This window comes from Vicugna pacos, chromosome 20 (genome assembly GCF_048564905.1).
Source record: "Vicugna pacos chromosome 20, VicPac4, whole genome shotgun sequence".
In the NCBI taxonomy this organism is placed as follows: Eukaryota; Metazoa; Chordata; class Mammalia; order Artiodactyla; family Camelidae; genus Vicugna; species Vicugna pacos.
The window spans coordinates 36383580-36872511 of NC_133006.1; the positions used below are offsets into that span (position 1 = coordinate 36383580).

Below are 488932 nucleotides of genomic sequence, written 5' to 3' on the forward strand. Positions count from 1 at the left end.
GAAATCTGCTCCTAGGAAAGTCACTTGTATTAATTGCTGGAAAATAGGTCAAAACCACCTTGCTCAAAATTTTAAAGTGATCGTTTAAAAATACATTTAGCTTGTATATTTAACAAATATGTCATTTACAAATACTAATTTATATAATTCTTACAACAACCCTGAGGGATGGGTACAGTTGTCACACAGGTGGCACACAAAAGTAACTTATGCTTAGTCATACAACTAGCAGGAAGCAGAGGCATGTTTGCAAACAGGCAGCCTGACTTAAGACCTAGGGACTTAACCACTGTACGATGCAGGAGATCATATCTTACTTGCTTTTGCTCACATTTTTACTGACTCTCCATCTGGTTCAGAGGGAACGTCAAGATCCTGACCATGATCTATAGAACCTCAGGAGATCTGCCTGCTTTGTGACCTTGTTTCCAGTCATCCACCTCAAACCTTCTGTGCCTGCTCAACTACTGCTCTTGAATACCCAGGCATTCTCTGACTCAGGACCTTTGCTGTTCCCTCCAGCTGTAATGCTTTTCCTCTTGGCTTCCACAGGACTCCCTGCAGTCTTTGCTCCAGAGGCATCCATCTCTCCACCCACCCCCTCTCTATGCACCTTATGCTGTTTCGTTCTCCTCCATGTTATTCGTTACCACCCGATGTGATTTATGTTTGCTGTTTGTACGTTGCTTCTCTCCACCAACCCCAGAGCTTCATGAGGATAGTCTTTGTTGTTTGTTCACTGCTGTCATTCCAGTGCTTAGGGCATAATAGGGGCTCAATAAATAGTTGTGAATGGGGAAACAAGTCAATGAAATTAGGTGACTACAGCTGGGCCTGATCATGCTGAATAAATCATCCTTGCCATTTAAAATGCAGAAACCAAAATTTATTGCAAGTGGTGCAGAGCTGGGCTGGGAGCAAACTGTTTTGGCCAGGGGATTTTCTTCCCTGAAGACTCAGGAGGATGCCTGGTGCTGAAATTCAGCCTTCATCAGGCTTTGCCAGTTGTTCTTGAGGGAGGTGCCCGGGATACAGGGAGAACATGAGGAGAGGGAGGGAGATTAAGGACAGCAAAGGAGGGAGAACCGGAAGGGAGGAAGTGTGAACACCTACCATGTGCTGAAAGGTGTGCCAAGGAGGTGGCACGAAAAATGGGAAACCAGGGGCTCCTGTGAGAAGGCTGACGTCTGGGAGCCTGGGAACATGTCCTTGTCCCCTACAGTACAAATGGGCAAGAACCTCCTACTTTTTGTCAGTCTGTCCGTGTGCTTGGATGAACTCTCTGAGTGCCTCTCTTCCTCATTCTCTTCTATGAGGAGAAAGGATTTTCTCTGAGCCCCTGACCTCCACTTCTTTCAGCCCAGCAGTAGCAAGACCATCAGTGAAACTTCTAGATACTTGGTTACCTTCAGAGACATTTTCTGTCCTTGGGACCCAGTTGCCTAGCCTCCTGTCAATTCATTTGCTCGTTGGCTTGCAAGCATCTAGATAAATTATTTTCTGAAGGGCTTTTCTGTGTCCTGCTGCTGCTCCCAGCAAAGGAAACAGTGGCTCACTAGTGACTCTGTGCCCGAATCACCTGGATAGTAACACATGACCACACCGGACGGCTGGCAGAGGCACACTTGCTCCACAGGAAATGCATGTTGGCTTGCAACTCTAAATGTTTCAAAAAAAAAAAAAGATAGTGTGGTCCGTGTCTGCAATGAATGAAAACTCTGCCAGGCTCTACTCTTCACTGGTCTGAAACAAGAGCCGCTGTTTAATGGGTGACCAGGCTACAGCCACCAAGCATTCTCCTGTGGGACGTCCTTATCAGCATTGAAAGTCACCACATTCCAGACCAATCATTCCAGCACAGTGTGTGGTAAGCGATGCTACTATATAAGGTCATTTCCAGCTGCCAGCGTGGTGCTTTCAGTGACACAGCTTCCTGTGTCAGACCACTCTTCCCACGAATCAGGGGCAAGAGGGAGAGACTTCTTCAATGAGATCTTTTGGGAATTGGACCACAAAATGCAGACATGTGCCACCATGATGTTTGACATCAGTGTACATTAGACACCCAAAAATGTATGTCCTTTTTTGGAATCTAGAAAGGCCCAGTCTTTGGCAGGGAGGGGTCACAGTGCACAAATGCACATCCTATACTTACATTCACTTTCTAGATTTGAAGGGGTATCCCTGTGATTACTTCATTTTCCAGAAAATTGAAGGAGGTGGGAGCTCTGATTTCGAAGTAATTTACTAAAGCTAACTTTTCTGACCTTAAACTCAAGGTTCACACTGTAGGGGATGGATCAATATGGAAATCTAGCACCCATTGTGTTTGGTGCAGGTGGAAGGGTTGAATGCACTTACCTTCCTTGGGATGCATTTTTAAACTTAATGTTACCAATGAATTTGCATATTCTGGATGTGTGTCAGCTCTTTCATATTCAGCCAGCATTTATCTGCAGCATATTCTGTTGACATAAAAGGTTGGGAAAGAAAGAAAATGTAGGAAGGGGAAAAGTGATCCAGAAATGTTCTAAATCAATTATAGGGGGGAAATTAAGAATGGACAATACCTAAAACCGTCAATAATTTTGCATTACTGGAAACATAGCAAGAAAATGAGAAATGCACTCCAAATTATGAAATAGAATAAATCAAAGTTGTAAAATATGGAAAAAAAGACTCTCCATGATAAAGGATAGTAGAAAATAGAGTGTCTCCTGGAGTATTTAAAGTTGTTTAAAATTTTTTTTAACCCCTAGGCAATACTAGAAAATATGTATTTAGATCAGTGTTTCTCCAAACTACTGAATTATAGAAAAATAACTTCTTCAGTGCAGGGGGAACCATTTTTGGTGGAACATATTCAGATTTCTTTCCATTTCCTTTTATCCTCCAAGTCAGCAAAAGCTTATCTTTGTGTCATTCTCATGAGACCCCCACCCCCATGCATAGCCATAAAAATCAACCTATAACAAGTTTACGAAAAACATCTTAGAAGCAATGAGTTAAAACTTAAAAAAAAAACAAATTTCTCATATTGAAGATATATAAGTTATTTTTACCTCCACAGACTAGGCTTTCTTCAAGTTATCATAAAGTGGGTGGGCCTCATCCAGTCAGTTGATGGCTTTATCAAAATGACCTTTGAAAAGGATATTCTACCAGCAGACAGCCTTCATACTTGAACTTCAGCCCATTTTGGGGTCTCCAGCCTGCTGGTCAACCTTATAGATTTTTGGATTTGCCAGTCTCCACAATTGTGAACTCCAGTTCATTAAAATCAGTTGGTCTCTTCATTCTCTTTTCCTCCATAGAAACACCGCCCCCCCCACACACACACCATACTGGCTCTGTTTCCCTGGAGAACTTTGACTAACACAGCCTCCAGTAGTCTGTCCTCAACTCAGCCTCAAGATGATTCTTTAAAAGCTGTCAGACCTTGTTCCTTTTCCACTCACAACCCTCCACTGGATTCCCTTCTCAATAATTTTGAGAACCCAGAGAAAAGGCCACACTCCTTACAAAGACCTACAAACTGCTCCGGGATCTGTCTTTGGTGCCCCTCCCTGGTCTGATCTGCTGCACTCCTCCGCATTCATTCTGCTGCGGCCACACTGGCCTCCTTGCTGTTCGGTGAGGCTCCAATTATTTGCACTGGCCGTTCCCTGGCCTAGAACATTAGAAGTCTGCACGGCTTTCTCCTTCATCTTCATGTTTTTGTCACCTTCCCAGGAAATTCTTCCCTGAGGACTGTTTACATCACACACACATGCTGTCCACCAGCACTCCCTGTCCTCGTAATGCGGCCTTATTATCCTCTGTAGCACTTGTCACCTTCTGACATACTCTATCAATATTACTGATTTTTTTCTGGCTCTCTTGTGTCACCATTTGAATGTAAGCTGCATGAGGGCAGGGATCTTTTGTTCCCAGCTTCACAGAGGAATTCAGTAAATATTTGTTGGATGAACAACTGAATGAATACCTTCTGCTCCCTCAGGGGAATCACTCTAGCACTGACCTGCTGTCTTTTGCATCTTTAGACTTTCCTTTGGCTCTTCCCTCTCAGAATTAAAAAAACAACAACGACAACAACAACAAAAAAACTTCATGAAGCTCCTTTTTTTTTTTTTTTAACAAAACAAGACAATAAAAATCCACCACAGACCTTTTCCATTCTTAGAGGTCCTCTGACCTTGTCACTGTCTACCTCCTCCCTGGGTAACTTTATCAAAACCCAGGGCTTCAGCCATGATACACACTGACTGAGGCAGGTGTCCATTTGTATCATGATCTCTAGCCCAGCCCACTCTTCAGAGGCTCCAGATCCGTTGAGAAAACTGCCCACTGTACTTCCCAGCTCTGCCCCCCATGCTTTACAAATGTCTCCAATTCGATATTTCCAACACTGAAGTCACTATCATTCCCCTAAACCTAGCTTCTTCTGTGTTCTGTCTATATCCTGTCCCTGCAACCTGCCTAAGCCGGAAGTACAGGCTCCCTTACACCTCCTCCTTCTTCTGCATCCGCATCTATAGTCTTTCGTGAAGTTCTTTCAGTCTTCCTGCATCACTCTCAAACCCATCTTTTCTTCAGCAGCCCAGTTCACCTGCACTTGCTACCTTCCATCCTCGTGCCTCTTCCCTGCTGTCTTACTCTTCCTTGGCTGCCAGGAGTCGTCCATTCCCTCTAATATGCAGATCACATCCTGTCACAGCCCAGCCTAAAACTCTGCCTTGGCTCCCCACATCACTGAGAAGTAGAATCTTAAATCTTTGCTGATGCAGAGCCAACCTACCTTTCCCACCAGCTTTACCACCACCACCACCTCCTCCTGCTCTACACCGTCTGTGCCAAACAGAATCCAGTTCCCGTAGCTTCACTCATCAGGCTTTCTTGCCTTTATTCGTGCTTGCACTTCTGCCTGGAACACCCATGCCCCTTTTATTTACTCTAGCTTGTACTTATTCTTAAACACTCACCTTGAGTAACTCCCTCATCTAGGTGATTTAGGTCCTCTTGCGCACAGCATCACATGTATACTTCTCGCATCTAGCATCTCTTACCCTGAACTGAAGTTGATTTGCTTACTGCCTCCATCTTCGTAAGCTTCACCATTTTTTGAAGGCAAGGAATATGTCTTTATGTATTTTTTATCCCTCTTCCCTCCATTCCTGGCATAGAATAAGTGCTCAATAAATCTTATTTAAATGAAATCACTGCTTTTCTTGTCAGTTCCTAGCACTGCATAAAGTTCCATCAATCTTAATTAGATGAAAGGGGTGGATTGTGACACTCAGAGCAGCTTGAGATTAAGAGTGAGGCTGCTTTCACGGGGAGCCAGGAAGAGAATTCTGCTGCTGTGGAGTGATGGCCCCTCCCCTGTCTCCGCCAGGGCAATGTGTCAGAAATGAGTGACTCGGAGCTGTGATGGGGTGGCCAGTGATGATGGAGGGGGAGGAAGGAATGATTTGGAGCCAGAGCTTGTGTCACTGTGACAGTAGCTAACTGCAAAGTCAGTCTGATGTCAGTTCCCATTAGCAGGGAGAGTAACAGCAGTGAAGATATTCCGAAGTGGTGGCTACAGAGTAGAACGTGAATGTTTATCACTGCTCCACACCCAAGAATCCTTTTTGGAGTAATCAGAATGAAAAGACCATGATTCTGTTGATTCTTTCTTGAGGTCTAAAGAGCCAAAAATTCCATTTAACATGTGCACAAAGGTACATAAATGTCTTAATGTAACATACCTCTCATAGGAATTCCATTGCTGTCACTTCTTCTACTAGAGAAGGAAGAAGTAGAAAAGAGGACGTGTAAATGGGAGTGTATCGCCCAACTGTCAAGGGGTAGGAATTGATATAATGTCTTGTGATCAGATAAAAGTGGCAATGTTTCTCCAAGTCATAGACCACATTTTTTTTTAATATGAAAATGTCAAGAACAGAAACCTTTCGCCACATGACTTCCTGTTAGTTTTACATCACCTCATTAATTCGCACTACTTGGGATCAGTGGGTCCACATACTGCTAATTGGTCTGATCATCATAATCCAGCCTTAGTTTTAAGACTATTACAACTGTCCTGCAGAGAATCTGTCCTATAGAAATTATCAGAGATATTGACCACGATATTCATGTGGAATGTTTACTTCAGAATTATTAATAAAAGCAAAAACTGGAAACAACTTCAGTGTCCAAAATGGGAGATGGGATAAGCAAGTTATACTACATTCATTAGATAGCATATTAAATATGTATTAAAATTATGATTATGAAAGCTTTCAGCAATAAAAATATAAGAATGAAATGTTAGCTGAAAAGCATAGAATGAAATTTTGTATACCTTTTAGATATATTTTTAAATATGTATTTTAATATGTAATAATATATAGTATATTATTCATATTAATATATTTATGCAAATCAAAGATACTAGAAAATATTATCCCAAAATGAAAACAATGGTTCTTTTTGGGTAGTAGGATATAGAGGAGGATATTTTTTATTACACATGCTCTATGTTTTAAGAAAAAAAACGATTCAGTTTATTTAAATTTATTTAAATTTGTACATTTAAAAAGTCATTTGTATAATGTTAAGGTGTTGCAGGAGCATATTCAGTCATTTTCCAGTTGGCCAAGAAAGGACCTGGGTCTTGATTCTAACAAGCTGTGAGACTAGGACACACCTTATAATGCTTCTTGGCCTGTTTTCTTACCTATAAAATGAGGAACAGAACTAAACGACATTGCAACTTTTCCAGGTTTAAGCTGTCTGATTTTACAAAAACAAGGGCCGGAATGATCTCTGTTGTTTTTATAACAAGGATCTAATGAGATAGTATTTATGATTTAAAATGTGAAAAGCCTGATGCCATTTTACGTTGGTACTGCTGCTAAAATTCAGCTCTGTAACTACACTGTGCATTGGACTTTGGCAAAAATAATCAAATGACATTGAGTGTCAACTTACATATATGTTTTATTGTTTTCCTTTATGAATTGGGCCAACAAATTGAGGTATATGAACTAACAGCCCCCCCGAACAAGTGTGGTTTCTCCATGTCTTACAGTAAACTAAGTAATAGGCTGATGTATGTTTTAAGAAAAATTAGTTGACAGTTACACTTGAGAATTACGCTTCTTGAGAATTAAGGAAAAAAAATGCTACTGGAGTTATTAGTCCATTTGGTAGTTGCTAAAATTACATTTTTCTGTGCTTTTTTTTTTCTGATTTGGTTGTCAAAGCACTGAGACTGTTAAGAAAAATGAGCAGCCAGCTGTGCATGAAAGTTTAGTGTATAAAGCAGAAGAAAACATTGGGCATCGTGAGCGTTTTAAATACTAAAAAGGGCCACATTTTTACACTTATGTACCATTCATGCAGTTACTCTAACTTGTTATAAAACTTTTGATTTTTTCATGAATGAATGAATCTATTCAAGAGATGCTTGCATTCTGACCAGGTTGCAGTGTCAGGCTGTATCAGAGGTGTTGACCAGAGAATAAAATAGAAATGGTACTGCAAGGAGTTTACAGTCTGGAGGAGGAGTGTAGAAAGATACTGAACAAGCCAGTATACAGATAAAGGAATAAACAACTACCATCTGTGGTAAGTGTGAATAGAAGGAATTAGGTGCCCCCCAACCCCACAAAAGACTACTGAAAAAGGAACCCACTTGAGAGCAGTTGCCTAAGGGTGGGGCCTCTCTGAGTAAGTGCCCACCAGAGCCAAGAGTGGGGTGGAGAGGGAGCCGCCATGTAGAGCCGGGGGAATAGAGCTGAGGCAGAAAGGAAGTGCAGATGTTCTGAAGGGGGAGAGCTGACTTTGTTCTGGGAACTGAAAGAAGGTCAGTACAGTCAGCTCTCCATATCTGTTGGTTCCACATCTGTGCATTCAACCAAACACAGATGAAAAATATTCCCCCCCCCAAAAAATTCTAGAAAGTTCCAAAAAGCAAAACTTGAATTTGCCACAGGCTGGCAACTATTTACACAGCATTTACATTGTATTTACTACTAGTTACATAATATTTACATTGTATTTGGTATTCTAAGTAATCTAGAGACGATTTAGAGTATACCGGGGGTTGCGCCTAGGTTATAGGCAAATACTATGTCATTGTGTATAAGGGACTTAAGCATCTGTGGATTTTGGAATCCGAGGTTGCTGGAACCAGTGCCCAGTGGATACCCAGGGATGACTGCATAGCTGGGAACCACAGAGTGTGAGGAGGACAAAAGAAGAAGGTGTGACTGAAGAAATGGGGAAAAGCCAGTTCAAAGAGGGCTTTGACTTTTATTCCAGGTGCAATGGAAAGTCACTGAAGTGTTTCTACCTCTATGCCTGCCTCCCCACCCCCCGCCACTTACTCACCTTTGAAATTTTTTATTTTTTATTTTTTAAGTAAGTAATATATACAAACAGTAAATAATTCAAGGGGGAACAAAAGGTTATCTGATGAAGAGCCAGCCTCTCCCATTTCTCCTTGCTTGCAGTCCTGAGTCCCCTCTCCAGTAGGGGTGTCAACACAAATGATGTCTACATGTATCTGTGTAAGAGGGACAAGGGGGTGGAGATGTGGGCTTACATCTTCATAGTTTTTCTCAAATGGTAGCATAACATACACTTTGTTCTGCACTTTGCTTTCTTGTTTACTTAATATATTTTAGTGAATGTTCCATATCAGTACACAAAGATCTGCTTCATTTTTTTCAGTGGCCAAATTGTATTCCATTTAAAGAATATCTCATAATTCAATTACTGTTTTTATTTGAACATTTAGCTTGTTTCCAACTTTTGCCAGTACACGTTGACACAATGAATATCATTGTTCGTTTTTTTTTTATGTGTGAATATATCAATAAGAACAAATTCTTAGAAATAGGATAAATTCCTAGAAATACTTATCTTTATGTTATAGTGCTGAATTGGCCTATCAAATTGGGGGAACAATTTTTTTATTCTAATCAACAGTGCATGAAACTAATGATTTCTCCATGTATTCCCTCAACCAGCATTCTTTTTTCTTTAATTTTATTTTATTGTGGTAAGAACATTTAACATGAGGTGTACACTCTTAAATTTTCAGGTGTCCAGTACATTATTGTTGACTATAGGTAAAATGTTGCACACAGATCTCTAGATGGATTCATCTTACTCACCTGGAATTTTGCACTCACTGATTTATAACTCTCATTTCCTTCCTCCTTTCAGCCCCTGAAAACTCCCATTCTGCTCTTTGATTCAATGAGTCTGACTACTTTAGATACCTTCAGTAGTGGGATCATGCAGTATTTGTCTTTCTTTGACTGGCTTATTTCACTTAGCATGATGTCCTCAGGTTTCATCCGTGTTGTCATGTATTGAAGAATCACCTTCTCTTTTTTTCAAGGCTGCCTGGTTTTCCATTGTATGTATAAACCACATTTTCTTGATCCTTTCATCTGTTGATGGACATTTAGGGTGTTTCCACGTCTTGCTATTGTGGATAGTGCTAGAATGAACATGAGAGTGCTGATTCCTTCCTCCAGAGCCTTAAATCATAGTGCACTACCAAACACTTTTGTTCTTACTGGTAATCATTTATGGGGCGTGGTATATAGTAGTTTTATTTATTTATTTTTATTATTTTTAAACTTAGAGTATAGTTGATTTACAGTATTACATTAGTTCCAGGTGTACAACAGAGTGATCCAGTATTTTTATAAATTACACTCCATTTACACTTATCAGATATTGGCTATATTCCCTGTGTTGTAAAATACATCCTGGTATCTTATTTATTTACTACATAGTAGTTTGTATCTTTTAATCCGTACCCCATATCTTGCCCCTTCCTCCTCCTGTCTCTGCACTGGTAACCACAAGTTTATTCTCTATATCTTTGAGTATATAGTGGTTTTAATTGACATTTCAGTTATAAGTGAGATAGAACATTTTTCATAAGGGAAAAAATTGTGTTTTTCTTCTGATTAACCATTTCTTCATTTTTTTGCCAGTTTTTCCATTGAGTTATTAGCTTTTTCTAAGCTGTTTTCTCCATTTATTGTTTATAACTTACTTTACGTGTTGCTTTTTTTTTTACCTGTGCAAAATTTTCTTTTAATTTTTATATCATCAAATTCACTGGTCTTTCCTTTTACAGTTGCTGTATTTGTATTATATTTAGAAAAGGCTGTTCTACTCTCATACCATTAACATAGTTACACATGTTATACTGCTTGGTATGTCTCATAGGTCACTTCATTTTAAAGAAATCTTTGTACTTAAATTAAAATTTTTGATTGCCCTTCATTAAATTTACTGTTACTTTCTGTATTTTCCAATTTGCTGTTCAACCTACCCAGTGAATTTTTCATTTCTGACTTTGTTTTTAGTTCCAGATTTGCCATGTATTTAATTTTTATAGTTTTTATCTTTGTGCTGAAATTCACTGTATCTTCACTCAAAATGTCTATTTTCCTTTTAATCCTCAAAACAGGTTTATAATAGTCTTTGAAAGTTTTTATTGCATAATTCCACCATCTTGAGTCATCTCAGGTCTATTTCTACTGACTTTTTCCTCCTTGTTATGGTCACATTTTATTGCCTCTTTCCATGTCTGGTAAGTGTTTACTGCATGTTGGACAGTGCAGCTGCTGTGTTGTGCAGTCTGGATTTAGCCTCCCTTTAAATAATGTTGAGTTTTATTCTGGAGGCAGTTAATTTGCTGGTTGATCAACTTTAGGCTTTATTTGGATGGCTCTAGAGTGGCACTTACTCTGTGGTAATATAGCCCTATTTTTTTTTTAAACAACTCAATGATTTTAGTAAATTTATAGAATTGTGTCACCATCACCACAATCCAATTTAAGAACATTTCCATCATCCCCTAGAGCTCCTTTGTGTCATTTACAGTTAATTCCAGCCTCTGTCTTCAGTCCTGGGCAGACACTGCCCTGCTTTACTACTATAAATTTATTTTTTGTGGACATTGCATATAAATTTGTCTTTTGTGTCTGGCTTCTTTCATTTAGCATGTTTTCAGCTTAATATATTTTGTAACATGCACCAGCAGTTCATTTCTTATAATTGCTGAATATACAGGATCATTATATGGATATACCCATTTTTATTTATCCAGTCACCAACTGAAGAACATTTAGATTGTTTCTCATTTGTTGGTTATTATAAATAATGCTTCTGTGAACATTTGTGTACATGTCTTTGCATAGAGCTATGTTTTTATTTCTCTTAGGTAGATTTCTAGAAGTGGATTTGCTAGGTAGAATGGTAATTTACATTTAACACTTTAAGAAACTGCCAAAATGTTATCCAAGATAGCTGTCCCATTTCCATTCCCACCAGAATATGTGAAGTTTCTTGTTTTTCCACATCCTTGGCAACACTTGGTGTTGTCTGATGCTTTATTGCAGCCATTTCAGTGGGTGTGTAGTGGTATACTATTCTTGTTTCGACACATATTTCCCTAATGACTAATAATGTTGAGCACTTATAGCCATTCAAATATCTTTTTAAAATGAAATGTATCATTTATATGTGGAGTCTAAGGGGGAAAAAAAAGGACACGAACTTATTTGCAAAACAGATACAGACTCACAGACAAAAAGACAAATTTATGGGGGCAGAGGGAAAACGGTGGGGAGGCTTAGATTGGCAGTTTGGGATTTGTAAATACTACTAAGTATAAAAATAAACAACAGGGTCCTACTGCAGAGCACAGGGAACTCTATTCAATACCTTGTAACGGCCTATAATGAAAAGGAATATATATATGAATAACATCACTGTGCTGTACACCAGAAATTAACACAACATTGTAAATCGACTGTACTTCAATTAAAAAAAGATCTTTTGCTTACTTTTTAATTCAGTTGTTAGCTCTACTTTTAAGGTGTGGCTTTTCTGTGATTTTGACAGAATGTCTGGAGCTGAGTGAAATGCTTCCACCCAGCCTGGTCAGGATGCCAGCGCCTCCTTAACCCCCACCCCCCACCATTTCAGCTCTCAGCCTCTCGGTAGCTCTTCTCTGATGGGAATCACTATGTGTCCCTCTGAGCATGGCCAGCTTAGTATCTGGGGAGAAACTGAGGAATCTCTATGCAGATTGCTAAGGCCACTTCTCTGTGCAGCTCTTTCCTCTCTGGGAGCCCTTCTCCATAAATTACAGATGACTCAACAGCCCTGAACGCTGGCATCTGTTTTGTCCACCCAGCAAGACCCTGCTCTCAGTCTGGGCTAACTTCCTCGCACTGTGCTTTGGAAAGTGCCCTGGGCGAAACGCTGAGGTGAACCTGGGACGTGGCTGCAGCACGTGATGTTCTCCTGAGTGGTACATCATCCAGGGTTCGCAAACACTTCATACACTCTGTCCAGGTTGATGGTCGTTTACTTTCGATAGTTAAATCCAATACCTGTTACATCAGCATGTCCATAGCCAGAAGTCCCTTCTTTTTTTAATACTAAAATGTTTATCCTAGAAATTTTACTTTAAAAGTATGTATCCATAGAGAATATATATATATCTCCATCTCCCCGTACATTAAATTTTAACCTTAAATTTTGTAAAAATATTTTGAAGCCTCCACTGCTTTTCATTTTTAAAGAAATAATGCTTTCTCCTAGGAAGATTGTTAATGTTGTAATAAACTAATAGTACATGCCACTTTTCAGCTGAACCCTTTATTGTACGGGACAATTAAATAATCACTTACAAAAGTTTTTATTTTATTGGTGGCATTTAATGAGTATGGAGAGTTTTTTTCCTATGTTAACTGCTTCATAGAAACAGAAAAATGCATGCTAAAATATTCCATCCGTGACAAAGTTTGGTGCACAAAAGGGCCACAGTTCAAATTGAAGAGGCTGTTCAAAGAGAAAATGGAAGCGTCAATAGCCTCATTATTCTGATCATAATGGAATTAAAATATAAATATAGTCCGCCAAAATGGGATTGTTAGTGAAGGCCGTATTAATAGGTGGCAGTGATACAGATCAAAATACACTTTGTGTGCACGTTTGGAAGAGTGGAATGAGGGGCAGTTTGTGATAAGTCTATTTAGTGTGATGATACTATAATTGTAAAGAAAACCTTTTTTTTTTTGTATTTGTGCCAAATGTTATTATAGGGATTAATGTCTCAACTTCCTGTATTTGTGCTGTGTGCTAGTACAGGGATTAATATCTTAACCTTTTGTAGCTAACATTCTAGAAGATTCCAGGTCAGCCCACAAATAGATCAGCTGCATTCTCAATACAGAGGTTTTGAGAGATCCCAAACTGGGATCCTTGCTGAAAACACTCTGCCTAGTCTCTTGAAAGCAAAAAAGAAAGGCAATCCCATATCATCTATAACTGTTTCCCAAGTGCAGGAACCTGACAGAAGGCTTGTTTCTAACCGTCCCTTGTAAATTCTGACAGATAGCTCACACGTCCCCGAAAGATTATCTGTGAATTCCTGTTAATAATGTGACTTAGTCTACAATCCCTGCCTTTAAAAATCTCTTAAAGTAATGCTGAGCTTAAGCATCTGAAATTCTTTATTTTTGTTAGCAATTTATGTTGCAAACCTTCTTCACTTCACATAGAAACATATAAGCATAGATTCTCCCCCTTGTGTATCTAGTTTCAGGGGATATAACAAAATTATTAAGCTTGTAATTCATCTTTATTCATATCCGTATGTGCTGTAATATAATTTTGAGTGGGTGGTGGCGAGACAGGATCCAAAAATGAGCTGAAATCATTGTCCAATAATTAAAAGATCGTATCTTGTAAATGTGAAAAATGATGAAAGTCGGCAAAAAGATTAGGAATCAGGAAATCTGAATTCTAGTCCAAGAAGAACAAGATTAAATTAAGTGATTAAAACAGTTATCTCAGTATCCTTCTCATCTAAAAAGAGGGCTTTTATCTGAGAGGTCGCTATAGTGCACATCTCCAAGAACTCCACAAAGCAGCTTTGCCACCCAGACGTTTGCACAGAAGATTTAATGAACGCCAGCAGGGTGCTGGAGCCAAAGATCGCTCCGTGCAGAGTCATGTCATCTTCTTTATTTATTTAATATATTTTTATTGAAATATAGTCAGCTTACAATGTTGTCAATTTCTGGTGTACAGCATAATGCTTCAGCTATACATGAACATACATATATTCATTTTCATATTCTTTTTCACCATAAGTTACTATAAGACATTGAATATAGTTTCCTGTGCTATACAGTACGTACTTGTTGTTTATTTTATATATAGTAGTTAGTATCTGCAAATCTCAAACTCCCAGTTTATCCCTTCCCACTCGCTTCTCCCCTTTGTTTTCTATGTCTGTGAGTCTGTTTCTGTTTTGTAAATAAGTTCATTTGTCAGTCATACCCTTTAAATGTGCCTTTCCTTCTCTGTCTCTGTCTGTCTCAGGTTGCCTTCTGAGTATTTACCTGTGTGACGAGTACTGCAGATGATGTTAAGACCAGTACCAAGGACAGCTTTGTTGTACCATGTTTATGAATTCGTCAGCTCTCAAGTGTTCTTGCTTTTCAAAATAATTAAAACTACAGTTGGTACACACCCAACCTTTCCTTTGTCTTAACACTTTCCAAAAACAAAAAACAAAACAAAACATTTCTCTTAGCTGTCCCACTTGAAAGTACATTGTCTTTTTACTACATACATTTTCTCTTTTTAAATGTCCTGTGACAGTCTCCCCCATAGATACTATTAGACTGCAGTTTGATCTCTGGCATTGTTCTTGCATCTTCACTTTAAAAAAATTAGGTCTCCTTCTGTGCTAAGATGCACATCCTTTTCTGAGTCACTTGGGAGAGTCACCACCTGAGCTGACACCACATGCTTGCAGTAAGGACTTGCACAGTGCCACACTCATTATTAATCACAAGGAAATTCTGATATTAATGAGGACACCTACTTGAACAGTTTATTTTCCTGGGTGATTCTAATACATCTCTTCTTTGGCTCTTCCTCGCAAGACTCTTTGGAGGCAGGGATGGCAGGCATGACTTTCAGAAGGAAGAAATGAAAGACCAAAGATAGTGAGTCACAAGACAAACATGGTAGAGTCCAGGGAGAACCCATGTGCTCCAGCCCCAGGTCCAGGACTCCATCCACTAAGCCATCTATCCTCCCCCGAAAAATAGGCATTTTCTTCAGCCCTGAGTTAAAGTGAAAACTTTGACATCTCTATGCAAATACCTGGTTTCATATTAATTCACACACAAGATCCGAACTTTTGCTGCTTGTTGGAAGAAGAACAGTAGATGATCAGTGTATAATAAGCTGTTGTCTTTCTGCTTCACATCCCTGAGGAACGGGATAAGGAAGTCATTTCTGAGTGTGATTCTTCATATACCTTTTTTTTTTCTTGGCTCTTATTTTTCCTTTTCTTTAAATAAAAGGGGCAATGTAAAGAACAAAAGAGAGAAAAGAGGTACTGATACTACGTGTGAATTGTTTTCTCTCAACATGACAGGTTCCTTCAACAGATTTCTAAATATCTGCTTTAAGCAGCATCTTACATCACTTTCCCCTTTTGAGTGATATTTTGTTCCCTCTTGTTAACACAGAGAGTTGCTTGAGCTTTGGCCTCTGTATATGGCTGTCTAATCTCCAGATCTTAGGAGCTGTGAATAAACTGTGGAATTACTGGATTTGGATGTCTAGGGAATCAAGTTTTGGGAGAAGAAACATAAAGTACTTCATAGTTTCTATATCTTAGCTCGTCATAATCTCAGTCTGTTTTGGCAGATAAAAAAGTAGCCTCTCTTGCCTGTACTGCAAAATACATTATCATTATCAAAAGGTGGGGGTGGATTTTAAGGTGCGTAATCAAGATGTTAGCTTTCTCGTTTTATGGCAGGAGAAAACCCAGATCTGCACTTGACAAATAGAAGCCACTTACATCAGCACAGTGGCATCCAGGATAATGCTCACATTTTCATATATTGACTTTAGCAAGGGAGTCAGTGCTTCGGCATTTGGGTGTATTGCTGTTGGCTCAAGAAGCTACTGGAAGTCCCCAAATACTTTTCCATAACTGATTACCTCAGTTCTCTGCAATAACATCTTGGATCAAGTTCACAGGCCAAGTTAAACATACATACAATCAAAGTTATAAAGTAGCCTGCACATTCGGAGTATCGGCTCTTACCTTGAATCTGACCCAGCTGCCCTCATGGCGATGTGGAGATGTATATTCTCGTGAGGTCATATGTTGTTTATACCTTATTTGATCTGTCATTTCAAGCCTGTTTAGCGTTAAGCAACATTTACAATTAAAAAAAACCTTTGCTGCAAATGAAAACAAGGATGTGTTCATGTATTTGAATACAAATCTCGTGTGAATGTCTGACTTTGCGGAGATGATCTGAGGTAATCCAGTAGGAAAGGAATCTGTGGACGCTTCCAGGATAGACTTGAGCCCATGGTCAGCCTGACACTATTTCACATCAGTCTGTACTTTATGTACATGTCCCTTTATGTATTTTTAATATAAATTTATAGTAATTTTGGAGACACTGGCAATTAAGCAGGAAAGGAATATGGTTCAGGCATTACCTCACTGAAGGACTTTTGGGTTGTTTATAGTTTTTCAGTATAACCCCCCTTAAAAAAAATCACACAGTTGGTTTTTTTAGTTCATGTCTCCTTGGGAAGTGTTTGTTATGGGGTTGTTTTGGAGAGGTGGTGTTTACTGGGACATAGACTGCATTTTCAGTTCTAGTAAATTCTGCTAAACTGTCCTTCCCAGTAGCTTCATTAGCTTAGACCTCTGCAAGCTCTGTCAAAACACTGCCTCCTCCACAGCCCTGCCCATACCAGATGTGATTGGGTTTGTAATGTTTGTCTATCTAGGTTAAAAAAAAATCTCATTTTAATTTTCATTTTCCTTCTTCATATTGAAGGTATACACTTTTAATGTATTTGTTGGCCATTTTTATTTTTTCTACTTCGAATTTCTTATTCTTACCTTGTGAACATTTTTCTGCTGGGTCATTTGACTTTTACTGATTTGTAAAATATTTAAAATACATGCTCGGGTGAGAATCCTTTGTTAGATATATAAGGCAGATCCCTTTTCTCAAAGTTGTCTTTTTAACATTGTAATGTTTTTGTGTAGATCCAAAGTTTTGCATTTTGATGAACTTGAATTTATAAGCCTTCATGATTTTGGGGGTTTTGTTACCTAAAAGCCCTTTACTATTCTCAGTGTCTTAAAAAGATAGTATCCTATATTTTTTGTTATAAATTTATAAATTTCCTGTTTATATTTCTTGAAATGTTACCGTAAGCATTTCAAGTTAAAGTCACAAAACCCACAAACCTACCAAATTAAAATCTTTCAAACATTGACTATAAATAATCAAATTCTTTTGAATGTTTAACATTACAAGCATAACTTTTATATATCCAGTTTTTTCAAGTACTTTGAATACTGATCTGGGAGATACACAAAAACAAAAACAAATAATCCTAAGCATAAAATTTTCCTCGCCGTGCAGCTAGCTCATTAGAGGTTTAGAGTAAAGTTTCAGAGCACGAAGGGATGTTTGATTGTCTGCTGTCTTCTGGTTTCTTCTGACTTTAGTTTCCCCAAAATAATACCAGTGAGTGTAATAATAACAATAATAAGAGGCAACTTTGATTGAATGCTTATTGCAGACTAGGTAGGCCTGTTCCAAACACACTACATGAGATCTCATGTAATCCTCACACTGACTTCGGAGGTTGGTGTTGTTATGCCCACTTTACAGATCAGGAAGTTGAAGTACAGCAATGTTCAGTGACCTCAGGTGTAGAAAGCTCATAGGCAGAGGAGGAATATAATCTCAGGCACTATCTCCAGAGCCTTGTGGGAGTCAGTGTGAATATGCCACTTTGTATTTTCCTAAAAGGATATAATTTCCCTCTTTAGACATTATTTTCCTCATCTATTAAATGAGGAGATTGAAGGAATTAGCTTAAGGTTTCTTTTTGCATCTAAAATTCTATGATTCTTAAAAACACACCGAAGACTTTAAAAAAAAAAATTTACCTGGAACTGACTACTGACTATAACTCTCGGACTAATGAACTGTTTCCAGTCCCTACTTAACAGTCAGATTTGAATATCCTTCTGTCCATTTGAGAGTGACCTTGAAGTTGCCAGGTAATAAAAAGCAGCCCCAATTCCAGAATAACGGGAGATGCTTAGAGCCCCTAGCCTGACTCTGCTGAAGGGCTTCTCACAGCTCTGGGAGGTGTAATCTTCATCCTTCTCTGGTCTCTGGGCAGGTCTGGGTGGGCCTGGGTCCTGCGGTGATCCTTTGCAAAGAAAACTCCTCTCTGTGCCCACTTCCTGCAAGAATAAGGCAACCACAGGACAGCTGGGAAATGCGTACCTTCCTTTTGAGATGGTGCTCCATCATCTGCAAATATCATGCACACTTTTTTTTGCCAGCTGACAGCCCATCTTCTGCTTGGGGATGAACAGGAGTCACTTTATTTTTTCAAACCTTTAGACAGAAAAGTTCATGTAAGCTGTTAGAGAGATCCCCTGTTTGGTTTATTCATTGTACTTCTGCTTTGTCTGGTTTTCCTGCAAAGCAGAATGTTAGAAAACATTTTAAACATAGCACAGCATTTAAAAAAGGGTGTCAGTGGTTCTCAACATAGTCACAGATAAAGATCTGACCATAGTCTTGCATGTGGTAGGTGCTTTATAAGTATTTGTTGCATGACTTAGTATCTGTCCTGTTGTAAAACTTAAAAATCATTGAAAAATTCAAAATAAGAGCTAACATTTATCCACGTATTTTTATGCACCAGGAATTTTTACTGCTTTATCTACTATCTGCTTTAATGGTCTCCCAAACCCTATGAGGTGAGTACTTTTGCCATAAATGGCAAATGAGAACCTTGAGGCATAGAAAATAATCTGACAATTACCTGATAAGTTGTTGACCTGTGATTTAAATTTGGGCAATCTGTTCTTAAGATTGTTTTAGTATGCACTGTTACTTGTTTCCATATGTAATATTTAAAATAAGAACAGAAAATTAAGCTTCTGTTTTGATTTGACAAACTATAGAACATCAGCACTATCTATAATAATTTGTTGCAGCGTGTAGATTATGAACCTGAGATTGTTTTCTTGTAAATCTGTTCTCTCTTGTCTATACCCCATGTGGTCATAGATTTGTGAGATGATTTACAGCAGTAGGGATACAATCTTACAGCCACTAAAATAAGCCTTGAGCAGAGACTGAACCAAAATTCAGTCACACTTCAGCCAACAAATAAGTGTTCCCTAACCTTGGACTGAATCAGTGAAATGTGCAGGTTTTACAAATCGTTTTATTTATAAATCAGTTACATTACTTTACAAATCATTTACAGATACATCCAGCATGTATTCTACCTGCTGCAAAGATAGTTATTTAAATAGTGACATGAAAACAACAGCAACAGAGCTTTAAGTTGCCACTAAGAGACAATAATGAAAGACTGTTAGGAAATATTTATTCTAGTTCAGCTGAAATTCTAAGGAATTTATGTCTCTCCCTATGGCAGAAACTTTAAATGTTGTGACTCCTGAACCTGTTTTGTCTTCCAAATCCCTCTTTTTTTTTTTTTAAAGAAGGATTTAGAAAAAATGACAACAAAGAGTTCACAGGAATTTGTTTAGCTACAAAACAAAACAAACAAAACATTTTCTGAAAGATAGGCCCCCAGGGGCCCTGTGTCAGTTCTGATCTTTATCTCCATTTAAAGGCCCTTCCGAGCATTGACCTGAAGGCATTCAGGGCTGCCTGAGCATCAAAGAGGATTGATGCACCAAGTACTGAACATTTCACAACTATTAGCAACAGAGGCTGAGACAGAGAAAAATATATTTTATCAGTCATTTAACTTCATGGCCATTAACAAAAAAGTCATTAATGATTTGGATCTGAAATTCATTTTTTAAAAAGTAACTTTTAAAAACTTATTTTTCTCCTCATAGATGAGTTTTTGAAATTCAGTTTCTTATCAAAATTAGGACTTAAAAAGATTGGAGCCCCATTTGCAGACAATGAAGTGATGCAAGTTATTTTACTAGAATAATTAACATACTCATAATGAAGACTTGGATCTTCCAGTCAGTAATTATGATTGTACATGGTTGGTTATAAATAAGCAGACACTCTGCATGAAATCCTAAACTACTTCTAGAGAACTACTTTTAGGGAATATGAGTATCAAAGTAAGAGAAAATGTCTTACTGTATGATGTACAAAGATGTTCCAAAATAACTAACTTCAAATGTATCAGAGGCTACAACTGCTGAATCAAACCCAGTCTTAACGTTTGACCTACGGGGCAAAAATAAGCCTTGCTATTAGCAAAGAAAACTAGGCATGCCTGGCTAATTGGCTGATCTCAAAGCTGGCTTTTCTTTCCATGACTGACCTTCAGGAATGTGAAGCCGCTTGTTGTCTTTCACCCGATGTCGTTTCCGTACATCCCATTCGGCAACATTCATAGGTAAACAACTACACACAGTCTTTCACAGAACTGAAAACGAATGAATGAAAGATGTCTTGTCTCAAGCAAAACCAACTGCATAACAAATGGCCTGTTGGTCTTTTTATCTTTTTAAAACCCACAAATATATGAACATCATAAAACATCTAATTATTCACTTCCATATTGTGACACCAAAACTAAGGACTAGAAGGAAAAAGTTACATTTTATATAGTTAGCTCTGTTGGTTTATTTTGAGATATAGAATCTCTTGCTAAAAAGTTCAATTATTTCTTTTTTCTCTTACTGCTTTTATAAAAAGAATTTATAAGTGTCTTAATTTCCTTCTAAGTTCTTATCTTTGCTTTCTTTACATTATTTTTAAATCTGCACACTGGAAAAAATAATATAACTTGATGTCTCTTGTAGGAGAAATATGTTTAAATAATTTTCTTTTCCATCAGAAGTAATGGAAAATTACTTTCTTTTTGGAAATCTTTCTGAAAGGATCCAATTCAGAGACTTGATAACATTTTGCTGTGCTGTGCTCAGCCCTTGTTTGTATCCAAAACGGTGTGAATCCACACTCAGTTCTCCTCCTTCCAGTCTAACTTTTATCCTTGTAAGACGTGTAACAAAGACATTTTTCTGAATAATGGTTAATAATTGGATCCTGATACACTTTGGAGATTTACATGTTTTATGCTTGATTAGAATTGTCACTTTACATTGCCATTTTATCTCCTGCTATTTAAATTAAATGTTTTCTCACCAAATATTTTTATGGCTCCTATTATATCAATTATGAGAAAGGGTGTAGGAAAAGGTTACAAAATCTATTACCTATACAAATATGCCTGGCACTGGACATACTCTTTTCAGTAAGAAATTTAAATGGGATGTTTTATGAATACTAAGTAGACTTTCACCTAGAAATGAATACAATACGACCTAATTACTGTAAATCATTACTGAAAGCAGCATGGTATAATAGAAAAGAAACAGACCGAGTTTTAAATCATAGCACCACTCCTTAACTAGCTTTGTAACCCTGAGACATTTTCTCAACCATAAATGCGGATAGCATCATATGGTATTTGGCATAATTGTTAAAATTAGAAACACTGCGTTATATATAATGTGACTCATTCATCAGATACTATCATGGTAGCAATGGAGCATGACTGTGTCTAATCTCAAAATTTAAATCTGTATGAATGAATACCTTTAGAGACAATTTACCTAATTTTGAAAACTACTTTATCATTTCCTTGTAAGCCAAGAGATTTTCACCTTTAATTTGAGGTTTCATAATTATCTGATTCTGAAAAGATGTAACTAATTCAGGTATATGGCCTGAGGTGGGGAAATAAAATTTAAGATGTTCTAGATCCTTAACCTTCCGTTCTTCCATCATTTCCCCATCGCTACCACAATTGAGTGCCTTAGAAGAATAGTTCTTCAGAGTCCTGAAATAAATTCTTTTTTTAAAAGCTTTTATTTTTTATTTTATCTTGCCCCCACCTCAGTAATGGAGGCACTGAGCATTGAACCCAGGACCTCATGCTCACCAGGCATGTGCTGTGCCACTGAGCTGTACCATCACTCCTAAACCCTTAATTTCTAATGTAACCCATTAGAATGCGAGAGCCCTAACTTCTCAGACAACCAAAGCAGGGCAATGAGAAATACTTTTGTTATTTGTCATGGGGACTTTTTAATTTAGAAAAGGCCCAAACTACAAAATAAGCCAAACTTGATTCATGACTTTAAGAAAAACAGCCCTTGGTCCTTCTCCCTGATACTAGAATGTGGGTGGGCCACTGCCTCAGTGTTTTGGTGGAGCAGATCAGGCCCCCAGCAGCCAAGCCCTGGGAAGCGGTGCTCTTTCAGAACTCGCTTCCGAATGCAGTGGAGGGAAGACCAGGTAAACGTTCCCTCCCCCGGCTGATCCCGACATGGTTTAAAGGATTGGTGTGAATACCAGCATTTTTAATCTTGCAGTCTCCCTTAAAGATAAATATGTTCCTAATATTGATGCCTGATCAGTATACCAATATGAGTTTTAGTTTGTGAGCCGTGAATGCCCACTGGCTGCTTGCTGTGAGGTTAATTCTGGTTTTACACAAAAATCAATAGAAACCTGAAATTTCTCTAATAGTCTGATTTCTCTTTTGATAATCCCCAAACTCTCTCCATTACTGGATGAAAAGACAACTATTATTATGTATTACAATTATTCTTTACATTTCTGCTGCTGTGACTCTCCTTAAGTGCCTTCTTAGCTATTATGATGAACCATCCAGGTTGTCCTGCCTCCGGAGCCAAGTGGCCTCGAAATAGACTCCTTTGTCTTGTTCACACTTCGAGTCCAGAAATCCCAGTTAGGAAGAATACTCCCATGATGCTCTGTTCATAAGGGTATAGAGTGTGGATATCTGTTATCTGGGTTTAAATACTGTATTGCTAAAATCTTTTGTGAAGGGATGAGGATGGCATGTTCTGAACTTCGTATACATGAAACTGCTACCTTTTAAAAGTTTTTTTCAATGCAAGTGCCAGAGCATCTGTTCATATCATCTCTCCAGTTAGTCCAGTCTTGGATGCTGATCCTCATTTGTTGAAAATCTCAGTGAAACCTCTCTCTTCCACTTACTGTTCCCTGCAGAATTTTAAATAACATGTTCACTTCCACCTTCATTACTCTATTTTTGTTCTACTGCTTAGCATCATCTCTGTTCTTAAGTCCCAATCCTGTATCTCCTTAAAAAATCTAGCAATCCCCAACATACATAAATCATTCTTTAATTATTAAGGCAATAACTTTCCTGCCTTTCAAAATGTTCATAGTCTGTGGTTTCTAAGATGTGTGCGGGCTCATTTGAGTCTCTGTGGCCTAACTCTTAAGCAGGCCTGCTCCTTCAGGATAGGAAGTGTGCCTTCTTACTCTGTCTGTATCTTGCATAGTATTGGAATTGGTTGCGTTTTGGGTGCCTGAGCATCTTTGCCAAGCCTACCCATGATTCAGAGGACAGGGAACACTTAAGGGCAGGTGTCTCTGCTTTAATTCTTATGCCTACAGTGCCTTGCACTGTACCTTGAGTGTGCAAGGTTCTAGATATTTCTAAGAGTCTCATGAAGTTTCAGATTTTACAATTTGTAGAGAAAAATATTGCACTATCCTTTAAATTTTTTTTTTTTTTGGTTATGACAGCAGGAAGTTACTGTCATTAAAATATTTGTTACAGATGTTACACAATAACCTTCATTCAATATTAAATAGAAAATTCTCCAAAGTCATGGGAAGTCAGTCTTAGGGAGATTTAATATCCTGTGTTTAGAATTTATAGATGGTTTTGAAACAAGATTACTCCAATGAAAGTTACCTTTTAGGTGGTGCTTGATCTCAGAATGATCTCGACTTCATCTCAAACTTCATCCCAAAATGTAACATTAAAAACAGAAAAGAGCATATATTTTGCCTTTAGCATGCGTCAGGAAAGAAATGTTACCTACCTTGACCATCTTCCAACAAAAAATAATCGTCCCTGATCCTTATTTAGCGCCACTATTTAAAATTCAGGTCAGAGATCATTAAGAAAAGTGTTGTTTATACTGTTTCTGTGAAAGGAAAATCATGGCTGTATTATTTTTAAAAAAGAAAGAAAATCTATATTAAATATTACCAGTTGATCAAATCTCTGAAATAATTATCATTGTAGCTTAAAGTTTAGGGAATGAAAATAAGTTACTTTAGTGCCATTGAATTATGTTAATTTATAACAAATATTCATAAAACAGATGTACTAGCTTTGAAAACTAGAAAAAAGACCTTTGGTTCTTCTGAAATTTCCCACACTTCAGATGGTGTCATTGCAGTGGATTCATACAAGAAGATACTAAAGTTGTTTCACATGTTTTTCACCTGTTTTGACAATAACTTAAAAGAGATTTGCTATGTCCTTGAATTCTAGTTCTGTACTGACCTGGGTCTTTCATGACAGTACTACAAAAGTCAAATGTAGTCTCCCAGCTCTCTGGCTTACTTGTAAGTAATTTGTTAAGTCATATTTGAGAATGACTTGCTCCTTGGGAAAAGTCAACTTTGGAGAAACAGTTGAAAATTACTCCCTTATATTTTGTTCATGTGACTACTTTAAAATATAATGGCACAAACTTTGATGTTTCTGATTTAGCTGCATATTTCAAATGCTAGCAAAATATTTGAAAGTCACATGAAAGCACTATAGTTAGTAATACTAAAGATATGTGTACTATGTAATGAATCTTAAAAAGTCAAGAGTATAAAATAAGCCTACGGTTATATTACAGCATTATGAAATTGTCAAGGGAGTAACCAAATACATCACATTTAGTATGTAGTAGGTTAAATGGAGGAATTCTTCAAATTAAGAAAATTCTGTCTATATAAACTAAAAAAACCCTCAGTGCCCAAAATCTTAGCATTACTTTTGAATTTAGGTACGTCATATCTACCTAAAATGTGATTAGGAAACAAGGATGTGTTTATTACACTGCTTTAAAATTTGGGGCCTTAAAATTATAAAAAGGTGTGATGCAACATTAAAACTTACTTTGAGAAATCTGACAGATAATGGACCTCATTTTCAATAATTACATTGTTAGAGCAATGCAATTCCTATGATAGAAGTTTCCAGAATTCTTTTTCTTTAAACTTTTTGTTGGGGGCGGGGTAAATTAGGTGTATTTATTTATTTATTTTTAGAGGAGGTACTGCGGATTGAACCCAGCACCCTGTGCATGCTAAATATGCATTCCACCACTTAAGCTATATCCTCCGTGCCCCAGAATTGTTTTAAAATACATCTTAGAATATAAAATGTAGTTTTATTGTTTTTGAGAATTTTGTTACTTAATCTGTGGGAAGGTGTACGTGCAGATTGCAGCATGCATCAAAGGCATCATTGACCATCAGAGCCTGTTAGGGCTGGGGCACGTTTTAGCCCCAGACTGGAGCACATGGGCTGAGGTGACAAGTACTTTTCCCAAAGTCCCAGATTTGAAGCAGGGGCTGGCTATCAGCAAGCCTCCAGATTCCTTAGGGTATCTTCCCCAGCCCACTGTTATCTCAGCAACTTCACACCGCTGAAATCTTCCTGAAGGAGGCCTTTAGGAACATGAACACGTTGCCTTAATAATGTGCTAAATATTCAAATTCCAACAGTAAAACATTTTTTCTACAAATCTAGCATCTATAATACTCAGATAATAATGCACATCACTGCAGTGGTAATTGCGGGTTCCCTCCCCGTTTTTCTGAGTGAGTAAATTTAAGCCTCTCAGGACAGTGTTTCTCAAGAGTCACCTTAAGTAATTGGAAGTCTGAACTTGGTTCTTCTGTGGATCGTGGACTGTCTATGGTTTGGACCTGGACAGGGCTCTCCGGGTGGGACAAGGGCAGAGGGAGCTTGTGACTCGTGCACAGACCCAGTTTGGAGCCTAAGGGCGGGTTTCATGGGCCTCACCTGAGCCAAGCTCAGGACCGTTGTTTCGTTAACATAGAGTCATGGTACCCACATTTAGGAACTTTGCCCGTTTCCAGCTGTATTCTGTGTGTACTTGCGGAGTGTTCTTAAGTACTGATTCTTACAATAATTTAACAGCTACAGAATTATTCCTCGCAAATGGAAAAATTGGTCTCCTGGCTAAATGGGGGAGGAGGGTGAGCATGAAAGGAATGTTAACCTAGGGCTATTTTATGAATGCAGGTTGCTGGTCACTACATGATGTAAAGAAGGCACGGCTAAAGCACTGGTAAAGTCAGTAAACAATGTTTTACTGAAACATTTCATAACATGGAAAATCTGTCTGAAGTGTAAAGTTACTGTCTTACACAAGAAGGACAGACCCATTTTCAAAGACTAATATGAATACAATAAATATGGAGTTTACATACTAATTTACACACAAACTGCCCCACAGCCATAAAAATTCATATTTAACAGTGCAACATATAATTTAATCATTTGATTTATTTGACAGGTTTCTCTTGCTAAACACAAATAACTACCTGGTTTTCATGTACATATATAATATATATTTTATGTATATAGATATTCAACAATCTGTACAGTTCCTAAACATAAAACTCCTAAAAGGCACAATTGTCTATACAACATGTACAAAAATGGCTGGAGCTGACACAAAACGACAATTATTGGTCAAAAGTTCATGATTGCACAAAGATGAGTCATGAGTTTGTCAGAAAAATGTGCTTTAAGGAAAGGAGGGTTTTCAAAGAAACCTTTTAAGTGTTATGTAAAAAAAAAACCAAAAAAACCCAGCATCCCAACCCCCCAGTACCTGGCCCCTAGGTGGCGATCACGAGCCTGTCCTCGTCGTCGTCACTGCTGAGGTCGCTGAGCTGCGGGGCCGCCTGCCTGCGGGTCGGGGGCGCGGGGGGCCGCGGCGCCCGTCTGTCCAGGGGGAGGGCCGGCGGGGGCGCCGAGGTCGGTTGGCCGGGCCGGGAGGGGGGTTCGTGCTGGGGCGTCACGTGGTTCACGGGGCCAGTCTTCCCCGTGCCCCTCTGACTGGAGCTCTCGAGCCTGGAGTGGTCTCCGGCGGGGGCCGGCAGATCGAGAACCTTCTTGGCATTTTCCCGGCGGACTCGCGGTGAGCCCTGCGGCGACGTGGTCCTGCCTCCCTGCTGCGCACCGGCCGCGGGCGGCTGCTGGGGCTGCGCCTCCCGCGCTCGGTTTTGGGTAGCGGGCGTTTCGGGGGTGTCCACGGGGACCCGGCCGACCGAGGGGATCAGCGCGGGCAAGGCTATGTTGAGGATCTGGAGGCCGGGGACGGGAGCCGGGGGGCCGGGGCTGCCCTGGCCGCAGGGGTCGGCGGTCAGCACCTGCAGCCCCACGGCCTTCAGGGCGATGCCGGGCGGCCGGGCGCCCACCAGGTTGACGGTTTCCATGCTCAGGGGCTGCAGGCCTGGAACGCGGATCTGGCCGATGGGAATACAGGGCAGGACGCTGCTTAATTCAGTCACTCCGGCGGGTTCTGTGGTGCCAGAAACTTCTGCGGCCAGGTCCCCAGGGGGGCCCACGGTTCTGTGAATGACGTTGACAGCAGGAATCGTCAGTTGCATGGGCCCCGCCTGGATGGGGACGAAGGTGGAGTATGTGAGGCCAGCAGGGACCACCTGGATTCCCCCAACGGGGACCAGGTTGTAAGGAGTCCTGGACTGCTGCTGGGAATGTAAAGGAAGGTGGCTGAACAGATGGGTCTGGGGAGAAGGCAGGCCTGGTGGCGGATGGAGCGTTCCTGGGAGCTTCTGCGCTGGAGGCGCGGGCTGCGGCGAGGAGGCTGGAGGAGGCCCCCCTCCCGTCTGGGGGCTGCGCTGGGCTGCAGGAGGCGGCGGCCTCGGAGATGATGGGCTCTAAAAGACAAGACGGAAGAATCCTTTTTTAGCTCCTGTGAAGTCTGCCTTCTGAGGTAAAAGTATGTACATTTATAAATTTTTATGGGAATTATAAGCTTGCTAAAAATTATCTTGATTAAAAAGTAAATTTCCAACTAAAACCCTATTACACCTTTCCACCTTTACTTTTCTAGTACAAATAACAGCAACAAATTTTGTACAGTAGTTTACATTTTTCAAACATATTTCCTGGATAGCGTATCATTTATACTAAAACGAACTGAGAGGTGGCCATAATTACATTCTTCCATCATTGTTATTGCGGGCACCACCATTCCACTCTTTTTTGGAAATCAGGAGTTACTGAGAAATTTTGAAATATTAGTTGGCTAGTGAGTGTTCACTTGGGGGAAAAATTAACTGGAAGCTTATTCATTTATGCAGTAAAGAGTTGTCATTAATGAAAAGGTCTGTCTGCAGTTTTCTTTGTTCCTTCATTCATTCGTAAGTGTATGAAATGTCTACTGAAAACCAGATTTATGACCCTGGCAGGTGTGAGAGATTTGGGGTTAAGAGATGCTTAGGGCACAGGTGACTAGTATGACGGTAATGAAATGGTATTAGAAGGGATAAATATTACCAATCTTCCCTTCCACCTAAGATTATCATTTAAATATTAGCTCTCTTCTGTGATAGTATCTATATTATAGGAGCTATATATGTATGTTAATTTAAATATGAATATAATTTAAATATGTATATAATTTGTTATATTAATGTAGGATAGTCTATAGGAATCCAGACTTTCACAGTCTTTTTCAGCAGTGGCACCCAGCAAACCCAGTTCTGTCACGTTTAGAAATAAATCCCATTGTGATCATCAGTCCACACAGGTGAGAGACCTATCAGTGAGAGGGAAGAATGAACCGAATGGATTCCTCACAGAATTCCCTGGATTCCACCACGGTTTGTAAAAGCAGGAAATCATTCTCAGCTCACAGGAGGGTGACTTTCCCGAGGCCTGAGTCTGGCCCTGAGCTAGTTCTTGGGCTGGAAGCTTTCTTAAGCTGCCACAGCGATTGGATCATTTAAGCAAAGTGAACTTCTCCATACGTTTTTGGGTTCACATTAACTTTGCCACGGAAACTGGTAGCTGCCTTGCCAACAGAGGCAAATGCAAAATGTTGGGACCATTTAGTACAAATCTATCACACCAGTGCCAGTGGGAGAACGCAGAGTAAGCCATGGAATACACAGGTCCCAAGACATGTTCTCCACTGGCACATACACATCTTTTATGGCAAGGCTTTTCCTTAAAAATGCAAGTAATGATAAATGAGTATGTTGAAAGATCCATTTGGTTCTTTCAGATTTAAAATGTGTGAACTCTTGACTAAAATACCTAACAAGAATCCAAAGGACAAATGTCCTTTAGCCTTAAATAGAACAAAAAAATCAGGTTAAAGAAATGGACTTAGCTATAAATGAGTAACTTAAGTACATTATTTTCTTAAGCCATTAGGTTCTCCATATTTCATAGGTTAAACAAAAGGAAAACCACAACCACCCACTGTATTACCTGTGTTAAAGCAATAACCTCTCCTGCCACAGAACTCCTTGGGATCTCTTCGGATTCAGGGTAGTCTACAGACATCTGGTGACATGGGGACCGGGGCGCAGCCTCAGGTGACCTGGCAGAGTCGGCGGGAGTGGCCGCCGCCTCCTCGTCTCCCGCAGCCTGCTGCCCGCTCCTCTCCGGGGACCCTGTCTTCCTGCCGTGGTCGGACCGCACGGCACTCAGCACGGTCATCTTGGTGGGCAGCGCCCTGGGCAGCACGTCCATCGGGTCCGTGTGTCCCCCCGGAAAGCACTCGGGAATCCTGCCGTCCTCGTCCACACCCCCAGGGTCCTGAGGGCTGCTTCTCGCTGGCAGGTGCTGCGGGCTGGCGGTGGCGGAGGGGGCGGCGGACAGGACCGACTCGGCCTGGCTGTCCTCATCCTCATCCTCATTCTCGTTATCCTCCTCGTCGGGGCCATCCGATTCTTCCAGATCATATCCTGACCGCTCGTAAGTGAAGCGCTGTTTTTCATCTGATAAAAACAACCGAGAGTATGTTATAGAATGTTTTGCAAGTGGACGAATACAATCGTTTCTTTTTCATAAGCTTGGCAACACAGGGAGGAACAGTCAAGGCAAGGGCTCCACCCACAGAGCCCACAGTTTAGTCGAGGAGAGGGACACGGGGAGGAGGGCGGTCCGGGCGGCAGGAACGCGGGAGCGAGGCCGATAGAGCGCGTGGCCAGGACAGGCTTCCCTAAGGATGCAGCACGTGAACTCCTGAGCGCCAGAGGGGGGCGATACATAAGGAAACCTAGAAATAAGGGCCTCAGGTAGACTTGTAAACCCCCCAAGTAAGAATGAACTACCCCCCCCAAATTTAATAGTTAAGTTCAACTCTTTTCCTGAGCTCTTGTCTCTCTGCTCGGTTGTATCTCCCAGTTATTGAAAAATTAAAACAAAAACAAACTGATGGCATTTCATATTTGTAAACAGACTAATTATCATTAATATCTGAATAGTATTTTAGATGTTTCTACTTCCTCTGGGTAGTAATAGTCTCTAATATTTAATCTCTACCTTTTTTTTTTTAACTAAGGTGCTAAATTTTCCCATTTTTTTTTCTATGATGATTCAACCCACTTCTCACAAGAAGGGGAACATTAATTAAACATTATTAATATCTTCAGCCTTACAATGTCATGTGAGGCTGTTTAACAAGAACTATTCAAGATAGTTCAGGGAATACTTTAAGAATTCTTGTAAGCTCATGTGAAACTAAACTGAAAACCTTATCTATTCAAAATCTTGCAAAATTACATGCATTTCCCTTAAAAAACTAATAAACTTTATAAAGTTAAATGTCTATCCCAACTCACTGTCACTGAACTATAATAAAGGCATTAGACCACATGCAGCTTAGCTGTGATACCTGCATTTACATATACTTTTTGAAGAGAAAAATATGTAAACAGAGAAGTAATTAATAGGTATATTTCCTCGGTTTTCCAAATAGTTTGCATATTAATTTACTTTCTATATTACAAAGATAAGTTCTTAGAGAAAAAAGCATCAATGCCCAAACATTTGAGGATGATAGAACAGACTAGAACTTGTATGTTGTTTTGACATGTTGATCACCCACTATGGATCGGGTGCCCCCGAGGACACAGCTGTCACCCAGATTTCGGTGACGTGGCAATCAATGTGTTAAAACATTCAAAGACAAAAGATATGCATTTAGGTTCCTTTAGTATGTGTGATTTCGTAAGTCTTTTTTGCTTTATGGGTTCCACTGTCTTGCTGTAAAATAATACATACAATAACACCAATCTGTTGAATCCTTTCAGAAGCCCACGCCGGACACGGAACGGGTGATTTCTGGGTAGATGCCCTGACTCCTGCCTCAGATACCTCTCCTTTACCTTGTCTGATGTTTGAAATTCTAAAATTTGTCATTCCCCATAAGTTCTGAATTTGCCACATTAGTGCCAAATCAGGTATATTTTTAGTGATTTTAATAAGAAAGAACTTTTCTTTCAAAGGATAAAGTAGAAAAAAATCCAAGAAATCAGAGGACTGACTGGCAGGAACAGTTAAATGGAAAGAAAGGCTGATTTCATCAGAGGCCAACCTTGCTGCTAAGTCAAGTATGACTAGGATGGTACTTGCTTTACCTTAAAAAAAAAAAAACTGTTGTTAGAACAGGCCTAACTTTAAACTTCCATCTTTTCCCTAACCCATCATAAGGCTGAAGTTCCAGACAATCAAATAACCCAAACTCTAGCAACATAGAGATAGTGTCTGTAGGAAGAGAGGAGACACAAGCTTGTGTCATCTGAGGTAGATGCAACAGGACACTGGTCAAAGGAGCTGAGCTAAATGGTTGACAGATTGTCTAGAGCCAAGTGTGGGCTGGCAGGACTCGGAATCCTCTGCTACAACTCTCCTGCAGGCTGTGTGTTATGCACACCACTCAAGCACTCCAGAAAAGAGCACTGAGTATCCAGTGTGGTCCCGATCTGGGGGAGAGGAGCAGCAGCCATTTAGGAGGAACAAGGAACTCCACCCGGGTCCATCTCCCCTCTCTCCACCAGGGAACAAACACTTTATCCTGTGAGAGAAGGGCACAGAGCATTCTTGCCCCCAGGACACAGGTGAAAACTTACTACATTCGGGAGGGGGGATAAGTAGAAAAAAATACTACTCTTTAAGGAGGGACAAGAGTGCCAGCTGAGTCTACCATAACAGCTGAGGGAGGCTAGAACAGTGAGAGGGCAATAGGCCCAGAGACCTGAGAACATGGTGCACGCAGAAGACAGGCTGGAGCAGAAGAGAGGTAGCATCTCACCTTCCTACCTCCTAATGCTGAGCTAAGGAGCTTCAAATGAGCGGTTAGAGCAAAAAAAACTGCTGGGAGGGGAACAGAAGAACAGAATGTGTAAGCCCTCTGAGGCACAGCACAAAGGAAAGACTGAAAACTGGAACCAAACAAGCATTTCTCTTGTAATCCAACCCCCATCCCAAGTAAAAAGTGTCTCTATAGGAATCAAGCTCCTGGTACTCTGATGGTAGCCTTAACAACAAATCTCTCCAGTCCAATCTAACTCCTCGCTAGAGAAGCTCCAACTCCCTCACAGAAGGCCTAGCAGGAGGGGCATGCTCCTTGTCAGGCATAAAACTGTTTACATTAGTCTCTACTGTCTTCCACAAGACGTCTAGCTTTCAACAAAAATTACAAGGCAAGAAAAGCCATAGAAAAAGCAATCAGAACCAGTCATATGATACAGATGTAAGAACTTTCAGAGAATTTGAAGTAATTGGTAAGTTAAAGGCTTTAGTGAGAAAGGTGAACAACATACAATAACAAGTGGGAGGTTCAGCTGCAAGATGGAAACTGAGGAAAAAAATGGAGTGCTACCAGTGAAACACGGTAACGGTGACAAAACAGCAACAAAAAATTCTATGCCCATTGAAAATAGTTTTCAAAGATGCAAGATAAATACAGAATTTCTTAGAAAACACAGACTGGGCGCTCCAGTGCCAGCAGACCTACTGGATGATACACGTGAAAGGAAGCTCTTTAGGCAGAGAGAATATGGTATTGGATGGGAATTCATATTTACTCAAAAAAAAAAACAACAGAAATAGAATAAATGAAGATAAAAAATTTTAAAACCTTTAAATTGCTCATTCTAAAAGATAATGTCTATGGTAGTAACTGTGCCGTGTGCTTGCAGCATGTATAAATGTAAAAGATAGGACAACAATAGCACAAAGGATGGAAAGAAGCAATTGTGAATATACTGTTACAAAGTCTTTATATGACATGTAATATTTGAAGGCAGACAACTAAATTTTCTTAAAAGACAAGTCAATAGGAGAAAATATATATAACCATAAAAATGTTTTAGGCATACAAAGAAGGAAAAAAACAAATAGAAAATAGCTGGCAAGAGTAGATTTTGTTCCAGCTACATGAAAAATAACATTAAAAGGATTGGTCTAACACATGAATTAAAAGAAAAATTGACAGACTGGATAAAAAAGCAAGTCCCAAGTTGTGTTGTGTATGAGAAATCCTCTTCATATAGAAAGACATAATAGATTGAAAGTAAAGTTTAGAGAAAGAAGTTCCTTAAAACATTAAGATACAACTGAAAAAACTATATACTAATATCGAAGTAGACACATATTATCAAGGATGAACAGGAATATTATGTAATGATAAAGGGTTTACCTCCCTGTGAACACATACCAATAGTAAATATGTAGCAGTTAAACCAATGCTTCAAAATTAATGAGGCTAAAACAAAAAGTAAGCAAATCCACAATTATAGTTGAAGACTTCAACACTCCACTCTCAGTGATTGATGAAATAAGTATACAGAAAATCAGTAAGAAAGAACAGAAGACTTGAAAAACACTATCAACCCCCTAGATCTAGTTAACAGTTACGTTCCATCCAACAGCAGCAGGATATGCTTTCCTTATAAGTGTACACGGAACATTCACTAATATATAGCATATTTTGAGCTACCAAGCCAATCTCAACAAATTTCAATGTATAAACATCATACAGAGTATGTTTTTGGATAAAAACAGAATTAAACTAGAAAGCAATAGCTGGAAAATGCCTGAACAAGCCCCAGACACTTCAGAATTACACACACAGCTGTAAACAGCCCCGGGGTAAAAAAAGGACATGTCAAAGGAACGCTAGAAATATGCTGAACTGGATAAAAATTAAAATATGAAATTCAAAACTTGTGGGATGCAGTTAAAGCTCTGGTTAGTGGGAAATTTACTATATCTAACATTTCTATTAGAAAAGAAAGTGCTCAAATAAGTTCTCATCTTTAGAAATTAGAAAAAGAATAAAACTAAACCCAAAGCAAAGAGCAGGAAGGAAATAATAGAGATGAAAAAAGAAAGAAAACTGACCAAAGAAAAACAGAAAAAGCCAATGGAACAAAAAGTTGGGTCTTTGGGGGAAAATTATTAAAATTGACAAATCTCTACTAACACTGGCAAAGAAAAAAAAAGATACAAATGACCAACATTAGGAAAGAAAGGGGGGCTATCACTGCACACCCTATACAAATTAAAAGTATAGTAAGGAAGTATATGAAAAATTCTCACACCCTACCAATGAACAACTGGAATTCAAAATTTAAAATACAACATTATTTATATTAGCACCAAAAGAATGAAAGACTTCGGTATAAATTTTTAAATGTGCAGGTTCTATATGTTGAAAACTACAAAACACATACAAAAAAGAAATTAAATGTGGGAAATAAATGAAGAAGTATACTCGATTCATAGGTTAGAAGTTTCAATACTGTTAAGATAGCATTTTGCCCCAATTTGATATATCGATGCAATACAGTTCTATTAAAAAGCATTTTGTAGATATTGACAACCTAATTCTAAAATTTCTATGGGAAAAAAGAGAAACTAGAAGAGCCAGAATAATTTTGGAAAAAGAAAAGTTGAAGAACTTACACTAAAGACAGTGCAGTACTGGCTGAAAGTCAGACGTAAGCAATCAATAGATTAGAAAAGAGTCCAGAGACAAAAACTACACAAATACAGTTAGCCAGGTTTTGACAAAGGCAAATCCATGGGGAAAATACAGCCTTTTCAATAAATGGTGCTAAAACTAATGGGCTTACGTGTACCAAAAAATGACATATTCCTTACACCTTATACAAATAGTGACTCAAAATAGGTTATATAAAGTATAAAACTATAAAACTTCTGAAGATATGGGAGATCTCACTCCTAGTATCAAACCCTGGAGAAATGGAAACCTCATTCACAGAAAAACCTGTACACAAATGTTTCATAACATTTACAATTGCCAAAAATAGAAAGGAATGCAGATATCTATCAACTGGTCAATGGATGAGAAGCAATGGCCCGACAATACAGTGGAATACTACTCAGCCGCAGAGGAACGAACTGTTGACTCACACAACAAGGATGAGTCTTACATGTATTCTGCTAAGCGAAAGAAGCCAGACCCCCAAAACTACTTACTCTGGTTCCTCTCACGACACTCTGGAAAAGAGAGAAATACAGGGAGGAAAAGAGATCAGTGGTTGCATGGGGTTACTTAGGTGGGTGGGCGGAGGGGAGGGTTGTCTGTAAAGAAGTGGCACAGGGGACTTTCGGGGTGATGGAACTGTCCTGTGTGGAACCGTAGGGGTGGACGTACAATCCTATGCATTGGCAAAGACCACAGGACTGTCTGTACACCATAAAGTGAATCTTACAGTGTGTAAATTATAACATAACCAAGATGTGGGGGGGGAACCTATGATGGAATGCAAGCTGAGCTAGGTGACTGAGTACAAATGAACCCCATAACCATGACCTAGGTAACCCTGGCAAAGAGGGTTCTGACCAGATAATGCAAAGGCTGAAGACAAAAGAGCTGTACACACACACTGCTGTGATTCTGAGTCTGCCTGTCACAGGTGCGTCAGCCTTTCCGGAGCCAGTCTACTGGTATACTAGAGTTGAACAAATCAGTAAACGTATTGTAGATGAGAATCAGGTTTCTCACTGTCGGTGAAAGAAAAAGGAATAAACTCCGTGGTGCTAGATTGGTGTTGGAGTTATCACTATAGACTCATATACTCACTCACATGTATGGTGCATGTGTGTATACACACATACACAAATACAGACACACATACACAAATACAGAACACACAGACGTGTGTGCAGGTATGAGTCTGCATACGTGCATGTAGCTCCCAGCTGTCTCCAGTGGGAGGGGCTAGAAGCAGTGACAGGTTAGCTGTGAACACCACCCAGCGGCTGTATCTTGGCTCCTAAATACCATTCTCCAGTAAAGGGAACCAGGGTCCCTGGAGAAATGGTCAGTTCCAGAGCTGGAGTATCTTGGGGTGTCAGAAAGTCAGGAACTGCTTAAAGAAAAAAAAAAGGCATTTTGAGAGGAACAGGAACAGACCTCAGAGAGCTCTCAATGGCCAATGAGAACTTGAGCATCACAATAAGTAACAATAGTACTGGGTTGTAACCCCAAATAAATACAGATCCTTGCATCCATACTGATGTAAGTGAACGAACAGATGAATGAACAAATGGAGAAATGGTAACTTTTCCTTGCAGAATATTCTCATTAATAAATTAAAACTCCATAAGAAACTTACCACAAGCAAGATCCATCTGCAGAGTGTCCAAGTATCTCTGCAAATATTTAAGTTTTAAAGATTTATAAGGGGAACAACAGTCAGTTTATAATAGGTAGTCCTGGCAGACATCACCTTAGCCAAGCAATGAAGGCAGCAATACTCACTGACATAACATTCCCCTGATACGACGCACTGAGAGGAGCACAGTCACCCTGTGGCACCTTCCCAGTGACGAACAACCTCAGTCCAGCCATGAACACATCAGAAAACCCAGATTGCGAACATTCTACAAAATAACTGATCAGTACTCTCTACAAATGTCAAGGTCAGGAAAGACTGAGGAATGCACTGTGGGAGCCATGACGACTACACCACGTGGGATCCTGGAGGGGAGCCGGGGACAGGCAAAGGACGCCAGTGGAAAGAGCAGGAAGTCCCAGACCTCAGTGAGTGACACTGAGCTGAGGTTAGCTTCTTAGTGTTGACAAATGTTCCGCGGTTATGGAAGAGGCTAGCATAAGGGGAGGCTGAGTACAGAGTATACAGGAACTGTCTTACTAGTTTTTCAACTTTTATATAAGACTAAAATAACTTTTTAAAAATGACATTTAAAAAAAAAAACTATCTGCCAATGCTCCAGGATCTTTATTTTACTCTATTGACACCAATATTCTGTCTCATTTAGGTAAGTTTGCAGTCTCCCATCTCCCTGCTTACTATACTCACCAAGACATCTCTTTCTGACAAGCAATTTTTTTGTTTCCTGTTTAATAGGAAACTATTAATTGAAACAAATGCCAACACTTCTCTTGTTTAATTTAAAAGCACAGGAAATTTCACCAAAAGATACCTTAACCCATATATATGCTTTAAACATCGAGCACTTAAAACTATTCCTGTCTTGTGTCTTGTGCCTCTTTTTTGCATCTTACTCAGTTATGCAGATGAGCCTAAATGGCTCTGCTCGGGTTCTAGCCATCCAGACTCTTTAAGAGAATCTGGCTTTGCGCTACACAGACCAGTGCTATCTGATCGTAACAAAAACAAGGACTAATTAAGGATCTGACTTTTTCTTAGTGATTTTTAAAAAATTTAAAAGGCAGCTAATTATGTTAAAGTGTAGTGCTCACCACAGCGCAAGTATCAGAGCCAAGATCCAAACCCAGGTCTGTCTGGTTCCTGAGTCTGTGCTGAACAGTCCACACTGGAATGTCATATTATAAAAACATAACAGAATGATCTAAAGAAGGTCAACAATTAATTGTAGTCAATAACCCAGCTTATAAATATACATGAGTTGAATATTTATAGGTACAAACATTAAAAGCTTCAAGTAATTGTATTATGAATAGTGGAATGTATAAAATACAATCCCCAAGAAGAATGTAAACTAATAAACTTAAATTTCACAAGAAATTCACTGCATTTTATGATAAGTATGGAAGTTTAAGAATAATTATAAATCTTATGTTTTATTTTACATATAGATATAAAATTCTAGTGTATGCAACTTATGTGAAGGATTTATAAAAAGTACCACATGCTTTTTTTTAATAGGGAAAGGGGAAAAACTATTTGGCTCCATTTTAATCTGTTTTTGCCTTGATGATACCAAATTTCAGACCAAGGTTTGCAGTATTATGGGGTGGGGGGTGGGGAGACACACAGGACCTTTTTTCCCTCCCTGGACAGAGCCATGTGTCTACAGCTCACAGAGGACTTAGGAAGAGCTGGTATTCCTTCCTAGAGTTTTCCTTCCCCAAGGTAAGGACCAAATAATGTTTCTCTTTCTGCATGCAGTGTCTCGAAAAACCTGAAGGGGACGACTACTCTCAATGTTTGGAAACCTGAAAATGAATTTGGGATCATTACAGATTTGTTAAACAGGGTGGCTATTCTGGAGTGACGGAGAGAAGATAAGATGGGTAACCTAAATGGACCTAAGACAGCGGCATCCTTTTAATTATCCACAGCACTGAAACAAAGCCCACACACCCCTGCTCTCTCTTTGGATTCAGGCTAATAAGGTCCTTTCATGTTACTGTGCTGCCCCCTTAACCCCTGCCCCCAGAGGAGGCTGTTACTGCCGAGTCAGACGTTGTGCAGATAGAGACCCAGAAAGGAAAGATGACTTGTCCACAATCACATGGCCAGGAATACAGACCAGTTAACTGCTCCAAAACCTGCCATCTTGGACTTTGTGGTACTGTTCATTTTGCTATAGTGAGTGACCCCCCCCCCCCGCTTAGTAACTACAGGGCACCCGACTCCACAGCTGCTGGCCCCGTGTGGCCCCAGCGTGTCCCTTTACATAAAGGTTTTCTAGAACACAGCCAGGGCCATCGTTTACACAGTTTCTGGCAGTTTTTGTGCCACAGCCACAGAGACTGTGGCCCATAAGCCTAAAGCATTTATTATCAGGCCCTTTACAGAAAAAGTTTGCCAACATCTTTACTGTCATGTTTAAACTTAGAAACAGCCACCTGTGACAGAGTGGATACTAAATATCATTTTACACACAGAAGTCGAGACTGAGACATGGTTAGAAAGCAAAGCCAGATTTTGGAAACCGCTCTTTATGTATTTAGAAGTCCTGTAGTTATTCTAATAAGATACATTTAGTCATACGACACTGTCCCTTCCTTGGTGTGTACAATACAGACTGTGCTGTTCCCGGAGGGTGCAGCCTGTGGCTCACCGCTGCACCCCCCAGGGACCCCAGAACAGATACAAGGAACCCATGCATACTGAAAAAATTCCTAAGTAAATGGCCTATAAAACTTCTATTTACGTGCTCCTAGACACATTCCCAACTCATTATAAATAAAACCTTCCAATACTCAGTGAAATTTTATTCTATGAATTTAAATTCATGAGGGGAAAAAAAGAAGGGATCCAGTGTAGCAGTATCATTTCTCCAAAGTTAAACCACTTCCCTAATGGGTTTCGGTTGGATGAACTGCAAGCTGCCTTCCCATCGCTGCCGGACAGCGACCCCTGCTGGCGGAGCGAGGACTACCTCCCCTCAGGCTCCCCAGGAAGCGAGCGACACCTCCCCCTTGAACATTCTTTTGTTGCTGTAATTTGTCTGTTTATGTTTTTCTCATATGTTTAGGAAAACTACTCTGAAATCCAGACAAACGACAGCAATCTGGGGAAAGTTTTTTAAAGCCTGCAACTACTGCAGCCATGGTTTTGTTTGGGGTTTTTATTAAACTATGTTTTCATCTTAACAATACAATGGGCCAGAGTTGAACGTTTGTTAACTTTAGGAAGTAAACCAAAAGGCGGTGGTATCTGTGCTGCTCACTATCAAGAATACTTCTTATTGTGCACGTAAGGTTTTCTTTTTTACAAGGAGTAATGTTTTCTATCAAAATCCCAGTGACAAAAACGTATTCTACAGGTTTCATTTCGAAAGAATTTCATTTGGGGGAAAAAAATCACCTAATTGATTTTAAGGATAAATGTGATATAGGTTTTAAATCCTGAACCATCTTCTTACACACATTATCCTCAGTACTTAGCCCCCAACAAGAATAGTTTCCAGCTGTACTCTGCACGGCTCCCCCCCGTTTGGAAGCTGAGGGCACGTATTAACATTCTTAGCATTGACGCCCAGCATTCTGTTGACAAAAACATTCTCTGGATCAAGGCATGAAAAGCAAACAGCTGACAGTATGATTTTTGACACAAAAGGTAAAAAGGAAAAAGTATTTACTAACACCCCAAGAACACAGGGACAAGATTCCTGAGACTGTGTAATTCTGTGTGACAGGAACACACGGCCACGTGCAGCCAGCTGGAGGGGTTAGACTTGGCATAAGCACATACTAGATACAGCTTGAGTTGCTAGTTTTAAACTAAATGGAAATTTCTGTGAGATGTCAAATGTCCAAATTTTAGTGGCTGCCTTAGATAAATGTGTAATTCCCTCTGCTTACTTCAAAATAAGTGTTTCCCAACATCTCTCCATTTACTCCATCTGAAAATCAGAACAGGTTTTCATCTGCTGAAGGATAAACAGGCAGCCCTACAGCCAACTATGCTAAGTGTAGTAAAGAGTCAAAAAGGCAGGGTCCTTGGTCCTTCGTCACAGCATCCTCACACTGACCCAGACTAAGCACTCTACCACGCAGGGCATGTGCACATTATGCTGGTGAATGACATTCTGGGTATCGAGTTGGGACAGAGCAGAGAAAGGGTTTAGGACACTTAGAAAAAGAGAAAGACTGACGATCATACCAGGAAAAGAAGTCTAATAGTTAAGCAGAAACAAATCTAGAATAAGCCTTTGATAAAAACAAAACAAGGCAGACATAAAGGCATAATTAAACACAACTAGGGAACAGACTTGGACTTTTCCCAGAAAACCATCAGCTGGCCAAGGTAGTACCAAATGGTAATGGTGTTAAAAAAACAAATATTATGGTGGGTACTGTGCATTAAAGCTAGCCTGTAGAGAGCGTTTAACAAATTTTGTTGTATGACTGAAAGCTCAGAGACAGTGTTTCTTGATGATTATGTGTGTGCTACAGAAAAGGTCAATTAAATGACCAAGCCCCCCAATTTTTCCTATAAACCTAAAAACACTATCCTTAGGTTTCTGGGTGCTATCTTGCAAAGTCTGGCATTTACAATCAGGTCTCCCAGATAACATCCTCGTGAGGTTTTTTTTTCCCCTTTAAAAAATTTACCCCATTTCCCAGTTGTCTGAGGTGATCAAGGTTTAGGTATCTGTACCAAGTTCTTGCACATTCTGTTAGCACTGACCTCTTAGGGATATGTGCCTTTCATACAAGTGTGCTGAATCTAACAGTCCTTCTTAAGGGGATGGCGGACTCCACTTCTGACACTGCTTCCCCACTACTGATGAGAAATGTGAAGGCGCCTATCAATTAGGAATTTTATTCAGTATCTAGAGAAGACAATGTCACAGATTTTCATATTGATCCCGACTTGACGCTTCAGAGTACTGGTTTCCTAAAAGACATGTAGCTCCTGAATTTGGCTACTTCCTTTTTTAAAAAATCACTGTGTGATTTAAAGGCATCTGTAATCTAGTAGCATAATTGAGAATTCTGACTGTTTAGGAAAACCTAGGTGACAAGAGTCAGTTGATAAGAGTTTACTGAGTCATTTCAAACTTCCACTCCTCATGCAGCAGACCAGACATCTCTGGATAACTGCAGCTGAGAGGGCAAAATGAGCGGCACCTGAAAAGCCTCTGGGATCACCTTTCGCAAAACAGGTGGGAAGGGTAACTGTGATGACTGCTGTGGCACCTGACTACAGGCCAAACCTTAGCGCTGCCCTGAATTTTCATTGCAGACACTGCAAATGGAATCCCATAGTGGTTTCCAGCATTGTACTGTGCACTGGGCTCAATATGAGTTACATCAGATTAAGAATACGAGAAATGGTATCACGGCCCCTGGATGACACAAACGCGTTTGATAAAACTGTTCACCGTGAAAGGGAAAAGACAGCCAGTTATGTGTGGAAAGACCCTACATTACACAATACGGTTGTGTCAATTATTGTCATCTACTGCGCCAGGAGAATGGGGAATACACTGCCAGGCAGGCATCTCGAGATGGGGTGAGGATCCTATGTGGCTGAAGTCTCAGGAGGGACTCGGCCCCGAGCTGATCCCTGAGAGGGGCGGTTTCCTCTGTGACCAGGGAGGGGGCAGGGGGAGCCCAGCCTTGCCAGGTCACTTGGCACTGACCAACCTCCAGACCCGAGCTTCATTCTCCCAGCGATGTACATTGCAAAGTTTAAACCTGTGCTACGTGAAAATACTTATTCTCCCTCCTGTTTAAGTCAGCCACTTCTAGTAATACATGGCTAATAATTTGTACTTTGCCTCGGAAAATCAAACTGATATAACTTGAAACACTTCATAACTTGAGCTGCTACTCCTTACAGCGTCCTTACGGAGCTCTTCAGGGCAACATATACGGGAACATTAAAGGAGGAACAGGTGGCGCCCGTATCTTTTATGGTAGTCTGTTCCATGGGGAACGTTCTACACCAGAGTGCTGCTGAGTCCGAGCGGAAGTTAGAAGTAATGCTCCCTAATTTAGTAAACGGAGAGTAAGGTTTCTAGATGAGTCATTATACATTTATACATATATATACAAAATTGGATGTCATAAGGAAAAAAATCTTAGCAGACTTTCCACCCAAACCTGTAAACTCCATCTCGTGGAGAATGAGGGATGCTGGAACACTGAGGTTCTCTGCTTATAAAAACACCCTTTCAGAAAAAGATTTCTGCTGTATGGTATTATGTCATCGTCATTGCTGAATGGAACTATCCACTTAATGAAATCATGCTGCTTTTAGTCATTATTGTCTAAATACCCACTATAAAATAAAACAGTGGCAGAACGTAGAAACAAACAGGAAAAGGCTCAGCAATGAAAATCCCAGGGACACAAATTAAAAGCCCTAAGATTTGTTGTTTCCTTTCTTCAAGAACATTTGAGAAAATAATCCAGATTACAAGTCAGATGTATATGGGACTCAAGAGACAACGGCTTTACATTACTTCAGATGATACAAAAGACAGACTTTCTTAAAGGAACGTGCTAACTCTCTGCATAGTATGCACGTCCCCCAGCCCATCTGGGCATGCGCCCTGTCCACTCTCTCCTGCCCCACCCACACTCTTAATGCCAGTTCTCCTCTCCCGGCCACTGGGCTTTTGCCCAAACAACTCTCTCTGTCCAAACCGCTTGCCTTCCCGTACCCCACCCCTCCTCATCAATACTTTTTCAAACAAAGTAATGTATGAACAAATACATCCCTCCCCAACCCCCAGGATACACTCTGTCATCCCAGCCTTAGGGAGTGAACCCCGTAGAGCTCACTCCAACCTCACAGCTGCGGGCGAGGAGCTCCTGGGGCAGGAACTGTGCATATACTGAACCACGGAGATGCTAAATAAATACATGAATCAATCTAAAAGAGAATAAACTCTTCTCTGGAACTACTGAAAAACAGAAAAGATCTTAATCTGGACAGATCATTACTGAGGATGAAAAACAGAATAGTCAGAATAACCTAAAATATCTTCTAGTCTTCTGACCTAATAATCAAAAAATAACAAATTAACTAACACATGCCCAGCATCACTTTGACAACACCTGTATCGACCACGGTCAAATCACGTAAACACTACAGATGAGGACATTAAATACTGTTATTATAGCTGCCACTTAATTTTAGTGAAGGAATTTAATGGAAAACTCATACATCAAATTCCAAAAATAACAATATTGAATTATTTCCTTTTAAGTTATAGGTCATCTTTTTTCAGTCATCCATTCAGTCAACAGCTGTTTACCATCTACTGCTTGAAGCTACGGTTTTAGCAAGAGCTGGAGACAGAGCTCCCTGTCTTTATGTTTTATTTTCTAGTTGAAAGGAACAGATAACAAACAACCATACACTTGCGCATCCACGCACACCTGGTGCTGGTAAGTGCTATATAGAAGAATAAAGCAGAAGGGTGTCAGTACAACCTGGCAGGAAGAGAATGGGGCGCTTTTTCCCAAGGGAGGGTCAGGAAGAGCTCAGTGATCAGGGACGATCGTCGTGAGTGGAGCCCTGCAGAGATGGTAGGGTGTCTTGCAGTATCTGTTGGGAGGCACTCCAGAGAGGAAAGGAGAAATGGCCCGAGACAGGGGCCAAGCAGGGAGCTCAGTGTGGTTGCAGCTGAGTGAGCAGGGGAGGAGAGGGACTGGGTTTCAGAGACGGTGGGGGGCAAAGGGGGTGGGCCGACAGCTCGCAGCAGACCACGGCTGTGAATGAGACAGGAAACCGGTGGAGGGTTCTGAACAAAGTGAAGACATAGGTTTTAAAATCCACTTTGGCTGCTGTGTTGAAAGCAGTCCATGAAGAGGCAGCAGTTGAACCATGGAGACTAGTCAGGGGCTACTGCAAGCAACTTGCAACTTAGAGGACACGACAGCACCCTGACCAGTGCTGGATGGCAGAGGTGGTTCAAAGCGGTTGCCTTCTGAATACACTTAGAAGGGAGAGCCAGAGCTTTTACTGGTGGATGAGAGGCAAAGGACATCAAGGAAGAGTTCAAGATTTTTGGTCTAGCAGCTGGAAGGATGGCAGACCGTAGGGGAAGTGTGCTTCTTAGAGGTAACGGGTAAACCAGGGGTTTGGGGCACATCGGACTCTAGGTGCCTATTAGACATCCGAGTGGAGATGGTGAGGAGGCAGACAGACGTGCAGGTGCAGAGTGAATACTGGAATCATCGTCACACAGATGGTGGTTAAAGTCGGAAGTCTGGATGAGATTACCTAGGGAAGGGGTATAGACAGAAAGGATGAGAAATTTAAGACCACAGCCCTGGGCACCATGCTTAGAGGCTGGGGAGATGAGGAGGAGCCAGTCAAGAGAGTGAAAAAGAACACCTCATGTACCCCAGGCTAGCGTTAGACGAAAAGACAGTACACCCTGCAAACACACAGCACCACACTGCAGGCTTCTCGGCTTTCCCTCCACATAGGTATGTGAAGAATTGCTGAGCAAGATCCCATCTCTAATGATCATCAATTTAATGGAGTGAAACTTCTTCCCAAAGAATAATAATTTCCAACCTTAGGACAGTCATCAAGAAAACATAAGACAGCAGACTATCATCCTTCAACTTGGCCCTAAACTACAATTCATAGAATATAGTTAAGGAGGTACAGAAATAGAAACTGTTCTGGAGAACAATTTAAAACGATAAAGCAAAATGAATTTTCTAGATACTCACATACCAGGTGGTACTATTTATGCAAATTCAGAATACAAACTTAAAACTCATGCTATGCACGGATGGAGACATGCACGTTTGCACTAAGCGCAGTTAGTGTTTGCCCCGGGAGGGGGAGTGACTGGACTGCACCTAACGTGAAATGCCTTACTTAGCTTTTTTTTTCCCCCCAAAATACAATGAATTTATGAAAAAGACTTGAAGCACATTCAAGAAAATGTAATCACCAAGTCTGGTGTGAATACATGAGTGCATGTAATAAAAGTCTTCATCATTTTCTGGTATTTAAAACCTCAGAATCTTTTAAAAGCAGAAAAGACAATAATAAAGGGAAAACAAGACCATTTGTTTAGAACGACAAACGTTTACCACATTTATGTCTACATTCCAAGCCTGTAATAGAGCAGCAATGGAGGAATATATTTTGTTGGCATATCATAAAGAATTATGCGGCCTCTGGTATGACACAGTACTTGGCAAAAGCCACCTCTATGCTACAAGTTGATAAAAACTGTGAAAAAACTTTGAGTGCATTAAGGCTAAATTCAGTAATTAAAAAAAATTAAACAGAGAAAAACGGTTGGAACTACCCAGTGTTACCAGAGGATCTCACGTGAACTGGGAATTAAGCTCCAGTCTGAATTATAACCTAAGATCTGCTCTGAGTGCTTCTGCAATGAGATGAGAAACAACCAAAGTGAGTGGACAGGTATGTAAGTCCGTCCGTCAGCCAGTCTGAACAGTGCACGATCCTTCATGGAAACAACCTTAGTTCTCCTGTGTAAACGTGGGGTGTAACACTACCTGGGCAACTGAGAAGATTCTACAGACATTTTACTTAATATTTTGTAAGATTCATTTTCTTAAGTTAAAACACCTAAGAGTATATATAATCGTAATACTTTTTACATTTATATGTTTTTCAGAAATGAGTCATTTCATATTATACCCTCTACTTGGGCTTTTTCTAGTCTGCAGGTAATAAATACTCTCACTGAAACCGCTACTCATTTTTCCTAACTTTTCAATTCTGAATTGCTCAACATAATAGCAATAAAGCAAATAAATAATAGAGGGCTTTTTTTCCACTTAAATAGTATGGTAGTTAATTTAGTGCATGATTACTAAGAGCAGAAAATAAACAGACTATTTACATTAGAATTATTAGGTAAATTAATTTTATTAAATGTGTAAGTGTCTTTACACAAAGACACCAACACAGAATTCAATTCCTAGCAATTCAAGAATCAGCTTTTAATAAATATGTTCCTAGGACAGAAAAGTTACCCGTATGTGAATTTGATGATGTACCTTTACATCCTGGTACTGCCATCCCCAATATGTATCAAAAGCATCAAAGTGTCTATAAAACATGAAAAGCCTCCTTACTGTCCTAAGTTTGTTATGATTATCTTTTCCTTGTGTTAAGAACACATCAAGTTTATTCCCCAAAATTAAAGGCAGTCTTTTCCTTGTGCTTAAAATACTAAATCGTATCAACTGTAACACTTAAGATGTGAGTCACTTCTCTTGAATATTTAGAAACAAATTCAGGCTGATTCGTTTAGTTTGCTACTGGTTGTCAGGTGGAATTAAAAGCACCTAATTTTTTTGCCTATATTTTCAATGATGTCCTCACCATTTTCTCTTTGGATTTTTTTCTCCATCAAACTAGGACATACTAACTAAAACACAGCAAGAAGGTAAATGTTTAATTTAGGATATTTTTCAAAAAAGCAGTAGGACAACTTTTTTTTTTAAATTTATCTCTTCCGTTGATAAATTCTTAGGTTGAAACAAAAAGTCTTACCAAAAGATAATTCTTTTTGTCTGATTAGTCAGAACAGAGGAACAGGTTTCCTTTCCCTCAAAATTGGTTAAGAGATAAATAATTTTATTTGTTGAGTTAAGAAAACAACCAGTTAACTTTTTCAAAATAATAAACATTTTGGGGACACAAACGAATGTTTTGTTCCGCAAATATTTCCGGAGCAGCCGCTCGGTGGAAGGTGCTGAACTAAGGGTTACACATGAAGCAAGTATTACTCAGTCATCACTTCTGCTCATAATATGCTTGAGAACCTCAGCAAGGAGGTAAGGTAAGCAGATAAATTACAAACAAAAACAAACAAAAAAAGAGGCAGAAAGGGATTCAATACTTTCAGAGAGTAAACTCTAAAATATTACAGGTGTTGAGAGAAGGGAAAAATTCTCCCCGCAACTGGTGCGGGAAGGAAAAATCAGAGAAGGCTTCATGACAGCAAGTGGATTTGAGCTAGATCTTGAAGGAAAGTAAGATTTTGACCAAAGCAGACGGGGAGCCACGCTTGTGTGGGGACTGAGGGCGGGGCTTCCCGGGAGGGTTGTAGATAGAACCAGATCAGGGTCAGGTGAGCAGGACATTCAAGCGTTAGGGCCGGTGGAAGAGAGAAATGAGGGATAAGGCGGAAGAAGTAGGTAGGCATCGGATTATAAAGGAATTTGAGGAAGTAAGGGCAAGAGCTCAAACTTTATTTGGTCGGCAAATGGAAACCAAGGGAAGACCCGGAGCAGGGAGCAGGATGATCAGACATGCTTCAGGAAGAGTAACTTAACATCAGTGGGGAAGAGATGGAAAGGAGGGAAGACAAAGTAAAGACAGGAAAACTGTTTAGGAGTCTATCACATAGTATAAATAAGAGGTAATGAAAACAGGAACTGAGAGCATTAGTGGGAATGGAAAGAAGAGTATGGATGCAAAAAAAAGTACATTGTAAATAGCATTTATGAAAAATATGGAATAAAGCCTTACCTGATTCTTCTGTATCTTGTTCATCTATTAAACCTACTGAGACGCCTAAATCCACACATTTCTTGCTATGTGTCTTGGACTTCATGTGTTTTGTCAGATTTCCTTAAGGGAAAAGAATGTTTACTAAGCTTACATAGTATAATTTTGCTATCGCATTTGTCAACACTGGCAAATTCCATTCCTATTTCAAGTGAAAGTACAGGTTGTGGTTATACAATTCCAATGACTAAAATTTGCCCAAAAGAAAGTACTGGTATCTGTGTGTCGTAATAACCTCGTTATTAGTAATCATTTCTCGTTTTCAAATCTGCCGCCTCTGCTTTCATAATGTCTACTTTGGCTTATGGTTTCTGTTCTCTAGCCCCTATTTATTTCTTAGAACATTTTATATGCACTTAAAGTCCCTTTTCGATTGTACTATGATCTGTGGTTTCTGAATTCTCTACCAGTTGTGTCTGCTGGCTTTCCCTCATAGCACTGTTTCCTTGCCCGCTTTTTAGTTTTTATCATCAACTTGTCTTCAGCAAGATTGTTTCCCATGGAGTCTTAAGTAGCCTGGGCTATACACACGTTTCTATATGTCAGTCGTCCAAAAGCTTCTGCGTAGGATCTTAAGTTTCATGCTGGTAATTCTGGATCACTTTGTGGGTTTGTTTTTTTTTTTAACTCTCTTCTGTTCTTATTATTGATGGTTTATTATTTTCAGTGAGTTTTTATATTCCATGTAACTGAAAGATCTTGCTGGGAGCCACAGCAACACTGGCTTGTTCTTTCCTTCCTTCCTTCCTTCCTCCCTCCCTTTACGGAGGTGCTGGGGATTTAACCCACAACCTCGTGCATGCTAAATATGCACTCTACCACTGAGCTATACCTTCCCCCTCAAGTTTCTGGGTATTTTTTACATGGCACAGGTAAAGGGTTTCACCTTTTAGTAGGTAGCTTTTCTGCCACATGGTCTAAAGTCACTGGATAGGAGAGGCAGGCTTACTTCAGAGACCTCAGACTCCATTCCAGGACTAGCATTAAAACCCCAGGCCTGTGGGTGTATATCTGGCCTGATGTCCTATGGGCCTTTTTTTTTTTTTTTAAATATCTGTTCACCATGCTAGTTTGGAGTTTTTTATTTCTGGATCCTAGGAATTTGCCTTTCTAAATTTCAAGCTTGGCTATCTATTAAAAACTGTTTTTGGTGGTGGTTGTATTATAAATAGTATTTCTGTATGTTTGGAACACAAGAAAGGATTTCCTGCATTAATTAAACTTCACTATCCTGACTAAAAGTCTCATAACAGTAACCCTAAGGGTGTGTTTCCTCTGGTAGCTGGAGTATGGGCCTCTGTAAGTATCAGCAGGTTAGCTGGGAACCCCTGGGGGCACTGGCCCCTGGTGATCGTGAATGTACCGGAGAGCTCAGGTTCTTCTGAGGATACAAGAAGCCTGAGTGGATAATGCCACACACCCAGAAAACTGCCAAGGGAAAATCATCTCTCTTGAAAATAAACAAAATCTAAATGCTGAATCTGGCAAGCAGGGGCAAATTAGTATTTCAGAATAAACCTCCAGGAGAGCTAAAAATGTCTGAACCATCGGTCCAGATTTTGAGCTTACAGTAGCTGAAGGACCTGCAAAACTGCCGTATTTATAGAGCCTCAATTCCACTAAATATGCAATAAGCCCCAGGAACTGGTCATACCTGTTCAAGCCAATTCTTGCACTAGACAGTGTGCACAGCATCCCAGAGCTTGGTGCTTTTAGAGGTTCACGTGTAAGAGGGGCCCAGACCAGATAACGTCTAAGATCCACCAAACCCTGACAGCTGTGATTCTAGAGATAACGCCCAGCTTAGGTGGCTTGGCCATGTCTGACATTTACTTTAAATACACTTAAAAAAATAAAATATAAAGCAAATATGGCAAAATGTTAACAATTATTAAAAGATGATGGGTATATTGGTGTTCATTATACAAATATCTACTTTTCTGTATGCTTCAAAAATTTCACACTAAAAAGTTATAAAAAAAAAAGTTTGCCCATCTTTTTATGGCTGAAAGTTCCACTTATAAGTCAAAACACTTTCTAGTATTAGGACAATATTATAAACCAAATTACAAGGTCCACTAATAGCTTGCTTTCAAAATGCTTTTGTTCCCTAAGTAGACAGCCGTAGAAAATCATTTGCTTTCTAAGAAGTTACTGTATAATTGTAGCTAGGAAAATTTGGGAATATAAGTTTTTAATAAGCATTATTTTCTCATAACTTGAGCTATTACTTATTATTAACCAATTTCTTAAATAATTTAAAATAAACAATTTGCATTTCACTATGCAAAATATGCATATTAAAATGCAAATATCCCCTAGCAATGCTTTAAACTCTGTGTATTAACAGATACATTTTTCAACAGATTTAGTAAGCATTAATCTAAATCCTCTGGAAAGTATGACAGATTTTGTTTCTGGGCTCCTGCAGCTATATATAGAGTCCCACCTTCTGTGATATAAATGGGACGAAATCCTGCAGAGATGCAAGGTCACTGTTCATTTTCTGCTGACTGACCTTTAAAGCAGAATTGTGAAAACAAATCAATTAAAATTATTTTGAAAAAGTATTCATAAAGTAAACTAAGAGGACAAATGATGAAGCATTAGCGCCAGAAGCATCGGTTTCTAGTAGGAGAGACCATCCCTCTGGTAGGATTACGCTGTCTCGGCATACTCGTATCTGCTGCAAGTTGCTATATCACTATTACTTTCTGTTAATAACCAGACACATTCAGTAAGGAGCAGAGGTGAACTGGCGGGGACAATGAAGTAAATCAGAGTAGGGCAAAACCTACAGCCTAATCTAAAAAGAAGTCTATTATTATTTAGCTTTAAAAGGTACTATGGACTCTGTCCTACATATATTCACAAAAGGCAGACTTCTACAAGGAAGCTGACCATAAAAAGGAGAACTGCCATGCCAAGAACAGGAAAACCATGAATTTCTAATATTTTCTTCACCAGTCTCCTTAGCTAGGGTAGCTTTCTTCAAATAAGTACTTATCACATAATTCCAGTGAATTATCTGACAAAACAAAACATTTAATGTAAATTCAGATATTCGAGAAATGAAAGACATGCAAACTGCTAACCTACAATGCTCGCCCTCAAGAGTCATTATGCCCTGTCCACCATTAACAAACATTCATCTAAAATTTTACATGATGCTGTTTTGAGATCTTTCATGAGTATCAATACTTATTGATTCACAATATTTTTCTCTGCCAAGATATCCCTGCAGTTTCCTTTGGTTCCCCACATCTAAGTTCTGCTTCCTTTCTTGCCCTTATTTTATAAATATGCTTTTAAAAATATCCTGATTCCTCTTCCTCCATCTATTGAGAAACACCCATTTCACACTATACCTTGATCTTCTTTTTTTTTGGTGACGTCACTCGGTACCTGGTAATCTTTTATTTGTAATATTGGCCTGTTACTCACACTGGAAATTATTTAACAGACATTTCTTAATCATAGAATCAAAACCAGCGTAAAAGCAATAAATTGGGTTAAAAGATCATGGCACTTAATCCTATCAAAGCCTTCACACAAGATCAGGAAAATCATCCTGAAATGCACCCTCTGTTTCCAGAAGGAAATGCGTTCTATGTCACAATCCAAGAATGACAGAATTAGGGTTCCTCCCAACTCACGATTTCTTAAAACTGTTTAGAAATAGTCAAGGCTGTCTGAAGAACAGTTTTGGTTTCTCCCCATCATTCTTGTTTCAGGTACTACTGGCTAATTTGAAGCTATCCAGTTGCTGCATACTATAACTCTCTTTAAATGACAATAAATACTAGCCAAAAAAAAAAAGTAATAGATTTTGCTAAAGAGTTGATCAATCTTTAACACAAAAACTACAAAGACAACCAATATAGTCAGAAAAAAGCAAATGTGAACCTAAAGGGGATAAAAATAAAGTAGTTCTTTAAAAAAAATTGATTAAATATTTTTCACAGATAGTTCTTTCATACAAATAGCTTTATGATTATACTGCTTTGTATTTGAGACATTCTTACTTTCTAAAGCATGGTATATGAAATTAAAGTCTCAAGCAGCAAATTTTTATATGATTCACGACAAGGAGGCTAGTGGAGAAAGCAGACGTTTTATAACAGTGTATTCATTACATGTAACAGGAAATCTGTAGACAGTAAAATTACCTTAACTATAATAAAGGCTTACAATTTAAATAAAAACATAAAGAATATAGAAAGAGTACTAAATATAATTTTAATTACTAGTTCTGAGTTCTATAAACATTAAATAGCACAAAAGTTAGAAAATTTTTGAAGCTGAAATTCAAGAGAATTTGGGTTAAAAAAGTTTCACAGAAAAGAAATGGCTATGCATGCCCAAGATTAGATAATAAAACATGAATGTCATCATTATAACTTTACTGTAGTTACTAATTTTTCCTTTCATCTTTTAGTACTGAAATGCATTTACTTATGATCATGAAAATTTCTTTTTCTTCTTCAGCCCCAAAGTAAGTAATTTTGAAAATGTATTAGTCATCATGTTATGCAATTATAATTTGGGGAGTAAAATAAAAAAGGGCAGTTGCCCCTTTTCAAATGTCATATTTATTACATATATTCTAAAAACATATAATTAAAAACTTTTCCCAAGAGGTCTAGAAATATACAAAGAAATAAGACTACGACATTGACAAGATGTAATTTACATCAGTCTATTTAAGCTACTGCATCCTTGCTCAAAGATTATGTAAAGCTGGGTCTTAGATCTACTAACTCAGTGCACATAATAAAGGACCATGAAGTGACGTCAACTCGTACCTTTAGTCTTAAAGGAGAAGTTACAGTAAGTGCAGTGGTAGGGGCGGACATCTGTATGGGTTCGTATGTGTTTCTTTAACATACTAGGTTTCTTACAACGGATTCCGCATTCTTCACAAATGTACTTTCCTCTTCCCCTGCCTCGGACATATACATACTCTTCATTTGATTTATATCTAATTTAAAGAAAGAAATGAATAGGGCAGTTGGATACTATGTCTTTGAGAAAATATTGATGATTAAAATTCAACCTAAAAAATAAAACAAGGCAAAATTTTTATACCCAATCAATATAAATTTTATGCACATATAAGTAACTTCAACACTTAATATTCTAATAGCTAATTTTAATAAAACAACATTATTCAATACCAGGTTTAATTTTAAAATGTTTCCTCTAAGTCACTGGTTTAAAAGTTTTCTTTATTGTTAAGTTTAATCACAACTCTATTGAAATATTCCTGAGCTTCATTTTAACTCCAGTTGGCTTTTACAATTTGTTTCTCTCATAACCAAATTCACAAAAGACATCGAACAGGCAATGAATTCATCTCTCTTAGAGCAGATTTTCCAGGTCATCCCTTACTGTAAATCAATGTGAAACCCAGTGTTCACTCTGAAAACTTTGTGCTTAGCTGCCTCCTAGAACCTGCAATGCTTCCTAAATAGTTATCATTTTCTTGAGCAAAATGGATTTAACATAATACCTAACATATATTTTGCCATGAAGATTCTGTTAATAAGCTGAGAAACCTTGCAACATTTATATAAAATCAGCTTCATTCACATGAAAGCAAATGTACATTTAAAAAGTAAGTTTAAATGTACATTTAAGAAGTAAAATTTGTACTTGCCCTCCATCAAATATTTTAATTCTTCTTGGTTCACTTTTGATTAAGGAATTTTCTTTATCTTGCTCACTGTTAATTTCAGAGGCATCTTTATTGCTGAATTCAACTACTGTGGACTTTTGATTACCTAATGCTCTCTGAAAGGGAAAAAAAAAGAGACACTAATTTAATAAAACTGAAAACACAAACATGCTAATGTTTCACTTGGAAATTAAAACATGGCAGAATACAGTGCATACAGTTAACTCAATGGAATGTGTTTCAAGGAAGTAACAGCTTTAAAGGTTATTGCTTTATTTCTTCCTCTATCTTTAATATATTTGCCTGAATCTCAGCAAACTGATCTCATGCTATTTTCAAATCCCACCACAGTCCACTGACACCCCCAAATAAAGACTTTACAACCCTCTACACCCTCATATTCCATGCATTTAATAGGAACTTTACAAAGTAGACTTAATATTTCTTTCTTATAGCTTACCAACCACTCATACTACTGTTTAAGTATACTTTTTAGAGTTTATTCTTTGGAGACAGAAAAGGGCTAGTGGCCCCTCATGGTACAACGTCTCACACTCCTGAGAAACATGCCTAACTCCCCCTCCACATCCGTGCGCTGTGATGTTAAAGCAGTTCCCCAGTGTTTTATTCTCCCCTTCTCCCGTTATATTAAACCATCATTATGTTTCCTCTCTGTATTTCCTCAAAAGTTCCTGAGTACTGATAACTGTGAACTACAGGTCAGGTCAGAAGTTAGGTCCTGGCCTGATAACAATCAATCTCTAGAAAAAGGTAATGAACGTCAAAATGATAAGCAACGTGTGCTCTTCCTATAGGAACACTGTGGTGACACCACCTCATGACTTTGTACAGCCACACTGCTCACGACCCCCCTTCTCACTCCTCCGCTAACTCTGCTCTCACATATCCTGGGGAGGCGGGCAGCCCAGCAGGATTACACCCTGGTGAGGAAGGACACACTCAGGGTCAAGTCACTTGGCAAGGTCAACTGTTAACAGCAAAGTCTCAAACTCCAGTCTCTGGCCAAACCCAACACAAAGCACAACTTTCCTGATCTGTTTGTTACAAACGTCTTTTAAAAACTGCATCACCAAGTAGACAGCTGTCATACTGGGATGACTTCATGACAGTAAGTGATGAGGGGGTGTCTGCATCACAGACAGAGGGCCTGTGTGGCCTCAGAAAGAATACCCTGACAAGGTCCTGTCTGTAAAAGCCAGGAGTAAAGAAAGGCTGCTGGCCTGTGTCTCAAAAAGCTGGTGTGAAGGGGTAATGACACTGACCCTGACAGGCACAAATGCTATGTCTCCTCTTGTTCTGGCAAACACATCTGGGTTCCTTGCAATTTGGAAAATACACACACACACACACCCCTTTCCTTGCCTTTATGCCTGTCACAGTAATTCTATTCTTACCTTCTTCTTAATACCAAATTCCCACTGATTTTTTGCTCACTTTCTTCTTGCTATCAAATCTGGCTTCTATTAACCAACGAGCTAAATGCCAAGATCTTTATTATTTCCTTAGTCTATACACTTGACCTGTTAACATCCATCTGTTCTTTTCCATTTTGAATTATAAACACAACATTTGGGTTGTGAGCTAACAGTCAACCCAGTGCCAGTCTTCCACAGCCACTTGCCCATGTGACGCAAGTCTCAGTGGTATGAGAACCATTCAGTCCAGACACCACGTTAGTCTTCATCTTTGTTTGACCCCTTGGATTGAACAACTCTCCCTAAAACACCTTCTTCCTTGATCTGTGTGACACCCTTTCTCCTGGTTCTCCTTCCTCCTCTGTGAACAGCCTCTTTCAGGTCCCCATGTGCTTCCTTCATCCATTCAGCCCTTTAAATAGCAGTGGCCTCAGGATCCATTCCAGGCCCTTCTCTCTCCTTCACACTCTCCCTGGACAACCTCGTTCGTTGCATCCGTGCGCTCAAGGACCCGACACCCTCCACCCAGACCTCTCTCCTCGCGCCACATCTAAATGTGCGTTGCCGGGGCGCTTCCACGAGGCACTTCAGGAATACACACACCTGAGTTCTGTTTAAATTCTCACGCTCATACTCTTACTCTGTTTAAATTCTCATAATCTCTGACTTAGTAGCTGTAGATTCTGAGCATTTAAAAATTAAATTCTGAATGGTTTGGATGCACCCTCCTCCCTCACCCAGGAAGTCCCAATAGCTCCCTCCTACCACTCATCCTCTCTGGTCTTTACCTACATTTCCAACTTCGGTGTCAGTGTTTCAAATGTCCAACACGTTCTGGTCACACTGGACTCCTCAAGGTTCTTTAAATGAACCAAGTTCTTTCTCACTTCCATATCATTTGGCAGACTTAAAATTTCTCATTCTTGTTTGACTGAAAAAATCCCTCCCCCTTTTTTATAAGACTCAGCTGAAGTATCACACTTCTGGAATACCAGCCTTGTATCCATACCTCTTCAAGCTACTGGCAGAAAGTCTTCCTTCTTGTAAAGTTGTATACACTTCTAGTCTAATACTGACACCAGGCCATTCTCTTGTAGATAAATAACTATGTATATATTTAGAATCTGTATTCTGTGCTTGTGAGCCTCAAGAGGTCAAGAACTTTGACTCTGAATGTCCAGAGTCCAAACTAATGCCCTTACCTATTCATTAATTCTTAATCATTTAAAGGATTTTTCCCATTTTATAAAGCCAGCAACTCGAATAAGACTGATGATTCCACAAATAACCCAAAGTTATAGTTTTATGAGCTTACTCTGTAAATCTTGACCAAATCAACTTAATTATCAAGTGTACAGCTGGTCATTTTGTGAATCTTCTCTCTGGTCTAAGATGACTCTTAAACTACATAGCAAGAGAGCTGGATCAGCATGGTGAGGGCAGAGTGGTCCGGTCTGCACAAGACAAGTCTGGATGGCTCTCTGCTTTTATTTTAAAATGAAATATAACAATCTTCAGTATTCACACCGTTTATTAGCAGGGACTGAGCAAAAACATAATCTTCTCTGACCTAATAGGAAAAATCCTTCACATAAAGATGAAAGTAAAACTATGATGATCTGCACCTTTAAGTAAAGATTTAAATATTCAGCCAATGGGAAAAAAGTGCTCAAAGCAAGTTATCATTTTCAAAATGCTTCAGGATGGAATCACTGACAGGACTCCAGGTAACCTTTACCGGTAGAACTCCCTGGTACCCTTATCATTCTTTCTTTCAAATTCAAAATTAAAATACAACTTCCAGTGGAATTACTGAAAAGCATTCAGACATGTTAAAACTAACTTGTATAAACTATTTTTGAAGATAAATGGTATTTCAAGTACCTTGCTTAAGCCGCTTTTCCACTTGCTTGAATAGACCAATAAATCTGATTTGAAGTGGGTAGTTATTGCTTGACAATATAGTGATTTTCCGGTCTTCTGTTTTGAGTTAAGGAGAGAAAGAGCAACTTTCGTAGGCAAACCGAGTGGGTTGGGGTTACCGGCGCTCACTGTCCAGTCAGTGTAGGCCGAGGTCTTCGGGTCGTTCTGAGGCAGGTGCAGCGCCTTCTGTCTTAAGAGGTAACACCACGTGAAGCTGGTGGCGGTCTTCAGGCTGGGGAAGGACAGCTGCTGAGGGTCTCCGGCCTCACCCACGGAAGGAGCAGTGGCTGCAGGCGGACTCTGTTCTTGGATGTCCACCGTGCCACCTGCATTTTTAACCCCTGGAGACTCCCCGTCCCAGCTGCGGTCTACCCGTTCCACAGGAGAGATGTGAGTGTTCTCTGCAGGGACAGGCGACCTCCTCGCTGTAAGCACCAGTGATGTGGCTGACTTAATGTTTTCAAATTCCTGCGGTTCTTTTATAGGTTCTGTCACCAGGGGCTTGGAGTGTCCTGATGACAGATTATCAGCTGGCGAAACATTAGTCAAGTGAACAGCCTCACTACTGACTTCCGGGTGAGAGAAGACATCCTGCTCCAACACGCCGGCGTCCAGGGGCTCGGCGGTGCAGACCTGCCTCACTAAGGCGGGCTTCCTCTGCTTACTGACCTCAGCGGCTCCGGAGCTTGGTGGGTCCCGTGGTCTGACATCTGCTGCACAAACGGCCCCATTCTCATCCTTGGCTCGCTTCTGGTGCTTTTCCATGGCAATGTCTAAACTATTTGCTGGGGAAAGCATCCTTTTACTTGAAGCAGAAGATTCTTGCTGGGGGGAAAGTCTACCAACAGAGATTCTCTGAGTTATGGGCAGGGATTCCAGGAGAGAAGAATTCTGGCCCACCTCTGAAAAGACTTTTGGGCAAATGAGTTCTGCCTCCAGGTCTGGCAAAGCATTCTGGTGATCTTTTTGCAGTTTTGGCACGGAATTTTGTTCCTCGCTGATTGGCACCATACTGCGATTAGCCTGGCAAATTGGCTGACTGGACAGATCTTGGGTCACTAGGATTTGTGGCAGAGGTGTGACTGTGGCAAAACAGTAGGCCGAGACCTGGCCCTGCAAGTGCACGGGCAGCGAAAATGACGTTGGCACTTTCGGCCCCTGACCACCAAGTGACCCAAGCTTCAGTGGCGGCAGAGGACACGAGTTAGATGCGGCTTCTGCTAACTTGGTGGGTATTGTTAACGAAGTCGCACGATGCTCGGCCCCTATTGGATCTGAAAGCACAGGCTTTGGCAGAGGATGTACAGGATTAGAAGCACAAGACTGGCTCGAAGGGACAACCTGACACTGAAGTTGGTACTTGGGAGCAAAGCAATCCTCATTTTTAGAAGATGCGCAGACAGTGAGGCTTGCCTCTGGCTTGCCACTCTGTGCAGACACCTGCAGAGACAGCGGTGTGTTCTGGTGGCTGAGGGGCGCATGCATTTGATTTAACAAACTGACACCAAAAAGCTGTTGAACAGGAAAGATGTTTGCAGAGTTGGAACTTGAAGTTTCTGTTCGCAGATCCTTAATTTGAGTCTGAGGGTGCAAAGTGTTTGCCGGAAACTCAGCTAAAGAGGTATTAGCAAGCTGAGGCCCCTGAAATGGCACTGTGTTCACACCAGGAAGAGCAACAGTTTTGAAGGACACTGGGTTCACAGGAGACAGATGACTCTCTGGAGCGAGGTTTAGAGAGATCTGCCGTATCAGGGGGCCTCTCCTCCTTTCTAAGAGAGGCACGTGCCCGGGGACTCCCGGGCCAGAGGGGGACGTTGAAGGCTGCAATTCACTGAGTGGAGCTATCTGAGGTGGAGTGATGCTTCCACAGTCGAATGATTTACTTCTGAAATCGGAGACCTCCATCGACGTGGGCACGCAGCTCATCTGCTCAGACGCAGCACGCCTCATTTCCCGGTGACTTCCAGGAACACTCAGTGTATTAGAGCCAGCTGGAATCACGAGAAACTCGGCCTTATTCAACAAGTCAATTTTGGGGGAACCCTCAGTCTTCGAAACGTCCTCTACATCTAAGGAGGCGGAGAAACTCGAAGTGTGAGATAAACTACTCTCCCTGCTTAGACTCCTGGACAGAGTGGAGTCCAAACTCGATTCGGTTGAGGAGTGCTCTATCTCGGCCAGACGGAGCCTCTTCTTTTTGGGCGGCAGTTTCTCCGTCGGCAGTTTGGACAAGGTTTCACTCCGCTGAGGCCAACTGAACTTCTCTGCTTTGTCCTGCTCGGGGCCTTGGCCTTCAAGGTCCCGATCTGGCTCTTCTGTGACCAGGATCTCTGGGACTTGGATGTGGTGCTGCCGAACAAGTCTTGAGGACTGTCCCAACATGTGTCGCTCCGCGGACATCCGTCTTGAGCCTTCCTGCAGTTCTGCTCTCGGGGCACCTGGCCGCGCAGGCTGGTGGGGGTGAGACGTGCTCCGGGGAGGGCAGCCTTCCTCTTGGCCGATTCCCATGACGTTCAGAGACCCGGGCTTCGCTGGCCTGCTAGGCTCCTGGAAAGAAATGGGAGAAGCGCCTTCACAAAACTCAAGCTTATCAAATGAACTGGGGCGGCTCAGCGAGTTGGTGTGCTGGATGACGGAGATGCCGGCCCCGTGCCTCTTCAGCTCTGCCTTGTCCTGGGCGGCCGGGTCCATCTGCTGCTCCACGGCAGCTGCCAGCTTTGGGTCCAGGGTCTGCTCGGGGCCTCTGGCCACAAGTGGCACCTGGGAGCTCTGCAGTTGGGTATTTCTTCGCTGTGGGTCACCCGGGACGGTGGCGTTCTGTTTAGACGCAGAGCCCAGAGTGCTCTGAACCTGAAGGCCTTCGGAGCTTCGTGGAGACGCTCCATTTTCATTTTGCTGCGATTCGTCATCATCTCCAACACTCTTCATTTTCCTCCTCTTTCTTATCTGGGGCGTCTGTTCCCAGACCCCTGTGGAGGCTGCCACCCTGCAGTGCAGAACCGGGGGCGGTGCTCCGCTGGGCACAGGGCTGTGCTCAGGGTCTCTCAGAGCTACCTTTGTTTTTGGTCCATGCAACTCTGAACAGTAAAATTTCTTATGGTTTTCAAAATTTTCCAGTTTTCTATACCTGTTTCTACAGGTCTCACACTCAAACATGGTCCCCCGTCCTTGATGAGACTTCTTCTTTTCCACGTGTGAGCCTGGCGCCAGGGGCTTGCTCCTTGCAGCTGCGGTCTCACCAGTGGTGGGACATCCTTGATGGCTCTCGTCCAAGGGCTGCCCGACAGCCAGAACGTGATTTTCGTTTGTTGAAGAGTCTTCGACTGCTCCTTGCCTGACGAGGGTGCGGGGATGTCCACTTTGGGGCACAGAAGTGTTAGGTCCAGATACAAAGACATCATCATAGAAAGCACCAATTTTGTCATCAAATGACTGACTTCCTCTCAGTGGATGAGGAGGAGGGATGATGCTCGCAGGTACCGCTGAGTAACCTGTGGTTGGCATCGAATTACTTCTTGTGATAGGCAGACAGTCGAGGGAAGGTACAGACAGAAGAAACACTTGCTTCGATTTCTCAGTGGGGGTGAAAGGGGACTTTGGTATATCAGAGCTTGAGCTTGTTCTCCGTCCCATTGGTTTTAAATCAAACTGGAAAGAATCCTTAAATATGTAAGATTTGGGGGAATCGATGCTCCCCCGTCGTGAGAGAGAGGTTCTCCGTGGCTTTACGCTATCCAGCTGCTTGTCGTCTACCAAGGCTTCATTGTCTGAGATGAGCTTTGATATCCGCTCCTCAAGGGTTTTTGTTGCCAAGGGCGGGCGCATCTGGCCTGGGAGGGGTGATGCCTTCTCACCCGCTGGTAGAGCAGAAGTTGCTGGTGCAGTGACACGAGGTGTGGAGGGCCCGTTAGTCTTACTAGAGTCCTGTTCTGCGGCGGGTAACGTTCTGGCAAAGGGAGCTGGTGGACTCACTGTTTGATCGGCACTTTCAGAACGTGAGAAGTAACCAGAATCAGTACTTCCTAAACTTCGAGGACTCAGAAGTTTTCCTTGCTGCTCTTGAGAGTAATCCGTAGCCTGCTGCCTTTGTAGCTGGGCGTGGGCTGTTCCCACGTGAGATTCCTGTTTTCCTCCTGGCTGACTCATGTCTCCCTTCTGACCAGACTTCTCATCAGTCTCCAGGGAGGGCGCCCAGGCTTGGGCCAATACACGGGTTATCTGAAAGTCTTTCTGTTTCTGTGCACTAGACAGTTCAGGCTTGGAGTCTGTAACCTTCGGGCTGTCAACTCTTAAAGGGGACACACCGATGGGGTGGACCACAACCTTTGGTAGGTCTGCCACAGTCTGTGAATCTGAAGATTTGTCCCGTAGTGAAAAGTCTCCTACCATGTGATCTGGGTTGCTTGGAATGGAGCTTGATTTTGGTAACGCTTCCAAGTTGGGTACCAAGTTGGGTACCATTTTCATTATCTGCACGGGCTGCAGGTCCATGGAGCCCCGGTGGTTCTGGTTCTGCCTTTCATCAGCAGCGCCCTCGTCATCGCTCTCCCCACTGTCGTCCACATCTGAATGGATACCAAGTGCTTTGGGGGACTCATTGGACAAGAACAAGCCCCCAGCATCTGGTTGCAAGACAAGACCCAGTTTGATAGTATGTGCATGGGATTTTTTGTGCTTGTACAGATTACTTTTAGTCTTAAATGAAAACCCGCAGGTCACGCAGGGATAGGGTCGCTCACCAGTGTGGGAGCGGATGTGCTTTAAAAGCACACTGGGCTTTGCACAAGCTCTATTGCAATACTCACAAATGTATTTTCCTTGCTTTTTTGGCTTCTGATCTTTCAAAAGAAGATTGCACATTTGTTCCACGCTGTGATTAATGGCTGGGGCAACAGGAGTCGAGTTGTAAATCGGCGCGGGGGGTGACTGTGTCGAAGGGGCGGGACTGATGGACGCGGGTGAAGCGGAATCCATTTGCTGGTTTGGAGGAGTAACCTGAGTTCTACTGGAGGGTGAAGTCAGACCCGCGGGCGACGTCACTGCTGTGTGATACACGTGTTCAAGTTTGGCGTTCTCTTGATTTTGCAGATTCGTCAGTGATCTCGCGAAACCCGAGCCCGCTGGAAGCTGCTGATTCTGTGGGTTGGGTTTGGGGGCAGGGGGTTCGTGCGGACTGTATGGAGGAAGAGGGGGCTGCACCGACGCTGGGTCGCTCTGGGCCGCGGACACGGGCCCCGTGGAGCAGGTCCGAGGACAAGGCTGCGGCGGCGGCGGCGGCGCGCCCGGTGCTCGCGGAGCCGGGTCCGGGGCGTCCCCCGAGCCGCTGATCGGTGGAGACGGTGGTCCAGCCTTATTCGGCCTGGGCTTCTCTACCTTCCCCGCACAAGACGAGCCCTTTTGCGACAGGGTGCTCAGCTCCGGCTCCATGGCTTTCAGCAGGACATCGAAGGCGGTGCTGGCGTACGCGGGGGCCGGGGGGCTGCGGCGGGACGGGGCACACTCGCGGCGCTCGGGCCCGGCCTTCCCCGACGGGCACGGCGCGCTGGGGTCGCGTCTGCCGCCCGGCACGGCCGACGCGGCGGCGGCGGCGGCGTCGCAGCCCCCCGGCCCCCAGCGGCGCGGCTCCGGCGGCTTCCTGGGGGGCCCGGGGTCCGCGGCCTCCCCGTTGTGTCGGCTCAGCTGCTTCCCGGCCTTGCCGGCCGCGCCGGGGCTCTGCTTCTTGTGCGGCCCCGACGCGCTCTGCACGACGGCGGGCGGCGGCTCCTCCGTATTCTGCTTATGTTTTGCCTGAAGAGGATTTCTCAGCGGGGATTTTGGTATTTTTTTCAGGTGATTCTCAGCTACAATCTTTTTACGTTTCACACCTTTAAGTGATTCTGAAGTTCCTTTAATACCAGCCTCTAAGATTTCTGTTCAAAAAAGAAAAAGAAGAAACCAATTGGTAAAACGGTAATATACACTATGATTTTTAAAAAAATTAACATTACTGTCATCGAGGTGTTATGACAATTGAAGAAGGCAGTTTAAGGAAAGCCTGTTTTGGATAAAACTGCATTCTAACATTCTGGCAATCAAGGTCTACTGAAACACCCATGCAGGGGCCTCAGTGTACATTTCTAGAATGCTGTGTTCCTCTCTGGACGCCTGTCTCACCTAGACCCTGGAACCTGATCTTTCAAAACTAAATTATCCTCCCCTTCACCGCTGCAGCTGAGGACTGCACAGCAGCTGAGAGAGCCAGCCCACAAAAGAAAGAAATTCAGGCTTTTAATGCTGGGTATTTGTCTTATCACATTTAGTATGTTTTACAGCAAAATTTTTACCAAGTTTCTAAATAACAGTATTGCTCTAAAATATGCAATACAGACATTCTTCTGAGAACAAAGGCTCAATACACTGATTTTTAGAACATACCTCAGATGATCATGTGATATTCACTGGTAGACCCATGAAGAACTGCTAATGTAGCCATTATATCAATAGACAGAAAAATAATAAAGTGAAATAAGACACATACTTGTGGTTCTTCACCAACAAAATGTAAAAGTCATAATGTAATGGCCCTTCGTTACAAAAACCCCACCGTTTTAACTGAACACGATATTCAATGGCTATTTCTTTGTCCTTAGTGATAGATGGGCAGGTGGGTGGGTAGGTTAGGTGGGTCAGATGGAGCTTACTGCAGGAGAGAAGAGCTGAAACCACCTCCATTTCTCGCTGTGTTGAAATAAATCATCATTTAAATGGCATCAACCACCCACAATCTCTGTCAACTATTATATTTTTGAGCAATAATTGCTTGCCATAATTTAGTTTATTTCCATTTGTTGGATCCTTGGGCACATAAACAAAAATTACTCAAGCTTTTATTACTTACTTGTATAGAAGCCAAAATGCTAATTCCTAATTATTTTCAAATAGTTGTTCAAACATAAATATATATATATTTGAGATTCCTATTAGACCAAAATATCTACAACAAAATAACCACTTTGCATTAACTGAAGAATTAACACAAAATAAATTCTAGTCATATTGTGACATCAGTTTATGTGCTTTCATGCACAAATTTAATGAAAAAAAATACATACTAAAGATACATTTACCCACCATAGTCAAAAGGGCAGATAAAAAGGTGGGGGTCTCATAATGAAAACATTTGTGCTAAAGTAGAATAGAAAAAAAATCAGTATTGTTGATACCTTTACAAAATGATGTTGAGCAAATCGTTTTTATTCTTCAATCCACTCACTTATAAATGTTTCCCTACCGGTTTTCCCTCTTCAAGATGAATGCAATAAAATCAGTGATGTACTTTATGCCTCTCACCGACTATACCAAGCAAGCGGGCGAAATAAAAAATGATAAGCATCATCTCGGGCGAGTAGGTTCCCTACTCACTTCCCAGGAGCTTGGAGGTGGGTTGTAATAAAAGTGAGAGCCACTCGGCTATTGGAATGAATACAGAAACAGAGAAAAGAAACCACCTGGATGAACAGCAGTTCCAAGAGCTTTTTTTTTTAAAGCTGCCTGTGCCAAACCCCATCCATAACCTACGCAACCAGAGCCTCGGCTGTGGCAGGTATGTTTGTTTTACTTACTTTTTGGAATAAGATTTTATTTTTAAAGTTATTTGCAAACAAGAAAATTAAACAATATCTTGTTTAAATAAAACTCCAAAGGAAAAAATGCAAAAATTCACCCCATAGGCAAAACACTCAGAAATACCACATTTAAGTTTTAAAGGGATCATTCTATGTATGTTTTAAACAAAAAGAATACAGTTTAACCCTGTACTTAAAGAAAACGAAGCCGAAGTGAAATAAAGGAAATCACTACACTTAAGATCCCTATTTCTTTACAGAGATAATTCCTGAAAAGTTAAGAATTTGAAAAAAATACATTTTAAACATATTTTTGAACTACATGTTTCAATTTTAGATGAAGATTGACTCATTTCACTTTGACAGAAGTTTATAACATTTACATTCTATTGACATAGTTGTTTACTCTTAGTTCTGTTTGAATTTTAACACTTACTTGGTGCTAATACACAAGTTCTTTCCTACAAAACCCTGTACGTGCCTTTGCTTTCGGCAATCGTAGAGATTCTGTTCCTGCTGCCAGCCTGACTGGTAGTTTCCCCTCCTTGAGGTTAATGTGCCTTTTTTCTGCCTGCATGTCTGCAAAACCCTTTTCTTCCCCAAAGTCTGATAATATAACTAGTAGTCACTCCAGAGTTGACCACTATCAGCTTTTAATTTTTTTTTCCTGGAACACAATGACCTCTAAAAGGAGACTCATTTAGTTTATTTCAGAAACATTTTCTTTTATTGTATCTTCAAATACATTTTCTGGCTAATTGCTTCATGGGGGTGAGTTCCCCTACTTTACTGATATGAGTTATCTTATCTTTATTCAGGACCACACTTGCAGTGATGTAAATTGCTTCCATCTTTTTGTTTTTCTCTTTTGTTTTCTCTAGAATCATCTAAAGCTTTTCCCCATAGTATCAATAATTTGATTTTCAGGCCATTAAGTTCCTTGCTGTTTCAGATTTGTTTATAAGTTTTGGACTGCTGTTGTTTTGTTCTCATTTTGTTCCCTTAGTTCTGTATTTCCCATTTCATCTCATTTTATTGTCTCATATTATGTTTGAGCTCTTGCTTTAATAAATTTATGATCTTATTAAGTTCAATGCTTAAAAAATACTCATTTCTGAGGTAGTATTTCCTTTACGGCTGAGTTTTTGGTCTGTCTTTTCACGCTCTCTCTGCTTTTCTGTTGCCTGAGATCATAGGCAGTCACTGCGGCAGGTGGGTTGGGGTAGGCATTCAATGGAGAATATGTTCCTGTTTTTCTGAACTGTGTTCACTCTTCTAAGATTTTGTTGGATCTCCTTTAGCAGGGTTCACTCTCCTTGTTCAAGGGATAAAGTCCATTCCATTGTGGGTGGTTGAAAGGGAATGACCCTGGGTGTTGGATCAGTCTCTAAATATAAGGACTTTGTTGTTATTGTTCTTGCTCTTAGGAGGGAAGACAATGGTGGAGGGGATGAGAAATGTAAAAAGAGGGAGGGTACCAGGCACATATGAGGGGAATCTCACACTATCATTCTAGAGGTGGAATTAAAGCAAGCTGCATGTGGTTGTCACTCTCTATCCTTTGGTTCTCAGGATTTGTGGCTGGAGTACACAGAGTGGGTGGCCAGGAATTAGAAACAGAAGCCTCCTCTTGAGAATCAATGCCCTGGAGTGTGAGGTAGCAGGCCCTTGGGTCTCTGAGAACCATGCACTCGGGACAGTTTTTTCAACTCACATTAATCTTGATCAATTTCAAATCTGATCTTGATCAATTTCAAATCTATCTATGAGAGAGTGACTAGTTATTTACTCCTGCCCCCTTATCTATAAGAAAGAGCACAGTCATCAAACATTGAGGCTGTATCTACAACATCTGGTATTCAGTTACCACAGGCCATGGAGCTAAGAAGGTATATAGACCAGAATGCCTCAAAACAGAAATACAGTTTGGGGTGGAGGGCAGGAGCGGAGCAGCTGTTCACCATCAGCACTGATGCTTTTCAGTATCTGAAAAGGCAATTTGTTATTATGCTAGACTCAACTGAAAATAAATTAGAGGAAGCAGAAAGACAGACCTTGAGACAGCGGTAGAAGGCGCGCAAGGATGGTGCCTCTATAACACACTCACTCCCCTATAGACCAGGGTCTGCCTCAGAGCACGGACGCCTATTAGCATCGTAGGATCCCAGAGCTGCTGGTTTTTACCAACACTAGGGCTGGACAGACTTGGGGCACATAACCCCTTTCCTTATGTAGTGAGAACACACACTCAGCTTGGGAACGGGGAGGGAAAGGTTCACAGTCAAGGTCAACCAACTCTGCTGAAAACTCTGTTCCGGTCAGCATGCTACTGGAAATGGCTGAAAATCAGGCAGAAACTCTGAGGCACTGACAGGCCAGAAACCCAAATGGGAACTCATTTAACAGACACAAATCACATGAAGAAGAGGGACCAAAATTGGCAGGGTGGCCACTGTCAGAATCTCTGACTTGTTGGGCTTTATAAAGAGCCAGCTCTCCATCAGGTAGGCAGTCGAGAACAGGTTGGAAAGATCACAGAGGCCACTTGACTAAAGAAAGGTGAATGGTGAGGGAACCAGGAGCTGAAGTATGACAAAGGACACTTTGTTGAGGGCAGCGATGGTGAACCACAACCTGACAGTGTGTTGACGATCCTGCCTTGACTGAAGGTGAATCTCTTTGTCAGACCGACTCAGAGACACATCAATGTGAAAAACTTCAGATCTCTCTCAGGTCTTGGGGACACAAGGACTATCTGTTTTCTGACAACTGAGAGCACAGTGTGCAGAGAATCAAGAGACCAGAGGCAGGAGGACCACTTAGAAGGCCTTTCAGTGGTTCATGCAAGAGCTGAAATGCTACCCTGAACTCAGGGAGTGCCAGGGGGGCCCCTTAGCTGATTTAAAGGAAGAAAGCCTGAGAAAGGCTTGCGAAAGATGCTGCTGAGGTTTCTTGTCTTTATCTGGGAGGACTGAGCTAGTTTGGGAGGGGAAGAAAAAAATCAATTCACTTTCCATTCCACCAGACCTCAGAGTCAATCCCCATGGGCAGAAGTAACTGTAGCTGCAGATCCAGGATGAGAAATTTTCAACAGGGAAAACAGTGAGGTTAATGATGGCAGAGCCACTTAACGCAACATTATACATCCATTTAGAATAATTACAAAGATTACGCAGCAATGTGAAAATTATGATATATTAAATATACATGCACATTCTTTCCTTCCCTAAAGAGAAGAATGGGCTGGAGGCATAGATCTGGGAGCACGCAGTGAGAGCTGTTTTTATAAAAGTACAGAAATGATAAGGCAGAGAGAACACACGGTAGAGAGAAATCTGCATCAGACGCTTGGGTAATCCCTGTATTTAAGGGTGAGCTAGAAACGACAAGAAACAAGAAGCCAGGATTTAGGGACTTATAAGGAAGAAGATGTGAGCAATAGTGTCAAATACCACGTTCAGATAAATAGGATGAGACACGAGGGTGCCTGGTTTGGGGGTCATTATCTCAGAGCAGTCGTCAGTTGGGTTCTGGGGGTAAAAACCACATCACGAAGGGCCAGGAGTGAGGGAGGGCTTGGGGAAGAGCAAGGACCAGCAAATACAGGCCACTTCCTGGGACTGGCTGGGAAGAAGAGAAAGACAGGAGGTCAGTTTCAGAGAAGAGGAGGCTGAGGCGAAGTTTCTTTAGGAGAAGAGGGGCTGAGTGTGCTTATAAACAGGAAGTGAAAGCAGAGAAAGAGACTGAAAATGCAAGATAAATAACAAATGAATTAACGTGCAATAAAGAACTAAACTAGAGGTATAATCAGGAAACAAGTACGGAGATGTGCGAACACCTAACTTCTTCACTTAGCATGCGCCAGAAGCCACATCCATCTCCAAGTTCTTCCCATCCCTCAGGGAATGGAATTCAGACATCCAATTTGGCTAAAAGACAATGCTGACCACCTTTCCGGCCTCCCTCCACACCACCCCCCTTACTCATGATGCTTCAGCTACAGGTGAACTTGATCCCCCAACAGCTGGCTCCTTCCTGCCCCGGGAGCTTGCCCTCACAGTCTCTGGAAAAGCCCTCCCTACTCCCAACTCTAAACGGCAGGATCACTTTCAAACTTTAAATCCTAACACCAGTGTCACCTCTGGCAGTTCCTGTCCACCTGCCTACAGTAGTTGCCCCATACTGCCCACACCTGTTCATTTTTCATAATTATGAGCACAATCTAAAATGCCCTATTCATCTGTTTATATGTTTTTGTCCACCTTCTGATTAGAATATAAGATGTAACAGATCTTGTATTTATTATTCATCTCTATACATCCAGCCCTTAATGGGTGTTGGAGAACTAATTGCTAATGAAAGAATTCTCCAAATAAGAGAAAATAAGGGATGAGTTTAGTGTCAGGCAGCCTACCGATACACTTTCCCACATCGGGAAGATAAATTAGAAATTCACATGACCTTTTGAATAAGACTGAATGATATTTAATAAAATTCAACACCCATTCCTTCTTTTGAAAAATAAAAACAGCTGAGTCTGCTTCAGGATGTAGAAACTTGAAAAGTGTTGCCCGACCCTAACAATAAGAAAAAGCCAGCCACATTACAAAAGTCAGTGGGCTCTCCTGAGCCCACCATAAAGCTGAAGTCACAGGGCAAGCAGACAGCCCAGGCTCACAGAGAGCCATGTAGACTAGCTCAGCCGGGGCCCAGCAGGGAGGAAGATGCTGAGGAAAATGTGCCAGCCACCCACCTGAGTGAGGAAACATCACCCCCAAACTGTAGCAAACTGGTGGAGGCCAAGCATGGGATGGATCGGCCGGGCCTCGGACCTGGGGGACTTCACCCTCACACCCGGGTGGTTTCTCGTGGGCCTCCACCAGGTGCTCAGTGGGTGGGCAGGGGACCAGAAAAACGGCCCTCCCCACGCAGGCAGGCAGGACTGGGTCAGCGGCCACTGCAGGTGAGAGGGCCCCAGGCCCCGCCTGGTCACCTTGTCGCTTCTCTCATGTGGAGCAGAAGCCTGAAGCTTTAAGCTGCTGGGAAAAGAGCAGCAGCCAGCCAGCCACCCACTGGGAATGTAAAACCCCTGAGGCTGGGGGAGGGTAGAAGAGGAACCCCCTATCCCAGGGGAGAGACGAAACTCGCTGATGTGGGACCAATGAAACAAGAGGAGCAAGAAACACGGGAACTGCCCACGAGCAAGGCTGCACGGGGATGAAGAGCGACCCTCACTTGCCCCCACCCAGCCTCGCACCAACACTCGCACCTCCACCCCGAAGGGAGGACTGAGGAGGTGGCGACTCCAGATCCCCAGCCCCACTATGAGCCTGGGGAAAGGGCAGGCCACCACTGGAAGAATTAGATGCCAGTGGTACACTGATGACAAACCGCAGTCCCCAAATCCAGCCCAGCTCCTGAGCAGGCTGCTTCAGCTCCCGTCTGATGACCTGACAAACAGGACCCATTTCCATTAAAAACTACTGACCTCAGTATCTACTGTTATGCACACAATTTCCAAAATTCACTAAAAAGTCAAGATATGTTCACTATCAACCCACTGTCAAGAGACAAAGCAACCTCAAGAACCAGACTCAGAGATGACCCAAGGGTCAGAACTCTCAGACAGGGAAGTTAACAACCATAACATGTTGAAAAGATCCAAGAAAAACACTGACAACACGCATTCACAAATGGGAATTTAAACAGAGAGGGTCAAATGAAAATGCTAGAAATAAGACAAAGTAACAGAGATAAAGAAAGCCTTTGACAGGCTCATTAATAGACTCAACAAAACTAAGGAATGAGTGAACTTACTGACAGGCCAGTAAAAATTAACCAAACAGAACACAAGGAAGACAAATAGCATGGGGGGGGGGCAAATCAAGAACAATGTACCCAGCAGCCACAGGACAGTATCAAATGGTCTCTTGCATCACTGGGATCACAGGAGGAGAAGAAAGAACAAACAGGGAAGAAGAAATACATGAGAAATAAAGACTAAGAATTTTCCAAAAATAAACAACAAACTCTAGATCCAAAAAGCTTAGTGAACCCCAGCGGAATGAATAAGAATAAGAAAGGCTAAGAATGAGGAAAGAAGGGGGAAAAAAACAAGTGGTTAAAAGAAAAAAAGGAGAAAAACCTTAGACAAATAATATTCAAACTGCTGAAAACCAAAGATGGAGAGAAAATCTAGGTAAAGGCACCCAGAGGATAGAAAAATATAGAGAGAGAATCAAAGATGAAAATTAGAGCCAACTAATCAACAGAAACTATGGAGTGACATTTTAACACTATTGAAAGAAAAAATAAACCACCAACCCAGAATTCTGCATCAAAAACAACAGCTTCCAAAAAAAGAAGGCAAAGCAGAATTTTCTGGAAAAACAAAAGCTGAGAGAGTATTCATTGCTAGCAGACCTGTACTGAAATGTTAAAACTTTAATTTGGAGCTATACATACAAATGAAAAGCTCTAAGAATGGTAAAAAAAAAAAAAAAGAAATTTAAAAAAAAACTTTAAATGCCATCATTTAAAAATAAAATGCCATGTAAAGCTGTGCTGCCCAGCATGGTAGTGTGGCAGGCAAAGTAACAGGTCTGCCAAACAGCCACACCCCAGTCCCTGGGACCCGCCAACAGGCTCCCTCACGTGGCAGAGGGGGCAGATGGGATACGGTTAAGGCGCCCCTGTCGGGAGACTAAGCTGGATCGTCGCAGGGCCCCTTCACATGCAGTCAGTCGACAGAAGAGACAAAAGAGAGATTTGAGGTTGAGATCTGACCTGCCATTTCTAGCTCTGAAGACGGAGGAAGGGAGCTAGGAGCCAGGAAACGCAGGTAGACTCGAGAGGCTGGGAATGACCTTTAGTTGACCGCCAGACAGGAGGGGCTCAGGCCCACAGACACAGGAATGTAATTCTGCCAGTAACCTGAATGAGCAGGGAAACGGATTCTCCTCTAGAGCCTCCAGAAAGAAACATGGCTCTGCTGACACCTTGATTTTATCCCAGTGAGACCATGTCAGGCTCTGATCTACAGAACTATAATAAGTGTTTTTTGAACTCCAAAGCTACGGTGATTTGTTACACAGCAATAGAAAACAAAGGTAGCCTCTGGGCACATGTGACAATTTAAATTTAAAAACAAAGTCTGTTGCTCAAAAAAGAACTTGGTATGTTCTCTGCCCACAACAAAGTTAAATGAGAAATAAGCAGCAGAAAGACATCTGGAAAATCCCCACATATTTGGAAACAGAACAACATATTTCTAAAAAGCTGAGGGGTCAAATAGGAAGTCATGAGGGAATTAGAAAAATCAAAACAAAACTTCAGAGCACTAGGAAAACATGATAAAGAGTATTTACCATGCCAGTGACAGCCAACACTCAAAATCAAACCCTAGAGAAATCTCTGAAGTCCAGGATAACAAAAGGATTCCTGTAATAATCACTATGATTTTTAACCACTTGTCCAGATGATATAGCTAATACAGTAACAGAGTAAGGAGAAAGGAGCTACAAATGATGGTAAGGAAGAAAACAGCATTATTTGCTGATAGCATAATGGTTTCCTAGAGTTACTTCCTAGGAGAAATAACTGAAACTCTATCACACCTAACAAGAGTTCAGTAAGTTAGCTGCCTACCCAAAACATACATGTATCTACCTTTTCACTTTTACCAAAAATAGTTTGTTAGACAACATAATGAAAAAATATTCTATTTATAACAGCAATAAAAATAGAAAAATGCCTAAAAATAAATTTAGCACAAAGTATTTAAAACCAACAGAAAATTGAAGTTTTCTGATCTGATTTTAAAGTGTACTTATAAACGTCCATGCTTCTGGAGAGAATTCATATTTTGATGATATCAATTATTTTCAAATTTCTAAACTTTATACAGTTTCAAACAATTTTTGAAAACTGCCTTCTTTTTCCCTGCACCCTATGATCCAACAATCCCACTCCTGGGCATCTACCTGGAGAAAACTCTTAATTTAAAAGGTACATGCACCCCAGTGTTTACATGCACCCCAGTGTTTATAACAGCACTATTTCCAATAGCCAAGACATGAAAGCAATGTAAGTATCCATCAACAGATGACTGGGTAAAGAAGATATGGTATATATACACAATGGAATACTACTCAGCCATAAAAAAGAATAAAATAATGCCATTTCAGCAACATGGATGGACCTGGTGATCATCATACTTTAGGGAAATAAGCCAGAAACAGAAAGAGAAATACCATATATTACTTACATGTGGAATCTAAAAAAAGTTTTTTTATTAATTTTAAAAAGGAGAAAAATAAACTTATTTACAAAACAGAAACAGACTCACAGACACACAAAAGAAACTTACGGTTACCAGGTGGGGGGGGATAAATTAGGAGTTCGGGATTTGTGGACACTAACTGCTATATATAAAACAGATAAACAACAAGGTCCTACTGTATAGGACAAGATATTCAATATCTTGTAATGACCTATAATGAAAAAGAATATGAAAAGGAATATATGTATATAAATATAAATATAAACATATATATATAAATGAATCACTATGTTGTACACCAGCAATTAACACAACAATGTAAACTGACTATACTTCAATAAAAAATGTGTCTTTTTAAAAATATGACATGACTTTATTAACAGTGGAAACAAGTCTTCTAGGAATAAAAACAGCAAGCAAAAGAAAAATCACTTGAATATATAAAAATTAAACTCTCTCAGTATATATAAGAAATACTTGAACGTAAAAAAGCAGATGACAGAGAAAGTATTGCAATAATATATAGGCTGACAATGGGTTAATGTTCTAACTGCATAAAGAACTTTCATAAGGGACTTCTAATAATGATGAATTAAGTAAGTCAAATGACCCTCCCTTAGCACAGCAGAATAGCTAAGCAAAATATAAATACTATCAGTGTGAAGGCACTGAAACTTTAAGAAGGCAGTGAAAAGTTACTCAGCCAAGATCCAGGGGAGTACACAAGTCTAAAAAGTGAAACTGGCATTGGGACTCCTTTTGTTCAGGAGGAGCTAAGAGGCCGAGCAGCTCTTTGGACAAGTTAAAGGAGTGAAGGGTGTAAATGACGGAGCCCAAGGCAGGCCATACGCGGTGTCCCTATGAAAACCTAAATGTTTCCAGTTGAGAGCCTGAAGGGCTTCATTCTAAGAATAAGAGAGAACCGAATGCAGACCAAGCTTCGCATGAACCGTTACTTACAGTTGTCCAGAAAATCACACACTTCAAACTCATTAAGCTGATACTGGAAGGACTAGTCCTGCTAGGAGGCTGACAGAAGCAAACTAAAATCTTCTCTGGAGGAAAGTATCATCAACTTAAGCTTCAAACGATTTCATTAATTTTTCAGATAGAATGTCTAACTCATATTCAAAGATAACCAGGCACCCAAGAAAAGAATTCAACATGAAAGAACCAGTATTATGAACAAATTGACAGGGGTTCAATATATCAGAACTAATATAGAGACTTAAAAATAAATGTGCTTATTTTGTTCAAGGACAAGCATACTGAAAATTCCAAAGAAGAATGAGAAAGTATGAAAAGGGAGGCAGTGTACTTGAAAAGCCAAATGTAAATTACAGAATTGAAAAACATACTATCAAATTTAGACTCACTAGAGGGATTTAAGTTCAGAACAGAACAGTTGAAAACAACAAAGAACTGGGAGATAAAAGAAACGACACAGAATAAAAGGACCAGGAGACAAAGGAACACAAAATCCAGGAGCTAAATCTAAAACAAAGAGGATAAACTGCAAAGGCTGGACCTGGAATCTCAGAAGGTGAGGAGATAAATTACTGGGCAGAAGCATTATTTGAGGAGATAAGGTCTAAAAATTTCCAAAAACTAATGAAACACATGAATCCACAGATTCAAGAGTGCTATAAACCACAAGCAGGGTAAATACAGAGAATTCACACCCATACACATCACGGTGAAACTGCACAAGTCAGAGACGAGGCCAAAAGTCTTACAAGTATCAGAAAATTTAATTATAAAGACAGATTCCCTTCAAACAAGGAATAATTAGACTCATTAGCGACATCTCAACAGCAACAATGTGCTTCAAGAAATAAATTGCCAAGCTAGAGTTCCATGCTTCTATACTCAGAAGAAGTATTTTTCAAGAATGAAAAAGAAATAGACATTTTCTAATAAATGATACTTGAGATAATTTGTCACAACAGACTTGCACTAATGGAAAATTAAAGATGATTCTTCACATAAAATTATCCCATATGGGGAACTAGAGACATAAGATGAAATGATCCCCAAAGTGATTAATATGTGGATGAATCAAAATGAGCAGTAACTTCATAAAAATAATAAAAGAATATATATGGAATCCAAATACATGATAAAAATGGCATGGAAGTCAAAAGCAGGGTAAATGGACAGGACCATAAGAGAGGAAGGAACAAATGCTACGATGCAGAGCTCTGAAAGCTTGGAGCCAGTGTCTGACCGGACAGCAGCCTCCGGGAGCATCACCACGCCTCCCTAAAGGCATACTGAGCAGATCAGAGTGGTTCTTGGAGCATTTAGTGAAATGCACAGTTTTACCAACCAAAATAGATTCAAAGGCTTTGAGTATATTCCTAATGGAGGAAATAATGCTGAAAAATAATCAGAACATAGCAGTAATTCTAAACAAGAAGCTCAGCCCTAAACAGAAAAGCAGGAATGGAATATAAGTGGAATTTAAGGTCAACTGCTTAAAAGTAAGACCAAGGATAATTTAGTCAAGAGTTTAAACAATGCAAGGTTCAACATTAAACTCTTACAACACAACAAGTAGCCAACAGAATACATTTTAAAAAACTGTTCAAAAGAAATAGAAAAATAATTATATGGTGGGGGAGGAAATCTGAATTCACTATTAATAGGCTATGATGCAGCAAAAAGTCAGGAAATAGAAAAAGAATACAGATTTTAACAGAAAAGGAAAATGTAGAAGAATAAAAACACACTAAATTGTATACCTTACAACATCTTTGTTACAATAAAAATTTCATAAAGTTTCAGAAAAAATGAAAACACTATGGATTTGGAGTATAGAGATGGCAAATCTCTACCTATCCCCTGAAGTTCTGTATTTTTAAATTCATTGTGCACAGGTACTATTCACACACAAATAAATGTGTAATGAAATACTCAACCTCAAAGCAGGTCGATTAGCAAATTAAGAACCCAACAAATAACTGCTTAGTTAACAATAATTTAAAATAATATAGATCGAAATCTAGCTGATACAGACAAAAAAGGGACTCAAATATTTGTGTAATTAAGCATTCAAAGGCAAATAAATACCACAGAACTTTTTTACATACAAAAGAAAACTTGCTAAGCAGTCAATAATAATTTCATAGAAATAATTTTGACTGTAGAAATATAGGAAAAATGAAGTCAAATAAATCAAACTGAAAAAATGTTTAAGTAGATAAGTAACAATTAAGTTTGAAATTTTTAATTAAAGAAAAAATCAAATAAATGTTCTCAGAACTGAAAAAGGGTAGGATATTAAAAACAGAAAGCTACTTAAAATTATGAGGTCATACTCTATCTTAATATATTTAGATACTTAAATAACATTTAGAATATAAGAAATTATAAATACATTTACTCAAGAAGGCACAAACTTGAACAGGACTCTAATTACAGAAGAAAATAAAAATACATTTGTTCAAGACCTATATATGCTTTTCTTCTCCGACAAACACTCAACTGTCAAGTAACTTATAGTAACATTTCATACGAAATATAAGGAAAACCACCCAACACAATCAATTAAGTTCCGACACATCAAAACATTACAGGCCAATCTCAGTGCACGGCACAGCCATTCATGCAGCTGTCACAGCCAGAAATCACCCTAGACCCCTCCTACTCTCGTCCCAGTTACCACTTCTGCTTGCTCTTTCTCCAGATCATCATTACTTAAATATGTTCTCTGGTGGCCTCCGGGCAGAGGAAAGCCTGGGTTTCAGACCTGGCTTGACCACCTAGGTCTGTTCCTGTTCTTCATTATTGGTAAAATGCACGTAACGGTAACTCACGGGGCTGTGAGGATTATTTGAGACAATGCGTGTAGAAAGCACGATGTGGTGTCCAAAACTTCAATTTTAGCTCATTAATATTGCTACTGTTGATGATGTTATAATTATTATCATTGTATCATCATCATCAGTGGAATTGTGACAGTAGAACAAAATAGGTAAGCCAGTATTTCAGCATTTCTTTCCTGTAACACCAAACTGAATACTGAATAACACAGATAAACACTTATATTTTAGCTTCAGTGAAACTAAATTTTTAACTCTTCTAATTAAAAAATCATAAATACACATTTTATTTGATGTCTTATAAGTTTATAAAAGAACATTATTCTAATATGTTCTATGTATTAAAAAGATTAGAAAACTGATTCAGACTTTGATCAAACAGTAAGTTTACAAAATAACAATCATATTTCCCTTATTTGAGGTCATTCAAATTTATGTCCTTTTGCTTCACTTTCATGAGAAAGATTCCAAAAATCTTGGTGATTTTCCTAAGAAAGATCTTCAATTCTTTAGAACATCACAACTTTTCCCACCAGGTAACTAAATGTTACTATATTACAGACTACCCCAAGAGTAGTCTTAGTGTTCGGATAAAACCGAAAGAAAGATTCATTTGTAGTAATGTGCATTAATGTAGTCATTCATTTGTAGTTTATCTATTAAAGGGTAAAGAATTAAGCTTTTATTTTTGTTATACATAAATTATTTGTATAAATCACTGCAGATATATTTACTTCAGAGATGCAATGTAGGTTACAGCAGGAAAATTAAAACATATCTATTTAAACACACATCAGAAACAGAAGAAAGTAACAGTATGTCGTTTAGAACTCATCTGCTGTGTAAAGGAATTCATCCTTACCACCTCTGCCCCATCCACCCACCCACCCATCCATCTTCATTTATTAATAAATATTTGCCAAATGCCTACTCATGCACCAGGAACCACAGGAGCTGCTGGGACATGACACTGGGCAGAAGTGAACTTGAGCGTTTATGAGGACACCTGTGTGGCAGGGGTGAGGGAAGAGGTGACTGAGATGGATCTCACAGGCCGGGAGCTTTTTTTGTCTTCATGCTAAGAGACACAGGAAGCCATTACAGGGTTCTGTTAGCAGTTACTAAATGGCTAACTGCATGTTAGGTGGTGGGCTTCCAAAAATTAACACGCGTAGAGATATCCCTATTCCTGGCTCCGGTGCAGAGCTACACTCCCAGTACAATGTCAAATCCACTTCTTCCCTAACAAAACATCCAACTGTGTGTAACATGCTACTATATACATTTGTTCTCATTTAAATTTTCTTCAGTCCTCTTCCTGCCTCTTCTCACTCATCCACAGAATCTCATTTGTTGCTTCTAAATCTTTTCTTGAATAAAATAGTTAATGTTATCCCCCGTGTTTGGTGGGTAGGGCAAAATTCTAGTTTATCACCCTTTAAAATTCGATACTCTTATACGCAGCAGAGCCCAACAAAACACACTCGGAACAGTGAAACAGTGGCAAAAGAATGTCCCATCTTCGTGAAATGGTACTTGGCTGTTCCAGTAACGGTTTTCTTTTTAACTTTTTAAACTTTATTTTCTAGAATTGCATGCAGTGGCTTACCTGTCTTCACTTGATTCTGCTTCCCCTCACTTCTGTTTTCTATTCTTCCCCAGATTTATATCCCTCACTTTGATGTGACGTGTGCACCGCCCTCTCTGGCCTGAGTAAACATGAGGAAAAGAACTAGTCTCTGGGCAGGCAGCAAATGTCTGAGCTGGCCTCCCTTTTCCTCCTTTCTCTTGCCTCACACATAGATCACGGCGGCCAAGCCGCGGGGAAGCCTAAGTAAGCACCGGCAGCACGCAACGCCCTTCTCAGTCACCCGCACCATCATTCACACGGAGAATAACACGGAGGCACAAGCATGCGGTCAATTATCTAAGAAGCGAAGATAGTAAATTAAACATAATCTGGGTTTTTTTTTTTCCCTTATCCTTCCTCCATGAATCCCCAAGTGAACCAACAGAATGAGAGCCACTCACTCCTTTGTTTTCCACAGTCCTCAGGGATGCTGATCTCAAAGAAGCTCAAATCCACATATTATCTGAACTACTTCTCTCTTGCCAAAAAATGAAGCAGTGGACAGAAATACAGACTTTACAGAATCTTAAACAAATGTATTTCCAACATTTTAATCTCCCTGAAATCCCACTGCATCTTCCAATCAAGTCTAAGAGGAGTGTGTCATAACTTAACTGGTGGTGACTTTTTCCTTTCGTAAATGGTGCGTGAAATCATTGTGCATCTTACAATCAACAGCATTCCGAACTCAGTGGAATAGGCTATAAAAGTGTAAAAGAATGCAAGCCTTTCTTTGAATCCTATAAGTAAACTCATGTTAGTTATTTTAGCCTCTAATTTAATAAATGATTACTCAATAGAAAGCAATCAGTAAAACTGTTAGGAAATAAATTGAGAGTTTTTGCCTCTCATATTTTGCAGGAAGCAAAGTTTTTGCATATACACACCGTGAACAGAATATTTAAAGACACTGTACTAAAAAATGCTTTGTTTATCATTACGCAAATCATCTTCTATAAAGCTGGTACAATCTAGCTGAAAGGCAGTGATCTCTTGGGATTTGGTATTTTTAAAGCTCAAAATATTGACAGGATTGACACATGATACCTTTAACTCACACACATGGCACAATTAAAATAATACCAATTTTCCTGTAATTTGAGCCATTAGCATTGTCTATTACAATACAAGAACATTTCAGGAGACCTGAATGTTTAAATTTGAAATTCCAAGCAACATAATATTAAGAGAGAAAACAGATGACTTTCTTTTCTGAAAAACAGAAAATCTGTTGCTGTTCTCCCAAGGGAAATTTATTAAGCACTGCTGCCAGTCTACAGAAAACCTCATGAATTTTGATTCTACCAATTCAGATTTTATGATAATTTGGTGAGAGCCGAGTTACAGCTTTCAGGTTCCTTTAGGGTACAGACTTTTCCCTTCCTATCTGTTTCCCAGGGCTAAAAAGAATGGCTGATGCACAATAAAAAATGATTGAATAAAAGAATGAACTAGTAACTTTACAAGAAAAGAAGTATGAATTTTTTATGCCTATAATATTAAGAAAGCAGAACTTATAAACATTTTTCTTTAAAATAAACACCCATTAATGCTTATTTATTTCCCAATAATTTATAAACCCAAGGACCACAACTTGTCAAAAATATGTACTTAACTGGTTAGCATTACTGTAATACTGAAATAATAAAGCTGTATGCCTTTAAAATATTCTACACTTCGGACATCTCACTAACATATTACCCTAGCCTTTCCATTGGCTGTATCACTGCGAGCTTTCATTTTATAATTGTTAATGCCTTTCTAAGTTTATAACATTTTAACTAAGCCAACCAAGTTCTGTTTTACTTCACATACTTTCTCCCAGACTGTTCTAAAACATTTTTATCTTATCTTCTATTATATTAACATTATTCATCTTAATTGAATAAAAATCAGTCCGACTTTTCCATTATGCCACCCAAATTTTAGTCTTCCTTAGGCAGTACTTCAACACCACTAATTAAAAGAACATGCTCTTGCATTTTCTTAGGTACACCTAGCAAAATTCGTAAGGAAGAGAATGTCACGGGCATTAAAGGATAACCTTACACACATAAAATACTATTCTAAAGCAGCCTTCATTTCTTTTTTCCAATACCACATGTGGTATTTAAAAAAGAAAAAAAAAGGGAGTATTTTTCACTGATTGCCAACTTAGTCATATTATAAGGAGCTTAAAAAAAAACATTTAGGAAAGTAGGTGAGCCAGTCCTAGCTTTCTTATTTACCCTCCAATTAGAATTCACAATCTAGTTTTCTGCTCATCAGTCTGTCACTCTCACTTCTGAATTACTCAGTCTAGTTTTACAAAGGAACCTAACTTCCCTGAAGCTTCCCCAGATAGTAAGACGGTAACCAGAACGTAAATCATGCCTGTGTTAACAAAAATCATAGCTGTCAGGTGACTCCTTGGAGCAAGTCTGAGTATCACTGAGTCATTCCAGCAGGACAGACTCCTTACTGTATTTCTTAAGCCATATAAACTACTTACATGCTTACAACCCATTACTCTTGTATATGTGGTAAAAGGGATGATTAACAAATTATCTTTTAAATAAAAACTTTGTGACTAGAATATGTAACATCAGAGCGATGGCTACCGACGGGGAAACTACAGGTATTATGGTGGTGATCTTGGGATTTTGCTGTTTGAGACAGAATAATATGAAAAATCCCAATGCAACATGACCTAAAATCTCCACCTTTTTGTATACCCATTGTCCCTCCTATTTTTTCCTAAATCACAATATTCTTCTCAAAGGTAATCTCTTCAAAGGGTTAATTTAGAACAGGACTAACCTTATTACAGGTTCAACTCGAGTACAGCTCTCAACCAGCTATGATGCAAAGTAATATTAGAATAACATGGCCTTGAAAATTCCACATGCCACTTTCTGGCTGCAGTCCCTGGGGTAAGGTTATTTAACATCTTTCAACTCCAGCTTCTTCATCTTTGTAAAATGGTGAATTTATCTGTAAAATGCTGAATTCTATATTCCTAACATAAAATCTAGGAGCATTTTTATAGAACATTCCCAGAAACTTTTGTTTATCCTGTATTCAGAAACAGAAAGCAAATTAGTTTAAAAATACAAACTGCTTTTAAAAACCAATTAATGTAACAATGCAATTAAGTTAGAAATTACTAACAAAAAGATAAACAAAATCCTCAGCCATCCCCATGGGGGGAAAAATTGTATCAAGAGCATCAGAGAAGAAACCAGCAGGAAATTAATAAAAGTAGCAAATATTAAATCATGTTTAATATAGCTAAAGCAATGTTTAGAAGGAAATTAATAGCTTTAAGTGATTCCAATAGAAAAGAATAGACTTAAAAATGAATAAGCCCAGTTTGCAACCTAGGAAATTTGGTAACAGAATAAACCCAAAGAAAGGAAGAGGAGAAGATAATAAAGAGCAAAATGTAATGAAACTGAAAAGTATGATACAAGAGGCTATCAAGAAAACCAGAAACTAGTACAATAAAAGGGGAGTGAAACAGAAAAACCTTTGGCAAGACTGATTTAATCAGGACAGAGAGAAGAGGTACAAATAAATGATATTAATGAGAAAATGGAGATACAATTATAGATCTAGCAGCAATGAGAGAGTAAGGGAACACCATGAATGATTTTCTGCCAATAAATGTGAATACTTAATAAAATGGATAAATAAGAAAAATACCTGATTGAAGAGAAAAAAGAAAGCTCGAGAAGTCTCATATTATTAAATATATCGACTTGGTACTTAAAAATCTACCCTTAACCCCTCTCCAAAATCAAAATATATTCTAAGACTTGCCCTTAAAGCTATCATTCCAATATCAGATAACTCCATGGGAAGCAGGAGGGCACAGTCTTCAGATCATTCTATGGAGCTATAAAACCTTAAAACAAACCAGGGAAGGAAAATAATAAGAAAGCAAAATCACAGACCAATATCTCTTGAACAGGAATACCTAATTCTTCATGAAATATTTAAACATTTTAATAGTGAAATATCAGAAGCATTCCCTCTAAAATTAAGAACAAACCAAGGATACTACACTATCATTCTGCTGATTTTTTACTGGAGCCAACTGTGTAAAACAAGAAAACAAAGACAAGGAACAATGATTTAAAAGGGAAGAAAGAAAACTTTCATTACTCCCAGCTGATAAGACTGTTTACAAGAAATTCTAAAGCATCTGCAGACATATTTTCAGAATGAATGAGTTCAGCCTGGTGGCTGGATATAAGATGAATATACAAAAATACATTGCATTTCTATTTGCCAACAAGAGCTAGAAAACAATTTCACAGAAAAAAAAATGAAATCAGTTAAATAAATAACGTAATAAACCCAAATAAAGTTCCAAGAGAGAAATCCAGTAAGTACAAGATTCATATGTAAAAAAAATTAAAGGACACTGAACAAAAAACACAAGTATCAAAAATATACTATCCTTATGGATAGGAAGCCTGAAAATTGTGACAGCTGTCAGTTTGCTTAAATTCAATGCAATCCCAAAGTTTCAACAAGTATTTTTTTTAAGTTGATTCTAAAATTTGAAAGGATGAGCAAAAAAATAGAATCAGAGATTATCATGCTATTCTTATGCTTTATAATAATATAAATTACATATATTAATATGCACATTATATATTAAATATAGGTTATAATATGTAATATTGCGTATGTATATAATAATATATATTAGTTATATTTACATACATAAATTTATGTGTCAAGTACTGTGATAAAAATGTAAAACAAAGCATTAAAAATTAAAGCTTATTCATGAGACAGCACATAAACGCTCTCCTAACCTATTTATTTTTCCCAGTTTACTTTATATACATTCCATCACTATATCTGTGACAGTCACTATTTATTTTATTCAAATCTCTTGCAATAATTTTAGAAATAGTGTCAAACATAATGGATGTTAAGAAGTAAGTAGCACTGTAAGGGAGAAAACAGGGACATAATAGAGAACTGTATGAATGATGCATGCTATATTTATCCCTAAATTGATAAAAACCAAAATAAATCAAATTCAACTCATCCGATTTTCATTTATAAGTAGAGAGAAAGGATAAAAGAAATACAACATAATTTGGTGCACTTCTTTATTCTGTTGGTGTATAATGAGCAAAGTCAGTTTCTCTGTCACCATATTACACTGAACAGATGAATCCTTCCTTAAAATGTCAGAAAACAGGAAAGATACCTTTTCTAAGCTACCAATAAGCAAGGTTTGTTTTTCTTATGAGCCCATCGTTAAGCTAAATGCTTCTGAAGATAAATTAGTTACTTGTCCTAATGGTTAAAAAAAGAAGAGGGGGAGAAAGAACCTCAAGTAGGTTAAGGACCACAGCATCTTCCATGGAGACAAAGCCTCATAACACTGAGCAATGTGGGGGAAAAAAGGCAGATGCAGAAAAAATTTAAACTTTCAAGGGGAAATAATCAAAAGCAAGTTGGAAAAATAGTGAAAAACTGATCTAACCTAGTTGACTCATCTTAATCAATAAAGAAGATAAATAACTCTAAATTTTTAAGTATATCCTTCAAAAGAAGAAATGAATCTCCTTTAATAAAACAGACAGCTCAGCAAGCAAAGATCTGAGAAATCTCAAGATCTTTATTACCCAAAGATTTTTATCTCACGTTGTTAAAGACAAACTGATATTATTCCTTAATTATACTTGGGAGGAAAACTATTTTATTTTTAATTCGCCCAGAATGCGTATGTAAAAATGAAAGCCAAGCAGTAATTCTAGGCAGTGAATTGCACAGAACAATGCTCACTTGGTATTCATACTAGGTCTTAAATAAGTGTAGCCTGCCAAATGTAGCCCACTGGATTATTCTCAGCCTCATTATCCAATTTCTTTTTTGAGAACCTTTGTTCCATTTCCTCCTTCCTATCAGGCATTTAGTTCATTGTTTTTAAAGCTCTTTGCCACAGGAGTAGGAAAGAGGGAAAAGGAAGACATATTTATTTTCCTAACTGAAGCAGCTCTAACTCATTACTAGGTGTGGAAAAGGCTGACTATGACAAAGAAGTTTAAATCATAAGGTTCTTATAGCCCGAGTGTCTCAAATACTTTATGATTCTGGCAACAAGGGGAAGCGATCTTGAGTCAACCTTTCTAAGGGACAGCGTGGCTGTGGTGACCTCTGCTCTTCTTAGACTTGTTTCTCTGCAAGAGTGTCATGAAAGGGTCATATCTGATAAGGGCCTTCCAGAGAGTCCAGGGCCAGGGGGAGTGAGGGGAGAGGAAAAAGAAGGAAGACACTCTAAGGTGGCCGCACATCACAGCATCACTAGTCAGACTAGCTGGAAACCACCCTGGAGGCTTCACAGGCTGCACCAAGGGATGGAGAACATGGACAGCGAGAAACTGTTTCCACTAAAGACTCCTAAATGGGAACCTGACTAGATTTAAAAAAAAAAAAAAAAAAAGACTTTCAATTGGAATCCTCTGTGGCTAAATTACTCTGCCAAAATATCCCATTGTTTAATTCAAAGATATAATGAGGACAAAGAAATAATAAATCATGAAATCTAAGCACCATAAAGAGAATCTTACATCTTTTTAATCAATTTCACCCACTAACAGAGAGTGCTGGAACTCTGTCCCCCTTCCTGTCTTCCTCCCTCCCAAAGTTCTACATATATTTTTTTCATATTATCTGGGAAAATAATTAGTATACTTTCCATGAAGAAAAATAATTTTTGCTTTTAAACTTTTTATTTTTTATACAAAATTTGCCCACTATAACTAATAAAAGAACACAAATCCAGATAAATAAAAGAATCTTCCTCTGCCCTTCCTCTCACCATTGTTAACATTTGTGTATAAGTCCATTCAAACTCTGTCCAATCCTATATAAACATGTGTGCCTGCACGTTTTTGATAGAAAAAAATGGTGTATTTTACATTCTACATTGCAATTTCATTTTCCTCATTTAGCAACAAATCATCATAGTCAATTGAAATAATTAACATTTTTAAAAAGCTGCTTAACATCCTGAGATGTGAATGTACTACAACTTATTCAACTGTCCCTGCACTGACTAGCATTTGGGTTATTTTAGTTGTCCTAGGTTTTTGTCATTTCAAGAAAAGTACTGCACTGCATGAACACACCTGTGCACACACATGTGTGAATACAGCCATCAGCATCCATTGCACTGGTTCCTTTATTGCTACCGGAAAGTCTCATGAACAGGACTTTCGGAAGAGCTGTAACAGTCTTTCACACTCCCACCAGCAACATATTAGCATTTCTAGAGCATGCTGTGTAGTTAAAACACTGCAAAAAGCCAAGTCCATATACTTGTAGGGATCCATCAGTTTAAGGTGATTTTTAATTCTGTGATATGCTTACACTGATTGATTTAGCAGGGCTGCAATTACAGGGTGTCTATATAGGAATCTCTGCAAGAATAAAATCTATACTGGGGTTGATTTTAATTTACCTTTTTTTGCCACTTCTGCCCCATTAAGTTCTTTTTGTGCTTCTTCAATTTTGTCTAAGAAAAACAAAAAAAATTATAAATCAATACTTTATATACAAATAAGAATACAGTAAAATAAACACCCTACTTATAAACAGTACCTAACACACAGTAATAAATATTTGTTGAATGAATTATTTATGGAACAAATATGTGTAAACTATTAAAGTAATGATATAATCCTTTTAAAAATTATATTTGTAATTTTAATTATTTCTTAGTCACAAGGCCTACAATTGTTTCCATAATGCAAATAACTAGTGCATTTAAAATACCGAACCATAGTTTAAAAATGTTTAGCTGCTTAATAAAAGTACCTGAAAATAATACTTTGTTTATGAAGACATAGGGATTTTATTAGAGAGATACAACAAATGCCTACTGGCTTAGGAACAAGTCTAATAAGCAAAGGTCATAGATGGCCTAAGACCTAAGACAAGCATGGAAGAAATAAAAAAAAGATGGAAAAATAAAGGAAAAGATGGGCTGAGGAGCAGGAGCCCGACACCCACCACTTGCACCAGCCCCGGATCCCAGAACGCCACGTGGAAGAGACCCTGTACAAACTGGCGGCTGCAGAGCGGCCACCTGTGCATACGGCTTTGAGAGAGCGACCCCCAAAGCTGGGAAGGCTGCCCATGGGGTGGATGGGAGACGGAGGCACCTGGGCCCAGAGCCTACAGTCCTCCCAGCTGAGCTCTGAGCACAACTGGATTTTGTAAATAAGCACATATTCTACTTTGGCAACAATTTAAATTTTATAAGGACATACATATTTCATGACTATGACAGCAACCAATTCCAAGTTTAATGCAGTGGTCTAAGTGCTTATTATAATGGTAAAAGTTACAAAATTCCTAGGACACTATTTTATACTGAAACGAATAGAGTAACCATAATTATATTAACATTTTAGATAGTCCATTGGAGTATAGCTTAAATGCTTTTGAAACATTGGTACTTCCAGCATACACCATTTATGCCTTCCAGCATACACCAGCAGCCCCCAGAATGGTCTCCAATGCTAAATACCGCTACTGGCCACGGAAGATGCAACCTCCAAAACAGCACCCTCCCCAAATAAATAAAAGGCACAGATCCCACCGTAGGCCCTTCAAACCCTGGTCTATCTGCCTCTTTCCCCGTCAGCCTTGCCAGAAAAGCCAGAAATCCAAAGAAACTTTGATTTACAGATCAAACTTCTTTCAACTGCATATTGAGCATATTGAGCCATCCAGCCTGCCCAGTCAAAACGAAGGGGGGGCATCTGAATAAAGTGGGAAAACCAGCTGAAAATATTAGATATTATGCACCAGCAACAGCAAACAGATCTAGATTTTCTTCCTGCCAAATGCATTCCCCTCAGCAGTTTCCTACTTGCTTCCTGCTAGTGATCAGATCCGGAATAAGATCTGAGAGGAAAAGAGACACCCTTTGGAAATAACACAATTTTTTCTCAAAAACTTAAGTTATTTCTTATGAAATGCCAAGTGAAACTGGAAACAGGACTGATAAAAACAATAACCCTTCTTAAATGCAGAAAGCGAACACTGCATTTAGCAGGACTTTTACCTCAAAGGGAAAATTTCAAATGTATGGATGAAATTTATATTAACATAAGTAACAAAACACAAGGCCCACTGTCTCAAAAAATAAAATACACGAAAGTACATTGTAGACATTCAAAATGTAAACAAGTATTAAATACATAGTCTTAGAAACATAAAAATGAAAAGCACTGTGATTTCTATGCCAGCAGTTTCTCCAAACTTAAGAACCACATTTAATACTACAGATATATTAGATATATATTCACAGCAGTAATGACTGTGTTTAAGGGTTTATGCACACACAATTTGGCATTATACAATAAAGTAACTTCTTATTAATAGAATCAACTGTGGCTCAAGGCAGCAAACGCTCGACTGTATTAATACGCACTTAAAGAACAGGTTCTGTCTAGTATATTGAGGTTTGGCCACCTTCTATTTGTACTTTAACAACAAATTCTCACAAAAACGACCTTGATTTACATTTGTGTTAAATCAGTAGATTTAGGACATCTGCTGTGTTAGGTACAAGCATTTACTTAAATGCTTCTACCTGCAGCTCCAGTTCAATAGGTAAATACAATCGTCAGTAAAAGCGTTGTAACAGCCATCATAAGCTTTCCCCTCAATTTTTATAAAAAGTCTTGTTTATATTTAACCTTTGTTCAATGTTTCTCCTGGCAAAATACGATGTTTTAAAGATACTCTCCACAACTACAGAGAAAGTACTCACTTAATACATGCTCTTAATTGGTTCAGACAAGGCAATTTATTAACATTTAAAGGCAAAATTTATCATTTTTTTCACTATGACTCAGAGTAAGAAACATATTTTTACATTCCAACCAATTACATGTGTGTGTATATATATTATGTGTATACATAATGCAGAAACCAAATTACCTACACTCTAATTTCTATCCTTTCCTATTAAACATGAAAAATGCTGCCTTGCCCAAATACACTGATTTCAAAACTCACTGCTGGACTGTAAATCGGCAGCCTGAAACTCACTGATAGAAGGGCAGTCCTCAACCCAGGGTATCACAACGTGTCTCACTGTAAGCCTTGACTGGCGGGGTTGGGGATGGGCGGGTACATGTGATTTAAAATGGGTAGAATGGGAATCTCAGATGCAGACACATCTTCCATCAGACCCTCCCCAACGTCACTGATAATTTCACAAAAACTACACATAAAAATAGATATACATGGAAAATGGACATTCACATCACGCTAGTAAATCTAAGGTGAGTAACATCTTACTGTAACTAGTTCTTACTGTATTTAAGATGTAAGCCTAATTAATTCAAATTTTACTAAATATACTTGGAGTTGTCACCTGGAAAAGATCCCAGCAACACATGAATGGATCCAAAATTGTCCCTAAGATCCAGAGGGGCCCATGGCCGAGACAGTGGCAGGAAAGAGAGGGTACCAACAATGTAGGTGATATTTTGGTTCTGCAACTATTAAAAATGTACCTTTTTACAGTTTGTCTTCTCTGATAAAAGTGCAGAAACTATTTGTTAATGGTTAAGGCTATTAATTATTTTGTTTAATGCCTTATATATTTTAAAATTTTGTTTATATAAGAAAACCATGCAAAAATATTTTACCTTCATCATAGGTAAATAATTATAAATAAAAAGAAAAATGTCACTTCGTAAAACATAATCTGAAACCACTGAACCAAAAAAAAAAGTCCTGGAGCCCTCAGGAAACCACCTTCCTTTTGGGGTTCTGGGAAGAAGAGTGGATAATTAAAAACAAATCACTTATAAAAATAAAGCAATCTTCAAATAAGGGCTCACAGTAAGCACCTGCTCTCTGACCATTTTACCCTCCCCATCTCAGATCCTCAACATCACACCTCAAGAGCCCTGGGATCCAAGACATCACAGTTTTGGAGACCAACACACTAAACTGTTATGATTTGGTTCAACAAAAGCTGTGTGTTTCTATTGTGCTGAATGTCAACTTTGTGTCAAGTACAAAAGGAACAACTAGAGATAGAAAAAAAATTTTTAAAAGCTCTCCTGGAGGGGCTTATGGATTATTATACCCCTTAAAAGATCATTTTAATATTAATTTGACAGTAAATATAAAGCCTGAATCCCCTGTGCAGCTTGATCGTGTTACCTCCTCTCCCCACCTGCCAGACCCCACTCCGTTCTCTTCAGCTCCAGCCCCCTGCCTGCAGGCTCTGTCAGATCCCTGAGCCTCTTCCCAGCTGCCCCTTCCAGCCCATCCCTTCAAGATGTCGTCTCTTGTAGGAAACCTGCTCTAAGACCCTCCTCAGAGCCGTCACTCCCTTCTCTGTGCAGCCGACCCCTTGCATGTGGAACCCATTTCTCTCCAGCTTCGTATCTCATGATCATCAGTAATAGCGACAGTAAGACGGACTGAGTGATCCACTGACAGTATAAACAATAACCTGCCAAGTGACACAGAGAAGCACGGACGCATTCTGAAACAGAGATAAAGGAATTTCTGCACACAAACCAAAAACTGGCATTAGGTGGTTTCACTTAAGAACCTGGCGCTTTATCTTCCCTAACATCATAAATAATTTCTACATTCGGGAAACGGCTTCAGTACACCGATGGCACTAGAATCAAGTATTTATGACTCCATTAGACCCACCAAAGACCTAAATGATCTCCGCCTTAATTCCGTTAGCCCCCCCTTCTCTCTTGCTGCTCTGACAGCACCAATAGCCTCTTCTCCGACACCTACAGGCTCTCACCCCTCACTGAGCCCTAAAAACACACAGCGAAAACACTAATAGTAAAATTTTATTTAGAAGATCCTAAGGAACTGTAAAAGGCACCTCTATTTACTGAAAGAGATACCATCTGATTGAAAAAAGATCACCATATGTGGCTGCACTATTTTTACTACTGAATAAGCCTAACTCCCACATCCCCTCATTACACGTCAGGACAAGCTCCTTATTCTCACTGTTAACTGCTAGAGCAATTTCAGTAAGACTAAGTATATGACAATGATGTAATGTTAACAATGCATTCAGTACCGGTAACCATGTACACACGCCCTTCTAAATGAAGACTAGCCCAGTGTTCACTATGCAGTCAGCTACGTAAAGCTACCTTTGTAAGTAACATGTTTTAACCTGTATGTTACACATCGTTTGTACCTCTAGACCTATGTCTTTCATGAAGTCAAGCTCTATGATAATGCCTAAAATGACAGTCTAGACTAATATAATATTTCAAATTGAAAAATATTGCTTGAATAAGTAAAAAAAGAGACTCAACTCTTCACCAATGAATTTAAAAACTGTGATTGGTAAAAATTCTTTTAAAAACCCCATAAAGTTACTCAACTTGATCCAGAAAGAGAAAAACTCAACTAGAATAACCATGGGTGATTGATAAAGTTACCAGATAATAATGCAGAATTACCTTTATTGTAAAGGTTAAAGGCCAAGATGGTTTTATTATCAAATTCTTAACCAATTTTGAAGAATAAATCATTTCCTAAACTGTTCCAAAGCACAAGCTAACACAAAAGGTTTTCTAAATCATTTTAAAAAGCCAGTATAACCCTGATATCAAAATCTGACCAAGGGGCAGAAAAGTCTCACACAGGAATATGGATGTAACAGCCTGTATTCAGAAGTATATTCCAAGATTAGAAAGCCATGTCCAAGCAGGGTGTAAAGTAAGTACACAGAGATAGTTCAGTATGAGGAAGCACGTTATCATAATCTGGAAAAGTAAACAGGACGAGGCAGAGGCAGGGGGAGAGGTAACTTAAATAATACCCAAAATGTACTTTTTGATTAAACACATCTATCTCTAGTGTAAACAGAAACAAAACAAAAAACCCTCAATGATGAATAAAAAGGATACGCTTCATTGTATTAACCTTGTGTTATTCTAATAAACATCCCAAAACAAAGAAATTAGCCAATACCCCTATAAACACCTCCTTTAGGAAGCCTTCCCTGACCCAGGCCCCCGGGCCCTGGTCTGTGCCCCGAGCAGTGTTCTCGGCCCCGGAGCAGCATTCATCACAAGACAGTCCGAGAGCCTGTGTGCTTGCTCGCTTTCTTCACTGAACTGTATCTTATTCAACAGAGAACACAGGTGCCTAGATCACTAGACCTTCAACACGTATTTGTTAAATAAATGAATCACTATTGCAGTATTTACTGCAGCATTTATGTTAACAATTACTTGGGGACAATTTTACATGTAAAACAGTAAGGAACTAGTTAAAGAACTATGGTAGCCCCATACAATAGAATTTTATTTAGCCATTAAAAATGTTTTAAACATACTTACCGGCAGAAAAAGTGCTCAAAGTATATTACATAATAATATTTTGTGCCACATAGATGTATATGTACACACACACACATCTACAACGAAATAGGCTAAAATGCAATATCTGAGGGTAGTACATTAACAGGCAGTTTTAATGTTATTTCTATTTTGTTCAATTACTAAATTACCCACAATAAGTATTTTAATATAAAAATAAATATTATTTAAATTTAGTAAAAATTCTAAACCCCCCAAATGTGCTTGAATTATCTTTAAAAAAAATGTTGGCTGGCTATAGGTTCTAAATTCCAAATTTAAAGATCATATAAAACACCCTGAGGGTAATTTCTAAAACTTAAAATCATTAATATACTGAATGGTTCATTTAGTTCAGAATTACTTATTAGCTGCTGTGAGCTGGCCCTGGTGATACACAAAGACGAAGAATCCTACGCGCAGGAGGTGACAGAAGTAAACAAGCAATCCCTGCACACGTGGCAGCTGTGTGACTATGTCCACTGGGCATCAAGGCAACACGGAAGGGTGTATATGTGGCTGTCTCGGAAAAAGGAAAAATGGTCCTGAAACACCATCATGGAAGAAATTATACATGGGCTGAATATGCACAGAAGAAAACGAGAGATCTCGTTGAGAGAAGGGGCGGGCATCTGGTGGGCAGGGAGCAGAAGGAGGCTGGAAAGCAAAGAAAACAAGGTAGAATGTCAGGAACTCAAAGCAGTTTGGAACATAAATCTGGAAACAACAGGTCTAAAGATACAGGATATGAGAGCCACCTTCTTATGTAACTGGTTGTTAAAACCATACCAGAGAGTAGGTCGAAACAAAAATATAACTATTCTATGAAGTAATTTGGCCATAGGCATCAAGATCATTGAAACCCACCTTTATCTATTAACATACTAAATCAACTTACAGGGAATCTAGACTGAGACTGTGAAAGGAGTGGAACAAAGGCTGTTCATTACAGTACTTTTCTTAACAGAAAAAACCTAAATAATCTATGGCACGTGGAATACAGTAGGTGCTCAATAAATACATGTTGAATGAATAATTGAGAAATGGTTAAGTAAATTACAATACCTCTGTACAATAGAATGTCATAGAACCACTATATTATAGGCTTCTAGAAAGACCCACTGGATCAGAAACTATACATATGGTACCCCAGACTGAGTAAGTTTTGAAAGCTTTGACAAGTGGGCCACCCACCCTCCAGTTAAGAATCATTGGTGGGATGAGAGGTAGAGGAAAACAAACCCAAGAGAAAGGCAAAAGAAAAAAAAAAAAGGAAGGGAGGAAGGAAAGAAAGAAAGAAATGAAAAAAGAAGGAACAGCTGAAAAAATTAGGAGAATAGAAATAATTTGTCCACATAAGTCAAGAGAACAGTGTTTCATTGTCAAATCATTAGATGATGCAACTGATAAAGACTGAAAAAGCTCCCACTGGATTGAGCAATTAAAAGGTCCTAGTGATGCTTCTCAAAGCTTGTAGTGGAATGTCAGGCCAGTGGGCAGAGGGCTGAAAAAGTGATGGGACAGGAGGTAAAGGAAAGAATAGAGCATAAGTGTCATTCAAAACATTCAGCAAAGAAGAACAGATGAACTTAAGGGCCAGAGAGAAACAAAGGGTCAAAGGAAGGCTGTTTGGTTTGATGTTTTTCAAAGACGTTTACAGACCCAAGGGAAGGAACCAAAACAAAAAACAAAAAAAACACCACCCCCCCCCCAAAAAACCTAGAGTAAAGATACAGGAGAGCGGGGGATGTGGAGGATAAGGTTCTGAAGACAGGAGAGGCCAGCAGCAGGTCCAGGAGAGGGGCTGGTTTTGAAGAGGGAAACGCCCAGAGCGACTCTCTGAGGTCAGAGGGAAGGGAAGGACGAGAGAAGGGTCTTCACTCGGGAAAAGTCTGCTGATGGGAAGGATGAGACAGAGGCAGTGCACAATCAACTGTCACAGTTTTATTGAGACCAGAGGCATGGCTGCCTACAAAGGAAAAGGAATTTGGTGTTTATGTTAAGGAGTCTGATAAAAATTAGACAAAGGTCTGATGAGAACAGAAGAACTGACCAACTTTAAGGACAAATAAAAGCATTGATAAATAGCAACTAGGGATCCGTGAATGTGGAAATCCATGCTTTTGGTTCAGTGTGTTCAACAGTATTCTTTATTCTAACAAAGTTTGGCAAGCTGGATGAAGAAACTGAGAAGGAATGCCAAATTTGAATTTTTCCAGGAGGAAGGACAAAGAATTCAGTGAGATGGAGGTGCTAGAGAGTTGTTCACGTGACCAAGCTAATATACAAGGTGAGTGGTGGCTAGGAAAGAACCGAGAAAAAAAGATGTAGGTACCAAGGACAGGGGAGGGGAGCTGAGCATCTCAGGGCCCAAAAAATCTGGCTAGAGGTTGTGATCAACTTCTGTTAAAGGATTCAAGGGTTTTAAAAAGATCCAGAGTGGCTGTGGAAAAAGTAGGGTAGAGATAAAGGTTAACTGGACATGAACAGTCTCTTAAACTAGTATGATAATGAGTCGTGAAACACCAAAGAAGATTCAGAACAGAATGTCGTAACAGTTTTAAAATGTGAAATGCCTAACCTTACTATGATTTTATGGCCTAGTCTCGGCAAAACTATTCATTTTTTTTAGAAAGCATGTTTCCATCATGGTACTAAGAACATCTTGAAACAGTTCAAAGGGAAAGGTAGATATGAGCTCCGTTATGCTTTAAAATTATGGATCAATTAAATGCAATGTTTCTTCTATAAGACAATCATCCTGATATCAAAACTGACCATGAAAATAACAAAATGTACAGACACAGTGAATGTGTTACACTGGACCAGCTTAGGCTTTTGAATTATTTTTTGTCCCTTAATAACCTACCAGCTGGTTTACTTTGTAGGCAGTTAGTAGCCTTGATGGGTAGAGCTGAGAACTGTTAGTCCACGGTGCTCAAACTCTTGAGCTTTTAATAGTGGGGTAATTATACCCTCTTACCCCTAGAAGGTGCTACAAAGACTGCTAGCTTTTATGGTTGAGGATGCATTTTCCAAGTAAAAAGCAAAGCAAACACCCAGTCTGCTTCCCAAAACCTCACACTGTTTGGGAGTCCGTGAGGCGTCCAGGAAGGGGTGAAGGTCGAAGTTGAAGAGCTCCTTTATTAAACAGCTACCTAAGCAAGTCGGCCTGAGGTCCCTTAGTGCCACTCTCCCAGCTCCTGATTTGCTGACTGATTATACATCACCTAGAAGAGTAAACCTCAAATTCTGCTACACACTCCAGTCACTAAATATTAGCCTCAGTGTTTAAAACTCTTGATACCGAGGCTGTACCCCATTAAATCAGCATTTTTAAAAGTTTTCCAGGTAATCCCAACATGCAGCCAAACTTCTCTAAATTACACATATTATCAGATCGAGATTCAAAAATCGAACGAAATGCAAGAAGTGAAGGGAAAAAGTCTTAAACGCCTGCTCTTCAAAGCAACTTTTTACCAAGCAAGTGGGGCAGCAGCAGCATCACCTGCCTGCCAATCAGAGGGGCTGCTGACATGCGTGGGCCCCAGGGAGGACTGGGCGGGGGGCGGGGGGCGCAGAATTCAAGTATGCTTCACAGCTAAGGATGTCCACGCCACTGTAAGTCTAGAATGCAAAGCCAAAGCGTATATTCTTAATAAGCATACCACCAAAAACAGATTTAAAGTTAATTACTAATATGAGCCCTAAACTAGAAAGTAAATTTCCAGCTAAAAATTCAATGTATGAAAATACAAAAACTAAACATAAAAAAGTATTGTGTAAAGATGCTGAAAACTGACATGGATGAACAGTTTTCTAATAATTACATTAAAGTACTTTGCCCACGGTGGTTTAGGTATCATTATGAGAGCATGACAACGCTGGTTTCCCCCTCCTCCCATGTGATGATTTCTGATGTAGAAAATGAAAGGTCGTCATGGTAACCACAGGGTGAGAAAGGAATATGAAGACAGAGGTTCTTACCCTGAGAGGCTAAATGCCAGGGTCCACTAAACTTGTGTTACTAACCCAGTAATGGCTTCACACGTGTACCCATATGCATGTATGTGCCCCCACGTGCGTGTGTGTGCACACACACATGCATACAGAATCCAGGGCTAAGGATGAAGATGTAGAGACAGATCACTGAGAGACACCCAGGAGGTGTGGATATCAGATTAAATAAGTCTACTGTCTTCAAGCTAGCATTCTGACCCACCCCCGGTCTGCAAATAACACATCCATTTTCCTTATAGTACATTTCTTAAAGGTCCTCTTATTAAAAAAAAAAAAAAGGAAAGAAAGAAAAGGAAGGACTTAAATACACGGTGTCGCGATCTTCTAGGCTAAAATATAGAAACTAAGCATAGTGAACTCTGGCGACCTGGCGGGCGTGGCACTGCCCACCTTCTCCGGGTCAGCTTCCTCCCCTCTTCCCAGAAAGCCCACCATCCATCACCAGGAAACGGGGAATGCTCACAGTATTCTAGCAACTGTGGGAACTGTACTTACTATGTGTTGAGGTAAATGATAATTTGATATTTCAGATTTCTGGTTCCACTGGTTCTGTTTTGTGATCTCAAATTACTACAGATACAAATAAATCTACATTCCCTAAGAAATGAAAAGGAAGAAAGAGGATGAAATTAGAAACATAGGGGAAGAAGCGAATAAATAGTGGAGATAACTGTTTGCAAACACCTTTTGGGTAAAAAAAAAAGTATTAAAGGCACAGAAGACTGGAAAGGGAAGGCTACAACTACATTTCTTCTAGAACTCTAACTGCATGAAATGTCAGTTTGGGGTAAACAATATTTGATATTTCAGTTTCCTGTGTCAGACCCAGCAAACAGCTATGACATAAGGATCTGCTCAGCCACCTGCCGGCGGACTGGTGACACTGTGTCGCTGCTTCTGCCCGTGGACATCCCGGCTCCACCCTCCCCTCTGGGTCAAGCCCTGCTCTCCTGGTGGATACACAGCATCCCCTCAGCAAGACGCACGGCTGCGGACAGACTTAAACTCCAAGACATCCATGCCACACTGCAGAGACTCTGAAAAGCCTTTCTCTGGATGACATGAAACAGTTGACTACATTCTAATTCAAAAAGAAATGAGAATTTTTCCTCCTTGAGCCCTACCACAAACTTAGCAGACACAATACATTCATTATCTAATGTGAGAAGTATAGACACCTCTCACAGTTGTCTTCAAAGTAATTTTATCTGATTCTGTCTTATTTTTCCTTATAAACTTTTATTTCAAAGAGTATTCTTTATTTCAAATCTACAAATACAGATTTGAAAGCCATAAATGAGGCCATAAATAGAATGATGTTGGCCAACAAATGCATGTTCAAATACGTGATGGTATCTAAAGAATATCTAGAAACTTAAAAGCCACCAGTTAAAACAATATCAAAAGAAATCTATTTATATATTTGACCATTAAAAACAAATCAACAATGAAAAATTCTACAGGACAAAAAAACCTAGCTTTTCTGACAAATAATTTGCGAAGAAAGGAAGAAAGAATAAGAAATGGTACTTGTAGATGAAAAAAACATAAAAAGCAGATAAAACTACAAAACATGTGGACTGTATTTGATTCTAACAAAATGTTTAAAAACTATGACACTGTAGGGAACTGGAAATTTAAACACTGATAGGATTTCATCGATCATAGTAAGAAGTTAACTTTTTTGGTCTCATACACGAATTGTGATTATGTGAAAAAACATTCCTTGTCCTTCAGATAAATGCTTATATAACAAAAGCATATCAATGAAATGCTGTATCGGAGGTCGTAAAACATTAGGGGAGCGGAAACGCCCAGGGCAGCAGAGGGAACCAGACTGCTCTCAGGTGTGAGCTATGAAAGCTGGATGCCGGGCAAGTAGAGGGTTATTACACCGTTCTAGTTGTAATTATTTTGAAACCTCCCTAACCAAAAGTATAAAAAAAAACAAAAGAAGATGCCCAATCTGAAGAAAAAAAAAAAAAAGGAACAAAACCTGAAAGGTTACCAAAGTATTATCCATGTGCTGTTAGTGCTATGTTCAAATAATAATCATAAGCAAGAAACGATACATAACCGTGGGCAATAAATGAGGCAAAGCATCCAAAGGCCCAGCACACAGCAGACATTCCACTGAGGTCACTGCCCCCAGAAACAATCAGAGCCAAGAGGAAATTAAATAACTTCTGAGCTACCACTAGGAGGCAGGTTTGTACACACCAAAACTGAAAAGGACAACAAAGAGAATAAACAATCTTTTCCAGAAATATGACATCCAGTGTTCTTAATTCATTTTGGTAAGGCTGGGGGAGGGTAAGAATTAAGACTGTAAAGCTTTCCAAGATACAAAGTTAAAAAAACAACAACAACAAACAAATCAAAAAACAAAATCCAAGGAGTAGAGCAATGTATATAGCATGCATCTGTCAAAACATAAAAATGAGTGTATGAGTGTGTGTGTGTGTGTGTGTGTGTACGTGTGAGAAAGGATACATAAGTCACTCACTACTGCTGGTGTTTACAGTCTCCCCTGGGGAAAGGGGACCAGGGAGAATGATACATATTTAATTGTACTTAATTTTTACGGCCATTTCTTTTTGAATGAGTTAAACAATGACATATGATACAAGAAGGAAAGAGAATTTCAAACAAATCAACCACTGTGAGCACCTTAGGTTCCAGGTCATTTTTCATGTTTGTGCGTGCACACAGACACACACAGACACACACACACACACACACCCTTTTTAAAATGACACAAGAACTATATGGACACGCTGTCTTCTTCTGGTTTAATATTAAAATATCTCCATCTTTTTCCAATAGTGATCTATCATTTCTTCAATTAAAAAAAAGCAAGTTTACAAGAAAAAGAAAATGAAACTTCAAAATGTCTCTATTAAAAAAGTCCATGTGTCCACTGTGCAGCATCTCCTAGTCAGTGAGTGACACACACACAAACACACATGCAGTTCTGCACAAGGGCTCAGGGACTGTCGTCTCTATGGAGACCTTAAACCCGGGTGAGGAACTTCTGATAGAGACCTAATCTACATTCTCACTGTTCTTTTGCATTCTGGATGAGGAGGCAAAGGTGCATTTCCATAGTAATACGGAACATGTTTTCATTTTTTTCAGTCGTTAAATTTCTTAATTTCTCCCCAAATAATGTAACAATGTAGCTCTTACTAGTACAAACTATTCTTACTTAGCCACATTAAAAAAAAAAAAGATGGGGACAAGTGAGTAATTAGAACAAATAATCTGTTCCTTTCCCCAATTTACCAGTCCAATTATATTTCACAAACCTTTACACAGTGGAGGAGAGTAGACAGGAAAGAAAAAAGTACTGGCACTAGTTCATCAGGCATTGTGCTCAGCACAGTACGTCTCATTCCACCCTCAGCACCTACGATGTGCAAAGCTTTGAGCTACATACAGTCTTCCCTTGAGAACCCAGACTCTAGTGGAGATGAAGATACATTAATCAAGTAATATTAATGTGTAGGTAACTATAATGTACAGTAAATAGTGATAATCTCACAACAGCAAAAGGAAGAAGGGACAATGAAGCAAAGCTCTCACAGTACAAGCCCCACTGATAATCAGTCCACTTTTGACACAACAGTGTGTAGCCGCGAGTACTGTGGTGGAGCCAGTCATCCCAGGATACCACACTCATGAACCAAAGGATCAGAGCACTAATTCCTCCCCGTGCCAGCTTGGGAGTCTTCCCAGAGTCTCTTAACTCTTCAGATAACCATCTGCCTAATTCTATAAAAACTTGCACTGATATCAAGAATGCATTATCTACTCATTCAGGACTTCTGGCTTCTGGTAATGGCAGAGTGGCTTATATGGGACTAACCTTCCTGTCAACACAATAAAACCATGGACAATATATTCAACAACAACAACAACAAATGATGAACAGGAAGGTACTGGAGAGTGACCAAAAGCAGGCAGAAACTGGATGGGATTTGACCCTAGAAGGATGAGAAGCAAACGAGGTAAGATCCACATTTCAATGACCTTTCCCAAAGGACAATCACCCATGAGGCTGAAAGCAGTAGGCGTACAGGGCTGCTGCAACAGGTGGAAATTGAGGAAGAAAATCCCAGAAAAGAGGGAGCCCCAGAGGAGGGAGTCCAGAATCTGAGAACAAACCCCTCAAATCCTTGGCTGAGTCCTGAACTGCTCGTGTGGAGGGTTAAGACTTCAAGGAACCCAAGGGGAAAGCAACCCACAGGCAGGTGGAAACAACTGAGCAACGTATCCACAGCAGCTCCCAGTACTGGACACAGGACTTGGGGTTCAAGTCCTTCCAAGACAGAGGAGCCTGGTAGAAGCCTTGCCTTTCCACTGAAATCTCAGAAGGCTATGCCTTACCATTAACATCACATCTTGGCATCAGGGCAAATAAAACAGACCTATTCTGAAAACCCTAAAATCAATCTTCTATGAGTTTCAGATGTGATAGTAATTCAACTGTCTGCTAAAACAAAACCCAGCAACCTTCAGAAGATAACAGAATCCAGAGCCTCTAAAATGTATCAGCCACACTGCCCTCTATACAATAAACAGGAATTCCAGAAGAAAGAAACTCTAAAAAGAATGGAAATAATAGAACAGAACATACAATATCTGAAATAAAACAACAAATGGAACTCTGCAAAAGAAAAGATTAGTGACCTTGAAGTCAACAGAAATGATCAAATGTGAAGCCTAGAAAGAAAACACTGGAAAGGGACTGAGTTTCAAAGGCCTGTGGAGCAGCATCAAGTAGTGTAACACACAAGTAAGTAACGTCCCAGAAGGAGAGGAGAGAGAAAACTGGAAAGAATGGCTGAAGAAATAATAGCTGAATTTTCCCACATTTGATTAAAAACATCAACCTACAGATTCAAGAAGCTCAGTGAGCACCAAGGAGGATGAATACAAAGGAAGCCACGCACAGACCGGTCATGTGCAACAGAATACTGAAGGGGCTGGGGGACATACTTCTAAACTGCTGAACAGAAAAAAAAAGTCAAACTAGAATTCTGTATCTAGCAAAATTATGATTGAAATGAATGAAAAAATGAAAAAAAATCTGTTATTAATGAGATGAAAATCTGTTATTAATACTATGAGCAATGCTACAAGTGGTGATTTAGGCTGAAGGGAGATGATAACAGATGAGAACACGTGGAGAAGCAGCCAGCAACCTCCGGTCTGGAGGCCAAATCCAGCCCACAGCCAGTTTATGTTAAGGCCTATGCATTATTTTAAATGTTAACAAAGGGGAAAAAGAAAAAAAGAACAAGAAGTACATATGATGGAGACTGTATGAGGCTGCAAAACCTGTAACAGTTACTGTCTGGCCTTTTCCAAAGAAAATTTGCAAACCCCAACTGATGAGAAGGAAGGAGGAGGTGGATCAAAGGAGGGAGGGGAGACAGACACAAGGCAAATTCAAACGGCTACGTTCTTCTTCAGTTTTTAAAGACAGCTGACTGTTTAAAGCAAACATAATACAGCATATTATAAAGTTAATCTGTGTAAGCAAAATATACAACAAAACATTTACTCATCTAAAAATGTCCCGAAGCCCAAGGTCATCCTGATATGATGAACTCACAACCCAATCTTAGTACCTTCAACTTATTTCATATTATTTCAAGTAAGTCTTAAAATACTAAATTGAAATGATTATTTTTTAAAGAGCACAAAACTGAAATAGATAGTTTGTTCCCAATCTACTCTCGGATACACTTGACAAATAGGAAGCAAATTATCAGCTCTGGAAATCTTTTGAGAAAACTGAAAGCACTCTCTCTTCTTAAAGTTCTTTTAAAATAAATCACTAATTAGTTTGCCCTATTAAATACTGGCAAAGTGTGAGAGTTGATGTAAATTCTGGGGGAAGTGAAAAGGCTTCTGTGAGGAAAGACCATGAAGAAAGACATAAAGAAGGAGTAAGCACTCGGTACATGGGGCACCATAAGCAGGTGTTTCATGGCAGAAAGTAAACGTACAGAGCAAGAGGAGAACATGGTTGAGAAGTCAGCATACTGCACGAGCAATCAGTCTAAAATGACATGGAAGTTTGGGTTCTGATGGCTGGACAAATGATGTGTCTCTGTGTCACAGACACAAATAAACTGCCTTCACCACCATCCACCCACACCTAGCACAATACACACGTATGACGGGGTAAGCACTCTACCAACATTTAGGAGTCACTCAATCACTTACAATATGAGCACACGAATGAAAAATCAAGGCTGGTCTACTAGAGGTGGGAAGTCCATTTTCAGACATGATGATGAATTCGCAACTCAAGGCCGAGGGGACCGGGATTACCCCAGGAAAGACGCTTAAAGGGACGCCGAGTAGAACACTACTGTCCGGTCAAGGCTGGATATCCAGATTTGAATTGAGAGTCTAGACTTCTTTTTTATTTTAATAGGTTCTGGAGTGTGTTCTATCATGTTTGGCCATTAGAGAAAACTGAAAGTACTTTGTTCTCATACTATTTCAACTGAATATTCTGTAAATAATACTATTATCAGTGAGAAAATTAAAAATCAACAATAAACTGAAAAAGACACTGATGGGTAGGAATAAATGGTAACCGAAAACCACGTAGCAGGTAAGAGGGAGCCAAACTTTATCAGTGGTCAGTTCACCGGCAGACGGTTTTCTACCAGATGGATTTACTTTCAATTTAGGTTTGTAACTGTGGGGATTTGGGCAATGACTTTTTGGAGTAAGAGAATCCTAAATTTTTTTTTTTAATTAGAAGCTCAGATCAGTATCTATTATGCAATTCAGTTTCTGTGGACGTGTGTATATATATATATATATATATATATATATATTTTAAATGATGTTGCCATGTCTGCATAAACATTTCTGGGAAAAGTGACAAGAAATTAATATGGGTGGATACCTGAGTAAGAGGATGAAGAGCTGGGCAGGAAGAGGGAAATGCTCACTTTTTAAATTGTATATGTTTCTGAACCAGTTAATTTTTTAAATTAAGTTTATGTATTACTCATATTGAAGATGTATCACTTACTCCTTTAAATGTATACGTATATATAAAAGTATACGTATGTATGTATGTATGTATGTATGAATATGGGTAGCCAAATCAAAAACAAAACATGAATGCCTCAATTCTCTAGAAGAATAAGTGCTTACTTATATGCTTAAAAAATAAACATTACTGTTCATACGTACACGAGTATATATACATTCTTTCAGATTCTAATATTCTTATTTAAACTCTACATTAATTACTTCATGCTTTCAAATTACTTGATGCCTATTTCTTCCTTCCAAATTGAGGCTATTTTAACATTTACCAATCAGTAATAATACCATTATAAGTAATACAATACACTGTTCTTTACATTTTACTTTCCTTTAATTAATCCAATTCAATGTTAGTCGAAATATTCAAAGGTCAGTTCAGAAGTCTGTCTTTTCAACTCAAAATAGTCCAATCTGCATTTCTCCCAAAGGGTAATTCCCTAGCCAGCAAGAATGAGAGGTAAAAGTCTGAAAAATTCTAAGTAGGTGGTGGAGGGGAGAGAAATAAAGTAAAAACAAAGTCTAACAGGTTTAGTCATCATCCACAGACATGACCTTTACGGTGGGAATTATAGTCAAAATAAACCAACCCCCCTAACATTGTGTAGTTCATCAAGGCGAAGTCAGGGGCCACTGGTAAGTACCAGTGTACGACCTTATAGCGTCCCTCCCACAGCAGTCACCTCACGTTACTGTGAGCAATTCTTGCCCAAAGGTCTGACTCCTCACTAGCCCAGCAACTTGTAAGGGCAGAAACCAGGCAGGTGTTTATCCCCACTGAGTCCCAACGCTGTGCCGAACACAGAGCAGGTAAGCTATCCAATAATCTTGACACAGGCATCGGATAAACGTCTTAAAACCTAACCATCCTATACCACACATAAGGCTACTCAGAAGCAAGGAAGAATTAAAATTCGATAACCATTAGAAAAATAGACCTTAAAAAATCCAAACTTGAAGTTTACGCTACCTACATCTTTTAAACAATCCTTGTTATCTTTTCCATGCCATAACTTAATAAATGGCCTAGAGTAACTTAGTTCCCAAACTTTTCATAGTTTCACGGAGATAAACAGAAACAAAAGAAAATCGGTAGCATATAATTATCTCCAATTACTAATATTCTACGCTATAATTTTAACTGTAAAAGATATTAACCACTGAGTGATTTATTACAAATACAGAATGTAAAGAAATGGAGAAACGTGTAGCTGGTCACCTGTGTGATCCACAATATTAATGGTCAACCATGAACGTAAAAGTTAGCTTTTTATTACTGGCCAACACATTCAGAGAGAAGGTCCTTAAAATGACTTTGAAAAACGAGTAACACTTAGGAACATTACTCAAACATTTCTGTTTGAGACTATCAGAAAATCAGAAAACAGTTCATACAACTTTGAATACATGTGCAACTGCCTGTGTATAATAGATGTGTGTTTGTATAATATACATATTGGGTGTACATATATGACCTTGTTTGAAATAACACCCACCACACCACTATGTATATGTATACACACACATGTCCTCTACTTATGTGTCTTCAATGTTACCTAGTAGTAACAGCTTATAGAAGATAATGATAGTATTGGGCCCTTAGTACACATAAGTGCTTATGAACAAATATTTATGATAAATGTTATAGTGCATAAAACTGCCAATCTACAGCTTTATACACCAATCAGTAAAAAAAAAAAAACCTCATATGCTTTAAGCAATCATCAGCACTGAAACAATGAACAAATGTCATTTTTTCCACAAAGGAAGTACTTGGTTACCTCCCACACTTGCAAGGACTCCGGCCAAAAACAACAGTAACTAGGCCTGTAACCTCGTATGTATGGATCTGACCGAGTCAAGCCCAAAACAGCTCTGGTCATTTATCAGCTGTTGTCACTTGTTTTAGAGGTTAACTGCATCATGCAAACCAAGCTGGGCAAATTATGGTGAAAACACACTAAAATATAATTGAAAGCTCTTTTCAGTAATATTGTAGCACATGAGAGATACCCAGGATACAATTATTTTGGATAGCTAACAAGGTTAACTATTTCTTAAACTCCCTAAAACATATGTTAAACAAACCAGCAAAACACAATTAATACACATACATATTTCTTAAAACTGGTGGAGACACCACCGGTTACCTGTTCTGACACGTGATCATTAGCCTCTCTCCTCTGGAAAACCTTCCTCTGGGAGCAGCAGCCCTGCCTCTTGGGGGCGCCCCTTGCAGCTGGCCTTCCCCCACCACTGCTTCTGACTCCCCGGCTCCTTCTGAGAACCTCCTCCCAGGGCTTCCCTTACACCTGCCCGGGAAGCCCGCATCCTCCTCCAGACGCTACTGGGGAAAAATCTATCAATAATGGCCTCAGTGTCAGGCCTGCTATGTGCTGGCACTGTTCTAAGGACCTCACGTGCACTCACTCAAAAACCGACCTGGGAGGGAGGAGCTGCCCCTGATCTCCATTTCACAGAGGAGGAGACAGTGGCCCGCTCAGCAGCAAACTGCGTGGAGCTGACAAGGAGACATTTCCTGACAGGTTTAAACCCAGGCGGATGGCTTCCAGAATGTGAACTTCTCAACCCGACGTGGTACGACTTGTCTGTATTATGTAAGTGCATCAAAAGGGTGCCCTGCCTGAGTTGCCAATCCTTCACCCTCCATTGTTGAGCCTGAACACCACGTGCTCTGGAAGCCTCTCCTGATCCCAGCTGGGCCCCCAGGGTGCACAACAGCACCCCAGTCCCTCCTGCATTAAGTACGTGTGTGAGGTCACTCCTTTCACACCTGTGTCCCCTGCTAAAATCATAAACTCCATGATAAACATCTCTCACGGTCACCCTCTATCCCGGCCCCCAGTATTTATCCATACCTCACCAATTTTTCATGACCAAGCTTAAATCCCAACTCTCTGAAACGTCTACTCATAAATTCAGAAGAGCAATTTCTGAATTTCATACCCTCCTACACATCCCACAGAACTTCCCCTATCCCATATTGTTGTATGGGATAAAGTATCCATTTAACGGTATTTAATGGGATCCCATTTGCCCAATATGACTTGTGGTCTCGTTTATTCCTTAAATTCTGTTACATTTAGATCTCTCTTCCATCTCTGAGATTTTCAAGCTACCGGATGGGAGGAAAACCCATCACCACAGCATGAGTGCAACCCTAGGCAGACAGCATGTGGTCACACGCGGGTGAAGTCACCCCTGTCAGAGCCAGAGAACCGACTGGAAACGTCTCAACTACTTCACTCGGGCCACTGGGAGGACGACTCAGGATGGAAAATCGAGTTGAAAGGAAAATGACGCAGCCAATAAGTTCCCTAATGATGGACAGACCGGAGCGGGGACGTGGGGCCGAGGAGGGGAGAGGGGCCGGGAAACCAGCCCCCGAGAGGCGGCCTCTCTCCTCTTTTCCTGTCTCCCCCTGTCTTCTTGAGCCCCAGAGACTTCACAACCAATGGGCCTCAGTTCTGGCTCAAAATGAATTTCCATTTTTCTGTGGTAGAAGTCACTGACAGACACACTCAGGTACACACAATTTCAACAACATGATTTTGTGGGGGGAAAACGGTTTTATTGTCACTGCTGAGGTAACTAGCATTACACTCCTGTAATTTAGCATTTAAGTTACAACTACACGTCTTAGTGATTTTACTATTAGCAAAAGATCATTAAATTATGCTTAGGATGATCTTACTTAAAATAGCCCCATTAAACAGCCTGTTGAAGTTATTTGCTGTGGAAGGAGAGAAATTCTATCAGTTTCCCTGAATGCCGTCCCACAGAAAAGGCCTGGAATGCTCTGTTCTTACCCTCGTTAACTTAGGGTACACACTGAAGCCATCACAGGGATGCACTGCTTTAAGAAATCTGTAAACTTCAAAATTGTGACTCAAAAGCAAGATAATTATTTGACGTCCAAAGGACTATTTACTTTACAAGTGGCTGCGTTGGAGGAGAAAGCTCGGGGGCCAAGGACAGAAACCTGGGGAGGGCAGGCAAGGGCAGAGGCCTGGCAAGAGCCTGCCACAGCCAAGAGGTGAGAACTCTCCTTTCTCAAGAGCACATCCGATCTGCACAGCAAGGCAATCATTCAGGATTTAAATATGCAGTCACTTGGCAGTCACGGATTAAGACTCACAGTTTCCAATATTCACAAAGGTCTAGGACATTCAGTAATTCCTAACTTTGCTGAAAAACATATGTGAGTCCTGTGCACGGCCAAGCAGGCACTCAGTGGGCTGGTGAGTTAGTCCTCAGACTGCCCAGCGGCCACTTCTCAAACCTTACTGTTCTCTATTCTTTGTTGGCAGGAGTGTAATATTCTAGTAAACCCTGAGTCCTCCGATTCTCCCTCTAAAAACCTTCCCAAACTATCCAACTCCACCACCTGGTCCAAGCCCTCACCCCTCACCAAGACCTCTGCCACAGACTCTGCACTGGCCTCCACATCTTTCACCCCCTTCCCTGCTGGACCCCACGAGTAGCCACACCTGCCACAAAAGCCAGTCTGCTCCCTCACCTTGTTCTCACTCTAGCATCTTGGCCTTTCCCATTAACATCCTCAACACACTCTGTAATTACATTATGTTTACTTATTTGATTAATGTCTCTATATATCTTGGAGCAGTTTTTGACCAGGAGTGATTCTACCCCCTAAAGGGTATCTGACAACAGCTGGGGACATTTTTGGTGTCACACCTGACAGGGAGGGCTTGGCATTTAGTGGGTAGAGGCCAGGGATGCTGCCAAACATCCTACAACACACAAGACGGCCCTCAACAAAGGACTATCCAGTCCAAAGCATCATTAGTGCCGAGGCTGAGAAACCCTGCTTTAAAATGTAACATTTGAATGGCTATCCGAAAAAAGCATTCAACATTACTTTAATCATATTCTCTACTCTTCTTTTAAACTGGCAATTATTTCCAAATGGAGCAATAAAACATAATTTGGATTACTATCTTATATTTTAACATAATGAATAATAATACATGTTAGCAGTAACTACTACCATGGGGGTGAGGGGAAGCAGCCTCCACACCGGCGCTAGAACTGATGCACTCACACATATTCTAGCGTAAAGTATCTGAAAACGAGTGAGGCATGAAGGGGTGTGACTTCTGCTATCACTTGGCTAAGACATGGAAAGCTGGGATTCCATCCCAGGATACCTGAATAGGAAGCTTTTCACACTGTGCCAGACAATAGTTTTTACATGCAAGAAATAGTGTGGTGGTTAAGAACTCCCACAAGTTCAAATCCTGGTCCACCCGTTTGTATCTCTATGTCATCAGACAAATTACCCTCCAAACCTCAGGGTCCTCATCTGTAAAATGGGTATATCTATATTTATATGTATATATACATATATATGTATATAAAAAGAACCCACCTCACAAAAGTGTGTGAGATTCAGAAAAGGCAACAAGAATAAATGCTTACAATAGTACTTAGCTTGTAGTTAACATTCATTTAAAATTACTTATTATTATCCAACAAATATAAAGTATTTTACACCTCATCGCTCTTTGACTTGCATGAGTAACTGAGAAAACTAATTTTGGTTTCCTGTTGAATAGGTGTACTTTGGAATTAATTTAAAAATTAAGAAAAATAATGAAAATGTCAACTCCATCAATATCCATACCTAATAACTTGTAAATTTTTAAGCCTCTGAATACGATATTTAAAAAGTAAGAAAATTTATTATTAATATACAATATTCTAAACACAAAAGAAGTACATTTTAATAAGCCAAATAAGGTTATCACTTAATAGTTTTATATATGTAATCTCTATATATATTTATTGTACAATTTCTGAAATACCCTACTGTGAAGTAATACCTTCCAAGTAAATTCAGCAGTAAGTCTGTACATTTTACACACCTTTACAGTAGTACTACATATCACTGTGTACGATACTACACCTAGGTTTTATGTAACACCATCTTTATTTTTTTAAAAAAAAGACTTGGTTTGGCATTTCTTTCATAGATTAAACTAGGCAATTAGTTATCATTCTTAAAGTAAGTTGCAATATACAATAAGCAGTCAGTGACTGTAACAGCCTTACAATGTATTCTTCACCTAAACCGTTTCTGGCTCACCTACTATAAAACAATCATGCAGATTTCATCAAAAACTAAGGCATCAAATAAGTTTCTTTATATTTTATAAATTTAACATATTACGTGTTTTCCTAAAGAGAAACATATTTTTACTTAGAAATATTCTACACAGTAGCTCAGAGTTTAAGCTAAAATTACCAGTTACATTTGTTTTTAAACAAAGGTGTTATTCACAGTGATAGCCAAGAGAAAACAAAAGACTGACATAATCATTATATTCAATTTACCACTGATGTCAAAAAATCCGAAAAAAGCCACAAAATGTTCATACTACAAACTCATTAACAAGAAGCTTCTGTTTGATATAAAACTATTCCCAATAAAATAGATAAACAGAACTGACAAAATTCCTAAAATTCATTTCTTAAGATACAAGCATATTTTATCTACAAAACATACACCTGATTTTCTTCTACCTGTTACGTAGAAAAATTCTTACAACTTTCATTGTCCCAGTTTTCTAGTATCATCTAGCTACAAGGCTCTATGACATCCATGTATCAATGATTCCAGGTTAGTAACACATCCGTTTCTGGTTACGGTGTAACCTACCATATTAGATGTTTCTGAGTGTATTACGCCCATCACCACGGATCTGACTCGCTGTCATGTCATTTATCTACACGCAAACATACCGAATGAAGTTGGCCAGTCTCTTATTATAACAAGGGCGCGCACGTTTGGCTTAATATGTTTAAACTCTCTTCGTTAAATCTCACGTGTAAGAAATCACGAAGGGTGGAAATACATACAACATTACAATCCTTTCACTTCACATAGAGGATCCACAGGCGCTTCCACAAACATGTCTGTCACACCCAGGGGTCTCTGCACAGTCACGTTACCAGCCAGGACAGGTCAGCCAGCCCCATGATCGTGCGCAGCCTGGCACACCTGAGCCCCCTGCCCCAGCGCTTCACAGTCTGGAGTGGCTCCGAGACGGAACTGATCGCACAGGCTGCGGCCCTGGGAGTCCTCCCCCACTACCTCTCCATGGCAACCGCAGCTACAGAGAAGCCAGTCCACCTCTTACGCAAATGAAAAGAGGCCACAAATGTCAGCAGTCACAACATCCCCCGTTTCCCTCCCTACTTAATTTCCTTCTTAAAGCAACAGTAGTGCATTCGTCTCACTTTGCTTTTTAGAACACCCTCCACGTTCAATGGATGGGAAAGCAATTTAGGAAAATCAGAGTTAAAAATCCATCTGTATGACCACTTATATAACGTAACTGAGAATCCAAAGATGACTATGATTTGCTGAGTTTCATTTACCGAGCTAGTGTCTCAGCAAGTCCTCTTTGTACCTAGGCATCCTAGTATTTGAGATAAGAATCCTTTAAGATACTAACGATGCTGTAATTTGGCTTTCTGTGAGAGAGACACAGGAAAAGAAAGAGAGGGAGAGAGACCATCCATTATGATTACCAAGAAACACTCAGTATTCAATATGCATTATTTCTTCTGCAAGTTCATATTTACTTAGAAAAATCAAGGTTTGTTTTTATTTTATGACCAAATAGTCGATTATCTATTAATAATGTACAGAAGGGAAAAGCTTAATAGATTATCCTTTAACTGTTATCCTGTTTAGCTCATATTCTAATTGAACAGTTTCCTTTCCTAAATATATTTTAAAGAAAAAATATATAATGGCTAATTTATACTTCATATGGCTACAGAGATTGGGGAACAGAAGTAATCCTTGTCCATAAAACCATCAAACAGCAATTGATAAAATTTAAAATGCTGTATTTTAAAACATATGCTTTAATCCATAGGATGTACCAAAATACCAAATTCTGTAAATTGTCATCTAACAAGTGACCATCTATTAATAAGAATTCCCACTGAAACTGCTTGGAGTAAGCACCCATTGGTGGCTGATGAACAATATAAATATAGTTGCTTTAGTATCTTCTAAAAGATGTATTTTCCAAGGAAAACTAAATTAGAATCCAAAACAGTTATACTTACATGAAAAACAATACAACAGAATAGTCAGTAAAAAATTTTAAATACACCCAGATGTGTGAACACATTTTTTTTTACTGCCCCATGAAAAAGGCAGTTTTAAAACTTTCATTATTTAATTATTTAGCAAACTTCTACAGAATGCCTATCAATGTGCAAGGCACCCTAAGGTTTCAGGACAGACACGAGCCATGTTCATGAGGGACAGTCTGGGGTGGTGGGTGCTGTCCCTCAACCAGCCCAGGCCAGGGTTCTGGAAGATTCCCCAGGGCGAAGCTCTTGGGAAGAGGTACGAGTTCACAGCAGAAGTGGAGTCGAGAGGTTCTGAGAAAGCACGAAGGCTAGAAATAGCCTGACAAGTAGGCATCCAGCCTTTCTGAAGTTCAAGTGTGAAACAGAGCACAGAAGGGATGTGGCTGCAGGAGTCAAGATGAGGAGGGACTTGGTACCAGAGAGAAGATCTGAGCGTTGATCCTGAGCTCTACGGCCAGAGTGTAGGATTTTAGAGAACACATGATACGATCAGATTAAAAACACTGAAATGATCACTCAAATTGCTTTTGGTTCTAAATGGTTAGTGGGAATTCATTCCCCAACCAAAAAAAAAAAAAAGTGTGGGATAAGAACATATGGATGCCTCTGCATCTCAACTGAATAGCTGTTAACTGCACAGGGCAAGTGACTTTAAAAATAGGTACTAGGTGAAACCTACTTTTTCAAAGCTTAATAGTCAACCCAGTGTGAACCAGGTCATCAGACTTGTGTCAAGAGGCCAGGAATCTAGTCTCAGCATTGCCACCACCATTATGGAGACGTACACACCTGGGCTGACTGCCCACCTGCAGGAGTCACACCCACAAGACGTGGGAAACCCACCTCCCGCCTAAAGGTTCCATTCCAGAACTTACTGTCCCCAGGTAAGCTCATTATTGAGGTTATCTGTCTCCCAGACTAGATTTCAAGTGCAAAAGCCATATTTTATTCATTTTTATAATAGCTAACAAAATATTTGCTCCATCAGAAATACCCCAAAATATTTTGAACAAATACTTTCCAGGTTTCTTTTGAATGTTAAGAGCAATTATTTTAGGATTTTATTTAAGAATCAACTTCAAAAGAGCCAGCCAGCCAACTTGAGAGTGGGACTAAAACGTTACTTACAACATCAGTTGCTTTCTTCTTTTATCTATTTGTATTTCATCAAACACAGGATTGGATGAACACTATTTTCAAAAAACTAAAATTTTCAGATTACTAGTAAGCACTTTACAAATGCAGTAAATATAAATTTTACACAACATTTTCCAAATGTCACTGGCAATACCGACAAATGGCAAATGCTCCCAGGTCAAAACCATTTACATTATAGCAGCATTTTGATTTTAAATGATCTTCTTTCTAGAATCCACACATTTAGCTTACAGATTCTGTAAGAAAAAGAAAAGAATATTCCCAGATGCTCCAAAGACACTGAGGCAATTTTTAAAAACAGATAAAATAGCTATGAGACTAAATCTGATCATCTAGATTCCTTCCTTCCGCATTAAAGAGACATGACAATCCAACATTTGGGTTCAGGGATTTATTAACTCTAAACGTGATATTCTTCACATTGTACAATTACTGTGTAATAATTACTGATTTTTAGGAGGGATTCTAAAGAAATACCAACTCCCCTCCCATTCTCCAAAGAATGAATTATATATCCACTGTTCTAATTTATTTAGAAAAGATAACCAAGATAAATTCTTAAAATTCCTTTTATTTCTGAGATTGTTGGACGTGCAGATTAACTTCAAGACAGTCTTCTAGACAACAGACTCATAAGTAAAAGTACCGGAATGAGGGCAAGGGTGAGCCTTGCTTTTAGGTTTCTAGATTACTGATTCCCAGCATTTCGAGTGCGAGGATCTCTTTTTAACAAAAAATTCTGTAGTCCTCCCAGTGACCGTAGTTACACTGTCACTATCTCTGTTGATTTAGGAATCTTATCAATAATAAAAATATATAAAAGCAACTTTTAAATGGATCTGTATTTCACGAGACACAACTGCATCTATATTCATTGATCTAATTAAAATAAAGTAGCACTAAAATATACTAAATGACTAAAAGATCATCACACCAAGTTGGATTTATCTCAGGAATGCAAGGATAACTTGACATCAGGAAAAAACTATTTCTACAATTCACTACATAGATATGGTGAGGAAAAATACCACTACGGAAGCCAACATAGAGTGATAAAAATTGCATACCAGTTCCTATCAAAATGCCCAGAAACTTAGAAGATAATTTCTGAAACTATGTAAATAATATTCACAAGAACCTAACTGCAACCTATCATACTGAGCTGCAGACTATCAGAAGCATTACCACCAAAGTCAGAATTCTGTCAGTGATATTATTTAATACTTTAACTAGCGGTCCTGACAATTCAATAAAAGAAGAAAAGAAATTTCAAAGAAGCATGAAAATTGTAAAGGAAGAAACAAAATCTTTTCTTAGCAGCTGATATGATAATCTAATGAGAAAAATCTAAGAAAATCAACTGAATTGCTAAGAACAAATAAGAATTCAGTCAAGTGGCCATATATACAAAGTCAACTTACAAAAACAGACAGTTTTCATGTACTTTCAAGTGTACTACAAGCAAAACCAAAACCAGTATATCTAGAGAGAAGGGAAATGTGGCAAGATGTAAACAGATGTGAATTTAAAGGAAGGAAACATGGGTATTAACTGTATCAATCTTATTACTTTTAAGACTATCATACTCTTTCAGTCTATGGCTCCGTACAACATGGGAAATAAATTCAAGACACTTCCTTCCTCCTCAAATCTTCTCATGTTGCCAGTTACCCTACTGGCACTTTATTTATCCTGTTTTACCTCCGAATAAATCCAAGGGCATTTCAACTTACTTTCTGCTGTTTTCTTCACTCTGGTTCTGCATTAACTAATCACTCTATATGCTGGCTCTTTTTCCAACTCTGCACCAGATCGAGGTTAAATGCAATTTGGACCCCACAACAACCGCCCAGGGCCTTTCTAATTCAATACATGGCTTCTGTTAACTAAACTGCTGAGCAATCACATGTCTAATAATAGAACCAAATGTTAAGTCATCTTTTCCACGAGTATTCCATGAAGCCCAGTTCCCCTAAATGATGTACTGCGACTTCCATATCTCACTGCATTAAATTTATAAACAGCACTGGCTGAATCGGACTCTTGTCTTAGACATATGTTTGTCTGCACCATTTTGCTTAATTTGTGCTTAACTTGCTTTGTGAGCAGGTCAGTGTTTTTTAATCATGATGATGGAACCTCATGCTTCACAACCACAATGCTGGCTGAAAGAGTCTGACTTATTCCCTGAAATTTGCTAGCGCAGAAAAAATTCCAGCTCAGAAGTCAAATACTCAACAGAAAGGATTAATGGCTTCTCCTCCAGCCTGGGGATTTGGCGAGAGGACAACACATAAATAAAGTGTCTACGTTGTATCCTCTGGTTTGTGGCAGCTCCTCAGATCAAGTACAGAGGTTTTCAATTTAAAACAGAACCCACAAAAAATAATAAAATTAATGAGAATAATTAAAACTGAAGAATTCTCTTTTCTTTCCAGTTTAGATTCCTCAAGTATACGTTCTAATAGCCCACTGTAACTTTTGGGTTGTAACATTTATTATACCTGTAATCCTATAATGATTAAGGTAATTATCTCGTACCATACTTTCCCAGTGAACAGTAAGCTCCACAAGAGCAGGAAACCCGTCCATCTCATTTTGCACTGCAGTCTGAGGACATGAAGACACTCAATCTACATTTCATGAAAGAGTGGATGAAAGGAGATCAAACTGAAACTAACAAAGATAACTTCTAAAACAGGTATTTAAAATACAAAGGTTTTTTCCTTAAAATTATTGTGGGATAAATACAAAAATGGAGTATTACAATCCTGAACTGGCTTCTCAAATGCTCATTTTAGTAAACAAGAAGCAAGACACTTTTGAACAATCATATGCTATACCACAAAATCATGTTAATCAGAAAAGTGAAAAAAGAGGTTCCACGATAATGATCAGATAAAATGGAAACTAACCAACCACACAACAGCAAGAGAATGTTAATTATGGCACAAAGTAATATGATGCAATATCACGTAGTCATTGGAAACACTGTCTATAAGGAATTCTAATGACACTGAGAAATACTAGTGACAGACACCATGAAAGGGAAGTACCACAAAACACAGACTATATGATCCACATATGCAACCATATGTTCACATGCATACGTGTGTAAATGTGCATGTATGGAGTCTAGATACATGGATGCCTATATACATATGAAATACATCAAATTGTCAGTAATTATCTCCGGATGATACAATTACGAGTGACTATAATTTTTGTGAGTATGTGGATCTTTCAAATTTTCTGCAACAGACGTATATTAACAAATAATATTTTTTTGTTAAGTCTACCTATGGAGGGAGAAAGATGAACTATACTCTTGTTCTTCCTACCTTAATTCCTACAGCATAAACATTGGTATCAATCCAATTATTAACACAGTCATCAAACATGTGAACCAAATACAATACTCCAAAGTACCTCAGATAGGCAGAAATACCGACCCATGCACCATTCTCCCCCACAACCTCCGTGCCCACAGGAAAAACAGCCAAAAACAAAGACGGTTACAGTCTGTGTGTTAACGTGCAGTGTAACTAGACTCGTTCCCTTTGGAAATACAAAGCATAGGTCAGCGTACACATGCATATACCCACACTTCTATATTTCATCTATATAAATTACCCATGTAAATTACATAGTACATGTATTTACACAAATACACACAAAGGAAAGACAAAAACGGAAGCACAAACCAAAATTTTCTGAATGGCTACTTATCGCAGGAGGAGGACACAGCGGGAGCTGGACTTCTTTTCACAAAAACTTGTTTTCTAGATTACACTTGGGAACCGCGTGAATATTTTATGTAATTACAAAACAAAAATGTAAAATCAAACCATCCCTAAGATTCAAAAACAAAATCAGTATGTGCTGAGTTGCGGCACAGCCATGCAAAGAGGAACAAGAGACATTAAAACACAACACTTCGACCACATATCCCTAGTGGTACGTACACTAAGGAAAAAGGAAAACGCAAAAAAATGTTGATGGTGGTGCTGGTGTTACTACTCTCAAACTACTCTGGGTATATCACGAGGTAAAGCAAGTAATTCCATCATTCCAGGAGCATTTGAGAATCAAGGTTTCTCACTGTGAGAGAAAGGAGATATAGATGTAAGATCAAAGAGGGTAAGTAAAAACCCTCTAGTCCTGATTTCTGTCTTAAAATACACGTGTGTATCTGTGTAAGCACACACACACACGCAGAGTCTACCGAATAAGCCTGGGAACCATGGCCAACTCAGCAGCAGTGAACACACCCAGCACCTGGACTGTAGCTCCCAGACACTCCGTCTCCCACCACGTCTGAGCATCATCAATATAGCATTTCAACTGGTGGAGCCCAAGAGCAAGAGCACAGCCAACTGAAGAGAAGGCTGAGCAAAGACTTGGCAAAACAAAAGAATGCAGTCTGTTTGGATGAAGCACAGGGGCAGGGCCAGGCCAGAGGGTACGGTGAGGACACCTTCGGTGAGGCTGGCTGGAGGGGGAGGAGCGTGGACTGTCTGACTGCCAGGACCAGCAGCTCATCCTGAAAGGAAAAGGAACATTTTCTAGTTTTTGAGGGGAGGCAGGGAGGAGACAATTCAGATTCAATGAATACCTTCCCAGTCGCTGTACCAGCTCCTTTGATGTATTACAGGACTGAATCTATCACACACATCTGTGGCGGGCAGGACCTCTCCCGTTTACAGGTGAGGATGTTAAGGCTTATCTATGACACAGGGAGTAAGTGGGGACACTGACAGTGGTCTCCTGAAGACAGGCTGCTCCCCCTGGGCTATCGTAACAGGTGCCGCTGCGTCCAGGGCAGATAACAGTGTCAGCGTTTGGACAGGTTAGAGGCCAGAGGCTCAGGCTGAGCTGATCAGACCGGAGGCTTCAGATTTCTCAGGAGCTACAGGACCAGAGACATGGAGCGCGCACTGACCTACACCCTGCACCAGGGAGCCCGCGACGCCCGCCAGCACATCGTCACAGGCACTCTCCTGGTGAACGTCTGCATTCACAGCCTCATTTTAATGTCACAAACCAGGTCACCAAATTCCAGCTCTTTCTCACCAGAACAGTTACATGTAAAAAGGAAGCAAAATTTCACAAAAGAAATGTTCCCTCATTACATAATAAAAATTGTTGAAATCCTAAACAGGGTATGCTAGAAGAAGGAAGTTTATTCAATAGAACTGTTCACACTTGCCAGGAAAAGTATACACTTACTAGTGAGAGAGACACAAATTCAATTTGTTTTTAAATGACCTTGAATCATCAGTAAAACATACTTCCATCCTTTTTCCCTACATCACAATGGTATTTCTTACCCGAGGGAGCAGACAAAATTATCTTCTTTGGCTACTTGTGTTATTTTTTAACAGAGAACTGGGTGGAGTTTATGTATCGAAAAGCACTTGTTAGGTTTTTAATAATCGATAGTTGGTGAAAGAGAAGCAACGGATCAGGCAGAGCAGCTGGCAGGATGGTCCCCAAACACGGCAACCACAGCTGCCTGGGAGCTCAGACATCCCTGGCTCCTCTTCCCCAGGGTGATGACCCGCCCACCTTCTGAGAGAGAGCCAGAGAAACAGAGCAAAGGGAGAGGGTGGGGGGGAGCGCAGAGAGCCCTTCCGATGGGGGGCTGCTCGTGGGGAGGGGCGTGTGCCCAAATCACCTTTCACCTTAAACACACGTGGATTCTGCCATAATATTATGAACCCCAAACTTCTATGCACCTCTTTCTTAGCACCTGTTTCAAGGGTCTATTATTTGCTAATCTAAACCCCATACTGAATGTTATGGTTAGAAATCTTTTGAGAGTCACCTCACCCGACCTCCCCACACACATCTCTTTTTGTATCTCTACTCAGCCATTCTCCTTTGGACAACCAAGAGTTGGCTAGACGCTGGAATCCATAATTCTATACCCAATGAATTTTAAGATCCTTTTCTGACATTGTTGTTAAAATGCAGTAAGAAGCCAGTAGGTATCACATAAACACTTCGAGACTTGATTCTGTTTGAACTGAACAGACTAGTGGTGAGAAAATATAACGATGTTCCCAAGCAGAAGGAACTGCTTTGCCATTTTGCTCAAAGGCAAGCCAGTACCTGGGAAGAAAGTGTCACAAAACAAGCCCATGTGCCAGTTTCTCAAAGATTAAGGACATTTTTATTGAAATACTATTAGAAAGGGTAGAAATCTGTTTTTAACTCCTGGAGTTCTTCAACTCAACTGGAGACCTATTTTGAAAAATAAGCATTTTATTTTGGACTTGTATATTGGGTTTTCAGATAGAATGTACCTAGGTGCCATTAACAACAGGTTCACATGCATGTTTTGAAATACTCTGTAAATCACAAGTAACATCTTGATGACTAACTAAAAAAAGGGTAAGCGTTTTGAGAGGGATGAGATTTTCGGTTGGAAGGCCAGGAGACGTAGGGAAACAAGAGTGTTGAAAATACAAGCCATCGCTTCCAAGTCCTAAATGGTCATTTAATGTCTGGGTGACAAAGTTTAGAAAAATACAATCACAATTCTTTATTCAAGCAAATTTGCATCGCCTTACGGAAAGAATTAGAAAAACTGGAACTCTTGGGCCTCAGTAATACGCTGTTTTCAGGAACAGTGCTGAGGTGCCTTCCCACGGCCAGCCACATGCTCTGCACAGCCCTCCCGCCCTCACCAGTGAACCCCAAGGTGCTCAGAATTCATGACTTTTTAAGAGGAACAAATAACTGTCCCTTCAAATGGGGGTGCCTGCTTAACAGAGAGCCTGGGAAAAGCTTACAACACCCACGGGCACACAGGCTGACAAGAAAAGGAGGTTCCAGGTGGATCATGACTGCTGGATGGAACACAAAAGGTAAGCAGAGTTCATGGATAAACTCGGAGGGTCTCCACCACACCCCCAACCCGCAAACTGCTCAAGTACTCAGATGCTAAAAAACAAGGAGGCTGCCATTCTCAACACAAGAGTGCAATGAATCCAAAATGGAGTCTGAAACTCCTCCCTCGCTGGCTCATCAAGAAAACTCAGTATTCCTTGGCAGCAGGTTAACACCTTAAGGCGAAGAGAGCAGCAAGTTAAAATGTCATCTCCTCGGTGCGTCAACAGCAGCGGCCTGCATGGAAGGACCCAACGCTCCAGGAATTTAGGGATGAAAGCAGAGGGAAACGCCACCCTCGGACAACGCCCCCCAAAGCTGAGTGAGGGAAGGGCAGCCAGTGCAGCAGCAATCAGCAACGGGGCCAGGTGGCGAAAGAGGTCCAGGGAGGCTGCGCGTCTCTAACAGTTCTGCTGGGGGGCTGAGTGCCCTGGGACAGGCGACCTCCACTTCCTGGGGCTGAGGACCCTGCCTCCCCAACACCGTGAGCGCGGAGACCGGCACAGTGCCCGCACAAAGTGAGCAGCAACACGACCCACCTCCTTCATCTTCCCAGGGATTCCTCCCCGAACACTGCTTCACCCGCTGGCCAGCTTCCTGATCCCTTTGACAATCACCTCAGCAAAGTGCCTCCAATCATTTAAAACTGAACGGTCTCTTAGCATCCTGATACATCACTAGACAAGGGTTACACTTTATGCTAGCACGTCTCCAAACCTGAATTTTAATAAGACTTACACATATCTCATAGGCATTCAGTTGTTACTATTATGTCACTTAAAAATTACTGCAAAAAGCATCTAAATAGCATTTTATGCACTTCCAAGTGTGGCAGCAGTAACGTGACAGGTAAAGGTTTCGTGAGACAGACCAGGACTCCACTTCTATTCTTGGCTCTGCCATTCAGTTCCCGTGGGACGTGTGGCTTCTGGCTCCTAGTCACCTTGGTTTTCCTCTTTCTCAAATGGGAACAAGCAAGTACCAACTTGCTAAAGGATATTTTTGGGGGATTAAATGAAGCAATGAGATTAGGACAGGTCCAGAAATGCAGTAAGAACTCAATAAATGTTGGCCACTATCCATAATAGCATATACAAAGTATTATTACCATATGGCTAATTTTTAAATTACTACTCAAGTTTAGAATGTCAAAGTGTTTGAAAACCCATTTTAAAAAACTGACACAATCTTAAGGTTTATAAAATCTACAAAGGTAATTCAGATACTCCGGACAACCAAGGTAAAATTTTTAGTTTCGATATTGCTAAAATTATTTTTAAAATTTTCTCCCAGTGTATTTTGGGTAATTGAAATTACCGCATGTATTTCATCTCTTTAGTCAATGTTTCACAAAAGATATTTAATACTCCTTTGAAAATCACATTCATTTATAAAAAGAAATTTCAAGTATTAAGAATACCAATGAACTGCTGGATTTCAAATGGGTAGAATTTAAAACACGATTGAAAAGCACGGCTTCCCAATATCTATAAATGTTATAACCAAATTTTTATAAGCCATGTCTGTGCCACTACAGGTGTTATAGAAAGCATTTAATAGGCATGCACTGTAAAAGTCATAATGCATGTTTAATTGTTAATAAATGAGGTTTGAGATCTGTTATAAAAAGCTGTTTACACACAGCACATACTCCCTCGGAGGCTCCGGTGGGTCAATCTCCACTGACAAGGGTCTCTCAGCAGAGAGGCTCACATCCGCAGCAAACATAACTCGACCCGAATTACTGAAGAAATTAACCAGCCAGCTCCGGGCTGTGCCCGTTGCACAACCCCAGGCAGTGCCATCCCCACTGCATTCTGGAGTAAGCGGTACAATATCCCTGAGCCACCTCTCCACTCTGCTCGCACTTTGAAAACTGTGCCCCACTCAGGACATATTAAAGGAAGTATACACACCGAGTAAATCTCCACCAGCATGTCAAAGGGATTCAAACAGGCTCCACCTTCCTTTCAGATTAATTGAACAGGTCAGGAGCCAGTGCTAACGTGGAGCAAATCTCCCGCTTCTCCATCTAATAAGCAATTCATAGGACCCTCCAAGGACCAGGGGCCCAGCTGCTGGTCCGAGACGGATGATGGATTACTTGGATCCACACCCACATCACACAGTCTAACTTCTGAATAACGGTATGTACAGAAGTGCCCAGTGGACGACCAGCATTAGGCACAGGGGTGCAGGTGCCGAGACCCACATGCTGTCTCATCACCCTGCTGGTCTCTCTGGTCTGGTTCCCGACAATTGGCTAAATAGCCATAGAAACCCATCACCAGAAATTAAAGCTCCACAGACACCTACAGGTGAGCAGCACAGTGGAGACTCCAGGAGTCCAGAGGAGGGATGTGGGGCCGTCGGCTTGGGAAGGTGGAGGCCAGTGCTGACACAGCAACTGCAAACTGCACTGGCTGGAGTCAGAGAGGGGTGGCTGGAGGGGCGCTAACGGGGCTGGGGTTAAGCTTCCGGAGGTACACTGTGCTGCCCCCAGTGAGTCCTAGTTAACATGCCACAGCTTTAAAGTTCAAGTGAAAACCTTCCACTTGAAATTAGAAATTTAAATTTATTTTCCCTCAGAAAAACATTATACGTGTTGGCTGGTGTATTGACTAGCTCATAAGAGAGTCCACAAATTTGGAGGCAATAATGAAAAAAAAATTTTGAGAAACAATGACCATGCCTAAAGAGTAGAGTTACAAGTAATATCAAAAAGGACCTTATTTAAATAAGTTCTCGTCTAAATTCTAGACACACAGCATGAACCTCGAGGCTATCTGGCTGGCTTGGACTATTTTAACCATTGTTAGGTATCAATTCGAACTGTTACTAGCGAGCCACTGGTATAAACATCCAAACTATTAAAATAGTCAAATTCAAATGTTAAACTACCTCTGAACTATTAAAAGGTAATCTGAATACACATTTTTAACTCTGCTAATGGTATGTAAGTATACTCAAATACTTTCCCCCAATATATTCAGAACTTGTCCAAACTGAAAATTTTCCAAGTTTCTAAGATAACTTTAAACATACTCAAACTGAAAATCCACTCTTGTCTTTATCCCGACAATGAAATATTTCCACTTTGAGCACAGCGACCCTACCCCACCTTCTTTCCTCCCCACACAGATGGAAAATTGAATCAAGGGGCCTATTCCATTCAGTAGCGTCCCTTCCTGCCCCAGTGACAATCCTAGTTGTCACCTGGGTCACATTACAAGACAGGTAAAGGGTGACGTGTCTGCTAAGATATCCCTTAATCTTCAAAAATTTAAATCACAGACGTTTTCTGTCGGGCAAAAAGTTATAGAAATTGAGTGTTTCTAGCTTCATAAAGAGCATAAAGCCATCAGCATATTGACTATATTACTACTTTTCCCCAGTTCTCATAGTTCTTTTTTTTTTCTAGAAAGAACAAAACAGTGTATTACAGTCTCAAAAATCTATGGTTAATTTAAACCAATGGCCAACATTTTAAGTTACATAAATCCACTTGTTTATTAAAGACAGAAAGAAGGCAAGAATCAGACTGACAATCCTTCATCACGTGGTTGAAATAAACTCTAAGGAAAATGACTTAATTTAAAATTTGTCTTGTCTTATAAGAGGATTTAACTTCTGTGAACATCATAAAAGATTTGCACCACCTGGTGGAAAAGCAAAGCTTCAAACACATTACATCTCTTTATTACAGAGTGTTTTTCGGCCGCTCCTGGATCAAAGGCCCTCTGAGGACTCTGATGAGAGCCGCGGGTGCCCCCCCCCCAAAAGCAGGCACGTGCACACACCCTCCCCGCAGGTGCACTCAAACTCACCAACGACAAGCACTTCCAACAACTCCTGCGCCCAGCAGCAGAAAACACTCATCTTTCCTTTTGTTTGTACTTCCCCTGAGCTGCCCAGCATCTGAATCCTCCACCACCAGGTGAGGCCCTCCATCCTCTCTCCAGGGCTACCGGGCCAGGTGCCCGCCCTGCCAGACTGGCTGCAGGGCGAGGTCAGGCAACCACCACGCGCCCTGTACGCTGCCCCCCGGGCGCTTATTCACAGGGTCTCCCCGCCACGCGCGGTCCAGGATCCCAGAGTGCCCCACGTGGCAACCTCACCATGCAGCTCTCTGCTGTCACCCTGCAGATTCGGCTGCACACACAGCTTCCTACCTGCCTTTTAAACACTGATAACCACCTGTGCTGGCGATTACGTGAGCTATCTGGTATCTTTCCAACGAATCCCTTCACTGAGTGAGAGTCTGTTTCTATTCTCTGCAAGCAAGACCCTTGACTGTCTACTTCTGTTTTATTATAAGCCTCTGCCAGCCCGCCCCACCCACCCCTCACCGACCAATTCTATGGCCTTCTTACCAACTTGGCACCGATGGGGGAAAAAAAAATTAAAGAACGACTGGAAGTGAAGATAAGCGAGAGAGGGTGACCAGTCACAAAATGCAAGAATGTTGCTGTCAAAATTGAAGCGGGATTCCTACTGCCCCACCCCACCCCAAAGACAGGCTTGTTTACCAGGATAGCTTCCATATCGCAGCATAGCTGGTACTGGAGACAACAGGCATGGTTTCAACCAAAGCTGGCAAACATTTAGTGAAAGAAAACTGGTAAAGAAAAGCTAGGTGGCATAGAAACAAAAAATAACGCCCACCAATATAATCCTGCCTTTAGTCAACAAAGGTTTGTGCCTTCTCCCTTTGGGGGTGTCACATGGAGACACGTCATTCCAATTTGAAAAAGGCAACCTCAATTTTCAAAATGATCTCAGAATTTTTTTAGCTGAAGTAGAAACAGATGAGTCTAAATCCATTTAGTTTAGATAAGTACGTAACAAAGACCAAGAAATGGTAAGTAATTTGCTCAAGGACACGTAACTAGTCTCTGGTAAGACGACCAAAGGTAACAACATTTATCCTACGTGCCAGTTACCCCACCAGGTATATTACACAAGGCATCTATTTGAATCCTCATCAACATTTTTGACAGGTATATCATTACTCATTTTGTAACGCAGAGAATAAAGCTCAAAAGTTAAATGTCTCATCCACAGAGCTACTAGAAGGCAGAGTAGAGAGATTCAAAACTATTTGTTAATTCCTAAAGTTCATCCTGGTCCCTTCACTTCCGGGCTTTAAGGTTTAGGGGATGGGGGAGTACAGTTCTTAACTTTTTTTGTGTGCAGTGTATAACTTTGCAGTCTAGTAAAATCTATAGACTTCTTCTCAGAATGCTTTTTAAATGCATAAAGCACAGAGGCTAATAAAAAAAGAAACCAACTACAACAAAAGGCAGCTCTTAAATATCAAAAAATACATTTGAGAAACTGTATCTATGCTTCTTTATGAAGACACTATATAAGATCTAGCGGAGCACTTAATAACTATTATTATTTGCCTTCAATAGAAATGACATCACAACCCAATCAAAAAATGGGCAGAAGATCTAAATAGACATTTCTTCAAAGAAGACACGGAGAAGGGGAGGGTATAGCTCAGTGGTAGAGTGCATGCTTAGCATGCACAAGGTCCTGGATTCAATCCCCAGTACCTCCACTGAAAAATAAAAATAAATAAGCCTAATTACCCACAGCCATAAATAAGTAAAAAGAAGCTGCCACTTAAATAAATATTTTTAAAAAGAGGACATACAGATGGCCAACAGGCAGATGAAAAGATGCTCAACATCACTAACTGTCAGAGAAATGCAAATCAAAACTATGATGAGGTATTACCGTGAGGTCAGAATGGCCATCATCAAACAAGTCTACAAATAACAAGTGTTGGAAAAGGTGTGGAAAAAAAGGAACCCTCCTACACTGTTGGTGGGCATGTAAACTGGTGCAGCCACTATGGAGAACAGTACGGAGGTTCCTTAAAACACTAAAAATAGTTACCATATGATCCAATGTTCCTACTCCTGGGCATACATCCAGCTGAAACTCTAATTCGAAAAGATACATGCACTTCAGTGTTCACAGCAGCACTATTTACAATAGCCAAGACACGGAAGCAACCTAAATGTCCATCGACAGATGAATGGATGAAGGAAATGAAGAAGTTATACACAATGGAGTAATACTTAGTGATAAAAATGAAATAATGCCATTTTCAGCAGCATGGATGGATCTCAAGATGATTATACTAAGTGAAGTAAGTCAGACAGAGAAAGATAAATATCACATGATATCACTTATATGTGGAATCTAAAAAGTGACACAAATGAACTTATTTACAAAACAGAAAGAGACTCACAGACATAGAAAACAAACTTACGGCTACAAGGGGGAAAGTGGGGAGGGAGGGATAAATTGGGAATTTGGGATTGGCAGATATAAACCATTATGTACCGAATAGATAAACAACAAGGTCCTTCTATATAGCACAGGGAACTATATTCAATGGCTTGTAGTAACTTGTAAAGAAAAAGAATATGAAAAAGGATATATATATGTATATAACTGAATCACTATGCTGCACACCGGAAGCTAATACAACAGTGTAAATCAACTATAATTTTTAAAAGTTAAAAAAATACAAAGGACATCAACAGCTCAAGTCACTAAAACATAATGAATTTGCATGACATTAATGTCTAAGAGATACATCATGTTCCTTAATTTTTTCAATATAGGATACTGTAAGAAAAACAATAAACGGCAGAATTTATCATTTAGATTTTATAATGTTGAAAAATATTTTTTAAAAACAGTAAAACACGGCTACTACCTATTGCATACACAAAATTCCTTACATCCAATAAAACTTATTTCCCAGCTACACAAAACCACATTATTCACAAATATGCTTTTATTTAGCCATAACCTATTACTCAGCAACAAACTGCTAAAGGGAATATAGTTTCGCGGATCAGGACTCAGATTTAATTTTTGCCACTGGTTCATGTAAATCTCAAGAAAATCATCAATGATCAATACACGAACGGCCACAACAGTAAACACAAAAACCTACACAGACGAGCACGTTTTGATTCTGTGCACTTCATGTTTAGCAAACAGCAAGACAACCAAAAGTTCAACAATTATGAGAATGGCGAACAACTAACAAGACACATTGCTCCTCCTGTACTCAGAAGCAGCAGCTGTAGGCTGAAAATGAGGCAGTCCTTTCCACCCTTCGAGACACACACACCTGACCCCTGCACGCTCCCCACTGTTAAATTCACCCTGGAGGTAAGACGGTTCTTGGAAATGTCCACATCGCCCACGTTTCACACATCACACTTTATCTGCACTGTCGCCTCTGCTCAGATCACCTCCTCCCAGATGATCTGACCAACTCTATCATTCACCAAGACAAGCTCTTGCACAGTCTTCTCTGTAACGTCACTCTTGTAAACTGTATTTTGAGCTGAGTGTCCACCTAAAAGATCATTTAAGATCACCCAGGGAGCTCCACATGCCTGGGGCTAGGGCAGTACCCAGAACACAGCCCCAGGAGCTACACTGCAGAGTCACTTCGCACAAGCTCAATCAACATCTGAAAGAATTGTAAATTCTCACAATGCTGCTATGCTAACAAAAGTATTTCCACAAAGACCAGGTAATTGTAGATTTTAACACAAATATTTTTATACATAACAAGCATTTTTCATCTTTCCAAAGGATCTCAAAAACTATGACTTTTAAAGTCTGGATCTCAAAAACTATGACTTTTAAAGTCTGCCAGTGCACAGGCTCACCTCATGACTCCACGTTAAAGGGCACACAAGTCACTTCCACCACTTCGCCATGAAAGATAACACCAAGGGACTATCTCTCAGAAGCAAGTATCTGTGCCTCTGACAAATTATTTCTTTGGGATAAATTTCAAGTGGTAGAAAACCTGGGGAAAGGGGTTTATTTAAAGGGGTTTACACTCAGGTTTATACCCCTTTAAAGCTGCACCACGTCATCAACAACAAACGATTACACCCGCTCCCCACAACCTCAGGAGACCTGGGTGTTGAGGGTTTTTTAATACCAAATTCATTGGTAAATAAAAATGATCTCTATCCCATTTTCACTTTTTATTACTGAGAGTAATTTTTCCAGTTATAACTTTATCATTTCTAGTTTCCTTTGTCCATTTAACTATCATATTTTCTTATATGTTGAAATAAGCTACCTTCAATATTAATTTTGTCTGTCAGCTCTGAGATAAATATTTCATACTTCTGTTTTTGCCGTGCCTTTTATTTCAATTCTAATTCTCCAAACCTGAGAATGTAATCTCCCCAGAGTCTGATATGTTTTACATTTCTTACTTTTTTTTTAATATTTTGATTTTCTATGTGTCCACTCTTTAAAATTCATGTCGACTTGCAGGGTGAAATTTCAGTACCTTCCTTCCCAAGCACCTACTTGGTTAATCCCAACATCATTTTTAAAAGAGCCTTCCCTGTTTGTGCAAATGCTTTCATGTGTGTATAATTCCAAAAGTGTAAATGTTAGAAAATAAGATTCACTTTGGAAACGGATTTTAACACCAACTTTGCTGATAAACACACAGGTCCACAGAGCAAGGGATACGTGAAACGTGAAATGTACTCTATGCAATTTTTCACTGAAATTATACGATTGCAATTCTTTCCTAAAACAGTAATGCACATACATTTGAAAAAGATAAGGCATTATTTAAATACTACATTGTCTCCACTTTCAGTAAATCCTATAGGCAGAATTCTGTAGAATTAATCTGGATACTTTTGGAAAGATTAAGCTGTTATTCCACTGAACAGAAACACTATGATTTATTTTATTTTTTCAAATAACTTGGGAATATACTGATCAGCTTTCACTGTCACCGATTAAACCCACAGATCAATCTAAGCCAAGGCCAGATACGGGTCACACCCAGACAGACTCTGCTAGATACTCACACATGCTGTATGTAACTAAAAATAATAATATCCACATCCATGAGGTGTCAGTAGTTCTTCATACATTTGGTACCAAAGGCTTGATTCACACAAACGGTATTTTCCCCAAATCTAACATGTGTCCAGCCCCCGTGCTCACTTGAGTTGTTTTTCCAGGATATTTTCGTCAAGATCCTGCACTTACAGGGCTTTTCCAGTGACAAGTCAGGTCAGATGCCACAAGCAGCCCGGCCCAACCGTCATGTGGAGAAACCACACCAAACACCAAGCCGCTCTCTTTAACCAAGTCTCTCACCACTGATTCCCTCTTTCCTCCCTTTCAGGCTCCCACAGTGAAAGGAAATCAGAAAAAAAAAAAAAAAACATAGGTTTTATGCACTACCATGGGGCTTGGTGAATTAGTTCAACACGGACACAGGAAGCAAAGAGAACCCCTGGGGTTCAGGGGTAGCTTCCCCACTGAACCGGAGAGCACCACCTCCCTTCCCAGTCTCCCCTGAAGCTCCAGGGGCCCCAGGGCACCGACCACTTCGCACTTGTCCCAGCTGGGGGCTCGTCTTGCCGCTCCTCCTGAGCCACAGGGCCGTAGGGGCTGGACTTCAGGCTGGGGTCCCTGTGGGTTCCTCCACAGCGCTCAGTGGGCACAGGGCCTTGCACACTTACTCATCAAATGTTTGCTGGGCATATGGAACAAAATATACAATCTACAAAGAACAGAAAGTCTAAAACTTTACTTCATTTAATAAAACTCTTCTAAAATTTTTTATTAGAGATACTGCTGCCAAAAATATGGTTTGTAAAGCCTGAAGCGAAAGAAGTAATCATATTTATGAACCCGTTATAGACCTGTTGCAAGAGACACATTTGTGTCAGTGTTTAATAGAAGCTACATGTATATATAGCTCTGTCCTTTACTCCTGCCACAAATGCAAGTGCTAAAGGACCACTTAATGTTAACAAAATCCATTATTTAACTAGAGAACTTGGCTGTATCACGTACGTCACAGGCATGTGTGAGTTGTTAAATCAGACCTCACTCCAGGCAGCATGGGCTGCATCTGTAAGGGCCAGGGGACGGCCTGTGAAGCGTCTGCCTGACCCTGTCTACTCCGGAACCAGCAACTTCCTGCTTTCGCCTCACAGTGAAGGAGTTCGGAATCCTGATTTCCTGCATTTCTAAATTCTGCAGTGTCAATATTGCAAAACTTACAGCTTTATTTTCAAGTAGTTTATTTTACTCTTGATAAACACATTATTCACAAGAAACACATTCTTCAGAAGAAAATTAAAGGCTTCTGAGAAGAAGCAGTGTCTAGAAATCTAATTTTTTTTAAATTAAGAAAAAGCATCACAAAACACTCTGGCATAAAGTACTCTGCCAGAGTTAAGTCAAATGCTAAGCAGGAGGAATTGTTAACTTCTCAGTTCTATGCATTATATGGAAGTACGGCTACTATTAAGAGGATCTGGATATACCATAGTCCAATCACATCCTTCCCAAAACCAAAGACAATACTAAAACCTGATGTCACGAAAGTCACCACTGTCTTCGTATTAACGAAAATATCATAGGAAAATAACATAGGACCAAAGTCACCACCACTTCCTCCATATTAGTGAAAATATCATAGGACAGAGCCTCTGAGGTTGAACAGAGTGAGCTCTGGTCCAGCAAGATCCAAGAAAATTTCTCTGCAAAAGTGATAATCTATACTAGAGACCGTTTTGCCCCTTCCAACCATGTTCTGAGAATGTCTAGATAATGATCTGCTTTCATTTTACAGACCTCCCTGCAAGACAATCTCACATACATATGCGCTCATTCACTACAAAGAGGCTGTAGAAAGTTTCATGGTCACTTACGAACACATAAAATTTAGATTTTAGAAAGGAAATCACTATGAAATACTGGGAACATTTGGATATCTGGAAAGAACATTCAACTAAAGGTACTCGAGAAAAATATATTGTATGCTTCAATTACCATATAAATACCAAAATCATTCAATAAAAGGAGTGGAAAACTTAAGATGCAAAGCCAAATAAAGCAAGCAGCAGATAATCTGATAAAAACTTACCAAAACTACTTTCCCAACCACAAACGTGTTGGGTGGGTACACTAACATTTACTGAATACCTACTATGTGCCAGATCTGTGTTATTATATTTAATCTTCACAATAACTCATCAGGTGGGTATTATTACCCACAACTTAAGGTTCAGAGGCTCAGAGGGGTCAAGTAACATTCTATAAATCACACACCTCGTAAGTTGTAGACTCAGGATTCAATCCTGATTCCACATCCCCAGACTCAAAAGCCCTTGCTTTTTTTTCTTTCCCCACTAAACCACACATTTACTGATAGAAGCAAAAGTTATCAGTGGGCTAATATTTATATGAGTCGCATAGATTTAAAATACTAATAACGGCTTCAATAGTATCCTAAAAACACAGTCATCTCATCTGTTCTATCTTTTAAAAAGCAACCAGATTTTCAGCCAACTTGTTGGGTCTCTATGAGCAGTCAGGTAGCAGCTTGTTAAAATACATGTGGGACATGATGTCCACAGGGTCCCAGGTGGAGCCTGCCACATGAGGACCCTCTGCACACCGTCAGAGGAAGTGCAGTGATGACAAAATGAGGTCAATAAATCCCCTCCCTAAAACACAACCTTTAAATCAAGACAAAACTCAAAACAATCAGGTCAGCACTCTGGATGTCAATGAAGCCATACACACACAGAAACGCTTCTTCGTGAAAAGCAGGGAGCTTCAGGGTAAGACCAGCACAGCACAAGCCCCGGCCCTTCTGCTCTGGGATGTTCCCGTCCTCTCACCCTCAGCTCCGTCAGCGCAAGGGTTCCACCCAGCTTCACTGCCATCGCCAGCTCACCTCGCTAGGTACAGGGCACGTTCAGCTAAGGAGGCGATCTCATTAGCAAGAGAACACAAAGGCCAAAGGCTCTGTGAACCTGAGGCTGAGGTCACGGTATGTCAAGCAAGAGACCAGCAGGTCTCAAAGGGGGGATCCAGGAGGCGACACCCCACAGCGCACGTGATAACACTCTCCACAGATGTCCCAGGCTGACCAGAGATTCTGCGCACACACTGCAGATGCCAGAGCGGACTCCTGCCACCCACACAGCCCGCACCTACACACACAAAGACGCTAGGAGGTCCGGCTGGTAAGTAAAAGCCGGGGCAGACACGACAACCACCTGGAACGTGAATGTGCTCCCAGCCCACACACGTTCCACCCACAGAGAGCGAAGGCTTTACTGATTCCACGTCAGCCTCTGTCAGTCTTTGAATGAACACAAGACTATGCTGCCACCAGGGTGACCCTGGGAAGCTAGGCTGAAAAGTCAAAACAAGAAAACAAGTAAACAAAAATCAAGCTGAACAGAGACATCAGCAACCACATGATATGGGAGAGACAGCCTTCACAGACTGATTCCAGGAAAGTCACTAAACAAAAAACCACAGAAATAATGAGCAGACAAGAATCAGAATCCAGAGCTGCTACAATCTATCATGTGAAATGTAAGATATTCAACAAAAAACTTGGAGATATGAAGAGAAACAAGAAAGCATGACCCATACTCAGGGGGAAAAAAAAAGGCAGTCAATAAACTGTCCCTAGTATTCCCAAATGTTGGATTTAACAGGCCAAGACTTCAGAATCGCTGTTATATGAATATATACAGTCAAAGAAATGAAGTAAACCATGTTTGAAGACTTAAAGTATGATAATAACAACGAATAGAGAATCTCAAAACAGACAAACTGTAAAAAAAAAAAAAAAGGAGAGAGAGAGAAAACCAAATGGAAATTGTAGAGTTGAAAAGTACAATAAATGAAATGAAAGTTTTACTAGAGGGGTTCAACAGTAAATTTGAGATGGCACAAGAAAAAAGTCAGTACAGTTGATGGCACAAAGGAAATTAACCAATCTGAGGAACAGAGAAAAAGATCAAGGAAAAATGAACAGAGCCTCAGAGACCTGTGAAGCAACACTGAGTTTCCCAACATATTTATAATGGGAGAAGAGAAAAGGATGGAAAATATTTGAAGAAATAATGGCCTAAAACTTCCCAAATTTGATTAAAAAAAAAAACCCCACTAATCTCCACATCTAAGAAGTCAAAAACTCCAAATAGGATAAACACAAAGAGATTCACCCCTAAACACACAGTATACAAGCTGCTGAAAGCCAAAAACAAAAGAGAAAAACTCAAAAACAGCAAGCAAAAATAATTCATCATGCAGAGAAAACCAACACGATAAACACCTGACTTCTCATCAGAAACAATGGAGGACAGAAGGCAGTGGGATGTCCACAGTGCTGGGGGAGGCAGGGGGAGCACCCAGCCAAAAACTCTATAACCATAAAACCACTCTTCAAAACTGAAAGAGAGAAGAGATACCCCATGATTTTTCAAAAAGATAAATTATTGCTAGAAGATCTGCCTACAGCAAAAATGCTATATGAAGTCCCTCGGGTCGAATGGAAGTGACACAAACAATAACTCAAATTTACAAGAAGAAATGAAGATTGCCAGCATGATAAATATAAGACTATTAATATTTTTTCCTCATTTCTCAAATTCTTTCTCATTTCTTCTTTTAAATTCTTTAAAAAGCATAAGATAATATAAAACCATAATTTAACACTATATAGCTGGGTTTATAACATATTGGGATCAAATATATATGACAATGATAGCATAAAGGGAAAGAAAGAGACAAACTGGAACAAAATTAGCAGAGTTGTTAGCATTATTCTCAAGTAGACAGTAATACATTAAGAAGCATATTATATTCTTTAAAACAACCACTAAGAAAATGACTCAAAAACATAGTAAAAATAAAAGCAACAGGGAAATCAAAATTGTACACTAAAAAATATTTAACACAAAAGAAGTTATTGAAATAGAGAAAAACAAAAGTATGAGGCAAATAGAAAAGTAACAAAATGGCAGACAAAAATCCAACAACAATAGTTACATTAATGTGAATGGAATAAACACCACATTCAGAAGATAAATCATCAGACTGTTTAAAAAAGCAATTCCAACAACATGCTGCCCACAGAGACATTATCTTAGGTACAAAAAAACCAAAGGTTTGAAGTAAAAGGACAGAGAAAGATACATTATGCAAACAGTAATGCTAAAAGAGCTAGAATCAGAGATTAATTTTATCAGGTAAAACAATGTTAACCACCAACTTGACCCAAGCGGCATTAACAGAAACACCAGCTAACTGCAGACTTGGACATGACTGCTTACAGCAACATTATTCATAATAGCCAGAAACTAAAAGCCATCCAAGTGTGTCCACCAACTGGTGAATGGATAAATCAAACGTGATATGGGTCATACAACAGAACATTACTTAGCAATAAAAGGCAACAAAAAAACAGACACATGCCACAATGCAGATGAATCTCAAACACAGGCAAACTGAAAGAAGCTAGACATCAAAGTCTACTAATTATACGATCCCATTGTATTAAATGTCCAGAAAAGGCAAACATAACACGCCAGAGAGCAGACCAGGAGCTGCCTGGGGCTAGGAATGGGAGTGAGGATTGACGACTAACAGCTCAGGGAAACTTCCGAGGTAGGGTGGACATGCTTTAAAACCGGATTGTTTTAAATTGTGTAAAGGTTACACAACTCTATACATTTACCAAATATCATTGAACTGTACACTTACAATGGGTGAGTTTTACTGCATGTAAATTAGATCTTAACAAAGCTGTAAAAAAAAAGATACATTGTACAGGGGTTTGACTGAGGAACTACACACTACTGTCTGAAGACTGACAAAGGCACTCCTGCCATGAAAGGCCACATCACCAAATACAAACTTAATGCGAACCCTCTCGTCCAAGATGTTCGTGTGAATGCTAGGCGTGTAACTCATCACTCGTGTGGCACTAATTCCATCAAAACATAACATGAACTTAAAAACTATCTACAGCTAAAAGGCCAAATAATGCATTGAGCCCCTCTGTCACACAGTCCCACATCTGCTTATGGATGTTAATTGAATATTACTTATACGCTCACTCATCAAATGTTTGCACAGCTGTCTGAACTTGCATGCGTAAGCCATTATGGTCTTTGTACGTCTTCCACTATAAATGTCCTGGGAAACAGGAGCAGAGCTGTTGAACTCCACAGTGTGTCCGACACATCACAGCAGGGCCTACAGAACTCCAGGCTGAGGCCTGAGTCACTGCGCCACCCTACAGCCCTCTTCCTTTCACTTAGAAAGGCAACGGGTTAAGAGCTCCTGATTCTCACTCCTTTTCTGAGCCATGTACTAACACCAGCATGTACCAAAGAGGCTAATGTTCCAATGTGTCTGCGGAGAATTAACAGTGCTTTCAAAAGCATTTCCCAAACTACTCAAATAGTTATTATGAACTCAGCCGAGCCTGTCGTTAACACAGAGTAGTTAAACTTGAGCAAAATAAAGCAAAATGAAACCAGAACACAAAAATTGTCATTTCCTCTACTCACTCTCATCCCACTTCCCCCAAACCACCAGAAATAAAGACCTGCTTGGAGATGAAAGAAGGTGTTGGAGATAATATTGAGAATTCGGACTTACCAGATATTTAATCACATTCAAGAGTGATGCCTAACGTGTCGGCGCAGTTAATCACTGGACGGATTACCTGTCCCGTTCCGGAGGCCCCGTTCCCGGCACACCGCCCCCATGTGGCAGGACTGCCTTTTACAGCCCCCCTTTTCAGAAGGCACTCCTGTTTCTCTGCAGAACAATCCTTTACAAGATGCACAGCACTGGAAATCACTGCTTACAGTAGTAGATATTTTTCCACTACCGTGAGTTAAATATAGAGGTGACTAATGGGGACAAGACAATCAGAAAAAGGACAGTGCTGTGACAGAACAGTTGGCTCCCTGACGACCCAGGCCGTTAGGGTGGAGCGCCACTATCCTAGCATCAGAACATCAAAAACAGCTGAATTTTTTCCGCAAGACCAACTCAACCTCGAAGGCCCCACCTTCACCTTAGAACTACAAGCAAAGGGACTTCTTCCCAAAGACCCTCATGTACCCAGGCAGCAGTCCTCTACAGAAAGAGTGTTCTGACTTATTCCTAAACATAAAGGGGCTTATAAATAAGTAATCTACTCCTCTATTTCCTCAACAGGGGTCAGCAGACTTTTTCTGTAAAGGCCTTGGGAGCCATTTGCAACCCCCGCCTCTGCTGCTGTGGCGTGAAGGCAGTCAGATTACGTGGAGATGAACAGGCATGGGTCTGCTCCAGTAAATCACTACGTTTACAAACACAGGTGGAAGTCTGGATTTGACCCCTGGACTGTAGCCTGTGGACCCCTGCCTGGAATAACAGCTATTTAAAGCTAAAAAGGAAATTATGGATCAACATCACCCTGCCCCTAACCCTGCCTGCTCCCGTGCTTTCTTCTCACTGAAGAAACTAAATTCAGGTTATTTGCTCAACGTCATGTATTACACTTTTGCTGTTCTGGTCATGTGTGAGAAGATAATTTTCTGAAATAAGACAGAAAGAGAGAGAGACTTATTCTTTTAACCTACCATCCTATTTCCTGGATATCAACAAATACTGGCCTAGGTGGAGATGTTTTTGTTTTTGTTTTTAAATACACTTTATTTTTTGGAGCAGTTTTAGGTTCACAGCAACACTGAGCAGAATGTACAGAGATCTCCATGTGTCCCCTGCCCCCGACACACACCAGGGCGGTACGTGGGCTACAGATGACGAACCCACCCACCACCCTCATCCACAGTCCAGAGCTGACATAAAGGTTCACTCTGGGTTTGGACAAATGTTGAACAGCACGTATCCACCATCACAGCGTCATACAGAATAGTTTCGCTGCACTAAAGATCTTCTGTGGGAAGGCTGTTTTTTAATTTCAAAGTATCATAAAATTAAGTTCCTAGCCTCTGACATATCTTCTGTAAATAGAACTCAACTTGGCAATTTTACAATTAACTACACATATCAAAACTAAAAAGTTTTCTCTCCTCTCCTCCCTTCAAGGTCATTGAGAAATCTGCTCTAATCAGGCAAACTAGACCAACAACCACTTCTGTGTGATCTTTCTTCTCTTTCCTTCTGCAAAAGTCTCAAAACAACTTATTTTCTCTGTCAATCTATCCTTTTCTTTAAAAACGCATTTCAAAATGCCGCCTCCTTCAGGTTTCCATGGAGAACAAAGTTAACTCCTCCAAGAAGTAGTTTTTGCATTGCTTTTACCCAGCTCAGATTTTAATTTTTTTGCTCTGTTTTCCTTCTGAGAACTGCATACTGCATGTACCATATTACTCGAAGTCATCAATGTGTTGTTTTATATTGCCTTTACATCTTTTTCATGTGTTTGAGGGCATATTATATTAAAAACTGTTAGAAAGAGGGTAACAACATTTATCGTTCACTATTAAAATGAAAGACTAATAAAATCTCCGAACTTTGATCTCCTACTCCTGAAAGTGGTTCTTCATTTGCCCTTTACCCACCTCTGATCTGGATACAGGTCCGCCTAAAATAGTACACTTTTATAATTTTAATGTTTTCATTAGTTTTCCCAGAAATAGTTTCTAAGCCTTTATGTCTGAAATTTCAACCTTCAGGCTGAGACCCCCGTTTAAATACTGCCACTCTCCACCTTAAGCAAGACATCTTTACTTTCAACTACATTTCACTAAGCAAATCATGTAAGCAAACATCTTTGATGGAGCAACTCTTCTTTTTCTCTTGAAGAACTTGGAAGTTCCCTTGACTGTTTGTGATGGAAAGTCCAGCCTGGACTATGGTATGCAGCCACAACTCTCAAATGGATTCCCAACAATTAAAGACTGCAGGGCAGGGGAAGGTGCTTCCGGCTCTGACCCCGAGTAACGCCGGCTCTCCAACGCTGGCTCTCCGTGCTATGCCTGACAAGCCTTAGTTTGTAGCTGTGGTGGAGAGCACTTCCCAGCTCTTACTTTGACCAGGGAAGCTCTTTCTACTCTCAACAAGTCTAAGCACAAGAGTCCAGAGCAGAGGCACTAGAACCGCCTGGCCGCGGGGCCCTGGGCAGCCAGCAGCGTCTCTGGGCCTCACTGCCACGTCCATACATCTCACATGGTTGTAAGAATTAAAGGAGCAGACATGTCAAAAGCACTTTGAATAGAGCCTGATACCCACACATGTGGACAGGCTAGCTCTTCTCATCACAAAAATGACCTATTGCAACCTCCCTCCTGCTGCCGGCCCACAATAAACCGTAACTATGAGACACAATAGGATAAAAAAAAACTTCTAAAGACTACTCCACAAATGCCGTCTCAAACAAGACACAAGTAAGCTGATCAAGATCAAGTCACTGACACTTCTCTGCCCAACTTTCTCACTTGTAAAATGAGGACCATGAACTAAATACCTCAAAGGTCCACCTTCCCAGCTGCAAAACTTGGATAATTCTCTTGAAGACGCATCTGAAAAACTAACAGTGGGAGAGAGAACGCCCTGGCATTACTGATTCACCTTCCAGGTCCATGTGCAGAAGCCCAGTTCATCTTACTTATCATTAAACTATCAAATTCTGCCCCAATTGTATGCTGAATCCATTTCTATGTGGATACTATAATATTAAGCAGCTAAATGCTGACTGTATCTTTCTTCACCGGAGAATCTGAAAGAGTTGGAAGATAAGCACATATAAATAAGCTTACTTCAAAATACAAAACAATACAAATGTCTCAGTAAATTCACTCTAATCATACAGGCACACAGAAATACTATATGCACATAAACACCTAAGTATCCTAACAATCAAGTTGTGTATCTATTAAATGGATGTAACTCCTAGACCACTGTGGTTCCATTTCACACGTCCTGACTGCTATTCTAGTTCATTACAAGTAGCCAACTATTCTGTGATCACTATATTTTTTGAATACTTTTTCACGGCAGCACAGCCTTACAATATTTTCTGGAACAAAACTCACCACAGAAAATTCCTAAGAATCTTCTAAAAATCCTTCATTTTAAAGTTATTTGTAAAAGGTCACAATTAATGCAATGTTGCACCAAGTATAAGCTTTAAGCCTAATGGTCAAAAAGAACTTCCTTCTGGAAGAATGATCTGAGTACTTGAGCAGGGAAGAAAGGACCTATTTGGTGGTAAGTTTTTGTGCAACAGTGAATAATAGCAAAACAGTATTAGAAACATCAAGTGCTTTATAGGAATACCTTAGCATCATTTGTAATTGGCAAATTATTAGTATGTAAAAAATACTGTTTTTCAAAGAATGTTTTATAAGAATTAAACATGTAAATGAAAAAATAAGGCACTTTATTTACAAAATATTTTTTCAGATAACACAGGAATCAACTTTAGCACAGACTTCTTCAAATTAAATTGCATTCTAAAATGTGGACCTTTAAAAATGTGTGTATGTGATAAGAAGTTTCATGCACATTATGTATTTTTCTGTTCTATAAAATTATACCTCATCAGAACACATCTTCTGCAAAGATGTTCTAAAATAAAATCATTACTCTAATTAATCGTATTATTACATTTTTTATTTACTTTTAAAAAGAAAAAAGCATTTGGTTATTGTCAATAAGCACTCAAAAAACATCAAGTTCTCAGTATGAGCTGAAAAATAACTATCTGGAAAAAAAAAAATGGAAGGCTTGCTATATTAAGTCTACTCTATTTTTACCCTAGTCAAACTAAATAATACCAGCTACTTACAGGGTAATTCCTAACAACTTCAACTGCTTTTTCACCTGTATCATAAAAACTATATTTTAAGTTATTATTCATTTCCTTTCTAGCTACAGTCATTTACAGAATTTATTTTTTGTAAGCCATGGGGTTGTTTTCCCTACACAGATTTTCTGACCTCTCAAATCTTAAGGCTGTCAGCACAGAACTGCTGACCTAACATTCAAATGTGAAAAACAATGCATAAGCAGCTGGAATTCCCTCTGAAAATCATCAAAATTAAACCTATTCTACAGATAAGCTCAACAAGATGATGCTCACATAACAAGAAAACATACGATTTTATAAAACCATCACTGGAGTGGGCTCATGCGCTGATGAAAACATTCACATTAATCAGACGAGTCCTGCAAACCCTGCCGGGTGTCCATGGTCTCACACAGGAGGGGCGCCGGGGATGGCGAGATGGTACCATCCGAGAATCCTAGATCTCTGAGGATGGCTCGTGCATTTCACTTCTATCCCACGAGACACTGCTGTCAGGAGTTTTGACAGCAGTTCACTTACAATAAAATAGAAGACCTTACCATCAGTTTCCTGAGAACTAGGTGCAGCCAGAACAAATGACGTATTTTACTTCATTCAATGCTGTCGAAAAATGAGGCAAGGTTAGAAAGCAAACCAAAGTAGCCGCGCACTGGGTAAGAATTTCCTTTCCACATAGTTGTCTGCACTGACCTCTTTTCCAAATCCCAAGCCTTGAGGAGTCAGGACAAGGAGGAGGCACATCAGTGGTCAATGCTGAACACAAGTGTATCTTCCTCTATGCAGTTTATCAAAGCGGAATTAAAGGGTTCATGTAGGTATTCCTTGGTTCCCTCTGTTTGCAAAGTATGTGCAACTCAAGAGTTTGACATAAACCAGTTCCTTACAGAAAGTGACAAACAGCTCTCTGGATTGGGTGTTTACCCAGCGTCAGGCACTGTGCCAAATGCTTACACTTGCCGTATCAGCTAATCTTCACACATCTCTAGCTCACAGAGGAGGAAACCAACGTTCACCGCTTGCCCAACGCCACACAAGCTAGCCCAGGACAGCCTAAAGCCAAACTCTTTACCTTACGTTAATTAAATGTACCAAAGGGTTAAACTCTAGGAATCCTATTGTGAAACCTCACATAAAAGTTAATAACTACTTGGGTTATCGTTCAAGGAGATTCAAATTTTATACTAGAATAGGCTTCTTTATCAGGGGCTACCAAATATCGTTAAGAATCATTTGCTACCTGAGGTTCCAAAAAAACATAAATTTCATGAGTGCAAATCATCTTTAACCCTCTAGTCTGCTAAAAAGCTAACACAAATGTTATTTTGTTGAGCACAGATAGAAGACTAAAACAGTCCCTTTGACATATAATTTATAACCAGCTAAGATGACAGACCTGCAGAATAATTATGATGCAGTGTCAAAAGCACAACAAGGCAGCTGCAGACACAAGCCATGGAAGGCCACTGTAGAGTGGGGGGGGCGCGGCGGGGGGAGAAGAGGAAAGGGGAAAACTCAAAGAAGTACTGAAATCTTCCTTAGTAGAGACACCTCCCACACAGAGTGGAAATGGGGAGGTGGGGAGGGCAAAGAGACACTTTCCAGAAAGAAGAGCAACAAAGAAACACTGGGTTTGCAGGCTGAGCTCCTGAAACAGAAATGACCAATCATGAGATACACAGGAGAATGAGAAGGCGGTGAGGACAGTGTCCTGGCTCAATTCCCGACTTTGGACCCCATCTTCTGAGGCCATGGGCAGCCACAGACCCCATGTGTGGATCTCGGCTATGCTCTGATCACCCTCCTGAGCGTTACTTCTCACGTCATAATAAAGCTGGCTCTCTGAGGGGAAAAAAGCTCTCCTCTCTTGCAATGCGTTCAGAGCCAAACACACTCAACCAATAAAAATGAAAAGCAGCCACACCAAATTCTCAAAATATGCTTTGCAAAAGGCTAATCCTTAGTATTTTCCACACTAATTTCCAATCTTAAAGTCAGTGAGTCTTTGAAACCCTAGGCCCAAATACAATGAAAACACCTATTTTCTTTTTTTTCCCCAAAGCTTTGAAATGCATTCACAATGATGACTGGAATAATACAAAAACAGCCCTTCACCTTAAAAGGTCAGACATGGAACCCCTGCAAGTCCCCAGTTCCTCCATTACACGCTACCCAAGCGTCCCAGCAAAGACCTGGGACGGCGGTGGTCGGGGGGAGCGACGGCTGGGGAGGATGGAGCTGTCTCGCTGTCACATTCGTCACGACCACGTGTGGGACTCCCACCCTGGAGTTTGCCACGGAGTGGCCGAGCCTTCTCCAGGGAACCTAGGACAACACATAAAGCCTTTCTTCTCAACACCAGGTGCTCTTCTCATGCTCTTCAGAAATTCGTACTCAGCCTCACAAAGGAAATGTCAGTGTTCTACTCTACCCACCCACACGGTGCCGACAGGCACCAAAGACAAAGGTTCGACCTGGCTTCTGTGGCCAAGGGTGAAGACACTCAGCAAACCCCACTCTCCCGAACTGCACAGAGCGCCCATCTGTCGGTCGCAATTATGCCCCCAAAATTCATGTCCCAGTTAACATACCAGTTCTTCTCACACCTCTCCACGGAAGATCCCCTGGCATCAGAGAGGTGGAAACCCACCTCCTTACGGGAGCACACCCTTTGATGCCTGATTTGAATCTAAGCCAGTGTCCTATGCACAACAGAGCCCTGTATTGTATTTTTTATACTTGATAATACTTTAACACAGGAATACACACACGTGTGTTTACTTACATTCCCCCAAGTGAAATTCATCTTCCAGAAAGTTACATATGTTTATCCTGTGGCTCTGCACGTCCACAGGAGCATACCAACGTCCGCGGAAAGCCCCACAAATAAAGTAAAGTAAAATGATATTTTAAAACTGCCATGGAAGCAAAATAAACACATAATTTCAGATTCTTCACATGTAAATCTTTCATTATTGACTTAATTACCAAGCACAAGACAAACATTTTACATTTTCTAAGGAAGACTAAAAAGTGGCAACATGCTTAGTGAAAAGTCCTAACATGATGGCATACGGAGCATGAGTGATGAGCCGGTCTGACTTCCTCTCTCCCCTTGTCAGAGCTAACTTTGTGAGCTAGGTCTGCCAGAAGGCAAAGCAGTGGGTCACAGGGAAAGTGAGACAAACATGATATTCCAGCTGTCACAGTGAGATTCTAAAACGTCATTCCTCAGTATCTATGGGGACTGGCCCCGGACCCCTGTGGACACCAACATCCTGGGATGCCCAAGTCCCTTAAATAAGATGGTCTAGTACAGTCAGCCCTCAGTATCCATGGGTTGTGCATCTGAGGATTCACCCAACCCACAGTTGAAAAAAACCCACATACACGGGGACCTTGCAGTTCAAACCCTGTTCAAGGGTCAATAGCAAATGCTAAAAAATTCATTTTAGTAGCTAACATTTACCTGCTTACTTTAACACCCAAATTGTACCCAGGGGTAGAGTCCTCATATACATTTTTAGAAGGCAAGTGGAAATTTTAAAGGTGTTCTTGCCTTTGTCCTTAGCTTACTTAGGTTTTCCCAACGGGAACAGCTCAGCTCTCATTCTTCTCAGCTGAGTGAGCCAACTGGCTCAGACACCACCTCTTCCACGAGGTCCCCCTCCTCTGAGCTGGGGAATCTGCCGTCCCGCCCACATGGCTGTAGTAATGTCTTGTGCTAATCTACTCTGATCTCTCCTTCAGTGGCTGAGTAACTCTCCTCCCTGAATAGAACTTCTTACGCTCTGGTCATGGACAGTAACTTACATATAGTAGCCTGGGTTCTCCAAGGTGCTTCCCCAGCTCCTACCCCTGGATGAAATGCACTCACCCTGTCTTGTCAGCCCCCTGGATAATCTCTCAACCTTAACAACCCAATTCTGATGTTGCCTTTCCTTCCCACCCCTGCCCCTTTCAAACTAGCCCCCAACAATCGGGATGTAGTATCATCCCTGACCGACCTCTGGGGAATCTCTGAAGCCCTGCTCTTCCCTCATTGCATCCTCCTGGCAGGGCCCGTGTCTGATGATCACTTTATCCCTGCCACCTGGAACAGCAGCATGTGAGGCTGTTCAAAAACAGCTGCTGAGTGGTACGTTGATTTGAGACAGAAAGGAAATGAGCCTATGGCCTAAAAATCTGCCTTTCTCTGGATACACACATTATCCAGAATATGATAAAGTATGTATTTTAAACATGAAAAACTTTTATGACCTAATGAATAATACTTCCAGATCAATCATGTATTCATTCTTTCAATGAGCATTTGGGCTCCTTAACATTAGCTGCCAGGAGCTGTGCTGGGCTAGGGCCCCACCAGCCCCCAGGCTGCCTCTGAGCACAGGGGTCAGAACAGGATGCCCTCTCTAGACAGATGAACTACAGAAGCTGGGCCCAGGACTCCACATGCCTGCCTCAGCTGGTCGTGAGCAAGAGGCTCTGCCTACAGTAGCAAATGAGAGGAAGTCCTGACTTTAGGGGCCTCAGATGCTAGTGAGGGAGACAGGCAAATACCCAGTCAGTTCTCAACATTTTCTATGTGACCCTGAAAAATCAGACTTCCGGATACAACACAACGTACTCCCTCTAAATCCTCACCTCACTAAGCAGTGGGACTATAATCATCAATTCGAACCGGGGCCAAGGCATCCCCCTAAGCCAGCAGAGAGTTCTAGTACTTTCAGGAAACAAGCACTGTTTCCAGATTCAAGCAGGCCTCGTAACTGACTACATTGTCAATTATAACCTCATAGTGACTGGCCAGATCACTTCACCAAGGAATACTTTCAATTCGTTTGTTTGATTTTTAAGTCATTTCTTACTTTGCATGTGCTGGAGACTATTTTTTCTGTAATTGTAAATATTTCATAAGATACTTTACTCACTTAGGAATTATTTGCTTTAACAGTTCTTTGGTTAACACTACTACTCTCTAATCTACTAAAGTTAAATACAAAAGATAATTGCTGTTCCCAGCTGCTAAAACACATCAGAATAAAACAAATCTTTTAAAAACAGTAAGCTAAAATAAACTGACTTTCTTAATGTTAAAATATCTCTTCACAGTTAAGAGAAAATGCCTTTTTGTTTTTATACGGAATGTATAAAAATTGCTTCCCTATGAAAAATGTATCAGTTTACCTATTTTCTGAGTTCTGCAAATAATGATCTGAGTTAATGTCAACTACAACTCTCTTCACTTCTTGTTAATCTAATGTACAGAGTAGTACAAACACAAATGTCAAAAGAAGTATGGGGGAGGGGGTGAAAAAAATTCATGGTGATCCAGTTGGCAAAGAATATGGATAACCATTCATTTAAGACTCCTCTACCCAAATAAGGTACCTGTTAAGAGATAGTAAATCTCAGACTTTAATACGCAACTAATGGTTGGGAAGCCGTTGTAATTTTGTCAAATTCGACTAATTCATTCAACAAATATTTATGAAGCATCTCCTGAGAGACAGGAATTGTGGGGGCAGGTGGAAACGAACCAGAGAAATGGAACCAGTGCTCCTGGGGCCAAGTAACCACAAAGCAGGGTCACCATCCAACAAGCTGCCATTCCTGCCACTACAGAGATACTTCATAATACAACTTATTATAAACCCTACTTTCATTTAATACAGAGCCCTACCTCTTAGATTTCTGGGATGAATCTGTTTAGTTCGAGGCATCTTCTTTGATTCAGGGGCCCCTTTTCCTTCTTAAAAACTGTAGGAAGAGCAGGTCACAGAAAGGTGGCTCCATACACCTACTGTCCATCAATTAATCCATGTGCTGAAAAAGAAAAACAGTCACGTTTCACTACCTGCAAAGGGAAAAAAGACAGTTCAAAAGTTATAGCTTACTATAGCACTAATCTAAACTTAACAAATGGTAGCCAAGCTGAAGACCACTGCAAACAATTACTTCCTAACTTTTAATTAAACACAGGACACGTCCTTTTGTCACCATCTGGGCTTTCCCATTAAGAAAACAGGAGAAAAAATATCACTGTCCCTTTACCAAAAAAGAGTGAAAAAGTGAATTGTTTTAAAGTCACATTACAAGGTACCATTAAAGTAGAGCATCATGCTTTGCTGCATATAGTACATGTCTAACCATTTATAAGTTCTTTGGGGACAGACAGGGACCATGTCTCATTCATTCTGTTTTACTGAGTTAACTCAGCTAATATGTGTGGTTGCTATGGGGGGCTGTTCCCCAGTTCTTCCAGTTCTCCCTTCAAGCGCCTGTTAGGACTGTACTTTCTGCCTCCCTGTGTTTAACTAGAATGTGTGACCAGTTCTGGCTAATAACCAGTGAGTGGGAGAGGCAGGCATCACATCCAGGCTGGAGTTATCAAGCAAGATCTCTCAGAGCTCTCTTCCCTGTCTGCCATGGGACAGGCACTGTTCTAGACAGTGAGTCTGACAACACCGAGCTGAGCTCTTGCCAAGTCAACATGACCATGTGGCATAAACACAAAAGAGATCATTATTATTTTAAGCACTGAGGTATGAGAGTTATTTGTTACTCCGGCATAACCCTGTCCTGACTTACACATTTTAAATACAGTGATTGGAAATACAGTAACAATCCAAAACTTAATCATATCTTGTCTCAAATCAGCTGCCTGTCTCCTCTTTCACAAGATCCTCAAGGATCCTGGGGCTAAAATTTTAGTTTTAGCTTCTTTTGATAAGGCTGATAAGCAAAACCCAAGATGATGTTAAACATTAAATTATGTTTCATCACTAAGCAAGGACACAAGAATGGAATACGAATGGTTTAAAACTTTCATAATATCCAGTACTGTAGAAAAAACAATACTTACTGAGCACCTATTGTGTGCCTATGTACTTCCTACACATCACCTAATTTAATCCTAATGATAACTGGTTAGGTAGCTATCATTTATCCATTTTATAGATAAGAAAATTGAGACAGGAACCTGCCCATGGTCAGCAAACAAGGAATGTGGCACCATGTGCCTCATGTACTTTCAGCATTTATTTCCTTGCTGGACATAATACTTGCCCTGGGGCTTTTATTCAAGACACCGTATAGCACAAGTCATGACTATTTTGGGTTCAAACCAGACTGAGTTCAAAGTTTGCTGTGTGGCCTCATTCAAGGTACCTAACCTCTCTGAAGATCAGATTTCCTGACTGTAAAACTAGGAAACAGTACGTACCTCACTGGGTTGTTGCAAGGACTAAACAAAACAATGTAAATGCTTTGATCACTGCCTAGTACACAAAAATATCAAATATTAATTCTCCTCAAGAAAGCCTCTATGGGCAAGGCTGTATCTAATATCTCACTATAAGATTTTAGAAATTTATGGTTTCAATACAGCAGAAAAGAAACAGAAGGGAAAAAGGCTATAATTAACTTCAGAATTTTATCCCTGATAAGGCGGGATGTGGGCACCGCACAAAAATATTTGCAATTTTTTAACTGCATGGGGGAAAATATGAAATAGGATGGTCCAATCTATGTACTTCATCGAACACTGTGCTAAATGATCTGTAAAAAACATGGTTCGTCAACTCCCTGCACCGAAGACATCCACCATTCAATTGACGAAGCCCCTGTTTCAAGAGTATTTAGAGACGTCAGGGCCAAATAAATTGTACGAATGCTTAACTCTCTTTCTTGTTAAAGCTGTTAAATGATCACGATATTTCAAAGTTTTTAAAGCATGAACTCCGACAGTAATTCAATCACGTGACCCCATAGGATCGGGAGCCTGCTCTTAAAATATGCAAATTTCCAATCAGTACCAGCTTTCCGCTACTCTGTTCAGTGCCAACCCACTGTCCCTAGCTGTCCATCCCAGGTTTAAATCCTTGTAGTCAGGGAGTCAGTATTTTCAAAGACAGCAGCATTGTAGAGACGAACACGAATGACAAACCGTTCCTTTACAAGAAAGATACACTACATGGAGCAAAAACATGACACGATCAAAAAGCGTAGACAGTTGCAAGGAGAAAAAACATGAATGAATGTGGAGGGCGGAGCCTGGGAAAACCCCTCTGCAACGCTGCACTGAACAAAGCGCTTCGCATGCCAGGAGGAGGGGGGAATGGAAGTGCCAGCTCAGGAAGGAGCCTGGAGTGGATGCGGAGAGCAGGAGGAGGAGGAGGACGAGATGAGGCGAGCGCGGCAGCCCTGAGACTCCTCCTCGCCGCCAGCTCCGCCGCCGCCCCCTCCCCTCTCCAGCTGCAACTCCTTCCCCAGCCCGACCCCAAGGCGAGCCTGAGCCGACCCGCGCCCAAACCCACAGCCCTCTTCCCAACTGCAGCAGGCGCGTTCTCCCAACCCGGAAAGAAACTACCCAGGTGTCGGGAGTAAACAGGCACTTAGAGCAAAGAACGAAAGGAAAAGAAAGCCACAAAGCCGGGAGGTTGGGAAGCCGAGGCCTGGTCTCCCTAACCACCCCCCCTCTTGCAAAATGCGTCTGCGGCTGGAACGCGGGTGGGGAGGCTGGGTCCCTCCGTACCTGCTCGTCTCGCAGGACCGCAGTTTGGGCCGCTCGCGCGCAGCGAGGGCACCCTGAAGTGACAAGAGTCTCCCGCACGCAGCCATCCCCTCTGCAAGGTCGGCGATTGCACACACACGCACACACACACGCGCGCCCGCACGCCCCCCGCCCGCGGAGAGGGATGTGGTCCTGCCACCCTCCTCCCGCCGCCGCTCCCTAGCCGCCCTCCCAGCTGCAGCGCCCCCACCACGGAGCCCGCGCCGAACCTGCTGCCAGGACGCCCGGCGGGGCCGCTGCCGCTGCAGCCGGCCCTGGAGCTGCGCTGCTGATGGCGGCGGCCGCAGCCCGGAATCTCCGCGACCCCCGCGCAGCAGCGGCGGCGGCGGCGCCTGGGATCCCTCCTTCACTTGACAATCCCAAACACAAACATAACCTCCTTCGGCTGCTGCTCCAGGTCCCCTGGCTCCGTCCCCCTCCCCGTAGCCGCCCCAGCAGCAGCCACACTAAAGGCCGGCGACTGGCACTCACACCACCCAGCGCTGAAATATTAAACAGGGGAGCCGACCGGGGGGCGGGAGGGGGAGCGCGGGGCGCGCGGGCGGGGGCCGCAGGCGCCGGGCGGGAGAGGCGGCCGCGCTCGCCGGCGCCCGGGGCCGCGGCATGACCGCTGCCGCCGCCGCCGCCGCCGCCGCCACCGGGGAGGGGGCATCCGGGGGGCCCAGCGGCGAGGCCGGGGGCGCGCACCGCGGCGAGGCGGGGCTGGGCGGGCGGACCCCGGGGCCCTGGGGCCCTGGGGACCGAGGCGAGGAGGGCGGGCGCGGGCTTTACCTCTCCCCGGGGCAGAGTAGGGCACGTTTAGCGTCTTTAGGGGCGACGGGAGGAGCGCGGGCCGGCCGGCGCGGGGGAGGGAGGGCGAAGGTCCGAGGCTTTCCCGTGGGTGGGCGGGGCGGCAGGGGATCCCCGGGGGCGGGAGGCGGGGAGGCCACGGGCAGCGACGCGCGGGCGGGGGAGGGGGCGTCCCCCCGGCGGCGACCGAAGCGGGGGCTTCGCTAGGGGAAGGGCGGGGGTCACCCCGGGCGCGGAGGCCCAGCTGGACTGGCACGGCCTCCTACCCCCTGGGGTAGGGGCGGGGTGGGTGACCCAGCTCGAGGTTCGTGCGGAGCGCGGAGTCCCGGGTCTCCCCAGCGGGGCGGGCCCAGGACTGCGCCTCCCCACCGCCGCCCGCCCGGCCGCGGCTCCGCCCCGCCCGGCCGCCGCAGGGACAGGAGGGGGGCGGAAGGAGGCGGCAGAGCGGCCCACGGGGGGAGGGGCGGGGTTAGGGACGCGAGGGGCGGGAGCCCGGGGTCGCGCTGGCTTGAGGACTGGCGCCTCGCGGGGGCGGAGGGGCGGGCCCGGTGGTCACGCGGCCCCGGGAAGGCCTTGCCGGGTCGCGCAGTTGGGGGCGGTTGGTCCGGGAAGAGGGGCGGGGACGAGCGGGGCGGTAGTTTCTCTTTACCGTCTCTTTACTTTCTAAAGCAGGATGTGGGCCGGCCTGGTGACGTCATGGGGTCTCCCAGCCCCGCCCCCCGCCCGGGCCGAAAGGGGGAGGGTAAGGGAGAAGGGCGGGCGGGAGGGTTGGGGGGGTACCCCAAGGGGGTTTCCTCAGCAACGCGTTGAGGGAAGGGAAAAGTCATTGTGAAACTTGAAACTCATTAACTTTGAAAAACAACTTTAAAAAAAAACGGGAGGGGGGCGGGCTGTTGGGTTGAAGGGTGGAAGGGGACGTATTAACCCTGAACTGAAATGAAACTACTTTTTGGTGGCGGATGTTCTATTAAAAGATTGAGGGAAGCCAAGGTTATTCCAGAGGCCGCTCCAATGCCCGCTGGTGGTTCCCAGAGCCCGAATTGCGAGCGCTGTTAACCCTTGCCTGTCTGCCTGACAGCTTGGGGCAAGGAGGAGAGGGGTCTTCGAGGTCAGGAAAGGGGGTTGTGGGTCTGGACCGCCGAGCTGGTCCCAGGGACTCAAGGGAGGAGAGAAAGGGGGAAGAGGGAGTAATTACCATAAACCAGAGTTTGACCCCGGCTGCTAGAAAGCAATAGAGGAAGCAAGAAGTGGAAATCTATGGAAAAGAAATCAGGAGGGGCTGCACAAGGGTAACGATAAAGGTTTTCGGGGTGAGACCTAAAGAACGTTAGAAGTTTGGGGCGCAGAAATTCCATATGTACACCTAAAGAAGCAGGCACAGTGACTGGTTTAAGGAGCCACGCTGAACTTGGGAGGAGTAAGGTGAAACAAAAATTTTGCGCAGAAGAAATTCTCAGATAAAACCAATCTGCTTTCCCCTTTTAAGGAATAAAAATGCTAAACGACCGTACACCCACTCTGCTGGCCATCTGTGCAAACTTGAATTGTGTTGTTCCCTGGGGCTTCCATAAAGACATCTAGGTTTTTCCTGCTGGGGTTGACCCCTAAAATTCCCCTGAGGAAATCCTACCTCTAGCACATTTGAGCTAAGTAAAGCTTAACGCACCAGAATGCGAATGATTAAAAATGGAATACTCAATAATGGCGAGCTTGTAATAAAAAATAATGTAATGTAAAGAGGGGAATATACCTGTGAAAAACTGGATTTGGTCATAAGAGCAAAGAGCAGCCAACAACTACCTAAATTTGAAATAATGTTTAGCATACTATGCTTCCAAACTTGCAATAAAATAATGCAGTTTTTTCATTTTCGATGTGATAAAACCATCTCTTTTATGAAATGAAATGACACCTAATGGATTGCAATCACCAAAAAATTATGTAAATACCAGTTTGCAACTTGAATTAAAAAAAATCAATTTAAATGTGAAAGTATCCCTAATTTGTCAGGAGATAAAGATTAAAGTAGCTTGATGATTACTGATTCTACTTTGTGTCACCTGCTAAGTCAAAAATGCTAACTGAATATATTTTTAACCCAATAGGTGTCGACCATCACAAATGCATAGTGTGAACACAATGTTTATATGGGATTTGGCATTGCTGTGAACTTTCTAACAAATTAAACATGAAATCTGGAGTTGTAATAGATTAATTCTGTCATTTCAATTTGTTAAAGAACTTTTTTCTTAAACAGACTATTCACAATTTAACTTTCTTGAGCACCAACTTAATATTTATCTTTTTTGTGATATATACAATACCGAACAGTTTCCCATTTTCTGTTTTCGAGTTTTCTAAATTCAGTTTCTTTTCCTAATTCTGCCTAAATTCTGTCTACAATTCTAACTTCCTAGTTATCAGAATGCAAGGAAATCCAACTAAATAAAGTGGCTAGTTTCGGCTTAATTATTTTGTGGCAAATTGAATACAACTTCTCAAATTTAATCTTATAAACAGAATGTGGTGGAAAATAATTTTTTTGAACCACAAGATAAATGTGAATGACAAAGAGCAGTTTGAACTGTCAAGAATTCTGTAACAATGGGGGAGGTGATCGTACTCTGAAAAAAAAGGGGGGGCTTCTAGGACCCCATTTCTCTTTGGCTGCACCCCTCCTGGCCGTGAGAGTGCTTCTGGAGCCCCCGTCGGGAGTGAGGTTCAAGTGAGGGCAGTGTCACTGGGAGGCTTCGCACACATTTTCCTTGCAGAGCCGTTTTGGGAGAACACAAGTCCCCCGTGGGCTTTCCGCGGGGCTCCGCCACCCCGCCGCGTCCACCGGGCTCCGCGCCACCCCGCCGCCCGCGCGCCCCCTGTCCCGGTTCCCACGCGGCCGCCTGGCCCGCCCGGCTCGGGCTCCCCCCTGGCGCGGCCCCGCGGCCCCGGCCCTCCGCCCTGCGCTCGGCCCGGCAGCGCCACCGCCACGCGGAGATCCCGGAGGTTCCTCCCCGCTGGCCGCCGGGTCACGCCGCCGCCCGTCCCTCCCCTCCGCCCTCAGCGCGCGCTGGGCTTTCCCGTCCACCGGCCGAATCCCCTCCTCCTCGGGGCGACCCGGCGACAAAACCTGCCCCGCACGCTCTGCCAACTCTGCCCCACACCCAGACTCTTCCCCAGCCAGACGCCAGACAAAAGAACCAGAAGAAAACTTACCCGAACTGCCACGCAAAAGTCTGATCCAAAGCTTCCTGGGTTTAACTTTTAATTTTAAAAACAACAAAAGCAGAAACCAAAAGCCTCCTAGGTTGGAAGTGGGCGTGAGAGGAAATGCGAGGGGGAGGCGCTTCTTTCCCTCGGCTGCTTTGGCCCCCCCTTTTCTGGCCCCTGCCTGGGGCTTTGATGTTATCTAGTGCACCGCCTACATTGGGTTTATACCGTGGGCTCCGCGCCGAGCATGATACACAGAAATTTGGCACTTTATATGCTGGTTTATAAGCAGGTGGTCACAGTAAAAGGATTCCCACTTCTTAACCCCGCGGGGAGAAAGGAGCATTTACCCCGCTGCCCTTTGTTACCTGGACTGAAATGAACAATCCACCCATCTAGTAATCTTGAGCGCTGCACCTTGTGGCATTTTCTGTTAGACACACAAAAAAAGAGGCCTTCAAAATTAGATTCATTTTCCCTCCACTCAGCACAAACTTAGAACAAGGTGATATTGTACGTTTTCTGAGGCTTTGTTTGGTTTTTAGATCTCAGTTTTGAAAGTAAATATTATTTCCCTTCTAAGATAGACCTACAGACTTGAAGAGACAAGATACCTCTGAAGAAAACTCCATAATAACACAGCTTTCATATACCATTCTTACAGATCAGACTCTCCCAGCACCCTCCCCCTCACGTTACAGAAAGCTTGTAACTGTTAATTTTATCTTAGTTAACTGGACACTAGCAGAAACTGCATATATTTTTACATTAGATTAGTAGTCTCAGGACCATCACATAAAAGCACTAACAAATGATGCTTTTTTTTTCCCTTAAAAAACAGGTTAGTAATCAAGAAATATTGCACATTCTGCCATTCAGGCTTAACCTTCATCCACTTTATGCCAACACCAACCTGTATTCAGGCCTTGCCCTCTGGGAGCTTACAAATTATGGAGACAAAATAAACACATGGAAAAATACCTAGAGGGAAAAAGATACAAGAAGCAGCTTATGAACAGAGCCAATTAAAGTTACACAGAGTTATTTACATGATTGCTGAGAGCTTTCTGGATTGGGTGGAGGGCAGGATATCAGAGAAAGTTCCATCCTCAGGGTGAGTTCTGAGCAGGATTTTGAAGGAGAGAACATTCAGGATTTGGCAATAGTATGAGAACAGCATTTCAGGGAAATAAGCTTGAAGGTGAGAGCAAGTGAACTGTGTGTGATGGTTTGGCTATAGCAAAAAGTCAAAGTAAATGTGAAGAAAGAAGGGTGGCCATATAAATACAACATCCAGATCAGGGCACTTTTGAGAGGGAAGGGGAGGCCGTGAATAACTATCCCCAGGTGAGAGGCATTCACCTGAACTGTCCTGGTCAAACAGAATGACTGGGTTCCCTAGTGATGAGCTATGAAAACAGAATGGGCAGGGAAAAGCATTCCTGCGCATCCTTAGGAAGGAATTAACACATAATAGATACTGTGAGCAGTTGGTAGTCATTTGGAGACATCTGGACTGAGAATGATCTTTTTAAGGAAAATTATTGTTACTGAGTGATTTAGAATCCATCATGATAGTATTTATATTGGCAGTAGTATTAATAGTAGTAGTATTTGGATCAGCAGAAATAGTCATAGTAGAGATCTTCCTTGATTTAACAGTAGTGTCACATCAATAAACCCATCATAAGTTGAAAACACTGTAAGTCAAAAATGCATTTAATACACCTAACCTGCTGAACATCATCGCTTAGCCTAGCCTACCTTAAGTGTGCTCAAAACACATTAGCCAACAGTTGGGCAAAATCATCTAACACAAAGCCTACTGTATAATAAAGGTTTGGATAGCTCATGTAATTTATTGAGTACTGAAAGTGAAAAACAAAATGGTTGTACGTGTTTGGTTGTCCACCCTCTTGATGGTGTGGCTGACTAGGCGCTGTGGCTTGGGGCCACTGCCCAGCATCACTGTAGTGAGAATTGCTAGCCCGGGAAAAGATCAAATTAAAAAGTTTGAAGTATGATTGCTACTGAATTTTGCTTTTGCACCATCGTATGGTTAAAAAAAAAATGTAAGTTGAACCATCCTAAGTCCAGGACTGTCTGTAGTATTTGTATCAGCAAAAATGTTAATAGCATTTGTACGGGCAGTGGTAGTAATCTACTATTTGTACTGGCAGTAGTAGTAATAGCATTTGTCTGGGCAGAAGCTTTTCCAGTAGGATCTGTATCAGCAGCAGTACAAATAGTAGCAGTAGTGGTGGTGGTAGTAATTGACAGTTACTGAGAATTTATGACTTGACTTGCCAGGCTTTCCTGTATAAATTCATTTACTCACCACTATAAACCTATACCACAGATGAAGAAAGAGGGGCTTAGAAATGCTAAATAATCTGCCTGCAGCCACAGAGCTGGTAGATGGTAAACCCATGACTGGGACCCAGAGAATACTGATATACTATAGCTTAAAGATTACACTTCATGAAAAAACATTACAATAACTATAATGTTCTACATCTGTGGAACAAAGGAGAAAAGGGAATGAAAAAAGTGTCCATTGTTTCAAGTTTTGAGACCTTGGTAGATTGTGTGATGAAAATGGGGAAGTTGGGATGGTGTGGTGCTTAAGGAGGAGAAAAGGACTTTAATTTTAACCATGTCAAGGTTTAATAAGGATGTGGTGCTTAAGGAGGAGAAAATGACTTTAATTTTAACCATGTCAAGGTTTAATAAGGATGATTTAAATCACATGCCACTATTTATACTATTTATGCCAATATTGATACTATTAACCTTACAGATTACACTAGCAGAAGGAACTGGCTCTCTAACTTCATTTAAAAACACCTAGTTCAAGGCCTGCTAGTAAAAAAAATTTAATGAGTATCATTTGGTGTATCATCTGTTAAGGAGGTAAAAGAATAATTGAAGTGATAGAAGAGATGCTTGTGGTTCATAAAAGAATTCCTCGTAAGCAGTGTCCGCAAGCTGCATCCTGGGGAACACTAGAAAGAGGCAACAGTGTTCAGCTAAAACAATCTAACCTTACCCATGATCTAAGATGTAGTGAGGAACAGAGGAACGGAGGGGAGAACACAGCTAGCTAGTAACACCCCTGCTGCGCTGGAGCGAATCATCAGTTCCAGGATCTACTACTAACAAGCAGCATGTGTTAAGCATTTATGGAGAAGGGTAGCCTGTGGTTAAAAGCATGAATTTGGAAGATAGCAAGCCTGAGTTGAAACCCAGCTCTGCCAGGTGCATTATCTTGGGCAACTGATTTGACCTTCCTGAGCCTCAGTTTACTCATCTGTAAAGTAAATGTAACTAGAGGCTTCATAGAATTATTAGGAGGATTGGATGAGTTGGTATTTCTAAAGCATTTAGAGTAGTGCCTGTCACATAGTCATAAACACACACACACACACCAATTCCTCATTGTATGTCTAGCAATCTACTAAGTGTGCTTTAACATTTATTACCTTTTAAATATTGAAAAGAGTCTGTGGAGCCTGGGGAGACCTGATAAGCAAATGGAACATGGTACCCTGGATGGAATCCTGGAATAGAGAGAAGACATTAATGGAAAAATTTGGTAATATCCAAATAAAGTCTGGAGTTTAGTTAATAGTAAGGTACAAATGGCACTTTCTTATTTTTGCTCAAATGTTCCATAGTAATGTAAGGTGTGAACAATGCAGGAAACTGGGTGAGGGTATGCAGGAGCTCTCTGTATAATCTTTATACATTTTCTGTAAATCTAAAATATTTTAAAATAAAGTTTATTTGGTGGGGAGGGTATAGCTCAGTGGTAGAATGCTTGCTTAGCGTGCACAAGATCCTGGGTTCAATCCCCAGTACCTCTGATAAAAAAAAAAAACCCACTAATTAGCTCCCCCACCAAAACGAACACACAAAATAATAACTTGCTGCTACAGGTACCATTGTTACCCACACATTCTGATAAAGGAACTCAGGCTTAGAGAGGTAAAGTAACATGTCCAGGATATAACCACATCTGGTCTTATAGGGACCCTCACTATCTGCAGGGGAGACCACCTCCTGGACCCCCAGACCTGCTGCCTAGAGTCTGACCTTTTCTTTATACTCGCACCTGTAGCCGTCAAGGGCCTGGGGGAGCAAGTGGGGCCGAAACACAGCTCTGAAGCAGTGTTTTCTCAAGTTCAAAATGTCAGGTTATTAAGTTATTCCTGGCATATTTTAATGGGGGTTATATCCATAATTATGGAATTTCAGCATCAGCACAGGGGTACACTAGGTGTGTGGACCAGGCTACAGGACAAGATTCAACACGTTAAAGTATTTCAAGTTTCCCTTCCATATCACTGGTTACAAGTAAACTTTCCTTCCTGTAAATAAACTACCAGCCCCACAGCTCCACCCCTACCAGCTTTAAAGCGCTCTCTTTCTCCAAACATGTCTTCACTCCCAATGTACACCCACCTTTTCCACTACCATCTCTGTCACCCCAAACCTTACCAGCTCCCAAACTCACCAGCTTCTGGCTGTCTACATATTTTGTTGGGCTCTAAAAAGTTTTCTCTAGATGCCCACTTATTGATGAAATTTTGCAACTGAACTGCTTCTGGTAAACAACTTTTAAACCCAACCTTTTTTTCTCTCCCTAAATTCAGTGCTGTACTACCGTATACTATTTCGTTTAAATTTAAATGGTTAAATTTACAATTTCAAGCTTACTGGTATCTTTTCATTGTGGTTCCTATTAGGCGAAAATGTCTATGGATATCAATACAATGAAACCCAGGAGTCAAAGTCCGAGCTGGGACAAGTTGGAGAAAGCAACAGGCAGAACTGACTGTATAAAAGCTAAGGAAAACAAAAGTAATATTAATACACAAGTAAGAGGTCAGCAAGGAAGTGAGATATAAGAGTAAGCCACAGGACAATAATAGCTCCTGGTAAACTTTAACATGCTTTGAGTGCTTTTTAAATTTCAGCTATTTTAATTCTGTAGGAGGAAGTGGAGCTTAATTTATAGTAGATGTTTGGAAATGGAACAAGGGTTATAATAAGTCATCTAAGTAAGCCTGTGTGTGTGTGTGTGCAGTGTAGAGTGAATATCAGGCAGCCAGATGGCCATGTAACCCAAAGAGGGTGTAGATATTATCTGCAAGATTTTTTGCAATTAATGGATTGTGCATACGAAGTTTAATAATTATAAAAAATACTGATGCAAGCAGGAAGTCTTGGCACAGTTGTGGTATGTAGTGCTCAGAGCAGGAGTAACAGGACACACATTTGTCTTCTGCTTGCTACTCATACAACTGTCATTCCCAACTGTTGTGGAACCTTCTGCTTGCAAAATTCCATCCCTCACATAGTAACAAGAGAGTCAAAACAGTCCCTCCCTCCTGAGCTCTGATCACACAACAGTTTCATAAGCCTGTGCTCTCAGAAAGTTCCATAGTCCACCTCTGTGGAATAAAATAAAGTGATTTCCAGAAAGGTAAATCAGACATTTCCCTCACAGCAGCTCTCTCCTGCTCGTCGTATTTTAAAAGCATAGTTTTCTATTACCAGAAAGTCTGGGGGAAGGAAGGTGGTAAGCTTCTGAATTTTCTTAAAAAATATTTTTTTTACTGTCTCAATAATCATTCCTTTTAAGTATCTGTTCTGAGCAACTGATGATCTTGTACCATTTTGGTACCATTAAAACAGAGTCACACATCTTCACTCAAATCTCTAATGAGATTTCTTATTAAGAAACTTATTATTTTCTTATTTAGGAAAAAAAAAGTCTTATCCCAAACCCATTATTATTCAAAAAAGTTTCCAAACATAATTTACTTTGTGGCAGTGGTCTATGATTCCCATTCCCAAAAGACCAAGCTGCTATTCTGCAACAAATCACAAGAAAATCTTTTATTTGTGTCTGTCCTCCCAAATTCAAAGAAAACCAGAATAAATTTGGACAGTACTTACAGAAGTAATTCTGGGATGCTGCAGAAATATTTGCAGATAAACATGACTATGGATTTCTTGTTACTAAGATATCCTTGAAGTTTGCTTGGTTTTTCTGCTAATCTGAAATATATGGTAGCACTGAGATGTCATCATGGCATATTGACTAGCTGTGTAGCAAATAAGTCAAAGTCTAATTTCTAGGCTAAACTAAATCCCAGAAAAAAGAAAAAAATTAACATTTCTTATCACGGCCAAATTACAACTCAGATGCGTTGTTAATTAGCAAGCTAAGATTAATGTGCTAAAGTTACTAAGGGGCATTTTACAGTGTTCTCGTCTCCAAAATGGAGTGATAATCATAACCTACTTCCTAGGGATCCTTAACAGAAGAGCAATGAGAGCTTATTAAGTAATTGGGATGTATCCATTTCTACAAAATATCTAGGTAAATAGCTCCTTCACTTTACCTTCACTATGTCTAATGTCTTTTGCATTATTCTCCCGTGTTTCTTCATTATATCCTCCCTTCTTTCTTCACGTACATAGTACGTAATTGGATTCCTTTTAAAGTAAGCATTTATTTCCATACTTGAAACTACTTGCCATTCTACTGCTCTATTTTCTTCCTCTTCTTTTCTTCTGAATTTGGAGTGAATGGCTTATTCTTAAACCCAGGACAATATTATTTTTAGGTTCTATGAAGTCTGTGAATTGGACACCTGCCTTCTTAAATTCAATTGCAATTACTTCTTCTATTAATAATTACAAGCACATTGAATTCTTTGGATGAAGACTACTGCACAGTTTTTTTCTTCTAGTTTGCATTGGCCTGACATCTGGCCTCTTGAATATAGATTCTCTGACTAATTAAAATCAGAATTATCTCTTTCCAACCACCCATAACCCACAATTTTGACATTATTTCCAACCACATTTTTCTAATTCCTTCAATTTTCTCCTAACCAACACCCTCCTGCCTGTTTCCTCAAAACTAATTCCCTGTTTTCCCCCCTATATTTAGAAGACTTGGGATTTCATTATCACCCTAAGATGCAGAGATCCACTGTGATACATTACAATTTTTTTCCTCACTATTTTCTTCAAAATATTGCTAAAGTTGAAAAGCAAGTACATCCCATTTTACATTTATTAAGAAGCTTCTCAATAGTAGGATTAATTCAGCAGTACTCCAGTGTCACCAATATTAACATTGGAGGGTGTCTGGAGAAAGAACACAGTTGTCAACCATGGAAACAACTTGCAAAAGATAGGGCTAGAGTCCAAACATTCCGAGCTTCCCTTAATCAGGCACTAATTATCTCCTAAAAATACTGCTTTGATCCTGTAACTCCCTTACTAAAGAAACCCAGTATTTCCCGTTGAACTACAGGGTAAAGTAAGTCCATATTCCCAAGCTGGCTTTCAAACTACAGTGTGATCCAAGTGTGAAAATCCTGCATTATCATCAGCTACTTCCCTAAATAAAGTCTTCACTTCAGCTACATGGTTCCACTCCTTGTTTCTGCAATAAGTTTGACGCTTCCTTTCCTTCATATTTCCAGTCACTGCAAGGTGCCTGCCTTCCTCTTCTTTGTTCATCCAAACCCTACCCACTCTTTAAGATCCAGCTGAGTTGTCCCCTTCCCATGACCACCACTACATGAGATGGTCCAATGGACTCATATATAATTTGCAGACTCTCAATTAGGTAATCATGCTTACAACTGTTGTTTTACTTTTTTTTAGGTTTCTACCTTCTGGTCTAAATTATTTAGAATAGACAACTGTTACTCCATATAACCCTTTTTTTGGTCTTTCTTATTAATTAATTAATAGCCAACTCTGGATGTTATCCATGAAGCATCCTTGCAGGAAAATGAGATCCACAGGCTATTACGTGTTGTGTCCAATACTGTGTGTGTGTGTGTGTGTGTGTGTGTGTGTGTGTGTGAAACATAGATAGGTAAGTGACACCTTTCATCGTTAACACTGATGCCTCATTGGGTCTTAGTTTCTACCTGTAAATTGACCACATTCAACAAGCTCACTAAAGTCTGTTCTAGGGTAAAGAATCTATGGTTTTGTTGGCTCTACTTCAAAGACTGGTGAATTTTCTAATCAGATAATTTGTCATAATAATCTTTAGTCATAAGCCTCACCTTTGTAGACTTTCTTTAATCAATTCTCTTACTGTGGGCTCCTTCATCCTTTTTCCTTTTTCATGTTGACCTTCTTGAGATGACATTGTTAAAATCATATATTAGTTCAATATAGGCAAACATTCAACAATCTTCAGTTATAATGTGTATACTGCATATTTTAGGCTCTTTTCAATCTGGGATAACATACTAGACATAATTTGCATTCACTGTAAAATACAGATTTTAAAACAAAATTCACCAGTGCATTTTGCCCCTTCCTTCTGTACTATATAATTTTGTTTCGCCTACAAGAATTGTGATAATTTCCCCAAATCTCACTGCATCTCAGTAAAAATTAAAATTAAAAAAATCTTCTTATATTACTTCTCTTAGAGACTATTGAGATATGATTAGAGACTACTGATTCAAAATGTTTCAAAAGGTGATACAAAAATACAAAAAATTGGTCTTTCTTATGATTGCCTTCAAATCCTAACTAGAAGTCACCAGGTTAGGCCCAGTACCACAAATCCAAAATGTAAATGTTTATTTAATCCTTTCAAAGTTTTCCTGCCTAAATACTACTAAAGCAAAACTATTTTCTAGGTCATACAATTAAAAATGGCAGATTAAAAAGCTATGGGTTCCACAGAACTGTACAAGGAGTGAATTGCTGTGTAAACTATGGACTTTAAGTAATAATAATATATCAATTGTAGCAAATGCAAACTGCAATGCAAAATGTTAATAACAGGAAAATGAGGTTGAGAGGAGGAGCACTCTGGTAAACCTGAAACTGTTGTTAAAAAAAAATTTTTAGTGTCTTATAAACTCTATAGGTTCTAATAAATGTTGTGAAAACTGCATAAAACTGAAGCCTTCTCAATGCAATCCATCCTCAATGTCTTTAAAGAGAGAGCACACTAGTTTTCTCTGTCTTGTTAATTTATCCAGTTTTTCACTTTTTTCACTCTCAGCTGAGATCCAGAAAGGCCTTGTTCTCCAAAAGAAAATCTTCTTCTTCTTCTTTTTCTTTGCAAATCTTTCTAAACTTAGGTGTAAATACACATTCCTTCACTCTGATTTAACTATGAATCAATTATGAGTAAGTTAAGATTAAACACTTGCTTTCAACGTCTCCTGTCCTCAGGATGTGATTAACCATGGAAGCACTGCAGAGTAGAAAAGATGACAGTAAGATTTCTGTGCAAACATGAAATGTTAAATACACTAGTTCCTAGGTGGTTTTAGTATGATCTCTTTCAAAAAACTTTTTTTCTATCCAATTGTTAGAAATTTGTGTTCATTCATTGCAAACATATACACTGTGTAATACTAACCCCAAATATTTGGAGCAATCTTGACTTCAGCTCAGCCCTATGAAGCTTCCAATTTTCTTGCTGACCATGGAACTATCCAAGTAAGGACACCTATTTCATAACTTAAATAGAATGATTTCTTCCCACTAACAACCAAAAATGATCTTTAAAAAATTATTACAATGTGAGATAAGAAACCTGCGGATGTCATCCTGGGCAAGTTATTCCTTTCTCAGCTTCAATTTCCTTATTTTATAATATAGTGATAGTATATGAAGACTCATGAGATAATGCATGTTTTAAAAACTGTTCAAAAAGCATTATATATGTTATATAAACTGTAACTACAGTGCAGCATACCTCAGCGTTATTGTGGGTTCTGTTCCAGACCGCTGCAATAAAACAAATATCACAATAAAGTGAGTCATATGAACTTTTGGTTCCCAGTGCATATAAAAATTATGTTTACTCTATACTGCAGTCTATTATGTGTGTAATAATAGTATTAAGTCTAACGAGAAGTATCTACCTTAATTTTAAAATATTTTATTGCTAAAATATGTCAAAATAATTACAATAGTAACATCAAAGATCACTGATCACAGATAACCATAACAAATAATAAAAATGAAAAAGTTTGAAATCTTGTGAGAATTATGAAGCCGTGACACAGAGACAAGAAGTGAAAGAATACTGTTGAGAAAGTGGCACCGATGGACTTAATCATTGCAAGTTTGCTACAAACCTTTAATTTGTAAAAAACAAAAACAAAAACAAAAAAACAAACACAGTATCTATGAAGCACCATAAAACGAAGTATGCCTGAATATTAATATGCTTCTTTGGTCTCAACGAACTTGGTTAAATTTAGCCTTGACAGACCTTCTCACAGCTGGCTCTGTACCCCTGCCTCCAGGACTGGAAACTTGCCTGCCCGCCTCCAGCTCCTAACTCCCCCCTTGTCTCACCCGCTTATCTTGCTTTTAGCAGAGGCCCCTGAGTAGCTTGGTGGAGAAAGTTAAGACTATTAAAGTAGGAAGCTCCTTAACCCCTGACACTCCCCAATTTCCTTGTTGCTCCACCTCCATCTACTTTGTTTGCTCTCCTTGTCTTGAGGAAGTGGAATCTGTTCTCCACTCAAGACCAGTGTGCTTCCCCACGGACTGTGCTTCGTTTGGTCTCTTCCAGGTCTTTGCCCATCAGTCGCTCCCTCTCTGTAGTCTACAGTTCTCCCACTCTATACACTTCACTGCTACACATCTGTTCAAACACCTCCTAGATTCAAAAAAGCTTTTCTTAGACTCAGTTTCTCAACCCAGTGACTATCCTGTCTCCACTCTTAAGTTTTTCTCTTCTTTTGTTCTCATCTCAATTTATACAATTTATATATCCTTGAAAGTTACCTGATACCCTTTAGACAAAAGGTAAAGATTTTTAAACATTTTCTGATTTACTAATAAGGAAACTGATATTCAGAGAAGAGTTTCTATGACTTGTCAGGATTTTCACACACATTAAATGATAGAGGTAAAATTTAAACTCAGATTTTCTGACCCCAAACTTAGTACATTTCCATGAAATCATGACTAGCTTCTTCAATAATTGATCTGTCTCTTCCTTTCTACTTTAATGGCTAATGGATATAATTCAGTCCTTTATTTTTCATTTCTTTCTAGCTAACCTGACATCTCTCATGTTTCTCATAAAACTGGTATCCGACCATCAAAATTAGGACCCTGACAATCCTCTCCTCAAATATTTTCTTATTCTTTACAGTCTAAATTTCTTAACATGGCATCAGGGCCTTCTGCTACCAACTCTTATCTTTCCAATCCTATCAAGCCATTCACTGGGCAAATGTATATTGAGTATCTATTATGTGCCCGGCAATATTCTAGGTGTTGAGTATACAGTGATGAATAAGGCCACAAGATTCCTGTGCTTTTGGAGTTAACATTGTCATTTCTTGTTCTGCTTATATTGAATGATTTGTAACCATACCAACTGGCTGAAACATTTCCTTTCTTAATGATTTTGCTCATGGTAGTACTGTTTGGTCTACCTCTTCCTTCAGTGTTCAATCCAAATTGCCATATCCAACAGGAAAATGTCTCAATCTGTTTCTTTTACATTGTCACATGTAGTTCCTTTACCTCCACAGCAGTCTTTTTGTTCATTTATTCATACAGACATGTAGAAACGTGTTTCACTTATCTTTCCTGTGGTTTTCAAGTAACAAAAGGAAGGAAATCATGTAGTATTCCTTCCTATTTATGTTTTCCATGGTATCTCACATGGCACTTTGCACAATGTTCATTCACACCATGACGATATATATCAGTGAATTAAGAAGTAGAATGGTATGATCTTTGTCAGATAAGTGATCCACCTTAGCCACATCTGCAGGAATAATTCGCTCAAAGATTTCTGAGTATATATACATATTTTTTAATGCACAATTTTTCATCAAAGTTTAAAGTCAGATATTATAATACAGTTATGGAAAAAAATGCTCCTACCAGCTCCATTCTCATCTTTTTTTAAAATTCTTTTAAAATTTTTTTTTAATTTTTTGGTGGTGGGTGGTTGTTTGAGTGGGGGAAGTAATTAGGTTTATTTATTTACTTATTTATTTAATGGAGGTCCCAGGGATTGAACCTAGGACCTCATATATACTAAGCATTCACTCTACCACTGGGCCATACCCTTCTCCTCCAATCTCATCTCTTCCCACTTATACACAAATAGTCTCAATCCTCTTGGCCAATTCTTTAATATTGACATCTGTAACTACAAATAACATAAGCATGTTGCTAATTTTTGACTTTTTAATTTAGATGTTATCTATTGACTTCCCTGAAATGTGAGTCTTTATCTCCCTCTATCATCACCACTCCCTCTGTCATGCAGCACAAACAGGTACAATGCCATCCCTCATGTGTCCCACATAGATTATAATTTTGCTTGGAGCATCAGTGTTTACAGATACATTATCACCATGACCACGTGTGTTATTATGAACACTATTCACAGCCAAACCATATAACATACTACAGTACTTTTCCTTTATTTCCCTGGTGGAAATAATTGCCCAGTTTATATATTTGCTATGAATTTATTCATTCAGTCTAAGATGGATAAAGGCCATCTTAATACATTCAAACTCACTCAAGATAGTATTAATTTGGTCTTAGTGACCAGCTCTGTCCTGGAGCTTCTTGACTTATATTCTGAAGAGTGATCCTCTAGGCCTGCCACACCACTGTTTTCAGGGGGACCCTCTTAACCATCATCCTCAGGGTTGTTTCCCAAGTGGGGCACCATTTCCTGGACCCCATGTCTTTTTCTTAGTTTATTCCCTTATTTGGGTGGTACCCATCCTCCAGGGGCTTCCTAAAAAGGGAGTCACAGAAAATTAAGCTTTTTGAGACTTGGGACATCTGAGAATGTCTTTATTCTACCTTTACATTTAATTTATTATTTGTCCAGATAAGAAGTCTAGGTTGGAAACAATTTTTCCTCAGAATTTTGAAGGCTTTAATTCATTGTCTTCTAGCTTCCAGCATCACTGTTGAGAAATGTCATACTGTTCTGCATCTTGATTCTTCTTATGAAATCTCCTCTTTCTAGAAGCCCTTGGTATATTTTTTTATCTCCAGAGTTCTGAAATTTCACAATGAGGTACCTTAGTGTAGGTTTGTTATTAGCTCTGGTGCTGGGTTTATTTTGATCGAAAAGCTCACAGCCTTGTGTTTGGGGAAGTACTGAGTTATTTCACTGGTGATTTTCTCTTCTCCATTTTCTCTCTGTTCTCTCTGAGCAACTCCTATCAGACAGGTGTTTGACTTCCCAGTCATATGCTCTGGCTTTCCTTCTTTTATCCTCTACTTTCCATTTTTGTACCACTTTTGGAAGACTTCCTCTAATTTATCCCCCAACTCATCTATTGTATTTTTTATTTCCATAATTCTATTTTTAATTTCTAAGGGTGCTTTACCCCCCAAATAATATTTTTTCTAAAATATCATCCTTTTCTTATCTTATACATACAGTAGCTTGTCTCTGAGTGTATTAACAATAGTTTTTAAGTTTTACTGTCTCCCAAAGCCTCTGTTTTCTCCCACTGCTTACTTGTTTCAGTCTCTCTCATGTTAGAATCAGATCCTGGTCATCCTTGTCTGGGTGCTCTCACTAGGAATGCAGACTAAAAGCTGATAGGTGAATGCATGTAGTTTTTATTCACCAAGGACTTCACTGTATGGTGACCTGGCCTTGCTCTTCCAGAAGGAACCCTCAGAGTATTTTCAGATCTTTCTCTTATGCTGGTCAAATTTCCTAGAGAAGACTTCAATCGTGTGTGTGTGTGTGTGTGTGTGTTTACCAGTGTTCCAGAAAAGGGCAAGAAATACTGGAAATCCTAGCACTCAGTATGTAAATTGAATCCACCTGTTTTTTGGAGTGTACACTCTGCATGTCTGTTTCCAGGAAATAATTCTCTCCAGTCATCTGCTGCGGGGGTAGCTGACCTGCTGCGTGGAGTAGGGGAAGGGATCTGGAGGTCCAGCTCCTTCTTAAGCAACCTTACCTGCAACAGAACTTCCAGAGGTACCTGATGATGCCCATTCCTGGATTTTTATTTGAAAAATTTCCCCACAAATCAGGCTCCCTCTCAACTTTTCTCACAGCTGGGTTAGAATTTAGCTTTCTCATATCTTCTCCCAGCTTCCAAAGTTTTGTTGCTGTTGTCTCCACTCTTCCTTATTTGTCTCTGTAAGTTTGTGCCCTTCAAAAATAGATGTTATGATTTGAGTGGAGGAAATGAGCTAAATGCTAATGGTTACTCTGGGGGAGGGGCAAGATAGGGGTATAGGATTAACTACTATGTTTAAAGTAAATAAACAATAAGGATATATTGTACAGCACAGGGAAATATAACCATTATTTTGTAATAACTTTAAATGAAGTATAATCTATAAAAATATTGAATCACTTATGTTGTACACCCAAAACTAATATAATATTGTAAATCAACCATATTTCAATAAAAAATATGTAAAATAAAAATAAAATGCCTCAGGGTATCTATTCACAGTGGAAAGAAGATCCAGATTATTTTTTAATAATGAATTATTTTTTAACATGAGTTTTCATAAAAACAGAATTTAAGGAAATGTATATTTTATAATTCATATTCCCTGGAGGGGGGAAAAATCTGCCATACAGTTACCATAAATGAATAAAAATAAAAAACATAAACAATTAAAAAAATTTTTAAACAAGGACAAATGTTTTAAATCCTAAATTTTAAATAGTAGTTTTAAAATACATCCTGATTCTTGTTTTAGTTAATTCGTTCCCTGTTAAACTGAGCCTTCAGAGTCTACGGCCTTTCAGCTGGCTGGCGCTGCTAATCTCGAATACACCTGTGCCCACGAGGTTCCTGCAGGTTAGGTTTTGCTGCTGAGGAAACTGCCATTGCTAGCACTGAATTTCAATGACTTCCTGCAGGCAAACACCTGGAGGCAATTACCTGTACTTGTCTGCCAGCAGACACAAATATGCTTTGGATAGAAAAACTATACATCTGATTTTTGGAAAAAAAAAAAAAAAAAGACCAGCTCCTTTGTGTAATGTTTTACTTGAGTCTGAATGAAATGTTAGAATTTTATCCTCTAACCTAGTACATGTTGATCAATCCATGTTTTCAGCACAGAATTTCCCAACATGAGGGATTTTTCTATTACCCTCACCCTCCGTCTGATGCCACAGCTCTTTTGCTCTCTTACAGAATATGGGTCAGTGAAAATGAATGAAGGAAGAAGAAAAATCAATAGCCTATTTTTTAATGTAAAATGGCAACGTTTTAACTTGAGATTTGTTACTAACAGATTTTCCAGTCTATTGAAAGAAGGTCGGGGTTCAGGAAGGAGTTAAAGAATATGTAAAATTATATCCCACTTTATTTTAATATCCATGTGGACTTAGTAATATTTTACACATGGGCTAGAGAGGGTCTCTAAAAACAATCAGTATGATGACCACTACTTTAGCTAAACCATAAAAGTTTTGCACTTTGAGGTAAATATAGATTTAAATTACACCTTTAGAAGTATCAGAAATACCATCAAAATATTTTTTCAAGATTTAAAATTATCTGTACTGAAAAGAATGTTTGAATATTTTTATGATTTTATAGACTGCTGCCTTGGGGTAGATTATTAATTGCATTATGCATGCAAGTGGGCCTCAGTACTTAATCAGTGTAACTTCAAAGTTTCACTTCTTTGTGCTTTTATTCTTATTCAGGCAAGACTAAAAATGATTAGCAAGCTCTGAAACTTCCTCTTATAGAATAATCAAATTTCAACAAAAATTTAATTTCTCTCTCACGCCTCTTTCTATAATCTGTCTCATTTTTACACTTAAGGTATCAGTTTATTTTTTTAATCCTTTTTTTCCTCTGCTAATTTATAATCACAGCTTTCCAGGGCCTTTAATTGTTATTTTATAGATATATCTAACAATTCAGTTCTCCCTAGCATATTTTCCAAATTTCTACTGTACACATTACTATTGCACAAAATTTTAGTTTTGTTTACATGTCCTACCTAGAGCTCCTATCAGAATATAATTGTAAGGCAAATCGTATTTCCCCATAGTTTTAGTATTATAATTAGCTATTGTATTCCCAAAGACTTGATATTACATAAATCAAGGATATGACCAAAAATAGGCTGTAAAAATAAAACTATGAACTACAACTCCCTTTAATGATTTATAAAATACTACAGTGTTTTGTACCAAGCCCTAAAGAACTTTAGAATTGGCAGGAAACTTAGGGGTCAACTTTAACACCTGGATTTCATAGGCAAGGAAATGGAAACCAAGACTTACTGACTTTCTTGGGCTGCATAGCTAGTTATCCACTTCCTGCTTGGTCTTCTGTCAACCTTCTTGTTGCCTCCTAAACACAAGATCTCTGACTTAGGTTCCTTCTTCAGTGTCTGGGCTGTTGTTCCTCCCAATGCTGAAATAGCCTTCAGCTTCTCCCAGCCCTCACTGGCATCACTTCTTATGCAACTCCTGCCTTTCCCTCATGATTGGATGATGCCTGTTTGATGGAGCATTGACAGATCTACTTTCCATTGAATTCCTATGGATTTCACACGTTGAGATAGTACCCATCACTTCTGAGGCTGCAGTTTTAGCTCTGTATCTTCCAGGGACTTCTTGCTATGGATGTTTACATGGAGGGGCATGGGCTTTCTCTGATCTTAGAGCTAAGGCACAATGCTCTGAAAACAGTCCTCTGGCCCACTGACTTTCTCCTGATTACCTCTTTATTACTACTAATTGAGGATAAGGGACGCCAAGGGTTATCGATCACCTTAGCACCATGCAGTCTTCGCAGGTCTGTGAAACTCCCTTTGCATACGACTGCCTCCCTACCTGACAGATTGCTAAGTCTCTAAAGTAAAACACGAGAAAATCTAAACCTATTTTCTACTTCTTTCTTCTGAGTCTAAAAGCTTTGAATAGGGGGCTGGTGTCAGTCAGCTTTTGTTATATAACAAATCACCCCAAAATTTAGTACCTTAAAATAGTTATTTAGCCCACAATTCTGCAGTTTGGCAGTCTGGCAGGCTTATCGAGGTGGTTATCCTGGTCTTGGCTGGGTTTGCTTATGAGTATGTATGATCAGATGCTGGGTTGGTTAAGGCCTGGTTGATTTAGGAAGGCCTCAGTTTGGATGCCTCATGTCCTCATGTAGGTCACTCAGCCTCTAGCAGGCTAGCTGGATCTTTATTTGGTGGTTCTAAAATTCAACAGAAAGAACCAAAATGCACAAAACCTCTTGAGGCCTTGTCTTTGGATTGGAATCGGTACGTGCCCCTGCCATATTTCACTTGTCAAAGCAAGTCAAAGGCCAGCCCAAACTGAGGCTAGGGAAATAGACTCCAAATCTTGATAGGAGAAGCTGAAAAGTCATACAGCAAAGGCGTGTGCATTCAGTGAGGGAAAAAGTTGCTTCCAGTTTTTATAAGACATATCAAAGCAAGCCACAGAGCTCGAACAAAACCCATCTGTACTACCAATACTGGACAAATGAAGACTTCCCTCCATAGGGAAGAGCTAAAAAGAAACAGCAACAAATCACCAGGCATATGAAAAGAACTGGAGGTTCAGAAAAGGGGACAAATTTGAGATAATAAAGTAAATTCTTCCTCACCAACTCTTCTTTATTCACTTCAAGAAATAAAAGACTCTGTGATCTGTATTCTCAATATGATCTGAAAGTACATCACAGCTATCAAAATTAGAGCAGGTAGTAATAAAAAGGGAAGAGTCTGAGAACAGAACAAACAGAATGAAAGTGTTGTAATGTTCGTGCATTTTCCCAAAAGAAAATAAAAGTTATAAATTAGTATTAGACTTTTGATAAGTCAAGAATGATAACTCTAATCTCTAGGCCTATCGTTACAAGAATAATTAATATGAGTGTATTGTTTCCAAACTAGTAGAGGAAAAACCAAAGAATAAAAATAATCAATCCAAAAAAGTTAAAAAAGAAAAAGGCAGGATAAAAAGGAACATAAATAGGTGGCACAACTAATAAAGCATTCAATAAGATGGTAGATTAAAAAAAGTTAGCAATTACATCAAATGGAGATGGACTAAATGATCCAATTAAAAGATAAAGATGTTAAACTGAATAAAAATGTAACACTCAGCTGCTTAGATGAAATGCATCTAAAGCATAAGGGTATATAATGGTTGAAGATAAGATGATTGAAAAAGATACACCACATAACTGTCAACCCAAAAGCTAGTGTCTCTAGATCAGTATCAGTCAAATGAGACTTAAGGCAAAATCTAATCTCTTTACCAGATATGAAGTGATGCACTTTAGTGATAAAATTCCAATTAACAGGGAAGATATAAAAAATTTAAACTGACATATACCCAATACTGCCCCAAAATATATAAAGCAAAATTGGCAGAACTGTAAGGAGAAACAGGCAAATCTTCCATCATACTCAGAGATTTTAGCATGTCTCTCAATATCTGATAGAACAAGCAGACTAAAAGGCAGCAATAATATAGAAGATTTGAACAAAACAATTGAAAAACTTGATCTGATGAACATATGAAACACTGGAATCAAACGACTGAGAACACACATTCGTTTTAATCACATGTGGGACATTTGCAAAATTTGACAGTCTAGTGGGCCACTAAATAAGACTTGGATTGAAATCACACAGTGAATTTTCTCTGATTCAGGGCAGTTAAATGGTAACACAACACAAAAAGATAAATAGAAAAAAACTTATGTGTTCAGAGACCAAGAAATTAAGAAATACAAATCTATGTAACACAAGGATCAAAGAAGACATCACAACGAAAATTAGAATATAAAAATAAAATATTCTATAACAAACTTGCGGGATGAAGTTAATGCTATATTTAGAAAGAATTTTATGGCTTCACAGAAATAAGAAAGACTGAAATCAATGAGCTAAACATCTACTTTAAAAAGTTAGAAAAACAGAACAGTAAGTTACACACAAAAATATATATAAAAGGGGATGGAGTTAAGCAGTAATTAAGACATAGACATCATGAAGAAAATATTTTGGTAACTGTGCAAACACAAAGCCCTTTCCTTTCTCCAGTGAGGAGGACACTTGGTTGACTGATTCAAAGGTTGGAAGGTCGGCCTTTTAAAGAACCTTACTTTAAAAAGCTTGTTTTTGTTTAACCTTTCATAGGACACAAATCTACTCTTGTGGAAGTAGATGAACTATGTCTAGGCTACTCCAAATTCTATCCATCTCTCCTGCTCTGCCCCAGCTATACCACACTGTCTAACTATGAGTGAATGATAAGAGAAGGTGAATCTTCTTTCCAAAGACACATTTGGGTCGGGTCTTGCCCCCAAATTAAATAAAAGCCCTTGGATCCCGTTATATCCAATGTAACACTGGACCAGTCGTCACTCTTCGTCTTTAGTATTTCATATGGCCCAGATCCCAAAAGTCACTGCAGAAATCCAAACAAAGTTTCAAATTGCTGGATGGAGTCCTGCCCTCCCCTGAACCTCTCCAAATAGAGATGCACTGCAAGGGATGAGCTCACACCGAACAGGCCTGATTTGCAGTGGGTTCGGGAAGAAAGAGGGAACGCATGGCAAGCAGCCCGTCCCAGGATCGCAGGGCTCCATGGGCTCCCTGGAACGTGTTCTTCTCCCTCCCTCTCCCTGCCTTCTCAATGCCACTCTTCCATTCCATCCCCAGGGCCTCTCCCTAAAATTTCCAGGATAATTGTGTTTTTAAAATGTACTATTTATTCTCTAATGTCACTGGGCCCTGATTTTCAAATGCTTTTTATATTGAACTTTAAACTTTTGCTAAAGAATTTTAAAAATATAAGTGATAATAATAAATATAATAAAATCATGAAATAATAAAATAGGAGATATTAATGATAGAAAGCAAACATACTGAAATAAAAAAAGAAAGCCGAAAGTTATTTCTTTGACCAAGAATAAGAGAAAAGGCAAAAATAACCGATGTCAAGAGTTTTAAAAAAGATTAAATTATGTAATCCTGAAAAATGACAATGATTATGAAAACATTAACAAAAAATTCTTCTAATACTTTTGAAAAATGTAGATGAAATGGACAAATTCCTAGAGAAAATATGAAATAGACAGAAGAAGAAATAGAACATCTTAGTAGTCTTTTTTGTTAAAGAAATTGAATCCATATTAAAAGCCTACCCTTAAAGAAAACTCCCAATCATTTAAAGAAAGAATGATTTTTTTTTAACTTTTAAAAATAATAGAAAAAGGACTGTTCCTCCTCTTATGAGGCCAAAACATCCTTGATCCAAAAAACCAAAGAAAGTATGAGCAAAAAATTACAGGCCAATTTCACTCACTTACATAGAGAAATACAAGTTTATCTTTAAGGAAATAGCTCACAGAATTAAAGTAGGTTATATACTTTCCATATATTTAGCGGGAAAAGAAATTTAAAAAGGAAAATTTCAATAGGAATATTCTGGAGAAAGAAAAATGGAAAATATCAGATATAAAGCAGAAAACATAAGGCAAGAATCAAGTGAAAATTCATTAGTATCAGAATAAAAGTAAATGAATTAAACCATTCTGTTAAAAAGGAAAAAAACAAAGATTCTAAAATTGGATAAAAGACAAGGAAAGATCTTAACTACCTCCTTCCTACGTACAAAATAGATTTAAAAAATAAAATAAAGATTACTTTTATAATCTCACAAAATTTTTGAGCAGCTATTTTTGGAGTGCTTGTATTTTTGTTTCCTCTAGCAAAGATGTTTTTGAAAATGTTCAGACCCTGTGTGGGGAGTCCCACCCTCCAGGCCAGGCTGGTCTGACTCTGGTCACAGCTGGGAAGGCACTATTCATAGGTGGGTGTGAGATGACTGACTAGGACAGTCAGTTCTGGGGTATTGGTCATCAATACTTTATCCCATTCCTCCACCCCGTATTGGCTCCGAGGTAAAACAAAACTGCCTGGCATTGCACAGGGCGGACTTCCACATTGCTGTTTTTCTTGGCTTCTCAACCAGTTGCCTGAGTGACAATTCCAAGGAAATCAGGGCCTATCCTGTCCTGTTCCAAGGAGCAGGGGAACCTGTTTTACCATTGCAGATAACGTTTTCTTTGGGGATAGTTCTCCTTCATGGTGATCTCAAATTACAGTGCAGCTAATTTGATATTGGTCATGAGAGTTTTTTGGTTAAGAATTATGCCCTCCTTAGACCTAGTGAGAAAGGACTAGAGATTAAATCCAAAATTCAGGACCCTTCCCACCAAAACCCACAATGTAACTGAGAACAAAATAAAATCCCCAAAGCAGAAGTGGTACAGATAGATTTTTGATCACTGTGCTATAAATGTAACCAAAGATTTAAAATTGAAAAAAAAAAAAAAAGCCAAAACCTTCCCTCTTCCTCTAAGTCCAACTAGTTGAATATATTAAAACACCTACCTAAATAACATTTTGAGTTAAAAAAAATGTAATTACAGATTTAAATATTATGAATATATTTAGACATTGGCCATAAGGAAAACATTTATTACTAATACAATGAAAGCTATATTCTGAGAGTAAAAATAATAATCTTAAATGCTTTTCCTCCACCTTTAGTGCAGTATAATTGACCAATAAAAATTGTATCTATTTAAGGATTTCAATGTGATGATTTGATACATGCATACACTCTGAAATGATTACCCACTTATGCTTATTAACACAGCCATCATCTCACATAGTTACCTTTGTGTGTGTGTGTGTGCGTGTGTGTGTGTGTGTGTGTGTGTGTGTGTGGTGAGAACAGCTAAGATCTACTCTCTTGGGAAATGTCAAGTGTAGAGCACAGTATTATTAACTATAGTTGCCATACTGCACATTAGAGCCTCAGAAATTATTCATCTTATAACTGAAGTCCTAAATACTTTTATCACTAAATCAGAAAAAAAACCTAAAAAATGTATTTAAGTCAAGAAGCTAATATCTCAACAAGATGAATGTAAGAAAAGGAATACAAAATAATTATTAAATGTAAATTATAATAATTAATCACAAAAAGAGAAAATTAATCAATACAAAAGATCATTTCCTAAACAGTCCAATAGAATTGATAAACATCTGACCAAGTCAGTTAAGATAAACAAGAACAAAACTACAAATGCCTAAAATTAGCAATGATAGGGAATACTTGACTACAGATTAAAAGGGATTTAATTTGAATTAAGGAGTGAATACTGTCTTAGTTTCCTCTAACATGATGTGGATGTGTCCTTAGGAATGACCCAGAGTGGTCTGCAAATAAAATACTGAGAAATCTAATTTTAGGTTTTTTATCTAAAAAATTGAAAATAAACTTTCTTAATACTGAATCTAGTACTTTACAGTGGATCTCCACTCCATCTGTACATCAGGCCTGTCTCCTTGGTAGGTGAGGGGAGGTGAGGATTTCAGCGTGCCAATGTGTTGACATTGCTGCCTTTGGTTTTCATTCACTTTCAGTGTACTGGGACAAAAATCTGGTTAACAAACAGGTAGTTAAGTGGGATTTAGACTAGGTTATTTAAAATAATAGTATCTTCAGAATTCTTTGAAATGAGATGAGGAAGTATCATGAATGTCTTTTGTTTTCCATAGATATTCCCCAGTTACCTTTTGGGAAAGTATTTAAAATATATATTTTTTAAACTGGTGGTCTTTTTTTTTTTTAAGGGCATACACTGTGGATAGTTTAAAGGATTCAGTATGCAGAGCAGAACTTTGATCTATCTTCTTCCCTAGTATAATGTGGATTCTTTTCTTTCTTCTCTCCCCTTTCAAAATAGCCTTGTCCTACTTTACAAAAGAAAGTTGAATTGGTCCGGATGCTCTCGTAAACAAGCCATCCCAGAATCTCAGTGACTTAAAACAAAGATGTTTATTTCTAATGTATGCTGCACATTCAACCAGGGAAATTTGGGGTCTCTGTATGATGTCCTTGTCAATCTATGACCCAGGTAGTCACTGGATGGAATGTTGATAATCATCATGGCAAAAGGAAAAGAGAACTCTGGAAGGTCTTGCAGTATACTTACTGCTCCAGCCTGAAAAGGACGCCCATCATTTCCCTGTACAATGCAGTAGGCAGAACTAGTCCTTTGGTCTCACTGAGTCTGCATGAGCCTAGGAGGTAAAGAGCCTGGGCAGGTTCAGTGAACAGCACTAACACTATCATGAATTTTAGCACGGTCATGTATTGCCCCATAATGAAAGGAACCTCCAGGGCATTAAACCAAGGGACTTCTGGAAATACTACTTTCTTGGAAGCGTCCTTTTAATGATTAATCCATAGATCAATGAAAGTCCACAGGGCTGCTAGTCTTTCCCTCTCCCACACATATTTCTTTCTCAAGCTACAGCAAATGTATTGGAAACAAGAGTTTTTGCCCTTGGTAGGTTGTCCTGAAATCCCACCTTTCAGGGACAGGGGAGTGACGGTAATTTTCTTTTACAACCTCCCCTCTTACCTCTCACAGGAAGTGCACTGCTCTCTGAGGGCGAGCTGAGTATGGACAAAGCAGAGAGGACACTGGTAAGACACATGGATGCTACAGTGACTGTCTTTTCTTTCATTTAATAAAACCTAAGCAATTTTTTTTTTTTAGCTATGCCCAACATTCATCCCTAGAATGTGTCACTGACTGGCAAGAAAAGCATATTCAAAGAACAACACACATTAGCGGTACTATTTGCTTTAAAGGTAATTGGGGTCTAAATTTTTCAAGTTATCCTACATTTTTTTTCTTTTTAGATTTGGTATGTATTATTCAATTATTGATTAAAACTTGTATAAAGTCATGCTAAAAATATTTTTTCATCTAAATTGCTTACTTTTTCTACCTCTTATTAAAATTCCAAATTAATAAGACAGTTGCTAGAATAATTAATTTTTTTTAGTATATAAAACTTCTTTCATTAAATGTAAAAAATATTTGCTCATGATGTGTACAAAATTAATAAAACTATTTTTGTATTTTGTATGCATTTTTAGTTAATTATTCCAAAAGCCAAACGTCAAAGTCCAATACATGCATGCATACTTTTAATAAATACCACATTTTTATTATATTTCTCCCTTTATAATAACATCATTTTAGCTATACGTTGGACTGCAGTATTAGATATACAGATATAAAAATAGTGTATAGATTTATTCTTGCTTTTTAACTTGTAAAGCAGATAAATTGATCATATTGAATCCAGACAATTTTAACCTTAATCACTTTCAGTAAACTATATTACAACATGTGTTCCAAAATTTATCTTGCAGTAATTTTTAAATAACATTCCTTGAAATAAGTATTAGCAAATTTATCTGAACTGAAAAATGCAATGTTTTTCTGATGCAAGACAAATCTGATTTAGTTGATAGATTTGAAAATGAGGAATTGCTTTGCTAATTACATTTCATAGCAGACATTATCCATAAGTTGAATGCCCTATATCTACAGTTCTAAAAACATTCATAAAATACATATTTAAAGAATGTGGTAAGTTAAAAGAAACTTATAAAAATTTTGCACTGGAAAAAGATTTCAAAATTAAAAATACTGTTTTTCTCAACCCCTTATTTAAAAAATAAGTTTTTATTTGAAATATAACATACTTACAGAAAAAGTGCACAGGTTATGAATGTACAGTTCAATGAATTATCACCATGCAAACTCACCGGTGTATCTACCACCTGGGTAAAAAAAATAGAACATTACCAGCATCTCAGAAGCTTTCCTCATGCTTTTCTTAATCTACCAACACTTTTTCATATACTGTTTTGAGCAAGTTACTACTAAGCAAAAACTAGACCCAAAATAAAAACAAACAACAGGAGGGAAAATAACTACAGGTGTGGTAGATTAGATTACTGGTTAGCAAACATTCTCTCCTCTACCTCACACATCCCTGGTAGGAACGTTCATCCCACCCCACTGGAGCTGGGCTTGGTCACCGATTTTCTTTGGCCAGCGGAATATGGGCAAAGGGGCAGTATGCCAACTCTGAGCCTAGGGTTTAAGATGCACCACATGCTTCTTCTGACTGCTGGCATGAGGAGATCATGCCCACTGTGCCTTTATTCTGGATTCCAGAAGGAGACATGTGGAATCCACAGCCTGAACCAGAGTTGCCCCTGCTGACCTACATCTTGCCAGGGAGAGAAAGAACTGCTTTTAGTTATATGCCACTGAGATTTTGTTGTTACCCAGCAAAAGCTGACTAATACAATAATCACTTGGTAAATCTCAATAAAGCTTAAGTGAATGAACTCTAATGACTGGGTAACATATCTATTCTTTGCTTTAAAAAAATTGAAGAATGAATTAGAATTGTCAAAAGACACATTATTAAAAGTAATTTCATCAGTAGGTGACCTTTTGGCATATGATCCAGAAGTGGTTAAATAAATTGAGCAGCACTGCTCTAACAAAACCTCCATCCCTATCTGTTTATATGAACAAGGTTTCTCAGGGCTCACATCTGGAAACATGAAATACATGAGTAGAATTGATGTAAGCCCTGTCTCATTCAAATCATAAGCAATATTTACCCATGGATACACGAAAATAACCCAACCTCATTCAAGTCACCTAGAGTTTTTCCCAATAATCAAAAATATTTATTTTAATGATTATTTATAGAGATCTGTAATATGGATAAGTTGTTTTGACCAATTATGTACTACTAACAATTGTAATGATAGCTGTATCCAAGAGGCAATTAACACTTAGAGCCTTATGTTCACAGGTAATTACAAAATTAAACACTCAATTTATATGCATATTTTTATTGTAGAAAATACTGGTGATTAACATAGAGCTTCAAAAATAAACATATATTAAAATAAATGTTCTATGGGAGGAAGGAGTGGAAGCAGAATAGAAATATAAGGAGACAGAGGATGAAGTACAATTTCCAATTGTTAAATAAGGTCCGATTCATATATATTTTTAATTGAAGTACAGTTAATTTGCAATACTATGTTAGTTTCAAGTGTACAGCAAAGTGATTCAGCCATATATATACATATATATACATATATATATTTCAGATTATTTTCCATTATAGGTATACAACATATTTTCCATTATAGGTATTCCATTATAGGTATGCAAGATATTGAATACAGTTCCCTATGCTATACAGTAGGATCTTGTTGCTTGCCTGTTTTATGTGTAGTTGATTTTATCTGTTAATCCCATATTCCTAATTTATCCCTCCCCTCTCCCTTTCCTCTTTGGTAGCCTTTGTTTTCCATGTCTGTGAGTCTGTTTCTGTTTTATATATAGAGTCATTTGTATTATTTTTTAGATTCCACATATAAATAATATATAATATTTGTCTTTCTCTATCTAACTTACTTCACTTAGTATGATATACCTAGGTCCATTCATGTTGCTGTAAATGGTAAAAGTTCATTGTTTTTTATGGCAGAGTAATATTCCATAGTATGTATACACCACATCTTCTTAAACCAATAGTCTGTTGATGGGCACTTGGATTGTTTTCATATCTCGGCTATTGTAAATAGTACTGCTATGAACACTGGGGTGCATATATCTTTTTTAATTAGTTTTCATCTTTTCTGAATATATGCCGAGGAGTGAGATTGCTGGATCATATGGTGGCTCTAGTTTTAGATTTTTAAGGAACCTCCATATTGTTTTCCATAGTGGCTGCACCAATTTATATTCCCACCAACAGTGTAGGAGAGGTCCCTTTTCTCCATACCCTCTCCAGCATTTATCATTTTCAGAGTTCTTGATTATAACCATCTGACTTGTGTGAGGTGATACTTCATTTTGGTTTTGATTTGCATTTCTCTAATAATTAGTGATGTTGAGTATCTTTTCATGTGCTTATTGGCCATGTGAATGTCTTTAGAGAAATGTCTATTTAGGTCTTCTGTCCATTTTTTGATTGAGTTGACTCAGATATTTTAAAAAATAGATGGTGATGGTTATCAAGTTATTATGCTATTGAGATGCCACTGGATATAATGTGATTTAAGTTTCATTTTTAAAATGTCAATAATTTTAATATGGTTTTAAAAGTCAAATTCCACAAATCATATCTTCGCAAATTTATAAACTTTTAATGGAAACTATAAGATGTTGACCTAAAAATTAGTAAAGTACATGGGATTTCATTTCCTCTTGGAAGACATCTGAGACTTAAATTTGAGAACATTGATTTAAACTATTGGTGAGTTATGTATGTTTCCTTTATTAAGACAAGTATTCCAAATTTGGTGACCATTTCTGCCAAGGTAAAAGGCCATGAGTTGTATCAACTCAGAAGCCACTGAAAAAAATATTAGCACAATCTACCACTTGAAAGTAAAGATGATATTTTAACAAGGAAATAGAAAGTAACTGCTTTTGAAAGAAACTTCTGCTATGGAGAGAGCATTTTAAAGAATCAATGTCTGGAAATGTTTCTACCATTACATAATTTTGTTGCTGAAAACTTGTCACATAAAATTTCTTGTATATGCATACTTTCAAAACCTAGATACAAAATGACTTAACCTACTTTAAAAATATTCAAAATATATAGTCCCAGTGGTTTTAAAATTCATTTGTTAAAAATATAAAAATTCAACTTCTGATTATATTAAAACTAATTGGCTTTAGGGAAAGTGAAAATTTCCTAATAGTTTATCAGTGTCTATATAATTGACTATAATGAATTAGACAAGATGAATATAATAATTTAGTAAGCTTGCCAATGATGCATCTATTTTTTCCAATTTGGACCTATGTGTTTCTGTGAGGTATCCTCACACCACACACAAAAATAAACTCAAAATGGCTTAAAGACTTAAATATAAGACAAGACACGATAAACTTCTTAGAAAAAAACATAGGCAAAACATTCTCTGACATAAATCTTAGCAGTGTTCTCCTAGGGCAGTCTACCCAGGCAATAGGAATGAAAACAAAAATAAACAAATGGGACCTAATTAAGCTTGTAAGATTTGCACAGCAAAGGAAACCATAAGCAAAACAAAACAACAACGTACGGAATGGGAGAAAATATTTGCAATTGATGCAACTGACAAAGGCTTAATCTCCAGAATATATAAACAGCTCATACAACGTAACAGAAAAAAACCCAATCCAAAAATGGGCAGAAGACCTAAGCAAGCAATTCTCCAATGAAGACACACAAATGGCCAATAGGCACATGAAAAAATGCTCAATATCACTAATTATCAGAGAAATGCAAATCAAAACTACAATGAAGTATCACCTCACACCAGTCAGAATGGCCATCATTCAAAAGTCCACAAAAGATAAATGCTGGAGAGGGAGTGGAGAAAAAGGAACCCTCATACACTGTTGGTGGGAATGTAGTTTGGTGCAGCCATGATAGAAGACAGTATGGAGATTCCTCAAAAAACTAAAAATAGACTTACCATATGATCCAACAATCCCACTCCTGGGCATATATCCAGAGAGAACTCTGATTCAAAAAGATATATGCACCCTAATGTTCATAGCAGCACTATATATAATAGCTGAGATATGGAAGCAATCTAAATGTCCATCGACAGATGACTAGATAAAGAAATTGTGGTACATTTATACAATGGAATACTACTCAGCCATAAAAAGAATAAAATAATGCCATTTGCAGCAACAAGGATGGACCTGGAGTTCGTCATTCTAAGTGAAGTAATCCAGAAAGAGAAAGAAAAATACCATATGATATCACTCATATGTGGAATCTAAAACAAAAAAAAAAAAAAGAAAAGAAAAGAAAGAAAAAAGAGGACACTAATGAACTCATCTACAAAACAGAAACAGACTCGCAGACATAGTAAACAATTTTATAGTTACCATGACGAAGGGGGTGAGAATGCATAAATTTGGGAGTTTGAGATTTGCAAAGGTTAGCCACTATATATAAAAATAGATAAAAAACCAAATGTCTGTATAGGATAGGAAACTATATTTAATATCTTGTAATAACCTTTAATGAAAAAGAATATGAAAATAAATATATATATGCATCACTGGGACATTATGCTGTACAATAGAAATTGACACATTATAACTGACTATACTTCAAATAAAAAAAAAGAATTAGAAACTATGGGTGGCACAACAAAATTAAACATTTGAAACTCTGACTTCCTGCTAGGACAAGAAAATTGTACCTGCATATGGATTATTATTTGTCTGTCTTTCTATTAAAAAAAACTCCCTGAAAAAAAATCAAAATAAATTGAATTTAGAATAAAGACCTGTGATAACTGTATCACAAAGTGTAAATCAAGATTTTTTTAAAAAAGCCTATTTAATCACACAACTTGTACTAAAATATTAAGCCTGTTTTTATGACAGTCTGGGTGGGAGGTGAGGGAAATGGGTTGCTGGTCCAAGAGTACAGACTGCCAGTCATAAGATGAATAAGCTGTAGGGATCTAATGGGCAGCATGGTGTTTACAGCAAATAATACTGCATCGTATCTTTGAAAGCTGCTAAGTGAGTAGATCTTAACTGTTTTCACCACAAAAAAAGAAATGTAATTATATGATGTGATGGAGATGCTCCCTAATCATTTTGCAGTATGTAAGTGTGCTAAATTAATTAATTGTACACCTTAAGCTTAAACGACATCAACTGTATTGGTATAGCTGGGAAAAAAGGAAACTATTTTAGAGGACCATAAAGGTTTTTTTTTAAAAATTCTATTATGAAGATAAAAATGTGAAAATTATTTTAAAATAGTTTTTTTCATTTTTATCTTATCCCTTAAATTTTTCTGCCACTGTTTGTTTTATAATGAAGGTAATCCATGAGTAAACTGGTAAATACATACAATTCTTAAATAAGTAAATTGTGATGCTCACTCAAACATTTTTAATTGATAGGATGCATGGATAAAACATTGGGAGACACTTTTCTATAAAACTTCATGCAAGTGAGTTAGATTATCATGATGAAATAGATTGTCAGCATGGAATATATAAATAACCAAAACTGGCTCAATATGCAGAAGATTCACCATGAATAAAATTGAAAAAGATGAAAATTATCCCCCAAATTTGCCAAAACCAGATGATTTTATAGATGTTATTTTAGACTCCAAAATTATAGAGTTCTTTTGCAATTTAAAATATCCCAGAGAATAAAGAAAGATGGAAATCTTCCCAGATTATTTTAACCTTATACCAAAACCTGATAAAATTATCACAATGAAAGAAAACTACGGCTAAATTTCACTTATGATTATAGAGGAGAAAAAATTCCAAATAAAATATCATCAATCCAGATGTATTAAAAGAACAACAAATTACTAGCACAGTAGGGTTTATTCTTGGAATTAAGGATGGCTTTGCAAAAAATCTGTTAATGTAGTAGATACAAATGATAAAAATAAAAGGATTATATCAAAAGATATCCTCCAAAAGTGCCCAAGTTAATTCAACATCCATTTTTTGATAAATTATTTAAGGAAACTAGAAAGAATATTCCTTCAACATTTCATATACATGCGTATATATTCACACATACATATATACAAACATACACACAGATACATAGATACTTTGATGGATCTCCTCTCTCTCTCTCAATATATCTGTTTCAGAAGCATTCCTATAGAAGTCATAAATACTTGATGTAAACAGTTAATTACTATTTTGTGATGCTGGAATCTTAGCCAATATGACAGAAAAGCTAAATGAATTGTAAAACTTTCAGATGTATGAGAGTATTAATGGTATCAATGTTTGCAGCAGGAAAATTCTTAAAATAAATTAAAAAATTCAGTAAAATGACCATTTACAAAACATACACACATATAAATTACAAAACAGTTTTTCTATAATAACCATTGATAACCATGCAGAGAGCCCGTCATAACCGCAACAGGAGTAAGTTATCTAGACATATACTTAATAAGAAATACACAGGATCCACAAGAAAACATTTACAACATTTTCCAAGGGACACGGACAACTACACAACAATAACGCTGCCAGATAAGAAGACTCAATATTAAGATGTCAGTTTTTGCTAAATTAGTTACAAGTTTATCAGAATTCTAATGAATGTCTTTTCATAACACATAATGGAGTTATTTCAAAGTTCAAATTAGAAAAATAAATAAACTTCAATAACCAAGAAATTTTGAAAACTAAGATTGAGATGAGATTTTCTCTTATATTTTTCAAAATAAATTATCAAAATATAATAATTAAAACAGTAGTACTGGAATAATAGAACAATGAACAGAACAAGAATCCTAGAATTCCAAGCATACTCAAGAATTTAATATATGTTAAAGTGACTTTTGTTAGCAATAGGAAAAAAATATGTATTATTTTAAAGTGATGTTGAAACAACTGGTTAACAATCTGAAAAAAAGGCAAATTTCCCACTCTATACCATAATCAAAAATAAATTCCTGATAGAGTAAAGATTTTGAATATAGAAAATCATGTTTATAGTTAAGAAGAATTCTCAAAGTATGATACAGATGTTGTATCCAAGTTTTGTGAGGCCTAAGCTTAATCAATTTTAGAGTTTTCATTAAACAAGACAATGTAAAGATATAAATGCAAAATTAGAAAACAAAAATGAGTATCTGTTATGAACAAGAAAACAAAGTTGATAAATTATCACAGACATTATAAAATCTGGAAGAAAATAAGATTCGTATTAATTAACTGCTTGACACTGTAACACTTTTCTCCTACATTTTTGGGCTGTATTGCTGCTTCATATGCCAATGATTTTTAAAATATCATTTTTGATAGATAAGAAAAGTTTCCTATGACTTTATGACTCATAATGGATAGTATCATGGAAGTTTTTAGTATTGTTGCCGAGTTTGGGAAAATCTCTAACAAGTTTCTTTCATATATAAATTGGAAGACATTAGTTCATTTCAAGTTTTCTTCTGTAGTGTATAATCTTTTTTCTGTAGGTTGGGGGAGGTAATTAAGTTTATTTATTTAAATATTTTTTTTAAAATGGAGGTATTGAGGATTGAACCCAGGACCTTGTGCATGCTAGGCACGCACTTTACCACTGAGCTACTCCCTCCCCCCTGTAGAGTATAATCTTAAAACACTTTTGAATTGGTTATGTTCATTTAACCACTTTACCTGATGGCACTGTGTTGTTGTATTATGTTATCGTCCTTGATGTTAGTATTTCCTGACAAAATAGCAAAAAACATAAATTTTTTTTCCAATTTGTTAATATTATTCACTTTTTCTCCTTAACTGGAAAATCAAACAATCCTAGGACTTATTCACTACTTCTTTCTTATAGTGAATTATCTTTTCAGAATTGAGTTTTTAAAATTACAATTTTCTTTTTAATGTCAGAATAATTTTTATTGATATTATATAGAAATAACACAATTTTATTATCAGACATTAAGAAATTACATATGCTGCATTATCAGTTTTTAATTATTCACACTCATTATCGAGAGAAGACTTCTGTCATGACCGGGCATTGCTGAGAACCAAGCCCTGTGGTTGTCGTTTTACATGCGAGGATCTTCCACAGACTTGTTCCTGGTTCTGTACATTTCAAACATATTGTGCCTCTTCCTGGAAGCCCTTCCTACAGAGACACAGTAGCAGGAACTAAAACTACACTCAGAAATGAGAGCAAACCATACAAACACCTCCCACTGAACTCAATGTATCCTGAACTTAACTTTCCTTGGTTAAATGCACATAGTCACTCTGACATAAAGTTCAGTGTATGTAATGGAGAGGAAGTGAGAGCGAAAAGAGACCGAATATGATTAAAATATTTGAGTTTTGAAAAGGCTTATTATGCCCATGTTAACACATTATCAGGCTCCCTTCCAGAACTCTGAAAAGGACTTTTAGGCAAGTAAGGAGCCTGGAGCTTAAAGCTTCATGGAAAAGCCTTCTCCATGACATAAAAGCAAGACCTTGTAGAGAACAATATTTATCAGTTAAATAACACAGGCATTTTAAATAACTATGTCCAGTGTGTCATTCACAGTTATAAGGCAAATTTCAAACGGGGGAAATATTTGCCTTATATAAGACAAATAATAATTCATATTATAATATATATTGACTATAGATAATAGAATTCAGAAGAAAACACACCAATTAAAAAATGGACAACTACTTCACATAAGTTTTCAAAGTATCACACTTCTTCTCCAGGTCAATCATTTGATCATATCTATACTCATCTATCTGTCTTTCTAACCTAATGACAAACATAAGAATTTTAAAAGATCTTCTGGTACTATAATGGGTTACAATTATTTCATTAAAAAATAAAGAAGCACTAAGGTATATTGCCTTTAAAATTTTAAGTTCCTTTAGAAATTAATTGACTAATTTGGATTATTTTCCCCTAGCTTTTTTGAGGTATAAGGGACAAAATTTGAAAGTGTGCAATGTGATGATTTGACATATGTCTACATTGTGAAAGGATTCCCCTACTGAGTTAATTAATACATCATCACCTCACATATTTACTTTTTTTTTGGTGCATTATTTCTTAAGCAACACATACAAAATAATTGGCAAACCCTGTAGAATGATGCTTTAACTCATTGTTCAAAAATGATGTGTAGAAAATGCTGAGTTTTCCATTAATCAGTTTGAAATAAGGAAAACCAGTTATCATATAGAAAACAACACACCAAATAGAACAGGAAGTTGACAAAGTCCCAGAGAATGAGTGACAGAAAATACTATTGAATGTGCAGAAAAAGAGTATCAGAGACCGAGAACTCAAGCAAGAAGAACAGGTGTACGCCAACCAAGTGGCGGCTGCGCCGTCCCGGCTCCGGCCAGGAGAGGTGTGTCTGACGGCAGAGGGAGGGCCTGACCTGACCAAGGGCTGTTCTGCGACAGGTATGAAAAAGGTCCTCATACAAAAAAGGGCTGATTTTGGAAAAAGACAAGGCCTGAGCTGGGATAAATGGCAACACTGATAATTATTTTCTTTTTCCTTTCATCCATGTTTATTTCTTTTCCTGTTACTGGCTTGGTGTAAATCACCGATTCCCTCTTTCTGTTTCCTCTTTTTACTGTATATCCTTTGGTAGGGAGCACAGCTGCTGAAATTTAGGGAGTTGGGATATGCTTCTTTGATATTTCATTGTCCACCATCACTGGTCTGATAATGCTGGTGATAATCATTTTATCTCACAGTGGGTAGACATGCCCAGTTATCCTTATTTAATTCAATGAGTTCTGTCCCATTCCACAAATGCTTATTGAGTCTATGAAGTGTCAGGGCCCTTACAGGTTTCCGGGGACACACAGAGCAGGTCTCCCTATCCACGTGAGGGCCACACACAATAACCTCAATCCTGCATGATGAGAACTACAATGGAGACGTCTTGTCAATGATACGACGACTCGGACGAGGGAAGTGAGACTACTTTCTGAACGGCCCTAGTTGAGCTGAGTGGTAAAAGAATAAGGCACCACACGTCCACTAGGAGGGAGAAAGGCACACAGGAAGTGGAAAATGGACGTGGATGATCATAGTGCACGCAGGGAATGTTCTGGTGTGGATGAAACAAAAAACAAACCATGTGAGCTGGTCTCACAGTCATCTGGAGTGATTATCCTCTTAACTCCTACAGGAACCAATGGCAAAGGGCACACTGAAGCCACTTTCAGAGAAACAGTGGGGTCCAGAGTACAGTGTTTCCTTCTCAGGGTAAAATTTCTTAAACCTGCTTTTTTAAAAATCTTGGTGGAAAAAAAAAATCTTGGTGGGAGAGGAACAAGGGAAAGAGGAAGAGTCTGTCATTTTCTATCCAAAACCTTCTGGGGCTTTTCTTTGCTTTCAGAACACAGCTTAGCCTCCTGAACACGGCTTACAAGTCCCTTCCAAATGTAAAACTAGGGTAGTTTCTATTTGCTATTTTTTTCCCCCGGATTTATTATGGCATAAGAATCATCATTTCAAGAACTTCTTGGCAGAAGCTAAGGTAGAAAAATAACTTTTATATCTGAACATGCTTGCCTTTAGTAAAAACATCAAATTCAGAAATAACATGCAATAAAAGTATGGTTTTCAGAAACCGAGACACTTGAAAACTTCAGACTTCTGAAGCAACTGAAATTGGGAAGGACCAGGACAAAACCTCCAGCCCACCTGAGGCTGAGCCCACACAACTCACAGCTTTCAGCTCACTCACTGAGTGGAGGCCAGAGCCCTGTTGCTATGACAGGTCCCCTGGAGCACTGCGGTTGATGGTGACATTGAGAAAACCTATTTGCACTGGCCTGTGTGTTTGCTTGGCGGCCAAGAAACGTCATTAAAAGTTTGGCCAGAAACAGGTCAAGAAAGAAATGACTCAGTAGAGAGCTGAAGAGATAAGTGGTTACTTAAGCCCTGGCAGCAACTTAAATGTGGTTGGAGGAGCAGTAAATAGACAGTACTCTGACCACAGAGGAGATGACAACCCTCGATGAAGACACAGAAGTCAGAACAGCTGCTTTGTACTCCAAGGGGACAAACAGCCTCCTGCACTGAACTACAGATACAGGGTCCTTTAGACATGAGTAATGTGTGAATGTGTGTGTGTGGCTGAAAGATTTCATTTCATTTTGTACAATAAGCCAAATGCCAAAAATGCACGGTAACATCAATGACTTTTTCGATTTTAGGACCACTCTTGGGGCCACGTATCCCACACTGTCTTCATTGTCATCAATAGCAACTCACAAATAAGTTCATTATCCTCCCCTAAATCCCTGTTCCTTGTGGGACATTCCCTTTCCCATCTCAGCAAATGGTTCCGCCATCCACACAGAAACGTGGACCAGAAGCCCAGGAGTCATTCTGGATCTCTCCCTCTTTTGTACCTCCTACCCTCCAGATTATTTTTAACTTGTTTTCTGAATACATGTTGTTATCTACTACCTTCCATAAAAAACGGACACTATGTCTTCTCCACTGGAGTGTAAAATCACTGAGAGCCTAATTCCTGTTTTTGCATGTGCAATGCATCACGCACTGCCCTAAACACACAAAAAAAATATTTTGTAAGCTGAAATAATATTTAAATACCTCCAAATGGGTTCATTATGTACCACACAACATATTTAAGCATTCGAACATTTTCACATTACGTTTTTTTTTATAAAGGTCAAGGATTTGAAATATTAATCCTCAAAGATCAATAAAACTGGTCTCTACGTCTGACTCGCTCCCTAATGGCTGTGCAGAGCACACACAGGTCTACAAGACTCTTTTCGGTGCTATAGTGAGCCCTCCTCTGCTACACTGCAGGGTGGACGTCCAAGTTCACTGGCGGATAACACCCCTCAATGTCATCCAAGCCTGCGGATGGTGCTCCTCAAGTTGGGATGCATTCAGACCATTCATGTTCTCAAACACATTCATTCCAATAATTACTCAGCACTACATGCAAGATGGCAAAAATTAATAACTCTTTAGATAAATGCAGAGAGAATTGCTTCTAGATTTATACACCAAATTTCACCATTGTTTACTACAAGTAAATAATATTCCTTATGCTCAAGAATCTTGTACTCCAAAAATAGATAAGATGGATACACTTAGAGATAGAAAAGAATGTAGACAAACAAAATGAATACTCTGACTTCATCTCAACGGAAACATCCCAAACTAAATTAAGAAACGCCTAGCTTTCTTCTTTCTCAAAGCTTTTTTTGGTTGTTGTTGTTCTGCTATTGCTTGTTTTCATGGAAGGAAAGAGAATCATTTGTTTTGACTTTACCTTTTCATAATCCCATTCTTCCTCCATCATTCTGTTTTTCCTATTGTTGTCATGGAAGAAAGAGATTAAGGGAAATTTTGTCAGTGCAGTGAGGCTGTGGTAATTTTCCATCTAATTTTGACTTTTCTTTCATTATCACTTGGAACCATCCCCTGTTTTAATTTTGTTTGTCTTTGTTACATTGCTTATATTTCTCCCTTGAAACTAACTTATTTTGAGAACACAAAAGCCCAAAATTTCATTCTGGAATCACTTTATTGTATTTGGTTTGAGTAGCTGAGTCACTTGTGAGTTTCTTGAGCCAAAGCATCTGCCCTCGCATCCGAAGTAAAGTTTTGGATGCCACGTTTCTGTGGGGTGAATTGCATGCGACTGCTTATTAAGTAAGTGTTCAAGGGGGCATTTGCTTGATTGTTTATGACTGATTAACTTCTAATCAATCATTTAGACTAGAACCAGCTATTTAGGACTGTGACAAAATAGTGTTTTCAGCATTTTCTGGTGCGTTCAATGTGGTTATTTCTCTTTTGACGAAGTGAAATGTTTCTTTAATAAAATCATTTTTTAACATGCATTTACTGTTTTATTTTCCCTTGAATGCTTGGTTTAGCTCAGTGGTAGTACACATAGGAAATACATGGAGACCCATTGTATAACCACTTATGGTGCTCTTTGTACCAATGAACAGAAACCCACAGGTGGCTTCCTCAGAAAGAGAGTAAATGAGTTGCCTTTTAGATTTGCTCAGCTTGCATTTCATTTATTCTGTAAAGAGCCAACAATGACACATACTCTTTAGTTCCAATGTAATTTGTGCCATTTGTGGTTTAAAATTTCACAGTGTCTGTTCTGTTTGCCAGGGCCTGTTGTACAAGGCTGGTGAGTTCCTTTTCCATTCCAGTACTTCCATACTCTGGTGGATTATCCGGAGTCATATTTGCCCAATGTTCCATTGTCAAGGCTGTTCATCCCTTGATGCTCCAACAAACTTCTGGTCTGAGGATACAATTTGGCTAAAAACAACCACAGCAACAACAGACTGGGCAGTAGCTGGCTTGCAATTCCACTTTCCTATTTGCTAAATGTCTTAGTTTGGGTTCTCTAGTCCAAGGAAGGAATGCAGTGGGAGGAGTAATTTATCCTCCTACTTCCATCCTTGGCCGATTGCATTTTCCCTCAGGGTGTTACATCTCCAGTATTCCCAGCTGCCCTGCATGCTGGCTACACAAGTTGGCATAGTTTGGGCAACCGAGAGAGTCTCAGGCAAAGCAGCTGAGAGATGCTGTCAGGAGCCAGGAACTGTCCACTGCAGATGTAGGTGAGCTCAGCTACACTGAGGATAACCTTCCTTGCAAAAATCGTGGTGTTACGATGAATACTTGGAAGACACTGCAAAATTGGGTGTTAGCTTAATAAGGGTACTCATTTAAGAAATGTGTATCCTGCCTGGAAGAAAAAAGATAGAGATTCGGCAGAGAAGACAGTTGCATCCCTGGCAAATTACAGACGCTGGTGAGAAGCAGTGAGGTCTAGTGATTAAGCTCAGGGTCTGATCGCTTGGCTGTGAATGCTGACCTGAACACTTGCTCCCTGTATGACGTTGGGCCCATTGCCAACCTCTCTAGTTCTGCGTCTTCATTTGTATCATGGAACTAATCCTAGTATTTACCTCTCAGAGCTGTTGTGAGGACCAACTGAGATCTCAAATATGAAGCTCTTAACACTGACCGGCATGCTAAAGTGTATGTTAATCATTATCATGAAGACAAAATAAAGTCCTTGCTGCTTCTCAGATGAAGGAATGTACAGTTAAGGAACTGGTGTTAGGAACTAGTGTTATTACTTAATGTACATTGTTAGATAATCACACAAAGACAAAGACCCTGTGACTCTACTTATATGAGGAATCCAAAGCAGTCAAATTCATGGAAGCAGAAAGTAGAATGGAAGTTGCCAGGGGCTGGGGGAGGAGAAATGGAGAACTGTTGTTCAATGAATACAGAGTTTCTGATTTGCAAGGTGAAAAAGTTCTGGAGGTTGGTTGCACACCAGTGTGAATATATTTAACACTACTGAGCTGTACACTTAAAAGTGAGTAAGATGATAAACTTTATATTATGCATTTTTAACCACAATAAAAAATAAAATATTTTTAAAAGCATAATGTTGATAAGCTCCATCATTCATCATTTAGATGTTATGTCAATCAAATGAACCCACAGCCTGCTGTAAGTGTTGTTCTTGTGTAGTGGTCACCCACTTCATCACTGAAATCTGGAAGACATTTCAGAGCATCCTTATATTTAGAATCCATGTCCCCCAAAATGCCACTTCATTTTCAGCACCCAAGGGAAGACCCTAGCCAGTAAGAGAGCTTTACTTCTTCCCAGAGAGATCGAAACCGTTGTTTTTAATATAAACACTGCCTTTAAACAGTAGGCTTCCGGTAGGGACAGGAAGATACAAGAAAAACAATTCAGAGGTTTCGCCAATCAACACAGATAACTGATTTTGGATCCATGGTGGGTAGATTCAATTTTCTGATTGTAAATTCAAGAACGAGGAAAGTCAATTCTCTAAGAAGAAAGACCACTGTGAAAAATAAGATGATACCACAAAACCAACCAGCACAAAGTCCAGACGTTGTATTCTCTGTAGTTTCAAGGTGAGAGGCCTCACGATAATCGGGAACGCTGATGTGCCTAAGAAAGCAGCACATTTCAGTCATGCCCTACTTACTAGTATGCTCACTCTCAAAGAATCTTCTATTAAGGCACTTTGCAATTGGCAAAGTCACAAAGATATTACGGAAAGTGGCCTGAATAATCTCTCAAAAGTGTCTCTGACATGGTAATACTGGGCATTGTCCCCTTTCCTCACGTTCTGGTCCTTAGATTCAAAATCTAACTTCTTAATCACTCCAGTTCTTTTGAATCTAAGCACCAGACTCCGGTCCTTATCATCTTGTAGGAGCTTCCTAAGCTGATCATTCAACTTCTCTGAAACTGACTTATGTTAATCAAATTTATAAATGACAGATACATAAATAAGACTTCCAATGTAATTAACTGTCTACAATCCAGACCCCAATTTCTGATACTAAGGGCAAAATATTAATCAAGGATTGCTGATGTAGGTGGAACTAGAAATATAAAAAGTGGGATAATTTTAAGAGAGACCTCATACAGACCAGGAGAAAAATCATCCTTGTCTCCCAGTGCTTTGCATATATCTAAACGACTTAAATTTCTGCTTTAGCTGGCTGTATTAGATAAATACTCACAAATTAATCTCTATTGTAATATCCAGCTAAGCTCTAGTCAGGCCATCTTCTCTTTCAACACCTTTGCCAAAACAGGCTATACTGATAAGTTCCCAGCTTTCATAGTTACAGTCATACTCCTTCTCTGATTTCTTTGTAAGACTCTATTTTTTGAGCTTGGATCTTGCCCAAACTCTCCAGTCATGTATTTACTGGAAATCTCTTGGCTTACTTTCACTGATCCTATGCAGGCCAATTGGTCTACTTTCACTTTTGGAGGGGAACAAGTCCTTAAGATACCTCCCTTAAAGATTTTGAGACCATTTAAGACCATTCTCAAGTTTGTAAAGGCTTTCCCCCAGAGCAAGACAGCAAGGAAACTAGCATAGTCATAAATCAAGAGGGCTGTTTTATTGCCTTTGACTTTTCTGGTATTTAGCACAGTGCCTGAAGTACAGGAGGCATTCCATATGCTGGATGTGCCTTTATTGCTGCTACCATATTCACAGAGCTCACAAAATCTCTGTTCACATTAGTCCTGCTCTAGAATGAGTTCTAGAGCAAAGAGAGCATGATATCTCTAGCACCATGTACAGTGCCTGGTATGTAGTAGGTACTAAAGACATTTTTACCTATTCAAATTAATATAACTGTCATGGATTCAACGGTGCCTCTGTTAAACAAAGGAGGAACCGTCAGGAGACAGCAAGACAGGGTTATGCCAACTGAAGTCACATGACTTCTAATCCTAACTCTGTCACTCTTCCAGAGATGTGAGCAAAGATAGGTCATTTATCTACACTGAGATGTCTCCATTTCTGCACTTGTAAAATTGAGATGATGGTACGTAATGCCATCAGGTAGTTGAGAAGAAAACACATATACAAAAGAACCTGTGATGATACTGGGTAAGATGTAGAAACTCAATAATTGTAAGTTCCTCACTCTAACTTCCTGTGGTTTTCCTCAACTGTCCCGTGGTCCCCATCTTTTCAGCCCTCCTGACCACTTGTCGTTGGGTTCTATAAGCCAACTCAGTAGCTCTCAGCACTGGATCCCAATTAGACAGGCTACCGCATTCTTGTTCCTCCTGTCTGGCCTTCATCCAGCTCCTCATCCTCCCTTACCTACTCTCAAAATATCAAATATGGAAGAGCTTTTGAAGTCAGAGAGTCTTGTCTCCCTGTGACTGTGGGTGCTTCCCAAGCCCTACCTGCCCCTTCTTCATACCTCGCTGATCCTGGTGGTAGCGAGTGTCTTGCTGTACCACTGCCACAGACCAGCACTCTCAGCTGCTACTACCTGTTGCCTAGAGGCTTCTCCTCTGGGCCCAATCCTAGCATAACCCAGTGGGAATGGAAAAGACTCTATAATTTCAGGATTTTATAAATACCTAAAGGTCTACTTCTAGATATGGAAAACTTGAAGATTTTCTATGTCATTTCAAAACATCTGATATCCAAGATAAAGAAAAAATGCAAATTTACGGCATCCAATGTCATCATTTTGGGCTCTCATATCAACGCTGTTGGTAATAATCCTCTTAAAGTAAGAAGGAGGTGAGCCTAATTCAAAAACTAAAGCAAAACTTCCAGACTTTACAAGGCTCCTGCATATGTATCTGCAGTGCTTTCCTTCCATAAAACTAAGCCTTAAACCCGTCCCACCCACCTCCCCCACCTCTCACAAACAGAACCTAGTGTGCTTGGTCCAGATTGGGATTCAGAGTTCTAAGAACACTGGGGGAAGGAGAGGGTGAATCACTGCAGGCATGGGACTAGTCTAGTTCTTGTGTTAAAAGTGCAGAATCAAGGGTGATTCAAAGAGTAGCAACCTCCACATGAGAAACCAAAGCCCAAACACATAAAACGTCCATCTTGGAGCTACAGTAGAGGGCGGGTGTGTTAAATAAGACCACAGGGACTGGAGGTTTGGAGTAGAGGGCAAAAGGTGGAATCTGCCTTTCCCAGAGGCTTCAGGAATATTCTGCAGCTACTTTCTACAGGCTACCTACCTTGTCTGGAGGGGGGGGGGTGGTATTCTATGGACTGATTGCCAAGTACCCACTGCTATCAGCCAATGGCATGTGTATATTTTCTACTGCTGTGTAACAAATTATCACAAACTTAGAGCCTTAACACAATACCCACTTATTAGCTCACAGTCAGTATAGCACAACTAGGTTCTCTGCTCAGGGTCTCAGAAGGTTGAAATCAAGGTCAGCCAGACTGAGTTCCCATCTGGAGGCTCTGGGTAAAAATCTGCTTCCAGGTTCATTCTTGGTGTTGACAGAAATAGTTTCTTGTGGTTATATAACTGAGGTCTCCATTTCCTTGCTGGCTGTCAGCTGGGGGTCACACACAGTGCCAAAAGCTGCCTGCAGTTCTGAGAGATGGAGCCCCTCCATTTTCAAGCCAGAAATAGCATGCCCATGGAGTCTTTCTTGTGTTTTGATTCTCGGACTCTTCTTCTGAGACCAGCTGGAGAAAACTGTCCAGAAAGCTGCTTTTAAAGGGCTTGTGTGACTGGGTCAGCACCACCTTGATAATCTCCCTTTGTGAAGTCAATTGTGCCTTTATCACATGACCTCATCATGGGCGTAAACTCCAACACCTTCACAGTTCCAGGGGTTACGTGGAGTACGCACACTGGGGAGGGAGGGAGAAATCTAGGGAACCATCTTGGAATTCTGCCTACCACAGCATCTCATGCGATTTGTTTCATCAGTAAGATGCTTTCAGCTGTTACTGACTAATGAGCCTGGGCTATATTATGCTAAACAATTATATATATTTATTTACTAGTGGTAATTCACTTTGCTATTTTGAGTATGTGTTTTACCACAAAATCCCAGCTGTCACTGAGTGTATCTACTTCCTCCTGAGGGGTGATGGGGGAGATCCAGGCCAGTGTATTAGTCAAGGAAACCAGAGTCAGGGGCTGGGTCTGAAAGAGCTGGAAATGGTGCAGGTCACACAACTCTAGGCAGCTTGTTGCTAAGGAGAGGAGTCCTACCAAAAGTTAGCAAGGAGTACCGAAATCCAACCAGGAAACCGTAATCCAAGTGCCAATTCTGAAAGGCCAAAAAAGGACCAAATTTGAAATGAAGACCAAGCGCAGGAGCCTGGTGGCATGGAAATAGAATAGAAGCAGGTTAGAAACCAAACCACAGAGAGGGTCCTAGATGATTGCTTCAAAAATCCACTGGGGTGTCTGCCTGGGAGAGTCAAGGTGAAAACATACGTGCCCTTTGCCTTCTCATGAAAGAAAAGGTCGCCTACAGAACAGATCTCTGAACACATCAACATAGGAGCATTTGAGGTTACCAAAGAACACATTCCACAACATTTACTTCTGCCTGCTCCGGCCCTGTAAAGGCAGCCAGCCCTTCTCCAGCCTCACAGCAGTTGCCAAAACTTAGAGACAGCACATCTCTGCATGATGTTACTACTCTTCACCTCCGCTGAACCAGCCGAACTCCTCTGTGAAGACAACCCCTCTTCTCCCGCACTAAATCCCATCTGCTCTGCTCTGCTCTACTTCAGCAAGCCTCTCTACTCTCTCCTGCATCATCACTTCCCCTCTTCCACGGGGCTGCTCTGTTGTAATTCCTCCTGCCTAACTAAAGCTCCCTCTTTACCTCCTTTCTTATCTATGGCATCATTCGTTTGTTCTCATTCACAGCAAAACTCTTTTGAGTTATTATTACTTGCTGTCTTCCATTCCTTTATTCCAGTTCCCTCTTTACCCATTCAATCAAGCTTTCATCCCACAACCCCACTGAAACTCCTCCTTTCAAGGTCACCGGGGACTCCGTTTTGCTAAATACAATGGTCAGTCTCTGGCCTCTTTCCATGATGTCTCAGCAGCATTTCACACTACAGGGCACTCCATCCTTAGCAGCTTTCCTCACTTCCTCTCCACAACTCCATACCCTCGTTTCTTCCTTCCACACTCCTGATTTCTCTGTCTTCTTCTCCTTTGCTGGTTCCTTCTCTTTCCCAGATCTCTTCCTGTTGGGGTATCCCAGGGCTCAGCCCTTGTCTCTGTCTTCTATTCACATTCACACTTCTGTTATCTCATCTGGTCTCATGGCTTCACTCTCTGGACTCCTTCCAGCATATTTCCAGAGATGTGTTATAACAAATGCCTACCTGACATAACTACTTCGATGTCTAATAAAGACATCAAAATTAGCATATCTAAACATGAGTATGCTACTCTTGATCTTTGCTACAAAACCTGCTCCCTCTCAGCCTTCCCATCAAAGCTGATAACAGACTCCATTTCTTCTTTCACTCCCTACATCTGATTGTTCAGAAAATATTTTTGGCTGTTTCTGAAAAAGATATTCCGATTCTGACCACTTCTCACCACTTTCACAGCTACCACCAAAGCTGAGGTATCATCACTTCTTGCCTGAGTTACTCAATAGCCTTCAAACTGATATCACTGTTTCTGCTTTTGCTCCCCTGTAGTCTTCTCCCAATCCAGCAGCTGGAGTGATCCTTTAAAAACTAGGCAGGCTCACATCTCCCCTATGTTCAAAACCCTGCAAAGACTTCATCAAATGCATTGAGAGAAGTGCTGAGATATGGAAATGAAAAACATAAAACAAAGTTCCTATCTTCATGAAGCTTACCTACTTCAATAGTCACCATCTATCTCAACCAAGAAATTATCTAGTTCAGAGTTTCTCCACCTCAGCACTATGAACATTTTGGACTGGATAATTCTTTGTTGTGGAGGGCTGTCCTATGAACTGTAGGACATTTAGTAGCACCTCTGGACTCTACTCACTAGGTGCCAGGAGTGGCCCCAAGTTGTGACAATCAAAAATGTCTTCAGATCTAGAGAAGGAAAAGACAAACCACATATATATGGAGAAAATATTTGCAAAAGACATTTCTGATAAAAGTTATTATCCAAAATATGCAAAGAACACTTAAAATTCAACAATAAGAAAACAAACAATCCAATTTAAAAAATGGGCAAAAGACCTGAACAGACACTTAACCAAAGAAGATATACAGATGGAAAATACATGTATGAAAAGATGCCAGCACCATATTTCATTAGGAAATTACAAAATAAAATGACAATGCGATACCACTACGCACCTATTAGAATGGCTAAAATTCAAAACACTGACAACACCAAATGCTGGTGAGGATGTGGAGAAACAGGAACTCTCATTCATGGCTGATGGGAATGCAACATGATGCAGTCACTTTGGAAGATAGTTTGACATTTAAAAAACCCAAAAAACTAAATATACTCTTACCATGTGAGCCAGAAAATCATGTTCCTTGGTATTTACTTACCAAAATGGATTGAAAACTTACGTACACACAAAAACCTACACATGGATGTTTATAGCAGCTTTATTCATAACTGAAAAAACTTGGAAGCAATTGAGATGGCCTTCATTAGGTAAATGGATAGATAAACTGTGATACATCCAGACCATGAAATATTATTCAATGTAAAAAAATTAGCTATCAGTCCATTAAAAGACATGGAAGAAACTTAAATGAATATTACCAAGTGAAAGGAGCCAATGTAAAAAGGCTATATACTGGAGAATTCCAACTATATGACATTCTGGAAAAGGTAAAACTGTGGAGACAGTAAAAAGTTCAGTCATTGCTAGAGATTATGGAGAAGAAGGGTTATTACAAGGTACTGAATATAGTTCCCTACGATATATATATAGTATACTGCTCTACAGTAGGACCTTGTTGTTTATCTATTTTACATAGAGTAGTTAGTATCAGGGCTATTGACCTAACATCTAACTTTTCATGTCAGGGGACAAAAGTCTCGAGAGCCTCACCTTCCAGCAAGACCAAGCTGCTCCCTTTGATCCGTGGGTGTCCTCTGTGAGGGTACCGAGCTCCGCGGTGCTGCCTTCTTTACAAACACTGAGGTCTGCAGTTAGTGGTTGACATGGAGCTCTGCAAGGAAGAGGGGAGATGGGAGGAAGAGAAATTGACAGTGGGGGATAATGGAAAGGTTAGCCTTTGGTACCACCGCACAATCTGATGTTTCCCTTAAACATTTTGTCAGAATAACTGGCAATTAGATAAACACCATATTACAGATACCGCAGTTGATGAAAGTTGGCAGATCTAAGGGAAACCAACTTCCAGCCCCAAACGTGGTCCACGAAAGAGATTGGCAAACTCGTAGCATCTAGCTTTTCAACAGGTGGCTAGGCACAAGAGTTTCTTGCACTGGGTCTGCGTTTACCTTAGGTGTGCAATCACTTTCACCTGCTTGGTCATTCAACATATTTCTTCAGTACCTGGTATTTTGGGAGATTTATTCTAGGTCCTCAAAGTTCAGAGGAAACTGGAAAGAGAGTCTCTATTTTCATAAAGCTTCATTCTGGTGGGGGTGATGGGTAGAAAAGAAGTAAACTGAAAAAACAAAATGATTGAAAATTGTAGAAGGTGCTGTAAGGGAATCAAAAGAGAGGCTGGGATAGGGGTATTTTAAAAGGGTGGTCAGGGAGGGTGTCTTCAATACACAAAATGAAATCTAGAAAACAGGAAAGGATTGTCCATGTGAGGGGTCGAGGAAGCATTCCAGGGAGAAGGAAGAGGATTAGAAAGGATCCAAGAGAGGAAGCAGCTGGTCACAGTGAAGGGTCTTGTGGAAATAAATAAAGACCAACCAAAAGACAACCAGCAAAGGCCATTTACCCAGAGCTCCCTATATAGCAAGGGCCTCAGCCATTGTCACTGATGTTTTGGCAGAGACACAAAGGCTCTCAGTTACTAACAAACCTTGGTTGTTTTGGTCTGACTATTGAGCGGTTATTGTTTGCTTTCCTGGATCAGCTGTGACACCGCGGTCTGACTTCCTAACAGTCTGACTTAGAGACAGCAGGCTGGCTTCCTGGGCTGCTTACTGCAGGCTGTGGGTCAGAGCTCTATTTTTATATATGGTCGGGCCACTGTCCATTTGTATACTCGGTCTCTCAATCTGAAAGCAGACTAGTGTACTGGGGGATCCAGAATGCTGGGGAAAGGGGCCTCTGATGAGATTGGAGAAGTTGCAGGGCCCAGATCACACAGAGCCTTGTATACCATGAGTAGGGGGCTGGATTTTTTTTTCCAGTGTAATGGAGAACCATTGAAAGGTTTTGTACAGAGAAGTGAGGTGACCGGATGTATGTTTTAAATGTAACACTTTTGCTGCTGTGTGCTTAATAGATTTGAGAGGGGGAAGTGCAGAGTACTGTTAGGAGGCTGTTGTAAGAATCCAGGCATAAGACAATGATGGCTTATTCTAAAGTAATGGTACCTCTGCAGCACAAGTAATCTGTGGCCAGGAATCTTTCTGGGCTGTAGTTACCATTTGGATATAATTTAGCAACCTCTCTCTCTCTCCTATAGAGAGTGATTGAGCTAAACAAGGATTGAGAATCAAGTTAACTCGACAGTTATACTTTTTATTGTAAATTAATGAGTTGGCTTTGTAACGTACACATAAATCCATCATGTGTTTATTCAGTATAAGTCAGCTGTTAATCATCATAAGTGTACTGACAAAATTGTTTCTGGGCCCAATAAGTGAAGAGCAGACATGGCAGCAACACTGAGTTCCTAACATACCATCTGGGTAGCCATGTGACCTCCCTGGAGGGCCTGTATCTATACCTGTATCATCATTTATATCTTTAAATCACATGAATAATAGTTATTCCTATTAATCTTCATCTTGTTTGGCATTTCCATCCCTTCAAAATACTTCTGGACTTGATTATGCTGGTTTATTTACTGATTCATTTATTGAACGCTTACTGCATGTCAAGTACTAGCCTAGACACGGGGAATACAGAAGTGAACAGACAGAGTTCCCACCCTCTTTGAATCTGGCGGAGATGCATGTATTTGAATGAGTTTATAATTACACATTTCTGTAAGCACTATGAAGAACAAGATTAGAGACCAAAATGGTAGAGGTGGGGGTTATTTTAGACTATGTGGTCAGGGAAACATCTATTGGTAAATATCTTTTTTTCTTCTTTATTCATCCTAACATTTATTTCCATTAAATACAAGAAATGCATTCAAATAAGTAAGCTTGTTTTGCTGTTACTGTTCTAATTCAGTGAACTCTTAAAAGTGAGGCTGTACTGGTCCCCAGAATACACTGTGTGAACAGCTAGGCTATTAACTATAGCTGGGGAAATCCTTGACCCCTCTGTCTCTATCTCATCCTCAAAAATAAGGATGCAAAAATACTCCTTCCAACAATTTACCTGACTCATAGCTCAATGAGTTATGTTTAGGAGGAAATTATTCACATTCCCAAGCTTTACCAAGAAAATCTATTGCTTAGTTTAATCTTAGGAATACATATTTTTGGTTGAATATTCTACTTTTAGCTCATTTTCTTCTTTTAAGTGTGACCTCAAAAGTTGGACAAAATAACTGTATTTACATAGAGCTGCTCTAAAACATATGGAAGCTTATTTTTTCACTTTATATTTTTAGCTACATATGTTATAAATGAATATATTCTTAATGTAAAACTTCAAACCAAAAACTATATGAAACAAATACAGGTAAAATATGTAAGTTCTCTTTCAAATATATGTATGTGTACATATGTACACTATCATACTCTATCAATTGATATGCAACCTAGCTTGGTACACATAAAATGTCTTAAAGATCCTTCCATGTTTATACATAAACATTACCTCATTCTTTTTAATAATTGGAAAGCATTTCAATGTCTGCATGTACTATAATTTTTTAACCATTTCCCTTTTTAAGGATATTAAGATGGTTTTCAATGTTTTGCTATTATAGATAACTCAAATGTTCTTTTCTATACATGCTTCTTATGTACACATGTGAATATTTTTGATAGATTCATAGAAGTTAAATTGTTGAGTCAAAAGATATGTGTATTTTATTAAAGGAATAGTCTATGTGAGCTCTTGACTTCACATCTAACTATCACCATTGGATATTAATAATCTGCAAACATTGTCAATTTTGTAAAAGTAAACCATTATTGTTTAAATTTTTATTTATTTCTTTATTAAGGGGTTGAACATATATATTTGTCATTATCCTCTTTTTTTCTGGTGAATTGCCAGTCGTAATCTTTCCCATTCTTCTATTGACTTGTCTCTTTATTTATTGGAACCTGATATATTTTATATTCTAGTTTATCTTTTATATACATGTAAATGTTTTTCAGTCCGTTCCAATCCTTAAGTTTGTTTATGGTACCTCTCATCATGCAAGATTTTTAATTTAAATCTTTCAGATTTTTCCTTTATGGCATATAGATTTTCTATCCTGTATAGAAAGGTCTTTTCTCGTATTTTATCTTAATATGTTTATAGATTAAAACATAGTTACATCCCGATTACACTGGAAATCTATTTTTTGTACATGAAGTTGGTTAGAGAACAAATTCCTATTTCTAAAATATGCATGCATTTAAATATTTGTTGAATGAATAAATGAACCTAATTTTTTCCCAAATGGATTCTAATTACCCTATGGCAATTATTGACTAGTTAACCTTCTCTTCACTAGTTTAAAATATCACCAGTATCCTACACTAAATTCTCAAGGATGGATACATCTGTTTCTGGTCTTTATCATGTTCATTGATCTCTTCTTGTCCCATCACTTCTTATTACACCACTTGAATTACTATTGATTTAAAGTTTGTTTTTAGATTTGTTAAATTATTAAAATTTCTTTAGAGATCCTTGCCTATTTTATCTTTCAGATAAACTTTAGAATTAGCTTATGAATCCCCATAAAATTCTGTTGGGATTTTTTTTATTGGAAATACATAGAATTTATAGATTAGCTTGAAATATGTTTATTCTTTATTACTCTTGTATACCATCATTATAATTAGAGATGTTTGGTCCTAATTTCTGGAAAAATAAGAATTCTTGTCTTAATATCAGTTATTAAGAATTACTTAAAATAACTGGAGAAGTATCTATGTATGTATATGTGCGTGTGTGTGTCTGTATGTATTGTGTATCATTAGATGTCTCTTAGCATGGTGCCTGGCACTGAGAAGTCATTCAATAAATATTGGTAAGAATGTCATTATCATTTAAAATCTGTAAACTATTACAGCTATATCATTTTTCTAGATTTTAAAATTAGAATAATTTCAGACTTACAAAAAATTTGCGAAGCATTCCTATACATCTTTGCCCAGCGTCTATAAACATCTTACACAGCCTTAGTATAATTACTGAAAGGAGGGAATCAACATTGACACAATATAATGAACCACTTCACAAACATTATTCAAATATCAACAATTTTTCCACCCATGTTAGTTTTTGCTCTAGGATTCAGTCCTGAAATCCACATGTCATTTAAATGTCTTGTCTCCTTAATTAATCTTCAATCTGTGACATGTGACAATTTCTCAATTTTTGTTTCTCATGACCTTGACATTTTGAAAGGTACTGGTCATTTTTTTAGAATACCTCTTAATTTATATTAGTGTGATATTTTCTCAGGATTAGATTGGGATATTTGCATATCTTTGGTGAGAACGCAGAAGTGATTTATGCCTCCTCAATGAATCACATAAGGGGTACATGATGTTCATGTATCTTATTACCAATGATGTTAACCTTCACCACATGATTATGGTGGTATTTGCTGCTTTCTCTGCTGCAAAATTGAGATTTTTCTCTTTTTAATAAATAATTATCTTGTTGGGAGATACTTTAAGGCTATGTGAATATTCATCTCGGTTTCTCATCATGATTTTGCTTGCTAATTTTAGCATTTTTCCATGGCTCTTGTGTTTGCCTAAGTGGTTGTTTTCTATCTATCTCATTTCCTTCATTTTATTAATTGAAATTCTTCCATAAGGAAGAGTAGTCTCTTCTCTATCAATCAACTGATTGGTTGATATATGTATGGACTTGAAGACTTCTTTTATTCTATGGGTTATAATTCAATATTATCATTATATATTTTGTCACTCAAATTATTCCAGCTTTGGACATTGGAAGCTCCTCCAGATTGGCTCTTAAGTTCTTTTGACATGGCCCCATAATTTTTTAAACATATCTTTGCTTTTGGGTATCACAAGATGTTCTGAGCGTGTTTCATATGTTCCCTGCCACAGTCCTGGAATCAACACATTCTCCAACGAGGTTTGGTTCCTTTTATTAGAAGATGATATTTAGAACCAGTATCTGGGCTGTAGGTGTGCAAATTGCTACTGGGTTGTCATTGCTTCTAGGCCCTCTCAGCAGATAGATCTGGGAAATATATGTCTGTATACTAACCCGTGCATAAGAACATATCTATGTTTCTTTGTCTGTCCATCTGCATATATATTAAAAATCATGAATTCATACTGACACCTTTAGTTTCACTCCAACAGCACAGAATTTATTATATTCTTTCCTTATTTGTAACTTTGTTTTTTCTCCAAAAGTGAAAAACCTGGCTCTCATTATCCACAATATATTTATGTATTTGTTCAATCCTAGTATAAACATAAGTAGTACTATGGACTTTCTCAGAAAAACTCTTGGATATTATTTGCTATAACTCCTTCATTTTACAAATGAGGAAATCCAGGCCCCTCATGATTAAGTTGCCAAAGGAAAGAAGCAAATTACTAAATGAAAAGAATTATAAATGTTAGGATTTAAAATTTTACTGTTGTGGATATTTCACAGGAGGATTTAGAAAGGACAGGAAATGTAACATCAGGTAACAGCTAAGAAAAAAGCATTAATTCACTTTTCTCCCCATATTGATATACAAGTAAAACTATTCTGGCTAAAACAGTGAGACATTTGGTCAGCACGGCTTATGTATATAATATGGCCAAAGGCCAGAAAAATTAGACACAATACCCATGTGGTGTTAAGACAGCCTCCGGAAAATGGAAGAACCAAGTGTTCCATTACCATGTCTAATTTCTACAATTATTGATAGTCACGTCCTCAGAGGTCATTAAAGTTTACAGACCTTATTAGATGAAGCAGATGTAAAGGAGGGATTTTATTTCTTTCTCTGTCACAAACATCAACATTTTGTATTTCGTGACTATACTTCAGTCACAGGGACTGAAATTTCTAAAGTTGAGATGAACAGAATAGTAAGCCTCCTGGAAAACCACTTATTTGTAAGCCTGAGAACTGACAACAATATGCCACATGTTGAAACCTGATTATTAAATCCAAACCCTTTCAGTGTTTTGTCTCCTCTCTGTTACGAAGATCTGTTTTAATGATGCCTCAGGATCTTGATTTTCCTTTGAGTGGCTCAGTGCTAGACCACAGAAGAGGAGGAGTTGTCCTCATTGTCAAGATGACAATAGGAAAGACGTACTTACTACCTTGAGAATTGAAACATGCGGCTTTTCCTATAAAACAATGTCACATGTGATGGTCAGGGTCTAAGTAATGTAATATACTAATGTATACTAAACTTAAATTTCATTATAATGTTAATTCTGCAGGAAAATATTTCCAAGCAATCAACTTGGAATTTAACTCATAGGCTGCTAACACTCTTTTGAGTTCTTGTGTCTACAGTAGGAGAAAACTGCTGAGAACTGTATTTGCTAATTTCTAAATCTTTATTCAGACTCTGAACAGATTTCATCCTTGTCTTGGCTAGAGCAAGCCCTGGGAAATGGCAAATTGAGTCACTGCCTTGGGCTTTGATGAGCTAAGCAAAGCTAGTGGGCAGGATTCTTCTTCTGTGGGAGGAAGAACAACAAAGGAACCCAAGTGAAGTTAAAAAAAACTTCATACATGTACGGTTATTTCACAACTTATCTTCAAAGCAACCTCTTCACTCCTGTTTCAAATCTCCATAGTTGCCCTTCTGAATTTTCTTCTCCTTCCATTTGTATCTGATAAATATTTTATCTTCATTTATAATCACATACTTAAATGGAGATGAGTGTATAGGATGATTGAAACCAAGATCACACTCTGGGGACATGAATTAGTCACAAATCTTCTACCTTGATTCAAGATATTTATGGATATTAAATTAAGAGATGTGGGAAGTATCTCTTGTATGATTTAAGGAACTAGAATTATTTCCGAATTGTTTGATTGAAAAAGAGATCTATGAACTTTCCATCTCACAAAACATTGAAGGGTTTATTTCTTAATTAATCAAGAAGCAAAAATTCTTACCACAAATGAAGCAGTAGCCTTCTTAAAGAGAATCTTCATATTGCTTCATACTGCAGAAGACATTATTATAAAACTTTTTCAGAAAATGGACTAATTCTTGTGTGTGGAATTTTACTGAACTCTTTTTCTTATTTATCAAAGGCAAAAATATTTCTCAGAAGACTTCTTTACTTTCTTTCAATCCAACAAAGTCAGAATATTTATAACAAAAGAAATAAGCTTGAGATAAAAAACAGGTACTTTTATTTTGAGGAATCAACCAAGAATTATGGGGTGGGGTGATGAAAAACTGATTCAAACATATGTATCTGCAAAAATAATGGAAAGAACTGAAAGTTGTCTTCCAAACAGATTATACTTTCTCTTTTTATATCTATCAAAATGAGAAAGTTTCTTTTTAAATTTACAGGGATTCAGACTGCTTAAATTATTTACATATCTAGCCCCAATGGGCCTCATGGTGAAAAAAAAAATCATTCCCAGAGTATGTCTAAATGACATTCTGAAATGGGTCCTGTACATTTTACTGCATTATACTCATCTTCTCACTTTTGATCCATTTCACATTTGAAATAAGAAATTCAGTTAGAATAAAAACATCTGTAAAAATAGTTTACCTGTTGATGGAGTAGACCCTTTAGAGCTCAAGCTGGCAGGCCACAATTTATTGAAAACATTCAAGAAGAGAATGTGGATAATATTCCAAGTTCTAAAAGAAAAAAAAATTGACCTAAGAATTAAAATCCTAGGGATGAGAAATCAAGTGAACATTCTACCTTTTATTTAATCATATGATCTTGTTTAGAATATTTCTTAGAAAAATTTTCTTCAGACCTGTGACTGGACACAATTTATATGAAAAAGGATTTGCCAAGATTCTAGCCTATTTAAAACAAAATCTAATTCACTATCATAGTTTTCCCATATTTTAAAGTGCTGCTCTCTGTAAATATGAATAAACATGCAGGGTTAAAATGATATATGAGAAATCACTTCGGAATCTGCATATATATGTGTGCATATATTTTCTCGGTGTTTCAAGAGTTTTTTTATGATTGCTACATTTTTGTGTTTATTTTAGTGATATTCTAAAAAGTCACTATTCAGTAACATTTGGATGACTTTTTTAAAACCAAACATTCTATGTTAACTTAGTATTTCTATTTATATTTAGGACCACAGTAGAGCCAAGAGTTCTGCTTCGATTGTTAAAAGCAACTGAACAGAGCAGTTGATGATGCATTCAGGGCAAGTGAAGTCCAAGTTGTACATAGAAAGGTTTCTTGAGAAGTTGTGGTAGAACAGAGTCATCAACAATCCATACTGTGAAATACAAAAGAATCTAACACCTTCTGGCTCAAGATGGTGAACAGAGCGCACCTAAGAGCCTATTAAAATGGCAGTAATGGATTCTGGATAAAGCACCGTTCTCCATCTTCAAAAATAAAGACAATAAAGGGGAAACACTGAAGTTAAGATATTTCAACAAATGGAAAATTGTACGAAGAGTGTTGACTGATGATGGCAAAAGAAGCTACAACCTAAAATACATGCAGATTTAGGTATGAGGAAGGATGGGAACAAGGTATAAGGCTGGAAGTAGGGTGATCAACTGTCCAGTTTGCTCAGGATGGTCCTGATTTTAGGGCTGAAAGCCCCACACCCTAGGAAACCTCTCAGCCCCATGCAAGCTGGGACGGTTGGTCACTCTAGCTGAAAGTATATGGTGTTATGTAAAATTCACATATAGACTGAACTGCTTTCTCATTTCCTCCCTCCAGAATCGTGCATTTAAGAAGAGAAAAAAGACATACACTAAACTGGGTTGGTCTCTAAGTATTAGATGTTTGGATAATGTTAACTGGTTTTATGTCCTGTGGTATTTTATAATTTAAAAAAATTAAATATAAGGCATAAATCTTATTACATAAATTGCATTTTAGTTTTTATAATAAAATATAAATGTTTAATTATATGTAGTTTTATTATCTGTGAAATGCATATATCATAAAATAAAATGATTTATAAATATGTAGTTATAAAATATAAAGCCATCAAAATCTTCATAATTTTGTGTCATAGCTGTTAGTCATACAACCACGCTAAAGCAGGGATTCGAGCTTATGTATATTACCTAAGTTTGATATACTTTTTTCCCTCCTTATTTAGATAGCCTGACAGTTTGACTCCACTAGAGTTTATTTCATTTGGTTTCCTAGCATTTTCGTCCCACGTTAAGCTGAGCTTCAACATCCAGCTGTGTGACAGAACAGCGCACTGGCTACTTGCAACTGGCTTGATCTGCAGGTCACATCACAATTCTTCACTAAACACATTACCTTTGGAGGTTCTTGTCTGAATTATGGGATACAAGGCCATCAATCACAAAATGTACCCAAGAGATAACAGACTGAGACAATCAAAACCTTCTTTTAACACCTAATGAGCACTGACATCTCATAGTTTATGGTGGTTCAAGAAAACATTTGACTCTGAACAAGAGGTCAGAAGTGTGTGCAATATGTGCACAAAACTTAAATATGAGTTTTCCTAGAGATTCTGAACAGACACTGAAGCCCAGGAAACCAAACACTCTGTATGCTATGTTTTGTCCCATGTATTGAGGGAAAAGTTGATGGGAGGAGAGTAAGAAAACAGCCTTCTCTGGATGTTGTTGTGCTGCAGTGAATATGTGACACTGTGGAGCAAGGACAGCCATGGTGTGACATTTTCAAATCCATCAATCATGGCACTGGAAACTTCATCAAAGAACACTTCTGAAATTAAAAGATCTATAAAACCTAATTGATACACTGCATATGAGCTTCAGAAAATGAGGCCTATTTTTAGGTTTGGGATTTCAGTGATTTCGGGTAAGTGGGTGGCTGCTCAGTAAAATTATCTGTGTGGCTGGGAGTTAACAATACTTAGTGTTATTTTGACTGCTAGGTACTATTTAAATAGTCATGCATTAGTTTTCCTGCAAACTTGAAGCTCTTTTAAGAAAACAAGAGTAATGTAGTAACAGAAACAAAATTACGGTAAGGAATTATACAACCTGCTATGGACTGAACAGTCTTCCCTTAAAATTCACATGCTGAAGATCAAACCCCCAGTGTCACTCGATTTGGAGAGGGCGCTTTAAGGAGGTATTTAATGTTAAAGAAGGGCATCAGGTGGGGTCCTAATTTGATGGAACTAGCGGCCTTTTAAGAAGTGGAAGGCCTCTCTCTCTCTCTCTGTCTTCCTTTCTCTCAGTCACGTGAGGACTCACCAAGCAGGTGGCCATCTGCAAGCCAGGAAGAGAGGCCTCACCAGAAATCAAACTGGCTGGAACTTTCAACTTGGACTCCTAGCTTCCAGAGCTGAGAAATGCATTTCTGTTAAGTGGCCTATTCTATGGGATTCTGTTATTGTAGGCTGAGCAGAGTAACACACTTTCTTCAACAATATTTTCAATAAGCGTCTGGAACTAGATTTAAGATACTTCAGGCCAAGCTTCATATGCTACTCACAGTTGACAGTGTAGGGCCTACACTGTGATGCAGGCAGAGTTGGCTTCTGGAACCATGAAGCCCCAAGTTCTTTGGCTTTTTGCTTCTGTTGTGTCTCATTCCCACATCCCATGAAAACAAGTAGGGTTCTGCTACTGACAGTTTCCACTTGGGTACAAGCGGCCTCCTAACGCTGTGTTTCCTTTAAGTCTTTTAGCTCCAAATCTGTAATGAAAGACTTGTCTAATACATAACAATATTGGGATAACAAAATGGTGAATGCAAAATAATTTTTTTTTCACAAGCAGGGTTGTTGCACTATTTGTTATTCTTGAAATACCACTGCTACTTACAGGGAGGACTTAAAGTTAATCCATGGGTTGTTTTAGAGTGATGAGGACACTAGGGTGTCCAAAGAAATGGTGCTTATTTCCATATATAGCTCTGCCCTTGCTGCCTTGGAGGAATAATCTTGGGTCTGGTCCTGCTGGATTTATTGAAAGTCTACACAGGAATGACTGGAGTGTGGAAGTGATGCTCAATGTTTCGTCTGTTTATTTTCCAGTTCTAGCCTCAGGATTCAGAGACTGCTTTACTGTGTGGAAGTCTTCCTGCACTACCAGATTTTTTTCACCCTTTTCCCCTCAAGCACAGGACCAGCCACCTCCTTTTACATTCTTTTCTTCCTTCTCTCCTAAGACTCAGATTCCATCAATAAAAAACCCATCAGTATAATTAATGTTCCCTCTTCTTACTGAAAGGAATTATTGCTATAGCTATTGGCAATTTTTCAAGGATCAGATCATCCATTGCCTCAAGCCTGGACACTAGAAAACAGCCCCCCTGAATGATACTAAATTATGACGTTTGTGAGAGAAAAGACTAAGCCTTACTGATTTCTCTAGGTCCAGTGTTATGGTGCATAGCTTGTGAGAAATACCTGCTGACTGACTGACTGAATGATGACTGAATAAAAGTACATGGGTAGGAAACAGATGCTGCCTAAAGACCCTCAGGAGTGAGGTGGCAGTTGGATAGGTAAGAAAACAAGATGAGCAAATATGAGGAAACACAAGAATCAGCCTCTTTGGATCATAGGGTATTGTGGTGAACAGAACGTTGATAGCTGTAGAATTCTGTAGGACCTCGGGTTTTCCCAGGAAGTGTGGATATGTATGGGTGTGTACAAACACTGACCTATGGATTATGCCGTACATGATATAAGAGAAATGAGTATACAAAAGCAACCCTAACAAAATGAGAAGAGATAGACTACAAAATGTGGTTTAGATGAGTTGAGTTATATTGATTGTAGCCACTTAAGCATCTAGTAACCTGGAAGCATAATATCATTTATGTAAATTAGCAATTTTATTGTAACTCATAGAATACTAAATTAAATTCAGGACTATGTGATTTTTATTATGTATTATGTAGGCAGCATGGTTCTGTGTCATAAGTGAAAAAATCTATATGGATGAAGCTATTGATAAATTTCACATACTACAGTGTCTGACACATAGTAGGTCTAATTACGCACTGTTAAGTGAAGTTGTAAGAAACTATGCATAAATCTTCAACTGTGGAATTTTACTCTCAATGAACTAATTATATGCTCCCTTATATCTCTAACAAAATGACTTTGAAAACATTTTATGCTAGAATAGGTACATTTTCCAATAAGATTTTCATTTTTGTGTTTTTCTTGTCTATAACTAATACATATGCATATTTGTATAAATACACTCTTTAAAGGACAAAGCCTGATGATAAGCCTAAAGCAGAAATTTATTTTGATTATCATGAACAGCGGTCCAAAGTGGGTGGAGATTTTAAAAATACTCAACTGCATATTTTTGCAATGTGTGTGATATTTGTTGTTCTTTTCAATTTAAGTCAGAGAACAAATATTATCAAAAGCCTATTAAACAAAAGGTGCATATGAGATAATTTCTGTGCTTGTCTGGGTAAAGAGACAATTATATAAAAAACAAATAATAAATAATTACTAAATGCAAAGGGCTGGAGGTTCAGACTGGAGAGCTGGACCTAGGTCACATCTGAATCAAAGCTGTGGAAGGTTCACACTAAGCTAGGAGAATAAGAGGAATGTAGCCAGCATGAATGGGTTGACAGATACAGGGCAGGAAGTATATTTTAACGGAAGAGCACTGAATCACAGAATTTAACACCTTCCTTCTTCCTCCCAGCAGATGACCCACCTTGTCCCATGTGCCACAGCAGCAGCTATTCCATGGGAGCACCTTCCATTTCTTGTCTATTAGGGTCACTTGTATTCCAAACTGAAAGACTGAAAAAGACCCATGCCTAAGTTTGTAGAGATAAAATTTCTTAAATTTCACAGATAAAGGAAACAAATGCTATAAGTATGGAACCAGAAGAAAAAAGTTCCAAGTAACATACTGCATTAATCAGTGTACTCCACAGAAACAGAACCAAATGGAATGTGTATTTGTATGAAGACATTTTATAAGGAAGTGGCTTACATGATTAGGGTGGTGACAGCTCCCCAGGAGAGCTGATTAAGGCTGTCAGGCAGAAGAATTCTCTCTTATTCAGGGGAAAATCAGCCTTTTGTTTTATTCAGAACTTCAACAGATTGGACGAGGCCCACCCACATTAGGAGGGCAATCTGCTTACTCAGTTCACCAATTCAAATGTTAATCTCATCCAAATACTCTCACAGAAACACCCAGAATAATGTCTGACCAAATGTCTGGGTGTTCCATTGCCCAGTCAAGTTGATATATGAAATTAACCATCACATATATGAAGGCCAACCTCATACTTTTTCTCCACCATACTGTGTATCAGAAGACAACAGCTAGAAATTTGTGAGGAAAAACATTGTGACTCAAGAATTCCAAATCCTGACAAGATGTCATTCACGTGTGATGGCAACAGAAAGGATATTTTAGCTATGCAAAGGCTCAGGAAGTATCCCTGTAAATCTCCTGATACACTTACTCAAAGATGCATTACAGCCAATGGAGACACAAATAAAATTCAAAAAACCAGCAATATGAAATATAGGATATAAATAAATATTGCAGATAAACAGTTAATATTCTTAAAGGGACAGAGAAAGACTTTGAACATTCATAAGAATGGCACCAAATCTTCAAAATAAGAAAAAAAATGCCCATAAAGACATAAAATGACATTTAATGTTATAAATAATCAAAGAAAGGCAAATTAAAAGAAAAAGCTATTGTTATATGTCAAGTAGGGACAATTAAAATGTTGATAATCCTCCCGGTTGTGAACTAAGACCTCATTCACTACTCACGGGCACATCTTTTTTGGAAAGAAACCTTGCCATTTGAGTTAAAAATCATTAAAAATGTTCTAGTCTTTTAACTCAACATTTCCATTTTTAGCAATGTGCCTTAAAAATTAATTAAAGGAATGCACAGAGATGTATGTATAAGGATACTCATGTGAAGATGAAAGATTAGAACTATCCTAACTTCCAATACAGGAATGGTGTCTAAAAGGGCTCATTCACATAAGGAAATGTGATGTAGCTCTTGCAAGCCATGTTTTGAAGCCTAATTAATGACCTGGTACACTACCTGCTCTACAGGTTTATATGAAAAAGACAAAATACAAGTTAGTCCAAATAAGTTTGATCTCAATTTTGTTAAATATATTTAGAGGGAGAGAGAGTTTAAGAACTGGAAGATTATCTATCAAGATGTTACCAGGCCTTAATTATAGGAAATAGAATTTAAATTATTTAAGTTTTCTTCTGTGCATTTTTCTATATTCCCCAACATTTCTCCAGTACTTTTTATTAAAAAATCAAATAAGAGTTATTTACCAAAGATCATTTATAAAAATGTCTATTAAAAATGTATTTTATGAGAAAATCTAGCAAAGATTATTTATAAAGGCAAATAATTTGTCCCACTGATAAACCTATAAAGAAACAGAGAGTATTTTACACTGCTACTGAATAAGGGATGAGAGTATAAATTAGCAATAATTTTATGGAAATTAATCTAGAAATACATTTTTTAAAAAGCTTCAAAAGAGTTTATTCTTTTTGATCTAGCAATTCAATGTATTGGATTTTATCTGAAAGGCATAAAAAGGCACTGAAAACTTTATATACTTGGATGTTACCTGCAAAGTATTTGAAACAACACAACTGTTAACAGTAAAGGGGGTTAAATAAAAAATAGTGGATTCATCTGTTGTAATATTGGTCACTCACTCATTAGACATCATGTTGTCAAAAATTATTCAATGACCATAGAAGATAATCACAGTATAATACTGAGTAAAAAGTGTAGGTTTTGAAATTGAAATAGGATAAAAATTTTATAAATATGTAAATAATAGAAGAAAACGCTCCATAATATATTTAGTAGTCTATTCTGGATAGTGAAATTATAGAAAACTTAAAAAAATCTTATAATACTGTCTATTTTTAAAAGCATATATGTAAACATAAGAGCAAGATCAAAATCTTTTAATAACTTTCAATGTCTTAAAAGTTATCTCCAAATTCCTTAACATGTCACACAGGTCTGAATAATCTCCAGGCACATTCCCCACCACCATCCAATGGTACTCAGTACTATAATCACACTGGTAAACTTGCAGTTCCTTGAGCAAGTGTGTTCTCCTGTTTCATGCCTTTGTGTTAAGTTGTTTTGCCTCCAAAAATAACTTCCACTCTTTTCAACCTTCTGGTTAATGGTTAAATAAACACAATATCAGATTAAGTATCACCTTTTAGGGAAGCTTTCTGGATCCTTTCAGATAGGTAAGATGCCCTTAGTCTCTGCTCTAAAATTACAGTCTTTCTTCTTCTCTTACGGCACTAATCACATTGTCTTAAGATAACTTTTTGGTTCTTTCACTAATATGTCAAAGACTTGAAAAAGTAGGATGAGGGTCTTCTATACATCCTACAGCAGCTTACAGATACTGTAGGTATTTCGTTCTAGGAACTCAATTAAATAGTTCTGAATTAACAGATTACTGATTACACACACATAATCCCCCATCAAACCAACCGCCAACAAAAACAATTCACCAGGATTCATTATCTGATTAGAACTTCTTAACAATATGAATGATATTTACCAACCCATGTGACAGAACTATTCATATGTACAGGCTTACTGAGCCAGGTGGACTAAAAAGGGTGCAAGTAAAATGAAACTTTACTTTTCCTCACTCCCTCTTCTGCGAACCTTGTTCCGTGGACCCATGCTTGTCTTCATGCTCCCGGGTAAAACACAGGCACGGCCGAGAGCTCCCACCATCTCTCTCACATAATAACAAGTCCTCTTGCAGATGGCAGGAAGTCCACCCAGTGTGATCGCAAAATGCCAAGTTCTCAATACATTTGAAACTTTCCCTCCTTCCCTAGTTCAGGTTTGATTACTCAACCAGTTTGAAACTTCTCTTTCTTCCCCAGCTTAGGTCTAATTTAGTCAGAGACCTGCAGTGTAAAGGTGTTGTCAGTTTCTTCTCATTTTCTTTTGGCCTCTCTCTCTCTCCTTCTGCTGTTTGAGGCCCCTCCAGGGTTGGCGCCAGGAGGGGACCGGGGCATGAAAGCTGTACTTACCTAGTACTGAAATCACCTGTTAGTGATGTCTGGGTTTAATAGATACCAAAGCTGACTCTTTGACTTAGGAGTTGTTCTTTGGGACTTATTGGAGACCTTCTCCTTTCCCCAAGCCCCTTCTATCTCCAAGGATCACTCACTGTTCCTAGCCTGCGTGGTGGCTTCTCTAACTGGTTGCTTGCACCCAGCCCCTTACCTCAGCTTCTGCATCTAATGATTTGTCTCCAGGCTCTTTCATGCTAAGAGTATCTCGTCCCTGGCAAGACATGCTCTTAGGCACAGTCTTTTTAGAGAAACTATGGCTTGACCTTCTGTAGGTCCCACATCTGTCTATGGAACACACACACACACACTGTCCTCTCTACAGGCGAACTCCTCCTGTGGCAGGCCTCTTTGCTCTGACAGCCCAGTGCTTCCCTCTTTAGCTACAGCCTCTTTCTTTTAGATATTTTAGATAGTTCAGAGAATGAGTCAAGTTAATCTCCATTAGCCTCTGACTCTGCCAAACTCCAGCGTAACCACGCTCTTCATGTGGTTCTCTTTTAGGCGCCCTTACCTGGCTTGAGGTAAAGGGAAGTAGCCTCCTCTCCTTCCCTATTGGGAAGAGCGAAACATCCAACGCACTGGCAACTTTCTCCAAAGAAATCCTCACTATCAGCCTCTTCAACCACAGAATGAATTCTTAGCCTCCTCAAATAGCCCGGAAGTGACTGATGGGCTAATGTTAGAAGAACAAGTTTCACAGTCCCTAAGGGTGCCTGCACATGTGATCCAGTACCTGGTTTTAGCACATGGATGTCTGGCAACTATTGCGTTATTCTCCGCCCTTGGGGTCTTTGGGGTCTTTATCAAAATTCTAGATAGGTAAGGCTACATTTAATATCTCACTACATATCCATACCCTTCCAGCTACATGCTGGTATTTTTAGTGACAACTACTCTTATGACTATACAACCAAGAGTGCTAGGGAAACAGAAGTGACAAATACACATTACAGCCAAAACCCATATAACCAATGTGGGCAGCAGGGAAAAACAATTAGCAGATTTTAACATTCTGCTTTTGTCTATATCTCTTGTTGTTCAGAATGATTGTGAAAAAAGCCCTTTGTCAGAGTTCCGGTTGAGAATACATGTGTGTTTCCTGGTGGTTAGTTAATGGAAATGCGTGGAAAGAAATAGATTCATTTTACTAAAGGCAAAAATCAGCACAGAAACTCACAGACAACAATGTATTTTTGAAATAGAATAGAAAATAATAATAACACAGTACTGATAGTAATATTGATCATATATTACCTGGGCTTCTCTGTCGTTTCCATCCTCTCTTGCAATTGCGCTGGGGCTGTGGGACTGGTTCTGGTAAAGGAATTGAAGGCAGCTGAATGGCAGAAGTTGTCCATGCTCTTTTTTTCCATCTTGCGGGTCCCTGTTGAGATGGAGGCATCACAAGGTGGTGAAATGCCCATTATTCTTCATCTGAATAAATCTGTGGAACAGAGTTCCTTTCCAGTAAGCACTGGATATGTAACATGAACAAGAAATAAATCTTTGTTGTGCTAAGCTATTTGAAATATGGGGGTTTATATGTAACCAGAGATATCTTATCCTATCCTAATTCAAGCAGAGCTAGTGAATTAATCTTCATTCTAAAAGTAATTAGCTAGAATTTGACCCGTTTTCCTTCCTTGTGCTTTTATCAGCTTCCTCCTATTTTTCCTCACTCTTGAGATTGTATTGGCTTCTTTTTCTCCTTCCTGGTTTTCTCCCAGAACTCCAATCATCAAGACCCATCAAAACTCTTATGAATCTTTCTTGATGATTCTGCCACAGTGTCTACCATCCCTTTTTCATAACGCCTAAACATTCCTAGATAATGCTGAGCTAATTCCTCATCGATTCATTGCCTTATTTATCTTGTGAGCTATACCACACAGCTTTGATTACTTGCTCAGAAACCTGCCACTCAGAGACTTACTATTCATGAATGTAATCTGAACTCTTCTTGGGCTGACATTCAAGGTCTGTTACACCGGTTTTGATCACTCTTTGCAGTTGTAACTATTGTCACTTCCCTACACGTCCCTGCTGCCTCAAATCAGGCTGACCCTCCCCGGTATCATTTTAAGCCTTTGCTCATATCAGCTGCTCCCCAGCCAGTCTATCCAAACCCTCATCCCTCAGAGGGTACCCCCTTATTAGACTTAAGGGTCCCTCCTTCTTCTGAACTCCTTGCGTGTACCATTTAAAGCATTTATTTGATTACTTAACTGTGTGCTGCTTTTCACATTTTAGGGATCCAAAACCTGCCAAGGAAAGTGGTTTTTGTCTTTAACAAATCCTTGTAGATGTCTGCATTCAGACTCTAAAGAATAATCATTTCATCAATCCTGTGCTTTAATAACAGTCTTAAGAAATAAAGTATGTAAATAAAATTTAATTTTCTCTTCTTAAGCATCAATCAATGATTTGGAAAAGGCAGGAGCCTGTAAAATAGTACTGAATTATAAACATTCATTACAACATTCTATTCATTATTTTAATTATGAGCATGGTTTTTCTTTTAATTGCTTTATTAGATACTTAAATTTTCAATCTTGTCAAAATAGCTCATGAATTGATCTCTCTGAATAAAGCTAAGGCCTACGAACTTACTTAAAACTCACTTGTATCACTGTCAATTTACTAAGTGAAACGTGTTCTTTAAGCAACTAAGTGTTATGGGTTGAATTGTCTACCCCAAAAATATCTGTTGAAATCCTAATCCCTAGTCCCTCAGAATGTGACTTTTTTGGAAACAGTCACTGAAGATGTAACTCATTGAGAGATGCAATTCGAGAAGGTGGACCCTCAGTCCAATATAATCGGTCTCCTTGTAAGAGAGACATAGGGAGAAGATGACAATGTGAAGACAGGGGTAGATACTGGAGTAATGCTATTCCTACAAGCCAAGGAAGGCTGAGGATTGTCAGCAACAATAAGAATCTAGGAGAGAGGCATGGAACAGATTGTCCCTCATAACTCTCATAAGGAACCACCTCTGCCAACACCTTGGTTTTGGCTTCTAGCTTCTAAAACGGTAAGAGCATAAATATCTGTTGTTTTAAGCCACCCAGTCTGTGGCACTTTGTTTAGGTAGCCGTAGGAACCTCACATTGTAACTATTCAACATAACTATATTTAACAGTAGATTCTACAACACAGGGGCCAGGAACTATTCACCAAATCCTGGCCACTCCCTGTTTTTATAAATAAAGTATTATTGGAACACAGCCATGCACATCATGCTTTGTCACGGCTGCTTTTATGCTTCAATGGCAGAGGTGGATAGTTGTGGAGAGACTTTACTGTTTGGTCTTTTATAGAAAAAGTTTGCCTATTCTTGCTATATCCTACTAAATCTTTAATTAAAAGACTAAATATGTGTAACAGTCTAACTCTAGATTTTTATTTAAACTTCAAGACTGGAATCCAGTCTTAGTCTCTGTATGAGTCAGGACAGGCTGTGCTGCAGAAACAAATACCTCCCAAATCTCAGCATTTTACATGACAAAGGTTTATTTTTCACTCATATGTCCATTTGAGTCTGGGAGACTGCTCAGTGTAGTGATTCACAATGTAGATACTTCAATGTCAAGTCCTCACTATCTCATATCCGTCTCTCAACCCTGCAGATTAAGAGAGTCCAAAGAATTGTTCAAGATCTTTTCTTGCCTCTGGCGAGAAGTGACACTTCATTTCCTCTCACATCCATTACATGGCCCTGTCTAACTGGGAAAAGTAGGAGAACAAACAGAATATTTATAATCACTACTTATCTCCATCATACTAACACTTTGATAGTGTATTAATCTCATAAGACTAGCACTTTAGTGACTCCCAGAACCAAAAATATATATTCTCCTCGTCAGTACTGTTGAAGAGTCACAGATGAGTTCCACCTATAATAAGGTAATTCCTTAGGAATCCCTAGAAGCCACTTATAAACTTGTGATTTTTATAAATGGTGGGACTGAGATTTTGTGAAACACCATAAATAATGTGGGATATTTTTTCTTTTGCTGTTGCCAAAGAAATACTTTGTGCAAGTTACAGTGCATTAAAATTAACAACTCCATGAAGAAACATAAAAATCTGAATATGGACACCATGCTGCACATGTGTTTAAGTACTATTATTAATCTTTGCCTTCTTCATTCATGTGAAAGGAACTGGCTCACATTTGGTCAAATATGCAGAAAGAGAAATTATATACGTAGTTTTTTCCATATGCGTGTGTAGGGTTTTTTCTAGACACAAGCAAGTAGATCAAAAATACCACAAAAAAGTCTTTGTCATCCCAGCTGTTACTCCCTCACTGGAAGAGCATCAAGGAGTGAAATGAGGGATCAGGAGGGTAATAATCCGTCTACCCTTTGCTTTGTTTTCATCAAGAAAAGAGGTCAGTGTGCACTTTGTGCTTGGGAGGCAGAGCCCTGAGTAGAGTTTATAGCCCTCGGTGTCCTGATACGTCGACTGCTGTGCTTGCTCCCGTGTGGCGGCAGGGCCTGCGCAGGGGTTCCGAGGACAAGGTGATACCTCATTCTCCTGCCTTCCTGCCATGGAGTACTCTCGAGTCCTTCATGCGCTGCGCTAGTCTCTGCCTCCACCACGTTGGAACTGCTCTCTTGCTCTTCCCGGGGGCCAGCGTGGCAAATCTGGAGGAAACTGTGGTTCCTCCTGCAGTATTTCTCCCGCTCTCATCAGCATTCTTTTGCTGTGTAGCCCAAGGGAATGGATGGTGGCTTTGTTGTCTCTGCCTTCACTTAAAAGGTTTGTTTTTGTTTTGTCCATTGAGGCATCAGTTTGTCTGCTGAATATTTTCTTCCAGTAACCCCGATGACACCTTAGCCTTGAGGTTTCTCTGAAATGTGATTGTTGCTGATTATTCAACACTTCTAGGCAAGCTGATGCAGCTATCTCAAAAGTTAGTGAGAGTCAGGGGTTTTGTTTTGTTTTGTTTTGAGGATGGTCATATCAATTCACTTAAAAACATAATTATATACTTGAGTTTTCCTCATAAAACTCCAAAAGAACAGTGTAATCACTTGAATTATTAAACTACGTAAACATGCTTTTCAAGGCAAAGTGTAAATAAAGCCAACAAAACAAAATGTTCTGGAAAAAGAAGAACTCATTCATCACTCATAGAACTGTCCTGTATGATGACAACACATAAATATGTATTAAATCTACAGATACCCACTGTGTATTCATGTTTCTCACAGAAAGAGAGCTTTTAAAACATAAAGCCAAATTCTGTAATAAGCATTGCAGTAGATTTATTTGAGCAACTGAACTTAACAGATTTTAAAAAATTGTACTCACTTATGGAGCAAAAAAAAATTCAGTGTTTTCAGCAGTAGGTGAAATGAATTTGACTAATCACACTTGCATCATTATAAGAAATCAACTACTTCCCAACTCACAAATTAACTGATGTCAATACTGGGATCTACAGGAGCAAAACTGCATCTTGAAAGTTTGTAGAGTTTGTTCTCACACATCATCTCATCTACTTGCACTGATTCCTATAATAGTCTCACGAGGTAGGTATTATGATCCTTGTTTTGCAGGTTTAGAAACAGGCTTTAGAGTAAGAGGCCCCCACGAGCATGGGACAGTGAGCAATCCTGGAGTCCAAGTCTCTGACTCTAAGCACATGTTCAAGAGGCTCAACGAGATAGGAAAAATAATATGACTGTCAGTTCTTCATCAGCAATAAAAGCTCTTAGTTCATCAAAATATTTAGATATTGTCCTCATTTGAGTATTCATAAATTGCTCTGTTTATTCAGGAATTACTCTACAGCACCACTTGCTGACAATTTCTCATACAACAATGCCCATGTTTACTCTACAGATCAGGCCACTTGACCGCTCCAGGTGTTTCCATCCCGTTCTTAGGTAGGTTTCATTGGTAGAGGATAGAGGGAGGCTTTCGATTTACTTTAGGCACATTTAATGGTAAAGTCGGTAATCTCAAAAACAATGAAATAAGTAATCTGATCATTTCTAATGAAAAAGGCTAAGGAAGATTCATTTTTGGAAAAGATTAACTTCTATTTTGTCATAAAATTATTTGATGTTTTCCTTTCTTTTTTTCAAGTACCTGGTGTATTAAGTTTTTCGATGGAATCAATATTAATTATCTCAAGAAAAATGTATAATTATAACTGGAAAATTCCAGAAATGCAATAGACTAATACTAAAATGTTTATTAGTATCTAAAATATATAAAAATCCAGGATGTAATATCTTTGAATCTATAATTCCTATTTCTGATATACCTTGGCAAATTTTTCTTTTACCTTGGCTATCAGGGAGCTCAGAGTCTAATTCATAGCCTAGTTTGCACTAGCTACATCTTAATGCCCTTCTCCATTTCTTCTGAAAGATTTTACTGATACTTTGAGTTTTATGTTGACGAGATATATGTTTTAATTGCAATTTGCCTCAATTCCATTATGGAAGTTGATGTGATTTGTTTAACATTTCAGTGTTTCTTGAGCACTTACTATCTACTAGATCTGGGGATACAAAGATAAGTAAAACAGCCTGTCTTTAAGCGAATTAATGAATTCACAAATAGACAAATAAGTAAATATGCAAACAAATAAACAGCACATGAGTAAATACAAACACAAGATCCAGAATCCTGCCTGAATCAAATGTATAGTAGTTGTAAAGAAATTAACAGATTTCCCATCTCAAAACAGGGTAGATACTCAACAGATGTTTGTTGAGTGAGTGAATAAGTTAATGCCTGGCTAATAATAAAATATAAGATATAAGGAAATAACTAAAAAGTAAAATTTCAGAAAAATAAATGTTAGATTTTAAAAAACTGGGAGAAGATAAAACTAATTCTAGAGTGATCTCAAGAGAGACAGAACATGGAGTTCTCACGTCTTCCTTGTCCCAGTGTGTCTATGGGGATGAGCCGTTGTGGAGTGCAGACCACTTCACGGTGCTCCAGGATCCCCCTCCTTACCTCCCCACAGGAGACATAGGTTGGGGTCCCTGTTATACTGTGGACTTCACTCACCTTGAGCATGTGATGTGCACTCTGTACAGAACTCTCTGAATAACCCAAAAGATTTCATCCTCAGGTCACAGTCAACTAGTTCACTATGCAGGGCATCGATGCACAAAATCCTTTATCTGCTATTCCATGAGGATCTACCACGCGAAAGATCCTTTGAGATGGGGAGCAAAAGGAAAGATGGTAATTCAGCCTAAAATGAGACATTGATGGTTCTGACCATCTGGATCACTGATGTTGCATACTTTTACAAAACTAGTGATGTCTTACAGATATATAAGGCATGCTAAGAATTGATTTGGAAAGAAAAAAGTGTTTATGGAAGATGTCTCAGAGTATCTACTGCTGAAAGCACAGGAAAGGTTACTTATTAAATAGAACGGATGTAATCAAAAGCATCTTCTACCTTCCAAATATGAGCAAGGTAGTTCTTTTTCAGCAGCAAGCCAGTGAAGAAGGAATTGCGCATTTCATTAAGCATTCTGTAATTCTGCAGTCCATCTTCTGAAAGACCCGTACAAGGTAAACAGTTTTTTTTCTTTTCTTTTCCTATCTTTTCTTAATGGGGAAGGCTGAGGCAAAGAAAGCAAAGAGCTCTGTAAAGCACTATATATTGGGTGAAATTGAGTTCCTCTTACTTCTGCTTGTTATCAAAACTGCCTATGTTACAAAACGTGTTCTTTGCCACACAGATTTCAACTTGTAAATGTGTTGCAAAATTTGGGTAAGGCTTACTAGAGCAAGCCAGCCTTGTTCCTGAAATAAAAATAAGTGAAGGCTGAAAAGTATTCAGGCAACCAAAAATCATCCCAATAAACCAGATTTTACCTTGTTCACTATCTCTCCCAAATTCATTAGGCCTTTGCTGAAATGCAACAGTTTATCTTAAAAACCAACAATAAGTGAATGGCCTAATGATCACAGGTACAGAAGGAGCCAAAGAAAGAGAGGCCAGGTCAAACCCGACTTTGTAAGAAACTTGAAATTGAGTACAACTGAAAAGATCAGAGAAGGTTAGGACTCAGCCTCTGGCTATACCTTAAACTATTTTACATTGAAGCTTCATTGACTCTAATTAAAGGCAGTAACTAACAGCCAAGAAAAGACTAATAAAGGCTACAAACACTCTTGGGTTATTTCTGGACGAGTTTTTTATAATGGGCCCAGCAATGGGTAATGGTAAATAACCAGGCCTAGTGTCTTCTTCCTCTGCCTCCTGCTTCCTGGACCCTGAGCTGGAAGAATATGCAGACAGAGGCTTTCCTCCTCCAAACACTGTATGTGAAAGGCTTCCATTTAGATCTGATTTTTTTTCCAAGCCCATTTTAGTGCCTATTTACATGATCTTTCTAGGTTTTATTTATGTGATCACTCTTTCTGGCTTTTAAAACTCTGTTTATATCTTCTGAGTCTAAATCAGAGCAAGACTTTTGGGGGCTTATCAAGTCTGCATTGGCTCTTGACTCCACCAAAGCTTAGGGCTGGCTCTAATCAAAACTGTGAGTGGAAAATGATAGTCAGCACTTTTGGATCCTAACTGCTGGAACCTTCCTCTTCTTGCCATGATACTTCCCCCTCTTCATCTCTCTTTCTTTCTCTTCTTCTCCATCAATCACCATTCTGAACCCATATACTCTCTGCCAAGGCCCTGTGGCACCTGGCTCTCCTCTCCTCGTCAGACCCTGAGTGCCTGTGCACCTGCACAGGCCTGACTTCACTGGTAGGTGTTGGGCGCTGCCCCAGCCAGGGGCTTCCCTGTGTCTCAAGGCACATGCTGCCTTGCTTTGTGCTCCTGTGTGAAGGTGATACCCTCAACAGGGACCCTCCTTTCTTTTCTGGGTGACCTGCACCTCAACAGTGGCCTCCTGGAGACTGCATGCCAAAGATCATGGGGAGAGTCTGTCAAAGAGAATGGACATGCTCCTCTCAGCCCTGTGCTTTTGATTCCTTAGGTCTGGATTGGGGCCTGGAGTCTTTATATTTAAAATGTGTCCCAGGTAATTCTGATACAGTCAGAAATCAGGTATATATTTCAGATGGCTGCTTTTACTCCCAAGAGAGCTCAAATAGGATGAGGTTTAGATAGGAGGCAAAAAATGCCTCCTTTGGAGGCACTTGCTTTAAGAGCTAAAGTTCTGAGGAGGCCCAGAACCCAGGGAAAGCCTTTTCCAAGAATAACTCCTGTGGGGCCTGCAGGCCCCCTCCAAGCCCCTTCTGCTTTGTTTGCCTAAAGAGAGCTACAGAGGATGTTAAAGATAAGGTGGGGTGGAAACTAGCCCAGGTGCAGCCAACTGATAGCCAACCAAGAGGCTTCTATATGGAAAACTCCCCTCTGAGTCATGGAACACATCTATTGAAACACTGTTTTGAAAAACGTTTTTTAGGGGGGAACATTTCCAAGGTGACATTAACGTACCCACCTATTTATATAGCTCAGCCCTTCTCAAACTTTTTGGTCTTCGGAAATCTCAAAGAGATTTTTAAAGTGCAGGTTGTATCTACCAATATTTATCTACTGTATCAGAAATTAAAAGTGAGAAAAATTTCAGTATTTTCTTATTAACTCATTTAAAATAACAATAATAAATCATTTCATCAACCTAAGTAATATTTTTAAAATAAAAAATAACTATTTTCCAAGACAAAAATAATGAGGGAGAAGAAGAGCAAAGTTTTGCATTTTGACAAATCTCCTTAATGTGTGGCCTGAGTAAAGAGCTGGATTCTCATATCTTCTCTTCATTCAGTCAAATACGTTGATCGTGATATCACAGGTCATGCAGCCTTTGGGAACTAGCACCATACACACATGGGACAATGAGACTTACAAAGGTGAATAACATCTTAGTATTACTATCTAAAGAGCTCTGACCTTGTGGGCCCCCCAAAAGGTGGTGGGGATGCCTAGCACACACTTTGAAAACCGCTGGATAGTTTGTCCATCCCTGTCCACCTTGATTCTTGGTTCTTAAATGGACAGAATTTTATGAGAGATAAATTGGAACATTTTTCTATGTGAACAAAACATACCAATAATAGTTCTTAATACTTAGCTTTTATGAATGATGAATGTTCAAAAAGAAACATGTTGTTGGAGCTTCATGTGAATAGTCTTCCTTTGCAAATGTCTGTGTGTTAAATAATCTACATAAATTGAGTTTAGTCTCATGCTTACTCTTTCAAGGCAAAAATTTTATTTCAAAAAGTCTGCACCTTCCAGGAATAATAAAAGGAATCTAGACATTGGTACAGGTGGTGGTAGAAGAATGTGTGACATACTGACTACCTGGGGACATGACTCACTTTGAGAAAAGGGTGGTTTTGATTAATCACTGGAGATGGTGTTAATCCAAGCAGTTAGATTTAGCTTGTAAAATAAGTGTTGGATATGGATGAACTTACACCTATGGAGTGTGAGAACTCACAATATGTGTATGTGTGTGTGTGTGTGTATGTTTGTGTGTGTTGGTGGGTGGTGATGCAATAGGATACAGTATCGTGACATATTCACAGATAAGACCTTCCAAAATGGGACATACAAGTTACATCACTGTGTAATTTGCCACTCACAGCTATGTCTGCCCCATTGTAGCCCAGAAATGGAAAGGATTAATTAACCTAAATTCCAGGTTCCTACACTGAGAGTGGGGGTGTGTATCTAATGACAGTCCTGAAGCAACATACAGGGAGTCAGTGGGGGAGGTTATTTTTTCAATTACAGCAAACATTTTGCAGAGTAAACATTATAAGCTAATAAACCTCCTTAAATTCAAACATGCCATAGATTTGCATAGTTACAAATTAGAAGTAAAAATAGGTGCAGCTCTAGAAAACTCAGCACAATACTCAGAGTATACTCACCGCGTTAACTGTGTGAAAAATCAGCTCAGGTACAAGAAAATAACTATTTCAGTCCAGAAGAATATAGAGGGGACTAAAAGAGGGAGAGGAGGGAAAAAAGGAAAATCCCAGAAGGTAATGGGGAGTTAAAATGACAAGAGAAAATCAGTTAGGACTTAGCTGGAGAATTAATTGTTCTTGGGTAAGGATTTTGCCAAGGGCATAGTGCAATATACTTAAAAAATTTTTTACTTATTATTATATTATTTAATTATTTTATTTTAGCAGAGGGGTGTGTGTGTGTGAGATAATTAGGTTTATTTATTTTTACAGGAGGTACTGGGGATTGAATCCAGGACCTGGTGCATACTAAGCATGCACTCTACCACTTGAGCTATACCCTCCCTGCCTTTTTAAAAAAATTTATTTATTATTGTATTATTTATTTATTTAGAACTATGTACTTTTTAATTTAGCAGTCTGTACTAAATGTGGGTTATCAGTCGTTACTCATTTCAGTTCAGTTTATCGGGTACACACTACTTGCTTCATGTAATGCATTAGACATGGGGGACAGAGGAGCATCAGATGTCACTCCTGTCCTCAGGGAGGGCAGGTTCAGTAGAAAGGAAAGACCACAATGTACACTATGATGCAGCAGAGGGAAGCTCACAAGCATCAAAAAGTAAAGAGCCACCTGGCTGAGCTTGGAGTTAGGCTGGCAGAGAAATGGGGAGAAGTGGAGGAGGTTGGCCAGACTGAGGAACAGTGTGGACAGCCTGGTGGGCTTTTCTGCAAGTAAATTAATGCTGCTGGTGCCTAAGGTGACACAGTAGAAGTGGAGGCTGCAGGGAGCAAAATCGATAGGATGACTGTCCTATGTGGTGGGGGCAGGTGGAAAGGGTGGGGCCTGGGGCCCAGGGTTTCTGGCTTGTGTGCCTGGGTGAATACTAACGATGAGACAGGATGAGGGAAGAAAAAGGAGAAACAGGGGAGTGTGATCATTATTTTGGTGTACTTATTAAGATTTTGTGACAAAATAATTCTTTTTATTCCTTACATGAAGGTTACCAAAAGTAGATCTGAAAATCAAATATGAAGAAATCAACAGAGGTTCCTCTGTTAATAAGGAAGCATTAGTCTCAGAAAACTAAATTTCTAAAAAATTAATACTACTACTTACCTTTGAGATATGATGCATGATAATGTATTTCCAGGATGTCACTGTTTTCTTTTTTTATTCTTTCACAACTGAATACAGTCTACCCAGGTTAAAATCTAGTGAATAGAGTATCAAATTTTTAGCAGGCTTAGCAATCTTCACCTTCATTTCTACTGTACTACGTATATGACGATTAATGTATGTACCATTATCAATAGTATCTATTTTCATCTGTATATATTTTAAATTTATTTATTATTCTTTCATTCATTTGCAGTAAGGAGATCACTTCATGTTCTTCCTGAACACTGCCTTGCTTAGGTATTATTTTTAAAAAAATAAATTATACATTATATATTTATATCTATATAGGTACAGGTAACATTCTCTATGTACCTAAACTCATTTCCCTCCTTTTTTCCCAGAGATAATCACTATCCTTAAGTTCATGTTTTTGTTTCCCTTGTACATTTTTATAGTTTAACTACAAGTCTTTGTGTGCACACTCAATTTTTATTTTTGCTTTACATAAATGCTAAGGCATTGAGCCTATCCTTCTGTAACTTGCTTTTCTTCTTCAAATATTATATTTGAGATCAGTCTATATTAATCCATCTAGTTTATTCATATTGACTGCTATATAGTATTACATTATATGAATATACTAAATGTTTTTATACATCTAATTTCAGTATTCATTCAGTACTCTATTTGAACATTACAAAATTAGCTTTAATGAGCCTTCTGGTACACATTTCTTTGTACATATAAGCTAGAGTTCCCTACGGCATATACCTAGGAGTAACATTGCTGAGCCTAGGATATGAGCATCCTCAACTTGATTCAGTATCATCACATTATCTCTAGCCTGGTTGATCTAGTTGTACTCCTACCAGAAATGTATGAGAGCCCTCTTATACTTAGAATGGTCAAATATCAACATTTTACCAGTCTGATGGCCATGAAAGCATTCAGATTCTTCACCTATTCTTCCCTACTCCACCAAGCATTTTTAATCCATTCAAAAGGGTTTTTTTTTTTTGCATCTGAAAAAAAAACCACAACAAACAAACCAGGCTAGTATGTTTTCAAGACTGACATACACTTTCTCTTACTGTGAAATGCAGTTTTCATTTTACTGTTCAAATGCTATACAATGCATTCTTTTTTTATGACTGATTACTGAAACAATGTGTCTTAGTGGGTGCAAATAGTTACCCTACAATGAGGTTTCTGCACACTTCCAAAAGATGGGAAAATGTATTCTGCAACCCCTGCCTTCAGCTAAACGTATGTATGAGCCTTTCCATGAAGCATCATTTACTGTAACTAATTTAAGGTAAGATACATTGTGTAAAGTTGGAGAATAATAGAATATTTAAAAAATCTGTTATATAGTGAGTTGAAATAACTGTAATTAAGAAGAGTTTTGAACATATAATGGCATCAAACCACAACAAATGGCTACTGAATAATAACCAAGCAAACCTGAGGCAGCTACATTCAGAGTAAACACAGGTAAATCAGCAGCATGGCAAGTAAAGGAATAATATTCCTAAAAGAAGAGGGGGCTATTTTTGGTAACTTCAGGCTGTAAAAAAACTTTAGGTCAGACAATAAGGAAAAGGACCTTCAGTGAGGAAGTATTTGATGTTCACTTGCCCCAAACTACAGTTGTATACACAGGTAGTAGTTAGTCAGCAGTTTCATACTCAATTTCAAGAAAAAAGATCACAAGCATTAAATATGCATGTGTGGAAGATACTCTGCACAGGAAAAAAGCTGATTTAAAGTAAAAAGAAAAAGTGAAAACCTTTAAATAGTAAAAATAACTACTGGGCATTTTAATTAATTGCCTTTTCAAAAAGAAAGGCAGAATTAAAAACTGTTAAACAGTAATACAATTCTGTTCCTTGTTAAATATTCCAGTAAAAGAAACCCTTAGTAATTCTTAACTATAATTAGAATTTATACAATAAATAGCAAGATGAATATCCTGAAGTAGTTACAGCAGTTACGTGGTATTCACCACCAGCCCTACAAATATGGTTACATAATTCACAATACACAAACATGTGCTCTAGTATACCAACACCATTACTACCCACATGCACCTGTGTGTGAGCGTGTGCACACACACACACACACACACCAATGTACCATCACTAATATTTTGGAGGGAAAAAGCAAGCAAACAGCCGCACAAATCCTGGCATTACAAGACTGATATAGCCGGAACAGTGAGCTAGTTTATTTAATTACCATTGTGTTTCCATTAATATGTTACACAACTTCCTTCAGACCATTTTTCAAAAATTGCTAATTACGTTTCATTTCTTGGTATTTCATCCGTGTTTCAATCTGCTTATCTTGTTCTCCATTCTTCTTGCTCCCCACTGCTTGTATCAGCCATCTTAAATTACTTTTTAAAAAATAGTCATTATACTTTTATAATATTATACTTTTAATTTTCTATCATACTACATTTAAGTCAGTATTTAGTGCTAATAGGAAGAGATTTAAAATTTTCCAGGTCAAAAACATTGGCTGGTATGCCAATATGAAATCTATGTAATAATCCTCAAAAATACCCTCTTTCAATAAAAAAAATTGAACCTAGTGGTGTAAATTCAAAATGAAAAAGAAACGTCTTTCATGAGCCCTTCACATATGATATTTAAATGTCCATATATTTTGTCCACAAAGAATTTTTGTATATGGTTATGACAGAACAATTTTGTCTAATAATGTCCTACTTGTCAATCAAATTAGCATACTTAGTTGTACTTTAGAATAATTATGTGTACCATTCAGAAATATATTAAATATACACATACACATATGCATTTATATATGTACTTATCTTTATAAATCTGCAGGCTATAGCCAAAATTAAATGTTTCCATAGCAGTCTCTTATGTGAAAGAAAATTATATTAGTCCTTGTCTCTCTTTTAGACTTCATGAAATGTACAAACATGAAAAGTTACCAAAGTTTCCCATATAGTTCAAATAATATTTCTAAAATAGTTTTTATTTGAAAAACTTACAGTTTACAAACATTAAGATCTGTTTTTACATGCAATTGAAGAGCTAAAAAACCTAACCCTCAGAAGAGAGAAAAGAGACTAAAAACTAAAAGATGAAGAGACAGAGTTACAAAATTACCCAATTGTGTAATTTGAGACTGCCATGAAAACCAAGTGAAACCAGGAAAATCAACAGAGAAAGCTTCAGAAAAGACGTAAACCTCCAGCAGATTTAAACGGACCACAGTGTTAATCAAGCTCAAGCTTGAGAGCCTCCGCTTGCAGGGATCTCTGAGTTCCAGAGCTGCAGGGTGTTCTAGTTGCCTAAGGGGGTCTCTGAAAATGGGACTCAAATCTCCAAGTTTCGGGTAATTCGCTGTGATTTCTTTTCTCATTCTAATAAATCTTCACATTTGTTCTTAACTCAGTATTCATAATGTTGAACTGTGCTTGCCAAATACGGTTGCTAGATGTTAGACTGCTAGGGATGTGTCAACTGGAAAAAAACTGCACAACCTAAAACTTGAGAGTTATGTTTCATTCAGGGACCTTACTGAGAACTATAGCTCAGGAGACAGCCTCTCTGATAGCGACGAGGAATTGTTCCCAAGAGGTAAGGGAGGAACCAGGATATACAGGAGTTGTTGCTGAAAAAAACTCCAAAACTCATGTAGTTGAACACCAGAAGATTACTGCTAATCACAAAAACCAGACCCCTCAAGTTAATGATTTTAGTGCTTTCCTATGTATGGGAAGATGCAAGAGTCTGCGCTTATTGAAATTATTCCTTTGATATGAATCTTAACCATCTAGGGCCACTGTCCTGTTTTTCTCCATCCCGATTTCCCCTCAGGGTGCACCGCTGGGGGTGTCTGTAGTGCTGATGGCTTGATGACGGGCAACATTCTTTGTCCACAGGTGCCACGGCAAATACCACAGACCAGGTGGCTTAAACAACAAAAAATTGTTTTCTTACAGTTCTGGAGGCTGGAAGTCAAGGTGTTGGCAGCTCTGGTTTCTTCTGAGGCCTCTCTTCCTCGGCTTGCAGATGGCCCCCTTCTCCCTGTCTGTGCATGGTCTTCCCTCTGTACCTGTCCAAATACCAGTCATTTGGATTAGGGCCCATCCCAACGACATTATTCTAACTTAATTACCTCTTCACAGAACTTATCTCCATCTAAGGTCACTTTCTGAGGTCCTGGGGGGTTAGAACTTCAACATATGAATTTTGGGAGGACACAATTCAGCCCATAACACCAGATTTAGCAAATAAAAATACAGAACTCCCAGTCAAATGGGAATTTCAGGTAAATAGTGAGTGGTTTTATAGCATTTGTATGTCCCAGGCAGTATTTGGGACGTATAAAATAAAATTATTCATTATTTTTCTGAAATTTGCATTTATTTAGCGGCCCTGTATTTTACTTGACAATTCTACCCCATATTACTTAAGCTTCAGGCAGGGAGAAATATTTAATGACGAAGAGATACTCAATGAGGAAAAACCTAAGGACTCATTAGAATGACTTCACTATAGAATAGACAGAGACTTTAAGGAACCTCCAGGGTAATCCTTCGTCAGAACTCAGAACCCCCGAGGCCCAGGGTTACACCACGGCTGGGAGTCCTAAGGCTTCACCCTAACCCCAGGCCAAGCCCTTCCTGAGCTGAGACAGTTACTGGAACCTCTATCTGCGTGCTCCCTTCAGGGCAGCTTCCAGAAGCAAGCCGTGAGTCAACAGGGGTGGGTCTGGCTCTCGCCCTGTCTGCTCTCACACTGACACAGCAGAGCGTCCCGGCCCTATCTGACTGTCCACTTGTCTCTTCCATCCCCAGCTGGAACACACTCTGGGATTTCTCCAGGCCCCACAAACCTGCTGCGCTTGACAGAGGCTGTGGACGGCTGGTTTGGCTGCTGTTTCCACTACAGGAGTTCTTTAGTTACAGAGCCTTTTGAGAATCCAATGAAAGCTATGGATCCTCCAGCCCCCAGAGCTCACAAATGCACCAAGACAACTGTGCATCTAACTTCAGGTGAATCATAGCCCCCCTGAAGCCCAGTTTTTGGACACACAGCATTGTGCCATGCTTACGCACTGATACATACAGGGAGGTTGCTGCCCCACCAAAACAGTGCAGCACGTGTGTCCTGAGGATCCCAGGGCACCCACCCCCAGGATGGGGCGTGTCTTGCACACAACACATTCATGGGAGTGGGGAAGCATTACAAGGCATTTCAGGATCTGCTAAGCTGCATTTTTAACAAAGGACATTTCTTAAGAAACCAGAGTTCTCTAATAAGGAACTTCAGGCATCAAGAAGGGCTGACTGGGAAAATCTCTGCGTGCGGAGACATATGCCAGTCCTCCTGAAAGCACATCATGTTAGGAATGGCCCACACTGCCTGTGCAGGCTGCCAGTGACAACTGAGAAGAGCTAGCATTCGATGTGTGCTCTTTTATCACAGGCACCGGGCAACGTATTCTGACAACACCTCTGCGAGGCAGGGACTACTATCATCCTCTTTATTCAGGTAGGAACACAGAGGCTGCGAGTTTAAAAACTCTGCTCCAAGTCCAGCAGGTTTGCTCCTGGGAGGGTGTGAAGCCACCTCATTATCCACCAGCTTCCATAAGCAATCCACCATTGTCCTTTGCAGGTTCGGTTACAGCTGTCTGGGTTTCGGACAACCAGCTGCCATGTCTGCTCGGCCCACTCACCACCTTCCTTTTCTGTCCTCTCGGCAAACATCTGGAAGGGGGAAAATTCCAGGGGCTGCTTTAGGGCTTAGTTCTCGGAGCATTTGGGAGGAGGTTTAGGGAGATGCTCCAAAGCCTGGTCAAAACAGAAGAATTTGAGTCTACTTTAAAAGTTATGTGGACCAGGGGAGGGTACAGCTCAGTGGTAGAGTATATGGCTAGCATGCACGAGGTCCTGGGTTCTCAATCCCCAGTACCTCCGTGAAAAATAAATAAATAAATAAACCTAATTACCTGCCCCGCTTAAAATAAAAGTTACGTGGAATTTACACATCTTCTTTCTCTCCATAATTTCTTTAAATTAAAGAAGGCATGTGGGTGATTGTCTCAGGAACAGAAGTAAATGAACAAGTTCTGACATTTCAGGGTCTCAAAAAAAAAAAATCACATATATCCCATTCTTTGGACCAGTGATCTGAACCAGAGGATTAGGTGACAGAAAATACAGAATAAACTGTGACTTGGCTTGATCATCTAGACAAAAATGTGATCCAGCAGTAGGGTATTTCCAATCCAGCCATACTGAGCTGAGCCATTTCTCATCTTTCTCTCTCCTCCCAGGCAACAACCTCACATAATTGGCTCCTCCCCTTACAAGGATCCTCTACAAGGAACCCTGCTCTGTGTAAGCAGTAGGAAAACTCAAGCTCTACTCAGAGTCCTCACATTTTAAAAACACAGGTTTTAAACCTCCTCTGTCCTTTGGGGAATTCTCTGCTTAAAACTCTCTGCTTATGATTATTCCAGTGTACACTTTGTGAATTTAAACCTATTGTGGATTTAATGTGGTCTAATGAGCTTTGCTTAGGAAAAACTGTTCTTGGGTCACAGAACCACATTCATTGCTGTCACCAGTGAGCTTTTAATTACATGCTTTTGATTACCAGGGCAACGAGGGGAGAGACTGGGTCCTTTGGGTGACCTCATGGCCACCAACAGAAAAACAAGGAAAATAACAGGCATTCCATCTTAGATGGAACATTACTTTTATCCAGTAGGACAGCACATTTGGAGAATGACTTTATCTTAATAATGTTGCTGGATGGCAACTGTTTGCTAATTGGTTTCTGTCTCTTTGTAGACTTCGAACTGCTTGAGAAGAGACTGTATTCTTTTCTTTAGAATTCTTCGCTCTACTAACATATACAACACACACACACACACACACACACACACACACACACACACTCTCACATTCTATATTACCGAAGACACTACTTTCTGCTTAATGAGGTTTTATTCTTCCTTAAACCTACAGACATAGAAATTTTAAATGTCTTAGGAAAGAAACAGGCATCTTAGAAGCTTCAACAGATCAGGTGTAGGGAAAAGGCAGATTTTAATCTCTAGGGAAGCAAGAATTTTCCTAGGAACACTCAGATCACAGGTGGCCAACAGGAAGGCCTACGTTTTGACAACAGAAGCAGTAGAGTGCTCTGGATTCAGAGGAAACGTAAAAGACCCAGTTTGTCAGAAGGTCTGTGATACCCAGTAAGCAACAGTGCTCAGGTGCAGCCAAGGCTATCGGTCCCCCGCTCACACCCCTGTGCCTCTGCCACCTCAGTGCACACTGGCCTGACATCCACAGGCCAAGAGAACCTGCCTTTCTTTTTCTGAAACGATCTTTCAGTAAGTGAAGCCTGCTTTGCCCATCTATGAAACAGGCCAGAAGTGCCAAGAAATTAACACTCCTGGGAGCAAGTCTCACCCAACAACTGACCAGAGCTGGTGTATGTGTATCAGACAGCCAAGCTTCCTAAAATAATAGCCAGCCACTGTTGTAAAACAAGTGTTTGTTACTATTTCTCATGACTCTGCAGGTGAGAAATCTGGGCAGAGCTCAGCTGGCCTTGGAGCACTGGCTCAGTTGCCTCAGCTGAGGGGCAGCAAGGCCCAAGAAGGCCTCCTTCACGTGACTGGCACCTGGATACTCCTCTAAGTGGCCTCTTTCTCTCCACACACATCTCATTATTTAGTACATGAACCTAGATTCTTTACAGGATGGCAGCTGGCTTCCTCAGAGAGTGTGAAAATGGAGGTTTCTGGGTCTCTTCCTGGCTCAGAACTTGCCCAGCCTCACTCCTACCACCTTTTATGGATAAAAGGAAGTCACCAGCCAGCCCCAGTCTCTCCCCGCGAGGAAAGGGGAGGCCTACAGGGCGCGGAGGCCATCTTACATGGCGTGTGAAGGTCTAGCTCCCTCACCTGTCAGAACGTCAGGTCGTCAGGCTGGGTCACTGGCAGGGAACGCTGCAGCAAGAGTGGGAACTCGCTGACTCCTCCCTTTCCTATCTCACTGCCTCAATCCCTTGATTCATTTCCTGGGATCACCTCCCAAATAAACCACTAAGACTCAATGTCTTTTCTCAGGGTCTGCTTCTACCTAGACACCAGGGATGGCGGATATTGAAAGCATAAATACAAAGGGCTCCTGTTTCCTGTTGAAAGCTGTGAGTGGGAATGGGGGCAGATGCGGGAAACTTAGAATAATTTTTCCTTTTCTCCAATTTTACAGCCCTTGGGATAAACTCAGCGACTCAGCGCTAAGGGTGAGGAATTTAAAAGGAGGAATGTTACCTGTGTCTTCTTGTCTCCCACTGACAACATCCTGGGCACTGGAATGTTGGCAGCATCCTCTTCACAACTGGCTTTGGAAACAGGGCACCGTGAATCACTTTCCACTAAGAGGGTGTGCAGATTCAATACAAATCCTGCTACTAGCCATCTCTGGGTTAGTAAATGTGCCTCCCGTCCAGAGCATGATGACTGATCACTTAGATGTGTGATGATTATGACACGGGCTTGTCTTATTGTTTTAATCTCTGAACTGGGAAATGTAAATAAAGCCCCATTGCACTACGTTTAAGAGGCTGTTATATTTTTCATATTTTAACAAACTTTTACGTAACAAATGTACCTCAATCTTAAGAGAACTAGCTCTGAGCAGATTTGGATGTCAGTTCTCAGGGACTTTGTTTAGTTCCCAGCTGTGTTTTCAGCACTAAAAGCCAGGTCCCAGCACAGAGTAGGTACTCGGTAAACATCTGTTAGGTAAAGGAATCCCTTTACTGGGGTAAGGGGTGACTAATGACACAGATAACACTTCTGCAGTTCCTTACCACTCGCCTCATCGTTTTCCAGATAATGTAGCAGGGAATAAAGGTATGCTAAATGGGAATAATTATTTTCTGGTACTGATAGGTGATTCAAAGTATAGAAAAAATTGACATCTACATTATTAAGATACACGAAATAAACTGTTAAATATTTAATGTAAAAAATTTGAAGGTAAAAAGTTGGAAAATAAAGGAAGAGGAATATTTAAAAAAATTATACACAGCTAATACAAATCCAAAAGGAAATTTAAGAACAACCATTGCTGAACAGACTAATATTTTCTTTGACTCTGATCATTTGGAGTTCTACTCTGTAAATTTAATTCACCTTTTGTTAGAAGGGTAATTGTCATCCCAAAGTCGCATAGCAGGAAAAACTAGAAGTAACACAGGAAGAGAAAGTGACAGTGATCTTTAAAAGATCAAGATGATATATATTTAGTTCAAACCCAAGACAAAACTGCAAAGTAGGTTATTCCACTTTGGGGCTTCTCTTTCCAGCAAATTCTTTCTCTCAACTCTTACTCCTTGAGTATTTGGTCTTTGTCTAGTGTCCCATTCATTCTACGTTGATTCACAGAATATTACTGAACACTTACTATGTGCCAGGCACTGGGCCAGGAGCTGCTGGAAGTACAGAAGGGAACGAAGCAGAAGTGACCTAACCCACATGGAACTTACGAGCTGGAAGAGAAGGTAGAGAGTAATCACAACTGTGATATTATACAAAATAAATACCTACAAAATGTGATAAGTATTGTACCTGGTTATGAGTTGCAAAAGTCATTTGTCTGCTTTCAACATTTGAGCAAACTTGTATTATATATATACATACTCAGTTAAAAATCTTGTTTTCTATATTAAAACATTATATATTTTAAAAAGTCTTATCTATACCTACCTTCCTGACATTATAGTTCTCCAACAGGCCTAGCTGGGTAGCACCCAAAGGACTGACCAGTGCCATCCAACTCCATCAAAATATTTTTACTATATTCTAGTCCCTGGGTATTCTATTTTCTGATAATGGAAACCATGATAAGTCATTACTGGCTGATAAAGAGTTATTTTGTTGCCCCTTTTCCAGAGAAGCAATAACATCAACAAAATGAAATAAATATTTAAAGGAGTTTCAGGTTCTGAGGACCAGCCAGGGATTATTTGGGGACAAGAACTGCTTGACACCCTCGAAATAACATCATTCAAGTCAATACAGCCTCAGCCTACCTGTAAGACTGTTGTATGGTAATGCAAAGCATTCCTTTAGTGCTTCCACTGTGCTGTGCACTCAATAATATCTTTGTAGTTGGAAAAGAGACAACACAGGCTTCCCGAAGGATTTGCTTATGTGATTTTTCTGAGGGTGATCTCTCTCCACAGTAGTTTCTGTACAATGAACCTGCCAACGCATCTTAAGGGAAGTTTGACTGTCTGACAGAGCTCAGCTACAGACTTTGGCAGCAACCATGGAATAGAGAGACATTTCACATTTATTCTTTGGAAATCCCGAGGCAAAAATATTCCTCTTCCTTCCTTTGGGCTCTACGAAATATCCTATTTGACTTCCTCTCCAGCAAGCTGTCTAACTCACACTTTTAAATTCACCTCTCACATCCATTTCCTCCAGAAAGCCTTTCCTTGGCCAAGATAAACTCTCCTAAATTGTGTTAAACCGTGCTCATTACTCTAACATTGCAGTTCTCACATGTCATGGGTTATTTTCCCCACAAAAATGGCCATGATCGCCCCAGTGTGATCTGCTTGCAGATGCTCTTGTGTTTACGTATTTAGTTCAGTTTTGAGTTTGCTTATTACTATTGTTTCTTATGGTGCTGAATGCACATTGCTACTCTCAATAAATTGTAAATTAATGTTTTTGCTATCATACATGATTATTATGCAATTCACCCATCATCATCATTATCATCATCTCTGAATGGAGGTGTAATCATAAGAATCCTTTCAAATTCCTCAGCCTCATTTGTGCTCACATACAGTTTATCATATTCTTTTCTTTTTAAAAGCTTTATTGTTTTTGAAAAATTGCTGAATGTTCGTTGTTAAAATTCAAGCAACATGGAAATAACATAAAGTAAAAATCACCCTAGATTCTGCCATTCAGAGGAAACTATTATTAAAATTTCAATGAACATCCTTTCAGACATTTCCCTATTTTATATACACATGTAGATACATACATATCATTTTGTATAAATGGAGTGTAACTATTTATACTGTTCTATGTATTTTATTTATAGTCACTATTGAACTTTTTTCCATGTCAATTTATAATTTATTCCTCATTTTAATGTTTTCATAGATCTTTACAGACATGTCCCATATATAACCCTTTGCTGTAAATATTTATGTTCTGCAATTTTTTCTAATCTAAACAATGATATAGTGAAGACTCTTGTGCATATAATATTTTGCACTATGACGTATCTCCTTGGGGTAAATTCCTAGAAGTGAAAATAACTGGTGTCAAAGGATTCACACAATAATATATTTTCATACATATTTTGATACTCATTGACAACTGGCTGTAATCAATTCACACTGACAGCGCAGGAGAGTTTTCTACTTTGTCTTCCGTCATAACATCATCACCGAGCCTGAGAATATTTTGGCGGGGTGGGGGTGGGGGGGCTGCTGATTCCCGAGCCGAGTGAACAATAAATTAGCAGCAGTTTTTAGACACCGCTTTCTTGTCAGCATTGTGGAGGTTATCACCTTCATTTCTCTTGTCACTATTCTGCTCCTTTGTTTTCATCATCTGAATGAGATGATTTCACTGAATTATCACACACAAGGATTTTATGACAGTCAATTTATATGAGCACCTGAACCCATTATACAGCATAATTCATACTTGATATGACGTGACAGTTGCTAGCTGACTGCGCTGGCATTCCTTTAGAGAAGACAATTGCTCAACAGGAATCATTCTGAATCAATTAATCGAGCCACAGTTCAGCTGTAATGCTGTGACATTCTGTCACCAGGAAAAAGGAAGTACTAGAACATTTGGCCCCATACCTGTGCCCACATAGTTTTACACTGCTGAGCTTATGAAGGCCATTAGGTCGATAGGAATGTTATCCATCTAACACCCTCAGCCTCCCACAGCGGATTTGGGAAAAGGAGGCTCTTTTCCTTTGATTTTTATCTGCTAGAGTGGGAATAGTGAATTTAAATACATATATCTATATATATATTTCTGTGATAAGAATATAATTGGATGAGTGTATAGTAATTCATGAAAAATAAAAAATTGATTTCTGGTGTGACTATGACCTTGGGAAATTAGAATATGTTAATTAGCTATGAAATCTGCCTTAAGGGTCTCAGAAAAATGAGATTTGAAAAGGTATACAGGAATAAAGAGATATTTTAGAAATGATGGTGGGGACTTCATTAAAGGACACAGACCAGGTCTCAAAAATTTAATGGGTTTTTCTCCTGTGTCAGATCCAGTGTCTTCTTAATCACTGGCTTTGCCTCTACAGCCTTGAAAATAATCTTCTCTGTGGTCTTAATCAAGCCAACTCAGACTCATGGGCCATCCATAATCCCAGTACTAATGTCTGAGTCCCACCCTTGGAGATTCTGAATTCCCTTTCTGGAATGTGGCCTGTGCAGCAGCATTTTAAAAAAGTGACATGAAGTCAAAATTACAAAAAAACTGATTTGGATGAAGAAAGACATTCAATATGAATGATCAGATGCAAAGTATTTTTGAAATTCCTTCAGTTTTTTTCTGTATCTCATTCAATCCAACCAGTGAAAAATCCTCCTGTTACTCTAAGTAATTACATATCTTTTACATTTAAAAGCAGCTACATTACCCATGAATTAAGAGAACAGACTTTTTACAGTGAAAGGATACCGTACAGGTAATTTTCCTATTGCTACTCCTGACAGGGTAAATCTAGAGTAGGTGTTCTCAAACATCACTACGCATATGAACTACCTGGGGAGTTTATTAAAACTGAGATTACCAAATCAAACTCCTAGAGATTAGGATTTCAAGGCTGGGAGGAAGCCTGGTAATCTGCTTTTGCATTGTGCACCCCAGTGATTCCGAATTCAAGGGATCCTGAACCACACTTTGCAAACACTGAATTGTAGGGTCTAGACCTGCTGTAAACTGGATCGTGGTTCCCCATTTGGCAGACTTTCTGAAGACCTGGAAGAGCAATTTAAGAAATGTGAAAATGACTGTAGCATGCTTTCCTTTGTTTCCAACAAACAGGCTCATATATAAATTCTCACCTATCCTTACTAGCCTTCAGATAGCTGCCTGAAGTTCACTGTCAAGGAAGAAATGCATAGAAGGGAAAACAATCATATACAGCTCAAAGTTTAAAAGGGTAAAGGGCATGAGAATGAAGGAAACGATGCAAATAAATGTGGGACCTGTAAATTGACTAGAAGAGATACAGAGAAACAGAAAAACTGCTTTGTTTTATCTGCCAATGGCAGGCAGGAAGGTAAAAGAAAATCTGACTCAGGATATTCCAGGTAGCACACAACTGATGAAACACCCATTCAAAACTAGCTTAAGCCAAAATCAATGTATTGACTCAGTTACCAGGAAGACTAATAATGGGCAAGGGTAGTTTCCGGCATTACCTTCTTTAGGCTTTAAGTATATTGTCCTTTTGCTCCTTTCTATGGCACTCTCACCTTTGAATTAGTCCTAATCCAGGTAGCGTGTGTTGCTGTCAGTAGATCCAGACTTTCTCCAGATGGTCCAAGCAGCTACAAGTGTTAAATCTTCATGTCATTAAAACTAGTGGAAAAGAAAGTCTGGCTCTCTATCTTTCCCAGTTGGCTCCCCAAAACCTATTATTGGCTGTGAATATGAGCCAATCACTATGGCCAGGGCATGGGATCTACTTACTGGCCTAAAGACCAAGGTGACCCCATTGCTGGGGCTGGCAGTGGACTCAACTCTATCTGGAGGCACATGGACTGATGAGGGAGGGGCGTGATTTTCCAGAGGAAAGTCTGCTAGCAAAGAGCAGGCAATGTATGTGGTCTACTTAGTGACTAAAAACCTTGACTGTACGTTGGAAGTAATGTTCACTGAAAATTATCTTCCCCATGGCAGTCAGTGTGCTTCAGAGCACATCGAAACATCTTTGAGAATTTAAGGAGTAAGAACTACTTCAAGATTTTTTCCTGTACAAAAAAGGATGAGGCCTGAAGCAAAGGATTATGGGCTGACAACTTGGTTTTGACCTCCCTGAGCAAATGCGGGATTAATTTAAATTTAACAAAAGGCAGAACTTAATAACTAAAGGTTTCCTGTTCCTCAAACCCCAGAAAATATAAATTGGCATTTCTGTTGACATTTAGAAGCATGAAATGTGCACAGAAGAGTGAGAAGTGATTCCTGTGTCAAAGAGAAGTTTACAGAATTTCCATAAATTTCCTGCTCCCTCAGCCTCCCAACTTCCAAAGCATGTCCAGAAGACAATTCAAAATAACGCATCTTCCTAAAAAGTAGCCATAGCCCAAATAAGCACATTTTCATGAGTTTCTTCATCTACTTCAGCTGTCATTTAAGGGCCTTTATCTCCATCTTGTCTACATTACTTCTTCTTGGTTTAAAAATGTCCTTTTTCTGACAAATTCTACAGTTATTTGTTAAATTCTATTATTACTTGTTCTAAAAATGATTTATAGAGACGTACAGAATATGTAATTATTTATATCTTAATACATTAAGACATAAGATAAAAATAAAAGAACGTGATCTAGTAAAATAAAAATAAGTACCAGGAAAATCAAATCAAATCAAAGGAGATGTTAGTCTACAATAGGTGGGCCACTAGGAAGGGCACAGCTTTCAGAAAACCACGGATAAGACATGACTGTGAACTTTCCGGTAGCCAACAAAAAAAGAGGAGATGCAATTATTTATCTGATTAATAAAATACTTACAAGGTCAAGACACAACCTTTCCTGTGCTGAAAGAATTTCTTTCCATGGGTCCTCGGCAAGAAGAATCTGTATAATGATTCAGTGGATGGAGTCCTTGGTTAGATCAAGAAAGCATGTCCAACACCAAACTTCACAGGTTTGTTTCTCACAATGCCCGTAAAAGCAGGCTGATATTATAATCTCAAAAAAAAAAAAAAGGTCTATTAAAAGAAGTTCTATGGTGCTAAACAGAAAAAGTGGAGTTCAACCTGATGGTCTGGCTTAATCCTGGAGAAAGTTTAAATTACTCAGAGAAGTAAACTGCATGTATATCAGGCAACCCTCAGTAAATATTATTTCTCTTTCTGAACTCTTAACAACATTGAGTAGCAGTGATTTTGAGGTTAGCTATATTGTTAATCTCCTCACAGAAGTCCTGGAATGTCTTGCTTATTAAATATAAATCTATGTACTTTAAAAGTCAGCCTAGTTGAGGGGTGGGCTGCTATCACTTATGAACTTTCAGAAGTCTATTGGAAAGCTAGCCTACTTCAGTCTACTTTTGTGAGCCTGAATACTCCTTGAAAAATATTTTGGAAGTCAAGTTTCTTTCTAATGATACGAACTTTCTGATAAACTTAAAAAGAAAATTTTCACACAATTCATGGGCTTTAAAATCAGTTTACAAATCTTATTCTATTTCAGAAGTCTAGCAAATTTTATCAGTTACTTTCAAGGGATTTTTGAATTCAGTTTGGTTATGTTTATACATTTAGCTAAAATGTTTAAACCTTCAAACACTGCATTTATAAATTTGACATGTTTAATTCTGTCTTAAAATACATGTATTTCAATTGTCCCCAAAATTGATACTGGACAGATGAGACTGATAGCAGTTTTTAGTCCCACACACTCACAGACTGAGGGAGAATATTGCACACAATGCAGGGCTACAAGGGGGTTGCACTTGGGAACAGAGTGAACCACCAAGGGCTGGAGGCAGGCATTGCAGTATCAAGAGGACGGGTGCCCCCTGGTTCCCACAGGATAATGTGATTGGTTTGTTTGAATAATTCCACAGCTGGCAGGGAACTGAAACCTACTACTCAGGGATATGCAAGAACTACAGCTGTTCCCCTTGGTAAGAAGGGTTGTTTGGCTAGGGGACCTTATTAACAATAGCAAAGTGGGGAAGGGAACTTGTGGTTAGGCCAGATGAGGCCTTCTCAACTTCACCAGATGTCAAGTCAGCACATAATATTGGTCCTTAATCTAGGTCTCACACCACATTTTGATTATTTTAAATTTACCGAGGTTGTATTATGACTCAGGATGTGGTCTATCTTGGTCTGTGTTCCATGGACACTTGAAAAGTGTATTCTGCTGTTAGATGAAATGTTCTATAGATGTCAAATAGATTCTGCTGGTTAATAGTATTGTTCAGTATTTCAATATCCATATTGATTTTTCTATTTGTACTATTAATTGTTGAAATAGAGATGTTAAACCTCCAAATAATTGTGGATTTGTCTCTTTCTCCTTTCAATTCTATCATTTTTTGCTTTATAAATTTTACAGCTTTATTGTTTGGTGTGTACACATTTAGGATTATTCTGTCTTCTTGGTGAAACTTTTATTATAAATAACCCTTCCTGTCTGATACTCTTCTTTGTTCTACAATTTACTTTATCTGACATTTACATAGCCATTCCTGATTTTTTTTTGATTAATGTTTGCATAATATATATATTTTCCATTCTTTTTACTTTTAACATGACTTAGATCACTACATTTGAAATGCCTTTCTTACAGACAGCATAGAGTTGGGTCAAGTTTTTTTCTTTTTTATCCATTCTGTCAAGCTTTGCCTTTTAGTTGGTGTATTTAGACCATTTACATTTACTATAATTATTGATTTGTTAGGCTTCAGTCTGCCATTTTTAATTTTGTTTTCTTTTTGTTCCCTTTGCTTTCATTACTTTTTCTTGACTCTGGGTGTTAACTGAACGTTTTTAGAATTCATTTCTATTGATTTACAGCATTTATGATGGTATCTCTTTGCAAAAAATTTAAGTGGTTGCTCAAGGTATAAAATTATACACACATGACACATTTCACAGTCTACTGGCATTACCATTTTATCAGTTTGAGTGAAGTGCAGAAACCTTACCTTCCTTTACATTCTCTTACCCTCCCCCATTTATAATATAATTATCTTAAAACTTCCTCTATCTTCATTTAGAGCCATATGAAACAGTGTCATAATTTTTGTTTTAGTCCTCAAACATGATTTAAAGGACTTGAAAGAAGAAAAGTCTGTGGTATTTGCCTGTATTTTTGCTTACTGTATTCTTTCTTACCTCCTGATATTCCATGATTCATTCTTTCATTGTTTGCCCTGTTCAGAGAGTTTCTTTCCGCCATTCTTTTAGGGTAGGTTCGCTGGCAACAAATTCTCTCAGTTCTTCTTCAACTGAGAATGCATTAATTTGCCCTTCATTCCTTAAGGATATTTTCACTGAAGATAGGATGCTTAGTTGACAGTTTTTTTAATTTCAGCACTTAAAAAATTGTGGCATTCCTTCTGACCTCTTTGGTTTATGATGAGAACTCCACTATCCTTTGAATTGTTCTTTCCCTGCAGGTAAGGAGTTGTTTCTTTCTTCCTACTTTTAACATTTTTCTTTGATTTTAGTTTCTAGAAGTTTGACTATATGTTTTGGTATGTATCTCTTTGAGTTTATCTTGTTTAGAATCCACTCAAGTGGCTTCTTCAAGTTGTAGGTTTATGTCTTTTGCCAAAGTTTGAACATTTTTAGCTATTATTCCTTTGAGTATTTTTTTTCAGTCCCACCTTCCTTCTTCTCTCCTTCCAGGATTCCAATGACACAGACATTAGATCTCCGGTAAATAATCCTACAGATCCTTGAGATGTGTTCATCTTTTTCTCAGTCCATTTTCACTCTTTTTTTAAGACTGTATAATTCCTTCTCTATCTTCAAGTTTACTTCATTCCTTCTTATATTTCCTCCATTCTCCTTTTGAGCCCATCCATTGAGTTTTTAATTTTAGTCACTGTATTTTCAGTTCTAAAATTCCCATTTGGTTCTACATTATAGCTCCTATTTCTTTGCTGAAACTTTCTACTTCTTAGCTGAGATGCTTTTTTTTTTCATTTGTTGAAGGATTTTTATGATAGTTCCTTTATAATCTTTGTCAAAACATTCTAACATCTCTGTCATCTCAGTGTTGGCATCTATTAATTGTATTTTTAATTCAGTAGGAGATCTTCCTGTTTCTAGGTATGAGTGATTTTTAAACTGAAACTGAACTGTGTGAGTATTATGAGATTTTTTGGATCTCATTTAAGTCTTTTCTTTTAGCAAGATTTTCCTGACACCACTTTGGGAGAGGATTCAAAGAGGCCTGTTATTGCAGGTGGGTGGAGAAGTCCAGGATCTTCACTCAGCCTCTGTTGACACCCAAGGGAGGGGACTCCTCATTGTTGCTGGATTGATGGGTGTTCTGGCTTCCCCCTAGGCCTCCATACATACCTTTGTGAGTACTTCTGAGAAGGGGAGGGTTGTATTACTGCTCCACATGTGATCTTCACTGGCAGCCTGGTGGAGGGTGGCCTCGTTACCACTGGGTGGTGGTCAAAGTCCTGATTCTTCTCTATGCTTCCTCAGATATCACCCCATCAGGAAGCAGGAGAAGTGCCTTACTACAGAATGGAAGTGAGATTCCAGAATCTCCACTTGGTCTATACTGATTCTCAAGGGAGGCACACATCACTGCCCACTGGGGATGGAAGTCCTGGGCTCCTGCTCAACCTTCTCTGCCATCACCCTTGGAAGGAGGTTGGGGCATCTCATTACTGCTTGACAAAGATAGAAGTCTAGGTTCTCAACTTAGCCTTTGCTGGTGTGGGTGGGGTATGGCCACAGATTTTTTTCGACTTGTGGTATTTGACTATAGTAGAGTGCTTTTTTTCTAAAAGTTTTCGGTCTTGCTAGACTGCCCCTTTTCTGGTCCTTTGGCTCAAGAGACCAGACTTTTGTAGGGGCTTTTAAAAATTCTGCATTTGTTGAAATTTCTGGGTTGTTGACTTCTTTACCACCCAGTTTGGCATATACGGAGCAAAAAGAAAATGTAGGGAACTTACCACAATGTCAATCCTTGGGTGCTGAGGTTACTAGCTGTTCTACCTTTTTCTCTCCACCTTTTAGAGCCTTCTGCTTATATTTATTTCATATATAATGTACAGGGTTTTTAGTTGTACTTAGTGGGAAAAATAGGGAAAAGTATGTCTACTCCATCTTTCTGTAAGTGGAAGTGCCCCATCAAGTCCTTTTGATTGTACCCCTTAATTAGAGGAAATCCTTGGTTTTCATAAGTATTGGGTTCCCAAGTAAGAAGTCCCTAATTCCTGAATACACACTAATTATAAATATAGCATACCATAAAATATATCTCATATTTTCAATATATTTTACAGTAGTATGTATTGTATACACAAAATACTATAGAACAGATTAGATTTTATCACATACACACACATATATATGTATGTGTAGGTGTATATATATATACACACACATACATACATATATATATATATTATTAATAATACAAAATATACTCTGTGGAAGCAATGAGGTGCTGATGAGGTTTCCTGCCATGGGGAGAATAATGTGTGATGGCTCCAGCTGCCATCCCTTGGATCCACCATCACATTCACACTAAGTCCATGCTTCCTGTGGGCTGCTCCCAACTAATGACTGAGCACAATAGGGATACTAACACAAGCCCATTCCTGAGATCTTGGGGCTCCTCTGATTGGTGACACTGATTAAAAGACTCCTCAACAGTCTGACTGAACCTTTCTTGGAACTCTGCTACATTCCAAGACTCTTTCTACTCAATCTGCCTTTCTTCCTCCCTCCTTCATGAGTGTCATATCTGCACTGCGGTCTGAAGGCTTTGCCTGTACACTCTGGTTCTCTCCTTTCTTCCTCACAGGCATTTTCCTCATGTACAGCCAGTCTCACCTTAACGTATACTTTTTGGATGACCCAAGCTAATACAATCATCCAGTGTTTTATATATCTAGATCTAAAGCTTTGATCTAGATCCAGATATAAGTATAGATCTAGATGATCTAGTGTTACAGTACATAACACTATATAACAGATAAAACTATGAATATAAATACATGTGTCAAACAGGACAATTTGACAACTACCAATATCACTGATGTAGCAGTTTTATCTGTTATGTGTAAGGTATATAACAGGGATAATGTAGCTTATCAACATGTCAACCCACATGCCCAAACATGGTTCAAATTCATGCCCCATAAACATTACAGATTCTTATGTCATCAAACTTTACAGTTAATCATAGATTTCTAAAAATCTAAAAAGGTCTATACAGTATTGTCTAATAGAACTTTCTATAAATGTTGATATGTCTTATATCTTCGCTGTCCAATAAAGTAGACATTAGCTAAGTGTGATTATTGAACACACGAAATATGGTCAGTGTGACTATGGAATTTTTAATAATATTTAAATTTTTAATGATATTTACTTTTAATTAATTAAAATTAAAATTTAAGTAGCCACATTTAAATTTAAATATGGTAGCTAGTGGCTACCATATTGAGAGTGGGCCGTAGTAGTTCACAAATCCTTACCCTACCTCCATCCCAAGGATCACTGACTGAGTCAGGCTTTCATGCTCACATATCTGGACTATTACAGATAATAGCTTTCTAAATCTTTTCCATGTTTACCATTTGGCCTTTAGGTTGCCACCAGGATGTTTGCTCTAAAATACAAAATCATGTCAATTCCCTTAAAAAGAAAAAGCATCCCAGAATCTTGGGACTGTGACTTACTCACTTGCTGTATTCTCTCCCTTTCCCCTACACCTGGCACCATACATACCCGGCAGCTTTTAGGCCTAATAAATGTCTATTGGGAGAAAAATGAACATATTTTGACAGTAGGGCATTCTCAGGATAGCTTGCCTTACATTACCCTATTTTGGAGGGTTTAAGGCCTTTTGGCAAGGTAATGAAACATTAATTTGGGGAGGTAACCTAAACAGATGCCTGTCCCCCACTTCCCCACCTCCACTCCCCAAAGCATAATCTTTACGGGACTTATTACATGCTGGTGAGCGGACCTTCCTTTCAAGCATCCATCACAGTGTATTACCAACACAGTGGTAAGGGGAAGAAATGTATTTCTGTACCTCTCCCAAAATGGCCCTCTGTGAAACACCACCATGGGACCATGGGTAAATGCCAAGAAAATACAATTTTCAAGAAGGGAAAATCACATTTGCAAAACATACATGCAATTTTTCAGCCCAGTAAATCATTTCACTAATAAATCTATTGTTTTCCTTAGTAAAGCTTTCCCTGTTCTTCATAAGGCAAAACATGACTCAAAGGACTACTGTCAATAACAAAGCTTATTTAGCTTAAACGCGACCCCCCCCCATATATTTTTAGTATTAGCAGTAATTCCACGTCTCAGGGACAAACACACACACACACACACACACACACACACACACACACACCCCAGCCGTGAGTGTATGTTTGAATACAGAAGGTCTTCAGATGAGCACATGGAGCTTTCTCTCCGCCTCCCCTCCAGCTACCTCCTGTTTTCATCCCATCAGTGGGTCTTCCCATAAGACAACATCCCCTCCCTCCAATCACAGTCTTCTCTATGGGGGATGCACTTGGTTTCTCAGCTCAGTGAACTCACCCTGTTTCAGGGAGGAGGATTTAATTGCAGGGTTTCACATTTTCAAAGAAAATGTTTAGACTGGGAGGGATCAGCCATATTAGAGAAATGTGGCTTGCTCAAAAATGAGTGGCATAAATCCCCTGCTTTTTGCTAGCAGGGATCTCAGGGAGAAACTCTCTGGCTTTTATTGAAATAATCCATATTTGATTACTTTTTTTTTCAAACAAGTGCTTGATTTACTTGGAATCCAGTTGTGAGGTCTGATGCACAGTCAGATAAGTCTGCAACTGCACATGTGGTTCATGTGCACGTGATGGGATAATCCTATAACTTACTCACTGCAAAGTTGGCTCCTAAATATTTTTGCACACAGCAGTAACATTTAATTATTTTATAACTTGCAATTATGACTCTGACTGTTCTAAATCCTTTGCCTTGCTTCACCATTAGTGACAAAGTTGTACTGTTTTAATTCAGCTCAGGCATGAAAGATGATATTATTACTACTATCATCATCATCATCCTTTACTTGACCAGAGGCTAAGGAAGACATTTGTCTAATAAAGCCAACAGCAAATGGCAGGAAACAAAATGTCACCTCCAGGGGCCTGTTTATTGGAAGCACACTAACGTAAAGTGGGAAGAAACAGCACCATCTGCAATTATACAACAAGCTCTCATTTTCCATTCTGGTGCATCAACATTCAACCAATAAGTCTCACTTTCTTGTGCATCTCACTAGCTTTATGCTTCAGTTCAGACAGCAGAATTCCCCAACTTGGCCTCCCACCATCCTTTAACTTTTTGTCATAACTGCATAGCAAAGCTGTTATTATCTTCCTCCTTTAAAAAGGCCCAGTGGAAGTTCCTTACCCCATCTGTTAGAAACCGGATGTGCTTATTGGCAGACTGACGCATATAATGCTGCCATGTATACATTTATTTCCATTGTGAATGTCTTTACTTGACACATTTTGAGGAGAGCAAACTGTTACACTGGGGCAGATTAATGATTTCCTTGTCAATGGGACAGTGATGTAAGGTTGTAATAAAGACATATTTGTAAAATCTCTGCATGCTTGAAAAAGGCCAGATACAAAAGAGTATATACTATCTGATTCCTCTTGTACAGATTCAAAAAAAAAAAAAAAGCAGAAAAAGAAAACAGGTGTTAGAAGTTAGGGTAGTGATTACTCCTGAGGGGCCAGACTGGGAAAGAGCATGAGAGGGGCTTCTGGGTGCTGAGCATGTCCTGTTTCTTGATCTGAATGATAGTTACATGGGTGTGGTCCTTTTGTGAAGATGTATGGAGCTGTACACTTAGGATATGTGCACTTTTGGCTTGTATGATATACTTCAACCAGAGGTTGACATTTACACTAAACCATACTAAAAATATGCTAAAAAATGTTCTCCATACAGGTCGTCAGAATAGTAAGTATTTGAGGGTTTGGATCTAAGGGAATCTGCATATAGAACACAGGATGTTCTTGCTGTTTTTTGTCTTTACCATGTCTTATGACTATTAAACACCAAAACGAGACACTCTAAGTGACCAGTCACAGTCCTTTTTTTGTGACCATAAGCCGACTGCTTACTTTCCAGGTATAAAAACATGAATAAAATGCAATAAATTTTCTAAAAAGTACTCTACGGCTGAGGGAGCTCCAGGAATAAACGCCAGGGCCTCTACCCATCCAGAGAGCCATTTTAAAGAATACTTCCAGCCACCCTCAACCCAACTGCCACCAAATGGTTGAGCTGAAGGGGAAAAATCCACGCGTACTGCAAAATCCGAGAGCAGGAAGTCAGAAAGCATGGGTAATGATATTTACTCAGAGCCAGATTCACATCCTACTTAACTCCACAGGAATTCTCAACAGTTGGTCTCAACAACTCCAGCAATTCTGAGCCTCATTAACCTATGTGCAGGTGCTCTGCTTTCTGAGCTGCCTGTGTTCAGAGGGAAAAACATTTTCAAAATCCTCTGATGCAGCCTGCTGCCTCAGTTCTGAGCTAATCATGACGTTTTTCAGGGCTCTTAGATAGGAAATGAAAGCTTTGGGTGATTCTAAAGTGGCAAGTTTTAAAATTAGTAATCCAATCAAACATTTAATGTGAAACACACTGCAACTGGAGAGAGACATGCTAAGTAAACAGTCTTCTTGAATGGGTGGGCAAACCTGCCTACGCTACTATTTATGAAATTAAGCTGTGCTAAAACTCAAATATCTAAACCATTGAGGACAGGCAAGAGAGAATGAGAGCATTTCCTCATGTCCTTCCTTTATTTCTTAGGACATATGTCCATATTTTTCTGCTGAATCTCCAAGTGGGATTCCTGAGTTAAATTGCTCTGTCCAATGAGGCTAAGCCCTAGGGAGCTGGGCAACTCTTGTTTAGTGAATTCTATTATGGGTTGCCTTAGAGAATCACATTATTTCTAAAGTGCAAGAACTGCAAAATGTTTTGCTGGGTACACTTCTTTTTGAGACATTTTAGGATTTGCAAATTTCCCTCTTTTCCTCTGTAAAAGAAGTCTTGAATTCACCCTTTATAGTGGGGTCTCTGCTATACCATAACTTTGTTATAACAAGGTCTTTCCCAGAATTTGCAGGAATGAATTTCTTGGACACAGGTCAAGACCATCCTGCCGTATGCTAACTTCTATGCTGCCCAAAAAGGGGCTGGAGACAGTCTGTTGGCTATTAATCACCATTCTGCTCTAGTTTCTAAATATGTCCTTACTAAGAGTCACCTTACAAATAACCTCTCTCTCAGGAATATTTAAGAACTAACTCTTTTGATATCTTAAAATCTGAAGCTTTCCCTGAGAGTGTTTAGGTAGAAGCTTAGACAATCCAGGGGAAATGACTCGACCATATTTTTGTGGACTTGGAAGGAGGGTGATCAATCATACTCTGTTTTCTTGGAGGAAATATGGGTTCTAGTTCTTAGCAGAGCAAGGGTTGGGACACAGGTCTGTGGATTCTTATTCCCGAGATGCTACCACTAGATCAGACCCCATCTTGTCATGTATTTATTGTTGCAAAACCAACCTATACCGATCTTCTGGAAGCTGGAGTAAATAATCTGCAAATTCTTGGCAGTCACAGGATTACAGGATTAAATATAGAGACAGGTAGCACTGCACAGAGACTTGGCGTTTTTCTGCCAATACCCTGCACAGATTTCTTGCTGGATTGAAAGAACCACTAAAAAGTTAGGAGACTATCCTTTGCTGCTATGCCTTCATATTGGTCTCTTAGTGCTACTTTATTCACATAACACTGACCCTACATCCTGTAAACAGCTTTCAATATATTTAGTAGTACTGAGTAAAGCAAAAATAGATGGAGAAATGTTTACCTCACCAAAAGAAATCGCCTTTGTTTTGTTCGAAAGGACAGTCTGAAGTAGATTTCATCAGTTTTGCATCTGAAGGAATATAACTTGACTTTGATGGTTCAGATGTAGCTTCCATTAAGAGGAGTAAAGTTCAGGCTTCATGCTGAGGAGAAAATAACTATGTATATCTGAGGCTGCCTTGCCTAGAAAGAGGAGAGAAATGAGTTAGGTGATACTGTGATTGAAGACTGTACACCAAGGAAGATGACTGCTTACCTAACTGCTGAAAGACACGTGTGGCTGAGTGAATCAGCTTTTGCCATCGACCTGAGCTAACTGCCTCATCTGTGGCGTGAACTACAACTTTTGGGTCTTTGGCCACTTGTAACATAAACTGATTATGATCTGTCTGTTGAATCCGCTGAATATTTAGACATATCTAAAGTAACTGTACTGTTAAATAAAAGGTAAATTAATCATTGCCTTCAGATGAAACAACTTTAGTTTGAAGCTCAGATAAAACCTTTCAGCTCATCTCAGCATACAAACCAGTCCTCATGAAGGCCTACAAACGGCACACAGTCTGGCCCAGGCGACAGCTTGCACCACCCTCTTCCTTGCTCACCCTGTCCTGGCAGTCACAGCCCCGCAGGGTCACTGAACACCCCAAGCGTGCCTCTTCCTCAGGGTCCTAGCTGTCCTAGTTGCTCCTTTTGCATGGACCATCCCCCCAAACTCCCATACTTACCTGGCTCACCTTTTCACTTCCTTCTTTCTTCACTCAAATGTAACCTCAGCGAGGCCTACTCTGCCCACTCGTTTAAAATGACACACACTTCTGCTTCCCCCTCCTACTGAATACGGAATTGACTGCACTCATCTCCGCAACCACAGTCTGCTTGAATTTTTCCCCAGAGCACTCTCACTATTCTAAAAAGTTATAATACTCATTTAGTCACTGTGTTGACTTTAGATTGTCTCCTTTTTCTCCACTAGAATTTAAGTTGTCAAAGAACAGGGATTTTTATTTGTTTTGTCCACAGATGAATCTGAAGAAGCTTGAACGATGCCCAACACAGAGCAGTCACTCAGTATATATTTGCTGAATAAATGAATGAACAAACAGTTGAATCTGTTTGAACATTGGTAAAGAACTGGGTGCACAGAAAACTAAGCAGTAAAAAAGTGAGTTGATCACTACCACCTTTAGAAAAAACAAAAAGTTGTCTGAGAAAGGAAATATAATCTTAGTTCAGAAATGAACAGTATTTATATAATCAAAATAAGTGCTGAATATTGATTAAATAAACATTTTAGCTTTATTGGGAAGGTGAAGAGAGAGGAGGGAAAGCTGATACTGATGTAAAAGAGCTAAATCCTGACTTACTAAACAGAAAATAAACAAATAATGTCTAAAATTAATAAACTGAGAAATCTCAGAGAAATTATGTTAATTTAGAAAAATGGATGTAAATACCAGAGATACGATGAAAATGTCAAAGTATTGTTTCCAGGAGAGTGGGGAGGAGTGGAGTTAGGGACTGATGTTTTTTGTTATAAAATACATTACTGTTTGAGTGTGTGCATATTACCTTGATAGAAATAAAAATAAGCATTTCCTACAAGTACCTTTTTCAGAAGGTACTACATTTCTCTCCATATTCTTTTTAACTTTTCTCTCTAAAGAATACTTTTAGATAATTATTTCTATTTATTCTATAAAATGTAATAAATTACTATATTAGTGAAAACCTATTTAAATTGTTTTAAGTACATCTCAGAGACAATGGCTAACTATTTTCAATGTTGGCTGGATGTTAAGATTTTTAAAATAATGTGTTTGCAGGGTTAAGTTTCAATTTGCTATTATTAGCAAAGATGTAGCTTAATATCCAAAAAAGGAGAAAGTACATTGAATAAAAACAAATAAATGAGTTCAGAAAATGTGAGGATTTTCTTCTGGCTAAAAGTTACAATGTCATTTAAGCCAGTCAATGACTCATTCTGGACATACTGCTATACGTCATGAGTGAACTTTATTTAAAACAAACAAAAAATAGCAACAATAAAAGTCACTAAACACACACATATGTATAAATATAAATAAATGATATATGTATATAAAATTATTTTTCTGGCATATTGATTCCAAGCACAGAAAATTAAGCCTCATATTCCAACATCCAGAAAATGTCTCCATGTATCATGAAGACTTTGAAAGACCCATCCAGAATGTCTGATTACCTGCAAGTGCACTTTGAGTATGCTCTCAGAATTGTGAGCCATCTAACAAATTGCATATTACCATCAACTGAATCATTTAAAGTGATCTTCAAAGGAGCATGTTATATATTTACCTACTTATAATAATCTCTATATGTATGTTTTGAGATAGTTGGATTGCTTTCTGAATATTAGGGTAAACACACACTTGTGTAGACAGATACAGATATGTGGACACAATTATAAGGACACCACACACACATGTGTATAGAGATATCTGTACATGAGTGTATTACTTTTAGTTATTACCTAGCAACAGGTTCGCATGTGATAAAGCTTTTAATGTAATATAAAGCTTTTAATTCAATCAGCCTGTGGACATAATTCATAGATGTACATAACACAGAATGTAAATTATTTAAGGTAATAAATTATTTATGATGATTTCAATAGGTAGTTACACTTTATTTTGTTATAAAATTAACATTTTTATATTTTACCTTAAAAGGTATGATGAGGTCTTTCAAAATACAGCTGTGTGCTTACTCCTAGCATAGCAGTCATTGCCTAATATTGTGATTGACTGCTTTCTCAGCGCCTGATTCATAGTTGTAATTCAATTTGTGCAAAGAAAGGAAAGGAAGAAAGGGAGGGAGTAAAGAAGAGAGAGAGAAGGAAAGAAAGAGAGAAAAGAAAGAAATGAGGTACATCCCCAGAGTGAACAATTTGGGTGTCTTATTTAATAAAGGTGAGAGTCACATGGCTAATACAAAATAAAAAGCTATTACCTTATTGTTACTTTTGAGCAGCAAATTTTCCATGCTGTGTTGTGAGTGGAAAACAAGTGAAAAACACTATGTCCTTCTGGAGACTTACAGACTGACTCCTGCATTAAACAGAGAGTACATAGAGAATCAAATTAGAGTGATCCAAGGAAGGCCAAACAATCTCTAAGAGGACTACAAGAGTTCTAGAGGGACAGTGTAAAGCATGGCTTTAATTTAATGGGACAACAAACTGGTGAGCACTGTGGCATCAGGCAAACAAATCTGGTACAAGATGGGCACCATGTGTTGAAAAGGGATTGCTGAGTTTTTGGTTCCATCCTTGTACAGTGGTTTCTACTTAACATTACTGTACTGTGTCAAGTGACTGGACAGAATAAAGCAAGGTGACCCAGTCTGGCACTTCACATACAGAAGATGCATTCACTCAAAATTAGATGAGTAAGACCACCGGGGTCTTTCAGGAATTGGGAAGATAAAGGCAGTTTTCACAGACCAAAGGAGGCATATCCTGGGTCCAAAGGCTAGTGTGGCAGTGCTGAAGAATGCAGGCAAAGCCCCTGGGATAAAAGTCAGGAACCTGGCAGATGTGGGAGCAAAGGAGAGCAACAGCAAGACTCCACTGTGAGACAGAACCAGAGCCTCTCAGTATCTTCAGGAATCCTCTTGTGCTCTTGATGGTGCATAAGATGGACTCTTTCTGTGAAGGCAAAGAGGCCCACGTGGCCAATGAACAGTGAGAGCAACAGGGAAAAGCTCTTCTGAAAACTGTACTGTTGGGATCATCTCTCATGGTGAAGATGGGGGAGCTGTAGAAACAAGGGGAAATTAAGCTGCTTTTAAATTTGTAAACTTTTTTCAGTCTGTTTTCAACCCAGAACTAGTAAGATGTAGACTGTTCCATGGTTGTAGAGAAGCTGAACCAGATGCAGCCCCAGGCCCATAATTCCACTTCTTCATAACAGCTCTCTTGCTTTATACTTGGTCCAGCAACGAGACTTGTGGAAAATAGACCATCTAGTTCTCCCCCCTATTAATAGAAAGTCCTCCTTCTAGTGTCTACCTTTAAGCTCTTTAAGATGTGTGCTGGCAACCCCATTAGCATACAGGACAAATCCCACTGCAGCCAATTCTCAGACAATGTCCTAAAGTCTGGCTGCACTGAATATTGCTTGAAATGAGAGGCCTGAAGATCAAGAACCTTCTTACGACGATGGTATCTATCATAATGTTATTTGACCTGTGTTAATATTGGTGCTTAGGTAGAGAAAACATTGAAGATTATATTTTATGCCACCTTTTATTGAACCTGGCTAGATTTAACTTCATTCTCCCTGCATTTAGGGCTGGCACTTTGGCTTCAAATCAGATTTTCTTCCCAGTGTTTCAAGCACCGGCTCCATGCTATAGTGTTTGGGTTGCAAATGTTGCAAGGGAAGGCTAAACACAAACAAAATGTCTCACCGATTAAATGTCAGAGTATGGTTAGCTTCCTGAGACTCAGCGAGAGGAGCCAGAGGCCTGGGCTCTGTGCCCAACTCTTCCCGCGACACTCAAGGTGACCTTGGGGGGAAATGATTTAACTGCTTCCTGCCTTACAGGCTGTGACACTTGGGGACATTGTAAACATACCGTTTAAGTTTGTGGGTTCTTAGCAGATTTTCAGCCAGTGACTGCATGGAGTTACATGGGCTTCTCCCTTTTCTCTGTCCACATGTCAAAATGGGTTCTAGATACTAGGCAGCTCTGGTATTAATGGTATCAATGACAGCATTATCTTTCAGAAGTAAAAGTAATGAGTGCTTTTTCTTGTACTAATTTTTAAAAATATTTATTTTTCCTGGACAATAAGCCCAGCATGCCTACCATTGGTAAAAAGCACAATTTCTCCATCCCCTGTAGTATCACACAGTGAACTGGATAAGAACTTGAACTAGAGTCTGACTGCCTGTGTGACCCTACTTTGGCAGATTACTTAACATCTTGTGCCTCAGTTTCTTTCTCTTCAGTTAAAACTGTAAAAACAACAACAACAAAAGCTGTATCCATCTCACAGGCTTGCTGTGAGGACAAATTAGTTCACACATTTAAAGTGCTTGGAACCATGCCTGACACTTAGTAAGCATTTGATAAATGCTAACCCTCACTGTTGTCATTCTTGTTATTATTATGATTAACCCTCAGAGAGAGAACATGATGCTAAATTTAGAAAATAAGGAATTGGTTGTCCAAGGTGGAATGAGTAAGGAAGTCAGTTATAAAAAAGAAAAGTGTTGCTTTAAGACAGAAAGTGGGAAGAGGCAATGGATCTTAGTCAGTGGAGCAGGAACCAACCCATGGTTAGATGCCCTCCAAGAGTCGTAAGGACAGTGTTAAACACTTCATGACACATTTGACCTCATCCTGTACCCAAGGCAGCAGGTGTCTCCTCCTTTGTTGAAAGCAGGAAATTCAGCTTCAACCAGGAGAAAAGGTTTAATTCAGACTGGGGCTGTAGCCTAATCAGGCAGGTGCCTTACATGTAGTGAGCCAGGCCCACTGCCATCAGATCTCTGTGCAGCTGTGTCCAGTCAATGATCGAATGTGCGCTATGTTCCACTTAGAGCAGGATCTTGCTCCGCAGTACAGCTGTTCTCACCTTCACTAGGACTAACCAGGCCTGCCTTTGATGCAGGGCTCAGATTCCATCCTCAGATTTGCCACAGGTTGACCCATAACCCTAAAGATCCCTTTCTGTGACTAACACTGATCATGTCTCAGGGAAATAGCTCCGTCATACGTCCTTGAAGCAGTAGGTAGGTGTATCCGACTGCTGAGGTGATTTGGGGGATGCCCTGCTATTGACAGAGACAAATACGGCTTCGGAGTGTAGGGAGAGTTTAAGTGGTGGAATCATTTGGAGGAGAGAAAAGACAAATTAATGAACTTGTCAAATTCTTCTATTCTTGGACAATAAAACATTGCTTCCCGGGGTTGCCCAGTATCCATTTTCTTACTTCTCTTCCTGCTCCAATTTGTGGTTCTCGAAGCACTCAGGAATTAGCAAAGCCTTTTAAGCAGTTGCACATAGTGGCTATAAGACATTCTGCTATGTTGAACAGTTCATATTTATTTATATAGAAATAGGTATAAATTTATGTAGGTCTAGATGTAACCTGGGTGCTATCAACTCTTTACGCTGGCAACTTGGATGAATACTGAAAGCTAGAATTATAAGTAGTTTTTATAAAAATACTTAATATATTTAAAAGGTCAAGTTTATTTAAATACTTTTTATTTTAAAAATTGTTATTGATTAATCATAATTTCTATTTAAATAATTTTTATTATTGATTTAGGTTTTATAAATCATGTTTTATTTTCTTTTAATTTTGGCAGATAATTTAAATTATTTTAGAAGAAAAATAATATAACATATGAAAATAATTTTAATTTTTCTACTTAAAAATTTATTTTAATTTGTTTTTAGATAAAATATATTGATATTTTGCATATACTACACACATTTAATTTTTAATACAGTTTTAATCCTTTGGTTTATTCCTGATCATAGAACAAATTATATGAATATCTTTATTGTAACAACATTATTGGTGTCTTTGCTAAAATGAAGTCAAGAAAAAAAAAACCATACAGAGTAGATATATAATAATGCACAAATTATATATGTCTTTACTGCTTATCCAAACATTGCCAGCTTATCTGTAGGACATCAAGATATCCACAATAATATGAATTTTGTTTTCTTTGATATTTCTTTTGATATTTTAAATAAGAATTCTTAGGTATTTAAAAACCATTGCTTTGCACATCTTCTTTCATTATGTCATTATGAATGGGTATTTATTAGGGTAGGAGGTTAGTACCATCGATTCTCATTATTTGTGATAGTTTTTTGTCCTATGAAGTCTCCTAGAACACTGAGTTAGTGAATACCAAACTATTGCCCTAAGGGAAATAGATGGTTAGGTACCTGTGAGCCTCTGGTTACAACATTTTCATCAACCAATCAATATATAACTTTGTTTTATGTGTGTTTCTGTTTAAAGACACTTTATTTAACATATTTTGTTGACGTTTTATTAACATTGAACAGCCCTATAACTCATGCCTGAAAGAAGTTCATCTTACACACTTTTTAGAGGCCCATCACAGCCTTCTTGCACCGAGGAACAATAGACAGCACTTCACCACTATGCTTGGAAGCCATTTGAAATAGTGAAATTACCAAATTGCATAAAAATGTGAAAAACATGGCACTAAATAAACAATGAAAAGGACATTTGTTTACAGTCTGAGAACTGAAACAAGATGGCAGAGCACTGCCTTGTTCAACCTCAGCTGGGAATGTACACTTTAGGCAACTCAAATCTTCAAATATCTTATAAGGAATTAACACATAGAATATACAGAGAACCCCTACAACTCAAAAACAACAACAAAACAATCTGATTTCAAAAATTGGCAAGGGACTTTAAGGCATTTCTCCAAAGAAGATATTCAAATGGCCAGCAGCATGTAAAAACATCACTAATCACTAGAGAAATGCAAATCAAACCAATGATATCATCACACACTCATCAGAAAGACTATACATAAAAAAACACTCATAAAATAACAAATGTTGGTGAGACAGAATGCTTGTGCACAGGTGATGGGAATGCAAACTGGTGCAACCATTATGGAAAACAGTATGTTAGTTCCTCAAAAAATTAAACAAGAATTATCATATGACCCAGAAACCTACTTCTAGGTATATACTAAAAAGAACTGAAAGGATCTGTAAGAGATATTTGCACACCCATTTTCATTGCAGCATTATTCACAATAGTCAAGAGGTGGGAATGACTTTGATGTCTACTGACAGACAAAAGAATAAACAAAATATGGTATATATATATACCATATTTTGTTTATTCTTTTGTATATATATATATATATATATACAATGGAATACTATTCAGCTTTTAAAAGGGAAGACAATCCTGTCATATACGACATATTGGATGAACCTTGACATAAGATTAAGTGAAATAAGCTGTTACAAACAGACAAACACTGTCTGATTCCATTTATATGGGGTATCTAAAGTAGTTAAACTCATAAAAACAGAAAGTAGAATGGAGACTGACAGGGTCTGAGGGGAGGGGAAAATGGAGAGTTGTTAAAAATAAAGGTTATTTTTTATTTTGTTATTAGAATAAAAGCATTATATAAAAAAGATACAAGTCTTCTGTAAATGAGTAGATAGTACTGGCTAGCCTTCCATCCTAATCTTTGTAAAATGAAATACATCCACAGAAATCTCATTGACCCTTAGGAAAACTTTCCTTACATGAAGTAAGAAAATGTTTCAGTCAATATAATGAAGACCTGAGCTGTTGTTTACCAGGGATGATTAAAAACAGGCTAAAAGATCAGTTAGTAGGAAACTTGTAAGAGGGATTTAGTCATGAATGGATAATGAAGATACGGAGTCTTCAAGATCAACATCATTATTATCTATAATAATTTCAACTTTCTCTTCATTTTTGGTTTAGTATTCAGAAGTTATCTTAATACTAACTTATTTTTCATAATGCCTCCAGGAAAATATCAAGAATAATAGTTAAAAGGGATTTGTATCAAGTTCTGTAATTCTGTATTTCTTGAATTACCTTTTTTGGACAGTATCTATTGACATCTATTGTGAAAATTAAGGCTTTTGCTTCAACATACTATCTTGCTTACATGCACTATTTCATGACTATCTTTTGATTAGTCATATATCTTTTATTGCCGAAGTTTGTAACATTTTAATTCAATTAGTAACCTTTAATTAATTAATTAATCACATGCTTTGTTAGATATTTATTCTAAAGGAGATCCTGTGCCACTAATTTTGCTGCTCTGAAGAGAATGTCCAATGGACAACTATTTGATTCTTTTAAAATTTGTTTCCAGCCTCGCTCACCTCGTCTAGGTCACATTTCATTGTTACTGTCTTATGTCTCATGTTATTCTTTTTTGAAAATACCTTTATTTCTGGAGTATCCCCTCAGATAGTATTTTCATCTGAGATGTATGAGTAGTGCATTTTTTGTGTCACTGCATATCAGGAAATGTTTTTATTTGACCATTGTACTTTAATGATTATTTGGCTGGGTAGAGAATTCAAGGACCAAAGTCAGTTTCCATTAGAACTTTGAATGTTTTGCCCCCTCGCCTTTTAGAGCCCCTAGTGTTGCTAATGGAAAGTCTGATACCAATTTGATTTTCATCTCTTGGCATGTGGCCAGTTTTCCTTCCTCTCTTGGGAAGTTTTTAGGCTTTTCTATTAGTTCTTTGGAATTCTGACATTGCTTATCAATTTGGATCCAGGGGTAGATTTTTGCTATTGTTCATCCAACTGCTTAACCCTCAGTAGACAGTTTTCATATGAAGACTTCTACCTTTTTCCAACTCAAAACAACTATGTGAAGTATGACTATCATTCTCAACTTACAAATTAGGTTTAGAGAGATAAACCAATCTGCCCCAGGTCACTGCCTGTTTTCTCCACTGTGCTATACTCTTAGTGACTTAAAATAAACCCGAAGGCCACACTTAAGATTACTTCTGGTCAAAAACATAGAACACTTTGATTTTAGATTTAGAAAGTTGAATAGTTGTTGCCTTGAAATTTTGGTGTTCATATCAATAATGATTAGTAAGTTGATGAGTTCATATTTACAAGTTCTACTATTTAAAAAAATGAGAACTACTTGAATAGTTACACCCTCATGGGACCAACCCCTCTCTGACTATACCTCAAGCAAATCACTTCTTTTGTAGGGCCCTAAGGGTAGGAATGAAGTAGAAGTAGTGGAAATAGGATTTTCTGGAGGAAGCAAGAGTAGAATTTGGGGTTCATCCTCTAATCAAAACTTCCTTGTTAGTAGAGGGAAAAGGTAGGCTAAAATATATATTTATATAGCTATAGATACAGATATGTAAAGAATTCATAGCTTATTTTTAAAAAGCAAATGAAATAATAAATTGATAGAGGCAAGACCATGTGCCCTCAACATGAGACAGATCATCAAGAATTTATTATGACTCATAATATTTTTAAGCCAGGGATTTCCCTAAGGCCATGTTGCAAACCAGTGGTAGAGTAAATAATAAGTATTTTTTAAAAGATATCAAATTCCTTTCCCATCATATCAACTGAAGACATATTTCCTTGCCTCATTTCTCCATAGCAGTCAGGAAAGTTGCCATGACTAACAAGGAAAGCACCAAATTCTCTCTTATCATATTGAGCTTTTTGAGCCATAAGTAATATGAGCTAGAGTCTCCCACTCAAACTGGTGGTCAGTTCTTTGACTAGACACACACAGAAATGGGGGGATGTTGTGTATTCAGAACAAAAGGATCATAAGTCGAAAGGCCATTGGTAATTGTTCTGGTCTATTATGGGTGGAATTCTCTGTTGAACAGAATAAAACATAGTGTTGTGATACATAACCAAGATACTCTTTATCAGGGTCTCTCAGCCTTGGCACTACTGCAATTTGGAACCGGGTAACTGTTTTCTGTGGGAGGCTGTCCCGGGTATTACAGAATGTTTTGCAATGCCCCTGGCCTTACTCACTAGATGCCAGTTGTGAGATTGACAACTGTCTTTCAGACACCACCAACTGTCCCCCTCTGGGGTGGAAAACTGACCCCAGTTGGGGACCATTGTTCTACACAGATTTAATAGAAAACATTTTTTAGTAAATAACTCTGGAAAATACATAACAAGTTTTCTAAAATACATTCTGCTTTTCAAACTGAAGTCTTTGCAGAGTATGTGTTAAAATATAAACATTTCGGGCTCTGGAAAGAAGCAAAGAATCTTTGTATAAATACAGTGAACCACTGGGACCATCAGATAGCAATACTGAAATATACAAAGTAAAATTCTGTGTGTGGCATGAGAAATAATTTTCTGAGAAGATTATTAATCTTAGCCTTGTGTTACTAATAACACAAATACAGCAATTTATTTCTCTGTTCATGTCTTTATGCTACATAATGTCTAAACATGATTTGAAAAAACATATTCTTACTTTGAAAACAGAATAACTATTTGTAAAGACAATTCCGTCAGCAGGATGCTCTGGTTGGCGCTCCCTAACTTCTATTTTTGCTGATAGGAGTGGCTGCCTTAAAAAAGAGACACTGAACTTTAGAATGTGTTGAATCTCTTTTGCTGCACATTTTTGCCTGGATAAATTTGTTTAATGGTCATAACTTATGCCCTGAAAGATAATCTAGTGCCAAATGTTTGGAAGGTAAATGAATTACTCAGTCTAACAAGGAGGCTGAAAAAGACAGTTTCCAAAAAAGTATTTGAATTTTTTGATTGTGGCCTAATACTGACATTTCTTACTTCTGTTTACTATATGGACAGTGGAATGTTGCCTAAGTTGCCTATAAAAGGAATTTTCTGTTATTTTAACACTGACCCAATCTCTCTTTCCTCTACGGGGATCTAGGGGTGGTGAGAATGTAATAAAATGTAGTAAGTTTCTAGTGAAAGAAAGGGAATTTTAAGTGAAAATGGCTATTTGTAAGTCCAAAGTGTTTTTCTACATTAAGTTTTTAAATGGCGTTAGATCCTTAAATATAAATAAATAAATGTATGTGCATAGAAATGAATGTATCTGCACATATTTTATATGTGTAATACATATTATACTTTTTAAATATATATATACATATATATACATAGTACACACACACACGTATGTATATGTGTATATATCTGGTCTCTTTAACAACATGTAGTCCTGAAAAATCACTATTACAGAGCCTCATGGAAGATGGATATTGTTTAATTTGTGGGGTGGTGGGATTAGGAGTAAAATTGTTCCATTTAATAGTATTTCAATAACACTTCCATAAAGCTATCTACTAAGTCAGTTGTTCAATCAATTCATCAATCAGCCAGTCAGTCTCAGGGGCCTGCAGGTCTACAGGAGGATAAAGCTCCTGAGCTTCCTGAAGGAACATGTGTCCAAAGCTTATAATGGGGAAAAAACCCACCAACCCAGGAATCAAGATTAAAAGTCTCTTCTTTGGCCAGCATTTCTTAATATTTAGAGACTCTTATTTAGAGGAGGGATAAACAAGGAATATGTATATCCCCCAACAGAGTAGAGAAACACATAAAGCATGTTGCTAATGGCAGGACAAAGATGAGAAGCAAAGTAAGGAAGAAAGCTAACATAAAATGAAAGGAGGGTGTGCCTGACAGAAGTTCAAGGCTTTGATAAACTCCAAAGAATCCGTTTTCAGGCCTCTGCCCTGCCTAACCTATAAGAAAGGGAAAGGGTGTCCTTTCCTTTCTCTGGGCTCAGAAAATAGAAAATTCAATAGAAAACTTGAGATGAAGAAGCAGCAAAGGTTACGCTGCTTCTTTCATAATAGAGAGTAGCTTCAAATGAAGCCTCGTGGAGAAAATCCAGAAATATTCCTAAAACTACATAAATAACATTTCCTTGAGATGCTCTTGCACCAGGAAAGCAAGCAAAGGAACTAGTGTGTTTCATATTGGGCTTTCAAACTAGAGCTGTTTGAGAACCCATCAGCTGTCTTCTGCAAGCCACGGAAGGGAGAGCAGCTTACTTCCCCTGCAGGGGAGGGGGGCGGTGGGGTGGGGAGGGAGATTCACTTCTACCTTTTAACCCTGCTCCCTCCTCTCCTTCACACTTGCTCAGCCCTGCTGCAGTGAAATAGAAGGAACTTGATTCTCTCTGGAAACCCCAAGTAAAATGCATCTGTTTTACACACCTCTAACATTCTAGGTGTGAAATACTGACTATAAATATATGAAGCAACGGACTTAAAATGTTTTTTAAACCAAAATGTGTTATGCAAAGTGGAGTTATTAATATCAGGAATAATAACCCATCTAAAGACCTGATAACCAAAAGTTTAAATCTAACTCTACTGTTAGTAGGAAATGTTTCTGAAAGAAACACAAAGGTTCAGCATAACATATTCTGTGTGTTCATGTCTTTGGTGATTGTTTTCATTCATGCAGTCACTTGTACATTCAACCATGTAATCAATTATCCATGTCTGTAAATAACTATTAAGAATATTTAGGTCAACAGAATTCTCTCTGGTCCTCCCATATTTCCCACCACGTCCACCGTATCTCCATCCACCACTTTCTCTACGCTATTAGGGTAAAAGTAGATTCCAGCTTGGACTGAAAAAAGAACTGCTCAGATTCCCTCTTGAAAAGACTTTGTGAAACAAACAAACAAATATTTCAGGAAAAACAGAGTACAGAGTACAGTCTATGATGTACCAGTTTTTACTGTGTTTTAAGTCCTCCTAAAACTTAGTGGCTTAAAACAACCACCACTCATTAGCTAACGATTCTGACACAGCAATCTGGACTGGGCTCAGCAGAGCAGTTATGCTGGTCTTGTCTGGGCTGACTCAATCACCTTTGGTCAGTGGGCAGGTGGTTGAGAGGCTGCTTAGTCTAGGAGGGCCTTACTCACCTGTTTGCTTACTGGTGCTCGCTGTGGGCTGGAGTGAGAAGTGTCACTGGGCCAAGTGTCTCCAACAAAATAGCCCAGGCTTATAGTGTATGTATATAGATATGAGCTTTATATGTATATATATATAAAAAGATAGCCCAGGTTCTGGCAACTTCAGGATTCCCAGGGGCAGCAATAGAGAAAACTCTGACAGGCAAGTACTTTTCAAGTCTCTGCTTTGGTTAAAGGAACGTCTATAGCTATGCCCAATCAAGAGGTTGAGAAATAAACTCTTGATGGGAGATGCTCCCAAATCATACTGCAAAAGAGTGTGCATAAAAGAATGGGAGAAGTATCGGGGCACTTTTTTGCAACTTACCATATATGGCTACTGGTATATTTTTCAAATGGACGTTAGGAGGCACATTAGAGAAGTTCATTCAGGCCAATCTCCAATCATAAGATTGAATCAACACCATATTCTAAGTGGTTTTCCAATCATTGCTGTGATTATTTAAATCCCTTGCTTATAATAAAATGGGATTGTATTCACGTAACTTTCATCTACTGGTGTCAGCACTACCTGTGAGCTCAGACACACAGACTTTCTGATGTGTAAGATGGTGGCCTTGCCCCTTGGGCCATCCCTTCTACAGGCTGTTCATTTCAGGTCCTTCCACTTAAATTCATTAGATATGGTTGCAACACCTTCATTGTTCTACTTGCTCTCCTCCACCTTTGCCCCACCTTGAAAATCTGATGCCAACTTGAGCCAAAAGCAATATTCCAGGTGTGATTCACCAGCATCCAACCCATATTCTTTACTTCCATTAAGGAAGCCTTGGATCGCTCTGTTAACTAGGATTATATATGCAGCCACAAATTTCCTCAACTTATACAAAGATATTGTTGTGGAAGAAGATACAAATCCTTATATTCTTGTTAAATTTCATTTTACAATATTGATCCCATTTTTCCCTATTGCTGAGTCCTTTCAGGATCCTTACATTGGCTTGCAAAGTATTTTGATGACACAGATATAAGCCGTGAATTCAGTCAATGTGCTTTCTGGATCTTCTTTCAAGTGTTGGATAAACTACTGAACAAGACAGGGCTGAGATCAAAATTCTAGGGCAGGCCACTAGGAACTTACTTTCCAAATAACTGGCATCAAGACAACTGGTCTAATGATACCGCCATCTTGCATCTACCTTTTATGTGTCTACCTCACTCAAGGATGGAGGAGTGGAAACTTTGTCAAATTCATCACTAAAATCTAGGTGCATGGTGTCTATTTCATTCTTTTCATTCACCAGACTAGTTAACTTGCCTCACAAGAAGTAATATTAGAGTGATTCCTGGTGAAAACAACTTCCTTTTACCAAATCTTCATAAGATATCCCTAAATGTTTCTGAGACTGACATCAATCTAACCAGTATACGTTAAAAACCATAGTGCTTATCTTATCTGATTTCCTTGTACTTTTTCTGTGCTCTACTGTTTATTTCCCAAAGAACATTGACAATAGGTTCAGGTGAATCTTCAGTAAGCTCTCTCTGCCTCTCCTGGGATATTATTCCCCTAGGCTAATAAACTCACTCATTAGGCAGCTGCATATGCCTTTTGCTTACCTCAGGTATCAAAATGCACATACAAATTCATTCCTCCATCCAACCCGTATTTATTAAACACCTACTATGTCTTAGGCACTGGAGACTTTAGCTAGAGGGCTGTCTGTGAATGAGCATGTCTAGAAATAAAACCAAAGAATTGTTGTTTACACCATGCTTCGGAGTTTGGTATTCTTCTATACACAGCAGAGATCTGTTGACTATTATCAAGGCAGGAAAGCGATATAATCAAATCTGTAGATGAAACAGATTGCTCTAGAAGAAGTTTAGAGGCTGATGTACAGGTGCAAGTTAGGAGACTCTTGTAGTAAAACAAGAGACAAATAGTGAAGAGCTAAATTAAAACAGTGGTAGCGGAGACAAAAATGAGACACATTTAAAAATGGAATACATTTAGGAATGGAAAGATCTTGGCAACTGACTGAATAGGATGGGAGTGAGAAACAAGGTCCTAGGATAAGTATCCTTAGTTTATGGCTCAATTAGTTGGATGGATGGTTGGAAATTTACTGAGAAAGGGAATAGGTTATTGATTTTATGTTACTATTTCCAGGGCTACACATATTTTATTAAATCTAAATTATGTTGAGAATTTCCTAGGGAGTCACCATTATTTTCCAGGTCTCTTTTCTCTTTCTTACTACTTGATGTCTATTGTGATTGTATAATCAGGCAAAAATATTCTAGAATATCCAAAAACTCTTGAATTGCTTGCCCCGTTTAGTATTTCATTTGGTTGATATATCTTAATATTTTTCTTAGAAATTTTAAAATCAGTCTTTCATTTGACCATCTTCTACCTTCCTCACTCTGGTTACCAAGAATTCACTTTCTCTTAAAGTTCCCATCACATCACTTTACCAGTAAATTTCTCTGAATCTGAAAAAGATCTAGATTACCTTGTTTACCTTCTGGGACATAAAATGATCAGCAGCCAGTCTGGAATTTCTCTGCTTTTTTGCTGAATGAGATTTAGAGCTGATATCTTGATGCTTAAAGTCCATCATTGCTCACTTATGTTTCTTGCTTTTGTGTCAATTTTATGATTTGTTTCAAAAGCACAGTTATCTATTTCCTACACCTGGCCAAGAAGTCTGTGGAATACAATTCTATCACTTACGTATCTGAGGAAGACACTGGATCAGACTTGTAGAAATTTCAAGCCTAGAAAGGACTGGAGATCCCGCCTAATGCTCCCTTTACAGTTAAAGTAAACCAAAGTCCAGGAAGATTATGTGATTTGTGTAAGATCGCACAACTGGTTAGTTCGGGGCATAGCCAGGGCTAGAACATATGTCTCCTGACGTTTAGTCAAAATATGTATTATGTTTTTCCCTTGGCAGGAATTCAGACACTAGGACTTAAGAAAAGAATTTAGGGTATTCTGCTCCTAGCACTGCAGGGGCCCAATGACACACTAAGAATATAACATAAAAGTGTATGATTCTGTGATGCTGTGAAGATGTCCTTATATAGTAATAGGTAGATTCTTGGGTACTGATGCAACCAGTTACATTTTTCAATCTAAAGAGCCCACATAGCTCTTTGACCCAACAGCTTTCTTACTCCTAGGAAGTTACACTGACCACTGGAGAGACCTCTGTGAAAACCCATGACAGCATCAAGAGTGTCCACTCACTGTGTCATTGATCATTTGTTTCCTTTTGTACTGCTTTATCTGGTTCAGTAGCAAACTAAAAGAAAGTGACATTAAACCAAGCCCAAGTTGTTATTCTTGTTCATCTCTAAACTTGAACCAGTGCCTTGTGGTCATGTCTATTTCAGGGGAGTTCCAGAAAGTCCCCTTTCACCAGTGTTCCCTGTAAGCAGGATACCAACTATATCTAACAAAAAGAAAAAAATAGTAAAATAAATAAAGAAAAATAGCTCCAACAGAGAGAGGGGTCACACACAGCCTTTGCCTGTAAAAGCTCTGTTTAGAAGCCATTGAGTCTGAGCAGATGGAGGTGACTCATAAGATGACCCATGTGCCATGCTCTAGCCTGTCACTGGTTGCACTATGAGTACTGCCAGATGAGCTATCACACCTAACTAGACTGCAAGGGTGGCTTCTAACAACTGTTCCTGAGCAGAAAGAGCCCCATCTGGAAGATATCAGCCCACCTGCCTGATGGAGATGTTGTAACTGACTCTGAGGGGAGAACTCTGAGTTGGCCATGCCATTGGAGACCTTGGCCCCTAGAGGGCCAAGAAATAATGTGAGGATCCAGCATCAGAGTGTGGTGCCAGGCTCACACAGCCTGCCCTTGGTTAAAGCCCCTTTCCTCTGGGACATCGGAGTATTCTTGTTGGACCAGAAAATACTACAGATAAAATGGCATTTCCATATGCTGTCTGCAAAATGGACAGCAGCCACTGAATTTCCATCCTTTTAATTCTACTTCCTTAGGACAACTGAAATGAAACAACCTCGGCTCTAATATGAAGAACACTCAAGTTTGGAAAGGGAGGAATGTGGCACCTCCACCACTTTACCCCCACCCGCATCCCAATTATTAACCTAAGATGTTCTTTCTATAAGTGATTTGTTATTAGGGCCAGTAATCTGAAAGTGAGAGTGAAAGCTGGAGGCTAGAGTCCTCAAATCTTATTTCCTGCTCTGTTTTGGCTTATTGTCCCATCAGAGGTTCCCTGACAAAGACATCTGAATACAGATGCCACAAGTCACTTGCCCATTGATAAAGGGTTGCAATACAATACTGCTTCTTTTTAAAGTGAATACATTTTTTTTAATGTTGAAGAGAAGAGATAAAAGTTTATATTATTCATCCTTCTACCTTATAATAGCATTTTAGTTCTTTCGAAAGACATAATATGACAACACTATACACATTGCTAATTTATTTCTTCAAGCTTACTTTGATCTCTAAAGAACTATGAGCCACCTGAGATATACCAGCAAGTTGCCCAAGGTCTATGTCCACATAACCTGAATCATGAGAGTATTATATTCTTTCACTCTTTCTCAATAGAACTGGTCCTACAAGTCAAGTTCTTTGGGGGCTTGAAGAACAATGCATCCACAGTTCACATAACTTTAAAATGAAAATTGGTTTAGAATATCCATGGAAATGTGTGGTAGGACAATAATTTTCCACCTCATTGTCAATTTGGGTTTTAATCCTTCTCTTCTTGGGGTATACAGGGTATTTTAAATTCTACCAAGGTAATATCTTAGGGTCCCAGGGAAAAAAACCTGAGCTCAAGTGACACAACCTTTCTTTGTTCACCTAGCACTTGAACTTTCCCCTAAAATAATCAGATTAGATGATCTCGGTGTCAAGTACTCATATTGGCTAGTTGATGCCAACCATCTACCTATAAAATGGTAGATCTCCTCAAAGTTAGTGACTTTGGCAGGACATCAGTTCTCATCCAATTCTAATCAGCTGTGTCCAGAGAAAACACAGTAACAGATTTTACTTCCCAAGCCAAGGATCCTGTGCAAGTCAGAATCAATGAGACAGGACAAAGGATTTAGGGTCATTTCTTAGAAGGGTGTGTGTCATGTAGGCATATATGACTTCATGAACTCTTCCTTATTGTATCTATTATCCCTACACCCCTGTGACCACCAACTCACTCAAGTCCAGCTACTATTTAAAATCACCTAAGCCTAGACTCCAGAAGAGATTTCTATGATTGCAACACCTGCTCTTGCTACACATTTTGAAAAGAAGGTCATCAAAGGATTTACCCATTAGAGCACCCCTCTGAAGCCCAGCAGAGAAAGTTTCAAGTGGCCTTGTGATTTCCCAGATAAAAGGGATGACAGAAGTGCAAATTATTGGCATTAAATGGGAAAGAACACTTGGAAGATCAAGAGTAGCTTGGGAGAAATTAAAACTGAGAACAAAGGAAAGGAAATTAAATTCAGGTCTGTTCCTTAAAAGGATGGGTTCTGATTTTGATCTCGAAAAAAAAAAGTTTTCGAGGAAAGGCTGTTTCCAATACTATCCATTTTCTAACCTTTTATAATGTCTTTCATCTATTGAATGATTTGGAGAGAAGGAGGGAGTTGATGGCAATGAAGCAATTATTAGACTTAATATTTTAAAATAATAGCTTGTTCATATAAAATAATGGCAGTTCTACAAACCTGTCTCAAATATCTAGGTCAGTGTGAATAAAGAGCAAAAAATATTAACTTGCAGCAACAAATTTATCATTATTATTCTAATATGACTCTCTTGCTTTTTATCTCCCTCGTAGTGGTATCATGTTTCATTTCAGGTAGGAAACATAAACAATGTAGACACCAGAAGGGGCGGTATTGTCATAACTGAACTCTTTCAAGAATTACTGCGTGGCTCCCCCTCCTTTCCTCTTCTTTTCAGCCTCTCTGGGGAATTCCAGGAGGGACACTGTCAGTCAGATTGACAGTTATACGTAATGTAGCAACAGTTTAGACTGCAACCTTGGTTTGCAAGTGTTGTAGTCAATGCCCTCATTAATAAAATTTGAGACTATTTCTCCCAAAGCAACTGCCTAGAATAAACAAAATATTTTTAAAAATTCAACATTAGTCTTAATGAACAGAGTTTTCAAAAACACAGTTTTCCCTAGTGGTCAGGGCACAGAGTTGTGAGGCCAAGGACCAGCTCCTCTGCTTCAGTTTCTCCAACAATAATGGAGATAAAATCATCTGTCCTGGCTCTCTCTAAGGTGCAAAGAAATTAAATAAGGTAAAAGATGTGATGATTCTCTGGAAAATTCTAATTCATAAACAGTTAGGAAGGGTGCAGCACCCATAATACTTTTGTGTCCGTATGGCTGTAATCTGTAATGAAGAAACCCACTGTAGATGTTAGAATGATTACAAGCAGTACCAGCCTTAGACAAAGTGGGAAGTAATGAGGCATTATTTTGGGTACCACTTCTTCAAGGCTTCCTAGTGAAAATCAGTTTTCTTCACTCTGCTCCACCAAATGCAGATACAACAGTATTCCCCACTCATTGTCCCCCACTTGTCCTTGTTGCCCTTTAAAGCATTTTTTATCTCATGACTCTTCAGAGAAATTCAGGATGCTGTGATAATGGTTTCATATGCCATTCTCATCCAGGTCTTTTTAGCATTTTAACATGGAACAGTATCTTAATCCACAGGAATGACTCTAAGGACAGAGGTCTTGGGTTCCTATTAATTCACTCATTACTGTGTTCTTCAAGCTTCTGATCACTGATTCAACAAATATTTACTGAGTGTTGACTATATGCCAGGCAATGTGCTAAAATTAGAAATGCAACTGAGAACAAGGGGAACATGGTCTGGGCCCTCATTAAGCTGACTTGGAAACAGGCATCCCATCCAAATAGAGATGAGGTCCCTTCATGTGATGAGGGCTCTGATGGAGCAGACTCTGACACTGTGGGAGGCTTCTAAGTCTTGGGACAGGCTATTTGGGAGACTCTGACACAGTGTGTAGGTTTGATGCCTACTACCTAAGAGAGTGATGTCTTTCTTAATCTATAAATGAGGCCAGGTCTGCTCAGAAGAAACTAATTGGAAAAGGAGAAACAGTACCGGATTGGGAGTCAAACGCCAAAAGTGGAGCCTCAGTTCTGCTTGAACAGTTAAGTGTCTCTGGAGAATTCACTCAACTTCTCTGAGACTCAACTTCCTCCTCTGCAAAAAAACCAGGGCGGAATAGGTGATTTTTGTGGTCTTCATCAGCTTTATACTTTTATATCAAAGTGTTTTTCTAATACCTAAATTAACCCTTTCAAGCCTAAGGTCCAAAATACAGTTCTCCTTGAATATCTACAAAGGGTAAAGTTCATCATCTACCTATTTTTTTTCAGTGAAGTTATTTCTTGGCCACTGTTCATTGCTGTACCTGTAACTTTTGGAAAATCTGATGTAAGGGCCTTGCTCAAGTGAGTGATAAGCCTGTGTTCTCTGTTGCTTTCCCACAGTCACTGAAGAAGAGTCTGATAACCAACCTGGAAAGCTTAACAAAACCTAGTTCTTCCTGTCAGATGTCTTATTACGTCAGGATCAGAATGCCTAGATCCACTGCACACGGCAAATGTAATGAACCTAGACAGAGGGGGTAATGGGAAACATTAAAGGAAATAATAATCCTAAAACAGATAAGTACACATTGTCATGCAAACTTTCCTTATTATCTAGCTTTAAAAAACACGATCCTAATAGAACCAAATTAAAATGACAACTTTTCTTAGGCCAATAATTATAAAAAATGAAAGGCACTCTAAATGTCATTTGAGCCAATGCCTGCACTTAGAGATGAGGAAATTGAGGATCAGATAGGATAAAATGTTTTGGCCAAGAACCCACAGCTGGTTGGAAGCAGGCCAAGACCAGAATTTAGATTTTCTGATTCCCAGGCTCCGGGGTTCTTTGTCTCTCTTACCTTGCTACCTACCTGAGATTGTACCATTTGTCTTTAAGCGGCAGGTATTCCAAAGTGACCACAGTCTCTCTTGCAGTCTGTTGTGGTTCCTCACTTCTGGAGAGGAAGGAGGATTTCCCTATTCATCCTTAAATTTGCCACCAAGTCTTCAGATCATTCAGCACTCATTCTGTGGGTGCCTCTCTTGCTGGCTGGCCTCTGTTCCTGGCCTCTGGAAATCCCATTTCCTTTATTGTCTGTTTTCTTCATGGTCTAACAGTGTCCCTGCTTTTAACCAAATGCATCCAAGTTCAACACAGAGCAAGACTGCTGAAGAACCAGTTAGGAGAGTTGTTTCCTCCCCATATGTTATTTTTTGTGTTTTCAGGCATCTCTTAAATTTTGGATGCCGTCTCTGTGGAACAAATGCCAGAGCCATGTGTAGAACCATGAAGGCCAGAGACAGTCCCCTGTGCCAGGTCGGTAATGCCTCTCTCTGGTTGCGTTGGGGCCTGGCCCAGCCCTTTTAACGTTCCCTTGCTCTTCAGAGGGCATGCTGAAAGACAGGCCTGGAAGGTGACCAGTTCCACAGCCTGAGCTACAGCACCTGTTTCCTCCTCTACCAGTGAATGGTCCACCCACAGGAGGGAAAATGAATGCTGTGCCAACTTTCTTTTCCGTGTATGAGGGACATAGGTTTTAATTAAAATGATATTTTGGAAATTCACCTTCATTTTCTCTGAGAGAGGAAATGTGACCCTGTTCTGCATTCTCTTTAAGATTAATCAGCAAATACTTGGTACATACATTATAGGAAAAAAGTCAATAAACCACAACAAGAACAAGATAAATGGATGATCATATTGGCCCAAGTAGAACAAAGACTGTTTCAACCCCCACCCCCAACACATACTTACCTTCAGGAGTTTTAACTATGTGAATGGCACCACATTAGTAGTTTTTGTGATATCTGAATTCCAAAATTAGGGCGGATTTACACATAGAAAATATAGTGCTATCTAAGCAAGAAGAGAAAAAGCAAGCAGTGATGTATCCTATGCCTGGTCTGACACAGTGCTTCCAAAGGCCAGGTCACCCACCTGTCAGTTATTTTAGGAAGAGAGATGCTGGCGGCAGCTGGGACTCTGCCATAAATAACCTGCCCACCAATGTTCTAACACTGAGCCCTTCTTGTCACAGCTTCCTAAGAGAGCTTGATTTTGGACGTACTGCAGGTGACCAACGACGAAGGCTGCTCTGTGGCTGCCATCTTCTTACCACCCCTTCCACTCGCAAGCTGGCTGCTGGCTGCAAAGGACTTCCCACCGTTGCAGGGTCAGAGGTGCAGCAAATGCAAATAATCACCATGACTGTGGAGGCCACTGATAATCCATTAAATGATTAAACCCACTTATGTTTCAAAATCTTCCAGTAACTCATTACCACCAATTTTAACCTAAAAAGTCCCAGTCTTGGTTTCTGTAGCTCCACCAAAGTTTCCAGCCTTCCCATGATCAGGCCCCCTGCCTCCTACAGCTGCGTTGGCGCCTTCTTGATTGTATCTGATTCTTGATCCACTAACTAATGGCTTTCCTATTACAGGAAGAGCTCAGCATCCTCCTCCTCCCCAAAGGCCTCCCTATAACACAAACTGGAAGACTCTTAACCTGGGATGTGCATTATACATAAGTGTGTACAGGTACACATGCGTTTTCTGTGCCATGGCCATTTGTAGGTAGGCTCACCTGCACAGTGCTAAAGAAAATTCAAGTCATTCAAAGTCATGACATGAATGAATTTACCCTCAAGACTGGCATCAAAATGGCAACAGAAACACGCACCCTGATCCAAGTGATAGTTTCAGCTGCTGCCCTAAAGGGTCTTTCTAAAGTCAGCAAAAGAAGGTTCCTTCAGAAGGGGACTCAAGTATCTTTTATATATCTTACCTTTTTTTTTTGAGACATAATTGACATATAACATTAGTTTCAAGTATACAGCATAATGATTTGATATTTGTATGTATTCCAAAATGACCACCACAAAACATCCATCACTACACAATGTTACAAATTTTTTTTCTTTTGATGAGAACTTTTAAGAGCTGTATTAGCAACTTTCAAATATACAATATAATATTAATAACTGAGCCACCATGATGTACAGTGCATCCTCATGACTTATTTATTTTATAACTGCAACTTTGTACCTCTGACCACCTTCAACCGTTTCACCCACCACTCTGCCTCTGGCAACCACCAATCTGTTCTCTGTATCAGAGTTCAGTCTTTTTTTTTTTTTTAATTCCACATATAAGTGAGATCATAAGATATTTGTCTTTCTCAGAAGTCTGATTTATTTCACTTAGCATAATGCCCTCTATACTAAACTGCTTAGCTCTCAGAGTTGCATAACTTTTGTTGCTAGAGTCCTTTTCAGACACAAAAAAAGTGTCAATGAACAACAGTTTGGGGGCTTTGACTGACATTGTTTCTCCCAATATGGACATCTGCAGATACAAGAACCACAGACAGAAAAGTCTTTATATATGAGATCAAGCACCATTTATACTCCACTTCTGTGAATAATATTTAATCACTGTATACAAAATCTGCAATAAGATTCACATCATCTTTAAATTATCCTACTACAGAGTCTTGTCCTTAAGAGGGTACTCAATAAATGCTTGTTGAAGCAGCCATAGAGAATTTAGTTCGCAAGAAACCTAAGTGATTCTCAACAAGCTCAGCAGACCTCAGTGGGAACCTGTACTTGCTATCTGATTTCCCAATAGGAATTAAAAATTCAACCTCACCTTGGCTTTCTTTTCTATAGATTTCAAGAAGATCTTAATGGCTTTGGAGTTTTAGGGTCAGCCTTTCCTTAAATTGCTTTTCTTTTATGCTGAGCATTTATAGCTTTAAAAGATACTAAGCATATTCACATAACCATTCTATTTGACTTTATAAGGAGAGAGTTATGGTCATGGAAGTTTTTTTTTTTCCTATTAACAGAATGTAAGGGAGGATTTTCTGATAATTGTCTAGTTAACCAAGGGTCAGTGAAATGGATTAAACATGCCATTGACTTTTGACATCGCAGAAACATGTATATTTCTGAACTGGTGTCCTACATCCTTTCCTTCTAGGAGCAAACAACTGATTTCCAAAACTGGTTTAAAGTAGCATTCAACAATGATAGTCATTATTTTTAGGCAGAATTTTTGATGTTGCTTTCAATTAGTTCAAGTTATGTTTATCTGTTTCTTGAGTGGAAGATGAAACTCCTTGAATGAGTAACAGTGATGAGTGTCAGTCAGTCTGAGCATTTATGGGGCAATCAAGTAAGAATCCCATGAAAATTTGTCATTAGACCATAAGCACCATATCCCGTTCCTGTGCTTCCAATGTCTCTTCCAGACACAGACACAGACACGTGTGTTAATGGGCTTCTACATGACCCTTGCAGAAAGGGTGGATCCATGGAGTGCTGGGCTTTTAGCAATTCAGGGAGGCAGAATGTAAATAGAATCGCCAGTTTGGCTGTACCCATGTAATAGTTTCGAGTAGCTGCTGTGAGAGTTGCACAGACCCACCAAGTGTAGAGGAGGCAGTGGGGACCATGACCACATCCCTGTGTGACCTTCTGCCACATGCAGAACTCTTCATAGGCAGAAACCTCCAAGATAACTCTCCGCTTTGTGTCAGTCCTCCTGACCTCCATGAAGTAGAGGTCCTTGTGTCTACCTGAACAACAGAGATCACTGGCAGGACCAGGGCAGTTACTCAACTCAGTGCAGTTAAAAAGTCAGTTTACTGAAATATCCAGATCAGCAACTCACACTCCCACGCCACTGATTCTACTGAACTACACAAGGACAGTGTCTTTCTCATCCAAGACTGTACTTTAGCACCCAGTACAATGGCTGCCACAGAACAGGCATTCAGCAGATTTCAACTGGACGACTTGCACGAGCTGTTGGGTAGGAGTAAAGAAACTCCAGTATCTTATTTCCACAACTGCTAAAGTTCACAGCTGTCAGGCTCTTAAGCTCCAAGGTCAGCCCTGGAAGGGCAGCTGGTAGAGGCTGCAGCATTCACCTAGGCTTATGCTTAATCTTTGACCATTCCCTCTAAGCCCGTTGCTGAATGGAGCTCCTTCTAATATCTTCCACGACATCAGTGTGGTCAGAATTGCCTAGCGCTTTCTGCTAAAGCTAGTGTTCTTTGGCTAATGCTGGAGTGTGTCTTGGCTTGGACTGATGTCTATGCCTAATGTGATAACATGCTTAAATGCCGGCTCACGTTTTCTTTTCATCTTAACATTACTCAGAACTCTCTTGGGAGTTTACTCTTTTGTGACTGTGCAAAAGCTAGTTGATTTTTCTCTCTTTCTACATTAGTGGTGAAAAGGAGATGTTTTCTCATTCACACCACTTAAGCCAGAAAAAATACTCATTTTTGGTTGTGTATTAAAGTTATACTATTAGTACAAGTCTAGAAAAAATTTAAAGTCAAAATATGTCTTTAATATTATATGAAAGCATATGTGAGGAATTTATATGAGAAATACTATAGCACATCTACCTAGTGGTTAAGTCAGAGAATAGAAATCAGAGACCTACGCAGGACATCTATACATAATAGGATAGCTGGTGATCGCTGGCACGTCAGCTGGCCTCCCTGTAACTTTTTGTTGCAAAGGTGACTAACCCTTTACTCATCCGTCTGGTTAGTAGACTAAGACTACCCCCTGCCCGCCTGAGAGCCCTGCTCTGAAGAGATGCCATCATTCTGCGCCCCAGCCCATCAGGCTCTATGAAGACAAGAGCACGTCTGCCCTCCTGATTAGTGGGAACACAGCACCTGTTCCCTGGCCTCGTGCTCAAGGAATATCTGTTGAATCCGTTTAATGAATGCTTGCAATGCCAAATATGCCTGACAAATCTTTCCTTACTCTAGACAGAGTTACAAGTTTGTTCTACTCAAACAAGTTTGTTCTACTCAAACAAGTTTGTTATGGATTCTGTAGGAAGGAAAACAGTATCAGTTCAACAGTCCCCTCACCCCAACCCCCGCCTTGGTGAATAAGGAAAAAAAAATTTTCGTAGTGTAAATAGGCAAATATAGACATTAAACATGATTAAAATTCAATTGTTCCTAATTGAGTTCAATAAAATTGTTTCTCACTTTAAAAATCAGAAAATGTTTCTTACTTACTTGGCAGTCACTTTCAACACTTCAGAATAAAATACTGGATTGATAGAAAGAATCTTAGAGAAACACATATGGAAATTAAATAATTGAACACCGTCATATCAAACTGACTGACTTAAAGAAACTCTTGCCTATTCTTTTCCACACTGTGCTAATTTACTATTCTAATCACCTAGAGTGTGCATTCAACAAATATCATAGCTGCATGTGTCACAAGCTTCATTTTCCCCAACACTGACCTTGGATTAACCCTTCACCTTTCACTTACAGCTAATTAAATCCAGTGACATGTCCGTGAGTCACTCTTCACTGAAATATTTAGTGAGGGTCTTAAATTCCTTCATACTTATCCCAACCACTATGCCTACCTCCCCATCATACATCTGCTTCAGTGTCACAATATTTTGTCAAAAAACTACCTCACTGCCATGGTAACATCATAAACCCTCCCTTGCCCTCCTCTTCAAGGAGTTTATAAAAATCCAGCTGTAAAAGTTGGCCATCAGCTGTGTAAGCTCGTTTTATGTGTGGTAGTTAACCTCTTTTTCCCTTTCTTTCCTCATTGCTCAGGCTCCTAAACCACTCATTTAAAAATATTTACAAAGTAATTTAACATTTATTTAGCCATCAAAGAGGAAATTGGAGTTGAGCTCAAGTTGACTTTTCTTACTACCATACTGCTTTCTAAGGTTAAAATTGTCACTTTTTTTTTTTCTTTTTACCATCTGGGTGAGCTCAGCTGAAATCAGGAGTTCATTTTTCATCCCCCTCTCATTTCCGCTTGCTTGGAAGTCTTCACTTCCCTGAGTTCCTTTTGAATTCAGTGAGAGCCCCATATATAGGAAAAATACAGAAGCATTCATGGGAAAGGGGGCAGGCGTGGGAGGAACAAATCATTCCAACACAGTTAATTGTCATTTTACTGGAACCCACTTAACTCCACTTGAAATGGGGTGAAGTTGTTCCTTTTATTATTTTTTTCAAAGAAGTTACCTAAGGTATCTGTTTCCCCATTATTCTTAACACCTTTTTCTTTTCACTGGTTTGGGCACTTGTATGGAATTCCCATTTATCCTTATCCTAAATTTAGATAAGGTTGAGTGAGGTTATACCACTCACAGTACACAGAGTTGACAAAGGGACATCTCCTAAAGAAAGGAAGATTTTAAAGTTTTTTTTTTTTCTTAAATAAAATCAAATTTGTTAGGTGAAGAGAGAAAAATCCAAGAAACAGTCAACCAATATCTAGTGGACTTATTTTGAGTTAGTCTTTGAAAGCATATAAATATATAAGTACAGAAATGTTAATTATATGAGATTTGATAAGTTAGATGCCCTTGAGCAAAACTCAGTGGGAGGTTTTGATACAATTATCACTTAGGCTAGTGTACTTCAGGACAAACACGGAATGTGTATAATTAAATAGTTCCTAGTGAAAGGAGCCTGAATGGTCAGAATTGCATCTCTAAGTCAACAGTGGAGGTGGGCTGCCTTTGGGCAAATATACACAGGGTCTATTCTGAGGTTGGCAAGCTAAGGTGTGTGTGTTCAAGATGCAGATGGAGTGATTCTAAGTGGAATGAACAAGCGGCCCAGGCACACTCACAACACTGGTGAGGTCCATGAGCTTGTCTTGGAACGTTCCAATCTTCCATTACCCCTGTCTCTCTCCCTTGCTTATTAGCACAACACTCGATACCTAGAGTAGATGCTCAAAGTACATATTCTTTGCAAATGATTTGATATTACCCCTTTCATTTCTAATTAGTAATAATTAGTAATGTATTATCTCAGAACTGTATAATTACATCTAAAATCTAGACAGTTGCAGTATCTTGAAACTGTTCACCATAGCTCAATAAATGAACAACTCACCTCAGACTGAAAAAAAAATTCCCCTCTCCTACACTAGCAGTGTGTGGTAATAACATCAAGAGTCCTTAATCATAAAATGACAGAGTCTCAGAATGCTTGCAATAGAGATGGTTATCAGTTAACTTTAAAAGATTATTTTCATGCACTCTGCAGCTTGGAATTCCCCCCTTCCCCTGCCACCTTGATGTCAAGAGGAGCTATACATGTGGGTCAGCTCTGTAAAGGGCCACACAAGTTAATCTGAGATTACCCTGGAAATTCCCTCCTATGGGTGCGGTGGTACAGCGGAATGACAGGTGATTTTTATGGGGTAAATATGTTTCAATACAACAAACATTCTAAACAAGAAAAAAATTAGCACCAACACCATATTCTTCTCAAGGTCTGTTATATTTCAGGCAGAGGCAAGTGCATGGAGAAGTCAAGTCAATACTTTTGATCTACTGATAAAAAACTGAGAGTTTTCTGTGTATTAGTGGGATGAAGTTATGTGGGTGGATGAGCTCACATAGAAAGAATATGGAGTGAGAAAGGAAGATCAAGGTCAAAGTCTTAAGGAACTCCAGCATTTGATTGTTGGAGAGTAAAAGATAAGCTTGAAACTAGGTCTCCAAAAAGTGGTCAGAGGAGGAGGAGAAAAATTAGGAACACATGTGGGTTGCAGAAACCCAGAAAAGGGTTTCAAGAAGGTAAGTGTGAATAATACTCTTGAATTCTCATGTATGGTCAAGTAAAATAAACAAAGGAAAAAATTATTTAGCATATTATGGACTGAGGTTATGTTCCCCCAAATTCAAATGTGGAAGCCCTACTGCCCTATGCAATTGTTTTTGGAGAGAGGCCCTTTAAAGATATATTTAAAGTTAAATGAGTCACAAGGGCGGGGCCTTATCCAATATGCCTGGTGTCCTTGTAAGAAGAGGAAGAGACTCAGGGATGCATGCACATAGAGTAAAGGCCATGTGAGGATACAGGGAGAAGGTGGCCGAGTACAAGTCACACAGAGAGGCCTCAGGAGAAAACAAACTTGCTGGAACCTTGATGCTGGATTTTCAGCCTTCCAGAACTGTAAGAAAATACATTTCTGTTGTTTAAGCCAGTTAGGTCTTTTGTTATGGCAGCCCTAGCAGACTAATACAAGCAACAATGGTCTTAGATGATCGATGATGAAGTTGTTTTGGGGAGAGATGGAGGTGAAAAACAGGAGATGAGTAAAGAGAGACAGGGATCAGAGCTAACTTTTCAAGAAATTTGAATGTGAAGAGAATAAGAGAGGGTGATAAGCTGGAGAAATGTGCGGTTTCTAAACTTGAACATTAGCAAATAATGAATGAGCTCATCTATGCAAAAGTCACATTAAAAACACAAAATATTTCTCTGATTAAAGAGCAGAATTAGAATATAGTCATAACAGAAACAATAATAAAGGTGGTAAGTCAAGAACAGTATCACTTATTGAGCAATTTATATAAGCCAAGTTATGAGTGTCATGCTTTATAGATTTTATATAGTTTTATCTTCACAGCATAGTGCCTGCAATCTACCAGGTATTCAATACACATTTACTACTAAATAAGAAAGACCCTATAAAATAGATATTATTATTATTCCCAATTTACTGCCCATTTATATATGAGGAAATTAAGACTCACATAGTTTAAATAACTTATCCAAGGTTTATGTGGCTCTAAAGCCTAGTCAATGATGTAGATGTGTCCAAAGGCAAATGCCTTAATACAAAATGAGAGGTCAGAAAGGCAAAAACTGAGTGTACATTTATATTGCTGTCCAAGAGAAAGGATACAGGTCCGTGGTGCTATTGGCCTTGGAGAGCACAATCAGCTCTTGGAAAAAGGAGCAGGAGGCTCCAGGCTTCTGGTGATGAAGGCCATACCACCATTCACCCCCTACCCGGGATCTGGGGACCAGACTGTGAACCTTGTAGATTCCTGTAAGAACTCCCAGGAGGAAGGAAAGCTATTGGAGGGTTCTAAGCAGAGGAATTTTACCATCTCATAAAAGTTTGCTAGGGCTGCCAAAACAAAATATCACAGACTGGGTGGTTTAAACCACAGAAATGTATTTTCTTACAGTTCTCGAGGCTGAAAGTCCAAAAGCAAGGTGCCAGCAGGGTTGGCTTCTCCTGAGACCTCTCTCCTTGGCTTGCAGATGGCTGCCTTCTTCCTGTGTCCTCACATGGTCATCCCTCTGTGTACTGTCTTTGTCCTAATCTCTTCTCTTTAGAAGGGTGCCCATAATATCGGATTAGGGCCCACCCTCAGTTCTAAAATGAATTAAAATACTGAATTATAAAGATCCCATCTCTAAATACAGACATATTTCTGAGGTAATGAGGCTTAGGGCTTCAACATATGAATTTTAGGGGGACACAATTTAGTTCACAGCACCTCACATGTTTAACATGAACTGGGCTGCTGGGATGACTATGGAGCTGTAGGGACACAAGGATGCAAGAAGGGAGAGCAGTGGTGGTTGTTTAGTCTGAGGTGACAGCATAGCTGACGTGGTAATAAGAGTTTGCACTTGGGAAATATTTTAAGAGCTGAGCTGAAAGAAACTGCTTTTGAATTGAGTACAGACTACAAAAGAAAGAAGTTCAAGAAAATCTCCAGGGCTTTTGGCCTGAGTAGCTAGAAGGATGAAGTTGACATTCCCAGAGATGGGCAGATTATGGAGCAAGTAGACTAAGGTGGGAGGATTAGGGATTCTGTTTAGGACATTAAGTCTGAGATGCCTATTGGACATCTAAATAAAGATGTCAAGCAGGTATTTGAACATGAGCCTGGAATTTGCAGTAGAGGTGTAGGCTGGAGAAAAATTTTGGAGTCATTACTATATATATATATATATAGTGTTAAAAAAAAAAACAAGAGGCTGTATGAAACTGCTGAGGGGAGTAGACAGAAAAAAAAAAAAAGTCCAAGAGTTGAGTTCTGGAGCACAGCAATGATAAGAGGTCAAATGCATGAGGAAGAACAAGCAAGAGAGACAAAGAACGAATGGCCAGGGAGGTAAGAGGAAACCCAGTCTTGTGGTGCTTGGAAGCCAGGTGATGTCATTGTTTCTGGAGCAGAGAGAGTGTTTGCCAATTGCTATGGATAGTTCAGTAAGATGAGGACTGAGATCTGACCACTAGATTCAGCAATGTGGAGGTCTCTGATGACTTTGAATACTTGTTTGCTTAATGTGAGTCATTGCTTAAGAGCTTAATCAACTCTGGGGCCCTGAAAAGTTGAGTTTGTGGATCAAACTGCAGAGGGCCCAATGCTAAGGAAAATGTAATCCTCATGGCCTGACTACATGTCCAGCTGCCCTCTCTAGGTACTCTGCTGCCTCTTTCCCATTCAAACCACAACAACCGCTCTGTGTCTCAAAGATTGGACATATAGTCAACACAACTTGGTTTTTAAGGTCTCTGAAGCCTCAAGTTTTTATTTCTGTTGTCATTAAATGCTATTACAGTGCTTGGCACACAGCAGACAATCCATAAATGTCAAATGAATGGATTAAAAGTGAAAGTTGTTGGGTAAATAGATATTAGCCAACAGATGATTAGTTTTCTTCCTCTACTCTGTGTTAATCCAAACCCTCCAACAAGAGACCCCAGGATGAGGTTTTCCAAAGGGAGATGTCTTTGGGAGAAAGATAGGGATGGAGGCAGAAGAGGCTGGAAGAGCCACTCTACCTTGGAGAAGAGAAGGAAGGTGAGTAGAAGCACCTTAGACTGCAGTGCAGTTTTAAGAAAGCACTGGCAAAGTTACTGGAGGAATCCTTGAGCCACAGATGCCCATCAGAAGAGTCTTTGTCTTCCAGGAAGGGGCCTGACTTGTAACTCTGTCTACCTTAATCACTGGCTGGGAGCAGCCCATGGGAAGCATGGCCTTGGTACCAAAGTGGTGGTGTATTTCTGAGTATGTAGCTGGGGCTGTTGGTCAATTATGTCACCTATAGCAAAGATCAGAGAGACATTTTTCAAAGCCACTTCCTATCCCATATTTATGTGTACCTTCCTACTCAATATTTTATATAAATGAGTGGATATAAATACAATTCCAAAGGAAATTTGAAAAATTGTCTTTTTCAGAGTCTCTAGTCAGCTACCCGAATATCCGTAACATTACTCAGTTAAATAAGTCAACAACAAACCATAATTCAGGCAACTGAGGATGGGTATACGATTAATCTTTGATCATAAACGTCTAAAACACTGCCTCTGCCTCATAAAATGATGATTTCATATCCTTCAGTAGAAGACAAGGCAAATGAAAAAGACAAAGAACACACCCTCTGTTCTGCTTCCCATTTATCCTGTTAGTTACCAGCCTTGAATTAGCTCAGACCCCGGCTTGCCTCTTCCTCTTCCATTCCAGTCCTCTTCCCACGCAGAAGTTCCTGTCAAGGTGACTTCCTGGATTGCTGCTCAGCATCTTCCCCAGAAAATCAAGCAAAGCCGATTGTTCTGAATCTATTTTTCAAAGGAAACCTTCCATCCATGAATGCACACTTGTGTTTTTATAAAAATGTGATTCAATAACCACGAACTAAGAACATATTTCTTACAAGATAGGTATTGATGAGTCAAAAGTTAACGTTTTTTTAACACAGGGAAGTCTGAAGGAGAACATCTGGCCTGCTCTTCTCAACACTGTGCATTGTTCATTTTCCAAAGAAGTAAACTGAGTCACGGGATAAAGGATGATTTCGTTTTCACATTTTCTTTTGAATTGATATCAAAGTCAGAAAACTCAGATTTTCTAATCCTGCACTACACTTGACCGCTGCACTGAGACTGCACCACTTCTACAGGCCGAGCACACCTGAGAATCAGGCACTGTGCATGACAGGATAAAGAACCGTACTTCCGAAACTGAATATTGATTCTTCGTGGTCTGTCATATTAGACACACCATTTCATTTAAATGGAGCAATTTCCTATCAGTGTTGCAGAAGGAAAAAAATAGGCACAGGACGGATTTTCTGTCTCCATTACTTATGTGAGAACTTTATTTTTAATTTACCAGTAACCATGTTAGTCTCAGCTTTTATCATTCTCCCTAGGAATATCTGTGCATTTAGGATTTAAGGTGGGAAGGAAAGAGAATCACAGATCAGGGAAAAACTGGATTTTTTTTCTTAGGGTGAAGAAAGCCAAGAATTAATAACTACATAATGGATTTGGTCATTAGCCTTTTTTTCCCTAAGAATTGAAAACTCAACTGTCTCTATACAGGTAGCATTGACACCAACATCTACTGTTTCTAAAGATGAAATAAAAACTGTATAGAACCTCATTTACTTCACTAAAAGTGTTCATTTACTGGGAATTTTCATTATTCCATGCTAAGAGTGATCCAGAGGGGTTAAAACAATTTTCTCACGTCTTCATAAGACCATTCCTATTTTGGAGCTTCAAGGTCATAGACTCACAGTCTTAGGAAGGTCCCTAAGATGTATCACCTGCTATTTTGTTCAATACTGAAATGGTCAAAACACAGCTTGGAGATAACAATCAGATCCTTAGGTCAAGATTGCTGCAGCAAGTTTGAAAATGGCTACTCTAAACTGTGGTGATTAGATGTTATACTATGTTCTTTAAAAGACTTGATATAAAACTAACACACACAGATACATGAATCCTGAAAAAAAATCTGTCAATTTTATTTCATGCAATAAATTACTATTCTTTTAAATGTGGCCTCTGCTCAGTAACACTAGTGAATTCTGGTTCACATCCTTATTTAGATTGGCCACACTTATTGGAAATCTATGGGCAGAATTAAACCTAGATTTCCTGTACAGATGAAAATCTATATAATCTTTCGTCTAGTTTACAAAGACCTCAGAAAGAGAGATTATGCAAGTTTTGTTCCAGAAAGTTGTTCCTCTATTTTTCCTTCTTTTCAGTGATTCTTATTTCCTTAAAAGTGTTTGTTTATTCTTTTCTTTTTAACAAACTTACATGAGTACCTTGATTAGGTAGCTTCTCCACCAACTTTCCAGGCTGCAATAATCATCGTCTTATTGTTTACACAAAGATCTTATATTGCAGACTTAAATAACCTGAAAGGTTCTCTTCTTATTTATTCATGTAATATATTAGGTCAGTATCCACCTCAGGTGAGGCCCAAACTGGGTGCTGTGGAGAAGGCCTGCAATTGATGCAGGTCAAGAGTCTCTCGGGCAGTAGTGGCACATGGCCTCAAACTGCAGGACACTCCTCTGTGCTTGTTTCAGCTTGATGCTCCTCTCTTATGTTTGCTTAATTCTCCTCACATTGTTAGCAAAGAAGAGAAAGAAAGGAGTGGGGAAGGGCTTCCTCTGACTCTTTCTCCAGTCTTTCTTTAAGAAAATTTTTTAGAAGCCAGGAAACTTTTCCTAGAAGCCCTCCAGAGCTTTCCCCTATTTTTTGAATAGCCAGGATTTGGTTCTAAGATCACTGCTAAAACTATCACTGGTAAAAGAATGGGATCACAATGTTTGGCTTAGACGAACCATTTCAGATGAAGAAGCTATTGAGAAATCAACCAGAAGAGCTAAGGCAGGTATGTAAACAAGTCATAAAGTGCAAGATAGAAAGGGCTGAACCATCAGAGAGACACAATTAAAGTGTTTTGGATGTTAAACCTGGAGAATTTATTTCCATCTGGGGATTAAGAAAAAACTGACTTCTGAATTGAAGACGGGAATTAGGCACAAGAGAATGAAAAAAGCATTTTAATTTGCAGTTAAGAGATGGCAATGGGAAAGAATGAAACATATATAAAGTTATAAGATACATCTGGCTGAGATAAAAGGTATATGAAGGTATATTAGTTAAAAGGTATTTCAGTTAGATTTTGCTATGATAACAAATAAGCCCCACATCTCAGAAGTTTATAACCACAACAATTTTTGTCTTGCTCACAGATCTGCCAGTTGTCTGTAGCTCTGTTTGGCCCTGCTTCAGGTGTCTTCCTATTCTGGGAACCAGACTGAAGGAGCAGCCTCTATCAGAAATATGCTCCTCTTGTGGCAGAGGGTAGAAATCCAAACCTACAGTGAAGTCTCAGGGGCCCAGCGGGCTAGGGGATGTTGAGTTATTCCCTTGGGATGAAGCTGACGTCACATCATCTTGTGCCTCTTACCACTGAGAGGAGCAAGGGCTGGTGGGAATCTTTGGATTCTGGAGGTAGCACACTCCACAGTAAGTTTCTGTTCTAATCAATTTAGTGAGGTATTATCAATTTAGTAAGCCACACAGTTTTGCCAGGGGATGAAAGCAAGAGAAGGACCTGCAACATACCCAGGTTACTACATAAGCTGCTCTAGAACTTGGATGATTTGATCTAGTAGATCAGATGGTCAATGAAGTGTCTGAGATGCCAGACGGAGTATGTGAAAACCTGGACAGGACAATCACTATGCAGACCTTTAGGAGTTGGATAAATAGCTATGTCCTCTTTCGTAGACTAACCACTACTCTTCTTGCGAAAAACAGCTCCTGGCTTGCTACCGGTAAAGAATGAATGTTTGACCATGGAAACCAAATTACCATCAATCAGACTGTAACTGCCTCCACAAAATAATGGCCTCTCCTTCTCCCTTATAAATCTTGTGCAAATAATTCACGTTGGCAAACTGTAACCTGGAGCAATATGGAATAAAGTTTTGAAGAAATGTTATCCCTGGCATCTCTATAATGCAGAGGCCTCAGGAAGGATGGTAGTGATGCTGGATTGGCAAAGGGAGATGAGACTGGAGAGACAGACTGACTCAATCACAGAGGGCCTAGAGGGCCTTAAATGCTATACCTAGAGAAAAAGCAATAGGGAGTCTTTTAAGGTTTTGGGTAGAAGCGTGGCACAATCAAGGATGCACTCTGAAGCTCTTTCAAGTTCTCTGTACACAGAAACGTCACAGGGGGACCCAACAGAGTCCTAACACTTACCCCTTATCTGTGATCTTCTGTGCCTGACACTGAAATATATCATTTTTTTTAATCTTTAGACTTAAATCCTTTTAGTCCTTTATATATTATTCTTGCAAGGTAGACTTTATCATTTCTATTTCTAAGACAAGGAGACTGAGACTCAGACAGGTTAAGGAACTTGCCCTTCTTCCCCCAGCTAATCAGATGTAGAACCTGGTACCTAAGCAGGTTTTCCTGATTTTGGCATCTGAATGTGTCCGCTATGTAAGACTGTCTCTCCCTGTGGACTAAGGCATGGAGATAGGAGCCCTACAGCCAGAAAAAATTCAGGGCAGGCAAGTCTGAGGGGCTGACAGCTCCTTTTTGCCTTCATTCATTCATTTATTCCTCCATTCAACACATCACTAGGGATTACAGGTTAGTCAATTTAGAAGAGAGCTGATAGGGCACTATTTTAGCAGGCCTTAAACTGTGGCTCTTCTGATGTGTTTAACTTGGGTTCAAGTGAATTAAACCCAGTTATGACTACTGATTAACTGTCATCTCCACTGCAGTTTAAACTCCAAGAGGGTACAAACTGTCTATTGTGTCTCCAGTGCCTAGCACATAGCAATTTCTCATTAAAGATTTGACGAGCAAATGTGCGAGTGACTGTGTAACTGGCTGAATGAATCAGAACCACAGAGAATTTACTTCTGTGGTGGTCGTGGGAATCAGCTGGTAGTCTTTCTCTCGCTGATGAGACTGGTTATTTTTAAACCCGGGGCATGAGCTCTCCCTCACACCCTCCAGATTAAGAGCTAAAAATGCCTAATAACTCTTTTCCAGCCTCAATGTTCCTGCTAATGCCTAGCCAGAAGCAAGGAAAAGTGTCTAAAACAGACACTTCAGTCATCGTGGTATTCTCCCAATGACAAACTTCCGAAGATCCTCCATTTGACGCCGAACTTTAGCAGTAACATATAAGGCCTCTTTGAAAGTCTGTCTTCAGACCATCTTTGCAGCTTTCTTTCCATCACTTACCTCCAGCTCCCCAACCCTCCGGATACTACACTCCATCCATAGGGGATTATTTGCAATTCCTTAAGTACTCCGGGCCCTTCTCCATTTCTCCACCAAAACGCCAGCTTACCCTTCAAGACACAGCAGCTGAAAAACCGTCTTGATCGTCACACCTCGTTTAGAGCTGTTGCACCTTCTGAGATCAATGACACTTCGTTTATAGCTCTCTTCCCCTATTGCATTCCGATTAGGTATTTCCACGTTTATGGCTCCCCAAACATCAGAGGGCTCTGAAGTGAGGCTTTGTTTTTGCAGACGGTTCCTAGAGAGGCAGCCAGCAAGTCATAGGTGTTCAGCAAATGGTAGTTGGATGAATAAGATTACGGAGTGAGTGAGTAGAGGTTTCTGCGCGGCCACCAGGCTTCAGTCCAGGCTTCTTTGCCTGGGTGTTCATGCTGGTTACAGATGGTTCCATGGACTTGTGTCTGCCACTGCAAGCAAAGGAGAAACTTTCCATAAATGCCCAGTGTTCAGGTTGTATCTTTTCTGTCACAGAACCATCCTCTGCTGGTGCTGGTAACCTGGGGTGGTATGTCGGAGTTTCCCCAGGAAATCGTCCACTGGAAGAGACAGCAGTTTAAATCTGAGATGCTAGCCTTTGGATCAACCTGACCCATTTTCACCCTGGCTTTGTTGTTCTGACTAACTTGCCCTGGTGTGCAGGCTAATTTATGAAAAGAGAAAACACACAGCTGATGATTATGTAAAACTGGTAACTGCATGCCATCACATCAAGGCACGTTCTAAAAGGGGGCAGCAATGATGTTCTTGTTTTTTGAAGTCCAATAATGTTGAGGATATAACCAGACATGCTCCCTTTCAGCTGAGAAATATTCCCCTCTCCTTTGCAGCAAACAGGAGGATGACAGCAAACTTTCATCTTCCCTGACAAGATAACTCGGACATTTTCCTCAGGGAAAGGCAATTGATCATTTGGTTCTGCTCAAGGGTAACATGAAGTGTATAAAAGCACTCACAGGCCCCACTCTCTAGAGCCGCCTTCCTTGAACACAGGTGAGAACACACAGGATGCTGTTCATTAGACAAGGAACCCACTTGTGATTTTTATTCCTAAAGACTCTTGAGTACTGGGAGCTATGGCAAGAGGCCATTTCTGCTCTGTAATGCAGACCAAAAGAGCTCTTCTCAGGCCCCAGACGTGCCTCTAACCTAACCACTCTGCTCAATATTCATCTCTCTCCTCTCTGAACTTTTAAAAGCTCGTTCTGCTAGAAGCGTGCTGTAGAACATTTATTATAGATTACATTGGGTCATGCACTCTCCTCTTACGTTTCATGTTGTTTCAGGTAGATTTAAAACTTCTGAAGGACAGAGGATCCACCATATGCTTCGCTGGTAACTGCTAGAGTGCCTAACACAATGCTGAGTACATACATCATGCTCAGTAAATAATTTGATTGATATATTCCCAAACACTAGATATAAAAAGGATATGTGAGAGAAGATTAATCATACTATGTCAACTTATTTTTAGGCAACTTCATAAGACGTTATCACCAATTCCTAACTTAACAGTATTTCTTTTTGTAACCTAGATAACAAACAATGTTCTGTGATCAATGACACAGTTTCCTGTCAGTCTGAAGCTGGTTCCCTCGCTTGTGCTAACGAGACTGTTTTTTAATAATAAGATTAACACAGCTCCACATTCTTGACCCTAACCAAGATACAGCTAGCTACCTAAGGAATTCTGCTGTCACACTTTAAAAATAGTTACTGAGAGCCAGAGGGACCTGCAGGAAAGCATTTGAAAGAGTAAAGTGATTGGATGCATTGTTTTAGGAAAACCAATACTACAATTCTTTACTCAGACTACAAAAAGGATAATAACAGATACAAAGTTTATAAAATCACAAAATGAAAACAGAGTGACCACAGAATTAGCTACTAAAAGCTGTAATTTTACCACCTAAAGACATTTGACAAACAGCAGGCTTGGAGAACCCCTCATGTAGTGATCATACGATTAAAAATATAAATAGATCTTAGAAGACTGGAATCAACTAACGGTACATAGAACAACAATATATTATTTAAGGAAATCAGGAACACTTGAGGTTCTTGTGCAAAAGACTAAATTACCATGTCTTCTTGCAAAAATCTTACTTAACGGCCTTCTTAGACACATAATATTGAAGGGATGAGCGGATTATGTTTCCCTATTATATGTTTTAAATTCTTATCTCTAGTTTGAAACTTTTTTTCTTTTCCTTGGATTCCTACAGAAGTTTATCTGTACCAAGAATATAGTAAATAATCTGTATACTTTCTGCCTTCTAGTATAATATGGATGTTATTTATCTTACTAGGTTTAGAGGTCCTTAATGACAGAAATAATGATAACAATAATGATATAACAAAAGCTAACATTTATTATACTTTTACTTTGTGCTGCGCTTTGGTGGGCTTCATCAATTCAGATTCGTTTAATTGCAATGCACTCATCTTTGTATGTCCATTAGGCCTAACAGCATTGGAATAAGAGTATCTGTGAAATCAACAAATGATAAGTAAGTTCAATGGTTTATTTTCCCTTTGAGTAACCTGGGAACATGGGCAGATCTTACTGAGATCCAAATACATGACTGGCTTCTCTCTTCCTTTAAAATTTTCAGAAGCCTCTTCTATCAGGCAGGAAAGGTCACATCTTCTGACGTCACATTTTCCTTCCAGTCCCTAGTGCAGTAGTAGCTACCTAATAGGTTCTAGGAAAATGCCTGTTGATTTAAATATTCCACAGCACAAATTATGAAAAGTGACTTAGCAGAAGAAATGGTGATAGCCTAAGAACATTGCTGTGGGTATATAAAACTATATATAATATAATTCACATGTTTCAAATAAGTCCTGTAATGAGTTTGAGAGGTCCTGTGTGTTTCTAACTAATTTGACTAAATCTTTGAAAGTGGGTGGGCTCTAAAATGCCTGGTTCTGAAACATTTTAATACCATGAAAATAGTAAAAGAGAAACTGTTATTATTAACACTCTAAAAGGCTTAAAAATAAGTCACAAACATCCTAAAGAAACTCCCAGTCTTGGAGAAATTATTAACTTGTGAGTAATGTGAAGACATTCTCAATAGATTCCCAGCTACATATCCCATTGTCTCCACTGTTTACTCTTTAATTAAAGTGAATCCATCCCATATTTCTCATGGACTCCCAAATACATAGAATGGCCCCATTAAAAACAATTCTTCTTCCTACTCTCCTCTCTGTCCTGCCCCTCACCCCTTCTAGCACCAGCGTGGCATTTTTCTGGGGTTACAGTCTCCTAAGGGAACTTGCCCTGGGGAATGGAGGTTGTGAGCAAGGGGGCTGGGTAGTACGAAGCAAGGAAACCATGGCAGGTTTGCGCTCCCTCACTACCCTGAAAAGTTCTGAAATGGCCTATCTTCATAACAATTTATGGAAGTTGCCCCAAAGAGGAAGGTGAAGAGTTTTCTCCTTTTCTGATGAGGGGAATCTTAAATACTGGTCTCAGAGTTTGCCTGTTTTTTTTGTTGTTGTTTTTTTTTTTTTTTTTTTTTTTTTGGTGGTGGGCGTTAAGTCAAGATGGCTGAATTCCCAAACTTTCTGGATTTATGTGAAAGTTCTCAGCCTCTACCCAAGCTTTTTCTCTGCCAAGTGGTGTGATAAAACTTGTGAGAACAGGTTTTCCTTGCGAGGTAGCTGATGCATCTGCACCCATTTATGGCAGGAAACCAAAGTAAAAAAGGATTTGTAGAAACCTTACAAATATCATAAGGATCTTGATACGAATTTGCTTTAGGAGTTGAATGATCAAGGGAACGTGATTTTTGTTTGACCTTTATCCAAGCAGTTTCTCCCTATCACAGCACTCACACTTAGCTGTAATTCAGCTTATCCAGCCAGGACCCAGGCAAACCACTTTTATTTAGATGAATTATAAGACTTTTACCAATTCAAGATGATCAGCATGTGGCCTAGGAGGTGTTTTTCACCAATGAAATTCCACAATAACAAAGCCTTAGAACTGTGTAAGCATCAGAGATTTCAAAGGCCTTTGATATGAGTTACCACTTTTAATACTAGGAGAGAACTGCTCCAACTCTTTAAAAAATTCATTGATCCTAATGTCTCAGTAGAAGAAACATTTTCTATTTTCGATCCTTTCTCTTTAATAAGAAAAAGAATCAAAGGGAAAATACATATTCTTGTCCTTCCTTCACAAATGAATAGAGGACACAGCTAGGTGTTGTACCCTCCAAAGGGCTGAGGTCTCAACTGGCCCTTGGTAGTGTCACCATGATCAGTTTTAACTTTTGCTTAACCCTCCAATCAGACCCATGGGAGCAGCCAGGAGGGCTGTCTGTCACTGAGAAGCTGGGCTCCCCACACCTTCCTCTTCTCGGTTCTGCTGTGAAAAGCCCACAGCTATGCAATATACTTGGTGGAGAATCCAAGCAAGCCTCAAGATCACCAACCAATGTAAACTTGTAAAGTGCTTTACTGGTTATCTCACTGAACTCTTAAAACAGTACTTTTGGGGGAAAATATTACTTGCCATTTTATAGATAAAAAGTCAGAATTTTAGTGAGATTAAAATAATTCACACAAAGTCAGGTAGAACTTGGATTGAACCCATGTCTCTTGGCTCATTGACAATGGAATAAATTCACCTTGCTATTCAAAGCATGGTCTGTGGACCAGGAGCATCAGCATCCCTGAGCGTTTGGTAGAAGTGCAGAGCCTTAGGCACTCCCCAGATCTACTGAATCAGCATTCTATCTAGATCCAAGGTGGTTTGTATGCACACTAATGTGTGACAAGTACTGCTCTACAATATAACTATCGCCAGCCAAGGGGAAGTTCAGTTGTGGCCCCAAATGCAGAGTGACCTAATGAGATGGATGTGTCCCTAGGAGGAATCTTACAGCAAGCTCACTCTAATTTTGTATTCTTCATTTACACTTAACCTCAAAATTGTAATCCCTCCAACTCATCCAAGTCTAGTGAAACAGAATCTCAACCTGTATGGAGCAGATGGACCTCTGTTCAATGCCTCTGCTTCGGGGAGGAGAGCGCTACTTTCATATGAATCTTTTTGCAGGCTCCTAATGAAAAACGGCTCATCATTCCTGTTAATGTTGGGGTCCTAGCTGATGTTGCTTTTGAGAAAACTCAGTTAGCCTGAATACTATTGGAGATATTCATAGATAAGCAATATTGATTTTTGCCTGAACAAAAGATAACTGGTAGTTGTAAGGGATGGGAAAGAGTTGGGGAGGAGACACCCCAAGGCTACCTCTGACTTCATTCTCCTGATCACTGAGCATCTCCTACAAGAGAGGGCTGAAAAGGCCACTCAGGGCCTATTTAAGGTGTCATAACCCAAATTAAAGTGTTTCTGGGGTTTTTTCACCTTCTGCTCTTCCCACGTTCCCATAGAAGCAGTCAGTAAACCAAATGGCATGATTTCAGAGATTGGGAAAGTTCAGTTATCCAAAATGTACCCCACACTCTTACCAACATCTGTCCTCCAATTACAGGAATTCCATTAGTTAGTGTTTCTGCTCAAGGTTTTTTATTTTTTACAATTGGGACAGTTCTCCTTTGCATGATTTAGCCTGGGGTGTTGGGACAACTAGAAAATTCAAAATGCTAACTGGTGCTGGTGGCTGTCTGGGAGCTCAACTGGGCTACTAGCTGGGAGCTTCAGTTATCCTCCATCTGGGCCTGTCCATGTATCTGCCGTGGCTTCCTAACAGTATGGTGGCTGGATTCCAAGACGGAGCCTTGCAAAAAGTAAAGGCAAGTAAAAGTTAAGACCTTTCCTTGAAAACACACAGTGTAATTACATAACATTTTATTAGTCAAGAGAGGTCACTGGGCCAGCCTAGATCCAAAGGGGTTAAGAAGGAAATAAGCTCCACCTTCTTACGAGAGATTGGCAAGATCATAGCACAAGAGGGCTGCAGAATGAGAAATATTGTTGTAGACACCTTGAAAACATAATCTACCATAGGGCATAGCCCTCTTGAACTATTTTAAAAAGCAGGAAAAAGATTATGATATCTCTTTAATAAAACAGAGGGTGAGATGCCTGAAATTTTGATAGCTCTCCTATTATAGAGGTACATTTCTACTTAATGGATCCAACACATTCCTCATCAGGGTATAGGGTGGAGAAAGGTCAGGATTTGTTTTCACTACTAGATTGAAATTATCAATTGGTACTGCCAACTAACAGAGCATCCCAGTGATTACCCTATGGCAATACATTTTGTGCATTCCCCATTGCTAGCACTAGACTAGATATGGCGGGTTACACAGGAAAAAAAGAGCTAGTCCTTACCCTCCAGCACTTGCATATTTAGATGTATGTTTGAAATGAGAATCCCATTAGAATTGAGTTTCCAAAAGTCTACCTAGTCACATACATCTGAGAGTTATGGGGAAATTTGCTTAAACCTATCAAGAGCTTAACAAACTCTTGAATCACTTAGAGAACAAACTAGGAATCACTTCTTGTCTTGCTACAATGCTTTAAAAGGGAACAGTTAGTAGAACCTGATCTAGGGTGAGGTACAGACCACCCCTGTAGGAGAATGAGTCATAGGAGCAAAATCAAATTAAAATTGGAGGCTACATGGGGAGTGGGAAAGGTTCAGAGAGAGAAGGGAGAATCCTGAGGATGTTGTCCAGGCATGTGACTTTCAGTTGCCTGGCCTCTTGCTACAATCAAGTGTAGTGTCAGAAGATTTGTTGGATAATTTGAACCTGGACAAAAAGAATATTTTCAAGTACTTTATTATGATAAACTCTGGCAAGAGAAGAGCTGGCACTCTGTAAAATAATCTGGACATTTTTATCAAAGTGAGAGACAATAATATGATTTGTCTGTTGGCATAATATAAAATCTAGTCATTTTTTAAAATAAAAAAGTACTTAATTATGTAAGTGTCTTTATGGTAAGCATTCTTCCAAGATAGGGAAATGCTCAATGTCTCCAGATTTCTGGATAATCTTATACAGATTTATGACAATGATGAGATTTGACCTTCCCCTTCCCAACATGAAGTGTCTAGTACAAGCTTTCTATGTGGATTGACTGGTCACCCTTGGGTGTCCTAACTTGTGCAGGAGCAGCAAACATATAGTAGGCATTCAGCAATAGCTACTGAACGGATAATTGCATGATTGGAACAGACATGGCAGATTAATTGGTTTTTCCAAGCCTCCCCATCTGCTCCCAGCTCCCAACTTACACACACATACACCTACCATTTGAGTTGCCTTCAGCGACCCAAGAGATTATAACTGGTTTCAGATCCTGCGGTATTTCAAACCAAAAGCATAGTAAATATCCCTAAATCAAAACCACACAGGCTGCATTCATTCAGCCTACTACTTTGGAACAGTTGCTTTCCATAGCAAGACACTCAGCAGTTGTAAGGGCTCAAGTGGAAAATATTTGTAAAGGGAACAAAAAGCAAATGGTGTTGTGTTCGCCAATGACATCTTGGAGAACCAGTGGGTATTTAAAAGAGGGAAAACAAAGAGGCCTGATATTATAATATGCCTTTCTTTCAAGCACACACATACACACAACCAAAATGAGGCAAGCCCCTTTCAGGGGGACCACTTCTGGCAGAAATAATTGCTCTATACTTACTGCTGCTGGAGTTGTGGCCCAACAGGGGAATAGAAGGTACAAGGCAATGAAGTAAAGCTGCAAGGGGGACCAATGGGCACTGAACAATTTACAAAAGGCTCAGTTTGTTCTACCTGGAGAGAGGAGTGTATATTTTAAAATATCACATTTAATTAACACTTGAAGAGAGGAACCTAATGGTGTGAACCTAATCACACCAGTGATTCCAGGCAGCTTTTGTATGAAACAGATGAAGGGGAAAAAACCTGATTAGGCACTGGCCTTAAGCACAGTTTCCTTGGATTTCCTTTTTCTTCTTTACCATATAATAACATGGCTGAAAATTAGTTCTGACAGCTAATCAGAGTGAGTGGCTCTTTCTTTTCCTGGAGTGGTTAACAAGCACTGTGCATTGCGCCAACACACCATACTGCTGAATGAATGTAGGAAGGAAAGAAATGATTAGTTATTTCACTGCAGGCAGTGCGGTACCTCCTTTCGGTTGAATCAGAGGGATTCTGTTTTGTGTCTGAGGGCAATCTGAGAATGTCAGAATCCAGCTCCGCTAATATGGTGGCTCCTCCTCCTACCTCCTGGGCCTTATGTACAGCCCCTGCCTCCCTGCACCCATCCCTCTCCAAAGCCTCCCACTCGTACTTACTTTTGCTTCTGATGGCACATTGGAAATCTGTACTATAAGGATGGAGTGTTGAACTAAATTTAGGTTGTTAAATGATAAAGGAGGAATTAGCTAAAGACAAAAGAACAAAATCAAACCCAACTCTCTCTTTAAGAGAAGAGCTTGAGACCCACGAGGTTGGCTCAAAACAGGACAAGTATTTGCGTGTAATGAGCCGATGTGAGTTAAGGCCATCCCAGGTGAGTGGGCAGGAGCTTCCTTCTCCATAGAGTTTCCTTTACTTGGCTGAAGGGAGTTTGTGTGCCTTACCAAGAATTTTGTTTTTATAGTTTGGAGTGCAAAAGAATGATTATTGCTAAAAGGACTGTGAAGGAATGGAATGGAGGTAAAGAGCTTTAAGATTCTCCACATAAAAGCTGTGAAAAGGGGTACAATGATTGCCCCAGCAATTAAAAATAACAGCAACAGCAAAAATGACCAAAAGGGAGGTATCTGGGCCAAACACAGCCCCCGGGATTTGAAAACCTGCCTTGAGCTGGGTCTCATTTGAAATCCCAAGGAATATCCCTGAGACCACAGTTCCTGGCATGCCCCCTTCCTAGGGAAGGACCCAGGGGAAAAGGTTCTGAGCTTATTAGGGCAACATACAAACCAAGACCTGAACTGTGGCAGCTCCCATTAAGCCGAGAGTAGCCATGTCCCAGAGAACAAGCTGGGGTGCTTGCTCATGTCCCAGTTAGGCTCTTGGTTAGGCTCCTGGAAAGTTTCCCTTTTAAACTGTCCTTTGAGGGAGGAATGGGCACTCATATTCTCCAGTCCAGTTCTTGTTGGCCTTCTGGAGGGGGTTAACCCCTGAAACAAGAATGAACCTTTTTGAGCACAGATGTCCTGGCATTTTAGGGCTGTGTTTTACTATATCTACGCAAGAAGTTCAAAGAAAAAAAGAAAACCAAGTCTTCAAAATCAGTTTTAAAATGCACAGGCTGTATTTTGGCTGGATAACATTTGTTCTATCCTTTTTTTAAAATTATTGTTATTTTGTGGTAAATTACACATAATAGAAAACTTGTATTTTAATCATTTAGAAGGGTCCAATCCAGTGGCATCAAGTAGATTCATAATGCTGCTCAACCGTCACCACTATCTAGTTCCAGAACTTTTTCACCACCGCAAAAGGAATCTTGTACCCACTGGTAGTCACTCCCTCTTTTCCACCTCCCCCAGCACCTGGCATTCACTAATTTGATTTCTGTCTCTATAGACTTGCCTCTTCCTATATTTCATATAAATAGAATCATACAACATCTAGCCTTTTGTATCTGATTTCTTCCACTTTGTACAACGTTTTCAAGGTTCATCCTCGTTTCGGCATGGATCAGTACTTCATTCCTTTTATGGATGAATAATATTCCACTCTATGGATATACCCATTTGGTTTATCCACCCATTGGCTGATGGACATTTGGGTAGTTTCCACCTTCTGCATATTGTGAATAATGCTGCTATGAACATTTGTGTACAAGTTTTTGTTTGAACATTTGTTTTCATTTCCTTTAAGTATATACCTTTGGGTGGAATTTATAGGTCCATAGGACAATTCCATATTTAACTTTTTAAGGGATTACTAACTATTTTCCATCAGGGCTATAGTATTTTACATTCCCACCAACAATGTATGAAATTTCCAATTTCTCAACATTCTCACCAACACTCGTTATTTTTCTGTGAATATGAAGTGGTATCTAATTGTGGTTTTGATTTCCATTTCCTTAATGACTAAGGAGGTTAAGCATGTTTTCAAGTGCTTCTTGGCCATTTGTATCTCTTCTTTGAAGAAACAATCATTCAAATAACTCTTGCTTATTTCAAAATTGGGTTCTTTTGCCTTTTTGTTGTTGATTTGTTTGTTGAAAATATTTAAATATTTTCTCCCATTTAGTAGGCGGTCTATTTACTCTTCATTGTCCTGTTTTTTAAAGAGAAGATACAAAACAAAGCATTCACATGCTTTTAAGAGAGGAGTGCCAAATAGGACAGCAATAGCCATAAGAGTTCTGAGCTAAGGGAAGTCTCCTTGCTGTCACTTTTTTCTTTCCTGGCCTCTAGCGGGTAGTCCACATCCCAGTGTCTCCCTGAAATACTACAGCAACAATAAGTTGTGTAAAGACTCCACGTGCCAGACGGGGTGCCAAGTGCTTTAACTGCATTTTCTCCTCCCTGCAGCTACCCTGCAACCTAAGTGTTATTACTCCTATTTTATGGATAAGGAAGCTGAGGTGCAGAAGTGTTAATGAATAACCAAATGTCTCAACGCTCCAAAGTAGCAGAGTCAGAATCCAAATTCAGGTCTGCCAGACCTCTTCCTACTCACAGGTTTGTTAACTTTTGTTCTGGGGAGCTTTAGGGCCTTCATGTAGGTGTCTCTCGGGCCTTCCTGGACATAGGAGGATCAGTGGAGGGTTTAGGTCTCTAGGACCAGCACCCACTCCAACCAGAGCAGCTCTGCTTTGATCTCTTTTGTAATCTGGGGCTCAGGTGTAGGCATCTGAAAAAAAAAGCAGCTTCCGGTGCTTTAAAAAAATGTTTGGAAACCACTGCTAAATCACGCTGCTTCATGAGAGGTAAGGCTAAAGCTCTTGTAACTTCTTGTAAAATAGAAGTTTAGATAAAGGAAAATCAGTTCTAAATGGGAGTTGTTGTTTAATGGATATAAAGTTTCAGTCACGCTAAATTAATGAGTTCTATGCTATACAACATATGCCTACTGTTAACAGTACAGTGTTGTGTACTTAACATTTTAAGACAGTAGATCTCATGTTAAGTGTTCTTACCACAAAAAAGCAATTTTTTGTGTGTGTCTATTCATGGCTTGATAGCTCATTTCTTTTTTTCCCCAACATTTTTTATTGAGTTATAGTCATTTTACAATGTTGTCAAATTCCAGTGTAGAGCACAATTTTTCAGTTATACATGAACATATGTATATTCACTGTCACATTGTTTTTTGCTGTGAGCTACCACAAGATCTTGTATATACTTCCCTGTGCTCTACAGTATAATCTTGTTTATCTATTCTACATATGCCTGTCAGTATCTACAAATTTTGAACTCCCAGTTTATCCCTTCCCACCCTCCGCCCCCTTGGCAACCACAAGTTTGTATTCTATGTCTATGAGTCTGTTTTCTGTTTTGTATTTATGTTCTTTTTTTTTCTTTTTTTAGACTCTGCATATGAGCGATCTCCTATGGTATTTTTCTTTCTCTTTCTGGCTTAGTTCACTTAGAATGACATTCTCCAGGGGCACCCATGTTGCTGCAAATGGCGTTATGTTGTCGTTTTTATGGCTGAATAGTATTCCATTGTATAAATAGACCACATCTTCTTTATCCAGTCATCTGTTGATAGACATTCAGGCTGTTTCCATGTCTTGGCTATTGTAAACAGTGCTTCTATGAACATTGGAGTGCAGGTGTCATTTTGAAGTAGGGTTCCTTTTGGATATATATGCCCAGGAGCGGGATTCCTGGGTCATATGGTAAGTCTATTCCTAGTCTTTTGAGGAATCTCCATACTGTTTTCCACAGTGGCTGCACCAAACTGCACTCCCACCAGCAGTGTAGGAGGGTTCCCTTTTCTCCACAGCCTCTCCAGCATTTGTCATTTGTGAACTTTTGAATGATGGCCATTCTGACTGGTGTAAGGTGATACCTCATCGTAATTTTGATTTGCATTTCTAAAAAAAACAATTTTTAGAAAGCCTAAGGGACACAAGGAAAAGTTGGAAGGTGTTGGAAATGTCTATCACCTTGATTGTAGTGATGGTACCACAGGTGTTTGCATGTGTCTGAATTCATCAAATTGCACACATTAGTTATGCACAGTTGTATATTGACTGCAATGCAATAAAGCTTTCTTTTTTTAATAAAAGGAAAACCAGTTCTTAGCTTCATTGATAGAAAGCTGTTGTGTTGTGTTCACACACACACACCCCCTCAAAGACGTACACATTCTCCCTCCATTCCCTATTCCTATACATTTCTACTTCAGGTGGATGATGCCAGCTCTAGGAGTTGTCTCTGAACTCCCACACACCAAAAAAACAAAAAGTGGCTCTTGCCAGAGAGTGCCCATACTTCCTGGCAGCCATGACTGTCACCATTCATCTGTCAGGTATGCTGCCTGCTCACTTTGACAGCATTCTCTCAGCCAACCGGCCTCAGAGACCCTCCAAACCAGACCCTTTTTTCTTTTTTCCTTTTGCAGCCAGCAAAATGAGTTACCACCAGCCCGCAAGGGAGACTTAGCACAATGACCGATGACGGTACTCAGGAAGTACCGTCTGTAAAAGTACATTCTGTACAAATCACACAAGGTGAGGCCAAATCTTAAGAAAAACAGCTTGCAGGTGAGCATCCTCCTTGGAGAGGTGGCTGCATGGCCAGGTGAGGGCCGAGGGGCCTGCCCGTTCCCACACATCATTTCTGCTCTTTGGGGCAGAGCGGTCCCAGCAGGGTGGAGCTCTGGGCCGGAAATCCCCTGTACACAGGAAGTTGGGCTTGGTCTCGAGCTCCCTCCCTTTCCCCTTTAGGAAACCCCAGCAGCCTGAGGTGAGTTCCATAGACGTTAGAGTTGGCATCTGAGCTTCATTGCTGTGTGAAGATGAACAGTTGCTGAGAGGGTGAGGGGCCTTGCAGTGAGTAGGCAGGGACGTGGATTTGTGCTGCTTGCTTCTCAGAACTGCAACTTGGGTTTCTGAACATTTATTCTCTGTGCCAAGGAAGTGCTGCCAGATGTCTGCTCAATTACAGTTTCAGTGTGAAATCACACAGAGAGGTTTAATGTCATTTACTGCTTTGGTCAGAGATGACAAAGAGGTGATGGAGACCCTTCCTGGCCTCTAGATAAATTGAGATCTAAGAGCAGAATACCTTTTCATTCTCCACTTTTAGTTTCCTCAAACTTAAAACACTACACAGGGCATCTTGTTTCCTTATGTTCTCAAAAGTTACCTAACTGATGGTGGGTATTTACTATCAAACTCCTATAAGGTAAATGATGCCTCCTACCCCCTTAGGTCCTGACCATGACAGTTTGGGCCCAAACAAGCTGCAGATAGAAACTGCAGAGCAGTTGTCAGTAGAATGTCAGCATGATGTGTTTTCCAAAGCACTGAAAGACTTTCCTCACCTCTAAACCTTCCCCAGTGGCTTGCTCAAGCACCACTCCCCCTTCTGTAATCTAGCAAAATCTTTCTTAAAGTTTAAACCACTGAAGTCACTAGTAGGTTAGCCCACCAATATGGGACTGTTGCTGCCAGAGGGCCCCTGGTAAAGTACACACAGCATTGCAGACTCAGCTGCCGAGCGACCCCTCCCTGGAAGACCTAGACCACATGAGCTCCGCGGATTTGATTTAGAATGATCCCCAGTATACTGTTCTCTCAGGACTGACAAGATTTCAATGAGCAGCAAATAAAAGATTATGCTTAAGAACATGCCTTATGTGAAGTCAGGAAACAAGAAACCCTCCTTTCTCACACCATAAGGGTCTCCCTAAAGCCCTCCTGCAACTCTGAACCTTCAAAACATAAACTGCAGGCAGCAGTTCAAAGTGATCACAGGGCACAATTGTATACAGTGGGTTAGATACACAAAATATGGGTAGTGCAAACATGCTTGCTGAATTAACCATGGCTTGCCAAATTAATTTCTATAAGCAAAGCAAAGAAAGAAATTTTCTGACTAATTATGCTTATTGATTCTTCAAGGTCATGCCTCAAAACAAAGAAAAAAATAGTAGTTTGAAAACTGTAATAAGACTTTATGAAGAGCCTGTATTTGAAATGATGTTTTATTTCTATTCCAAAATCACTACCATTCTCTTTATCGGTTAGCATATTTAGGATCCTACCTTCAGAACAACGCCCTGTGTTCATGCTGGATACAGACAGGTTTGGATATGCTTAGGGTACGGAGAGCAGGTTCACCTAATTAGGGTCTATTTGCTGGGGCTGAAAAGGCTTCTAGGAAATAAATTATTCATCTTCCTCTACCTTCCCAATTTCATAACTCATGTGCAGCAAATAGCAAAATGTATAGTTGGATGTCATATGCTGTTTGCGTTCTTTTGGTTTCCCAGTAATAAGCTTACCTCGGGACCAAGATTCACACCTGACCTAAATCTCATTATTAACTATGAATCAAGATGTCCAATTTAAACAATTGTCTTTTTGAGGGGGAGAAATGGCACAGTTGTTAATGAGATATGAATTTACAAATAATTCTTTGGAAGTATAAGATTAAAAAGGTATGATTTCTAAAGGATTTAATTTATCAAAGATGGATACATTCAAAACAAGTTTCCTCTTTGACAGAAAGAAAACCAATTCTAAGTGTTTAGCCTCATAGACAGAGACCTGGTGCTGCATCTGCTCACATCTACACACACATTCACACACTCCCTCCCTCCATTTCTCCATGTCAACTCTGTGACAAAGATCATGCTTCTGAGCAGTTGTCACCATGTAACAAAGTCGAGATTTTTTTACTCACTACTGAGGGTGCATTGGTGATCACCCATTCCCACTGTCTCCTCCAATATTTCTGGAGATATGAATACAGTCCGATTGTAGACTGCCTGCATGGGGTGGGAGCCTTACTACAAATGCTGATTCTTCCCAAACCTATTGAAACAGAATCTCCTGGGGTGGAATCAGGAATTTGGTAACAAGATTCCCAACTAATTCTTATGCACAATGAAGTTTGGTAACCACTGACAGCAAGATTGCAAATAAACTGGTTCATAAAGGAACCAGACCTAAGGCCTTGATTTCATTCTAATATTTATCTCAGCAACTGTAGCTTTAGTCTTCACCATCATCCTCCAATGACCCAATGACAAGAAAAAGAAATGCCCAAGAGTGGATTAAATAAAAATCTAAGTAATAAATGCTAGAATGCTGAGATAGGGTAATTTTTAACTCTCCTTAATGACACAAAGACACCCAAGATATCATTACTTTTAAAGCCACTGTGATTCAGGTAACCAGTATGACTGACATTAAAAATACATCTTAATATGGGTACCAATTTAGGTCAAATGAACTAGAGATATGAGAAAAGCAAAGCAAAATAAAACAAAATAAAAAGTGGACTTCTTCAAAATATAAAAACATGTTTTATCAAAATGTATGGAAACAGTAATTACCAATAAATATACATATGCTGGGGACACAGCTCAACATTTTTGCTTATACAGATACACAATCAAAAGTGTCTGGAGACCACTGCTTTATTTCATTCCTTCAGCATCTTGATAGTTGAGATCAATCAGGAAAACTTAAAAATTATAATGACACTAATATATGGTCCTATGTGGCCTCTCTTAGAATTATCTGTATTTTAATAAAGGACAGTGTTTACCCTAGAGGAATTCAATTCACTGGTGAGTTTCAGGCACTCTGGTTGGCAGGTAGATAAGATGCTGGGGTAGAGAAGCCTTTCCCAGGAGAAGCAGATCCAAGAAAAAACTTCTAAGGGTTCTTAACTGCACTCTTGCCTGGAAGAGGAAGTCAAGGCAGTTGTGATTTTTCATGAACTCACCAGTTATCTTCCACTTTCCCACGTGAGTGGGATTCAAAATATTGTCATCAGGTTACTGGTATTTTCCTACAGTAGTCTGAGGATGAGTGTCTTGTTGGTGTGTTCTGTATTTATATTTTTATTGCAGTTTTAAATTGACTACTTCAGTTTTAAGAATCAACTCTGTTATCTCATCTATTCATTCATTTGAAACAATATTTTATTTGAATTTTGCTTGGGAAGGAAAAACTCTCAGTTCTTTATATTGCCTCTCCATTTCTCTCCCTTTGACTCTACACTATGACTAGCACATGTATAATTCTCACTTCCAAAAATACCAAACATATTTTACATACAAAAGGATCTATTTTAGGGTGACTAGCTGTCTTAGTTTGCCTGGGATTGTCTTCTTTTAACAATGAAAGTCCTGCATCCCAGGAAGCCCCTCAGTCCTGAGCAAACCAGGACAGAGTTGTTCACCCAGAGCTGCACTACCCAATATGGTAGCCACTAGCCACGTGAGGCCAGTCAAATCTCAATTAAGTTAAAATAAATAAAACAATTCCTCAGTCGCACTACCCATATTTCAAGGGCTTAATAACTACATGTGGCTTGTGGCTACCTTACTGGACAGCAGAGATACAGAAACCTCCATCACTGCAGAAAGTTTTGTTGGATAGTGCTGAGCTAGAGGGTATTTCCAGCAATTACTTAGAACTAACATCTTTTAAAACAGTACCCTAGTCAATCACCAGTTGGTTGAGCAAACTCACGTGATGGGGCCTGCCATCTCAGTGAATACACAGAGTATGCTAGCTCAGCAAAGCCTCAGTGAAAACTTGTTTTTCAGAGTTTGCATTTCCTGATGCATCAGGCTTCTGGAACTATGCCCGCAATCTTCCTAACTCCCAGGAATTTAAAAACAGTTGTTGGCATTTAGTGAAAATGGGGACATGGCATAAGAAACATTTAACATGCCAGCAAGAAAAGACAATTTGACCCCTTTTAAATTGTGTCCATAAAGCATGCAGGTCACACTAATTTTGTTCTCATTTGTAGATTTTCCCTTGATGTGCAGGACAGCAGAGAGGATACCTGAGTTAGAGCTGAAGGATGATATATGCATGAGGAAAGCTATATTTGGAATGGGTCGCATCTGTACCCCCAGCACCAGTTGGATGGAGCAACAGGACTTCTCTTACAAAGTGGCCAAGAGTCATGGAGAGCACAGCACTTTGGCAACATTCCTTTCCCCCCAGGGCAAAGCTGAATTCGAAACAGAAACAGAAACAAATTCCCTGTCAGTTTGAAGATTCACTGCTGAAAGATCTAATTGTGAGCACAGGGATTTGTTTTATAAAATGTTACTGAGCACCTAACGTGGTCCCTACTCTTGAGCCATTCACGGTCTAGTAGGAGAGATGAATATGCTCACTGATGTTTAAAAGGTAATGTAACAATGATTATTTGTGAAGATAGTGATAGTGATGATGATGATGATGATGATGATGATGACGACTAATATTTACTGGGAGCTTTCCAGGTGGCAAGCTCTGAGTGCTTTACATGAAGAAGTACAAGAAAAATACTTTGGGAAGGATCCCTAGGCGAAAATGTCACACATTATTTTTCAAAATTTCCAGGAAATTTAGCATACAAACAAAGCAAAACTCTCATACATTATTTGAAATAGTAGCACAGTAGAGCAATTTTGATAATGGGTTTTTTTTAAATAATCTTTTTATTTTGGAATGATTTTAGATTCAAGGAATAGTTGCAAGGCAAGTACACAGAGTCCCCATATGATAATGGGTTTCTGAGTCAGACAGAAATGGCTTCAAGTCCCCAGTCTGTTATTTATTATTGTGTCCTTGGATAAGTTAACCACTCATACCCTCAGATGTGGCCTCCTGAATTGTAAAATGGCACAACAGTACTTGCTTTAGAGCGTTGTAGGAAAGAAAAAATTGAGAGAATATGTGCAAAGTGCTTTGGTCGTGCATGGGCCATTTATGTGCTTAATACACATTAGCACATCATTGTTTATGTGCATGATATATCTGTTTTAACAAATTAATGAAAATCATGTTATAGTAATTTTAAATGGCCAATGTCTAATAATTACAGTTTTAGTTCTTCAGAGGGTAAGTTCCATTTCCTTCCTTATCTTGTTCCTTTTCTTAGGCAGTTGAAGGTGCTCTCAGTTCTAATCCTCACCCAGGCTCAGTGCATACCAGGCCAAATGGATCTACCATCATTTGGTCTCACATGGTCAACATGTCGCTTCCCACTTAAAGAAGTGAAGGGAAGATGGAGTGTGTATACCCAACTGTCTTAGACAGCTCAGGCTTTTATAACAGAAATACCATAGACTGGTGGAGAAATTTGTTTTGGATGCTGGAAGTCCAAGATTGAGGTGTCAACAGATCCAGTGTCCAGTAAGAACCCACTTCCTGGCTTGCAGATAGCTGTCTTCTCATTGCATCCTTACAAGGCAGAGACAGAGAGAGGAAGACAACTCTCTCCTGTCTCTTCTTATAAGAGTAGTAATTCCATTGTGAGAGCTCTATCCTCATGACCTGTTTACACCCCCAAAGCCCCCATCTCCAAATACCATCAGACTGGGGACGTGAATTTTATGAGGACACAAACATTCAGTCCATAGCATCCATCCAGGATGGGGAGCTGAAACGTTCTGCTCTGACTATTTAATGCAAGCTCACTGAGGGCTCCCAGAGCACCTCCTCAGAAGCTATAGGCCTGGATACAGGGACTCCCTCTTCTGTAGAGTTTGTGAAAGAGCTGTAACTCAGCGTCCCTTTGTCTCCCTGCTGAGCTGGGGATGGGAGTGGAAGGGCAGAGAAAATGGGAGATGAAAGGACTTCTTCCCCTTTCTTTCTGTTTTATGATCACAGAGGTACTGAGGGTTGTTCCCCTACTTCTCAAACACAGAGAACTCCTAGGATACTTGGGCCTCTGTGTGGTCCATTAGAGTCATGCACACTTACCTCCATCACTGATTAACAATCACTCTGGTATCTGATTTCTTAAGAAGAAAATATTTCTAATTAGACAATACTTGCTTTATGCATTCAAATTAGTTTTCTGAGGCTTCAAAATTTGGTAACCAGTTGAACACACTTTAATTTTTCCATATTTCTCTCTGTTACCAGAAGACACTTTTAATGATCACTCAGCATCCCCCTGGATCAAAACAAAGATACCAGCCAACTCCACAATGAGTGTTTGCTTTTCTTCCTACCCACCCTTGCTTACATAAACCTGCCCCCATACATACACACACACGCACACAAAGCCACACACACACAGACACAGACACACACACATATACAAAGAGGTGATGATAATCCACAAACCTTGGACTTTAGGTCTATTTCAGTTGGTCTTTTCAATTCCTAAGAAACTTAGCAGGGGGCAGTGGGGAATTCTGAGTTGTTACAGTCTTACTGGAAAGCCCCAGGTCAAGAGAAGTAACTTTTCTTTTCAGTTTAAAGCTAACTTTGGCCTTAAGAGAACTCTGAAATATGTTTCAAAATTGTTCCCATCGAATGTTTTCTGGAAAGAATTCAAGCTGCTTACAATGAAGAGTCTACTGATATATTTAGCATCCAAACCATGTCTCCAGGGACACTGCAAAAGTTGTTCCTATAACCATACTTCCCAGTGATCAGGTACTTGTTGAGAGTCAGGCAGGCATTCTGATCAGGTGGTGGCTGTGAGGAGTGACAGGCTGTGAGTACTCCCTATCATAAAACCTAAGGCTTATTGAGAACTTATGACCTTAAAGTTCTATCCTCAGCACTTCACATGTCCTGTCTCATTCTATCTGCATCGCCATGCTATGAGTTGGGCACTATTATTATCACCATTTCACAGTTGAAGAAACCAAGCACAGAGTTTCATAAACTTGCCCATGGTCACACAGATGTGGAGAAGTGAAACTAGGATTTGAAGCAGGGTACACTGACTTTGGAGCCCACACTCTTGGCCACTTTGCCTCTTTTCACTTTGGAGTCCATGCTTCTTTAGAAGCCAACATTTAATTGCAAACCTCACCAAACGGAAAGCAATCTGAGGGCCACTCAAATCATCCACAATCCAAACATTTCCTCAGTCATCTTCTCTCTCTTAGTATCCCCATAAAGATGCCACTGATGGTAGAAAAATGGCATAGCCAGGACTGAGGGCTGGGTTTTCCTACTTGGCACTTTGCCCAGTGGCTTCTAGGCCAAGTGTGTTCTGTCTTAGCTCCTGAGCCAGTGCTCACTTTGAAAGCTACAGCCAGATTGATGGAAACAGGGATGCTCACACTGACTCCACTAAAAAGCCAAAAACGATGTGAAAACTGTTTTATGTTATTACCACAATAGGGAGGGAATCATTAGGCTTACAGTGAAACATTCACTGTTTCCAAGAACACAAAAAAACTCAGCTCCCCAGAACTTCAAGTAAGTTCACTGGCAAGGAAGTCTCACGATTTGAGGATAATCTTGAGGACAAGTGGCCAGGCTTCAGTTACTCCCTATGTAGGCCTTTTCCAAATCATTTCAACATTATTTTCTCTGAATCTTGGAAGGTGGGCAGAGAAGGGGAAAAGGCAGAATAACATGGGAAAAAATTTGACGTCTTTAAAAACAAATATATAAAGGGTTGGTACTGGATCAGATGGTCAGGAAGAGACATTCCCTCTAACCAGCTGAGAAGCAGCTGCACTTCTGTCCTCCAGGAGCTCACAATCTATAAAACATTCTTATCCTGAGCAGGCCAGGTTTCAAAGAAATCTACTGTTGTTGAAGGTAAGAGAGAGATGCTGAATTTACTCTGTATTGGCATGTGATTTATTAGGTACCAATAAAAACTGGAGTCACATTGAGTAGCCCAAAATGCTATGAATGGTCTAGAGGAGAACAGTGAAAACGCACCTCAACCAACCAGATAATGTGAAGCAATTCTAGACGAATACTTAATATGTAATGATTCAGACTTGCTCGGCAGGCAGAAAATGCCAAGGAGGCCAACATATTTGACCTTAAACTTTAGTCATTTTGCAAACAAATGTTCTGTGAAGTTTCATTTCATTTTCATGCAGGTTGAGGATGGCATTTCTATTCAGAAGGCAGTCAAGTAAATGATTAACCAAAACAACTCCTTTTGGCCAAATGAGTCAACTCTGCAATAAACAATCTGGCAGTTCATATAGTTGTTTTTTTTCTTTTTTTTGATTTTTTTTGGTTTTTTTTTAAGAGTTTTTTTGTTGTTGTTTTGTTTGTTTGCTTGTTTTTTTTTTAAGAGCACAGCAATCTTCTTCTTGCTTTTATGAAACACTGTCCTATGTTTCCACGCAGAAAAGCAAAAACTTTCAAAAGGTCGTGTGATGTCATTTCAGCAATGCAGAAATAAGAAGAAAACCAACTAACAAGAAAAAAGATGTATCTGATAACAATCTTTGGCAGATGTCTTAAAGCAGAATATATAAACATGCATACTATATATGCAATGCTAACAGGATTTCACACTGAAACTTGATAGCTGCAATTCTTTAATAAAGACCACTTGTTTGTCAAGGGCTAGATTAACCTCTGAGCTGAGTTATACTGGAAATCAAATTCTGTTTCACTGTTAGAGCCATTATCAATATCCTCCCTGAATACAGGTTTGGGATGTAGGAAGAGGTAAATAAGGCTTTTTCGTCATCTCAACCCAAATGAATTAGTGCATGTATACACAGACTGGGATCCTAAAGTGCTTCCATAAGGCTTTAGGGAAGAATATATTCCCCAGTCCCCACAGGTCTATGGCCTATTCTACACAGAGGACATCAAATTCTTCTGGTTTCTATAGATTAATGGTCCTTACCTGGGGGTGATCTTATTCCTAGGGATTTTGGGTAGTGTCTGGAGATATTTTTGGGCATCATATTGAAAGTCTCAGTGGCATTGAATTAACAAAGCAATCAAGGTAGATCACAAGGTTTAGGAAATTAAATTGTCATTGGAACCATAGCATACAAAAGTCATGCCAGGACCTGTAGGCTAACCTTAAACAGGGTAACTGATTGCTAAAATAAAAAGTCTCTGAGTCCTATTTATCTCTTTAAGAGAATAATCAAAGTGTCTAGGATACAACTGTAGATCCTGGCCATACCAAGAACAATAAAAAGCACAGCTTGAATAAAAAAAGATAACTGCCACCAACACAAAAATGAATCAGATATTGGAATTATCTGACACAGATTTTAAGGAAGTTATTATAAAAATGCTTTAATGAACAATTAAAAATTCTCTTGAAACAAATGAAAAATAGAAAATATCAACAAAGAAATAGAAGCTATAAAAAGAACCAAATTGAAATTATAGAACTGAAAGATACAGTAACAGAAATAAAACCTTACTGGATGAGCTCAATAGTAGAGTGGAGATAACAGAAGATAGAATCAACAAATTTCATGAGCAATTTACTCAAGTTGAAAACCAGAGAGAAAATAGACTGAAAAAAACATTAACAGAGGCTCAGGGAACTGTGGGACAACAATTAAAGGTCCAAAATTCGTATCATTAAAATCCCAGAAGGAGAGCAGAAAAAGAGTTAGATTGAAAGAGTACTCAAAAAACTGGCTGAAAATTTCTCAAATTTGGTGAAAGATGCAAATCTACAGATTTAAGAAAATGCACAATCTTCAAATATGATAAACCAAAGAAATTCAAGCCACAACACAGCATAAATAAACTTCTGAAAACTAAAAACAGCCTTTAAAGCAACAAGAGAGAAATGACACATTAACCATAAGGGAACACAAATTCAAATAAAAGCACATTTCTTATCTGAAACCATGGAGGCCAGAAGGAAATTACACAGTATTTTTCAAGTGCTGAGAGAAAAGAACTGTCAACAGTGAATTCTATATCTCACAAAGCTATTCTTCAGGAATGAAAGGGAAATAAAGACATTCTCAGATGAAGGAAAACTTAAAGAATTTTGTTACTAGCAGACTTGCCCTTAAAAAAATGGCTAAAGGAGATACAGTCAGCCCTCTATATCTATGGGCTCCACATCTGCAGATTCAACTGCAAATCAAAAGTATTTGAAAAAAAATTCCAGAAAGTTCCAAAAACCAAAACTTGAATTTGCCACACAGCAATTATTTACATAACATTTACATTGTATTTACAACTATTTACAGGCATATCTCATTTTATTGCACTTTGCTTCATTGCACTTTGCACAGACTGCATTTTTTACAAATTGAAGATTTATGGCAACCCTGCATCAAGCAAGTCTGTCAGTGCCATTTTCCCAAGAGCACTTGCTCACTTTGTGTATCTCTGTCACATCTTGATAATTCTCATAATATTTCTCATTATTGTTATATTTGTTTGGTGATCTGTGATCAGTAATTTTTGAGTTTCTACTGCAATTCACTGAAGGCTCCAATGATGGTTAGTATTTTTAGCAATAAAGTATTTTTTATTTATGGTATGTACATTCTTTCAGAAATAATGCTATTGCACACTAAATAAACTATAGTATAGTATAAACATAACTTTTACATGCACTGGGAAAACAAAAAAAAACCCAGCATGTGATTCACTTTATTATGATATTTCCTTTATTGTGGTGGTCTGAAACTGAACATGCAATATGTTCAAAGTGTGCCTGTACATAGCATTTATATTGTATTAGGTGTTATGAGTAATCCAGAGAAGATTTAAAGTCTACAAAATGATGTACATAGTTTATATGCAAATACTACACCATTTGATATAAGAAATTTGAGTATCCTTGGATTTTGGTATCTGTAGGAGCCTTGGAACCAATGCCCCAAAGATCCTAAGGGATGATTATAATTCAAACTGAAAGACAATGATAACAGATTGAAACTTGAAGCATTGGAAGGGATAAAAGGATAATGTAAAGAGCAGAAGTATGGTACATACAATAGACTAACTCTTCTCATGAGTTTTATAAATCATATTTAATGAGTAGAACAAAAATTGTAACATCATCTGATTCTCAAGATTATGATATTTAAAAGTAGGAAAAGTAAAAGACTAAAATGGAAGTAAGGAGTCCACACCTCAACTGAAGTGGTAAATTGTTAATGTCAGTAGGCTTAATAAGTCACATGTATATTGTCATACCCAGAGCAATCACTAAGAAAACTATACAAAGAGATACACTCAAAAATACTATAACTAAACCAAAGTGGAATCCCAAGAAGTGTTCAATTAACATACAGTAGACAAGAAAAGAGGAACAGAAGTACAAAAAAAAAAAACCAGAAGAAACAAAGAGAAAACAAATAATTAAATGAAATATTTAAGTCCTAATATATTAAACAACTACCATAAGTGTAAATATCTAAATACAACAATTAAAAGGCAGAGACTGGGACAGTGGCTTAATAAAACCTCACAAGTCATCTAAGCTCTTTATAAGAAACTCACCTTAATTTCAACAAAATATGTAGACTGACTGTAAAAGATTAAAAAAAATATGTACCATGTAAACATTAATTTAAAAAAATAAGGAATAATAATATCAATATTAGATAAGGTAGACTCTATCTGAGCAAAGAAACTTACTAGAGACAAAGAGAAATGCTACATAATGTGTTAAGAGGATTAATCACCAGGAAGACACAATAATCCTAAATATATATGTACCAAATAACAGAGTCTCAAATATGTAAATTAAAAACTGATAGAGCTGAAAGGAGAGACAGTCTAATCCATAATTATTGTTAGGGACTTCAATGCTGCTCTTTCAGCAGATTATAATTATTAGAAAATCAGAAAATCAGAGTATAGTTTACGAATATAGATGACTCATAAATGGTACTATACAGACTGCTAAAACAAGATAACCCTCTGGTCTTCTTGCAGTGAATTTCCCAGGAAAACAGGCATTCATATGAGAGTTTCAAAAGATTGAAAATGGAATGTGCTGATTGAATCTGTACTGAAGACATTTTTTAACCTTGTTGATCAATTCAACATATAAAATCTATCTGAAATATCTGAGTTATGACAAAATTTATGCATTTCTGATTAACACAGCATTTGCAAAATGTGAAATCTGATGTAGAATCTAAAAAAGGCATTCTTAGGTAGACAGTTTCTCTTTAATAACTTCATCAGATCTTACACAATCAAATATTCACAAACTAATTCAAGCAAGAGATATTCATCTGAAAATTCTGGAACTTGGGTATAAAACAATGCAATTCAAGAAACAGTGAAAGCTCACTGGCTTGCCTGTTAAGAGACTTGTTTTCTGGTCATTGCTCTCCTGCAAACATCTGTGTGATTTGGGGCAAGTCCTTTAACCTCTATGTGCTTTAATTTTTCTCATTTGAAAGATGAAGAGGTTGAATTAACTGGCCTGAAAGGGTTCTTTCCTGCTTTAAACTTTTAAAACAATGTGAGTCAGTTTCATGCTTGTAAACAGGAAAAGTTCTTTGGCCTCCCAACTGAAAATGCACCATCAAAACTACCAACAGAGAACTCTGCTCCTCTGAGTGAGTACGAGAAGATCAACACAGAACATCGCATTCCACTGTGAAAGCAGAGCTATAGATCCAAGAAAAGGCAGATCTGAATCAGGTTTCCCAATGCAACAAGCAAAGTGATGGGCCAGGAAAGTTCTCATTGATTAAATTAAAAAAAAAAAGATTTGAATGCCTTTCCGAGTTGGCTTGGTTTGGTGGCTGTTCTCACCAAACAGACTTCAGATCAGAACCTTTAATAAATGTTCTAGTTTTTCAAAAGCAGGGCAGCCACAGTGACCTCTGAGAAAAACAAGTGCTCTTAGATGTTGTATAAACAGTCCAATGAGTGAAACACTTCATTCTGTATGTACAACAATGGACAAGGGCTCCTAGGGATGCAAAGTCCACTGGAAGGAAGTCTCCCTGATTCTTGGCTTCAACTGGGAATCACACACATTTAATTATTTCCAGAATCACCTACCTTTTATTGGGGAGAGAGCCTTCAGAAGACAGTGGGGATGATATTGACTTAGAAGCAGCAGGGCTTCTAGAGAAATATATACAGCACTGGGTGATGAGAGTGGTAACCCGGTGTCAGGAAACCCAAGGGTTAGAGAACCCCCACCCCAGGTAGATATTAGGAATACAATACCAGAACTGATCTATGCAAACAAATCTTTATTAGCATCTGGAATAGTGCTGAGGGTCCAGAGGTGTATCAGATAGATCCTGGAGGAGCTCACAGTCTGACTGGCTCCATCAGTTAGAGTTCCAGCAGGAAAAGGTAGCCCCACTCAGTTGGGAATTTAATAATGGGACAATTTACCAAAGGGAGGGTAAAGCTAAGGGAGTCTACAAGGGCTGTAAATGGTACATATCAGCTCTAAAGGGAATGAGCCATCTCAAAATAGTTCTATTTAGATTAAGATGGTAAGTGGAGTACTGATAAATCCCACCAACATGTCTTGTATTGAAGTTTAAAATGAATAGGACTTACTGGTTAGTTTGTTTAGCACCATTAGCTGGAGGAGGCCTCTACTTAGTTCCAGAATGAAACAATCCTCCCTCAACCTTGTTCCAGAATGAAACAATCCTCCCTCAACCTTTTCACTATACCCTCAAGAATTCTGAGCTCCACCATCCTCAATTCTTTCTCACCACTGTGCTACCTGCAGCCATCACTGTGGAGGCTTCCACTACGGTTGGCTTCAGGATATGTGTGGGAGTGGCTGTTTATCTCTGTGGGCTTGGGACTTCCTTCTAGGCTCTACAGAGGCCAGTCCTCATCAATTACTCCTTTAGTCCAGAAGATGTCCTGGCTTTAGGACGTGAGACAAATGCCACTCCAGATTTCCCAAGCCCTATTTCACACTTAAGGGAGCTAACACTCCAATGAGGCTGGTGTCTGACCAGCTCAAGGTCATGGAATAGACTCAAGCCCAGGTTTGAGCCCCTGCTCTTTGTACCTCATCATTCTGTGACTGGCCTAGGAATGGGTTACAGTCTCTATCAGGTAAAATTGTTACCTGTGCTGGTGGCCATGACAACTTTACTCAGTGAGATTACATTAATTCTTACATTCTCCTACATGACATCTAGCGTCTCCCATGATTTACTCATTGCATTCATTTTTAACCCCATCTTCTGCATATTTAGAATGACAGAATAATTTGCAGGATAATTTAGGCTCCATTAGTACGTTATGCATACCTCTATTATAGTACTTATCATGTCGTGCCATAATTTTTTGTTTACATATCTGTCTCTGTCACTTGACTATGAATTCCTATAGGAATTAACCTATGTCTTACTCATCTTAGAATTCTTTCTCCTCCCCAGAACCCAGCAGCTGAACATTTTGAACATAGTAGGTTTTTAATGAATAAGCTGGCTTTATAGCAAGGCTCAGTAGTCAAGTGCACCCAATTTGCACATACTCATTTATGCAACAGATATTTATTAAGTTCTCACTGTGTGCCTAGCACTATGCTAACCTCTAGGAATTCAAACACACCACCTGTGAACCCAGGGAGATAATGGCACACAAAAAATTAATTCCTAGTTGTTGTAGACTGTTTCTCCAAAATTCATGAATTGAAACCTTAACCCCCAAAGTGATAGTATTAAGAGGTGGGAACTTATGAAGGTGATTAGGTCATGAGACTGGAGCACTCATGATGGGATTAGGGCCTTTACAGAAGAGGCCCCAGAGAGATCTTTGGCCCTTTCTCACATGTGAGGACAACGCAAGAAGATGACTGCCTATGAAGGAGGCTCTCTCCAGAAAGAATCTACTGGCAGGATAATCTGCAGGATAATTTAGGCTCCATTAGTGTGTTTGTTGTTTATGAGTTACTCAGTATGTAGTATTTTTGTTACAGAACCCTTAATGGACTAAGGCACTTATCATCATGTAATTTGCAGAGATGCATGGGGTGTTAACGAAGACTAGAAGGGACTGTTTAATATAGCCTTGTTAGGGAGAGATTCAGGGAAGGGTTCCTAGAGAAGGAAACTGCTGAGGTGCATTTCAGAATATGGTTATGAGATAACCAGTCAAAGACATGTTGAGAGGAGGCCACCAGGGAGAAGAAACAGTAGGAGTAAAGGCACTAGGACGTGACATAGCCAGGTATGGTTAGAAAACTACCAATCTGATGTTATAGGAGGAACATCAAGTAGGAGACAAGAGTGAGACTGGAAAGAGTACCAAAGCTAGATGGGAGTGGGCTGTTTGTCAAAAGTTATGGAACTTGGATGTTACTCTGTAAGTGACATTGATGCAGTAAAGGGACTTAAACTGGGGAGAGATGTGGTAATACTGGTATTTTGGGTAGAATCACTCCCCGACCTGGTGAAGAACAGAGTTACAGAGTTGGAGGATAAGACTAGAATTAGGAAAACCAATCAGAAGACAGTTACTATAGTACTGGAAAGAGATGGAGAAGATGTGACCTAGGGAAGTTGTGGAAGGGATGGAAAGAAGAGGACTGACTTGAGTTTGATTTGGGAGATGAACTTGGCAGGATTTGGTGGTTAGTTGGATTTGGAGAGTAAAGGAGAGAGAGGAAACAAGGAAGATTCCCAGGTGGAAGATGGGGCCATCCTCACAGACAGAGAACAGAGATGAATAGTCAGGTTTGGGGCAAGTTAGTGAGTTCATTTTAGACATCCTGAGTTTAAGGTGCATCTAACTAATTCAGGAAATGTCAAACAAGTAGTCAAAAATATGTCTGAAGCTTGATGAGGACAGGGAGAGGGCTGGGACAAGAAATACGAAAATTGTGATCATAAACTAGAAAGCAGTGGTAGAAACCATGTCACCAAAATCACTACGGTGAGTATGTAGTGTGCGATGGACAAAAGGCTGGACCAGTTCCCTGGGAAATACCAGCACATGAGGAGCTGGCCAAGGAAGAGAACCTCACAAAAGAGACTGAGAAGGACAGTCAGAGCATGCTGGGAGTGTGGGGATTACCAGCCTTGCTCACACATGGCTTCCTCAGGGCCTGATCTCCCGACCACCCCAGGTCTGGTACTGGAACCCAATAAGTCCCTTGTGTTTGTCCTTCACAGAAGCTATGGTACATGTAAATTAATACCTGATAGTGTTATTATTTAATGTCTGCCCACCCGCACCCCTCGCTAGAATAATAAACTCTATGAGAGCAGGAATTAGATCTCTCTTAATACCTAGGAAATCCTAGAGACTAGCAAGTGATTGGCAATTAGTAGTTGACTGATAGATACTTGTGAAATTAAAGAATGGTATTTCAAACTCTGAGAAGGTAGAGATTTTCAAAGAATGTCACTTTTAATAATCAAGTTATCTGGATACTGTTCAATGCCAAATGTAAAATGTGCTTGTTTTATATTTGTACTATTTCCCATGTAGCAAAATTAAATTTTTGTCAGTCTTTTCTTTAAGGTAATGAACATTTTTCTCCCATTTCTCCTGGAGATAACAGGAGGTCTCCAAATACTTGGGAGAATGGAGAAAGGTGGGATAATGGTAGAGTTGTATTAGTTTGTAATATTGTGACACTGTCATTGTTCCCCAAAGCTACACCTGGTCTCAGAGTAGGAGACAGATGGCCAAAATGCCTCATGAAAATTTATCTGGTTTATCTGGTTATTCACCAGGGACAGAAATTATGATGTGAATATGGTCACAATTCAGAATTTCCTTTATGCAGTACTTCTGTGGAAAATTTTATAAGAAAATATATTGAATTAAGATATAACCTATTTTCTATTACAAATCCATATATATATGTAATATGTATACACATATATGTATGTATATAACATACATTATTACTTATTAAAGTGCTAACAATTGGATTCCAGTGTCAAACAACTCTCTTACAAACACATTTAAATAATTGTATCAATATTTATGAGAGGCTTCATCTATAGGTATTAAGACTAATGCTCCCCCCCAAAAAATCCAAGTGTCAAAAGGCCAATATCTAGTTTTAGACACATAGATTTCAGAGATATAGGTCTTTGTCTCTTTCTTTTCCCATTTTTCCTCAAATCCTTACCCATCTGAAGAACTATGCTTGAGACTTTGTATAAAGGGATTAAAACCCCCTAAATTCTTAATGATGTTTACCATGAAAACACCCTGAAAGACATAGCACAATAACTCATATGTGCACCAAGTTTCAAAACATATCTGATCCTTTCCTGAGAGTTTTCTGATGGGAGAGAGAAAGGAATAAAAGGGGCTCAGCAGAGTGGAGAAATACTGCAAAAGGAGCCTGAGGGTATGCAGGGCAAATGGTTCATTGTGGTCAGGCACACTGGTTAGAGTGCAGACTGCAGCTCTGCCTGCCTCTTACTAGTTTTTGAATGCATCTGTTTAGCAGCTTGGGCTTCAATCTCCTCATTTGAAAATGGGGTCATAATAGCACTTACTTCATAGTGATGTTTAGAGTATTAAATGAGTCAATACGTGCAAAGCAGTCAGAACAATGCTTGCCGTATAGTAAGTACTGTAACAGTATTAGCTTCTATTGTTATTTACCATTTTAACTTAGGCCATGGAGTTGTGTACAGGGTTTTATGTCTCCCATTTCCCAGATCACCCTCTCGTTTGGGAATGGTTACAATTCAGACTCCATATTACTGGCTCAGGCTTCATCTACCCCCATTTATAATTCCTGATGTTTGGGATCCAATGACTCTGAGGAAATAGGTTTGTTTTTGTTTTATAACCCATGTATAGCCTGCAGTTCTTTCTCCCAGTACTTATAAGCCCTGGTTAAAAATCACTGAACAACTGCTGACTTATGTAACTGCATCAGGAGCATTTTCCTCAGGGATTTGCTCAGAACCCTCTGAGTCAGTTACCCAGGGAAACGAGCTGGTGATGTCACAAGGTATCACATTTCCAGCTCTCTCAGGTCCCTTCTGTAGAGTGTGAGGCAGAGCCTCAGTTCTGAAAGCTTTACCCAGCCTAAGCAAATTCTTGCCTTCTCCAAGGCAATGTAGAGACCCTCATTCTCTCCTAGCAATGTCTAAACCCAGGTATGTTGGGGAAGTGACCACACATCTTTTTCTGATTCTCTTGACCACAGATCTCTGGCTTTGCTTCTCTCCTTCCAGGGAATAGAGATGCCTATGCAAGTGGAGTGTCCAGGACAGCTCTCCATAACTCTTGGTTCTCTAGGATATAGATAAAAAAATTGAAAAAAGAAAAAAAAACCCCAAAAAACCTAAACCCTGGGGCTGCTCCCTGGAGGATCAAGGGTTGTTTCAGGTTTTAGAAGGCCCTGGAGGCCAAAGGAATAAGTTACAACACGCTTTTTCCTTCTGTTTACTTCCCTCCATGAGCTAAACATGTCCACAAACTCTCCCTTCTGGTTTGTCAACCTGCTTTTCACTCTCTCAGGATACATTATGGCAACTTCTTTGTTCCGCCCAAATGAAAAGAAAATATGGCCATGATGATATTTCACTAGAGTTTACTGGTGTTTAATGATAAGGTCATTTAGTCTTGTCTCCAACCCAGTCAAACAGTGCAAAGTACATTTCTTGCATTGCTCCCTGCCCTTTTCAAAGCCTATCATACTGATATTTATGCAAATCTGTGGATTACCTACTATTATCTAAATGAAGGCATCTGATAATCAGCAACAATCCTGTCTCCCAAGTTTATGAGGAAAGGAGCCTATGAGAGAAGCAAAATTCAGTCATGTTGAAACTCTCAGTCCCAGAAGGGCGTGTTTTACAGCTCTCTTCTGCCTTAGGACTTCAGCTGTGACCTGCAGAGGTATGCCAGAGAGAAGCTACTTGAGACATTTACAGTTCCCTGGTCAGAGCTAGCCATGACGCGGACTTCTACGTGCATATACCACTTTCTCGTTTTTAGCTGGTATGTCTTCCTCAATTTTCATATCTCACAACAAGCAGGGGATCCGCGGAAATCCAAACTCTTTATAAATGGTGGACAATGGAAGTACTTGACATTCCTGAATCTGGTAAGTTCATATGGCTGTATTGGGAAGCAATCTATTTGTCTATAATATCAGTGCCTCTACACATAGCAGCTTTTGATTTTATTAAATACAAAATTTCTTGTCTTTCTTCTTTGTCTGTGAGCTTTGGCTTTCTCTTTTATTTCACAACTTACTCTGAAGAACCCAATTCAGGAGTTACTCATACCTACCTTTTGTACTGGCTAACTATTAAATGCTCTTTTGGAAAGAATCTTATCTTGAAGTTCTTCTCAAGTGAGCCCAAACTGGGGACTAAATTAATGGTTTCACCATGGGATTGACTACAAAGGCAGAAAGGATTTTGAACTTTGCTTGGGGAAGTCTGGGGGGGGAGCAGAGTGGTGTATGTTGCGTAGGAAGTGCAATTTCCAATGGAGGAATAATGCCATTTTACAGCACACACAGAGTGACAGATTTACCTAAGAAATGCAAATACATTTTTCCATGTTCAGATCCCACATCAATTTTTTGTGGGCTCAGGTTTCATCTTAAGGACAAATCACCCGACCAAATGGCAAGTACACATTTTCAACTATTTACAAACCAATCACATCACTTGATCCCTTCTTGTTTTCCTAGCCCAGCTGACCACAATCTGATGAATGAAGTCTTAAAGTGTGAATGAATGGGAGAAAAACAGATTTTTAAAAAATGTTTTGAGAATATTTTAAATTATTTTTAGAGTTAAAAGTTAAAAATGGTGCATCTTTGGGGATACTAATTAATGTTTGAGACTTTTTTAACTTAAATGTAAGGTATCATATAAACATCTGATTTCAGAAACTGGACAAAATATTCCAATCCTATAGAATCATAATGCTAGGCAGAGGTAATGCCTAGGATTATGATTTATTTATTATAAGAAAAAAATGACGCTCTGAAATGCTAAGGAGAGGAAATTCAGAAAGTTCAAATCAAAGAGGCCTGGAGGTTCTGCTTCCTCCTCTCTGGTACTTTGCTGGTCTTTGATTTTGGCCTGAAAGATCTGAGCCCTGAACCTAGCTCTACTGTGCTTGAAAAATATCAAGATGACTGCTTGTTTAAATCATAGAATTTAATGAAAACAAAAACTAAAAATAGAAAAGAGTACCAAAAAAATTTTGTAGAATTAGAATAATACTGTAAAAATCTCAGCTTTATGTACCTATTAGCTTCATGTTAAGAAGAGTCAACTTAAAGTCAGCAGTGTCTGTAGCCAGGATTGATGGTCTAATCAAACCCAGATTCTAGTATGGATGTCCCACCTCACTCACACTAAGCATGGGTAAGACAGATTCATCACCTACCCCAACAAACCAGCTCCCTGACTTCTTAATTCTAGCTCAGTTACAGTCTCAGAGACACTCATCTGTCAAAGACATTGTTATTTTCTAGTGATAATCCCCTTTTTGTTCCCTGATTAATCAGCCACCAAATCCTATGTTTTTCCTTTTGCTAGGTTCATCCCTTTTCCCCCAATCCTACTGCCCCCTCTTTGCAGGCTCTTATTAATTTGTACCTAGATGATCAGATCATCTCTTCATTGTCCTCTCATTATCAATCCATCCAACTACCACTCAGATTTCAAATTAATCTTCCCAAAGCACTGTTTTCGGTTTTTTGTTTTAAACATCATGAGCCTGCTTGAGAAGTGTGATCTGCTACTCAAGAAACTGCAGTGGCTCCCTTCTACCTTATGAGACCAATTCCAAACTTTTGATTTAAGAGCTTACCTGCCTACCTAGACTTCTGGCACTCCTCTCCCCAGGAAGGCTGCTCTATTCTCCAGGAAGGCTTGTGTCTTCTCCAGTGTTGATCCCTAGGCTTTTTCTGTCACTGCTCTATGCATATTCACACTTTCCTTGAACGAAGGGCCTACGTGCTTCTCCAGTTTTCTGCTTTCATAGACCACTTGAAATCACATATTCTTAAAAATCTCTGATGACCAACTCTAGCCCAAATTGGTTTTTCCTTTCTCTGAGGTTTTATAGCATCTCTCAGTCACTGTTTATGTGTAGTATTGTCTTATTTCTACTCACACATGAATCTTAACATTGTAACCAAATTGTAAATGGCTCCAAAACAGGAGTTTTTGTCTCCTGGGTCCTTGCCAACCCTAACATTCTACAATTTTTACATTGTATTTGATACAGTGGCTGACAAATATTACCCTCATAATAAAAACTGAGTGACCTGGTATGTTGACTGGACTTGACCTCAGATTTTTCTGCATTCCTGAGCAGTATAGTCTCTTCTGCCATCTTCTGGCCCCTGAAATGGGCAGAGAGGGCTTACCTGGGGCTGTTTCCTTTCTGCTCTCTGTTAGGTGCCATTTTGAAAGTGTGACTTAATGCAACATTTTCCAATTAGTGAATTTGGGTTGAATGTGTTTTAGAGAATCAATTTAAGGACAGACTTCAAATATGTTACTTTATGTGAAATATTGGGCCTTAAAATTTCTAACTCTTGAGGTCTTCTGGGCTGACTAATGGTTGTGTTTCTTAATGATTAATTCGTGTAATTAATTATTAACTAGTTAATGGTTGCATTTATAAAATCATAGAGATTTCAAAACTTGCTGTAACACTCAACTTTATGTAAGCTTATTGAAATCAGAATCCCATCCTGATTTCCAGGAAATTTACACCCCTCTTCTTTTAACAGCTTTAATTTCTAGTTGGCTGAATATCAGTTACAGCCCCTAAAAACAAAATCCACCTCAATGCAAGTCAGCATTCTAAATGTGCCCATTTCCTCCTGAAGCTACTCCAGGAGATTCAAAGGATTGATGCTTGGGGGTGGGATGAGCTGGTGTGATGGGGTGCCACTGAGAACTGGTCATGGTGACCAAGTCCTGCGTAGTGCCTAAGGAGAATAAAGGAAGGAGAGGGGAGATGTGAGTTTCTGCCTAATGAGGGAGTAAACTGACCCCAGGGAAGAAGCAGCTAGTTCTCTGTTAGAAGGGGAAGACAATGTAACCTAGCAGTTATAAGCATGAGCTCTAGGATCATCAGCTCTCTGGGATGGTACCTCAGCTCCACCTGTACTGACACTGAGCCAGGTATTTCTTTTATCTTCTATTTCCAAATCTGTCAAGTGGAAATAAAAACAGTGCATAACCACAGAGTGACCATAAGGGATTAATGACCTGACATGAGGGAAGCATTCAGAATGGTGTAAGCAGTGGACGATGGGAAGAGAAGATGGGAGGGTGCTGGTGAGCTTCTAGTCATCTCATCTTTGAGTAGAGCAGAGGCAGTGCAGAAGGGAAGGTGATTTTTGGGGACATCAGCTTCTCACTGGTTACTCCATGGTTACTGGGTCATGGATCCAGGCAAGGATCACCCACCTGTTTCATTGCTTAAGTATCTCCCTCTGCAGGCTTCATGCTCCAACTTCCCAGCTAGAGGAGGATTGCTATGCAGCCATTGTTTTCCCTGTATAATAGCTGCCCAGGTGGATGCCCTCAGGCACTGGGGAAGTCCCAGAGGCAGAGTCTGCAGGCTCAGGCAGAGGGCAGTGAATCCTCTGAATGAGGCAGCTCCCAGGAGACAAGGCAGTGCTGTGGACACCCTCAGGGTGCTCGTGTTGGTTCAGACTCCCAGTGCCTGTGTCTTCCACAAATGTTGTGTTCCCTCTTCTCTAACCACTCCACTTCTGTCCAGGGACAGTCCCTGACCCTGGGGAATGCAAGTTACAGGGAGGAGATGGAGGGAGTTTTCAGCTGCAATTTAAACTGGCCTGCAGAATTCATACAGTTTGCAGGGTTTTTCTCTTTTTAAAAATAAATTTCCTTCTGAAACATGGTTAGAGGTGGTGCTTCATAACTGGGATCTCCAGGGGAGATTCTAGGTGGGCCCCTCCCTGTTTCCCTCACCCCACTTCACCAACATAGGCACAACCTTTCCTTTCCCTCTTTACAAAGGTGCCCAAGCCTCAGGCAGCTCTGACCTCATTTTCCTCAAGTTCTCAGGATGACAACAGCAACCTCATTACATAGGTCCTCAGGGATGGCAAGCAGGGCCAGGGGTAGAGAGATCCTTGAGGATGTTCCATTGTCCAAACTCCAAGGTAGCCCATGAACGTGAGAAGGCAGGGATCCATTTACAGTATTCAACACCCACTTCAGTATTTGGGGCTACCCTTTCATTTCTGTCATTGGGTTAATATATTACTTTGTGGAACTCTTCAGCTCAGCAGAGTCAGAAATACACTTAACTGTCTATTCCACAAAAATGCTTAAGACCACTGTTTTTAGCTCTCAGATAGCTGAAAGAATGAGGGCTGACTGAAAAGAAGAGTCACTACCAGCACCTAAAATAAAATAGCTGTAATTTATTGAGCAACCATGATATAGCATTTTGGTAGGTTCTTTGCACACAGTATAGAGATAAGTGATTGAAGACCTAGCTTCTGAAGCCAGACTGCCTGGGTGCCACTTACCTACTGTGTGATCTTGAGTGAGTTACCTAACTTCTCTGTGCCTCAGTTTCCCCATATGTAGTGGGTACCGTCGTGTGGCACACAGATGCCCTCATCTCCCCAGCACGGAGTTACTCATTCCCTAGTTCCTGGAGAAGGAGTGTTGGCCACTGATGACCCACAGTTGAGCTCTTGTCCCAGAATTGTCCTCAGCAGAAGGTAGCTACCCAGACCAAGGCTTAGAGCCCTCCCTGGGGTTGCTACATCCAATGACTGGCTGATCTTGGGTACAAAGGCCAGGCTCCAGGACAATTCTGAAGGGGCAGCTCAGCTCCAGAGCTCCTTTGGGGATTAGCTAATCTCATGCAACTATACTGCCTTTCTGGATTTCCTGCTGCTCAGTCCTTCTCTCTGCCTCCCTCCCTTCTTCCCACACATGTTCTGAGAGCATTTCTCAATGAACACTCTGCAGGCAGATCTCAGAATCTCAGATTCTGTTTCCCAAGGAACTTGACCTACATAATGTAAAATAGTAAATGTACAGAAAATGTTCCTCCTCCACCTCTTTCTTCTTCCTAATAAAGACATATTAACATAGAGCCTGCTCTGGCCTGTACTGTGTCTAATTTCTTGCACCTAATGGGCATTCTGTGAATGCTGGCTGCATAAATAAACGATCAGAACATGATTCTAACTGGTAAGAGCCACTTTCTAGAAAACCCCACCCCACATGTAAGACAATCTACCCCATGGCCATTCTACTGCTACTTTGAAGCCTGCTGTCATCAGCTACACAACACTGGCCAAGCATTCTTACAAATCTTCCTCCCAGCCCATCCCTCAATGTTCTTACTTTCTTCTCTTTTTTTCTTCATCATTCCAGCTTGTTCTTCATATCATTTCTTCACCTATGTTCTTTATTTCATTCTTTTACCTCTTTCATAAGCTAAGTGCACATGAATGATGGCTGAAATAGTATATGACATATAATACAGAATTATTTGGCAAGTCTTCCTCTACCTGCACCAAATACCACCACCCTTACCACCACAGTCCCCTTGTACAGAATACTCATCACAATTAGTCCCCGTGTGCTGTTTTATTCTGGATTAGTCTCCATGGCAAGTATTGCATCATTTCAAAGACAAGACCTGAGAAAGTCCCAGCCTGTCTGAGTCAGGCACGAAGAGCTGAGCTGAGCGCTGGATGACTTGACTCATCCAGCAAGAGTTGTAATATCTTGCTCAGGAAACTTGTGGAATCTCCCTCTCTGGAATTATTTTTTTAAATGAAGAAATTCTCATTTCCTGGGATAGTTTAAGAGGGTTGTAGCTTAAAGCAAGGAAAATAAACTTGACAACTTAGAAAGGTTAAGCTTCTGTGATTTCAAGATTTTTGTGAGGACAGAAATGTAAAAACTAAATATTCTTTAGCTGTGGTTTCTTAAATTGCACTAATTATAAAAAAATTTAAATTCAGCTCTCCCAGGTGGTGAGTTTGTCAGCTAGTAACAAAAATGGAAGACAGCTAACAAACTTAGTTCAGCAGTATTTCAGAAGAAGGCATAAAAGAACAAACAGAATGAGGGAAGAACTGGTAGAAAAGACAAATCAGAGAACAACTCTGAAGTAACCCTTGCCCAGAAGATACCATTAGCTCTTCTTTTTTGAGCAGCCAAAATAGTTGAGAAATGTGAACACCTGTAATTTTATGGTAAGAGTCATAGAAGATGACCAGTTGTTACTGTCTTATTTTAATGTTGCTGTGTCAGTTTGCTGGGGCTGCCATGCCACAGACTGGGCGGCTTAAACAACAGAATTAATTTCCTCACAGTTCTAGAGGCCAGAAGTCCAAGATCAAGATGCTAGCAGGACTGGTTTCTACGAGCCTCTCTCCTTGGCTTGTAGACACTACCTTCTCCTTGTGTCTGTGTGGGTCTGTGTTCCAATCTCCTCTTATAAGGACACCAGTCCTATAGGATTAGGGCCCACCCTACTGTCCTCATTTTAACTTAATCACCTCTTAAAGATCCTATCCCCAGATACGACCACTTCCTGAAGTACTGAGGGTTGTAACTTCAACACATGAACTTTGGGGGGGATATAATTCAGTCCATAACAGCTGCCATCTTCCCCCTTGGCTGTTCTTTCTGTGCATGTCTTATAAACACTCCAGTGTATTGTCCTTAGAGAATGAGCTGACCACTGTCCAGTTTGATGAGCTGATCCAAATCTGTAGTTAAGACCCTCCAGGAAGCCTCCCCATTGAGTGAGTCAACGCTGGCTCCCTCTCCTTGCTCCCCAGATCTGCTGTGGTTTCCATGGGCCCCAGTTCTTGCCTATTTATTTTCTTGGCAACACCCTAGCCCCTCCTTCCTGAGCTCCAATGGGGGTGGGGGCTCCATAAATATTCCTTGTTGATACAGATGATGGTATATCAGTGTGGATTAAGATCAATGGAGACAAGGCTGCTTCATTCACACAGCTGGCATCTTTCCAATGTGGCATATGCCTGTGAAATAGTGTGTGAGCTGAGGGTGGAGGGGGAGATGTGATTGGCAAGTCTGTGGTGTGGAGCAAATTTTTATCGGTGAAAGAGAAGCCACGGAGGCTCTGAGTAATGTGTTCTTCACTCCAGTCCAATTTCCACATTCTGCGACTGGGAAAGGCAAGAGAAAGTCAGGACAAGCTTGACTCATGTTGATGCTAGGAAGCTCTCATGAAGGAAAGTGGTCACATGGACTTCACATGCTGGGTGGAGGCAGCCTCTTCTCAAGGACGGAAAACCCGGCAGATCCTCAGTGCTCAGTGCGTGATTAATTGCTGTGTTGATAGGACAGTGCAGGCCTCCTCATCCTAGGCCCAGGCCTCTTGCCTGTCCTTCCTAACTACAGCTACTGCCTGTGGTGGCCTCAGGGGTGAGGTGAGAGCTTCTGGGGGAGAAGGGAGGAGGCAACTTCTTCTACCATCCATGCACAGAGACTGCACTCCAAATTCTACAGCCCTTAGGGGCTGAGTGGCAAAAGTAAATGACAAGTATTGGGGTGGCAGCCTCTTTATGCGTTGAAAGCTGTTGCCTCCTCCCTGGGATACCTCTTTCTGGATTAAAGCCTCCTCCTCCCTCAGGGGCCATGGGGTTCTTGAACACTTCTAGTTTTCCACCATCTGATCATTCTTTGCTATATTGCTTATTGCTGCCTGCTTAGCCCCTCTATCCCCTAGATGAGGGTATTTTCCCAGCATTTGCTTCTCATTTCTCTCCTCTCTGTCCTCTCTTCATTAATCTCATCCCACCACGGGGTTCACTCCCTGGATCCGCACGCCCCACCTCCTAGGTCTGCATTTCCAAATGGAAGTTCCTCTAGACAAGTGGTTCTCAACCTTGGCTGCCCTGATTAGAATCACCTGAGAGAATTTTTAAAACTCCTGATGTCTAGGCTACACCTCCAGACCCATTAAATTAGAATCAAGGAGTCTGAGAATCAGGCATCAGTATTTTTTAAAATAATATTAAATTCTCCCACTTGGAGATAATGGTCTCTCTTCTGACCTGTGCTTTATCTTTATTCTTAGAAACTTTGTTTTGTTTTGTTCTGTTTTGAAGTCTGGCTCAAGAAGCAGCCTCTGGGTTTCAAATCCTGGCTTTGACATTTATCAAACATGAGACTGAAGGCAAGTCTGTTCATCTCTCTGTGCCCTAGTTTACTCACCTGTAAAATGGGAAATGGAGAGGCAATAATAGGATTTATCTCATAAAATTATTATAAGAAATTAAAAGCTTAGATCTTGTTAATGCCTGGCACATAACAAATAGAATTGAGTAGTCATTAAGATTTTTAAGTAATAAATTTATGTCTAATCCGGTGGTTCTAGAATTTTAGCATATATCAGGCTCACCTGGAGACTTTGTTACAAAATAAGTTCCTGGGCCCAATTCCTGGAGATTCTGATTCCATAGTCTGGGGCGGGGCACTTTGAACACGCTTTGGGGTGCTGCTGGTGCTGCTGGTCTGAGGACCCAGCTGGGAGTACTGCTGGCCTAATCCATCTCTGAGTTCTCTCCTACCCGTCCTTTCAGCCCTAGGAGACGCAGGAGGCTGGCTCTGCTAGAGCTTTGCTAGGGTTCAGAGCTCAGAGCTGGTTCCCCAACAGCCAACTTCACTAGTCATTAGTCCAGCCCCCCAGGTTCCAGAACTTGCCTGACTCATACTCTCAGAGCAGAGTCCAGGCTGTTACTTTTGTACCAATCCAGAGCTTTCAAGAAACAGGACAGATTCTGATGCAATAACTCAAAATCAACCTTAACTCTGTATTGTTATGACTCTTGGCACAGAATGACAAGATGCCATTTTGTGCATCTCCTTCAGGAGAGCACAGAGCTCCTTCATGGTGCTCTTGATCCTGATTCTGGCTTCTCTAATGAGATTGCAACACTAAGCATTAAAAAAATTTTTCTTCCTAGGAAGAGGCCAGAATATATCCACCATTGTGTCTGGATCTTTGCTCTTGGGCTGTTTATTTGGTTTTTCCCACCTCTGGGCTGCCAAGGTATCTATCTCATTACATTCTCTTTTTAAGCTATTTTGTTTCCATTTTAGCTCTAGTACATTACACTAAATACTGTACACATTATTATCCCCTAAACAACTTTACTCAATCAGTTTTAGCAAGCAAGGTCAGGGACCAGTGAGCTGCAAGACCAGCCTTTGAATTGGCTCCCAACCAAAACAGCCAGCAGCCCCCTCCTTCTGAAATCAATATTGCTCCCAAGGGATAGCGCTTTACATCAGTGAAGAATGTATTAATTAAAACAAATGAAAATGCCCTCATTTGTTGTAATGAATTTAGCTCTTGCAGGCCATTTTCTATGGGGTCGCCTGCCTGGAAGATGTGCTGAAAATAACTACAGGAAAAAAAGACATTAAGCTCGTAACTGCCTTCAGAGACCTGCTTTTCACCACACTGGCTTTTCCAATGTCCACAGTAAGTGATAGAGATGTGCAAGTAATATACTACACAGAGCATATGGATGGACCCTTCTTCTGGGCTGTTTGGGAGCCCATTACTGTAATCAGGGCAATTGCATTTGCAAAACTGGACTGTCTGAGGACTGTTTCACATTGCCCAGTGTCTTCTGGAAATAAGGCACATTACCGACAAGATTTATCATTATCTTTTGTATTTTTGTGAATATTTGATATAAGATCTTCATTGATGTCTAACAGGGAAGACTGAAGACCCTTCTTAATCAAAATACAACTGCGATAACCTTGGTTCCATCAGGGTGATGGGAATGGAGGGTGCCGAGGAGGGAGATGACTAATTTCCCCTTATATACAGCTTGTTTCACTTGCTGCAATAAACATTTGTTACTTCTACAAGTGGAAATCATAGAAAAAAATGTATGAGAATCTTTAAAGTTGGCACATGGAAAAAACAGCTAAGGAGAGGAAGATAGTCTACCTGAAATATCTGGTGTGGGACTCACAGTAGGTTCCTGATTCATTTCGTTGAATGAATGGACATTGGAAAGAAGCAAGACATATGCAAGGGACAGTAGGCTTGTTGCTGATACTGTCCACATTTCTATGACATTGTTCAGTTCATGTTTTCATTCATTAGTTAGAATGGCAACAAACAGATCAGGCACGCCAGCTGCCCAGCGGGGCTTATAATGAGAAATGACTACCTCTTTATACCTGCCATTGTTCTGTTTCCTACAGTACTGAGACATCAAACTTAAATCCAAGATGAAACTCTCCAAACGCTAATGAGTACTCAGATAACAGAGTAAAGACTGGCATTCCAGTCTTACTTTTCAGGATGCCTCCTCCTCCGTGCCCATAAATCTTCTAAAGGCCAAGTTTTTCTAACAATGGAGTTTATTCATTTTTTTAAAGCTTAGAAATTGTGCCTTTGGAATTTAAGAAGATAAGAAGATCAAAAGATTAATAGTTATTTCTGTCTTGACTTTGACTTTGTAGCACAGAAGACAGACATTTTGAAAAGACAGCCAAGGGGTACAAGAGGATGGGAATCAACCCAAAATTCTGAGCAATAGAGATACAACTCACAGTTAAGTAGGCTGTGAATTATCCTGGACACCTTTCACTTCTCTCCCCTACCCTTCCTGCTTCCCCTTGCCATGCCTATTTAGAGAGTGGGTATGGAAAGTGTAAGACTCAAGCCACTCCATTTGGCTGCTCACAGCACTCCTGGGGAAAGCTTAGGGAAGAGAGAAGTCATTGGTTAAAATGAAATGACCTAATGGTCTACGAATCCTGTGTATCTATATTTTCTCTGCCTGCCCCGATGACAAATAAGTGATCCCTCTTTGGAATCCCCAGAGAGACTGGATATTGTGCTTTTACAATAGTTTTTTTCCTTCATTTTACATTTCTATAATGTATATATAAGATGTTCTTAAGGCTGTTATCTTTTTATTTTGCTATGTTTCCTTGATTATCTTAAAAACCACTGATTGAAAATAAACCTAATGATGCTATTTTTGTGTTCTATTTTCCAGTTTGTATTTCTGTCATTCTGGAGCCTCTTTCTCTATGATCGAGAACTCGTGTACCCTAAGGCCATGGATGATCTCTTTCCAGTATGGTTGAATCATGCACTGGTGAGTGAGAGAAAAATTTAGTTACTGTAGAAAGGTAATAGCCTCTATACTGAGAACTCCAAAGTGCCTTATTTATGTTTCCAAACTTCTCCTTAACCCCTCACATCCCATTCACTACCCTGTCTCCGTCCTGTCACTATTTATTTAAAGAGCACACTGAGAATACAAAATGAAGAAAAAGTGGTGCTGTAATTGGAATCACTGAGAACAGACCAGATGTCCAGGCAAGACTATCTGGCTGGTTGCTTATGAAGTCATTCAAAAGACATGAAACCATAAGGGCAGGCAACTTCTTGGAGGCTGCAGTCCTGAAAGAGAGGCAACTTCACCAAACAGCATGAAATTTTGATCTGGGAATGGAATCAAGCAAGCTTTAAAAATAATCCACCCTGGATATTAACTAGACTTTTTGTGGTAATCATTTCACAATATATACAAATACCAAATCATTACATTGTACACCTGAAACTCATACTCTATATGTCAATTAGATAAAAAAAAAACCCACCTAAATGTCCAAAGCGTATCTCATAGCTGAGAAGTAGCCTCTTAGCTAATGTTTGATCAGGACTATTTATCACAAATGGTTTACATATTCCTATGAATACGTTCCCATTTGGTTCCTTTATTCATGCATTTACTTTTGAGGGGCCAAAGAGTAAACAGAACCTGTTCTGAGATATTTGGATCGCTATACCTGAATACCACTAACAGTGGCTTGAACAAGCAGAGTTGGAGCAAGGTTGTCTAGGTCTTGGATAAAGGAGGGCGTCTGAGTTACTGGCACTACATTCAAAGTACTTGCTCAGCTTCTCAATATTTACCAATGTATTTCCACATTAGTCAGGACTTCAGAAGTAGGCCTGAGAGTCTGTGAAGCAAATGACATTTAAAAACCAGGGGGAAATCACAAGGGAGCAGCAAATCAAGGCTCCTCAGGTTTACAGACTTTCTTCTACTCCCAACTTTTTCATTGTCTTAAAACACACAATTACCAATATGGAAAAGCAGCTCAGTCCACTAATTTTGCTCCACCACATAACCTCCCCCCAGAAAAACATACTTTCATTTTAAATATGTGTTCAGTGAGGTACTGATTATTAACTAAGGTATATAAGTTCTGATCTAGAGTTCAGAACAAAAATTATATATTAAATACGTCCCTTTCTCAGAGAACCCTCCTACTACCTTTTTGTCAGATCACCTCATCAGTTTCCCAATTTCCAATTAACATTAATCTGAGACCCATACATAGGGAATTTTCTGACCTTTTTATGGCACTTTACACTGTATTAAGCATGTTCCTCAAATATGAGCCAATTTAATTCACACAACCTAACTTAGACAACAACTACAACCCTGATTTTTCCAAATTAAAAAGATAAAAGCTCAGAAAGGTTAAGTGGTTTGCCTGGAGCCACTGAGCTCATAAGTGGGACAGTTAGGATTTACATTCAAAGCTCTTCCTTGCCTTATACAAAGTACAGAATTTGTTGTTCGATCTGGTTTCATAATTAACCAGGCAATCAAAAGGATGTCATTTTACTTGATTAACACAGCAAAGTGAGAATTCTCACTTAAAAAAAAATCCAGACTCCCCATCTGTATGCTAATAAGCCAAAACTATACTTCAGAAAATGAAGTAATTTGGGACAACTGATCAAGCTAGATGTTGCTAAAATAAAAAGGCAGAGTACTGAAAGTGTCTTTTATTTGGAGCCAAACACATACAAGAAACACCTTTTCAAGGCTTTGTGAGTTCATCTAGTAGTTTTCCTACAGCTATTACAAACTTCCTATCTCTTTGGGGTTCCATTTTCCATGTGGAAGTAGTTTTCTTCCAAATAGTTATAATGGTAATGCCTAGCACTTGTGACCTTGCTGAACAGTGATATGAATTTTTGGTAATTTTGGAAGCAGACAGCTAGATAATGTACATCATAGCCATGAGCTAATAAGCAAGGCAGAAACTATACAACAGAGAACATAAAATATTTGTGTGCCTTTACAACCTAGGGGTTTCTTTTGACCCTATTCTTGTCTTTTGGTCAATCAAATAACCTGAATCTCTTAGAGACAAGGGGCCAGGGTCAAAGGAGGTGGGACAATGGTGAAAAAGAGATAAGAAGAGGAAGCAAAACCTGCCTTGGGTCAGACCCAGATTCTTCCATGATTCTGTTAATTTCATTGGAGAAATTCCCAACAGAACCATTTCTGGGGAAAATGTTGGCATCAGCAAAACCATCATTGGGTATTCCCAGTACGGTTATTCCCCAAACTTCCACGTTTGCTTTTGGTGTCTGCTGCAAATCCAGTGTCCTCATGACTGCATCACATCCCTCTCTCCCAAATTGTGTCCCTTAATCTGGACATTTTCTTTTCTCGCTATTAAATACTCCTGGTCTATTACCTCAAGGAATGCTCTCTGTTAACATCTTAAATACTAGTATAAAAGTATATGGAAATGGTTGTTATTGGGTTAATTTACTAACACTTTCTACATTTTAACTGTGTCTTTCCATGACAACTCAAATGAGTAAATACTCGCAAACCAAAGTGGCAGCCAAAGTGATGATGGGCGGTCAGACAGGACACTTGGTACTAGATGTCGCCAAGGGGACCTGCTCTTAAAAGGAAACATTTCCTGTAATGTTCCTTTTTCTCTTTCACAATATAAGAATTCTTGCTGTATAAAGCCAGTGTCATGCTTTCCTGAAAGGTTCTTTCATGTCACAACAGTCCTTATGTTTTCCTATTCTAGTCTTAGCTTTGGACTACTCTCCCTATTCCCATTTGTAATGCTGCCCTGGGTTTTATGAGTAGTATGTCAAATTAAGAAACACCTCTCTCCCCTTTGACACAGTGTAGTTCTAAAACCTTCATGAGTCATCAAGTCTTTCAACTCCTCCTTGCCCAACCCTTCTAACCCATTAAAGACTTGCCACTGCAGTTTACACCATTCAAAGATCACTATCATCTCTAATGGACATTTTTCTATCCTTGCTTTGTATTCAAACCAAATAGTAACATCAGTGAAGTATTAGCATCGACCATAGACAGACTGACTAATTCAAAGTAGATTAATCTGACTGTTTCATTGCTAAGCAGTTCTCCAGTCTTCATGAACAAAGAAAAAGAACAGAAAGTATTCCTCCATGTTTTGCCAGGAAAACATTAACTCCTCAGGTATTATCTAAATGACTACTAAAGATAGAACCAGAGCAGACAGATTTAAATAGCAGGAAAAGGACTCAGTAACTGAGGAAAATATCAGATCCTAACCTGAAGGGAGCTGGAAATCTTATTTCTCCAGAAATCAACCTGAATTGTTCAGAATGCCCCAAAGGAGGGGTGCAATAGACATGAGAACCCCCTCTACATTTGAAAATAGTACATGATTATTGAGCATATGTATACAAGCACTTTATAAACTATAAAGGACTGCACAGATAGTTATTATCATGTAAGACACTCAATCCATGATCACAGAGTTTTAGAACTGAAAAGGCGTTGTTTATATTCATAGAAATTTTAAAACCATCTGCTCTTAAGAGACAAGTCTTACCTTGAATCTTTAAATTGGTGCAAATACTAAATACAGCTACTTAGTTATTTAATGTGTTGTCATTTATTCACTTGAAAAAATAATTATTAAGTACCTACTATGTGGGTAACACCAGGATCAATATTTGACAAGGGTTTTGACTTCTGGCACCCTTAAATCTGGTTGAACCTAGTATACACGTACAAAGTTGAAATAATCAAAACATTGGTTAATACTAACAAGACATTGGCATAGGTGGTCATGCAGCAGTATGTGATTACTGCCCAATGAACGACATAGAAGGAGGGCTGTATGTCCCTCGTGTCCTGGTCTGACTGTGACTGACATGTGGGTCACGACTGAACAGTCTGGAAGGCCTTTGAGCCCTCTATAAGAGCATGCTGGGGAGTCAGAGTATCAAGGGAGTGAAACTCTAAACCTTCCAATTTCTTCTTCATGCATAGCATGCAAGATGTTGTCCACCACTAAATTCAGGCCCAATCTCAGATTTTTCTCTCATACCTGTAAGCTTGCTGGGAAATTGTCAGGCTACTAGGTAGAAGGTAGGTGAGTGCTGATGACTAAAGGAGGTCACCTGTGTGCACATCAGCACCAGATGGCTGCCCTTTGCCCTCAAACATTACAAATCTCTCACCCATGCTTTCCTGGTTCCTCATCCCAGCACTTCTGGGCAGAGGAGACCCACAATCTACATATCTCTCAATAGCACAGTGGTTTTCAGCTTTTAGGAAATAGACCTCCTTGTGAATCTGAAGAAATCTATGAACCATTTCCTACAGAAAACGCAAGTGCCCATAAAACTTGCGTACAATTTTAGAAGGTTTATGGACCCTCAAAATTCCATTTATGGCCTCAGGTTAAAACCTCATGACGTAACTGAGCATACACTTGAAAAGTGGGCCTCCAGATGAGTTCTAGTGTTGAGTTCAAATAAGAGACAAAAATCAAGAATTATTCATGGGGGTGACAAGAGAAATATGAGGTATGGTTTCTAATCTCAAGAAATTTATAGTTACACCTATACACAGACGTATTCCCACCCAGCCTTTTAACTTGCTAAAAGTAGAGGCTGTGTTCTGTAGCATCACTGGAAGAACATTTATGACAGCTAAAAAACAAAAACAACCCCATTCTCTCCGAAAGTCCATGTCTGAAAAGAAAGAAGGACCTAGTCAGGGTTCCTGTGGGGGACTCTGCCTCCCATCTACTTCTATTTCTATGTGATGTAAGACATTAGCCAGAGTATGTTCTGCTGACACAGCAGCACTCTGGCCCATGTCATGCAGAGACTGGTAAGTGAGATCCTTTGGAGGCTTGGACTAAGGGCATGGCAGTGGACTTGATGTGCTTGTGTTCAATTCAGATCTTGAATATAGAGCCATCAGGATTCACTAAATTGTGGCAAAAAAGAAAAAAAGAGAGAGAGAGAGATAAGATCATTAGCCTAAGACACAGGGAGGGGTATAGAGATGTTAGGGGAGGTCCAAGGATTGTGGAGGGGAAAACTGTTTCATTTGGACATGTTTGAGATGCCTATTAGACACAAAGTTTCCATGCAGAATAGGCAGTTGGACATATAAGCTTAGGGGAAATTTTTGGGTTGTTGACATAAATTTGGTTACCTTCACTGTAAATACTGTTTTTAAAGTTAAATAAGAACACCTAGGGAGTAAGGATGGTTAAAGAAGATATCCCAGGACTAAGCCTTAGAACATTCCAACTTTCAGGGCTGGGGAGGAAAAGCAGCAGGATTCAACAAAAGGGATTAAGAAGGGGGTGCCAATGAATTAGGAGGAAATCCAGTGCAGTTTAGTCTCCTGCAAGTCAAGTATAAAAATGTTTCAAGAAAGGGGACGTATTTCATGTCAAAAGCTGCTGAGAGGTCAAGTAAGAACAACATTGTAAGATGACTTGAGTTAAAAATTTCCATTGAATTCGGCAATATTAAACTCTCTAGTACAAAAACACTTTGATGAAGTGGTGGGGGAAGGTAGAGCCTTGGGAATAGTATTAGTCTCCTGATGCTGTTGTAACACAAACTTATTGGCTTAAAACAACACAAATTTATTATCTTATAGGTCTAGAGGTCAGAAGTTCAAAATAGGCCTTATGGGATAAAAATCAATGTATCAGCAGAGCATTACTCCCTCCGGAAGATCTACAGGAGAATGTTTCGTTACCTTTTCCACCTACAGTCTGTCTACATTCCTTGATTTGTAGCCTCTTCCTCCTTTCTCAACTCTGTTGTAAGTTCTAAAATCTTCTCTGGCAATTTTCTACTCTAGACCAAGTCCACATTAGAAAGAGAAAATATGACCGCCAACAATGACCAGAAAATGGTGTTAGCAAATAACCTGTCACGTGAGGGAGGGAAGAGCTGCCCTAGTTAAGCCAATGACTGGATGCATCAATGGTGTAGCACACCAAAGATCCCTTTTCAGGGCATTGTTCTAAAGTTCCTGAGAAAGTACGAAAATAGAATCATTCACCAAACCCTGATATTTACTTGGATTTTTTTTTCAGGGTTAATCACTACAGTGTTATTTATGAGTTGTCCTCTTGTTTTGAAACACTTTATTCATTCCATTCACTTCCTAATCTAAGGCAGGTTAGACTCTCTAAGGCATTTACTTGGGAAACACTGAGAAGTTAAAACTCAGCAGTGAAATCAGAAGCTAAACTGGGATTAGGAAGCAGAGTTAGCTGAGTAAGGACAATAAAGCCATCCTGCCCCTCAGGAAGTCTTAAGGTAAACAGAGGAGATTCTGATAATGAACTGCCAAAGGATTACCAGTCCACTTACGGTTTTATATAACTTAGAACCAAGCAATCATAGCACCTGCTTTCTTCATCTCCTGAGAACAGGAACCAAAATGGTGAAATTGTATCTTTTTTTTTTTAATCCCAATTCAGAGAACTTCCAATGTGTGCTGAAGAGTAGCTTGCTTTTACAGTTTCATTATCCAGTGATGCTCTACCAATGGATTCTTTTTTAAATAGAAGAAAACAGCAGAAAATATATCCCTATTTCAAAATCGAAGTCAAAGGTTTTTAATAATCAATCAAAAAATTTTACATGTCTCCTAAGAAGTTACTGGGAATTTGAATAACTGAAATCATTCAGTGCCCTTGAGGGTTTGCTAGCAGGTCTCCCCTCTGATGTAATTAATCCCCACTTGCATGGCAACCATGTGTAACATTACCAAGGGAAAGAATAACTTTGCGCTGGAGGATAACCAGAATGCAGAAACTCACAACAGAGATCCTAAAACTCTCGAAATACCAAAAGAAATAAATAAAATCTAAGTGGATAAGGAAGAGCTAAAGTCCCATGATCTCAGACAGAAGTGAAAATGCCCAAGAGCAACCTAGAGGTGGGCGAGATAGCCTTCTCTGTCAGATTCGAGTGGACATCCCCTTCCCGATTAGAGAGCCATCACAGAAAAGCCACTTTCACACTTCTAGTTGCTTCATGACCCCACAGACAGACACCGACAGCTGCAGAGTCCTGACCTGGAACAGGGAGCTGCTGACAGGCTCTCAACCAGCCCCCACAACTCTTTCCCTGTTCTCTTTATCTTTTCTGCCTATAAAGCAATCACTTGTGCCTAACTGGGAATTTGAGTTTGTCCAAGTCCTTATCTCACTCTCACCTCCAGGTCCTTGGATTACCAGCCAGCAGATGATTTCTACAGGACATTATCTAGTCTACTTGATGGTCATTCCACTAGCCCACATATTACCCACCATCACATGGATTCCTAGCTCTCAGACGCTTTATATCTTAAGTTTTGAATCCTCAGCCCTGCCCTTCATTCCCATCTCCTAATCCACTGGGCACATTCATTTATATACTGGTACTTGCTTTGCCAACTGCTTCCTAAATCTCACCAACTCTTCCAACCTCCTACCAGTCTTACTTACCAGCTTCGTCCTGTTCCCATCACCTTCATGTATTCACTAGATCATCTATTTTCTCTTAAAGTTTATACTTAGAGCAAAGCTGAAGAAGAGCGAGAACATGAGAACAAGAAAGAGCTCTTTCTCTATGGAGCTCACAACACTAAGCTGTGGGAGACTGGGGTGACTGCCAGAGTCTGTGAGAATGTGAGTAAAAAGTGAAGATCTTGCTCCTGTGCTCAGTGATTCTACACTAATCGCTTAGTATATACTTGCAGTCTTTTAACAACAGAGTGACATCTAAAAGGGCCCAGATGCCATTAAAGATTACCTCCACTAACACAAAGATCTATAGACATGTTGGCGCACACTCCACCGATTCACTCAAAGAACCAGCTATCTAATTATGAATGTTCAAAAACAGAATAAAAAGCTGATGTTAGAAACAAGCCTGCTGATCAAGGGCAAGAGGGCAAAGCCATTGCTTGGAAGTGCTGTTTTTGCTATTGTCTTAGAACTTATGACTAACAGACAACAATACAGTGATATTTCCCTTCTTACCCAATTCATACTTGACAATAAATATTCTTTTGTAGCGATGATTGGCAGAGATACTAAACTTATCAAATAGTATTTAATAAAAGTCTTTTGTCACCAATCAACCCAGGGAGTTTAGTTTAAGGCTTATATGTGGGAACATTTTAATTAATATGCATACTTTTTTCTGACATATTTTAAAATACTTTGCTAACCTAATAATGTCAGAGTTAGTGGCATTAAAATATCATAATGATCACAGAAATTGTAAGCCTAGCCAAAAAAAGTGCTTAATATTTGTTGAATGATATTTGACAACTGGAATATTAAGTTGCATATCCAACGATAATGACACTTGATCTTAGTGGGGTTTTTTTTTGAGGTGGTGACTTTTACAGCATGGTTCAGACAGTCCAAGACATCTCCAGGTACAGGTCACCAGGAAATGGACCATCTGGTGAATCATATTCTATCTTCACAAATGTCCTTTCACATCTGTTAAGGTTTTTCTTGGGCTAAAAAGTTTGAAGGGATAAATTATTATGAAGAAAGGTATTGGAACTGGATCCCTCAAAATTAGATTGGGATGAGGGGAAGCAAAATTTCTTATCTCTGTGTCTCAGTTGTAAAAATGATTGATCTCAGCTGTTTTCTAAGAGCTAATTTTTGATTCCATGAAAATAATTGACTTAACAACCAGGAAATGTCAATTCTGGCCCCATTTCTGCTATTGTCTTGCTTTGTGGTTTTAGAAAAGCTAATAGACCTACTCTGGGTATTGGTTCCTTAAAATAGGTGTGTTTACAGTTCTTAATTCTCAGTGATGTTATTAGGAGCAAATAAAATAACATGTGTGCAACATAAAGTGCCGTCAGTGATATGTAACAACCTCTGCCACGTGTTGTCAGCTTGGAATCACCAACACCCCTTCTCTAGTCTCTGTGTAACAGGGGATATGCCGAACCAACATACAGCTCCTAGAATTCCTTTCTCCATATGGTTCCAGGTGAGAGTCAGCCGATGAGAGGCACTCTCTTGAGACATGAAAGTGAGGAAGCAGTTTTTCTTAGTGGCAGCTGAGAACAGATGTGTGGGAAGGTTGCAAACATGAGGTTAGCATTAGTTGCTGGACAAGCACCCAGGAATCACAGGCTTTACTACAAGCAGCAGAGTTCAAGGCAGGCAGCCCCTGGAGACTTGAGATTTGCCACTGCTTCTTGGCCAGCTCCCCCGAATCACCCCCTTCTAGCAGAAGTTTCCCTGACTTTTATTGCCCTACCATTTCTAACAGCTGTCAAGCTTCTAAAACCTTCATCCTTGGAATCCTTCAATGGGTTTCTGTGTTCCTGATGGGATCCTGGCTGATAACATAAATGCCCGCATCCTTCCAAATCATGCCCACAACTCTTAACATGAGGAGAAAGTTATCCATCTAAAGGAAACAAGGTCCTGAGTGACGTTTGTTTCTGGCTACAGAAAGCAACAGTAGCCTAAAACAAACAAACATACAAACATTACAAGACATGCAAAATGTTGAATAAAATATTTTTTTAAAGTATTTTTAAATGTTTAACTTACTGACAAAAAAAAAAAAAAAGGAAATTCCCCAAAGGTAAAATAAAACAGAAGAGCTGAGAAGGAGAGTGAAGTTTAGTTTAGGCAATATTTGAAGAAAGAAATAGTGATTCTTTCTTGGAATATATGAAAAATTAATCCTCAAATTCAAGAAGTGCCAAAAGCAGGGAGGGTATAGCTCAGTGTTAGAACACATGTTTAGCATGCATGAGGTCATGGGTTTGATCCTCAGTGCCTCCATTAAATGAAAAATAATAATAACAAATAAGTAAACCTAATTACCTTCCCCCAAAACAAACAAAAACCAAAAATAAAAAAAAGTGCCCCCCAAATGACACACAGGACACAGGGGAGATATATAGCCATTTGTATGACATCACAGACACCTTAAACAAAAAGATCCTAGAAGCAGCCAGGTTAATAAAATTGATTTCCCAAAAAGAAACTACTGTTAGACTGATAGCTGATTTCTCTATAGCAACATAGAAGCCAAGAGAAGTGGTAAAACAACTTCAAAGTACTGAAGAAAAAGACTGCCACCCTATTTACTCTCTGAAAGTACCTTCTGAAACAGGGACAAAATAAAGTCATTTTCAGACACACTAAAACAGACATTATCATCCACAGACCCTCAGTAATGGGAAATGCTAAAGGCTGTACTTTAGGAAGAAGGAAAATGATCTCAAAAGGGAGGGACGAGATACCAAAAGCAATGGTAAGCAATTTGTTCAGTTTATGGTGATTTTTAACAAGAATGAATTAAAATCCTGGATGAAAACAGAATATAAATTGGGAGAGGGCTGACTGGAATTAAGGCATTCTAAAGCCCCCTGGATTGCTGGTGGGGAGGGGTTAGAAATAATGACTTACGTTAGCTGTAACCAAGTTAAATAAGCATGTTACAATTCTAGAATAAGCACACAGAAATGGACTTTATGACTTTTGCAACAGTAGACGAGGAAACAATGAATAGGAAAAAAAAACTGACAAAAATTCGAATCCATGGTCAGAAGCTTCTCTAGTGGAGAAAAGCATGGGACAGGACCTGGTAGGACATAGATTCAAATACATGAATACAGAAGTGGTTTATGGTGGAAGGATTAAGTTTGTGCAGGATTAAGTTACCTCCCTTCACCTCCTGGAAGCATTTCCAGTGTTCTTGAAGGCACACATCTCTAAGTTATGCAACCAACCCCTAATTGAGCAATTCCAGTTAACATTCCATATAATCAGATACGGTGGGAGTGGGGAGGTAGTATGGGAAGGTCAGGATACACTTGAGAGGAAAATGCAGTTTCTAAAATACTCATTATAAAGGGGTAGGCATAAGCAAAAGAGGAGAACTAATGATTAAATTATCCTTTTTGTTCATCCCTTTATTAGGGACAGGAGCCCTGTTCCCTAAGGCTTATTCCACAGTTTGCTATTTAATAATACTAAATTGTGATTATAGATCAATTTGGTGGCATGTTCTCCTTTCTAATCCTGGCAACTGTCCCTGGAGAGGAGGCCCTTAGTGTTTTCCAGCAATTAAGAAAAGGCTCTTGATCATAAAGTGATCTCTGGAGGTGATCAAACTGCCTGCCTTCCATGCCAGGCAATGCAACAATTAAGCACAAATTTGTATTATCTTATATTCTGCTGCATGCTGTGTACTATTCTCTGGTGAGAGGGAATTTTGTGACCTTTTGAGAAATTTTGTTTTATTTTTCCTAAGACCACGTTAAGGAAGTAAGCCAAATTTCTGGGCAATAGGAAGACTTCTCAATGCCCCAGGCTTGCATTCCCAGGAGTATAAAGGGTTCACTGAGCCAGCAGACTTGTCATCAATTTGTCTCACATGTAGGTTCCCAAATTTTACACTTACAAACTTATCCAGATTTCCACCCACTCTTAGAGATTGTGGGACAGATGGCAATGGCAGTCATGGAGATATCTCAGTGTTAACTTTCTCCCAGAGCCCAGGGACTCCAAGGTGCAAGTCTAAAAATACTACGAACAGGAGTTTGAAACCCAAAGATGCAGGAGACTGGACAAGGAACACGGGAGTCAGCCTAGAAGGAAGAAGGAGTAATTTGAGACACGAGAGCAAGCTCTGTGCTCACCACATGTTCTTGACTCAAAACCAGGGGCACTGGTGTTCACATCTTAATACCTTTCCTTGACCTCTGACACAGGTGATTACATATTTTTCTCAAAATATCCTCTTTCCTCTTTTACCTTACCTCCAGACTTTGTGACCATACCTCATCAACTACCTTTGAAAGATGCTCTTCTTTTGCGCATCACTTAAATCAAGGATTCTCAAATGGGATTCTTTTTGTTCTCCAGAGGACACATGGAAATATCTGGAGATAGTTTTGACTGTCACAACTGGGGGCAGGTAGGGGCTGCTGGCATCTAGTGAGTAGAAGCCAAGGATGCTGCCACCCATCCTACACTGCAGAGGCAGCCCTCCACAACAAAGAATTATCTATTCTTCAACATTAGTAGTTCAGAGAACGAGAAACCCTGGCTTAGCTATTGCTGTTCCACAGTGTTTACTTCTAGATCCTTTATCATTCTTCTCACTCAAACACTCTCTTTGGGTCCTCTCATCTACTGACACTAAAAAAACGTTCTGCCCTCCGATGGCTCCTAAATCTCCACCTCCAGCTAGATTTCTCTTCTGAGCACCAAACTTGTGCATCTACCATCCTATAGGACTTCTTCAGTTTGATATCCTACAGGCAGCCCTTTTGTTTTCATTATGTTTCACTTTTTGATTCTCAGAAAGAAAAATAATTGTTCATAATTTCAAAAGTAGTCTGTGATTATAGTTACCTGCTGTTAATAAAAGAAAATTATAATTTTTATTTTGAAATAACCAAGCACAGCTTAAGTAGCATTCAATGAGATGAGAAGACAGAGTTTGGGATGCCACAAAAGCTGCTGAAGAGAGCTCTTGAGTCTCTTCGGTGGGAAGGATTTTCACCTAGCACACAAAGGAGAAGCAGGTCTTTGTGGTAAACAAGAACTTGTTCTCTTCCACTGTGGACTCCAAGGGCTCAACTCAGTGCTGCCTACTGCTGCCTAACACTTTCAGAGCCCCCACTACATAATGCTTTAGAACCAGCCTAGCATGTAACCTGGAGAGTTACAATAAATGTAAGTTGAAATTCATTAATTTTTTCTTTGCGTTCCAAGACCATATCTTACAGACCTTTTAATTGCTTGGAGTGCTGAAACATAACTGCTTCTCATGAGATATTTGATGGACACCAAATGAGGGCATTTTCCAAGAAAACTTTTCCTTTTCTTTTACTTCTAGGCCCCACTCCCAGCCATCTTCTCCCCTACTGGGAAGACCCCTACAGGGAGCTCATATGCCCCTCATACAAACTAACATACAGGCTAAATGCATTTGGGAAAATCTCCAATGAGCAACCGCCATTCTTGCAGAACAGCTGGTGAATCCCTTTTGGAATAATACCCTGATGGGTCAGCAAGGGAAGGCCAGAGGCAGAAAGAAGAAAGTGTGGAAACTGGCCCACCACGGGATCAGTCACATGAAGAGTCTAGAACGTATGCCCTGGTGCGTATGCTTATAGGGTGCTTTCCTGAATCACTGTTCTCTCCTAGGGAAACCAGCTGCCTACACATTCTGAATCCTTTACTGAAATCAAGATGAGATATCTGAGAGGAACGGATGGTGCCCTGAGAGATGGTGGCTCTAAAGTAAAAGCAAATCCCTATGCTTCCAAAACTTTCTCTTTCTTGAAAAGAACAGTCTCTTTCCTCCAACTTGGAGCAGCTTTCCAGAGAGCTGCCCATCTGTCTATGTCTTAAAAACAAGTCTTCATGTGTGTGCTCTGTGGAGCCAGGCACAGAAGCATGGAAGGATGGATTACAGATTGACATAAAGGAGGATATACAAAGAAGATACGGAGCAAAACTTGAGGAGTTTCAATCTGGCCCAATCTCAGAATGGAGGGCCATAGGCCAATGGGTCCCAAACAAAGAAAAGCCTTCACTGGCCAACTGTTTCCTAACTTCCTGCTTACTCCTGCAGGGCTGCAGGGTGGTGACATCCCTTTAGCGAGATTACAGTTTAGTTGCCGGGATGTTGCCATGAGGCTGTTCTCAAGAGTCTCATTTTCTCACAGGTTTCCCTGTGACTCACAACACCCATTTTCAGGATTTGGGATGCCATCTATAGCTATGGCTAAGGGTAAAGGTGACAAGCCTGAAGTGGGATCGACACTGCGGCCCTGCTAACCACTGGCACAGCCTGATAATGCCACTTGAGTTTGGCCTGCAGCTGTCATCCTCTCACTCCAGGATGCTGACTGTCTCCCAAGGCTATGTGAAAGAACTCTTCTTCCTCTTCTGCTCCACTCCATTGTTGCACTGATTCATTCATTAATGCCACAGAAATTAATTGGCCAGAGAGTTAAGCGCTGTGTTAGGAACTAGAGATGAAATGGTGGCAGCCCGGGCACCTGCCGGAGGTTTCAGACTCTGCCCTGGAGGCAGTGATGTCTACGCTGAGTCCTGTAAAGTAAGAAGAAGGTGGAGGGGGCTCAAGGAAGGGAGACATAAGTGTGCATTGCATCAGTGATGTGAGAGAGGGAACTGTGGGTGGAGGGCAAAGTAATCTGGGAGTAAGGACAGGGTGAAGGCTGTAGGAGCGGGTAGCATGGTGTGGAAGTAAGATAGGACAGGAAACCAGATCACAAGGGACTTTGCAGGCCATATTAAAGGCTTAATTCTATTTTGTAACACATAGGTTCAAATGAAGAAAATCAGTCAAAAAGTATTCATTAATCAGAGGGTGGAGAGGAGTCCTGGAAAAATAGGAAATGAGAGCTTTGATCTCAAATTGTTCACAATCTAATTGAGAATAGAAAAGAAAAATACATGAAATTGAGACTAGAAAAATTAAAACTAAATGTAATTAAGCACTGAAGCATCTAGTGCAAACCAAAAGAGCTTGGAAGGACAGGAGAGAGTGAGCATCTCATGCAAAGGCAGGATGTGACATGGGTGTGCCATGCATGTGACACAGGCCCCAGAGGTTGCAGAAAGGGCTGTGCACTCAGCTCCGAGAGACAGGGTGGTTCCCTTGGTCAGGCTTCTTTTCTTATTTACAATAAAAGAATGTCAACATCACCGACTCTGAATTCCTCCAAGCATTTAGATCTCTGTATCATTAACAGTGTATAACACCTACATTCCCGGCTCTAAACAGAATAAAACGCTGGCTATTGTCTGACTGACAATTGGAACAAAAACAAACAATACCACCCGTGGAGGAAATGGTATTTTTGGAGTCTCCCTACTGCTCTGACCATCAGAAGCTTACATGATTATAAAATATTATCTCCATACAGGCAGAATCCCCCTCAATAGATTGTGTTTTACTATTTTGCCTTCAAATTTTATCAGACCTTATCATTTTATGGAACTTAGATCTCTGAAATGTCTTGTTACAAGGACACTGTTGAGAGCACTGTCTGCTGTTATTTAGTGTTCTCTAAATTAAATGCAATGGCAGGAATTTCTTTGAGGTCTAATTACTAGTGGAAAAACTTAATTTTCCCTAAAAAAAGGAACTGTACACATTCAATCTCTCTTTTCACTCTGGTTGTTTGGAAAAGAATTGCTAAATTGGAATTTAAGCAGCAGCCCTGCAAGCCTCTGGTTGGCACGTTCCTGTTTCAGAGTTCTCCTGGGTCCTGATTTCTTTTACATCTTCTCATGTCAATGTGTGTGCTTTTGGCTGGAAGGCATCTCAAAAGTGTGTGGATCTGGCTGGGAGAGAAGAATTAAAGAAAAGTTAGGTAAATGAAAAGAGGGAGGAATTATAGGCAGGCAAACAGAATGAAACACAATGAAGAGAATGGATTGAGCTGAAGGGAGGAAGCATGTTGAGATACTGTGGGAAATGGGAGAAAGGTGAGATCACATGAGTAGATAGTAGACTGAGTCAAAAGGGAGCCACAGAAGGTTTTGGGGGGGGGGAATAGTAACTTGAAATTTGTTTTGTGAAGGTTGATCTGATTGCAATGTTGAGTAAATACCAAAATAGGAAAAAGCTATGGAGGTGATGCTGGGGAAGATAAAAGAACAGGCAGCTATAGGAAGTACCTAAGGGGGAAAGTGAATCAAGTTCGGATACGAGAAGGAAAGGAATGAGCCACTGATTATAGCTGGTGTCTAGGGTGTTATTAGTGCTGGAGAGAGTTAAACTAGAGGGAGGGATTCAAGTGCTTTAGAGAGGCAGGGACAGAGAGGAGGAGAACAGAACGGGAAGAGGCAGATTTACTCCTGACTGTAGGGTCTTAAGATCCCAGATCTTTCTTTGGACTTAGTCTCAACTGGCTAGAATGTAAATGGCTACTTCTTCACCAAGCTGGACACCACCAAAGCTGACTAGCTTCCTAGAAGAATGATGCTTTGAAATGCTGGCTAAACTACATATTAACCAAAAGGACAACAGTGTAGTAAGTAAAAATCACTTAGAAACTCCCCTTAGAAGGTTAAGGAAGTTATCATTTAACCACCTGTTCAATTCACATACAAGTTCATAAATAATGCCATGGGTTTTCTTTATCAGCTCAATGGAGCATTCATTTCTCTTTTCAGGTCAGTAAAGACTATTCACATTTCTCTCAATATTTTTTTAGGCAAATTTTCAGACATAAAGCACAGTTGAAAGAATTTTACAGTGGCCACCTGTATTACCTGCCACTTAGGTTCTGCTATTAATAGTTCACTGTATTTGCTTTATCACAAGTCTGTGCATCTATCCGTCCAACAACTCATCTTATTTCTGGTGCATATCAGAGTAAATTGCAATCATTACTACTTTCCCACAGTAAATAAGACTATTGGTTTTTAACTTCTGTTCTCTGAATTTGTACCTAACCGGGCTGTGTCAGCCCACCTAAGTAGACTATGGAGATCAAAGAAAAGACTTTGGCTCTTTCCTGTGGTGGTTTATCTTCCCAATCCCTCATCCCCAGGCATTTGAACATTGACTCTTTAATTATAGTAGTGTCTGCTCTGTGCACTTGAGTTCCTAGAAAGTAGAAAAGGGAATTTTTACAAATCCAATTATCTTCCAAACTCTAGTATTTGAGGTGAAAAAGATTCCTGCAGGTGGTGCAGGTGGAAGAGTGAAAAAAATCAGTCCCCTAGAAATGTAAGCAATATAGTATATGTCTACATAGCCAGATTACCATATATTAGTTTGACTTAAAGCAGAATTGCACCTTGAATAACACAGAGGCCATAGAGAATACAGATGGTGCCTGCTTTTGGATATAAAATATTCCCAGAAAGACCATCACCATTGAACCAAACTGCAGGAGTTAGAGGCAGAAAGTGCAGTGAGGGAAGTTGGTGAGGAGTGAGGTAAAATTTTTTAGCTGGCAAATGAGTATTATCAAAACCAGAGATCGCCTTACTAGGATTTACAAAACAATGATTACTGCGTGGTTTTACTGTGTATAGTTTTCAAGCTCAAGGAATATGATCCAGCAGTGTAATAACAAGCCTGAGTGTAGTGGCATTCTGTTAAGGTTTGTTTTGCCTCCATTTCATGTCTGTTGTTGTATTTATGTTTAAGTTTTAATTGATGTTTTGACCATGTGTTTGCCCTAAGGAGATTTTGTGAAGGCTTTCATTTTTTAAATAAAAATTTTAAATGATATATTTAATATATAGTAAGCAAAAGTATACTCCTTAATGTACCCAGAAATGAAAACTTGCTGGTATACTAAAACTTCATTTTAAAATATCTATCCATTAGCACCATAAACAAACCAAAGACATTATCTTAGAGACTTGGGGAAAAGAACCTGTTTGGGAAGAACCAATGTTAAGGAATTAATTCCCGGATCCAAGTGTTGCTTGAACAGAGGAAGGGCGGAGAAGACAAGCAACTTTGAAGTGGACAGTATTCTATAAGCTCATTACTAGAAACAGTATATGAAGGAGAAAGCTTCTTAATGACCAGTCAAAAGGTAGAAGCTGGCCTATTTATCTTGGGCAACTCAACACAAGAGGCAGTGCAATAAGGAAATGAAACAGAGGAAAGAGGCAGGGAGATTATTTTTAAACGTTATCATCTGATTTTTAAAATGTAGCCTCTAAATTTCTTTCACTGGAGAAAATTAGCTGCTCTTGGACCCCCAAGAATCTTAGAGAGAGGAGTGTGACCATCCTTGCCTTCTGGAGTCAGTCTTTGGAGCCTGTATGACAAGGATGAAGAACTACTGGCTCCTTGGGTTATCTCAGTGATTGAAGCTTGCCTCTTTCTCAAGTCAGGCAAATGCATCCCATCATAAGTTTAGCTTCAGACACAGGGAAGCTGTTTATAGAAACTACTTATCTACTGGTATGAGACAAGTGAAAATAAGTGCTCATTACTTTCCATGTTGCCACTCATGTAACCTTGTAGGAATTCTCTATGGGCTGGTAAATTTTAACACTTATTTACAAGGCTATTTTGCAACCAAGGAATCTAAAGTGCAATGATTATACTAATACTTAAATCAATCTTTCATGTTTATAGTTCTGTCTCCTAGACATTCAGATGAAAGTCGGCATCACACTGAGGACAAGAGCAAAAGGAGTAATTTAGTAGAAAAGGATGGGAAAAGAACAACACTGTCCTTTTAACCAGTGCTTTGGAATGAGGTATTTAAAGAAAAATCAAACAAAGTGATGGCTTAATTGACAAGGAAAGATAGTTTCCTTCCATCCCCTCTATTTACACATACTATTGTTTCAGCCTATGATGTTTTGTTTACTTTGGAAAGAAATATTTTACCCTCTTTGAGATAATTAATTTCTGTCAGCTTCACTGTTTATAAGGGAAACTGAGAAACTGTTAATTGAAATACAGAGTGAGTCACTGTTTTCAGTAATTTTTGGCAGCATTCTAATTTGTGCCAATCCCAGCCTAATTATTAGAGTTTTTTGGAAGCAGAAAGCATATTTGATTTTTCTTACTGAATTTTTTTTGTTTTTAAAAAAATATGTGCTGCCTGACAAAGGTTATACAATTTATATCAACATAAGGTGAAATACCAGGAGGTTTACTGAGTCCCGCCTGACTCTTCACAGTAGCTCCATGTTTAGAAAGCTCACAGAATGTAGCCTTCCTCCTTTTCTCATTCCTACCCCCAGCCCTGATCAAAAAAAAAAAAAAGTGATTCTTTTAAAGGCCTTTTAGCTGGTATTAAGCCACAGTATATGGCCCATCACTAATGACATCACTGAAGTAAACTTCTCAGAAGCCATCAGGGAGAATTCATTTGGAAATCCAATTGAATGTCACTTGCAAAGGGCAGGCTCCTAGAAGAGGTAACCAGTCACGCATTCCTGAGTTATTTGTTGTAAAAGCATTAATCACTGTGAATTCATCCGCTCCTAATGCAAACGCACTACACTATTCCACAAGAATTCTGTTCCAAATGGTCATTAATGTAAAGAACAGAAGTTGCTGACTGTGAGCAGGGATAATAAAATTTGTTAGATCAATGGCCAGTATAATGGGACTGCTAATAGTTCCTAGTACAAGTTGGATCCCCCTGGCTGTGGCTGAGTGAAGGCGGACCGAAAGGCAGACAGCTGTACTGGGCAGACAGCTGTGGCCTCTTGAAGTGGCCTCTGAGTGAAAAGAACAATATTAGTCACAGAATATTGCTAGGGCTCCGAGGTGGCAATGGTTAGGAGCGTAGGCACTAGCTGTGGGCTGGGGAGGGAGCCGTGGGGCAGCCATGGGGATGGCCTTGCTATCACACTCCATCTGCCTGCAGGCCACAGGCCAGAGTGCATCTGGGCACCTGACGCTGTGGACATCTCACAACCTTGCCTCACCCCACTTCACTCCAGGCCACCAATGAGACAAGGGATGACAATCACAAGGCTAATGGTGACAGTCATAGCTAATGCTCACTGGAAGCTCTCCTGAGCCAAGGACTAAGCCCTTTACACACACTTATCTTAGTCCTCGGAGCGGTACTTCTATGACATGTGTACTGTCTGTTGTCCCATTTTACAACTGAGGGAGCTGAAGTTCAAGACAGATTCAGTAACTAGTTTAAGGTCAGATTCAAAAGTGTGTGTCCCTAAACACCATGCTTTTTTCCTGGAAGGAGACACATAGAAACTGTAGCCTAAAATTAGACCAAAGAAATATGCAGGGTATCACAGTGGGCCTGGAAGTCTTTACATATGTATGGCCAACCAGTTAGTATGTTAAGAGCCAACCTTGGACAAAGTCTATAAAAGCCGTGGTTTGTCTGCAATGCTGTTTCTCTAGGCTTTTCTATCAAAATGTGGGTGCCCCGGGCCTTTAAGAGGCCTAATTGCTCTGTGCCACCCAACTGCAGGTGTGACAGGGCCCTAGGAGGCTCCCCCTACCCAGTAATGTCCTATATTTAAGGCTTGTTCCTTCTTATCCCATCCCTGCTCCATCAAAACTTGTCACATTTCGATTTGCATTTCTCTGATAATTAGTGATACTGAACATTTTTTTACGTGCCTATGGATCATTTGTATTTCTTCCTTGGAGAATTGCTTGTTTAGGTCTTTGGCCCATTTTTGGATTGGGTTGTTTTTTACTTATTAAGTCATATGAGCTGCTTATATATTCTGGAGATCAAGCCTTCATCGGTTTCATTTACCTCACATCAGTCAGAATGGCCATCATTCAAAAATTCACAAATGACAAATGCTGGAGAGGCTGTGGAGAAAAGGGAACCCTCCTACACTGCTGGTGGGAATGCAGTTTGGTGCAGCCACTGTGGAAAACAGTATGGAGATTCCTCAAAAGACTAGGAATAGACTTACCATATGACCCAGGAATCCCATTCCTGGGCCTATATCCAGAAGGAACCCTACTTCAAAATGACACCTGCACCCCAATGTTCATAGCAGCACTATTTACAATAGCTAAGACATGGAAATAGCCTAAATGTCTATCAACAGATGACTGGATAAAGAAGATGTGGTCTATTTATACAATGGAATACTATTCAGCCATAAAAACTGATTACATAACACCATTTGCAGCAACATGGATGCTCCTGGAGAATGTCATTCTAAGTGAACTAAGCCAGAAAGAGAAAGAAAAATACCATATGAGATCACTCATATGTGGAGTCTAAAAAAAAATAAGCCATAAATACAAAACAGAAACAGACTCACAGACATAGAATACAAACTTGTGGTTGCCAAGGGGGCGGGGGGTGGGGAGGGACAGATGGGATTTCAAATGTAGAACAGATAAACAAGATTATACTGTATAGCACAGGGAAATATATATAAGATCTTATGATAGCTCACAGAGAAAATAATGTGACAATAAATATATACATGTTCATGTATAACTGAAAAATTGTGCTCTACACTGGAATTTGACACAACATTGTAAAATAATTATAAATCAATAAAAAAATGTTAAAAAAAAACTTGTCACATTTCTTGTCATTGAAAGGTGCTGATATCCTGACTGCACCTTTGCTAGCTCATGTAGGAAGCTACTGGCTCCTGGGGATGCCTCTGAGTATAAAACTGGTATGACTGGCAGCAAAGGATGCCCAGAGCCAGTGCCCAGGATTCCAGCAGCACAGCTTAGCATCAGAGCACGGCGACACGAACACTGTGACATTCCTAAGTCCCAGCCTATTGAAACTGAAGTGCTGACACAGCTGCCTCGGGGCTCAGGAAAAAGGATGGGAAGGAGCTTGCAGGTGGAGGCTATGGATGCAAGAGCCTGCCAAGAGCTGAGCAAACTGGGGAGCAGGAATGAAAGAGGAATGATAGCTATAAATGTAGGGAGGGTAAAATATTAACACTATGAGATGTTACCAGTAAGTGCAGAGTATGGCAGAGGGGACTTAAAAAATGTGTTTAATAAGTGAAAGGACATTGCACATAGATTCAAGTCACCTTTCCCAGACCAGTTCCCATCACCAGGAGAGGAATGGAACTCAGCGGCCTTTGTATCCAAAAACACCGCTATTTCTAAAGACTTAGTTCCTTGATTATGTCATTTTTAAAACTCCAGTGTCAAGGGTTTGAAAGATGTGAGAAAAGAAATGGTTATGAAGGAGGGGATGAGGCAGGGAAGGAGTAGGGAGGACACAGAGGTTTCGGAGGGAGGTTCTCCCACAGCACCCACCACCTGTCAACAGGACGGTTAGGCAGTGTCACGTGCAATGAAGGATGCAGAGATAGGCTACGTATGTTCTCAGCCCCTCCCTTGCTGAGTTTACGAATACACACCACAAGTGTTAGACTACACAGCACAAGGTATAAATGCAGCAGAACTGAGTGAGAGAAAGCAGCAAGAGGAGAAAATTCAGAGACAGCATCATGGAAGACTGCACTGGCTGTGAAGAACATGAACGATATAAATACAGGGAGAGAAGACACATTCCACACAGAGAGTTAAGGTGTGAGCAAAAGTGTGAGGGTGAGAGCAAGCATGCTGAGTGCAAAGAATGAAGGAAACAGCCGTGTTCTATGAAGGAGAGTGTACATGTGCGTGAGTGTGTGTGAGTGTGGCCGTGTTAGTGTGGTGCATGTGTGTTAGGAGAGGGGAGCAGCGGGCAGTAAGTAGGACCAGAGAGGGTGACAGCACATTACAAAGAATCTAGTAGTCAGACAGAGGAGTTGGGGCCAGTATTGTAGGTGGTAGGTCCTTGGGCATCTAAGGAGTATGATCCGAGCCAAGTTTTGGAAAGTTGCTCTGGTATCTGCTTAAGAAGGTGGACTGGAGGGGGAAGAGTCAGCGGCACTGTATCATAACCGATACTATGACTTGTCATCTTTTTCCTTGCAGCACACATCCATATTGCCCTTCTCACTGGTCGAGGTCATCCTCAGGCCCCACTGCTATCCACTGAAGAAGAAAGGACTCACCTTCTTGGCTGCTGCTATCCTTGCTTATGTCAGCAGGTAAGAAGTGCAGAGAGAATATCAACTTAGACTTGTCATTCCAGACTCTGAGGACTATTCCAGAAGAAGCATACTATTCTGTAGGAGTGCCTTTGTCTTGAGTTAACAGGGATTTTACCATCTTTAAATTTTCAGGACAGAAGGTGTCTTATTGTTTGCTTTTGATACTCATGGAAACATCACATGTACAAGAATACGCAGGTGTACGTGTATATACACACACAGAAAGTCACGAGCTCCCCTCTCCCTCTCATGAAGAATTAATCATTGTAAAGCCACGCATGTTACTCTCCCCAGGAAAACATTAATCTTTGGTTCCATTTGTAATTAAAACATCTTAATGGCTGAGTGATCTCAGGCATCTAAATATATTCCATCTAAAAAGACATTTGACAGGTTGAGCATGTGAGGTGTGGGCCATTCCTGTTGCCTGTACCATTATGGGCCTATTTGAATCAACATCTGGCACTAGAGCACCCAGAGGGCATTTGGGCAATTGTCCGGGGGCCTGCAGAACAGCCCAGCTGGAGGCGTGAGAGATAATTTAAGTAGCTGGCCTAGACTTCATCATTCAGCCACCTGGTGACACTAATTCTCAGAAACGCTGCCCAGTGCCTGTAATCAAGGGAGAGTGTGTGGCCTTCCACCCAGGGACTGGAAAACCCCTTTTCCATTCTATGGGCTTCTCGCCCACGGCCATGCTCTTGCTCGACTGAGAGGAGCATGCCGAGCATAACACCTGCCAGCTGGAAACTGGTCATGATGTTCCTTCTCTAGCCCAGACTCACATAAGCTTTCCACGTCTGACAATCCGGGTAAGCCCCCAGTCCCTGTGTGGGGGAAGTTTAACTCCGGGCAGTGCTCTGCCAGAGACAGAAGCCAGACAGCACACTGCAAAGGACCTGGGTTCCAGGAGGGCCTGCTTCATGGGCTTCACTAGCCTTTGCCGTAGAGCCAGTAACCTCTGTGATCAGAACTCAAGTGGCGGTTCCTCCCCTAGCCTCTCCTTCCCTTCTGTGAGGTATGTTCCTCCTGCCCTTCGGCACCTCTCTTTCCCTGAGTACCCAAAGTCTGTCTTGTTTCTCCTGTCTCGAAAAAAGCACTTGCTCCGTAAATCTACCCCAAGGCTCCAGTGATCTACACTGTCCTCTAGCCTGGGGCTTCTGCATCTTAAAGGACACTTTTAGAGAATAAGGTATAAGCTGGGGACCTACTGGTAGTTATGGACTGGAGCACTGTGTTGAGAAGGATTCTGAGGCCCTCCCAAAAGAGCTGTGCTATCGTTTAGCAATATCTGCCAATAGCATGTGAATGGAGATTGGTGGGACATGTGCCATGTATATTTCAAGTCTGACTTAATCCAAAGGAATAAATCCCTAAAGACAGAATATCTAGGACCTGGGGTGGGGTAGATACTTCTTTCCATTGTATTTGTTGAGGAGAAGCAGTGTGGTAGTTGGTTGATTACGCACATGAATTTCCATACTCTGTTCTCAGGTGGACTTTGATTTACTCTTTCTTTCTAAGTATAAATTTTGGAGTTCATATATAAGATAGCACTTTTGGCCTATTAATTTTTTTCTACCTAAGGACTTGGAGGTTGATCATCAATCTTCATTGCTAACCTTTTTTGCTCTTTTCCTCCTCAGAAACCAAGAAGGTAAATAAAAGAGTATCTAACACTGCTGGTATTTGGCTGAAATTGTGGTGGCCATAAAGATGAGAAGCAGCGGTCAAGAGGGCTTGGCTCGCTGGCGCATAGGCATCTGTTTTGACAGTGCAGGGAACCAGAGGGGTTAGAGAGAGGAGGGCCAACACGAAGCTCAGGAGGGACACATCATATGTCCATTCAGTTATTCATAGTGCCAGGCACTTGTACTGAGGATACAAGCCACCGGGCTGCTGTTAGGGACTGTCTGGGAGGGAGGAAAGTACAGAAACAGTGGGAAGATGGGGTGATGAGACTGTAATAGGGATAAGCACAGGGTACTGTGGGATGTTGGAGGATTGCCTTCTTAAAGGAAGTGGTGTCTAAGCTGACACCCAAAGAACAAGTAAGAATAAGCTGAAAGAAACATGGAAAAGACCTTTATGCAGAGGGAACAGCATCTGCTAAAGGCTGGAGGAGCTGAGGGCATGCCTGAACTGAAGGACAGGGAAAATCTAGATCAAGAATTCACATCAGTGAGTTTGGACTTTTAAAATGAGGGCTAAGTTTTAGGCAGAGAAGTGAAATGATTTGGCTTCTGTAAGAAAGATTATTAAAAAGATGATTCTGGATGAAGTGTGGAAATTAGAGATGAACAAGACAGGAAGGCCAGTTGGTGGCATATATAGTAACTCAGAAGAGTTGACATTAGCCCAAAGATGGCAATGTCCATCAGTCTGCAAACACAATCAGAGAGGGTGGACAGTGGAAGGAAACTCAGAGTTCAACCAGCATTGAGAACCCGAAGCCTCAAAGGGTTAAATGACATGTCCAAGGGCATGTGGCTGGGGAAAATAAAAACAGAGACCTAAACCAAGGACTTCTATCACCAAATTCAGTTCTGTTTCCAGTGCATTCAGATGGCCAGATATTTGTTCAGCTCCCTGCTTGTGTAGAGGGGTGAGTGTGAAGAAAGCTACCAATATCTCTACAGTCTAAAAGCTTTCATGATGTTATTGCTCCCAGCTCTGTGCTTATGGTGGATGTTAAAAAGTGATGTAATGGAGCAAATGAAGGGAAGGGATGGAGACCTAGCACCAGTAGGAATGTGACTGGGTGGACCCTGGCAGGGAGCTGAAGTGGTTCACGATTTGGACCTTCTTATCACTAATGAAATAGTATACCAGCATTTTGACTATTAGGCCCCATTTTTGTTAGAATGAAACAAATATACCTGTATGTGGGCATTTTATGCTGCCCCATTGACTGAAACTTCCCTGTCTCTGTCTGTTTCATCATCAGGAGAGCTCAGACTCCTTCTGCTGACTGTCTCCACCCTTATGCAACACTCTGGGGCCCATGGGCCTTCACGGACACAGATGGCCAACAGCAAGTTCCACAAACTGTGGATATCCATGGAGATATTTTAGGGAAGTGGCTATGGGTCAGCTGTTAGGCGTGCCAGTTTGGACACTCAAATAGGGAAACAGCATAGCAGGAATGAGGTAAAGAATACGGTCCCAGACCAGAGAGAGCGTGAGAAACAAACATGAGTCAGAAAAATGGCAATAACCCTTTGCTGGAGAAGCTTTTCACTGGCGAAACCACGTTATAATGACTTAAAAATAGCCACGGAGAACATGGGGACTGCCTCATATATGGCACTTGCTTTTTGTTATTTTTCAGATTGCAAAATTGCAGGGCTGGCCCCTAAGTGGGAAAATAAAGCTTTGCAAAGTAGTAATAACTGTAGATCTTTCATTTCCTTTGGAAAGCATTAGTCATCTATAAATATGGTAGTTCACTCACTCCTCCCTTCTCTCTCAGCCCAAAACACATCACCTAGCTCTCTCTGAAGCGGTACTGAGGAGCAGAAAAATAGAAATGTTCCTAGTGCTGGTTCTTATTCATTCTTTTATGGAACAAATATTTCCCCTAATACAGGGCTGGTCCTGCTGGGAAAAGCAGTTATATAAGGCCAAGTCTCAGCCTGTAGGGGGCTTGTACTTAACAAGTGGAGATGAGCCACACATACAAATTACAAGAATACAAGACAGGAAGTGATAAAATGTCATAACAAATACAAGAAGCCAACAGGAAGATGAGCAGGAAGCAGTTATGTTTGGCCAGACAGTGCAGGAAGTACTTCATGAAAGGTGTCATTGGATCTGGGCCCTGAAGATCCTGGGCTGGATGTGAGCAGCAAAAAATGAGAGAAAGTGAACAACATAGCACAGTCTCAAAGCCAAGAGGGCACAGGTCACGTTAGAGCAATAGCCAGCAATCTGCTTTAGACAGACCTACTAGTGAAAGAGACTAACGGGAAATAACCCTGGAACTGCCGGCTCACAGAGGCTTGTGGATGGCAGGCTGGAGGAGGCCAAACACGACAATGAGATTTGGTTGTTGCTGTTGTTTGTTTGGCATGGAGGTAGGAGTGAGAATTATTAGTAACACAGCCAGAGAGTTATGATTTTAAAAGGCTATCTTGTATCTTAACAATACTGCTTAAAATGGACTGAAGTGGCAAGATTTGGGAAGCAAAAGAGAATAAAGCAATATACAAATAAAGGTTAGCCAGAATATTCTTAAGCCATCTAATTCAGTCACAATGTTTTATTCTTCATCCACAGCTGTTTCACTGTTTCAGTGTCATCCCATATCTGGGTGCTTGGAACACCCTTCTGCCTGGCCCAGTTCTCCAAGACCTCCATCTCTAAAAAATTTTAATAATCTAGTGAGTGTTCACACACACCCACGTTGTACACTGTCCAGAGCATTGCTCTGCCACACAGACTGTAAAGCCACAATACCCCTCCTCCTGGACCAACACCTCGACCTGGCTCTGCTTTAAAGTTAGCACGCTGTCCTCAGCGCTGCCACTGCCCATTAGACCCCAGTGTTGGTCGAAGCAGAACAGTGCTACTGGCCACTACAACAGCACTGGCTTGTAGTGTACCACCCCCTTGCTCTTGGTAGACAAGAAATCTGCTGATGCTGTTCGTGTCACTGATAGTGTATAAGGTGTTGCATGCCAAGTGCAAGTGTCCCATAGATATGCAGCTATAACCCAGTCTGGAGGGAGTTATTTGTAAAATCACTTCTCAATAGCAGTTCCTATGGGGCGAGAGAGGTGATTCCTTTCTTCTATACTACACTCACTCAGGTGAGGTCCCACAGCAAAGCTGTCTGGACTCCCCCACATATAATAACCCTCTAAATTCATGCACCCATTTACACATACACACTTACACAAAGAGACATCTTACCTCTAGAAGACATTAAAAACTGCCAGGGGGGTAGACTAAGCTAAGTTCCAGGATTAGCCACCTATTAAACCCAGCATCAACGATCCTCTCCTACTCCCCACTAGTGCCTGGAGGCACTAATTAATGCAACCCATTTGGAGTGTATGAGATATGACAAGGATTAACACTAAGAATTACATGCCTAAAGCCGACAAAACCCCTAGTTATCTACTAATCTTTAACCCACAGACTTCCACTATTTCCCTACTGATGAGACATAGCAAATACAAATTTCATGATAATCATTCGATGCTACAAAATTTAGGATGAGGAGATTAGAAAAGATTAATTTTTGGCTACCAATTGGTGCCTGCCCAGCCTGACTCACACAGATGCATACTTGCAGACAGCTCCACATGTAATATTAACTGCTGAACTGAAGGTCAGAATCACTGGCCTCTTCAAAGTATTAATAAAGTGAGCATCCGGTTAACTAAAACTTGGAAGCTACTGGTGACACTTGCCAGTTTTCAGAGGCTGTGGAGTTCTTGGTGGGTCAGGCAGCTGAGACCTATTTATATTGTAGCCACAGTGAACAGCAGTTAAAAGGAAACTTAGGTGCTGCTAGAGCCACCAAACAGCCATTCATTTAAAAATATAAAGAACTTGCCATGTTCCCAGCACTTGGGAAATGGATGCACATGATACGTAAAATCCTTGACCTAGCAGAGCTTCCAGGTTACGGAGAAAGACAGTCAAATATGCAACAAGGGTAAATTCACGGTAAGGGAAGCACATGGCATAAGAACCTAACTGAATGGGGGTGGGGGAAGGTACCTTTTCTAGAGAAATTAACTTTTAAGCTGAAATTCAAAGCATAAGTAAAATTCAGCCAGGGACAGAACAAGCAGTATGTCCTAGGAAGCAAAAAGGTCAGAGGTGTTCCAAGTAAACATGATAGCATGGGTGACAGCCCAGAAGCTGCAGAGCTTGGCCCATTCAAGAAATAGAAAGGGGTCCAAAGTGGCTGGACTACAGATCTGAGGGTGGACAGGTGTCCAGGTGGGCAGGGCAAGTGGCCTGATAGGCCAGGTAAAGGAGTTTGGGTATCTTTCTAAAACAGCGGGGATCCACCGGGAGCAGGGGCGCACCATAAACAGATTTTTCTTTTAGAAAGAATACTGGATGACTGGTGACCTGCTGGCCTGCTGTGTAGAAACACAGTTGACAGGAGCAAGAAAGCCCAGTGAGTAGACTATTACAGAAACCTAGGCGAGTTGGAGAAGCCTGGATTGAGATCATGAAATGAGTGCACAGCCAGAAATATTTAAATATGATTTCATGGGTTCCTATACGGGAGCTAGGGAAGAGCTGACATTGACTGAGACGAAGGACAGTGACAATTCAGTTGCAGAAGTGCTGAGTGCCTTTCCCTCCCTCACTCCCTTTCTTCCTTCCTCCCAATCCTTCTTCCTTCTCTCCTTCCCTCCTTACCACCTGCTTCCCCTTTTCCTCCTCTCCATCTCTCCCCTTTTAGCATATATTCAGGCAAGCGATCCAGAGGTGACAGAACCTGAGCATGACTATCTCCTCACTCAGGCCTCTCCACTGACTGCCCTTCATTAAATGACTGCAATCTTGCCTGACACTCTGTGCTTACATTACTTTTCCCACTGTCAGTTAACATATCTATAACTTCCCTTGCACTTTATCTGTGAAAGTATAGACTTCAGACCTACCTCAGGAACTTCCCTTTACAAACCTTATGGAGGAAACAAAATGAAGTAAATGAACAGAAACTTTCCAGGCCTCCAGGGGAATGTCCTTATTTGTAGACTATCTTACATAAATGTGCATGGAAACTAGGAAGCCCTAATTTCAAGTCTATAAAGTAAACAAAGTGAACTAATTAATGCAACCCATTTGGAGTGTATTTAGATCTTCTCACTGACCCCAAACTCCTGGCCCTAGTTACTTGACGATATTCACGTTCTGTCCCTTATACTTTCCCCATCCTGTCATGAGAAGCAGCCATGCAGGAAACAAATTTTATGGATAGCCTTCTAAAATGCGTCCGCGGGATGCACAACTTTTAGTATTCCAGTATTAGTAACAATGATAATAATTATTACTTGTTTTCAATCTAGTACAGTTTCGAATATATGAGTAGCATCTAGACAAATTTGGGGCAGCAGAGTGATACCAGCAGGGCCAGGATACCAAGGGCCAATCCTACATATGCACAACCCTAAGACTGATGCCTCCTTAAGTTTTTTTACTATGGGAAAATACACATAACATAAAATCTACTATTTTTAAGTATACAGTTTAATGGCTTTAAGGACATTCATGTTGTTGTACAGCCATCACCACTATCCACCTCCAGAATGTTTTTCTTCCCAAATTGAAATTCTGTACCCCTTAAATATAAAAACTCTAAATATAAAAACTCCCTATTTCCCCCTTTTCCCTAGCCCCTGGCAACCATCATGCTACTTTCCATCTCTATGAATTTGATGATTCTAAGTATTTCATATAAGTGGAATCAAACAGTATTTGTTCTTCTGTGACACTTATTTCATCCAACATGTCCTCAAGGTTCATTCATGTTGTAGCATGTGTCAGGATTTCCTTCCTTTCAAGTGCATAATATGCCACTGTGTGTATATACCTGTATCACATTTTATTTATCTCTTCATCCTTAGATGCTTCCATGTTTTAACTATTGTGAATGATGCTACTATGAACATTGGTGTACAAATATCTCTTTGAGTCTTTGCTTTCAATTCTTTTGAGTATGTACCCAGATATGGAACTGCAGTTACACCACTTTACATTTCCACCAACAGTGCACAAGGGTTCCAATTTCTCCACATTCTCTTCAGCACTTGATATTTTCTGGATCTTTTTTTATAGAAGATATTCTAATGGTTGTGAAGTGGTATCTCATTGTTTTGATTCGCATTTCCCTAATGATTAGCGACACTGAGTATCTTTTCATGTGTTTATTGGCCATTTGTATATCTTCTTTAGAGAATTGTGTATTCAAATCCTTTGTCCATATTTAAGTGGATTGTTTATTTTTTTGTTGTTGAGTTCCAGAATTTGTTTATATATTCTGGACAATAATCCCTTATCAGATGTATGATTTGCAAATATTTTTCCCATTCTGTAAACTGCCTTTTTTATTCTGTTGATTGTGTCATTTGATGTACAGAAATGGTCTTTTAAATTTTATGCTGTAGGTGCCTTCCTTGCTTCCCCCTAGTCCTAGCCTTGATATTAGCCCTTCTATCTTCCAATAAAGCATTTGACAAACTTAAAGTATTTGAAACAACCAAGATCTTACTTGGGTTTTGAAAGTTTAATTAAGCACAGAATTTCATTCTTCCATCTGAGCTCCTTTGACAACATAGGGTATTCAAATATGAATGTTGTTTCTAGGCTATCCTAATTGTTACAAGAGATGAACAGCCTCTGCTGACACAACTCCTGTTGTATCATTCCTCAGAGAAGTTTTTAAATCGCTTATTAAATGATTACAATGTGCCAGGCACTGTTCTATGTAATTTACGTGTGTTAAATTAAGTCCCTTAATGTTTACAATAGCCTTGTAAGGTGTATGCTCTTTGCATTCCACACTATACACCACAGTAGGGGGATAGAAAAGTTGAACACATTGGTGAAGGTAACATAGCTAGTAGGTAGCAGAACTAGAATTTGAATCACAGAAGACAGGTTCCATATTCTGTACTCTTTAGCAATATAAACTGTAGCTGATACATCATCTTCCCCATATTTAATTTTAAAAGTTATTTCAGACTCTGGCATCTTCTGGTGCAGTTTGTTTCCAGAAAACTACATTTTAAGGCTTCATTTAGACATCATGGCTCCTCTCCTAGCATTGCTTTTCCTTCTCTTGGCTTACAGAAATGACTTACAATCTATCCTCACATGAGCGAGCCTTCTGTAGATCTATCCATTTCTAATTAACACTCTATCCATGGCTATATGCGTGAGCTAAAATCTGGGTCAATAATTAAACACCAGGCCTATTATATCAGAGTAATAACATTCACTCTCTGCCCCTCCTACCCCAACAGGCATGGAGAGCTAATGGAAAGCTACACCTACCTCTTAGGTACAGAAAAGCAAACCCCACTTGTCTGGCTGACAGTGAGCAAATGGCACCATCTTAGCAGGTTCAATGTCTCAGCAGGTCATAACTCTCAGGGAAAGAATAATTCATGTTCTTACGTTCTGTTTGGCTAATGATATGTTTAATGTTCTCCCATATTCTTTCACCACCATTGAATTTTAATGGATTAGGTAAAAATAGTCAAGCCCAGTGCATGAAACGAATGTATCTGTGTCTCTTTTTCATCTGCCTGGGCTTCAGAACTCCACTGATCTTGAGGAGACTATGGCTTTTTCCCCTACCGTCCTAATCACTGTGACTTGTCATTTTCTGCAGGGTTCTATGGATCTACTCTGAGACGGGCACGTGGGTATATCCTGTGTTTGCCAAACTCAGTCCGATGGGTCTAGCAGCCTTCTTCTCTCTCAGCTACATCTTTATTGTCAGCATCTACCTATTTGGAGAGAAGCTCAACCACTGGAAATGGGGTCAGTTCACTTCTCTTTTACCTACAGAAATGCTTCTTAGTTATGCTCTCTCTTCTCCTCCTGGACACAAGAGAATCTAGTCCAAAGCAGGAAACAATGATGTTTGATGCCTTTGTCGAAAGTAGGTAAAGGAAAAGTCTAGGGGAATTCGTACTTTCTCAAAGGACCCCATCAAATTATATTCTCCATTTCTCCAACAACACCTTGTTTAACTTTAAGGCTAAAAATCATCTTGTTTAGAGAGCTTAGGACCCTGAGAGCAAGGTGTCACCATTCCCAGCATGAAAAAATGGACTCAGGGTCTCCCTCCCTTAAGTGAGGGACACAAGCTGTTAAATGTCAAAATTTCCTCTGAAAGAAATGTGTCCAGATGACCCTCTCAGCTCTTCCAACCCCAGCAATGCCTTCCCTGATGAGTTCCCACCCGTCTCCCATTAGGCTGCTTCTCAACTTTCAGTAAACTGTTTACTAGGTAAAAGCACACCCTTACTTGAGATTGGAATTCTCACTTGGGGTTTCAGGCAATAGGAATATGTCAGTAAGCTAAGCTTTCTAATTATAGGTGGGCAGAACCACGTTGCTTCTTCATAAGAAAAATCTTAACTTAATTGATTTTAAAATGCAAGATTTTACTCTCCTCTCTGCTTCCCCCACTAATCCTACTCCCAGAATATTTTTTCTTGGAAAAGTAACCACCAAAGAGTCAGGTTTCAAAATATCCATGATTTTTTTACCTACCTAGGAGACATGCAGGAACCCCTCTCTGATTTTGTACCTAAGGAAGGCAAGAGTCACATACAGTCCCCCACATCACACGCCCACATGCCATTCTGTTCTATCAAAATAGAAGTGGTATCTTCCGCCCAATCTATGAACTGGTGTGAAAACATAAGCCTGTGTATGAAAAAAAAAAAAGAGAGACAGTTTCAGAAGGTTCAGTATAAGAGTGTATATTTCTGAGAGGAGACTGAGATCCTGGAGAAATAAGCATGCAACTTGGCTTTTTCACATATTTTCTACTCTTAAGAGAATTTAACTGGTTAAGAAAGTCTCAAAGGCAATATCCTCCTTGAAAGCAAACACTTTAAAAATGGAATACTAAAAATTACTCAAAAAAAATCAAGATTCCAAATCACAGGAAATTATCCAGAAAAAAAATGTGTTGACATTTCAGATGTGTTGACATCTAATTCCAACTAGTTTTGGCTCCTTGAAGTTCTGGGTAGATTTTTGATGCTTTCCCCAAATCTATATTTTTTAAAAAGGAAGGAAGAAACTAATCCATTTGAAACTTGGCAGAAAATGTGCTGAGAAAAATGGGATTACTCAGAGCTTAGAGAACAATAACTTTTTAAATCAATTGTATTGAGTTTGATAATTATTAATGTTTAAATTGATATTCTACAATGACTTTCAAACATCTACTGAACTAAAAAACAAAATTTTCACTATATTAATATTATTGAGATCACTATTTTCTTTTTTTTTAACACTTTTTATTGATTTATAATCATTTTACAATGTTGTGTCAAATTCCAGTGTAGAGTACAATTTTTCAGTTATACATGAACATATATATATATATATATATATATATATATATATTCATTGTCACATTTTTTTCTCTGTGAGCTACCATAAGATCTTGTATACATTTCCCTGTACTATACAGTATAATCTTGTTTATCTATTCTACAATTTTGAAATCCTAGTCTATCCCTTCCCACCCTCTGCCCCCTTGGCAACCACAAGTTTGTATTCTATGTCTGTGAGTCTGTTTCTGTTTTGTATTTATGTTCTTTTTTTTTCAGACTCCACGTATGAGCAATCTCATATGGTATTTTTCTTTCTCTTTCTGGCTTACTTCACTTAGAATGACATTCTCCAGGAGCACCCATGTTGCTGCAAATGGCATTATGTTGTCTGTTTTTATGGCTGAATAGTATTCCATTGTATAAATAGACCACATCTTCTTTATCCAGTCATCTGCTGATGGACATTTAGGCTGTTTCCATGTCTTGGCTATTGTAAACAGTGCTTCTATGAACATTGGAGTGCAGGTGTCATTTTGAAGTAGGGTTCCTTTTGGATATATATGCCCAGGAGCGGGATTCCTGGGTCATATGGTAAGTCTATTCCTAGTCTTTTGAGGAATCTCCATACTGTTTTCCACAGTGGCTGCACCAAACTGCATTCCCACCAGCAGTGTAGGAGGGTTCCCTTTTCTCCACAGCCTCTCCAGCATTTGTCATTTGTAAATCAAAACTACAATGAGGTATCACCTCTCACCAGTCAGAATGGCTATCATTCAAAAATCCACAAATGAGATCACTATTTTCAACACAAAGCTCTGTTTAATATGCCTCATTGTTTAAGTACTATATCCAATTTTCCACTCCAATTAAGTCCCAAAGAGCAAACAGGCCAGCATCAACGTGTGGACCTTCCTTTGCATCATGCGTATGTGAATGTTCATGTGAGTGACAGATACTACTATAAGTGGCTATGTGTCTCTCTCCTGTCTCTAGATTTTTAACTCCTTAAGATAGAATAGGTAAAAAGTCCTACACAGCATCAGAATAGGATCATAAACGTGTTAAATTTTGAAGATCTTAATTATAAATAGTTGAATACAAAATTAAAAGAGAAATTAGATCACTTAAAATTCCAATGGTAGTAAACACTTAAATTGCCTAAAACTAAACAGAACTATATATGTGCACACATTTTCTCATGTCCTTTTCTGCGGAAAATACTGTAAGGCTTTCCTCAAATTACAGGTGAAAATCTAAGCCTTTGAAATGGCACGTAAGGGTCTCTGTGACTCAGTCCCTGTCTTGACTCTTGCTCTCCTTCTTCTAAACGAGTGCCTCAGCAACACCTAACTGCTTGTTTTCCCTACACATTGATGCCGCGGCTCCCCTCTATGGGCTTTGTCTCACTTCCCCCAGTCTCTGGCTGTCTCACACCATACACTCATTTCAACTCACCTCTTCCAGGAAGACTTCCCTAGTCTGCCTAGAAATTTGGTTTTACACTAAACCCTGAGTTTCTTAAGGGGTAGATCTTTAAAGTCCCATTTCCATTGTCTTACCCAATGGATTAATCAATGCAAACAGAAAACAATCAAGGCCTCTTCTCTCTAGGTATTAAATGGAATTTTATGCAAAAGTGTTCTGGAGACTGGTCAAGGAGTGACTCTAATAGCTGGAGATTAAAGGACTGGACAGGGAGTTTAAGGAGCATAGGAGGGTGATACCATGGTATAATGGTTTGAAAGTTGTTGAAAAAGAGATGAGAGAGATGAAACAGGGGGAAGAGCATTGGAATCAGAATTTTAAAAAACTATGGTATGTCCCTCACCTGGCCATGAACCAACCATGTATCCTGTGTCAGTACACTTCAACTCCTCAGTGAAAGGATGATCTCTAAGAAGGGCAACCACACATCTCAGCTTGCCTAGGACAGTCCTGGTCAATGCCTGCTGTGCCAGTGTACACAGAGTGTAACACTATCCAGGCTTAGACAAGAAACTGTGTGCTCCCTCTATTTCTGATCCCTCTCCAAATCATCTGTTCTGGATCTACAAATCTATGGAAACACGTAAGTTGCCACCTACTCTGTCCAAATGCAGGGATAACTCTATCTTCTCACCTTTTCCCACAGCCTGAGCTTCCTTGGATGAGTGCAGAAATTCAAAGGAGTGCTTTGGTGATGCAGTGGGAGGCAGTGGTCAAGGAGAAAAGTTCTGTGCCTGATTGCCTGGATTCCATCCTTGGGCTTACTATTTATAGACCTGTGACCCTGGGCAAGGCACTCGATGGCTTTGTGTTCCAGTTTTCTCTTACACATCATAGAGACAATATTAGTTCTCTCCCCCTAGGATTCTGGAGGACCATAAATGATGGGATTTGTCAAATGTGAAGAACAGGGCCTAGCACATAGGGTTAGTCAATACTAATTTCATTCTCCTCTAGCAAAAATCAGTAGTTTCCTTTTCTATGTGGATATTCCAATCCTTCCCTTCAACTTCATGGATAAATTACCAGTTTTCCCAGCTGAAGGTGATTAAAAGTAACAACTACCTAACTGAATGCAAACTGACAGAGATGATGCAGTTTCTGAAGAACTAACAGAGTAAAATAGGAGGTCAGGCTATTTGAGGCTAGAATTAATTGAAATCTCTGCTTCTGAAATCCTGGTACACAGTGTGGCCCAGCTGGGAGTCACCAGCCAAGTACCAAATGGTCAAGAACTGTTAGTCAAGACCCATCTAATATATGGGTACCTCTCTAGTAATAGTACTGGACCCTGACTGCCCATCACAGAATCACTGGGGGAGTTGTAAGAATACTTATTCCCAGGTCCACACAAGACCAGTTAAATCTGTCTATGGAGATGGGGACTCAGCATGGGTATTTTTTAAAGGCTTCCCAGTTATTTTAATTTGCAGTCAGGGTCAAGAACCACTCACTGTAGAAGAACAGTGCTTCTCAAACTTGTATGTGTCTGCAAATCTTGTTAAAATGAGGATCACGTTAAAATGTAGATTCTCATTCAGTAGATATGGAGGGCAGCTTAGGATTTTGCCCTTCCCACATGTGCCCTAGAGAGGCTGATGCTGCCAGACTCCTCCCAGTTTAGATAATTATGTCTAAGCATCCTTGTCCAACGTGGTGTTCTCCCAAGCCACCTGCTGGGCTGAGAAGGGTGTTGGTTATGATGGTGACAGTTGCTGAATGTCTGCCTTCTACCTCCTCATATGTCACAGCAGTGGGTGAAAATGAAGAGGACAGTGAGAAGGGAATAGGGAGTGATACGAAGAATCAAATATAAACTTGGAAAAGTGTGTGAGATTCTCCAGGAGTACATAGATGCAGAGAGCTGGCCCTCTACACTGGGGAGACAAATGTTGTCAGGCCTGCAGGAAGGTCCTGCTGCCCTACAAGAAAGTGTTTGGCTCAAAGAGCTCTCAAGAAGTTCCAGAGGGCCACCCTGCTTGACTTGTCACCATCTTATTCTCTGACCTTTGCTAGCTTTTATGTGTCATGGGACGGAGGGCTGGACAAGCACTCAGTTTTGGGACCAGATACCCACTAGAAAAGAGCTTATTTCTACTTTTCATGTTGAGTTAGGTGGGACATTGACTTCAAACAATGATGGAAGCCAACAGGGAGAAGCAGTCTCTGGCAGATCACTGCGAATTTGACCCACCATGTCTAAGCATACAGGGATACTCCAGACAGATTATTTCCATCCTAATAGGGAGAAAGGGGCTGTCAAGGGATCTCAACATAGGCCCCCTTCTCTGCCACTTAAGTACTTAACTTTCTTTTTTGTTCATGATAAGACACAAGGATGCTGAACCAGGACCCAAGTCCATCAGCAAGAAAAACCCAACCCACAAGATAAAAACCCAAAAGATACATCAGGCACTGAAAGCGGCTAAGTGCCTCCAAGCCAAACTGGAGAGCCTCTTATATGCAGGTGTAGCCAGAGAGGCAGTCAGCTTACCTGTAGTCCTTGAATCCTCTCCTTACATTCACATGAGGGATACATGCCAGGGGTCAAGCTATCCTTTGTCAGGGCCCAAGACAATAGATACTTTACCTCCTAAAGATAGTTTATAAGCAAAAAATCCCAATCTGGCCAAGTGACCTTGTGATGGTGCCTTGGGCAGAATTACATTAAAACCTTCCTTTAATACTATTTCAAGACCAAATCTTTTAAAGGAGATTTTATTGTTGAAAGCTGCTTAGAGGCCATCTAGTCTACCACCTTGGTTTTATCCATGAAAAAATCTGTTATAACGTCTGTTTATTGAATGTTGTCCCTGATCAGTTCATAACAAAAGAATATTATCATGAATTGATTCCACATGTATTTACAAAGAATGGTCCCACTGGGCAGCATTTAGTCAAGAACAAAAAAAATATCTCCCTTTTGCCTTTCCTGTCCTAACTTCATCTTCCTAAACTCAACGAGAGTCCACTCAGGATTATTACCTCTCCCTCTTCCTCAGCCTCTTGTCCCACCAGGGTTTCTCCAGCCAGCCATCAACTCCTCCTACTTCTGCACTGTGACTTGTGCTCATCAATGCTTAAATCTCATTCTTCTAACACCTTATATCCCCCCAAAATCTGCCTTCTCACCCTCTTCCAAGCCAAGACTCTAAAATTAGGCAGATGGTCTTCAAATTTTCAGTTCAAAGTTGAGCAGTAGCTTTTGTGATTGTAGAAACATACGTGTAAATCTTTTTGAATAATATTTTCTCACTTATCCTGTGTTCCAACTATTGAAATAATAAGGTATATAATTACATATGCTGATGTTGATTAAAAGAATGGTTTCCCTTACTATGCCAGCAGAAAATGTTTGGCTCCTGCACAAAAGGAACATTAAACGTTTGGCTTAAAATATCTTTGGTACTAACAGAGGATAAAGAAAGGACTATGATAAATCAGTGTAGGAGGAAGTCAAGATGGGATGACACTGGGTTCATCTCTCTTCATGGACACATCAATACTACAACTAATTACAGAGTGACTTGCTGAAATTGACCTGGGGACTAGCAAAATAGCTATTCTACAACCAAGACTGTAAGAAAGATCCACATGGAGTTGGATAGGAGGGGAGAAGAAGGGATCTACACCCCTAGTGGGGGAAACAAAAAAGGAGGGGGCTATCAGGGATCCTCCCTAGGGAGCAAGGGGTTTGAGCCATGCATTAGGCACCTCAGCCCTGAGGTCGGGCACTGGGAAGATAAGCCCCCTTAGCTTGTCTGGAAACTAGTCGGGCTTACTGAGGGCTGTAAGAAACTGAGACTCTGCTCTTGAAGAGCACATGCACAGATTTGCTTACTTCCAATCACAACATAGAATGAAAACTGCCTAGGGACCGCCCCAGTGTGCCATGCCCCTCAGCCTACACCAGGCTCCTGCTCCAGCCCCTCTTGCTCCAGCGCTGCTCTTCTTTAAGGCAGAGGCTGCTGTTGCCAACAAGGATGTGCACGCTAGGAGAGAATGGAGGGGGCTCGGACTCCAGCCCTCCCTCTGACTAGGAAGGAGGCAACCATTACCAGCTCATGAATCTCTGCCCACAGTCTGGAGGGAGAGTACCACCGCTGGAGTGTACATCCCTGTGCACACTAGGGAGGGCATGAGGCCAGATCAGAGGCATGGTCCCAACCCAACCTCTAACCAAGGGTGCACACTGGGGAAAAAGTAAAACCAGCACAGAAGTGCAGTCCCAAGCCCTCAAGCCCCAGCCATGTCCTAAACCAAGATGGAGACTGCCATCATATCTAGGAGAAACCCAGCTCTCTCGGAGCTCCTGCTCCAGGCCTCTGCCCTGACTCCATTCTCAATAGAGCCACTGAGTATAGGAGAAGCCCCAGGCCATGCTCACTTCAAATCCAGCTGTCCCACCAAAGCCACTGGACTCACATAGACTGCACAGGGATGCTCCCACACAAGGACATGACAGCAAGACCAGGATAGGCAACTGTTTCATCTGATTTCATACAGACAGAGAAAGTTAAACAAAATGGGAAGACAGAAGCATAAGTTTCTGATGAAAGAGACAAATAATTTACCTAATAAAGAGTTCAAAGCAATAGTAATGAATGCTATGTGAACTGGGGAAAAGACTAGATAAACATAGAATTTCAACAAAGAACTTGAAAATACAGAAAAAAACCAGTCAGAGCTGAAGAATACAATAAATGAAATGAAAAATACACTAGAGGGAATTATCAGCAGATTAGGTGATACAGAACAATGCATAAGCAATCTGGAAAATAGAATAATGGAAATCACCCAATCCAAACAACAAAAAGGAAAACAAATTTTAAAAAATTAGAACAGTCTAAGGAACCTCTGGGACAATAATGATAGTACTAACATTCACATTATAGGGATCCCAAAGTTACATCATACTGACACAAAAACAGACACATAGTTCAATGGAACAGAATAGAGCCTAGAAAAAAACCCACGCACATAGAGTCAATTCATCTATGACAAAGGAAGAAAAAATATGCAATGGGGAAAAGACAGTCTCTTCAATAAGTAGTCCTGGGGAAACTGGACAGCTAGATGTAAAAGAATGAAATTAGAGTATTTTCTCATACCATATGGAAAAATAAACTCAAGAGGGATTAAAGACTTAAATATAAGACCAGAAACCATAAAACTCCTAGAAGAAAACATGTGCAGTACATTCTTTGACATAAATCTCAGCAATATTTTTCTGGATCTGTCTCCTCAGGCAAGGGAAACAAAAGTAAAAATAAACAAATGAGACTACATCAAATTAAACTTAAAAGCTTTGGCACAGTGAAGGAAACCATTAACAACATGAAAAGACAAACACAACATTATAAATCAATTATGCTTCAATTTAAAAAAATTGAAAAGACAACCTACTGAATAGAATATATTTGCAAATATTATATCTGATAAGGGGTTAATATCCAAAATGTATTAAGAGTTCATAGAAATCAGTATCAAGAAAACAAACAACTCAATTTAAAAATGGACAGAAGACCTGAAAAGACATTTTGTGAAAGAAGAATTACAGGTGGCCAACAAGCACATGAAAAAAATGCTCAATATCACTCACTAATCATCAGGGAAATTCGAATCAAAACTATACTGAGATATCACCTCACACCTATTAGAACAGCTATCATCAAAATAGACAACAAATAATAAATGTTGATGAGGATGTGGAGAGAAGGAAACCCTAGCTCACATTGGTGGGAATGTAAATTGGTTCCCCCCAAAATTAAAAATTGAACTACCAGCAATTTCACTCCTGGGTATATATCTGAAGAAAATTAAAACACTAATTTGAAAAGATATATGAATCCCAGTATTTATAGTAGCATTATTTTAAACAGCAAAGATATGGAAGCAATCTAAGTTTCCACCAGCAGATGAATGGATAAAAAAGGTGTGATACACACACACACTCCAATATTACTTAGCTATAAAAGAGAATTAAAATTTCCCATTTACAACAACAGTGATGGACCTGGAGGGTATTATGCCTAGTAAAGTAAGCCAAAAAAAGAAAGACAAATATTGTATCTTTTCACTTATATGTGAACTCTAAAAAACAAACAAACAAACAAAAAGTAACAAAACAGAAAAAGACTCATAGATACAGAAAACAAATCAGTGGTTACCAGTGGGGAAAGGGGTGGAAGGAGGGGCTAAGATAGGAAAGGGGATTAAGGGGTACAGACTATTAGGTATAAAATAAGACACAAAGCTATATAGCACAGAGAATATAACCAATATTTCATAATTTTAAGTGGAGTACAATCTATAGAAATACTGAATCACTATTTTGTATACTTGAAGCTAACATAACACTGTAAATCAAGTATACTTCAATAAAACAAAAACTAAAATATACAGAAGAAATCAGGGTGGACCTAACTCCCTAACCACCAACTAGAAGGGATTTCACCTGGAAAGACTCCCTTCAATGAGGAAAAGAGTGATGATAACAAGCAACACTATTTCCCAATCAGAGTTTGAAATCCATTTTGTGGATTTTGTTCAGGTAAGATAATATATTCTATTATTAAGTCAACACTTCCCTTATCTCCAGCAATACACTGTGGAAACATGGTCTGAGATAAATTCTGAAGACTCAGAGAAGCCTAGAGACTGTTCAGCCCCATGAGAATTCAGGACTAAGGACCTATCCCCACCTGCTAGAAACAAAAGAAAAATATTTCTGTAGTATTCACACCATATATGTCTTAACAGAATTAAATGACTGTTGGAGCTCCACACACAAACCCATTTGGGGATGGTGTTCCCCAGCAAATTGGTGGCATGTGGGAATGTCTTAGTGCTCCATCTAGCTGCATGGTGCTGGACATGGGAGACTACAATCCAGTGGAAGGAGCTACCTGCTCTCCTCTCCCAGAGGAACTTCCCACCACCACTTCTGCTCCTGCTTCTGCTGTTCCCTCTAAGCCATTGTGTTCTGTTATTTCTTAACTGTAAAAAGGAATCTCCAATCCTTGGCACCTGGGGTTGGATAATTGAGGTCTGGATTACAGTTAGGCCCGGAATGCTGGTGGGGCTGATAACAACATGGATAAACAAAGTTTTAGGTGGTCTCAGAATGACTACAAGGGGAGCAAATATGAGAAGTTTGTACTGACCAAGCTTCTTGAACAGAAGAAAATGACTGTGTTATCTGAAAACTGATTCATTAAAGGCCCTAAGTGTATACTTCAGAAAAGAGAAGATACTGCACTTGTACTCAGGGACCTAATGTAGAGAAGACCTAATGGGGAAAAGAGAATTCACATCAAAAATTTAAAAATAAGTAGAAGCATACATGAAAAGAACATGAAGCACGTAAAGCTGGATGAATCAGCAAGGCTTCAGTGAAGTGACTGGACGTAGTATGGATTGATGAGGAGTAGAAGAAGAAAGGAAAGGACTGTGCTTAAAAATTTTGAGAGACATGAATACAAGGGTGGCCATGAGGGCTGTGTAGTTAGGAGCTGACTGTCAAAATTCATGTGATGAAGGGGTCACAGTAGGATTTGAGATCATTAGCACCAAAGCCTCTGAGAAGGGGAGCCCAGCAAAATAAAATTAGAAGATATTTAAAGTTTACTGTCAAGGATATAACTGACGGAGCAGGCAGGGTCCGAAGGGTAAAGCATGGAACTGGGAGCATGAGACTGCTGTGGAAATACCAAGCCAAGACTAACAGGGCTCTAGCATCCAGAATGGATGAGATGAGGCAGAGCTGAAATAGTTTCAAAGTAGGATTGACTATGTTTGGCAATAGACAGGAAGGATAACGAGTTTTAATGAAATTTTAGAAGTTTTAAAGCTTATGCAAAGATTTGTGATTATTAAATATGGAGATACCAATTGTTGGCTAAATGGAAGTCATTCTAGAAATCTAATGCTATGATTTCAGTAGAATAAACCCCTCTAATAAGCTTATTAAAAACTAATCAATATGCCAGTATATAACTTTTCTAGCCAGGCTGATGAGCTGGTTTGTTGAGAGGTCACAGAATGGTTCCTAATTAGGTGGATACACACTCTTCCACTCTCCTACTTTCTAATTTGATCTGCTTTCCTTAATTCCATCTGCAGAGTCTCAGAGTTTGTTGATGGACTGTGTGCAGCTTGCAAACAAACACATGACCAAAAGCAACAGCCATCAGTGGCTCACATAAGATACTCAGATGCAAACAGCACTGTTGGTCAGCTGGCCAGCTGTGAGCCAAGCACCAAGTGGGGCAGCAGAGGTGTTCCTTCTTGCCCTTGTGGCAGTGCTGGTGGTTTTTCAGAACTCTTTAAAGTACATTTTCTTGCCTTGGGAAAAGTGTCCTCATCTTTCCACTGTTCTAAGTCAGGGTGAATGTCTGCCCACACAAGAATACCCATTAGGGAAGGCTGAGGTCTCTCTGTTCTTGTTTGTGCAGGTGACGTGATGCAGCTGAGCTCTAAGAGGAAGTGACTAGAAGCCATTTTCCAAGAACTGAGGACGAAGAAAACACAATAACTTTTTTCATCTTTTCTCTTTTTTCTGGTGGGAGGGGGTAGAAGCAACATAGGAAGGTATAAAGGACAGGGAATGATATTTTAAATTTAATAAGACGGTTATAAAGGTAGCTTAATTTGAGGACTCTTGGTTCTTTGAAGCTTTTACTGGACGTGCCCAAAACAACTCCTGCTGTCTCAGAATTTGTTACGTTCGTCTGACCTCTGTGGAGGATGGTCCGTGGTCAAATTCTGGCCAAAGAAACTCACAAAATGCGGTGTTAGAGAAAGTTTAGAGAGAAAAAGGAACTTAGATCATCTAAACTCTTCACTTTACAGAGGAGAATGCTGAGGACCTTGATGAGAAGTTACCTGCATGAGGCCAAAGAGTCAGTGTCAGAACCAAGACAACAGCTTTTGTCTCCCAGACCTTCTAACTCCCAGTCCTGTGCCATTTTTGAAAAAATCTCAATTTTCCTAAAATCAAACACTTTTATAAGTTAGTTATTTTTCATGGATTGCTCATATATATTTTTTCCTCAGTCTAGACGGAAATGTAGGGAGATGGATGCTACTGAAGTTGTCTACCTAGTATGACAGCAAATTAGCTGGGGCGGTGAAAAAATAAATCACAGAAAATACTGGGAAATCTGTTCTTCTTGTGAGAAAGCATTTGCAGAAAGTAAACAATGAACATAGTGACACTGTCAAAGTCTCTTCCACTTTAATATAGATTACTTCATCAAATAAATGTTGCACATTTTACTTGGGGAGTGATCTGGATGGGAACTAATATGATTACGAGGACTGCTGAGATTGCTTTGGCACAAAGCACTGTGCTGAGTTAGTCTATGGTTTAACAAAGCTGATTGTCAGGTGATAATAACAAGTACATTCATAAACCCTGCTTTGATTTTCCTAGAAGATTCTTCTAGATCTTCATTTACAGACACATTGTGTAAAGAGCACAAATGACTAGTGGTAGGTAAAAATGTTCAGGTCTACTGATATGTCAACAGTCCCATGTGGGTTGGGGTGTGGGCACTGGAGTAAAATGTACTTGGGCTTCCCAACCTAACATTACACAGGAGAAATCTGGTTAAAACGGACACAAAGGTCAGTCCTTGGAAAGAAAGCAGAATATCCCAAAAGGGAAGGCAGTCTCAGGGAAGACTAAGACAGTCACCAAGAAACCTGCTCAATCCTCTACTCCTTTTCTATGATTATATAAATATGAACCTCAGGTCTTTTTGGATTGAGTTGGAATGCCACCTCTATTCCCACACCTGCTGCTTCTTGACTGCTCCAAGCACCTGGTCTCAGCAGGAGCCCAGAAGCAGCTGTCACAGTGGAAATTCCCCAAATGTGAAGCCCGCAGGGGATCACCCAAATTTTCCACACCCCAAAGATGACTCGGCTGCACACTTCTCAGAGATATAGTAAGCTCTTGGCTGGGATGAGCCTGCAGATTTCTATTTGTGGCTTCACTGTCCCTAGGACCAAATTAAACCTTGATTGCTGCATGACTGGCCACTGTGCAATATCTATTCCAACACCAGAAATACCTCAGAACCATTTCCCGCTGAACACACACACATAAGCACACACTGCTTCCTTGGTGTTGCTGTAGCTTAAGAAAGGAGAAGCAACAAAACACTTGTAATGAACACTGACTAAACATTCATTAAAAAGGAGATGGTAATAGCTGCCTATCTAAGACTACGTGGTTAGAAAACAACAATACAAACCAAATGATGAAAAAACCAACAACAATATTTGTATGTGTCATGTAATTTACAGTCATTCTGACCTCCATGACTTTATTTTATCCTCACAGAAGTGTTACAAGTGAAAAATGTATATGTCCTAATTTTTCACATGGGCAGTTTCTGATACTGGTGTGCTATTAATGTTTAAAATCCAACTCTCTGGAAAAAAGAAAAATTAAAGGCCCTGATTTCTAGTGTTTGCCCATTGACATGGTATAAACACTCCAACATGGTCTTTTTCACAATACCAACATACCACTGTCTGCAGACTTAGGAAGAGAGACATACAACCACTGGATCCTCAAGAGTCTGTACAAGCTCACTCCAGCACACCACTGGGTTCAGAGAAGGGAAATGACTGATCCAAGGTCACACAGATGGTTGATTCCCGAGCCCATTTTCCTTCCTCTTTATTACAGACCTAGAAGGAACTGAGCATCCAAAAGCCTTTATTTTAAAAAGCAAAAATGTATGTATATCTGCAAGGCTAGACAAAAAAAGGGAGTAGGGGACCTCAACTTTGTGGAAACTCTCAGCCATACAGACAGGGGCAGGAACACCACCACTGCCTCATGGACTGGTCTATACCTGTGCTTATGTTCCAGACTTGCTATCTCACATGTGACGCCAATTTTGAATTTGAGGAGAAGACTTACCTTGTTTCCCTAAACAATACACAGCCCCATACTCCCTGCAAATGGGGCATACATTCTCAAGCTATTTTCAGCTCCTCTGCACCTACTCACTTGCAATACTTGTCATGACAGGAAGTCAGTTTCATATACTGTAATCCCCAAACATGTTGCGCCGGCATGTGGGGGACACAAGGGGGATGAGGAAAGTATGGGGAGGCTGGGCCTCCCAGAAGGCCACCTGGGTAAGCACTGAACCTATCCTTAATCTGGGCATTCCCCCTCTGAGGGCACAAAGTGTCAGAAACCAGAATCCAAATATAGACACTGTTATCCTTTCTCATGCAGTGGGTGATTCCTTTTTTTTTTTTAATAAAACATTTGAGTAGGCAGCAAAGCCAGTAAGAACTGTTTATTTATAGCTGTGGATTTTCAATGCTGTATAAATTAGAAATCATTGCTGAATGAGGCCTGCGCCCACTCACACACGCAGGGCCGCTATCTGAGTCCTTTCACACAGTTTGACTGTACACAGTCTAAAATGGGAGAAAATGACATGCTCTGAGTCAAATGATGGAGTCACAGCTAAACTGCAAAGCAGAAAACCAGCAATTATTTTTCCTCAGCACAATATGGGGAGTACGACAGGTGCAATTATCCAATATTATTTAACAGCATCGGTTTGTGGTGTAGAAAGAAAATAAAGGTTTCTGTGTCTTGGAGAGAAAAAAAAGAGAAAGAACCTGCCTCCCGGCTCCTGTTTCTACGGATTAAACTGTGTTATGTAAATTGAAACTGGCCTGGATTCCAAAAACAGAAGGAAGAACCACCTGGCTTCCTTGCCCTTGCTCCCCGGAAGCTTGCCACTTGCATCATCAGGGACTTCTGAGAAAGACCCCTCGCCTTGGGGACCCTGAATATCCTCCTCAGAGGCAGTGGCTCCAGGTAAGACTGAGGGAAAGAACATGTTTCCTGAGCTCCTGTTCCTTAGAGGGAAATCTCTCCTACATTGGCTCCCTCTCAGCTGAATTAAAATGAGGTGAAAGAGAGGGTGGCCCACAAGGAATAACTTCATTCTCTTGATCAGGTCTCCCCTCTTTTGGCCTCTGTAACATTTTTATTCCTACTCCCAAGCCCTTCCTTTACTGGTCATCCTACCTGGAAAGACCTCTCTTCTTCCAGCTACTATCAAATAAGTTGTCTTTCATGGCTTCATACCCAACTTGAGTGCCACTTCCCAGTTCTCCTAAAAAGTTTTCTCTTACTTCCAGGTCATTGGGCTCTTCCCTTCTGTAAACTCCCATAGCAGGCCACATCAGCCGCAAACAGCATTCTATCACTTTCTTCTTCACCTCTCCTCCTTGGCTTTTATTTCCACAACAGAATGGAATGCTGAAAAGAACATAAGCTTCTGAACTAGACCAGATCTGAATTTAAATCCTGACTCCACCACTCACTATATTTATATAGAACGTGGGGAGAACAGTTTATTTTCCTAAGTCGTGGTTCCTTAAAGTCATAAGATAATACCTACTATGATTAAATAAGGTTACTTAAAGTGATAAACGCAAGTGCTTGGCATCCAAGATTTCCCATTCCACCTTGCTTGACTGCAAACTCCTTGAGAGCAGGGTCCATGTCTAGTTCTCTGTATCCATTGGAAAGTACTGAAAGTACATACAGACTGACTTGAGGATTACTTACAAATTCTTACTCTTATAGGCGTCATCCCCAAATAGCTTCCTCCTTTCCCAGAAGCTGAGATTCCCAACATCAGACTCATTATCATTTACGATACTATCTCCATTTTAAATCCCAGACTACTATTAACAATGACAACCAAATTATAGTTTCACGTGATCTGGCAGTGGAAAGCTTTGGTACAATGAGACACAGGACAAATAATTTTTGATAAAGAAAAAAAGGAGATGAGGGGTGGCCTGAAAAAGACTGCATGCAGGTGACACTCCAGATTGGACTATAGGAATGACCTCGATTACCCCAAGGAGAACCCATGGGGTACTGGGGTCCAAGTTAGGGAGACTGATCTTTAAAACAGAGTGGGGGGGCACCAAAACCAAATCTTGTTTAGATCTGAATTTATTTCCCTTTAGGTGCCTGCTCACCCTTTCCTTACAGATGATTTCTACTGCCATTGAGGTCTGGTCTAGTATGACTCTCATTTCATCATAACCAAGGCTTCTTCAGCCACGTCCATGGTATGAGTAGAAGAAAGGGCCTCTACTGCCACCCAAAATATCTTGCCAATGTACCAAAATATAAAATTCTTCACTAGGAATAAAAAAGCCTTTCATTTTACATGGAGAGACAAATTTAACATGTAAATACTTATGAAAGAGGTGACCTATGGTCTTGTACTCATTCATGTTCAATCATCAATGAAGGATATTTGATGATTTAAAAGCAAGTTTTAACATGAGAGAAGGCATACTTGGTAGTCTAAAAATGGGGATATTGTGAGAAAAAGAATGGTACAGAAAGGATCAGCTACAGACTCAGAGGACAAACTTTGCCTAGTTCACAATGTTTTACCATATGTGCTGCCAAAAAGTGAACTGGGTATGTGTGTTTGACTCTCACCCCTCCCTGAGAGAACTAATCTATGGTTAGAGTACCCCTAAATAGAGTAGACAGTGATCCTGGCCATTGATGGATCAGCAAAATTCTGTATGCCTTTGAAGGAGTGGAAAGAGGAGGCACAGCTGTGACATACCACATTTTATGATTTCAGTCTTGACTGGCTGGCACTACAGGAATTCAGACTTGCTTTATGGCTGGGGAGAGAAGTTAGTTAGTGTTGGGTTGTCACCACTCTTAAGAAGAGAGGAGACAGCAAAGAGAAAAATGGATTCCATTGGCTCCTGAAGAACTTCAGGCAGGGTGGAACTTCCCCAAAATTCCTTCTTACCCAAACATCTCATCAACCAGTCCCAAAGACCCTGAAGTGTTGACTAGAGACTGAAACTTATTAAGAACACACTGTGTTCTTTCTTGAGGGCAAGGAGTCTATCTTATTCATCACTGTATCCCACACACAAAGAACAGTGCATAATATAAAGTTAACTTTAAATACACATTTGACGCTCAGACAGATTTAAGTAACAGCCTCACTCTCTCTTGATAGCATCAAAATTCAAACCCAGATCTACCCAACCCAAAAGCATCAATAGTTTCTACTCACTCAGTGGCTTTTAATATTTCCTGACTGATGCTTTCAGAAATATATTTTACATCATAGCTCAGTAGAAATACACACACAACATATGCACACACACTTTTAATATGTGTGATAGACCATTTTATTTTCTATCCTGTTATTTGCTATTCTATTATTTGAAAGATATCATGATAATTAAATTGATTTCTTAATCCAACAATAAGATTGCAACCAATAAGTTGAACAACACTGCACTCCAATGTATTGTAGGATTCATTCATTCACTGAACAAGTAATTGTAAAGTGCCTACTATGGTTTGGACCTGGCCATATGCACACCACGGCCTGAGAGCAGGGACATGGTGGCCATTGCCCTGGCCATTTGTATTAGGGTTTAGGGCTTGCCTCCTTTTATCCTGCAGCACCTCTGGGAATGTAGAACTAAGCCTTGTTTTTTCAGCTCACTCTGTTAGCAGCTGCTCTGCTAGACTCAGCTCCTCTGAGATGCTGACAGGAAGAAGAGAAAAAAACGCTTCCACTACAAGAGCTTACAAAACCTTCCGCTGAGGCTTAAGTGTGGCCTGAGCCAATATATTTGGTTACACTTTAGGGATTTGTTTTCACTCAACACCTAATTTTATTAAGATTCAAATTATGAAGTTAGATGATGTAGAGTTAGGAAAACAAATACTATATGACTTTTACTTTGCCAGGAATCTGGTACACGATTCTGAAAACTCTCAATCTGGGTATGTTTTACTCCATTTGAAAATTTTTCTAACTAAATTCTAAAAGCACTCATGTTGACATTTTATGTAATGCATTAACTCAACTTTGCCAATTTTTCAAGTCACAGGGTTAAATAAAATTCTTGTAACTGTAAAATAGATTGCATTGGCACTGCCTATATTTTCTTCTACTAGATTTCCTGCCATCGTGAACTTTCAGTGTTCTCATATCACCAAACTAAGAGAAAAAGGCCAAGAGATGCCTGCAACCAATTCATTCATAGTCTTCCTGCTCAGCAACGTGGATTTCTGGGTAAACCTCACATCAAGGAAAATAAAAGACCTTTTGCAAAATATCCTTCCAACTTACAGATGAACCTCTCTTGGGCCTGTCGGGGAGTCATCTTAGACCCTGGGTGTGGAATACAGGGATTACTTGTGTGACTGTATCAACAATGATAAAGGGAGACTCTGCTGTACGTTCTAGTGGGTTTAATGAAAACGTCACGTGCACATGAATCTTGGTTCATAGATGCTTATGAGAGAGATTGAAAGCACAAATTCAGGGGAGGGTGTCCAAGGATGATAGCCAGGAAAGCTCTAAGCTATTTGTGTGTGCATGTGTTTATGTGCAAGTTACAAGGGGTCGTGCTTGTGTGGTTGACATTAAAGGACAAGCAGTCCTTTCTTCCTGGTTGGTAGGTTGAGGTGCCAAGAGAAGGCAACACTTTGATTTTGACCTGCTGCCTTACTACCTCTCACCTTGCCCACTTCTGCACTCAGCACCTGCCATTTCACTTCATCTTTCACACAGTCACCTTAGAAAGGCCCTCAAAGTGCCAGGAACCCTGGGTCCTAGCACACAATATTATCAGACTAGGCTTTTTATCCAGTATCTAAATAATCCTAATTAACATTTAGGAAAAACTTTACCATTTCTAAATTTAATTATATTTATAATACAAATTCATTTATAGCTGCAATAACCTAGAAGTAGCTTATTATTATCTGAATTGGTTTCCTAGGGCTACCGTAACAAAGGACCAAAAACTAGGTGCCTTAAACACAACAGAAGTTTATCTTCTCATAGTTCCAGAGGCTAGCAGTCTGAAACCAAGGTGTCAGCAGCCCCATGCTCCCTCTGAACGCTCTGGGGAAGAATCCTTCCTTCTGATGGTTCTTAATAATCCTCGGTTTGCAGTTGTATCGCTCCAGTCTCAGCTTCTATCTTCATGTGGCATATTACTTTGTACGTCTCTGTGTCTCTTACTTTAGAGGAAATCTGGAATCTATGACCAAATTTCCCTCTCCTTTCTCATATAAAGACAACAGTCATTGGTCTTTGGGCCTATCCTAAGTCTAGGATAACTCCATTTCAAGATCCTTAAGAAATCCCATCAGCAAAGATCCCATTTCCTAATAAGGTCACATTCTGAGGTTCCAAATGGACATTAATATTGAGGAGATAATACTCAACCCTGCACATTCTTATTTTACAAATGAGGAGACTGAAGTCCAGAGGTCAATGGATATCAAATTCTGGCTTTTAATTCCTCTCTCTCATCTTAAGTCAAGCAGTCACCAACAGCGTACACCACCTTTGAGTGCCCACTACAGGATGCCTATTTACAATTCATGATCTCTAATCCTCCCCTGTCTGAAAGGCATATGTTATTATCCCAATGTTAAAGATAAAGAAACTAAAGCTCAGTGAGGTTGATGAAATCTGCCCAAAGAAGAATTATCCCAGGAAAATAGAGCCCAAGCCCAGTGGGACACCTTGGATGCCCCGTTTTTTTATGCCATGTAACTTCTATCAAATCCTGCTTCTGCTTCCTTCATGTTGTCTAGAAGATCAATCCTTCCTGCTGTCTCCTCAAGGTCAAAACATTAAATATTTTCATTTTAAACCTTCTTATGCAATGTGAGAAGGTGCAAGCCACAAGAAAACCTCTTTCCAGAGCCCTAGCAATCTGAACGGCCATGAAAATGGGTTAGCTGGACATTGCAGGGGAGCCTCATACAGGGGAGGTGGGAAAGGAAATAGAGCTGACCCCTGAACAATGCAGGGGTAGGGATGCCAACCCTCCACACAGTGCAAAATCTGTATCAATCAACCCTCCATATACAAGGTTCCTCTGTATTCATGGTTCTACATGCACAGGTTCAAACCCACAGCAGATCACGTGGTACTGTAGCAGTTACTACTGAAAAAAAAATCTGTGTAAAAGTCGACCCATGCAGTTCCAACTAGTATTATTCAAGGGTTAACTGTAGTCCAAAGAGCAGCTAGAGTGTATACAGCAGAGCTATTCAGTATTGCCTGCATATCTGGAGTCACCTAGGGAGCTTAGATCCCTCCTCCAGAGATTCTGAATTGTTCTAGGCTATGGATTAGGTACTGGGAATTTCAAAAACACTTCTAGGTCATTCAAATGTGCAGCTAAAGTTGGAAACACTGATATATGGGAATTCGGCTTGAAAATCACTTGGAAATGACAGCAGCTGAGGTCTGATTGAATGTATAAGTTTAGGTTGTTTTAAACATCACCCGGGAGAGCCACCTCCCTCTGTCTTAGCTGCCTTCTGGAGCCCTGCCATCTGAGCACTCGGCAGCTGGTGGTAGACTGATGGTCTACCCCCTTCAGATGCAGTATTGGAGGTGATTTTGAGGCAGAGTATGGAGCTGGGCTCTGAGAATGGTTTGCAGTCCTCTCCAGAGCTTTCTGGTTGGGCTTTCTCACATCTACCTTCGGATCTCAGTGCAGCTCCCTAGCAGTGAAAGAGCCTGGACTACCAGAGCTCAGCGGAGGCTCCTGTGGGAATTCTGCCAGCAGACATCCTTTGGATTTGAACTGCAGCACTGTCTCTCCTGGATCTCCAGCCTCTAGCCCACTCTGCAGATCGAGGCTTGCCAACCTCCACAACAGTGTAAGCCAATTCCTTAAAACCTCTCTCTCTCCCCCTCCCTCCTCCTTTCTCTACACACAAGCGCGCGCGCACACACACACACACACACACATACCACCCTACTGGTTTTGTTTCTCTGAAGAATCCTGGCTAATACACTCCTCTGCCTCTCCTCTTCCCTGGCCTCGCTTTTCCCCTCCCTGGCCTTGCCTCCCCCCTGTCTGCACTGTTCCCCAACCCAGGCCCTTGCTCCATGCCCGCCCCTCACTCACTCACCCTTCTCCGGATCACTTGCCTGCAGTCCCTGTGACTCACAGGCCTATAATAAGCCCTCAGCTTCCGTTTTGCCAAACTCTCTCTCTCCTCTTCATTCAAGAGTCTCCCAAAATCCCACATCATCCAGTCAAGGAAACAACCGTCTGTCCTCCCTCATGAGTCCATTCAGTGGAACAGATTTCAGAAAAAAAATCTAATGTATGAGTGTTGCTTTGAAAATTAACATCTGAGACTGCTCCACATGTGACTCTAAGGGGACTTGGTGTTTCACAATGCTCTGCTTTAGAGGCTGGGCTACAAGGGGGTGGGCCTGTACTGCACAGATTAGTATTTGGTACATCTTCACATGTGCTTATGATGCTCACAAGGCCATGATCTTGGGGTGTGGCTTCCTGATCGAGGTGCTAAAGGCCACTGCCCTCCATGGCTACAGATTTTACAACCAACCTCACACTACCATCCTGTTCATATGACACTGCTTACCAGGTAAACTGGGTAAGAAGGTATGAAGGGGTCAGGGCAAATCCATAAGCTTATGTCCTCTTGCCTTCCTCCTGGGGGCAAAGCCCATTCTCATACAAGTTCAATGCAAATGATCAATATATCCAATCACTGCTCTGGGGGCTCCTCAACCCTGCCTATGTTTACCTGCAGACCATCCCACAGTCAGAGGCCAGTAGTATCTGGAATGAGGAGAGTAGCCATGGCCAAACCATGGTAGTTACTACAGAAGACCAGCAAGGGTCTCATCACTGCCCTCTACACTGTGGTTGACTGAGGGCTGGGGGGCACTCTGCCTTCTCCCACTGCACATGGGGAGGGGCCTTATGATGTTGCTGCAGCCACCATTACACGACACTCTAAGTAGACATTTCAGGGGCTATCAAACATATTGTCTTATAGCTCCACCAATGAGCTACAGTTCCAAAGACCCCTGAATGGCTTGGGGAAAGGAATCTTTAGGTAGTCAAAGGATAAAGATAGCCCAAAATATAAGCTCATATTATGGGTGCTACTGCAATGTCAGAAAGAAGATGACCTTCAATAGGCAGGCTAAATTCAGTTAGTCCACAGCATTTATCATCTTGGGTGACTCATTCAACCTTTCAGATCTGGGTTTCCTCCTATACAAATTAGGAGAGCAATACTTGTGCTAGAGTTCCTGTAGGGATGGACTATAATAATGAAACTAGAACACAGGCCAGTGGGTGGTACTCAATAAACCTCCATTTTCATCTCTGCTCTCTTAACTCAAAGACTCTGTTAATCCAATGAGGGATATATTTACTGGTTAACACTTGTGATCTTGGTGGATTTAGTGTTAAATCACAGAGCACAAAGCAGCCAGTTGAGCTACCAGGGGTAAAAAGATTTTAATGGGAGGAACACTAACTAGCCTATTGTCTGCATAATTTCACAAAATGAACAAAAGGATCCACATCATTCCCTGATTTCAGGTACAAATAGGAGAGCATTACATATAACCTAACAGAATAAAAATGGGAAAAGGCAATGAAAAATTGTAAATGCCACAGACTTCAGCAATCCCAGTTTTTAGAATCCTCTAAGTCTTCATTAAGCACTAAAATTTCAGCAAACATCACCACTTCAGGTAGTAACTCCCTCCTTTCCACCGAACCAACATACGGGAATGCAGGGTAAACAGTCCTTGCATTATTTACAGGGATTAGAGATAAATTCACTTTTTAACTAACAAAAGACAAAGAGGCCCTCCATGACATTTGGAAATCGAGTATTTAAAGTACATTTTAAAATTCCAATTCTCTTATCTTGCAATATGATGATTTGGCAGGATATCCTTACAATGATAGTATAAAGTTAATGGAGTAGGAAAGGATATATATATTCTCTTTTGCTCTTCAACTGTGCCTTTTTCTATCTCATGAACAGTTCTAGGTATACAATCAAATGGAATAATGAGAGCCCCCTGGTGGCTGAATAAACTCATCCCTTTTCTTAGAGATATTAAAACAAATTATCTTAGGTTCTGAAAGTCCTATGCATTGTTCTGATTAACAACTTGCTGCACGAACTTCATCTTTTCTCCACCTGTGCTCCCTCACCCTCGGGTAAAAAGATGATGAGACATTTTATTTTCAGTATCTTTGATGCTCACACTCTGCAAATATCTGGGCAAATATTTAACACCCCTTCTGAAAAGATAAAAATACATTTTCAGAAATTACTTTCAGACATTTATCTAACAAATATCTACTGGGCATCTATAACAAGTCAGACACCATACTATGTACTGTAAGAGACACAGGGAAATTTAAAATATAATCTCTAATTGCAAGAACCTTATGAAACAATGCAGGAAAGAATAGCCTTGAGATTGTTAAAATGTGGTATCTCTATAAAACTTAATCATCTTATCAAATACATACATTTTCTTCTAAGAGATATACTCTTAGGTTCTCTATCTTTTATCTACTTGTGTGCCTATAGCAGGAATCTGAGCATCATTCTGGACACTTCTCCCATTCACCACTCCAATTACTTACCATGTCCTGCCAATTTTACTTCTCTTAGCTTAGGGCACCATCATTTCAGGTTGTTATAATACACTTTTTAAAAATATTTTCATTATTGTTGAGTGGTTAATGCATGCACATATTATAAAATTCAAAAAGTATAAGAAGAATGCATAAAAAGTAAGTCTCTCTCATACCATTAATTCCCTAACCACCCAGTTCCCCTCAACAAAAGCAACTATAATTCCTGTCTCTTGCATATGCTTCTAGAGATACTATACTCATGCACAAGCACATACATGTATCTTTTTCTCACAAATGATGACATGCTGTTCTGCACCTTGGTTTCACATCTTTCAGCTCACATTGGAGAAAATCCTAAATGTATGTATGTATGTATGTAAAGAGGGCTGCTTCATTCTTTTTTAAGTGATTCATAGAATTCTATTATATGTATATTACCATAATTTATGTAATCAGTTCCCTATTGATGGAGATTCAGATGGTTTCCAGTCTTTTGTTATTGTAAGTTGATGCTGCAATAAAGATCTCCATACAGACATCATCTTGCATGTGTGCCAGAATATATTTAGGATAAACTCCTAGAAGTGGAATTGTTGGATTAAAGGAAATGTGTGGGGTTTTTTTTTAACTATTAATAGTTATTGCCAAATTACTCTTCATAGAGGTTTTACCAATGTCTGTACTCACTGATAAGATATGAAGCCCTGTTTCTCCAAATCCTCAACAATACAGTGGGTTATACAATATATGGATAGAAATCCTATCTCAATATAGTTTTAATTTACATTATTCTTATTCTGAGTGAAGTTGAGCATCTTTTTATGTCTAAGATGTATTTTAGTATGTATAATTTATATGTACTTCTATGAACAGACTTTTATATCTTCTTTCTATTTTTCTGTTTTGAGGGCCTCTTTTTCCTTATTAAACTGTAGGTACTTGTAGCAGGTAGCCTCCAAGACAGGCCCAGGTGACCCCCACCTCTGGTATTCACACTTTTGTGTAGTCCCCTCCCATGTTGTTCCAGGGTTGGTCTGAGTGAAATAATATTATATGGCAGAAGTGATGGTGTGTCATGTTCAAGATTAGCTTGTAAAAGTCACTGTACGTCTCTCTTGGTGGGCTCTCTATTTTGGGTTCCTTACTCTGAAGGAAACCAGCTGCCATCTCAGCCAGCAGCTGAAGGAGAAGGCCAGTACTGAGGAATCGAGGCATCCAGCAAGTGGCCAGTGATGAACTGAGGTTTCCCGCAAAGAGTCACAAGAATGACCTTAGAAGTGGGTCCTGTAGCCCTAGCTGAGCTTTTAGATGAGACTGTAGCCCCAGCCAACAGCTCTAGTGCAGTCTCATGAGAGACTCTGAGCCAGAGCCATCCAGCTAACCTGCTCCCGGCTTCCTGACCCTCAAGAACTGAGAGATAATAACTGTTTGATGTTCTAAGCTACTAAGTTCTGAAGTGATTTATTGCACATCAATCAATAATAATGTAGAGCTCTAAGTATATTTTAAAAATCAGTCCTTTCTTTCCTTTGAGCTTTTTATATGAGTTTCAAATATTTCTCCCCATTTGTTGAATGTCTACTGGCTTTCTTTGTGATTTCTTTTTTATTTTTCTTTCTTGCCATGCAGAATTTAAAAAATTCACTAAGTAAACATACGTAAATGTAGTGAAACTTACCAATTTAGGGGAATACTTTTATACTTAGAAATGGTGAAATAGAGATTATTTAAAAATGTTCCAAATTTCATTTTCCTCCTTTGCCAGTAATGAAGGGCTGGGCCATTTGCACCAACCCTCCTGCCAAAATCAACTAAAAATTGATAAAGTAATTTTCAAATCTCCTCTAAACCATCAAAAGAATGACAAGATAATGAAGAATTACCAGACGAATTTCTAAGAAACTCCAAGAACCCAGAAAGGCAAGAAAAGCAACCAAAGACTTTTGCTTTGAGGACATATACTGGGGGACTTATGTTACTATTTTGAAGACCTCATAGAGGAAGAGAGACAGAAGGCAAAGCCTAGGATCCACCCAGGTTGACACGTTACTATTAGACACCACCTCTTATATTAACCTAGAATTCCAAAGGAAGAACCCACAGGATAAAGGTAAGCCAGAAGTAAAATTACCTACCCTTCATTCCCTTCCTTCAAAAAAAAAAAAAAAGGAAAAAAGAAACACAAAAAACCAGTCCAAAGATAGAGATGTCTTAATAGAGCAAAGAAGGGAAACACACACACACACACACAATCTGTCCTTAAGTAGTTCTACCCAGAGATAAGCACCCCCCCCCCCGAGGCTTTGTAGCACAAATTGAAAACCCAGAAGTCATTCAGAAAACTTCAAGCCATGACTTTAATTTGAACTGGTTATAGAGAGGTAGGGCCCCTAAATGTCTGGAGAGGCAAATGCAAAACTATCTGAAGAAAGGCTCCTTCACCCAAGTCACAGAAATCACTAAAACTACGTCCCAGGGAACATAAGAAGTGAGAAGTCAATGGCAACCAAGCCACAAGGAAAAAAGTTATGATGAGAAAGAAACAGCAGCAAAAGAAAAATACAGAACTATATAAACAGACCCTGAAAGACTTCAGGCAGGTCCTGGAATAACTGGAGGCAAATTGTAAATTATCTATGTTTAAAAAAATAAAGACTTAAAATCTGCAGTTAATAGGAATTTGAAAAAAATGACCTAGTGTGTTTGAAAAGGAACCAAGTAGAACATATAGAAATGAAAAATACAAAAACATAAATTAAAAACTCAACTGATGGGTCTGAGAGCATAATCGACAAAGCTTGAGAGAAACAGACTACAGATCAAAAGAAATTATCCTAACTTTAACACAGAAAGACAAAAACAGAAAACATAAGGCGTTAGTTAAGGGAAATGGAAGATTAAAGGAGGTCCACCATATATAGAATCCAGAGAAAATTATATAAAAACCCCACTACCAGAACTAATTAATGAATTTATCAATATTAGAAGACATAAGGTCAACGTGCAAAAATCAATTATCTTGCTATTTAATAATAGCAAAATATGGAAAATAAAACGTTCAAAAATACTATTTACAGTGGTATAAAAACATAAAACATTTACTTTTTAAAAATTAAGGTAGAATTTATATACAGTGAAGTGCACTCATCTTAAATGTTCAGTCTGATGAGTTCTGACAAATGCGTACACCTGAATATCCACATCTCCTGCCCCCAATCAGGATATGGAACATTTTTATCACTGCAGACAGCTTCCTCCTGCCCCTTTCAGGTCAATCCGTGTTCCACCTCCAACCCCAGGCAATCACTTTTACGACTCCTTTCATCATAGATTAGTGTTGTCTATTACAGAATTTCATATTATATTAGATAGGATGTGTTCTTTTGTGTCTGGCTTCTTTCCCTCAGCATGCACATGATGTTTTTGAGGTTATCCATGTCTTTGCATCCATGTTTCAGCCTTTTTATTGCTTTTGGTATGTATGGATATACCATAATCTGTTTTTCCATTTTCCTACTATACACATTTGGTCAACATCAGTTTGAGTTATAAATAAAGTTGCTATGAACTGTCTCATACAAGTACTTTTGTAAATATATGTTCCCTTTTCTCTTAGGAAAATATTTAGAAGTGGAACTATAAGGTTAAAATGTACTCACCACACCACATTGGCATTATCCACATAAATGGCTGCCTTCTTGAACTGCAAGCTCTTTGAAAATAGGACCAGGTTTGGTTCATTGGCTTATCTCCAGTGTCTTGCATTGTAAAGGGCACATAGAAGGCATTAATCATATAGTTGCTGAGTCAATATATTGAGGAAAAAATATTTTAAAAGGCAAAATATATAAGCAGACAATCTATTTTCAATCCAGCTTGTCTTGGTTATGCCATGGTACTGTTTGAAGGACAGGACACCTTATTAAAAAGTTCTTTTGACAATTTTGTAAAACAAATCCCATGAAAAAAGCCCAAGGAATTTTCAACTTGCAGTGATAACTGTTTTGAAATAGCTAATATTTACTGAACTCTAATGACACTAAACAATTTACAATAATCATCACATTCATTCCTTGTACTCCAAAAAGTAGGTTTAAAGGACTAAGGCTTACAGAAATTAAGTAACTTTCTTAATGTCACACAGCTAAAAACTGGTGAATCTGCAATTAATATGAAGGAGGAATTTTGACTTATTATTTTAATAAATATTACTTTTGAAAACAGTTTTAGTCCAAATTTTTCTACATAAAAAATGGAATGATGATAATAAAACTGCATCACCTAAGTACTACAGGGATCCAATGAGACTATTTATTTAATAGGAATTCATTCTCTAAACAGAAAAGCATGATAAACAGTAAGATCTTATCTTCATTGTCATCATCATTATCATCATCATTAGTCCATTTACTAACTGTGTGTCCTTAGGTATATTACTGTTAAGTTGTAAAAAGGGGATAATAATCCCTACCATCTTACTGCGACAATTAGAAGACATAACTGGCATAATCGCTCAATACAGAGCTGCTGCTGCTGCTGCTGCTGCCTTCCTTGGCTTGCTCACATCATGGTTATTGTTCATATTTTCATTCCTGGCCAACTCATCACTCCCTGGTAGGTAGAAGGGCTCCTAATCAGGCTCCATTATTCTCCCTCTCTCAGCCATACCAAAGCCTTGATCAAAGTAACCAATCAGAATATCCATTAGAGAAGTGCCTGTTATCAATCACATCAGGTTCCAGCAATAACCCAAGTATTTGTAAACATCAGTGTCCTTGTTCTCTCATGACCTTTTGTTAAACTAGTATGAATAGAATGAACCGAGTGTAAATCAGTGATCAATTTTTCTAAACATAAAGCACCCCACTTACAGCCCCATCTGTTTTTATATAAAACAAGGAATAAAATTTAAACTTTGTTTACCTATTTGTTATCTTTTGAACCTTGAAATACTGACATTATATTATCCTTAATTGGAAGCATCACTTTCATAGAAAATGTAAATGGTACAAGATATCCCTAAATCACAGGCCATGTTCATAAATGCAAACTGAAGGGACAGAGGCATAGCTCTTCTGACCTCATATTAACCAAAGGGTTTGATTGCCAGGTTGATTCTGCTGCATCAACTGGTACACAACCATTATTCCCAGCCAAGCCTATGCCTGCGAAATAAAACAGCCACATAGATGCCATGGGACTCCAAACACTGCGAAGTGTCTTCTCTGTCTTCTCCCATGCCTTCTCCCATTAGTGTCGAGTCAGTATAAGGAATCTCAGAGTAACAGGTTCCTCCAGGATAGCTATGGCCAGCCGACAGCCAGGCCTGGGGCAGCCTCCAGACTGATCCTCTCTAGCTGCTGCCCACCCAGTCTGGGTCTGATGCCAGTGAGGTCAGAGGGCAGGCTTTCTGTCCCTGCTCTGCTTCTCCACAGCTGCTACTTTTACCACCAGTGCACTCTGTGCCCCACCACCAACACCAACTGTCACTTGGCTGCTGGCTTTCTGGTGCGCTCACCATTTCTGTCCCAAGAGTTACAGGTAAACTGCTACCTGAGGTACCTATATTTATTCACTTTTACAGCTTTCTCTATTGAGGTCATGTTGGCAGCTTTTTCTTTTTTCTTTTTTTTTTAATATTTTTTTATTGATTTATAATCATTTTACAATGTTGTGTCAAATTCCAGTGTTCAGCACAATTTTTCAGTCATTCATGGACATATACACACTCATTGTCACATTTTTTTCTCTCTGAGTTATCATAACATTTTGTGTATATTTCCCTGTGCTATACAGTGTAATCTTGTTTATCTATTCTACAATTTTGAAATCCCAGTCTATCCCTTCCCACCCTCCACCCACCTGGCAACCACAAGTCTGTATTCTCTGTCTGTGAGTCTATTTCTGTCCTGTATTTATGCTTTGTTTTTGTTTGTTTGTTTGTTTTTGTTTTTGTTTTTTAGATTCCACATATGAGCGATCTCATGTGGAATTTTTCTTTCTCTTTCTGGCTTACTTCACTTAGAATGACATTCTCCAGGAGCATTCATGTTGCTGCAAATGGCATTATGTTGTCGGTTTTTATGGTTGAGTAGTATTCCATTGTATAAATATACCACATCTTCTTTATCCAGTCACCTGTTGATGGACATTTAGGCTGTTTCCATGTTTTGGCTATTGTAAATAGTGCTGCTATGAACATTGGGGTGCAGGTGTCATCCTGAAGTAGATTTCCTTCTGGATACAAGCCCAGGAGTGGGATTCCTGGGTCATATTCCTAGTCTTTTGATGAATTTCCACACTGTTTTCCATAGTGGCTGCACTAAACTGCATTCCCACCAGCAGTATAGGAGGGTTCCCCTTTCTCCACAGCCTCTCCAGTATTTGTCATTTGTGGAGTTTTGAATGACGGCCATTCTGACTGGTGTGAGGTGATACCTCATTGTAGTTTTGATTTGCATTTCTCTGATAATTAGTGATATTGAGCATTTTTTCATGTGCTTTTTGATCATTTGTATGTCTTCCTTGGAGAATTGCTTGTTTTTTCTCTATTTAGAAACTTAAATAAAGTCCTCTGGTTGTTATATGGGGGAAGATACTCAGCAAAGCACCACACAGCAGCATAACTCCTCTTCTCCCTACCAAGTTCTCTGTGCTCTAAAGAGAACTCTTGTTCTCTGACTGCCTCCAGCCCCAAGTAGGCCTTCTGCTTCACCAGAGTTCTCTTGCCATGGGTCAGTGGCAAAAACCTCACTTCCCCTTGTTGGAGACTAGATGCAAATGCTATGAGTGGAGAAGGTCATGATTATAGTCTTTTCCCTTAAAATGCAGGGGCTTTTCTGTATAAAGGGTTTCCAGAGCCCCAGTGGCCATATGCAAACGAACCCAATGGTCCTGGGTTTAGACAGTGAAAACAAACAGATGAGGCATAAAGTGCCCTTAAACTTTTTATAGCCTCAAAACCCCAACACGTAAATCTAAGAGCAAGGACTGAGTGTGTTTAGCTGCCCAAACTCCTAACGCCCTGAGGTGGCTCTGATAAACGCAGTGGTTTCTTTAAACCGTGTTTTTCAATCGTATATTTTCAAAGATGATGCTTGCCGCTGCATTCTGCACCTTGCAGTAGCAGGGATATAAGAAGTCTGTGAAGATATGTACAGACTTGTGGTTCACTGCAAATGAAGATGTGAATCCTAGATATGAATCTCAACAAACTGGAATACATGTTCCTAAGACTCAAGCCCATTCAGAAGAATAGTCAAGAAAGTATCTTCCTTGGAGATCCTCCAAGTAGCAGGCACATGTATTCTAAATGGGTTAAGGCAGGCAGAGATTGCTCTGTTTGACCTCTGAGTTTGACTAAAGGCATGTCCTTAAACCTAAATAATCTCTTCAAACTCCCAGGAAATGGTCCCTCTTATGAGTCCCTAAATGTGATGACTCAATTTTTCTGCTAATAGTCTCATTTTCACACATTTACATATTACTTCTATTTAATATTTTTAGAGTAAAGGTACATTGATTTATTGGAGTATCAGCATACAGAATGACACCAAGAAATTACAACAGCTCAGAGAGAGCCTAAAGTCATATATGTGTGTCTGAAGGAAAATGAAAGCAGAGAAACAATGTAAATGGTAGCTATGTTTATACTATTTGTCACAGTTTACAAAGTAATTTTACATATATGGTCTATAATAATCCAAATTCTTGGTGGCAAATAACAGAAGCTATTTCTGGCTAATTGCAGTGAAAATAAAGCTCCACACAGAAACTACTAGAGCTGATAAAAGAATATGGCAAAGTAGCAGGATACAAGATTAACATACAGAAATCAGTTCCATTTCTTTACACTAACAATGAAATAGCAGGAAAAGAAAGTAAAGAAACAATTCCTTTTAAAATTGCATCCAAAACAATAAAATACTTAGGAATAAATTTGACCAAGGAGGTGAAAGACTTATATATGGAGAACTACAAAACACTGATTAAGGAAATTAAAGATGATTTAAAGAAATGGAAAGATATCTCATGATCTTGGATTGGAAGAATCTATATTGTTAAAATGGCCATACTGCCCAAGGCATTCTAGAAATTTAATGTGATCCCTATCAAATTACCCATGACATTTTTCACAAAACTAGAACAAATACATAGAATCACAAAAGACCCAGAATTGCCAAAGCAATACTGAAGAAAAAGAACAAAGCTGGAAGAATAACCCTCCCAGACCTCAGACAATACTACAGAGCTATAGTAATCAGAACAGCATGGCATTGGCCTAAAAACAGACATATAGGTCAATGGAACAAAACAGAGAGCCCAGAAATAAACCCAGAGACCTATGGTCAATTAATCTTTAACCAAGGAGGCAAGAATAATATACAATGGGGAAAAGATAGTTTTTTCAGCAAGTGATGCTGGGAAAACTGGATAGCAGCAATAAATCAATGAACTTAGAACACTCCCTCACATGATACATAAAAATAAACTCGAAATGGCTTAAAGACTTAAATATAAGACAAGACACGATAAACCTCTTAGATGAAAACAGGCAAAACTTCTGTGACATAAATGTTCACAATGTTCTCCTAGGGCAGTCTACCCAGGCAATAGAAATAAAAGCAAAAGTAAACAAATGGGACCTAATTAAACTTATAAGCTTTTGCACAGCAAAAGAAACCATAAGCAAAACAAAAAGACAACCTATAGAATGGGAGAAAATATTTGCAAATGATGTGACTGACAAAGGTTTAATTTCCAGAATATATAAACAGCTCATACAACTTAATAACAAAAACACAAACAACCCAATCCAAAAATGGGCAGAAGACTTGAATAAGCAATTCTCTAATGAAGATATATAAATGGCCAACAGGCACATAGAAAATGCTTAATATCACTAATTATCAGAGAAATGCAAATCAAAACTACTTAGCCACTCTATATAGAAATAGATATAAAAAATTTCTTCTGTATAGCACAGGGGACTATATTCAATATCTTGTAATAACCTTTAATGAAAAAGAATATGAAAACAAATATATGTATGTATATGCATGACTGGGATATTGTGCTGTACACCAGAAACTGACACATTGTAACTGACTGTACTTCAATTAAAAAAAAAAAAAAAGTACTGGAAGAATAATGGATAGTTCACAGATAGTTTACATAAACACCAAAGTATGTAGAACAGTCAGGAACTTAAGGGACTTTGTGGCACTACCAAATTCATGCCATAGTCATTGCTGGTCTGAAAGCTGCCCCAGACTCTGGCACCATGGCTGCCATCCTCTGGGGTTGACCTCTAATGGCGCCTGAGTATTTGTGTCCTACCCTCCAGATGCAAAGGTGCAGGTGGACACATCTAATTGGCCAAGCCTGTGGCCTAGCTGTTACGGGGGTAAGAAAAGAAAATATCCATTTCCTTTACCCCTCACCTCTTGATGTTCAGTACTGAGTAACTGTATTAGTTCTTTTGCTGCATAATAAATTACCACAGATTTAGCAGTGTTAAATCACACAAACTGACTATCTCACAGTTTCTGTGGGCCAGGAATTCTGGCATAGCTTCAGCTGTGCTTTCCATTCACAGTCTCAACAGGTTGTAATCAAGGTGTTAGCTAAGCTGCATTCTTATCTGGAGGCTCAGCTGGGGTGGAACTGTTTCCAAGCTCCCTCAGGTGGTAGCAAAATTCATTCATTTGTGGCTTTATGTCTGAGGTCCCTGATTTCTTTTCAGCTGTCAGCTGGGGACCATTCTCAGCTCTTAGAGGCCACACTTAAATCCTTGCCACGTCCACAGGTCCATCCCTCATGGGCAGTTCACAGCAAGGCTGTTTGCTTCTTTAGGGCCATCAGGGTGTCTCTGGCTTCATATCTCCCTTGAGTAAGTCCCCAGTTTCTCTTTTAAGGGTTCACTTGATTAGGTCAAGCCCAACCAGGATAACCTCTCTTCCAATTAACTCATAGTCAACTGATTATTAACCCATTCACAGGAGTAAAATCCCATCGAATTCACAGGTGTCACTTACTCTGAAGAGGAGGAGGTTACACAGGGTATGTATATCAGGAGTGGGAATCTCGGGCTCCATCTGCTTACCACTGAAAAAAAACACTTACCAGTAAATGACAAGAACCGCCCCCACTTCATCTTATTGGAACAGCAGATCAGGTATAAATTTCCCAATTTTATAGAGGAAAAAAGTAAGACTCTGAGAAGTCAGGTGATTTGGTTGTAGCCACAGAGTTAAAAAGTAGCTGAACTGGAATCTGACATCAGAACTTCTGACAATACTCTATATAAAGACAAATGAGAATAATAGTAGTAAATTTAAGCATTCATGAAAATAGGTAATTTGACAACTGATGCTACAAATTCTGATGGAAGTAAGAAAGGAAGAGTAAAGATGGAAAATTGTGACTAACGAGCCCAAGGCATGCTAGGGTAAGCCGTTCTTGAGCTATAGGGAACAATGCCAACAAAGAACATGAGCTGTCTGATGTTAGAGAGAATGACATGCATCTGTGACATGACTGCTATTTTTATAAGCAGCAATTCAGAGCAAGTTTCAAAGGTGAATATTAGAGGTGACAAAGGTCTCCAGAAAAGACCAAGCAGGAGCTTGAGACATCACTGCCAGGGCCCTGCAGTTTTCACTGGCTCTCCGCCTCTTTGTGCTCTATGCTTCCTGTTCTCCCCTTCACGGTTCAGAGACCACTCTGTGTTCTACCGAACCACCTTTGGCAGGATTATCAAAGAGAACTTAAGCTTATGTCAGGCTAACCATATTATTTCCTTCATCATCATCGTGAAAGGTTCCCAAAGAAGCTTTTGAAGGGCAGGATTTAGAAAGATAAAAGAGGTAAGGTTCTCAAAGATTTAGTTTGTATTCTACAAATGACAAATTGTTGTTGTCTAAGGATATATAAGTAAAAGTTTAATAAGTCTTTGAACCAATGTCTGTGTATGAAAAATCTAAGTGTATAGTAGAGACAGCAGAGTTTTAAAAAATATATTCAGACAAGTCTGAACACATAATAACATATTCAACCTCTTCTATTTCTATGTACAACACATGCAATGAGTAACAATAAAGTTACTGGAAAATCTCTCTGTTAAGTTGGGCCTTGCCACTGTCCAGCTATGTGACCTTGGAGATATAAGTTAGTTTTATCTAGGCCTCAATTTTCTACTGTAAAAATAAGACACTAGAAAATTTCGTTTCTAAAAGCCCTTCCAACTTTAAAATTCAGTAATTCTTCAATTGGCTAGATAATGTGCAATAACCAATATTCAGTAAGACCATCCTCCTCCCTCATCTTTAGCTGGGAGAGTGTTTGTTCACTTTAATCACAGGTGACTATGAACTTGGTTACATTTTGGATTACATTCAACTAAGAATATTATCCAGCCCCGATGGTTATTTTCGGATATTTGCCTACTGCAGAACTACTTACCACAGCCAAATATCTAGCTATCTAGAATCTTTCTCTCTCTCTCTCTCACACACACACACACACACACACACACACACACGCATACACACAAGAAATACAAAGACAGTATAGTGACTAGATTAACAGAGCATAAGAGAGGAGGAGCTGAGTCAGCAGAGGCCTGCAGGAAGAGAGAAGAATAAAAGAAAGTACTCACACAGCTCTCACAAATTAACATTATCCATATGCATCACCAATAATCATGATAGTAATCTCCATCTACAACAAGCACACAGTTGACTCTATGTCTATGCTTTACTTATATTTTTTAGCATTTCTTTTCTCCTTTATTTCCTCCCTTAGGCTGTTAATTAACAGTGAAAGATAAGAGGTCTTCATCATGTGGTCTTTTCGGCCTATTTTTGCTCCCTAATATCTTGGACTCCCAACACTTTTACACACAAGAGTACATTTTAGCATGATCAGCAAGATAGCCAGCCCTCTTCTCTTCTCTTAACTCCTCACTTTTTTTTTTTTTACTGCTGAAAAGCAATTTTTATTGCTGAAGAGCAAGGCACAGGAAGACTAGACCAGAATCTAAAACCCAGGTAAAACACAAGTGGAATATCTGGGACTCATGCCTATTTAATTTCTCTAATCTACGCAAGACAAATGCTTAGTCTTGATATGACCTTCTTAAAAGCCAACTGCATTCTCTTCCAGAGAGGTAAGGAAACACACTTTTTGAGGAAAGAAAAGAAGAATTTCCATTTTGCTGCCATGTCTGCTTCACATATCCCTCTAACCAATATGAACTGAATATCCTATAAAATAGCCTTTTTCGCAGAGGTAACTTCTTAACAAATGGTATTTCAACTTTATTTATAATTCAAATTCCAATGACCCGCCCCCCCCCCCAATTTGTCTACTATCTTTACAGCCAGAAATTACCTACAAATTGTCTTACTCAGTGGGCACGGTGCTTTCATTACTTAACCTGAGGTCAAGCTACTGTTAAGCACCCCCTCCTTTGTGAAATTCTCTCCTCCTTTATATTCTGTGCCTTCTCCTTCTCTTCCTTCCTCCCACTCTGACCACTCCTTTTCTGTCTTTTGAGGGGCTTTCTTCTTCTGCCTGCTTGAAAAATGTAGGCATTCTTCACAGCTCCATCCCTCAGCCCTCTGCTCCATTCATTCTTTACACTTTTCAGGATTTCATCCAAATTCATGGTTTTTCTTACTACCCATGCAACGACTACATCTAAATCTATTTCTCCAACAAAGGCCTCCCTTCTGGAGTCTAGAAATATGTACTGCAATACCTATTAGAAATCACTATTAAGGTGCTCCCCAGATCCTTCACACTCAACTGGTCTGTCTTAGAGTTCTCAGGCTGTCATAACAAAACACCATAGAATAGGTGACTTAAAACAACAGAAATTTATTTCTCACTGTTCTGGAGGATGGGAAGTCTAAGATCCAGGTGCCACCCTGATTCAGTTCCTAGTGAGTCCCCTTCTTGGCTGGCAGATGGCACCTCTTGCTGTAAGCTCACATGGCCTTGGTGCCTGCGTGATGTGTGTGTGTGTGTGTGCGTGTGCTTGTATGTGCGCACGTGTGTGTGGAGAGAGAGAAAAAGAAAGGAGACTTCTTCGTCTTCTGTTAAAACCACTAATCTCTTCACACCCTCACGACCTCATGTAACCCTAATCACATCCCATTGGCCTCAACTCTAAATACCATCACATTGGGGATGAGAGCTTCTACATATGAATTTAGGGGGGACATAAACATTCAGTCTATAACATGGGCCAAAACCAAATGCTTTATCCTCCCCTCTTTAATCTGTTCCACTTTGGCTATGCCTCATCTCAGTGGAGGACAGCACCACTCATCCAGTTGCCTAACTGGTGACTAGAAGGCCACCTTCTAGGTTCGCCACATCTGTTTTTCTCATCTATAAAATAAGAATACTAACAGCATCTGCTTCACAGAGAACAAGATTAAATGAGTCAATATACGTAAAATGCTAATAAAATGCAAGACACAAAGTAAGTTATCAGTAATACAGCCTATCACATTTTTTCTTCAATGTCTTCTTTTCTCTAACCCCAGAAAAAATGCTTTAGATCTTACCTTACATAGTATTCTTGGACTTACAAACTTTCCTCTACCTGTCCCAACTACTTTGGTTTTGGGCATCTCACTGCACACACAGTATACTGTAATTGTCTCCTAACTAGTTTTTCTGCTTTCTCTCAGCTGTCTAATCCTTTCTACACACAGCTATGTAAGTAATCTTTCCAAATTATAGTTTCATCACAGTCCTCTGGTCAGAAGTCGTCAGTGGCTCTTCATGCTTTCAGACAAAGTTCACATGCTTTAGCACTGCCTAAAATGCCCTACTTGGTATAGCTCCTGCTTAACTCTCTAGCCTGTGTTGGAAGAGACAGTCCACCATGGGTGCTAAGTGTCTCTGCCCTCCTGCTAAGTGTGCGAGACTGCAAGATTCGTCCATCTCCTGAGACTGAGCAGTTTGTGTAGCCAGGCACCTAAGTAGATCAAGGTAACCACAGCATGACTACTATGTAACTGCTCACTCCATTGGAAGGGGAGACAGGAGAACTGGCTCCTGCACAAAAAGTGCTGTGCCGTTGGCTCAGTTCCTCAGCTGCAACGCAAACCCACTGAATGTGTAGCATCCAACTGGGTCCATCACATCACTCTTGTGAGACTTGGGGGAAAGGGAAACTGATGCAAATCTGATGCTCATGTTGCCTGCTATACCATTAATAATGAAGTCCTTTGTTTTCAACCTAGGAGTCTCATGTCATCTGGCAGCATCCATGAAACGGTGCCAAGTTAACTAGTCAGTTTGCAAATAGGAGGAAATTCCGTACCCTTCAGTTTTTGACAGCCCCCCCTCCTCCTGTCCCTTGCTTTCTCTCTCATCCTATGCTATAGTTGTACTGAACTGTCTTCTGCCCCTGTGCCTTAAAAGATGGTCATCTCTCTTCCCCAAATAATATTTCCTTTATTTGCAACCAGCTAAAAGCACTATTTCCTCCAGGAAGCCTTCTAGACTTTTAGAGTGATTTTGAATCCTTGGTCTCTTCTCCCATAGCACCCTGTGCACATCTCTATAGAGCTCTTGACACACTGTACTGTGGCTTATTTCACTCATGCAGCATCTCCACTGAACAGAAAGCTCCTTGAGCTGGTAAGGGTCATGTCTATTTGTCTTTCTATGCCTGGTGTCTAGAGACTTTGTATCCTGTAACACTTGGCATGTAAATGTTCAATAAAAAGTATACATGCCTGAATGAATGACTGGCCCCTAATAGGTTTGACTCTTTCTGAAGGATGAGCTTAGAAATAAATTATCCTCTATCCCTCTCTTTGCCTGCCATACTTTTTTTCTCTTTTTACCTTCCTATCTCTTCTTTTTCTGTTCTAAGCCACACCCTACTCTGTGTGCTTAGCTGGATGCAAATAGACTTAAGTGAGGCAGAAGTATGACTGCAAAGCAGTGAGGTGGATTCCATGCACCATATGGGAGAATTAATTTCACCTTATATAATCAGTGCCTAAAGAGAGCGGGCTCAAAATTCTTTCCCTCTCCCAAACTTCTTGAGAGATTGCAAAAACGTATTAAAAAGCAAGGATGAGGTACTGTTTCTATTTTTTTTTATATTTAATAATTTCTCTCTTCCTTTCTCTCTCTCTTTCTCCTTGTCCCTTATACACACTCCTTCTAGTGATAAAGAATAGACCATAGTAAAAAAAAAAAATTGCCTAGGACCTCAGCTGGCTTCAGATAAATTCACTACTGTCACAGTGGAAAACTCATCTTAACTTTAAATGAGCCTTTTTTTTCTGTCTACAGAATCCCCGGGCAGCAACACCATAAACCTAGAAGGTACATCTTGACATGTGTTAAATGCATGAGCTAATAATGTTCATAGTATAAATGAGTATTCCTATGGAAGTTACTTTAAAAATAACATTTTCATAGGGAAACTAATAATATTTTCTTTCCTAGGGTAAGTATAAGTCCTCTCCTATCTGCCTAATTACCATTCTGACTTCTGACCATGTCTTACAAGCACACTAAATGATAAATGGTTCGGACTTCATCTTAGAGCATTTTATCAGTGACCCAGATATTAAGCTATTCTCTCTCCACTTCAAATCCATTCTTCCATACTTGGCTTTGGGATCCTGGCACTGACTCTGCAAATTCCATTTCTGCTCTGCCATTCCCTCCGTGCTTGCCTCTTCCATTAGAAGTTGATAGAAAAAGAAAGAACTGACTGTTTGTTTACCATTGTTGTCAGTGTCACCAGCCTCACTTTGTCATAATTCTGAAGAATCTGACTCTTTTCCCATAAATGGCAAAGAGCCATCCCCAGCATCTTCATTGAGTTTATTTCTGCCTGCTTTCCTGCTCACTTCTGCTTGCTAACAGCACTCACGTAGACTCTGCTCTCCCTCCAGTCATGTCACCATGCTGCTCTTCCCTTTCTTCTCTCCCATTTACAGCACCCTGTGAGATCACAGCACTGTCCATTTATAGGACAACTGTTAAAACAGCAACTGAGGTGAGGCTGAAAACTAGCAGCCAAGAAATAAATATTTGTGCTTATGTGCTTAAAAATAACCAATCTGGAATGACATAATAGGAAAAATCCAGAGAAAATCACCTTTGCCTTGCTCTGAAGTCACAAATGGCTTTACTGCTGGATGCACTTTTTCCCATTTGTACCACAAATATTTAAAAGTAAAAATAGTCTCCTGCATTCCTTAATCTTTCTTCTCTCCAAAACATACTAAGGAATTGAAATTTTTCTTTTAGTGTCCAGCTTTACTTTTTCCATTTGAAAGAATAAACTGAGGTGCCAGCAATTTTAGTGAGATCTCATAATTTTTAGCTCAACTAAAAACTTAAAGCTTCATTAATTTCTTGAAGAGATTATGCAGCTTGGGTGGGATGTGTAAAGAAAAAAGAAAAAGCAGCAGCGACTACCACTGCTGCCACCCCAACCTCTGTGGTCAGTCGCTTATCAGGTAGATGGCCACCTTGCTCTGTGCTCTCCTCCCCCACCACCGTTCTGTGCTCTAGAAGTAGATGGAAAACTGATGAACAACTTTCAGAATGCTGATCAGCAGCCTCATTGTTGCCCCCAGAGTTGTCTGAGAAATCTACCCTAGGGTGCTTATCAATTTTTCAGGAGTAAATGACTTGAATAAAGGTGTCAACAATGTGCCAAGCAAATTGTAAATGGCAGTTGATAAAAATGCTAGCTAAAACTTTCCATGGGCAAATCAGGGTCCAAAAAGGTCTCAACAAGCAGACCAACAAGATTAATTAGGACATTTAGGTCCAGACTTATGTATTAGATAAGGTAAGGCTGGCATGTGGTGGAGGTGAAGCAGTTTTACTGACTGAAGATTCAATATGAATCATTCATGTGACATGGTTATTTATACGACCACACACAGCTGCATTAGGGACCCCTGCCACATGTTCTCTTAGCTGTCCTCCCTATGTTCTACTACAATGCCTGTAACATAGTACTGCAATTGTCTATCTTCTCTACTACACTATAAGCTCTCAGAGGGCAGGGACTGTGTCTTTTTCTTTCTTTCTTTTATTATCCACATGTCTAGCATAACATATAACCCGCTGTGGAAACTTCATGTCCATTCTCAAAATGAAGTAGACTATAGCTTTTAACTATAAAACTCAATACCATTTATACTATACCAAAATGAAGTTATTTGTAGATTGCACTACTACCTGTATTGTATTAAGATGAAGTTATATGAGACAGTATAGTGATTAAGGCTAGTGCTCTGGAATTAGATGGCCTTGGTGCTAGTCCTGTCTCTGCAACTTAATGGCTGAACAACCTCGATCAATTTCCTTAGGCCTTTCTATACCACAGTTTTTGTATCTATAAAATGGGGATGTATATAATAAGCACCAATTTCACAGGGATGTTATGAGAATTAAATGAGATAATACACATACAGTACTTAAGCAGGCCTGACACAAGGTAAGCACTCAATATATTTTAACTATATTGTTATTAGTAGTAATATTAAAATGATGATGATGATAATGACAATAACTCAGTAATTGAAGTTACAAGACAGTGACAGACTGGGAAATAATGTCTGCTACATAAAAACAAAGGAGCAGCATACAGAATATATATAAAGCACTTAAAACTCAATTAAAAAATAATATCAAAAAATTAGGAAAAGAAATAAAAGGCAAGTCACTGCAGTAGAAACTCAAATGGCCAACAAATATTTAAGCCCAAGCTTATTAATAATTTGGAAACTATAAAGTAAAATCCACGAAATAACATTTCTCACCTATAACATTGGCAAAAATTTCAAAGTCTGATGATACCAAATATTGACAAGTATCTACGGTGATGGGAATGCCCATGCACAGGTGGTGCAAGTGTAAATTTGCCAAACACCTTTGAGGGCAATTTGGCAATATTTACTAAAATTGAACATATGCATATCCAAGAATCTGGTGGTCTTCACACCAGGCTTTCAAGGGGTTCATGAAGATGGAGAGTTTTACTGATATGACCTAAAAGCCTACCTGTGTTCACAAAAGCCCTTTCCACACCCATCCCAAACCCTACAATTCAGTGTACTGTTCCTGAGTTGAAAAACCTTTAGGTAACTAAACAAAAGAGACGCTTCCTTCAATGATTACTCAGGGCACCATAAAGTCATTGGTCTTCTAGTCTTCCCTATATTACACACATTTAGGTTAAGAGAGAAGTTCTGGGTTAAAATGGAATGTTCAGTCATGTGGTAGAGAGAGGTGGAAGAGATAACCTCTAATGTCTTTTACTCTGTTACTTTGCCTCTATTATTCCTAGACTAATGTCAAAAATTGCAACTCTGCTGGTAGTAGAGTGGGGGCAGTTCATGAGTACAAATCATGGGTAAAGTATTTTCAATACTCTATGACTTTTTTCATGTATTTACATGTAGGCAATTCCTTTAGGCTACCCTCAATATTTATGTCTAAAATGTACCACTCGCTGGAAAGAAAAGCAGCTTTGACTAGCCAAAGGAGTGCATGTCAGTGACTCTGATTTTTTTCTTCAAATGTACCTAAAATGTTTTTCTATAACTATCAAACTGCCCAAAGTAAACTGGATACAATCCACAAGTAAAACATAGGCTTATAATTTCTTTCTGATTTGGTGTGTGCTTTTCAATAAAGCAGTTAAAATGCACATGATAAAAGCATATCATTAAACATCTATTCCAGTTGAAGTTAATTCTCACCTAATTTCATTTACAAGACACTTAATGCTTTCTATTCTTGTTAACAAAAAATAATAAAGTTATATGTTTGCTTCTAGGAGTTTCAGCAGTAGGTAGCTTTTTCTTCCTTTAAATACTAGGAAAAGTTTTACCTGAGGTTTAGAAATAAATAATGTTATTTATGATATTTATACTTGGTTCCAATTTAATTATTCCTCATAGCAGAATATTAATAATCAATATATGTACACAAACACATCTGCTAAAGAAACATCATCACTTCAAAAAAATTCACAATTTCTGTTAAATAGTATGTTACATTATTATAAATTAAATAATGAGAAACATCTCTATTCATTTTCTTGTTTGTATAACAAATTAATTATACTACGTGTACATCACTTAAACCTCTAGAATATATATTCTGAAATATTTCTTAGTAGTTTTAGTAGGATTTAATGTTTACTCAATATTAAATACAAATTAAATTCAAGGAATAATTAATGAGATTTTTGAATCCAGTATTAACACTTGAATTAAAAACAAAGTTAAACTATGTCTGTCAGAAAATAAGTCTTATTTTGCTGATAGCTTTAACATGAGTATTGTTTTGTTTATACAGGGAGGGTTTTTTTTAAATAAATTAAATGAGATAAATCTGCAGCTTCAGACTTTGATAAAAATATTTTAAAACATGGTAAGATAAATATTTTTATCAGTAACAAAATCAACAATTTTTTTTTTTTAGTTTTTCAGCTATTACAGACATTGATATGCCACTGTATATCCTAATGGCGCAGCCCTGAGTTTACTGCATCTTCTAGTGCTAAGAGCCCAAGTCTTTCTGCTTCCCAGCAGTTACTGCTATAAAAATGGAGTGGGGACAGGAATAAAATCAATGAGGAAACCTGTATTGTTCTAGCATTAAGCCATTCATTAACAGGTACATGAACTAACTGGAGAGAGCAGCACCATTTCAAGAGAAGTATTTTTAATTGTATTTTATTTTTTCTATTTAACAAATTACAATGTAATAATTATTTTGTAATAAAATGTTGTCTTGATCAATTGTGTAACAATAACAATTGCAACAACTCAATCTGCAAGAAAGTTTAAACGCACCCTTATGATCTAGGAAATAAAACAAATTTTAAAATTTCAAATTCCTCCAGAATTTTTGATAGGGTGGTTCACAAAGAGACTTTCTGGCATGAAAATATATTACACGAAGATAAAATTCTTTGGAAGAATTGGAATGGAATGGAGAAAATGGAAAGAAAGAAACTTTCCACAGGAAATTGTGCGTGCATTTTTTCATAATGGATTGTGGTTATTGAGTCAAATTGTTGTGGTATTTAGATTCCTTTGGATACACTTAAAAGGGTAACCATTTCAAAGTGTTAATATTTACAAAATGCCAGAAATTTTATTCCTTGCAACGGTTTAAACCTATGATTTAAATCCTTAAATGTCAATGCTAAACTATGTGAGGGCACATAATTATTTCAAATTCTTTTAAGGGTTATACAAAATATAAATCTGAATTATGAATTATAGGTGGAATTATGTCCCCCCCAAATTCATGCATTGAAGTCCTAACCCCAGTACCTCAGAATTTAACCTTATTTGAAGATATGGCCTTTACCAAGGTAATCAAGTTAAAATTAGGTCATTAGGGTGAGCTCTAATCCAATATGATTGGTGTCCTTATAAAAAGGGAAATCTGGATACAGAAACAGACAGGAAAGACAATGTGAAGAGACACAGGGAGAAGACAGCCAACTACAGGCCACGGGGAAAGGCCTAGAACAGATTTTCCCTCCCAAACCTCAGAGGGAACCAACCCTGCTAACACCTCGAAGGCAATGAATTAAAAGACTCAAGATGTCAATTCTCCCCAAATTGACATGCATATTAACACAAGTTCTATCAAAATCTCAGGAAGAGTTTTTTGTAGATGTAGACAAGATTATTCTAAGATGTTCATGGAAAGGCAAAGGAACCTTGAAGACATGCTTCCTGTATCCAAAACTGGCAAATGCTCTTGTATTCTTTTCAGATGTCCTAAAGACACGCATGCCTTGACCATAGTTTCCTTCAGATTCTTTCCATGCAATTGTGTGGCAATCTTTGAGGCTGCAGTGATATTTCTGACACACTTCATAATGTCAAAGGACTTCCACCAGTTCCTAAATCAGAGGCTAATTTTTATCCTTCTCATTTTCTTATTGTGCCCTTTCCCCTACATCTGTAAAACTTGGATTTTAAAATCCAGCATGATTCTCTTCCTTTGTTTCTTTGCAGCAAATCCGGTTCTATTTCCTCTTATGTTATGGGACAAAACTGGCAGAATCTAAAGTAAATAAAAGAATCCCTCCCTCCCAAAAAGTGCAGAATCGGTGCTGGGGGTATATATTAAAAACTATTATGAAAACTCAAAACTTCAACTTTGCTGTATGTTTGCAAATTCCCATAATAAAATATTGGAAAACAATGAAAAAAACAAATGGGAGACAGAATGGCTACAGCACAGAGTAAACAGCACACATTACAGAACCAAGGTTGACATCAACTGTGATGCCACGTTGATAATATGTGTCCTTAATACGATGTGATGAGAATAGCACTTTACCTCTGGGACTTTCTTACCACAAACAGAAAACCCCAGTGTGATTATGAGAAAATATGAGACAAATTCCAACTGAGGGACCATCTACAAAATACCTGACCAGTGAAACTTAAAACTGTTAAGGTCACTGAAAATAATGGAAGTCTGAGAAACTGCCCCAGCTTAGAGGAATCTAAGGAGGTACGAGGACAAAATACTGAGATTAGCTAACCATACTGAGATTAGTTAACAGGAGATGCTGGGTGTAGAGTAAACAGGAACTCTCTGTTCTATCTTCACAATTTTTCTGTAGTCCTAAAGCTGTTCTAAAATATAAAGTTTATTTAAAAAAAACACATAGCAAATAACTACCTAAAGTAATTAATGTTGCTTTGTTATTATTATATTATAGGTGCTGTTAGATATATAACCCTCTAAGTGCAGTTTCAAGGTCTTTATCTGTGTGTCCTTATAGTATAAACGCTTTTATTTCCAATGTTGACCATTGTAGTAGAAGGTAAAAGCAAGGCTAACATGGGAGTTGTGTGTGGAATTAAAGTAGCCAGTCAGATCAATTGGTATCATCAACTTTGTATTTCTGTGTTTTTGGTTTTGCTTTTTTTTTGAGGATGGGAATGCAAGATGATGCCACAAGATAATATAGAACAAACAACTAAATTAAAATAGAAGTGATGGCATTTTCCCAGATTTGAGTTGGTAAGATGTGTTATACATGTATAAACACATTAAAATAAAAATACTTTGAGAATGCCAAGAGTATTCTTATTCAATTTATTTACAGTAGGCATGTATAAGATTTCAAAGTGTATGAATGTATTAACTGTAATGCTTTTGCTAAGACACCCATCTTTATTCTATTTTAAAGGAAGAGAAATAGCTTTAGAAGGATGTCCCTTCCCCTCTTTTGGGCCCTCTGCTAGTTGCTTCACAACCTGCTATCTAGGCCTTTCTCTTCTAGAGTCTCCTTCTGTTTGTTCACTGGGCCTTCTCCTTCAGCCATTTAACTCTCACTTATTCCTTTAAAAAGCATTTTGTTGGCCCCCAAAAAAGTTTCAGTTCCAAAGGTTTTAAAAAGTAACATTTACATTACACTGAAAATTATAAAGTGTTTCCACATATCTGATTTCATTTAATTGTCACAGAAATCTTAAGAAATACCCCTTTCTTCACTAAGGACACTGGGACATCGAGGGTAAGTTTAAGGGCATCCCTGACTCTGGATGTTGACTGTTCTTCCTCTTACCTATCCAGTATCCAATTATCCTTGCAGCACGTGTAGAATCCTTCATCTTATAAGGTAAACCTGCACATTCGCAGCCTCTGTTTCAGAGTGCACCCGTTTTGTCTGGCTTTTTCACCCAGCATAATTATTCTGAGATTTAGCTTGCTGCAAGTATAACTAGTTAATTTCTTTTTATTGCTAAATAATACTCCATCGTATAGACAGGCAACAATTCATCTACTCATCCGCTGATGGGCATTTGGGTTGTTTCCAGATTTTGGCTATTACAAATAAAGCTGCTATGAAGAATCTGGTATAAGTCTCTATATGGACATTTATTTCATTTTCTGAGTACATACCTAGGGTGGAATGGCTGGATAATATGGTAGGTAAGTTTAGCTTAAGAAACTTCTAAGAATTTTTGAAAGTGATTGTACCATTTTACATTCCTGCCAGCAATATTCTCTGCAATATTTGGTATGATAAGTCCTGTTAGCCTTTCTAACAGGTAGTCAATGATATCTCATTGTGGTTTAATTTGTATTTCCCTAATGACTAATGATGTTGAATATCTTTTCACGTGCATATTTACGATCCATATATATTCTTTGCTAAAATATCTGTTCAAATCTTTTGCCCATTTTTATACAGTTGTTTGCTTTATTATTGAGTTTTGAGAGCTCTTTACCTATTCAGGATATAAATATTTTCACTTTTTTTCCAGCTTGTGGCTTGCCTTTTTAATCTCTTAAGAATTTTTTTAAAATCAGAATTTATTAATTTTGATGAAGTTCACCTTATCATTTTTTTTCCATTATGAACTGCTTTTAGTATCACACCTAAGAAATCTCTGCCTAACTCAAGGTCACAGAGATTTTCTTGTATGTTAACTTATAAAACTTTTACAACTTCACGTTTTGCATTTAGCTCTATAATCCATTTGGAATTAATTTCTGAATTATGGTTTGGATATGTATTGAAGTTCTTGTGTGTGTGTTCAAGTATTTGGGCATCTGATTGTTCTAGTACCATTTGTTGAAAATACTATTCTTTCTCCTTTCGTCTTTACTGAAAATCAGGTGTCTAAATATGTGTGGGTCCAATTCTGGACTCTATTCTGTTCCACTGACATTTTAAATCTACCTTCATGCCAATTGTTATTACTCTAGATTTAAAGTAAGTAAAGATCTCTCTTTTTACTTCTATAGGCATTTAGTACTATAACTTTCCCTTCAAGTAGTACCTACAGTGGCATCCTACTAATTTTGATATGTTGCATTTTCATTTTAATACAGTTTAACACACTAATTTTTATTTTGATTTTTTTTCTTTGGCTCATGGGTTACTTAGAAGTACTATTTTATTTCTGAAAATTTGGGCACTTTTCTTGTTGATTTCTAATTTAATTATGTTGAGTGAAATAACATACTTTGCATTACTTAAATCCTCTGAAATGTGCTGGCACTTGTTTTATGGCCCAGAATATTGCCTATCTTGGTAGATTCCATATGCAGTTAAAAAGGATGTCTTTTCTACTGTTGTTGTATATTTGGTTTTCTATCAATGTCAAATAAATTAAGTGGTTTGATAGTGGTTTTCTTACCTTCTGTATTCTTAATGATTATTTCTCTTCTTGTTCCATCAAATATTGAGAGAGGAGTCTTGAAGTCTGCAACAAAAAAATGTGAATTTATCCACTTCTCCTTGTTTATATATTTTGAAATTTTGTTATTATGGGCATAAAAATTTAGGATAACTATCTACTCTTGATAAATTGACATTTTTTCCATTGTAAAATGACTTTTTATCCCTTGTAATATTCTTTGCTTTGAAATCTACTTTACCTGATATTAATATTGTCACTCCAGCTTTCTTTTAATTAGTATTAGCATGGTATATCTTTTTCCATGCTTTTATTTTTAATCTATTTATATCATTATATTTCATGTGGTTTCTTGGAAGCAGTATAAAGTTGGACAATTTCTGTTTTTAAACTGAGGTATTAAGACAGTTAATGTGATCATTGATATGATTAGGTTTAAAGCGATCATCTTGTTCTTTGTTTTCTCTGTTCTTTGTTACATGGTCCCTCTTTTTCTGTGCTCCTTTGCATTAATTGAACATTTTTATGAGTCTACATTATCTCTTGTGCTTGTTTAACTAGATCTGTTTCGCTATTTTAGCATTGTTTAGCATTTACAGTATATAGTACAATCTTTAACTTACCACAGTCTACTTTTTTAGTCATTTAGTCTAAGGCTACTTATTTTCCTCATTACTGAGTTAAGACACTTTTAAGTAATCTAAGTAATTCAGTGTCCCATTTTCCAGTCAGTGCACAGGCACTATGTGTGGCCTTGTGTGAGCTATAGATACTGTTCCCTCTAACCACCCTTAACCTTTCAGGAGTTTATTCTCTGGTCTCAGGTAGTTTTGTATTCATAAGTGTTGCTCAGTACTCATCTGAATACTCAAGGGGGCCCTCATGTATATCTCCAGAGTTATCTTTTGGTGCAGCTCTCTCCTCTCTGGTACTGCAACCTAAAAACTCTATCTTGAATTAACTCCCTGGGGGCTCCATCTCCTCAATTCAAGGTGTCCAGCTGGCTCCTCCTGGGTTTACCCTCACTGCACTGTGACCTAGAAACTCTCTCAAGGCAGCAAGCTGGAGTATCTTTAAGGCTTATTTCATATTTTCTTTTTATCATCCCTTAAGGAAAACTGTCCTTCACTGCTTAACGTCTAGTGTCTTAAAATCCATTGCTTAATACATTTTCTCTAATTTCTTAGTTGTTTCAGGCAGGAGGGAAAATCTGGTCCCTATTACTCCATTTGTCTCTAAGTAGAACTTCTGTCTGCCAATACCCTTCTTACCAATTCCCTTCAACTTAAATAAGTCAGAGTTAATATCAACTGTTTGCAAATAAGAGTTCTAACACATACATGTGTACCTCTCCCTTATCTCATATATTCAATTTATCTCCCAGTCCTGTCAGTTTATCACTTAAAGATCTTTTGAATAGTAATAGTACAAGTTTATATATATGTACATTTATATATATATGCATGTGTGTATGGGTGTATCTATGTACATATACATACATATATGTGTAGTGTGTAACTATTATATACCAGGCACTTTTCTAAGTATTTTATTTCTGGTAACTTAATTTAATCCTCTCAATAACCCTATGATGTAGAAACCATTATTATAATTCACTTTACAGATGAGGAAACTGAGGCACAGAGAGATAAATTAAGTTTTCAATGTCACAGGACTAAGTGGCTGAAAACTGATAGTCTGTACCGGATTCCACAGAAGCACCATGGTCTCTTCACCACTTCCTATGTCTCCACACTTTCACCATAGTTCAAGCCATTATCATTTTTTGTCTTACCTACTATCTACTTTCAAACTATTCTTTTCATTGTAGTTAGAATGATCTTTCAAAACCTAAAGCTGATTATATTACTGCAGTGCTTAACACCTATCAGTGGCTTTCTGCTGCTATTAGGATGAGACAAACACCTTAAAATGCCTGCAGTGCTCCCCAAGGCCTTGCCCTTCCTCACCCAGCTTCAATCCTGCTTGTCCCTTCCTTTGCCACCCAGCTAAAAGTGGCCTTTCTTCAGAACTCTTGCTCTCTTCTGCCAAAGGCCCTTCTTCATACTGTCCCTGCCAGCTAAAGCACTACTCCTTACCCATTTTGGTCAATTATTTATTTTAACTCAACATAAGATACCCAGCACCTGGTATAGAGTTGAACACACAGAAGACACTCCGTATTTTTTCAAAAATGAATGAATGAGTGAGGTTAAGTTCCTTGACTAAAGTGGTACAGCAATAAGTTGGGAAACTGGAATTGGGCTTCTGATTCTTAGCCTAATCATAGGTTTCATTAAAAGCTTAAAAGAACTTTTCACCTGCCATCTGCCTCCCATATCCATTTTGGAAATGTTAGTAACGGACCCAGTCTGTAAATCTCTTGAAGAGTCAGTCCCTCCATGCCCCATGATTGGTTGCTGGTGCATTTAATCTGAAGAAATTTTACACTCTAAAGTTATTTATGGGTGCCTATAGTCTTTTGGAATTTCAGTTAATCCAGTAATTGGTCTAAGCATTAGTTTTTGATGATTTAGCTGTGTTGCTTGTAAATTAATGATGACTAATGACAGGGATTTAGAACTGATACCCCCAGGTACTCAGCTGTTTCAAACAGCACATTAAGCAATATAACACTTAAAGTTTATATGCCTTAAAAAATATTTTATGAAAAGCCATGAGATGAACTCTAAGTGTTGTATTAGTTGCATTAAGTACTAATTTTATAGATCCAGAGGTGGAACCAGAAGCAGGTTCTTTTTCCTCTAAATCAATGTTCCCTTCTCTAAGAACACAGGCTCATGATGACGGAATAGTATACACATTCCAGCTCCCAAGCTTCTAAGGCCCAGTGCCTAAAAGGGAGAAAAGCATACAAAACTGAATTTAACCATGAGGAAATAATCAGAAAAACTCAAATGGAGAGACAAGTCTCAAAAGTATCAAGGTCATGAAAGACAAAAAGACACTGAGAAACTGTCCCAGACTGAAGTCATGACAACTAAATGCAATTCTTTTTTTTTAAACATTTTTTATTGATTTATAATCATTTTACAATGTTGTGTCAAATTCCAGGGTTCAGCACAATTTTTCAGTCATTCATGGACATATACACACTCATTGTCACATTTTTTTTCTGTGAGTTATCATAATATTTTGTGTATATTTCCCTGTGCTATACAGTGTAATCTTGTTTATCTATTCTACAATTTTGAAATCCCAGTCTATCCCTTCCCACCCTCCACTCCCCTGGTAACCACAAGTCTGTATTCTCTGTCTGTGAGTCTATTTCTGTCCTGTATTTATGCTTTGTTTTTGTTTGTTTGTTTGTTTTTGTTTTTGTTTTTTAGATTCCACATATGAGCAATCTCATATGGTATTTTTCTTCCTTTCTGGCTTACTTCACTTAGAATGACATTCTCCAGGAGCATCCATGTTGCTGCAAATGGCATTATGTTGTCAGTTTTTATGGCTGAGTAGTATTCCATTGTATAAATACACCACATCTTCTTTATCCAGTCACCTGTTGATGGACATTTAGGCTGCACCCCAATGTTCATAGCAGCACTATTTACAATAGCCAAAACATGGAAACAGCCTAAATGCAATTCTTGATGCTGGCTTAGACCCTAGATCACAGAAAGAACTTTAGTGTGACTGACAACTGGCAAAGTTTGAATAAGGAACTTTAGTGTGACTGACAACTGGCAAAGTTTGAATAATTAAAGGTATTGTGTGTACTGTTTTTACTTTCCTGGTTTTGGTCATTATACTGTGGTCACATATGTGGCAGCTAGAGGAAAACTTTTGGGGCTATTTTTACAACTTGGTTATTAGACTGAAATTATTTTATGGTAAAATGTTTAAAACATCCCTAAAATAAATTAATAAACAAACAAAAAAACACAAACAGGTGAGTATACCCAAAGAGAGAGAGAGAATTTCTATGCAAAGAATACTGTAAAGATTTAAAATTTCAGGCAGGGTTCAAAGCACAAAAACAAGATGAAGGGAAAAATGGAATTGATCCTCTTGAGCCTATAGCTCCTAAAAAAACTGAGTTCTTCTTTATATACAGAAGAAAAACCGTGCTACCGCCACTGATCTCAGCAGATGCAATGGCAGTAGCACAGAACAGACACCTGACCTACTGCCTCAGGCTGCCCTGAAGAGGGGAGCCTAGAAGCCTTAATTCTTATGGGGCCTGATGGGTATAGGCTTATTTTTTTCTCTTTAGAATTGTTAGATATTCTAGTTCCTATGTCTTTCCACAAACATTTTAGAATAATCTTGTCTATACCTACAAAAAAATCTTGCTTGGATTTTGATAGAAATTGTATTAAATATGTATATCAATTTGAGGAGAACTGACATCTTGAGTCTTTCAATTCATCATCATGGAATATCTCTCCATTTATTTAGATTTCCTTTGACTTCTTTCATCATTGTCTGGTAGTTTTCAGCATATAAATCCTGTACATGTCTTGTTAGATTTATCTAAGTATTTCTTTTTTTTAGTAACTGTAAATAGTATTATATTTTTAATTTCAATTTCTACATGTTAATTGCTAGTGTACAGAAATAGTTGTTCTTTTATATTTACCTTGTATCCATACTGAACTCACTAAACAGTTGTAGGAGTTCTGTATATTCTTTGGGATCACTATGTGGAACAACATGTAATCAAAGTAGGGACAGCTTTCTTTCCTTTTCAATCCATTTGCCTTTTAGTTCCTTAACTTCGTTACTGCACTCGGTAGAACTTCTAGTTCTGTGGAACAGCAGTTGTGAGAGTACATATCCTTGCTTGTTCCCTGTACTAGGCGGAAAGCATTCAGCTTTTCACCATTAAGTCTGATGTTAGCTACAGGGACTGTGGCTTTCTTAGTTTCCATTGTAACCCCCTTACCTGGTAAACAGAAAGCATCTAAATATTTTTTAGATGAATGCATCAAAATCTAAGCAGAAGGGTAACCAAAGGCACATATGTGGAAAAAGTGGATTCAGTGTGGTTGTCCTGGGAGACAAAGCTCAAAGGGCAAGGCTTTGATTTTCAGATGGAAAGAGTGCTTTGGCTTCTAGACAAAGGGGAGCCACGGGCTTCTGGACAGAGAAGGCACCTGAACTATTATCAACTTATATATGCCTTAATATTTAACCTCTTTTCTCCCATGTTTATCTCTGTAAGATGATCTTTAAGTAACAAATACACTTAATACTCACATATATGTAAGTGTATAAATTGATTTGATCTTCAGGATCAGCCTCCAGAAACAAAAAGGCAACTAACAAAACACTTTGGTGATTTGTCAAAGTTAAGATCACAAACTATATTTCAAAATTTTGCTAATGACTTTGAAAAGCCAAATAAAAGATTTTTTAAAACCTTCTGTGTCCTTTCACTTAGCTGTACTTTATTCTGACGGAATCTCTTTTCCTTATCTTCTATGATTCAACCCTTTCCTGAGACTGCTGTCATCTTTTGTTCCACTCCATCCTTTCTGTCTTTCCTATCTCCTAATCACAGGCCTCCCCCAGTGTTCTGGCCCTTGCCTTTGCCTCTCCCCACTTTTTCCCTCCCGAATGAAAACCTCTTCACCCAGCATCCCTGTGGGGATAACTCCCCCACTGACCGCTTTTAATGATCATGACCTCCAGGATCACTGGAGAGGGGTCAAGATCAGCAGCTGGTTTAAGGGCCCCAGGATCTCCCAATTCTTTATATTCAGAACCCTCCCTCAGTCTGCTCTAGTAACATAGGATTGGATAAAGAAATCCTGGGCCATGTCATATGTGGATGGTAAGATTTTATTGCTATTAATTCCCCATAAAATCTTTTCCTGAAGAAATGGAGATGCATCCCAAACAAAATGAGTATAATTCAGCTCAACCTCTGAGAATGAGCTATTTTCTTCTACCCCAATAATGAGGATCCTGAGAAAACAATTCACATTTCCTTAAGAAAATAAATCTCGGTTCAAGCTCAGAAGCATTTAACCACAGGTTTATCGTAAGCATTAAAAAGATATTGATTACTCAACTCTCCAGTGAAGACATACAAATGGCCAAGAGGCACACGAAAAAAAGTTCAATATCAAAAAGATATTGATTACCCAAATAATATCAATATCCATTTCTCCACAGTTACCCAGTACTCCACTGATGCAAGGGAATGTACATATTATAATAATAACTCCTCTGCGACCTTTCTCATTACCTCCATATTGCAAGATTAGCTAAAATAGGGGTGTGTGTGTGTGTGTGTGTGTATGACTCAGAAACTTTTTTAAAGGTTCCAACTGCTCTTGGTTGCTCTTAAATCTCACCTTTGTTTTTCTCTCCAGAAAATACACAAGTTTCCTGTACACGTGTCAGAAACTCCAAAAATTTGCATTTTTAGCCTTGACTTCACTCCAGAACTCTACTCCCAAATTTCTGTCTGCTTGAGAGACCTTCATACTTGAAAATTAATTGTGACTTCCTTGAAATCAGGAGCGGGGTGGGTAGGGTATAGCTCAGTGGTAGAGCACGCATTTAGCATGCATGAGGTCATGAGTTCAATCCCCAGGACCTCCATTTAAATAAATAAATAAACAAACAAACAAACAAACAAACGAAAGCAGGAGCAATGTCAGATTTAATTTTACATCCTCCATGCCCAGTACAGAATAGACACTCATAGATATTAAAGAAACAAATGGATTTTACATAATATTGTAAGATTATGGAATAACGTCTGTGGAAAGAACTTAATAGTCAAATATATTGGTATGGGTTACTATTAATTTTTTTAAATAACAAGAATAACAACCAATATTTGCCTTATACTTGAAGATATGTTAAGACTGAAGTAATGGCTTAATACCTTAAAGTTAATTTATCACCATCCTACTCAATTTGGCTGCAAATTTAGCTCCTACTCTTACTCCTACAAACTAGTAAAATTACTGTAATCACTGTCTCTGGAACATATTATCTTTATTTCTTTGCTTCTGTAATCCCTTTCCTCTAAAATTAGATTCCTATTTACCCTTATTTAAATTTTCTTCAAGGTCCATCTCAACTTCCACCTCCAGGATAAAGAGTTCCCTCTGCCTTCAAGCCAACATATCTCTCTTTATCTTTGAATTCATAAAACTCACGGTCTAACCTCCTAATGGAGAATCAAGATACACCTGTAAGTCTAAATTCCAGCTCTATCACATTCTATGAAAATTTTCTCAGTTACTTAACCTTCCTGAATTTTGTTTCCTGATCTATGGAGAAAAAGTACTAATATCTACCTTTCAAGCTTTTTAAGGGTTGCATGAAATAATGTCTATAAAGAACTAAGCCAGCAAGCCTTAAGTATTCAATGAAGAGAAGCCAAAGTGTTATTATATGGCACATACGATTTGACATCTTAATTTGTTACCTACTTTCAATGTATATATCATAATCTCCTAGATTGGAAGTATTTCTTTGTAATTCTTAATCATCAAGAGCTGTGCCTTATTGAATTGCTTGCTGATTTATTTAATCATGATTGTTATTGTTATCATGACTATTATACCTCAGGCTTGTATAATACTTTACAGTTTACAAAGCACTTTCATGTACATGACCTCATTCTATCTTCATAACCATATAATGAAATAGGCAAGGCAAGTATTATTAGAACCTGTGATTTATTGAATAAGACACAGAGGACTTTCACTTCCATTCAAATTGAATTATCTAATACTACACTTGTTCTTAGACAAAATGTATAAAACAACTGTTTTTTAGTTACTGGAAAATAAGCAGTGCAAAACTGTAACCACTGAAAGAACAAAAGCAAGCAATGTGAGCACTACAATTGGGCCAGCTTTCTTCCTGTAGGAAGTTTCTGGACCTTGACACAGGATGAGGGAACCCAAGCAGAGCATGGCAGTCTCACTGAACTGAGAATACAGACATCTCGATCCAAGGAGGCAAAAGTGGTTAGAATGTATGAAACAAAGTACTGGAGAAGAGGGAACTACACAGAGAAAATGCTTCAGAAATTTGAATAGGGCTACCCTTGAATTTTTTATGGATATTAAGGGGTATATACAGAGAGTGAAATTCCACAAAGCCAGGCATAAAACAACTACCATAGATTATAAAGCTGAACAATTCCTAGAGCTCATCCTGGGGGTAGGAACATTTGCATTCTATTCTAACCAGCTGTGCTGGAGAGAACACGCTCAACACCAGGGCTTTAGCAGATGCCCCATAAGAGCCATACTTCAGAAGTAGAGCTAAATTAACCCTAAAATAAAGGCCAACCTTGGCCTGCCTTCAAAACATAAAAGCAGCCTATAAAGGACCAGCTGATCCACAAATATCTTAAATACCTGCCAAAACGAAATTCAAACTCATTAAAGGAAGACAAAAACATGCAGCCTCTCAACAACGTAATATTCACATCCTCCATCATCTCAGCAATAATCCTTAGACCTACCAAGAGGAGCAGGGAAACGGACAATCAAGGGGCAAATCAGTACATCAAAACACAGAAATGACAAAGATGAGGGAATGATCAGAAAAAAAATGTTAAAACAGCTATTACAAATATGTTCAAGTATTTAAAGAAAAGCGTGAGTAATGAGGGGACAGAAAAATATTAAAAAGAACCAAATGGGACTTTAGAAGTGAAAAATCTCATAGCTAAAAAAAATATTTTGGGGGCGTTGGTAAAACATGTTACCATTTCATGCTGCTTGAAAAGTTGTTTCTTGAAAGACGGGTGCCCTTCACAGGGAAGGGCCAGCTGAGCCACCTGCGCCCCTCGCACAGCCCCCAGCCCGACAGAGAGATGGTGGGAAACAAGAGACCCCGGGACCTCTTCCCAGGAGGGCAGGACGGCGAAGGGGTGCGTGCGGCCGGCGAGGCGCCCGGGCGCTGCCCCTACCTTGACAGGGCCGCGCCGTCCTTCACCCGACGGCCGCCGGGAAGGTCTCAACGAGCCGGCCGTTCCTCCTCAGGGATGAGGGGCGTCAGGCCCAGCAGCGGGAACTCACGGCTGTGCCCACAGAGTCGCCGCAGGGGGACAAGGAGCTTGTGGTGGACGGCGACCCGGCCAGGGTCCTTGAGTCGCAGCGCGCTAACCGCGCGCGCTCCATGACCACAGCTCGCGCACGCCCGCCTGCATTTAGTTCGGCGGCGCGCGGATCCCGTCGCCGTCGTCGGGGGTGGGGGGTGAGGCGTGAGGCGCGCGGTGCGCGGCATGGGCGAGACCCGGCTGCGCGCGCACATTCGGCGCCGGAAGCGCTGGCCTCCGCTCGCCGCGTGCCTGTGCCCGCTTCTGTGGAGACTCCGTCGTCGCTTTGTGGCAGGGCAGGTGGAGGCCCTGACGAATGTGTCTCTGTCCAGCACGTCGTCGATGCGATCTGCGCATCCACAAGCCCAAGACTTGGTTCTCGGCGCCCAGATCCCCAGGCAGCCGGCCTCCCCAGGCCCCGCTCAGCTCAGGGAGCCCCGGGGAGGCCTCTGGAACTTTGCATACGCAGACTCTGTCTGGAGGAAATGCCACGGTCCTGGGCTGTTTTCAGGCCCACCAGGTGCAAGGCGTCACACCGGAAGTAGGAGATGGCGGCCGTGTGGTGGATGCGGAACCCAGATGGGGACCCCTCCCCCAGCTCTCCAGGCCTGCCCAATGTTGTAGGCGGAAAGGCTGGTCACAGCGTCGTGATGGTGGGCAGGTGTCAGGAGCTGGAGGACTCTCTTTGGATGTCCCTGAGATGCAGGATTTCATTCCTCCTGGAGCCATTCGGGGATCCTGGCTGGACGTCTACTGATGTAAGTACTTCGCTTCCTCCTCCTCCATACAGTCTCTCTGTCACCTTCTCCTGGGCTTTCATCTCCACCCTCTTCACCTTTAGGGACACTCACTGAAATGGTGATACAGTTCCAGGCTCCATGCCCTTCCTACCTGCCTCTTCATGCCTCTTGCCTGTCGTTTCGTACAGCCTCGCGTCTAAATTGAGTGACCTTTCGTATAAATTGTGTGAATCAAATTTTCATGGATTAATCATGTTTTAATTTCAGATTTTATCCTGGTCATAGAGAGGAAGACGTTGGGCTTTATTATGAGGAGAGTTATTTTTACAGCTTATATGCAAAAGACAGTAGAATAATTTGCAAGTTTGCTAGTTTATTAAGTTAAAAGCTCCACATTTTAGGAGTTCTGTACTGTTTTGCCTTTCATTTTTTTTTAGTCGTCAGTTTAATCTATCTCTGGGCATAATAAAACCAACACCCTTATGCACACAAACAACATTTTTGATAACAATTTAAGAAAGTATTCTTACATATGATGATATGGATACATTTATATAAATAAAATTTACCCTGCTGTCCAAGAGTAGAAACCTTTCCTAAGCCAACATGCTACAAAGCAAAAAGCAATTACCTTAAGCACATCTTGCTAATGGATGCACAGAATAAATCAAGATAAAGTACAGATGCTCACAGACACAGTTCAAAGCTGTGGCAGCTTGATGCTGAGTGCGGTTCCTGGGGAAGGAGCTTGGTAATACCACTCTCCATGCTTGGGATGTGTGCCATGTCGATAATGGCTTGCTGCAAAACAAACAAACAAAGCTATTTGCACTTTTTGTCTCTTTTTCATAGAAGTGAAAATCCTCTTGGATTTCTTTCATTTAGCCAAATCAGGTACTAATGTAGGTCTTTCATAAAAGCAAAGTGGCATACAGAAAACTTTTGAAAAGTGGGAGATTATAAATAATAACATTTATCATGGTAAATTTCAAATTTTTCCTAAACACTTTCTTCTCTGAAACAAATGATGTGTTAATATATGTTTGTCACTAAAACTGAACTACCAAATATCTCAAAGTTGTTTAAGGAAATAGTATGAATCTATACATTTTGATTTTATTTAATGGGATAGCATGCATGGTTTCCTCTTCCACTGAAGTCCTCCAATAATCAAATCTAGAAAAGTGAGAAAGGATGAGGTACTATTTGAATAAGTCGGGCCACTGAGTACTCAACATTGTCTAAACATAATGCAAATAGCTAAATGTCATGCAGTTTTTCAAATTCTGAATTCTTCATTACATTTAAAGGTGTGTGTATGGAGGAATTGATGAAAAGCCAAAATAAGATAAACATCTAGAGAATTCAGATTCTGGGGGTCAGCTATTATCCCTAATATAAGACTTAAGCCAAGTCTAGGACTATCAGGATCTCTCTTTTATACTTAAGATTGGCTTAACACTAACCTGTAATTCAGCTGTCATCTGTTAAAATGGTTCTGCATAGAAGACATTGAAGACATAGGTACAGAAGTTATCCAAACTAAAGCACTGAGATAAAGATTGAAAAAAAATATGAATAGAGGCTTAGTAGTATGTGAGATGACATTAAGCAATCTAATATTGTATAATTGGAGTCCCAGAAAATAAAAAGGGGAAGTGGAAATAATTTTTAAAGTTATAATGGATAAAAAATTTCTAAACTTGATGGAAACTGTAAACTCATGGATACAAGAAGCTCAGTGAAACCCCAAGCAGGGTGAATACAAAGACAACCATACCAACGTACATAATAATTGAATTGCTCAAAAGCTAGTGCGAAAAAGAAAGCCTTAAAAGCAGCCAGAGGGAAAAATATGACACATTATACATGGAGAACAAAAATAAGTATTACCAAGGGCCTCTTGTCAGAAACAACGTGAGCTAGAAGATACTGGAAGAAAATCGTTAAAGTATTGAAAGAAAGAAAAGCTGTCAGCATATAATTTTATATCCAGAAGAAATATCCTTCAAATATGAAGGCAAACTAAGATTTTTATCAGTGAAACAGAAGCTGAGACAATTTATCACCAGCAAATCTGTAAAATAAAAAATGTTAAAGAAGTTTCTTCAGGCAGAAACAAAATACTAACAAATGGAAACTCATCTCTGTACAAGGATATGAAAAATGACACAAATGGTAAATATGTGAGTAAATGTGGCCAAAAGTTGTGTATTGTAAGTGAAATGACAGTATTATTTCAATGTATTCTGCGATGCTTTTAAAATTCATACTGTAAATCTTAGAGCAATCACTAAAAAAGAAAGCAAAGAGTTACAACTAACAAACCAATATAGGAATTGAAATGGGAAACTAAAAAGTAATTGATGGATGAGAAGTCAGGAAAAGAGGAAAAGGAACAAAGAACACATGGGACATATGGAAAAATACTAAGGTGATAGACTTAAACCCAGCTGTATTGATAATTACATTAAATGTATAGAGTCTAAGCACACAAATTGAAAGACAGAGCTTGTCACAGTGGGTCATAAAGCAAGATCCTACTATTTTCAGTTTACATAAAATCATTTTACTATAAAGATACAGACAGGTTAAAAGTAGGAAGAGAAAAAAATACATCATGAAAACACATACACACACAAAAAATATCACTAAGTATTAGAAAACATAATCAGCCCTTCTGATTTAATTAACAGTTACAGGCCACTAGACCTAACTACAGAATGCATATCTTTTTCTAGTGCACGTTGAACATCCACCAAGTCACACAATATACTGGGCCATAATGCATATCTCAATGAATTTGAAAGGATTGAAACCATAATAAGAATGTTCTTTGACTATGACAGGGTTTAATTAGTTATTAGTAACCAAAGATATCTGGAAAATGTCCACATATTTGGTCATCAAACAATAAATTACAAAATTACCCAAAACTGAAAAGGGAAATTAGAAAATATTTTATCTGAATTATAATGAAAACACAAATATCAAAACTTGTGGGATGCAGCTAAAGCAGTACTTAAGTACTTAAGGGGAAATATACAGATTTGAATGCTTAAAGTAGAAAAAAATCTGGAATCAATGATATATGCTCCAACATTAATAACTTAGAAAAAGAAGAGCAAGTTAAACTCAAAGTAAGTAGAATAAAGGAATAGCAAAGATAAAAGCAGAAGTAACAAAAAAGAAAATGGATAAGCAATAGGAAAAAAAATCAATAAAAAACAAATCTAGTTCTTTTAAAAGAACTATTTCAGAATAAAATTGATAACCTCTAGCTAAAGAGAGAAGACACAAATTACCAATATATAGAATGCAAAAGGAGGCATCACTGAAGATCCTGCAGACATTGATAACATAATAGGAAAATATTATGAATGATTTTCTGCCAATAAATTTGATAGCAGAGGTGACATAGACAAATTAATTGAAAAGCACAAATTGTCAAACCTTACTCAAGAATAATTAAATAACCATTGTAGCTTTATATATGATAAATTAGGGCTGATGGAAAAGTCATATACCTTGATTACAGTAAACATATCCATTTATCAAACTTTATCAACTGTACACTTAAAATTGGTATATTTATTGTATGTAAATTGTACTTCAGTAAAATTGATTTAAAAAGAAGGAAGGGAAAAAGGAAGCTCAGAAGATTCACTCAACTCACTGAAGACCAGGGCCCAAACCAAGGTCCTCTGATTCCCAATACACAGCTTTTCCCACCAGATCACATTGCCTCTGGATTACCGTGGGGGAAATTTAATCATTATGCTCTTTTAGAGGAGAAAATGTAATCACATCTTTTCAGAAGTTGCCACTGGTCACCTATTTCTAATCAAATTTCCAAAATTTTAATTCATTCTGCATTTCTGATCTCTGCCCAGTGCAACACACACATCAACCTGGTGAATGACCCTAGGCTGGGGCTGACCTGATGGCTGCCTTGGGAGTGATTTTGTGACTAAGTAGGGCGTGTGCTCGGAACCTCTTCTTTGCCTCTCCTTATTTTTCTGCACCACGCTCCTCTCTTTCCTGCCAGAGATGGAGCTTGGACTCTGCTCTCCCAGTTCATGGTCCAGGGCTTTTGCTGTTACACTAGAAGCATTATCTATTGTGAATTAGTAGTGTTCAGCCCTGTACTCACAGTTTATATGGATGTATGTTTTAGAGATACTGGACTGAAATGAACATCTAATTCGCTCCACAGCTTCAAGGCAGAGAAGACCTGCTGCTGCTTTATCCTTCTCCCATTAACATATATATTAAGCAGATTAGCAAGCTATCAGCACTCAGTCCTGAGAGCCTGGGTAGTTCATTCAGCGCAGTTCACAGACTCCTGACTGTGCATTTCAGTGAGAGCAAAGAAAGCTGAAAATAGGGAAGGAAAGAGAGTTGATGTAGGGCACTGGCAAGGAGATGCATACCAGGCTGAGATAGCTTAGGATCTGAGCAACACGGGAGCCAGGCATCTAAGAGAGTGCACCCAAAATCAGGGGAAGGAAAAACACCTAGAGCACAGTTACTGACTCTAATATTTCCCTTAGAACTTGGGACAGTGCGGTTTGGTGGAAAGTACATGACTTTCAAAATCAGACAATTCTTGATTTGAGTGTTATTTAGTTTCTGAGTGAACTTGGGCAAGTGACTGAACCTCTCTAAACTTCAACTTCCTCATTACGCAATGAAAATAATAAAGTCTTCTCCTTGGTATTATTAGAGTTAAAGGATCATGACACATGAGAAAGCCACAATACATATTTTGTTCCTCCTTTTCTTCTTTTCCTCCATCCCCTCTTCCTACCTCCCTTGATATGTAAAATGGCAGAAATAGAAGAGACCCTAAAATCCTTTAGTGCAACACCCTTCTCAAACAGTAAGAGAAGCAACAGACTTGCTTGTGATCCCACCCCTGGCCACTGGCAATGCTGAGATCTCCTGAGTAGTGTTATCTCTCCACCATCCCGTAGGGGTGGGGTGACATCTAGCTGAATTAGTACTTCTAAATGCCTGTTTCCAAAATGTATATGTGCATGAACTTAAAGGTCCAAATCCAAGGGGATATCAAAAAGGATATCTCTCTTACCTCACATTTTTCTCTCAACAACACTGAACTAGACTGTTGCCTATTTTAAAAGCTGCTCTGATGAATAGTTTATAAACCTCTGGTATACTTTAATAACCCAAGACATATTTGATGTCTCCCACAAGCACCTCTGAGTAAATTCTACTTTCTGGAAGGAGGCAAAATCAGGAGTTTCCAAGATCGAGCCCTCAAACTCCTCAAGGTCCACAACTGTTCAGAACACCTAGACCTCCTTCAGATTTTGAGAGGAGGACTCTATTTTGTGAGTCTTAGGGGAAAGCTGGACTCTGACAGCTACAGCAGAAGGGGAAGGGGGCAGATGTTCCCTATCCCCACCCCTACAACTAGAACTGGATCATGTGATATATACTCTGTCTATCAGATATTCCCATCAGACCATGATCCTTAAGAAGGTGATGCTGTGATTAGAATTCCGGGCAGCAGTGTATCATTCGTGGCACTGTGTCTAAAACTATGTGTCTCGACCATTTTTTCATTATTGCTCTACTAAGGAGGCTTTTTAGACACTTTTCCCCTAAATTTCTTCCCACCATATAATTTTAAGACAACAGATACACAGTATATCTTCTTATGTACTGTATGTATATCCATGCTTTATACACAAAGAGAAGAGTTCATGTATTTTGCCCCTTCGGGGGTGATATCACTCCTGTGGAGAATGCATGTTCTAGAAAATGTGGTGTCTCGAAGGGGCATCCCAACCAGATGTTCCCATGAATCAAGAATGGCAGTGTATCTTATTCCTTGGCATCTCTTGTCCCCTATTCATCTTCATCCGTCTGTGAGTTACCTGGGATTTTTCCAGTAAGGTCCTTTCTTGGTTTGGATTTGCCTGGAAATAGACCCTGAGACAAGAATTCAAGTGCAAGTAGTTTATTTGGGAGGTGATCCCAGAACACCAGCAGGAGAGCTGGGGAGTGAAAGAGGGAGAAGGAAGCCAAGCAATTACCAAGCTAGTTACCACCATGAGCAACTGGAGCTCGAGCCCATGGGGTGCTCTAGGTGAGAGAGTAAGGTGTATGCCAGAAGCATCCCACCCAAGGGACAAGGCAGCTGGAGTGCTTGTACACCGGTCCCCACCAGTCACTGGCTGAGTGCTGCTGCCAAGGGTGTTCCTTCGCTGTCCTTCCAGTCTGCCATGTGTGCACTGAAGTGAAAAGGGCCAAAGGGACTCAGTTGGGGGTATTGACATTGAAAGACGGATGAAAAGCATAAAGCCATGGACTTTAACCAAGAATTTCAGTGACTGTGCCAAAAAAATGGGGCTGGGGTAGCTGGAAACCAAAGGCAAAGTTTAAGCTTACTGAGTTACATTTTTTGCTGAACTCATATCTTCATGATGTTTCTTTTGTATATGTAAGGAAATTGATCACAAGAGAGCTGGAATGGGGATGTATGGGATGATATAGAGATGTCCAGTTTTCTCGACTCTCAGCCCCCTCTTAGCCCCTCTTGCCTCCCTTAGCATCCTCTTCTTCCTTGTCTGATTAGGCTCTTCATGTCTGGCCTGAGAACACTGCTACATTCTCCCAGAGGCCATTATTACCTTGGAAGAGGGAGCAGAGTTTCTTCATGCTCTATCCCCACCCCATACACACTGATTCTTGATACCCCAAGACCTGTAACTAAAGTCACAGCCCAACATTTTCCAGGAGAGGAGGGGTATTTACAATGTTAACCCAGTAGGAGATTTACCCACTGGGAGATTTACCCGCTGATAGATTTACAGGACTTTACTCAATTATACTGGTGAAGATCTGAAAATATGTGAGGAAAGGGATCCTGAGGACTACTGATCACAGAGGAAGGAACATCATTTTATTCACAGTAAATTTGGATACCCTTAGCAATGATTCTGGATGTAGTGATGCTAACTTGAGCAGCTGAGAGTGGTTCTGATAGTTCGAGTGCTGGCTAAAGGAAACTTGAGATCAGTTGGAGGTATAGTTTAGAGAAAGTTGAGATACTGGAAATGGTGAGGCTTAATTGGAGAGAAGAATTCAAATATGTCAAGAGATAGGAATGTGGCTGTATATTTAGCCCTATAGATGATCTCATCAAGGCCTGAGACAGACACGGGTGAGGGAAAGTACCAGCATCTTTGAAAAGCAGTGTAGTGGCTACTCTCTGTGGACTTGGGATGCTAGTAGAAACAGGACTCTGATTACAATGAACATGAGAAAGTCCAAAGGTGGCAAAGGGCAAGTAGTTACGCTAGAACAGTCACAAAGTGTATGGTTACCTTAATAGACATCAGGGCTCATCAGAAGACAGACCTGCTGGGATTTTAGGGTGTGGCAGATTGGTCATGGAGATTCTAGCCCAGCCAGATGTATACAACTGAAAAAATTTCAGGTCTGTCGAATCAAGACTACCACCATGTCTGAAAGTTAAGACCATTTCTAAATCCCAGTCAGTTCAGAGAGTCACATCCTCTAATGACAGGGGAAAGAGAATGCTTAAGGAATCACGTTCTACTAATATTGCAAGTGTATTCTGCAAATTTTCTTCCTTGTCTTCCCCAAAGGCACTTGTGTCTGTTTCTGTAAGTCACTGTGCTGGGGAAAGGTAAGTGCCCAAACTTTTCAGGAATATTTGAACACGGACTTCAAACCAACAATACTATAAAAGCAGGGGACTAGTAAGGATCAAGTGGTTAATAGAGTTTTAGAATGTGTGTGCTAGCCATTTTTTTTTTGGTGGAGGGGAAATATAATAAAGACTCAGAAGAGTGCCAAAATCGTGATGAGTTTTCACTCCTGTAACAGCATCCATTCTCCCTTTCCATCGCTGAGCTCCTTCTCCACCTGCAGCTCCATGTCTCAAACTCTCCCTTCTCCCTCCCATCCCAGGGTCTTTGAAACTGCTACTGTCTGGTCTGAACGTTCTTCCCAGCTCCTCCCACGCTTTCACCTAACTAATTCCTTCACATTCTTCAAATCTCAGCTCAGGTAGGGTCACTTCTAGGAAACCTTGACTGCTTCCATCTCCCCTAGAATCTTGGTCTGCTTCCTTAGTTCAACAGCATCATGGGACAGTGTTTCTTTCCTTCAAAGCACTTTCCTCAGTTTGTTTCTGTGCATTCATGTGTGTGATTTGATTAGTATCTGGTTCTTCCACTAGACGATAAGCACCCCCAAGAGCAGAAACCACATGTTTTTCTTAGTCACTGTATCCCTGGCTCTTTAGTACAATGCCCAGCATGGTAGATACTCAATTAATATTTTTCAGATAAATAAATGAATAAATGCATTTACATTCCTTTTATTTTTTTAAGTCTATAAGAATTAAAATTTGGCATAAATTTTCCAATATTTTTCAGGATCTTAAGTATGCCAGCATTTTCTTCTGGTATCTCTCAACAGAGGCAGAAAAATATCCCCCTCACCACACACACCTGAAGGTGTAGGTGTACCCCTCCAAAACAGAGCCTGAATCAGTAATGTCACTTTATGATACTCTTTTCTAAGCAGAACAAAATTTTAACTAGACCGTAAAAGCTGGCTTGGGGTCTGAAAAAAATAAGATTGCACTGCAAGTGATTGAAAGGGAAAACTGAAGCATCCACCATCTCACTGTCCTTTGTTTCAGCATCCTGTGTACTCACAGTCCTAGAAAGGGCTGTTGGAAGGGTTTGTAGGCTGGGAGATTGGACTTTAATTGGTTGGCAAAACTCTAATAAAGCTTTGTTTCGAGTCTTTCATTTCACCATACTTCCCTTTTAACGAACTTTAAGGAAATAACTCACCCTGAACTACAACGGTGCGCTGCCAGAGAGCTACCAAATAGAAAGGCACATGTTTCCTGAGTTTGAGTAAATGAACCACAACACTCACTTAAAAGGCTTTTTTACTAGCAGGGAGGATGCACAGGAGGTTTTCCTTCACAATGTTATTTTTCTAATGAAAACATTTGGTGCCACCTGCTGGCAAAATCCACACTGACCTCTTAGCATTCATAGTGTAAATTTGTCTTTCAAAAGAACTAGATGTGAAAAACCCTGATACAACTTATTTGGTATATTTTTCGGACTATAGAGAATTTAAGTTGCTTACTGAAAAACATTCCCATCTGAGATACCTCACCACTTGGGGCAGTTTTTGTTCCTGCAGAAGTGACTTTTTCTAAGTGAAAATTTTCTTTAAAGTAGTATATTTTATGCAGAGTTCATTTTTGAGCTAAAAGGCGGACAAGTGAGAGAAGGAGAAGGAATTACCCAGAAATCCTTTAGGCTCCTTCCAACCTCTAATATGCTAGGATTCCAACAAGGTTTGAGGAGACTTCTGATACTAACACTTGGCCCGAGCAAACTCATTTAGTTTGTCAGCTTTCCCTTGGAGAAAAGATTTACATTCCACACCCTCAGATCAAGCATGAATAGACACAGTCCCTCTGATGCTTTAGGAAATTGTACCTACCATTCATTCCTGCGTATGAGAAAAACAAGAATAGTGGTATTTAATGTCTTAACAAGCTCATGCCAGGATACCAATTTTAACCAGCTGACATAATTAGCGCAAATTATGTTTCGGGGAAATCCACCCCCTTATAAATCACTGTTTTAAAATCTGCACATGCACTAGCCATGTGTATGAATAACAAGGAGAAAAAAATTTTCCTGGAAATGTGTAGGCTGATTAGCAGAGGCAAGCCCTGTCTGCCTTGTGCTCTAGAGGAACGTTCATAGTAAAGGCATTATTTAGTGTGCTGGCCATAGGAAATTTGGTCCCAAGTGTCAGCCAGGACAGAAGAACATCTACAAGACTTAGCAGAGTGGTAGTGTTTTGTGCACTGAACGGCTCATCACCAGAATTTAAGTCAGCCCGTGAGAGAGAACAGCCTCTGGAAAGAGCCTGAAGTCTCTGAAAGATCTTTCAGTTCAAGCCTCTCTTTTTACAGACAAGTAAACGGAGGTGCCATGAGTTTAGATGACTCTTCCATGGGCCCTTATCAAGTTAAAGAAGACCCAGAGATAGACATGAGTTCTCCCGATCCTGCACTTTCTGTTTCTCTCTCCTCATCACGCTTGCACTAACCAATGTCCTCCTGTAGGGTGATGCAAAGTACAAAGATGACAGGAGAGGTGGCAAAAGCCACTCTTGTGTATACATAGTATACATCACTTAGACTGAATGTCTTTCTCCTTTAAAGAAATAAAGCCCTTAATATAAAATAAGGGAGAAGGGAGGAGATGCTGTCTCTAGCAGAGTGGACACTGTCGCCCATGTTGTTAAGCATCTACTGTGTATCCAGGTACTTTTCACACATCGTCTTCAAGTCTCATAAAGACCTTTTCAGTTTTGTGTGATTATGTCCATTTCATAGGCGAGTAGACTAATGCTCAGATGCATAAATTATCCACCACTATGTGGGAATAAAAGGCAGAACCCACACATGAAACCAAGACTTCCTGACACCAAACCTTGTCATCTGTCTTCTGCCTTCTCTTAGCACCTACAACTGCACCCATTTTTTGGTGAGACCTGGCTAAGGAAGGGGGCAGAGGCACTGAACATCCACTTAAGAATGTCCTGCTTCAAGAACCTAAGGAGGTGCTATTTCTAATAAGCCAAATTAATATAAAGAGCTTCCACAAGCAGTATAACCTTCTGTAGATGTTGAACTCAGCATTTGCATTTAAAATGAGAATTATTGACTCAGGGTGAAGACTTCAGTTCAAGCATGAGTCATGCAGCCTAGTTTGTTTTTAGCCAAGTGTCGGGAGAGTGTGTTCATCAGCAAAGCATGTCACAGAGGATGTAGACACACACATACACTCATCTGCCTGTCACAGCTGCCCCAGGCATCTCTCGCCTGACAGAATAGGGACTGTTTCTGACCCCTACACATCCTTAAGGAATGTGATCTTTGCAGAGATCATGGACAGGAAATGACCTTGAGGAAAGCTGCTTGATGTCATTCCTTGAATGTCTTCTGTCAGCTCCCAAAACTGTCAGGAATGAGGTAGTGACTGTCTCCTTCAGCTGTACAAACAGGGGCCACCAAAGGATTTCAGGAAAGAAAAAAGCTGGTAATCATGGTAATTCACATTGGGACCAAATATGGCAGCACCAGTAGGAGGCTGCTTGCTCTTGTGATTCAAACTCGAGCTCAAACCCTACAGCTGCCGTTTTACAGGAGAAGCCATTGAACAGCATATATAATATCTCCGTTTTCCCATCTTCTTGGTGGGCCTCAAAGCATGATAGAAATAGTCCCTGATAAATACTGCTTCTCGTTCTTTCTCTCTCCAAATCCCATGATGCGGTTAGAAATCACTGGTGCCCACCCAAACCGAGAACTGTGGCTCATACAAAGGCCTCACCAGCCCCTCTTCCCTGCCATCGAGGTCACACTGATGCTAGAAGAGAGCAAATCAGCAAGCTCGGCATTTAATACAATAGTGCCTGTATCAGATTCTCAGAAGGGTTCATTTCCCTCAAAACATTTAAGAATCACTACCATAAATTCTTCCCCGTAGCTCCCAAAACCGTTCCGTCTTCTCTTGCTAACTGTCATCACTTCAGTTCGAGGCCGCATCACCTCCCCACAAACGCTGCAGCAGGTCCGTCCTCCCCGTCTCCCTGCCTTCAGTCTGCCCCCGCCACCCCACTCTCTGCACTGCTGCAGGAGCCAGCTCTCTGACACGTCAGTCCAAGGCATTGGATATTATCTCCTAACATTATTCTCCTGTCTCCTTTCAAACAAAGCCTGGACTTTATTCAGGTATCCATAACTCCCCGTTTTGCCTTGTGTGGTGGAAAGCTGTCCCTCCTCCCATCTCCTTAAGTGGACCTGACTGGTCTAAGAGTCAGCCCAGTTGCCGTAGCAGGCTGGTTTAGCATTGGTCCACATCTCAATTCTGAGCAATGATATGTGAGGAAAGGTTTTTGGCTGTTTCTTGAAATGTTTTTCATCACTCTTATCTGTAGGCTATGAAATATGCATAACTCTGTCATGATACAATCCCACTGCCTTGTTCATTGGCATGTTTTGGTCCCCACTGAGATTGTAAGCTCATGGAGTAGACCTTTTCTTATGCTATTTTTCAACCCATTCCTAATACAATACCTGGTATAGTAGGCCCTAATAGATAAAGAGACAAAGATCCTAGTTTACAACAACAACAAATATTATCCACTTGGTGATATGTTTGGCTGCAGACTCTCATCTGTTGTAACTGTTTTCCAGAATAAGATGCCAGGTCAGATTTCAACCTTCTTTCTTTATTAGGAAATGGCTCCTAAGTGATATATACAAGGAAACCTCTCTACAGGATGTTATGGTCACAACAAATCAAGGTTTTAGGACACCAAAGACAGTGAGACTTGAAACATTGTCTTCTCAGCAGAAACAATATCACTAGCCTGAGTCATCAAAATCAACAAGACAGATAGTCGGAAGGGATCTTTCTCCTCCTGTGGCAATATCTGCAGGAGGATGAAGTAGGTTTAAGGTATAAGGTCTACTCCTCTAATCACCAAAATCATTTAATTAAAAATCCAGCCTGTCCCTATAAAGTCCAGAGGACAAATTAGCAGTGTTGTATACAGACCACTATGGAATCATTTGCAATTAAGAGCAGTAATTTAGCTTCTGTTCCTGTAATTACAACTTCTCCTGTGTGGACAGACAGATCCCTCATTGTGTCTGGAACAATTGCAGCATTCCAAACACACAGCAAGCCAAAGCAGCATACCCCAGGGCCGGCTCTTTCAACAATCTATCGCTCAACAGCTCCACACTGCAGCCAGCTTGAGGACCCGGTTTCCTGCCATTGTTAGCACAGTGAGCCTGGAATTCCATCCAAATGGATTTGACCCCTTTACTGAACAGCAGTGCATATTTCCCTGATTAGTATATTCCTGTGTTTAGACGGGAAGTGGCAGGATTGGGGGAGGTGAAGGGAGAAAGACAAGAAAAATAACAAGGAAAAAAAACCCAACTTCATTCTATTCATGTTAAAATGATAACAACCTGGAACTCTGGCTTCATCCACAAGTGTAATAAAAACGCTCACCCATACGTAAATACACATACATCTATCAGAAACCCTGTGTTGTATGTATGCAGTAAAGTAACTGGATTGAGAATAAGCAAGCACACCTGGCTTCATGGATAAACAGTTATTGCTGTGGGAGCTCTGTTTATTCTAAACAGAAGAATGCAGAAATTTTTAAACTATAATCTCTTGTGATTGTCCTTATCTGCATGAGTTCTGTTCCCTAAGGATATTATTTCTTCTCATGATGACGCTGATTAGGGGCCTTTTGGTATTAGGCAATTAGAGTGAGCCCTACTCGTACAAGACTGCAAAGGCCCTTCTCCACAAAACACCATCAAGCTCTACACCCTATTTTTTTTTTTTTGCTGTTTCCTCTAATACTGAAGCTTCTATCCATTTTATTGCCCTTTATATCTAGTTGAAACTACATCATGTAGATCCATACACTCTATGTTCTTTAGCAAATAGTTAATTACCACATACACTATAAGGTCTATTTGAAATGATCCAAAGATGGAGAAAATATAATTCACCATTTAAAAGCCTATGAAGTTATCAAATTTTAAAATTTACGTGCCTTAAAAGACACCATCAAGAAGGGGAGAAACCCACAGAAGGGGAGAAAAGTTTTGCACATCATGTATCTGATAAGGGACTTGTATCTAGAATTTATAAGCTGTTACAACTCAAGACAAATAACTTAATTAAAAATGGGAAAGAATCTGAATAGACATTTCTCCAAAGAAGATACACAAATCGCCAACAGGCACATAAAGAAGATGCTTAACATCGCTAGTCATCAGAGAAATGCAAATCAAAACCATAGTGAGTTACCACTGCACATCCGCTAAGATGGTCACAATAAAAAGGGTCCAGATAATAACAAGTGCTGGTGAGAATGTGGAAAACCTGGAAGCCCTATACACTGTCAATGGGAACGTAAAATGGTGCTGATACTTTGGAAAACAATCAAGCAGTTCCTTAAACAGTTAAACATAGAGTTAACTTATGATTTGGCAGTTCCATTCACAGGTATGTACCCAAGAGAAATGAAAATATATATCCACGCAAAAACTCGTACATGAATGTATATAGCAGCATTATATAGCCCAAAAGTGGAAACAACCCAGTGTCCAACAACTGATGAATGGATAAATAAAACGCAGTATAGCCAGACAACAGAATATTACTCAACAATAAAACAAAACAAAGTATTGATACATGCTGCAACATGGGTGAATCTTGAAAACATACTAAGTAAAAGAAGCCAGTTTCAAAAGACCACATTTTTTATGACTTCATTTAATGAAATGTCCAGAACTGATGAATGATAGAGAAAGTAGACTAGTAGCTGCCGAGGGCTGAAGGGGCAACATACCTGAATAGAAATTTTTCCAAAGAAAATGCAGACATGGCCAAATAGAGATATTTGGGGCTGACAGCTAAGGGGCTTGGGGTTTCTTTTAGGGTAATGAAAATATTCTAAAATCAATTGTGGTGATGGATATACAACTCTGTGAATATATTAAAGGCCATCAGTATGTACTGTTTGAATTAGTGAATTGTATGTTAGGAGAATTGTGTTTTAACAAAAATTAAAAAAAAACCTGTGAGCTTTATAAATACTCATAATTTGCTAACAGATTTCATTGAAAGATCAGGAATCTCTGCAGTCTTGTCCGAACACTGACCTTACTCTAAACAGCTGAGTAATCAGGCACGTTCCGACCTCTGTGTCCTCACCTGTAAATGAGTAGAGTGGACAAACGCTCTCTGAGGACCTTCTCCTTCCTAATGCTTTCAGAAAACAGCGACGTCCCAAACAATTGTGCTGATAAAATGGTCTGACTGTTCTTTGAACTCTCTAAAGTTATCATATTCTTTTCCTTGGTTTTTAAAATTCCACCACGGACTCCACTGGGTAGTTAAAATAATAAGTTAATTGTGTTTGATTTCAATGAAAGCAAAGTGTTCTAAATTAGCATGATTTGTTTACATGCTGACTAGCAGCCTTTTCCTGTGTGCTGGGTTTGGGGGGTAAACTAGCAAAATTTGCTTAGGTAGGACCAGGCTCTGGGGGTGCCCAGCTGAGAACCTGGGAAGCCCCTTCCTTCTCACTCTAAGTAGGACTCCTGAGTTCTCCTTGTTTCTCCCATGCTCATTCTTGTTTCTCAGTCCCCTTCCTGTATGATTTTGAACCTGTTAGGTCACCAGCTTAGTACCACATAGACTTGCAGATTATTCCTTGCCTGTGGGTAAATCAGATCATGGCCTGACATTTTTTGTATATGAGTTTTGTTGTTACAGTTTTGACTTTTTTTTACTCGGTGGTGGACACAGGGCACTCTCTCCCCCAGGCTGCCACGTAAATCACAGGCCTGCTTGACACTGCATAATTCAGCCAAGACTGGCTGCAGAGAGTGGGGAACAGGGCCCTTTGTGTCCCAAGCCCTCATACTTACAGGTGGCACAGCTGTCCTGCTGTAGAGGACTGCTTGCTTTCCCTCTTCCCCATGCCATGCCCCTTTGCTCTGTTCCAAACATTCTCCTTCCCCCATCAAAACAAATATTTATGTTTTTAAACTACAACTTCAGTTCAAATCCTATCTTCTTTTTAAAGCCTTTTTGTCTACCTACGCTGGTCTCTTTCTCAAAATTACATTACAATAATGGTCATGAGCACAAAGTACACAGAATGGGTCTCCAGTTATTTAATGCCTGTGAAATGGGAAAATCAACCAGCTGTTGTGGTCAAAACTAGTTCGAGTGTTTCTCCGCTTTCCCACTCAGTGCCTACCATAGTCACAACAGACCTTGAATAAACGTTTAATTGGCTTTGCTAAACCCAGAACTCAGGAAATCCTTACAAAGAGGTGGTCCATGGCAGTGTCCTGAGACAAGTAAAATGCTCACAGTTCTTAAACAGATTTCTGAAAACGGAAGTAGAAAGTTTTCAGAAATATTACGGTCATACCCTACTTATCATCCTGTTAGAACTCTTCTTGTGGTACATTGAAGCGTTTCTGGAAATAACAAAGTTGTCACTTGTTTCTCTAACTTTTCTACTGGGGGCAGGGGAGGGGTAGTGCATCTGTTCATTGTTTCCATTCATTCCATTGAGAGATGACTTCTCCGTCCCTCCATGCCCTACCCCTTCCCCAATTGATGCTTTAGAGCAGATCTTCATCTATACTCTGAAAACCTTCCTTAGGCTCTCTTCTTAGACCTGCCCTTTTACCCCTTCTTCCACATCTCACTAAATTCTCCTCAGTGGTAGCCTTTTTCCTTACACTATTTTTGGAGTAATAAAAATGTTTGAATCCTTGTAGGTAAATTCTACATTACATATAAAATTTGCAAGCCTCTGAAAAAATAGAATTATTAGAAATAATTCAGTTTGGTCATGGACAACTTTTGGAGTTTTGTTTGGTTTGCTTTGGTTTGGTAGATCACAGTAGCCCTCAAAAACATTTGAGTGGGCAATAGTTATCTTTCCTCTGCAACCTCATTAGCAAGCCATAAACAGAGCAAGTCTTTGGCCAAATCCTCATATACAAATGGACACTTATTTGATAAACATTCATTAACAAAGCAGTCTCAGAAAAGTTCATCAACTGGTTCTCTAAACTTGATCAAGTCTCAGATCTCTGTTCCTTTAGGTGCTCCAAACATGTCCTGTTAAACGTTTGCTCACAGCAGACACAGAAATATCCTTGGGCAAGAGTCAAAATATCATAATTGACATCATCTCATCTCTTAAATCAGTGACTGGTTGTAGCACCAAATAGGGCTGAAGCTAAGAAAATATCTCCAAGGAGAAGTCCATCACTGAGTCGATTCTTAGGTCCCATTCATTCACAGAGAAGGAGCATCTTTGAGCTCTAATCTAGACATCTTGAATCCCTTTAATTTCACCAATGAGAAGTAATTAACAAGACTTTAGTTTCGTCAATAAAAACCCATGGTTGATTCCTAATGTAAAAATTAGCAAAGCCATGGTAGTTGAACAAGGAGGCCTTGTAAAAGATGTGAATGGCCTTTTTTGGTATAACCCTGGCTGGCCACCTCCTAACTAGGTCTTCTTGGTTAACACCTGAGATTAACCTAAAGTAACACACATGGAGTGTCACTCTCATTATGCTTAAGTATTTCTGAAAAACTATACAGACATCATAGCAAGCCCATAAATTAACATTTTATAAATTGAACCTCTTTGAAAACAGACTTTGCATCATTATGTAAAGAATTGCATCCATCCTCATATGTATCTTTTAAATGATTTTTTAATCTAGTTTTATTAAAGTTAGGCTTACATATGACAAAGTGCTGGTACTATACCAGGCTCACTGTACCTGTGAGCATTTGAAGGGTCTTCTGAATGAATAATGAAGATGGAAGATGGATTTTCACCTAGTGGCATTTCCTGCTGCCTGAGGAAGAGTCCTTTAATCAATGTTGGAAGTAGAAGGACTGCAACTCCCAGCCTGACTCCCCACTTCACTTGTGGGCTCCTGTTTCTTCCCAGAAGGGTTGTGTTTGGTGATTTTTTTCTACGCCACTACAGTTACACACTGAAAAGCCTGAAGGTATTAAAGTTTTGTGGTTCAAGAACCACTTTGAGAATGCAGTGAAAAACTCATCAGTAAAAATGCTTGTATGCACGTGCAAAAAATAAATTTAAATACCATTGTAGAGAGTTTACAGACTCCAGCACTACCACCACTAACAGACCACCGCCACCACTACTAGCACCACCACCATCACCAACATCATCACCGTTACCACCACCACCATCGTCGCTATCACCACCACTGCCACCACCATCACCGCCACTACTAGCTTCATCTTCTAATCTCCCAGAAATCCACTGAGGTTTTCAATAGGCCACCTCTGACATTATGACATCAGGAAAACCAGTTAACCTCCCTGAGCCTCCAAGTTTCATCTTCCCTATAATCTGCTGTCATAATATCCCATCCTACTCCATCACAATACTCCAAGGAGGAAGAGAAATCGTAATTATGGAAGCACATTTGAATTGCAGGTCACTGTGTAAATACACAGTGATTCTGTTAATGAAATTGCAACCCACAGTGAAGACAGACTTCTGTCCTCTGTGCCTTCCCTTGGACACGCAAGATGTTCCCTGGCACCAAGTCTGCTCACGCTCTTCTCTGTTTTATCAGAACCAGACAAGCAACATTGTTTTCCACGACTTCTTTCTGCAATAATAAGTGAACCTTACCTTGAGTTTCTTCTCCCTTCTTAAAACATTGCCCCATTCTTTTAACCTCTCAGTTTTCCGTCCCTGACCGTCCTCACTCAGAGCTCACATAGGGCCCCGAACTGCTGAGTTAATTCACACGGAAGTCATGTGCAGTGTTTACCCCAGCAGTATTTCATATTTTAAGGGCAAGCTGCACTGTTAGGTTTACAATCAATGCTAAAGAATGAATCTCCAATATTGAAATTCTGATAATTACAGCACTTATCTGGGGAAGCTGGTTTTTAAGGAAGATCCTCAAGCCAATCAGGTAGGCTATCATATTTCCTTATAAGCTGGAAGACTACATTTGCTACTTGCTTGATAATTCTAGGGAGATGGGGATATTATCCTGTATGTAGGCAGGAGTATTTCAAAAGGGATAAGTGAAGAATTCTACCCATCTTTCTATAAGAGTACAACTTTTCCCTAAAAAGAAGGTGAGAATCAGGTCTCAGTCAGTAATTGTGGTATCAGAACCCAAGTCAGATGACAGTGGTTATCCCAAGGACCTCCATTTCTACTGGTCCTGGAGTAAGCTAGCCCTCCTGCCCACCCTGAGTTCACAGCACAGGTTCTGGAAATTTGTTGGAGGATCACCAAGGGGTTACTCTGGGTTGGAAGACCCTCCCCATTACCCCACCTCTTACCTAAAAATCACTTGAAAGACTCAAAGCCAAGAACCTCATTTACCTGCTCCCACCTGGCCCTTTTTCCCTCACCCCTCCCAAACACACATCAGGAGCAAATCTAGGCCCAGACCCCTCCGTGACAGCTCTTGCCTCACCCAGTTATTTTGTCTTACTTCAGAACAGCAGCCTGGCCCTTGCTGTTCTTCCTCCCATACCATGTTTTCCCCATCCATGACTTCTCCTTGTCTGGGATCCTGCTTACCTAATCAAGTCCTGGCTTGAATCTATCCAAGAGCCTCCAAGTCCAACTCACAACCCCAGCTCTGCAGGGGAGAAGCGAGGCTCTCCCAGGCTCAGGTCCACTAAGCATATAGCCAGCTCTGCCAATTTTAAACCAGAAACTTACATTCCAGAGGAGAATGTTACACATTCATACCCTTTCCTAGAAGTCAACGATGATGGTGCAGTCTTCTAATGCAATCATTTCATTAAAGAAAACCTGAGTCGGCATTAATTTCATTTTTCATGTAATCCATACAAGAATCCTAGACCCTGTATTTCCTATCTACCTTCTATTTCCGTTTTGTGTTGCTTCTCTGTCCAAGTTTGAATGGCTCAGCTGGAGTTGAGACCATATTTGCTCCTCATGTTTGAACACTTAGGTTCTGTAAAAATATTTGCCTCCCAAATTGCCAATGACGGACAGATGTCCTCGCTCATTGCTGTTGTTAAGTATCTTGGCAGGGAGAGAATTGGCTTCATATTTCAAAGAATCCCTTTTCTACTAAAAAGTTTTGTTATCACCATACAAAAACATTTACAATGTGCACTCACAAAGTGGAGCCACCAGGACCCTCTTAAAAAGAAAAGGCAATGCTTCATTTTCTCTCAAGGCCCACTAATTAACTTGGTGACCTCGGGCTTAACCTCTCCAGGCCTTGGTTTCCTCATTTGTAAATGGGGGATTTGTTTGATTTCCAAGGTTTCTTCCAGCCATTGACCGTCTATGATTCTATCAAAGCAGATCATAGCAAAGGAAACCATAATTTTACTCTGGGCATAGAGATTTTCAGGAGAATATTACAAATCTACAAATAGAGTTTAAGATGTCATCAGTCTCCCTTTGCTAGCAAAATGCATTTCCATTTGCTCCTGCTGTGCTGTTTCACTGAGTAATTGGAATTGGCCCTGAGGGATAAAGATTTGATGGGCCTCTCGGACAGCAGGGTTCATTCTCCTGCCTTTAGACTCGGTAGTTCAAAAACTGTTGAAGCCAATTCCTCTCACCAGGCCAGATCCAGCAGCAGCCATCTCTGTTGGGTCCATCTCAATGTCAAATGCAATGAGTATGAACACATGTTTTCATAAATGGGGCAAATGTGAGAAGGACCCCTGGCTCACGCTTTCTCATTCCTTGTTTGTTTCACTGGCAGGGCAAGTTTCCCTTTCTGGAATTGGAAGAAGTAGAGAAAATCCCTGATCTGTTGCAGCTTCCTTCGACATACATCCACTCAATCATTTGTTCACTGAGTTAGGGCTACACTGGAGCTCTGGAGTTGAGGGTGTGGGTGAATGGGGAGTGGAGGAAACAGAGTTGCCAATCATCTGATGATTTCTCCTGAGCCAGGCTGTAGATTGATTAAGAGCTACAACTGTCCATTTGCTCCTACAGCCCCTGATTTCTGAAATTCCTCTGCATAGGAAAGGGCAACTCAGTGAAATTGTCCCTGATCATTCTAAGTACATCATGAGTCTGATAAAGGCTGAGGAGTCAGAAAGCACTTAGCTGCAGAAATCTGGCCTCCTGGAGGTTATTTAGCCTTTTCTCTCCCCTAATTCCCTAGATACTGTGTCTGTCACTTTACTGTTCCTTTGGGCTCTTATTCCAAGCCTCAGGCTTTGTTTCTATGAACAAGTACTAAATGGAGATCTAAGATGTCAGCTTCATGCACCAATCAAAAAAATTACCAGTCTGAGCCCTGTCCTCTTACAGAGTTGCAGTCACACAGGAATATTTTTGGCTCACAGTTCAGTCCTCAACCTCCACTCTTTCACGTACCTCCTTTCTAATGAAAGACAGTCTGGGGAAAAAAAAATACACATACACAACTAGCTGCATCTTCATTTTATTTATTGTTTTCTGGGAACAAAAATAGAGCTTTTCATTTCTTCCCACTAAGCACATGGTTGTATGTAAGGAGAATGGGTTGGAAGAGGCTATATCATGTTCAAGATTTCATATTTCTTTAAAAATATTTGCTGTTAGGATTTAGAATCCTCTCTACCATCTATGAGTTCAGAGAGGTCAGGAAAAGTATTCATTGCCAATGAGTCAGTTTATAAAGGTCTAGGGAAATATTCTATATGGGAAAAAATAAGGCCAAGCAAGGAGGAAAATGGAACCTTCCTCTACCAAAATAGGGAAGGGGCCCTGCAAGAACCAAGTTACAAGAACGTCTCAAAAGAAAAGCACTCCCAGGCAGCAGAGGCATATGTGCGTGCACGCGCACACAAATGCATGTATACATTAGCACATAAATACACACATACACATGTAAATCTGGACCTGATGGGTTGGTGCAACCATGCTTATGTTTCATGGGTTCCTTTGGTGCTTTGTCCACAATAAACCGGAAATCTCTAAATTCTGCTGCAGATGTTAAGTTCTGTAAAGGTAAAACATGATGCTATAGTTGTTTTTTTTTTTTAAACATAGAAACCCCTGACTGTATATCTGATGGCTTCCTGTCAGAGATGACTACTCATTTATTCAACAAATATAGTTCTTGGTGAAAGTGTACCATCCTCTAGGCACTGTGCAGCATAGAACACTGGCTTTGATTTATGGTACACTTGTCTGGTGAGTGCGATGTCGTGGAAAGAGATAATTAGAATAAAAATGTTTGGTATGAAGGAGTATGTCCACCACATGTGGAAACACAGATAAAGGAATGACTAACTCTGCTTAGAGAAACATTTGTGCTGACTCTAGAAGAATGAGCAGGGGCTCAGTAAGGAAGCAGGAAGGGCATAATGAGCAAAGGGAAGAGCATGGGTAACAACAGAGGAGAGACAGTGTGGGGTGTTCCGCAGACAACAGGAGAGCCCATGCGGTTGGAGTCTAGGAAATGATTCAGATTTTGAAAGACACTACCACGATAAGTCATTTTAGCTTTATAGCATAAGCAGTATGGTGGCATAGAGGGATCCTCTTTCCCTCTCTCCTACCCCTGACAAGCATCACTGTTCATTTAGGGATTTGTTGAGTCTTCGCTGCTCTTGGATGGCTTTGGCAGTAGTGAGAAGAAAGGACAGGAGGTGAAACAGGGAAGTTAGTTCGGAGGCTGTGGCAATACTCTTAAGAGCTGATGAAGGAAGCTCTGACTTGGGAAGTAGGAATAGAGAGGATTCACAGGTACAGGCTGGGGATGACCCAGACTGTCCTGTGTCCTTGCTCTCCTAGATTCCTTGCTCCTGGGGGCATCTGTCTCCTTCCAGGCCCCGTGAGCACAGCATGCTCCATGACTCTTCTGGGAATCGCTGCCAAACCCATGGCAGAGGGGCTGAAGCACCAAGCTCTTCATTTTACCCAGGTCCCCTGCAGGACCAGAACCAGGTCCAGAGTGTGGGGAGTGCAAGCATCCTTCTCAAACAACCTTCAATCTGGTTCATTATGAGACTGAAGCTGAAGGTTTGACTCACCACTGAAATCAATTTTAGAAATAAAGAATCTGTTTCCTGGGTTATCAGCTTAGTACTGAAGATGAGAGGTGCACATACTTCTTCACTGCTCTTTCGTTCTGCACCAGGCTCTCCCTCACCTTGAACACTGTCACTTCACAGTTTCCAACAAGGAGACCCAGTTAGGGACAGATGAGAAAATACCAGACAGGTTGTCCCACAATTAGAAGTGGGATGGCAGCAGGACGAGGGAGCCTTCTGTGGGAATGAGCACGAGGGAGGGTTGAGGTTCATGCTACTCCTGAAAGCAGATTCAGCAAAGGAAAGTGGATGGTGCAGACCAGGTGCCCTGCAGAGCCACCAACACCCGCAGCAACTGCAAATAGGGAAACCCTGTTAAAGGAGAGTGAAGAAGGATGAGTGACTTCCCATATTTACTTTTTCTTTTAAGCCTCAAACATGGCATATTGTTGGTGCTCAATAAATGCCTTTTGAGTAAATAAGAAGGTAGGACCACACAAATGGTTTTCAAACTGGGCTTTTCTGGGGCCTCGGATTTTCCCAGAAAAGCCCCAGGATCTGCTGTAGCGAAATGTGCGTCGGTGCCCAGCAGAGCTGTTTTCCCGTGACTGTCCGTATCTTCTTTGATTTTAAGATAAGTTTCCATAAGTAAGACAAGGTAATTGCTAAAATCCTCCCATTCCTAAAATATCCTTTGGATCCTATGCAGCGGTAAGACCTCAGTGAACTGATTGCCAGCGCTCAGTATATTCTAGCAAATCATGTTGAATGTATTTTTAATTCATTGATAATAAATAAAAACCAGCTCTCTTCCCTTACATTTGAGGAAAAAGGATTTCTAGAAATAGCACAGTTGAAGAGGAATGAGGCTGCCATCGTGAGGTTTGCCCAGCTTGCTTTGTAAACATTATTCTGCCCTGGTCTCCAGTTTTTCAGACAGTTGGTGATACCACTGTGGCTTAAAATGACCGACTCTTGCCTGCTCTGTAACCCTCACTAGTTACCTCCAAACCTCTCTAGGGAGAGCTGGACTTCCAAACCAGAATGACTTCCTCCCTATCAAGCAATCAGGCCTGGATTTTTCTCCTCTTAGGATGTCTTGCTAACTTGTTATTTCTATAATTAGCTTTAATGACCCTCCTCTTCTTCTCTTTCTTTCCAAACAACACACATTCTCATTCTTTGTGGGGGTGGCAGACCTCCAAGCTTTTGGCAGCTCTCCCTTTGACTGAGGTCCCAGGGAAGAATTTCAGAAAGTCAGTTGAGGGCATCTAGGACAGCTGCATGAAGCATGAATCTTACAGGAAGAGGAAGGGTTGAGGAAGGGGAGTAGAGAGGAAAACATAACTTTACAGTGGGAAAAGAAATCAGAGAACATGTTTTTCAAGCCCCATTTCACAGATGGGAAAGCTGAGACCCTGCAAGGTGAAGCAGCTTGCAAGGTTGCCAGGGTGAGGTCTTGGGGACATCAGACTATCAAAGCTAGGGGGCAGGGTTGAAACTGAGACTGTCCTTTGTTGGCTTAGATGGTGACCTGAACTTCTTGTACTTTTCCTAGTGAAATGTGGCAGCAGCAGGGTCCAGATTTTTCTGGAAACTCCAGTTTATGTCTCAACATGTAAGGCATTTATTTGGCCAGGCCTCTTTCATATACGCAGCCGTATCTCCCTGCTGGCCATTCCGTAGCTCTCTCTGCCAGAATGCTCAGGGTCTCCATGACCCCAGATCCCAGGCAACAGGAGACGAGGAATCTCCTCATGTAGAGCAGAGGGTTCACCAGCATAGCAGACAGCTCCCCACTTCCCCTATGGTCTCCTCTCTCCCACATTCCTAAGCTGACCACGTTTCACACGTGTGTTTTTGAACATAATCTCTCATACACTCATTTGTGAATCTTAGATTAGTCGGACAAATAAACAGCATTCCCTGTGTGCTGCCAGGGGCCCTGATCCCCCCAGCCTCCCAGCCTGGGACATGCTCCCAGCCAAGGCCTGCTGAGGGAAAGCAACAGAATGCATTCCCTCAGGCTACAGGGACTGGCACGGCAGTGCCCACAGTAGCCAGAGGAAAAGATGGAGGGAGGCTGGGCAGTGGACAGAGAGGGTCCAGGGGAGGAAAAAGAAGGGCTTTGTCACACAGGTTTGGTTGGCATAGTAACTTCATAACTGGATAGTAAAGAGACAGGAGGCAATAAGATACTCTTAAGATTTCCCTGGAGAATAGAAAGGTTAGTTGAGGTCTGTAAATCTAGAAAGAATTTAGAAAGCATGACTCCATAAAACTAAAGATATGGGAAAGGGAGGAATGAAGTAATTTGTCCTCTGGAAGTAAACAGTCTTGCAGGGGACATTGGGGAGCCAGGGAGTTCAGCACCAAGATGAAGCCTAATGTGGGGGTAACAGCCCAGTGCGGCCCAAACCCAGAAAGGAATGTTCTTAAATTTCTCTTAAACTCTTCTTCAGCAGAAGTGGCCAGCCTTTCCTCAGAAAGCACACCGGACGGCATGACATAGAATAAAGAATGACACAGAAAGTTCACAGTACATGTGTTTATTACAAAGTAATTATACAATACAAACAATTTATTACAAAGTAATATGGTATGGGCTCATTTTGTTAAAAGCAAACACACACACACATTCACACACACTTGTACGCACACATGTATAAAACGCCCACATTTCCCTAAACCACTGAGCCTCTGGGAAGAAACAGAATCACTTTAACCAGTTACTGAAATTTCTGACCTTGTGCTTCCTTTGCTAATGTGGAACTTTCAGCCCTCTGAAGGCACCTCGAAGAAGTTGTGGAGTTCCTTAGGGTGTCCTTAATCTAGTTCATCGTTAAGTCTCGGTGCCAGTTCTTCCCTGCTTCAGTGAGGTCTGAGCAGTGTGAAAACAGTGAGGATAGAGTAAGAGGCAAACTGAGCACAGGGTGACCCCAGGCCCAGCAGCACCTGCCTCAGCACAACTAACTCTTCTAGCGAGTTGAATGCACATCTCAGCCTGTCCTGTCCTCCTTTCAATGAGTGTTTACCTATTTTGTTCCTCATGCAAGCAGGTGTCTGGTAAACCTCTCTCACCTAGCTCAGCCAATTCCTCTTAAAGTCAACGTGAGACCCAAGAAAAATAGACATAGAGACACACAGGCAGGGGCACAAAATTGCACATGTATACACACATCACAGAGAAAAGTAGAGAAAGCAGGAAAGAATTGCTTTATGTTTAGGGGCAATATTTCTTCTCTTGGTTTATCTCTTGTCCTAAATTTTTCTCAGGTTCTTTTGAATTACTAGTTTGATTTAAATATCTAATAATAAAAATGAATGTTATTTTAAAACTTTTGTGAAAAATGAGTTAAATAGGCACAGTCTCTTCTTCATTATGCTTTATTCATTCAACAAACATTGCTTTTCATGTTGTTTGCACTTAATGCTAAGGATCAGAAGAGGACTAATAAGTTATTTTTGTTCTCAATCTATCGCTTACCAAGGAAAAAATTGAAGACATTGGTGCAAATAAATTGTGCAAAACCAATCCTGATATTAAAATATGACTACATAAGATTGCTCAGCACCAGTAAATGATCAGTGTGAAATATTCTCTCCCAAGAGAAGTTTCCAGCTCAACCAAAGAGTACCTCAGGGCAGAAAGATAATGGGGTTTGATCTGTATGAGTTGTGACTATTTAGGTAATGAGGCTCAGCTTTTGTCTGTTCTCCAACACACCAGAACTTCTGTCTCCAAATAAGTGGTGTCCTTCAGAGTAGTCACCGCAGAAGACTATGCACACATTCTAATCATATTCTCATGCTCAGATTGTTTTTAGAGCCGTTCTTTTGGAACCTTGCTTATGACCAGTTTATCAGCCACATGGAAAAAGTGGTCACTTTTTTGGTAGTCTGCTTTAGAATTCATATTAAAAGGAAGTGGGGAGGTGAGGTGTTGGGAGTGTCACTGGGTGATAAGGACATATAAGATGCCAAGTGTAATGTAGAAAATAGCCCAGACAGTGAGCTCTCTGAGGGCACCCGCACTGCCTCTGCTGGTGTCTAGCACAGGGTCTAACAGACAGTTGGCAATTAATAGGTACAGCTTGAAAGAGAAAAAAATGAAGGAAGGAAGAAATGAGGCAACATTATGACAAATTATAGTCAAATTGATAATCCCAGCATGCCATGCTCACCAGTGGCCTGGACCAGCCAGGACTCCTCACTGTGGATGGGCTACCACTACTGAAATTCAAAGGAAAATTCTCTTTCCACCTTCATTTCTAAAGATGGTGCAGGGTTAGGCTTTAACTAAAAATTTTGTCCGTTTTCAAAACCACATACTTGATACAAAGGCTGAGGGATGCCAGAATCCTCATAATAGCCGAAGGCGGGGCAGTTAAGAACCAAACATTTCACGCTCAGGCTGAGGCCTGCAGATCCAGACAGGCTCTCATGGTGACCAGAGGCCTTGCCCGCCCTGTCTGTTTCCATCATGAGGCCAAACTGAAACGTCAGAATTAGAGCAGAGAAAGATTTATTGCAGGGCCGAGCAAGAAGGACAGGGTGGCTCATGCCCAAGAAAACCCTGAACTCCTCTAAGGGTTTCAGCAAAAACATATTTAAAGGCCAGGTAAAGGAGGAGGGTTGCACGTTCCGGGATCAACTCATGCACAGTTAGTTCTCTGATTGGTTGATGGTGAAGTAACAGGGCAGTCAACACTATCAACCCCTAGGCCCAGAAGGTCTGTGGGCCGCGGGCTGTCAATCATCAGGTAGTTAATTTCTTCCCTTTGGTGGTGGTTTTTAGCATCTGAAAAACTCAGGAAATGTATATGAGATACTCTGATCTGGGTACTTAAGAGAAGAGCTACAGCAGAGGATATGGGGGACGGGTCTGTCCCTGGAAGGCCCCACAGGGTCCTGCTCGGTTACATGCCTTTCATGCCGGCCCCCTTCCTCAGGTTCAGGGCTTTGGGGCGATGTCAGCTGATGACAGCCAGGTCACTGGGCACTGGCCCTGCCCTCTGGGCAAAGCAGACACCTGTCTGTGGAGGCACCCTGTTTGGCTCCTGCCTGACATTCCATGAATTTAGCCAAGGCCTGTGGAAGCCCTACTTGGTACCTATCTGCTGGGGTCTCTGGAGTTCATGGCTCTCCAGGCTTGGGGCTCCTGGCCAGGGCCAGCAGAAGCCAATAGCCCTCTCCAGCTTTTTCTCTAAAAGAAAAGGCATTTCAAAAGCTATCCCTCCCTGGGGTGAGTCAGGAGTGCTGGGAGTGGATAAGAGGGTGAGCTTTGTCCAGATAATCAAGATCTGCTGCTGTACTTCAGTTCCCCCAGAACATGAAACAGAAATGCATTTCCCCCCTCAAATTGCAAGCACCTTAAAATAAAACAATGGCCTGCAAGCATGTCATCCAGTAGCCAGCTGATTTTTGTACCCCTGGAAATCTCTGGAATGAGCAAGCCGGTGCTATCTGGCTCCATCAAGAAAATCTTACATCAATTAGGAAAACCCCTGAGTGGCCCCCTCCTTCACTGTGCCCTCCCTTGAGCATATTATAATTTTTATTACTAATCAGATCACATAAGTGTTAATTATGTTACTGACTACATTCTGCTAATGGCTTACCATATGACCAGTCATGTGCTTAAAGTCAGTTAGCTCATCTAATCTTCGTGGAAATTATACAGAATGGGGTTTGTTCCAATTATATAGAAATAAAAATATGGTATGTAGGCGGCACCCCAAATAGAATAACAAATCCACAACAGGATGGCGCTACTGATGTGAGTAATGCATATTGTTACAGGTTATTTTTCAGAGTTCCCTGGGAATTGTTTTTTCTCTGTGTTGTGATAGATGAAAGACAATAATGCTACCTGAGCAAAATATAAGACCTATGCAGGCACAGAGCATACAGTTTTGATCAGATAAACTTCAGAAACCAGGTTAAGTTGACACCTGAAGCCAGTCACAACCACAAGATACTTGCAAGATACTTGAGTGTGAACTGTATAGGAGTCACCACACATAAGTCACCACACATAAACTTTCTCTACTTAAACTTCTAACCCCTTATAACATCCAGCCTCTTATTTTCCAGCCCAGCCTTCCACTTCTGGCTTATCTGAGACTGGCCTGCCTCAGACTGACTCCAAGGCATCCTGTGATCTAGAAAGTTGTAAGACCAAAAGTGATATTTACAGTCCGACTAACTGGGACATAGCATATACCTGGCACATATTAGATTCTCAACAAATACCTGCTGAATTACTGATTCTTTGCCAGAAACCCTTATTGGCCAACTGGGAGCAGCCCCACTCCATCTCCCTGTGTTCCTGAGTTGGGCTTTCTCAAGAGACCCTTGATTCTGTGGCTGTCAGATGGTTCCTGAGCTGTCATCTCCAGCTGAGTCCACCAGAAAAGCGAAGCATGGTGCACATGGGTGCATGTGCTGATCTCCACTGACTTTTCCCACTCCCAGGCCTGACTGAAGGCTTTTTTTTGCTAGGGTTGGAGGCTTTCAGAATATGAACCTGGACCTTTCAAAGATGAGAAGCCACTCAGGACTGGTCCTGGACATTTGTGGAGCAAGCATTTATCTTTGCTGCTGCCTGCCCTCCTCTCTGTTCCTAATCTTCTTGGTGTCCGGTGTTTCATTCTTTTAAATATCCCACTAAGGCATTAAAAGATAACTAAAGTAGAATATTTACATTTAAAAGCAGGACTCATACTGGAAAACTCTCATAACCTAAGGAAGACAGCTATGATGAGGAGACAATCAGTGAGTCTGGGATAGGTGAGGTCAAGAATCCTTGCCTGTTTTCTCTAAAAGTCACACATTGGCAGCTATTAATTGGAACAGCTGCTCAAAAGGCTGGTGCTTCCCACATTCTATGAAAGGCTGTGTATAAGGAGGTTCCCATTATAACAGCCTCACCTGAGAGTTACCAGGGTGTGTCAGCATCCTTTTTTATACCATCTGTTTGAGGAGAAGAGTGGGCAGAGAGAGAGTAGGAGGAAGGGAGGTAGAAATAGGGAGAGGTGTTTAGCAAATAGTTTCAGGACCTGCTGTTTACCAGCCACTCTGCTGAGCCCTGGTTCTGGACACAAAGAAGGATTAATGCCCTCAAGTAGCTCATGAAACATAAGCATAACATACTGTCAATATCATGTACCCGGTCTCATGAAACCAACAGGATCAGGGAACACATGAACAGACAACCCACCCCTCGCCAGGGATTTCAAAGAAGTTTCCCCAGAGAGACTTCACTCACATTAAAAGACATATTTGGCTTGGTTTCCAGTAATTTAGTGCAAGAGATTTGCTCCACCTGGCTCTCCTTCATCCCCTCCCTTCCTAGAGCAGCCGACTGTGCCTCAAGCCCCTCTAGCAGGAAAGCACCCCAATTCAACTAGAGGACTGACTGCCTGTCCTGCCTGGCCAGCGAGCTTCAGGCCCATGAAGGAGAGGAATGCCAAGTGTCAAGGGCCAAAGGTGTGAGGGGTGGAAAAAGCAAATGTTAGCTGAATCTCAGGAAATGCTAGTCAACAATGTCAACCCAGAGGTCAGGGCAGACCCAGGTGTTTTGGACCCTGGAGTTCAGACAGTTTGAGAGACCTCTTTGATAAAAAGAATTTGAAAAAATTCCTTCCATAAATTGTCAAAGACATCTGACCTATGAACACTTTGGGTGGGTCCTTTGCTTAAAGGGGTCCATTTGCCAGTGAGGGGCCCTAGAGCTTAAGCTTCATGGATTTCACGGCAAACCTACATGTACTCAGAGACCAAGAAATGGCCCTTCTCTGGAGGAAAGAATGGGGATCCACCTATCTTCTCATAACTTAACCGTCTTTGAACTGCAAATGCAGAGTGGCAGGTTGCCTCGGACACAGAGAGGGGACTTCCTCTGCCTGTTCCCGTGGGTCTCCAGAAAGATGTGATGCTATTTTTGGAGCACAGACTTTCTTCAGCATTTCAGTTTGGCTTCTTGAAATTTTCACAGCAAAACAAATTACAGTACTGGGTGGAAACAAAACAGGTTTCATATTGCTTTTTGTTGTTACTCTAATGAGCCAAGGACAGAAGATATTAATTTTTAAACAACATATCAAAACTATTTGCCCTTAATGCCCTTCTTTCTTTTCTTTTCTTTCTTCCTTCCTCCCTCCTTCCTTCCTTCCTTTTTCTTTTCTTTTTTCTTTTCTTCCTTCCTTCCTCCCTCCCTTCTTCCTTCCTTCCTTTTTCTTTTCTTTCCTTCCTTCCTTTCTCCCTCCCTCTTCCTTCCTCTCTTCCTTCTTCTTTTCTTTTCTTTTCTTTCTTTCTTTCTTCCTTCCTTCCTTCCTTTCTTTCTTTCTTTCTTTCTTTCTTTCTTTCTTTCTTTCTTTCTTTCTTTCTTTCTTTCTTTCTTTCTTTCTTTCTTTCTTTCTTTCTTTCTTTCTCTTTCTTTTCTTCCTTCCTTCCTCCTACCCTCCCTCCCTCCCTTTCTTTCATTTTTTCGAAGATTACAAAGTTCAGAAGTTCAAACATCTTGTATTAATGGCAGCACCATACTTATTTGTTTTCCTCTAACAGACAGCATTGCTAAAGATTAGAGGAAAAAGTCTCCTGAGCAGATGTATATTGATAACTCTTAGCATCATTTTTTATTATTGTTACCACACCTATTACTAATACTAATTAATAATAATAGTAACCAGCTCTCTCCCTAAGACTTCACAAGTGAAATGAATAATGAATGAATTCATCAAGTATCAACCTAAGCAGAATTTAGGAAACAAAGGGTACTGGAAATGCTGGTCCAATTGAGGTTTCAATCCCAATCTCCACCTAAGAAGCCTTTCCTGATATTCTGGGCCATGAAGCACTTCCTCTTCTAAATTCAGCCCAATGCTTTGAATAGGGTTAAGGCAGCTGGCTAGCTCTTTAGCAAAATCCACCCCTCCCTCCCCAACTTTCCTCCTTAAGGAAGCCATGTACCATGTGACACAATCCTGGCTGGTGATATGCAGGCAGAAGCCACGGGGAAGAAGGAGCCTCCGTAAGAGGAAGCTCTTCATTCTGTGGCCCCCATTACCCCTCTTTTCCCCCTTCCCATCTCCCTACAGCCTGGAGTTGCAACCGCCATACTGGAAAAAAAGGATGGCAAGTATGAGGACCCTTCCTATGTGCTAAGCATGACACTATGGAAATACAGAATGTTCCAGTCCCTGGGGCATGGGGATCCCTGATCTGGCTTCCTCAGACTACCATTTTGTAAGATGAACAAATGCTTTTTTTCTTAAAGCCACAACTAGTGGCTATATTTGATACTTTTTGCCAAATACATTCCTAATTGATGCAAGAGAAAGAAATAATCTGACCCCCTCTGATTCCATCATAAATGTATTAGCAAATAATGGAACAAATGTAATAGTCCTATGTTCTCTTAAGTTTCAGTCTTCTCTAGGGTAGAATAAGTAACTGTCCTTGGCTTCCCTCCTCATTGAGCTGCTTTGAGGATAAAATAACACACAGGCAGACCTCAGAGATTTTGTAGGTTCGCTTCCAGACCGCTGCAATAAAGTGAGACATGAATTTTTTGATTTCCCAGTGGATATAAAAGTTATGTTTACATTATACTGTAGTCTAATAAGTGTGCAATAGCATTATGTCTTAAAAAACTGTGTACATATCTTAATTTAAAAATACTTTATTATTAAAAAATGCTAACCATCATTTGAGCCTTCAGCAAGTCATAATTTTTTTGCAATAGTAACATCGAAGATAACTGATCACCAATCTCCATAACAAATAAAACAATAATGAAAAGTTTGAAATATTGTAAGAGTTACCCACATGTGACACAGAGACACAAAGGGACCAGATTCTATTGAAAAAATGGCACTGATGGACTTGTTCGAAGCAAGATTGCCATGTAAACCTTCAATCTGTAAAAAAAAAGCAGTATCTAAGAAGTAGAATGGAGTGAAGTGCAATAAAATGAGGTACGCCTGTATGTGAGAGCACTATGAAAATTGTAAATTGTGCGTTATTTACTGTAGCAGGCACCATGCTAGGAGCCTCTTCTGGGAGCCCGCTTACCTGAAGGTTTTAGGGTCAGCCAACAAGATACCTATTTTGTAAGTCTTCCTAAAGCTACACCAGAGAGTAAAGGGTCAGCTAACAAGACCTACAGAAAGTAGCAATAAAAATTAGAGTGGGGGAGTCCTGGTGCCTCATTAGCAGTGCCAGAGCAACACAGACCCTGGATGATCAGGATTTTTCAGGTGCAAGCCTGCATTAGCTTCCCAAGGCTTCTGCACCAAATTACCACAAACTAGGTAGCTGAAGCCAGCAGGAATTTATTTCTCACGCAGTTCTGGAGGCCAGATATCTGAAGCCAGAGTGTCTAGCACTGTTGTTTGCTTCTGGAGACTCTGAGGGAGAATCTGTTTCATGCTTCTCTCCCAGCTTCTGGTGGCTCCTAATAATCCTTGGTTTGTAAATTGCATTATTCCAATCTCTGCTTCCATCATTGCATAGTATTCTCCTCTCTGTGTTTCTGTGTCTGCTCCTTTTCTAACTTGTAATAACACTCTGCGTTGGATTTAGGAATCACCCTAAATCAGGTTGATCTCAGTTTGAGTTCTTTACCTTAATTACATTACCTTAATTATCTTAATTATAGTAAGACACATACCAAATGAGGTCACAGTCTAAAATTCCAATGGGCATATCTTTTGGGGGCTACAATATAAACTCCAATAGTGTCCCTCAAATGCTCTCAGAGCAGGGTACTAGGTAACTGGCCCACATTCTTGCAAAAAAGGGGAGTCTGAGATCCCCTCTTTGAAAATGAAGAATTTAGTGCCTGGTGCTATTGGTCCCTTTTGGGAATTAACTTGCTAAAGAGAGTCACACACCAGAGGTCATTCCCCTTTCTGGAACATCACCCATCCAGTAGGTGGCTGACTCAGGGTATAAATGCCGGGTCGTTCTCCCCAACTCAGGACATCTCTGAAGGGCCATCCCTGCTTCAGAGACCCTCCCACCCTTGGGGTTAGCTGAGACTTTGTGATGACTACATAGTCGCCCAGCTTCTCACTCTGTCCCCACAGGCCTTGATCCTGAGAGTGCTCTCCAGTCCTGTCCCTGGAGGCACATCTCAGAGTCTGCTTTCCTGGAAGCCAAGCTGCAGAGAATTGTCCTAATTACAAAATGTGAAAAGGAGAAATCTCAGCCTGCGCTTAGCAATCTAAAGTGCTCCCATTAAGACATTCTCATTTTTACAAGAAAGTAACTTTTTTTCCCTTTTCAACAATCAAGTTATAAAATAGTTCTGTAAAAATAGCATTAACACTAAGCGAGATCTTATGTAGTATCCCATACTGGCTTAACAAGGGCCTGAAGTGATTTCTTAGCCTACCATGGGTTCTTTTAACTTTTTAACACTTGGCTTAAATGTTAACAACCTATTGTCTGATTTTTATGGACTTTTAAACACTGTGGCCAAGCCTGCTGGAAAAGATCTGGTTTTGTCAGCAATTCAGGCATGAATATTGGAATTTGAAAACAAATAAAAAAGATCTAGTAAGCTCATGGGACTTATACTTCCAGAGAAAAATAGTTCCCATATATAAACACTCCCCTGCAAAGCCATGTGTGCTCACCCTTCTACAATCATAGGTGTATTGTCAACCAGATGCAATTCTGTTTAAGACTAGAGTAATCATGTATAATTTAGATAAAATGACTTTGTGCCAGTATTTGAGTCATGGAGCCATGAATTTGAATTCCATACCACCCAGGTGGGCTGGGAACTCTGGGTAGTCATAGGAAAGAACTGTAAAAATATATAATAATTTTACAAAGAACTGTGAGCTCGAAGAAAAATGAGAAAACTTTATGAGCTTAGTACAGAGGACTTGAGCATGGGAAATATGATCCTAGGAGGACTGAGTTTTGATTCAGGGAAATTTCATGAGCTAAGTCCTAAGAAGTCACTGAGTTTCAGTTTGAGCAATTGCAGCCCAGAGGAGGCAATCTACAGGAAAGATCCTGGTCTCAGAATGGAGTGTAGAAAAGGTCTTAGAGAAAGATTTTGTTGTCATGATAAATAGAACAGGAAACAGCTATGAAAGTTGTGGTTATTCATGCCAATCTTGAGATTTTTCTCACATTGTATTGAATAGCAAGAGTATCTTAGCTGAAGAGGACAAAATGGGCAAGTGCTATGTCAGTGACAGGTGGGAAAGAGCAGTGCCTCAGGGACCTGGGCAGAGGTAGAGGAACCCTCAAAACCCCACATGGAGGTGGGAATAGCTCCTCCAAGTGTCCCCTGAGTTGGAGAGCAGGCCTGAAGGCAGGTGGCTTGGCCTACCTGTTGTCAGCAGTTCTTCCCTTTCACACACATCACCACACCACACCAACCACTCCACTTCTGTGAACAGAAAGCCCAGTTCTGTCCACAAATTTCAAGAAACAAGAGGCCTTACTTCCCTGTGCAGAAGGACAGCCTGTCCATTGCCACATATGGATTTTCTTTTTGGTCAGAGCTAGCTTAGACATGCTGGCTTCCCCATGCCCATGAGATGGCCTTCCCCAAAACTAGGAGCCAGGAGACATTCTGTTGATTACACAGAATGTCACAGAATAATCCTTGGCAAGGTAGTCATTCAGGGAACAATCTGTTTTAAGCTGAATTGTGTCCCTCTAAAATACGTATGGTGAAGTCCTAACCCCCAGAACCTCAGAATCTGTCTGCATTTGGAGACAGGGTGAGTAAGGTTAAATGAGGGTCATATGGTGAGCCTTACTTGAGTATGACTGCATCCTTAGAAGAAGAGGAGTTAAGAGGAGTTAGGACACGCACACACAGAGGCAAGATGATGTGAGGACACAGGGAGAAGCCAGCCATCTACAAAACATGGAGAGAGACCTCAGGAGAAGCTAATACTGCCAACACCCTGATCTTGAACTTCCAGCCTCCAGAACCATGAAGAAATAAATTTCTGCTGTTTAAGCCCCCTAGTCTGTGATACTTTGTTGTGGAGTCCTAGCAGACCAATACACCATCTGTCAGGGTTTTAAGACACACCTGTGTGTACTCATGGTGGAGGGACTGTGTCTGTCTTGTTTACCCTGTGCCCCAGGGCCATGCCCAGAGCCTGTCCTACAAGATAGTCAATCAGTGTTTGTGGAATAAGTGAAAGACCCAGAATCAACTTTTCTGGAATTGAAACTTTACAGGTGGTCTCACTTGGCGAGCGAGTCTTACCTGAGTGGCTGCCAGGAATCTTGCTCTGTCCCAAGGGGCTATAAATGCATAGCAGTAGTAACCTGTCAAGGAGAACAAGCCTCTGGGGAGGGAAAAGGGCTAACCCTTTTCAGTTTGCTTTTCTTCCGCCCTCTGCACGATTGCCTTAGGCAGGGCAGTGCTTATTTAGTATTTCTTTTGATAGTACTGTCCCCATGGGCTGGTACCATAGAGTCCATGTTTAATAATACTAGTGTTATCCCCAAAATTTCCCCTTATGTACTCATTGCTCCAGGACTGATTCCTTTTTATTTCTCCCCACGTCTGTCAATGGTATCCCCGTTCTCTCATGGCTCAGACTCAAACCCTTGGAGTCAGAGTTGATTCTTCCTAATGCTGGAATCCCTAAGTCCCATCAGTAACAAAATCTTTTCCATTTTTCCTCTCACTCCCTATCTCTCCGTCTCCAGGCTCATCACCATCACAACCTGCCTCATGACAGGGGAATCCTCACTGATCTCCCCGCCCCTAACCTTTCCTCTCCATTACATGATGTGTTCAGCTGCCAGACTCATCTTTGTCAGGCCTCAGAAACTCTTTTGAGGGGCCCTGGATAGATAGTAAAAAAGTTAGTCCCCGTCATTCAATGCCTGGCAGCGATTGCTAAAAAGTTTAAAGAAGGAGGGGGAGTAGGAGGCTAGTAAAATTACTGGAAATAATCTGCTGCGCTAATCCACAACCATTGCTGTAGGGTCTTCCGGAATCAGAAACCCCATTTCCAGCTGCTACCATATAAAATATACACAACCAGATTCACCTTAGGTTGTTGGCTACAAGAACTCAGCTTTTACAACATAGCAGAGTTCATATGTAAACTGTTAATTATACGATCTTTCCTGTTCATTTATTTTTGCAAGAATTGTTATATGTTGGGGCGGGGTTGGGAGTGGGAGGTGACATGTGGAGGCCAGAGGGACATGGGGAGAGAAGACTGCTCCCAGGAACACAGAGTAATGCCAAGAACTATAATTCTAACCTTCGCCCTACATGGTCCAGTGGCTTGTGGGCTGGAAGAAGGAAAGTGACATTTGTGATTGAGTCCATATGAGATGCTTGACCTCCCCAGCTTCATGCTCCAACAGGCTCAGTGTGGGGCTGAGGCCAGCAAACAGAGCAGGAAGTGCAGAGCAGGGGAATGTTGACAGAAAAAACACTTATGTGTTCTTCTCTGGATGCTAATTACTGAAAGCCTATCCTCTATAGGCTGTTTCGTGGTAGATTTTCTGCTTATGTAAATTTTTAAAGCAAATTAGTCTGTTTGGTTTGGTTAGCCATGGAAGGATGACTTCCTGAACACTTGACACAAAGCACCTTCCTCTGTCCTGGATTTTTCCTAAGACCGCGTTCCTGCATGTGTCACAGAAGTTTCTGTAGCTGAGAGTAATGGCCCATGGCTGACCCTCACTCTGGGCCTAGGATCTCCATGCTTGACATTCAAAGGTGGTTTGGAATTAATAAAGGACTTGTAAAAAAACAGGAATTGTTTTTCTTGTTAATTGTTACAAGTCTAGGCAGAGGCAAACCATCCCTGACATGTCCACCAAAATCACTGAATCCTGGATTCACTCCCTCACTCTGCCTCCCCTGTCTCCCCCAGAGCTTTGACTACCCTGTTCTTGCAGATACCCATAACCTTTGAACCCTAAGGGCTGAAACTTTGGGGAAAAGTGCAGTAAGGCATCTCCAAGAGGATCTGTCTTGGATTGTCCAAAAAGAAGGATTCAGAGCTTTTCTTATTTTTTTATTCTTCTTTATTTTATTTTATTGAGTTATAGTCAGTTTACAATGTTGTGTCAATTTCCAGTGTAGAGCACAATTTTTCAGTCATAGGTGAACATACATATATTCATTGTCACATTCTTTTTCACTGTGAGCTATCACAAAATCTTGTATATATTTCTCTGTGCTATATAGTATAAACTTGTTTATCTATTCTATACAGAGTTTTTCTTATTGAGTCAATTCTGTCTCCTCATCTGGCAAATGGAAAAATATTCTGGCTAATGTAGGATCTCTTCTAGCACACAGATCTGTGATTTTAAAATATTGCTCTTTTAAGCATTATTAAACTACTAATGCTAACAAGTTTTAGCTTTTCTTCATATAGCTAATTGATTACTTATTTTAATTGACTCTTTAACACACAAAATATATGTGCTGGCAACAGTGGTATGCTGGGAAACTGGGTCTTCAAGGGAAAACTCTTATTTATAGCACTTGCAGATTTGCAGAGTGTAAATAGCCCTACCACGGGCAGTTTCAAGCTGCAGACCTGACATTACTGAACAACCAAACAGGGACTTGGCAAGACATGAGTACAGGCCAGCTCCAACACACCAACAGTTGGGTATAGCCTAAGAAATGTCCAGATTGGCTGGAATTGGTTTACGTTCTTATATTATGGCTTTATTTTCTATTTTCTCCTTAGAACACACAAAAATTTATGACAGGTGAATCTAGCCTGACAATGAACAGACACGTATTTTGAAACAGAAGTTCCGTGGGATTGGAGAATAAGAGGTAAAAATACTGAAACCCAGTTGAGGTCCAGTCATCTTGAGACAGGAATGGGGCAGGGCACAGCCATTCAAGGAATGATACAGCAATTAACATCAAAATGGTGGAAGATTCAACTCCCAATAGGCCTTGAGGCTCAAGATGGTGGGAGATTTGACTTCTAGCAGATCTTGAGCTTCATTATACACCCATTGTAATATAGTAACTTAGTAAATAGCATGCCCACAAGCGCCATGACAGTCCCAAGGCTAACCACAAAAGGTCAAAGAGTGGGAATGGCCAACTTCCTGGGAATCCCAGCCCCTTCCCCAGGCTAGTTAGACTGGTCCTTCCACTTACTAGCATATGAAGCCACCAAGCCCATAAAAACTGGCAACACGGTGCCTCGCCACCGCCCTCTCTGTCTCCCCCATTGGAGTTGCCCCGCACTCTGCCTGTGGAGTGTATACCTACTTTTACTCTAATCTGAGCACTCAACCCCCACACCTCATGGCCTTTCTCTTGCCTTTCAATGTATCTCTCTAAATCTACCTTGACTCAACTGTGGCTTGCTCTTCAATTCTTTCCTGAGTGAAGCCAAGGACCCACACTTGGCAGGGCATGTCCTATGGGCTCAACTGAAGCCTGGGACATGGCCCTCCTCACGCCTCATATCCGCTTTTCCTGCATCATATCTTTGGCGCCCAACATGGGCATTTACGTAAAGAAACGGGGCTCAAAGGGCATAATCTTGATCCACCTATTGGGCTACGGCTCCTCTCTCTTCAGAGGGTGGCAGGGAGTTTCTCCCGTGCCATGCAGATTCAAGTAGCCCTTTAGGTGGCAGCTGACGCTGCCTGCAGGATCTGGCAGAGACCAGTTCTCTAGCTGTGAAGGAGCCCACTGAGCCCAAGGCTTTTCTCCCCTCAACCTTTTCTCATTCTCTCCTTTATCACTCTATCTCTTTGTACTCAAGAAGATCCACCAAGGAGACCACTCAGACATCCAGACTAAGACCATGTGGCAAGTAATTGGCAACCAAGTAATTGGCAACCTGACTGGGTGAGAGTCCCCTCCGTAGTTCCTTGAGCCCAATTCCTCTTCTCTACACGGTCTTGGTCTGGTTCCAGAACACCGGAACTGCGAAAGGGGGCCCCAGTTAGGGGACTCCGGGAGTTCCCCTTTAAAAATTTGCGGCCCGGCCCTCCCCGAGTGCCCTCGGGGTGCACAGCCTCATTGCATCCGTAGGTGGGAGTCGCGTGTGGGCACTCCCCCTGTGGATCATGGGTTTTGTACCGCTGAACAAGAGTTGCCGGCAAGTGCACTCTTCACGGGTCACAGGTTTTCGAACCCTTGGTGGTGTCACAGGCTTTAGCACCTCCTCACACCCCACATCCGTTTTTCTTGCATCAATCTGGCTCTTCTGCAGGTCAGAGAATAATGGAAGTAGTTAGACCATGAAGTGCTCCTTATCACTTTAAGCCACTTGACCTCTTACCTACTGGAGTAGCACATGCCGGCGGCAGCCCCATTTCCACGAGACTTTTAATGAGCTGTGTACCAGGAACCCAGCTCAACCCCCAGCCTGTGATAGGTATTTAATCAAAGTAAATCAAATATGGATGTATTCTTTAACAGGGTCTTAATTCCAACCGTAAGGACACTATACAATTTCAGTTTTGATCAAAGTTAAGCAGATACAACAGGCTGTTGGCCAATTAAGTGGGGAAGGAAAGTAATGAGTGAGTGAGTGAGTGAATCCGCCAGAAAGGAAGATAAACCCTATCCTCTCTCATGATGCCGGACTCATTCTGCTGATGTTCTAGGTTCGACTAAGTTTACCAACAGTGGAGAGTTTCTGGGAAATCTGTAGATACACTTCCTTTGGGAAATGTAAGTCTAGTTATTAAAAACTACATTCAGAAACAGCATCTCTACTGATAAGTAGTGGTCCCTGAGCACTGACCTAGGACAGAAGCTGTACAAATAGCCCATAATACTTGTACAATCAGTTTTTTCATCTCTAAAGCAAAGAACCCAATGCTTGCTGTTCTGACCCATTGTGCAGATTAAATGAGATAACATGTGCAGAGTACCTAGCACAATGCTTAGAACATAGATGTTCAGTAAATAATAGATATTTGATGGTTAATACATTCTTTCAAGCTTCCACATCCCTTTTTTATACCTTCTTCCTTTTTCATGTAGACTCGATCCTAGTAAAAATACACCCCAGAGGTCTATCAAAAGTATTATTCTGCCTCTCCCTCTCTGAGGCGTCTGGGAATTGTCATGTGGTATGATTCCAAGCAGCTCAAGCTATATGCAATAAGTAAAATTCCACCTAAGCTGATGGAACATGCTGAGAGGTCACAGTTTAAGTATTTTTGCCTTTTGGGCTGTGGTAGACAGAATAAAGTCCCCCTAAGGATGTCCACATCCTAATCCCCAGAACCTAGGACTGTTATCTTACACATGGCGAAGGGACTTAGCAGATGCGATTAAGTTAAGGATGAAATCATGAAGGTCCTTATGAGAGAGAGGGTCAGAATCAGAGGTGTGATGATGGAAGCAGAGATTAAAGTGAGCAGCTAGGAGCCAGTGAAAGCTGGCAGCCTCTAGAAGCTGAAAGAGGCAAAGAATGGATTCTCCTCTAGAACGTCCAGGAGGAACCAGCCCTCCTGACAGTTGGACTTCAGCCCAATGAGACAGATTTGGACTTCTGACCTCCAGAACTATAAGATAACAAATTATTGCTTGAAGTCACTATACTTATGTTAATTTGTCACAGCAGCAACAGGAAACCAATACACAGACAAAGAAAGAAGCGGGTCAGAAGGGAAGCAATCCTTTCTCTCCAAACCCCACATGTGAGAAGAAAAGATACAGTCTCCTTGGCCTATGACTGTGTTATTTCCTCAGATGAGATTTCTTCAGAACAGGAAAGTACTGGTTACCAGCGGGCCCCAAACTTTCCAAGAATATAAAAGAAATAAAATTTAAGTCAAGGAATATAAAAGGAAGAAGGGAAATGGGTGGAGGTTTAGTGTGTAAGAAAGTTGTAAGCTATCAGGATTGTTGAATTCAGGTGGTGTGTGTATATATGGAGGTTTTTTTGTTTTGTTTTTTTGGTTTTTTTAATTTTAGAAGGGCTCAGAGCAATGACATTGTAAGTGGGTCAAGGAAACTAAGTGAAGAATTTTCCTAATAAATATTAGAGAAGAATTCGAAAATGATGACCTCAATTGAATTATGGCCTAGTCTTCCAAGAAGGAATAAAAGCTCCAGCTTAGAACACATTAAGAATGTTGTCAAGCAATTGGAAACTATTTGTTAAGAAACAATCCCCTCCTCACAGGAGTCTTGGAGCTCTTTCATGACTTTGCGGGGTGTGTAGCCTGAATCTCATAGTCTTTGTTGGCCCCACCCTCCCTCCAAGTGTGAGCCACATTTATAAATTCCAGAAGGACACGGGTCATTGGAGAGAGTCCTGCGTGTTCTGTGCAGTTGGCAGGGAGACCTGAAGAAAACAGAAAGGAAAACTGGGGGCGCTGGCTGTCTGGCTGACACCTGGGACTCCCATTTGGTTTGTGTTGTCCTACTTTGCAGAAGGCCCCCTGCTGTCCTCTCTTTCAGCAAAATGCTTCTCACACAGAGCTGCTGCTTTAAATGGAAGACTTTTCAGTGAGCTCCATCTAATATGTTTTAATTGTGCTAGCTCAGAAAGCATATGGAACAATAATCATTAAGAATGGTTTACATTATATGTATATGTATATGTATATTCTCAAACATATAAGCACAGGTGTATCTTGGGTAGGATACAGGTGAACTGGTTAGCAGTGTATACTTTGGTGAGTGGGATTAAAAAAGCAATAGGGCACTTACATTTATTTGTTCGTGTTGTTGAGTGGTGATATCACGAGTGCTTTTCCTTTTTTTTGGTTTCATTTTGGCTTATTTTCCCAAATACATTTCTTTTAATAGAAAAGAAAATTCTTTTGGCTGAAAAAAGTGGTAACACTTCAGAACAGAAAACAGGTAAAGTTCTGATTGTGCCCCCTGAGTTTCCTGAATTTAGGCCTTTCTTCTTACATCCAAACTACCGTGGACCATTGCAGTGGCAGATCTGTCTCATGATGTGCAGGGTGGACTGCATCTCTTTCAGGTATTCTAGCACAGGGCTTCTCAACCCGAAACGTGCAAGTGAATCGCCCCAGGGTCTTGTTAAAGTGTAGATCTGATTCAGTAAGTCCAAGGTGGGGCTGAGAGTCTGCATTTCTAACAGCTCCCAGGGGATGCGGATGTTGCTGGTCCATGGACCAGCTGTGGGTTGCCAGGGCCCAGACCATTGTCAGACAAGCTATCAAGTCATGTGTTCCAATTTAGGGATCTGAACACAGAGCAAAGCAGCAAATCAGAAGCTTCCCAAAGCTAGGACCAAAGTCTGCCCAAAATCAGACAGTGGATTCCAAAACCAAATTGATAGCTAATGGTCAAAGTCCCAGGGCCTCCGAAGTTGGAGGCAGTTTCTTGAGGGCCACTGATGTCAACAGTGGAGCACCTTGCAAGTGCGACCACAAGCACAAAATGCCTCGGTTTAAACACTGGCTCCCCAGTTCTTTACTGTCTTTTACCATAAATGGAAGGGCTTTCCCTGGGAGCTCCGCAGGGATTTTTACACTGCAGTGTGGTCACTACTGTTATCCCCGATATTACAGTAAGGACTGTGATGCCAATGAGCTGGAATGTTTGTTCCAAACACCAGGATGTCCAGTTCTTTGTGCTTATCCTTCAATGAGAACTTCTGGTATTTTGAAACTGGCACACTTATGAAAAAAGTTAAATACGAGATGATCAGCTAGAATCTTGAGGGAATTTCCCAGCCTGAATTGCACATGCTGGAACTAGCCTTTTTTATTGCTGGCACGCAAGCAGTACAAGCACCATAGTTTATGCTGGAAATTCGGTATCAGCGCTAACCAAAACAGAAGATCAAAGTGGGCTTTGTTCTAGGACTTCTATTCTGTGGCCAGGGAGTTCATGAAGGATTTCTGCTTGTGGATCCTTGGAGTGCACACTGAATTCCTTTAAGTCCCCACTAGGCTTGTTCCTGTAACTCAGATATTAATAAAGACTTGGCTGCCTGATGTTGTCTATGCCATTGCTTCTCTGTAATTCTGGCCATAACAAGGCATTTCCCATGGTGGGGGTTTCCCTTCTTGTTGAAATGAGAGGGGACAAATCTCTGCCTCCGTATGTCTGTGGGCCCCTTACAGTCTCTTAGGGCCATTCAGATTCAGAATCATAGAATCAGATTTTTAATACGCTTCAGAAGTCATCAAACACAGTCTTTTCAATTTAAAGAAGAAACCTAGGGCCAAGAATAGTGAAGTGCCCAACGTCATCTTGCCAGTTTGTGCCAGCACCAGAGCCAGAGTCTGTCTTCTAACCCCAAACCCATGGGTCCACTGCTCTCCCGCTGCCTTCAGATCATGGCTGACACCAAGGGGGTCTCCCATCCCACACATTCCAAAGCCTCCTGCAAAATCAAATCCACCCACAGGGCATGGACACCATCGCCAGAGTCACTGACTGAGAATCTGAATATCTAAACAGTATCTAAGTATCTAATCAGATTAATAGGCAAAAAACCTCAATGTGTCTAAGAGCTGAGTTTACTTCTAACACTGAGTACTTTTGTGGTTGATTCAGTATTTCCTAGGTCATATTTTCCTAATACATAAAATGATATGAGCAGTAGGTCCTCTCCTGCTTCCCAAGGTTGTTAGGAAGGTCATTGGAAGGAGGCATTAGTCTAACAATCATTGCATAGTTGGGTTTGATTTCCACACACATGTTTGGTTCTTGTTTACTGGAGGCTTTGGACAAATTATTTAACTACTCTGGTCATCAATTTTCACATCTCTGAAAATAAGATGAAGACTTCTATCTCATAACTTTGTGAAGGTAGACAGTAAATTGAGTGCAAAACATGGTGCCTGGCACTTAGAAAGCATTCAAAGATGCAACCTCCCACTCTTCCCTCATCATTGTCTTTATGTATCTGGTTTTCCTCAACTAGACTTCAACTTCCCCACAGGTTTGGTTCCTTGAAGTGAAAGGTTGGCACAGAGGAGACACTCCATGAATGCTTCCAGTTCATTTCGAAAGCAGGAGAGAACATGATGCTAGCTCTTGAGGAACTTTTGCTGTCTGGAGAAAAACAGGGAGATGAGCTAACATGTGCAGCATGTAATGTGTACTAAGCACTTTGCATGAGTTCTTTCTTTTAATCCTATGGCATCACCATAACACACACAGTATCACAAAGCTCATTTTACAATTGCAGGTACCGAGGCACCAAAAGAGTATTTTACCCATGCTCACAAATATACTTAGTGGCAGAGATGACCTTCAGAGCTCTTCCCACCTGGAGTCAGGTGCACAGACTTGCCACCTTTCATGCCCTCATGCTGTGATCCCACATCATTTCTTCCAGGGTCCACTTCTTTTGATCCTACAGCAGGAATAAAATGTATTTCTTGCTTTCGTCACAGTGTTCAGGATCAAGTGCTTTCCTGAGCATTTCTGCTCCAAGTGGAGATTCGAATCTGGAGAGGAACTGGTTTCATGGCTGGTGCTCTTCATTCCTTTGTATAGACCCAGCTTTTTATTTGGTATCATTTTCCTTCTGCTTGTAGGGTTTCCTTTAACATTTCTTATAATGCAGGTCTTCCAGTGATGAATTCTCTCTACTCTCATATGTTTAAAAGAGTCTCTATTTTTACCTTTGCTTTTGAAAATTGATTTTGCTGGGTATAGAATTCTAGATTGATAGTTGTTTGTTTTTTCTTTTAGCACTTTAAAGTGTTGCTCCACTATCTTCTAACTTGCATTGTTTTCAAAGAGGAGTCTTGTAAAATTCTTATCTTTGTTCCTGTGTATATAGTGCATATTTTTTCCCTCTGGTTACTTTTAAGATTTTTCTCCTTAATATGACTTTAAAAAATTTAAATCTAAAATTAAAAAAAATTTGTTCATAGATTTGATCCCCACCAACATTTTTACTCCAGGTTGAATTTGATTATAATGTGCCTTGGAGTCATTTTCTTCACATTTTGTCTGCTTGATTTTTGTTGAGTTTCTTTGATCTGTGAGTTTCTAGTTTTCTACAATTTTAGGAAATTTTCAGCTATTGCTGCTTCAAATATTTTTTTCTGTCCCCACCTTTTACAACTCCAGTTACACATAAATGGGGCTACTGGGGGTTGTCCCACAGTTCACTGATACTCTGTTGATGTCTGTTAGTCTTTTTTCCTTTGTGTGATTCATTTTGAACAGTTTCTATTGCTAAGTCCTCAAGTTCACCAGTATTCTCCTCCACAGTGTCTAATCTGCTGTCAGTGCCATCCAGTGTAATTTTATCTCAGACACTGTTTTTTCATATCAAAATAGTTGACTCAGGTTTTTTATTTTGAACTAGATTTCATACTTTCCCTCAGTATGTTCATGATTTCTTCTGTCTTCTTAAACTTGTAAATTGTATTGTATTTATTTATTTATTATTGATGTATAGTCAGTTATAATGTGTCAGCTTCTGGTGTACAGCATAGTATCCCAGTCATGCATATACGTACATATGTTTGTTTTCATATTCTTTTTCATTAAAAGTTATTACAAGATATTGAGTATACTTCTCTGTGCTATACTCTTGTGTATTTGACGAAATTTGTTTTTTTTATCTATTTTTATATATAGTGGTTATCATTTGTAAATCTCAAACTCCCAAATTTATCCCTTCCCACCCCCTTCCCCCCAGTAACCATAAGATTGTTTACTGTGTCTGTGAGCCTGTTTCTGTTTGGTAGATGAGCTTATTCGTGTCCTCCTTTTTCTTTAGGTTCCACATATGAGTGATATCATATGGTATTTTTCTTTCTCTTTCTGGCTTACTTCACTTAAAATGATGATCTCTAGATCTATCCATGTTGCTCCAAATGGTGTTATTTTATTCTTTTTATGGCTAAGTAATATTCCATTGTATAAATATACTACAACTTCTTTATCCGGTCATCTGTTGATGGACATTTAGGTTGCTTCCATGTGTTGTCTATTGTAAATAGGGCTGTGTGAACATTGGGGTACATGTATCTTTTTGAATTAGAGGTTCCTCCAGATATATGCCCAGGAGTGGGATTGCTAGATCATAGGTTAAGTATATTTTTAGTTTTTTGAGGAATCTCCATACTGTTTTCCATAATGGCTGTACCAAACTACACTCCCACCAGCAGTGTAGGAGGGTTCTCTTTTCTCCACAGCCTCTCCAGCATTTATCATTTTTAATTCTGGCCATTCTGACTGATAAATTATACTTATATTTAGTATTTTCTATACCTCTTGCTTGGTATGCCAGCACTGCAAAGCTCTATTACTCTTTGCCCAGGCAATCTCTCAAAGTTGTTTTTGCATCTGTCGACCTTGATAAATGACAACACTTCTCCCTGAACAAGGAGCAAGTCAGTTTACTGCTTGTAGCAGGTCCCCCAAGTTTAGTGTCATTTATAATGCAAACCCACAGTGACTGGCATCCATCTGGGCCACACTGTGTTTCTGTGGTGAGAGGTGGCATACACTGCTTGCTGTGCCATGAGTACTAAAGTCCTTTTTCTCTGACCCAAGAGTCTTATAGCTTCTGCCCATAGACCTGAACTATACAAATCATTTATCAGGATTGAACCCAACAACCATGTGAGTTGTTTCTGCAGACATCTGGATTCATCACCAGCTACATATTTTGTGGGGTTTAGGGCAAAATGAAAATCGTTTAAAAACAGAGGGAAAAGTGTTGTTGAAGGTGATAAAATAGACAGCATTTTCCTTCTTCCCAACTCACCATTGTATTTTTTTCACTTGCTACTTACTATCATTCTAAGTTTTAAAAAAGGTTTAATTATTAGCATGATTTTACCATTCATCTTTACATTGTACAACCCCAATTTTTAAAAAATTTTTTTTCATACTTTTTTAAAAATTAAAGTACAGTCCATTTACAATGTTGTCTCAATCTCTGGTGTACAGCATAATAGTTCAGATATATATATATATATATACACACACACACACACACACATATATTCCTTTTCATATTCTTTCCCATGATATGTTACTACAGGATATTGAATATAGTTCCCTGTACTCTACAGAGAACTTTGGGGTTTTTTTTTTTACTTTTTTTTATTGAGTTATAGTCATTTTACAATGTTGTGTCAAATTCCAGTGTAGAGCACAATTTTTCAGTTATACATGAACATGTATATATTTATTGTCACATTTTTTCTCTGTGAGCTACCATAAGATCTTGTATATATTTCCCTGTGCTATACGGTATAATCTTGTTTATCTATTCTACATTTTGAAATCCCAGTCTGTCCCTTCCCACCTCCTGCCCCCTTGGTAACCACAAGTTTGTATTCTATGTCTATGAGTCTGTTTCTGTTTTGTATTTATTTATTTATTTATTTTTAGATTCCACATATGAGCAATCTCATATGGTATTTTTCTTTCTCTTTCTTGCTTACTTCACTTAGAATGACATTCTCCAGGAACATCCATGTTGCTGCAAATGGTGTTATGTTGTCAGTTTTTATGGCTGAATAGTATTCCATTGTATAAATATACCACTTCTTTATCCAGTCATCTGTCAATGGACATTTAGGCTGTTTCCATGTCTTGGCTATTTGTAAGTAGTGCTGCTAATGAACATTGGGGTGCAGGTGTCTTTTTGAAGTAGGGGTGTAACCCCAATTTTAAATGCAAATATAAGAGCATGTAACTAATATGCAGACTCATCAAAATTACCTAATTCATATTTTGTAGCCCGTGGACATATATATATTTTGTTTTTATTAAAGAGTGGAAATGCTGCACAAAACTAACTCACCTATTTTTATTTCACTTCTTGACATACATACATTCTACCAACAGTCTCTTCCTTTGGTTTACTGATGAGTAAGTGCTGAAGGACTAAAAAAAAAAAAAACTTTCTGTTACCTTCTATATCATCATTTTCAGCATAAGCATTTAGCTAATACAGGAAAGTAATGAGAGTAAGAAAGGGCATGATGGGGTACCAGTCATTTGTGTTTCTTAGGAAACACATGCCTTCTTTCTGCGTGCTAAGCACATTCTGCTTCCAGGGGAAAGGGTGCCCTCCTGGGACTGTCAGTACCCCTCCTCCTTTCCCATCCCCACCTTAGTCATAGACGTGCTTCCCTTGTATCTGCTTGGAGTCTTCCTTGAACTCTGTCACATCACGGGTCCTGTGGAATTCTGTGCTCTTGGGGCCTCACAAACGCTACCCCAGAATGTGCAGCAAGGAGCAGGGGACACTCGTGCCACTTGTAACAACTCAGATCACACGCATGCTCTGCCAGCCCATCGGACTTCATTTACAAATACGAATTCAAAGATAACGTGATTAAGGATTTCCAAATGGCAACAGCCAGGTGTGGGTTAAACCAAGTGTGGATCCCTTTGGACAGCTGCAGTGCTCACCTGCTAGCCCACGTCACCAGGCCACAGAGAGAGGGAATGCGGACACATGGAATACGATTCTGTGGTGGGAATCACGATTCTGCATTACAAACCGTGCTTTACCCAGTGGGATGAGCAGGGGCAAGGCACTGAACTCCTCGGCCATCAGAGTCCTTATGAAATGAATGTCTTGTACATGATATTTATAAAGGTCTTATTTCTAAATTGGTATCATCTGACCAGAGTGAGATGGCTCCTTAAAGTTCTTTGTCATATTTGAGCAGGTCTTACTGAAGACCTAGAAAGAGTTTGAAGGACATGCCTGCCCCTTTCTTTGGGGTTCCCTTGCTCTCACTGGCACCACTTAGAAAAGTGAAAAAAGCCCCACTGCTTTAGAACACATTTGGCAGAAGCGTAATTCTTTCTAGATGTTAAGATAAATTCCATGCTTATGTTTCTCTTAAATGCCAAAGGTTTTGTAGGCTTTCGTAGAGTAGGATTTAAGCCTGAGTATTGCCACAGACACACACACCTTCGGCTTCATCTGGGTGCTCACATCCACGCGGTATGGTCACTCAAGCTGCTGTGCCCCTGGACGTGGCCTGTCGTGCTCTCTGGTTTCCAGCTGTGTTCGCTGTGCCTGCCTTTACCTCTGTTCTGCACGTTGCTGGAATGTCTGCTGGTTTCTCCGTATCAAGCCTGTGGAGGAACATAAACATTTCGCCTTTTCTGAACAAGACTTCCAGTGAGTGAGTGAGTGAGTGTGTGTGTTTGTGTGTGTGTGTAACTTCCTAGAAACCAAGGCTGTTTTCTCTTGCCAGGCGCCACAGCAGGCCTTCCTGTGCAGGAGGTCATTTCAATAAGGACTCAGAGCTTAGTAAACGGAGAAAAGAAGGTCATTCTCAGACAGGATGTTGGGAGGACGCCCTGAGTGAGCCTTGCTGGGCAAGAGACGCCAATAGGACCAAGAATGTGGGCCAGTCCCCCAGGAAGTTATTCATGAGCCTGCGCTGTGTGATAAACAGGCAGCCGAAGCTTTTTCTAAACAACAAAAATCACAATGCTCCGAATTCCAGAAAATCCTCAAACAATGACTGGACATTCCACATCCCCCATTTGCTTATTTGTGCACCATGTACTTTCAAAGAAACCAGAAACTGGAGTCCCGACTGGGGTTTCAGAGCAGGAATGAGAAATGCGTTAGCAGTGGCCATGCCCCCCAGTGTCATTCCTCCTTTAAGGTGAGCCTGAGTCTCCGCTCACTGTGCCAGCTCTGTTGTCCGGAATCCCTTCTGCTCCCAATAGCCATGTTGGGCTGAAGGCCAGCATGAAGCTGCTGTAAGCCTGATCAGCAGGACAGGGTCAAAAGACAGGAGATGCTTCTGTGGTTCATGTTACCAGGAGATGTAAATTGGTCAGGTTAGAAGGTTCTTCCTGAATAAACAAAGAGACTCTTTGGGGAACTAGAAATTTCCTGTCTAATCAGCCTGACTTGAAAGAGATATCAAAACTCCTTGAAGGTACATATTTTTAAATTAAATTGTAATGTACATATGATTTTATATATGTGTGTGTGTGTACATATACACTATATAATTACATTCTGAAGATTATTTTATAAATATACTTATTTGCAGAAAATAAAACATAATTCTGCAGATAGTGATATATGATATATATATATATATATATATATATATATATATATCAGTATCCCAATACTTCTTAATTGGCAAGACCAGTTCTTCATAAGAAGGAATAGAACCACTCGTTTGTCATTTTTCTCACTCGTTCAGTAAAGTTGCACTTGAAAATTTTATTACAGTCTTCCCTTCCCCACTCCACCTGCACACCAGATGTCCCTTTACCTATTCTATTTTTTTCTATAGTATTTATAACTTCTGATATGCCCTGCAATTTATTGTTTATTGTTTACCATCTGTCTTCCACACTCCCTTCCTCTCTTATAATGTAAGCTTTCAAGACAGCAGTTTTTGTTGTTCCTTTATGTATCCCAAGTACACAGAACAGTGATTGGCATACACTAAACACTCAAAATTAATTTTTGAATGAATAAATGAATCTGTCTCGTGTCCAAAATTCAAAAGCATCAGGTATTCACACAGAACCAATGAATACTTCTGGTCAGTGTGCATCTAAATGGAAGACTAGGTAGGTATTTGGGTAGAAGTACTTACCGGAGGCTAGATGGCTCAAACTCACAGACACATAATTAAGATTGGACAAAAGAGGTGTCAGAGAGGGTGCAGGTCAAACAGGATGGATTTTAATAGGATCAATGGAAGAAACTGAGACCACCTGTAACAAACCACAGAAATGAGCCCCCAGAAAGCCTGTGGGGTCCCCACTTTCAGATAGCTTTGAAGCCACTTATCTGAAGGGACCAAAAGTTTCCAGGGAGTCTGCTTGTAGGACACAGGTTGCACAGAAAGACTCTTCATAGGCTTCCCATGCTCTCTTTTTCTGAGATTCTGTGGATTTCTCGGTCCATTCTAGGGGCAGGAATTCACACCACATCAAACCTTCTGACAATGCTGGCCGCGTGACTGATGTGAAAGGGATTCTGGACTTGGATCAAGGAGAGATAGAGGAGGGTGAGCTCGAGTTCAAAAACCCAGCTGAGCAGCCTGGGGAGAGAGCTGGGTGAGAGCTGGCTTTGCTCTGCTTACTTGCTCTGGTTTCCACAAGACACAAGTTAGTTCTGCAGCGCTTTCAGCAAGCCTTTTCTGGCAGCATTCAGATTATCTCTAAAATCAACACTATGAATTTTGCAGCTCCATCTGTAGACTGTAATGTAGGGATGGAGGCCTTAGGGAACCTCAGGACTCAAGGGCTGGAGCCAGATCATGAGACTGGGTCCACGGGGAGCAAGACCGGATGCCTTTGGAGTAAGACCTTAATTCCATACAATTTACTAAATCCCCATTCCATTTGCCCACCTGACAAGGCCAGAACTGATGCAAACTACCTTATCTAGTCCTTCTTCTCTCCACTCCTTAGGTTGTCTGTTTTAATAAGGCCAGTGAGATCCCTAAACTACCTTTGGGTTCCCTAAATAAGATGTACCTCTGTGGGGTTATGGATGTGGATTCGTTTCATGCTACAAAGATACACGGGAGGGCTTCCTCTGGCATTTCTGAGTGGGACAGAACAGACTATATGTATTCTTAAGATAGTAATCTTAAGAATGAGAATTAATTAAATCATTAACCACCATCTGCATCAATAGCAACAAAAGGCAACACAAGTTTATTTATAGGCAGAGATAGCTTGGAATTAAATTTGGAATTGAATTTGAGGAGGAGGGTCATTTTTGGCTTTCAAGGCAAGATCAGAACGAGGCAGGCCCACTTCCTGTTGCAGGGCACTTTCCACCTTGAAAGTGAACGTTAAGTGGAGGTGGGTAGATGAGAGGTGTTTAAAATTTAAACCACTTTGATCTTGGCATTCAACCCCGACAACTGATGATGCGGTTCTGAGCTTGAGTCTCTAGATGAGGACTTTTGTTTGGAAAAGTTCGCAGCGGACCCAAGACCCTCCTGTAGGCCCAATGGCTTAATTCTTACTTTAGTCAGAGGCTGAGGGTTCTTAAAAGGCTACTTCCTTTCTCCCTTTTTTTTTACCCAGCTGGCTGCACTCACAGCTGATAGTTCTCAGCACAGTTCAGTGGCAGCCTCTGTCCTGACAGGGCAGGTGGCCAACTGGATCTTAAATCAGCCAGTGGCCTGTAAACAAGATGTATTAGAATTCTAGGAGTGTGGAGGGAAGTGCCTACCAGGGGAAGAACTGACCACGGGTGCGGAGTCATTAACTCCAAGGTTATCTACCCATTGAAATGCAGTCAAAACTGAGACCTGACCTTGCTTCAGCAGGTTTTCGTTAGCTGCTTGATCTGCAAGGGAATACAGATACTGCACAGGATAAGGGCCAGGGAGAGCCCACTTTGGTTCACTGGGTTCTGGCAAGCTTGCCAAAAATCTGAAGTGGGTGAGGGGAGAGCATCTGCTTTTTAAAAAGGATCTTAAATGTAAAATTAAGATACTATAGCTTGTTTTAGAAACATACACGTCGCAGCAGCTCTGCCATCATCTTTCTGTCTGAACAGTTAGCATGGCTCATGTCAGAGACCTACCCCACCCTCCCACCAGCCCAGCTACACGGCCTTCAACCAGGGCAGCTTCCCAATAAGCCCTTTGCCCAAGGTCAGGGTGCCTTGCTCAGAGCAGAAACTGACTTCTCTCCTCTCCATCCAATGCCATTACTCGACGTGGATTTTCAAGTTTCACTTTCACACCGACTCTACCCGCGTTTGTTTTCCTGGGAGGTTCAGGATTTCTTTGCAGATTACTCACTGGGAGGCCTCCACTCTTTCCCCAGCTCTGATTGCGTTATATTCTATTTTCAGCCTCTGCACACGATAACCCTTTTGTTCTCTTCGGAGCCCTCATGCTGACACGGCATCCTTCCTCCTTTATAATCTGTCTTTCTGTGTGTTTATCTCTGCAGGAATGTAGTTCCAAAGAAAAAACACTCAACTACACATTGATTCACTGGAGCCTAGTTAGCTGTTTATGTCTTTACAGAGCACACACTCCAGAAAGGAACATGTACAGCTCTAGGCAGCCCAGAAAACAAACCACCCCAACATCAGGTAACCGAGTCAGGCACACAGGGAACTCACAACAGGTCTATTTTTCCCTTTGTATGAGAACAAACGGTGCCCGGGAGTGCCCGAACTTGAGTGGGAAAAAGGCGGGTGTTAGGAGAAACAAGACAAATGGTGTTGCAATCCGTTTTCTTCATTTCCCAGGGCTCCTGCACCCGCCCCCATGGCAGCCAGGCCAAGAACAGCCGTTGACTCTTGACTGGAAGGCTCCAAATGAGACTCCTGGAGGTTCTGCCCCGGGATTCCGGGAGGTGGTGGTTTGTGTGGATCTAGAAGTCCTATTTGGCTTCCAATGGGTCCTTTGTAATTATGTTACCCATTCCAAGTTCCTAAAATAAAAGCGATTAACAGATGATTCCAAAAGGAAACCTCTGCAAGCTGATAAAATTTGACTGCATTAGGTTCAGAGGAAGAAATCAGTTTTTACGCTGTTGTGTTCTTCCACAGAGTCTTGTAAATAGACATGATGAAATTTTAAAAGCCAAGGAAGGTGTAGGGATGTGATGGTGAAAGATGCTGGGGCTCTTCTGCCTTGACCCACTCTGATCACGACAGAAATCAAATGAAGTGCAGACGCTGAACCACCTGTCCTCCTCTTCCCACGTTCTTGGCAATCAAAAGCTTAAGGCCTAGGACTTATAATCAAAACCCCTAAATTGTCTGGCACTCACAGCACAGCTGCCCTGGGAGAAAGCACTATCTCAGCCATAAGGCCAGTCCCTTGCTACCTGAGTGACGTCCCGAGGTGAGCCATTACCTGTCTTGTGTAGACAGTCTGTCCAACTCCAGACACAGTGTCCTCCGTGGTCAGGTCCATCACTGTACATTACAGTTTGTTTGTCCGAGGGTCACAGTCAGCCTCTTCTGGCACCAGAAAGAACAGCATTAGCTGACTGGCTGTTGCTACTGGAACTCACATAGGCACCCCCAGAGTAGCTAAACACTGCACCTATGTTCACGTAAGTGCAGCAGTGATATGGCCGAGGCTTCCCACAGCAATAGTCCTGATGCAGTTGAATTTAGTAACATGTATCTAATGCCTGTTACATGCAAGACAGTTCAGCCATCACTAAAGGGAGTGAAAAACCAACTGTTCCAGTGATGTAGATAAATACTATACACAAATAACTACAATAAAGGGCAGAGTGCTTATGAATAACAATGTGTGATTACAGACCCAACCAAAGTGCTATGGGAGCACCAATAAGGAAGCAGTGACTTCCGCTGGGAGTGGGAAGCAGAAATAGGGAGGTGGGTGAGATTTCCTTCACCTGGGACTTGTGGGCAGGGTCTTGAAGGGAGTTTTACTCAATGAGCCAAATAAAAAGTCTGTCAGGGAGCTGTTTCTCATGGCTCCAGAATTCCTCCTCTCTTGTACTGCTGTGAGTTTGAAGCACCTAGAGAAAGTGTTACCTAACTCAGGTTCTTCTGCTCGCTGCACAGAAGCTAATAATTCAAGAGGCAAGTGTCAGTTGAAAGGAAAGTTTCTTTAATCAGAAAAGCTGGCAATCTGGGGAGAAGGTAGACTCCTGTCCAGAGACCATCTCCAAAGATTCTGCTCAGCCATGACAATTGTTATTTTACTTACTTTTTTTATTGATGTATAGTCTGTTTACAATGTTATGTTAATTTCTGGTGCACAGCATGACAGTTTTTAAAGGGAAAAAAGGGGGGAAGAATCTCAGTGAATCATCGAGGCAGGAGGTTGGGTTCTGCACCCTTCTTGACTGTGTGCAGACCAGCTGACTCTCTTCAGATGTTATCCTGGCTGCGTGATCTGCCTGCAGGATTGCTAAGGGGCTTTTGGAGGTAGAGAGCTAGTCATTCTTTAACTACTTAATTCTTCATTCTTACTTTTTTTTTTAATCTAGGAGATGAATCAATAGGTTAAGCAAGGCATGGTGTGCATTTAGGAGAGCATAAGTCAGGAGTTAGTTTCAACTACTTAGTGATCTTACTCCTATAATTAGGTTGTTTTAAGGTTAGAGGGGAACAGAAATGGGCAAACAAGAACTGCTTTCAAAAGGTCCCCCAGGCAGGACTGATCCTAAATAGCAAATAACTAGTAAGGCACAGGCACTCAGCAGTGGGAATGGACATACTGTAAACAGCTAGGCTGGTGCCTGATGCCATCCCCACTTCCAGGGGTGCAGCTGGTGGGGGAGGTGAGAGCAGACGACGCTAAGGATGTTTGGGAGTAGGGAAAGGTTTGGGGATGGGCCACGGCAGCCTCACAACCACTCCAGGGCCTGGTGGTTTCCTTCCTTCCTTTCTTTTTTTTAAAGAGAAACTTTGAATTTGTTTTAATAGGTATCTCTTGTTTTTATCACCTATCATAATAAAGATGCAAAAATCATCTACTAATTTTTGAAGAATATAAAGGTTTCGAAAGGAGACTGTGGAAGCACTTCACACCCATTAGGATGGCTACTGTCAAAACAAAAAAAGAAAGAAAAGACAAAAAGAAAGGAGTGTTAGAGAGGATGTGGAGCCACTGGAACCCTTGTACATTCTTTTTTGGGAATGTAAAATGGTATAGTTACTATGGAAAACAATATGATTGTTTCTCAAAAAATTAAAAAGTAGAATTACCATATGAGCCAGCATCTCACTTCTGGATATATACGTAAAAGAATTGAAAGCAAAGAAACTTGAGGATATCATGCTAGGTGAAATGAACCAGTCACAAAAGGACGAATACCGCATAATTCCACTTATATGAGGTTCCTAGAGTAGTCAATGGAGGCAGAAAGAAAGTAAAAGACTGGTTTCCAGGGGCTGGGGAAGGGGGATGGGGAGTTGGTGCTTAATGGGTGTGAGTTCCAGGTGCAGAAGGTGAAAAAGAGTTCTGTGGACAGATGGTAGTTATGGCTGGGCAATAAAGTACTTAATGCCACTAAACTCTACATTTTAAAATGGTTATGACAGTAAATTTTGTTATATATATTTTGCCATAATTTTTAAAAAGACCATGGAAGAGAGGATATTCCAGGAGGGAAGACTGTTTATGCAAATTCTGGAGATAGAGAAGCAGTGAGCATGTCTGATCCCTCATGGCAGCCACGTGGCTTGGTCTGGACCTTACCCTGGAGATTAGTCGTGAGGGACAGAAGTTACAATATTTGGTGGAGTCAAATGGTAGAAGTACATGATGCCAGAGCTGGATATGTTATTTTACGGTGATTTGAGAGTTTTTGAGGAAGAGAGTGATACAATTCAAATGTATTTTAGGAAAATATCTAAAAGCAGAAGTATGTGGACAACAATGAGGAAGAGATTGGAGGTCCCAGCTAAAATAGAAGGGCTAAAAGAACAAGGGACTTTGGATGGAATGGCAGAAGGAGAAGGAGAGACAGACGTTGCAAAGGTGGAACCAACGGAAGAGGGGAGCAAACCTGAGACGGCAGCATGGAAAGAATGAGACGAGGTAACACGTTCGGTGTGAAACCTGTCAGTGTAAAGTGTCTGTCACAAGATGCCTGGGAAGGTGGGGATCTGATTGCTAGAATGAGTGAGGGAGGATGAGGTGGCCCAAGGGCACCAGACCCGCCCAGAACACGGGCCCCACCCTTCCGGCTCCACCTGCTCCTCCCCTCATCTTCACATCCTCTCCTAAAGGCGCTTCCTCTGGGAACACCTTTCCTCTCTTCCCCACTCCCTTTCTGATTTGGTGCCCCTGCTGGGTGCACCCACAGTATCCTATCCCTCCCACTGCCCAGCGCTTCCCACGCTTTATTGTAATTGCTGTTTTAATTTTATGGTACAGTAGCCGGCTCCCTGAAGAGTCTCAATGAATAGCTGTTGAACAAATTAGAAGGGAGGGCAGGAGAGAAAGAAGAAATAGGAGGGAAGGAAGGAAAGAAGAAAGGAAGGAAAGAAGGAAGGACGAAAGGGAGGGAGGTGAGGCCTAAAAGTGCCAATTTACACGTTATTCAGAGATGAAGTCAGAGAAAGGAAGAGAAGAGACAAAAGTGTATCTGGAAGCACAGGGAAATATACACAAGATCTTATGGTAGCTCACAGAGAAAAAAATGTGACAATAAATATATATACGTTAATGTATAACTGAAAAATTGTGCTCTACAGTGGAATTTGACACAACATTGTAAAATGATTATAAATCAATAAAAATGTTTAAAAAAAAAGAAAAAGAAAAAAAAAGTGTATCTGGAGAAATGGGCTGTGGGCCTGGAGAACCTGTGCATCTAGAAAGGAGGAGGTAGGGAGGGGAAGAAGGGAGAAGAGAACACAGTACAGGAAACACAAGGACTTGAAGTGTCAGAGACAAATCCAGACAGAGAAGGACCACTGCGGTGGGGAAACAGGAGATTTCAAGAAGGGGATATTACAGTGGAGCAGGGAACATGAGGCTAGTGCCGGGAAAGAGGGTTTTGGCCTCGACACGCGGGAGGCCTGGGTAGGTGGAGTCCGAGAGAGTGAGGATGGACCTGTGCACGGGTGGAGGTCCTGGGAGGGAGCCCCAGGAGGGAGGAGGGAGATGTGCCGGCAGCTGCGAGGAAGAACTGGGCGTAGATACATCTCCACTCAAGGAGACTAGAGATGGGAGGCTGTTCATCACCTATGGGGAGACAGTCATGGGACCGGAAAGAGAAGCCACAGGTGGTAGAGGAAAGTCAGTGGGTTTGTAGGAGGACTCAAAGTCAAAGTTGGGAGCCTTGGAGAGGAAGACGGGGCAGGAAGGAGGGAAGGATAGGTGAGGAAAGCAGGCAGGTGAGAGAAGTGGAGGTCCCTCGGATGAGCCCAGGTCATGTGCAGAGTGAGGGGACTAGGGAGGAGAAGGACAGAGGTGGGACTGGGTCTTGGCAGGGGTGAAAACGATTTGGAAATCTCCTTCTGGTTAAATAGGAAAGAATGTTAGTAGATGCAGGAGGTCTGGACCCCACAGAGTCCCTAACATAACAGCAGACCCTGGGGTATCACTTCTTTCCAGCAGACCCTGGCGTCAGGGAGACTTTCTGAGGAAAGGGAGAGCCTTGGTGCGGCTGGTAGAAGAGCCGGGAGGACCGTGTGCTTCCTGCGGGTTGTGGCTCGCTCCGCCTCCTCTGGTGGGCACCCTCGCGGCTGGCTTACCCTACATACAACTCACCTCAGCAGACGGTCTCCTGAGACTTGGTTTCTCCAAGCTCCTGCCTTTGTCCCGAGAACTCAGTTTTACGGAGGGCATGTGTTTCGTGCCCTATCATTCAGTCATCCCAACTACCCTGTAAGGCGGGCACCATTACTCTTCCCATCACACAGATGGTGAAACTGAGGCCCAGAGAAAGTATGTAACTTGTCCAAGGTCACTCATAGTGTAGGTAGCAGAGTCCAGACTCAGATTCAGGCCAACAGGACTGAAATCTGTGCTCTTAACTGGAAGCCTCACCAGCTCCCAGCTGCTGCTTTTTCCTGGATGCAGTGAGGAAAATGAGAAGGAAGAAAGGAAAGAAAGGAGGGAGGGAGGAGAAAGAAGGAAGGGAAGGAGGAAGCTGTATGGGAACATTTTGAGAGTTAAGAAATGACACATTCCAACAGGCAAGGGATGCAGTTATAGCAAGAGCAAAGCTCTGGTACCATCCGGCCCAGAAAGATGAGCTGCTGGGCACTCAAGCCTCTAAAATATGTACCACAAACTTGGATATTTTTACCTCTGGCTTATCCTCCCAACCTCCTGCCTCCCTCCAAGTATTAGTAACATAACATTCTTTTGATAATTTTTCCTTTTAAAGGAGATACTAGTCTTACTAAAAGGTCAACCAGCTAAAAATATTTTGCTCTGATTTTCCATGCGCTTTTCTTCGTGATTTCTCTGCTTCAAGTCTTGCCTGGGAGAAACAACTGGAACATTTTCCACCCACGGAGAGCCGTTTTCCAGGCGCTGGTGCCAGGGTTTCTCTTCCCCTTGCTCCTTCCCTGCTTTCCCCACTGTAGTCTATCGGTAACTTTCAGAGGAGCCAAAAGAAAGATTTTATTTTTTAGGAGAGAAACATTGCTTTGATATTTAAAGCCAAGGAGCCCAAGTTCCTTTTTAGTAAACCCCTTTACAAAAGCAAAGGCAGGGCACAGTTGAACGTGTGTTACTGAAATGAGAGTTTCCCTCGGGGCAGGGCCTCCCGGTGCACCTGCCTGTGGACAGCTCAGCAGCCGTGTGCCAGGTGGAGAGATTTGAGAGGTGCGGCCTCCCCCTCTCTCAGCAAGTAGAGTGTTCCTATGAAACCTTTCATAATCTCAAATGGCATAAAGCAAAGGAACAGTGACCTCAGGACACATCTCACAAACGGACGCACAAAATAAATTGAGATAAAGCACCGACGCTACTCTCGCTTTTCACTTTTGTTCTTAAAAGCAAAAATCCTCTTCAGGTTTCTCTCACTTTGCGAAAACAGGTACAGGCATACCTCGGAGACCTTGTGGGTCCCGTTCCAGACCATCTCAGTAAAGCGAGCCACGGGTTGGTTGTTTTCCGCTGCTTTCCTTTCCTGTAAACGTGATGGTTATGCTCTGCTGTAGTCTAGGTGTGCAATAATAACATTGTGTCTGAAAACAATGTACATATCTTAATTTAAAAATACTTTCTTGCTAAAAAACGTTGTCATCTTATCCTTCAGCGAGTCGTAATAATATCAAAGATTACTGATCACAGATCCCCATGACAAATATAATAATAATGAAAAGTTTGAAGCAGTGTGAGAATTTACCAGAATGTGACACAAAGACACGAAGTGAGCAAATGCTGTTGGAAAAATGGTGCCGACAGACCTGCTCCCCATTGCAATCGTCCCCACACCTGCCCTGAGGGTTCCCTCTGGATGGTGGCAGCCACACATTCTTAACAAGTGTTGTGAATACGTTTTCATGAACATATTCTCTCACGAAACCCAGGGCATTGACAGGAGGCTGGTGGGGCGAGGGGACGTGGACTGAAGGTGCTCTGGCCACTTGAGGCTGTGGGCGCTGAGGGAGGGTAGGGGCCCGCTAAAGACTAGGCTCACCCACAGCCCAGCTATGCCTGCCCTGCCACTTGTACTGGAGGTGTCAGATTCTCCTCATAGCCAATTAAACTTTCAACGTGTTACTGCTTCCTAGGCAAGAAGGGTTTTGTTTCTGGTTTTGGTTTTGATTTGTCATTTAAAATTTCAATTTAAATACAAAAAGCGGTCTGCCTCTTTTGGTTTCAAGGTATTAGATGTTTTGAGAATCTCTTTCGGGCCCAAAACAGTCCCTATGGGAAATTCTTGTAAGATTTGGAAACTTGAAGACCAGGAGCAAGTGGTAGAAAGTGGAGGTGCCCAGGGCAGGGAGAAAGTAAAAGATGAGTTCTGTTTGTTTTTAGGCTGCTTCCCTTGGGATCATCTCCTCCCTTAAGGAGCTTCCTGTTAACATAATACTCATCTCAGAGTTTCCAGAACTGGGTAAAGATCCTCTGATCCATCCTGGACATGACAAAGTTTTACAAGCAAAAAGAAAAAAGGCCACAGAGGCTGAGATGGGGGGAAGATACTTGCTGAAAGTTCAAGGAACAAGATCGGGACAGGAATCTCCAGGTCTTAACTCTCAGCTCTGGGCAGAGCTCAGCAAAGCAAAGCAGAGCACAGTGCTCTGACTTAAAAGAAGCTGTTAACTTGTCCAAGGATTTTTTTTTTAGAATTGAAGTATAGTTGATTTATAGTATTGTGTTAGTTTCAGGTGTACAGCATAGTGATTCAGTCTTTTTTCCCAGATTATATTCCATTATAGGTCATTAGAAGATATTAAATATAGTTCCCTGTGCTATACAGTAAATCCTTGTTGCTAATCTATTTTGTGTATAGTAGTTTGTATCTGTCACTCCCAGGACTTTTTCATCAGTTCACCTTGTTTGAATCCTGAGGGTCTAAAGATTTGTTTACGCAGGCATTCTTGTGTAGAAACAACCTAGTGGTTGTATTTGGCAATTTGCAAATAAAGCCACTTAGCTGGCATTTTATAGCTGCTGGGAAAGGAGCTCCTTCTAGTTCTCTCTCTGTGATAATCAGGTAGCACAGTGAGCCATGGAAGGCAGACGTCAGCTCATGGTGGAAAACCAGAGAAATCACTCTCAGGGCTCCTGCATTTCCTGGCATGCCTGGTAGGGAGGCAGGCACCCTATATGGATTACAAATACACCCGAAACTAGAATCACCTGACTGACTCAGCTTATTTCATGAAAATAGCAGCTGGAGCCATCTCAGTCTAAAGGTCAAATTCAAAATGTGGATATATTCTATATGTGTATTATAAACATGGACAGATACATACAGTTGGCCCCCTGCGTCCTCAGGCTCTGCATCCTGAGAGTCGACCGTTAGCAGCCTACTCAAGTCTTGCCCCAGGAGCCAAGTCCAGGTACAGCTCCACTGAGCAAGCAGGCTGCCACGGTGGGTGTTGTGCCTGTGGTGAGGGGGAGCCGACAAGGTCAGAGACAAGGGGCCGCATGGGCACATAATGAGGGAGCTGCCCCATGAGGAGAAAGTGAGGCCTTCAGTCCAGAAGGAGAGTCTGGGTGGAGGGGAGGAAGTTAACATTAATTTTATAAAATCCCAGCATGTAGAGAGAGGGTAGGGAGAAAAGCAGTACATCAAAGGACAGAAATACATCTCTGGCTAGTGATAGCTATTTGCTGAATATCTTATGGTTTAAAACAAATTCGTACACATAAGAGGTTATTCTTACTTATTTGCAGTGCCTTGAGCCCCAGGTAGTGTCCAGATAAGAGACATCACAAAGAATTCTCACCAGGCATTCCCTCCCCCAATTAACTAACTCTAAAAAGAAAAAAGGGAGAAGCTACAAAGGGAATTCTAGTTTTCCAGCTCTAGGCAGAAACTGCCAGCTTGGGGTCAATGGGTTTCACCTCCTTCTGACGCTCTGACTGGCTTCTTTGCAAGGGAGGTAATTGGGTGGATTGGGTTTCAAGAAGTCATACTCCCTGAGCCTGTCCAGGTGGCTGCCTCTGTGTGTTGCTGACAGCAGATGCTAGTGCTAATGAGGACAACAGAGAAATAAGGGCCTCCACGGGAACGAAAATAAAGCAGCAACTTAGTTAAGAAGGTAAAATATGGTAGAGGCATGGTTCTCCCTGTTGTGGGCAGCGTGGGCTCAGGGGTCCCGCGAGAGGCAAGCAGCTGAGCAGCCGGCGTTGCTGGAAAGCTGCAGGTCAGGATGGTTGCCAAGTGCATGGCTTTACTAAGCAAGTCTGCAGTCGTGTTTCATTCCAACAGCACTGTCACCTGACAGGTACCGTACTGTTTAAGCCTCACAACCTGAGGTGGCTTTCAGAATCATTTTATGTGTGAGGAAACTGAGGTTCCGAGAGATTAAGTCACTTTCTCAGGCTCCTAAGTAGCCATAATAGATGAGACTAGATCGGGGATTCTGACTCAGAAATCCTTGTTCTTTCCCACTAATACATAGGGAGCAGACACAACGATGACAAAGCAGCAGCAGTGACACCCCATCACTCTCCTTCCGATGACTTCAGGTGCAGGTGCACTTTTCCTTCTGAAAAAGTTGCAACGGTTTTCCTTCACCTCTAGGATAAAATTCAAGTTCATGTGCCTGGCTTAGGGCCCTTACATCTGGTGTGTGTTTACCTTTTAATCTTACCTCCCACTGTCTCCCACTTCAGCCTCACCTGTGTCTAAAATTCGCTTCACATATCCTGATCCCTGACCTGGGTTTCTGTTCTCCCGCCTGAACTGTCCTCATCTACCCTTTCTCCTCTTCACGGTGGGCCACCATTTCTGCCTTTAGAAACATCTTTCAAGGCCTGTCCTGTTGCCAAGTCATCTGTGAAGCTGCCCCTGCCCTTCCCAGCCCCCAGGGGTCTGTTCCTTGGCTGAAATGCTGTGACATTGAGCCTGCACTTCTCCCTGGACACTTGCCAGATGCAACCTTGGATTTTATATGAGGGTCCCACTAACTATGACTAACATGATCCTGGGCATACAGAGCAAGTGCCATCCAGGGAGCTTGGGCCCAGAAACCCCAGATGGATGTCAGGAAGCACTGTCACAGACCTGCCAAACATGACATCACAAGGCTGGGAAGGTACCGGAGTCCAGAGGCCAAGTGAAGGAGGAGGAGCCAGGAAGCAGATGTTGGAGGCCAGAGAGGAGCAACACTGGGCAGTGGGCATTAAAACCTCAAGTTAAAGCTCAGATATTAAAACCCTGCTTCAGATTTCGTGTGATTGAGCCAGAGATCTTTGGGATGGGGACGCCAGGTAGAACTTTAAAATGTGCTTGGAAATGCTTTCCAGAAGACAATAGAATCAGCTAATGAGATTTCTCTTCTTGTGATAGATATTTTTCAGATAATTCATGGCAATTATACAAAGCCAGACAGGGTTCTTGGCTCAAACCTTTTCAAAGTCTTGAATATAGTTGTGTGAGCTGTGAATCTCTAAGGCGGGAATATAGAAAGCTAGTTTTATCACACTTGCTTGGCCACGGAATTCTTTCTCTCAAGAGCCTTTGCCAGTGAGTGCTCTTTAGAACACACTTAGTACGTGCTAACTATGTAGCCTGACCCATGTTTCATTGTGGCTTAAAAAGTGGTAGAACTGGGAAATTTTAGAGAGATTGGGCCTTTTTTTAAACCAAACTGATCAGTATATAAAAAGCCATAGTTATTGGTAGCTTTGGAGAAAAGGGTGAGCCCAGACTGGATGGGTAACCCCAGATAACCATAGAATTGTTTGAGGTACATCACACAACTGAAACGTCACCAAGTGACCTGATACACTTCTCAAGTTGATATTTGATATTTTCCAATATTCAAGACACTGAATGGATATTTAAGAAAAACAAATTTAGTTATTTTTAGCTTGACGCTCCTCATTTTAACTTATGGGAAAAGCTCTGCTTTAGTGACAGAACCTATTTCAAGGGCTTATTTTGTTAACTTTCTGGACTGTTTTTTTAAGTCTCTCCCCTCATAGTTTCATTTTATGGTTGTGCATATGTTATAAAGGAAAAATCTTGTCTACTTGATCCCGTTTAATCCTCCATCTACTCTGCATGTAAAGAAACCCTTTGACTCTTGACCACCTCTGCCCCCTTCTGGAAATGGTGAGTGAAGACAAGGGTTATGTCTATTTGAGAAAGAAGAGCTTTAAAATATAAAGAGATACTGTAAAGTGGTACAAATTTCAATGTCAGGCAAAAATTCTTTTGGAGTTACTCACCAGTTTACTATCTCTGCCTCCTGTCCCTTCCATTGTGGAGGGATTGACAGAACATTGAGCTGGTCTTTATTTATGGGCAGTGCTGTAATCTCAATTTTTGTTCAAGCCTTTCATAGTTCCACCAACACAGTTCCATATACCACAGACAGGCTCCTGGTGTCACGGGTGGATGTGTTTTCACCGGGTCCTGATTCTGAGGTTAAGCGGCATGCTGTTCATTTTTTCCGCCATAGCCAACAAACCTGCTACTGACATATTGCAGGCCCCACACTACAGACGTAAAACACCTTCCCATTTCTGTGGCGCCAAAATTACACTTTTTTCTGTCGGTCTGTTTTGGATTCCAAATGTCCAGGAAGACTTCAAGTTTTTGGCTTTGACTTGGCAACTTTTCCTGTCCAGATAATTGGTGGTGTGCATAGCCAGTTAAGGAGACACGCAAGTCTCTGAAAATCATGCTGTTTTATGTATGGAAGAAATAATCTACTTAGTTAAGCAAAATCTTGGAAAACAAATACGGTGACACCTTTGCTGATGTGAGCATTCTATCAACACCAGCATGTAACTCTGGTGACTGAGATGTCCATCACAAGTAAGATAGAAGAAAACAGGTTAACGTCCCAAATAAGATCTTGTGAGAACACATTTGGGCCTTTGTGCATCCTTTCTTTGAAAGTCTTAAGGCAAAGCATTTGAGGCAGGAGAATGAGCCAGTCAGGTGTTACCCAGAAAGTGATCTGTTTCCAAAGGGATCTCTTCAGGACTCTGAGGCTCACCTGTCCCCTCTTATTATTCAGGTCTGCTCTTATTATTAGCATTTGTCCAAATAGCTGCCCTGGTCTCATGAAAAGACCTGTGTTTAACCAGCAAAACGGCTTTAATTTTTTTTAAAGGATTTTTATCTTTCCTCTAAATGAGAACAATTTGTGAGAATAAAATAAGATTATAGATGTGAAAATGGTTTGAGAGTGAAAGTTGAATACCAACATTAATATAAGGGTTACTTATCAATAATACAGGCTTTGCATAATTCCTCCAGGTACTTATTAAAGAATACAACAGAAGTTTATGCTTTAGATTTGAAATGTTCATCCCTTTTCAGTCACATTGCAAAGTCTCCACGTCTCAAATAAGAAATCTAAAGATGGACTAAAGCTTAAACCTATAATAGATATGGCAGATGTCAAGTTCAAGTTGCCAAACTGGTCCAGTCTAAAAAAAAATCCAAGAGTAACAGACCTATACTGATGTTGTCCCATTGAAAGTTTCAACCTGCATTTAAGAGAAAACAAAAAGTCATCTATTTCTGTGTTTATTGCAGAAGAAACTGTCACAGAGAAATTAAGTTTGATATGAGGTCTCCTGTGCACAAGGGGTCAGAACCAGGGAGAAGACCCAGATCTGACACTTTCCCACCCAGTTAACATGCACAGGGCTTTCCAAAGTCTGAAGTCTCTCAAAATCGTTGTTTCCTCAGCCCTACAATGTCTCCCACTCATCTCTGTACCTTCTCCTATTTTATACATCAAAGATAACACAAGTGTCTTCTTGGGTCATATCTTGGAGTCACCCACCAATACCAATTCCCACAAAAAATAAGCAAAAGGGACAGGAGAGGTGTCATTTTATGAAAATCTGTTTGGTCCCTTCTCTGGTTCCTTAAGTTCAGTCCTGATTTCTTTAAGACTGGGAGTGCTCGTTTGTCTCCAAGGCTGCTACAGACCACACTTTGTGATGAGACTTGTGCTTTTAAGGTCAGAAACTTTGGAGCTGAAGAGACCAACGCTTCTCTGTGTTTGAACTGCAGGCTGTCTCTGCAGAACAATAAACAAACCCACAAAGCTCATTTGCAACAGGATCTGAGGTGGCTGATGACTATGTGCACAGCTGACAGGCGAGTCACAACCATCTTTCGGGGGATTTATGTTGGCTGCTTTGGCTTCCTCGTCTTGTACATATTTGGTTTAGAGAATGCAAGGAATCCGCTAGCTGAGCAAGTTTATCCGTTCTGTTTTCTAACCAGACTTTTTTCCACTGAGGTATGTTTCTGAAAAATTCCCTCAGTCATCTCTGCTGCCAAAGCAGCACATGGTTCAATGGGAAAGTTTAAACCTGAAACAAATCCTCTGTAAAACTGCAATGCGCACTGTATGGAAACACTTTGAAACAGTTATTTGAACTCACTATCAAGACTCATGGCAAAGTATAGAACTACATCATCCTTCTCTGTGCATGTGATATAAAAGAGGAAGAAGCCAGTGGGATGGAGTATTTGCTGAGCACACTGCATGCAACATGAGCTATTATCCTCATTTACTGATGAGAAAACTGAAGATCACAGGAGCAAAACAACTCGGACAAGTTAAAGTCCTAAGTGGCAGAGCAGAAATTTAAAACCAAGTCTCCTGGTACAAGACCAATTGTGATATGTTGGTGTATTTCCTTTTATCCCAACAAGTTGACCAACTGTGCAACTAAAATCACTATACACTATTAAATTAGATAAAGACCATTATGTATTGAGTTGGAACACATATTTATGAAAAATACATAAAGCAAGGTCCAGACTAATGACTAGCCAAAATCATAAAATGTGATTTTCTAATTTGTCAATAACCCCTGAACATTGTTTCTTAACATTTTTTAAACATTTTTATTGATTTATAATCATTTTACAATGTTGTGTCAAATTCCAGTGTAGAGCACAATTTTTCAGTTATACATGAATATATATATATTCATTGTCACATTCCTTTCTCTGTGAGCTACCATATTAACATTCTTTAAAATTAAAGTTAAATTTAAAATTAAATGTTAGTGATAACATAGTGATTTTAATTATATTTAATTTCCTCACGTGTTTTTTTAATCAGAAAAAATTAACATAGATGTAGCCCATGCAATTGAGTCCAAAAGTACAGACTGATCTAATTAGGGCTGGTTCACAGATAAGAATGGCCAAAAACAAAGGAAAAGTAAAATAGAACCACTACACCATCTAGT

The 488932-nt window shown here is 39.8% G+C and overlaps 2 protein-coding genes and 1 long non-coding RNA gene across 31 annotated transcripts; 2 read left to right on the forward strand and 1 right to left on the reverse strand.

Moving 5' to 3' along the window:
* Window positions 1-2416: 2416 nt before the first annotated feature.
* On the reverse strand, window positions 2417-226995 carry HIVEP1 (HIVEP zinc finger 1). 27 transcript variants are annotated; one of them, XR_012062373.1, is made up of 36 exons: window positions 226909-226995; window positions 225982-226076; window positions 221365-221530; window positions 220962-221112; window positions 215175-215304; window positions 205394-205485; window positions 204777-204826; window positions 197424-197544; window positions 176196-176269; window positions 167867-167936; window positions 165558-165755; window positions 161333-161364; window positions 160782-160825; window positions 159672-159744; window positions 157531-157632; window positions 156286-156414; window positions 155049-155126; window positions 152480-152547; window positions 151935-151996; window positions 144682-144824; window positions 86089-86142; window positions 57240-63187; window positions 53902-54035; window positions 53048-53223; window positions 48204-48305; window positions 29479-29990; window positions 26846-27917; window positions 24017-24121; window positions 23031-23162; window positions 22748-22909; window positions 20446-20550; window positions 18396-18509; window positions 15211-15318; window positions 14927-15017; window positions 5751-5785; window positions 2417-2465 (listed from the first exon to the last, which is right to left on the reverse strand). XR_012062373.1 is itself a non-coding variant. In XM_072945677.1 (27 exons), the coding sequence occupies exons 20-27, from the start codon at window positions 144719-144721 to the stop codon at window positions 26853-26855; spliced, it is 8031 nt and encodes a 2676-aa protein (XP_072801778.1). In that variant the 5' UTR covers window positions 144722-144824; window positions 151935-151996; window positions 152480-152547; window positions 155049-155126; window positions 156286-156414; window positions 157531-157632; window positions 159672-159744; window positions 160782-160825; window positions 161333-161364; window positions 165558-165755; window positions 167867-167936; window positions 176196-176269; window positions 197424-197544; window positions 204777-204826; window positions 205394-205485; window positions 215175-215304; window positions 220962-221112; window positions 221365-221530; window positions 225982-226076; window positions 226909-226995; the 3' UTR covers window positions 26298-26852. The 27 variants fall into 27 exon arrangements, 1 of the variants encoding a protein (XP_072801778.1); XR_012062375.1 differs by lacking the exons at window positions 2417-2465; window positions 5751-5785 and adding an exon at window positions 8510-8554; XR_012062374.1 differs by lacking the exons at window positions 2417-2465; window positions 5751-5785 and adding an exon at window positions 12770-12870.
* Window positions 226996-230974: 3979 nt separating this feature from the next.
* Window positions 230975-234613, forward strand: LOC140687803 (uncharacterized). Its single transcript, XR_012062397.1, has 2 exons — window positions 230975-231521; window positions 234263-234613. It is a non-coding gene; the product is annotated as an uncharacterized lncRNA (long non-coding RNA).
* Window positions 234614-319289: 84676 nt separating this feature from the next.
* On the forward strand, window positions 319290-375702 carry ADTRP (androgen dependent TFPI regulating protein). 3 transcript variants are annotated; one of them, XM_072945678.1, is made up of 7 exons: window positions 319296-319414; window positions 320137-320367; window positions 329634-329768; window positions 331312-331413; window positions 353832-353947; window positions 363318-363469; window positions 374946-375702. In XM_072945678.1, exons 2-7 carry the CDS (start codon window positions 320215-320217, stop codon window positions 374978-374980), a joined length of 693 nt encoding a protein of 230 aa, XP_072801779.1. In that variant the 5' UTR covers window positions 319296-319414; window positions 320137-320214; the 3' UTR covers window positions 374981-375702. The 3 variants fall into 3 exon arrangements, with proteins under 3 accessions (XP_031543968.1, XP_072801779.1, XP_031543967.1); XM_031688108.2 differs by lacking the exons at window positions 363318-363469; window positions 374946-375702 and adding an exon at window positions 356898-357342 and having other exon boundaries at window positions 319290-319414; XM_031688107.2 differs by lacking the exon at window positions 319296-319414 and having other exon boundaries at window positions 320121-320367.
* The last annotated feature ends 113230 nt before the right edge of the window (window positions 375703-488932 follow it).

Excerpts from the sequence above, each read along its gene's own strand:
- HIVEP1 (XM_072945677.1), bottom strand. The coding sequence starts at position 144,721 with ATGCCTCGAACTAAACAGATTCATCCCAGAAATCTAAGAG. Across the intron at positions 54,036-57,239 it reads GGAAAAGCGGCTTAAGCAAG|AGAGCATTAGGTAATCAAAA; the intron begins GTACTTGAAATA and ends TTTCCCTTTCAG. Across the intron at positions 27,918-29,478 it reads AGGTTATTGCTTTAACACAG|AGCCCATCATCTCCGAGGCC; the intron begins GTAATACAGTGG and ends CTTGTCTTTTAG.
- ADTRP (XM_072945678.1), top strand. The coding sequence starts at position 320,215 with ATGACGCGGACTTCTACGTGCATATACCACTTTCTCGTTTTTAGCTGG. Across the intron at positions 329,769-331,311 it reads TGGCTTTTCCAATGTCCACA|TTTGTATTTCTGTCATTCTG; the intron begins GTAAGTGATAGA and ends TCTATTTTCCAG. Across the intron at positions 363,470-374,945 it reads GCTCAACCACTGGAAATGGG|GTGACGTGATGCAGCTGAGC; the intron begins GTCAGTTCACTT and ends TTGTTTGTGCAG.